This window comes from Aotus nancymaae, unplaced genomic scaffold (genome assembly GCF_030222135.1).
Source record: "Aotus nancymaae isolate 86718 unplaced genomic scaffold, 86718_ANA_hifiasm-v0.15.2.pri h1tg000022l_1, whole genome shotgun sequence".
In the NCBI taxonomy this organism is placed as follows: domain Eukaryota; kingdom Metazoa; phylum Chordata; class Mammalia; order Primates; family Aotidae; genus Aotus; species Aotus nancymaae.
Window position 1 is genome coordinate 37,764,757 of NW_026988435.1, and position 576,716 is coordinate 38,341,472.

At 42.9% G+C, this 576,716-nt stretch overlaps 2 protein-coding genes and 1 long non-coding RNA gene across 9 annotated transcripts; 2 read left to right on the forward strand and 1 right to left on the reverse strand.

Moving 5' to 3' along the window:
* The first annotated feature begins 28,937 nt into the window (after positions 1–28,937).
* Positions 28,938–77,835, forward strand: CLIC6 (chloride intracellular channel 6). Its single transcript, XM_012445877.2, has 6 exons — positions 28,938–30,557; positions 66,637–66,746; positions 67,303–67,428; positions 68,119–68,225; positions 68,783–68,964; positions 75,743–77,835. Exons 1-6 carry the CDS (start codon positions 29,304–29,306, stop codon positions 75,902–75,904), a joined length of 1,941 nt encoding a protein of 646 aa, XP_012301300.2. The 5' UTR covers positions 28,938–29,303; the 3' UTR covers positions 75,905–77,835.
* A 62,174-nt stretch (positions 77,836–140,009) lies between these two features.
* On the reverse strand, positions 140,010–393,881 carry RUNX1 (RUNX family transcription factor 1). 7 transcript variants are annotated; one of them, XM_012445820.2, is made up of 9 exons: positions 393,701–393,881; positions 393,366–393,482; positions 239,748–239,786; positions 233,681–233,934; positions 227,251–227,407; positions 206,804–206,908; positions 182,043–182,234; positions 147,263–147,424; positions 140,010–140,485 (listed from the first exon to the last, which is right to left on the reverse strand). In XM_012445820.2, exons 2-9 carry the CDS (start codon positions 393,421–393,423, stop codon positions 140,010–140,012), a joined length of 1,443 nt encoding a protein of 480 aa, XP_012301243.1. In that variant the 5' UTR covers positions 393,424–393,482; positions 393,701–393,881. The 7 variants fall into 7 exon arrangements, with proteins under 7 accessions (XP_012301243.1, XP_064236201.1, XP_012301253.1 ...); XM_064380131.1 differs by lacking the exon at positions 393,701–393,881 and adding an exon at positions 393,605–393,687; XM_012445830.2 differs by lacking the exon at positions 239,748–239,786.
* Positions 184,750–195,179, forward strand: LOC105712709 (uncharacterized). The gene is made up of 2 exons (XR_001106389.2): positions 184,750–184,888; positions 194,516–195,179. It is a non-coding gene; the product is annotated as an uncharacterized LOC105712709 (long non-coding RNA).
* Positions 393,882–576,716: the final 182,835 nt, after the last annotated feature.

The following is a 576,716-nucleotide window of genomic DNA, read 5'->3' on the forward strand; positions in this document are numbered from 1 at the left end:
CTCCACTAAACCGTGAGCCTCCTGAGCACAGGAACTGCGGGGGTTTCCTTGTACACAGCATGATGCCAGGCACACAGTGTACATTTAACACTGTGTCTGTGTCATTTGGGAACAGGCACCTTCTTACGATTTTCTTTTAAAGAGATGGGGCCTCTCTCTATTGCCCAGACTGGAGTGCAGTGGTGCAATCACAGCTCACTGCAGCCTCAAACTTCTGAGCTCTAGGAATCCTCCTGCCTCAGCCTCCCAAACTGCTGGGATTACAGGTATGAGCTACCATGCCCGGACACCTTCTTGTAATTATATGTGCATCCCCAACCTCAAGCACTTGACAGCTGACTGCTAAAGGAGGGAACGGATAAATGAAGGAATAAATGGATGATTGACAACACCCCTCAAATAAACAGAAGAGCAGGTTTTATAAGGCTGCTTCTCAGAGTTTCCACCAATGCCAACTCAGTCCCATTTGTTAAATGAAAGCAGTTCTGAGGGAGCTGACAGTGCCGTCCTCCATCTGGCTTAACTCAGGAATAAATGTACTCTCCAGTAACGGTTGGACTGGATGCATTTCACACAACCTTTCATGAGTATGGAGGTTGCCACTGAGCTGTCCACCTGCCCTCCACCTTAGGGGGCGCTAGAGAGACCCTAAACGTTGGTTTTGTTGCTTTACATTCTAATCGCTTTCCTCAAATCCACATTGATTTTCCAATGCTTGTATAGCTTTTTGTGGAGCAATTTTTTTTCTTTTTTTTGAGACAGAGTCTCACTCTGTCACGCAGGCTGGCGTGCAGTTCTCAGCTCACTGCAACCTCCACCTCCCGGCTTTAAGCAATTCTCATGCTTCAGCTTCCTGAATAGCTGGGACTACAGATTTGTGCCAGCATGCATGGCTAATTTTTGGAATTCTTTTTTTTTTTTACTAGTCATGGGGTTTCACCATGTTGCCCAGGCTGGTCTTAAACTCCTGTCCTCAAGTGAACTGCCCGCCTCGGCCTCCCAATATGCTAGGATTACAGGCTTGCAGGATTACCTGGCCTGCAAGCATATATTAAAAATCACCTACTGAGGTGCAACTGACATACACTAAACATATTGAAACTGTACCATGTGATGAGTTTTGAGAGAGTGAGCATATCTTCCTCCTGGAAGTATCTTCCTGCTTCTTTGTAATCCCTCCCACTGCCACCTCCACTTCCGCTCTACCCCAATCTGCTTCCTGTCACAATTGATAAGTTGAGCAAGTATATATTTAATACTTAAGAGTTTCCTTGCTTTCTGCTTCTTTTTCATACATTTCCTGTTTTTAAATTATTGCTTTATTATCTTATATCTCTCTGGGGTTTTAATTTAATTCAAATATTTTTTGGTCCATGGAGTTATTCTCTGCAGCCTCCAAAACAGTTTTGCTGGTATATTTGTCTTGGTCTTTCTCATTTAGCTTGCATTGTGCTTACGTGTCTGGCGAGGCTTTATTTATCCAAGGACACTAGGTAGCTAACATGCATTTCCTTTGCTGTTGAGGAAGATCGTTTTCCCATGGTGAATGGCAGCTCCAAGTGAGGAAGGATGGAGTAAAGCGCCTGTCTGGCCATAGTCAGGGAAAGAGTGAGTCAGCTCTCAGCCTGTGGACCCCCAGATGCTAACGAAGACATATCTGATACAGGGTAATTTATTAAGGAACGAGGTTTAATGGACTGACAGTTCCATGTGGCTAGGGAGGCCTCACAATCATGGTGGAAGGCAAAGGAGGAGCAAAGTCACATCTTACATGGTGGCAGGCAAGAGAGTTTCACTTGGGATGCAGTATTGACAAGGAGTGTCTTAGCTTCTGCCAGATGTTTGTTCCATTCATTGGAAGAGCCATCTGGGATTTTGCTTGATTCCGTGTGTTGTATATACACATGTATATGTGTATATGTGTGTGAATAGGTATGTGTTTACATGCATATTTATATGCATGTGTGCATATGTGCAGCATGCATGTTTATGTATGTGTAGTGTGTGTATCTAGGTATATACTTGTATGTGTGCATGCATGTAGTATGTTTATATATAGCATGTGTATATGTATGTCAATAAATATGTGCCTCTCTGTACATAAATGTGTGTATGTATACATAAATACATATATGCGAATTCGAGTGTCTGTGTATATAGGCATATATGTATGAGAACATGTATATGCATGTGTATATGTGCATGTGTATGCACACAGGTGTGCATCTTTGTTCACACATGCACATCAACCGGTACAGCTGTACAGGTTGTTTCTATACAGAAGCTTCAAGTATCCCCATTTCAATCCTCTGCTTATCCTGACCCTGGGGACTCTCTTGGTTCTCTCAGCTACATGCCATCTGTGAGGAGACACTCATTCCCCTTCACAGCTGTGTTAATTGTTTTTATTTTTAGTAAGTTGGGTTGAGGAGCAGGTTGAATCCTCATGCAGGCTATGCCCAGAAGGCCTCCTGTCTCTCAACCACAAATACTCCTGGAGGCTCTTTGGGGTGTTTCCAAGTCACGTGTGAGACCAAGGCCCCATCCCGTCTGCAATAGTCTGTTCTCATGCTGCTAATAAAGACACACCCGAGACTTGGTAATTTATAAAGGAAAGAGGTTTAATGGACTCACAATTCCATATGGCTGGGGAGGCCTCATAATCATGGTGGAAGGCAAGGGAGGAGCAAAGTCATGTCCTACATGGTGGCAGGCAAGAGAGAGCATATGCAGGGAACTCCGCTTTATAAAACCATCAGATCTAGTGAGACTTACTCAGTATCACAAGAAGAGCACGAGGGAAACTGCCGCCATGATTCAAGTATGTCCCACCGGGTCCTTCCCATGACATGTGAAGACATTACAATTCAAGGTGAGATTTGGGTGGGGACCCAGAGCCAATCCATGTCGCCTCCTCCTACAACGTGGAAGCACCAAAGCCGTTTTATTTCAAAAACATAAATGTTTTTCCTTCTACTACCACCATGCACTTGCTTCTTATTAGCTGTGGCCAGAAGAGAGTTGGAGTGGTAGGTTATTTTCTACTTTAAATGTAGACTCTTTACACAGCAAGTTGGAGGCAGATGCATTTCCTTGCCGATAGAGTGGCCTCCCTTATTACAGTGGAAGGGCCCTTTGCAGGACTCGTGTGACCACCTCGCTTTTATGTCAGGAACAACCAAGTTTCCTTAGAAAACAGCTAGACCCCCGGTGTTGCAGATGATGTTGTGATGAAAATGTTCAAAGCATTCTTTTCCTTTACACAACCTCCTTGCTAAAACTTCCCTAATAAACATAGTCTTGCCATATGACCCAGCAATTACATCCCTTGGTATTTACCCAAATGAATTGAAACTTATATCCACACAAAAATGTTTATAGCAGTTTTATTCATAATTACTAAAATGTAGAAGCAACCAAGATGTCCTTCAATAGGTAAATAGATAAACAAACTGTGTTGTACCGTACCATGAAATGTTTTTTAATGATAAAAAGAAATGAGCTCTCTGGCTATGGAAAGGCAAGAAGGAATCTTAAATATATGCTGCTAGTTAAAAGAAGCCAAACTGAAAAGGCTACACAGTGTGTAATGTCGACTACATGACATGATGGAAAAGACAAAATAATGGAGAAAGTGACGAGATCAATAACCATTGATCCAGGAGTTAGGGGGAGGGAGGAGGAGGTGAATAGGTGGGGCACAGTAAATTTTTAGGTCAATAAAACTATTCTGTGCAATACTAAAAGGGTGGACACATGCCATTATACATTTGCCAAAACTCATAGAATATACAGTACTAAGTATGAACCCTAATGTGATCTATGGACTTTAGTCAAGGTGATGTATCTCTATTGGCTCATCAATTACAACAAATGTTCCTTACTAACGCAAGATGTTAACAATAGGGAAACTGTGGGTTGGGGGTGGCAAAGGAGCACCTGGAAAATCAATATATTTTTCATTCAATTTTTTGTAAACCTAGTAAACCTAAAACTTCTCTAAAAAATAATCTATTAGTTTTTTTAAAAATTGTCTAGTAATATGCTCACAAAGCACCTGATTTAAAGCAGGAAAATAAACCTGCCAGAACAAACTAGTTTGAAAATCGCACCTCTTCAGGATAATATAGAGAGCATGTGTTAACGATTTCAATTTTAGAGTAGCGAATTGTGAGGGGTTTTCTCCCCTTACATGTGCAGAGAATTAAATGCATTTGTCTTTTGGGGCCACTCCAAGCAAATTGCAAGATGAGGGCGAGGAAGCTGTGGAAACACCACCACCTAGTGGTAGAAGGCAGACTTGCAAAAACGTGGCCTGAGGCTTTGCGGAATTCATTTTCCACTAACACTGGGACGGGCTCACAACCCTTTATAAAAGCTGGGAGAAAGAAGAAATAGGGGAAGGAGAGAAAGGTACAAGGCTGCCCAAATGGTTAGGAACTTAACATTTTCCATCAGGCCGACAGACCTAGGGAAAATCATCAGATCTGGAGAGCTCAGAAGCCGCTACACAGACAAAAGTGACAAAAAAATGCCCTGCGGGACCTGCTTGCTTAAAAACGCCCCTGCTCTATGGTACTGCCCACACGTACTGGATGTGAATCCCCACAGAAGGCAACAGGCAAAAAAATCAGGGTGCCCTCATGCAATGAGTGCGTAGGGGGTGCCTGTTCTGGGCCAGGTAACCCCGTAGGCATTGGGGATAAATATTATATCCAAAAGACTGTCCCAGCCATCTGGAAATAGAGACAGCTTTCAAGTCCTCCTTCCTGGGTGCATAGAGATGTATCCCTTGATCATGAAAGATGTGTGGGAGGAAGACTTTGGAAGGTAACTCTGGATCTAGGAAAGGCTGCTGGCCAAGAGGGTGTGTTTAAAGGGACATCTCCACCGAGACTGGGAAGACCCAGCAGGGAGGTGATGGAGAGTTAGCCACCTCCTGCCTTTGCTGCAGGTCTGAGGGAGGCAGGGGTGTGGAGGGCGACAAAGCAGATTCACCAGCCTCTGATGAAGCGCTTTAGCTGGTTGACTTTGCCTCAGCAGAGGAGCGTTCCTTTGATGAAGAGATTCCAGGCAGCATCAGCCTCTGCTGCCCCTCTGTCACTGCTGAGCTGTGCACACCTAGACTGCCCTGTGATTGCTTTCCCAGGGTTGCGCTAACAGAGTAGCACAACTGGGTGGCTTGGAAGAAGGGAAACTGACCCTCTCATGGTTCTGAAGGCTGGAGTCTGAAGCCCAGGTGCCAGCGGGGTCATACTCCCTGACTATGAAAGCTCGAAAGGAGGAGCCCTCCTTGCCTCTTCCAGTCTCGGTGGCCCCTGGTGTTCCTTGGCTTGTGGCTGTATCCCTCCAACCTCTGTCTCCATCTTCACATTTGATTGGCATATTATGTCACATTAGGAGAACACAGCAGTTCATTGTCGGCGTTTCTGTCCCTCTGGTGTATCTGTGAATTTGAGGTCTTTCAATCTAAGGGGAATGTCTGCTGAGCTCTTTCTGCTCCAATACAGGGCCATCTTGGAAGCCTGCATGCCTGTTGACAGCTGCCCTGATATACTGTTGGTAACCTGAATGGACTCCTATGAAAGAGAAAACAGCAGGTGATGTTATCTGCTCATAAATATTGAATGTCTCCACTCAAGAGAAAGGGGGCTGAAGTTCCATCCAAGCAGCTCCTCAATGCTTGTAACAAATCTGAACTTGCTCTCCCCACTGGAATATGAGCAGCTTCCCTGCATCTTAACAGGTGGACAGTGGTTATGCTGCTTCTGGGAGCTCCCACCCTGAGAAACGTTCATCATATCCTGGTCTTGAAGCAAATCAATAATTGGTATCCAATGGAAAGCGGGTTGTGTCCATTAAAGTTGGGGACTCCATGCAAATGCCTGAAATGCCTCTCGTTGGATATGAAAATGTCTTATGAAATTCTGAGGTTGTTGAAGTTTATATCTGGAAAATTTCACCAGAGAGCTCCATGCCGCAAATGGAACCAACTGCCTTGAGGGATATTAACGTGGATGTGTAGCACCAGCTTCAAAATGACAGTCCCAGAGATGCCCTAGATGTTGGGTTGTAGGATCAAGGGGAGAGCTGTGACAGAGAAGTCAAAGGAAAAGGGAACCGAGCAAGTCCCCAGATGTGAGGCTAATCTGCCAAGTGGACTTGGAGCCATGAGTGGTGTCGCCTGTTGCATCTCCCTCCTCCTCCCTCACTGCTGTCCCACTTTGCTGATTCATTTTTCTCCATAACATTTATCACTGTTTCACACAGTAGACTTGTAATTATGATATTGTAAAACATTTCCAATTATTGTGCCTGTATTTGTTTACTATCTCTTGCATAACAAATCATTATAAACTTAGTGGCTTAAAACAATGCACTATTTCTCCCTCCCTCCCTTCTTTCCTTCCTCCCTCCCTTCCTCTCTCCCTCCCTCCCTCCCTTCTTTCCTTCCTCCCTCCCTTCCTCTCTCCCTCCCTCCCTCTCTTCTTTCCTTCCTCCCTCCCTTCCTCTCTCTCTCCTTCCTTCCTTCCTTCCTTTCTTCCTTCCTTCCTTCCTTCTTCCGAGACTGAGTCTCGCTCTATCACCCAGGCTGGAGTGCTGTGGCTCGATCTCGGCTCACAGTGACCTCTGCCGCCAAGCGTCTGGTAATTCTCCTGCCTCAGTCTCCTGAGTAGCTGGGACTACAGGCGCATGCCATCATGCCTGGCTACTTTTTTGTATTTTTAGTAGAGATGGGGTTTCACTGTGTTAGCCAGGATGGTCTCGATCTGACCTCGTGATCCACGCACCTCAGCCTCCGAAAGTGCTGGGATTACAGGTGTGAGCGACCACATCCGGCCTTATTTATTCATTTATTTATTTAAAAGTTTGGAATTCAAAGTTCCCAATGGGTCTCACTGGGTTTCACTAAAATGAAGGTGTTGGCAAGGCTGTGTCCTGTTCCGGAGGCAGAATCAATTTTCTTGCCTTTTCCAGTTTCTGGAAGCTGCTCGCACCCTTTGGCTTGCAGCTCTCTTCTGTCTTCAAAGCCAGCCAGCCATCCCATCATCTCGACCTCTGCTTTCATCACTTCATCTCTCTCTCTCTCTCTCTTTTTTGGAGACAGTCTCGCTCTGTCACCCAGGCTGGAGTGCAATGGCATGATTTCGGCTCACTGCAATTTCTACCATCCAGGTTCAAGCGATTCTCCTGCCTCACCCTGCTAAGTAGCTGGGATTACAGGTGCCCCCCATCATGCCCGGCTAATGTTTGTATTTTTAGTAGAGACAAGGTTTCACCATCTTGGCCAGAATGGTCTCGAACTCCTGACCTCAGATGATCCGTCTGCCTCGGCTTCCCAAAGTGCTGGCATTACAGGCGTAAGCCACTGCGCCTGGCCCACTTCATCTCTTTCTCCGACTCTGAAAACTCTTCTGAATTCCTTTGTCATCTTTTAAGGACACTCAAGATTACACTGGCCCTTCATAGACAATCTAGGATCACCTCTTTATTTGAAATTTAGCTGATCAGCAGCCTTAATTTTATCTGCAAACTTCATTCCTCTTTACCATGTAACATTCACAGATTCCAGGAAATTAGGGCATGAATATCTTTCATGGGGGTATGAAGGAAAAACTCAAACCATTTTTCCTCAGCCCTTGCATCACAACAACAATAAATACAGAAGACCTCTGTGACCAGCTAGGCACAGTGGCTCATGCCTGTAATCCCAGCACTTGGGAGGCCGAGGTGAGCAGATCACTTGAGGTCAGGAGTTCAAGACCAGCCTGGCTAACATGGCAAAACCCCATCTGTACTAAAAATACAAAAATTAACCAGGTGTGGTGGCAGGCGCCTGTTATCCAAGCTACTCAGGAGGCTGAGGCAGGAGAATCGCTTGAACCTGGGAGGCAGAGGTTGTAGCGAGATCGTGCCACTGCACTCCAGCCTGGGTGACAAAGCAAGACTTTGTCTCAAAAAAAAAAAAAAAAAAAAGACTTCTGTGACCAAATGTGTGGGGATTATGGGAATTACTTCCCACACACCAAGCAAGCAATCAGTTCTGCATTCTGCAGCAGACACCAGGTGGGTGTCCTCCAATTCAATTTAATTCTGACACTTTCTACCTGGGACAGTCTCAGAAACCACAGGCCTGGGTTCAGTCCCACAAGACTGGCCCCTCCTTCCACCAGCCCCAAGTCCAGGTCTCAGGAACTTATAACCAACTGGTTTCAAGTTGGGGTTTCCAAGACTGCATTTGGGTTTGATTAATTTGCTAGAGAGCCTCACAGAATGCAGGCACACATTTGCTAATGTTCACTGGGCACCCATCTCAGCCCTTTTATGCTTCTCTTTCTCTCTTCCTTTTCTCACTTGAAACTGTCCCCTGGTTCCACAGTAACAGAGGGAACAATTTCTCATTCATCTCCATTGCGTGCATATGCCCTAATTTACTCAACCAGTTTCTAACTTAACCAGTTCCTTGTTGATGGACATTCGGTTTGCGTCCTGCCTTTTGCTATTAAAAACAGCACTTCTGTGAATAGCTTGTGCGTATCTCTCCTTTGCAGTTTTTTTTTTGCCAGTGTGACTTTGAGAAAGTGGAATTGCTGGGTCAAAGAGCAAATGCTTACACGGTTTTGCTGGGTAACGTCAAGTTCCCCTGTACAGTATAATGCCACTCAATTCATGGCTTTTATTGTATGTTTCTTTCTCTTATGCTGTTAAACCAGAAACTTTATGTTTTACTTATTGGCATAACATTCCATTCAAGAGAAAAAGTATACGGACAGACGAAGCTTTTAGTTCCCATCACAGGTTTTATGCAGTGTGTCTATGAAATGAAGTTTTATGAGTTCACGAAAACAAGCCAACTTAGCTACTAAGTTGCTGCTTACAAAGGGGCTCTAATGCCATAATTCCAGATAATTCCAGTGTTCACAGCTGGCTATTTCAGCATCATTAAAACTATTGCGCTTTGAAATTATTTCAATGAAAAAAATTCACACTGTCTCCAGGGGGAGGAATCCTGGTACCAAAGTGTCCTATGACGGCACTGCATGTTCCTCAAATCCAATAGAAAAGAAAAACTCCCTCTTGCACAGGGCATTGAATTTCCTCCAGCACAAAATCCCCTCTTTGGTTACAAATCCCACTTTGCTCCCAAATCTAGGACTCAGCGTTCTGTTTGCCTTACATCACCTCCAAAGGAAGCCGACTGGCTCCACGGGCCAGCCCATGGAAACTTGGAAAGAGTTTGATTCTACTTATCTGAGCACAGAAACAGCACGCCAGCCTGTCTGATACAGGTAGGTGCGTCACGAATTCCAAGGCTGACCCACCAAATCAGGGAGCTTGGGTCCCATGATCTAGGGCTTTTGCCAGCAAGTCAAGACTGTAAATTCCTGGAGGCTGATCACCTGCCAAAAACCCCTTCACAGGTGAACATGTGCTGAAAGGGGGCTTATATACCTTGGTTATATGATCTGCCCTCCTGACAAGCCACAACCGCACTTAAAAAGGCTTGTGAAAGGATGATGGCAGTGGAAGAAAACAGGAACTTTGACCTCCCAGAGCCTATGGATACCAGGGAGGGATCAGGTGACTGATTTTTTCAAAAGCTTCCTGGTGGAATAAATGCGTTTCACAGGTAGGCCCTGGAACAAAACAAGGCTCACTGAAACCAGCCCATTGTTGGCTTCAGTCAAGTTTAAAGGGAAGGTTGGGCCTTTTTAAAGAAATGGGATCTACATCAGCTGTGTAAATTTTACAAGAAGTACGTGAAACATGCATGAAGTACAGTTAGGAGGTATATGAATCAGCCAGAGTGGAATTTTAATAAAGACGCTGCAGATTCATTAAGTAGACAGGTCATTAGAAAAACCCAGAGTTGGCTGGGTGTGGTGGCTCACGCCTGTAATCCCAGCACTTTGGGAGGCTGAGGCGGGTGGATCACAAGGTCAGGAGATCGAGCCCATCCTGGCCAACATGGTGAAACCCTGTTTCAACTACAAATACAAAAATTAGCTGGGCGTGGTGGCGCACACCTGTAGTCCCAGCTACTCGGGAGGTTGAGGCAGGAGAATCGCTTTAACCCGGGAGGTGGAGGTTGCAGTGAGCCGCGATTGTGCCACTGCACCACAGCCTGGAGACAGAGCGAGACTCTGTGTCAAAAAGAAAAAGAAAAAGAAAAACCCAGTGCTTACAAATAAATCCAGAAGAGACCAACATTTGGAAATCCAAATTGCTAATCTCTTTAAAAAGTTATTCTTTTAATTATATTATTATTATTATTATTATTTTGAGACAGAGTCTTATTCTGTTGCCCAGGCTGGAGTTCAGCAGCGTGATTTCGGCTCACTGCAAACTTCATGTCCCGGGTTCAAGCGATTCTCCTGCCTCAGTCTCCTGAGTAGTTGGGATTACAGGGGTAAGCCACCAGGCCTGGATAATTTCTAGTAAAGACGAGCTTTCTCCATGTTGGCCAGGCAAATCACCTGAGGTCAGGAGTTTGAGATCGGCCTGGACAACATGGTAAAACCTTGTCTCTACTAAAAATCTAAAAATTAGCCAGGCATGGTGGCACGCACCCGTAGTCCCAGCTACTCGAGAGGCTGAGGCAGGAGAATTGCTTGAACCCGGAAGGTGGAGGTTGCAGTGAGCTGAGATTGCACCACTGCACTCCAATCTGGGCAACAGAGCAAGACTCCATCTCAAAAACAAACAAACAAAATAAATAAATAAATAAAGACTTGAGGAATAAAACACTCTTTCCAGCCCTGGCCCTGAAGCAGCAGCTTAAATGCAGGCTCCTTTCCACCCTGGACCAGGGGGTCACCCTCTCTGCAAGGTAGAGTGGGGCCTGTGAGCAGAGGGAAGGGAGGCCTGCCTGGGGCTCTGCCAGAAGTCACCTGGCAATTGTTGAAAATTCGAATCATTGGCACAATTGCTTCAAGTGTACCTTTGCCAGAAGCCAGAAAAGTTTCTTAAGGGAAGGAGAGAACCAGCATTCCATTCAAAGTCAAATTTTGGAAGGGTACAGACCTTTGATCTAAACATTTTTAAGGCACTAGAATAAATAGAACAACTCCCCCTAAACCAAATTCTCTTCAATAATCTCATTCCAGAGCCAATAGCTCTGTACTAGGTGCCTCTATCAGCAAAAAAAGAGAATTCTTTGAAGCAGATAATGCCAATATCTCAATACATGTAAATGTGTCAATACACTTTATGCATTTATACATAAGCATTTTAGTCATGAATGTTTAGTTAATAGAGAATGTCACTAGACTCATATATCATGTTCATTATACAGGAGTGTCCATTCTTTGGCTTCCCTGAGGCACATGGGAAGAAGAAGAATTGTCTTGGGCCACACATAAAATATACCAACAACTGACGAGCTAAAAAAAAAATCGCAAAAATATCTTACAATGTTTTAAGAAAGTTTGCGAATTTGCATTGGGCCACATTCAAAGCCATCCTGCGCTGCATGTAGCCCACGGGCCACGGATTGGACAAGCTTGCTCTAAAACCTACACCAAAAATGTGCATTAAGGAAGGTTGATTCCCATAGATGTCTCAGTGTGTGCTGGGATTTACTTTCTTCCTCATTCCTCCGGAGTGTCATGTCCCCACTTCCTGGGGGGGGGGCACCTCACCGCTTGGGGACCACTATTCCTCATTTCCCTGCTTCTGGAAGTGCTGTTTGAGGTTGAATGGGATCCTTATCTTCTCAGACATTCAGTTATTCCATAGTTCAGGCTTCCAAGGAGAAGACGGAAGTGAGAAGGGACTGACATTTATTAGGCATCTACGTGGGTGATGTACTATGAGCTCCTCATATCTAGAACACAAGGGTTATCTCCATTATCTCACTGGTCACCTGAGGCCTGTCCTGCACCCGCCATGGGGCTAACCTGCTCCACGAACTCAGGAAGCTGAACACTAGACCCTGAGGCCGGCATAAAGACTTGCTATTTTATTTTTCTGTTTGGGATTTTTTTTTTAAGGGTTGTTTTGCTTCTTTTACTTTTTGAATTTGGCAACTTCTTGAGAGTCACGCTGCTCCTTCTCGATCCCATGGGAAGCTTTTCTGAATTGTTTGCCAATGGTTTTCTTTGGGGAATCTGTTTAGTGCCGGAGTTCTCAGCATGGGCACTGGTGGTGTTTGGGGCTGGGTAGTTCTTTGCCATGGAGGCTGTTTGTGCATTGCAGGATGTGTGGCAGTATCTCCGGCCTGACCACTAGTTACCAGCAGTACTCCCCACATGCTGCGACAACCAAAAATGGCCCCAGACATCGCCACATTGCCACTGGGTGAGAATTGCTAGTGGAAAAATCACAGTCCCGCAGTTGGTCAGGCCCTCTTCAGACCACACCCCCCACCCCATTACTCCTTGATGGTGAGCCCAGCACAGTTTTTAGGTCCTAGACTTCCAAGGTTGGAGCCTCCACTTTTCAGGAAGAGGTTGCATTAGATTTGTAGAATGGGGACCAATGCGTCATCCAGGCCATGTTCCTCCCCCAGGACTGCCGCTGCGTTCTCCTAACTCATCTCCTGCATGTTTTACATACACAGAGATCCACCCCACCCCACAGTGGACAGCCCCTTGGGGTGCCTTAATGCTTTCAGATAAAGCCCAGATTTTCTGATGGGGCTCATGGGGCCTTTCAAAGTGCAGTCCTCAGCAGGGTGTGTGGCTCATGCCTATAATCCCAATACCTTATGAGGCTAAGGTGGGAGGATTGTTTGAGGCCAGGAGTTCAAGATCAGCTTGGGCAACATAGTGAGACCCCATTTCTACAAAAAATAGAAAATAAAAAAATTAGTGAAGAGTGGTGGCTTGTGCCTCTAGTCCCGGCTACTCGGGAGGCTAAGGCAGGAAGATTGGTTGAACCCAGGAGTGCAAGACTTTAGTGAGCCATGATTGCACCATTGCACCTCCATCCTGGACAGTAGAGTGAGGCCCTGTCTCTTAACAAAGAAAGAAATTAAAAAGGTAAGAACCAAGTGCAGCCCTTTCCTGCCTCTCCAGGCCTCTCAGTTCACACTTGGCTCCATTCTCACAGAGATGACTTTTTCCCCTGGCATGTGCCTTGCTCTGGGTTTTCCCCATGCCTTTTCCTTGCCTGGAATGCCATCTCTCACCTTTTTCCTGGCCAGTGAAACTTGTCTTCATCCTTCAGGTGTACCTCACAGCTGACCAACCCTCCCCACACCTGCCTGGCCTGGCTCCAGGTCACAGTTGGGCACTCCTCCTAGATACTCCCAGATATGCAGAACATTTACTTCCTCATGTTGTCATTGCTGGTCTAATTGTCTGAAGCCCTCCAGGAATGAGGCTGCACAAGGACATAGGCTAGATGGCCCTGTGACACCTGTGTCTTTGGCCCCAGCACAGTGGCTGGCAACCAGCAGGTCCCACTGCGTGACTGCTAACTGCATGCCCACATGGCACAATGCTTGCAACCAGGCACATGCTTCCCCAGCCTTAGGAAGGGTTAAGCTCATGGGGTTAGGTTCACAGACTCTGGAGCCTGGCTGTCTGTGTACACTGTGGGGCTCTGCTGCTTTCCAACGGGGTGCCCTTGGCCAAGTTGCTTACCCTCTCTATCCTACACCTTTACATCATCAGCATTTACATCAAGGATTATATTAATCATATGAGTTAATGTACGTTACATGCTTATGGCAGTGCCTGGCATATCGTCAGCACCATATAAGAGTTTGCTGTTCTAGTTTAAAAACTCTCCATAGAACTTACCCTCGCTAACAGGATAAGAGTTTCGATTTCAGGAGGAATAGTAGGTGATTGGGATGATGAAGGGAGGGAGATAGGGGAAGCTGGGGTTCCTCACGTGTAAGAGGAAACCAAGAGCCTGGAATTCTCAAGCATAACATTATGCCCTCAGAGAAGTGGGTGGGAAGATTCCAGAGACTCACTCATTCTACAAACATTTATGGTAGATTGATTTTTGGGTCCAAGAAAGGAGAATGAAACTCCCTTTTTTCCATCCTCCCCTTTTGGACTCTTCCCAGGACTCACATGAATGAACGTCTCTGGACACCTAATCACCATTTATCAATCTCATTTCTATGAGAAAAACGCATTTCAAGTTCCTACCCTCCAGCTTGTCAACAAATTCATTAATAAAGAAGGGAAGACCAGTTATATAAAGCCAAGTTTGTTTGTTTTTTTTGTCTTACTATCAAGCGTTTGGATGAAATGGAAAAGTGAAATCTGCCCAGGAGGCATTTCTAACTCCCCATATCTAGCCATGGAATAGTTAGACTAATACCTGAATTCTCCATTTGCATTTCCTGTTTTCATTCACAGATCTGGAGACACAGAGAAATCACTGGTGTAGCGTCAAGTCTAAGTTTTAACGCCTTGAGGGGAAGTGACTCCACATTTTTGAACAAGGTTATCATGAGTGGAGGAGAAATGTTCTTCTGGTGCTTGAGCCTGAGTTCATGAGCTCACACTGACCTTTGGCAGATCTCATCACTGATTATTTGAGCTCACACAGCTACAAAGTGGAAACCACTGGGTTATTTGGCAGCTGTTGAGTTTATTTGGTTGTTTAAACAACGCGATCATGCCGGTGGAGGAGGAGGGGCAAGCAGACAGCCATCACTGGCTCTGGGCACACCTGTGCTCCGTGCCCCGAACAAGGCAAGGGCAATGTTGGCCTGACGTAGGGATTCTGCTGGTCACTTGCTGTCCCAGACACCTGGGTTGAACTCCTAGCTCTGCTGTTTTCCAGAGTTATTTAATGCTGTGGAACCTCAGTCTGCTTATCTGTAAAATGGGGGTAGTGATTTTAGTTACCTCAAAGACGCCTAAAAGGCCAGAGTGATCTAATTCACAGGTAGAGCTCGGCATATTAAAATAATCATGACCCATTAGCTATGACCGTTACTGTCTCTGGGGGTTCAAGAGCATGCACACTCATACTGAGCCCCTTGTTGGGCTTTTGGACTTTGGAACAGGGTGAGGAATGAAGCAGAGAGAGGGTTGATAAATTGCTTTGCACAATAAATGAAGAGGGATTTGGGGGTTGCGAGTGGGCAAGCTGAGAGAGGATTTGAGTTGAGGTGGGCAGGGACCAGCCCCGACCTGCTGCCCATTACTGGCCCTAAACCTTGAGTGAGCAACTCCCATAGCAGGGGGCCGTGTATCCTACTTTTCCAGGATAGCCTCATGGTTTGCACCTGTGGTCCCAGAGTAATCACTTTCACTCTCAAACGTGTTTGGGTTTGGTTGTAAATTGTGTCCTAACTATGCCCAACTGCCTTCTGGCAGATGGTGTGTTAGAAAAACCACAGAAAAGAGGCTGCATTCACCTGGGCTAAGATGAGGAGGAGCAAAGAGAGTAGCAGGTGGAGATGGGTTTGAGATGGGGCAGACGCAGGTGGTTAGAGCAGAGGGAGCCAAGTGAGACCGAGGCAGAGCTAGAAGATGAGGGATATTCAGGTAACTAGCGTACGGATTATATTTAGAGTATTTAAGGTACAATTCGCATATATTGAAACACAAAAATTTACAAGCCCCCCAAAGTCCCCTGTCTCTCTTTGTTGGCAATCCTCATTCTACGATTTCCACCCTCGGGCAATCAATGATGGTTTTGATTTGGAAAGTGTCTTATAAGTGGAATCATACAGTATGCAGCCTTTTGGGTCTGGCTTTTTCATTTTCATAAATGCACTTGTAGTTCATCTGTTGTGTTGCATGTATCTATAGCTTATTCCTTTTTAATACTGAGACATCTACTTATCCATTCCCCAGTTCCAAGACTTTTAGTTTTTTTTCATTAGTTGTCTTATTTTGACAAATCGGTTCACCTGTATAACCTGCAGTCCTCTCAAGAGAAATGCAAGTTTCACTTAATGTACCACTGAGAAACGAATTCTAATTTAAGGGTTCTTAACCTCTTCTGATTTATGGGCCCTTTGCTAGTCTGGGAAACCCTTCTTTGAATAATGTTTTCAGTGCAAAAACCAAAATGTATGGGATCTCAAGGAAGCCAATTCTATTGATATATAGTTATCAAATATTAAGAAATGTGTGATGCAGACACATACGGTGTTTCTTTATGATTACAATAAATAAGATCAAGAGGCAGGTCTATTAACTACATAAATTTCCAAGTAGTAATGAGTGTAAGTAATACTTTGAGATAATTCACATCTGTAATGAGATATAAAAAAATCTGTGATTCTTCTTGGGGACAAAGTCACAAGTACAATTATTATTATTACCATTTGTTCCCTATATTCATAAAGAAGGGAAATGCTAAATTTCAGTGTGAGGTTGGTGAATATAAAAATACGATTTTTCCTTATGAACCTCCTGAATTCTATTTACGTATCTTTTGGAGACTTTGATCATGCCACCTTAGTATTAGATGATCCAGCTTTTGTTGCTACAACTTTAAAGGAAACGCGGCGGGGTGCGGGGGGACTCCTTTTTGCTGACTCCCATTCTGCGGAGACAGAATCCAGTTCCTTTTCTCTGCTGACTCGCGTCTGTGGATTAGTGCATAACCCACCTATTTCAAGCAGCTACATAGTCTCTACTTGTTTCTGTGACTCCAGAAACTGCTCAGCTTACAACAGTCTAACAATTATGCCTTCAAATCTGATGAAAGAGAACTTTAACAAAGCCCCCAAAGTCCCCTGATAGGTGAAACGTCTAATCTTATCTCTACCGAGGAGACCTGCCACCTGAATTTATAGCAGTGTACACTCACTTACAGCAACAGTGAAAAAAATAAAAAATAAGAGTTTAGCTAGGCATAGAAAAAATGCAATGGATATTTTGTGAGTTCTGAGTTTCTCCTGAAATGTGAGCCAATTTGATTCTGGGAAAATTCAACTTCCTTGTTTGAAAACAGCTTATAAAATGGCTTTTGAGTTTTAAGTATACCAAATGCTTCTGCACTCACCCAACAGGATTTTTTCAGGTGTAATGAATATACATGCACCAGCAAGTTACAGACTAGCAATGCCTTAAAACCACTTATATTTATAAGGATAAATAAATATGTCCAAATAATCAAATCTTCACCAAATACAGTTATTTTGAAGTATATCTCATCTCCCATTTTCTCACTCCACAAAAAAATCTAGGACCTTCCTCACTTCCTATCATGTATCTAACTTGTTTTTAGACCTTCCAAGTTCCATATGGTCAGAAGTTACCTAAACTGCACTCACTCACCAGAGCTCTCACATAGGGTAACTTCAAATCGTTGTCAAGAATTCTCTACAACAAAAGTAGATTTCCCACTTGGTCTTAGATGCCTTAAAATTTTTAATGAGTGCCAAACTTTTATTTCTCAAATAGAGATAGGATTTAAAGTACAAATACTTTTTGGAGTGGTTGCTCACTGACCCAGACTCACTTGAAGATATAGATGTTTGGGCCATAGAGCAGTATTCCCAAATCCCAAAGAATGGGAGGCATTACTACAGAACCTACCGAACAGACAACAGGGTCCTGCATCGGAGCAACTGGATAAATAATTTCTGAAAATAAGACCTAGGAATCTTCCATTCAGACACACTTTCCTATCAATTCTGATGTGCAACTGTTTGGGTACCATTGCCTTTGAGCACTGAAAGTCTAAATGAAAAATACCTTACCTTTGTGTTCACAGTCTATGAATTTTGCTCACACAGATTCTTACTTGGTCCCTAATAAACTTGTAAGGTGTGTAGGGAAGAGATCATTTTCCAATATATAGGTTCAGAAATCAAGGATTAGAGGTGTTAAAGGACTCATTCAAAGACATCCAGAGACTGAAAAGAAAGAAAAGAGGGAGAAGAAAGTGCCGGTCTGCGCTTGACTGTTTGTGTGTGTTTGTGTGTGTGTGTGTGTGTGTATGTGTGGTGTGACACGTCGTGCTCTGTCTGCCAGGCTCGAGTGCAGTGGTACAATCTTGGCTCACTGAAACCTCCACTTCCCAGGTTCAAGTGATCCTCTCACCTCAGCCTCCTGAGTAGCTGAGACTACATGTCTGGCTAATTTTTGCATATTTTATAGAGATGAGGTTTTGCTATGTTAACTAGGCTGGTCTCGACCTCCTGGACTCTAGCAATCCTCTCACCTCGGCCTCCCAAAGTGCTGGGATTACAGGCATGAGTCACCAGGCCTGGCCCCTTGGTTTATCTTAAAATTGTGTATAAAGGCAATCCCATATGTTAATAAGAGATTGTTAACAAATGCCACGAGTGTCATCACCTGTGAAATTCAAGGACTTAAATAAAACAGTGGAGTTGTTTAAAAAGCTGTTTTTTATTTACAAATGTTGTCAAGAACCTTCCAAAGAGGTATTATGTTGGATGGTAAGCTAGTATTCCTTTCTGTTTCTTCCTTTGGTGAAAGAAGCAGGCATCCACGACTCAGCAGAGGAAGGGCTGATAGGCCCTCTTCTGAGGCTATCTTGGGTTCACTGAGAGACAGGCACACAAACGTGGTTGCCCTAGGGTACTCGGTTGGGATAGAATAGGAGTGTTTTTGTTCTGGGGGTTAAAGAAAAAGCTAGCCCACATCTGGGAGCAGCAATAGGGTGTGGTGCTGCTGGACTGTGCCCTAATGTCAGGCTCTTGGGGTCAGCTTGGGCCCCAGGAAGGGCTGGGTGTGTAAAGCCATGGAAGGACTCCATGAGAGCTGTGATGTGGGGGACACCTAGAGGGCACCTGGAGTCAAAGAAAGGGTCATCTCCCCTCTAAGTTTTAGCCTCTGTGGCTCTGTGGGACTGAGAGCAGGTCTCTCTGCCGAGGGGAGACCTGTCCCCAGTTTTGAGCATCAGCGTTGGGTGGAGGTGTGAAACTGGAGCAGGTTCTCTCCAAAGAAATTCCTGGGGTTTGGGCAAATCAAAAGAGGGGAGACCCAAGAGGAAGATATGCCAATGAGTCCTTAGAAAGAAAAATGAGGTGATTGCATTTAAATCTTGACTTTCTAGATAGTTCGCTAGCTAAGTTTCTAGCTCACCTCCACCTGGGTGTGAACTTGTCAGTCCATAAGTATTGGGTGGCTGGCTGACTAAGGAATTGCATTGGCTGTGCAAACAATTTCCAAACATCTGGTCAGTTTAGACAGAAAGTCAAGTCAACTCAGTCAAAATATTATTCGTTCATGTAACAGATGATTATTGAGAGCTTCCTATTTGCCCAGCACTGACTCAGGTGCTGAGGAGACAGCACTGAACAAGAGCCAGGTTTCCTGCCATCCTGGAGCTTCCTGTCTTGCGAGGGAGACAGTCAACAAATAGAACCCTGAGCAGGGTGAGAGAGCGAGGGGAGTGCTTTGCATAGTACATCAGGGAGGGCAGTCTTGAGGAGGTGACCTCGGCATGGGAGCTAGGTGAAGTCATAACATGAGTTCTGTGGAGACAGGGGAGAGAGGGGTAGAGCACTCCAGGCAGGGGCTGGTTCAGATTGAGTGCAGCACAGTGATGGGGAACAAGGAGGTGGGAGACAGAGGTCATAGAGGGGAGTGGAGGGGAGATGATGCCCAGTTATCTAGACTTTCAGAGCCCCAGGAGATTTTCACATTTGGTTCTAAGTGTAAATTGAAGCCATTGGAGGATTTGAGCAGAGCAGCGACATTATCCATTATTCATCCTATTATTAGGACAGCTCAGGTTGCTGGGTTGAGAACAGGCCCTAGAGACAAACATGGAGCAGGGAGAAGAGCTAAGATGCTATTGCAGTGGTCCAGGCCACAGATGAAGGTGGTCCAGGCCAGAGCTGAAACCTGGACCACCATGTGACAAAGGTGAATCCAACTCATTCTTTTAGCTGGTGAGTAGACAGTAAGTCCCATGAGGGGTCAGGTGCAGTGGCTTATGCCTGTAATCCCAGCACTTTGGGAGGCCAAGGTGGGCAGATCACCTGAGGTCAGGAGTTTGAGGCCAGGAGTTTGAGACCAGCCAGGCCAACATGACGAAACCCCATCTCTACTAAAAATACAAACATTAGCCAGGTGTGGTTGCATGCACCTGTAATCCCAGCTACTTGGAGGCTGACGCAAGAGAATTGCTTGAACCCAGAAGGCGGAGGTGGCAGTGAGCAAAGATCATGCCACTGCACTCCAGCCTCGGTGACACAGTGAGACTCCATCTCAAAAAAAGTCCGATGAGGTTAGTACAACTAACTTGATGTCTGTTAACCAGAAAACTCTGACTGTGAGATCTTTTCAGATAAACATGATGATCAGTGATGTGCAGAGAGCATTTCCTCTGTGTCAGGCATCCTAAGTAGAGTTGATGGTTGTTATTTGTGCTAGTTATGTCCTATAAAGCCATCGAGAATGCTGAACTAGTGAATACTGACCCGCTGCTTCTAGAGAAAAACTGAGACAGGTTCCTGTGAGCTTCTGGTCACCAGTTTCATTAACTGATCCATACTGAGCCTTGTTTTATGCGTGTTTAAAGATAGCTTATTTAATATGCACTGTTGATTCATTACATTGAGCTCATGGTCAACAACCCTGTAATTTATGTGTGAACAAAGCTAATCTAACACATGCATTTTCTCTGTAAGGCATATCGCAGCTTTCTTGTTTGTAGAAACATTTGATGGCACTTCAGCACTGTGGTTGGGGCCATTTCAAACAACAAAATCACCAACAAATGTGAAAAACATGGCACTCAAAAGACTGAGGCAGCGAATTTATTTACAGTAGGAGCTGAAACAAGAAGGCAGAGTGTCGTTCATCCTCAGCTGGGAATGTGTGTGCTGGGAGAATCCTGTTTTTTGCTGCTCTGAACACGCATATGTCTGCCAATGACGGTGAAAGCAGCTTGAGTATTGACTTGGGGGTTACAAATATTTACAAATGTAAATAGGGTTGTAAATGTATACAAATATACAAATAATAAGTGGTAGCAAGTAGGTGAATCTGTGAATATTAAGGTGGACTGTACTGTGTACACGTTGACTCATAACCTCCCTGTCAGACAGGCACTAGTAGACCCAAGCCATGGAGAAAGAGACCAAGGCACAGAGGGTTGACAAATTTGCCCGGAATTACACAGCGGTGAAGGGGAAAGCCAGCATTTACACCTCTGGTCCTGGGGCCCCATCAGAACTCGCTGGTGCTGTTTTCTCTGACATTTGCCATGCACTGGGGAGCTCACATACCACTTGGTGTTTCTCCAGTTCCCTTGCCCAGAACACCTTTGGCATTGGGATCTTCCCAGAATATATTTTCACTGTCCTTACGGCTGCAGTGCATGGTCTGAGAAGGGCACTGACGTCTCGTATTGCATTGTTCCTGTGGGACAATGGTCAACAAGCTAAAAATTAGGATATTCTGGGGCTATGAATAGGCCTCGGGGCATATTTGTATGGGTCCATATGGGGCATGTTCTGGGGCTACAAATAGGCCCTGTTTTTAATAAGTAAGAGATTAAACAAGAAAAGAAGAAGCCCATTCGAAAGAACAAAATTTAGTCCCAGTGTCTAGGGGGCTGGCAGGGGCAGGGATGAGCCTGCTGGATGGTGCCATGGCACAGAGAGGCAGGTGGCTCCCCAAAATACAGTTCTACATGGAAGTGGAGTGCAAAGTCTTACTTCATGACTATGAGGAATTATTACTATGATTGTTATTTTACTCAAGGCCCGAAAGTGATCAAGCTGCCCTAGTGGGAAACATTTTAGAAAATGTTGTATTAAAGAGTCAGTTTTGGCTGGGTGTGGTGGCTCATGCCTATAACCCCAGCACTTTGCAAGGCGGGCGGATCACGAGGTCAGGAGACCTCCTGGCCAACATGGTGAAACCCCATCTCTATTAAAAATACAAAAATTAGCTGGGCGTGGTAGCATGCACCTATAGTCCCAGCTACTCAGGAGGCTGAGGAAGGAGAATCACTTGAGCCTGGGAGGTGGAGATTGCACCACTGCACTCCAGCCTGGGCAACAGAGTAAGACTCCGTCTCAAAAAAAAAAAAGGGTCAGTTTTTCACAATTCGTTTGTAATGTAATCTAGTGCAATGCCTGTCATTTCATTCTGTGGCAACCCCTGTATCCACTCCAGGACTATAACTACCTCTCAGGGTTGTGACGAGTGTTAAATCACTTAAAATAAGATCTGATGTGTAAAGAACCCTCTTCATAGAGGTAACACGCAAGACATTTTATTACAAGAGGGAGCTAGATGGAACGATCTTCAAGGTCTTTCAAGTTTTAATACTCTAAGAGAATGTGAGATACTTATGGAGGACTTGATGTGTGGATGGCATGTTATGGTCCGGCAGACCACATCTGGTTGGCAGGTGATGGGTGAAAGTTCCAAGGCCACCTCTGGGGATACGGATCTTGGAAGAATCCCAGCACTTGGATGCACAGCTGCTCCCTCTGGTTTGCGTTTGCCTGTCTTTGCATCTATTCGTTGCCTTTTCTTCTGTTGGATTCCATTAACAAGTATTCAGCTTCCTTCCTAGAAACCAACTTTAAAGGAAAAAAAAACTTAGATCTTGTTTTTGGCAATCACACCTGAATCAGAGGAATGAAAATGAACTAAAATTCTAATTTAAACTGCGGTAAAGGGAATACGAAGAGAAGAAATGTGCTATGTAAATTTCTTTCTTTCTTTCTTTTGAAATGGAGTTTCACTCTGTTGCCGAGGCTGGAGTGCAGTGGCGTGATCTTGGCTCACTGCAAACTCCGCCTCCCAGGTTCAAGCAATTCTCCTGCCTCAGCCTCTTGGGTAGCTGGGATTACAGGTGTGCACCACCACACCTGGTTAATGTTTGTATTTTTAGTAGGGATGGGGTTTTAGCATGTTGGCCAGGCTGGTCTCAAACTCCTGACTTCAAGTGATCCACCTGCTTCTGCCTCCCAAAGTCCTAGAATTCCAGGCATGAGCCACCATGCCCTGCATAAGTTTCTAATTGGCATATAATGTCTTTTTTGCAAGATGGATAATTATATAACAAATAGTTATATATAGTTTATTTAAATTAAGGTATTCTACCTGAAATATTCACATTTTGGGGTTTTGTCCCAATAATATGATGCCAATTCATTAGCACAATAAAATAAAACTAAATATATATATTGTTTTTCCCTAACATGTACAATCATTAATTTGCTTTTTAAATTTTCCTTCATTGTTACTGACTACGTGCCAGGCCTATAAGCCTTTTTCTTTTCTTCCATCCCTTTTCTCTTTCCCCTTCTTTTTCTTCCTTGCTTCCTTTTTTTCTTTCAATCAATAATTCATTTTTTGTGTTCATTTGAAATGAGAAAATAAACCTTATTGATAACTAAAACTTAAGACTTTAAGTGTTACTTTTGCTTTTAATTTAAGCACTTTGTTTTCATGAAGGCAACTGTTTCAGCCCCTCTATTCGGCTGTTTCCAATGTATTCTGGATTAAGAAACCAGATAACAGGTTAGAATGAATTTAGAAAAAAATTGTAGCCTCTGAATGAGAGTCCAAGTTGTTCATCTTTGAGGAAAACATTCACATTTTTATTAAGAGCCAAATTCTATTATATTGTTTTTGCTTTGGGAGATCTTTTTTGCTCACTTTTGGACTCTGGGCTTTATTCCACTCTGATTAGACTTCTAAATATGTGAGATGTTAGGTCATAGAATACAGAATTCAAGTGATAAAGAAACCTCAAGACCATCTGATCCAAGATGTGCATCCAAAGAGTGGTACCCCATCAAGTGAAAGGGCTTTCCCAACAGCACAGAACTCATGCAATCACACACATATGCCTCTAAGGGGAATATGCAGCAAATCCAAGTCTCTCACCACTGGCAGACCACCCTTCTTAGCCCTGACTGCTTTCTGGTCCACTTGGATTGAACTCAACCAAATTAAAAAGAGAAGCTCAAATGTTAGTAAGATACTCTACAATAAAATCATAAGTTAAATGATTTCATTTTATGTGTGCTAAGTAAATAAACACATTTCAAACACTTGACTCCAAGTTTTTAAGAAATATAGTTCAAATTATGAGTAGTAAAAATAATTTTACAAAGTGTGGTTCTGACATATTTGTTCCCTAACTACACCCTATAAGGTAGAATAAATCTGTAATTTAAACTATTGATGAAGCATGGCATGAGACACCAGCAAGAAACTACCAGAAACTCAACAGTTTAGTTAGCTTTTTCCATTCTGCAGAGTTGTACAACAGGGTAGGAATCTTGGATTGTTTATGCATATTTCTCCAACACCAGCTGAGTCTGTGTCACAAGGAAGGATGAAGTCAATTTCAGAAAAAGTTTACGAAATGATAAATGGATGGATGGGTGGATGGACGGATGAGTGAATGTATGGATGGATGATGGATTGATGGATAATGAATGAATGGTTGGGTGGTTGGGTGGATGGATGGGTGGATAATGGATGGATAGATCCTCTCAATTCTGTGAATAGTATAAAAATAGTCTTTCTAGATCATAATTTTATGACTATATCATATAGAGGTGCTGACTTAATTTTGAGATATGGCACACATTTTTTCACGGACCTGTAGTCAGGTAAAATGGTAAAAACAAAAGATTGTGAGGTATCACGATGGCCAATTGTGCATCTGTTGGCCATTCACAACTTACCTATTTCCTGGCAGATGAGGGGTGTTTTCTGGATACATGGGAACAAGACAGGCTCTAGTGACATCCTTTCTCGTTAGCCTTATTTATCTGCTTTTTTTTTTTTCCAGTGTTTCCTGTAAGACATCAAATTATCTAAACTGTTATATGTCAATAAGTGCTCAGGGCTATGGATGCTGGCATATTGACAAGGGTCAATCAAAGGATAAATATTTTAGATTAATGTCCCGCATTATAGAAGGATGAAGTCAATTTCAATATCTGGCATTATAATCCCAAGGGCTCTTCTGAAAGGAGCAGATACCTGCTAGAGAAAGAGCAGATTTCTATGGAAATGAGGCCATTCCTTCTGGAAAAACAAAAAAAGCCACAAACCCTTACATTGTTTATAAGCCCTTAAGGTTTTCTTTGTAATCCCAGAGTTCGCCTGCTTCATGATTCCTTATAAGGTCTGGAAGAAGAACTCTATAATTATTAAAAGTTACTTAATTATTAACACCTTCATCTCTTGTCATCCATCTCTGACTTTGTCACCTCTGTTTAACCCTCCCTGGTATTTAAATAGCTAATCTAGTGTTGAGGCCAGGTTTACAATGTGCAAGTCTCTAAGTGACTTCATAGCGACCTTCACAAGTCTGTTTATTTGGTATTTCCTTTGTATTCCTTTATATGAACTGACTAGACCCTTGCTAATAATTAAAAGAATTTGCTAAAGTATTTTTTTAGCAAACTCAGTAGATAAGAATTTCTGTGAATAGCGTGTCTTGTGACATTAGCTCGGCCTCCAAAAGTATAAAACTAACTGAGAAAGGTATTTTCCAAAACTAGTTCAGGTTGGTCCACATGTAGTCGAAGGCCTGTGGGTATTCACTCATACAGGAAATATTTATTGAGCTCTACTATGTGCTGATCTGTCCTTGGCAATGACAAAGAAAAACCGCCGCTTTCACAGAACCACCATCCTAGTGTTGTGAGGTGGGGTAGACAGATCGTAACTAGAATATATTATGTGCCAGATGAAGATAGCTGCTATGGAGGAGAATAAGGCATAGAGTATGGGGTTGTGTTTTACAATGGAGTGCTTGGGGAAAATAGTTAATCAGAGACTGTGGCAAGGTAAGGGAGTAAGCCACGAGAACGTAGGTGGCATCCCAGGCACAGGAATGGTCAACGAGTTCTAGGAACAGCAAGCAGGCTAGTGTTTCAGGGGCCACAGCAGTCTAGAACTCCAGAAAGAGACTGGGGTTGCCTGATTTTGTAGGACCTCATACTTCAGGCATAAAGATTTGACTTTTTCTTAGAGTGAGACAGAAAACCTTTGAATGATTTTGAGCATAAAAGTGGCATGGTCTGATTCATGATTTCCAAGGAGGATGAGCTGGCTATGGAGTAGAGAGCACGCTGTCAAAGGCCAGGCACCAGTTCGGAAGTGATGGCAGTCGTCGAGGTGACAGGAGGGTACGGTGGCTTGGACTGGCACCATAGTAATGTAGGTAGAGAGAAGAGGTTGGATTTTATCTGTGTGAGTGTGTACGTGTGTGTGTGTGTTTGTGTATTTTTAGTGATGGCGTCTCACTATACTGCCTTCAAGCTGGTCTAGAACTCCTGGGCTCAAGCAATTCTCCTGCTTCAGCCTCCCTAGTAGCTGGGACTACATGTACACCACCATGCCTGGCTTTGGATATATATTTTAAAAATGTGAAGCCAGTTGGATTTACTGGCAGGTCGGATGCAGGGTGTGGAAAAAAGGAGCCAAGGTTTTCAGTTTGGGCACGTCCGTAAACACACGGACATACGTGTCTACATAAAGCTTAACATTATCCAAAATTATCTCATTTCTTTGTTTACTTACTTATTTATTTATTTTGCTCTAGACTGTTTAAAGAGGGACCTTCCTAATGTTATTTACTGCTGTACACTCAGCGTCTAGAACAATCTATCTCTTTCTCTTTCTCTCTTAAAATATTTAGTTGTCGGTAATGTGGTTACAGAAAATTTGTGAAGAGCTGTTATTTTCTGTCTTCTGTATTTTCAGCATTGAGCCTGCATTTATTTAAATATAAACTTTATTTAAATACGGAAAATCAAAAAAGTTTGCAAATATGCATAACAGAAAAATTTAAAAATGCTTATTAAGATTATCATTAAGTGAAAGATTCTACATTCTGCAGAGAGAATGATGTTATTTTGAGAGTCGATGTCAACGTGAGTAAATGACCCCAAACCCTATAAAATAATAAATCAAAATCTGTAAGATCAAATAGCCTTGTGTGATCTGCAGGATCAGTTTCCAGGACAGAATAGACTTTATGAGCATTGTTTTTCCACAAGGACATTATCCGGGCCAGTTCTCAGCCACTCAGCCAACAACTTTGTTTCTGACTGTGCCAAGTCTGCGAACAGTAGCTGATCATCTTTAGGCTCAATTCAAAAGGAGGTTTTTCTAGAAATTCAACCCCCTCTCCCCATAGCCAGCACATTTCTGTCAAATTTGATTGAGTTAAAGTTTATGGAATATTATTACTCACTTAAGTCTTTAATTTGGTTCTTTGCAGAAGTTGAGCGTTGAGGACAGTTCGTTTGTTATTAAGGACAAAGTTATGCATCTAACTAATCTCACATTTTTCCAAGCAGTGTAAATAAACCTAGAGCCCTTCCATGGTTCACAGGTCCCCAATCCTTTTACAAACGTTCTGAAATCCTAAAAGGCTCTGAATACTGAAAGCTTTTTTGCGAACTCATCTAAAATCAGAACCAGAATGGCTTGAATTCAGTTGGAGGTGAACCTAAACCTGGGGGCGGGGGACAGACCTGAAGCTATGTATGATTTTACCATATCTCATCTGTCTTACTGCAGAAATATTAATGTGTTTGATCACAAAGTGATGTGCTGTGTTATATAATATATAGTAAAATCAGTCAATCATCTTTCTAACAATTCTGTTTTCTGAAACACGTCTGGGCTCGTCGGATTTGCATAAAGGATTGTAAACCTGCACTGTGTTTGCTGATCGGGGCTGAATGTGCTGGCTTCATCTTTCTTTGCAAGGTAAGGGTGATGGCTGCTATCTTGCCTTGGTGAATGCAGCAGGATTCCTTTTCTAGGTACTTAGCGCTTCTACAGCTCAGGTGCATCTCTAGCTCACCTTTGTGACTGTCGTGCTTTGAGTAGATGCCACTTTGTGGTGATGAAGCTTCTGGCCTATACCTACCCAGACAGAGCACAGCTGTGGAGAAAGGTAGCATGAAGCTGGGTGTCTCTGGGTTCCTGTCTTGTCATCCATCAGTGATGAGCAATGGGAATTAGGAGACACATTTCTGGTGATGTCCAAATGTGTGACCCCCAAGCCACATCAAAGACACCCCTAGCTCTTTCAATGAAAACAGAACCTTCTGTGGGCACAAGGGGCTCATGTATCTCAGGCCAGTATCAAAGCCATATAGAGCCTGAACAAGTCAAGTCAGTCTTGAGCTGGGATCCCCATTCCACCACATTTACAGAGTGCCACCTGGGGTAACCCAGTTTCTTGCTGACCCACTAGAAGTAGCCTGGCTTATAATAAGCTTACAACATACTTTTCACCATAATAATTTCCTTTTTAAACAAGGTATTGGGTCTGTGATCCTGAGAGAGCCCTAATCCAGGGAATTCCATAGCATCTTGGCTTTTCTTTTCCACACCTCCAGACCCCCAAGTTCTTCACTTTGAGGCAGAAGCACTGGTGGTGAGTTTAAAAATCTAGGAGAATCAGCAAGATACACAGACTCTTAAGAGACCCTGGGGATGAAGGTGTAATCATTTTCCAGCGTAGGACTCCCACAATTCTCCAGGCAGGCCAGGAGAAGGGCCCCTCATGGACACGTGTCCGGCTCTGCTCAGAGAAACTCAACTGGCTCCTTGTGCGCCTATATGAGGGGCTTCTGGAACCTCTCTGGAGGGCCCTGCAGACATGGGAAGGCGGCCATCGTGGCCTCACCTGCTTCTTCTCTCCGGGATTTACACCCTTGCTCTTGGACACCAGGTATAACGTGGATATCTTCAGTTGGGTACCAGGGTAGCTTGACGCTTCACTCCTGGGGTAAGGTGGGGATGAGGCGTTTGGGTGTGGGTCTGTGTGTTTGGAGGGGGTGATTTAAATGACTCTGGAACTTGAAGCCATTCCAGGAAACACTCAAGCGGCTAGGAGAACCAGAATCTTTTCATCAAAATCCACAAGGGTCACGAGAAAGGCTGTCATTGGCCAAGCTCCTAGGCCACCCAAACACGGGGGTAGGGGAGGAGGGGAAGATAAGCCCCGCCCAAGCCCCAGGGGATGGAGTTGGCACCAAGGACTTCTGGTCAACCCCAGGACGCCGGACAGCGGCCGGACACTTCCAAAGGTGCGGGAGCAAAGCAGCCCTCTCCAGCCGCACGCTGCACCTCTGCGGCTCGGAGGCGAGATTGGGGTCCGAGAGGGAAGCAGACACGCAATCGGGGAGAAGCTCCAGCGGTGGAGCAAGAGTCCAGAGAGCTTCAGCGGGGCAGAAGGGGCGCAGAGCCTTGGGACCAAGTTGATTCTTGCCCTGCGGGTCCCGTGCAAGGCCCCAGTACCCCAGCTAAACCTTTACGGCGGGAATCCCGAGCGGGCGTCCTTCGGAGGGAACACAGAGGATTGCGCAGCACTCCCCCTGCCCAGCGCCACTGACCCCTGGGCAGCGTCAAGGAAGGGGTCCCGATCAAGGACAAGGATCTGCGGTCATGGCCGAGGCCGCGGAGCCTGAGGGGGCTGCCCCGGGTCCCCAGGGGCCGCCGGAGGGCCCCGCGCCCCTGGCTGAGAGATCCGGAGAGCCAGGAGCCGCGGGCCGGGGGGCAGAGGAGCGGGAGGCGAGCGAGGGCGCAGAGGAGACGACGAGGGGCGCCGCCACTGTGAAGGAGGCGGGAGGCGGCGGGCCGGACAGAGTCCAGGGGGTCGAGGCGCACGGCACGAGAGGGGCGCAGGGCGAGGCGGAGGCGGAGGAGGGAGCCCCCGAGGGCGCCGAGGTGACCCAGGGAGGGGAGGAGGCGAGCGGCGCGCTGCAGGTGGAGGGGGCGAGCCAGGGGCGCGGCGCGCAGGGCGAGGACCCGGGGGAGGCTCAGGGGGCGCCTGGAGACTCCGCGGTCACCGAAAGGCAGGAGGAGGCGGAGCACCGGCCCGAGGCGTCGGAAGGCAGTGCGCCCGGGGGGTCGGGGAACAGCGTAGACGCTGAGGGCCCTGCGGGGGACACAGGAGACGCGGAGCGCCCGGCGGGGAACAGCGTAGAAGCGGAGAGTCGGGCAGGGGACAGGGTACACGCGGAGGGCCTGGCAGGGGACAGCGTAGAAGTGGAGAGTCCGGCGGGGGACAGCGTAGACGCGGAGGGCCCGGCGGGGGACAGCGTAGAAGTGGAGGGCCCGGAGGGGGACAGCGTAGACGCGGAGGGTCGGGCGGGGGACAGCATGGACGCCGAGGGTCCGGCAGGAGGGGCGCGCCAGGTCTCGAGTGAGCCGCAGGAAGGAGGGGACCGCAGCCTCCCGCCCCAGGCCGAGGCGATCGAGGTCGCAGCGGGCGAGAGCGCGGGGCACAGCCTGGGGGAGCTCACTCCAGAAGCGGCGGAGGAGGCGGAGGCCCCGGGGGAAAAGGGGTCCGAGGAAGCGGCCCCCGGGGATGCGAGGGCAGACGCTGGCGAGGACGGGGTCGGGGATGGGCCCCAGCAGGAGTTGGGGGAGGAAGAGGAGAGGCGAGAGCGGAGCCCGGAGGGGCCCAGCGAGGAGGCCGCAGCGGGGGGCGAGGAGGAATCCCCTGACTGCAGCCCAGACGGGGAGGCCTCCAGGGGCACTGCGGAGCCCCAGGCCCAGCTCAGCAACCACCTGGCCGAGGAGGGCCCCACGGAGGGTGGCGACGAGGCCGCGCGCGTAAACGGCAGCCGGGAGGATGGAGATGCGTCCGAGGAGCGCGCCCCGGGGCAGGAGCACGACATCACCCTCTTTGTCAAGGTAAAGATCGCTTCCCTCAGCTCTTAGGGCGACCCCCTTCCGTTCTAGGTCTTGGTCTTCTCAGATCCCAGGGGGACGTGCAGGGAGGAGCCTTCGGTGGGTGTCCTGTTTGTCACCAGGCGCTTCCTTGCGCTGGAGGGAGGTGGGACAACAGGAATTCCCTGAAGAAGAGTTTCCAGAGCATTTGCGGGAGGACACAATGGTTTGGAAGCAGACTTTGGGGGTGGGTGCAATGGGGAGTCTGATAGGGGCGATGAGGATGTAGGGTTGTAGATTCAGCACCCCACTGTCCTTTGTCCTGAAAATCCTAACTGGCCCTTCTAGTAAGGAGGCTATTAATGTATTAACTAAAAAAAAAAAAAAAAAAAAAAAAGCTCGTGTTCAAAGGGATTTCCGACAAAGGAAGCTTTAATACCTGAAGCCAAAAAATGCAAATAGGTAAGTTCAATGTGGGAGGTGCCTTCCAGACGCAATCTCAGAGGCCCAGAGCTGGTCAATGTCTTCAACTCCAAAAAGATGTCGCATTTTGGTAGAATCAACAATTCATGTCTGGGGGAAAAGTGGAACCTTATTGACATATGACAATGTTTTTTGAAGCTTTAACATTTAATTTGGAAGAATACATGATGCTGGTGGCTTGAACATCATCTGCTTGTATGTCATGTTTTTAACCTCAATTCACCTGGGAAGAGAGCAAGGCTTCTGTGGGGGAATCTGTAGAGACACAGAAGGAAGTTTGAATTTAAACAGGAATTATTTACAACGCATGAAAAATAAAGGAACAAAGTCCATCAGCAGTTCACACCAGGATCTTTGTTTAAAAAGCCTTTTCTGAGGGCCTTTGGCCAGACCCAGGAAAGCTGGAGATAATAAGGTCAAGAATGTGCATTTCATGTTGAATCCTAATCCTTCAAAAATACTTTCGGGCTTATAGAAACCAGTTACCGTCTAAACCTCTCTGGCTGAAATGCAAGTTCATTTTAATAAGTAAAAGGAAATGCTTTCAAAGTGATTAACATCAGGATTTTAAGAATTGTTTGGGTGGCAAGGGACTTGGAAAAGAACACGTGTGTATTTCTTCCCTAGAGAGAAGGTGAAGGTGCTGTTTCTGGCCTTTTTCAAGTCGCTAGGACATAACCTCAGGACACCAGCCCCTGGGAGGCCATTGGGAAGAGCTGGAGCACAGTGCTGCTGTGTGGCCTCAAATCTGCTCCTCTCTGTCATGTCACCTGGGTTGAAGAAGTTTCTCGTTGCTGTGGTTGCAGGGATTCATGATTCCAGCACCCGGCCTCTTAGCACAGTTTTGATGGACAGTCACAGCTCCTGGCTAGTCTCCCTATTTCTCTGTCCTCTCCCATTTTGTCTCTTTGTAATAGCCAGTGAGCTGGGGACAAGATCGGATCATTTCATTTCTTCGTGTAAAATTCCTTAGTTGTTTATTGCAGTATTTCAGGTACATGCCCCCTGCTTAGGCAGCCCACAAGGCCCTTTATAATGCTATTTCTGCCTCCTTTCTCTCTGGCCTTGGCTTGGCATTGCTGGGTGTCCCCACCGTTTGTTACCCGTGGTCCCACTATGCCAGCTGGATTAAACTACTTACCGTTCCTTGAGGGAGCCACGTTCTTTCCTGCCTTGAAACTTTGTACATTATGTTCCCTCTGCCTGAATGGGGTTTCTCCTCCTTGCCCCTGTCCGCCCTCCTGCCTGGTTATCTGCTACATGCCCAAGAGTTAGCATGGACATCATCTCTTCCAGTCCCTGCTGGGGTCGGATGTCCTGTTGAGGCACTGCCCTCAGCCTGCTTTTCTCTTGTCTCAGCTGTGTGAAATGCATCATTCTAGCTCCAGCACAGAACACCGGTGTGGAATGTAGCGAAGGCTTGAATGGGTGGCTGGCTGCTGGCATGTGCTAGTGTGGTGATCGAGAACACTGACTTTAGAGCCAGTGGGTCTGGGATCAAATGCTGGCTTTGCTAATTTCTTGCTGTGTGACCTTGGGCAACTTACTTAACCTTCTGGTATCATTGTTGTCTCATTGATAAAATGGGGACAATGATAGTACCTAGCCCTTGAGGTTACCGTGGGAAATCGAGAATTAGATTACAGAAAGCACTTAGCAAAGTGCCTGGCTGGAAATAAGCACAGTACACATGTGAGTTCTGTTGTTACATCTGTGCTGCTCCTGTAAACTTGCATTGATTTTGCACAGAAGCAGTTACCTTTTCATCCCTGCCATTATTTATGTTATTTATTTTTAGGGAAAGTCCCTCTAGGTACCTAATTGCCTCCGATTTCTAAGGATAAGAATGTTATGAAAAGCAAAAACGACCTGTTTTCTCAGATGCTGCTTGGGAGGAGTTTGTGTAGGTAGAGGCATGTGGCATAGCGCCAGGAGTGGCATGGCGTGGGCAGCTTATCCATAATGCTTTATCCGATGATTGGCTTGGTGCTCAGTTGTTAGCTCTTTTTTTCTTAAGGAAATAAATAGATCTCCAAACAATGAGATTGGTTAACTTTTTTTTTTTTTAAATTGAGAAAGAGTCTTGCTCTGTCACCCAGGCTGGAGTGCAGTGGTGAGATCTGAGCTCACTGCAACCTCCACAGCCTGGGTTCAAGCAATTCTCTCCTGTCTTAGCCTCCTGAGTCACTGGGACTACAGGTGTGCACCACCACACCTGGCTAATTTTTTTGTGTTTTTGGTAGAGATGGGGTTTCATCATGTTGGTCAGGCTGATCTTGAACTCCTGACCTCAGGTGTTCTGCCCGCCTTGGCCTCCCAAAGTGCTGGCATTACAGGGTTGAGCCACCGTGCCCAGCTGAGATCGCGCTCGGCTGAGATTGCGCTCGGCTGAGATTGCACTTGGCTGAGATTGCGCCTGGCTGAGATTGGTTAACTTTTGAGGGTCACTTATGATGTGCCTCACAGGATTGATAAGGTGTTTCAGTTTCTTCTTATCCTACCATTCATGCTCTTTGAAAACAAAATGAAACAAAACAAAAAAAAAAAACCAGACACCAAATCAAAAAACACCAAATCAAAGAACAAAAAAAAACCTTTAGACTCATTTTCTGAGTTTGAAATACTTGATGTAAAATCCGTTAATTAGTTCAGAATAGGATTTATTTGCCAAAATGAGCGTTGTCTAGTCTCCTTCTTTGGGCTCAATTTCATTTGGGTTACATCCTACAGTGGACACCTGTCCTGGGTTTTGTGAACATGCCTAGGCACTCATAGTGGGTTTTCTATGGCATACGTAGAGTGTAGAATTCACAGCTGGGTTTAAAAGGAAGTACTGCAATATTCTTTCAAACATTCCCCTAGCCTTCATATGACAGCTGAGCAAACACATTTTAAAATTAGTTACCCTATATTCAATTTGGGAGCTCCTAACTTTCACATTTTTTCCTACTTTTTTTTTTTTGAGACAGGGTCTCACTATGTTGCCCAAGCTGGTCTCAAACTCCTGGGCTCAAGCAATCCTCTCACTTCAGACTCCTAAGTAGCTGGGACCACAGGCACGCATCACTATACCCAGCAATTTTTTTCTTTTTTTTTTGAGACAGAGTCTCGCTCTGTCACCAGGTGCCAGGCTGGAGTGCAGTGGCGCGACCTCGGCTCACTGCAACCTCCACCTCCCAGGTTCAAGCGATTCGCCTGCCTCAGTCTCCCGAGTAGCTGTGGCTACAGGTGCACACCACCATGGCCAGCTAGTTTCTGTATTTTTAGTAGAGACGGGGTTTCACCATGTTGGCCAGGATGGTCTCGATCTTTTGACCTCGTGATCCGCCCGCCTCGGCCTCCCAAAGTGCTGGGATTACAGGTGTGAGCCACCGCGCCCGGCCCCCAGCAAGTTTTAAAAAAATTTTTTTGGTAGAGACGTAGGTCTCACTGTGTTGTTCCAATGGGTCTCGAACTCCTGAGCTTAAGTGACTCCTCACCTTGGCCTCCCAAAGTGCTGGGATTATAGGCACAAGCCACCATGGCTGGCTTCTCTTCCTGTTTTGTTAAAAATAAATATATTGGTTACACATATACCAGAAAATAATGGCTTACTATGTAGTCCCATGTAACAATAATTGCCCCACGTCTGCTTCTAATTAACCATGTAATATTATATTCTCCATCTTTATGAGAATTGCCATGTTATTAATTTGTCAGTTTGTTTTATTGTATAAGCATGCAAGGATATTCTTGAACAAAAGCCAGGAACATATAGAACCAGCCAAGAAAGACCTTAAATTAATTTGTGGTAAATTAGTTGCTGATGATGCTAATTTTTAGTTTTGTTTTCTCAAAGAAGTGTTAATTATTTGCCATCAAATTATAGGGTAACTCTGCAATGTATTTAGTAAGAAAGGTTCTTTTTCTTTCCTCATAATAACAAAGGGTAATAACATAATCACATAATCACACAACAACATAATAACAACAGGCAAAACACTAGCAGCAAAGAGTTAAGTAAGGATTTCATTTACGTAAGGAGTTCAGCGGTAGTGGAGATTTAGTCGCCAAAAACGTCTTGCTTACAGCTTTGGTTCCCCTATCGTGTGAGCTTTGAGTCAGGGTCTTTGGGTGAGACAGTCTGAGATATGGATTTCCTGGCAAATTTGACATGACTTAAAAAGCTTCAGTGTTGACCCATGGTTAGTCCTGGGCCACCCAGGAGTTGGACGCCACCTATTGTGCAGTTATTGCTGAGCTAAAAAAACCTCGCATTTGTCTTCACATTTGGGTTTTCCAAAGAGGTCAAACTGACCTGATGAAGTACAGTAAAACTCAAGAAAGACATGGTCTTTGAATAAACATTGTCACCCAGAAATGTGCCCCTGCCTCCAAAAAAAAAAAAAAAAAAAAGCCTTCCAAGCATTGCCACAACACACAGCTGAGCCAGGACCAGCGTCTGAGGGGCTCCTGGTAGACCAGTAGGCTGTGGCTCTCTGTGTACCTGTCACTGGGAGAGAGCATGTTGAGACTTGTTCTATGGGGCTTGGTCTCCAGGGAGCTTGAAAGGGAGATGTTATTTTCACAACTATGTGTGTACTATGTGCTCTGAAGGAAAATGAGCCAAGATGCACTTCTGAGACTTTAATTCTCCCCTAAAAACAATTTTTTGTAATTTGTTCTTTGATTGTCTCAGAAAACTTGCTTACAAATTACATATATGAGATTAGTACCGGGTTACTTTGAGTGGAAATAGGTGGAGCGTGATGTTTTGCGTAACCTCTTACATACAGACAGGTGTGGGTGTGCACATGCACGCTGGGGGTGGGGACGCCCCCGCCACGGTCACTGAGAGCCCTGTCGTCATTGCCTGTCTATTCTCACCTCCTGCCACTGCAGTGGGCTCATGGCAGGCCCTCCATTGCTGCTTTTTGGTGCTGATAAGTAATGAGTCGGGTGGATGGCTGATGAGTTCAAGATGACTCAGCTAGTGAAAAGCAAAACCTAGACACAGCCCAGTTCCCCACTCTCCCCGCCCAGTGTCCCTTGTGAGAAAACCAGAGCCACTGTTTTCCATGAAGACGACTTGGCCACAGGGTTACAGGATGCTGGGAGCTTTGGGAATTTGCCGTTCTTTCCTGCCATGTGCACCCATCACAGCTCCCATCTCTGTCTGGGCTGACGGGCCATGTGCTTCATGAGAGCAACTGTGTCTCTATCTTCAGCATGGGTTTCCCCCCTCACATGGGGTTTCCTTTGTATCCTTGACTTCACACAGCCAGTCTTTGTCCAGCCCACTCAGCTATCCCATTTCCTTGAATATCTAAAGACCCACAGAAAACCTTCAGAAATACTACACTGGGTCCTTTAGGCATGAAAATGTATTGTTTCCTTTCAGATACCTAGATAAAACCTAGAATTGGAAGGAGTGTGTAAAAGCCAACACTCTGATTCATGTTTGAGGCTCAGGGGGATCCTCCTACTGTGGGTCCGTATGTTAATTTAATATATAAAGATATTTTACCTACTGTGTGTTGGACTCTGCTAGAGTCTGGGGACAAACTGGTAAGCAGGACTGACCAGCTTCTTGCCCTCCCAGAGTTTACCATCTAGCACAGAAGACAGACATTGAACAATGTAATGCATCATGTCTACAACACCTCCACTGGGCTGGAGGCCTGCATTGTAATGACCGTGTAGTTTTTCCCATCATTGTTCTCTCAGCCCTTAGCATGCTGTCTGACACATAGCAGACAGCCAGTTAATACTGGTATGAAGCGAAGGGGGGTGGAGGATGACCAGCAGGCTACAGGAGCATGCAGAAGGAGGACCTGCAGACACAGTGGTAGTCACTAAATAGTTGTTGATTTAATTGTATTTGGGGAGACACAACCATTTTCCTTTCCAGTCCACAGAGTGTGGGGTCCTCTGATAATGCCTGGTATAGATTCTTCAAGGTTCTCTAAAATAGGCAATCCTTGGTCTATCATTCTCTAAACTCCTGTCAATGTTCAGTAAAGGAAAAGTTTGTGTGAGAATTATAGAGGTAGATATTAAAATCTTCTAAACTTTTCCAGCATTAATTTTTTTCTGGCTGAGTGTTGATTTATAAATTGGACCCTATATCTGGGCATAGTTGGGGGAGACATTTTCTTCACAATATAGACAGTTTCCAAAAGACCACCCCCGAGCTTTTTGTCAGCTTATTCTCTTCCCGACAGGAAGACAGTATCCAAGTTCATCTTCGGCTAAAATCCATGCTTGTATTGAGAGCTCCACTTCCTCCTTCGAAAAGCAGCATTTTAATTTGGAGTTGTCGGTGCTTAGGTGTAAAATCTATTTCATTTAATGCTGCTATGAAGATTTCCCAGTCTTGAATTTAAGACAGTCTCTTATTGTTTTTTCCTGCTCTGACATGGGGAAAATCTGCTCTGCCAAGCTTTCAAAACTTTGCCCTCAAGTTAGGTGGTAAATGGGCTAACAATTTGGTATATTTTAAGTGCTTGTTATAAATAGTATTTTTGCTGCTGCCATGTAGTACCATGCAGCATGGTATTTAGTGTTGAAGAGAACGTCATTAAAAGTGTGTTCAGCTGTGATTAATGAACTAGCCAGTTAACAAGTGCCTGTAATCAGAAGTTTATTTTTCTCATACAACAAGTAATCCACAGACAGGTGGATACAGCGTCTTACCCATGGCATCAAGGGCACAGACTAGTTCCTTGTGTTCTGTCTCCTGTATCATCAAAAGATGGCTGCCTTAGTCTTAAGCACCAAACCCTGACCAGCGATATCTCAAGTAGGAAGCTAGAGGAAAGGGTCAGGAGTTTTCTTCTTATTCCCATTCCTCTTTCATCAGGGAGGAGAAATGTTCCTGAGAACTCTTGCAGTAGACGTTTCCTGAGTCCGATGGCTAGAACTAGGTTCTGTGCCCCAACCCACTCCAGGCCTTCTACAAGCACAAAGAAATGAGATTGGCCTGTACATACCAGGGGTTAGCAAACTGTGGCATACAGGTCAGATCTAGCCTGCCACCTGTCTTTGTACACCTACAATCTAATAATTATTTACATTTTTAAGTGGTTGGAAAACATTAAAAGAAGAATAATTCATGACTCATGGAAAATACATGAAATTCCAATTTCAGGGCCCATTAACAATTTTTTTTTTTTGGAAACCAGCCATGCTTGTTCTTTGATGTATCCTGTATGACTCCTTTCACTCTCCAACAGCAGAGTTGAGTAGTTGCGACAGGGACTCTATGCACCACAAAGCCCAAAATATTTATTACAGGGCCCTTTAAGAAGAAGTTTACTGACTCCTTTGCTTAGGCCTACTTTTATTCATCATCTGGGGCTAGATACAATGGCATTCATACAAAATTGGAGTTTAATTTAGAAGGAAAAAGGAGAACAGTTATAGAAGAAAGAACCAGCAGGTTCTTTCCCAGTGAGTAAGAAATATTTAAGACACTAAACACCTATATATTGTTAGAAATGTTTTTTTTGCCTATTAAAACCATAACAATTTTGATTTATATAAAGTCAACATAACATGTAGGTCAAATATATTTATACAAAGTTTAGTATAACATATTTATGTAGTCCATGTGATTCTTTTGTAAAATTCACTTACCATTTTTTTTGGAAAAGAAAATACATTGGAACAGTAAAAGTTAGAAATATATGAAGATATAATATAATGATAATTAAGTCTTCTTTCACCCATGAAGCCCAGCCTCTCAATTTTTCTCCCTAGAGATAACCACCAAATATCTCTCCAGAGATATTCGATGCAAATTCAAACATATCCTCACTCTATTATCTATTGCTGTGTAACAAATTGTCCAAAGACCTAGAACCTTAAAGCAACAAACATTTATTATTCATAGTTTTTCTGGGTCAGGAATTTGTGAGTTGCTTAGTTGGGATTTATGAGTTGCTTAGTCTGTTCTCATGCTGTTTTAAAGAACTGCCCAAGACTGGGTAATTTGTAAAGGAAAGAAGTTTAATCGACTCACAGTTCTGCATGGCTAGGGAGGCCTTGGGAAACTCACAATCATGGCAGAAGGGGAAGCAAACACATTCTTCTTCACATGGCGACAGGAAGGAGAAGTGCTAAGTGAAAGGGGAAGTCTCTTATAAAACCATCAGATCTCAGCAAACTGACACAAGAACAGAAAATCAAACACTGAATGTTCTCACTCGTAGGCGGGTGTTCAACAGTAAGAATATGTGGACACAGGGAGGGGTGCATCACACACTGGGGTCTGTTGGTGGGGCTAGGGGAAGGACAGCGGGGGGTGGGGAGGTTGGGGAGGGATAACATGGGGAGAAATTCCAGATATAGGTGACAGGGGGATGGAGGCAGCAAACCACATTGCTATGTATGTACCTATGCAACAATCCTGCATGATCTGCACGTGTACCCCAGAATCTAAAGTACAAAAAAAAAGAAAAGAAAAGAAAAGAAAACCATCAGATCTGGTGAGAACTCACTATCACAAGAACAGCATGGGGGAAGCTTCTCCCATGATGCAATTATCTTCACCTGGTCCCCGCTTGACACGTGGGGATTATTACAATTCAAGGTGAGATTTGGGTGGAGACACAGCCAAGCCATATCCTTCCACCAAGGCCCCTCCCAAATCTCATGTGCTTACATTTTAAAACACAATCATGCCCCTCCAACAGTTCCCCCAAAGTCTTAACTTCCAGCATTAACCTAAAAGTCCAAGTTCAAAGTCTCATTTGAGACAAGGCAAGTCACTTCCACCTATGAGCCTGTAAAATCAAAAGCAAGTTAGTTACTTCCCAGATACAACGGGGGTACAGGCATTGGGTTAATACGTCCATTCCAAATGGGAGAAATTGTCCAAAACAAAGGGGCTACAGGTCCCATGCAAGTCTGAAACCCAATAGGGCAGTCATTAACCTTCAAGTTCCAAAATGATGTCCTTTGATTCCATGCCTCAACCCAGGTCATGCTGATGCAAGAGGTGGGCTCCCATGGCCTTTGGCAGTTTCACCCCTGTGGCTTTACAGGGTACAGCACCCCTCTTGACTGCTTTCACGGACTGCTGTTGAGTGTCTGTGGCTTTTACAGGTGCACAATGCAAGCTGTTGGTGGATCCACCATTTTGGGGGTTGGAGGATGGTGGCCCTATTCTCATAGCCCTACTAGGCTGTGTCCCAGTGGGGACTCTGTGTGGGGGCTCTGATCCTACATTTCCCTTCCACACTGCCCTAGCAGAGGTTCTCCATGAGGGTTCTGCCCCTGCAGCAAACTTCTTTCTACACATCTTGGCATTTCAATACATCCTCTGAAATCTAGGTAGAGGTTCCTAAACCACACCTCTTGACTGCTGTGCACCAGCAAACTCAGTACCACTTGGAAGCTGCCAAGCTTGGGGCTTGCACTTTTTGAAGCAATGGCCTGAGTTGCACTTTGGCCCCTTTCAGCCATGGCTGGAGCATCTGGGAGGCAGGGCACTAAGTCCCTAGGCTGGACACAGCAGGGGGGCCTGTGGCCCACAAAACTATTTTTCCTTTATAGGCTTCCAGGCCTGTGATGGGAGAGGTTGCCATGAAGGTCATTTACATGCTCTGGAGATATTTTCTTCATTATCTTGGTGATTAGCATTTGACTCTTTTTTACTTACACAAATTTCTGCAGGAGCCTTGAAGTTTTCCTCAGAAAATGGGTTTTTCTTTTCTATCACATCATCAGGACTCAAATTTTCCAAACTTTTATGCTCTGCTCCCTCTTGAATGCTTTGCCACTTAGAAATTTCTTCTACCAGATATCCTAAATTATCTCTCTCAAGTTCAAAGTTCCACAAATCTCTAGGGCAGGGCAAAATGCTGCCAGTCTCTTTGCTAAAGCAAAGCAAGAGTCATCTTTATTTCAGTTCCTGATAGGTTCCTCATCCCAATTGGAAACCAGCTCAGCCTGGACTTCTCTGTCCATATCACTAACAGCATTTTAGTCAAAGCCATTCAACACGTCTGTAGGAAGTTCTGAATTTTCCTACAGCTTGCTGTCTTCTGAGCCCTCCAAACTGTTCCGACATCTGTCTGTTTTCCATTTCCAAAGTAATTTTCACATTTTTGGGTATCCTTATAGCAGCATCCCACTCTCTGAAGTACCAATTTACTATATTAGTCCATTCTCATACTGCAATAAAGAACTGCCTATGACTGGGAAATTTATAAAGGAAAGAAGTTTAACTGACTCACAGTTCTACATTGCTGGGGAGGCCTCAGGAAACTTACAATCATGGCAGAAGGGGAAGCAAACACGTCCTTCTTTACATGGTGGCAGGAAGGAGAAGTGTCGGGTGAAGGGGGAAGCCCCTTATAAAACTATCAGATCTCGTAAGAACTCACTCACTATCACAAGAACAGCATGGAGGAAACTGCCTCCATTATTCAATTATCTCTATTTGGTCCTGCCCTTGACACATGCGGATCATTAAAATTCAAGGTGAGATTTAGGTGGGAACACAGAGCCAAACCATACCACTTGGGTATTTCTGGGTCATGTGGTTGCAGTGAAGATGTCAGTCAGAGCTGTGATCCCATCTGAAGGATTAATCAGGGCTAAGGCTGTGATTTCATCAGAAGGATTGATTGAGGCTAGGATAGTGGTCTCATCCGAAGGATTTATTGGGGCTGGAGAATCCACTTCCAAGATGGATGACTTACATGTCTTTTGGCAGGAAGTATAGTTAGTTTTTTTTTTTTTCCCATTTGGGCCTCTTTATAGTGCTTCTTTAGTGTCCTCACAACATGGCATCTGGCTTTTCCCAGAGCAAGGATCTAAGAGAGACTAAGGAAGAAAGAAGCCATAATGCCTTTTATGACTTTGTCTCGGAAGTCACATGCTGTCACTTCTGCCTTTTTCTTTAGAAGTATGATTACTAAGTCCAGTCCTCAAGGAAAGTGGAGGTAGGACCACCATTTAAAAGAAAAGGCAAAGAATTTGTGGACAAATTTTTAAAACACCCTATCTACCTTTTTTTCCTTCACAAAAAAGAGTACACTGGAAATACATTGGTTTACATCTTGCTTTCTTCCCTTAACAATCTTAGAAATTGTTCCTTATCAGTGCCTCTTGCCCTGTCACATTTTTGTGAAAAATGTCATGGTATTCTGGTGATGGGTATACTCTATAGAATCATTTCCCCATTGGTAGTTGTTTAGGTAGCTTCCTCTTTTTGATATGTTAAATAATAGTGTAGTGAATATCCCTCTGCAGATGTATAATAATATATGGGAGCTAAATTCTTAGAAATGGCATTGCTAGGGAAAAGGGTGTACATATTTAAGATTTTGATAACCATTACCAAGTTTCCTCTTCAAAGAGGTGATACCACGTGATGCTCCTTTGACACTATATCAGTGTCATGCTTATTTCCCCAAACTTTTCAGCTTAGGTATTAATAAATATTTTGAATCTGAGAGGTGAAAATGATGTCCATTGTCATGCAATTTGCATTTCTTTTATTACATGTGAGGTTGAATATACTTTTATATATTTAAAAAGTATATAAGTGTATTTTATATATTGGTATCTGTTTTTCTGTGAGCTGGCTGCTTATGTTTTTTGCATTTTTCAAATGGACTTTTGACCTATTCTTTCTGATTTTTATGTTAAAGAAGCTAGACTTTTGTCTGACATATGTGTTCCATATATTTTTATAGGAGTGTGCTGACTGCACTGGATAATTTATCCTTTTAGTCTTAGTAATTTCTTGTAATTGATGCATGGAAAAGCAAAGTGTGGATGATGATGGCACTCTTAGAATCTCCAACTTTATTTATTGGCATCTTTAAATACTGCTTTACTTTATACTCTGTAACCTTTAAATTCTGAAGAATCAGGTATTTCCAGTCCTACCTCTTTTTCTCTATTTTCAATTAACAGGTACATTTTATCAAGCATATGCCCTTGTAGAATGAAACTCCATGTTACATGGTAAGAATTCCTTTTCAAAACAAAGTTTAAACTGGATAGATAGCAGGATCATTGCATGCCTATATCACCCCATCTTCCAATGTAAGATATATCACTTGGATCTTTGTATACCATCTACTGAAATTTATTTGATTCCCACAAATCAAAACAATTGTGAAAATATCACCTGTGATGCAGCAATATAAAAATATTGTCTCTGAGGTTGTGTCTCTTAGCCAGATGTTCTATTTGTGCTCTGGTCTGTCAAAAGGATTTGACCAAAATTTATAGAGAATGAGGATAAATCCTAGCTGCAGAGATCCAGAGAATTGTGGAGGACAATGAAGCCTATGTATAGCTTATGTTTAAGGAGTGGGAGGGTGATATGGTTTGGCTCTGTATCACCACCCAAATCTCATCTTGAATTGTAATCTCCACATGTTGAGGGACAGATGTGGTGGGAAGTGATTGGATCATGGCAGGAGTTTTCTCCATGCTGTTCTCATGATAGTGAGTGAGTTCTCATGAGTTCTGATGGTTTAAAAGTGTGGCAATCTCCCTCACCCCCGACCCTGCTGCCATGTAAGATGTGCCTTGCTTCCTCTTCACCTTCCACCATGATTGTACATTTCCTGAGGTCTCCCCAGCCATGTGGAACTGTGAGTCAATTGAACCTCTTTTCTTTATAAATTACTCAGTCTCTGGTCATTCTTTATAGCAGTGTGAAAACGGACTAACACAGGGGGAGAACTGAAATACTCAAATATCAAAAGTTGTTTGAAAAAATAATTTTGAAGCTTTTGAGGGGGTAACTCTATTGGAAAACACAGACTCTGTTGACATATTCCAGATTTTTACTAGGTTTGTGGATTCTACCCCTCAACTCACTGTTTCTTTTCTTTGAATAGAATATAGCTGTTCACATAAAAGTTGAGTCTATTGTAGGGAAAGTAAAAGCTGCTTTTTTGTCCTTTTCACTACCAAGTGCTGTTTTGCACCCAAATGTATATTTAGAACAAATATTTATTGATTACCTGCCAAGTAGCAGACATTGTGCTCAGGGCTAGGGGTGTAACTGTGATTAGAACAAACACAGCCCCAGCTTTTCTGGAGAACTTCAGCCTAGACAGTGATCCAAAAATAAACAAGTACTGTGCAACATGAGGACGGGGGCCACAGGAGATTGCTAGGCCAGGTAGGAAGAGCAGGCTAACAGGCTGAGCAGTGATAACCCTCTAGGGGAGAGTTAGACTCTAGATCTCTCACCAGGAGGTCTGGCCACCTGCCACATGCCCCTCTATTTGGAAGATGAATCAATTTATCCACCTATCTGCACAACAGATGGATGTATGAATGACAGTCATGTAGAAATGGCTACTCTATCAGGTGGAAAGACTTGGATGGTCAGTTTTTAATTATACATCTTGCAGAATGTAATTTTATATTACTATCTCACAACTTCTTTTCACCTAAACCAGTGATGTCTCACCAGCCAGGCTGTGTTTACAGACATCAACTTTGAGCACAGTAACTCAACAACTATTAAAGTGCTATGGCACGTGAAAGGTTGTTTTCTTTCTCCTGTTTCCACGGTAGGAGACTACCATATTACAGCACACAGCAAGGAAGACCTGGAAATGTGACCTAGGTCATTACATGTCCCCTTTCTGCAGTTATTTCTTTATCTCTAAGGAGCAGCACTTATTTTTACAAAGGAGAGGCAACACGGTGCTGACGAAGTAGCTGTTAGTTCCAGGACACCCTTTTGGTTTCAAGGTGTGAGAGTTCAAAACTGTCCTGGAGAAGCCAGGCAGTCAGGGCCTCTTCCACACACCTAGAGTTTGCCTTCCAGCAAGGGAGACTCTCCACTGGAGAGGATGACTGGCTGCTGAGGCAGAAGAAAGCCTGGACCCATGGGGCTCGAGGCTTTATGCTTGTATTTTCCTAACTTTGTTGGGGGGGTGTAGGATGCTGCAGTCCAGTTGGAAGAAGCTCATATGCACCTCCAGCAGTCGCCCGACTGGTGACCCTGGTCCTTCTCTAGCCACCTGCAGGGTATGAGGATGACATATCAGAGCAGGGAGGTCAGTGTTTCATTTCCTGGCTGGAACACACATTGATGTTCCGATAGGGTCCTTAGGATGAAGGCCGTACTGTCTGTCCAAGACGCTGGACACGTCACAGCCATCATCTGCTTTGAAGCCTAGGCAAACTAAAGGCGTTATTGGTCTGGAGATCCAGTGATACCCTTTCTCCCTGAATGAGAAAAATCAACACTTTTTTGGTACCTGTGGTGTCAGAGCCTTGGAGGTGAGCTCAAAGAAACTTGGAAAGACTTAATTCTCTCCCTCAGCTTTGTTCTCTTTGTTTTAATTCTGAGTTGGATGCCTTCAACTCTCTTCCCATAAATGATCAGATTGGATGAAGTTTTAGGTTGCACTCAGTGGCTTCGTGTCATGTAACTCTCCAAACACAGAATCGAATGCTTAAAGAAACTCAGAGGCATTAGGCGTGGTGGCTCATGCCTGTAACCCCAGAACTTTGGGAGGTCGAGGTGGGCAGATCACCTGAGGTCAGGAGTTCGAGACCAGCCTGACCAACATGGAGAAACTGTGTCTGTACTAAAAATACAAAATTAGCCGAGTGTGGTGGCACATGCCTGTAATCCCAGCTACTCCGGAGACTAAGGCAGGAGAAGTGCTTGAACCCAGGAGGTGGAGGTTGCGGTGAGCCGAGACTGCGCCGTTGCACTCCAGCCATCAACAAGAGTGAAACCCAGTCTCAAAAAACAAAACAAAACTCAGAAGCATTAACACATCAGACATGGTGGGGGACTTTTTTTGTTAGCTGCCCTTTTGACCAATATATTATGTTTCTTTGAATCATAAATAACAGTAGTAAAGCAAGAATATTCTGTCACTCTCCAGGTATTGAGGCTCTTGCTAAGGGAAGTCCTGCACATATGTAGCTCCACCCATGGCTGAGTATAAAACAACTCCATTGCTTTTAGACACTACTAAGGTTTTCTTAACCCATTTATTATGCCTCATGATTTGAATACTAAGCTTGTGGGAGTTATTAATATCCTACTGCTCAAGGTCACTGCCAAGGTCTGCTTTTTCACACAAAAAATTTGCAACCTCAGGCATAAATGGGTTAAGTCAGTTCAAGTTAGTAAATAACTAAAATGCTCAAAGCATTTATTAGTATGATTAAGAACATATGCTTTGGCTGGGCGCGGTGGCTCACACCTGTAATCCCAGCACTTTGGGAGGCTGAGGCGGGTGGATCACAACATCAGGAGTTCAAGATCAGCCTGGTTAACATGGTGAAACCCCGTCTCTGCCAAAAATACAAAAATTAGCCGGGCCTGGTGGTGTGCACCTGTAGTCTCAGCTATTTGGGAGGCTGAGGCAGGAGAATCGCTTGAGCCTGGGAGGTGGAGGTTGCTGTGAGCTGAGATTGCACCACTGCACTCCAGCCTGGGTGACAGAATGAGACTCTGTTTCAAAACAAGCAAACAACAACAACAAAAATATGCTTTGAGCATTTTGGCACAGCCTGGAATCATATAGTGTGGTGGATTAAAGATGGCTGCCGGTTCTTTGATAATCCTATTGAGAAGTGAGGTCTGATTCTCCTCCCTCTGAATCTGGCCTGACCATGCCGACTGCTTGGTAACCAGTAGAATATAGTGGACGTGATGCTGGGTGGTTTTTGTCATACAAGGTTGTGTGGCTTCTGCCTTTTTCACTGACTATCCTGAGGTCACCATGCTGGAGGAGCTACTTGTAGGTGCTCCATTTGAGCCCAGCCTTCCAGTCATCTCTGCAAGACGCTGGGCATGTGTGTGAAGCTGTCTTGGCCCCTCAGACCAGCCCATCTGCCAACTGAACACTGCCGAATAACCTTTGTCAATGCCACACAGAGCAGAAGGATCGCCCAGGCAAACCTCGCTCAAATCCTTCACTCACAGAATCATGCGATGCAATAAACCAGATACTCTAGGCTGATAAATTTGGGGTAATTTGTTACATGGCAATTGGTGACTAGGATATGCTGTGACTAATGTCTCCTCTAAGCTAGCGAAATCTGGGTGGGTGAAAAGACAGGGCCGAGTGGGCGGTGCGGAGTAACAGTTGAAAGCAGTTCCAAGGCGGAGAGGGCAATCAGAGGAGAGGAAGGAGCCTCTGTGCAGCCAGTTCTCCCATTTGGTGCCTGCATTTTCCCTTTTGAGTCACTGCAGGGATTAGACTACCCTGTCATTCAAGAACCTAGACCACCAGGGTATAGAAAAACAGTCTGCATTATTAAGCAGGCTTTCTAGAACAAGATGTTCCTTTGTTGCAATAATTCCTTGTGAGAATTTTACAAGGAAATAAGCTTTTCATCTCCATGTAAAAGCTTCAGTTGGTATCAGGCCATATTATTAAATATGGATTAAAAATAGCCCTGGAGTTTTAAAGCATAATTCATACATGAGAATAGATGGCAAATACCAGTTTGTTCAAGGACTTCTTGTGACTTGATTCCACCTGCTGTTACAATGAACCCGAACATAATTAAGCCCTTCGCTAGGATTGAAAGCTAGGAGCAAGGTGGTTCAGCAATTAATCAATGCTGGTCAAGGGTAGTCGCCCACTTAATCCATTGAATAATAAATTAATTGTTACCACAGCTGAAAAGAAAAAATGCTGTACATACTTGGGAATGTGTTTAAGATTAGTAGGTTTTTTCAAAATGATTAGACCTATGTTTGAAAGTGTTAAACTCTAAAATATATTTCTTAGCATCTAAATGTAGCGGTGAATGAAGTTAATTTCTAAGTTTTAATGAAGAGTGAGAAGTCTGTTTTAAGGGATAGCCTAGCTCCTTTTATGGCCTGGAGTGAGGAATCTGGCAACACATCTTACTGATCACCGCAGACAGTGAGCATTGGAGTGGAGCTGGCCTCTCCACTGGGAGTGTGCAGTCTAGGGTACTGGCTGAGCATGCAGACAAAGTCAGTCTAGAAAGTGTGGACTTTTATTTATGTACAAAAAACATTTCTTTTCTGAAATAGCCTTGCTGCAACGGTGATCCCTGTTTCCTTTACAGACTCAGAAGAAGCGTGATGCCTACTATTTGTGTCATGGGTTGAGCTGGCATCACAGCAATGGACAACACTAGCAAAGATGTGAAACGAGGGGACACAATAGTCTTTCCCCTCATTCCTCATCAGTGTGGCAAGAGAGAGACCATCCCCACCCCCAGTGGTTTGATTCTTACTCTGCTAGGAGCCTTGTATCTGCTGCTGGGTTTTGCCGGCTGTTGCTGTCCTCGCTGGTTATTTTCTTCTCCCCACTAGAGGGCAGGCGAGGGAAGACAAAAGACGGAGAACTATGGCCCACCCGGGTGGTCGCCTACGCGGTTAGAGAGCCCCTGGCCTTGCAGAGAGGCTAAGGAGCAGAGACGCCTTACAGATGATCTGCACAGATGCCCCACGTGCCCATCTGCTCTGCCCTTGCCCCTTTCATGACAGGATGGCCTGATCCCTGCCCCACCCCAGGTGGCTCCATCTTGGACCTAATCAAGAGGCAGAAGATAAGACCAGCGAGGGTTTCTAGTTTGCTAATATAGACTGCAGAGGAAGAAGGGAGAAGGTGATGCTGAGCTGAGAAAGGCCTGGGCAGAGGGCGCAGGGAGGCAGCTGAGCGGACCTCAGCGGCGGGTCTCATGACTGGGATGCAATGAGACTGGTTTTCCTCCCTCTCTAAGAGCAACTTGACTTGTCTCTAAGGGGAGACAGGAATTCCAAAATTTGAGCCAAAGTAGCACATTCTGATGGCTGCAGTGTCAGAATTTCCCCCAAAGAAGCCTGCCTATGTTCTATGACCCCTTCTAGAAGTTGTAAGGTCGGGCGTGGTGGTGTGAGCCACTTGTCCGGCCAGAACCTTCCTTTCTAATCTCTCAGGGCTCTTTTACGAAGCTGCCCTTCAGAGTGGGGTGGGGGAATGAGGGGGGCCAGCTCTCTCACGGTTCAGGAGAGAGCAAAGGGCTCCTTCTTGATTCCTCCCTTGCCTGAGGAGGACTCTGCCCACACCTGTGTCTTTGAAGCCGATCGCCCTCTTGTTTCGTCCTCATGGACTGTAGTTCCAGATGCAGGGAGAGGGTGGAGCAGAGAAGGAGGCGAAGCCCTGCAACACCCCCAGCAGTCGTGGTGAGTGAGACCAACTCGTAGGAAGACATGGTCAGTGCTCAGCACAGCCCCACACGGCGTGTTGACGTCGGAGAAGCCCAGGTGAACTGGTGTTCGCAGTATTTGGGTAAAGAACGATGTTTTTCCTTTGGGGACTGGGAGGTGTGTGCAGAACAAAACCAGAGATGGCGTCCACGGTCTGAGTTTCAAAGCACGTGCCTTGCATTTCACTACCATTCGGAGTATGACTATTATTATTTACTGCTCGTTCGTATTGCAAGTCCGTTTTCTTATATGGAAGGCGCCCTAACAAGTGTCTCATTTGGCGAGTTAAGGATTTGAAGGTTTTTTTCCTGAGAACCATCGGGGGCTGGGTGGATCTGGTGTCCCCTGGTACTGCTCCACGCAGCTCCAGGACCCTGAACTCCCCCGTGCAGGCTGGAATAGGAACGCACCCGGAGACGCCGCACAACGTCACGCTGGGGCCTTCTCTGGGGACCACGGCCACTGAAGATTCTTCTTCCCAACCCAGTTTCTTAGGTTTGGCAGAAGCTTTCGGACAACTCCATGTCTGTGTTGGCTTTCTGATATTCCCTTGAGCACTTTCTCACTTTTTATTCACCCCAACACAGCGTGAAATTATGCTTCTTGCTCCACACGGTCTCCTCTGAATAGATTCTTCTCTTTCCCTTTGGGAGCCATTCTGACCCTAGCTCTCTAGTCTTGAGTGACACAAGTTTCTTCTTTATTCTTGGAAAAGACTGTTTCATTGTTTTCTGAGTCTGTTTCCCATAGTTGGATCACAGGAACTTGTGTGGAGCTTCCAGCAGGAATGTCCAGATCCTTATATATTCCCTGACAAAGGACAGACCTCTTGATGGGTGAGGGTGGGGTGGGTGGGGATCTCTCCCTGGTCCGGCTCGCAGCTCAGAGTGGGTGACGGCACAGCTCTGCCTGGATATCCAGGTGTGCAGGATCAGCCTCTAGGCCCGTGCTGTCACCCCAAAGCTCAGCCAGGTTATCGTCACATGGCATTTTCTTCTGGAAATAGAGAGCACATGACTTTTCGTATTTAATTCCTGCCGGCACCCTATTGTGAAATATTTGCAAGTTATTCTCTGTAGAGTAATATTTAATTGCCTCCTTTTTGAATTCCAGTTTTCTAAAGCCTTACTTTGCTTCACCCCCTCACACAGGACTGAAATATGGCAATTCCTTTAGTCACTGGACTGGCCTAGATAGGATTTAGGGTAACACAGGAACTTACTTGGAAAATCGCAGCCCCTCCTTTGTGTGGTGTTGGTGTGTTTGTCTGCATGTGGCAGATGAAGTGACTCATTGCCCTGACACTGGATTGCTGTGTTCTCCATATGATTTGCAGCCAGTTAGGGACACTGGCTTCCTGGTCACCAAGCACAACTGTCCTGTTTGAAAACAGGAGACTTTGAATATTTGTTCCTCAACTGGTTTGTGGACAATTACATGAAGCTGATTTCAGGCTGGGTCAGGGTTAGGGAATCCTGAAATGGTATAGGTGCCCCCTCCTTTTCTTTTCCCCAGGGTGGATGAGGGTGGGAAGGGAGTTAAAATATATGCCAAAAAAAGCATGTGGCACAGAAAAGAATTCCTTATAATAAAGCCCAGAGTGTTAGCCTTGGCCAGCCAGGCTGGTGTTTCTCCTTGTTTGGAGAGCAGCTGATACCCTTTGGTCTTGGGCCACAGCCTTCTTTTCGAGTGGGTCAAACCAGGCCATCAAATATAGTTGCAGTCATTAACAGTGGAAAGTGGGGGAAGGTAAAGTTTCCAGATAATTTGATGATGTCTGAGGTATCCTAAAGCTCTCTCTTTAAATTGCTAACTTCTACAAGGGGGTATTGCATGCCTTTGCTCACTGACAAAGGACTTTCAAGTTTAGCAAATAAATTTCCCATGAACTAGGAACCGTTTAACTTGTAAAGACTCAGAGACTACAAGGAAATACAAAACTGAAATCTAACAGTTAAAATTGGAGAAGTCACTCCTCTGAACATATTCATAGTTCTAATAAAATTCTGTGATTTTCCTAAAGTCCACATTTGGTTTTTGAATTCTGACACTGATTTTCCTGTTCTTGAAGCTTAAAGCCAAGTTTTCTAATTTAACACATCATATGATTCTTATGCACTCCTGGTTGATTCCTTTGTCTCTTTTCACCAATGCAAAGTGTCAGGCTGGCCTGAGTGAAGCTTGTGAAACCTGAGGTTTTGGTTTAGTAAAACAGGCTTTCCTTTAAATCTCTGTGGCCAGGAAAACAAAAGGGAGTGTCAGAGAAAATTAGCAGGTTGACACAGATTCGGTTTCTTAAACATGAAGATATAGGGCAAAGTTTATTCAATTTGCATTTAAATAAAAAATACCATCCCACCATTGATCTGGCAATTGCCTCCCTCCTTTACAAGCAATTTTGTGTGTGCTGAGGGCCATTCATTTGTTTGCTTTTCTTGTTGAAATTGTTCCATTAAGCAAGGCAACTGCAGGAGAAACTGACGACCTAATTAACTAGAGGTGGCTCTTGTTCTGTTTGTCCTTGAAATGAAGCAAAACTTTTCAGTGAACATGTCATCCGTGAGATCTATTGAGAACTTTAACGTAGCAATCCGAATCTAGTATCTTAGGTTGCTGTTTTTCAAAATTCCAGGTGATTTAATTTTAACATTTGAATATTAGGATACTTTATAGCGACAATGACCGGCTGTAGTAATTAATACAGTTTCTCAAAACTGCCTCAAACTTTTTAGAAAGAGATCTGACAAGCATGTCTTTACAAAATGTAGTTTATTAAGATGGGGCAAGAGTGCTCATCTAGCTTCGCCACTTCTTCAGACACTCTGGGAAAGCGTCAAGGTGAGAAGGTATAGAAAAGTTATGAAAACGAACACCTTCATTTTGTGTATGAGGCAATGGACAGGCAGTGTCAATTCGTGGGGAGGTTAGAGGTCACCGAAGCTGGTGCCCCCTTTTAGTTTGGTCCCAGGGAAGACAACCACATATGTACCTTGACAGACTGTGGCTTTTGTTTCTCGGCAGTCCTCTGCGATTCAGGCTTTCATGGAAGGCTGGTCTCCACCAGCCTTTTTTAGACAGGTGGATTCTTCCAGATCTTGCAAATCATACCACATAGATGATCACCTGACTTCTACTTGACTGCAAAGCCTCTGATTTCTGCCATCTTTTAAAAGGAAGTATTCTAAAATCCATACTGACCCTAAACCTGATCTCATAATAATGCTCTATTGGGCTTGAGGGGTTCAGGGGGCCCTCAGCTCCCCGAGAGGAAGTTTCTCCAGGTTCTTGGTCTCCTGCCCTCTCAAGAATGAGAGAGGGGATCACGGCACAATGCGCAGTAAATGCCGGACTCAAAAGTGTTTGTAGAAAGTGATTTATTCAAAGAAAGAGAGAAACAGGAGAAAGAGAAAGAAACAGCTAACTCTCACACTGAGTGAGAGAATCCAGAAAGATGGAATCCAGGAGAGGAAAGCAGCTTCCACACTGAGTGGAAGGGAATAGAGAGAGATGGAGTTTAGGAGGGGAAAACAGGCTTCCACGAGGGGGTGTGGAAGGGGACTCCAGAGGGAAAATCCAGGAAAAAGAAAGATGGCTTCCACGAAGGGAGTGTTCGTGGAAGGGGACCCAAACATGGAGTCCAAAGGGCTGTGAAAGAAGGGGACTTTTAACCTGGGAGGAACCCCCATCTTCTTTAAGACCCTGAGCCAGTGAAAGGAGTTCCTTAGAACTTCCCGTAGAGTGATTGACTTTTTGTTTCTTCCTGTGCCCTGGAAATTTAAACATAAACCATTAAATCTCCCAGATGGAGAGAGTTGGGAGTGGGCCATGGTGCTGGGAAGTTCTTGCCCTTAAAACTACGCCCCCTTGTGGACCAGGAAAGAGAACACATCCCCTCAATAATTCTTGGAGAACCCTTAAGATTTTTCTGTTTACTGACTAGTTTCAGTATAAACAAAAAGTACTACACAATTCTCAGCTTCCAGCGGGAGAACTTTCATATATTGGTCATTGAAACTTACCTGAGTGTGTTTGAAGGACTGGACTTTCCTTTGTTAATAGATTGCTCTAGGCCTTTGGCCTCCTTAAAACTTACAAACATTCTAAGGAAAGAAGAAGAGAAGGCAGGTGCCTCCCCAGACCCCCACCTCCAGGGACCTATGCTTTTCTTTTTTTTTTTTTTGGAGACAGAGTCTCGCTTTGTCACCCATGCTGGAGTGCAGTGGCACAATCTCAGCTCACTGCAACCTCTGCTTCCCCAGTTCAAGCAATTCTTCTGCCTCAGCCTCCTGAATAGCTGGGATTACAGGCACATGCCACCACGCCCGGGTGATTTTGTTTGTTTGTTTGTTTGTTTTGGTAGAGACAGGGTTTCACCATGTTGGTCAGGCTGGTCTGGATCTCCTGACCTTGTGATCCCCCCGCTTCTGCCTTCCAAAGTGCTGGGATTACAGGCATGAGTCACTGCGCCTGGCCCGGAGCTGTGCCTTTCTAAAGAACTTTACAGAGGAGCTTGAGAATTCTGAACCAATTGAGAAAGATGAATCTGAACACTTTTAGAGAGAATTAGAATTTCTTTTTTAGGTTAGCTCTGCCAGCATACGAGATGACCCTACACTCCCACCACTGGACTTCCTCCCCACCCCACCCCTTGTTCTTTAATGAGAGTTGAGAAATAATTTACCAATCTTAAATTGCTATTTTCCCAACATAAGGCAAAGTATGCACCATCCAGCTGCTGACCTCAAATCAAGATGCATTTTTTAAAAGCACACTGTTCAGATCCTAATTCTGTTTGAGGCGCCTGAACAGAAAGACATTGCCTTTTTCTGGTAATTCTTCCATGAAGTCTAGGAGGTCTGTCAGGGGTTAGAAAGACCAGCTTGTCCTAGTTTTTCTAGGACTTTTCTGGTGTTAAAACTGAAAATCCTGTGTAGCAGGAAATCGCTGAGTCCCAGGGAAATTTAGATGGTTTAGTCCCCTCCAGGGGCTAAAAACGAACTTGTGACGTTTTCCCACAGAATTTAATTAGGGATGGAGATGGTAAAATGAGTGCATCTCCTGACCACTAGGGGGCACCGATGGCCTCCCAAAGTTGTTTCCCTACCTTGATGCTTGAAGGCAGGTTCTAAAAACCTTAGTAAGGAATCAAGATTTAAAAAGGCAAAGTGTCACAGGTAGATTCTTCATCCTCTTATGGTGATGATCCAGGTCTGTGCCATCTTAGATTTTTTGGCTAGAAGGACTTCAGATCACTCTTGCCAAGTTGACAAATTGGGGAAAAATAATCACATGAATCCATCTGGAAAATTCCATTTGGGGCTTGTCCATTAGAAGTTGTGGCCCCAAAGGTGACGTGAAGGAACAAGCAGGCCTCCCTACAGTTCACAAGTCGATGCAGAGGAGTCGTGGTTTTGCCTTGTGACAGGGTTTGGATCTGTGACCCTGCCCAAATCTCATGATGAATTGTGATTCCCCAGTGCTGGAAGAGGGGCTTGATGGGAGGTGACTGGATCATGGGGAGAACCTCCCCCTGGCTGTTCTCTTGATAGTGAGTTCTCATGAGAGCTGTTTTCTGTTTGTTTGTTTCTCTTTTTTGTTTTTAAGACAGGGTCTCGCTCTGTTGCCCAGGCTGAAGTACAATAGTGCAGCAATGGGATCTCAGCTTACTGCAGCCTTGACCTCCTGGGCTCAAGCAATCCTCCAGCCTCAGCTTCCCAAGTGGCTGAGACCACAGGTGCACACCACCATGGCCAGCTACTTTTTTGTTTGTATTTTTCTGTAAAGACGAGGTTTCACCATGTTGCCCAGGCTGAGATCTGGTTGTTTAAAACTGGGTAGCATTTCCCCCTCTCTTCCTCCTTCACCAGCCATGTAGGACGTGCTTGCTTCCCCTTCACCTTCCATCATGATTGTAAGTTTCCTGAGGGCTCCCCAGCCATGCTTCCTGTACAGCCTGCAGAGCCATGAGCCAATTAAACATCTTTTCTTTATAAATTATGCTGTCTCAGGTAGTTCTTTGTAGCAACATGAGAATGCACTAATACACCTTGATTGTTAGAGGTTCAGTGCAGGGATTCTCACTTTTCCTCCATGGTACCCGTGGCCATGATGCAAGTGTTTGGAAAAGGAGCAGAGTGGCTCTATGCAGGAAGTTTCTGAAACAGACTAAGTACTACCTGCTTCTGGGTTTGTCCCTCTGTATGTTGATTAGTAGTTACCTGCTGAACTGTCCTGGGGAAAAGTCGAGGATTCCCATGTGGAAATCCAGCTGTATTCATTTCCTATCATTTTCCTAACAAATTACCACAGATTTGGTGGCTTTGAAGAACTACAATTTATTAACTGACAGTTGTCTTTATCAGAAGTTTGACATGAGTCTCACCGAACTAAATTCAAGGCACTAGCAGGGCTGCATTTCTTTCTGGAGGCTCTAGGAGATAATCCAGGTCCTTACCTTCCCCAGCTTCTAGAGGCTGCCTGCATGTCTTGGCTCATGGCCCCATCCTCCATCTTTACTCCAGCCATATTTCATTTCTCTGACCCTTCTTCCCTAATCAAACCTTTCCTGGCCACAGCTGGAAAAGGTTCTCACTTTCAAGGGCTCATGTGATGAGATCGGGTTTGCTTAATAAACCAGGATAATCTCCCCATCTCAGCATTCATAACCTTGGTATCATTTGCAAAGTCATTTTTGCCATGCAAGGTAAGGCATTCACAGATGCTGTGAACTAGGACATGGACGTCTTTGAGGGGCCATGATTCTTCCTACTGCACCAGTAAATGCCCCAGAGCTTGTTCTCTCACATTCTGTCGTGGTCATTCCAGGCCATGGCCAGAGAGAGTGTGGTCGAGGGTTGAGCTATTTGGAAGTCAGTTTGTGGTTATTTGCTTGGCTGCTTTTGGGATTGCCCTATTGACCCTAACCAGTGTCTCCTCAGACTCTGAAGTGAGAAGAGCAAGTCTGAAAAGTTTCTTTCCTACATTAGGAAGTGGCCTTACCTAGCGTGCAATGCTCTCTAGGTGCTTTTATTGAAAGCTATTCATGGCCAAGGCTGACATTGGTTTTACCTGCCTTAAAAAATTCCAGACCTGGCTGAGTGCAGTGGCTCAAGCCTGTAATCCCAGCACTTTGGAAGGCCAAGGCGGGCAGATCACAAAATCAGGAGATCGAGACCATCCTGGCCAACATGGTGAAACCCCGTCTCTAATAAAAGTATAAAAATTAGCTGGGTGTGGTGACATTTGCCTGTAATCCTAGCTACTTGGGAGACTGAGGCAGAAGAATCTCTTGAACCAGGGTGCAGTGAGCTGAGATTGCGCCATTGCACTCCAGCCTGGCAACAGAAAGACTCTGTCTCAAAAAAAAAAAAAAATTCCAGACCCCAAACTCTATTGGCCAAACAACATGAAATGTGCTACCTGGGGCTACGATGGCCTAGATTAAAGCAGATTCAATGAGATTTTCCAAGGAGACCCACAGCCCTGCCTGCCCTGTTGGAAGAAAAGGTGGAATCTTTTGCCCAGGTGCAGGCTTTTCAGGACTCCCTGGTTTGGGCAGGTGGATGTCCGCCCCGCCAGGTTGGCCAAGGGCGTGGGGATGGAGGATGAGGCCTGTTGTTAATCAGGCAGAAGGACCATTTGCACTCTAGGTGTGGTTGTTGGGGAGTGCAACATCAAATCCATTGTCATCTGGAGTTGTAGCAAAGTTTCCTACAGAGGGGACAGAATATATCGCCACAACCCTGGCCCACCTGGTCCCAAAGTTGTCCACCGGGACTGCCAAATGTTTTCTCCCCGCTGTCCCCAGCGCACAGGGCACGATGTTTTACAGCCTCAACCCAGCTCCATTTTCTGTCCCAACCACTGTTTGTCCTTCGCACTTGCCACCTGCTTCTGATATGTGTTTTCTTATCACTATGGATTCTAAACCTTACTGAGCAGAGCTGGGTAAAACAAACAAGCAAACAAACAAGCCGACTCCCGTCACTCTGAGAAAGGACCCTGCTGGCCCTGGGTCCCCCCCATTTGTCTAGTTTGGGAATGACAGAATGGATACTAGCTGATTGCCTGGGTTCGAATCCTGCTTTTCGACCTTGGACAGGTTTCTCTACGTCTCTGTGTCTCGGTTTTCTGAAATGGAGATAGTGGTAGTACCTATATCGGATAGGGTTGTTGCTAGGGTTAAATTTGAGTTGATATAAGTGCTCAGCACTGTCAACAGTACAGAGCCCATGCTCCTTATGTGTTAGTTGCTATCATTATCAATCATTATCATTATCATTATCATCATTACTGTTGTTATTTTGCAACCTAGCCGTTTTGGTCATAATCACATCTGTAAAAGACAGAACTGGAATCTGTGATCTTCTTAAGGCCTCAGGTGTATTATTTTGAGAAATGCGTGTAATTATGTATCTCCTTTTTAGAATGAGAACTGGGGGCTAAGTTCTTAGGTGGCATTAGGAATTGATACTGCTCTTTTGATCTCTAAATTCCTGGGATGCAGCGCCCATTCAGGTGCACCAGGGCGCTCGTTTCTCACAGCTGCTGATGGGTTGGGGATGCCTGCAGGGTCTCCCAATTGGACTTGGACAGAAATTCTTGCTTTTCTCTTTAATCCAGGGACAGTATGGAGGATCAAAGAGAAATTGCAGCCTTTGTTGAGAGTGATTCGGAAATGAGGAGGGCCTGGTGTCTGGCCCATTTGGGTGGTGCCCTTTGGTCTGGAGTGTCTGCCACATTTCTGGGGTAGCTTTGCCACTTGAGCTACACCGCTGGTTTTAACTGCATCTTTAGTTGATCTGAGCAGCAGACTTTTCCAAAGTGGCCAAAGCCGGGAGGGGAAAGGCTGTCCCTGTATTAGCTGGTTCTGCACAGACTTGGGGTGTTTGTTAGGCTTGTCTTAAATTCCCCATCTCCTCCCTGAACAGTGATGGACCTCAGCTCAGTTTATCTGGTTCCCTCCCCCTCCCCTCCCCTCCTCTCCCCTCCCCTCCCCTCTCCCTTTTCCTCCCCTCCCCTCCCTTCTCCTCCCCTCCCTTCTCCTCCCCTCCCTTCTCCTCCCCTCCCTTCTCCTCCCCTCCCCTCCCTTCCTCTCCCCTCCCCTCCCTTCCTCTCCCCTTCTCTTCTGATATTTCCCTATCTTGGATCCCACCTCCTCAGCATTCAAAGTGTTAACCATCAAGTCTGATGGATTCATCTATGCTAGTGTTTTCATTAGGGAGGAGCAAAGGCCAGCTTCCTGGTGATGAAAAATCAACAATGGTATTTCTCCTCTAAAAATAAGGCTTTTATCTGGGCAGACAATAGTTATTATCTGACCAATAATCCCAGCTTGCTCAAAACTTAGGGGGAGATGGTGGGATTTCCAGTTTTAAAATCAGTACTGTACTGGGAAAACCAGAGTGAGTTGGTCACCCAGTGCCCATCATTTTGGCTGTGTGGGGAAAGGAGCCCCTGACAGGCAGGCTGGGGAGACATTTGGGGATAGCTGAGGCTGGGAGAACTGCTGGGCACGCTGAGGCTCTCCTTCAGGAGGGGTGGTTTCGCTGTCTCTATAGGAGCTCCCTGTGATGAGGAATCTCATAGGCCTGTGGGGACAGGGGTCATTTGCTCCATGACGTGAGTTTTCGTGGGGTACCTTCCATGGGCCTGGCCCTGTACTCCCACGGGAAGTGGGAAGAAAATTAACATGGGGCAGGCCCCAATGAAGCATTAGCACCTGTTCTGTAGGGAGGCTGACACCGTTCTGCTCTGAAGGAATGTCATCTACAGAAACAATTAGTAACCAATTGCATGCTAAACCAGGCAGAGCTGATGATCCTGTAAGGCGACTTCAGAAAAGGGAAAAGAAATGTCAACTAGGGGGTAAGGAAGTCGAAGAACTGGCCTGCTGGGAGACAGGAGGTTCGAGAAAGATGAGGGGATTCTGGAAAGGCGAGAGGATTCTAGAAAGGCGAGAGGATTCTGGAAAGGTGGGAGGATTCTGGAAAGGCAGCATGGGGTTGTGAAAGACAGAGCAGCTGCCCGAGAGAAGACAGCATTCGAGCAGAGAAACTGGCTCAATGGGCAGATCCTGGACAGTGGGAAAGGAAGAGAGGGGAAGGCAAGGAGAGGAAGAAAGAGGAGGAAGGAAGGAAGAAAAGAGAGAAACAGAAGGAAGGGAAGGAGGGAGAGAGGGAGGAAGGAAACAAAAAGGGAAGAAAGGAAAGAAAGGAAGGAAAGAGAAAGACAGAAGGGAGAAAGGAAGGAAAGAAATGGAAGGAAGGGAGGGAAGGAGGGAAGAAGGGAGAAAGGAAGGAGAGACAGGAGGAAGGAAGGAGAGAGACAGGAAGGCAGGCAGGAAGAAAGGAAGGAAGAAAGGGAGGAAAGAAGGAAGGAAAAAAGGAGCATGGTGTTGAACTTCAAGTTGTGAATCGGGAGTGGCTATGTTCTCCTTACCCTTCCGTGGAATTCCCCCTCTACCAGGGGGTGGTAGACAAGTCAGCTGCCCACTGCTCAGGCTTTCTTAGCACCAACCCCCAAAGTCAGAAAGGACCTTAGCCTTTTCACCGCTACAGAGGACTGTGGTGTCACGTCTTGAAAAGGAAGCAGATCTCTGGGGCTCGCCGCCTCTGCCACGGGTCAAGGTGTGCGCAGTCGTCCAGCTGTGCTCTTCTCTCGACCTTTTACAAGAGATTTGTCTGGCCCCCAGACACAAATGCCTGGCCAGGGATTTTTGCCTGTTTGTCTCCTGGCTGAAGATCTGTTTGCTTTGCAGTTTTGAAAGGGACTTCAGTTCTTAATTTTCACTTGAGGTAGGTATAGGATGTGTTACTTCTTAAGAAAAAAAAAAATCAGTGATTCTTTAAGGACTGTACAATTTGGCATAAAAATCTCACTAATTGAAGCTTGTTAAAAAGTACCCTGCACTCCGTAATTGTCTAATCTGGTGTGCTCAGGTTTGGAAGCCTAATGATGATGAGGTTGATGATGATAATGACAATAATAGCCACCTTTATTGGGCTCCCGGGTATTCCAGGGTATTGCACACAGATCTGGCATGATGTAGGTGCATGTAGCCCTGTTTATTTATTTATTTATTTTACTGTACTTTAAGTTCTGGGGTACATGTACAGATCTTGCAGGATTGTTGCTTAAGTACACACATGCCATGGTGGTTTGCTGTCTCCATCCTCCCCGTCAGGAGAAACTGAGGTTCAGGGAGAACAAATGAATCACCCGACGCCACACAATTAGTAAGTAGTGGGGCCAAGGTTCACACGGCTCTCCCTGGCTGCAAAGCCAGCACCCATTCCCCTCCCCCGTGTTGCCTTGGAGAAAGCTGATGTTGCCTGAAAAGAGCAATTTCAACTCATCAGGCAAATGGAGAGTCTCATAATTTTTTTTTTTTAATTTACAGAACTATTCAAAATCAAGAAGTCTCAGGTCAATGTAAATATTGCATTTTACATCATGACCATCAGACTGGGGGCTGGGCACAGAAGGCAGCCAGGTGACTGTGGGTGAGTTGCTGTGGGTGACTCAGGCCTTCTCACTTTCGCTCCCACCTCCCCTTCTCCTCTCTCCCCTAGATGTGACTCTCAGCGGGTGATCTCTTAGTAGTGAGAATTTGTGAACTTCTGGAAGGGAAAAAGTTCATGGACTTTGGCGGAGGAAAGAATGAGCAGGGAGGAGCTGCGAGGCACTTTCCATGGGGGATGCAGCCCCAGCCACATGGGAGCCCCTGGACACAGGCCCCAGTCATTTTGTGAGTGTTGCCTGTGCACTAGGAACACCCTGATGACCAAAGATGGGGGGCCGCTGACTCCAGACACCCCCATAGACAGGGGCAGAAACACCCCAGCTCCTCACCTATTTCCTCACAGAAGAAATAGAAGACCCGATAAGACAACCCTGCCCATGCCCCAAAGCCATCTCCAGGGGATGGGACAATCTCTGGGTCTTGACTTGATCCAAGTGTCAGGCCTTGGTGCAGGGATGTGGTGTGTGCAGCCAGGGCTCCCGGGTGTCTTGTTCACAAGCATCAGCCATTCCACGTGCCAGATGTTGGCAGTAATATCCCTCAGGCCCTCCTGGGTTGAGTTTACAACTCACACATTCCACGAGGTGTGTTCATCAACCCCGTACATCAACCTCCTAGTGTCAGTTGTATGTTCAGTGAAATTTCCTGTGCTGCGGGGAGGGCCGCCCAGCCTCCAGGGGCAGGGCAGGCGCAGGAGAAGGGCTGGCTATGTGGCTTGAAGGCCAAGATCTTCCTGCTTGGCCACGAAGTATATGTTTGACTGCCAGTGTCCAAAGCGTGTGAGGCCACTGGGCATCCAGCAAAGGGCCGGGAAGGGATTCAGGGAAGTGTGTGGGTGGGACTGGGAGGAGGGAGTCACCTCCCGTCTGATCTGCCTTAACTCCTTCTCTCTGGCTTTCCATCAGTTCTGTTCAGCTGCCAACAGAGAGAGCACTGGCTGGGTCTTCCGGCCCCTTTGTTTCCCTCTGAGGACAACTCCCTGGCCTCCCACACTCACTCTGTCTCTGACTCTGGCCTCCTCCGGTCACCTACCATTTTTATTCAGTCCGAAGTCCCCCTGGCACACTGGAATGGAGTGACCCATTGTCACTCACCCACTCTCCACATCCTGCGATGGATTCAAATCAGCTGCTTGCCCCCAGATCCCTCCACCAGATGCCAAGTCTTTCTCCTGGTTTTCTGCAGGGACTGGCATCCATCCCTGCACACAGGATGCATGTCCGGCCTCCTTAGTTGAAAGCCAGTTATCAGAAAAAGAACCAATCAAAATATTACTGCTTTGTGGCCTCTTTGTTAATCTCGCCACTCCTCCAAATTGTTTTTCATTGTATTTGGGCAGAGTAGAGAAAAGTGCTTACTTGATGGAACGTGTTTACCAGGTAAGCCCACACAGAATTGTCTAGGAAGACGGTAGAGTCGAGAAGGTGGTAGGGGGTGGCCTGCGCTGGTGAGAAGGAGAGTGTGGGGTGCTCAGAACAGCCAAGAATGTCTCGGGGGGTCATCGCCCCATCAGGTCTGCGCTGGGTCGCCAGGCATTGCTTTGGTCCTTCGAAGGCAGCAAGCAGGGCAGGGAGCTGTCCAGTGGAAGGTGGCAGTGTGAGTGGTGACCCACACATGTAGCTCCAAGCCACTGGAGAGGCCATTTACCTGAACAAAAAGAGAAAATTAAGAAAAACGTCTTTTATCTAAATTTGGGTAGAGTATGTGGAAGGAGCGGGCAGGAGGGTCTGTAATTTAGAGAAGGGGTGTGGTGAGGAGGAACTGGTGACCTCGTGCTGCCATTCGGACTCACACAATTTGGGCCTTGGTGGGGAGCCCTAGAGACAGGGAGGTTCGCAAGGCCAGGACCCAGCAGAGTCCCCAGGTTCTCAGATGGCGAGGCTGGTATCAGTGGCCAACAGAGTTTCTCAGAATGTGGCGTCGGAGGCACTGTGTCTTTCTTTCGAGGATTACCTTTGGAGGTACTCAACAAAGTCGAATTTGAAAGGCAAACAGGCAATTCTGGGTTGTCCAAGCACCTAAGTCTTCACTAGAGACGAAGGACACTCTGCGTTCTCAAACTGCTTAATTCTATTTGCTCAGAAATGTATACATACAAAAATGTCCTCCGTAAGCTGAGAATTGCTAGAAATTTTAGCCCAGAGTGCATTAGCTTGAGATAATTATCAGCACTGGGGGAAAAAAGAAAACTGCATATGATAAAATGTCTCAATTATGGCGACAGTGTGAGTTATTCCCTCGGAATCTTTGTCTTTATCCCATCATCTTGTCTGGCTAATGAATGCGACCAAGGCGATCCTCTCCCATTACTGCTCAATAATGGGCAATGGAGATGCCCTATCTTCGCCTTTATTTTTGCTGGCACATCCAGGCACTGAAGCGCATTAAGGTAATAAAATTAGGCAGCAAGGCGTCCTAGTCACTCCCACCATGTTCCCGTAACCCCCTCATTTACAACAGACTGAGACAGAAAGGAATTTTTTAGAGCAATTTGCGATGAGGCAACACTGGGTATGTAAATTCTGTCTATTGGCAGTCACCACTGCTGGCTAATTCTAAAATGCCTAACAGCCTGTGGTTCACCAGCCATGCTGGGTCAGGACAATTCAGTTTTAAGGCCACAGGGAGTGGGGGGGTGTATAGTTGCAAGTTTCTTCAGTGTCTTAAGCTGTGGCCGAACAGACGTTGTCCCATCCTCTTTCTGGCCAAACGTTCTGTCTCAGTTGCAGATCCGAGAAGGGGCCTGTTAAGAAGTTTAAGTTTTTATTGAGTTGGATGACTAAGGCAGTTTTTATTTTTTGAAAAATTTATTGCTCCTATCCGCTTTATTCCCCCTAAAGAAGTAGCTGCCAGGGTTCAGGAAATAGCGAGAAAAGCAATTTCAAGGGAAATCGCTGACTTGAGTTTGAGACCAGAGACGGAGCAGGCGGAGAGCCCCGCGTGATATAATTATTCTGCAGATGCCATGGTGGAGAGAGGTCAGTGCAAGAGGGGCCCATTCCAGAGGCAGCGCTTTGTCGAGGGGGTGTGAGCAAGACGCCCCTCACCGGGACCGGACGCACACACTCAGGAGAGATTCTACACATACGCAAGGCGTTATAAGAGGATTCGAAAGGTTAGAGAGACGGGAGGAAAAGCGAACACAGTTGCCCCACTTTGCAGAATTTATTTTAGACTTTCCTGTGCTTCGTGTAACTACTATAAAAATAAGAGGTTTACAAGCTGCAGAGCAAGTCAGGACTGGCCGAAATATGTGTCCTTGCGCTTTCTCCTCCCTGCTCCCCCTTCGCTTGGCTTGACTGTGCTCCAGCCTGCAGTAGTTAAGGAAGTCCCACGGTTTAAGAGGGTTCCCAGGTCATCAGCCACTGAGAGTTTTCTCTAACTCAGCTCTGTGCTTCCCCTTGCTACAGAACAGGGAGTGAGGAGGAGATGGGAGTGGCCTTCAAAATGGTCATAGGGTGGTGGGACCCCAAGGTGGGGAACAGCCTCAAGGGGGGGAGGGGGTGGGTGCCTTTCAGGACCCATCTGCAGGGAGTTGTTGTGACCACTTGGATGTATGTGTCATAACTGTCCACCTTCCACACTTCAGGCTCCCAGTACCTTCAAAGACACCTGGGGAGATTCTCAGACCCTCCCCTCCAACAGGCAGAGAGGAAATTAATGCTGGCTTGGGGAGGGGAGAGTGGAGGGGATGTGACGCACAGGCCCGGAGCTTAGGGACTCTGAATTCAGTGATCTGGGCCTATTGGTGCCCCTTCATATGCAGTAAGGTCACCAATAACCCTGTGTTTATGGAGCTGTATTTATCACCTGGGTAGCCCTGCAAGTCTTCCTACCAATGGATCGTCCAGTTGGGGGTTCACATCACTTTGTCTTACACATCGACAGTAATGCCGGTGGCACCAGCCTTATCTCTTGCCCAAGCTTGGATGAAGGCTGGACTCCTCACAGCATGGCTTCTGACCACCAGCATTGTATCACTTTGGAGGAATGTGTTAAAAATTCAGATTCCTGGGCCCTGTGCATGACCCACTGAATCAAATTCTGTAATTTTTTTTAATTAAGATTTTAACTTTCTTTTATTTTGTATTTAGGTAAAACTTATTGCATTAGGCTGTTCTTGCATTGTTATAAAGAAATACCTGAGACTGGGTAATTTGTAAAGAAAAGAGGTTTAGTTGGCTCAAATTCTGCAGGCTTTATAGGAAGCATGGTGCTGACATCTGCTCAGCTTCTGGGGCAGCTGCACAAAACTCACCATCATGGTGGAAGGCAAAGGGGGAGCAGTCAAGTCACAGAGCCAGAGCGGGAGCCAGAGCCGGAGCAGGAGCCGGAGCAGGAGCCAGAGCCGGAGCGGGAGCCGGAGCGGGAGCGGGAGCGGGAGCCGAAGCGGGAGCCAGAGAGACAGGGAAGTGCCACAGCTTGTAAACCACTAAATCTTGCAAGAACTCACCATAGAGAGGAAAACACCAAGGGGATGGTGCTAAACCATTCATGAGAAGTCCACCCCCATGATCCAATCACCTCCCATCAGGCCCCACCTCCCATATCGGGAAGTGATTGGATCATGGGGGTGGATTAAACATGAGATTTGGACTGGGACAAATATACAAACCATTTCACTTATATTCAGTAAAGTACCTGTGGGAAGTAGAAAAGTTCCTTTTTAAAGTTTCCTTTCTTGTTAAAAAACAAGTTTGCTAGTAGCTCTTTGTTAAGCCCTATCCTATGTAGCTGTTAGACATGCCATGCTCACAGGCATGTGGTACATTCTATGTCCTTGTACTTCAACCAAGATATCTGTGCTGGACGTGCTCACAGGCGTGTCCCAGCTCTCCACTGCTTTTACCTGTTTAGAAAAGTTCTAAGTTGTTAGCCAGTTGGGTTTTAGTTTAGATTGTGAGGTCTGCCTCCAACCAATGGAGATCAGACACAGCAGTAAGGACGACCCCAAGTGCGTAAGGGATACATTTGTATGTTTCCCTTTGTTCATTGTACTCTCTTGGCACAATGGGTAGTAAGAAAACCCTTCCTGCAGTCCAGGAAGTAAAAATTGCATTACTGAAAAATTCTTTGTCTCAGTGCTAATTTTTCTTTGCAGCACCAAGCATCTATTTCCAACAGTACCCAAACCTTAAGGCTTTTATCACTCAAATAGAACCATGTAGCCACCATGCAGATTAAGACATAGAACAACATTGACACCGCCCGGAAGTCTTCCTTCTGTCCTTTCGAGACAGAAGGGATATTCCAGGGATATCTGCTGTTCTGACTTCCATCATCATAGAGAAATTTGCCTTCTTGTGCTTGAACTTTGCCTACACTGAATCATGCAGGATGCTTTTCAGTCTGGTGTCTTTCTGTCAACATTATGTGTGTGAGATGCAGCCACACTGTTGCTTGTATGATAGCTAATTCTTTTCCATTGTGGTGTAGTATCTCAAGGCATGGATACACTACACTGATACATTTATTCTACTCTTGATAGTATCTGGGTGGTTTCCAGGTTTTAGCTATTACACCAAAGCTACTAAGAATATTTGATCCTTGGAGAGGATGGAGAGATAGAGGGAGGGAAAGGGTGTGTCTTTTTCGCCTTTGGTGATGAAGGAAGCTGCCACTGCTGCTCCTTCCATCTGTGAATTGCTGATCAGAGGTCCAGTGTGGCAGGAAGTGGTGAGGTGGTGGGGAAGGCAGAAAATACTCAGTGCAGTGCGTGTGTGCGCGCGTGTGTGTGTGTTGGGTGTCCTCTCCCCCATCCCCTACATCCACTGCCAGCTCCACGTCGAGGCTGGTAAAATGGCCTCAGAAGGATTTTCACAGTGTCATGACCATTGATATCAACCTATAATGATTTTGCATGTGCATATTGTGGTGCTGGAATTTATAATCATGAGACTGATTCAGATGGAAATCTCTTTCTCCACTTGTAGGCTGGTTATGATGGTGAGAGTATCGGAAATTGCCCCTTTTCTCAGCGTCTCTTTATGATTCTTTGGCTGAAAGGTGTTATATTTAATGTGACGACAGTGGACCTGAAAAGGTAAGACAAGCCATCTGCTTTATTGAAATAACTGTAACTAGTTCCCTACACACACACACACACACACACACACACAGAGACCTGAGGCCCTCGGTGCTGTCATGGGCACGTCCATCCTCAGTCAAAGACTGAACTGAAGCCCGTGTGTGGGCCAAGCTGAGTCAGGACAGGATCGGCTGGGCAGTAATTAGGAAGAAGTAGGAGTTGGGGGCCCCATGAAGAACCCGCTCTCCCAGTTGCTGGTCAGCTGTGACTCTCCCAAGCCTGTCTGAGCACTGTTCCTGGCTGATAACACTAGGGAGAATTAACTTATTCACCTCTGTTTGTTGATGTGCCCCTTTGAGCTCCGTTTTCACAAAGGGACATATCAACACACCTATAATTTGTCAATGAATGCCTTTACTTTCATCACCAGCAAGATATTTTTGTGAACCCACAATCTACTTTGCATTTCTCAAGAGTTGCTTCTCTTGAATTGGTGAGGACATGGCTCAGCCCTGGAAATGAGTCCAGATTCTTGTGGTGGCCCATAAACACTGCTGTTCCTCCCACCTAGGAAACCTGCAGACCTGCAGAACCTGGCTCCCGGAACAAACCCTCCTTTTATGACTTTTGATGGTGAAGTCAAGACGGATGTGAATAAGATCGAGGAGTTCTTAGAGGAGAAATTAGCTCCCCCGAGGTAGGCGTCAGAAAACCCGTGTTCATAACTTGATTGTCACTTTCCCCGCTAACAGCCAGTTCTAAAGCTCTGGGCAATGTGTGTGTGTGTGTGTGTGCGCGTGCACACGCATACCCATGTGTGTGTTTGTGTGTGTGTGTGTGTGGTTTTTCTGCAGCCCATGGCACTCGCTTCCTTAATCATATCCCTGGTGTAACTAGATTAGAGTTTGGGGGCATGGACTTCATTGCGTTGCACCTGCAGCTTGGCAATCAGGGTTTGATGGCCAGAAGTAGGAGGAGATGGGTCCAGGGTGGGTGGCTGGCTATATCCTCGACGCCCTGCTGGAAGCTCTGGGTATGTGTTAGGTCAAAGTATCATGGATAGTTGGACCACAGGGGAGACATTTCCAGTCTATCCTTTTCATTTTACTAGGGGGACCTGAGACCAGCAAGGCCAGGTGGGGTCCTGTGTCCCAGGACTGGCCACTGCCAGGAGGCAACAGCAAAGGCAACCAGAACCCTCTCAGTCCAACGCCGTTCTCCTGGATGGTGTCACTTCCCAACCCTCAGGAGAAAGGGGTTAGGGAAACATTGAAGGAAAGCTTTCATGTTTATATCCACCCAGACAAAGCTGTTTTTCTCCATTGTATAGTATTATCTTAACTAAAACATCGTTTGTCTGTGATCCTCCAATTTTGAAATTTTCAAGGTATCCCAGGCTGGGGACCCAACATCCCGAATCTAATTCTGCAGGAAACGATGTGTTTGCCAAATTCTCCGCGTTTATAAAAAACACGAAGAAGGATGCGAATGAGGGTGAGTACCTCCTATCCTCCTGTTTTCTGTTTCAGCATGGAGCTTCACTCGAGCCTTAGCACAGCGACTCACATGCTGCTGGGGTGTTCCAACCCATTTCCCAGTGGGTAGAAAAGTGAGTCTGGAGATGTGGAAAAACTGCCTCCAACTTTGAATCTGCATGTGGCCTTCAAGAGATGGAATGCTGCTTCTGAGGCTGGGAACCCAGAAAACAACGTAAAAAAAAAATAGTCACCACTCGCTGTTCCGGCCACACCACGGGAATTGTATTCAATGATTCTGCTAGTGCATGCCTCCTCACAGGCTTTCCACAAGTAGTTTTGAATAAATAAATGACTTCTAGGAGTAGCAATGTTGGGTAGACAGCAGCGTGATTTCCAGGGAGGAGTGAGCCCTTTATTCAGGTATTCTACATCCACATCCTGCCTTCCCAGCACCCATTGCTGGCTGGCCACGTCTCAGCGAGGAAGGGAAGCAAACTCCTTCCATCGTAGCTGGTGACAAGTGACATGCACTTGCAAGGCTTCTGTTTGTGATATCTTGCCTTTCTGTTTTAGTTTATGAAAAGAACCTGCTGAAGGCCCTGAGGAAGCTCGATAATTACTTAAATAGCCCTCTGCCTGATGAAATAGACGCCTACAGCACGGAGGATGTCACTGTTTCTGGAAGGAAGTTTCTGGATGGGGATGAGCTCACGCTGGCTGACTGCAACCTCTTACCCAAGCTCCATATTATTAAGGTTCGTCTTCCCTCCTCTGACAGGTGTGCCGAGTACATGAACAGGGCTCTGTTTTATTCTGTTTTTCCCTGTGTTTGGGCCAAACGTTTAAACAGTCTGAAATGTGGAGACTTGGATTGAAAACGCTAGTTCATTTCTGTTTGGGACAGCCAAGCCCCAGCTTTTACACACATAGAAGATGGGCTTTGGGTGTTCTTGGGAGGTGTCTGGGAACGTGGCCCCACCTTCTGCTTCTCTCTCAGCCTGACTCTCACAGCCTAAAGAGAGGTTATGTGAAAGCAGCCTGAGGAATCTCATAGATTATACCCGGCATTAGCAATTGAGGATTGGAGATGAGGCATGGAATCTGGGGCTGTTAAAGTGTGAACTCAACTGTTGGAGATTGTAGGGCTCCACATGGCCCTTTCCAGGGATGACAGAGGATTGTCCTGTTAGCTCTTAACAGTGACACTTGGCCAGGTGCAGTGGCTCATGCCTGTAATCCCAATGATTTGGGAGGATCAGGTGGGAGGATCGCTTGAGGCCAGGAGTTCAAGACCAGCCTGGACGACATAGTGAGACCCCGTCTATATACACACACATAAAAAAATTAGCTGGGCGTGGTGGTGTGTGCCTGTAGTCCTGGCTACGTGGGAGGCTGAGGCTGGAGGATCACTTGAGCTCAGGAGTTCGAGGCTGCAGTGAGCTAAGAAGGTACCACTTTACTCTGGTCTGGGTGACAGAGTGCGGCCCCATCTGTAATTAATTATTTATTTATTAAAAAAATTGACCCTCAACATCCAGGGAGCAGCTGGCAACTTTCGGCTAAGTCTCTACCATATTTTGTTCCCTGCCTTCCCATATAGCAGCTGAACATGATTTAAGAGCCATGAGTCATGTATTATTAGGGCTTAAAGACCTCCCAGACCCATGGTTCTCCAACGTTAGTAGGCATACAAACTGTTTGGGGAGTTTTTTTGTTGTTTTTTTTGAGACCGAGTCTTGCTGTGTTGCCAGGCTGGAGTGTAGTGGTGTGATCTCGGTTCACTGCAATCTCCACCTCCTGAATTCAATCGATTCTCCTGCCTCAGCCTCTTGAGTAGCTGGGACTACAGGTGTGAACCACCATAGCCAGCTAATTTTTGCATTTTTGGTAGAGATGAGGTTTCACGATGTTGGTCAGGATGGTCTTGATCTCTTGACCTCCTGATCCACCCACCTCAGCCTACCAAAGTGCTGGGATTACAAGCTTGAGCCACTATGCCTGGCCCTTTGGGGAGCTTTTTAGAAATGCAAGTCCCCAGTCCACTGCCTGCCCTAGTAAATCAGAGCTGCCGAGAGTGACCCCTGGAGCTCCAAGCAGATGTCCCCACACTCGGACTCTGTAGCTGTTGCTGGTTCTCAGCACCGCAGGGCTCCCAGCCGCTCTATCACTTATAGAAGTTGAATGTGATTCTTATGATCGAGATTGCTATGTCCTTGGCCCTTAGCAGCTCCAGATACCTCATGAAGAAGCCCATGCCTTGCTGTGGGGCATTTTTATTATTAAAATCCTGTCAGGGCCAGAGCCAGGTTGCTGGTATAAAGGTAGGGGAGAGAAACACAGGGAAAAATAAGTCATGGACCGTGTGTTCTAATAACACATTTAGTTAGCATTTAGAAATTACATATTAGCGGCCAGGAGCAGTGGCTCATGCCTGTAATCCTAGCACTTTGGGAGGCCAAGGTGGGCAGATCACTTGAGGACAGGAGTTTGAGACCAGCCTGACCAATATGGCGAAACCCCATATCTACAAAAAATTTAAAAAATTAGCCACATGTGGTGGTGTGTGCCTGTAGTCCCATGTATTCGGGAGGCTGAGGCACAAGAATCACTTGAACCCAGGAGGTAGAGGTTGCACTGAGCTCTCACTCCAGCCTGGGCAATAGTGCAAGACTCTGTCAAAACAAACAAACAAACAAACAAATAAATAAATAAATTACATGTTAGCTTCACACAGTCTATGGCGCTGAGGCTCCTGTGGACTCCCAGCCACCCCTGGTGACTCTGCTTCATTCTTTTGCCCTGTCTTCCTGCATCTGTTATTTCCGTCCTCTTCCCCTCTCAGCCCTGGCCATGTTGTTCCCTTCCTCTCCCTTCCTTCTTGTGCTTGAGGATGCCGTCTTGAAATGCAGGCCTTCAGGAGCTAGCTGATTCCTTGGGCAGGCGTCTCTTCAGTAGCTTTGCCAGTCCACAGACATCCAAAATTGAATGAAATCATCTGCACCCCTCAAAACCTGCTAAATTTGGGAGCTGCCTTCTAACAGGGTATTTATGCAGTTGTATTTTCATTGAGACCCTTTTGGTAAATGCTTTTTGGTCCCTACTGTGACCAGCATAGCATTGCAGAAATACATGAAAGTTGAGGAATAGGGGAGAAATATCCCAGCCATAGACCATTCATGTCCCCTTGTTTGGCTCCAATAAGAAAAGATGATTTTAAATTTTCAGTAAGAAGGAGAAGCTTTAGAGTGAGAGAAAGCAGTTCACGGCTCCACTGTGAGACGCAGCAGCAAAATCTACAAAGCCATTTAGCACTCAGAATACCCAACAGCTTAATGACCTTCCAGGATGCAGTACTTCTGAAAGGAAATGAGAATCAATCTAAGGGAATTATGGTAAAAGCGAGTGTGAAGGGATTTATAATTTATTCCCCTGCGTGAAACCCAGCAAAAACAATATAAAAATAGGGTATTTGCTTCATCTTTTGTAAAACTACAAAGGGAAGACAGATCACCAACTTAAAGAGGCTTCTTTTGGTGGGAGGAGCCACAGACCCATTACATGTTTCTTTGCATCTTTAGCAAAGTTCTGATTTCTCAAAAGGTAAAGAACACAGTCCTGAAATGCCCAACTCAAACTTCTTTGCTCGAGGACTAGAGCATGAGGTGGACCAGGAGGGAAACAGGGAACTTCCCTATAAAGACCATTGTTGAACTGAGATCTCTAGGGAGGCAGAATTGAAAGAGGAGCCATATAGAGATGCCATCGGTATAGGCTGTGACCGAGCCCCTAATCCAGAGAAACAGTCTCAAGGGGAGGTAAAGTGGGAGGAAGGAAGGGAAGTGGCATTTTGCATTGTGATTGCTGAACAGAAGACAGAAACTAGGCCCAACCAATCAAGAGAGAGACTACAAATTGCCCAAGCTTCATTTTTAGCCATGGGGGCCTTCTGCTTAATCTGTGAGTCTCAGAGCGGAGGATGCCCTTCAACCCAAACCTAACCCTAACCCTAACCCCACCTTGAATGTGTCTCTCTGGGGTACAGATGTGGTTGGTGAGAAGGTGCTTGGGAGCAAATATTCCAGTTGGTTGGCCACCTGTCCCATCTCACTCCCTTTGCCCTCTCCCCACTGCTTTTCAGCAAATGATAGGTCCAGTAGATCTGCCTCATTCAAAGATGGCAAATACCAGGGAAAATGCCAGTGAGACCTCAGTGTAGATAGAGATGATTGAAAAGGAGGGAGTTGGAGGGGGTGAGGAACAATAAAGACAAGAAACAAAAACTGAAAAAAGGCAGACAGGAAACACATATATGATCAAGGACTGCTCCTCCAGCGCATTAAAGCACATTCCAGACAGAAACTTTTCAACAGCCTCGAAGAAATGAAAGAGAACATGGGCTTTTTGAAAAAAAGCTCAAAGACAAGACACAAGATTTTGAAAAATGTATTATCACAAAGGGGGTGAAAATCAGGCTGGCAGAGCTCAAGACAAATATAATGTAATGTAAAGACAAATAAAAGAACTGCAGAAATAGAGGTCCTGTTAGAAGTAGTGAGACACGGCCAAAGACATTGCTGAAATTGATTTCCTCCGACATTCACACGCATCTTACAGAGAACCCTCCTTGTAGAGTTGGTTGTGGTGTGTGGCGTTTGTGGCCTTGCTCTCAGTGATTTGGAAGACAGGCCTGAGAAAATCATCTACAATGGAATGGAGAAGAATGAAAGAGATAAAGGTGATTAGAGAGCTTTCAGATACACATAACCAGAAACAAGAGAACAGAAAAGGAAAAGGGAGGAAAAAAAACTGGGAAGGTTTGAGGGGGAAATTACTTTGAACTAAAGGATGACCTGAATCTTTAGTTTAAATGACATACCATGTTAAACATTACCCCAGAAAGATCAACACACTGAGGCATACCTGATACATTACTGAGCTTTGAGAATAAAAAACAAGTCTTTCTGGCACCTAGACAATAATAATACTGTAAAAACAACAACGGTTATAATAATAATAAAAAGAATGAAATAAAGTCACTGAAATAGGGGATAAATTGAAACTGGCCCCAGATGTCTTCATGATCCCACTAAAAATCAGAAAATTGTGGTTTAACATCTACAGAGAATTAAGGGAAAGGATGTGTGAGGTAAGAATTTTATATCCAGGCAATTATTGTTTTTACCTAGACCTCTGGTCTCTTTTTTAAAAAACATAAAATTGCTCTATGATGAAATAATAAAATCATAAAGTAAGAATCCAGAAACAGAGAAGGTGTGTGATATAAGAGGAGGCACTAAACAGAGAGCCTCTTTAAAGCTGAAACTAGTCCTAAGACTAAATAGCAGTGGAAATTATAGGGACAGAATAGAGCCAGAATATAAAACTAGATGTTGTTACAACCATTGGAAGGAGGATAAGGGAGAAGAAATGGAAAGAAGCATAGGTACGTACATTTCCTCATTTGTCATCATCGGGAGTTAACAGGCAGCATCTGAAATTGATAAATCAAGGCCAGGCACCATGACTCATGCCTGTAATCCCAGCACTTTGGGAGGCTGAGGAGGGTGGAGCACTCGGGGCCAGGAGTTCGAGACCAGCCTGGCCAATATGGTAAAACCCTGTTTCTGCTTAAAAAAAAAAAATTAGCTGGATATGGTGGTGCATGCCTGTAATCCTGGCTACTCAGGAGGCTGGGGCAGGAGAATCGCTTGAACTTGGGAGGTGGAGGTTGCAGTAAGCCGAGATCCTCCTCTGCACGCCAGCCTGGGTTACAGAGCGAGATTATGTCTCAAAAAATAGAGAATCCTATTATTCAATCAAGAAATAGAGAATTCCTATTACTTAAGGCTATATAGGAAACCGCTGGAGAGTTAACATAGCCATAAACCTTCTAAATGACCAGAAAGGGGAACACACACATGTACACAGAAGAAAGACAGAAAACCAAGTTCAGTATCACATTCAGAGGCACAGCCTTGAAAATTTACTTAGGAAAGTTAACATAAAAAGATGGCCAAAGAAAAACTAGGTACCTGCAAACAAAAGAAAAGTGGACTTCTTAACATGAGCATCAAGAAGTTTGCATTCAAGAAAGAGGCGTCAAATAATTTAGGAGGCTCTTTGTTAATTATATGGTCCTTGTTTGCTGTCACATTGCATCAATGACTGCTGGCCTCCGAAGTCTGTGCAGTAAGCCCCAAAGATCTCCTCGTTCGTGGTAAATCCCATGGCGGCATCATGCAGACATCCTGGGGACCAGTGGGACCAGAGGCAGCAAAGCCGAACTGGCCTTTGTGGCTCTGGGTCCCTACTTCAGGTTGAATTATGCCCTCCTCCCAATTCCTATGTTGAGATCCTAATCCCCAGTACCTCAGAATGTGACCTTATTTTAAAATAGGGTCCTTGCAGATGTAATTAGTTAAAATGAAGGCATCTTGGAGTGAGATGGACCTAATCCAGGGTGGCCTTCTTTGCTGTCACAATTCAGTGACAGCAAAGAGAATTATAGGGACAGAATAGAGTCAGAAAATAACAAACTAGATGTAATTACAACCATTGGAAGGAGGATAAGGGAGAAGAAACGTTTGTTTGTTATCGTTGCAAATGGGAAATTTGGGAACAGAGACACGGGGAGAAGGCTGTGTGGAGTTATGCTTGCACAGCCAAGGCACTTCCAGAAGCTGAGAGAGATCCTTTCCTAATGCCTTCAGAGGATGCATGGCCCCACTGGCACCCTGATCTTGGACTTCTGGCCCCTAGAACTAGGAGAGAGTAGACTTCTGTTCTAAGCCACCCAGCATGCAGTACTTTGTAATGGCAACCCTAGCAAACTGGTACAGTCCCCAGTGCTCTGCACATCGTTGTGACTAATTCCCCGACTGTACCCGTCTTGCTAGAGGAAGCGTCTTACATCGCTGTGTTTCTCGTGGTGCTGCTGTCTCTCAATTGCTTTTTCCTTACACCCACCGTCCCCATGGGGGTAAGGATTTGCATCTGCTTTGTTATCCTCCCTGCAGGCAGGCCCCACAATCAGATGATGCTCTTAGTGGCAGCATGATGGCATTCAGGAGGAATAACATGCACAGAGGTTTGGGACTGGAGGAAGTGAGGTCCAGCAAGTAGGAAGAAGAGAGGGTACCACTTAAATGGCAGGTCCACCATGCATCTTTATTCACATAGCACCAAATAACACAGTAGCACAACATCTGGAAAGAAAATCACAAGCAACACAAGGAGAAATCCACCGGAGTCCAGAGCATACTCGTGCCAGCGGATCCCAAGGCCTGTCTGTGACAAATTGGTGGGCAGAACTATGTGCAGCCACTGTCGTGAGTCCAGGACTTTCACAGCACTCCCCACACCAGAGGTGCCCTACGCAAGTCAAAATGTCATGGTGGGTAGCCCGGAGGACGGTAGCATGACACGGGGAGCTGAGAAAGAATGTATTACATGGCTCAAAAGAATGGACCGTTTGATTTGGGAACCTGCCTTAGTAAGTTTTCCCTTTACTGATCATTTTCTCTTCGTTTTCAGATTGTGGCCAAGAAGTACAGAGATTTTGAATTTCCTTCTGAAATGACTGGCATCTGGAGATACTTGAATAATGCTTATTCTAGAGATGAGTTCACAAATACGTGTCCAGCTGATCAAGAGATTGAACATGCATATTCAGATGTTGCAAAAAGAATGAAATGAAGCTGGGCTGTTCTCTGTCTTATTTTTCAGTTGAATGAGGGAGGATACAAAAAGAGTGTGTTCTGTGCATTTCCCCCAAATAAGTCCTTCACAAAATAACACCCAGAGTGGGACCCACTCAACCCCGAGTCATACATGGCCCTGTAATTTGTCAGCTCACTTGTGTATCTGAATGTACTAGTATCTGTTGTTAGACACACCAGTTGTCCAGATTATGTTAATTTATATCTGTGACATTCACTGACATTGGAATCTATGATATTTAGGGCATGCAGTTTTCATTTTAATTTCATTTTCATTTCAAATTAGGTTTGGGTGCAGTTCCTTCCATTTTTAAAAGAAACTGGTCTGTCTCTGAGAGTTTTTATAATCATCGGTAGCCTTTTATTTCTCTAAAACATTAATTTTTTTAATTTAAAATACTGTTTTGTAATTACAAATGGAGACACACCTGTCTCAATATTTTAAAGCACTATCAGAGGGTATAAAAAAGGACATTTAAAAAAATCACCTGAAATGTCATTCCTCTTAATGACTGATAACCTACTGGAGGACATCTTCCAAATCTTCAGTATCTCATTTGTTCTCTCTCACACACACAATTTCATTCATATATGGTGTTGCATTATTTTATTTTAAAGGACTGGTGAGGGGATCTTTCGGTAATGCCTTGATGATCATACACAGAGGACTTAAACCACGCAAAAAGATTGGTCACTGCAGTGCCAGAGAAGATGCTTGAGGTTAGATTTCAAGGAGTGGGGACTTGTGGAGCCCACAGATGTGCATGCAAGGACCAGCAGGAACCGGAAGCCCTGGATCACCCCGACTCTGCCTCACTTCTGCTCCACAATGCCACTGTTTCTGCTGCCAGGAAAGGCAAGCGGGGGGTGCTTATCAGCGCCTCTGGTTCCAGCTTCCTGTCCTTGCTCCCTCACCTCTCTTTGAGATTGTGCCTTCAGCAGGACTCTTAATATCTGCTGCAACTTGGGGAACCTCCCTGCCCTGGAACGTGAACCAAGCATACCTTGCTTCCTTCTCCTGGCTGCTCTCTCTGAGACCCAGGGCTGCAGTCCCTCAGTGCTGATGGTATCGTGTGGGGCTAACATGGTCACTGTTGCTTCTCTGCCCTTCATTGTCTCATCTAGACATCAGGCAGGGAAAATCCAGGGAGATTAAATTCATGGTGGCAAGTCCTGGGCAGTTCTGGTAAACGGTTCAGTTAGGGAGGAAGTAGAAACTATTGACTCAGAAGAGTTTCTAGCTGATCTGTGGCTTTGCCTCCACTATCCCTAACCAGCCTCTCATCACAGCTTTGTGTGTGGGCTGGGTGCTGGCCTTAACCCCAGGCGTGGAAGAGAAAATGTGAGGTCATTCAGATACTCATCAGGACCTCACAAGAGCTGAGTCTTATTGCCCAGACTGTGTTCCTCTGACATTTGTACACATCTTACAGAAAACCCTCCTTGTAGAGTTGGTTGTGGTATGTGTTTGATGCTATAAAGCTCCTTTTTAATGTGTACACCTGCTCTAGGGGTGATTCGTTTGAAAGAGAGTAAGACACATTAACAGAAACTATCCTGGGATTGGGTGAAAAAATGCCTAGCAAAAGAAACAAAGTGTGTAATAGGGTGGCCTCTTTCTCTCCCCGCTTGTGACCACTGCAGTTTTACCCCAGCAGCCGGCTGTCTTTGTCAACCAGAGGTTTTTGGAGGTTAAGTCTAGCACGTGTCACCCTGTCCACGCTGTTTCACATCTGGTTAGGGGTCAGATTTTAAAATGTAGTTTTGTAATGTTACATTTAAACATGGTAAATGATTAGACTACCAGATGTTACTAGTGCTAACTTTGTATTCTTAGACATTAAAATGATTGACGTAAACTCTTTGTGCCTTCAAAATGAAACAAATTATAAAATTGCTTAAATGGAACCAATCTCTCTTAATTTTTTTTTCATTTTACATTCTCCATTCCCCATTTAGGTTTCCAGAAATAAAACGAATGATATGGGCTTCCTTTAAAATGGTGAGGATGGGCCTGGCATGGTGGCTCACATCTGTAATCCCAGCAGTTTGGGAGGCCAAGGTGGGTGGATCACCTGAGGTCAGGAGTTCAAGACCAGCCTGGCCAACATGGTGAAACCCCGTCTGTACTAAAAATACAAAAATTAGCTGGGTGTGGTGGTGAGCACCTGTAGTCCCAGCTACTAGGGAGGCTGAGGTGGGAGGATCGCTTGAGCCTGGGAGGTGGAAGTTGCAATGAGCTGAGACTGCGCCACTGCACTCTAGCCTGGGTAACAGAGCGAGACCCCGTCTCAAAAATAAAATAAAATAAAATAAAACAAAATAAAATAAAATAAAATAGTGAGAGCAAGTTTGAACCCGAGATTGTGGGCATTTGAATTAGAGATAATCAGTACTTCAGTTGTGAATCACAAAGACATTTTAAAGAGGCCTGCAAAGACACATGCGAATGATTCTTGCCAAGGTGACTGTCATAGGCACCCTGCAGGGTGTTCCACTTTCACGTGGAATTGTAGGAAAGGGCTTGTTCTGGGAGGTCTTCCCCAGCCCCGCCCCAACTCTGCCTTCAGCTCCGCCCCCAGCCCACACCCTTGATTCCCTAAAAAGCTTCATGTGTGCAAGGAGGTGAGAAATATTCCAGGGCTGTTCTGCTGCACCAAAATCTTCATTACAGTGTGTTTTAAAAAACAAAATGCATTTGTTCTTCAAGACATAGCATACAAAATGCAAATATGGACAAATAGTGAACAAATTCTTCTTTTCAGGCTATGTGGAAGTTTTCCTAGATAGAGAGGATTCCATTCTCTCTTCTAGTTGCCCAAGAGGCCCCGAAAATTAGTTTATAAAAACCCAAACTTTACCTTTCTTTTTTTTTTTTTTAGCTGAAGTCTTGCTGTGTTGCCTGGGCTGGAGTGTAGTGGTGTGATCTCGGCTCACTGCAACCTCCACCTCCCAGGTTTAAGCAATTCTCCTGCCTCAGCCTCCTGAGTAGCTGGGATTACAGGTGTGTGCCACCACACCGGGTTATTTTTTGTGTTTTTAGTAGAGACAGGATTTCACCATGTTGCCCAGGCTGGTCTCAAACTCCTGAGCTCAAGCGATCCACCCACCTCACCTCCCAAAGTGCTGGGATTACACATGTGAGCCACTGCGTCCGGCCTCCAAACTTTCCTTATGAACATGGAATGTCCTAAAACAGGCTGGAGAGGAGCGTGAGAGCATCACAAGGTTCTACTTTGTGGATACTGCAGCAAACGGAAATGCAGTGACACAATCAGCCCAGAAGAGGACTGTCAGAGACCAGAGGTCTCAGTAATTTCCAGTCTATAAGTCTATCTTAGGAATTAAATATATGTTCAAGCCCTTCACCCCCAAGATAGGCAGACAGACACACACATACACCAGACACACATACATGTATACACATACACCATTGTCACAAACACACTCTCACATAACCACAAGCGTACTCCCACAGACAGACATTCATGCACACCCTCCACCCACACGCAGCATGCAGGATGAGCTCCGTCCCCTCTCACCACCCCCCAACCTGAGTTGTAAGCAGTAACTCACTCTTAGCACAACCCACCCAGCCCTCAAGTTCCCCCTTCCAGTGGTTCATAAGTAGGCTTTGGAAGAATTATAGATGAATGGCTTTTTTTTTTAAATTTTGAGACAGGGTCTCATTCTGTCATCCAGGCTGGAGTGCAGTGGCATGATTTGGGCTAACTGCATCTCTGCATCCTGCCCCCAGTATCCCCCACCTCAGGCTCAAGTGATCCTCCCACCTCAGACTTCCGAGTAACTGGGACTACAGACACACACCACCATACCTAGATAATTTTTTTTTCTTATTTTTAGTAGAGACAGGGTCTCACCATGTTGCCCAGGCTAGTCTTAAACTCCTGAGCTCAAGAAATCCACCCACCGTGGCCTCCCAAACTGCTGGGATTACAAGCATGAGCCATCATGTCCAGCAGGCTCTTTTTTTTTTTTTAACAAGAAAATCTCAGCCCTTCTTTTATTTTACAGTTAAAAGAACCAAAATGTCCTTCATTCTAAGCACACATAATTCACAAAACCCTAGGTACGTGAAATGGATGCATTGGGGGTGCTGCTCATACGACGAAATGACTCCTGTTTTGTGTAGTGGTGTAAGTCTAAATTATTCCATGTGGCCAGTTTCCCTGGAGACGTTGGTATTTTGGTTTAATAAGTTAGATGCGTTTCAGGGCATGGCCACTTTGTAAGGGATGCACATGGCCCCTGGTCACAGACGGACTGACTACACTATTCCCCAGTGCTTTTGCAGGTCTGGGGCATCAGGAAGCCCTTTCTGTTTCTGCGATCTCAGGGACGCAGCAGGGGTGGCACCTGCCATTGCAGCTGGTGGATTGACACAGTCATTGTTCCCACTGTAGAGGGTTCTGGTTGAATTCTCCATGAGCCTTGCCTTGAAGGAGGCCATTTAGGCAAGGAGAGCCAACAGCTGCCTGGGGAAGTGGCAGGTCAAGTCATGGTCCAGAAGAAATTGTGTTCAGCAGCATGGAGCAGCATATTTGGGAGGATGAAGCCATTTATTTAGGTTATAAGGCCTGTGTTGGGCCACCAATGGGATCTTATCCAACCTGCATTCATTTTACCCTTTTTCGGGACTGCCACAGTCTGTCTTACCCTAATGTTCTGGCTCCAGTGGTCCCTGGCTGTGTAAACTTGTCCTCTGGAAGACAGGAAGAGAACATTCTGGAAGAGAAGCTATTTTTCTTGATGACACCTCCCTCTCCCATCTCTTCATTGATGCCCTTCTGTAGTGGATTCCATGATGTAGTCCTGGGTGAGTGGATAAGCACAGAGGCCATCGGGAGCCTGCCTAAGGTTCCCCACGGTTCAGCTGATCTGCTGGGCTCTGTCCCTCTGCAAAGCCCTCTTTCCAGATAGCTCACACTTGCAAGCCAGAGTTAGGTCTGTCTCTGAAGCTCTGACCTACATATGTAACCAGCATCTGCTAAGACAGTGTGAGGCTCTTCAGATCTTCTGGATCTACCCAGGTTCTAGAAGAATTCCAGGGCCTGGAGAGGGAACCATCCTTGCTTAGAGAGTTTCTCGGTTTTGTTAAAGGGGATGTATTCAAATATCATCAAGGTCTTTGCCTACTTGCTTTATCCTTTCTGGCATTAAGATGTAATAAGTTCTTCTGGGTGCGGTGGCTCACACCTATAATACCAACATTTTGGGAGGCTGAGTTAAGAGAATTGCTTGAACTCAAGGGCTTGAGGCCAGCTTGGGCCACATAGCAAGACCTTGTCTTTACTAAAATTAAAGCAAATTAGGCAGGATGGTGTCTGCCTGTAATCATAGTGTTTTGAGAGGCTGAGGTGGGAGGATTGCTTGACTTCAAGAGTTGGTATCAGCCTGGGCAACATAGCAAGGCCTTGTCTCTATGAAAAATAAAAAACATTAGCTGGGTGGGGTGGTGCCTGCCTGTAGTCCCAGGTACTCAGGAAGCTGAGGCGGGAGGATTGTTGGAGCCTGGGAGATGGAGTCTGCAGTGAGCCGTGTTCGTGCCCCTGCACTTCAGCCTGCGTGACAGAGCGAGATCCTGTTAAAAAAAAAAATCTAAAAAGTTATACGTTACTGGACTTTTCCCTAGAATGATTTTTAAGGGTGTTCAAAAAGACGAAAAACAAACAAACAAACAAAAACAGCAAAATCCCCAGTAGTCATAAAGTCCTGAATCCACCCCAGGTATCTCTGATATATCTTTTTTTTTCCTTGAGAAACTCTCACTCTGTTGCCCAGGCTGGAGTGCAATGGTGCTATCTCAGCTCACTGCAAACTCTGCCTCCCGGGTTCAAATGATTCTCCTGCCTCAGCCTCCCAAGTAGCTGGGATTACAGGCATGCACTACCACACCTGGCTAATTTTGTATTTTACATAGAGACAGGGTTTCTCAATGTTGGCCAGGCTGGTCTTGAACTCCTGACCTCAGGTGACCTCCCCTGCCTCGGCCTCTCAAAGTCCTGAGATTACAGGTGTGAGCCATTGTGCCCAGCACACCTCTGGCATATCTGAATGAGCATTTAACCTCTCAGCTTCACTCTTCTCATCTGGAAAATGGGAAGAATATCTCATAATCGTGTAGAAGGTGCTATCTTAGAAGTTCTCTATAAAGGCTAAAAAGCAGCTGGCTGCATACAAATTAATTTTTCTCAAATTTGTTCTTATTAACAGCCCGGAAAAAAAAAGTAATTTGTCAAAATGGACAGGGCTTGAGTTTATGCGTGTATAAGACCTTGAACCTTCCTCACAGAGGTGGAAGGCAGTTATGCTCTGAATTGCTGGTTCCCTACAACAAGGCAGCACCCCTGTGACACTGGCCACTGCTGAGTTGTGCCCTTCGGCTGGTCACCGGGGACTGCCAGGGCTGATCTAGCTGTCTGTCAGGCACATTGTGAACTGAATGGCCACCACAGTGGGCTGACGGCTGTATCCGGGACCCCTCTTGTCTGGCTTGGAGACACTATTTTCAATTGTGTGATATTTACTTGAGGCCCTGAGGGGTGGAAACACAGATCAATCAATGTAGGTGGTCTCCCTAATGCCAGAGCCCTCTGCCTACCTAGGCCAGGCCCTCCTCATCACCACTAGGTGGCGCTTCCTCCCATTCCCTGAAGCCAGATGGGCCTTACCTTGACAGGTACTAGCTGGGTTGGCCCCCATGGACTAATGCCCACACAGCCTTGGGACTTCATCCAAACTAGCCCAGCCCTCTGGGTGTCAGCTCAGGGTGGCCCTTGCATCAAAGGGTGGCCTTTCCAGGCCAGAGAAGCCAAGCGTGAAATGACTATGCTGGTCTCAGCCCCGGCTTCCAGGGCTACCATACCCAAATGGTCAGGCCGTGTTTTCTGATGTGCTAAAGAATGTCTACAGGAAGGGACATTACCCTCTGTCCTGTGGTTTTCTGTTTTGCCATGGAAATACCTTCAAGGACAAGAAGGCCCTTGTCACACCTAACTTGAACACAACTCGCTCTTGGTACCTCTCACCTGTTTTCTTTTTGTGAAAACAGAAAGTGCTGGGCACTGCCTCGTGTACTTCAGAAATTGGAGAGAGCTCTTGGACCACTCTGAAACCTTCCCCCTCCAAGCCCAGGAGCCCAGAGCTCCCTCTTGGACCTGAATGAACCAAGGGCTCAGAGATGGATGAGGAGCTTATGGAGGGGGCAAGGCTCTGGCTCCTGAGCTCTGAGACTCCTGCTTCCTCTCCTGGCTAGCCCTGGCTCCTGTGGCCAGCACACCTTCCTGAGCCCACCTGTTCTCAAGGCCCCTGCCCCAGAAGGTGCCCAAACCTCCTCCGTGGCTCCTTGCCTGACCCTGAAGGATAGGGGGGCTGCACATGGTGGGGTCAGAGGGTAAGGAAATGGGGATCTGCTGTGGTGGGAACACAGAGATCACTGCTGAACACTCAAGCGTCCATGGGGATGACCCCCTATCCTATGACCAACTTAATTGCTCCTGCATTAATTGCCAAGCAATCAATAAATTCATCAATTTGATTTCATTGTATAAGTGTATTGAAAACAGTCTGGCGGCCTGGACCACCCGGTGTCTCTGACTGGCCAGGTCTCGGTCCTTGGATTGCCATCTAGTCTGCGCCTCAGCTGTTTTGCTGGCTCAGAAGAAGAAAAATGTGATGATTGTACTGTATATGTTTGTGACTTTTATCACAATGCAGTGCTCAGCTCCTCTGTCACCAAAGCCTGCCTCTCTCCTGGCTCTTTTTTGGATCCTAGATGTAAGGCTGGTTGCCTCGCCGGGAGCACGGACGCAGACCCCCCGCCCCCTTCTTTTCAAAAGCTTGGACAAGCCCAGATGAGCTCAGGCAAGCTCAGACATGCTCAGGCTTTTTTCCTTCTCCCATGCTCAAACAGCCTGACCTTCCCTTAAAAGAGCCCAGTATGCAAACAAGGTGTGGTAACCCTAGCGTCTTAACAACCAATAGCAGCCAAGTCTTAATAACCAATAGCAGCCGAGTCTTAACAACCAATAGCAGCCAATTCTTAACAACCAATAGCAGCCGAGTCTTAACAACCAATAGCAGCCAATTCTTAACAACCAATAGCAGCCGAGTAATTCCAACCAACAACAAGCCAAGTCCTAGGTAAAGGCTTGTAACTTACCCAATAGCAGTCCTGCTCTCCCACAACCAATCGAGCTGTTTCACTCCCTATAAAATCCCCTGTCTGAGAGGAGTCCATGCGACTTCTCCGGCCTCTCCTGTCAGGCTGCAGAACCTCGTCAGGGAGCCTGAATAAATTCCTTTGCATCAGATCTTGTGCTGACCTCAGTTTCTTCACATTCAACTCAGCGAGAACAGACCTTACACTAGAGGGTTGACTTAAATGACTCCTTAGTAAAGGAAAGAAGCCAGCAGCCTCTCATCAAACAAGTAGGCAGCTTCCATACAGATTCACAGAAAGGTGGCCCAGGAATGACTCTATCCATGTTTTCCTGCTCAGAAAAACCAACCACCAAATCTAAAAAAGAGATTGCCCTTGGAGTTTCCAGGAACAGGACTTAAAAGGGGAAGGGATAAGGAAGAGATAGGGAGGAAGGGAGGGAATGGGAGGAGGGAGACTCCGTAGCAACGGCGGAGGAGATTGTGGCACAGGCCACAGGTGTGTAAGGCCCGTAGACCTTCGGGGAAGCTGCGATTTGCTTTGCGAGAGATTTGTGAATAGGGGGAGGTCAGTGGCCCCCAGACCTGTCTGGACACTCTGCCCAGACTCTAGCCAGTCCTTTCTTGTCATTTAATGTGCTAAATCATTTAAAATGTATATAGTAGCATATACTTACCATTTGGATACATTTTCCCTAAAGCGTGGACTGAACTAAGATAAAAGAAAAAAAACACAAGTTATTTTCATAAGGTTCTTTGCATCTTCACTATCTGTCACTGACTGAGCTGCAGAGGCCCTGTTTCTGGTCACATGATTCCTTCTCATGATCTCAGAATCGTCCACATTTGGAGCCAAGAAAGAGAAAATGAGATAAGAAGGTGCCTAGAGTTCTTGGGCAGTGCTGAGCAGTCGGGCTCGCTTTGCTTCCATCAGTGGCTTTCGGTGGCTTCTTCTTCTTCTTGTCGCAGCTCATGAATGACTTACTGGTCCCAAAAGACAGTATTGTTCAAAAGAAAAACTTCAGTTCATTTGGTGGCAGTTCAGGTGCCGGGCAAGCCTCTCTGCTGCATACTTTGGCATATTTTCGCCAGCTTGGGCAAGAAAAAGAAGAATTTGTTGTCTCAAGTACCATACTGGAACGTATAAAGATTGAAAAGAAGGCAACAGAAATGCTCTTGCCTTTAAAATATGTGCAATTACAATGAGAAAATAGAGTAATGGCCAGAAAGAGACCCACGAACACATGTCACGGAAACCAAACGGATAAGTGGGTGAAGTATACATTTAAGAACGTTTATGAAGTTGCTGAAGCTGAAGGGCTGCTACCACAAATGAAGTAATAAGAGTGATGATGCACATTTGCATAGCACTCTACAGTGTACAAAGCCCGCACAAGCACTGTGTCGTTCCAGAGGTCATGGGTGTGTGTCACTAATTGATGAGGACGTTGTGACAGCAGCGAGGTGGCTGCCATCTTGCCTGGTGGTCATACAGGGGTCTTATTTGCTTCTCCCTCATGAGTAAAGGGTGCGGGCCACCACAGGGACTTTGTTCTGCCAACTTTGGGGGCCTTGCCCCATCTAGGGAGGCAGAATTCCCCAGCTGGAGAATTGGCAGCTTAAAGGCTTGCTGATGGCAGTAGTAGATGGAGGGAAGGGTGATGGCTGGAGGCTCATCTGCCTCGAGTGTTTCATCTGAAAACTAAAACTTGGGCCAGACTGGTGGGTTTTCATCCCTGGATCCATATGAGAATCATCGGTGTAGCTGTAAAAACCACCAGTGCCCACACCACACTTTGGACCAGCTGAATGAGAGTCTCTGGGCTGGAGCATTGGTGTTGTTAGACTCTCCTTAGGTGATTCTCAGGGGTAGCAGGAATAACAGCCATTGGCTGGATGCTCTCTAAAGTGATTTTTAGCTCTGCCTAATGTCTGGGGGCTGGGTTATAACAGCCTCTGGTGGGGCTGGGCAATGAACAGAAATGATGGAGAAGGCTGCACGTACCTAGTATCTCTACTCTTGGGGAAGTGGTTGAGATTAGCTCTGGACACACATATAAAACCCAGTGTACTGGATTATACAGCGTCCCCTCAAAATTCGTGCCTACCCACACGTATGTTCATTGAGGCACTGTTTACAATAGTAAAGACCTAGAACCAACCCAAATGCCCACCGATGATTGACTGGACATGGAAAATGTGGCACATATGCACCATAGAATACTATACAGCCATAAAAAACGATGAGTTCGTGTCCTTTGTAGGGACATGGATGAATCTGGAAATGATTGTTCTCAGCAAACTGACACAAGAACAGAAAATCAATCACTGCATGTTCTCACTCATAGGCGGGTGTTGAACAATGAGAACACATGGACACAGGGAGAGAAGCATCACACAGTGGGTTCTTTTGGGGAGGAATAAGGGAGTGACAGTGGAGGGTGGAGAGGTTGGGGAGGGATAACATGGGGAGAAATGCCAGATATAGGTGACAGGGGGATGGAGGCAGCAAACCACATTGCCATGTATGTGCCTATGCAACAATCCTGCATGATCTGCACATGTACCCCAGAACCTAAAGTACAATAAAAAAAATTCACACCTACCCAAAGCCTCCGAACGTGATCTCATTCAGAAAAAGGGTCTTTGCCGAGGTAACTGGTTAAGTTCAGATGAGGTCATACTGGATTAAAGTGAGCACTAAGTCCAATGTGACTCGTGCCCTCAAAAGAAGAGAAGACGCACAGACACACACAGAGGAGAAGGCCCTGTGGGAAGAGAGGAGGAGGCTGGAGTGATGCAGCCACAGCCAAGGAAGGGCCAGTGATGGTCAGCAACCCTCAGGAGCTGGGAGAGGCGAGGAGACGTTCTTCCTTCCAGCCTGGGAAGGGAGCGCGGCCCTGCTGACACCTGGATTTGAGACTTCTGGCCTCCAGTTCAGTGAGAAGATAATGCATTTCTGTTGCCTGAAGTCACCCAGTCTGTGGTATTTTGTTACTGCAGCCACAGGAAACTAAGCCACGAAGTCAGATTTGGGTCTCAGGACAGCTGAATCACCTCGTCATTGCTTAGCAATTAGCACAGCTCACACGAGCAGAAAGCGGGGCTGTCGAGAGAGCTGTGTCTTGTTTCCAGGCAGAGCAAGGACAGCTGGGTTCAGACTGAGGCGAGACCCGACGTGAATGCCTTGTTGGAGAGCAATGGCGATTGACCCACAGGCAGCCGTTGGCTCATTCTGTGCTACAGGAAAGGTGAGCAGATGGAGAGTAGCTAAAAGACTGGAGTTTTGGTCTTGCCTCTGTTACTTCTGGCTGTGTGGCTTCGGGAAAAACAGCCAATGTCTCTGGACCTCGGTTCCTCATATGTCAAATACAGGAACTAGATGACATAATCTGCTGTGTAGTTTCCAACAACTAAGTTCTAAACCCTGAGTCAGAGAGAGACAGGTTTGGCATCAGTTATAACACGTGAGAATAGTCCCCCGGGCATAAGAATGCATCATGCTCCTTGTGGCTCGTGCCCCAGGTCTGATTCTGAATTCAGACATTGGTAGCCACTTGCTTTAGGGATTTTTGGTGGACATGCTGCTTTCTGGTTCAGCTATTCCCAAATTTAGGACATTTCTAAAGTCTGTGACTAAATTAGCAATGTCTAATCATTTGATCATCTAACATAAAAGAAGGATTATTAATCACCCACAAGATCTAATGAGCTTTTTTTTTCTAGAAGACATTTTACATGATCAACCAGACCTTCAATGACCCCAACAGCCAGAGATCTTATAAGCCTTTCCCAGGACCCCACCACCCACCTCTCATCCATGCAGCAGTCTACCAGGCCTATGTGAAAAACAAGCCCTGACTTTGAGGATTCACCTTGAGGGGAAAAGTGGGTCCAGAGAATATGGATGTGGAGAAAATGTGGGTACGTTTCCTCCCTGCAATTCCTAGGATGTTGCATTATTTTTCTGTCATGTAACCACAAATTTAGTGGCTTAACACAACCTGCATTTATCATCCTGTATCTTCCATGGGTCAGGAATCTAGGCAAGGAGTAGCTGGGGCTTTTGCTCAGGGTGTCACTGGCTAAACTCAAGGTCAGCCCAGGGTTGTGGTTCTGATGTGAGACTCAATGTCTGCTTCCAAGCCCACTGGTTGCTGACAGAATTCTGCTCTTTGCATTTGTAGGACTGAGGGCCTCAGCTCTGAGAGACCACTCCCTGGCCACACAGCCATCTTCATAGCATGGCAGTTTGCTTCTTCGGGGCCGATGGGAGAATGTCTCTGCTGCCTCAAATCTTTCCAACTTTCTCCATGTCTGACTTCTAGACATTCTTTCAAAGGCTCACATGATTAGATCAGGCTTCCCAGGATAGTCCCCATTTTGATTAATTTAAAGTCAACCAATGAAGTCAGGTGGATATGGGATAATGTCCCAAAACAAAGGCAGCTGATCAGGGACCTTAATGACGTGTGAAATCCCTTCCCCTTTGCCCTGTAATGCAGGCTAATCTCAGGAGAGGAATTCCATCGTATTCATAGGTCCTACCCACCTTGAGCATGGGAGAGTTATACAGGGCTTGAACACCAAGGCCTAGGAATCTTGGGGTCATCTTCAAATTATCCTGCTATAGGTGAGTTTGGGGATCTGTGGTAGCCCTTCCAGGGGAAGTCGCCATCATCAATACACAACCCAGGGCTGAGATCAACTGGGATAGTAAAACCTCACTTTTCAGGGGGCTCCAGGCCTTACCCCTAGCATCAGGTGTCTGCTGCATATCTTCTCGGCAAGTTTCTCTGAGACACTTTTACTCCTAATCCTTAGGCTCAAACACCCGTGGAGCGGGAAGTATGGCATTTCCGCGAAGTCCTCTTGACTTGAGTCCCAGGTCCCTCTGACAAAGCAGGAGTTTGTTGACCTTGTAGTCCTGGCACCAAACGTACCTGTTTACTCAGCTTTTGCCAAAGGGTGGGGAGAGAGGGTGGGGAAGAAGGAAGGACTCATTTGCAGTTGGTCAATGAAATGCTTTGTTATAATTTTGCTCCATGTTGTGCAGGTGGCCAAGTGTCTTGGGTACAAGGTAGACAGATTTCTCCCCCTTGGTCTTCCCTGCATTCAGCCCCCAGCCAGTGGTACACATTCAGAACAATCACAGAAATAATAAAGGTCACAGTTTCTGCTGTGGTAGGAAAGGTTATCTTTAGAAAGAAAAAAATAACCTGGGAGGAGTTACATAGAGTTTAGAAAAGCAAAACAGACACAAATTCTTATTCTCTTGCAGTTTCATTCCGTGTTATTCATCAATGCCTGTCTCATGCTTTCATGTCTTGATGGATCTTTTATTGTCTATCTTTTGGCCATGGATACTCTTGGATAACTTATCCACACCAAGCATAGTTTTTCAAGTGACAAGAGTTGTCGGGGTAATGGACTGGATTTCTCTCACTTGTGTTGCAAGACTCTTCAGAGTCATAAGCCTATGGAATTTTTGTTTGTTTGTTTGCTTTTATTTTTATTTTTTGAGGTGGAGTCTTGCTCTGTCACCTAGGCTGGAGTGCAGTGGTGCAATCTCGGCTCACTGCCACCTCCACCTCCCAGGTTCAAGCGATTCTCCTGCCTCAGCCTCCTGAGTAACTGGCATTACAAGTGTGCACCATCATGTCCAGCAAATTTTTGTATTTTTAGTAGAGATGGGGTTTCATCATGTTGGCCAGTCTGGTTTCGAACTTCTGGCCTCAAGTGATCCTCCTGCCTTGACCTCCCAAAATGTTGGGATTATAGGTGTGAGCTACTACGACTGGCCAAGTCTAAGGATTTTAAATCACGGGGACATGAAAGTCTCTGTCAAAATAAGAATGCTGAGTTGGAAGTGGAGGCAAAAATGTCAGTCTGGGTTTGTGTGGACACAAGAACTGAGAGAGGCCTCCTTGTGCAATGAAATATGTCAGAGCAGACTCTACATGGCCAGAGATCTAGTCCTCAGACCTCAGACTTCTTACTGCCAAATGAGAAACTTGGCCCACACGTTGTCTCCAAAGTTCTTTTCTAGCAGTAAAATGCTTTGATTCTATGTGACATACAATTCTCCACACAGCCTGTATAGCTACATCACAACTTTACAACTTTAATAAGGGGCACTTCCAAATAAGTCACAAACATCTCACAGCAGGAAGAGATGGCAGGTGACCAGCTCTCAAGTTTGGGTTGGTTTGCTGATTTTCTCCAGAAAATCATCTCCCGGGGACCAATATTAAATAATGTAATGTCATTATGTCTTAAAAAATTAAAATTTAAAAAGTATTATTTATCATTCTGTTCTTGAGCTGTTATGTTCTGGGAACCAGATGACATTTTTGTTTTGTTTTGAGAGAGATTAAAACAATCAAGGCAGTCTGACTTTGTTCTCAGTAGCTATCTCATTAGTAATGTTGAATGCGATAAAAGCAGTTTCCTTGGTGAGAAATGAATATATAGTTTCAACCACAGTATGTCTTCGAAGATAAAATGATTCCTATCTGTATCAATAAGAACATTTTCTGGGCTTCCCTGTGAATGTGATCTTCACAGAGGAACATGTTCCCATCTTGTCCTGAGGACCAGATCCAAGAAATGTTCTCCATGAGTGTAGATAGATTTGACTTGGCTCTGTAAGAAGTTTCTGAATAGGAGTAATTACAAGACACTGAAATGGCTGAAATGAGGGGGAATGATGTTTCCTCCCAGGAGATCTTGATAAAGGAGGCATCTCCTTTCTCAGAGATATCCTATGTTTGACCTGTCTGGCAGCCAGAGAACTGGTTAGATCACCTATCAAAGTGATATCAGTGATGTTGCTTTTCTGTGAAAGAGCTTCTACTCAGTATTTCTGAGAATTCTGACAATCCATTTTTATTTTTTAAAGAGGAGAAGCTTTTGAAACACAGTGGCACTCACAGGCAAAATTTGGAAGGCTACCTTCAGGGACCACCACATTAGTAATGCCAAGGCAGGGGCCTTTTGCACCTGGAAAACTAGGCTTCTCTGTTATGTGAAGCCCTTGAGGTGTTTTCTTGCTGGGCTTGATAGTGCAGTGGTGATTTGCCACCCCAGGAAATCCAGTCCTTATGCCCAGAGATCACAAGAGCCTTCTCTGTATGCTCAAGAGAGTCTGGCCAGTCCTGGCTCTCTCCCACACTGTGTACAAGCTTGGATCTCGAACTCAGAGTCTGATTATTAGCTAATGCCTGAAGCTCCTTTTTGTGGCATCACATAATATCAGGAGAATGGCAAGTCCCAGCTGCCCACTTTCCCTGTCCTCATCTTCAGGCCTTCAGGGGGTACCGTTTATACATGTGCATGTGTGTATGACAATATGAAACGTGGATTTCAGATCCCCTCCTCATAAGGGGAATGGAGAAGGAAGTTGAAGTGGATGAGAATCAAGGAAGTGGATGAGCATCAGTGAGAGTGGCAAGATGACTCAGTCTTGGATTTTTAATCGAGGGATCTTAGTAAAGAACAGCATATCCTTTGTTGGGCAGAAAACAAAAATGCAAAACAGAAGCCAGTAGAGATTAATAAGCAGAGCAATCAGTAGGACTTGGCAGGCAGATGTGCACACAATGGCTGCTTTAACCTGGTAGGGATGAGCCTTGGTGCGATGGTGAATGCTGGCTTCCATTGACATTGTCTTGAGTTGACTCAGGAGTCAATGAAGAACATTTTGGATCAATTTGGACAATTGTCCACAAGCAGGAATCCCACAGTGTTCACTCTCTTCCAGGAACTTTTAAAACAATAGAAAGAGTTATTCAGGGATAAAGCATTTTTCCTTTTTCAAATGCTTTCAATGGTTGGCTCACCTTATTTGGGCGAGGCATGTGAGTATGGTTATTGTGGGCATTGAGGCTACCAAACAGTTGTAGATGTTTCTTTAAGACCAATCTTACCAGTCTCATTCCCATCTTTCTTTCTCCTACCTCCTGAACTGGGACTCAAAATGACCAGGGAAAGCATTGCATGGCCTTAGGCAAATCATTTGATTTTGCTGAATCTCAACTTACTCACCTGGAAAAAATGTTTTCTACCCAGCTCTTGGAACTGTTATCAGAATGAACGGTAAAGTGCAGAAAAATTGGAAATATTAGATACAAGCAAAGATTATTGTGTTTTCTCCTGGTTTTGGGCTAGGTTTTTGTATACAATAAGTGTTTTCCATTAGAAGCGATTGACACCAATGCAGAGCCATCAACAGGAGGAGAATTTGCATTTGGACAACTGCTTGAAGGATGAAGAAATAGGCTTCAGGAGGCAGAGCAGCTTTATGGACAGAGAGTTGAGTGGAAGAATCAAGTCAGTCTGCTGTGGAGGAGGCCTTGAATAGGCTACTTATTTTCCTCAAGGCCAACAGGAATCACACCTGTCTTTCTGAGATTGCAAGAGGAAATGGAAGAAAAATTATCTTGACTTTGTCTAAACAACAGTGTCAAGGGGTGCTATCTCACTCCAAAATATTTTTAATGTTCACTGCCTAGCTCTGTCTCAGATGCCATTTGTCCCTGGAAAACCTCCTCAGGAAGATCCCCTCGACCTGGGAGTCTAGAATGAGCTTCTCTTTAAGACCAGGTTACTTCTGAAGTCATAGCCAAGCACAGGGGACCCATATCCGCATCTAGTCTGATTCACTTCCTCTAGTTGAAAATGTATGTGAAGGCCCTTGCAAGACATAAACCATATTTCTGCCTTCCTTGCTTTTAGCTGTTCACTATTGTATCATCTAGATTGTGATTCACTATTAAAAATGGCCATAAATCTTTAGAGAAATCATGTATTAGGTTGGTGCAAAAGTAATTGTGGGTTTTGCCATCTCTTTTCATGGAAAAGCAGACAAAGCAGCTGGGATTATATCAGAGAATGCATAGGAAAGCAAGGCGTAACACATGTGTTCATTATGTTGATGGTTATCTGGTTAGCCACGAAGTTTCTAAATTAATTGAGAAACTTTTTAAAGTACCAGAAGAGAGATGGGCAGTGACCAAGAGAAAATGTTTAAGACCAAAGAACAGCCGGGCGCGGTGGCTCACGCCTGTAATCCCAGCACTTTGGGAGGCCGAGGCGGGTGGATCACGAGGTCAAGAGATCGAGACCATCCTGGTCAACATGTTGAAACCCTGTCTCTACTAAAAATACAAAATATTAGCTGGGCATAGTGGCACGTGCCTGTAATCCCAGCTACTCGGGAGGCTGAGGCAGGAGAATTGCCTGAACCCAGGAGGCGGAGGCTGTGGTGAGCCAAGATTGGGCCATTGCACTCCAGCCTGGGTAACAAGAGCGAAACTCCGTCTCAAAAAAAAAAAAAAAAAAAAGAAAAAAAGACCAAAGAACAACAACCCTGCTTTTAACTCGCTCACGTACAGTTGAGAGCTCTGTGACTCACCTCCCAGAAAAGGCTTTTGTGCCCAGGAGCTCTAGGCCCTGAAGGATGCTGCTTTACTTATGAAGCAACAGTGGTAGGCTTCTCACCGGGCTACGTGCCAAGAATGACTGAGCTGGGTCTCAGTGGATGGCAGGGCTTGCAGGGAAGGCAGCAGCCGAAACTGTGGAAATCTGGCTCAACACAAAAGTGAAGGATGGGTCTTACATGAAATGCACTGGGTGGCAGTGTCAAGAATGCCAAGGCCCTCATTGTTACCTTATCATCTTCTAAAGACAGCTGTGGGGGCTGGCTTGTCAATATCTCCGTATGTCAATATTCCATATTTGTCCTTACCCTTTGAGGATATGGAACCAATCCTGGTAATTCTCCCCACTTGAACATGCCCGAGGACTGATACCTCTTCATATACTCCGTCATGGGTGAAGATTCCATTCTTGAGGGAAACCCCTGCTTGGAGATGCCAAAGATCAAAACAAAGGGACAATATTTTGATCTATTCTAGAGACAGGGAAGGACCTGTTGGCTATATCTGGTCCCAAGATCATCTCTCTTGGGACATTGGCCATGGAGCCAACACTGGGTTCTGTGGAGCCTGCCACTTTAGCTTCCTAATAAAATAATCCTTCAGGACTTGGAGCACAGGGACAGCAGCTCAACTTAGATCAAGCGCTGAGTCCATACTAGAATCTGGTCTGGACTCCTTCAAGGGGATCTTCTGCCCCTGGGAGTTTCCTGAGTCCTGGCCTCAGTTTTCTCCTCTTTTACTGAGCTCTTTCCTGGCTCATCACTTGGAGCTGATCTCTTTGAGTTCACGATTTGAAAAGTGGTTGTTGTTCTGACTGGTGCCTTTGCTGCCTAAGATTTCATGAAGATGATAGCACTGCGGGTGACACAAGGAGGTCCTTTAGACCTTTTGTGCTCAGATAACTTTGGAGATAAACGTGACATTAGCAATCATACAAGGCAAATTTCAGCTGAAGAAGCCCAGAGAGCGTAAACTACTTGCCCTAAGACCCTCAGCCACATACGGCAAAGCTGGGACTAGTATCCAAACCTCGTGATTCGTAGTTGACAATCATGCATGCGTGGATGGGGTTCTTGAAATGTGGTCCTTGGACCAGCAGCATCAGATCTCCTGGGAACACATTAGAAATGAAAATTATCAAGCTCCATCCAGACCTACTGAGTCAGAAGCTCTGCAAGCTGTATTTTAACCAGCACTCTAGGGAATTCAAATGCTTGCTGCGGTGTGAGAAACAGTGCTCTGTGCTGTGCTAAATTAAACTTTTTGAGGGACAATTCAGTATTTTTCATCATTTGTAGAAGAGTTTAGTGCTGAACAATGATTTCTATCACATTTGATTCTTTTTTTTTTTTTTTTTTTTTGAGACAGAGTCTTGCTCTGTCGCCAGGCTGGAGTGTAGTGGCACAATCTCGGCTCGCTACAACCTCTGCCTCCTGGGTTCAGGCAATTCTCCTGCCTCAGCCTCCCAAGTAGCTGGGACTATAGATGTATGCCACCATGTCCAGCTAATTTTTGTATTTTTAGTAGAGACGGGGTTTCACCATGTTGGCCAGGATGGTCTCGATCTCTTGACCTTGTGATCCGCCCGCCTCGGCATCCCAAAGTGCTGGGATTACACACTTGAGCCACCGCACCCAGCTCACACTTGATTCTTTTATTCATTTGTATACTTATTCTTGAGTGCTCATTTCCATATTAGGAGATCAGAAGGACATATTGAACAAAGATCCTTCCTTCAAGGAGCCAAAAGTCACGACACAGAACAAGGAAGCTCTGATAATGAGAAGTAAGGCAGAATATGATGGAATCTTTGAATGATGCAGATACCAAGGGCAATATGAGTTTGGTAATGCTTTGGACTACAGAGATGAGGTTGGAAATATCAATAGGAGAAGAGAATTAGCAACCAGATGGTAGAAATTGGCCTGGTAAGTTGCAGAAAGAATAAGGAGATTGGTCAGGTTAGAGGAGAGGTCTTGTTCTCAAGGAGACTTACAAGAAGTTCTGAGACTGAATTTCTCCCTAAATTAGGAGGACCCCAAAGGTACTTACCTCAGTGACTGAAGAGAAGGGATGGTTTGTCGTAGATCCACTGCTCAGTGATTGACTCTGGAAGCATCTGTCTGGTAGGGAGGGCAAGAGGAAATATTTTCAGACTTTACTCTGGTACAAGCCTCAAGCAATTTGTCATGACTCAGGTGGTTGGGAAAGAAGTGTGCTCCTGGGACAGCTTGACATGTCACTCAGCAGCCTCCTTGGACCAAGCTGTTCTTTTAAAGGAAGAGTTTTGGGTTGATTCTGAATGTGGAAGAGTCCAAAAACAGCAAGTGACAACAGACGGTTGAGTCATGAGTGCATGTCACATCCAGGCCAGTCCTTGCTTCCAAGCACGAAGTAGACCGTGGCGTTGGATTGACGTTTTCTCGTTACAACCATAAATTCTCTGTGACCCATTTTCACTGCCTGTATCATTTTATGGACCCATATAGCTGCATGGAAATTAAATTGGTATTTATTATAAGGCACCACTAGATCCCCAAAGGCCTTCTAGGTTGCCCAAGAAAAGCATCTTTGGAGCATCCAACTCCAGCATATTTTATTATGTTTAAGTTTCTGAAACATAATGCACTTGTGATATATGTGAAAAATATAGTTATCAGAATTTTTTATTCATCAGGAAACTTTATTTTCAACCATGCTGGATAAGAGAGGACTTACTACAGGTACAACTATGCATTATTTTTTAAAATAATCCTAGCTAGCATTGATTTAGTATAATCATGGCCCCTCTATGGCTACTTCAAATTCATTATCTGTGTCATGCCCACAATTATCCTATGAAGGAGATATTATTGTTGTCTCCACCTTACAAGTGAGCAAACTGAATCACGGAGAGGACAAACAGTATCTTCAAAGCCATGAAGCAAATAAGCAGTGAAGACTGGATTATACATACACATGTGCACACACACACACACACACACACACACCACTCATAGTCATGGTGGAAGATAGAATAGTATGTGGCAAAGAGGTAGGGATTTCAAGCTAACATCTGGTAATTGACAGGCTGAGTAAGTTTGGGAAACCACTTTTAAACCCTAGAATATTGGTTGCCTGATCAATAACAGAGAAGCCCTCACTCATAGGTTAATCTCGAGGAATGAATATGTTGAAAAGTTTCGTTCTATAAACTAACCTCCCCAACAGCTGTATCCAAAAACTAGATTTTTACTGGCAAGTCATGAATATAGGCTCAACCTGAGATTTTTCTGCTCTGACTCCCTTTTCCCAAATTGAATGGGTCGATTATGCTCCTAACCCATCAGTGCTTAGTTAATGATATGTAATCGTCGTCTGGCCAGGTGACCTGGTAACTTAATTAACCAGCAGTTTGACTGGAACTTCGTGGAGTGCCAGGTGGTGACGCAGACTTGGACCCGCTCAGCGCTCTGACAGATGGACACCAGCATCCCTGAAAATAAAGATGTCTTGTCTTTGGGTCTGTGTGTTTGGTTACTCAGTTGCTTCTCTGCTCTGTGGAAGTCACATTTTCCTCTATTTCTCTAACAGTCCCCGCAGCTGGTGGGTCAGGGCCCCGGGGGCACCGTGGTTTCACAGCCTTGCTTTTTCCAGCATCTGGTAGCTCAGGAAGCCACGGACTAACCCCCTTGGCACCTCCCACTCCTACTGCCCTGTACTCGGTGGCTTCTAGCTTTTGATGAATTCAGGGAAATAGGGGTTCTTGTGAGCCCATGTTTTTTAACAGCTCTTAGTTTACACCTGGAATACATATTTGCACTCCAGCTGTCTAAAATGAGCAGAACTTTGGAAATACTCTCTTTTTTTGAGACTGTCTTGCTCTATTACCAGGCTGGAGTGCAGTAGCACTATCTCGGCTCACTGCAACCTCTGCCTCCTGGGTTCCAGCGATTCTCCTGCCTCAGCCTCCCGAGTAGCTGGGGCTACAGGCATGCGCCATCATGCCCAGCTAATTTTTTGTATTTTTAGAAGAGACAGGGTTTCACCATGTTGGCCAGTGTCTTGACCTTGTGATCCTCCTGCCTCGGCCTGCCAAAGTGTTGGAATTACAGGTGCTAGCCACCGTGCCTGTTAGTGGCTCCTGTCTGAATTCCAAATGTCTCCCTGAGTTTGCTTTAGAGACAGAGGCGAGAATTATTGAATTAACAATGATTCCCCAATGAAACCCCCCTATGAAATTTGAAATATAGCCATTATGACAAATAGGCCTTTGGTTGTGGTAAAATACACATAGCATAACTTTACCATTATTGACATTTAGTCCGTCCACAATGTTGTGCAACCCTCACCACTGCCTGGTTCCACAACATTTTCATCACCCCTGAAGGAAACCCTGTATCCATTAAACAATCCCTCTCCATTCCTCCTCCTCCCAGACTCTGGCAACCACTAATCTGCCTTCTGTCTTTAGAGATTTGCCTATTCTGGATATTTTCATGTAAGGAAGGTCAGTTTGTTCATTGAAAATTCTCAACATGCTATACATCCACATTGCTTCAAAATCTAAAAGTCTAAAAGGGGTTCCTTTCTTTTACTTCTCCCCATTAGCCTGGGCTCCCTTCCCACAGATGACTTCTTTGTTTGTGGAGGCACATGTATTCTAGAACATGTGGATCCAGTGCAAGCAAATATGACACACATTCTTATCTCCCCCTTTTATCACATGAAAGGTAACATCCTATACACAACATTCTGTACCTTGCTTTTCAGTCACCTTACAAAACGTCCTGAAACTTCTGTCCCCATCAGTACACAGAGAGCTTCCTCATTCCTTTTTATAGCCACATAGTAGTTGTTTGAATCTACCATGCTTTATTTAACTCATCCTTTCCTGATGGACATCTGGGTTTGTTTCCAAGTGTTTGCCATCACCAGCAAAGCTGCCACGAATTATCTCACACGCATGTCATCTTAAAAGTGTCTCGGCAGCACAAATTCCCAGAAGATGAATGACTGGGTCAGAGGGCATGTGGATTTGTAGTTTTGTAACTATCACTCAGTTTCTCTCTGCCGGGGTTGTGCCGATTTACACTCTCATCAGCAGTATCTGAGAGTCCTGCGGCCTCTACCGAAGAGTGTGTTACCCAACTCTGTATTTATTTCCTAATCTCAGTGTAATTGAATTTGAATATCCCTATGTTTAAGAAAGAGGATTTAAAGGATTCTGGTTTTGTCTTCTATAAGGAAAAAAAAAGCGCTTTGGCACCTCCACATTGCCTATTTACATTTAAGGATAAATGAAAAATGCAGTAATTTCCAGTAATGTCCACAAAGTCAGTGACTTGCCGAAGTCCACACACCTTTCCCTACCTGGAAAGAAGCCTCTGTGGAGGGCCTCTGTTTCCCAGGCTGTCTCACTTCCCACCCTCCCAGGGACAGGCTGTGAGATCTCACCCCTCCCCGAGCTCCGCTGTTGACTCTGCACCCCACAGTCAGCTCCCCTCTGCGTACCCAACCTGGGCTCGGTAGTTTATTTAAAAGCACAACAAGCACTCTAATTATGGAGATAAAAGCTGCCTGCGACGTAGAGCAGGGCTTGGGTTGAAAGGTCTCTTTTTTGGCTCTTTCCCATCTCATTAGAGTTGCAGGCGTGGCTCATCACCCCGAGGTTTAATCTTGCAGTCTGAAGAATCTTATTTCTCCTAAATTGAGAGTCAATTAATCCACTGAAAACGTGTGGCATTCACAATCTGATGTCATGGCCTCCACGTGAACATCTCTCTCTGCTTGGGTGGAGGAAGTAGCAGCTTTTCCTTCTTCCTGCATTTCCCACTTCTCCGCAAATATAAAGAGCAATTCTCTGCCTTCGCAAGCACAGGCTGGCGAGAGCTGGGAGAGCAAGCTGACACTGCTCGGCAGCCGTGTTTACCATCTGATCATTGTGGAGGGACAGCTGAGTGTGCAGTGTCCTTCCAGCCATCATTACAAGACCAGGGAAAGAAATTTGGCCCTTGGGCAGGCTATAGCCCAGGAAAAAGGCTCATCCTCAGAAGGCCGCCTTCTCTAGTTTGCAAACAGCACAGATTTAGAGCTTGCATTCCTCTCATCCCAGGAACCACATATAAGTACCTCTCCCTGCTATGGTTCTCAGGAGGCCTGGATGGTCCTTATTTAAGTATTGAATCAGGAAAGGGCAGGAGGCTTCACACAAGACAGCTGTGAGGTGTGGATGCTTGAGCTAATTGCATCTGCTGGTAATTGTGTCACCTCCATCCTCTCACCTGGAGAGCATTTCTCTTCATTTCCTCTGCTTCTTGTTCCGCCAGAGAAATGTTCCCCCTGCCCGGAGGTGTTCATGGGGTCTGCGTCCTGCCTCTGGTACAGAGGACCTCAAGTCCACGATACCTCGCCCAGTGCTCCCCAGAGAAGCCTGGCAGAAACCCTGACGATTCTCAGCAAGACCAAGCCCTGCTGCCCCGGGTCAGCCACGGTCACATCTCTGCAGTTGTCCTCCGGGCACAATCTCCAAATAATATTTCTAGTCATTTAGGCTTTCACCATAATCAGAATCATCGCGTGTAGAACCAAAGAGCCAGATACATCCTTTCACACCTGTGCCACCATTTACAGTGAGAGCTTAGCGAATCACTTAACCTCCTTGTGCCTCAGTTTCCTCACCTGTAAAAGAAGGAACACAACAGTAGCGATGCCACTGAGCAGCTGTGCAGTGGATGAGCGTCTATATGAAAGGTGAGTGAACAGTGTCCCACTGTATCTCCCCACTGTGGTGGTGTCAACCTTCCCCTGGGATGGTGGTGGCTGATCTGTGCCCCCCCCACCCATGACAGTGTCTTCGCCACGGCAATTGATGCTGTTAAATCAGGGCCTGGGTTTGTCTTAGCTTGACTTGTTTCCATTTTCAATTGAAAATTAAATGTGGATAGGCTTCAGCCTGATTCGGTCTGCTCCCTGGACCTTGGCCAGTGAGTTCTGAGTAACAGCAGACAGGGTGCGGTCACCGGGATTTGGTTATTGGTTTTTTTTCCCCCTGTGGTTTTGGGCAGGTTGCTCCATGACGGGCAGCTGTATCGTCTTAGAACTGGACTTTCCGGGAGAGCCTTTGGGTCACTCTGGGCGTCAGCTGGAAAGGGTTGCTCTTGGAGCAAGCTCATTGGCCCGCAGGAGGAGCTGCCTTCCTGACCTGTCTCCCTGAAGCCAACCAAAGTCTGGGCAACACCAGTTTTAATGACTGCCGCTCCATCTTCTAGGCAATTTGTGTCACTGTTTCTGTTTGTCAGGCCTTGACCGTCCCTTTGTTGTCATCCTGTGCTTCCCCGGCCATGGGCCCTTTCCCCAGCCCCGCCACGGCGTGCCCACCTGCACTTGCGGAGGGGCGGAGGTGGGAGCCCCAGCCAGCCGTGTCCCTGTTCCCTGCTCCAATGACCACTGTCATGAGGACTCTCCCACTGGCTCAGGCCCAGTCGAGCTGGTGTGCCCCACTCTTGACTGATCCCCAACTCTCCTAGAGTGTGCTCATTCTGACCCAGCTCTCCCAGGTGGAGGATGCTTTTTAAACATGTCCTCGAGAAACTCTGCAGACCCATTCCCAGCCCATTCTCTGAGACTCCAAGCCTGGCCAGGTTGAAACTTCTGTAAATGAAAACTCAAATAGAGAGTATAGCTTGGACATACACTTTGCACATGTATGTATGTGTGTGTGTGTGTGTGTGTGCATGTGTTGGGGTTTTTAATTTTTTTAATTTATATTTATTAAAAAAAATTTTTTTTTGAGACAGGGTCTTCTGTCTCTCAGGCTGGAGTGCAGTGGTGTGATCATGGCTCACTACAGCGTCAAACTCCTGGCCTCAAGTTATGCTCCCACCTTAGCCTCCCAAAGCACTGGGATTACAGGTTTGAGCCACTGCACCTGGCCTGTTTAAAAAGCAAAAAGTCCCTAGACCTGCCAGTCCAGGGCACTAAATTACAAGAACACCAAGGCCAAACAGGCTTGAAGGCTGCTCCAGGCTCCTCACTGGCAAACCCTACTTCCTGATTCCTTAGTTGGCGGGGGGTGGGGGGGGCTGCATTATGGCCATGGAGACTTGGAGTCTTATCAATGGTGTGGAGATGACACCCTTTTCTGAGCGCTTTGTGAGGTTTTGTGCCATCCTGGGTGCTTGGCGTCAGAGGCAAATGGAGTCGATAGCTGTGCAAAAAAAAGTTGCCAGACAATTTATCCCATTGGCACCGAGCCTAGAATTATAATCAGATCTTGACTTCTTCAAAGCCTTCTTGCTTTGGATTTTCCAAATCGCAAATAAATATTGAGGGCAATTACCTTTCCTTAGTTCTCTGATGTATGAAGGGGAGTTTTCATCTATTAATTCAAGAACCCTCTCATTTCATTTGGAAGGTATTAGCCCATGGAACTTGTTCACTTAATATCAACACAGTCTGTCTAGGCTTTGACTGAAAAGAGAAAGGGGTTGTTATGCTCTAGGTTAATATTTTCCTCTCTTTAAGAAGTCTTGGGTAAGCCAGACACTCCTTCTCGGACAAAAACAGCTGTTTTCTTCCCATTACTGAGCGCATTGTTTGGGTGGGTTCATTTACTTGCTATACTCATAATATCCTCCAGGAGGCAGCAAATCCCAACTTCTGGACGTGGCTCACGGCCGCCCTGCCCATTGCTGAGCTGATTCGGAATGTGGGTCTCAGAGAGGAAGTGATTACTGGATGACAGGCTGCCTCCTATGCGGCTTCTACCGGCTTGCGATGAAAGCACTTCTCCTGGAGGAAAAGCAGAGCTCCATCAGTCTCTTTTGGAGAGCTGTGAATGTGACCAGACCTATTAATTACTTAATTGAGGTGCTGAACTTTGAAGATGGAAGTGCCAGTGGGGAGTGCTGTCCTTTCCAGCCTGGGGAGCTCTGTTGGGGCTCTCCTGAGCGTCTCTTTCAGCTTATAGGCTCACTTGGGGTCCGTCTCTGGTAAGCACAGGCAACCACGCCACCCCTGTGGGCCGGGGAAGTGTCTGGTCGTTGAATTCACTTGCAGACACTTCCTTGATCTCCAGCCACACCACACGGCCCCCAGAGTCCCAGCGAGCGGCTCAGTCATCCTGGTGTGTGCCTCTCACCTGCTCTGACCTTGTCATGGGGTCCCCGAGGTGCTGGTTCATGCAAGGCTCTGTGTTTAACTGAGCTAAACTGGCAGCGTGGGGCTGGACGTGGTGGTTCACACCTGTAATCCCAGCACTTTGGGAGGCCAAGGCAGGAGGATGACCTGAGGTCATGAGTTCGAGACCAGCCTGACCAACATGGTAAAAACCCGTGTCAACTAAAAATACAAAAATTAGCTGGGCGTGGTGGCACATGCCTGTAATCCCAGCTACTCGGGAGGCTGAGGCAGGAGAATCGCTTGAACCCTAGAGGCAGAGGTTGCGGTGAGCCAAGATCATGCCACTGCACTCCAGCCTGGGCGACAGAGTGAGACTCAGTCCCAAAAATAAAATAAAATAAAATAAATAAGTAAATAAACTGGTATGGTGCCCTAGTGGCTTTGTGGTTCTGGCTGGGGGCGGAGGGTGGGTCGCATAACTGAGCAGCACCTCCAAGCACGATCCCAACACTGCCTGGGGCCTGGCAGAGTCTACAGCTGGTCCTTATCCATGAAACTAGGGGCGAGGGGATGAGGACTGGCTTGTGTGTGTGTTCTTATTTTGTATTTTTATTATTACAGGTCAGGTTAATCATTTTTTTTCATGTGCATTGACTATTTGCGTTTCTTTTTTGACTTGCTTGTTTCAGAAGCTTTCTATCCTTCTTTTGTACTGAGGTGATTGTATTTCTCATTGATTTTAGGAGTTCTTTGTCTATTATTATAACACTTGGCTATGTGTGGTGCCAATACGCCTATGCTTTTGTTTAGAGAAAACCCTGCTGAATGCTAACAAGCACTGAAGGCTTCCTACAGGTGAATTACTACACTAAGGGGCTTATATAAAATCTCATTGATCCTCACACTTTACAGAAGAAACTAAGGCACAGAGGGGTTAAAGAAGCTGGCTAAACTCACTCTACTAGTAGTTGCCGGGGTGGGATTCTCACCCACGGAGTCGGACACCAGACCTCAAACTTTCAGCCGTTATGGTCAATCATCTCATGAATTTTTGTCTGGGCCACTTACTGTCAAGGTTGCTAGCGTGAATTGTGGAGTCTTCTTTTACGATTATTTCTGGAGCGATGATTTCATCCTGTTATGAGGCTGACTTCTGTTTAAAGGAGATTTGTGTTTTGTGTGCTCTTTGTGATTTTATTGGAAGAGAACACAGTGTGACCAAGATTTCTGATGCCACTGGGCAATGTGCAGCAGAGACCTCCGGGTGGTCACCCACCGGTCCTCAGCTGGGCTCATGGCTGGGCTGCGTCTTCAGCCTCCTCTCAGCACCTCCCTGCTGGCCCCCTCGGCCCTCACCAGACTGTGCTGTGTGCTGTCTCCTGCCTGTGGCTCAGGTCTGGGAGGCTTCATAGCTCAGCCCTGTAAGTCAGAGCTAAATTGGCATTGGGGACAGGGGTCTAGTTAATTCTCTTAGTATTATCCTCCTCCCATGCTTAAGACACCTATCCTCCCACTTTTGAGATATGATATCTGAACTAATAATAATAAGTAACACTGCTCTGTCCATTATCAATACTTTATATACAGCATGATATGGTTTGGCTGTGTCTCCACCCAAATCTCATCTTGAATTGTAGCTCCCATAATTCCCTCATGTTGTGGGAGGGACCCAGTGAGAGAGAATCGAATCGTGAGGGCAGTTTCCCCTATACTGTTCTCATGGGAGTGAATACGTCTCAGGAGATCTGACGGTTTTATGAGGGGAAACCCCTTTCGTCTGGCTCTCATTCTCTTCTCTTGTCTGCCGCCACGTGAGACGTGCCTTTCGCCTTCCACCATAATTGTGACCTCTTTCTTTTGTGAATTGCCCAGTTTCCGGTATGTCTTTATCAGCAGCATGAAAATGGGCTAATACATAACACATAGAAGTAGGTCATTTAATCCTCAAAACAACCTTAGGAGGGAGACATTGTTATTCCCATTTTGTAGAGGAGGACATTAAGGCACAGAAAGATAAAATATTTTGCCCAAGGCTCCACAGCTAGAGGTGGAGCCAGGGTTCAAACCCAGCCAGGCTGGCTCCTGACTCTTCGCCAGGCTGTGTTTCCCTGAGAGGGGATGCGAGGCCAGCGGCCTGGCCCACGTGGTGGTCCTGCAGCCATGGCCAAGGCAGCAAGTTCTCAGAGTTTTCTAAGGCATTGCATCTTTTTTTCTTTTTGTTGGGAGATGGGGATGTGATGTGTGAGCCTGTTTAGCCTTTTATTCTTGTCAGTGTCTCACACTTCGCTTGTGATAAGTGAGTATTCCTATTGGATGAGTTTCCCAAGGCTACCATAACAAATCACCATTAACTGGGAGGCTTAAAACATCAGAAATTTATTGTCTCCTAGTTCTGGAGGCCGGAAGTCCAAAACCAAGGCCTCAGCAGCATTGATCCCTTTGATGGCTCTGAGGGAGCATCCATTCCATGTCTCTTTCCCAAGTGGTGGTTGGCAGTTCCTGGCGTTGCTTGGCTTAGGGACCCGTCCCTCCAGTGTTGGCCTTGATCTTCACATTGCTTCTCACTGTGTCTCAAATCTCCCTCTCCTTTCTCATATAAGGATACCAGCCCCTGGATTTAAGAATTACCCTTAGTCCAGGACGATCTCACCCCTAGATCTTTTTAACTTAATTGCAAATGCAAAGCCCCTGGTCTACATAAGGCCTCATGCACAGGCATGGAGGGTAGGACTTGGAGTTAACTCTGGAGGACACAAATCATCCATGGCACCTCTCTTCACTGGGTTTACATCCAGGAGCAGGGTACCTACTTGCTGAGGTGCAAATGAGGTGCAAGCTGGCGCACCTGACCCTTCCTCAAGGCACAAAGCACACCTTTGTGTTTCACGATCTTGGGCGCTGAGAAGCAGGAAGCACTCCTCTGCCTCCCCCTTCCCCCCACTGCCTCGCTTTCCTTTTTCCTGCCACACAACACCTCTCCTGCCACATCAGGCACTGGATTCTCATCTGTGCTTTGGTGTTGGTGTGTCAGCTTCTTAATAAGCTGTGATCAGCGACTCCCGCCAGGTGAGACTTATGAGGAGCGAGCAGCAATTTGAGCAAACTTATGTCTAATTTGCTGATATCATTTAGCGAGATGAAATGACTGGAACAAGGAGTATGTTTCTAAATGTGTTTTAAGCTATTTAACATTAAAAAAAAGATCCCTAGATCGTTGGGAATAAGTTACCACACACTTGGAAAAAAGAATCTGTTTGCTTCCTTTTTGCCTGTCATGAATGAATAAACAGGCTAGAATAAGTCTCCCACATGGCCTCCTTCATCAGATCCAAATTTGGGTTTTTATTCTTTGCAGTTATTCCAAACTCTGAATAAAAATGTCTTCTGTAGGGTCAGTGATTGTCAACAGGTATGATATGGACTACGGGTGTTATGCTTATTGGCACATGGTAGCGTGAAATGAAAACAGTAATCTTTGGAATGTAGTATTTAAAATTGCAGCTTTTTAACTTTTAAATTAAAAGTTCAAAAATCCAAAAAGAAATTGGGAGGAGACACAGAACCAGTGGGAGTCAGGAAAAATAAAATTTTTGGCAACACATATCACACGCCCGCTCTCTCTCTCTCTCTCTCTCTCTCTCTCTCTCTCTCTCTCACTCTCACTCTCACCACTGGCACCTGGGAACTGCAGGGGCTGACACCTGGAGCTGACAGGTGAGCTGCTGAACTCCCTGGCAATGGTAGAATCCTCATCTCTGATTCTACAGACGCTGTGAGGCTGATCTTCTTTGCAGGGAGGCTGGCGGCCACTCATCAAAATTTAAGGCTTCCACTACGGTCTGGCAATTCTTCTAACTGCCTCCTCCTTGGGCCACTGCTGCCCAACCCTCTCCCCTGAAACCAGTCTTCCAAATCCCTTCTAGATTCATCATAAAACATCCATGTCAAGACCTCACTCCTCAAAACCTCTGAAAAACCTACTACAGTAAAGAATCAGTGTGACCCACCACATATACAAGTGTGTGCAAATATGCATGCTAACATATGGGCATGTAGATGTTTATCTGTGTACACACACACAAACACAAGCAAGGTTCATGGAGGGATGTCCACTGTTCCTATGTGACATTCCCCCTGCTGTTCCCTGTTCCACTCCGCACCATCCTATTTGATTCTGCTTGACTGGAATTCGTGCTGCAGGTGCTTCACGACCTTCGTCTCAAAACCCCTGAATGGGCGTACCCACGCTTTGACTCAGGGAAAACTGGAAATTCTAAGCCTGGTTCTCAAAGTTCCCACGAACATGCCCCACTCCCCACTGCTGCTCCTACCATCTCTAGCTTCTGTTGGGGGTCGCACTGCCCAACTCTCAGTGTGCTTAAAGCCCGGGACCTTTTTCTGGCCATGCCCTGTTTGGGTCCTTTCTGACCTCACCCTGCTTGTGCTCCTGGGTCGGTTCAATCCCTGCCTCCTTCCTGAAGAGTCCTCAACCAAGATCCCCCTATCTTGTTTTCTGCCCCATGTGTCAGCATCTGGATTAGGAGGCTGGGCTCTGCTTTCAAAATGCTTACTTCATGAAAAACCCACACACCTAGGTTTGTTTCCGGGTTCAGACCATCAGGGGCACGTGTGGCCTGGAGAGGGCCTTCATCCATGCATGCTTAGTGCTTCTGCAGGAACACCCACCCCTTCCCGCCCTGTGGCCCCCGCCCTCGGGAAGATGGGAATGCTTCTGTAGCAAGTTGGAACGAGAAATCAATTTTCCTGCTGAGGTAAACAGCGCTGTACAGGTAGGTGGACCTGAAAAGGTGCTTTGAGAGCTGTGCTTTAAACACATTATGATGATGTTGGCTTTTATGAGCTGGCCAAGCAACCCGCCCCTCTCAGAGGCATTTTTATGGGGAAAGACATTACATTGTGTACAAGTACTAAGCCACTGGCCTACAAACAACTTTTGGGGTGCTGCCTGTCCTCTGGCCGAACGCCTCCTGTGCTGCCCGTCTCGTCACCGCTCCCCTCCAGTGTGTCTTACCTCCACCGCTCAGTGGCCTCCCACTTGCTGCAGGGTTCAGCGTGGCGCCTCGTGCAGCGAGACCTCCATAACCAGGGCTGGCGACACCTCGTCCTCCCAATCTCTGGCTGCCTGGCGTCCTCTGCTCTAATGAATCACATTTTGTCCTGGAGTCAGTGGGTCCCTGCCTGTTGCTTGGAAACCCTTAGGAATACTTACCAAGAAGGAAAGTGATGAGAAAAGGGGAATCGAGAAGAGAAAATAGGAAGAGGGGTGGGAAAGGGGAAGAGAAAAAGGGAAAGAGATAAGGACAAAGGAAGAGAAATGAAGAGAGATGACTCGAAGAAAGACGAGAAAAGGGAGAAAAAAGGAAGAGAGAGCGAAAAGGGGGAAAGGTGAGCACAGGAAAAATAAGAAGAGGAGAAAACAGGAGGGAAAAGGGAAAATAATGGGGGGAAAAAACCCACATTTCTACTACTCTGGCCAGAAGCTCTTTTCCAGCAGGAAAGAGCAGAGAAGCCAGATGAGGTGAAGGTGAGGGGGTGAGAAGTCAGTTTCTGGATTCCCAGCCTGGACACAAAGGGACCAAGGAGGGAGGCTGGGCAGGCATGTCTGGGGGGCAGGAAGCAGCACGCAGTGAACAGAGCCCACAGCTGCAGGGGACACTGGACTGGGGCCCCCTGGTTACAGGCCTGAGCTGAGCGGTCGCTCTGAGAGCTGTAGCAAGTTGTTGGTGGGCTGCAGGGCTGCAAACGTAAGGAAATTTCAGTCACTTAGTTATATTTGTTACTTTCCCAAATCCAGAAGAGCCTGGATCTTTTCCCTTACTTAGAGCTGGAGCCTCTGGAATTACAAGTCTTTGGCACTAAGACAGAAGAGAGCAGAAGTTTCTGACACTGACTGTATGTTAGTACCACACAGAAGCTTCCAGAAATCCTGATGGTCAGAACACAGCCCAGACCATGTAAAACAGAATCTCTGGGTGGTGCCACCAGGCATTTGTATTCTGTGGAGCTCTCCAGGGCATCCTTGTGTGCAGCCAAGGTCGAGGTCTGATGCTTTAGCAGTGCATAGGGAGCAGATCCCAGGACCCTAATGGGACATCCAGGGGGCCCTGGCTTTTACTGGTTGCATGGTGGGTAGCAGAGATGGGGAAAATGAATCGTGTGGGTTGATTTGAAGCCTAATGAAAAAGAAATACTGATTTGAGCTTTATATGGTGTACTAAGTATTAGTTAAGACAGTTAAAATGTTGGTGATAAAATAAAGACACCTTGGAGAGCATTTCTATCAACAGCCTTACTCATATCAACACTTGTAGGCTGGGCGCATGGCTCACACCTAGAATCCCAGCACTTTGGGAGGCCGAGATGAGATGAGGATCTCTTGAGCCCAGGAATTCAAGAGCAGCCTGGACAACATAGCAAGATCTCCCCATCTTTACAAAAAATACAAATTAGCCAGGCATGGTGGTGCATGCCAGTAGTCCCAGCTACTCAGGAGGCTGAAGGATTGCTTGAGCCCAGGAGTTCAAGGCTGCAGCGAGCCATGATCGTGCCACTGCATTCCAGCCTGGGTGACAGAGTGAGACCCTGTCTCTAAGAAAAACCACTGTGGATCCATGAGTGTCTTCAGCCTTCCTCCTGCTGCCTCCCACAAGCTGGTGGGCACTTCTCAACAGTGCACAAGGATTGGTGTTGATGGAACTAAGGATGATAATTCTGTCGACAGGCAGCACCCACAGAGGGAGAAGTCCCAGCGAGGTTCATAGCTGGATTGGCAGCTACCAAGTGATTCAATCCCACCATGCCTCCACTGCCTTCCTGTCCTCCCAGGTTCAGGAGTCATACGGTCTCCTGGCTTCTCTGTTCTGTGTAGTTATTGGGAGATAAAATGATAAAAGTCATTTTCCAGAGAATGATGCTCTGAGCACACAGGTGTCTGTTGAATGAATGAATGAATGAACAAATGTGTGAAGGGTAACTTGTGTTAACATTACCTCACACTGTCTTTTCTGTCCAGAGGTGACAACAGCAAAATAATTCAGTCCACAGGCTCTATTTTTTTAGTGTAATTGTCAAAAAAAGTTCAGCTAAAAAATTCTACTTTGCTTGTATAAATAAACAGAAACCTTATACCCCTGAGCCAAGTGGAAAATTTTCTCAGTAAAAATTTGTAGGGACAAGGAGTTTTTAAATTTATAAAGGAATTTAATAATTTTTCCAAAATTACTGAGAATAAATTTCAAATATCTCACCACAAAAAAATGATGAGTAAGTGAGGTGATAGATAGGTTATTTGGCTTGATTTAATCATTTCTCATTGTGTACATATATCAACACATAACACTGAACTCCATAAATATATAATTATGATTTGTCAATTACAAGTAATATTAATAAGAAAGAACAATAATTTCTCATGTACCCACCTGTGATATAACTATAGAGTCATTAATTTAGATTCTACTAATTTGGCAATGGCAGTAATTTTTGCCTGTGCAACCAATTCTTCTTGAAACAATGTTCACAATAATTCTTTTCCCAATGGAGAGAACACTGAATCCAAAGTTTAGAAGCTTAGGGTCAAATTGCAGATAATTAATTAGCCACATGAGGTTGGAAAAATCACAGCCTCCTGTGAATCTCTCCTGTAAAACTCTGGCTTGTGAAGAGCGTAAAGGTAATAAAAGGACACCTCGAACTGTAGAGTGCTTTCCAATGTGTTTAGAGTCTTTCCTATAACCTAAATTGAATCATTTATTAGCAGCTTTCTTAAACCCAAGATACATGAGACTCCCTCATGTGGCTTCAACTTCTGGGCTGAGCAATTGTTCATGAATGTGCTTATCATCAGATTGTATGAAATACAGAATTTGCAGACAACACCTTTGTTTATCACATAGACCCTTAAAGCTAGAAAGGCCCAGGCACAGTGTTTTAAAAAATCTGTCTAATTATCAAAATTGCCAGGAAAATATACACACTCACACATCTGTGTGTGTATGTCTAAGTGTGTATATATGCGGGTATGCATGTACACATCTATATGTGTATATATGTGTATGTATGTAAACATATACAACATGGATTGATAATATATATAATACACATATATTATACATGATTGTAGATATTTAACATGAGCATATAATATATATAATATACATATGTATTATACATGACCATATTATATACATTATATATTATACATGATTACCTGTGCATATTGTATATAATTCATGAGTATATATGCATACATATATAATAATATGTAAATATTATATGTGTATGTGTGTATATCTATGTATCTCTACCTCCTGATTCACTAGATTGTGAGTAGGGCTCAGGAATCTGGGTCTTTAAAGTTCCACATGTGATTCTGATTACCAGCAGTTTAGGGGATCACCCTCCTTACTTTTTACTCCTGAAGAAACGGGCTCAGAGAGCTAGTGGAATGCCTAGGGTCACCAGCAGGTTAGAGAAGAAACTGGGAATGGAGCCCAACCCTCCTGATCCTGGCTCAGAGCAGGTTATCATAAACCACGCTGCTCATTGTCCACGCTAGCCTACTCAGATCTGAGCTCTAAAATTCCTGTCTGGCAGATAGTTAGCTAGTCAGACTAGATTCCTCCGTCTTGTCCCACGTCCCCCCTTGAGGGATTAGGCAGAGGAACTGCTGCTTGCAGAGGGCTGTGAGTCCTGCCAAGGTGGCCTCTGGAGCCCTGGTGCATCCCCCGCAAGCAGCTCTCTGGGGCCTGCTCCAGGGTTCCTGGAGGCAGATGGGGCGTCATCGTAGCAGGTGTCTTTCTTCTTGGTGTATGAGCTTTCCATGGAGGTGTTATGTCTAAATCAGACTCCAACATTCAAGAGCCCAACTGTCTATGGGAAGGCAATGGAAGGTCTTAAGCAGAGGAATAATAACCAAATATACCTGACCCAGGTTGTCTGGTCCAACCTCAGGTGGACCATTGGGGAACCAAAACGGAGGCTGGGAGATCTGGGGTGGGGGTGAGTGGGCTGTGCCAGTGTCCTGGCAATACCCTATTTCGATGTCCTCCGTCGAGGGCAAGGATCTTCTAATGGCAGCCTGTTGGCCCAAACTGGCCAGCTGTTGGGTTTTGTCTGGCCCATTAAGTAGGAATGGTGAACACTCACTATTAATTTGATGAGAGAGAGCACACTACCTCTGAACCCCAATGAAGTGAGATTTTATCCCCCTAAAAAAAGAATTCATTTTTTTCTCATTAGTTGAGCTGTATTTTTTAATGTCCTCAATTTTTAATAATATTGTCATATTTTAATTTTCACAAATGAAAAATGTGTGGAAATGTGCTTTCACTCTTGTTAAGGAAGTAACTGTGGCCGGGGGCCATGGCTCATGCCTGTAATCCCAGCACTCTAGGAGGCTGAGGCAGGTGGATCACTTGAGGTCAGGAGTTCAAGACCAGCCTGGCCAACATGGTCAAACCCTGTCTCTACTAAAAATACGAAAATTAGCTGGGCATGGTGGTGAGTTTCCTGTAATCTCAGCTATTTAGGAGGCTGAGGCAGGAGAGTCACTTGAACCTGGGAGGTGGAGGTTGCAGTGAGCTGAGATTGCACCACTGCATACCAGCCTGGGTGACAGAGTGAGACTCCATTAAAAAAAAAAAAAGTAATAACTGCATACTAGGCTTGATTGCCTACAACACCTGAAATATGCACTATCTGGCTTTTTATCAAATAGGGCTACTGAGCCCTGGTTTAGGTGTTGGTGGAGAAAATGGATGGGTTCAGATACATTTTGGAGAGAGAGCCAGTAGGACTTTAATTTTAATGCTGACAGAACATAGACCATGTGGCAGGGTAGGACCCTGGGCCACTTGATCCTGAAGACAGGTCTAAGACTGTGAAGGGCGATGGTCCACCGCCATTGTAGCAGGTGTCTTTCACCTTGGTGTATGAGCTTTCCAAGGAAGCATTGTGTCTAAATCAGACTCCAACATTCAAGGGCCCAACTGTATATGGGAAGGCAATGGAAGGTCGTATTCAGAGGAATAACAACCAAATACACCTGACCCAAGTTGTCTGGTGCCAGGTGGAGGACGGACCATCGGGGAACCAGAATGGTGGTGATGAGGCCCTCACCATGGCCTAGAGCAGCCCACTATCCCCTCTGGGCTGAGTCTCTGGGGTTTCTGCCATGCCCCAGCTGAGCCCATCGGTCTCCTGGGTGCCAGCAGCCTGTTGATCAGAATAAGCAGTGCCTGGTCCAGACCCTGGAGGCTTCATGGTACAGCCCATAAACAACGCAGTATTTATTGACGGATGACTATCACTGTCAAGTTTCCAGGCACCTCCCCACCTTCCATAGGACCAGCAGGCTGGCTCTTGGCTGGCACCAAGAGTGAGCGGCTTGGGCATTTAATCAGGTTCAGGTAACAGGTAAGGACTGGTTCCCCAGCTAGGGAAAAACACAGTGAATATTTTGAATTGAGCCATGTGTGCCGCATCTTGCTAGAGCCTGCGGGCCCTTTGGAGGCTCTCAGACGGCTCCTAATTAATTGCTGGAGCCAAGCGGGGCAATCTTGTGAGTGCTGTTGCTTTTGCTAATCTGATCCAGCCATGCTCAGGGGAGGGTGAGGAGCTGGCCTTGGATTGAGGGGATGAATGGGGCGGGCTGGGGCATGGGAGGGGCTCAGTGGCCCAGCCAAGACGGTCGGGACAAAGCTCGGAATAGCCAATCTGTTTGTCAAGCAAATGGACAGGCCCTTTCTTCCAGGCAGAGAAAGACCTTGTCTCAACTCCCTGGCCTGGGGAGGAGAGACCCAGATTCGAATCAAAGCTCTATCACTAAGTAGCTCTGCAGCTGTGGGCCAGTTAACCGCTTTAAGCTTCACTGTCTCATCTGTAAAGTGCATACAGTGATACTACCTTGAAGGATTGTGGTGGGAATCAAAGATGAGGATGATGCCATGTACCATAGTCCCTGCAAGGCCACTGATCAGTGGGGCATGCCAGCACTAGAGGCAGGACTGACCCTAGGGGGCGGGGAGAGCAGAAGAGATCTCAGGTGGGCACATGTCACTAAGGGCAGAACCCTGGGCACCAGGGACATCATGGAGTGAAGATGATGGAAGTTGAAGTGGGGTTGTAAGTGTGGGGACCATCTCCTTAACTCCTCTGCATTCATGCATGCAGCTCCTGCAAGGCTTGGTGGAGCTGGACCTGAAGGAGAAAGACTCCTGCCTTCCCAGCCATTAGTCCCCAGTAGGTGCAAGGGGACCTTTCTCTTGGTCCTGGTCCTCAGTGGAGCCCATTTTGTTTCAGTTGTCTCTGACCTGGCCTGTGCTCTGGCCATACCATCCTGTGCTCTGCAGCCACCTGGAGAGTCAGAGCTGGCTGGATCTTTGGAAGGGCACGGTCACAGCTGTACCTGTCAGTCCTTCCAACCCAGGCTTAATACTTCAGTAATCCTTGCTGCCTGGGGTTCCATCATGGGCCCCAGGTCACACCTTCTTTCCTCCTATTTCGTTTGCTGAGATACCTTCTCCTCAAATCCTTCTCCTGTAGAGAGCTTCCATGAGCCATGGGATGGGATGGGGGCAGCCCTATTCTAGGATCCAGAGCTTTGTGGAGAACCCTCTGACATGGTTCCTAACACCTTCTGCAGAGCTTGTCTTCATCTTGCTTTCGTGTTCTATCAGTTCTCCAGGCCTTGAGGACAGGCGCTGAGTCTTAACGCAGCATTGCGTCTCCAAGATGGCGGTCATCTGCTGACAAATATTTGCTAACCCGAGCTGTTTTCTTTACTTTATGATGTAAGAATGGAAGCCACAAGAGGGTCTGTGACCTGCCTGAAGTCATACGAGGATTAACCAGATCTTGGCTCCAGTTGTCTACTTTGACTACAGTGTTGTTTCCCTTGAACTGTGTAGCGCCTCAGGTCAGGTCCAGCATAGCCTGGATCTCACCACACTCTTATTGAATCGAAGGATGTAATATTAATGACTCAATAGGTTTGGAATCAGCCAATCAGCACATGATTCTTGAACACCTTGATGTGGATGGTACAGGTAGAGAAGGTAATGATTTTTCTCAAGTCTCAAACTCAGTTGTGCAGGAATATAGCTTCGGTTTTCTGCCCTTATTTTTAATAGGCCATACAATCATATTACATAAAAGCAAAAACATACAAAAAAGCTACAACTTTTTATGTCTTATTTACATTTTATTAGATTTTATGAACCTTTGAAAAATATAACCAGAGTGAATGCATGTTCTTGATTTTCCCTTTTTGCATGAAGTATAGCGTGTTGTGTGCACTGCTCTGCACCTCGCTTTCTTTATTTCCTTTCCATACTTTTATGAAGAGAACTTCTTCACTATTTTATAGCTGTAGAATATTCCATTACTGAGTGAACCTGTCTCCTATTGGTGCCTCCTATTGGATAATTGGTTGTTTCCAATCTTTCCTAACTATAAACAAAACTGCAGTGAATAACCACAGCCATGTGCCAGTTCACATGGGTGACAGTAGGCCGATAGGAAAAATTCCCAGAAAAGCAATCACTAAGGTAGAGGGAAATGCTTTTGTAAGTTTTATATAGATGTTTTCAAATTTCCCACTACAGGGCCATGACAATTTAGGCCTGCATTGGCCCTTGTGAGAGTGAGCCTACCGGTCACAGCCTCACCAGCAGTGTCAACTCAATTTCCATGTAGAGTCCTCCTTCCACCTAGTGATGGAAACAATCTTAGTGAATTTAGAGTCAATTCATTCACTTACACTGGATTTTTCTTGGGTACTTTAGGACTGAGCTCAGTGAGTTCAGGAGTTTCTGTCTTTCTTTCCTCCCAGAGAAGCAGCTGCCTAAAATCATGGCACCTGGCGTCAACATTCTCTGCCCTCTTTGGCTTTGGCCAAGAGGCCTGTGGTCCTAACATGGCTACTTCCAGGCAGTCAGCACGTGGTTGTCTCTGTCTTTCTCTTCTCTTTCCTCCTCCTCCTTCTCCTTCTTTTTCTTCATCTTTTGGATCTCAGGTACACAGAATTGGATTAATCATAAACTTTGGATCATGCCAAACTCTCACCATGGCCCACTTCTATTTAGTTAATTATTTCTAATAATGATTTAAATAATTAGTTATGTTATGAGATGCCCGTTGCTAAAGATGAACAAAGCCAGATACTAGCTAAAGTGGTGAGGACAAATTTTAATGAGGAATAACTGTTGCAATGGGGAGAAGAGTTCAGTGTGACCTGATCTTGGATTTGTACAGAGGTGACTGTGCATTTTAAAGGGAGAATGAGGGAGCAGGGAGGGGCAAGTGGGAGCTCTGTAGAATCAGGAAAGTGAAAAATCACACAGAACTCGCCAGTGAAAATGCGACCAGGCCAGCTGTGTCTGCTGGCTGACAATGATCAAAGTTAGTGTTCTGTCCTCCCACGGAGATGGGGAGGCAGAAGCTCTATCCTCAGGTGTTGGCTGAAACAAACATTAGATTTTTTTGCTAGCCTTGAGTTTTCTCAGGCAGGCACTTTAGGGAGGGTAGGGCATCCTAGGGATGTGACCTTGAGCTGTTAGAAAAGACGTTAGCGTTTGCTCAAGTTTTTATTCCAAGACTGAGGCCTGGTGGAGAAGAGGGCTCCACGAGAAGGCTGGCTAGTTTGGTCAGAGAAAGAGTCTTTGTCATGGTGCTCCTACTGAGGTCTCCAGTCATCAGCCCCCACCTCTGTTTCCTTTGTGTCCTGACTGTGAGGTCCCAGGCACACCCCTCTGAGGGAGAGAGGACAAGTTCTGATGCTCTCTGAGGCTCTCTGGTGCTATCTGGGCCACCCCTTCTCAGTCCTGTTGCCTTTTCTCCTTAACTACTTTTGGGGGTGGAAGGTAGCGGAGCGACTCCTTGAGGGTCCAGGCTTGGGGAAGGGGGATAGGAATTGGTGTGTTGGCAAATGTCTAACAACTATCTCTGATAGCAAAGGCCCGAATCTGTAGCACTTGCTGATTTCAGGGACATGAAAACTCCCATTAAGGTAAATTTCAGGCTACTAGCCTCAAGCAGTTCACAAACTTCCTGAAAATTTAACAGTTGGCTGCCAGCATGGGCCAATTCCAAGCTTACCTGTGGGCAGAACTTGTCTAGTCTCTTGGGAAGGGTCACGGTCATCTATTTCTTGTGTGTGCTTTTTGTGTCCTTGATCTGGGCTTGATGTTCTTTGGGAGTTCAAGAACCTTCTCTTGCAAATTAGAATTCTTGATCCTGATGTGAGACTCAGAGGCCTGACTTGGAACACCAAAGGCATAACTTTGATCTCTCTCTCGCTTTTTCCTTTTAGAGACAGGGTCTTGCTCTGTTGTTGCCTAGGCTGGAGTGCAGTGGTGTGATCATAGCTTAAGTGATCCTTTCATCTCAGTCTCCCGATTAGCTAGAGTCCTGGCTAAAAATAAAGTATAAATAAATAAATAAAACAAAAATTAGCCAGGCACATGCCATCACATCTGGCTAATTTTATTTGTGATATATTTTTTTGTAGAGATGGGTGGTGGCGGGGTGGGGGGGGGGGTCTCTGTATGTTGCCCAGGCTGATCTCGAACTTTTGGCCTCAAGTGATCCTCTTGTCTCAGCCTTCTGAAGAAGCATTGGGATTACGGGAGTGAGCTGTTGCCACTTAGCAGGAGTATGGCTAAATGCAGCCCTGGCCTTGTACCAGAGAAGTTCTGTTGCCTCTTTTCTGGGGTGCATGTCACCCTTACCAAAAATGTGTGTGTGATCCCTTTAGTAAAACTATCTGCTGGAAGTAGAGGCCAACAGGTTGACTTGAGCCTTGGGGAAAAACAAAACAAAACTGAGTCCCTCTGAATCTCCGTTATAGATCCATGAATGGAGGGCCTCTACCTGGATCCTTCTCAATGCAGAAAATGGAGTCTCAATTCCTAACCAAATGCCCCTGGGACCCTGGGCTGCCCCAGTCCATGGCCTGGTTGATTTCAGCTGCTTTTGTGCCCCAGCCTCATTCCCAACAGCAGGATGCCGAAATATGTTCCTAGATGCACCCTGGAAACATTTACCTCTAGCCAAAGAGAAAGGATGGATTCTAGCCTGTGTCTGACTAATGAATGACCTTGTATGAGCCAGTTCACTGGCAGGTGCCTCTGCTGTATTAGATAAACTCAGGTGCCCCTCTATGCCTTATTCCATGATTATTTCAAGGGCTTTTGGGTTGACCTCCATGGGGCAGATGATTCACCTCCTAGATGAAGTTGGTGGCTGGGAGGAAGGAGTAAAACCAACATAACTGAGCACAGGTTAATTTCAGGCACCATGCTGGGCATTTTTTCCCCCATGTCATCTGGTTTACCTCTCATAATAACCCTATGAGAGGTGAATTATTAGTCCCATTTTGTCGATTAGGAAAGTGAGGTTTAGAGCAATGAAGTACAATATCCAAATTCATGGCAAGGTGTGGATTCTTTTTGCACAGATTTGGTCTTACTGCAGTCTATGTTCTATCCATCACCCTACATTGGATAATCTGGCTTTAAAAATCAGTGGGGGGAAATGGAGTCTGTATAGCCATGTTCACGAATTTCACTGAAGTAGTTTAAATAAACTTCATTACATTGGAGTCCAGGGCAAATATATGATCAATAGTTAGGTCATTCTGGATTTTTAAAATTTTTGGATGACTTGGTATTATGATAGTATCAATGTAATCTTGAAAAAAATCACTGCACTTACTAGTATTTTCATTTCCTCATATGTACAATGGAAAATATACACCCTATACTACCTCTGATGACTAAAGTGAAGAGTGAACAGGTAATGTACAAATGCACTTTTTGGATTATAAAATGCTATGCAACTTTGATTTGGTACATAACTTGGAATGTTAAATCTGGAATATCTAAACATCTACTTTTAGTTCCAATGTTTAAATCCATTTATAGAGGTTTTTGCATGGAAGTATACAGAGAAACAGAAAAATACATAAATCATAACTAATGATGTAGCTTGATGGATTACTATAGAATGAATACACTCCTGAGAACCTAACATGCATGTGAGGGATAGAGCATTATCAGGACCCTAGAAGCCTCTCTTATGTCTTCTCCTAATCACTACCTGCTTCATCCTTTGCAGAGGTGATCGCTATCCTGACCTTCACAACTGTAAATTAGTTTTGCCTATTTCTGAACTTTATATAGACAGAATCATACAGTATATATTATTTTGTGTTTTGCTTCTTCAACACAGAAGGTAACAGTTGTGTTTTAAAAAAGAATGTTTGTCAGATAATCAGGTATGGTGGCTCATGCTTGTAACCCCAGAACTTTGGGAGACTAAGGTGAGTAGATCACTTGAGGTCAGGAGTTCAAGACCAGTCTGGCCAACATGGCAAAACCCAGTCTCTACTAAAAATATAAAACTAAACCAGCTGTCGTAGTGCACACCTGTAGTCCCAGCTACTCAGGATGCTGCAGCAGGAGAATTGCTAGAACCCAGAAGGCGGAGGTTGCAGTGAGCTGAGATGGCACCACAAAAAAATAAGACTCTTTGTGAGACAGATCTTGCTGTGGCAGCAATTTATTTTTAATAATTTTATTAATTTTAATTTTGTCAAGTTTATTGATTATTTTACTGATAAATTTACTGATTTTATTAATAAGTTTATTAATTTTTACTACTATATAGTATCCTATTGCATGGATACACCACAATTTATGCTAGTCTTTTATATTGATTGATTACTGAATGGCAAACCAATTTGAATTTTTGGAACATACCCAACTTGGTTTGATATATTATACTTTTTAACGATTGCTGAGTTCAGCTCGATAATAATTCCTTTTAGGCTTTTTGCCGATGTGCTTATGGGAGAAATTGGTCTGTCCTTTTCTTTTCTTTTCTTTTTTGCAATGTTTGTTTTAGGTTTTGGTATCAATGTTATTTTGATTTCATAAAATGAAAGGAAATGTTATTTCTTCTCTACTCTGAAGAAACTTATGTAAGATTGGTGTTATTAATTCCTTAACTGGGATAATTTATCAGTGAAATATTAGGTCTTGAAGTTTTCCTTATGAGGAGGTTTTAAATCATGGAACTAATTATTTTAATAGACACTTGAATCTATTTAGAGGGTTTTTATTTTTCTGTCAGTTTGGTATGTTGTGTTTTTCTATGAATTTGTTCATTCCATCTATATTTTCACGTAATCGGCATAGAGTTGCTTATAATATCGTACATCTATTTAATGTCTGTAGTGATGTCTCCCTTTTTTTGGTCATGATATTGATAGTTTTTTCCTTTTCTTGTGATCAATTTTGCCTAGAGCTTCTGAATTTCATAAGTTTTGCAAAGAACTCGTCCTGGCCAATTAAAATTATCTTCACTGCATTTGTTTTCCATTTCATTATTGCTGCTCTTATCAGTGTCATTTCCTCTTATCTACTCTCTCCTTCTTTTCTTTTTCTCTTTCTTTTCTCTTTTCTTTCTTTCTTTTTTTTTTTGAGACAGAATCTTGCTCTGTGGCCCAGGCTGGAGTGCAGTGGCACAATCTCGGCTCACTGCCTCAGCCTCCCGAGTAGCTGGGGTTACAGGAACGCACCAACATGTCTGGCTAATTTTTGTATTTTTAGTAGAGATGGGGTTTCATCATGTTGGCCAGGCTGGTCTTGAAATCCTGACCTCGAGTGATCCACCTGCCTCGGCCTCCCAAAGTGCTGGGTTTACTTCCCTCCAGGCACTGCTTTAGCCACATCTTACAGCTTTGATGTATTTTTGAATTTATATTTATTAATATATAACATATATAATTTATATTTATTGATCTATATATCTCTATATAAATCTATAATATATAATTTATATTATATATTTATATCTAATATATGTATTTCTATAAAGATTTCTGCATAAACCCATGACTTATTTGTAAGTGTAGTGACTAATTTGCAAACATTTGGAAATTTTCTAATTCCCTTTTAGTTATTGATTTCCAACCCAACCCCACTGAGGTTAGATAACATACCCAGTATGATTTTAATCTTTCGAAATGTGTTGGGACTTGCTTTGTAAACCTGCACAGGGCCAATTTGTGGTAAATGTTCCGTGCCACTTACTCTACAGTTGTCGGATAAAGTGCTGTATAGGTGTCAATTAGGTCAAGTTGATTATTTGTGTATTAAATACTCCATCTCCTTATCATGATTGTGGATCTGTGCTTTATTTTTCCTTATTGTTCTGATAAATTTGTTTTTTATATCTTGGGTCTGTGTTGTTAAAGACATATCAGTTTAGGATTATTATATTTTCTCGGTGCATTGACCCTTTTATAAGAAAATGTCATTATCATTATAAAATGTCCCTCTGTAGTTATGCTTCTTGCTTTCAAGACTATTTTAGTATTGATATGGCTACACATACTTTCTTTTGGTTAGTGTTTGCATGGGGTATATCTATTTCCATCCTTTTATTTTAAATCTTTATCATATTTAAGATTTGAGAAAGATCTTGAGAAAGGCAGTAAATGTGTATTAGCTATGTACTGATTTGCAACCAGTTACTCCAAAACTTAACACTTAAAAACAACAAAGCATTTAGTATTACACAGATTCTGGGAGTAAGGAATTCAGAAATAGCTAAGTTAGGTGGCTCTAACCCAGAGCCTCCCATGAGCTTGCCTTCAAAGTGTCAGCCAGCGCCGCAGTCATAGGAAGGCTTTACTGGGGTTGAAGTCCAGTAATCCCCACTTAACCATGGTTTGGCTTTCTGAATTTCAGTCACCCAGAGTCAACTACAGTCTGAAAATATTAAATGGAAAATTATAGAAATCAACAATTCATAAAACTTAAATGGTTTATTTCAAGTAATTATTCCTTTACTCTGTTAAATGTATACTCTTATTTAAGTTGTGCTTCTTATTAGCAACATATTTTTTATCCAGTCTCCTAGTCTTGTCATTGAATCAAAATATTTAATCTTTGTAATTAATATAGTTTCTGAGATATGTGGTTTGAAATCTACTCTTTTGTCTTTGTTTGCTGTGTGTCTCATTTTCTGTAATTCTTTTGCTCTCATTTTATTGTAGTATTAAATCATGCCCACAGATTGATAAGAACTGGAGCTTAATCTCTCTTTCCCTGAGTGTGGCCTAGACTTAGAGACTCATTTCCATCAAACAGAATAAGGCAGAAATGGCAGTTAGTGATTTTTAAAGATTAGATTATAAAACACATGTACCTGCTTTATAAATTTTATAATTAATTTATAAATTAAGAGATTAACAACATTAATTAATAATAGAACAGAACTATTATAATAATATACTGTAATAAAAGTTATGTAAATGTGGTCTCTCTCTCAAAACACCTTATTGTACTATAGATCTTAGCAACTCTGCATATGACTTTTTTCTTTCCCTAGTAAGTTGAGAACTTTCACCTTTTCACTTAAAGAAAGCACTTTATGGCCTCTCTTTGGCTTATCTGAATTGCCAGTAGCACTACTTTTGTGCTTTGGTGGCGTTATTAAGTAAAATAAGGGTGACTTGGACACAAGCACTGTGATACCGCAACAGATAACATGATAACTGAGATGGCTACTGAGTGATGAAAGGAAGGGTAATGTATACAGCATGGATACACTGAACAAAGGGATGATTCATGTCCCAGGTGGGACAGAGCTGGACGGCGTGAGATCTTATCACCCTACTCAGAACGGTGTGTAGTCTAAGGCTTATGAATTGTTCATTTCTGCAATTTTACATTTAACATTTTCAGACCATAGTTAACTGTGGGTGACTGAAAGCTTGGAAAGCAAAACCATGGTTAATGAGCAGGGGTGGTGGTGGGAGGGTTGGGGGTGATCACTGTATTTCAACCCCAGGCAAGACTTCATGTGACTGAAGCCCTGGCTGACACCTTGACAGCAAGCTCATGAAAGACTCTGAGAGCCACCTAGCTTAGCTGTTTTTCCTAAATTCCTTACTCCCAGAATCTGTAGAACATTCAGTGTTTTGTTGTTTTATGTGTTAAGTTTTGGGATAACTTGTTACAGATCGGTAAATAGCGAATACATATTTATTACCTTATGTGGAGTAATTGTTTATTCCTTTACTCTGCTGAATGTTTGGTGATTATACCTTCTTTTAGTGGTTACTCTAAATTACAACATGCATGTTTGACATTAATATAAATTTGTACCTTTTAAATCACTCATGGAAAAGGCGAAGTCCATAGGATACTTTGTTTTGTCCTGCCTATAGGGTTACTTTTATGACACATTTTAATTCTTTGCCTATTTTTAAACCTCACAAGACATTTTTAGTGTTTCATACTATTGTATTTCATCATTTCCATTGCTCCTCATTCCTTCTTGCAGTATACACTTCCATAGAACATCATTTTTCTTCTCAAAGAATTATTTTTATAATTTTTCTTTATTGCAATATTACTGGTGACAAATTCTCTGTTTTTGTTGATCTGAAATTGTCTTTATTCTGTCTTCATTTTAAAATGTATTTTCACTGAGTAAAGGGTTCTGTTTGTAGTTATTTTCTTTTAGCACTTTGAAGATGCCACTCTGTTATTTTCTGACTTCTACTTTTTCTGTTTAGAAGTCATTTGTCTTACGGTTGCTCCTTTGAAGATAATATGTCTTTTTTCCTTTCTCTGGCTTTAAGAGTTTTTTCATTGTGTTTGGTTTTCCGTGCAGTTTTACTATGATGTACTTAGGTGTAGTTTTCTTCGTACAGTCATGCGTCATATAACCATGTTTCAGTCAATGACAGACCACTTATACAGCAGAGGTCCTATGAGATTGTAATGGAGCATGTATAGGAACTGATGTATGGCACTTGATATTGGCATTACAAATCAAGTAGGGGAAATGATTGATATTCAGTATTGACGCTGAGACGTTTGGTTTTTCATATGAAAATATGTGTGTGTGTGTGTGTGTGTGTGTGCATATATACATGTAACTAAAAATATGTATACATCCAGGTTTGTGTAAGTACACACTACGAGGGTCACACAATGACAAAATTGCCTAATGATACATTTCTCAGAACCTAGCCTGTCATTAAGTGACATGTGACTGTATTTATCCTGCTTGGTGTTTTTAGCACTTTTTAAACTGTGGCTTGTTACCTTTCAGTAGTTGTGGAAATTCCTTGGCTATCATCTCTTTGAACATTGTTCCTACCTATTCTCATTCTCCTCTTCTGGAATTTTGAATACATACATAGTGAACCTTTAGCCATGTAATCTAACATCGCTTATGTTCCTTTTTGTATGTTTCTGTACATACCATTTATAAAAAAAAAAAACTATTTCATTATGGCTATTTCCTCTGATTAATCTTCCAGTTCATTAATTCTTTTTTCAGCTTTCTCTCATTTACTATTATATTCATTCATTAATTTATCAATTTCAATTCAAGCATTTTTCAGTTGTAGAAAATGTCCACTTTCTTCTTTTTATAGGTTCAAGTTCTCTGCTTAGGGTTTCCCCACAGCTATCTAATTTCTTGGATTTATTGATCACATATATTTTAAACACCATGTCTGATAAATCCTGTGAGGCTGTTTCTTTTCTCTGTTGATTTCTCTCAGTCTTCTGTTATGTGTTCATGTCTCCTGGTGTATGAAGTAATTTGCAATTAAACACAAAGCATTTTGTATTAAAAATTGTTGAAATAATTTGAGGCTCTGTATGTTTTGAAGTCAGTTGGGTTTGGAATGACTTACCCATGCAGATATTGGAGTGATTAGAGTCTAGGTTTTAGTACTTGTGAGGCTATTCTCCCAAGCATAGCTCTCTGAACGTCCCAACGGAGTGCCTGTGCTCTTTACCAGTACCTCTTTTCTTTGGAGAGTCCTTCACTCCAATTTTGTTCTTGTCTCCTGCAAGACATGCAGAAGTTTCTTGGCTTCTCAGAATCTTTCTGAGAATCAGAAAATGCCTTGAGGAGAAAAATAAAGTCATGGACATATGTCCGACTTATCTCACGTCTCACTACTTTTTAACTTCTCTTTTTCCCCCAAGATATTGGCTCCTCAGGTCCTTGCTACTTTGGCTCGATGTCTCCAAAACACACACACACACACACACATGCACACACACACACACACACACACACAGAAGTTATGAAGTTATTTAAAATTGCTAATTTTTCTTCGTGTGTTAATTTGCAACACACTGGAGCTGACAGGCCTAAGCTACCATGCATGTCATTCTAAAGATGCCATTAGCTCTGATAATAGCTTAACAGAGATGATCCTTGCATGTTTGCCTTATGCTTGTTGGGCAACACGTTTAAATTCATCATTGGGTTCAAATTTGAACTTTTGGACAGCTTCAATATTTCTTACACAGATTAAGATGACTATGGAACAAATAAGAGAATAACAAAATGAGGAAAAAGAAGTTCTGGAGGTAGAAACCTTCAAAACCTACTTTCTACATCCCAGATCAATAACTTCACCTAACTTTAGGGTAAGCAACCTGGTATGCTTCTGAGAACCAGTTCTGTAAAAATACACATCATGCTTATGATTTCAGCAAGTGCATCAATTTAAACTAAAAGTTTAAGATGTTTAATTTCTTTTCCTCATTTTATTATTTCTTATTTATTCCATAGTCATCTTAATCTGTGTAAGAAATACTGAAGCTGTCCAAAAGTTCAAATTTGAACCCAGTGCTGAATGAATTTAAAGGTGTTGCCCAACAAGCATAAGGCAAGCATGCAAGGGTCATCACTGTTAAGCTGTTATGCAATACAACCTGGTCCTCAGGCTACATAATTTTGGAGTCATTCTTTACATTTCAAGCTCTGGCAGCACTTGGAGAAGTGCTGTTCTGTGGACTCTTAACTTTTTCCTGACTTTGTGATGTTCTCTTTTGTCAACATAACTAACTGATTTTGAATCAGCGCTAATGGCATCTTTAGAATGACATGTATGGCAGCTCAGTCCTGTATCCTTTAAATCTCAACTCCAGTAAAGGGAGATTCTGAGCATTTTAACATGCTGGAAATTGAGTTGAATCCCGCATTAAAGGCGTTTCTTTATACAAACTGTAGGACTCAGTGTTAAGGCAAAGATGGGGAGAGCCTAATGGGCCATTCTGAAAGAACTACCCATTAAACGGTAATGTACAGTGTGTTTTAAAGTGACAAACTCAAAAGCTGAAAATGACTCTTTGATGTTTAAAAGGCTCATAAACAGGGGCAGTGTACTTTCGGACCTATATTTATGTATTCAAATATTGGGAGGAAATCCAAGTAGAGTCTCAAGACTGCAGGACGTTGCAATTTAGACAAAAAGAAGCCAGGGAGGAGGGCAATTAAATCAAACATTTTACAGCATAAAGCAAGCTTTCTTCTCTCCTTGTTAATCAATGAACTAGCATCTCAGTAAGGGCTTGCTTTTTAAGTGGGGTTTCAGCCAATCTTTACACAGATGTGAGATATCTGTGAAGAAAGAAAGAGACAATTGAAACCAAAAGCAACAGTGTTTTGTTTTGAATTAAATTTGTGGTTGGTGCCATCCTCTTTTCCTTTGGTGAAGGATCTCTAACCATGTCCTACTCCTCAGTGCTCACACACACATATCCCCATTCCCTGATACTGAAACCATTAACCACATCCGGGGGACTAATCTATGGGCAACATGCCTATAGCCTCTGTTTCATGGAACAACCTGAAAGGGCTCATATATAACTGCAGGGACATTGTAAGGGCTTTGAGGATGGTGGTTGTTAAGAAACATTCAAAGAAACTCAAATCACCATGTGACTTGCCCTGATGAATACTTTCAGCCTCTGTAGCACGTTGGCATTTTCCTCTGACCCAAATGATGCAACAGAAATAAATTCTACCTTGCATACAAGAACCACAGGCACTGGAATGTGGAATCCAAAACTTTTCTACCTGGTTCCCCTGGTGACCACAGGTATTTATTGGTCACATTACAGATCAGTTTATGGGATTCCAAGAGGGCTATGTACCAGAGCAAACTCAACTGATCCAAAACTGAGTTTTGATCATGTTAGTTGTCTACTTGAATCAAATTTTGTGGATAATGACAAAATAAAGATGCATACTTTAACCACCTAAGCTAATACATAGAACAACTGAATCCCAGAATTCTCCATGCCCTTCCCTCTGCTACTAAATGTAACTAAGGATCCTAAATTTTGTGTTAATCATTTCCCCAGCTGTTTTTTTTAAATATCTATATATGCTCCATAAAAAATACATTATTTAGTTTTGCTTGCTTTTGAACTTTATGTAAATGGAATCATATGCTATGTACTGTTCTGATTTTTTCCCCCATAACATAGTCTATTCCTTTTTTTTTTTTTTTTTTTGGAGACAGAGTACAATGATGCAATCTTGGCTCACTGCAGCCTCTGCCTCCCAGGTTCAAGTGATTCTCCTGCCTCAGCCTCCAGAGTAGCTGGGATTACAGGTGCCCACCACCATGCCCAGCTAATTTTTGTGTTTTTAGTAGAGATGGGGTTTCATCATGTTGGCCAGGCTAGTCTTGAACTCCTGACCTCAGGTGATCGACCTGCCTTGGCCTCCCAAAGTACATGAGCCACTGTGCCCAGCTTATTCATTTTTATCTCTATATACTATTCCACTGCAAGAATGTAATACATCTTACTAAGTATTCTTCTGTTGTGGACATTTGGGTTGTTTTCCAGTTTTTGGTATTACAATAAATGCTGCTATAAGCATCTGCATATATCTTCTGGTACACATGAAAGGAGCTTATGAAGTATTTTTCTGGTAGTGGAAAATACTACTTGCAATAGTCAGGAATATTCTAGGACTTAGCATGTGTTCAGTTTTTTAGGAGTAATGTCATATTATTTTTCCAAGTGGTGATATCTATTTGTACTCCCACCTGTAAAGTATGAGAGTTGTCATTGCTCTTCATCCTCTCTGACGTTTTCTGTTGTCTTCCTTTTTATTTTTTCCTTTCATTTCAGTAGTGACATGAGATGGACATCTAAAAATCTGTACCTTACATATGTGGAAGCTGAGACCTGGAGATTTCAAGTCATTTGACTATGTTTGTAGGGCATAGGTTCTAGAAATGTGTCATGTGACAGGGAGCATATCACCCAAAACCAATTCATAGAAAACCTGCCTAATGATTGAGCACCTAATGGCCAATTCTCTTAAAATTCATCTTTGAAAGTTTCACATCTGTAAGCTCTTCATGTAAAATTGATGACAACTAACTAAAAAATATTAACTAAAATTTGAGAAAAGTATCTTTAGAAAATCTGGCTTAAAAGTCTCTCGTTTATTCATAAGGAAAAATGAAACTTGCTATGTTCTAAATGTGTGCATAACCTCTAAAATCATATATTGAAGTCCTAACCTCCAAAGTGAGTATTAGGAGATGGGGAATTTGGGAGGTGATTAGGTCATGAGAGTGGAGGCCTCATAAATGGAGTTAGCACTCTTATAAATGAAGCCCAAGGGAATTCTCTCACCCTTTCCACCATGTAAGAACAAAGCAAGAACTCAGCTTTTTATAACTCAGAACGGGGTCCTCACCAGAACCCAACCATGTTGCCATTCTGATCTTAAACTTCCCAACCTCTAGAACTGGGAGAAAAATTCCTATTATTTATAAGCTTCCCAGTCTATGATATTTTGTTGTACCAGCCCCAATGGATTAGGACAACACCAAAAGTTTTTTTAAAAAATCATTATCTACAAAACACTGCAAATTTGATGACTGCTTATCGAAGATTTAAAAGAGTTAGGGAAGCACTTAGATATATTGAATATTTTAAAAAGCAAGACGGCAAGTGAAAGTGTCACATGGAAAATAATGCAAAAACTTTTAAAGTCAGATGGAATTGTAAGGGCATCTGTCAGGCACATGGATCACAGTCAAAGTGGTTTCCAACAAACCCACCTAGACATTTTAGGGTTGTCAGAAACTTGGAGCAGCACTGGGGATGAAATAGCAGGGGAAGCACCTTATGGATGATGCCAGTGCTGCCCCTACACCTCCCCTTGCTGCTTCATTATTCTGGAGTCCTTGAACACCCTGAAAGGCTCTTAAGAATCTGGAAGGACTCAGAATCTGAAAGAAGATAAAGCACTTTTCTCTCTGGTCAGTGCTTCCGCCAAAGATGACTGGTAGAAACCATTTATGTGTATGTCAGTTAAAATTAGGTTTGTTCTCAGTGACAGAGAACCCCACATATGAATGGTTTATGTGACACACAGATGTTCAATTTCTTTCATGGTGGACGAATCCAGACACAGGTAATCCAGGGTTGGGATGGGGCTCCACAAGGACATTGGGCCAGGCTCCTCCTAACACCATCCACCCTTCTAGGGATGTGGTGCTCTTCCTCAAATCATCACCTCTTCATTCCAGGCAGAAGGGCCGGGACAGAGATGGTGAATGGGCAAAGCATGTAAACGTTAAAGAAAGTTTTCTGGAAGCTGCCATACACCATCTTTATTTAGACAACATTGGCCAGAAGTTTGTCACATGGGACACCAAGGTGTGAGGAGGCTAGGTGGTGTGGTCTTTCTTCCAGGCAGTCATGTCCCCAAGGGAATCAATTACTAAGGAAAACAGATATTGGGGCAGCCAACTAGTGATTTTTGCCCCTCTAAAGTTCATTAATGGAGGAAAGGTACAAGTATTTCAGCCATAAAAATCCTATTGCTTTTGCAGGTTTTAACACATAAGGCATTCTGTTTGACAATCAAACTCAAGGCACATATAGGCTTAGTGAAGTCCTATATGAAGTGAAGTCCTATAGCCCTTAGTGAAGTCATTCTTCGCTGCCAGGTGATGTAAGGAGAAGGTGGAGTCAACACTCAGCCCACTGCCATGGGTCTTCCCACCTGTGGGCAGTAAGGCCAAAGGAAGAGGAAATTCCTCACCTATCAACACAGAAAATGAGACCATGGGTAGGAAAGTTCAAGTGTCTTCCAGCTTTGCAAAGGGTTGTGTCTGGATCACTGAACACGTGTTGGAAGGTGGAATACTGCTTTCTTCTTAAGCCCATGGAGATGGCTCCCATGCAGCATTCCAGACAAAGACGGACCAGTTTGTATACAGCTACCATAGTTTCCACCTGGGTGGATTTTTCATAGTTGGACCTGGAAGAAATCTTGAAGAGCATTTAGTTCAGGGTCTCCTTCTGCCCCACTGTCAGACTGAGGTTCCTAGATAAACTTGCCTGTCTCCAAATTTTCATCTCATAGAATGGCCATTTCATGCTTCTAGTTGTTTAGGCGCCACGCTTTTTTTTCTCACGCACCATATGATGTGGCTTGGATCTGTGTTCTGTGTCCCCGCCCGAATCTTATGTCGTATCATAATCACCAGAGTTGGAGGAGGGGCCTGGTGGAAGGTGACTGGATCATGGGAGCGGACTTCCCCTTTGCTGTTCTTGTGATAGTGAGTTCTCATGAGACCTGTTTTGTCGTTGTTGTTTGTTTTTGTCTGTTTAGTTTTTTTTTTTTTTTTTTTGATACAGGGTCTCACTCTGTCATCCAGGTTGGAGTGCAGTGTGGTGTGATAGCTCACTGCAACCTCAACCTTCTTAGCTTAAGAGATCCTCCCACCTCAGCCTCCCAAGTAGCTGGGACCACAGGCATATGCCACCATGCCTGGCTAACTTATTTTTGTATTTCTTTTGTAGAGATGAGTTCTGCCATGTTGCCCAGGCTGAGATCTGTTTGCTTAAAAGTGAGGAGCACCTCCTCCTTCTCCCCTTTTCCCCTTTCTCAGCATGTAAGACATGGCCTGCTTCCTCTTCGCCTTCTGCCAAGATTGTAAGTTTTCTGAGGTCTCCCCAGACATGCTTCCTGTGTAGCCTGCAGAACTATGAGTCAATTAACCCTTTTTCTTTATAAATTACTGAGGCTCAGGTAGTTCTTTACAGCAATGTGAGAACGGACTAATACACCATGTCTAATCCATCAGCACATCCTGTTGGATCTACTTTCAGAATAGATTCAGAATCCAATCATTTCTTACCTCTACCACTGCAATAATCTCCTACATGGAGGTCCCAGTAGGTGAATGGAAAGTGAAGCTCCCCAGTGGGTGAACCCAGCCCTGCTCCACTGGCTGAGCTGTGTACCTTTCTCCAGGGCTGCATCCACCTGGAAGACGGGGCACTCTTTTCCATGTACACCAAGATGCCCTCTACAGGCATCTAGCAACTTCTCAGTAGCTCGTGTTACCTCTCTGCTCAAAATCCTCTCACTCAAAAGAAAAGCCAAAATCTCACAATGCCAGCCCAATGGGACTTGGCCCAAGTACCTCTGTGATGCCATGTCCTTCAGCCACAGTGGCCTTCCAGCAAGCTCCACCTTTACACTTATTATTCCTTTTGCCTAAATTGGCTCACTTTCCCACATCCTTTCAGTTTCTTCACAGGGGCCCCTTCCCTGGATTGTAGCACCCTATCCCTGGTGTGTACCATCTCCTTTGCCCGCCATAGCCACATCCTCATCTATTGTGAGTAAAATTGTGTCATCTAAAAGTTATGTTCAAGACTTAACTCCTAAAATTGTGAATGTGACCTTATTTGGAAATAGGATGTTTCCAGATATAATCAAGATGAATCAAGATGGATTCAGGTGGGCCTAATTCAAGCACTGGCATCCTGGTAAGAACAGAGAAATTTGGACATAGAGACACCCAGGGGAGAATGCCTTAAGGAAGGGGGTGGTAATGGGAGTGATGCATGGAGGCGAATATCCTAGTCCATTTGTGTTGATAACAAAATACCTGAGAGTGGGCAATTTATAAATAATAGAAATGTATTCTCTCACAGTTCTGGAAGCTGGGATGTCCAAGATCAAGGCACCTGCGGGTTTGGTGTCTAATGAGAGCTTGGTCTTTGTTTCCAAGATGATGCCTTGTTGCTACCGGAGAGGACAGATGCTGTGTCTTACATGGTGGAAGGGATGAAAGGGTAAAAAAGGGTCTGGCTAGTTCCCTCCAGCCCTTTATAAGACACTAATCCCATTCACAAGGGCTCTACCCTCATGACCTAACCACCTCCTAAAGGCCCCACTTCTGCCAGTACTTCCACATTGGTGATTATGTTTCAACATAGGAATTTTTTTTGTTTTTTTTTTTTGAGATGGAGTTTCGTTCTTGTTACCCAGGCTGGAGTGCAATGGTGCGATCTCGGCTCACCACAACCTCCGCCTCCTGGGTTTAGGCAATTCTCCTGCCTCAGCCTCCTGAGTAGCTGGGATTACAGGCATGCGCCACCATGCCCAGCTAATTTTTGTATTTTTAGTAGAGACGGGATTTCACCATGTTGACCAGGATGGTCTCGATCTCTTGACCTCGTATTCCACCCGCCTTGGCCTCCCAAAGTGCTGGGATTACAGGAGTGAGCCATCACGCCCGGCCCCTCAACATAGGAATTTTGGGGGGACACATTTAGACCATAGCAGCAAGGAAAACAAGGGATTGCAGAATCCACCAGAAATGGAGAAGGAGAAAGACCTGGAACAAATTCTCCCTCAGAGCCTTCAGAAGGAATCCACCTGCTGACACCTTGATCTTAGACTTCCGGCATCTGTAACTATGAGACAATACATTTCTGTTGTTTTAAGCCACCAAGTTTGTGGTTCTTTGTTATAGTAGCCCTAGAGGAAACAATTACCCCATCCGCCATACAATATGTTACTTATTAATTTGCTTAGAATCTGCCTCCCCATTAGGAGGGAGAGGATTCTGTCTGTGTTTATTGCCATGTCTCCTGTGGCTGGCATGGGGCCTGGCACAGAGTAGACACCACAAATATTTCCTGGAAAAATGAACAAAAGTTCACTCAGCTGAACCTGGTATGTGAGTCTCCCAGCATCTCCTGTGGCCATTTTTGCTGCATCCTCCACCGTTCCCACCTACAGTGGGTGATTGACTTGTCAGTGACAGAGGAGCTGTGCACAGTCGGTGAGATGCATCTCATGTGGATGTCTGAACCTAGTGCCTGCCCAGGCTGCTAGATACCTGAGATTGTGATATGTTTTGGCTGTAATCCCACCCAATTATCATCTTGAATTGTAGCTCCCATAATTCCCACATGTTGTGGGAGGAACCTGGTGGGAGATAAGTGAATCATGGGGGCGGGTCCTCCATACTGTCCTTGTGGGAGTGAATACGTCTCACAAGATCTGATGGTTTTATAAGGGGTTTTCCCTTTCACTTGGCTCTCATTCTATCTTGCCTGTTGCTATGTAAGATGTGCCTTTGGGCTTCCGCCATGATTGTGAGGCCTCCCAGCCTTGTGGAACTGTGAGTCCATTCAAACTCTTTTTCTTTATAAATTACCCAGTCTCTAGTGTGTCTTTGTCAGCAGCATGAAAATGGACTAATACAGACTGGTATCTAGAAACTCACAGATCTTAATGAAGCTCTTCCTGCCAGAGATGTGGTTCTTTTCTCTGGAACTAGGACATAGCTCTCCCTATGTCCTAATAACTCCCTATGTGAGTTATTATAGGGCATGATCTGGGTCTTACTCACTTTGGAATCACCAGTAATAGGCAGATAGAAAGCACTGGACAGAGAGTTGTTGAAGGAATTACTGGATAATAATAGCTTATATTTCTTAGAGCATTCATAAGGTAGCAGGCACTATTCAAAGAACCTCACATGCTTCGATGCATGTCAACCTCACAACAAACCTATTATCTCAATTTTACAGACTGGGAAAGTGAGACCCAGCGGTGTTTTGCAATGTGCCCAAAGAATCCGGTGGAGTTACAACTGTGCCTCAGGGAGCATTCTCAGGCAGCATTCTCTTATGCTTCATGGTCTCACAGATGGTTGGGTTTCATTCAAGGACTTTCAACAGCAACTTGGAAGGAGAGCATTGTCAGTGGCTGGTAGATGCCATTTGCACTGAGTGGGACGATGAAGCCTGATTCTGGAAGAATTCTGCTTTCTCTATTCAATGCATTTTACAAATGTCTTTGCTTGGCAAATTGACCCTACTCATTATATTTTGCTTCGTGACCATGGTATGTCATTTGCATTTCTTCAGCACACACTGACTGATGGGGAAGAGATGTTGGGTGACCCAGGCAAGCCAAACAGGAGCAAAGCCTGCTGTCTCACCAGGTGGGTAATCCACTTTGAATGCTTGAGAGGGGAGTGTTGAGATCACACCTCTTCCCATGGGACATTTTTCTGGGAAATAAAATCAGTGACAAACACGAAGCTTGAACACTCACATGGACTATAGGTGCATGCTGAGCTTATCTGGTACAGAGGAGTAATGCAGACACAAGGCCTGGGCCAGCGCCAGGCACAGGAAGGGGATGTAGGATGCACCACAGTCCATGCCTCTTAGGAGGAAATCTGGACCCTCTTCATGGCTGTGACTCTATTGATTTGCTAAGACTGCCCAAACAAAGCACCACGCAGGGGTGGCTTACGTAACAGGACTTTATTCTCTCACGGTTCTGGAGGCTGGCAGTCTGAGATCAAGGTGCTGGCACAGCTGGTTCCTTCTGTGGACTGTGTAGGAGAATCTATTCCAGGCCTCTCCCTGAACTTCTGGGGTCACTGGCCATATTTGTCATCCCTCAGCTTTTAGAAGCATCACCCCAGTTTCTGCCTTCATCTGCACATGGTGTTCTCCCTGTGTGCATGCTTTTCTGTCCAAATGTTTCCTTTTTATAAGGATACCAATCATATTGGAGGTCTACCCTACTCCATTATGACCTCATCTTGACTAATTATATCTGCAACAAACCTATTTCCAAATTAAGTCACATTCTGAGGTCCTGAGGGTTAGGATTTTAACATATGAATTTTGAGAGGACACAATTCAACCCATAACAGAAACTTTGTCTTCGTAAGGTACAAAATCTCTCTTGCACTAAAGTTTGGTTTAACAACCCACTACAGACAGGGTCATCAAGCATCTCCCTGGCAAGCTTGCTTCCTTCTTCTTTGTGTACGAACACGTTCATGTACAGCCTGATCTACCCCATTCCCTACCTGTGCTCAGGAGCCGTAGCTGAAGACTTCTAGGTCACATCCTTTCTTGCTGACCCCACGTTGGTTCCTTACATTTTTTGTGGTCACCCTGCAGACCATTTAAGATCAGTGTTAAAGCAAAGCAAATATGGCCTAAGAAGGACTCTGCACTTCTATATTTGAGTGGATGAACTGCAACCTAGCTTAATGGTCAGAGAAAACTGGAAACCTAACTTAATAGTGTACACCTGTAACAACAGCTGAGGGTTGGCCAACCCCATGGGCCATAATTCAACTGGTAATAGACTGCTGAACGTTCACCAAATAAGGCAAACGCCGAGCTGTAACCACTCTCACTGTTTCTGTACCTCACTTCCGATTCCTGTACGTCACTTTATCTTTTTGGTCTATAAATTTGTTCTGACCACAAGGCACCCCTGGAGACTCTGTGAATCTGCTGTGATCCTGGGGGCTACTCAATTCACAACTTGTTCATTGTTCAATTAAACTCCTTTAAATTGAATTTGGCTGAAGATTTTCTTCTATCATCAGTCATGAAGTCCCATGAGACAGCAGTGACAGAACTGGAAGAAACTTTGGACAGTAATTCTTGGTGGGAAGATAACTTGAGTTGAACCCAGAGTCTTGAGACTGAAATACTAAAGATATTTTGCACAGGGGTAGTGGTGAGAGAAGTGTTTCTTTTAAGAAACTCCCAACCACTACCCTTCTGACTCCTGTAACTTACGGCAATGAAGGGCAGATGAAGACGCCTGGCCTTCGGTTGAACACACACTCTTTCCACTTTGTGTTTGCTAATCTCATGTAACTCCTTTTAGTTTCTTTATTATGATTATTATTATTTTAAAACAAGCATTAAAATGTGCTGTGGCGTTCTTGCATATGCAAAGAAGCAACCCTGGGAGCCTGCGCCTTTTCCAGGCCCTGGTGTTCTTCAGAAGCCGGGGTGTGCTGAGAGCACTGCGGGTGAGGGCACTGCTTCAGCCTGAGTCTGTTCCCTGGAGGTGTCTTCCTAGTGTGTGTAGTGGGCTTTATGTGGCTTCCCAGCCCTCCATCTCAGAGAAAGACAAAACCAACTGTATATGGTGTGTGTACTTGTCAGACTGTTTATTTGCCATTCACACTGATTATAACACTGGATTTACAGAATAAACTGTGGTACAAAGAGAGGAAGGCTCCGGCGGCTCCTGAACAGCAGCAGTCCAGCTGCCCTGCACAGGCTGGGCAGGATGAATGCTCCCGGGAGAGGGGAGGCGGCCCACCTGACTGTGTACAGTGGAGTACCTGGTCTCCTGTGCTGTCTAGAAACACCTTGGAGAGAGGGTTTTGGGGTATTCTCTCATCTCATCTGGCTGAAGACAGAGCTTGACGGTTCCCCTTTAGGAAGCGTTCAATACGATTGTACCAGGGAGAAAGAACCTCACGCATGATTTTTCAGGATGCTTTGAGACCAAACCCAATAACTGCCACACAAATAGACCCTAGATGGGGGCTTGTTTAAATAGGACCACATTTCCCGTTGCTTTTTCAATAGATGTGTTATACCATCATTTCAATTTGAAAGTTTATTTTTTTCCATTGATTTTTATACATCCAGAATAACACAAATATCCAACAGTTCTTTTTCTTTTTTGCACATTCATTTCCCCTAGAACAAAAAGTGAACTTAAAAAAGAATTGGAACCATGCTATTAGTTGTTTACAAAAGTGAATAAGAAGTAGCTCATTTTAAAGTCTAAAATAAAGTAGAAAGAAGCATTTTTTCCCCTACAGTATTCAGCAAACCTAAGAAAAAGTCCTTAGAAACACACACAAAAAAATTGAAAAAAAGTTATAAGCATTAACAATATTTTATAATGAAGCTTAAAATCTATTTACATACATAAATACAATTAACTTTGTTGATGCAACTCTTCTGGAAGGAAAAAGATAAAAAGCCAAACGATCAGCCTTATCAATACTGACCTGGCTAAAAACAAAAATCCCCAACAAATAAACAAATATCCCAAAACGAATGTATATGCTAGGGTAAACAAAAAGGCATTTTGTTCAGATGTAAAAAAATGTTTTGTGAGATTATTGTCAAACAAATTTTCATGTATAAAAGACCCAAACGTGTCATTCCCCCCCCAAAACAAAAACCAACAAAAATAAAAATCACCAGGACGGAATGTCCCAAGGAAACAGGTATTTCAAGGCAGAAATCTGCAATCCTAAATTGCAGGACATTTGAGTGAAACCATTCATTTCCTTTCTAATCAGAGCATCTCTGTTTATCTGCACAGAAACCCAAGGCAGCAGAAAGGCTGTTTACTCACTGTGATTTGCCCAGGACAGTTTTCGTTGCTGCATTTGGACTGCAAGCAGATCCAATATGGTTGGCAATGTCTGTTCTGCTGGAAGAAACCCATAAACAGGAGAAAGTCTGACTCACCATGTTCCTTTATGTGAAGGGGGAAGAACTGGACCTGCTTGTGTTCTGAAATTTGGTACTGGGTGGGGGTATGTGCTATCTCCTTAAGAGAACATAGGAAAATGAGGAGGGAGAAAGTGGAGTTTGGAAGATAGAGGAAGAAAGAAAAAGAGGGAGATATTGGGGGGAAGAGAGAAAGGAAAATGTATTTATAGATAGTGAGAAAAACAGAAAGAACTGAAATATGCGTCCATGTTGAAATCATAAATACGGACATGAGGAAGCAGTAGAAATGGCTTATTCAATACTTCTCCTGGACCAATGGTTCCCAGATACATGCAGTTATCACATGATTGACGTAAGGGTCTCATTGATACCTTAACTTTCCTGAAGGCAATGAATAAAAAGCTACCTTAATCTACCTGAAGTCAATGAATGCAATTTTTCACACACACATACAAAAATGTGTTGCGTGAGAACTATCTCCAAAACAACTAAGGTTTGATTTTTTTTCTGAAACAATTAAATACTATATATGCTGGTAAGAGTCTGTGAAACTCTAAATGACCAAACCAGTGAATCCACAATAGTGACAAGCCCTCTCCACACATGACTTTGAGAGTAAAGGTTCAATTTGAAAAATTATCTAATTCACCTTGCAGAACATGAGGCTGATTTTGAGTTGGAATATCTTCAGGTACCAGAATTAAAGTGAAAAATATAATTTTTTACTTTATTTTTCTCCAGCATTTTTGCAGGTCAGACATGGCAACATGTGCTGAAAAGAACACTTACATTTAATTTGGGGGAAACAGGCTAATGGTCCTTTTCAGAAATTAAAGTTTTAAGTTTGCTGAAATTTGATGGTAATTTAGCTGCAAAAATGTAATATGGAATAACATATGAAACTGAGTTGTGGAGGGAATTCTGTCTAAAATGAAAGTGAATATATTCTGAGTTTTTCCGAGATCTACTATAGCTCTTCTCTAGATAAGAACGACTTGACAACATAAGCTGCTTTACCCTTTAACTCTTACCAAAGTGCTTCTGCATGTGTGTAAAACAAATAATCAATATATATATAAGAAACCTCAAAAACAAGTTGTTTTAAATAAGTCCAGCTGTTTTTGCTGCCTGCAGCCAAAGATTTGTTTAATTTGAATGCTTAAATTTATAAAATAAAATCAAACACTGTTCTGAAGTCCTGCTTTCAAATACTCTTCAGAGTTGACCTGAAATCGTTTCAATGAATTTTAAGAGGTACGTTAAATAACCACCAGATCATTTGGAGCACACATATGTCAGAATCAGCAGTTAGTATTTATGAGTTGTACAACAACTGCATTCTGACCAAATCCTACAATAAAAATAGTGCCATAAAATTTACAGTGACATTGGATACCTTTGAATTGTAGCCACCGACAGCAGTGACATGAATCTTTCCTGTCACACTGGTGCACAGGTAAAAGTCCACACACCCCATAGGGTAGGGTCTCAGCATGGTGAAAGCAACACACAGATGTTGTGAGCAGCACAGGACGTGGGTGGGGGGGGAGTGAGTCTTGCATAGGTGGGACCATAGTTTCCCATTTGACTCCACTGAGGCACACAGAGGGAAATTGGCTCCTTGAGGCCTGCTTCTGGTGGGCCCATAAATTGCTACAATCATAGCCCCTAAGTTCATTGATTTGGTTCCTATGTAAATGTGGCTCCCCTACACAGTTTACTTTGGATGTGTTCTGTTACACAGCATCTGTGAAATTATCAGATGACCATGGGGTGAGCAAATCCCTGGGCAGAAATTGAATCCTCTCCAAAGGTGTAATTATTGGCACCTGCCTCAACCCTCTGGAACTAGATTGACCTTCTCTGTTTGTAAGGAGGAAGTTAGATATGAGACCCTTTGTTGAGCCTGGGAGACAATTCCATACTTCTGATCCTTGGAGTGACCCTCAGTGTCTAAAAATCCTATTAAAAACATTGCTGCGTGAGCTACCCACTTGTTTGATGAACATGAAAGGGAGTTTAATGTAAACAATACTTCTAGATAACCAAGTGATCACATTACTCATTCTTTTTTTTAGCCTTCTTCAATGTGATACATTTAACTTTGGCTACTATCAAGAACAAAAAAAATTGTAGTACTTGATATTTTTCTTAATATAAGTACATTTAAATAATTAAAAAAGTATCAACACATAAGTAAATGTCTGAACATCAAGATACATAAATATCTGGGGATTCCTTGTGGGAATACAGTAGTTAAAAATGACCCAAAGCTGTAGCTGTTTCTCAAAAAAAAACAACTACCCAAAAGTCCAAAAGAAAAGTTAAATAAAACAGAAAAGGGAATCATATTTCTTTCCATGGTCAAAGCAAGAAAGAAGCAAGCTCAATTTATATATATTTATATATACGTATATAAAAATAAAAACCACCCAAATGCAAATACGCATTTTGCAATTGATAAGGTGCGGAAAAATTAAAAATAAGAATTAGATGCCAAACAGGGCAAGTTGCATCCCCCCTCTCCCCCCACCCCAACCAAAATTCCACACTCTTTGGAATAAACAACTTGGTTAAAAATTTAAGTCAAGGGTATAAAATCTTTCTCTTTATTCACAGCATTGCTAAATCAGAAGCATTCACAGTTTCCCTCCGGGAATCTTCCTGTTTGCTTTGCAGCGCGTCCCCCGGGTGCTGGGGCTGGTGGACACCCTCGAGGTGCGTCGGCTCGGACACTTCCGCGAGGGCCTGGGCGCAGGCGGACGGCGGCGGCGTGGGCTTCCGGGCGCAGGAGGCTGCGCGGGCCCGACCTACGGCGAGATCCAGGCCGCGGCGGGCTTGTGGAAAACAGGAGGCCCGGGCCCGGTGGAGGTGGCGGCGCCCCGCGGAACCGAGCCGGGCCGGGCCCAGCGCCTCAGTAGGGCCTCCACACGGCCTCCTCCAGGCGCGCGGCGGGCGCCATGTTGGTGGGGGAGTTGCTGTGGCTGCCCTCGGCCTCCACCACGTCGCTCTGGTTCGGGAGGCTGGGGTTGAGCAGCGCCGAGCCGGTGGAGGCGTTGGTGCAGGGCGGCAGGATGCGCGGCGGCGAGCGCTCGCCGCCCACCATGGAGAACTGGTAGGAGCCGGCCGAAGCGCCGTAGTACAGGTGGTAGGAGGGCGAGCTGGCCTGGAACGGGCCGCCCTGCGCCTGCGATGAGCCTGGGTAGGGCGGCGGCAGGTAGGTGTGGTAGCGTGTGGCCGAACTCATGGCCGACATGCCGATGCCGATGCCCGAGGTGACCGGCGTCGGGGAGTAGGTGAAGGCACCCGGGTAGTGCATGCGGGGGTCGGAGATGGAGGGCAGAGCAGGGAACTGGCGCGGGTCGCTGAAGGCAGTCAGGTCGGGTGCCGCTGCAGGGCGGGCAAGAAAATGGAGCGGGAGTGAGTGGGGGGCTGCTGAGGCCACGGTTCTTCCCTCTGCCCCGGGGATCCACCCAGGATGCTACCTAGGAGGATGGGAAGCCTAGGAGGATAGGAAGCCACCCAGGATACTACTGCCAGGGAGGACAGGGACCACGTAGGATGCCACCTCCAAAAAGGACGAGGATCACCCAGGATGCTATGCCCAGGGGGACAAGGACCACCCAGGATGCCAGCCCCTGAGAGGACAGGGACCACCCAGGATACTATGCCCAGGAGGATGGGGACCACTCAGGATGCCACCTCTTGAGAGGACAGAAACTACCCAGGATGCTACCATCTGGGAGGATGAGGAGCACCCAGGATGCTACCATCTGAGTGGATGGGGAGCACCCAGGATGCCATCTCCCAAGAAGATGGGGACCACTCAGGATGCCACCACCTGGGAGGACAGGGACCACCCAGGATGCTACCACCTAGGAGGACAGTGTACACCTAGGATGCTACTGTTCAGGGAGATAGATTTCTACCCAGAATCTACAGCCCAGGAAGATGGGAACCACACAGGACGCTACCACCTGGGAGGATGGGGTCCATCCAGAATGCTACTGCCCAGAGGGATGGGTTTCTATAATCTGTCACTCAAAATGATGAGGGACTACCCAGGAAGCTACTGCCCAGAAGGATGGTATAATGTACAGTAATATAATACAGTAATATAGAATATCATGTAATGTAATATGACATACGATATGTGAAATGATCTCGTAAAGCATAAGGTAATATGTATAGTATAGATTAATATGCAGTGGTATACACTATAATATGTATAACATATATAAAATGCTGATATAATCCCAAAGTTGGCAAACTGCAGCCTGCCAGCCAATCTGGCTGCCACCAATTTTTGCATGTCCCAGGAGGTAAGAATGCATTTTACTTTTGTTAAATGGTTGAAAAAAAAATCCAAAAAGAATACTTCCTGACCTGTTAAAATTATAGGAAATTCAAACTTCAGTGTCTATCCATACTTTGGAACACATCCTCACTCATTCTTTCATGTACTGCATATGGCTGCTTTAGAACCACCACTGTGAAGTCAAGTGGTCAGTATAGAGACTGCAGGGACCACAAAACCTAAAATATTTATTATTATTCTTATTTATTTTTTTTTGAGACAGCGTCTCAATCTGTCGCTAAGGTTGGAGTGTAGTGACGTGATCTCAGCTCACTGTACCTACCACCTCCTGGGCTCAAGCAATTCTCCTGCCTCAGCCTCCTGAGTAGCTGGGATTACAGGCACTAGCCACTATGCCTGGCAATTTTTGTATTTTTAGTAGAGATGGGATTTCACCATGTTGGCCAGGCTGGTCTCGAACTCCTGACCTCAAGTGATTCACCTGCCTCAGCCTTCCAAAGTGCTGGGATTATAGGTGTGAACCATCGTGCCCGGCCCTAAAATATTTATTCTCTGGCCCTTTACAGAAAAAAGTTTGTTGACCCTCTGTTTAATCAATATATTAATATGCCAATAATATAATCTAATTTGTGATATTAATATAATAAGTGATAATTACTATAAGTAATTATTACTGTGTAATAATTACTAATGTAATGGATAAATATGTTACTACTAACACAATATGTTATACATAATATATATCCTAACAATATTAATATGTAATAATTCATTACACTTATTTAGGTTGAATCGTAGAAAATTGCCATTTTTGTAGGCCTCTGACAGTTGAAATATTGATAATTTCCTAGTATTTAAGCGAATGCATGGCTCAGTAATGACTGTTGAGTGAATGTCAGGGAATATCATTACCACTCCTCTCTCTCCGTATCTACCTTCAGACTACTTCCACAATCTTAGAAACCAGCCTTGAGTTCACCTGGTACTCCCTATTATGTACTTCACTGGTTTGGCAACACAAGTAGATGTAGGACCTTGATTTATCTACTCTCTTTTTCGCCCAAGTGGAAATTCTACCAGAAATGGCAAAGCTTTGTCTCTAAAACTCACTTTGTTACAACTATGCATTATTTTGTTAGGATTTTGCATTTACATTTTCAACAGCTGGCTTTAGGGCTGTCCCATGGTTCACTGGCTCTGTCTGCATTTTTCTTACCTACAGGCCGCCCTTGGGAACTACAGAGGATTTGTGTGCTAGGCAGGGTTCCCTATGTCTGTAGATGACAGTTTCTCAACTGTGACACTATAGATATTTTGGGCCAGATCATGATTTATTGGGGCAGAGGGGGGCTGTCTTGTTCATCATAGAATGTTTGGCAGCATCTCTGCTTTACCCAGTAGATGCTAGTAGCATCCCCCTCCCCTCTTGTGACAACCCAGAATGTCTTCAGACATTGCCAGATATGCTGAGGGTGGGGTGAGGGGAGCGAAGTCACCCCAGCTGAGAACCACCACTGCAGATGCAGAAGGGCACCCTGGAGTAGTTCAGGCTCCTCAGGATTATTCATTAAATTATCAGGCTAGGACTCTCCTCTTTACATCAGCAAATCCACAGACAGCAACAAATGGTAGAAACAGGAATTAATTGTTTTAAAATGTGAAGTTCTCAAATCAACACAAAAAATAAATCTTAAGCTCAGATGGCATGTGGCCTGTGTCCTTTTGAGTTCAGGCTGATAGAGAAAGTTGATGGAGCCAAAAGCTTGCTCTGAAAGGAAAGCTACCAGGCTGGATTCATCTGTTTTTGGAAGGCATCGGCAGTTGATCAACTTCCTCATATTTCAAGCCTATTATTCCAGCAGGGAGAGCTAGTGTGTTCTCTCTCTCCCTCTCCCTCTCCCTCTCATACTCTCTTCCACGCCCCATCCTCCCTCACTCTGATGGTCATTTATTGCCCTCTCACTCATTTTTTAAAAATGAACTCCCCTGTACCTTTGGGGTGAATGTGATGAGGGGATGCACTCCTCATCAGAGAGGTAATTAAAGTTTATAGAAACAGCCCAAGTCTGTAGCAGATCCCTTCACTAATGAGGAAACCAGGAGTCTGACTTTCAAACAAACACTCCTGTTAATCTTTTCAAAGCCAGGCAGACATGTGGGCAGGGAAAAAGTTGTAAACGGACAGTGATTCTGAGGCTGCCCTTCCTTGGCCACACTCTAGTCATTCTTGAGCCAGGCCACACCTCATTCCACAGAGTTCATCCCTGCCCGCTCACTGGGGCAATCTGTGAGCAAGCCCTGTGTCACTTGCTTTTGCTGACATGGAGAGCTGTGACATGTTTGAGAGTTAACAGGAAGCTTTACTCCATTTTTTCCCAGTTAGATTTGTAGAGTCTACAGAGAAGCTGGGACAGGAGGAAAAGCATTAGGCAAATACAGTCAGTTTGTTGTCATCTGATGCAATACTCGGGACACAAATAAATGACTCTGCCCATTATTCTTCTTGCTTCATTTGCCCTGAGACAAAAAGGTGAATCCACTGGAAAATGAAAGGTCACCCTGTTTTACAGCAATGTCTGGACATGCTCTGCCAGTAGGTTCCAACTACTACATGGTAATGTGGTGATGGTACCAAGTTCCTGGAATCTGGGGTGAGTCTGTGATTTGTCATGGACATAAGAGCTGGAATGATGTTACACTGTCAGCTGCTGTGGGAAAATAGTTCTTTCACTTGTGGACAGACCATCCAAAATAAGAGCTGAAATGCTGCTTATGGTCTTTATGTACACATGAACAACGTGATGCTACGGAAGACCATCCATTTGGTCAAATTAACTTTTTTACACATATTTTGATAATAAAATACCCTCTGCCCTGTAGATATGCTCAGATTCAAATGCTCTATTCAAATGTTGGTTTTCATCTTTATGTCTCAGCTCCCTTATTCAGACCCATCAGTCTGTACAATGCACCCATCCAGTCATAGCTCTTCTGTCCTTTTGACTGGCCTGGTGTCCCCTGATTCAGCAGCAGTGTGGGTGGAGTTGGGGACTCCCGATATTCACAGGGAGTTTTTAAGAGTCGGAAACCTGGGGCTTTGGAGGTCCAGGTATTTTGGTTGGAAATGTTTTCCCATTGATGGGGCTAAATATTTGCCAGGACAGATCAAGTCTTTGCTCTCCAGCTTGACATGCATGAAAGCAGCCTCGCTCCAGGGCCCCTCCCACTGCCCCCAGAGGATTAAACAACCTGAGCAGGTAATGGCTGCCTTAAAAGGAGCTTTTGCATGACTCAGATTAATGCATGCTGTCTGTCGCCCAGGTTGGCAGCTAAACATTAATTTTTTTAAAAAAAGAAAAGTGAACCTCTAGATGACAACTCTTTTCAGACAAGGTGTGGAATCTGTCTGCAAAGGATAGAGAGAGAGACAGAGTCCAAGTCCCCAGTGCAGAAGGAAGCCCAGGTGGGGCTGGGGGTGGGGAGGGGGTAGAGCACAAAGCTGTCGGGCCAGATTAAAAGGCAAAGCAGCCACAGAGCAGTGTCAGGTTCTCAAAGCTGTCGGCCAGGCAGCCACTTTCCTTTTATGTATTCCACCCCCCTCCTGCCTTCAGGTTTATGACAACACTTTTCAGGCCTGTGCTCCAGGCTTGATTTCTCAGAGGGAGTTCTGCCAAATTGAAGAGCAGTCTCCCATACTGTTCTATGCCACTGTGAAAGCTCATCTGGAATTCTCTCCTCCCTTCAAGATTCTTCTTGGGTTCTGAAATGGGACATGGTTTTTATCTACTTCACACTCCCATGCCATAAAATGTTCTTCCTTACTCCTTGGGTGATTGAAGTCCAGGATATTCACAAGTGTAACTGTGATATGGGACTTTGGAGTGCACATGTTACTGATTCCTTTTATTAAAAAAGTCACCCTTCCATCTGAACACCAGTCAGCTGGAGGAGTTGGCCCTGAGGGTTCTTGGACTATAAGGTGCTGATCTTGGGTGATGACCAAGTCAAAAGACTTATGTAATAAATTCCAAAGGATAGACCCATAGCAGGAACATTTCCAAGGAGAACAGGCATCATTTCAGGTGAAGACCCTAGCCAGTGGGCAGAGGGATGCCACTGAGAAGAATCAGTAAGAGCTGACAAATGTCTTTGTTCTTGAGAGATAAGCTTCTAGAAACCACAAGCTAAACAAGATGCCATGACACCTGTGCTATTGTCTCAGTGCTTTAGACCAGCAAGTACCATGAAAATATTGGCATTAATGACCAGAAGGAATGTGAAAACCGAGCACCTGAGTTGGCTTTCCTATTTTACTGTAGCACCCAAGAATACTGGAAGGCAGTGGTTCTCACCTGGGGGCAGTTTTTCCCCCTGGGACATTTGGAAATGTCTGGAGACATTTTTCATTGTCCTAACTGGGGTGAGGGAGGTGCTACTGGCATCCAGAGGCCAAGGATGCTGCTAAATTACTCTCCAGTGCACAGGACAGACTCCCCAAAGAATTATTTGGCCCCAAATGTCAACAGTACTGCTGTCATGAATCTCTGGGAAGGCATTCTGTGATGCTCTAAGAAGCAGCTAAGGCATCTGGTGAAACCTGAAGTAATCACAACTGTCTGGAAAACACAATATTACACAACATTTAAAATGGCAGACATGATTCCACTGCCCCTGTGCCTGCTCCCTAATCTGCTATAATCTGATCCCAAGAGCTGAAAAGCAGGACTCACCCCCTCCCCCCAACACACATGCAAGTGTGTTTGCAGGCATCATAACACTAAGGTTCTCTGAAGTATTTTCACAGTTTGATTCGGCTCCAATTTCAAAGCCCCAAACACTAAGTTTCTTCTTTTGCCTTCAACAAAGGAATTTTTCTCTGTAACTCTGATTTCCCTGCCCACGAGCAAAGGTGAGTGCCAAGCCCAAAGGGCCCATAGGTTAAATGACTAATACTTAATGAGCTCATATTAACAACAATTATGCTAACCATGACACCTGAGTTTTTCACTCTGTTCCTCTAGCCTCTGTATGAACAGCACTTAGTTGGAAATGTCTCATTTGGGGTATACAGTTGGTTCTCTGTATCCGTGGGTTCTGCATCTGTTCAACCAATTACAGATCAAAAACATTATTTTAAAAAAGGATGGATATGTCTGTATTAGACATATACAGACTTTTTTTTCTTGTCATTATTCCCTAAACAATACAGTATAACAAGTATTTACATAGCATTTACATTGTATTTGGTATTACAAGTAATCTAGAGATGATCTAAATATATGGGAGGACATATATAAGTTATATATAAATATTATACCATTTTATATGAGGCACTTAAACATCCATGAATTTTGGTATCCATGGGGGAGCAGGATCCTGGGACCAGTCCTCCATGGATACTGAGGGGCGGCTGTATTTACTTCCCATTCTACATGTACCCCTGTCTGCTGTCTATGTGGTCTGCGAAGATTTACCGGCACCACATGGACCAGTCCCAGCAGTCCAGAGTTCAGTTGGAAGAATGAGTCCTAAAAGGTGACTACTTTGGCTTTTTATATTGTTCTTAACCCTTCGGTCACCATCCTTTTATGCCAGATGTGAACAACTTTAGAATGTCTAAGGAATCTACTTCTCCCAGCCACTTCTGCCTTCACATCCACAATCTCTGCCTCTAAGTGTGCAAGAAAATCAGTGCATGAGCATGGGACTCAGGGTAGAGGTAGGTCACCTTGTCTTTAAACCATGTTTTACTCATTTAATAATGTTCTGCCAATCCCTTCCTGCAGCTCTAGTCTCCTGGACCTTTCACCCCAGCTCAGCTGCAAAGAGTATGTTTTCAAGTGGCTTACTTGAGAGTCGACTGGAAAGTTCTGCAGAGAGGGTTGTCATGCCGCTGGCACGTCCAGGTGAAATGGGCGTTGCTGGGTGCACAGAAGGAGAGGCAATGGATCCCAGGTACTGGTAGGACTGATCGTAGGACCACGGTGGGGATGGCTGGATCTGCCTTGTGTCTGAAGAGAATCAGAAAGGTCAATTATACATTAAGTGGGGTATATGCTCAATAAGTGGGGTAGGATTTAAAAAACAAAATGTCTTTTAATAAGAAATGAGTAGCTTTTGTTTAAATGTCATACACATGTATGTGGCCTATGTACCAGGGCTTAATAAGCCTACTCAAGTCCAAGTATCTACCTCTGTTGGATTATTTTCCCACAAAAGAGACTGAATCCTTGGAGACTGTCACCTGATAACTATTCCTACCAAAGGTTTTATTTAATTATGCTAACAATGATGAGAGAACTGGATTACGCTTTCAAGCTAGAAATACTAATGTCCAGACTGTTGAACTGCAGCACTTGACAACTTCAAGTATCATATGACTGCTGAGATGATTTCAGCTTTACCAGTAATTACAATTATCATCATCAGAAACACTTTATAAACTTAGGAGATCACCTCTCTGTATTCAGTAAGATTGTAGAGTTTTTGGACTTTTTTTTTTGTACCTTTTGTAAAAAGTATTCCATGGGCTGGTAAATGTTTTATATTTAGATGAATTCTCTCCCAAGGATGTCAGGAAAGAAGGTCTGGCTGGAAAACTGGCAATGAGGTCTAATGACTAGTTCACAAACCCAGCAGTAGAACTGGCCCTATCAACCCAGGCCTTCTGTTCCTTTTCAGGACTTCAAGTTTGCAACTTTTAAAAGTCAGTTTTTGAGCAGATATTTTATAGATTGCCATTATAAGAGGGCTGGGATAGAGAGGAGACGAAAGTCTGACTTCAAAAGATTTAGACAAAATGGATTTTCTAAATTTGACTCCAGCATTCAAAGGGGTCTTAATTTTCAAAAGCATCATACTGTTTGCAGATGAAAAGGAAAACCAGCTCCATTCTTAGGCAAATGTATAAGGAAATTTAAATTGGACAGTGTCCCACTAGAAGACAATTTTACATTTCTTTGGAGTTAAACATTAATTTTCTCTTTATGTCCCACCTTCTTGTGGGCAAAGATAACTGTGAACTACCATAACTCCCACAGGTCTTTACCAGAGCTTCATGATCCTGCAAGCAGTGGTGTAGGAAGAGCAGACTTCTTTAGGAAAATACAGGGTATCAGTTTTGTATAGGTCATGACATAAAGAAATGAGCCATTCCTACTCATTATAAAATATTCAGATCTGCTTTCTCCAGGGGCTTTTCATTTCCAGCAGTTCCAAGTTTGCCTTTCTGTTTATCTCTTTGAAGCTGCCACAGTGGATAACAGAATCAGACATTCGGAGACCAAGTCTTCCTCCCCAGTATTTCTGCTGACAGCCTCCCTCCCTCCCTCATACTGATTCATTTCTTTCTTTTCTGTGTGTGCATGAAAATAACTGATTTTTTAAGTTTAAAAAACCAGGTAGTTCCTGGGCAAATGTTTTAACTTAGAATCTTTGAAATCTAATATTAAAGAAAGGTCTTCATTGTATTCCAAATTTTAGAGGATTTAAAGAGGTGGTAAGAACAAAAGAGCTGGTCCATTTTAAACTCAGCAGAAAATAAATGTTCAACCTTGGCTGAAGCTCCTGTGTGACCTTACAGCCAACAGTGTTTCTAATAACTAAAGGCAAACAGAAATAGCAGACTGTTCAATAGTCCCATGCTACTCCAAGTATTTTGCTCCAAGTGAAAAAAATATATATACTTAGATATTTTCTATAAGACATGTATATTCTAGATACGCACATTTACTAAATGAATATATAGTACTCCAATAGTTTAATCATTTAAAAAGCAAACAAAAGAGGTTTTAGAATTGTCATAAAGCCCCCCGGGGTGTGAATTGCGGTACACTAATTCATGCCTTATTGTGTAGACAGCCTCACACCTCTAACCTCACGTCTAAAGCCACACTAAGCATAAAGTATTATGCCATGATTCATGCTCTGTCATGTTTTACTGTAGTGAAAAAGTTGTGCTAGGCTTTTCTAAACTCATAATTAAACCATGCAAACGTTGCATAATATTTCACAGCCTTTAAAAAATATGCTTTGGTAAAATGATCTTTGTGATTGAAGTCCCAGTTCTGTGAGTTTTTTTTTTTTTAAAGACAGGCTTGCAGATTCCACATTTTCTGACTTCACACCATAACTTAGCTTTTCAGGTGTTGGAGTGGGTGGGGGATGGCAGTAAACACCCTGAAGCCCACCGGCCCCCTATCAGTGTTCTTTCATGTGACCACAGTGACCTGTGCTTGGGTTCATTGCCAGTGGTGGGCCAGAAGGTGGGGATGGTGAGCCTCTGATGTTGGGGTTTTAGTTGTTTCCTCTTCTACATATCTTATTAATAGAAAACAAAAACAAAAAGGCCTGATAATATGGTGCATTCTCGGTTTAATATTCATTACTGTCTTTGGTCTGATGGGGCCAACTTGAACTCATAGGCCACTTGAGCACTGGATTAATAGGCAGGAGAGGTGGGCTCTGGGTCTGTGTGGTGAGCAACTGGGTGACCTTGGATTACTCACTTACACTTTCTTATTCTCACCTCTGAAGGGAGATGATCCCTATATCCTTTCCAATGGTGACAGAGCAGGATTCCAATTCCAATAGGTCTACACAATACTTCTTTGCTTTACTTGTACATTAAGCAGAGTGAAGGAAGAATCAGATATGGGGTGAAGAGTGGTGCCTGTAATAATAAATGTGTGTATTCTGGGAGGAGGAAGTAGAGGGCAGTAAGGTGGGAGTTATCCAGGGAAGGCCACAGGCTGAGGAAACGAACCATTGTCAGTCATTCTCCAGAGCACAGGGCTACTTGTTCTTGAAAGAGTTGCCTCTGATAAGTCAATCCATCAAAGAACAAAAGCTTACTGATCATTTACTGTGTGCCAGGAATGTGCTAATTTACCTGGTAGCAGAGTGATGGTGATGAATAAGACCAATGTGGTCCCTGCCCCACTGGCACTTACAGTCAGTGAGGATCTCAGGACCTTGTGATGCTTGGAAAGGCATCTTCCTATTGCATTAATCATCATACTGGGTGTTGCTTCATTCATTCATTTATTCATTCATATGTTCATGAAGTTACTTTTTCATTCACTCATATTTCCAGCAAACATTTTTTCTTCACTAGGGCAACTGTCCTGGGGACTCACTAGTGTATGGAAAGTTCCTACCTTCTAGGAGTTACAGCTACTGGGGCACCTAAGGGCTGTATTTGGGCTAACTGCTAGATTAGCTGCTTAATTTGGACTTGCAGACAGCTATTCCCAAGGTAGAAACAAGAACCCTAGTGGTATTTATTACATGCTTATGTTCTGACTCTGAGAGGAGGAGACTAGGGAAAGCACCGAACTTAAATCACAGATAGATTTCAGTTTGCATTCTGCCTTCACCATAAACCAACTGGATGACCTTAGGCAGGTCACTGATTTTCTCTGAATCATAGTTATAATTCTGACTTCAAAGGGTAATAGGAATAAGTGAGATAAGCTATATGGAAAGCAAGTATCACAATTTCCGGCCATGGTAAATGCTCAATAAGTCTGAGTAACATTTATGATTATATTACTAAAACGGAAGAGAAATCCATGCCAAAGGACCCATCTGATGTTCATTGGTAAGACCACACACATTTGCTCCAGGATAAGGCTCAAATAATAGTGTTTTGTTCACAGCTAGAGTCTTGGCAGACACACTCTTGAGGCTAGAGAGGACCTGGGCTTGGGAGATTAAATGGTAAAGGGTCAAGGAAATTGGAAATTTGGGATTAGGTTGGAGAAGGCAGGAATTCAGTATCTCAACCAATTCATGTTTCCAATAAAAAATACTGGATTCAAAAGTTTAAATTTGAGCCTCTGTGCATACTGGTTTTCCAGGCTAAATGACGTTTAATGCAGCCACTTTACTGAGACCATTTTGTGATGGGTTATTTTCAGTTTTTTAATAATCAAATAATGGGTAAAACAGGGCCCCCTTTCCACATTCTTGATGCCTATTCCCTTCCATTTGAGATGGGAAGTTAGGGGTAAGGTAGAGTTGAGGTTAGTGGTGAGCTCAGGGGTGTACATGGCATATATCACACGAGAAGAAAGGAGAGTGCTTTTATCTTTTGATGCAGCAATATTAAAACGTCTCTAGAGTCAACAATGACCCTACTAAATAATTCATGTCAAAATGTCCTGCTGCTTCCAGTTTCAGTTCCAAAATGTAAAGAGCTTGAGAGTCATCACTCTTGTTTTTATAAGAAAAAATGCTGAACAAACTAAAAATCCATGACTTTTCTTAAGTCCCCTGGAAAGCTGAAGTTGCAGGGCAAACTGCCACCCCAAAATTTTGAGACACAGGCCAATACAGAGAATCACAGTGAGGTCTGTTTGCTGGGAGAAGTTCTGAATTCATAAACTGATAGGAACAGTTAATAGTGATTTTGACAAATTGCTAGAGGGTAAGTAGAGAGTAGTGTGAGAATAAGACACTCCTGGGGGCTACAGTTTTAGGAGGAAGTGCACTGTTGTGGGCTTTTCATTCAGGAATTTCACCAGATTCTCACAGGATTCAGTATGTTATAATAACAGTGGGTTATGGCTGAAAGAGCTTCAACATATTGACTATTTAAGGAGGAGTTCATAGAGAAGCTCACAGATGACATGGGAGACAAAAACAAGGACACTAGAGGAATTTGAAATCTCTAGTACCTTCTGCAGACATTAACTACAGGCCAACTCTTAGCTACATGAAAATAATAACTCACACTAAAAGCCTGTTTGCTTCACTTCCTATTACCTGATAAATCATGTCCAGCTTTCAATAAAAAACTACAAGAAAGGCAAGAAAAAACACAGACAAAGCAAGCATCCGAACCAGACTCAGATGTGACACAGATTTTGGAATTACCAAACAGGGAATTTAGTCATGATTAACATGATAATGGCTCTTGTGGAAAAAGAAGACAACATGCAAGAACGGATGGGTAATATAGGCAGGGAGATGGAAACTCTTAATACTCAAAAGGAAATTCTAAAAACTAAAAACACCAGAACAGAAATGAGGAATGGCTTACTTAATAGACAGGACGTGACCAAAGAGTCAATGAACTTTAAGATACAGAAACATACCAAACAAAAAGATAAAGAGGAAAAAGAAACAATATCCAAGAACCGTGAGACAATTTCAAAAGGTGTAACGTGTAATTGGAATACCAGAAGGAGAAGAAAAAGAAAACAGAGTAGAAGAAATATTTGAAGGACTGATGGCTACAGATTTTCCAGAATTAATGACAGATACCAAACCACAGATCCAGAAAGCTCAGAGAACACCATGCATGATAAATACCAAATTTACACCCAGGCATAACATATCTAAACTGCAGAAAACCAAAGAGAAGAGAAAATCTTGGAAGAAGCCAGAGAAGGGGAAAAAGCCAACACCTTACCCACAGAGGAACAAGGATAAGAATTACATCATCTTTCTCTTTAGAAACCATGCAAACAAAAAGAAAGTAGAATAAATAAGTGTTGCAACAAAAAAAGCCACCAACCTATAATTCTACATCCCGCAAAATTATCCTTCAAATTCAAAGAAATAAGGATACTTTCTGACAAACAAAACTGGAATAATGCATTGCCAGCTGACCTGCCTTATGAGAAATTTTAATAAGAAGTGTATTAAAAAGGAAGAGCGTTAGAAAAGGACTATATTAAAGTAAAATAAAGTCTTATTTTTCTTAACTGATCTGAAAGACAACTGTTTATAACGATAATAGTAACAAAGTGTTGGGCGAGTGTAGCATGTGGATAAATGAAAGGCAGTAATGATATAGACAGGAAGGAAGAAGTGGTACAGTGTTATTTGATGCTAGATGTAGATTACTTATACATGTACTTTCCAAACTGTAGGGCAATCACTAAAAATATTTTTAAAAAAGAATAATTAACATGCTAACAGAGGAGATAAAATGGAATCATGTAAGATGTTCAATTAAACCTATAAAGGCAGAAAAAGAGGTGTGGGGGAAGAATGAGGTGCAACAAATATAAAAGTTATAAATATGATTGGTACTACAGTTACATTAATTAGGTTAAATATGGATACTCTAAATGCACCAATTTAAAGACAGAGATTGTCAGTGTGAATTAAAAACAAGTCCCAACTACGCATTGTCTACAAGGGACCCACTTTAAATAAAAAGACTCATAGAGGTTAAAAGTAAAGGAATGGGAAAAGATACACCATGCTAACACTGATTGAAAGAAAGCCAGTACAGCTATATTAATTTTATACAAAGCTGACTTCAGAGGAAGGACAATTTTCAGGGATAAAGAAAGGAATTACATTTGATATTGTGGGTGAATTCTCTTAAGAAGACTTCATCTTTAATATATGTCCACCTAAAAACTGAGTGTCAAAAAACACGAGGCAACAACTAATAGTACTACAAAGCGAAATAGGTAAATACGCTATTACAATTGGAGATTTCAACAACCCTTTTTCAGTAATTGTTACATCAAGCAGGCAGAAAATTAGGACCCAGTTGACCTAAACAGCACGATCAGTCAACTTGATCTAATTAACATTTATGGAATACTCTAGCAGCAGCAGAATACACATTCTTCAGCTCACATGGAACATTCACCAAGATAGGCCATACATATTCTGGGCCACAAAACACATTTTAACACCCTTAAAAGTGTAGAAACCATACAAAGTATTTTCTCAGACCGCATGGATTTAAACTACAAAGCCAGCAATAGAAAAGATAACTGAAAAATCCCCAAATATTTGGAGATTGAACAACATACTTCTAAGTTAGACATGGGTCAAATAAGAAGTCTCAAGAGAAAAGTATTTTGAAGTAAATGAAAATACAACTTATTACAACTTTTGGATGCAGAAAGAGCAGTGCTTAGAGGGAAACTTACAGCAATGAATACATATATTAGAAAAGAAAGATCAAGAATCAGTCACTGAAGCTTCTACCTCAGGAGACTGGAGAAGAAAACAATATGGACCTCGAGCAAGCAGAAGAGAAGAAATAAAAATTAGACTAGGAACCAGTGAAATTAGATACAGGAAAGCAATAGAAAAAATCAATGAAACCAAAAATCTTGTTCTTTGAAAAGTTCAAAATGTCCCTCTTTGTCCTCATGTTCCCCAAAGGCACCAGGAGAAGATGGATAGAGAGCCCCCTCGGCCCTCCTCTGACTGTCCACGCTAGGGTCTTTTAAACACCCACCCTCAGAAGCTGGGTTTCCAACAGCACCCCTTGAGCGGTGGCACCCTCCTTTGTCCTGGGCCTGGAGAAGGTTATAGTTAGAAAGCCCCTTCCTTGATTATATGGCTGACATCTTTAAAACACCAGGTCTTTGAGTCATCTCTCAGAGCTATTTAAAAATAAAAGTCACATAGGCCACAGAGTTCTACCATCTATTTTTGAAAAAGCCAAACCAGCTTGGTGAACATATAAACTCTAGGGACAGCCCTGGTTATTTCCCTGGAGGATTTTTTCCCTCCTTCAGCTTAGAAGAAGGTAGGGACGTTTCCAGGGTTCCTTCCAAGTTCACCTCAGTCATGGGGAGCTGGTGTAATGCCCTCTTGGAGACCTCAGAACGCACAACAGGATGTGACTCAGGACTCAGAGATGTGAGTCAGTTTCCAGGGTGATGTGTTAGGGCGAGCCCCAGTGGTGGTTTGCATCTCACCGTCTGGGACCCCTTGGAAGAAGGGACTAGGCTCCCTTGCAGACAAAGGGCTTGCACCCAGATGCTTCTCAGCATCACACCTTTAAGAGGTGTGTGATGTCAGGGGCATAGAGTCCCTGGGGGTGGGTGACTCTTTGCTCTGAAAGGGACATTTCCCAGAAAGGTACACTGTCTTTGAGAAGCCGTGTTTCCTCTGGCCTCTGCAGCACCAGCACAAGTAAGAAGAGTATCACCTATTCCTACTACAGGTACCCCCAGGTAGCAGACACCGGCTCAGCACACTGTTGCTATATCCTTGAAATCCCATGATAACATAAGTCAGTCAGCACCAGCTCTGGATCCTGGAAAAAAGGGAGGTTGTGAAACAGCTCCAGGATTTGCCAAATGTTCGTCTCTGGCTGGCTGCAGACATCTTGGTTAGTCGTGTGCAGCTCAGATTCGTTCATTGTTCCAGCAATTACTTTGAAGGGAGGCAGTCAGACCAACCCAGGACAGAACCCTGCCTGGGTATGCTGTATTTTAAAGGCCTTCAGGTTTTGAGGGATCCCATCCTCACCGCTGACCTGCCAGCCTGGGAGGTGGCAGGCTGCCTGCGGGAGGGAAGAAGGGAGCCCTGTGGCCGCCTTTCCACCACTCCCTGCTTCCGGGACACATATTCCTCACCCAGCCGGGGAAGCTTTGTGGCTTTGTGGTCAGGGCCCTGTGAATCAAGAATGCTGGTTTCTCACATCAGGCCGCCCCCAACCCTGCTGGTCACCCTGGAGTCCTTTTCTTTTCAAACCTGTTTCCTCACCTCTAAAAATGGGGGTAACCAGACTCACCTGCCTCACAGGTGTGAGAATTAATTAATGTTTGTGGGGCAGCTTTGAGATCCACAGATGAAAGGTGTTATATAAATGCAAAGTGCAATTCCTCATTAGCACTGTCAGACGGTTCCCAGGGGAAACAGTTCACCCCGCACTGTGAGGCTGCTCCCCTCAGCCAGATGAGTCTGAGATGCATCTGGAAAAGGCTCTGTATTTATACAGGGTTCTTTTGGAGGGAGGGTTCAAAGATAGGTCACTAGCTTCCAGAAAAGATGGGTATTTTTAGAACTCATCTCATTCTCAGTTGGCATTGTGTCCCTGAGGCGGAGGGAGAGTACCCTTCCGTGCACATAGCTGGAGGGACTACAGTTCAGAGGGAACAGAAGGCACCTTCTGGTTTCTGCTGCCTCCTCCTTTGCAGACAGATTCTTTCTCTATACTTTGTTAAAGAAACATTTGTTGCAGACATCTATTCCATAAGGATCTTCTGTATTCCCTACTTTCTGCACCTCTGCCCCCCATATACAACTTTCCAGGCCTAAAGGAACTCTACCAACAGGTTGGGTAAATTCCTGCAACACCAGCATATCATGGATGTTCAGATTCTTCCACAGCCACCCTATTAATTCCCTTCCCTTCCTCCATTTCCTTCTTCTCCAACACAACTCTCAAAGCATGGAGGGTAAAGATGACTTTCTGCTCCCTTTCTACTCCTCTGGCACCTTTGCCCTCCTTCTTCATTCCTTGAAAAAGAAGAGCCAGAAATACTGTGTTGAGGGTTGGGTTATCTCGGGCAGCCTCCATCCTGGGACTGGACCCTTGGTGGAGAATGAGGATACTCACTCCAGTAAAAGAAATCACTGACACCTCAAGTGGGAGCTGGGAAGCTTCAAGCGGAAGAGGCACAGCATCTCCCAGGACTGCACACAGCTAAAGAAACAGAATTTTCTGAAGAACATTCCATTGAGGTGGCACCTGATATCAAGAGGATTGTGCACGCTTGATGGTCTATGCTTGGAAAGCCTGGGTTGAAAGACCATCAGTGCCAACCTGCAGTCCAGGCTGGCCATGGAAGGCTGTGCTTTCTAGCCAGGCTCCACTGTGCTGATGAGGGGCCGATGGGATTTCCCAGAGAGGCACCAGTGATCTCTCTGGCTAAACAGATACAGTAAGAGCTGTCTCTGGGAAAGATCGCATTAAATAACATGGCTGAGATTTTGCCAAGGTCCTTGTAATGCCTCAGGGTGTCAGCAGACAAGGAAGAAAAAGAAGCAGCTTTACATTTGGGTTGCAGAGCTACAAAATGATGAACCTCCTAATCTATGAGTTGTCAATATTGGAGAACACGATGCTCCTGAACCCAGCTCAGATAGAGATCCGCTCTGCAGCAGGGGTGTGTCATGCCAGTTTGCAGCCTGGGCTTCCTCTGGTGCCTACCCCATCCATCTCTGCAGCCCCCCAACCCTCTGTGCCTGAGTGCTGTCCCTGAGCCAGACCTCTGGTGGGGGAGGCCTAGAGGGCATGGAGCAGAGTGACCCCAAAATCCCACCTCTACACAAACTCAGCCATCGCTTTCTCAGTGGGCATTCTCCTAGCTGCAGCCTTAGTTTTTACTTTGGCACTTTTTTGATGCTGTAAAATGTTAGAACTGTTTGAAAAATTCTAGAGTGGCTTGAAGCTCAGCAAGCAGTCTGTTTTCTTCTGCCCCCATGTGACATGGGCCCTAATGCAGGCTTACTGGATTTTATGCCAGGCATTCTGGTTTTAAGCAGCAAACTCTGAAGGATGGCATTCTAATAAAATCAGAAGAAAAACTCATATGAATGGGGGAAAAGGAGAATTCAAAACAATAAACATGAAAGATGGCTTAACATAAAGATGCTCTGATTTTCAGGATTTGGGAACCTCATCCCAGAGCTGTCTCTCTAAAAGCCAAAAGTGCTTGAGTAAGGATACAATAAGGGCATAGTTCTGCAGTCTGAGAGGTGAGGACAGAGACCCTGGCTTGGCCCCTCACTCACAGTGTGCTGGAGCAAGTAACATAACACCTTGGAGACTCAGTTTCCCCCCATGAGGAGACGTTATTGCATCTGCCCCTTAGATTCCTGGGACGGTGAAATGTGCCCTGTCCCTGATATTTTCAATGCAGTAGCTGGCACCTTGAAGGCAGGAAATAGTCTTCTTTCCCCTGCCCTTCCAGGAAACGTGTCTGGAGAGCACTGTTGGCTTAGCTGGTTGGTGCTCCAGGTGACAGAAGAGGGAGAGGTTCAGCCCCACAAAGCCACCAGAAATGAGAACTTCCTTAGGCAGCCAGAGTTCCAAGGTGCACTAATCCAGCAGGGCAGCACATGCACTGCTAGGATGCAAGGTAAGCCCTTTCCCCCGCAGAGCACCAACCTCCTTCAGAAGGAGTACCGCAGCCACGCTGCAGAGTGCAGGTGTGTCAGGGCCACACAGCAGTGCTGTCCTGTGCCAGCCATAACACAGAACCTGAAAGCTGCATTTTATAAACCGAGGATTCATTGCTCTTTGTCTTGTGAGGTGTGACTCACAATGAATGGCAACCGTTCTTTCTTTAAGAGCTTCCATTCCACACTCCCAATTTGAAGGATATTCTAACAAAGGGAAATAGAGTTCCCCAAGGGGAAGTGCCTAGTCCCCTTCAGTAAAGGTCAGTGAAATCAAGTGTCTACTTCTGCACTCTCTTCCTCTATTTTTCTCATGCAGTCCTCCCATCCGACTACCTCGTTACAACTGTTCTTTTCCTACCTGCATCCTCTTCACCTTGTTTTCCTTTCCCACACATCAGGCCAAGACTTTTAGAATTCCTTGCAGCAAGAGCTGGGAGGACAGAGCCTCAGGGAACTGCCCGGTGGGAATGCTTCATGTCATTTTCTACACACCTTCTGATCTGGCCACTGGCCACTGCACACAGGTCTTTCACCCTGTGTGATTCCCTGGCTGTCCCTTCACCTCCAAGAGCTCTGGACATCTATAAAACTAGGAAGCCTCTGAATGTGCACAACGATGAGTTTCTCCCTTTCAGTGTGGCCCTGCCACCCCAGCTGGTGTTTTTCTTCCCCACTGTGATGTGCTAGAAATGATAGATCCAGGAAGTATATTCTCTTCACACTAGGAGGGGCCTTGTCCCACAACTGGAGACATGCCATTCATGTCTTTACTGTCTGTTCTGATGGACGCTCCTGAGAGATGGCAGGACAGGCAGCCTTCATTCCTAAACACAAAGCAGACCCACCCATGCTGGCTTATTTTTTGTAGGCATATTTCTGGAGGAGTAGCGGTTTTTATGCCTCTTAAACCCAAGGCTTCTCAATGCATAGAAATAGCCCCCAAGAAATAGCCTTCCATGTTCCCTGGAGATAAATGCCCCCAAGAAACCTCCATGCCTGGAGAAATAGCTCTCTTGCACCTCTCTTTATTTTTTGAAATTTCTTAAATATTTGCCATCAAGGAACAGAGTGAATAAGAGGCTAAAATATTCCCTCATTTTGTGGCAAGTTCCTGTGCAAGTTTTGAATTCTTTGGAATAATTGGATTTCTTTGGCTTGTGAGCCAAGGGGAATCACTATCACCTTCTTCTGTGGCATCAGACAACTCCCTCTCTTCCAAGTTTCCCTGCTGCAGCCTTCTCCCCCACCTTTGTGTGAGATCTACACAAGGGGAATTTGTTCACTTGAGTTTGCAGTCGTTTTGTACACCTCAAAGAGTTGACCTTGATGTGAACTAATTGAGATTGCAATAGATTAATAACACAGGTTGGTGAGGTGGGGTTTGCAGCATAAAGGAAACATCTGAAGATAAGAGCCATTTGTGCTTTCATAAGTTCATCCCTGGTGCTCTGAACAAAGGACACAAACTAATAAAGTCAGATTCATCTAGGGGCAATCTACAGTCACTCATCCCAAACTCTGATTCAGAAAGGCAAATGGAAATCCGCCAGAATTCTTTTAAACTCCAACACAGATCTCGATTTAAAAAATGACACACACAGAAAAACGCTTGGTAATAAGCAGACCTCTGATGATCTAAAGATCCACAGCTTCGTTTATTGACTTAGAGAAAGTAAATGGCATTTCAAATACAACCTTCATACTTTAATAGATGAGGTCACCCTGAGAAAGATGATACTCAGCCCAGCAGTGGGAAACCTCCCACCAGAGAACTGCTTTGATTTACAAGGCCAAGGAAGGCTTTCTCATGGAAGCCATAAGCTTGGACTAAAATGGAGGAGTTTCTTTTTTTAATTAAATGTAGAGGTTGAGATAGGAGACAACTATGGAACTCTTGCTCAACAAGAGGGATGACCTATGGAAAACAGGAATGCTAGGACCTACAGAAGTGAAGGGTCAAAACTGACTTACTACCAGGTATAGATAGCTAAGTAGCTCACATTTTTTTTTCAGGCACTGAGATCCTGTGTATATCCACTAGATCCTTGTGAATTCCCCAGTGACCCTTAAATCACAGGGGTGATTTCTCTGAAAACATTTTTGGTTGCCACGACTGGGGTCGGGGGAGTGCTACTGTCACCTACTACGTGGAGGCCAGGAATGCTGCTCAACATCCTACAGTGCACAGGATGGCCCCTACCACAGAGAATGACCCTGCCCACAAGGTCAAGCATGCCCTAAAGTGTCAAAGAAAACCCTGCCCAGGGAAAGCACACACTGCCACAGTGGCTTCAGCCACTGATGACAAGCCGGAAGACGTGACTTCCAGAGGTGCTCTTCAGAGTCGGGGGAAACCTAACACAGCATTGTCCCCTGGGCAGAGTACAAATGAACTGAGGGTATGTGGAGATGAGGTGTGTAGTGCGCACCTTCTGGAGCCCTTGTGGGAATCCTGGGTGACTGCAGTCATCAGGCACCCAGGGGGAAACTCCATCTCCATGCCAAGGTTTAAGGCGACTGCTCTCTGTCTCATGGCCTGGCACCCAGACTTGGAGCTGGCACGTCGAACCCTGGGTGAGCTGCAGGTGTGAACTACTAACAAGATTGCTCCTGGGCTGACCGTTGGCTTTACCATCTGGGAAGGGACAGGCTAGCGCTTGCCCCTCCTGGGCTTCCTGGGCATGAGTCACATGTAGCTAGATAATGATGCAAATCACTGTCAACATTTCTTAAGGTTTCATTCCAATGTCTCATGGAATGATAGAGCAGAAAGCAACCTCCGAGACAGCAGAGACAACCATGCCAGCCCCATCTCAGAGAAAGCTGCAGTGCGACATGGTGAAGGGACTCCCTCCGTTCCCCACAGCAGATTAGCAACAGGGCAGGGACAGACCCTCTGGCTCTTCATAGACTCCTGCTTTTACTACGTGATGGTTAGAAATGATACGCCTCCTATCAATCTAGTTACTACATGCTGACAAAACAAAAAGACCCATCTAAACCTCAAAAAAAGAAGTCATTGGAAAGCACATGTCCAGATGGGTCTGAGGAGGAGCACCTTTGCCTGCTGATAGCTCTGTGAGATTCTGAGCTTGGTGAAATTGACTGGGAAGTCCTAACTTCATTTATGTCTTCTCTCCAACCTGAAACTCTGCCAAAACAACCCCAAATCTCAAATAAAAGTTGGTGTCTGCTGCTATAAATGTACGAATAACCCAAAGTCAAAATTAGGGATGGAGGTTACCATTCCTTTCACCTTCTGTGTTTTGAGGTGGTCGTGGGGAGGAAGAAGGCTTTCAGTGACAAGCAGACGGCGACAGGGATCACATTGTCACCTGTGTGCGCCCTTTCTTCTAATGGCCTTAAACTGCCAAGCGGCTGCAACATGCTGATTTAAAACCCTTTTATGGAAAGTACCATCCCTTTTTCGGCTCGCATCACTTAAAATAATGAGCTAGATGCACTCGTATTAGTCTGTCTTTCAAGTGGATTAAATTCACAGGCTTGCTCTCCTCCAGTCTCGCAAGCTTTGGCCTGGCTGTCTGAACCTCCAGATTAGGCTGATGAGCACATGCCAGACAGCAATGAAACGCAATTACCGAGGCAAACTTTTGAAGGATTTGAGCCCTGGGGCACAGGCTGTTTACGAAAGACTAAAAGCACCGTTTGTGCTGAGCAGGACCAGTTGCCTCTGTCTTTTCGAGTTCTGGATCCTGCCTGCCACTGGACTGCAGGCAGGATTTCTGGGGGCCCGATAACATCAAGCTTCTGTCCGCACCTCAGCACCTCAGGGTCTTTGCTCTGTTTTTCAACAAGAAAATGCAAGTACCAACAAAAGCCTATTATAACATCTCCCTTTGTGCTCACTGACTCTCTCTCTCTCATTGATTTATTTTTTTTTTGTATTGTGTACTATCCTGAAAAAATGCAGCCAGAAATCGTCCTATAGCTGACTGGCTGTGTAACTTCTTTGGAAGCGAACAACCTTTCCAAAAAACAGGAACTTCCCGTCTCCTTTGAAAAAAAATAGAAAAGCAAACCAGTCTCAACAGCACCTTGAAGTACTTTCCCCTTGATTTGAACAAAAGAGGTTTCAGAGGAACAGAGGCGGAAGGAAGAGAAGACAAAGAATGGGCAAAGGGGGGTTGACAAGGAGAGTGACCACAGTCTCTCCCTCTGCTGACCCACATTTTGTTATTTTTTTTCAGACAGCTATGGGTGACACAGAGATGCTGGAATGGTTCTTCATCTAACCAGCTGAAAACTAAAATGTAATTCTGCTAGGAGAATAGTAGGGTGGGGAGGGGAGGGATTGGAGAAGGTTCCTTGGCTTTTGTAGTGGGTGTGAAGGAAGCGAGTGAAGCCAGCAGGATGGGAGCACTGAAATGCTCCAGGGCTGGGGCTGGGGGTCGTGAAGACACCCATAGGGCAAAGGGTGGGTTTGGGAAAGAAGTTTCCATGAGAAGCGGGAATATAGGAGGGATAGCAAGATAAAAAGTAAACCAAGATGGGTTTCAGAAGTGTTGGAACCAAGAACAATCTAGAATGCTTTTAGAGAAGGAGGCCACACAAGGAAGGAGGAAGAATGCCACTGCCAGGAGCTAGCAGTAAGCAGGGGTCGGGGCCCAAGTAAGTAGGGGTAAATCATGTGCTCTTACTCTGGGGTCAAGAGGTCTAATGAAACGTCGAAATCAGGGTCACATATTCAGAAGGCAACCTCCAGTGAGGCTGAGCAGTCTCTAGAGGAAGGAAGATGGAAGAGGCTGAGAAGAGAGAGTTTGCCTCAGGGAGGGAATGGCAAAAGGCAGGGGGCTCACTAGCTTGGTTAGCAGAAGGCTGTGAAAGTGATGAGGCTCAGAAAGCCAAGAAGCACAGAGACTTCCCAGGCTCTTCCTCGTCACAAACAAGAAGGGAAAGGGTCCAAGAAGGGGCAGGTGGTGCCAGCCAGGCTCCCTCCTTGGGCTCCCAGCTGGGATCTGGGAAAGGAGAAAGGAAGAATAGAGAAAGGAAGCAGCCAAAGGGCCCCAACTGAGGGTTGGTGCTTTGCAAGGAAATAAATTGTTTAGGGTAGGAGATTCTGAAATTTAAAACCTACAAATAAACAGATTTGACCTGCTGTCCCAGGAGCAAAGAAAATCCTTCCTCAATGACTCATGCTAGCCCCTTTCTCTGGAGCTCTGGGCTAGCTAGGTTAGTGGGGGTCTGGGGAAATAGGAGAGAAAGTTCCCGCCCACCTGGAAGTCTCCTTCCAACCTGCTGACCTCAGAAGCCTGATGTGCCCTGGGGAGAATAGCATGTAGCAGGTGGGGGCACGCTCAGGGTTGCCTGCCTGGATGGCATTTGATCAGTGGTGGTTGAGATTTGATTATCTTGTAGCACAGATGGTGGGAAATCATAGATATGACAGTTGGTGAAGCGCCATGCAAACATGCAGCCTATCTGGTAACAGCAGAAGGGAATGTGCGGGGGAATGCTGCAGTGACAGAGTCCTGATCAATCAGGAGTTGGGAAGGGAGTCAGTCTGGGCCTCGGTGGGGACGAAAATGTTCTGGAGGAGTTGGGGCAGGTGAGGTGCCCTGGAGAATGGCAGGATTAGGCAAGGTGGCATGGACGAAAGGAAGGAACTTTCTGGGTAGGCATCCAGCATGGACCAAAGCTTCTGGGCAGGACTGGTCATGGGTGTTGAGAGATGAGGTCAAGCAGGAAGACCTACCGTTCTCAGCCACCTTAGTGCCCAGCCTCCCTCCTGCTCTTTGGCTTGACTTTTTGGTCATTTCAGAGCAAGAATGAGCTTGGGAAAAATGGAGAGCCTCGTGGCCCAGAACAAGGCAGGGAGGCATGGCTACAGAAGGAGACAGAAATCATCCTGTAGCTGACTGGATGGGACTGGTGGTTCCATGGTCTCCATAGGTATCAGGCTCTCCCTGGCATCAGCTGGCTTGAAATAGCAACACCTGCTTCTTCAGCCACTTTCCTCCAAAGGTGAATGTTCAGACAGGCTCTACCAGGTATGCAGGGCTAAGGGAACCTGTGTGCTGCAGTCCCCGGACTCTCTGAAGGCCAAGGTATCAACAGTGAGGACACTAGGTCTTTGCACGTCACTCAAGGTCACATAGAAGGGATTCAAACTCGGGCTGGAGTGCAGCTGGAAGTCTGGATTGCCTGTGCTCACTGCCATTCACCGTCTGTCACTCTGCTTCTGAAGAGTTGTCCTTTTGTCCCTCTGGGATTGTCAACTGACATACATATAGAGATACAAGGTGGCTGAGTTACCAATGATTGATGCTACAAAAAACAGACTGGTCCAACCTCATCTGTGGTAAGTCCTCAGTCTCAAATGAAATAAACAGCATGTGGATTTTCCCTGTTGTGTCTCTGAGGTATGAGTCAGCAATGGGGCTTAGTGCCTAAGTAAGTTGTGTATGGATGAGAAGGACAGGGCTGCCTAGTCCCTATCTGAGTGCCTGCTGGCACCTAAATGCCTCCCAGCTCAGGTAAGAGCCTCCCTGATCACGAAGGGAGCTGGGAGATTTGTTGAGCTACTCAAGCCCCCAAGACCTGGCCACTACCTGTGTGAGAATTGTTTAGCTCTTCTACACAGGCTCCTTACTGTTGGCTCTTGCAGAAAAGAGTAGCTTTTGATAACTCTGGGAAGCTCTTCCTGCTCTTATCCTATGGGCATCCACATCGTGTGGTCCTGCACTAGGAGGTCATTTCAGGGTGGCTTTGACTCAGCAATGATCCTTCAGAGCCATCACCCTTGAGGGGTGCCAGCCTGTACCCAGAAGGGCTTCTGTCTGGGGCTGCCTCAGGTCAGGGCCTCTTGAGAACTGGATTTACAAAGTGCGTGCAGACGTATGTCCTGGTGGCCTGCTCTGTCTGCTCTGATCACAAGGGACAGAAAGGCTGAACAGGGACAGAACAGTTTGCAATTTCATCAATGAATAATATGGAGCAGGGGACAAAGTCCCCTCTGCTTTCTGGGGCTGTCACTGAACTGTCAGCAATGGAGGGAAAACCAGAAGAGAAAACCTCTCACTGACAAGCGCTGTCAGTGTGGAAAGAGCTCAAGTTTCAGCACTGGGGTGGGGTGGGGGCTGCACTCCTACCTATTCACCCCGCTCTTCCCCGGGCTGCTCCACTCCCATGATGACTGGGAATTTATCCTACAGTAGGCCACAAGCTCCTTATTCTGCAGTAGGAAATTCTTCTTCATAAGAAGCCGACTGTTAGTATTGTCTGTTTGTTTTTTAATTTCCAAAAATAAGAAGAAGTTTATTCAATAAGAGTGGGGAAGGAAGGAGGGAGAAGGAGAGCAAAAGGGCCCCAGAGGTGGCTAAGCCAGGCACTTCCCAAGCCTCCCCTTGGCTTCTCCCATCCCCCTTGTCCCAGACCCCCCTCCTCCTGGTTCTGAACGTGAAAAATAAGCAGCCTGCACCTCCTTGACTGGAGATGTGTCTAACAAGGCCCTCATTGTCTCAGACAGGTGTGAGATTGGACTTGATTCGGGGCCAACACCTCCAGTACCGGAGCCAGCTCTGTGAGCCGAAAACATGCACCAGCCCTCCAGTAATACCACTGCAGCCAGCCAGAGACTCAACAATTTAGGGCTTAACACACACAACATAAATCAGAGGAGGATGGACCAGCCGACCGGCAGCTTCTTGGGCAGATGCCTGCAGACTGTCTGCAGATCATACCCTGCCTGTTTGGGTTATTTGAGACTCTTTTTTTCTGTAATATAAAGATGGGAAACTGGGTGGAGCAGCATGCGGAGGCACACGGGTGTCTGTCCTGTCTTGTTCCAACAGCCCCTCTTTCGCCTAAGTGTTGTTTTGAAGGGACTGCTCAGGACGGTTCACATTGCCACATCCAAATGCCAGGAATGTGTCCAAGCTGGGGAGGATGGGCAAAGGAAAGCTGAGCGCTTCGATATGGGCGGCATCTGTGTGACCCTGGGCAAGTCTCTTAACCTCTCTGGGCTCATCTGTCTAACGAGGGGTCTCGTTTTCTACTATTCACTCATCTCTAATGCTCAGAAGTTCAAAGTCACTGTAAGAAGTGCCCAAGTCAGAGAAGGTCATTACCCTTGGGAGGAAACTCACAGCACCACTGAATGCTGTATCTGAGGGGATCCACGTCTCTGAGCAAGAAAAATCTCTCCTCCTTATATCTGTTCTTTAGAAACTTGTGGTTGTCAGACTGCTGAGGCAAGCCCTGAAGCTCGAGCCCCCAGGAGTGTGGTCACAACACGGCAAGAGCCACATGCTATGGGAGGGAAGATGGAGATGACAGGTCTGCACTGCTAGTTACTGCCATGCTCCAGTCCCCAAGTCTCATAATCAATTCTTAGATTCATTGAGGTGGGAGGATCACAAGCCTTTGCTAAGTCACCAAGTCTTAGCAAAGGGAGGGGGCCCAGAAGCCACCCGTCAATGCAGGAGCTTCTGCTCTGAGGCCTCTGAAAGAAGGACATTTGGTCTCTGCAAATTCCTGTGACATTCCAGGTTAGCTTTTGGCCCTGCCATTCGTCACCCTGACCCTGAATTCACGGACAAGGACGTGGCCGTCACAGGGACGCCTTCATCTGGTCTCGGCTCAGTCCCTCTCATAGCCATGCACTCTGTCGGGAGCAACTGGCATGAAGTTGGCAGTGGCGTCCTGAACTGGGATGACAGCACCATCAGTCAGCACCAGCCTCCTGCCCCTCCCGGCCTCGGCCTGCCAAAGCGGCCTCACATTCCCACAGCTGTGGCTGCAGCCTCTGCCCCGTCACACTCACACACCTGTTTGCTGTCCTGCTTCTGGCCCGCCAGCCCAAGCCACAGCCCCAAGCAGGCTTAAAAGGTTGGGCTTGTGGGAGGAATCTGCACAGGGAGTTATTTACTTAAAATCACACAGGAAGGTGAAACTCGGTTAAAAGAAATCCTTTTGTAGCTGCTTCATTAAAAACACCAAAGAGGCTGATCATTCACATTCGTTGAATGTGTCCAACTCATGCAAATAACAGGACAGGTCAGGGTTCACCCTTGCCTGCTGCCCACGTGGGCCTTGTGCTCAGGGAGTGACCTGTCAGTCTCCTGCAGCTGGTTGTCCCCCACAGGAAGTAGGGCTGGGGTGCTGGGTGGGGCTGAGGAGGGTGTGTGGCTTTGAGAAGGGCATCCTTTCCTTGCTGGGTGGGGGAGAGGAGGGTGGGCGTGGCTTTGAGGAGAACATCCCTTCCTTGGTGGGTAGGGCTGACAAAGGTAGGCGTGGCTTTGAGGAGGACATCCTTGCTTACTTTAAGAATCCCTTCTCCAGCCGGGGGTGGTGGCTCACGCCTGTAATCCCAGCACTTTGGGAGGTCGAGGCAGGTGGATCACCTGCAGTCAGGAGTTTGAGACTAGCCTGGCCAGCATGGTGATACCCCATCTGTACTAAAAATACACAAAAAATTAGCCAGGTGTGGTGGTGGACTCTGTAATTCACTCTGTAATCCCAGTTACTCAGGAGGCTGATGCAGGAGAATTGCTTGAACCTGGGAGATGGAGGCTGCAGTGAGCCTGGGTGACAAGAGTGAAACATCGTCTCAAAAAAAAAAAAAACCAACAGAATCACTCCTCCGTAGCATGAATTCAACATTTTAAAAGTGGAGACTCAAGCAGCATATGATATTCAACCCAACCACGGGGACCTAGCATCTCTCTGAGATGGTGTATTTCTAGAAAAAGGCAGTGTGAGGCACAGCATGGTTCAGTGCCCAAGTGAATGACACACACCAACCCCAGAGACTTTGTTCCTAGGCTACCTCTGAGGCAGAACCTAACCAGCCAATGGGATGAGCGCTGGGCCAGGAGCCCAAAAACCTGGATGTTAGGTCTGCCTCTAATTGGGAAAATCACTGAAATTCCCTGGGCCTCAGGTGTCTCAAGAGTAAAATATAGGGCTTTGAGCAAAGAAGCTTAAGGTCCTTTCAACTTTAACAGTTTACCATTTGGTCTTGTGCAGCAGTGGTTATGGGAAGTTCTCCTGTTTGAGTTTATCCAAGGAAACAAAACTCAAATGAAAATACCACTAAAACTACCACTAGCTTTGTCCACTCTGGGGCTATAATCACTCCTGAGGAAGAAGGAGACACCAGGGGGAACTATCGCAGAGTAACTGTGTGACTCGGAGAAGACTGATGGGTACAATTACCTGGTGATACCTCAATGCCACCAATGAGGGCACACAGATAGCAATGACAGTAAAAAGAATAACACTGACCATTTATTAAGTATCGACGATGTACCAGGATCCATGCTAAATATTTGATAAAAATATATCTCAATCCTTGCGATGACTTTGTGAAGTATTAATAAATAACACAGTGTTTCCCATGTGCTGCGCATTAAGTGATTTCTGCATGCTAACTCATTTAATCCTCACAGTGCTCCCATGAGTTGGGAGCTATCATTGTTACGATGGTTTGCAGAGTGGGAGCAGTGCCATAGAGGAATTACAGACCCACGTTCTGCCTTCCTCATCAAGCGCATTCTGCAGGCTGCCATGTTTCTTCTGAGTCCCTTCTGAGGAAGAGATGGAAAGGGTAGCTCTATCCTGCCTGGGGAGAGGGATGGACAGAAGAACTGACTTCTGCCTCCACATCTCCAGGATGCTGTGTCTTCCTCTGAGGGAGCCATGAATGACCAGGGAGAAAGTTCGAAAATAAGAACAATTTTTTATAGAGCTGCGAATGCATTCCCCTCCCCTACCCCAAGGCGTGAAAGAATCAAATGAGGAAATCAGGAAGAGATTCTGGCATAGGAATAACAAGATTTCCCTTCCCTTTCACATGAATTGGCCATCAGTAATTTTGCACAAATTCAATTTCGAAGTCATGCTTCGTAATTTGTGGTAAATCATATTAAATTAAACAGATCCATGTCTGGGCAATGACTTCTCTCATTTAGGAATATATGGTGGCTTAAGAGTCTCTCACACAGAAAAACTATAAATGCTTCTTCCAAAACAGCAGCAGAGTGAGGGGCTCTGGGGCAGCCCTACTGGTTTTCCTGAGAATGTTCATTAGGGGTGACCATTCATTCATGGGAACTGCAGTATCCAGAATGACAGAATGTTAGTGTTTAAGACAACTCAGTTAATCACTTACATGACAGATGAGTGTCTGGAACTTGGTGGTAAAGGAAACAGTGCCCAGTCACATGAAAACAGAGCAGGCACCACAGGCAGGACCTTCCGGGCAATGCTCCCCCTAACCATGTCATGCACCTACAGGTGATTGGCGGTGGGGATTCAATGAACCAACACCATTGGTCTGTTTTATAAATATGAGCTGTCATTATTTTATGACTCCCTTTGGTAAACGTGAACCAGGCAATATCCTTGTCATAATCTTGCTGTCTTAGCTGCTCTATGATAACCCAGGTATAGACACAATCACAAACAAAGGCTACCATTTTAAAACGGGAAAGTGGGTGAGTCTAACGCTTCAAAACTTCTGCATTCATCTTTAAGATACCAGCCTTCCTGGACAGCCAAAAGAAGCACGTCTTAAAACTCAGGCAATTTTTATGGCTGTTCCACACAGCGGGTGATTTACAACAAAGTACAGATGAAGATTAACCGGCCTTGAGATGAGAGAGCTAAATAAACCACTTAACAGGCAGAAAGGCCAAGTCGAGCCCTTGAGCTTGTGCTGACTTTTACGATATTTAAATAACTTTATCATTATACAATTTGCCATCTGATATGTGCAGAGAGATGCACTAATGGAGTGAGAGTGGCCACAACAGTGTAATAATCCCATGAGACTTCATAAAACCGTCGTGTTCGCTTCCCTCATATGACCTGCAGCTCCAGGAAGTGCCATCCCTAGTCACGTGATTTCTTCTTCCCTTTTCATCTCGAGATGTTTTTTAAAAAAATTCCAAAGCAAGTGTACATATGTAGTCCTTCTAGTGATGTAAGGAGGAACTGGCACAGCATAAGCTCTCTGGGTCCTAGAATTGGCTTTGGAATGACTCAGGTTGAACACATAAAGCCGTAAGGTAAAGGGGACATCATCCATAGCAGGAAATGGCAGTTTACAGGGCTGGGAGACTTAACTGTCCCAGACAAGAGAGCTCCTGACACCCAAGCTAGCAAGACTCACAGGTCTTCCCTAGAGATGCTTTGCTTTTATGACACCAACTGAAGGATCCTACAGTGTCCTCCATACTTCCAGGAGGATTGAGCTGGCCGCTACAATGGCCCAAGTCTTATTAAACAGAACTGATCATGTTGACTTATGGAGGCTCAGATGACCCAAGTCAGATTGGGTGGAAGAACCAGGACAGTTGAAAAATTAAGCACCATTTCCATTCCTGGTGGTTTTTCTTTTGAGACGGAGTTTGACTCTTGTTGCCCAGGCTGGAGTGCAGTGGTGCGATCTTGGCTCGCTGCAACCTCTGCCTCCCAGGTTCAAGCGATTCTCCTGCCTCGGCCTTCCAAGTAGCTGGGATTACAGGCACTCACCGCTATACCCAGCTAATTTTTGTATTTTTAGTAGAGACTTTGCCATGTTGGCCAGGCTGGTTTTGAACTCCTGACCTCAGGTGATCCACCTGCCTCAATATCCCAAAGTGCTAGGATTATAGGCATGAGCCACCGTGCCCGGCCCCTGGCCTGTTTTAAAGCTCAAGTTTCATGCCACCCAATAGCGGTTAGGTGACATGAGACTCACAGGTCAGGAACACAATGTCCTCTTCCCTCTGCCCACACTAATTCCCTCTAGGAAAGAAAGTAGGGAATTTCATCTTTAAGAAAAAGAATCCCCTTCCAAAAAGGTTAGTTAATGGGAATAATAGGATTTATAGAGATCAGAATTGGAAGATGTTTTTCAAAATCTTGAAACTCTATTTAGAAAGTTCTAAACCCTAAACATGACCCTAATTTTCAAAATCTTGAAACTCTATTTAGAAAGTTCTAAACCCTAAACATGACCCTAAGGTCATATGGAATAATGATGGTGCCCAGGATGGTGGCACTTCATCCTGTGTCTGGAGGAAGTGGCTGTCTTTTCTGTCCAATCTTTCCTACGCATGATTCAGCCAAACATTTAATGCCACTATTCTGTTTTCTCTAAAAAATGCTTGTTTCTTTAAAACAGAAAATGGTCTGTTCCATGCCATTTAGGGGAGCGTGAACCGGCTAAAACTCAACCTGAAGACTTTCCATAGCTGGCTAACCAGAAATCACCTGAATAAGAGGTGGTACATTCTTTCCCTATCAATTCTCAGGAGTGCACAGAGAGACAAAAATAAACATGATTGGCCAATGTTTGTTTTTAGGGCGAGTTCTATACTATTTTTCTATTATTATTTTGCTTTATTTATTGTGGTTGGTAACTGAATCTCTAACATCAAAACATAAGATGTTCTGCCAGAAAGAGATTACAGAAGAAAAGTCTATGAAAAGAAACTGGGTTTGTCAGTGAAGATTTTATTTACAGGAGTTTTGCAATCAGTATCTTTACTCTCTATAACAATTGGGCTATTCTACTGCTTTGAAGGCAATTGTTCAATAACGAGAAATTCCCTGTGAGGCTAAGGCTTGGAAGGAGAAATGTGACTGGGCTATTGACAATTGAGGCACATGAAACCCTCTGCTTCTGTAGATTTCCCCTAAAAGTCAGGGTGGGGTGTTCTGAGGGCCAGAGGGAAATAAGCAAAGACAGAGGTAATTACAGCCCTTCAGCATCATTTAAATCACAAATGCTGGATTTTAAAGAGCTCTCAAATAACTGAATTCGAGCAGGCCTGAATTTCTGTTCCATAAGGCAAGGAAAAATCATGCAGATGAGTAAAACCAACTCAGTCTGGAGAACTATGCCTAATAAGAAAACCCAAGGAGTAACTTTCTAAGAACACACAAAGTAGCTTTCTAAGTAGAGTTGTTTTTCGTATCAGCATATATTGTTTGTTCTCTCTCAATATAAACTTTTGGTAAACTCTGATACTACCTCATGACTACAATAAAACTTTCTTTTTTAAATATCCAAATTTGAAAGGCTATCTTCAGGTGATTTATATAAATCACCCTCCTTTTGAAATGAGTGTGTGAAATGGCAATAAAGTCTTTTTTTAAAAAGGCAGCTTGCTTCAAAACAACATGCCTGGCTTTGGGAGGTCAAATTCTTGAGTCCATCCCAACTGGCTGGCTTTGGTCATCATGTCATCTTCTGTTCCCATCTTTCGTTCCTACCATCTAAGCCGTCATAAGCTTTGGGAGGCTAGGGCAAGAGGCACCTGGGCCTCCTGTTTTCCTATCTGGCACTGTTCCCTGGACACAGGGAAGAATGCTCTTTCTCTATCACTGTCAGGACCTCTGGTTCCATCTGCACAGGTGCTCTAGAAAATATTAAGAAATATCTGATCTCATCTAGAAAAAAAAAATCATACATTCTTCTGGCTGGGAAGTAAAAGTACCATGATGTTGGGTTCAAACAAATGATGGACTGAGGTTATAGTAATATGATTGGGGCATTCATGCATGAGATGTTGAGTTCACATTTACCTGTCCTCTGTGTTTGTTTTGGGGGATGGACTTGGGAGAGTTATCTCTGGTCTCACCTACTGTCCCTGGTCAATGGTCCGATATCCCCTATCCTTTGTACAAAGATACAGTAGTTTGGATGGTGGCTCCAGAAAAGATATGTCCATTTCCTGACCCCCAGAACTGTGAATATGACCTTATTTGGTAAAAGGGCCTCTGAAGCTATAATTAAGTGAAGGATTTTGAGTTCATCATGAATTATCTGGGTGGGCCTCAGTAAGAGACAGAAGAGGAGATGACACAAAGCAGGCTATATAAAGAGGGAAGAAAACGTTGGAATGATACAGTCTGATAGTCACAAGCCAAAGAATGCCACCAATGGCTGGAAGAGACAAGGAAGTATCCTCCCCTATAGCCTTCAGAGAAAGTATGGTCTTGCCAACACTTTGATTTTGGACTTCTGGCCTCCAGATCTAGGAGAGAATACATTTCTGTTGTTTGAAGCCACCAAGTTTGTGGTTATTTGTTAAAACAGCCACAGGAAACTGATATACTTGTGCTGTGGTTTGACTGTGTCCCTCAAAAGTTCACATGTTGGAAACTTGGATGCCATTGTGGTGTTGTTGAGTGATGGGGCCTTTGCAGGGAGCAAATGGGTCATGAGGATCTGCCCTCATACATGGATTAATGCCATAATCACACGAGTGGGTTATTGCTGAAGTGCCTTTTATAAAAGCAAGCTCTCTCTTGCACACACTTCCTTGTGCCCCTTGCTTTCTGCCATGGGTTAATGCAGCAAGGACCTCACCAGATGCCAGCACCATGCTCTTAGACTTTCTAGTCTCCAGAACCATATGAAATAAATTTCTTTTCTTTCTTTTTTTTTTTGAGACAGAGTCTCTCTCTGTCACTCAGGCTGGAGTGCAGTCGTGTGATGATCTCAGCTCACTGCAACCTCCACCCCCCTGGCCCAAGTGACTCTTCTGCCTCAGCCTCCCAAGTAGCTAGGACTCAGGTGTGTGCCACCATGCCCAGCTAAACTTTTTTGTATTTTTAGTAGAGATGGGGGTTTCACCATGTTGGCCAGGCTGGTCTCAAACTCCTGACCTTAGACGATCTGCCCGCCTTGGCCTCCCAAAGTGCTGGGATTACAGGCATGAGCCACTGTGCCTGGCTGTGAAATAAATTTTTTTTTTTGGAAATTACCCAGTCTCAGGAATTGGTTTTAACAAAGGAATTAAGACAGAAAGTTGGTACCAAGAAATGGGGTTGTTACTACAATGAACACCTGAAAGTAAGTGGCTTTGGAACTGCATAACAGGTGAAGGCTGAACAAATCTGGAGGAGCAGGCTAGGAAAAGCCTGCATTGCCAAGGACGGTTCTGCCACTAGGGGCAATTCTGGTGAGGGTGCTGAAAGAAGACCTCAGAACTAGGGAAGTCTAAATCTTCGTAGAGATTACTTAAGTGTTTGTGACCAGAGTACTGGTAGAATGCTGGTAAAGGCCATTCTGATGAGGCTGCAAATGGAAATGTGGAACAAGGTATTGGAAACTGGAGCAAAGGCCATATTTATAAAATATACGGTTGCAAAGAGCTGGGTGAAATTGTGTCCATGTCCTAGGACTTAATGGAATGTAGAACTCAAGAGGGATGAACTAGGATATTTGTAGAAGAAACACCTAAGCAGCAAAGCAGTGAGGCTGCTGGATGGCTACTTTTAACTACATAGAGTGAGATGTGATAGCAAAAGAATGACTTAAAGATGATATTTGCAATTAAAAGAGAAGCAGAATGAAAAGATTTGGAAAATTCACAGCCTGGCCAGGTAAAGAGTGAAAGTGTATTTGGAAGAGAATAGTAAGGGTGTGGCCAAGCAACCATTTGCCGAAGAGATTAGTATGAATGGGAAGAAGCCAGATTCTATGCATTAAAATGATGGGAGAAAGACCTGAAAAAGCATTTCAGAGATCTTTGAGGTTGCTCCTCCCATCATAGGCCCAGAGCTCTAGGAGGGTAGAATGCCTTTAGGGGACAGGCCTAGAGCACCCTTCATGGGCTCACTGCCTCTAGTCTCTGCTTCCTGCATCCTGGTGCAGCACACCTTGGCCACCCCAGCTGTGGCTTCAGTGGGCCTAGGTGTAGGCTAGGCTGCCATTCTGAAGGGCACAAGCAGTATACCTTGATGGTCTCTGTGTGGTGCTAATTCTGTAGGCATGAAGAATACATGCTGTGGAAGCATGGCTTCCTCCACCTAGATTATGAAGGATGCTACAGACTGTGTAGAGGCTCAGCCCAAGACCTACCAGAGAGGAATACCAGTGCAGACAGTACCTATCACGGCAGTGTTGAACAGAAATGCGGGGTTGAAGCTGTCACAGAGAGTCCCCACTAAGGCTGTGCCTAATGGAAACACAGAATTGGGGCTATCCCAGAGAACCCAGAACTGTAGAGCCATGAGTGTGCAACACTAGCCTGGTGATGCTGCAGACACAAGACTTCAACCTGACAGAGCTGAAGTTTGGGCTAAGCCCAGCAAAACTGTAGAGGCAGGGCTACCTGAGGCCCTGGGGGCCTAACTTTAGCCTCATTGTATCCGCAAGGCAAAACATGGAGTCAAAGAGGATTATTCTCCAGTTTTGACATAATGTTGTTTACTCTGTTGGATTTTGAACTTATTTGGGACCAGTTACCCCTATTTTCTTGCCTGTTTCTCTCTTTTGGAGTGGGACTTTCTACCCTGTGTCTGTCCCACTATTATATTTTGAAGTATTGTAGAAAACTTGTTTTGATTTCACAGCCTCAAAGCTAATGTAATTTGCTTTAAATTTTTCCTTGCATCTCACCCATATCTGGTTTAGGCAAGACTTTGGACTTCAGACTTTTGAGTTAATGCTGGAAAGAGTTAAGACTTTTGGGACCACTGGGATGGAATAAATGTATTTTTAAATGAGAAGCACATGAATTTGGGGAGGTCAGAAGTGGAATGCTATGGTTTGAATGTGTCCTCCCAAAAGTTCCTACGTTGGAAACTTGGTTGCCATCATAGCGATGTTGAGAGGTGGGGCCTTTGGGAAGTGACTGAGTCATAAGGGCTCCATTCTCAGGAATGAGGTAATGCTATCATTGAGGGAGTAAGTTAGTTATCATGGAGGTTGCTTTGTTATAAAAGCGAGCTCTCTCACATATGCTCTCTTGCCCTTCCACCTATCTGCCATGGGATGACTCTCACCAGATGATGGCACCATGCTCTTGGACTTCCCAGCCTCCAGAACTGTGAGGCAAATAAACTTATTTTCTTTATATATTACCCAGTCTATAATATATAAGACTAAGACAACTTGGTATTACTGATGTTGATCATAACAGCTAACAGTTTTTGAGTGTTAACCGTGGGCTGGCTCTAACGTCCACTGCTTTATGTTTCACAATGGTCCTGGGATCTGCTAGTATAATTAATTATTGCTCCCCTTTTGCAGATAAGAAAACCAAGGCTTTCAGAGGTTAAGTAACTTGCCGAAAGTCCCATAGTGAATATGATAGAAACTAAGGCAGTTTGCCTGTTGAGCCCTCATTCTTTCTTAGCCACTACGGTCTGCTTTCTTGGCTATTAGTTTCCCAGCTTAAACCTTCTGATATTTAGCAATCGATATCAAATAAATGTTCCAACTACAACTTTGCTGAAACTATTATTCTTTCAAATGAAACCATTTGGTGCTTGGGTGTGCTGGCCTACATGTTTACAAGCATAAGGGGAAAGTTCAGAACATATTCAGTCTACAAAAGAAATATTTTATCATTAAGATCAAGCTCTACAGTGAATCTTTTTTTTCTTCTAATGAGCAAGGGTGTTCACCAGGTACTAACATCATGCTCCTAAAAACATGGTCTAATCATCTTAAATGACATCCATGAAAATGTTTGGTCTGAAAATGAAGACCCACTATAATGTGGTTTATGATTACTACGGTGCTGACAGCTCACCATATTGGTGGCTCTTTTGAAGGGCTGATTTATTAAGTACTTAGCTGTAAGGTGCTTGTAAATACATCACAAGTGTTTAAGTAGTGCTGTTCAAGGGAGTACTGCATTGGTAACTATGTCTATCCATAAACAGAGCACAGAGAAAAAAATGTAAGGTCGGGCTACCACTCTACGCGTGGTCAAGTAACTCAAATGAGTGACTAGAAAGCAAGGAAAACAGACTAAGCCCAGAACTCAAGAAACAAAGGGCACGAGTAAACCAGGATGCAAAGGCCTTTGGGCTTTTTTTCTTAAAGAAAACCAAGCTTCGCTTTCCCTTTATTCTTCTTTCTCCTTTTCTGAATATCCACAATGCAATTCCTTAGTTTGCATTTTCCAAACTTTCCTTAAATTCACACTTTACGTTGCACCAGCTAAGAACATAAAAATCAGTAACTGAGTTCTCAGTTCTGCTTTGAGAGTGCTTCTCATTCTATTAACTTATAACTTCACTGCCTGCTTAGGGAAAAGGGGACAGGAGGCAGCTCACACTCCACAAGCCAACAGAGGGCTCTATACCCTGCAGTCATCTCATTGGTTTTCCTTTTCTTTTCTCTCTCTCCCTTCTTTCCTTTAATTCTTTTTATTTATTCATGCAAACACCTGATGCAGGCTTGTTTTCAGGGTAAGATCCTAATGCTGTAGACCTAGAAAGGCTTTCATATCCTACCACATCAAGTTAACAGTTATTTTTAAATGAAATAATTCACCTTTCTTGTTTATTAATTTCTCATACTCAGAATATATTACTTTGTGTAACCATTAAATGACCATTTATAGATTTACATATGAGGATTTCTGGTGTTTGATTGTAGCCTCCACTTCCAAGGTAATCAAATAGCCCCTACCCGCTTTGATTTTATGCTTCAAATTGCTAGAAGAGTAAGGAAGAGAGGGAAGGTGGGGGAGGGAGGGGGGGGGAGGGAGGGAGGGGGAGAGAGAGAGAGAGAGAGAGAGAGAGAGAGAGACAGACGGACGACAGACAGGAAAGCAATGAAATGCAGTTGGATATTTTATATCCAAGGCTGGAAAGAGCATTTATCTCCTTCTCCTACAGGAAGGTAGAAAGGTTTTCTTCCTTTTGTCTATCCAGATGATAAAGAGAGAATCTGATTTAAATAACTCCATACAACTGAGAAACAGAGTCGATTCAATATCTCAGAATTTTGCAGACAGCAACATCAGAATATAGTCTTTCCTAAGTAACTTTAATTTGGGGAGAAAATAATTAGCAAGACAAAAGTTACTTGGAATACTAAAAAATCAGGAGATGATTTGAGAGGTCAGGGGCACCTCTTAGCCATATAGAACTCTCAAAGTGAGGCACGCACACTCATAAAACTGGATCGATGTTGACTGGGTTTGGATGATAAGCATTTGGTCTCAATGGACTTCAAAAGTAGGAAGGTAAAGGCCCCAGTAAAGTCAACAGAGTGGCTGGTAAGCCTTCTCCCTGCTTATTCACCCCTCTTTCACTCTTATTTAGAGATTCATTATTCTGAGTTTTCTTTTCTCCCAAACTTTATAAACAAATGCACTTGGACCAAAGGAGATAGTTTATTAAGGTGCCCACCACAGAGCCTGGCCCCAAAGTTCTTCTTATCAACTTACAATAGAACATGCTCAATACAGGACTGCCAAGTGAGTGAATAGCCCAACACTTCTTCCATCTCTCCTCTGGTGTCTGGGATTCTTCTCGACACTGACCAGCCCTGTAGTAAATCGATCCTTGACCCAAGAGTTCATGCCCAGGGAACGGCCACCCCACCTGCATCGGCCTTGCACCCAGAAGGTCTGGGTTTGTGTCCAAGTTCATCACTTATAATCTTTGGGATACTGGGTAATTTTTAACCTCAGAAGTTCGATTTCTCTGTTTATAAATCATACCAAAGGATTGTTGAGGGAATGGAATAATGTGTACACATGTCTGACCCATGTCAAAATAGCTCACAACTGGTCCAGTTAAAGAGTTAAACCTTCTGCCTAAATGTTTATGGCAACCAACATGCAGAACAACAGAACGGACTTCCTAGTTTATCTAGGTTTCAGTTTTCTGTACCAGCGTCTATTACTCCATCTTCATATTCCCAGAAAGGAGGAAATTACGACACCTTAAATGTGATACATCATATTTGGTCAATCAAGGGTGAAATTTTAAAATCACTTGCTTGGGTTGCCCGAAGCCATCTCTAGGTGGGAGTTGTGTCTGGACAGGCATTGGTACTACCAGCTCTAGAATCTTCCCTGTTCCATCTTTTGAAAGAAATTAAAAAGGGATTCTAAGATTTGATTGTAGAAGTTAACGATGGTATCTTAACTGGTGGAAACATGTAGCTCAAGGGTCTACTCATGACAAAAATGGCTTTCTATTCAATTTTAAGAGCGGGTAAAATAGGAAGTTGAAATAAACCTCAGCCCTTTAATAGTTAAGACCTCAACAAATAAACAGTGGTGTAGTGGAGTGGCAACCTGTACTGTGCTTCAGATAATTTGAGATGTCTATTTTGAGTGACCCTCCAGCACATGCGATTCTAGGTGAGTATTGGTGCTATTCTATATCAGTGTTTTCTTGCTGATGGAGTTAGAGAAGCTGGCATAACCCTTCTGATAAAGTCCTAGCAAGGTAGGGTTCCTGAGCCTCTCCATAAATCCCAGCAAGCTCTCCAAGCCCCTAGTTACTGATATTTCTGTAAAACTGGCAAACATTCACGCATCTGGACAGCACTGCTGTAGAACTGCTCTGACAACTTGGATATTTTTCTTAAAACTACCACCGCCATTTCAAAGGGAGCCATAAACACATGCTATATTTCTTAAAGTATCTTCATAAATATAGAAACTTCAGGGCTAAGCCTGGAAAATAAGCATTTTCCTCCATGTCAAGAACAAACTGAAGGTCTTGGCTGAACAAGACTTGCATATTATGCCTGTTAACTTTCCAATTGCAAGAGAAAAAGCCCAGGGGTCTACTCAAAACATGATTAGTATAAAACAGCATTTTCTTATAGGAAAGAAAGAACGAAAGAGAAAGTCATTTCACTTGAAAATATTCTGGATGCTTATTTTTTAAAAGTTGTTCCTACAATTTTACAAGTGAAGTACTGAATATCAAATTCATATTTTGGAAAGAAAGAACACCAGCAATATAGTTCACACATTCTTTAGAGGAGCAACCAAGCCCCGAGGGAACCCTAAAGGCGAGTCATGATTTCTTAAATGTTACGGAACTAAAACGTTTTCAAAAGGAACAAAAAAGGGGTGATGCTTGGTGTTAAACCTGATACTCTGCTAAGCATACAGGACTCCAAAGAGATGAGGAGTGCCCACTGCAGAGTCCATAATAATGCTTTCGCCCAGCAGCTTCAGAGGATGAGAATTCAATGTGCAACTGCCCCCATTTTTTTTTTTTTTTTTTTAGTAAAGAGGCATATCTGATGAAGAAGGAAATCAGATTAGTTTCCCTTGTCACCAAAAGACAAGGCAACTCAATGGTGACAATTTCAATTTTCCCTCATGTGGCTGAATTTTCCATTGCCTTTAAAAATGCTTAAGACTTTTTGTTCCAATATCAGCAGTAAAAGGCAATCCCTTCATCAACATAGTAATATAAATGGCAAGTTAAGCAATGAGAAACTAAGAAAACAGAGCCTTCCTTTGGATTTTACACATGAGTGGCTGATGTGAATTAGTTTACTGAAGACGATGTGAATTAGTGTAAATGAACTTAAAGGCAAGATGAAAGAATCTCCTTGACAGTTGTACCCTCTTTGGAAACAAGGTATTGTTTCACTCCAAGCCCATCTCGCTTACTTAACATACCATTTGACCTAATTTACCATCTACACTTGTATTTTGGAATTAAAAAAAATCAATATATACATTTTAAATCATTATTAATAATTATTATGTAGTAGGAAACCAATTGTTTCATGGGTCCTCTTCCTAAATACACCTAAATGAATCTATCGATGAGAGGCAGCCCCTCAAAACATCAAGCTTTAGGTTTCTTTCTGTTTGTTTACAAAAGGGCTACTCCACAGACGGGCCACTTAGCTGTGTGCATAGTATCTTCTGGGAAGATTTATTTGGAAATTTTCCAATCAAGTAAAAGAACCTCCCCCAGAAACCTAACTGTGAGAGCTAATGGCATGGGCTGTCAAGCTCTGTGGGAGACAGTGGGGATGCCTTTTGAGAACCCGTGTTTTAACCCAAAAAGAGAGCTACTTGCCTGGAAACCCAAAGGAACAGATGACACTTGTACATCCCACAGTACAACTCGCATACAGAAAATTCCCGGGGAAGCTAATTCCTGCTGTCCGAGAGGGGCAAGGAGCCACCACATCTGTTGCTGGCCATCTGCCCTTTTCTCCAGATGTGTTGCTTATCTGTTCCTTAACAAGCCTGCTACTTTGAGAAAGAAATATTACTGTAAACCATATCACATACAGCTGCATCCTGCATGGCACAGAGAAAAGTCTGCATTTTGGATTTTTGAAACGGTATCACAGAGCAAACAGTCATTGACGTCAGTGGTTCTACAGTGTAAATGAACTTCTTGTATTATCTAATTTGGCACAGTGGGTGCTAGGCAATGACTGCATTTTACAGTGCTTTTGCAATTGCCAGCTCACCCCACAGGATGGGGGGACCTGCATTCTATATTGATTTGCAAATGAGACTCTTGATGTGATGGCATCCATACATTTCTACTATTCCTTAATAAAAAAAAATTAGATACAAATCCCACAAATAATCTGGCAATAAAAAGAACCTGAAACATCCCCATCTTCACCTTGTTTGACGTGTGTGTGTGTGTGTGTGTGTGTGTGTGTGTGTGTTCAAGCCTAATGGGTAGGTAAAAAAATAGCATAGCCAAAGCTAACTCTTAAAAAATTCAAGAGAGCTATCTATCCAATATGGATATCCACACCCAGAGCTCCCGCATATCCTCTGCAGCCCTGCTTCTCCTTGCGGGGATCTGGTTACAACGCAGATCTGACTCAGTGGGCCTGAGCTGGGGCCCAAGACTCTGCATTTCTAACAGCTCCCAGGTGGTGCTGTTGGTTCGAGGCCTCTTGCTCAGCATCAAGGGGAAATCCCAGTTGGTCTGGGAGGGTTTTTGCACACGAGACTCGGCTGTGGGTGGTGGCCCAGGTGCAGGAAAGGCGGGCAGTGGGCTCCGTCTGGTACTTACCCTGCATCTGACTCTGAGGCTGAGGGTTAAAGGCAGTGGAGTGGTTCAGGGAGGCACGAGGGTTGGGCGTGGGGGCTGGGTGGTGTGGGCTGACCCTCATGGCTGTGCGCCGCAGCTGCTCCAGTTCACTGAGCCGCTCGGAAAAGGACAAGCTCCCAGGCTTGGGCTGATCATCTAGTTTCTGCCGATGTCCTATTGTGGGGAGCAGAGAGGGCAGGGGATGGGAAGAGGGAAGGAGGGAGGGAAGAGATCAGAAAATGTATTGTGGATTTCCTAAAATTGGGGTTTTTCTTGTCTTTCCCCTCTTTCTTCCCTCACCCCAACATAGACTCGCTAGAGATCTGCCCATTGGGCTAGCTGCCAGTGGGAATTTGGGGCCACTGTTCCCTCAGCAGAATGGGCCCCCTTTCACCACCCTGGCCACAGAGTGCTCCCCAAGTCTGGGTCTCAGCACCCTCTCCAACCCTCTACACCAACTTCCACTGGGCAGAACTCAAGGGGATACGGAGCTTGGTGGTGGTGATGATGCCGGGAGGGAAAGAGGTGCATTAATTGTTGGCACATGGCCACATGCCAGGGGCTACGCTGTGGCAGCCAGGAAAGGTGGTCTCCCAGGCACATCAGAATGGCTGTTCCTTACTGCAAACCCAACCATGTGCAAGTTTTAGAGGCAGCAAAGTGGGCCCTGGAGCTTAGTGGCAGGGCCCCCTCCAAGAGGAAATGAGGCATGGCTGCAAACCCACAGCCCCTGGGGAGGTCAGATTTCCAGGTACACACAGGGCATCCTCAGTCCCTCTCCCTCTCCTTCTCCCTCTCCTTCTCCTCACAGTCTTTTCAAAAGCATTCCTTCTTCCCTGAAGCCAACTCCCCTCTGTACCCCTGAGAAAAAGTTGACAGGAAGGCCTCGCCTGTGACTTGTCCAATATTCCCAGCAGAATAGGCCCACAGGAGCCCAGAGGTAGCTGCAGCCCATCTGGAGAGCTTCCCCAGGAAGCTCAGGACTCCAGGGTAGGATGGTGGCTCCCTCAGTGTCTATATAGACAGCAAGTGTCCTCATCATGCTCTTCACCAAAACCACTGTCACCAGGAAGCAGCAAGCAGAGGCCACTTACAGGGGACTGGGGCCTACAGTTCTCTCAAGATGTCATTAAACCAGAGCCAGTCCTGTCAAGCAGAGCTGAGGCTCCAAGGTAGGATGTAGCTGGAGGCCTGAGCCATTCATTTCTCTTTTAAAGAGAATGGCCTCCTGCTGCTTCCTCAGCCCTGTAGTTCCAATAAAGAGTCCTTGATCAATTGCACAACCCGTTCCCTATTGTCAAGTGGCCTCAAAGCCAGGTTGAGAAGCAGCCTGCCCGCTGCCCCCATAAAGTGCTCTTTCACATGCCCTGACCCAATCCTAGACTAGAAAGAGTCCCCCTTGATTCCACTCCCGTGGCCTGGGGTAAGAGCGGGCCACGAGAAGTGCACTGTAGTCCAGCTCCCGACGGCTACGATTATAAAATTAAATGGTATAACTTGCATTATGGCTGCAAATCTCCATGCCTGGCCATTTCTTCCTGCTGCCAGGCCCCTTGGCACAGTTGACACTGTCTCAAATTCCAGACCAGAAAAAAGGGCCCACTATAATGCAGTGATTTTATCATTAACGAGACCTGTTTGGCTCCAAAATGAGGAAAAGTACTTAAGCATAATATTTGTGTAGTTCAAATGCAATGCTCCCTCTTGTCATGTGTCACCAAGGCAAATCTGGACTCTGATTCAGCGCTCCAGCCCACAACACAGGACTTGAATGCAAACAGCCTGAGTCACGCAGGCTCAGCACACATGTGGGAGGCCTCTTCTGGTCTGAGTATTTTAAGCACCAGCTTTGTGGATGAAAGGCCATGGGGCCAGGTCCTGGAGCAACCGCCATCATTTCTTTCCCTCAGAAGCATGAAAATGCTTTTTTTTCTACAACGCTCTGTGTTGGTCAGTCATGGTGTGATTCAGTGCCTCTGGATGAAGCCTTCCTAGCTCCTCCCTCCTCTTATCTCTGCCATAGAGAGTTGACTTCCTGATGATCAAACTGAAAAATCTGCAGTTTTCTTGCAGAAAAACAAACAATTCCAATGGAACACCCATTCAAAACATAATAACTCAGCCCTTTGCGGTGGCTCATGCCTGTAATCCCAGCACTTTGGGAGGCCGAGGTGGGTGGATCACAAGGTCAGGAGATAGAGATCATCTTGGCTAACATGGTGAAAACCCATCTCTACTAAAAATACAAAAGATTGGCCAGGTTTGGTGGCAGGTGCCTGTAGTCCCAGCTACTCAGGAGGCTGAGGCAGGAGAATCGCTTTAACCTGGGAGGCGGAGCATGCAGTGAGCCGAGATCGTGCCACTGCACTCCAACCTGGGCGACAGAGTGAGACTCCATCTCAAAACACAAAAAACAAAAAAAACTTCAGCCTTTTAACTGCCTACCACAGTCTAATGCCTGGCATTATGAGTTGGGAAAAGAAGAAGACAGGAAAAATTATTGTGGAGAGCTCTACCTGCCTCAGAAAGAATGCCAGTTGGCAAAGCCTGCCGGCAGGTTTTGCACTAATTTCAAAACTTCACATTCCTTGGGCACTTAGTGGCATTTTTGAAGAACACCGTGTCAAGGACAGTGGGTAACCCAGGGAAGGGATGTGAGTGAGGTCATTCTGAATACGTGGCACTTGGCGTGGTAGAGTCTACAGCCAGCCTTGGAAGAAAGACTTGCCAGTTGTGTCTCTCTTAGCCACCAAGTGTGGGGACCCGTGCCATGAAGACACCCAACAGGAATCATCATTTCAAGTAAAAGTCCTGCGACCAGGCACAACGTGAGTTTGTTTGTTTCTTTGTTTTTTGTTTTAATTAGTCCCCCCCATTACTATATACTTAGAAATAAGAGCTTTAACTTGTAAGCAATTTCTATACCAGCTGACACCTGCCAAAATCGCAGTCATTTACAGAGATTAACTGATGACTCTCTGCTTTAGCAGAAGTGTTCAGGCATAACTCTCAGATAAAGCAATTCTTCACTCTAAGCTATTTTCTAAGCCCTGGGAGTCTCAGGGCTGAGTTTAATGCTGGAGGATTGGGGAAAAGCCCATTCCACTCCTCCCATGTGTGTGTTCTTGGGAATAAGTAGGAACGTTATCACCTTGGTAGGGGTCTTGACCCTCAGGCTCACCATGGTGCTGGAGAGTTGTAACACTAAGGCGCAGGGGAAATGAGAAGCATTATCATCTTCAAGGTGTGGTTCGGATGCACTTATAAGCTAGATCAAAGGAACACCTAATTCTTACTTTCTGAAACCATCAGACTTCACGTGCTAAATAGTGATATTTTGCAAGAAATATAAGAACTTCCGATACAAACTCTCAAGCTGGGGAAAGTGAATACTTTATGTCTCCAGTTTCCTGCGTCTGTGTTCAATTAAAAGGCCCATTTGCCCCCTGAATTTTGAATAGAGGAGTATGGTAAATGTCTACTATGCAATTTACTTCTCTTTTTTCTCACTGAGTCCTGGGCTTTAGAGGGCAACAGGGAATTCAGCCCTGGGTGAAGCCCTCAGGTAGGATCGGGAGGCAGCTCTGAACACCTGCATGCTGGCAGCTTGGCTTCTTCAGCATGTTTGGAGTCAACTGTGAATGTTTACAGGGTGGTACTTAAAGTAGTGGGCACATCAAGATTTCACACTGGGACGTCTTAATCTTAAGCAGAGTTGGAAAGGATCCTAAATTCTTCTATTACCATTTTGTCATTTTTGAAAAAAAAAAAGTACATGTATAGAATTTTATTATGTATGCAGAGTCATAAAAATCCAAAAAAGGGGGAAATTTACAAAATAAAAATAAGTCAATTCCCTTTGCTAAATTTTACTTTATTCCAAAGGCATTCCTGTTGTTTTCTGGGTTGGCTGCTTACTAGGGCATCCTTAAATGTTACGTATTTTGTGATGGATAATGAGACCAACTTTTGCTTTTCTGCTGTACAAACTAAACTAAGCAGGTATGCATATCTCATTGATAACTGGACTGCCTTTTTCAAGATACCACTGTGATCTGTGGCTGTAAATAACAGAAATATAATACATGATCTTCAATTAAAGAAACCAGATAAGGTTAAATTGTCACCATTTCTTGGAAAATTTTGGTTAGAGAGAGTAAAAAATTTTCTGGCAGTCAACAACATGCTAGTGTACGTTTCTCATAAGAGTTTACTAGTTTTCTTGATAGATTCTCAGCAGAAAAATGAGGAAGGTATCTCTCAAAAGACTGTCATAATGAGCAGCTGAGCAAAATCTATGCAAAAGCATAATACCAAAAAGATATATATCTCTCCGTGTGTGTGTGTGTGTGTGTGTGTGTGTGTATAAAATTGTGGGTCTTCTAAAAGAATGTTAGACTTTTATATAGTCAATTTTAAAAGGGTATCAGAAGATGTTGGCCAGTCAATTGGATACTCATTGCATGAATCTGAATATAAAAATATAGTTTTCTTTCTTTGGTTTTCTTCTGTTTTATGACTTATGGAAAATAAATCAATGTATGTAGAGAAGAGTTTACTTTTTCTGGTATCACAGTCTAACTTTTAGTTTGCAGGGTTATTAGGATTTCAAAGTGACAGTACTGAATGTCACCCTTCCTTGAAGCCCCTTGCAGGTGGTGAAATAAACCTCCCTAATTGCAAACCTAACCATCTGCTGGCTAATTTAATGTTGGGAAATATTGTTCAATATTATATACCATATGTATATTATATATATTATATAATGTAATATAAAATATCTAATGGTATAGAGTATGTCAATATATATTCTAATTCATATGACATATGCATGCTTACATATTGTCCAATGCTACATAAACCTGGGTAGCCTCACTTTCCCCCACCCCAATTTCTTCTCATATCAGTAAACTAAGAGAATACCACAAAGTTAGGGTTCTTCAGAACTGGAGAAGGGCCAGAGAAATCAGCCTTGGTTTTTAACTAATATATGGAAAGTGAGGTTCAGAGAGGTTATGTCATTTGTCCAATCTCACACAGCCAGTTACAGGAAAAGGGCAGGTCTGAAAACACACCCACTCTCAACACCCATCGACACACACTCACACACTCAGGATGCACACACAGTGCACATAGAAATACACATTTCTGTGAACCCAAAGTGAACAGAGTGGAGAGGCACACAACGCTGCATAGTTTTAGATCTCAGAGACACGACAGCACTTGAACTTTTGCATTCTGCCTTGACCATCGCACTTCTGCTTCCTGTGTGTGTGTAGAATCAGAAGACAGCCCCTGCCACACTGTGACCTGCAGGCTGTGGGCTGTGTTTCTTTCACGTGCTTGAGTGGGCAGTGGAATTACCCGGACATTCTGGCTTGGTAGGTTGGTTTAGGGTGAAGGGTCTGAGAATTTGGATTTCTAATAATGTCGCAGGTGACGCTGAGGCTGCCGATACAGGGAGCACACTGGGAACATCTGCACCAGAGGGAGAGCTCCTCCTGGAACTCAAGCTTCTAATGTGCATTACTATTTCCCTTATCCTACCTGCTTCTGATCTGCTGTGTGCTGGGGAAAAAAACACGTGAACTAAATATGCCTGAACTGTGTTTAAACTGTGCTCATGAGCACTGACTGATGGCCTTCTTTTGGTGATAACTATTTGGTGGTCTTTTCATTTTTTAAATTCTTCCATACATACAGAGTGGCTGAAGATGCCCAAACTCTGCCCTACAGATAGGCAGGTGTGTGACTATCTCTGTCTCCCACAATAACATCCTGTTAGAGTCACTGCCATGATAATCAGTCTGATCGGGAAGATGAACCCCAAATTCTCAAGTAGGAAGTAACTTCTGCTGTGCCATCTATGGAAGACTTTGGGAAATGGCAGGGAAGGGTTACATGGAACCTTTATTGCATTCTACAAATGCAGCAGTTAAGATCTCTGAGTGCCTACAGAACCAGGTGTTAATGCAGAGGCCACAATCCTCCTCCCCTCTAGAGAAACACCATGGTCCCAGGGCAACGTGAATGCCAGCATGGGCGTTAAGAATTCTCCATTCTAAATCTGCTTTTCTACCAAACTTTGCTGTGGACAAGAGCAAGTCTCTTCATCACCGAGACTCCATATTTCAAAGCCTGGAATTAAGAGACTAAGCAGGATTAGTCCAAGGGACTCTAAAAGCACCCACAACAATTACATCTGCCGCGATTATCTACTCAACTGGTTCTTGTCGGATGGCTCTAAGCAAGGTCTTTCTTGAACAGCTTGGAATGAGGTTACAACTTTCCAAGTTTTCCCTTTGTCTTTTTTCAGGCAGACACCTGGCCTCCGGGAGCCAGTGCCAAGTCTAACTGTCAGGTTGGTCTCAGAGCTCTGTCTTGATCCCCACCAGGTCTCCCGGCCTGGGATCCCACCTGGCCTGCTCTACCATTCTCTGTGCTGGTGGTCAGCAGCTTTGCACGAGGTGTCTTAAGAATTCACTCTCCCTCTGCATTTAGCTGTTTCATCAACGACCTTTTGGACAGTTATGAGTGACCTTGGACTTTAGTATTCAAAAGTGCTCTGCTCTCTCCCTGAAGCCTTCACAGAGCCTTTTTCATGCTACCCTACTGACTAGGACATTCCATTCTGCTCTCCCCCTCCCCCTCTATGATCCCAAGGCTAGGTCCAGAGGGAGTGGGACATTAAGCCCACCTTGAAATTTACTAGGAAGTTGTCAGAGGCTGCACCTCGGAAGAAAGCCACTCTGGACACTCAATCAGGCTCTCATTTCCCAGCTTCTTGTCTGGGCTGGAAAATGATGATACTTTTGGCCTGAATGCCCATCTTTTCCATCGGTGGCAGGAGGCACATAAGTCCTATATAAGTACCCATTACCCATCTGCCCATACTCCCTGCACAGACCCCTGTTCCTCTGGCTCATGCCCCTCAGCCTCCTATCGGTGGATGAATCCTGGCAAGTCCCTTATGATGCCCCACGTCGCAGGAACCCCTTCTACCCACTCAGGGATTTCCAGAGAGGTGATGCTTTAGCCCCAGAGAATCTCCAGCAGGGACAGTAGAGCCTTTGGCTGGGAAGAGCTTTTGTGCTCTTGCGGGTGGTAACAGGAAAGCAAGCACCCACTGGGTCTACCTGTGCACGGGGCTTTCCCACTCTGGGCCTTCCCAAACCATGGTCCTACAGTAGCCTCTCAGGTGACATAAAGTACAGGTTTTGAGGTCAGGTGGCATGTTGCTAAGCCTGCTTTCTAATGCTTCCTACTGGAAACTAGAAGGCAGATGGGTTGAGCTCCCCTCTGTGCTCTGGCAGCACTGGCCACCTCGCTCTTGCTCCCATGTCACTGGCCTGGGTCTTGGCACTTGCTGTCTTCTCTGCTCAGGAAACTCTTTCCTGAGATTCCTGTGGATCTCACCCCTCCTATCCTTCAAGTATTTGCTAAAATGTCATCTTCTCCCGAGGAGTTCCTGGAGACCCCCTTTTAAGTTGCAGACTCTCCCCCATCCAGCCAATCCCTAGCCGTTTGGCTTAGGTTTTCTCTACAGTACATATTAATGTTACTCAGCGTCTGTCTGCACCTGCGGGACTGTAAGGTCTACGAGGACAGGGATTTTTCTTTTTTTTCTTTTTTTTGAGAGAGAGTCTCTGTTGCCCAGGCTGGAGTGCAATGGCGTGATCTCGGCTCACCGCAACCTCTGCCTCCTGGGTTCAAGCGATTCTCCTGCCTCAGCTTCCTGAGTAGCTGGGATTACAGGCGCCAGACACTATGCCTGGCTAATTTTTGTATTTTTAGTAGAGACAGGGTTTCTTCGTGCTGGCCAGCCTGGTGTCTCGAACTCTTGATCTCAGGTGATCTGCCTGCCTCAGCCTCCCAAAGTGCTGGGATTACAGGCATGAGCCACCACACCCGGCCAAGGACAGGGATTTCATACTTTTTCTGCACAGCCATGTCTTCAGCACCTACAAAAACATTTGGAGCCTAGTAGGCTCACTAAATGTTGGCTGAATGAATAAATGAATACTTAGGTCTTTCATGATTGGTGCCGTCCAATCGCCCTCCACTAGGTTGTGGGAAAGTAGAACTCATTTCAGGCAAAGGAAGTTGCCATTAAAGTTTTCAGCTGAAATGTAATGACAGAGAAACTTCCTGTTGAGAAAAAATATAATATCATAACTGAGCATATGAAGTTTCATGGAGAATTGTCTCATTAGAAGTTAAATCAGGCCGGGTGCAGTGGTTCACACTTGTGATTCTAGCACACTGGGAAGCTGACACAGTCAGGTCACTTGAGATCAGGAGTTCAAGACCAGCCTGGCCAACATCATGAAACCCCATCTCCACTAAAAATATAAAAAAATTAGCCAGGTGTGGTGGCACACCCCTGTAGTCCCCGCTACTGAGGAGGCTGAGGCAGGAGAATCTCTTGAACCCAGGAGGTAGAGACTGCAGTAAGCTGAGATTGCTCCACTGCACTCCAGCCTGGGTGACAGAGTGAGATTCTGTCTCAAAAAAAAAAAAAAAAATCAGTCAGGAAAACTCATTTGTTTTCATAGTAAAGCAAAGTACACCAGCTTCTCTTGTTTCTTTGTAGTGAGTATCCTCTCACACATGGACACACATAGAAAAACACATGGACACACTCATGCACATAATACACACATACAGACATGCATGGACAAACATACACATGGACACAGACATAGACATAAAAACATACAGATACACATGGACACACACAGATGCATGTACACACATGCAGACACGCATGGACACATACACACATATACAGACATGCACATAAACACATACAGACACACACAGACACCTGAACACACAGAGACATGCAATACAAATGGGGATACACAAATATAAATACACACAGACACACATGTACATACGTCACACATACACATATATTAATACATGAACAGACATACATACGCATAAAGACACATATAAACAGACACACACATACATATATCACACAAGGACACACACAGGCATATGCACACAGGCAGATACACATACAGACACAGAGACATACACATACAGACATGGGGACACACACATACAAACATACACACATACTGACAGACACATACATAGATATACATCCATCACACATCCATACATCCACTCACACACAGCCCGTTCCGTGATCACCCTCAGGATATGGGCCAAGACAAGTGTAGCAAGCAACAGTCAATGGAGAGGAAAGGCTGGCCAAGGCCAAGGCAAGGTCAACAACCAACACAGCTTCAAGCCGGAGACGCACACAGACCTGCCCCCGCACACTCTCCCTGCACCACGCGCCCAAGACTTACGGGACAAAAACCCAAACAAAACTCTGTTCCCTGAGTCCAGGGCTCATCGCCACAAGCAGTGGCATTTTTCACCCACTCACATGAGCTCTTGGAGACTTGGGCCTCTCCTAAAAGCAGAACACTCAAAATCTAAATCTGCCATCCCTGGTTGCCAGGGCTCACTGTCCATTTCTGTCTGGTGCCTAAGGAGGTAACTTGAGCTCAGGGGCAGAGAAGCAGCCTGCTGGCTTTTGCTCTTGACCAGAGGTAGCCCTGTGTGGGGGAAGTGGAGGCAGCTTCCTAAGAGGGGTGCAGAAAGCTCGCAAGTTCAAGGTTTGTCTTCTGCCAGCCTATAATCCCAAATATTAGCAACCCTCCCTGGGTTAAGGTCTTATCTGAAGGAAACCCCTGGTTACAGTGTAACTGAAAAGTAACTAGAGAGCGATAACCGCTAGTGACAAGTGACATGGATTTGCTGATCAGAGTAGCTCCTGCCCAGGGACAGATCCTAAAGAGAAGGCGACTGCAGAAGGGAAAGGAAGTGTTGGTGGCACGCTGTGGAGAGATGAGCAGTGACTCACAGAACACTCCTTGGTGCTTGAACCTGGCTCTGGAGTTCAGGGCACAGGCAGGGCTAGCCCTGGCATGGACAGGCAAGACCTAGGGGCCAGGAGGATAAGATCTCGGAGGCCCCCACACATCGCCTGTGTGAGTGTGTCACCAGCACTGCAGCTCTCCACACTGGCCTCCTAACCTCCCTGCAGGAGTCTCTGTTCCCCTCCTGCAGCAGCAGATGTCATGCACAACTGGCAGACACTGAGCATGTTTGGACAGGACTGAGGTAAATGCAGGGCCCTTCCAAGGCTGGCCCTCAATAAATGCTGGACAAATGAATGAATGAGTGAGTGAGTGAATGAATGAATGAATGAGTGAGCCCCTTTCCTGGACTAGCCTTACTCTGGAATGCTCACCCAGCAGCATGCAGGATGATCTCTCCTCCTCTGCACTTCTAAAAAGAGGGAAGGAAATTCCCTATTCCTTTCTTTCTCTCTTTCTTTCTTTCTTTTTTTTGATATGGGGTCTTGCTCTGTCTCCCAGGCTGGAATGCAGTGGCACAGTCTCAGCTCACTACAATCTTCGCCTCCTGGGTTCAACCAATTCTCCTGTCTCAGCCTCCCAAGTAGCTGGAATTACAGGCGGGTGCCGCTATGCCCGGCTAAGTTTTTTGTATTTTTAGTAGAGACGGGTTTTACCATGTTAGCCAGGATGGTCTCGATCTCCTGACCTCATGATCCATCTGCCCCGGCCTCTCAAAGTACTGGGATTACAGGTGTGAACCACTGCGCCTGGCTGGAAATTCCCTCCTATTTCTAAAAGCCCTGCCCACTGGACCTCAGGGACTTTCCCAGCAGCAGGGGAACAACATTTGACTCTGACTCTCCTGTCACAGATGCCAACTGAAGTTCTAGGCTGGCCACGCAAAGCTCTTGGACAGATGGCTGGTACAGAAGGACAGGGCACCCTGGCCACGCACAGCTCCTGAGTACTCACTAGTACAAAAGCCAGCAGTAGCTAGTTGTTTTGAACAGAATGTAGGCCCTTCCTCTCACACAAGGCTTCCGGTTGTTTGTGGCATGACAGCCTCTTTCAGGCATCGGGCTCACTTTTATGCACTGTTGTCCACATGCCAGAAGCAGCCACCTGCTGAAAAGGGGCATCTGTGAGGAGGGAGGCCTCTTCTACCAGTGACCTGAATGGGTGAGTGGCTGTTAGCCAAGACTCCCAAAGAGCTATAGCATGGTGATAAAGATGCTGGTCCCGCTGTCTGCCAGGTAACACTGGGAGGGAACATTCTATTTATTCCAAGACACAAGTGCCTCCTGTTCACTCTGGTGACCACATCTGAGCCAGTTGGAAATGAAGGAAGAGAAGGCTCCATCCTTGCCAGGGATGGAGGCAAGGAAGGAGGCCTAGGACAGCCTTCTGTCTGGCAACATTCCCCCTCCTCAATCCTTTCCCGATTCAAAAGGTACACACCTCCGCCTGGGCTGTCTACCTTGAGTCTCTGCCTGTGGCTGGCTGACCTGGTGAGACCAGCCTCCCAGCTCCTCTCTGTTATGCATGCAATAGGAGAGATGCCTTTTCAGTGAATATTTTGAACTTTCCTCTCCTTTTAACTCCGTCAACAGTCCCTCTTCTGTGTGAACACTCTGGTGTGTCAAAGCAAAACCTCAGCTCAGGGAGTCAGCCCTCGTAAACTGCCCGTCCTTCCCAGCCGGAGGGGAGCCGTGCCCCACTCCCTTCCCAGTCTCTTACCCACCCCCAACTTTTTTTTTAACCACTTCTGCTTCCTTCATTTTCTCAGCAGCTGCAGCGGATAGATATAGTAAAGCTACTGTATAGGATTTTGAAAGCAGGGCCTCCGAGAGCTTTCCAAACTCCATACAAGCCGGTTATTCTCTGCCTTGTTTTCTTTGGCTTCAGGTTAGTAACACAGAATGAGTCAAACAGTATTAACTTTCAATAGGGAAGTGGTGTGGTCAACCGAAGCTGTTTGCGGCTAGATTGTGAAGATAGGTAGGGCAGGTAATGCAGAACAGCCCATAATACTTCGAGGAGGCAGAGAAGGGAGGCGGCCCCGCTCAGAAACACTCCAACAATTAAGTCAACAGAACTCACACCATCTTTTTTTAGTTGGCCGAGGAATTAACACCAAGGCCTCTGACCGGCCAGCTTTGGGAAGTTGGCCATGCTGGAGCTTGGACAATTGAGTACTTTGTGGTTTAAAAATGTCTTTTTTTTTTTTTAATGTTGCCAATGTCATGGGAACTCTAGTTAGGATGATTTGCTCCTACTTACAGCATGTCACTCTGGTGTGGACCTTCATTCATCTCTTTCCCCGGCCTGGGGTGTGAGTTGATCCTTTCTCCCTTCTTCCCCTTTTTCCCCCTGCCCCACCCCCACCTTCCCAGTCACAATCTTTGTCTTCCCGGTTTGACAGGACACCCCAGTGGCCCCTGGCTCTTCTTCCTGGGGTTAGAAGATGGTGCTTGGAAGGAACAATTGCTCCTACAGACATCAGATGAAACTTTTAGAAGCTGATGAAGACCTTACAAATCATTACATCTCCTTTTCTTTCTCCTTTTGTAGATGACGAACCTGGGGGTCTAAGAGGAGATGGGAGCAGCTGAGACTCACTGAGCCAGGCTGGGCCAGACATCAGATCCACTGGCAGGCCCGCAGTCTCTCCACTAGGCCGGGCCGCTCCCTCGCCCAGGGCTCAAGATTCCTTTTAGAGTTCAACAGAGCAGCTCCCGAGAACAGACCAGCCCTCAAGACTCAAATTTCAGTGGTTTCCAGTTCTTTCTCCCTGTACTCGGCTACCTATTTATTTTGAGACTGGCTGAATTATCCAAAGAATAGAACGGGTTTCTCTGAACCTGCTCCCGGCGGCATGTCAGCAAACGAACAGGACAGCAAGCTGGCCTCTGGAGCCAAGGAAGATTCTCACCTCCAAGCAGCTGCAGTTTTTGACTCGTCCTGGGAAACTGGCACTGAGACTCAGGAGTGTAACATTTCACCTCCCTGAAATCGAATCCAGAAATCTCAGGCGAGCAGCGTATATAAAAAGCCACAGGGGAATAAAGGAATACAGACTCAGCAACTTTTAGGTGCTCTGAGCCTCTTCCCAAGCCTTCGAGCTCTGTGAGCCTTTCGTTGAAAGAAAATGGAATAACAGAGTTTTAGAAGAAAAAAATGTATTTGGTCTTGCAAGAGAAAGGTATATTCAAATAAAACTCAGTTCTCAACTGTTTGCTAAGGTTGCTTCTTTTGTTTCCAACATTTAAAAAGGGTATCTAGTTGTAGGCAGGGAAAACATTCGGATATTCTAATGGCAAAAGGTACAATTTCTAAAAGTATAGATTCACAGTGGGGGTTGATTTAAACGTTTCTATTTTTTCTCTATAATTTCTTCTCACCAATCCTGAAAGACATGATGAGATAAAAATCTACTTTCAAAAAATCAATTATTGTATTTAAAATCCCAATGATTTTAATATAGTACATGTAAAATCTATTATGATTATTCTATTTTTTTAATGATCTAATTATATTTCTACTCTCTAACTCACAGATGACCTAAAAAGCACATTGACATATAGGATCTCAGTGTATCCTAAAGAACCCTGCGCAGTAGGTGGAACTCATAGTATTATTCCTATCTTGTGGATGACCCAGGGGAAGCTTCTAGATGCTAAGCGCTTTGCAGGTCACACAACAGCATAGGTGCTTCATGTTAAGAAGCAGAAATGCATTTTGATAAAACGTTTATTTGGAAAAAGATCACCTCTCCCTTCGAGGAAGCAGGGGAACATGCTTAGCAAGCCTGTGCTTCAATGAGGAATACATTTGTTGAAGCCAGTTCAGTGATGCAGTATCTGGAATTAACAATAGGTAGTAAGGAAGGAAAAGAGAAAAAAGCCCTTATTGTACTGTATTGTGAGGGCCAAATCGGCCGAGTTGTTTTTTAAGTAACTTGGCAATGGCAAATATTTGGCCCCCACTGGGACGGAATTCCATTTGTTTCCCCTGGTAAGGTCTCTGGGACAAGGGCAAGGGGCTTACCTGTCCAGAGCACGTGCTTTAGTAATAGCAGCTAATATTTAAGGGGTAGTTCTGTGCCCAGCATGGTGCTATGTCCTAACATGAATTACTTTATTCCATCTGCACAGTACTCCCCAACACAGGGATATCATCTTCCTGGTTTTATACCTGAGGAGGCTGAGCATGGGGAGGTTAATCTGACCCCGAAGGGGAGGTCAGGAAGCCAGCTCTGAAGCTTCACTGTTGGCCACTGTCCCAGCTTGCCTTTCAGGCTATCTCGCTTAATCCTCACATCCCCCAGCAAGGGACGTATCATGCAGTCCATTCTACAGATGGGAAAACTGTGAAACACGGTTTTAGACTTGAAGCCAAGTTGGTCTGGTTCCAAACTCCTTTCTCACTCACTGAGGCCTTTTGAGCACTCTGTTTCACTTTTTTTTTTTAAATTATAATTTCTGGGACAGAGTCTCGCTCTGTCACCCAGGCTGGAGTAGAGTGGTGCAATCTCGGCTCACTGCAACCTCCACCTTCCAGGTTCAAGTGATTCTCCTGCCTCAGCATCCCAAGTAGCTAGGAATACAGGCGTCTGCCACCATGCCCGGCTAATTTTTGTATTTTTAGTAGAGATGGGGTTTCACCATGTTGGCTAGGCTGGTCTCAAACTCCTGACCTTAGGTGATCTGCCCACCTCAGCTTCCCAAAGTGCTGGGATTACAGGTGTGAGTCACCACACCCAGCCCCCTGTTCACTTTTGAAACACTGGACTATGCCTGGCGAGCAGTGTCTGAGAGGCGTGTGGGATGTGGCTCGGTGTATTTCTCCTAGCTCTTTCAAATGAACGAACTGGAAATCTCATATAACCACTTCAAAGGTAAGTGAAAATAAGGTGGTACCAGGAACAAATTCAAAGGACCATAAATGTATGTAGTATCTAGGAACTTATTTCAAACGTTTACTCTTTATTTTAAATAATAAGAAGATGGCTTTTAAGCCATGGTGAACAAAAATAAATACAAAACCAAAGCATCAAATGTTCAACATTTCAGTACATGGAAGTACACTGAAAGATTTCAATAGCGGTCTGGGTTTTTGTCGATAATTGCTTTGATAGAAACTGAGTATATGTATATCATCGAAGTACCAAATGAATGTACTGCCTTTAATTAACTTTATAGGGTTCTAGAGAGTTGGCAGATTGATTCCACTGTGTTACTTTTTAAAAAGGCAAACAGATGGATCACGAGGTCAAGAGATCGAGACCATCCCGGTCAACATGGTGAAACCCCGTCTCTACTAAAAATACAAAAAAAATTAGCTGGGCATGGTGGCGCGTGCCTGTAATCCCAGCTACTCAGGAGGCTGAGGCAGGAGAATTGCCTGAACCCAGGTGGCGGAGGTTGCGGTGAGCCGAGATCGCGCCATTGCACTCCAGCCTGGGTAACAATAGCGAAACTCCATCTCAAAAAAAAAAAAAAAAAAAAGGCAAACAGAAAAGAACTTTGCTTTGGGTATATATATTTTTTAAGCTTGGCTTTCACCTATGAATGTGAATCCAGAATATTTGGCTATTCATGATAGCAAATTGTCCCAGTGATACTGCATAATTCACATGTAGAAGTTGATGGAAATATACCACGTGTAAATCATACTACAAAAAAGGCCTTTCACATCCAACTAAATGTCAGTGCCTTGTGATATGTCTGATAATACAGGCATAATGTACAGTAATAGATTATACCTGATTTTACCCCTTCTGTATTGCCAACTTTTCATAATTAATACTTTGATAGCAAAAAACCAAACCTTCTTTAAAAGCTGCCTTTAAAGGAAAAGAATATGGAATGAACAGGAGAACATAGAAATTGCCAGTTAGCGCAAATGACTTTAAACACAGATATAGTGTAAGGCGGTAGCTTTTACTTAGTTAAGCTAAACTGGAATGATTATTATTACTATTATTATTTGGGTGGTGCGAGTGGAGTTCCACAGACCCAGTATATAAAATTCTTACTAATGCTTTTCCTAGTTACATGCCTTACAGGAAAAAAAACCCCAAGCCTTTAAGAAAACTCAAGGAGAAATTTTTGAAAATGAAAAATGGAAAGTGGCTAGGGTATGAAAAAAATTCTAAATCCATCTAAAAGCAGAGAAGCAGATGTATTATAATGTGCTGGGATGCTGTGACTGCCAACCGCATTCTATCTGCACGCTGTGGGTCCACCCATCCCCATGGGAGATCTGTACCCAATGGTGAGGCCTGACCATCCTGGGTGGGGGCTGCCCCATCAGACCACCAAAAGTCACAGGCAGCAGACGGAGCTGCTTGCACACATGGAAAGGTCTCCAGTGCTGGTCGTTGACTTAGGAAACTCCGTGGGTGGCTGGCCATGTTTCTGTGCCTGCAAATCTTGGCTGCAATGAGAGATCCCAGGCACCCTTGGGAGATGCACTACATTTGCCTAGTACAAGAATTCCGACCCCAAGAGACTTGCCACATTTCATGTCAGTTTCTAGAACAGTGTGGAGGAGACTTTTGTAGCTGTGTCACGCCTCTACTGAACAGGACCCACTTGTCTTAAGCACTGACTTTTGATGTCACTCAGACGTGATTTTTCTCCCTGACTTTTTCACAAAGTGTACCATTTGGGGGCAAGGCCATGTTACCCATGAGAGACTCAGAGACAATGCCCAGAGTGTTTCTAGGGCCCATAAATATACCAAGAAAAGAAATTTTACTGGGTCTAAACACAAAAGGAAATCGAGGAAAATAAATCAAAATTTATAAATGCTTAATTAGATGTCAAAAAAAGTGTGTGTGTGGGGTGCAACATTATGGCAACTTCATGAATTTTTAAATTTAGGAGCCACAGATCTTTTTGGTTTAGAGTTTTCTCATTTCCAAAAGGATTTCAAGACTAAATCTGAATTATACCTGCCCTCTTTTGAATACGTATTTTGTGCCAGGGATGGTTCTAAGCCGCAGAAGCGGCTGCATTCAGCCTTCCACTGATGTGACTGTGGTACTGCCACTGTCCCCGTTTTAGAGAGGCTCAGTCAAACCGGCCGCTCCCGCAGGTATCGGCTCCTGCAGTGGGAGCAAGTGCCAAAATGGAGATCTCAACCCCTAGTCCTGATTACATGTTGGTGGCAGAGAAGTCAGGGTCACTTACAGCCAGAGAATTTCAGAACAAATTAGAAAGCCCTTTAAAAAATTTACAGCAAAAAAAAAAAAAAAAAGACATCTATCTCACGTACCACCTGGGTGCAGCTGGATGTGTCTGATGTGATTTCGGATGACACTGCCCAGGGGAGAAGGCCTCCTCTAAGGGGCCCTGTTTATGGGAATGAACTTATGGCTTTATTTTGCTGACCATATTTTGTTACCCTTTTTGAGTGAGAACTAATTTAGAGATTATCTCTTCCCATTGCTTGGTTCAACAGGTAAGGAAAATGAAGAGGAAAGTATTTAAGATAATTACTCAGGTTCACACCCACTGGCCTGACGGCGCCAGTGTGAAAATCCAGGTCCCCGAATTCAGGATCCAGAAACCTTTTTACACGTTTTAAGGTTAAGAAACAGAAGCCTAGGCCGGGCGCGGTGGCTCAAGCCTGTAATCCCAGCACTTTGGGAGGCCGAGGCGGGTGGATCACGAGGTCGAGAGATCGAGACCATCCTGGTCAACATTGTGAAACCCCGTCTCTATTAATACAAAAAAATTAGCTGGGCACGGTGGCGCGTGCCTGTAATCCCAGCTACTCAGGAGGCTGAGGCAGGAGAATTGCCTGAACCCAGGAGGCGGAGGTTGCGGTGAGCCGAGATCGCGCCATTGCACTCCAGCCTGGGTAACAAGAGCGAAACTCCGTCTCAAAAAAAAAAAAAAAAAAAAAAAAAAAAAAAAAAAAAAAAAAAAGAAACAGAAGCCTAAACACAGACAGCATTTTTTTTTTCTTATGGCATGTCATATAATGAATTCTAACAAGGACTGCAATATATTAGTTTAGATCCTGGTGTGGCATTCAAAATGGTGATATGGTTTTGCAAGGGTCCAGATAGAAAGAGAAATTTGATGTAATGGTCTAAGTTTCTTCCTTCTTCTCTGTCACCACGTTAGATTGAGAAGGTGCCTAAATCATTTCTTTGGGTTTTCATGGTACCTGGAAGGAACTCTTCTTCTCTTTCTTTCTATAGCAATATAAATGCCATCTTAAAAAATCTCAGTGGCTTTTGTATAAGATAGGAAAAGTTATCAAGAATACACAGGCCATGCCAGCTCACTCAGAGCTGCATCAGGAGGGTTACGCTGCTTCTGGGACAGAAGCCTATTCCCTTTAGGATCCTCTTATGTTCCCATTCACCCCAGGGGCTCTTTCAGACCTTAGCCTCCACTCCAGGGTCAAGGAAACCCACATGCATAAAAAATTCTTCTTGGTCCAGTTTGATACTACTAAAAATAATCAGCAGAAATACATGCTAAAATTCGCTGGAGACATTTAGGCACGATTATTATTTCTGCTTTAAAAACTGCCTTTGCCAAGTCATCAGGTAGTTGAGGAGCTTAGCACAGAAGGAATTAAAGTATCAGGGGGAAGCTCCCCCAGAATTTTCAGCTTGGCCTGAAATGCCTTTCGAAATGGGGAGGAGGGGATATGAGTAAATACAGCATTTTCCTCCTCTCTGAGTCTCTGCCTTGCTCCTGCATTAGGTGGGAGGGAAGGAAGAATTACTTTCTAATTCCTGTGTGGATCAGGATTTCATCTAGAAAGAACTAAAGTCCAAGTCCAAATTTGATGAATTCAAGGGAAGAGGAATTAAGTAGCTCATTGTTCATTACCTGGAAAATACACCTGAAGCAAGTCCCAGTAAGCAATGCGATTGTGGATTGGTAATTATAACCCCAAGATCACAGATCCATAAAACCATCTGACATTTTCATAACCATTTAAGAGCAAAGAGTGACACATCTTTTCATCTTCCCGACGGCTACATTCTGTGCACACGGGCTCTCTAGGAAACCCTTTGCTAAAGGGGGAACCGGACTTGGACCGCTGTCCCGCAGGTCACTTCCACCACTTTACCCATCTTTCCTGAAAGCCAGCACTGGAGGGGGGGGTCTATGTTGTACAACACCCCGGGTTCAGCTCCCCATTCATGCCAGGTCCCCAAGTGGACCCTGATGACAGAATCAGAACCAACTCCTGGCACCTGTGACCAGCATGGCCATGGCTATGCATTATGAACTCCCGGGAGGAGTGGGAGACGGGTATGTCCCACAGCCCTGCCGGGGGAAACGCTGACTCCCTCCTGTCAGTACAAAAACATGATGAATGCCAAAGCAACAGGGCTCTGCTTTCTTGAAGAAAACCATATGTGACCCAGAACTTTATTGATAAACTCTCCTAAAAAAAAAATACAGGAATTACAGTACCATGAGGCTCAAATAGCAGCCAGTGCAGTTCTTAAAAACAGACACTGGCGTCAGTGGGTGCCAACGTCTGGACGCCTTACTTTACATTCTGGCTTACTAGTGGTGTGACCTTGGGCAAGGTATACAATTTATTTTTTCTTCAATTTCTCTGCCTGTTCTTTTGAAGATTATACAAATTAATATGCGTGAAGCACTGTGAACGGTGTTTGGCAAATAACACTATCTAATGTTAGCTATTGCTATTATCAAGTATTTTTATGATTAAGAGAAAATAACATTGTGCACTAGGCGTTACTCAATCCTAAGAGCAATTGGTTTTGGGTCCATTATCACCATAAGTTTACAGGTTGGTTCCTTCCTTCCTTCCCTTCTTCCCTCCTTGCTTTCTTCCCTCCTTTCCTCCCTCCATCCTTCCTTCCTACTTTCCTTTATTTTCTTTTTGAGACAGGGTCTCACTCTGCCGCCAAGGCTGGAGTGTAGTGGCACCATCTCGGCTCACAGCAACCTCCGCCTCCTGGGTTCAACCAATTCTCCTGCCTCAGGCTCCTGAGGAGCTGGGACTATAGGTGTGCACCACTACACCAGGCTAACTTTTGTATTTTTTGGTAGAGACAGGGTTACCCTGTGTTGGCCAGGCTGATCTCCAGTTGCCTCAAATGATCCACCCACCTTGGCCTTCCAAAGTGCTGGGATTACAGGCCTGAGCCACGGTACCTGGCCTACAGGTGCCTTTCATCCAAATTCTATTCTTCACTTGAAACACATTCTCCATATATAAAGATCCTATTTCTCATATTCATTTATATATAACAAGTTTGCTATATACACTCAAAGTCATAGAAGAAAATGATATTCATATGGCATTATCTCAACCAAGTACTTTAAAAAGTAGCTGAGTAATGAAGATTAGACCCTGGAACAACCTATTTTAACTATAATTCCCTGTAAAAACAAACCAGTCCGCCAGAAGGCTGGTGCCCCAGGAAGCACTCTAGAGTTTGTAAGTAAGGGCTCCACCTTGCTGTCCCTTATTGTGAACATCAAGAGCTCAAGCAGAACACAGTCACATGAAGGACTCCTTTAACCTGGGGATGGACCAAAGTTATCGCAGAAATGACCAATATATTCACTAAACTTTTTGGTTTTTAATTCAGCTTCTCAATGTAACAAACACCTGACCAGACAGGTAAGGACTGCCCAATCTATACCACGAGGACCAGCACCCCAAGATGGGTCAGATAGGGTCCCCATTGCTCACTCTCCTCAGTCTCTCCTTGGGAAAATATCTTCCTCCATAGCAGTGAATGAAACAATTTCTGCATTCAAATTATTTAGTGAAATCTCTGTAGAGAATATGCTTTGGGATCTCAATATTAGCATAGAGTCACCTAAAGTATAGCTGTGTGAGCTGAGAGATGGAATTTTTCATTAGATCCTAGAAATATAAAACATACATTAAAAACAACTCTCAGTCACGTGTGGTAGCTCATGCCTGTAAGGTGGGCAGATCATGTGATGTCAAGAGTTCGAGACTAGGCTGGCCAACATGGTGAAATGCTGTCTCTACTAAAAATACAAAAAATTAGCTGAGTGTGGTAGCAGGTACCTATAGTCCCAGGACCTCCAGAGGTGCAGGAGGGAGAATTGCTTGAACCCGGGGGGTGTGGAGGTTGCAGTTAGCCGAGATCGTGCCACTGCACTCCAGCCTGGGTGACAGAGAAAGACGCTGTCTCAAAAACAAACAAACAAACACTCTCAAATATCCTTTTCTTGAAAAATCCTTTCACTATGTCATTTGTGCTTAAGGAGGAGACACTCAATGTATCAACAAGCTACTAAGTGCTCTACCTGCTAACCAAAAACAGAGCCCACTTTAGTGCTACTAAGAACCCATCCCAGGCAGAGAATACCTTCTGACGGTGCTCTTTCTCCACGATTAAGTTAATTTTTCAACAATTAATAACTTCTATATTACTCTAAGGTATTTCTTAAAATCCTATGGAAGATGAGAAAAACAAGTTTTGATTTTCTAAGGGGCAGGTCCATTACTGAAATGAAAAACACTGTAAATTATCTTTGGCGCATACTTCTCGCTACAGCTTCACCACTGAAAACCATGGAAGAGGGAGGAACACATCAAGTTGTCCATCGGCATGACCAGCAGATGGGCTGCGGCACAGCTTCTCATTCTCAGTCCATAACTTAATCAGCAGAAGGGCAGGATGAACAGCAGTTTGTTTATCCAAATACCAGGGCAAAATACTAACTGCTTTATGTAGTTAAGCTTGCATGCATCCCTCAAGTTAAGGCTCCACGCCTGCCCTTCTATAACAGACACAGCTGAGCCAAATGTGCCAGCCAATCATAAAAGCCAACTCCTCATTTTAAATGTGAGGAAACCGAGGCCAGGTCAAACGATCTATAAGAAATAGATGCTGTACAGACAGTAAGGTATGGATGGAGAGATGAACAGATGAATGGACGGGTAGATGGATGAAGGACAGCACAGAAGTAGACATCAGGAACTCCTCATTCTGTTTCCGCTTCATCATCTACTATTTCTTTTAAAGCTAGGCAAACCATTTCATTTTTCGGGGCTGATTTCTCTTACCTATGGGGTGATTATCCTAAAGGCTCTCTCAGGCCCCTCCAGCTCTCAAAGTCTTTGATATTATAAAACTATCGAATTTTCCAAAATGATTCGATCTGGTCTTGGCAATACCAGGGCCATTTTGCCAGGATTACCCAGAATTCATGGCATCGCAATCATGGAGGGGACTCAGGAGGTCTGATTCATCCAGAGATCTGGCAACATCTGGGCATCCTGATTCACATGCAGTGTCCTCTCTATGTTACATTGGAAAGCAACTGTGAGCAAAGCTTACCATAGAGAAGTTCCCACCCTGAATGAAGACGTTTAAACAATAAGAAACCAGCATACTAAAATTAGCAGTGACGGCCCCTCTTGCTTCATAGGGCAAATGGAAAAGTCAGCATTACCCAAGCCACCCTGTGAGTCTGCGTGCACTTGACTTTTTTCTACAAGTCCCTTGTGAAACGTGAGACTCTCTACCTGAGGCTATTGCACCTCTTTATATCAGACTTATACTTATTCCACGCATTTAGTTTTTCCCCAGACCCCAAATTCCACTTGGCAGGGAAGACTGTGTAAAAACGGATGCCTCTTTGGCGCAAATCCCTTCTGTCTGCTCAGAGGGCGCTTCTCCATGTAACAACTGTTTTCTTAAGTTATAAAACAGCAGGGGTAGCGTAAACTGTATATATAGGCAGACCGTTACAATCACATAGACATTTTTCCCCCTCTGACTGCCAATTCTTAAAAGTCAGAGTAGCCACCATTTGTTTTCTGAAGCTCAGCCACTTTGTTATTTCTTTGAATGTTACAGGAAATGCTGGCGGTGAGGCGAAACCCAGCCTTCTTTATGCATGAGGAAATAACAGAAGTAGACGGTAGACCCAGGGTCACCTGGCCTCAGCTTCTTCAGGCTGGTCAGCATTTGAACTGCCCAAGAGATGGCTGTGGCTTCTATTTCTAAAGACAGTGATTCTATAGCCTCTTGAAGGAGCCCTTCTCTAAGTGCAGTTACCCATAAAGTTAACTTTCTTACACCTAACAACTACCTCCCTCCCAGTCAGGCATCTTGTATAATTCAAGCCGGCTTCCTCTATGGTCCTCTGTGGAGAACAAACTCACTTTGGTGTTTATGTTCTGTTTAATGCAGGGTTACATTAATGTAGGAATGTCCAGGTTGACATTCCTACCCTGGAAGCCTAGGAGGAGATCATAGTCATTCCTTAGACCTGTGTGGTCCTGTCTGTGTCTATAACCTGCTTCTCACCCATAAAGAAGAATCAGGGTCTGTTATCAAGTCCCAGAGTCTCTTGAATCTAGACATGGCCAGAAAGTCTTGATCAGAAAAAGCTGAGAGGACCCTTTGGGGAAAAATGCACTCAGATGTGGAGGGAGTCACTGAACCCAGCAAGCGAAAGGAGGGGATGTGGACAAGGAATGCCACATCCTGGGGGGCTGTCCCTGGTGGCCATGTTCTCTGCAGAGCTCCATCCATTCAGGGACTTTGGGAAAGTAGATGCAGCATGGGGAATGGTTCCAGAAGGTGACCAAATGCCATGAGGTTGTGGCCAGGACCAGAGGGAAGGCTGCCAGAAAAACTGCGGTGATCACAGGAAGGCCTGCAGAGAGCTACCTTAAAAGCCCACCTAAAACCACCTAGAGAATGTCATCTAGAGGGGCCTGTAGCAGTAGCCAGAGATGAAGACAGGGATGCCCTAATGGGGATCACTAACATTTCCTGCCTCCATTCTCTGCATCAGGCACCTAGCATCATTTGGCTTGATCTTATAAGAAGCTCTTGTTAAGATCTCCACTTCACAGAAGAGGAAAGCGAGGTTCAGCAAGGCTCTGTAACTCACTGAAGGAAGGCTTAAGAACTCCACTGGCTTGCCCATAAAGTCCAAACTCTTAACCATTTCATTTTATGACCTGACCTCCCTGCATCTTGGCTTTTGGGAACAGTAGGAAGCGCTGTTTTTCAATATCCCTCGCTCCAAGATGAGAGTGTATTAATTTTCCACCAGGGATCTGATACGGTTCGATGACATCTGGATGCTGGGCGGGGGTGCTGGGCAGCTCCACAGACCTGGAACTGTAACCCAGCCTCAGATCCTGGGGAAGGGTGTGGTTCTGGAAAAGAGTGCTACTCTGGTGTTTACTCAAAGATAGTCATTAAGTCACTGTGAAGACATCTTTTCTGCAGACTAAACAACCTCACTCCTTTTTTTAAAAGGTTTCCTCACAGGAGCTATTTTTTGGTACTATCTTTCTATATTTACTGGTTTTCTCTAGACATTCTTCTGCCCTCCCACTCTCTATCTTAAACATGCCTGTAATAAGATTTTGATCTGTGCCATAGAAAGAAAAGGGTCATTTTCATAGTTTTCATCTCTGGCCCTCATGAATTAATAAAAGGCCAAGATAGATGGTAATTACTCCCTTGTGGTCCACTCTGACCCTCAGGCCTCTCTGGGCTGCCTCTGTGCCTGGCCCGTCTTCCATTTACTGGTTGTTTCCGATCCTGTTGAACTTGACTATATATTGAGGAAGTAGTCCTTAGTTTCATGCTGCCCTGAATGGCTGTAACATGCAGTTGAGTCAGCCTAATTTCCTTTTGCCCTCTAAAAGGATGCTTCGAAAAGAGCCCAGTGCGCAAAAACAAGCTTTCAGTAGCAAGAACGTTGACAATGCAACTTTTGGCTTTACAGGGGCCTGACATCCCCCTGGGGGAAAGGTTGAACCCAAGGATTCTGAGACATGGTCCCTGAGTATACCAGCCTGGAGGGTGTACCAGCCCCAAGTGGGTAAACTTACTTCGCGGTTCTCGGGGCCCGTCCACTGTGATTTTGATGGCTCTGTGGTAGGTGGCAACTTGTGGTGGGTTTGTGAAGACAGTGATGGTCAGAGTGAAGCTTTTCCCTGTTGGGACACAATAGAGAACAAAAAAGAATGAGGTGGTGGCCTGATCATAGCTGTTGAATAACCAATCATTAATTTATGCTTTCCAGCCCTTCAGCACAAGTTGCCAGTTTTAACAGCACTCCCAGGATTTTGGCTTAAATTCTGGAATGCACATTTATGATACTTGCGTAGTAACACTTCACATAGTTATATGGCTTTAATGTAATCATTAATAAACAATACAAGATCAAGAAAGATTGGGATTTTGTTTCTGTTAAGTCAAGATTTCAGGAAACCATAGAGTCAGACTGGCAGCTCTCCACTCCTGGTTCCTAACTTCCCTGCTCCCATCTTCCCCAATTATTTATAACTCAGAGCAAAGAAGAGTAGAAGAAGCCATATCCATCTTTCTCTTCTTACTTTGTTCAAAGAGGATTTCTAAGTTTGAAGATGGGCTAAATTAGAATTATTCTCTCTATATTTTTAAAAGACTAAGTCTGGCTGATTTTAAATATTATTTGAAAATGTCAGATATTATTAGAGGTACTCATGGGACCAGCCAGAACAAAAGTAATGACTCATAAATGGACTTAAGCATATGTAACCGACAGACTGAGATTTGATAAGTACTAGTAATAAAAAACACACATAATTTCCATGTACATGTTTTATGTATATTTATAAAAGGTGAGAACATCTCCATTGCATATATTTACTAATCTAAAAACATTTCTTGTTGGTCAAGTGGTTCAGAGGATAAATCTGGCTAGTTGACCTTTGGCAAGTCACTAGATACCTCCATGTTCCTCAGTATTCTTACCTGGAAGATGGGTACATGCAAACTTTCCTACCTTAGAGAGTACTGGGGGAGATTAAATGAGTTACTATGAGTAACACTGTTAAAACAGTAACTGGCACATGGTATTCAAAGGGGTGTGTGTGTGTGTGTGTGTGTGTGTGTGTGTGTGTGTGTTGTGTCTGCTTTATTTCTCTTCTCTGCTTCTCATGGGTCTAAAACAGGACCCTAACATTTGATTAAGTCTGATGTTCAATCTTCCTACATCAATACAGTAGTTCTTTAATCAACACAGTTGATTCTGTTAATCACGTAGCACAAAGTGAAATCAAAGGTAAATGAAAGGAAGCCCAAACGTGCCCATCCACTCCCTTACCTGCTCTAAAACCTTCACCATTTTAAAACTCAGTGATCTTTCCTCTCCAAGTTAGAAAAAGCAAATCATTTTCAATTGTCACACATGTCTTAACACAAAGGAAGGCCCCAGAAAAATTCTCAATGAAAATAAAATCTTTGGCCACAGCAAGCCACAATTCTTAATCATGAGAAACCTCCACCAAACACTCCCCAAGGATGTGGATTCTATCTGTATTAAAGTCTATAATAAAAAGAGCAATCGCAAGTAACAATTAGATAAAGAAGCCCGCTCTGCCCGCTGTGCCTTTATAACAAGAGTCTCAGCTGACCTGTCTAGTAAACGAGGTGAAGATACTTCTGGGGAGTGATTTCTACCCGGTAGAGCATCAGGGGTGCCAGGTGGCTCTGCCTTCAAATCCATCTTTCCTGTCAGCTAGCCTGTCCCCAGATCCTAGAGATGAGTCTTGTTGGGCTTTGGGGATTTGCCAGCTTTCAGACATCCTTCAGATGCTACCAGGTGACATTCTGGATGCTTTCCTACCCTGGCATCTAGCTGAAGGGAGGAGTGGGCAGAAGAGGCCTTGGCCAGGCCCAGCAAGCAGGGCACGTGATGTGACGTGGAAGAAGATGCTGCCGCAGAAGGAGGCACATCCTGAGGGCAACTGCCTATCTTACTGGGCAGTCTCTGGCTTTCCAAGATCAGACCCAGGAGCAGGGGCAGCCAGAGCCTGGGAGCAGCCACACCCATATGATCCATAGCTGGCCCTACAAGCCTCATGATCAGCCTGTTCCCTCTCTGTCAAGAACCCACAAAGTTTATCACCTGTATCATCAAGACTGAATTCCAGAACCAGTTCGTAGGATCTTCTCACTAGTAAGACCCTGCCTGAGTAATTTCTCACTCATCCCCTCCCCTCCTCACACCTGACTCCCGATGTGCATCCTCCCAGTTCCACCCACAAGCCATGGCATTGAGACGCGGAGGTCTCCCTTCCTCCACCCACTTCGCCAGCCATCCAGGGTTCCTTGCTGCACTCTTCACTCCAGTCCTCCTGCCTTCAGCATTTGGCAACAGGCAGTTACTTGTTTTCCAGGCAGCCTTCCCTGATGACTACATTTTGCTTTATGGTTGTTTGGGCTGCCTCATAAATCATCCTTCACCTTTGATTATTTAGGGTGTCAGACTGAACAGGGTTTGTGGCTGTGCAGCCCTAGTCTCCCAGAGGGTGGGATCCTTTTCTATATACCCATGTAGCCCTCACATAAAGGTAGGAAAGGGTGCAAGTGGGAAGGGGCTCTAGGAGAGAAGGGGGATTTGAAAATTTTTTTAAATGCCCTGAAGGCACAGCTATAGATAATGCTATTGTCCCTGTCTTGAGTAGGTGTAGGGGTGCATGTGTGTGTATGAGAGAGAGAGACAGAGAGAGATTGAGGTGGTTCTTTCAGCAAGAGAGTTACAAGTTTGAGGATTCAATACAAATGATTTAACTCTTCTCAGTTTTCCCATCAGCAAAATGAGGGGGTTCATGAATGCATGCAATGTGCCTTTCAACTCTCTGATTTCATCTTCCAAGAATGCAGCTGGCCTGGGATGCCCACAGCCACGTGTAGGTGGGCAGATGCACGTGTGATTCTTCTGTAGCCTACGACTTTAGCATCTCAATGACTTCATAAAAACGCTGTATTCATTTCCTGGGGCTGCTGTAATAAATTATCACAAACTGGGTGGCTTAAAACCACAGAAGTCTAGACTTTCACAATTCTGGAAGTCAGAAGTCCAAGATCAAGGTGGCAGCAGGGCCACACTCCCTCTGAAGGTTCTAGGAAGGACCCTTCCTTGCCTCTTTCTAGCTTCACATGGTGGCCAGTGTTCCTTGGCATTTCCTGATGTGCAGCTATAGCACTCCAACCTCTGCCTCTGTCTTCACACGACTGTCTTCCTACTGTGTGCCTGCCCCTCCTTGTAAGGATCATCAGTCATTGGACTTAGGGCCCACCCAGGTCCAGTGTGACTTTATCTTCACTTGATTACATCTGTGAAGACCCTAAGCCATATTTTGAGGTTCTAGGTGGACATACATTTTTTAGAGAACGCTATTTAACTCAGTACAAATAGCAGATGTCATAAAAGCTCCCATCATGGCTCTACCAGTGACAACTGCTCCACAGGTACCTGTGTGTTTTACCCTCTGGAACAGTCCCGCTCCAACGGTGGCTCTCCTACCACCACCCTATCCATGACTTCCCAAATGACAACAAAGAATGGTTGTGTTCATAATATTGGCATTTTTAAGTCATGTAGAACTTACAACTTTTTAAACATGTTCCCTTTTACTGTTTCATTTGGTTCTCACACCAATCTCATGAAATAAACAAGATGAATTTTACTGTTCTTGATGTAGCAAAGCTAAGGCTCACAGAGGTTAAGTAAATTTCCCAAAGTCACACAGCTTCGCTATATGGCAGAACCAATATCCTTGAGCTTTCTCCTCATTGTTATTCCAGTTATTGTCCCTGAGGTCATAAATCTCTACCTGCAAACCCAGTAGCCCCAGTACAAGGAATCCAGACTGGAGATACTTTATCCATGCCTACCACTGCCCCCAAAAGTAAAAGCTGTCCCTGTGATTCTAAGGTACACATGGTGCTCAGCCTGGGTTATAGTTCAAAAGCATTTTCTTACTGAGCTGCATTTGGACTTCTGGCGGTTGAGCATGACACCCCACCTGGTCAACCACAGACGAATCTATGTCACCAGGAATAACACTTAATCAGAGTGAGTATTTGTGAAATCGTTGCTCATTATCTGAATTCTTATTATTTCATGCCCATCACTTTATGCGCAGTCACGAGATGTTTGCACCAAGTACGCACTAATAGGTAGGGTGTTTTGGCCAGTCACGGGGTTCACCAAGGAGGGGAACTCTGGTATTCTCCCTCACAATGGGCTCTTCTTTACAGCTTTGGCTACAAGGACATTTGCTTATTATTTTATAGACAGGGTGGTGACTTCTTCACGCATATAGGTAACATTTTTCCACTGCGTGAAAACGGCCTTACGTTTCCTTTGAATTCTTCCAATGAGACCCAGCACAGTCTTGACACTGGGCTGCACCTGGGCACACCTGATGGGACCCACACGCTGTGCCCTCCACATGGCCCTGCCCTCTCCACGGCCCTGCCCTCTCCAAGGCCCCACCCCATGGCTGCTGAGACATAGCCCTTCTTGGCCAGCATCTGCAGAAGTGGGATCTGTGCCTCAGGGCACACATATTATGAGCCAAATCCCCTCATTAAAATGACCTATAGGCCTGGTATTTTAAGTACATGGGTGTGGAGAACGAAAGACTCTCAAGTGTTTTTCCCAGCGAGCTGCAGCCAGAATAGTGAGAAGTCGCAGGAGAGCAAGGGAGGGCAGATTGATTAAATAGCAACAGCTCCAAAATGGGCTTTTCGGGATCAAGTGCAGGGGTGGGAGGATGGGGCCGCTGCCGAGAGAACCAGCGTTCCTGTTGGCAGCCCAGAGGCTCCAAGGCTCCCCGAAGCACCCAGCGGCCTTGGTATGGTGAGGCCAGCAGAAGCCTTGGTCAGTGCACAGATGGCCCCGGCACTGTCCCTGTGTGTGCTGCTGGAAGTCGGCAGCTCTTGGCTCCCGAGGGGGCCGCCACAGGTTCACCGGTGGCCTTTATGGGAGGAAGCCAAGGAAAGAGGTAAACGCCATGTCCTTCTTTCTCCTGCTCACTGAACCCTGACCACTGCAGCAGCCTCAGCTCCAGCCAGGGCCTGGGTTCCAGGAGGACCCTTCTTTAGAAAGAAGCACAAACACTTATACTGAATAAGAAGGTGGGAACAAAAAACAACAGGGGAGATGAGGTTTGTCTTGACGTAGGCTTGGAAGCAGTGAGAGAGAACTCCATATAAAATCCCATGAAGGTTGGAAACACACAGAGGTGATTCATTCAGTGCGGACTCTCAAGCCAACCTACTTAGGTGCAAAACTTCGCTCTGCCACTTGCTAGCTGTGTGACCTTAGGCAAGTTACTTGACCTCTCTGGGGCCTCAGTTTTGTCATCTATAAAAGGGGGTATTCCATCTCATAGCATTGTTCTGCAGCTTAAATGGAATACTGAATATAAAAGCAGAGCACAGAGAAAGGTCTCAGTAAATGTCAGTGGAATGATCATGAAAGACATGATAAAGGTGATTCCGTGAAGACCAGAGCTGTGAGAAACCGTGTGAGAAGGAGCCAGGGAAGAAGTGGCATTGACGTCTGATGCAAGAAGGACTGTGTGTGTGTGTACGTGTGTGTGTATATACATGTGTGTGTATGTACGTGTGTGTGTGTATACGTGTGTGTGTATATACGTGTGTGTGTGTGTGTGTGTGTGTGTGTACGTGTGTGTGTGTTCAGCAGGTGATACAGCTGCTACCAGGCCTAAGTGCAACTTGAACTTCAAGTTCAAGTTCACTCCTGCCCTGCCAGCTGGCGACCTTTGTAAGGCACAACTGTGAGTGGCTGATACGCGGTGTAAACAAGCCAGGCCGGTGCTCCTCATGGCAACAAGTGTCGTCTCCCTCGACGCCAGTGTGTCCATCCAAATGCCAGGACAAAATACTAACTGCTTTATTTAGTTGGGAAGAAGGTCACGGGGTGAGTCTTCCTGGACATTGCTGCCATGACACACTCCCCAGGGCCAGGCAGCGGGGAGGCCCCAGGTTTAGGCTCGATTAGTCCTGACATTGACGGCCCTGGGGCTGGTGAACTCTGACAGCCAATTGTGGTCAAATAAAGCCACGGCTGGAACCTGCAGTTCCGCATGGCCCGGCGCACTCTCCACTTCCTCACCACATCTGGGAAGTGGCTAAACCTCAGGATTGCTGCAAATGTGCACACTGCTCCCCAAAGAGCTGAGGGTGGCCAGGAGGTTACAAAGCAAAAAGACACGCAGCTCCGGGTCACTGGCTGCCCAGGTGGGAAGAGCATATTAAAAAGTGCAGCGAGTTCACATCACAGCAGAATCCCTCTACACCACCCCATGTCTGACGGGGGAGCCGCCACTCCGGCCTCCTCTGGTCTGGTTTGCGGGTATCCCCAGTCTACCTGCCTTGGGTCTGCAGGGGCCTCTGTTCCTGTCACTCTCCTTAGTGTAGATCTGGATGCATGAGTCATCTTCTCCTTTTTGGGACAGTTTCAGGGGATGTAAAACTTGCTGTTTGTCACGAAAAGGAAGGCTGCCGACACAAAGGAGCCCTCTGCCCTGGGGGCTCACTGTCCTTAGGAAATGCAATCACAACATTTTTCACTCGCTTCTCTATGTCTGCAGGAAAGCCAGTTGTGCCCAGAGCCTTGAAACGCCCAAAGAGTGGGAAAGGAAAAATAAAAGAAAAACACTACAGCTGTTGAAAACCAAGAGAGTCAGTGAATCGGGCTCGAGTTCTGCTCTTTGCAAATTCAGGAAATCCCACAGATCCTGAAAGGTTGCAGGGAGATTTCTCCTTTCACAATAGATGGCTTTGGGTCTAATTTTAACGGTGGATAACTAAATATAAAAATTAACACGCTCTCAGATTCCAGGAGTCATCTGCATTTGGAATATTTTTTATGAAGTATTTTTAATTTGGATTTCTCACTTTTCCACTGGAACTACCTGACGGCCAAATTCATGCTTACGCTACCCCTTCCATTTCCTTACCCAAACATTTACCACTATTTCTGACAGTGGAGCTGTATAATTAATTTATTTGGGGATTTCTGGACAGGGTACAAATCCTTCAACTTGCACATAATTTCCTGGTTCTCTAAACTGAATTGAATTAAGATGTCGGCGTATGGTATATACTTGTGTGCAAAGTGCCTGTGTTTGCAGATTGCTTCATCCAGTCGCACTCACATCACACATGCGCAATGCAGACTTGAGGCCTAAGCTACTGGCACCAGGGCTACCCTCAAAAGTCAAACTGAAAATCAGGTCCTTAGCATTCAGAACTCAGTTTTCCATGGAAACAGCATTTGTTTGGAATTATGGGTTGTTTGAAAAATAACTGTTTTACTTGAAGAAAATCGAAGACATGCAAAGCATTTTCTCTGGAGATGTTCTATGAAAATGGTTGTTTGAGGAAAGAAACAGCATCTTACTCATCTTCGTATCTCCTATTCTGAGGCAATAAAGAAAAGTTTGATAAATGAGGCCAGGTGTGGTGACACAGGCCTGTAATCCCAGCACTCAGGGAGGCCAAGATGGGAGGATCACTGGAGCTCAGGGGCTCAAGACCAGTCTAGGCAACATGGTGAAACCCCATCTCTACCAAAAATACAAAAAAAAAAAAAAAATTAGCTGGGTTTGGTATCACACACTTGTAGTCCCAGCTACTTGGGAGGCTTAGGCGCAAGAATCACTTGAACCCAGGAGGCGGAGGTTGCAGTGAGCTGAGATTGTGCCACTGCACTCCAGCTTGGGTGACAGAGTGAGACCCTGTCTCAAAAAATCAATGAATCACTCTGTAAACTTTCAGTTTGATAGCCCGTCTTTTATGATATAAAGTTTCATTTGGAAGGCATAGCTTCCTTTTTCCAAGTCACAGTGTGCTGGGCTCAACTTCAGGCAGGGAAGAGCTCAGGTTTGCAAAAGGGGTGTGGGGGCAGGCCTCTTTCTTTGGCGGAATATCACCTGTCCCGCAAAGCACCATAGTGTTCTCATGCAATTTTGCATTTCCTTTCCGCAGACTTCATTTTCCCTTTCTAATCTTCCTTTTCCTTTTGGTGTCACATTTCCCTAGGATCTCAGCCTGGGAACCAAGTTTTAACCCAAACACCCCAAGACCCTGAACTCACAGCCCCGTCGAGACCAAGGCCACACCTGCTGCCCTGTGCTTCCTCCAAGGAGAGCCACCGGGTTCACCAGTCTCCACTCATCTATCAGGCTGTGTCTTTGAGCCGAGGCCACACAGGGCAGGCGACCAGAGTGACCTCCTGGGCCTGGCCTCCTCCTGACTCTGATAGTGCCCCTAGCCGGGTGCCTCAAACACACAGCCCAAGGCCACATGGAGCTGCAGCAGGGAGGCCTCAGGCATGGACATTCTTCAGGGAAGGCAGCCTTGGGGGGCGTCAGCTCCTGCTCACTAGCTGTGCAGCGCCTGGTGCTGCAGGTAGGAAGAAGGGCAGGTGTGTGTGGAGGCAGAGAGGAAAGAGAGGGAAGCTTGAGGCAAGCTCGAGGTGAGAGCTGACTTCTAGGTACAGTGCCATCTACCAAATGGGGTATTTGCAAGCTGGATATACACGTGCCTGCGGCTGCCTGAAAGGAAAAAGGAGAGCTTCCAGTTGCTGGATGGGTCTCTAAGCTCCCCATGCACCCTCAAAATGTCCTTTCTATTCTTTAAACTGCAAGCCAAGTATCTTTCCACAATTTGTATCTGGAGTCAGTTGTAAGTGGTTCTCCATTTCATTAAGATCAGACCAAATTCCCAGTGTGGATGTTAAGGCAATCCCTGCCCTATCTCTCTCTAAGGCTCCCGCCATCACCCCCCAGTCCTGACCAGTGGAGCATCTCTCAGCTCCCAACAGGCCAGGTGCTCCTTCCTCACTCTGCTTTCTCTGCTGAGACATAATTCTTCATGCCTCCACTGGGATAGTCTCCTTGTCACCTGCAGGTCTCAAGTGAATGGCAAGTGGTCCAGGTAGACCCCGGAACCTTCACTAGGTTCTGCACCGCTGCGCCTTGGCTCCCACCACACACGCCTATCATGTGTTATCTGGTCAGAACAGGATGGCCTGCTTAATTGCCGTGTCCCTCACTAGCTCCCAAGGCTGTGGCTTCTCTTTGGCTGACCTTTGTATCTCTCATGCTAGCCCAGTGCCTGGCACACAGTAGGTGCACAATATATATCTGATGAATGAAATGAATGAATGAATGAAAGAAATGCCCTCAGTAAATGATCTTGGTGGGGCAGGACAGAGGAAGAGTTCTAATGAAACAGGAATCGATAGTATATTTCCATCACAGCGTCAGTACCCAACAAAGGTTTGTAATTCTATTATTATACGGGCATTTATTTGTGAATATTCATGGAATTCCTGCTGTATCTCATGTACTCTTATTTTAGTAGGTCTTTAGTAAGACAAAAGAATATAAATTCCTTGCCATTGAGGAGTGGGTCTTGAAAAATAGCATCATTCCCAACTTTTCTGATTCAGAAAGACCCATGCTGCCTCTGGCCTGCTCTCTCCCCTCCTCCCTTAGGGATTCTCACTATAGAAGGAAGAACATCATCAAAAGGGGTCATAGCTCTTCTTCCTAAGTCTTGTTACACACACACCATCTCGCTTTTATCATCCTAACATAGATGATACGAGTCACAGATGAAAGGCATTGTTTTACCTATTGTACAGATGGGGAGACGGAGGCCAGCACATCTAAGCGAATCCTACGGGTGTCCCGCCTCTCATATTACATCATGCTACTTTCCTAAGACTCACAGAATCATTGCTATAGATGTGTGTGTTTTCTATGTCATTATTATGAATCAGAGGAATATTAAATGGGACACATGGGTTTGGTGTAATCTAGAGCTCAGGGATTTGGCCAGAATGCAAGACAATAGTGTAGTAAGAACCTTACCAAGTAACAGCTAGATTAACCAGTGCTCAGTTTATATGTGGCCGAAAGAGAAAAACATGAGTGGATGTTCACTTGCAATTTATGAAAATGCTGAGATACGACCTTAAGAATGGCTTCCAGAGGAACATCCCGGAAGTCCTCAAGTGCAGTCCAAGGCGAGCTGCCGGGGCACTGCTACAAAACCCCTTCAACTTGGGTGGAGGCAGCAGTGATCGCTCAGGAAGAATGCGATGCTGCCGGGTGCCAGCCTGTGCAGCCCAGCGACAGGACAAAGGGATTGTTCTGCTTCATTATTACAGTGCAGTGTTTACTGTTAAAATACGATTGGGAATTAAAAGGGGCACATATGAATCATAAATATTTGCATGCCACTAATATTTGGACAAAAGAGTTGGAAAGGCTAAGTTGGGAGAACTTCTTTTCCCATGAAAAGCAGTGCTTCAAATTACAGTACATATTTAATTTCGCTTCTCCCATTGCTAACTGGAATCTCAGTGTCTGACGCATATAACCCTTTCGCGACCTCAGAACTGTATGGGGCCCTGAAATAAGGATAAAGGTTGTGTTTTCTCCTCGGAAGCTCATCTATTTAGACAAACAAAAAAGCAGACCCCCGGTTGTTGTTGCTTTTTTGCTGTTGTTAGCTATTCACTCACAGAGTCCCCACTGTCCATCCCATGGTGTGAGTGTCACAGAAAAAATTAACAACTCCTAACCTATGTCTTGTCTCAGGTAATCCCCACTGTCCCTCTGTCTTCCCATGGACAAGGTCAAAATTGGGCTCAGGCAGGTCAAGTAACTTGTTCAAGGACACTGAGCTCCCAGCCAGTGGTTCTCAACCAGGGGCAATTTGCCCCCGGGGGACATTAGGCAATGGCTGTAGACACTTCTGGTTGTCACAGCTCAGGGGGTGGGTGCTAGTGGCCACAGGGTAGAGGCCAGGGATGCTGTTAAATGTTCAACCATGCCCAGGAAAGCCCCTCACAGCAAAGAAAAACTGGCCCTAAATGTCAACAACGTCCAAGTTGAAACACGGTTGGGAAGTTAGTAAAGTCCACGTACTGCCCACTAGGCTGCACTGCCTAACGTCAAAACAGGCCTGAAAGTCATTCATTCACAGACCCTGTGTCAGGCAGCACTTAGTCACTGATGATACCACCTGGAGTTTTCTAGTTAAGGGCTGGATCTCTTGTTTCTGGAAAATTCCTGGGAGCCCACCTCCTCGGGGCTCCTCAGCACACCTTCATTTCCTTTCCACAGTGCTTGGGTCTCTGTTTCCACACACCCTTGCATGCCACAGCTGTTTTCAACCTTTTTCCCCGGTGACCTTCTCTCTAGAGCACACCTATGGAAATCGTGAGCTCTGTGCAGACCCCAGCTCAGATGCTGTCTATGAGCTCCCATTTGCATAGCTAATGCTTAATATCACAGATTATATGACACACAAGTGATTTCTATGTCAAATCTAGGAGCGTTGCTCTACTGTGGGGAGCTTAAAGGAAGCAGATGTATACATGGAGAAGGAAAGTTAGATGTGAGGGTTTCCATGGAGCACAAAAGCAAGCAAACAGACAAACCAACAAAGCAGACATAGCCAGAGTTATTCCAGAAACTGAACCTGCAGCAGGCTCTACCTCGATGTGCTGGGAACACCCAGGGGAGCCTCCCTGCGGATTTTGTTTTCAAATTACCGTCCCTGAACCTCAGTATAAAAATGAAACAAAACTGACATGCTGGGGCAGGTGGGAGAAAGCTCTGGAGGAACCCCGCCAACTGTCTGCCGGTGGCATCTGCAAACCCATCCTGTGGGTGGCAACCCACAAACCTTGGTCCTGTCTCACCTCCTGCCATGCAATGCCTTAATTTTTATTTAAGGTATGCAGACTGAGCCATTTTGGTGTCTGAGAGTTGTCTGTCAGTGACACACACCAGGACCTTGCTTTTATCACTTTTTTTTTTTTGAGACAGAGTCTTGCTCTGTCACCCTGGCTAGAGTGCAGTGGTACAATCTCGGCTGCAAGCTCTGCTTCCCTGACTGGTTCAAGCAATTCTCCTGCCTCACCCTCTGGAGCAGCTGGGATTACTGGTGCCCACCACCATGCCAGGATAATTTTTGTATTTTTAGTAGAGATGGGGTTTCACCATGTTGGCCAGGCTGGTCTCAAACTCCTGCTGTCAAGTGATCCTCCTGCCTGAGCCTCCTAAAGTGCTGGGATTACAGGCAAGAGCCACCGCGCCTGACCCTTTATCACTTTTTTTAATATGAGTAGACACTGTCCACTGACATCAATTCCCATTCCTAGATCAGTGGCTCTGTGGCCTCTCCACAGAGAAGTGTTCAGGGAAAAGCAGCGAGCCTCTGGCAGAGGGTTTTCTAGTTTCTGCAGTCCTTGTGGACCTCACCGTGTGTGACATTCATGAGTGGGCGGCTACAGTGGGGAGCCTTCTTGGAGAAGCTGCCCAGCTGTGTGCACCACCTGCTGTCACTCCTCCAGCCACCATGCATCCCTGACCCAGGATGGCAGGCAGGGTCAGCAGAGCCACGGGAATGGTGCAATTCTATGCATAGACAACACAGGTATATTTTTCTTTTTAAAAAAGTTTTAACATTGAGTAATGTTCTCTATTTCTTATCCTATGAGAAGTTTTAAACAGAAATTTGTCATAAATTTTAAAATAAGGGTTTTTTACATTTTGGTAAGTTTGTAGGGAGGCAGAACGTCAGAATAAAAGGGGTAAGGGAAACATTTTACAACCACGGATGATCAGGGCTAGATCATGCACAACTCGAGCTAGATCAGTTTCTCAATCGCAGCACTACTGACATTTGGGTCTTTGCTGGGGAGGCTGTTGGGTGCATGGTCAGATATTTAGTAGATCCCTGGCCTCTGCTTACTAGGTGCCACTGGCACTCCCCCAACCCAGTACATGACCACCAAAAATATCTACAGATATCACCAAATGCCTTCTGGGGGTCAAAGTCACCCCAGTTGGGAACCACTGAGCAAAATTATCATCAAAATTGATAAGCAGGGAGATAAGATACTGATAATAAACTGCCTAGTGGTTTCAGATAGAATAATAAAGGCAGGACATTTGTTGTAGGTACTAGAGACACGCCATTTAAAGAGGCAAAGCCTTACTACGATGTGAGTTTAGACTAACTCCTTATTAATTATAGATAGATAGAAAGATAGACAGATGATTGATACTGACTATCCTCTATACAATAGTTTCAAATAGAATTATGGAAAAAAATCTGTAAAGACCCCAAACCAATGCCTTGAGCAAACTGGACTGTTTCCACCTCTAGAGATCTGATAAGCACACAGATGATCAATTATGCTCAAATTGCCCATATTCCTGTGAGTTACCTTTGTTTGCATAAGATGACTCAACTAGGGCCACATGCCACCCCAGAGTGCTGACCAGCCCTCCTATTAACTGGACACAGGCACGTCCTTGGGTTAGGTGACAGGGGAGGTGGGGTAGTTCTGCAGTTGGCCCTGCCCATATATTCTTAATGATGGTCTTAAATCTCAGGGTAAAAGCCTAAATTAATCCAAGGTGAAAAATAAACAGGAAATTTCCTTACAGCTTCTTTGAGAAAAACACAGTTTAAATGACTGCTAAATGAATGCTTCCTCACTAAGGAAACCAGAGGAAGCACATTTTCAGTCTAGCAGCAGAATGGCCATGAGCCTCTCAAAAGCAGGTGCTGGGATTCTTCTATGGCCCTCAATTACCTGACACCTTCCTTGAAAGTTCAGTGATGTCAAATGGAGTTCCTGAGTGGGATATGCTGCCCATTATAGGCTAATAGGGGCTGGGCAATGTGCTGGAATCCCAAATCAGTGCAGTGCAAACTGAATGACAGCAATAACTCTGTCTTCAACACAGACCAAAATATATCCCTGTTGAATATGGAACTCACAGCAGAACCAATGATGGAGCTAAGCGCTGCCTGAAGTCCATGAATGAGTGTTTATAAATACCAACGTTGAAGTGCTGTAATCCGTCCCCATGCCCTGCCAGGGAGCCGACAAAACGAGCACAGGTGAAAGTATTCATAGGCAGTTCATTCAATCCACACTGCTCCTTATTAATCTCCATTAATTGCTTTATTTGGGCTTTAGAAGAGAAGATGTTACTAGCATGAATTTAGGTCCTCAAAGATAATTTGGCCCAAGAAGTCTCTCAATGGAAGTATGGACATTTTCTCTCTCTTTCTCCCTTTCTCTCTCTCTCTCTCTCATACACACACATGTGCACACACACACACACACACACACACACACACACACAATCCACTGGCTAAGAATCCAACGGAGCCTTCAAAATCACACATCCTCTCCATATTGATAGTACATGGTTATTCATAAAGATCTCCTTACTGATCTAAACTTGTTTCATAATTATTGACTGAAAGTTTACAGCCATAAGACAGTACACCAGTCACAGGCTTGGCCTCCCAGCACATTGGGAGGCCAAGTCAGGTGGATCCCCTGAGGTCAGGAGTCCAAGACCAGCCTGGCCAACATGATGAAACTCCGTCTCTACTGAAAATACAAAATTATCTGGACGTGGTGGCAGGCACCTGTAATCCCAGCTACTTAGGAGGCCAAGGGAGGAGAATCACTTGAACCCAGGAGGTGAGGTTGCAGTGAGCTAAGATCGTGCCACTGTACTCCAGCCTGGGCAACAAGAGCGAAACTCCATCTCAAAAAAAAAAAAAAAAAAAAAGACAGTACACCATCTCTCCATGTCAACAAGTAATTTTTCCTGAAAAATAAAAAAAAAACCAGAAACACAGAATATGTTCTTTTTAGCCAGCCTTCTCCACCCTCTCTCGCCCCTTGCCAACCAGCACAAAAAAAGAAAATACAAAAGTGATTTATTAGAACCAGAGCAGGGTTGCAGCCGTTGGCTGGATCACTGTTTATGTCTATAATGCTTGTTGCTGAAACAGGAAGCTCTAAAAATCACTCAACCATTATTTCTCTTGCAGGCACTTTCTGATGGATAGTCTTCTGTCTGACCAAAAAGAAATGCCTCCACCAAACGCAAGCCGGCTGGCAAGGAAGGGGTTGAGGGTGGGTGGAGAGAAGTGACGGTTTCTGCCCATCAAACTGTAAAATATTGTTCATACAAATAACCTCAATTTAAAAAAGCTGTGTGACACCATCAGCAATGCCTGGCACTTCATAAAATCAGCAAGAAAACTATGAAGGGATCAACTGTGAAACTGCGAGTTGCAAGCACAGGCAGTTTTCAAGAAAGCTTTTCCTGCTGGTCCCTGCCATGCCTGGGCCACCCCAGGCTTTAAGCAGGGCAGGGAGCAACTTGCTTTAGGAAAGCGTTGCTACTCTTTTATTGGCAAATGTGAAACAGAATGAGAAGCCTGATCTCTAGAGATGAATTCTACATCAGATCATGGATGCAAGCTTTTGACCTGCCCATCGAAAGGCAGTATCTGTAAGGGCTGGTGGAGGCTTGGTATTATCAGAGACTGGGTCTTTTTTTTTATCTGTATTTGCTCGCAGTGAGATCTGAAAACAGATTTCAGTATATATATATTATTTTAAAGTGTAGATCAGTATGTAGCAGTAAAAAGTGGGAAAATGGGAGTGTTGATTTTAATGTAACTCATGTCTTTTCCTTACATTCTCTCCAGATCTGACTGCCAGCTTACACCATGGACATTATCTGTGAAACAAGTCTGGGGTGTTCAGATGATTTTTCCTTCTTCTATTATATGAATCTGTGATAGAATAGAGAAGGACTTGGACCCTACAATAATACTGTGAGTCATTCAGATCATCTCTTGGTAACAACCACTACATAAAGCCAGGTCTGTTTGTTTAGAATACCAGCACCGTTCATCCTTCCCTAAATGTACCTTTTCTTCCTCTTGACCACAGTCTTCCACTCACCTGAAAGGCAACCTCCCACGCTGTTCCCCAAATCATGTAAAATAACTTAAGAATGAAAATGCCTTAAGTAACTAACATTACACAAATATGCAATAACGCAGATTGTGACAGGATAAATATTATGTCTGGGAAGATATTCACAGCAAGAACATACTGAAGGAATTTCATTGTATAAATGCGTTGGGAAAGGGTGCTATTCTGAAAGTGGGCGAGATGAAAGCTGCCAGGGAGCTCAGTGTAAACACAAATTCCGCCAAGAAACTCAACCCCATCCTGACAGGCCACAGAACACTTTGCCTCACGGGGTTGCGTGTGGACACAGCAGGAGGGAAGCGACTATGTCACTTTCAGTGACAGAATGGGCCCCCTCCCCTTTACCAGTGATGACATGTGTGCGTACCTGATGGCCGTCCAAAGGCCTGGCTAGTGGTTTCTAGGGGATCTACTCTCTTAATTATATAAACCAGACCCCAGCTATAACAAAAACACAGGTGTTACCGAAACAGCACAGGTTCAAGAAAATGTCTAGCTCATTTGTTCATCTATTTATTCATTTTCAGGTATCTACTCTGTGTGGCATAGGGCTACGCTGGCCCTCCAGGACCAGTGCAAAGTTCCAGATTCACAGATTTTGGCCTGGGGTCCGTGGGTCCCCAGAAGGTCCATAAATGGGTTCTGGCAGCCTAGAAACTGAAATGATATATGAAATTCTGTGTGTAAGTGAACCCGTGTGTTTTTTTTTTATCCTTGGAAAAAGGCTTCTGAAAGGTTTTCAAAAGTATCTATGATATCCCCAAAAGATTAAAAATCATATTCTAAGAAAACCTAGAAAGAAATGTGCAGTGGACAATCTTTCCTCCCCCATTATCAATGATGCAGCTGATAATGCAGCTGGAGAAATTTCTTCTTTGGTTCTGAAATGAAATTACTAAAGCCGTATTTTCTGATTATCAGTTATTCTCTGACTGATTAAACACTCCAACAGGGATGAAGCAGTCACAGATTTCATTGCTAAAATTTCTTTTCTTTCTTTCTTTCTTTTTTTTTTTTGAGACAGAGTTTTGCTCTTGTTGCCCGGCTGGAGTGCAGTGGCATGACTTCAGCTCACTGCAACCTCTGCCTCCCAGGTTCAAGCGATTCTCCTGCCTCAGCCTCATCCTCCCGAGTAGCTGGGATTACAGTCACCCACAACCACGTCTGGATTTTTATTTTTGTATTTTTTAGTAGAGATGTGGTGTTACCATGTTGGCCAAGCTGGTCTTGAACTCCTGACCTCAGGTGATCCACCCACTTCAGCCTCCCAAAGTGCTGGGATTACGGGCGTGAGCCACCACGCCCAGCCACCAATTGCTAAAATACCTTAAACTTCTCTCAGCTGAAGCCATGATACACTTTCTTGTCATTCTAAAGGTGGCAGGTGATGTAGCACCTGCCTCAACTGCAGATGTAAACTGATGTAAGCTGCTCAGTGAATTCGTTTCACCCAAGAGAATCCCCTTTGACCCTGAACTTTGATTTTTTGGGGGTGTCATGGAGTCCCAGTCCATTTGGCTAAAATGTGAATTGTTCTGAACAACAACCTCTGTGCTCACATGACCTGTGGAGTTCGGCCTGATCCTCAGAGCTCCCTAAGCCTCATCTCCAGGGAGCTGCTATCTCTTCCTCCTTTGTAAAGGAGCGGTTGATTTACACAGAGATACTGAATCAAAGGGAGACACATTCCAAGGGTGAGATACACCCTGAACCAAGATTTAAACTGCCAGGGAGAAAAAGGAGGGAATGGAAGAAAAGAGAGAAGGTTCAGGCTTCTGTGGGGCCAGTGTAGCCAGCAAGGCCGTCAAAGCCGGACAGGCAGGTTTTCCCAGTTGCGGACTGAACCCGAGGTTAGGAGCTGTGATCCTGGACGGCAGCCAGCGCCCAGATAGATCCGTTTTGTAGAACAGAGAAAAACCCTTCCATGTTCAACCTCTGGCAGTTTCTCTGAGGTTTACAATCCCCATGGACTGGCAGCTGGTAACAGAAAGAGAACTTTTTCTACCTTTCATTTTGCACCAGGTACAAGGCCCCTTGGAGAAACCATCAGACCGGTGGCTTTTGACAGAATTCAAAACTGGCATTGAAAGTGTGGATGAGCCAAGAGCCAAGGCCTTCTGAGCCACAGCGTGGTGTGTCCATGCCAAGGGTCTATTTTCAAGCACATTTTTAAAAACAGAAAATGAAACAGTCATCTTAAGATCACTTAATAAAATGTAATAAAACTTTTAAAGGATAAGATTCAGTGAAGAAGATTAAGACTAATTGTCAAAATTAGTGAGAATCATCTGCTCTCTTCCTAATGGGAAGCAAATTGCAAAAAAAAAAAAAAAAAAAAAAAGAGGAAAAAAAATCTGGCAGGCTTTGGTGTTGACACTTACACTTGAAAGAGAAAAATCAAATTATATTTTACGACTATGGAAAGAAATTATGAGACAGAGTGAAATCGGGCCTTCAGACAGCTCATTTAGTTTTGCAGCACTGACCGGAAAAAAAGAACCATATGTATAATATATGTATATACATATAATTCAAGACCAACAATATTCACATCCATAGTAATTATGTTCAATTAGGGTTCCTGTATTTTTTTATTGCTTATTATCACTGGTGGGAAGGAGAACCTGTTCAAAATATTGTCCGTTTATGGCATTTCAGTTAATTTTCTCGTTCCAGAGTGTGGGAAGACAGCCCAGCCTTGGTTGCAGCTATTTCACTTTTTGGGGTTTATGCAAACTCAAGGGCATACTGGCACAAATCCTGCAGCCAAATGCAAACACTCCACACCTTGGGGAAACAGTTCGCTGTTACCCAAGTAAACACAAGCACCTATTAGTCACCCACTCAAAACAGAAATGGCCAATGAGGGATGCAAGATCAACCCTCAACACCAGAGAAGAAAGCACGCTGCTTTCAAAATCTCATTTTTTTTATTATCACTGATTTACTGCGCATTGCCAGAAAGCCACTACTGAACTTCTTGTGGGAAAATGTCACTGGCATGGATCATTAAATAGTTTTTAAAACTTCTATAACCAAAACCTAACATGTAGACCTACACAGATGCATAGTATGATGATAATATATTCTCTAAAAAAGCAATTCAATGATACTCAGCTATTGATTCCTAACAGCAGAAATCCACAAGAACTGAATTAAGAGAGTTAGCAAGGCCGATGGGCACGGACTAGGCTGTGGGGCCTTTGTTTTTTATTGGCTTCTCACCCGCTCTGCCAATTACTCATCCGAAGCCTTTAAGATGTTTTCTGAACACACATCTCTGAATCATAATGCAAATTCCATTTACTGAAAGGTGGGGACTTTTAATATAACAAGGGAACCCATTTAATGATTTATGCTTTTATATCTTATAGCATCACTCATGCTTTCAAAACGTGGATATAATTTTCTTTGCATTACCCTATTATTAATATAGTATTATGAACATATATTTTCAATCACATATATAAATATTTTATTTTCTCCAGCTATGATTCTATTATGAAAATGCTCCAGATAGCTAGGATAGCAAAAATAATCACCAAAATAGTCAACACACATTTACTCCTTTCTCCTTTCTGACTAATCAAATTCCCTGAGATCTGAGATTTTCTTGTTTTTAAATGTCTTTATAAACAGTAATAATTTCTCTTAATTCAAATGTTGTTTGGTTGGTGCTTCTATTACTGGAAGTCTTTTTATTATACTTGAAATAACTTATTTGTAAGCTTATTCTGTACTATATTACAAAAATGAGTTAAAAAAACTATCTTACCACCCTCAACTTTTAGTACTTGTTGCTGTTTATAAATATTTATTTAGTTTTTAAATATAGAGAAAACATAGTACTTGAAAATAATTAGAAACCAGAAAAAATTACAATAAGCCAAGATTCCTGTTTCTGCTCTAATACTTTGATAATGGGTTAAAGACAAAGAAAAATAAAACCACACATACAGCTGAACTAATGCAACAATTTCTTGGATAGTCCAGTCTCTAATATTATTAGTATCTAAAATGTTAACCAGGCCCAACCCCTCCTCCTAAATAAGGCATTCAAAAGAAATACAACAGGAAGGTCACACTGCCATCAATGGTACTAACACTATTTCTTCATGTCTTTTCCTAAAAAGGTAAGCTTGCCGGAAACCGTATTTCAACATCATACACTAGAGCTCCCTAAAATTATTAGAAGTGATCATTTGAAACTCTGTGACTTGTCACAGATAGCCCACAGACCATACGTCAACAGCTTCCATTAAGCAGATTTTGTATTATTATCAAAGAGAGAACCCTCATTGTATAATCCTAGTTTCCATTAAGGTAAGTTTTATATTATTTGCATTTTAATAAAAATCTCAGGGGTTTCTTTGAAATTCACAATTCCTACTTTGCATGTTCCAAATCAGTCCTAAACCAACTCAGTAACAGAAAGCAAATAATGTAGAGTGAGATTCTGCTAAAAATATTAAACTTTAAATCAATATTTTTAAGAGCTTGACATAGTAATAAGAACGTTAAGAAGACCGAGTTTCTAGGAATTCCATCACAGAAATCACTAGAATTCTGAAATACGGATTTTTAGCATGAAATGTGTTTCAAGCATAGTTTTGACAGATAACGTACCTCTTCCACTTCGACCGACAAACCTGAGGTCATTGAATCTTGCCACTTGGTTCTTCATGGCTGCGGTAGCATTTCTCAGCTCAGCAGAGTAGTTTTCATCATTGCCAGCCATCACAGTGACCAGGGTGCCATCTGGAACGTCCCCTAGGGCCACCACCTAAGCACCAGTCAAGAAACAAATGCAGACATCAGGAATGTTATACATATTAGGGCATTTGTGTAGTGATTATTCTAAAATTAAATATATATGTGATGATTTTTTTAGGCTGTAGAGGAATAGCAATCATAACTTAAGGAAAACAACAGAAAAGTTATAACGGGAAGACACTTTTTATTGTATTTTAGGTTGATGCAAAAGTAATTGCGGTTTTTGCATTTTTTAATTCCAAAAACCGTAATTACTTTTGCCCCAAACGAATACGTTATGCATAACTACAGGTAAATTTTCAAATAATGACACATTTACTAACTTCACATAATAAAGCCAGATAAGGTCATATCGCACAGTTGGAACAAGACTAACCACAGCGAAGTATCAAGGATTTTGAGTAGCTATGCCGTCTCCTGCACACAATCATCTCTTTCTAATTCCTCCCACTTGAGAAACAGAACATCCTGTGTTCATAAGTTTATAATCTAACACATCTTTTACTTGCTCAGACCTCCACTGACAGACTGAACAAGGCCCAGACTTTACTTTTAGAAAACAAACAAACAAACAAACAAAACCAAAATTTATTTCTGCTAAAATTAGATTTCATCTTGCTGACGATTCTTAAGTAATTTAAACTATCCCTCTACAGTTCATCTTTGATACCTCCTACTCACTCCTATTATCTTGAGTTTTACTAGCAATGAGTTCTAGCACACAAGAAAAAAAATCATAAATATATCCTTTGTTTATTACTAATTACAAAATCAACAGACCTCAGAAAGATGGGGCATTCACTTCTATGCACTCCTCTCAATTCAGGGGTGAAACTGGGATGCATTTTTATATCTGTCAGTCCCAAGGTGTGTCAACTCATGTCCTCACAGATGCCTGAGGTTTTCTGCTAGCCCAGCTGATCTTGACCAGGAATTTCTTTAATGTAACTGAATAGGTATGAAGTCTTATCAGGGCTATTGGAGAAAACTGGTAGATAAATATTTTTTATACTCAGGTAATCAAGAAAATGAATTTCAAAGTAAAATGCTCTGAAAAGCATGACCTAAAGACACTTCGCATGACAGTAACAATTGCTTGGCTATCATACAGCCCTTCTAGAAACGATTTTCGAGGTCTAAATATTTATTATTGCTATATTTCCATTGTTTCTATTTTTCAAAGGAGTCATGCAATTTCAAATCGAAATGCCCCAAGCTGCATTTATTCTGATCAGTTCTGACACTCTTTATGGTATTTTCTTAGTCAGTAGTGACATTTATATTAACTCATTCCAATTACATCATCATTTTTGGTTGCTGTTTTTGAATTGGTAACAATAAAGCATTCCTTAATCTGCTGTTATTATTCCTTCCTCTGACTCCTACTTTCCCATTTTTACCTTAATTGCTAAGTAATTTTTTTTGGTAGTATCTATTTTCAGGCCTCTTTTTCTCTATATAAAAAAAAGACTGCTATGGACTCACTTGTATGATATCAAAGTCATGTTTCTCAAGATTCCCATCTTCATGATCTGCCCAGCCATCACCTTTCCCTGTGGCCTCCAGATGACCATCTATTGTTTTTATTCATTAGAACTGCTTCAGTCCTGTGGTTCTAAGAAGGATGGCACAGAACATGAACTAACTCACTACCAGAGATAAACATACTTCCAACCCCAAGACTACACCAGGATAATCTAGTCTCATGGAAACAGGGAGGCATTTTCCTCTATTTTATCCAACTTGCACTGTCAAGGTCTGGGCCTTTTATCTCTCGTTTTAATCCTTTCATTCCAATTGTTGGGCATGTTTTCCATATAGGAGATTTTAAAACACTGCTATTTATTCCCCAAGTACCCTCTAATTAGCTATTTAGTTCCCATTATAAGTGTGTTTGTTGCCATTTCATTAAGAGCAGTAATACAATTCCCTTTTTGTTTTAAAAAGATATCATTGAAATAAATCTCCCTGATCAGTTATTTGGTTATTGTTACTGTTTTTTTTCTCTATTCCCGAAAAATGGGCTTGCTTCATTTTGCTCTTTTTAGTCTCTTACAACAAATTTTCCCCCTTTTTTCACTATTTTCACTTCCCTTTGTAAAGTTAGCTCACAGTGTTGAAATGCCCTTTTTGAACACATATTTTTACTTCCTCATCTTCATCTCCCTGTGGTGACCCAGGCTTCTCAATTTTAACTCAACATTCAGAAGGTACACAGGGACTGCCTCGACTATGTGGGTTTCAAAGTGAATAACTCATTGTTGGGTCTGAATCTGTAAAAAGATTAAAATAAACAAATCCCTTTTCTATAACTACAGGAATGTATTCTGAATTATCTGCCTCCTACTGCTGGTTCCTCTCACAGTGCCCCACGCCCGTGCCTCTCTCATCTTTCCAATACTATCCTCATTAGTAATCTGGCAAATTCACGAGACCTTCGCCAAGTCGAAACAAACATAGGATAAAATTATCATGGAGGCTAAATAAGAAAAGATTGTCGATGTTGGAATTTAAGAACTTAAAAAATAGAAGTTTAACTCTCGCTCCTCTCTTTTTTATTTTATTTTATTTATTTATTTTTTTAATTGCATTTTAGGTTTTGGGGTACATGTGGAGAACATGCAAAAGCATTGGCAACAAAAGCCAAAATAGAGAAATGGGACCTAATCGCTTCTCTCTTTCTTTTTCTTTCTCTCTCTCTTAAAACAGAATCAAAGATATTTGGGCACCTACATATCATTTACTTGGCCTTGTATTGATCTCTGAGGGATTTTTTTTTTTTTTTTTGGCAGGGGGCGGGTTCAGGGAAATTATTAAATCCAGGGCAATTTCATTAATAACATATATTGCCCAGTTGTTAACAAGCATACTTAAGCTAGGTTTAAAAAGTTTTTTAAATTTAAAACTAACATGTGTGCTAATTTGATACAGGTTTTGTCACTGATGGGCAATATGGGGAGAATGAAAAAATACCTAACTTCAAACAGAAAAAAGGAACAACTGGAATGAAATGCTATAAACAATAGGTAAGGAAACACAAACATTTACATTTTAACACAGACCAAACAGGCAAGAAGGGACTTGCTGGCCAAAGATATCTCATATTTTGTTTTACTTCTCTGTTTTTAAAGTATCAGGAAGTTGGGCAAAATATCAACTCTCTTCTATACTACATGGACCTCCCAATACTGTTCTTGGCTAGTCTGTTCACAGTTCAAACTGGCATTTTAAACCAGTTCTAATTAGGTTGAAATTACAGTTACAATTCATTTACTTCAAATCCCTTAATCTTCCAGTGCTTCAAAGAAGGCTGTGGAGTGGAACATAGAATTCAGCTGAGATGACATTTAAGGCATAGCTAGGGACAGTGATCTTGCCGACAGAAATATTACTTGTTTCCTTTTTATGAAAAGAATATTACCATGAGAATCCAAGGTCTCTGAACTTCCCTGCTGCAGGCATGTTTATGTCTTTGGACTCTGGTGTACCAGGGCCTGAACAAGCTATAATACTATGGTATTACAAAATACATCCTAAGTGATCAAAACAGCTTTTTAGGCTACTTCTGTAAATACAGCAAAACACACAGCAAATGTAACGTTTTCTTAATAGTAAAAGCCATGTATATCTCAAATTCTAAAAATAAAGGTGTTCCATGGGAGGAAGGAGTAGGAGGAGAACAGATTGGGGTTCAAAATAAGCAAGTAGGGTTATTCTAATCTATTTTAAAGAAAATTCGTAATTTTAATTCTCTCTTTAGTTCAGAAGATTGATGTAGAGGATTTACCTCTAGAACTTCAGAAGACTCCTAAGAAGCCCTTAAATGATATTTTCATCAATGTCATCAGGCCTTATCATTGTTTCACATTTGCTTCTTTTATCATGGAGAATATAATAATTATTTACTGATTTACTTCCTAGGGAGATTGCCTTTGGCTTATTTCAGATCCAAATTTTAAAATAATAATTTCTGTAGAAACTGTTTGGGATGTGGTTGGGTGGGTAGATAAATAGAGTGAAGCCAGGGCCATGCAGTAAACGAGCCCGTGATGCAGGCAGGTTTGGGTGTTCTGCTTCTTTCATCCCTAACGTTTTATCCCTTCACATTTGCTGTCTCACTGAACATTTTGTCTACTCTTCTAGTAATGCAGAGAGCAGGTCTCCAGGAGAAGAAGTCTCTTTTTATGAGGATTGAGGTGGTGACAGATATTAATCAAATGGTCTGATTTCTCCACTATCCTTTCCTTTTCCCCAAATGTTCTCAAGAGGCCTGCCTGAACTTTTTCAAGAGATCTATATTTTGATTTTTAGTAGCCTACAGATTATCACTCAATAAAATAAATTAATTGTTTTTAAGTGAATTGCCAAAAGTCATTTTAAAAAGGAAACTCTAGGGTTATTATGATTTCTGCTAAAAAGAATCCTGATGGCTCATAAAAGCAGTATGTAAGATTTTTCATTTTCTTTTTAGAAGAAAATAAATACTTTCACGTAATGACTTGAGACTCTGAATTGCTCCAGCTGCTGAAGATTCTTTATTAATCATTTAGTGTTTTGATATATTTGAGTGTGGGTTCCCTGGCAGAGGAGGGAGTTCAGAAGAGACCCTGATTTTCCCCCAAGGGAAGCCACAAATCTCTTGGAGCCCTGGTGCATTGGGGCAGCCAGGTTTAAATGGCCTTTGGTGGTTATCAGCCTGTCTTGCCTCTGCTCTTATCTGATAGTGACCCCATGGCCCAACCCTGTTGGGTCCTCTCTCAATGCGGGTGCCCTAAAGATTCACCGCTGAGTCCATTTATGCAAAGGGTTAGAATGATGTAAAAGTAAAATGGTCTCCCAAACCCAAATCTGAGTAAATGGGGGGAGGGAAAAAAGAGTCAAGCAAGTCGCTGCATTCCTTCTCCTCATTTCCACCCCCACTAAAAAACAAAACAGAAAACTGCTTTTGGAAAAGTGAGTCGAAAAGAGGCAAATCTATAGACAGACACAACTGAAAATTTCGTTCTGTTTTAGAAATCACAGTCTAAGTGTGGAAAGTGTATAAAGCTTAAAAATAACTCCAACAATACTTTCTTAAAAAGTGAATATTATTCGCTGTAATAAGATCAAGACCCAACTGAGGCCTGGAACTATAAAAAACTTAAATTAATCTCCCCTTAAAGGGGACAGTTATTTAAACATTTTTTTTTTAAAGTAGCTTATCTTTACACTTGGAACCACCTACCTTGATTAGCCCTTTAAATGAACAGGAAATGACCCGCACTGATTTTACTTAGTCGCATCTTTTTAAACCCACCAAAGACAAAACAGAATCTCCACTGCAGAAATTAAATTCCCACTGCTGGCTGTTAGGGTAGTAGGGTGGTTGTTTAGAAACGCCTGGGGTTGTTTTCATACCCCTGTTGAAGGCCAAGGTTTTTTAAAGGCAGCTCAAAGCTAGGGGATGATCAAGGGTGAAAAGTGAAGGGAGATCTTTGGAGCCGCCGCACTGAAGTCTCGGGCTACACGCCGCCCCCTCCTCTAACAGGAAAGCGGGCCGCTGGGACCCCGGCTCTCCGAATACAGCCTCGTCGCCTTTCGCTGCCCGGGGCTTAATCTAGGTGAGCTGATGATAGCATTCAGAACGGTTTCGGGAAAAGAAACAGGATTCGCTACTTGCAGCCTCTGGCAGCAGCAGGCTAAAAAGCTCAGAGAACTCTTCAGAAAACTTTTGCAAACTTAACTACGCCCGCTGTGGACTTTGGACATGCTAATTCCTGTAGGGCGGTTAGAGAAGGGGGGAAAAAGTCCGTGACAGTTTCCCTTGTTAGTTTCTTTTCACTGACTCGAAGGTAGGAAAGTATCAATCACTATTTTATTTCCTGATGCCTTCATCTGAGGAAGACAAAATGGTTTGGGAGTTAAGCCAGCGTTAGGGGCAGCACTAAGTTAGTTAGCAGACGGGCTGTGCCTGCCGGGCCGGGTTACAACTTTTCCTACTTTGTATCAAAGCTAAGGCCCCTGCCAGGGAGGTCCCAACCGGCCCCCACTGGATGTCTTTGGGGTCATCCTGATGTGTTTAGCCCTCCCGGGAAGGCCGCCCCAAAAAGCGGAGACGAGTCCCTCCCGAGGGGTCGCCACGGCAACACAGCATCCCCCGCATCCCAAACTAGGAAGACGGACCCGGGGCTGCCGGGGCCCGTTTCTAGAATCCAGCCCCGCCCGCCCGGCCGCTGCCCTCGCGGATCGCCCCGGGCCTCGCCGGCCTCCGCCTGTCCTCCCACCACCCGCTCCCGGCCAGTACCTTGAAAGCGATGGGCAGGGTCTTGTTGCAGCGCCAGTGCGTAGGCAGCACGGAGCAGAGAAAGTTGGGGCTGTCGGTGCGCACCAGCTCGCCCGGGTGGTCGGCCAGCACCTCCACCATGCTGCGGTCGCCGCTCCTCAGCTTGCCGGCCAGGGCAGCGCCGGCGTCCGGGGCGCCCAGCGGCAGCGCCTCGCTCATCTTGCCTGGGCTCAGCGCGGTGGAAGGCGGCGTGAAGCGGCGGCTCGTGCTGGCATCTACGGGGATACGCATCACAACAAGCCGATTGAGTTAGGACCCTGCAAACAGCTCCTACCAGACGGCAACGGGGGCGCGGATCTTCAGCAAGCAGCTCCCGGGAGACCAACATACAAGTTCAGAGGCCTTTATTACTGCGGGGGGAGGGGGGTGCTGGTTAGGGGACTCGGGAGACTAAGTTACTAACAGTCCAGGGTGGGTTTTGGGGGGGCAGTTCTGGTTCTGCCGATCGGCCTCCGACCCACGATGGGCTCCTAGCAACCGACCGCTTAGTGCATTAAAAAGTGGAGACTATCTTCTTCGAGTCTTGCTTGCAGAGTTTTAAGTTCAGTCTTTGGCTGTTACAAAAGGTCCTGAAGGCAAAATTCTCATACACTTCCTAAAATATTTATGCGGAGAGTAAAACGACCAGCAAACACATTATTTGGAAGTCCCAGTAGTTAGTGCCTGTCAGTTTTCTGCAGGTGAGTTTTGTCTAAAGTCCCAACAGAACACAAGTATCTCCCATACACAAGGCCACTTTTATCATGCAAAAGTGGCTTCAGTTCTGAAAAGCAAGAACTGGGACATTCAGAGGTCCTGCTCCTAATGTATGTGCACGTATATATAAATATATACATATGCTTTACTTCATAAAATATTTACAATACAATCTGTGGAGAATTTAAACACAACAGAAATCCATTAACGTACGCTGCAGATTTTTTTAAGTAGCCTTGAAAATCAGCTTCAGTAGTTGGAGCAGGGCTGAACTAGAAGTACTCGTCATGTTCTCTGTTCTCTCAATGAATTCTGTCAAAATGCTCAGTGCAGAAAATTCAGCATTTCAAATATCTTCAGCTAATCTTAATAATAGTAATAATAAGAAGAAACAGGCCCAGTCGATGACACTCAGGGTACTACAGCTCTCCACATCTGCGAACTCGCGTTTGGGGATGTTGGTGAAGTTTGTGGCTGGTCCTGTGGTTTGGTGGGAGTTGAGCAGCCGCGGAGTCACACACACGCAAACACACACTCTTCGGAAGCCAGCCACTGTCTACATCAGCTGGGTGACTCAGCCTCGACTCGGGCAGCAGCGAGACGATCCTCCTCCACCGTCGCCCAGTGCCCCCCGGTTAGCTGTTCCGAGGCACGAACACCCACGAGCGCCGCGTAACCGCAGCAGGTGGAGCGGGCCTTGAGGGAGGGCTCCGCAGCGCAGATCGAAACAGACTGGGCGGCTCAGGTTACACACGCACGCACACCCTGCCACGCACACCCAACTTCACGGCTCGCCTCGGACCACAGCGCACTTTCTCCCGCAGTTGTAAAAGTAAAACAATCGGGGAAAAGTTCACAGCCAGGAAAGAAGTTGAAAACATCCAGCCAAGAAGCCAGTTAATTCAGAAGGAAGAAAGAGGGGAAAAACAAAAACAAAAACCAACAACAAAAAAAGGAAGGTCCAACGCAGGCCAAGGAGAAGCAGCAGAGGTTGACTTCCTTCTGGCGTCCCTAGGATCCCCGGGAAGAAGTGCCTGGCGGCGCAGCGTCGGGCAGCGTGGTGCCCTGGCTGGGTCCGGCCGCGGGGCGCCCGTCCCGCCCGCGCCCGCTGGCTGTATGAATGAGAGTGCCTGGAAATGAACGTGCTTTTACTGTAAGCCCGGCCGGAGGAATTCCATTCCCTCAGCTCGTTTGCATAGGGGCGGCCGGCGGCCAATCACAGGCCTTTCCGGTATCAGCCAGGGCGCGGCTCGCGGCCGCCGGCTCCTGGAATTGGCCCGCGCGCCCCCGCCGCCGCGCCGCGCGCTACTGTACGCAGGCCGGGTGGGGAGTCGGCGGCTACCCCCGCGCCCCCGCACCCACGCCCGCAGCCTGGCCCGGGGCCCCGCCCGAGTGCCGACCCTTTCCCGCAGCCACACGCGGGCTTCTGCGACTTTGCGAGCGGCCGCGGTCCTGAGACCTGGGAAGAGAAAGCAGGCCCGGGCGGCCCGAGGAGGACCCGGCCCGCGCGCCGCGCCCAGAGGGGCCGGGCCCGGAGACCAGCTGCAGGCAGGTCAGCGGCCGCCGCGAGGCTCCCGAACCGGGGCTGAAGCCCGCCGGCGGCCCCAGATCCTGCGCAGCGCCCGGGGCCAGGCCTCCGCTTCCCGGGTGGGGGTGAGATTCGGCCGCAGGGCCCGGGGGAGCCGCTCCGCGCTCCTGCACCGCCCGGCTGGCAGCTGCGGCGAAGCGGCGCTGATTCCCTGCATGAGGCCGGACGGCGTCCGCGCGTGTCATTTACTTGCAGCGTCTTCCCTCGGGTCGGTTTCTGTAAAGGGTGTTTGTTTTTAACCGCTGCGTTGGGCCGCGGCTCGATCCCGCCGCGCGCCTCACCCTGGCTGCGTGCGCCAGCGGCCCGCGAGGAGTTTCCTAGTCAGAAAAGACCCCAAGAACGCGTGGCTGGAAAGAAAGTTGAAAGCAGCCGCGCGGCTCGCTCCCGGGCCTAGCAGCTCCGGCCCCAGTAACCGCGGGACAGCCCACCCGGGCCCCGCGTCTCCCCTCCGGCTCCCCGGAAGCGGACCCCGCTCCTCTCCTCGCCCCGCGCGCGCGAGCCGCCCCAAGTGCGGAACCCACCCAGGCTTCGCGCGCGGACGGCCGCTTCCCCCTGCCTCGGTCGCCGCGGCGCCGCGGGCATTTTCGCGGAGCTCCGAGGGCCCCGCCCCCGGCACGGCGCGCGCGGCCAACTCCGACCCCACCCGACGGGGCTCGCTCCCCGCAGAGGCTGCTCACGTTCCCACAATTCTCCCCACTGGGGCCTCTCCTCCATCCCATGGCTGTGACCCGGAGCCCAGCTCCACCGCGGGCTTCTTTGCGGTCCCCGCGGAGCCCCTCAATTCAGCTCCCCCGCGCAGGGGTCCCTCGCCCAGCCCCACGGGGCCCCTGACGCCCGCTCCTCCCTCCCCCAGGGCTGGGGTGCAGGGGCCGCTGCCACGCAGGGACTGTCCCCGGGCGTTGCCGCTGGCCGGGACGCAGGAGGGGGCCGGGGCCGGCCGGCTTGGAGGCCTATCCCGGGCGGGCTGGGGCTGCGCAGAGCTGCCGGGACATGCCGCGGGCTCGGGAAGACGCCAGGGGGCAGCAGCAGCCCTTGCTGGAAGCCGCGCGCAGCCCCCGGTGCTCCCGGAACACCCCCGACGGCGTAGGGCTCTGCGGCCCGCCTCGTGGCCTTCGAGTCGCCCAGGAAGGACTGGAGTTCCAGGAGAAACGACAGGAAGCGGCCGCCAGAGCCCACGAGCTTGAACGGCCGCGACGCGTCTCCGAGGTTCCGATCTGGAGTCACAGCCGGCCGGGTTGGGGACCCTCCACCGGGACTCCTGGCTGTGCGGCCCGGTCGAGTCTCTCCTCGAAGCCCCTGTGCCTGGGGCCCGCCTCGGCCCGCTCGGGGCTGTCGATGCTCCCGGAGCCCCGACTCCTGCGGCAAAGGCAGGCGACGCGCGGCCTCCGCCCCCTCCGGTCTCCCCCTGCTCCTTTCTCGCAGGAAAACCCTGGGCACTGCCAGCACCCTAGTGCAGTTTTGTTTTAATTGACCTGGGGTCTCAGAAAACTTATTTTTTTAATGATTTTTTAAGCCTAATTCCGGTTGTAACCACCCCCCGCCAAACGTCCACTTTCTAACTCTGTCCCTGGGCAGAATTCATCGCGCCCGCCAGCCCGCCCGCCTGTCCGTCTGTCGGGGCCGCTGCGCCTTTGCCTGCGGGCTCGGACGCGTCCCGCTCTAGAGGCAAGTTCTGGGCAAGGGGAGCTTTTCGCCTGGGCTCAAATGCATTTCCCCGAGATCCCACCCAGGACTCCTGGGGCCACCCCAAGTGTATCCCTTGGACCCTCGAGATGTGGGAGGAAGCACGAGGGTGTGGCGGCTCCAAAAGTAGGCTTTGACTCCAGGGGAAGTAGCAGACTCGGGAGATCGGCTTCTCGGAAAGGTGCAGGGAGGCTTGTCTGGGTCTCGGGCCACTTGCCTAAAACCCTAAACCCTGCGAGAGGCTGCGAGTCGATCGTGGGCTGCCGTCTCCCGGGAGGGAGTCAAGTTCCCTTTTCGAGTAAGGAAAGTTGGTCCCAGCTGGGCATGCACCGCGTTTAGCCTTCAGAGGCTGCGTCGTGGGAGCCGCTCAGCTAGGAGTTTCAAGCGATTCAACCGATAAATCCTGAGTTTGAAGCCCGACAAAAAGCTGATAGCAGCCAGAGCTTTTGCTCCTTGACTCATTGGGATTGCCGGGCATTTGGGTTTCCCGGGAGCTGCGCGGGTTGTAACTGCGCGGCGCCGCGCGCTCTTGAAAACAAGAAACAAACCAACCACTGCCCCCTCCTTACTGAGACTAAAATGAATTGAATAGAAAGAGGCTCGGGCTCGGGGGATAGGGAACTCCTTAGTCTGCAGGGCATTTCACGGAGCCTGCACTCTCAAGGCCAGCAATAGCATGTGCGAAATGAGGAATTCCTTTCCACCAACAGCGCTCATTTTAGCGGCAATATAGAATTCCCCTTCCTTTGCCTAAGGGAGAAAGGAAAGGAAGCATTACCAGGTTCATTCCCAGTGTTTCCTTGGAGTAATGCTAGAATTTACCTTTGTCATAATGCAAAATTACAAAAAAAAAAAAAAAAAAATGCAACGAAGCGATACGTTGGGTAGATGCTACGTGACAGATTTTTCTTAATTTGTTTCGGGAAGAGGGAGGGAGGAGAATTGAAAAAGGCTCACAACAGGAATGAAATGTAAATTTCCGCAGTAGATTCGAAAAATAGTACTTGGTTAGTTGGAAGAAAAATAATTTCATTGGAAAACAGTAACAGTTCATTGACATTTTTCTTCTACAACTTTAGGTAAATAACTATAGGTGGTCTCAGAAGATAACTAAATATTTAACATTGTTGCTCTTTCAGAAGCCTCCCGAAAATATGCATAAAGATGGGATTAGAATCTCAACAATTCTCTTAAAATGACCCTTTGCGAGCAATATGATATTTCTCAAATTACATTTGTAAAAATGTAATACCTCTAAAAGAATTATTTCTATTTTAAATGACCAATTTACATTTTTAAAAATAGAGAATGTATCTTGCTATGGTTTTGGACCAAATAGCTGCAATTTGTATTAATGTCACAGGGATGGAAAACAATTTTGGCGAAGAGTAACATGTATGTACAAATCACCTGCCATACACACTATCCAGTTTTGAACACTGGAATTATTTAATTAAACATTTTTTTCTTCTGAAGTGGCTTTGAGATGACTTCACTTTTCAAATCTAATTACTATGGGGAGGAGAGCCCTTAGTTCTTCCATTACATCCTTCCTCCATCTGAATGTTTCTGTGGGATGCTATGGTTAATGTGTCATTATTTCACTTTCACTTCATAAATCCATTGTGTACCTCACAAGTAGCAAGCTGACATTTTAAAATTAATCTTTTTTAAATATAGGAATGCTTAGTAAACATTTTACTCTTATAAAAATTTTGCATTACCACCGCTATAACAGAGGTAATAAACTGGGCTGCAACAGAGGCCAAGCTCTATTTTGTTTTTAGAGAGTTGTATAGAGGCGTTTAATAGCAGAAGCACCTGTGGTAAACGCTGTAGAACTGAGGGTATCATTTAAGCTTTCATTGAAATATTTTATATGGTATAACATCTACAATATGGTGAACTGCTTTTAAGTATATTGGAATCAGCAAAAAGAGCCTTAATTACTTGGTTAAATTATATCACAGGTTATACACAGAGATGCATAGATATAAAATTATATAAACATGTATGAATGTGCATATTTTATTTAAAAATATAACTTGGAATGAAACATACCGTGGACGTCTCTAGAAGGATTCATTCCAAGTATGCATTCTGAAATAATAGAAAGTAGGAAAATAAAAATAATGCAAGTTTAAAAATTCTCCCCCCACTTTTTTTTTTCTAACTCATTTTTCACACTTTTTAGCACGGGAGATTTTTATAGTTTTGACACAAAAATGACTTAAAATAGTTTTGACACAAAAATGACTTAAAATAGTAAATCACCAAATAAAAAAACTATTACATATGCACGTGGTTTTATGTACCTTCAACCAATGTTTTCCATTGCTAGCTAATACTGAATATCTGTCGTAGAATCACCTCTTTTAAGCTCTGTATGTGATGAAAATGTGATTTATTTAGTGAAGATTTAAAATACATTTGGAAGGTGTAGGAATGTTAGAATTCAAGGAGAAATGAAAACCAAACCCTAACTGAATGCAGAAACATTTATGACCATTTACTTCTAATGATAGGACATTTTGGAAATATATTTCCCTGCTTACTCTCCTTCCCTTCCCTTTGCTAGGCAGGCAGATTATTTACATCTAAACCTCTCACAAGTTATAATAGATTATATCAATTAAATAATATATCAATTATTATTAGAAATAATTGTTATATGATAATTCCCAAATATGGATCACTTACTGTATACTGCTGCATTTACAACTATAGGTAAAGCTATTAAACAAAGTCACATGAAGCTGTTTTTCCTTCTTTTGAATATCTACGTATAATGTTGTGAATTTGAAATTACTCTATCAGCCTTGTATATTGATAACAGCACTGAGTAATGAAGAGGAAATACTGTTTTTCAAAGACAGGATTTGAGCATTTCAAGTGATGATCTAAAGCTTTCAACTCCACACCACAATATTTAGTATGCTGTGTGTTTTTTAAAAAATCTTTTAAAATAAGAAAGGAGACAATTATTTCAGATTTCCAGATGCTGTTTAAATAGGCAGGAAAACAAGATTTGCAGCTTCTTTGGTTTTATATTTTTGCCAAAGCAAAAGGAACAACTAAAATAAGAAGTTCTGAAGGACTACTCTATGATGAAATATTAAAGGAATTAATATGTGTAGTCTCAAAGGACCATCCTAAAAAAAAAAATCCCAAGATTGTGGTTTACAAGTAGATAAAATGATTCTATGAAGTTTTCTTCTTAAAGAGCAAGGCAGAGAGATAATCATTTGCACTAATTGTGAATGAAAAGGTAAGAAATTACAAATGTATCCTGAAATTTTGTCAGCTCAGTTTTAATGGGTGTTGGGGCAGTGGGGTGGGGGTGTGGAACCCACAATGGTAAGACTGACCAGACAGCACACCCAGCAGAACCACGCACCCTGGAAATTCTCTCCTGAGACCCAGAGAAGCTTTTCCTTGTCTGAGTCTAAGAAATTGGAGTAGGAGAGCAAGAAAACACAGGTTCATTTTCACACCTAATATTTCAGCAATTCTGAGGAAAAAGCCAAGATTTTTTAAAATCAAAAAAATCAAGGGCAAAAATGAGTGGATTTTGAAAAATATGATTGGTAACTATTAAACTATTCTTAGTTCCTTGTGTATCAGCAGCCTTGAGAACACAGCAAATGTGGTTAAACTGGGGAGGGAGTAGGGGCAGAGGGTAAGAAACTGCTGCCCAGGTGAAGTAGCATCTGTGCAGGTTTGAAGTGATTTGCCCATGGAGCTGTTAAAGATGCCAGAACGTGAACTGCAAGAGAGGAGAGGTTGTGTGTGTTTATGACAGTGAACAGTGGATCTGGTAGCTCATCCTCCAGTGTGCTCGCTTGCATGCTCTCTCTCTCTCTTCCCTCCATCTGCCATTGAATGCAATTATATGCCAGGCAATGGGAGAAGTGCTTTTACATACGTTTCCTGATTTAATCCGTACAGCAACTTCATTGCTATCCCCATTTTACAGATAAGAAACCTCACCCTTGGAGAGTTCAGGAAACTTGCCCAAGTTCACATCAGTCTTGACCTACACACACACACACACACACACCCCACATATATGCATTCATATCTACATATAGGTTCCACACGCATGGTAAGCTATGTTCCTTTTTTATCACAATTATTTATTTTTCTGCACCATTCCTTGAATGCTTCTTCTGTCCCAGGCAAAGTGCTAGGCTCACTGGTGACAAATGACAAACATGAGAGTAAAGAAGTGTCATGGCTATTGGGGGACACATGTCCAGGGCCCTGGGAACTGGTGGGAGGGAATGTAGGAGGAAGAGGGGCCAGCAGCCCCTGGTGGGCTCAGGAAAGACTTCCTTCCTAGCAGAGGTGATGTTTGACTTGATTCTTGGAGGTTGGGTAGATTTTTAGGTGGTTCCAAGAGCTAGAGGAGGGGTTTAGGGATGTGATGGTGGGGTGGGGAGATGGTGTTTGGGGCAGAAGAAACATCATGAGCAAGGACGTGAGTCTATGAAACAGATCACTGTGTTAGTTCCAGTACAGCTGGGGCATAGGTTTGAGACCGGGTTCAGGGGGTGGGTGATGGAGTGTGGCAGTTCACAGATACATGGACATAGATAGGTCATTGGAAGCACATGCAACCTGAGGAAATGTCAACTTCAACATGAGGGAAATTGATCTATCAAAGCCAAACTGGGAAATAACAAAATTAATACATATTTTAGAAAAATAAATCTGTCAGCAGTGGCTCGGTGAATTGGAGGGTGTAGAGATGAGGAGCGGGGAGCCACTGCAGTTGTCAGACAAGGGGTCGTGAGGATCTGGATTAAGGTAAAAGCAATGGAGATGGATGAGGGGCTTGGGGTGAGGGAGAGGGAGGAGTCTCCCCAGCATCTGCCCATTAATAATAGCAGAGAAGACCAGAAGCAGTGGGTTTGCAGAAGGAGACATCGGGATGTCTCTCTGAGCTTTGGATGCCCAGAACAGAAGAGGAGGTGCTGGTCGGGAAAACAGGAATTCTGGGGAGAGGTTTCATGTGGAAATAATGAGCTGAACATCCTCAGAATATCTGTGGTAGTTTCAGATTGTATCTATGGTACAATCAAACTATCTATGGTAGTTTCAGAGACTGTTTCCAATGAGAAGAGACCATTCACAGGTCTGGGATTATCAACATGCCAGGGGTGGGCAGAAGAGGGAGCAACCAAGGAGATGGAGCTAGGAAAAGAAAGAGGAGAGAATAAGGAATAAGAATAAAGGAAAACACTAGCTTTGGAAGGAAAGACATGTCCCAAAGGCCACAGAGGTGCCATGGAAACAAGAACTGAAAAGATTCCACTGTACTTGTCTACAGAGAGAGAGCCATGTAACCTTTGCCAGAAGAGATTCAATTGAGTGGTAGCAGAAATGGAGCAGAGAGTAGAAAGTGAATGGGATGTAGGGAAGGGGACATTGAAACTTGTTGAAGGAGGAAGGGAAACTGGTGGGTAGCAGGGGAAGGGAAAGACCAATGTTGAGAGGTGTATGTGTATGTATGTGTGTGCACGTGTGTACGGTGGAAGCAACCTGAGAAAACTAGTGTTTGCCATGTGTATTTTACTGAAGATCAAGTTCATCAGCTTCCACTTCAACCCAGGTCTTCCTTTTGTTTCCCCCACTGCACCATCATTCTCTCAGTTTCCAGACTTGGATCCATGGGTAGATCTTTGCCGTCATCTAGTCTTTCTCCAAGTGTTCTTTCTGGATTTCTTTGGTTGATAACAGTTCACCCCCCTTTCAATTCCTATTGACATCATTCTTGTTCAAGTTCTCATTAGCTCTCAGCAGATTTCTTACAAAGATCTCCTAAAAATGGGGTTCCTGCTAATTGTATACAGTACTTCCAGATTAGTCTCCCACACCATAGTTCACTGACTGTGTTCTCCTGGGTATCTGGAATTCAAAGGAAGGTTTTTAGCACAGTCCTGAAGGATAAAGAGCCAACTTTCCTGTCCTCATCTTGGAGAGGGGCAGATCCTTCCGCCTCAGGTGAAATTGCCTCTCAGAGACCAATCACGTGCTTCATCATCATCTCCACATCTCCTGTGTGACTTGAACTATAATGTATTTTTGGTTATAGCTATTTAAGTATATTGGGAGGTGGGGAGGTGAAAGGAGGTGGTGGGACCACCCCTTCCTTGGCTTCAGGTTTCTATGAAACAACATTCCTTAGTGTAAAACTCTTGACCTCTTTTTACATCTTCATTCTTCCTCCACCATATAAGATTGAATTGCCTGGTTAGTAGTGTTAGAAGCAGAAACCAGCTGTAGAAGGCAGAAGCATAAAAGGAACCCCTCAAACTTTCCACCCTCATCCCTGGGTCTGGGAATATGATGCACTATTATGCTGTGGTTATAGTACATGGAATAAAAGATATTTTTTGTATATGTAATTAAGGTTACTAATCAGTTGGCTTTGACTCAAGCAACAGAGAAATTATCCTGGTAGCCCTAATCTAATCACAAGAGACCATTAAAAACAGTGTTTTCTCAGACTGGCGCAGAAGTGAAGTCAGCATTGTAGTTAGAAGACAGGCGGACATCTGCAGGAACTAGAGAGCAGTCTCTAGATGCTGAGGGCAACCTCTGGTCCACAGTCAGCAAGGAAATGAGGGCCACCATGCCACAGCCACATGAAATTGTATTCTGCCAACCACCTGCATGAGCTTGGAGGTAAATGTCTCCCTAAAGCCTCCAAGTAAGGACTCAGGTTGGCTAATCCCTAAATGTTTGGCCTTGTGAAGCTCTGAGCAGAGAATCTAGTACAGCCCCACCAGATTTCTGACTTGCAGAACCGTGTGCTCAATTTGTTTAAGCTGCTAAGCTTGGTAATTTGCTTGTTTGACAGCGAAAAATAAAAAAGTGAGTACCCTGGGCATGCTCTTTCCCTCTCCTTATTCTTTTGGGGAGACACTGCTTGGGTATTGGTGAGCGAGTATCCCTATTTCTGGAGTTCAGTGGCAGGAAGCCACACACCTAAGCCATGCTCTCCAAAAGTTCTATCAGTAACAAAGCTGATTTTTTTTATCTCCATCTGCTTGACTCCTTTGTCATCTCACTGTCAATTCTGGATCACTGGAGAGTAGGGGTATCTTTTATTGAGTCTCCTCACAGCCCACTAGATAATTTCCTTAGTTTCTCTAGATTCACTGTCCCTCCACACAAACACACAACCAGTGGATTGTGAACACCTTGCCGGCGAGGCTGTGTTTCACTCACCTTTAAATTCCCTAGGCAGCACTGCATAAAGTGAATGTGTACCTGAGCCCCTGCGAGTCTGGTGAACTGCAGATTCTGCCTCAGCAGGTCTGGGAAGAAGCCTGAGATTCTCCATCTCCAATAAGCTCCCAGTGATGCCCCTGATGCTGCAGGTTCAAGGTCTGCACTCAGAGTTGGTGAGGACCCAGTATCTCAGATAGGACTTTTATTTTATTTATTTTATTTTTTTATTTTTACTTTTTTGAGGCAGAGTCTCACTCTGTCACCCAGGCTGGAGTGAACTGGTGTAATCTCAGCTCACTGCAACCTCTACCTCCTAGGTTCAAATGATTCTCCTGCCTTAGCCCCCCAAGTAGCTGAGACTACAGGCATGCACCACCATGCCCCGGTAATTTTAGTATTTTTTGTAAAGACGGGGTTTCACCATGTTGTCCAAGTTGGTCTCAAACTCCTGACCTCAAGTGATTTGCCCACCTCAGTCTTGTAAAGTGTTGAGACTATAAGTGTGAGCCACTATGCCCAGTGGAGATTAGATTTTTTAAGTTGTTGTTATGGCCTGAATGTTTGTATCCCTCCAAAATTCACACTGAAGCCCTAATCCTCTATGTGCTGCTATGAGTAGGGACTGTGGGAGGTGATTAGATTACGATGAGGCTGTGAGGTTGGGGTCTTCATGATGGGATTAATGCTCTTATAATAAAAGACCAGATTGATCTCCCTCTCTCTCTTTCTCTCTCTCTCCCTCCCTCCACCAGAACCCAATCATGCTGGCACCCTGATCTCAGACTTCACGACTTCACAACCTCCAGAACTGTGAGAAAATAAATGTCTGCTGTTTAAGCCACCTAGTCTGTGGTATTTTGTTACAGCAGCCTAAGCTGACTAAGACAACTATGGTAATAGAAGTCACCAGTACACCTAGCAGACCTCACAAGGAAGTCGCTTTACATACATTATCCCATTTAATTCTCGAGCAGTGAGTGGTCCATCATGACTCCCTTCACTTTACAGATGAAGACACTAAGATTTAGTAATTGTCCCATTCTGAGCCTGTGCAGTTTGCCTGCAGCATGTCCAGATATAGCCAGCAGCCCGCAAAATGTCAAAACATTATGATATTACCAGTCAAATTTCCTTGTTAGATCCTGACAAGTTGCCCGTAAACCATGAGGACAGGCTTAAGCTTCTAACCCCAATGCTTTGGGAAGTCAAGGCTGGATGATCGGTTGAGTGCAGGAGTTAGAGACCAGCCTGGGCAACATAGCAAGACCCCATCTCTACAAAAACAAACAAAAACCATGTGGACATTCTTTCTTATTCTAGAGCAGCACATCCAATAGAAATATAATGACAGCCATATACATAATTTAAAGTTTTCTAATAGCTACATTAAAAAAGTAAAGAAATAGACAAAATAAATTTTAATGTTTTATTTAACTCAGTCTATTTAAAACATTGTCATTTGAACATGTAATCAATATGAAAATTATTAATGAGCTATTTTACATTTTTCTTTTTTCTGTACTATGTCTTCAAAAGTCTCTGTGTATTTTACATGTACAGCGCATCTCAATTTGGTTTAGTCACATTGCAAGTGGTCAGTACTCACTTGGAGCTAGTGGCTACCATATTGGACAGTGCAGTTCTACAGGAACCACTCAAAACACGATTCACCCTGGGTAGCAATTTTGGCACTAGTCTGCAGTGCTTGAGTGACACTGTTTTTAAACCACTGTTAGTGAGGACCATTAAACAGTGCATCTTTCTTGATTCATGTTTTCCCTCTGAGCTGTCCTGAAGCAAAGTTCAGGATTTTTATTACAGCATCACTTGATTGACTCAAAGGCAGAAGGACACACGCACAGAGCAGCAGCAATAACTGAGTTGCAAAGGCCTACTAACCACTGTCAACACCACTAATACATTTTTACGGCCATGCATGGCCACAAGTTAATCTCACACATTGTTTCCACCTAACGTTAACCACCCATGGATGGCTCAGCCTGTAAAACAGTGCTTTGGTTTCTTTCAGCTCTGAAACAATATTACAAAAGCATCTCCTGTCCCTTTCTTTTCCAGAAAAACTGGTTCCCTATGAAACTCATCTGATGGATTTTTAAATATAAGCGTTATGGATCAGAATTGGAGGTTCTATTTTTAACAGGCCATGATTTTAAAATAGAATCTCCGACTGGTTAGACGATACTCACTCTCAAATAGGAATTCCTATAAACAGGTTTATTTTGAAAAATAGTATATAGAGTTTTCAAAAACCACTCAATGTATCAGTTTGCTAGCAATCTACCAGTTAAAGCACAGTAATAGTTCAATTCAGGGAGGCAGCTATTGGTCTAAGCTATGGAATCCATCTGAATCAGAAGAAATAACCAAGGAGCGGGAACATGGGAGAGGTTCATAACAGAAACCACTGGCCCTGCTTTTCTGTGTTGGTTCTCAAGGGCTGATGGGAACCATTGAAGGCCCAGCTGTCTCTTTCAGGCAAACATACCAGTTTCTATTCTTTAGTCCTATGGGTTGAATACAGATGTGTGGACCCTTTTCCACATTCTCTTGGTTTCCATTAGCTACAGACAGAAGCTATATTTTAAGAGATACACTGAGAAGTCACTCTCCACATGAAACCCATCTTCTCTTTGAGTGATATCCTTCAGCTAAGCATTATGGGAAAGTATCCAAGTGCAGCATCTGAAAATGGACTGTGCTCCAGGGAGGGGAGTTTAGGGACTTTTCCGTGGCTTTGAGTTCCCTAATTGGTGAATGTCACACCAATAAGATTTTCTGGTGGATGATAGATGCAGAGTCTATAAAGTTGCTAATACTTCTGGAGTCTGCTTTCTTTTGTAATCTTCTTTATTTGAGGCATTTTAGTTAATATATTTGAAGCTATTTCCACCACAATGAATTAGAAACATGACATGATTTTTCTAAGTTGAGTAAAAAAGAAATGAATGAACATATAAATTAAAAGCAGGGGTCCTGTTCCTCATGTGCCACATGCCATCACACAGCAAATGCTCCTTCCCAAACGGAATCATTTATTCAGATTCCTTGTGTTTACAATTTACTCTTTCACTAAGAGAATTATGAAATGGGAAGGTATTATTTTTTCCTTATGCAACTTTTGTGTTTAAAAATAACTGAGTCATTTTAACTGGCTCTTGAAGGGAGGAGGGTAGCAGATTAACTGCAGACCAGTTTGATAAGAGGACCCTTTGTGAGCTGGTAGAGCAGTGGGTAGGTCTATGTTAAAGCTTAAATGTGGACAATGGTGGGTACAGGACAGGCAAAGGAAATTCCCCAAAGCTGGCTGAAACAGCAAATTTCTACATGGGCAACTAATTCTTAGCTACTTGGGGTAAAGACATTAATATATATTATAAAGATGTAAATACATCTATATTCTATATAAATATATATATATATGAAATTCATATACACACATATTATGTTCAAATGGTAGCTAGGTAATCATTCACTCAGATTCCAAAGTCAAAATTTAAGTTTTAGAGTTATTGATGACTGTATTCATTCATGTAATTAACATGAACCCCAGTATATTTGAGTGCACGAGTACTCACTATCTCATAAGGTAGAGGAAGCTGTAGGAAGTTTGTTACTAGCCGTGCAAGCAAGTTAATTAGTTAATTACCTTGTCCCAGCCTCAGCCTCCTCATCCACAAAACAAGAGGCTTGGACAAGGTGGGCTTTCCAGCTCCTGGAACATTTATGCAAATGCCACTTGGAATTGTGGGAAATCTATGTGGGTCTGGTGCTTACGCACCTTAGCATATGGCTGGAGTGAACTTGGGTTTCGAGTGGGAAGAGGCCAGGAAGGAAAAAGAGGACCCAGAATCAACTAGAGATATTACATTTTAGGGACTTTACCATTTCACATAGGGTTTCTCTGATTTCACGTAAGTATTGCCTATTTTAAAAAGCAGATTCAAGGAGATATGACTTAAAACAAGTATACAAAAAAAAAACTCTGAAATTCTGCATCTTCTAGAAAATCACAGACACATGGCTATTGTGTTCTATAATTTACATGACAATTGAGAAGAGACACACAGTTACTTGTGTTATCCACAATAATTTATCATTATAATCATTAAAAATATTAAAATTAAGCTCTTTCATTAATTCTATTTACTCCATGCCTACCAAATTAGTGAAGTTTCACTATATATCATATTATAAAATAATACCTTAAGAAATAATATGGATGTACAACATAGTTTAATTCCTATACAATAAACAGATAAGGTTCATTATTATTATTACAACTGTTACTACCTCAAATTTGTGACCTTTTTAGTAAAATAATTTTTTTTCTATTTGTGATTCCATATAGACTATAGAGAAATTTCCCATAAACATAGCAGAAATCCTTAGAAAAGGACTATGGAAGCTTTCGTTAAATTATGGGTGCTGAATCACCTGTTTGTTTTGGGACATAGAAAGTCTACTCAAGAATCAAGAGTAAGACAGTGATCTTACATTTGATCTTAGTCTTACTTACAAGGTCTTGATCTGTGAAGGAATTACTGATATATCTACATTTGTCAATTAAGTAATACATTTTGCCAAATATCAGCCTTAAATTTATTCTATAGGCATTCAGATAAGATGGCAAATACTTTCATATTAATCCTGTTATCTTCAAATTTGGAAAACAGACTTTTACGTGAAAAGAATCCTACTATCCCATTTTTTTATGGGGTCATGAAATTTCCATAGTCTACAAAAACTTTAAAATTTTATGTTGTAATTGGAAATAAAAAACAGCTGGAAAAGTCAGCAAGAAGAGAAGTAATAATCCCTTTCTCTGATTACATAATTACATTTTCTAAATTTCATGAAACTGTTAAGATCTGTATTGTAATGGTTATATATTTTCAGATTACATTATTAATATTATATAATTGATATCTAATAAATGATAGAATTTTTATGGATAATACATTAAAATGGAATAGCAAACATTTTTGTGGAGACTTCTCATAAAACATCTTTGTCTACTTCTTAAGCAATAGTTAAGTGAGATTTAAACTTTTTTAACATGATTGTTTTGGACTTGCTTAGAAAAATGCTACCATTTAAATCTATTTTCTAAAAAGGCAAATTTCGCTACATTTTTAAATAAAAAATGTTGCTAATTCTGTAGAGTTCTCTTTCTGAAAGGTAGAGAGAAAAAGTGAAAAAGACTTCTAATAAAATTAAACTAAAACATCTGAAAATAGATATGACTTGATGGCTAATTTTTAATTTATATCTACATGTGCAATGAAAGCTGTATTCAGAGATCATCGAAAAATTGTTAGAAACATACAAACAACACTAGAAAAATTTTATCACATATTTTTGCAGAGTAGTTTGTTTTTTTAAAACAGAGCCAGAGCAAAGGAACAGTTGATCAAAATATTGCCACAAATTAGCCAAAAAATAAATCATAGGTCATTTCAAGTTGAACCACTCACCAGTTAGTGCACTGATCTAGAGTGACTATAACACACTCCCAATTTTTTCTTTTCTAGTTATCTTGAACAATTGCATGTGAAGATACTGATTTTGAGGAGAATTTCAAATTGGTTGATAACAGCACTTTTAGGTAAGTTCTCAAGGGGGGCCTGCAGCAAATATTTATATAAATGTGGGTTTTAAGATTTTTTTCAAAAGCATTGTGTTTTAGGAAGTTCTGTAATTGACAACTTCTCGATTTAGAAAGCATCTCACATTTTAGAGAAAAACTATTCTAGATCAAGTCTTTCCCCTTAATGCAGAAAATGTAAAGCTTCTAAAATAGAAATCATTGTGTTTAGCCTTCTCTTTAACCAAAGACACCAAATAATGAAGTGGACTTCTAAGGACGAAAGAGAAAACTTTACCAAATATGCCAGTGGGGGCTCCACTTTTAGTCGGCAAACATGTGCACCTGGGAGCTGTGCTGTCAAATTGAGTCGGCTCCTGATTGAGCTGAATGATGGACACACAGCGCCCGGACACAGTACACAGTGAACTCACTCTAGGAGACCTGCACACCCCCTTCTCCTGATTCACGTACTGCTCTGCAGGTCATTATTTAACACTGGCAAATTAAACAACGACATGAAATGAAGTGCAAGATGCATATATTTCTTCCCCCTCACTAATCAAGCTCACAAGAGAATTCATTTCTTTTCTTTTTGCCTCAGGCATATCCAGGCTAGCAATTTTCATTTTGCTACTGAAATGATTTCCCCACCACCCGTCTTTCCCAATTAGAGTGGAAATGGATTAAGACTTCAGGTTAACCCCTCTGTTACTGGGAATGAGAAGGAAATAAAGTTATATGTAAGCTTTATTTTCACCTTTGTGTATGATGTTCTCTTCTGATCATGGTAAACATAGATTTAATTAATCACACTCCCCCAAAAAAACATTCCTTTAGTGAAGACATGATACTGCCTTAAGGTAAAGCAGCAAGAGAAAAGCTTCTTTAGCCAGAATGTTATTCTGTTAACTTATCTTTAAAGTGTTCTAGAATGCTTATGAATAAAATTAGGAAATTTGGATACAAAGTAGGAAGTTATACGAAGGCATAAAAGCACATTGATTCTTCAATTATAGAGAATGGATACAACAAAAGTGAATACTTCTTGGTTTTTACTAAACTTGAAATATCTGGATCTAAAAAAGTTAAGGGTGGATAGATATCTAGAAAATGCTGGATCATCTGAAACTTATCAAGTAGATTTTCCCCCTACAGAACCTAAAAATAAAAACTTCTCTAGAAAAAAGCATCCTCTCTTTACTGATCTTTAAAATTTTAAATGTTGAAGTCCTAAGTAAGTATACCTTACATAACTCCTCTATAGCAACCTATAAAACAAGAATCCTCTCTCCTGGTGGTCTGCTTATTTTGATATGAGCAAAAGAGAAGAAGATTCAGTATTTATGAAAAAGAACATGAATTCCCCTTTGAGACAAAGTTTTGGATTTTCAAAAGTAAATATGGTACTTTTCTATTTTTTAAAATAATATATAAGTTTATACACTATTGGCTCTGTTGGTCAAGAAAATAGTTTATCATATCAGGAAGAGCCTGGATAGCAGAACAGCAGACTATGAATGCATTAGATTTGGGTTATGCTTAGTTTTGACAGGTTTGGGGGTTTATGAAAACATGAGATCTGCTTGGTTGATCTCATGGGATCCATTAAGTGTTGCTAGTCCGTGAGGACCGAGAAAGCTGTGGAACTGATTCCTCAAAAGCAAAAGCCTTATTTATGCTAGTAGGGTTATAATGACCGAGCAAATTTTAGTGGACAAACAGTAGAGGTCCTTAACATTTACTGAGCTATTCTGAGTTTCAGACATTATGGCAAGGGCTTTCTGTGCATTATCTCATTTAATCCTTTTGCTAATACCGTTAAGTTAGGCACTATTATCCCCTAAGGCTTAAAGGGGTTCTGCAACTTGCCCAAGGCCACATAGAGATGGAACGAAAGTTAGAATTTTACATTTTACCCAGTCAGTGCACAGCATAGACCATCTTTGAATTACACGTCCCCCCTCCCCCTCAAAAAAAGCCTGTTCTTTACAGTTCTCATTGAATACATTTCATAGACAATGACTTTCCTAAAGGACTCCTTTTGTTTCTGAAGCACAGTCACTCCCCAGTTAAAGGGGATTTGCAAACAGGCCCACTCTAGAGTGTAGCACAAGGAAATGAACTGCTTTAGAAACACAGAACCCAGATAGATGGATAAATATTTCAATGCTTTTTCCAGAATAGTACTTAAGGAGCAGAGCCCATCTCAGTTTGGGTTTGAGCCCATGGCCTTATGGTTTAAATATAAAATGCATTAAAGCTCTTTATTTAGAGAGTCACATGCCCTTTTGCAGGAGCAGCCCCAATTCTCCCTCTGACTTTAGTGAAGGTACAATGCAAATAGGTGTTTTGATATTGTCATTAGCGTTCATTATTTATGAGGACTTGACCATGTATTCAAAGCCAGCCAGGAAGGTCATGCGCCCCCTTCGGCAAAAACCTTGACTCTAAGGACAGCACTTTCCTTGTGTACAGGCGTCGGAGGCTCTTGACAGCAAGAAAATCTAAACAGGAGAATCCCACTTAGCATTTGTCCACAGGTAAGGGGCACGGAGAAGTAGATCTCGACTTCCAATTTAGCAAAAAGAAGTATGCTGCCATGTGAAAATTTCTAAACAGTGACTTCTAAACCATAGGTTGTGACCCATAGATTGGTTGTTAATAATAATAACAAAAGAAAAATAATAAGAAATAGAACAGAATAACTAGAAAACAGAATGCTTCATAAGTAGTAAGGGTGAATACTGCTTCCTGAAGCTCTTTTTTTGATTGATGTATCTCCCCTGAGCCCTGGCATGCAATTTGCTTCTTATTGTTTCTTGCTATTCAAAAAGTTCGAAGTCTCTAGCCTAAAATGTCTTATTTACTTAGTACTCAATTCATTACTTGACTTGATGTTTGGCTCCCTGTGGCTCTCTGAAGTTCTCCTGACCTTTCTGTGCTTCAGTTTCCTCCTTTGCCAAGTCTAAAATCATGTCATTTAAAAAAAGTTATCAAGAAAACCAAATTAATTCGTTAACTGCCAAAGCACTTTGCCAAGCTCAACATGGTCATCAGAAGTGAATGATTATTATGAAATAAAACAGAGTGAAGCTGTTTTGAAGGCCATCCTTCCGTGGAATGGCATCGAGTCATTTTGTTTAGAGGTGAAAAGATTCTTAGCAAACATTTTGTTCAATCCATTTATTTTATAGAGGGAAAAGAAGGCTCTGAAAAGTGAGTGGCTTTTCTAAGCTCCCGAAACAGTGGCTGATCTGGGACCCCCTGATCTGTAAATCAGTGGTCCACCCCATGCCCTGCCACTCATCCAACAGCCGTTTTACTACTTCTTTAAAAAAGGGAGGATCTTGTGAAATTTTATTTATGGAAAATTTACAACTCATGAAAAGCTAAATGGATTTCTTCCCTTTCAAAGTGGTTTCCTGATTGCAATCACATAAATTAAACTCCAGCCCTAAAAAAGTCATTTGGACTGAGAAACGATATATCTCCAAGAAGAGACACAGAGAATTCTTTGAAATTCTCAAGAAGTAATGCAATAAGCTGCCAAAAAGTAAATACTATTAATCTTCTGCCTGAAATGTCAATCAGGAAGATATTTTTTAATCGTATGGGAAAGGAAGAAGAGACAAAGTTTCTTCCCATTAATGATATGAACTGAAAGTAAGGGAAGAACCAAAAAATGTGCAAAGTGTCCTCAGGGAAAAACAAGTGTAAAACACAGTCTTGGATGATACAGCAAGGTCGTTGCTCAATTTTATGTTGTAACACTATTTTAACTGTCACCAAGGGCTGGGATAGCAAATATTGCATCAACTCTGCAAGGTGTTTCCTGGGTTTTGTGGACAGGGGCGTCGGGGGAGGTGCAATCTCCATTCTTGTGAAGGCCAGATAAAAACTTCTGCTCCAAGCCACTATCTTTTCGTGCTGAAGCTGTAGATAACACAGTTTCACACCCTGCTGCCCAAGTCCTGCTTTCCCAATTTGTAGGTCTTTATTGCTAAAGCTTTTGTGTTTGTTTTATCAGACACATTTTATCATCCTTCTCCAAACACCCTTTGTCAAAGTCAGCCTTTGAACTTCTTTTGCATATACATAGAATGGGATCGATGGTTCAAGATATGTAACAGGCTTATCTTATAATTCTAAAGAAAGAGGAACAGAAGCATTGAGGTTTCTTCTATAATATATTTTCTTCGGGGTGGTATGTGTGTATGTGTGTGTGCTAGAGGTAAGATGTACAATCTCTCTACCTTTAGAAGATAATGCAATAGATTATCCTATACCAATCTTTTATGCCTCTTAGTTTTGCACAAATTGAACCTGAATCTTAAGAGTCAACTTGTCTTGGATTGTACTAAAGGCTGCATTGCAGGTAGGGCTAATTTTGGGGTCTGATCTGCGTGGCTTCCCATGTTACTGAAAGTTTATCTGGCCCACTCTGTGCTCCCTTCTGTGTGCAGTCCCCATGCTCCTGACAGTACACCAGGCCCGAGACTCCTGTTTTGCTTGTCTTTGATATTGTGATCTCTGGAACTGAGTATCAAACTTTGCATCAGGAATTAATGCTTGCTCATACCACTTAAATCTTTTAAATGTGGAAAACAGAGAGAATCCACTTGGAGCACATCAGATAGGTTTATAACTTTGTCCCTCCCTTGTCATTTTTTTTGCATGTCTCACATCAAACCCTACTCTGCAACTGAAAAAATAGGATGGGATAGATGAAGAAGGTGGTACTTCTTCCTTCTCTGGGCACAGGAGCAATTTCTCAATGTAGCTTACATGTGGCTACAAACACAGAGTATCACTTGCTTGTAGAGACCCGGTCAGCGTTCCTTGAAAAAAAAAAAAGGTGTTCTGTTTGACGACCTGCACTTCTCCAGAGTGACCTCTTCCCTGAGTCTGGAAGTCTTGCCTTAGGAAGGTGCCCCAGGTCTCTGCCTCCAGCAGGCCATCCTCCATGAGAGATGAGTTTGTTTCATTGTTGCGAAGTATAGCAGCAGAGCCAATACATTTTAGCAAGATTAAAACTTAATCTTTAGGGTTCTGGGTCCTTTCACCAAATTTCCTCTGCAAGATTAAAACCTAATCTTTAGAGTTCTGGGTCCTTTCACTAAATTTCCTCTGCTCACACCATGACCTATGTTTTCTCCTCCTCCTCCTCCTGCTCCTCCAGTTCCTCTTTCTTTCCTTTCTTCTTCTTTTTCTCTTCCCTCCTTCCTTCCTTCTGCCTCTCCTTCCTCCTCCTTCTTTTCAACTGTTATCTACCAAGTTGTGCCTGGGCTGCCCCAGTGTTTTGCAGTGTGAGGAACTCCCACAGACCAGCTTGACCACTGAAACAAGCCAATGATGAATGTAGTTTTAAACAAATCAAGATTTGCATAAATTGGCTCTGCAGTCAGTTTCCACAAACTAGCTGGAACAGTCGCCCTATGCCTAGTTCAGTGCTCTCATTCCAATGGGTTCTCAGACCTCGCAGCTCACTTAGCCTGCTGTCGCAGGGAAACCACAGCCGTGTGGTTCCCAGTCTCTGGCAAGCCAGCAAAGAAAGGGCTCTCACTTCTCTTGCTTTCTCTACCTTCTTCCCACAGGCTGGAACACTCAGGACTTCCCCAGGTCCTATTTTTCTCCTTTTGGTAATTTTTTTTTCTGGTACAGAATTCATTTTGGCTTCTGGGAATTCAGAACAAATGGACCGTCCTTCTGAAGTCGAGAACTGTATAATGAAAGCTAAATGCAGAGGCAGAGGCCACTGTCGGTTGCCCTTTGTCCTCTCTGTTACCAGCCCTGGTTGTGACGGTGAGAGAGGGAGCCTCGCTCTTCCCCAGTGAAACCCTGTAATTTCTGTGCCAGAAAAAGCCCTCTTCAGATGCTGGACAGAGTCCAGGTGCTGCCCTCTGAGTGGATGGCATCCTAAGTGCTCACCCAGGCCAGCCTCATGTCTGGAGTGGGCTTGCTCTTGAATCACATGCTGCTGGTCAGGACTCCGAATTCGGATGCTGGTGTTTTTTGTTGTTATGCTATTGATTTTTTGTTTGTTTGTTTGTTTTTGAAACAAGGTCTTGCTCTGTTGCCCAGGCTGGAGAGCAGTGGCTTACTACATGCTCCGACTCCTGGGTTCAAGGGCTCCTCCCACCTCAGCCTCCCAAGTAGCTAAGACCACAGATACACACCACCATACTCCACTAATTTTTAAACATTTTTAGAGATGAGATCTCTTTATTTGTCCCAGCTGGCCATGAACTCCTGGCTTCAAGGTGATCCTCCAGCCTCAGCCTTCCAACGAGCTCATGCTGCTGTTTTATTTAAATTTTGCATAATATTTCAGTAAAAGACCTGCAGAGAGGGCACAGAAATCATTTGCTGGAGGTCACCGGGGCAGGACAAGCTATCCCATTAGGTGGGAAGGGGTCCCTTCCTGGTTTGTTACATATAGCTGCTCCTAGTGGTGGTACAGGACCCAGGAGAAGAAAGTAGGTGCTTAGCAAGTATTTGCTGAATAAAGGTTGATGAAAATCAATGTCGACAATACATTTGTGGGGATCATGTAAGGAATCAAGGTAACATTAACAACAGCAGCCACCTGTGTCTATTACCAGACATCTCATATACAGCAACCCTGGGAGGGAGATCTTATATACAGGAGGACAGAGGAATGGGAGACCCACCAAGGTTATGTGCCTGACAGTTGCATTTGAACCCACACTTGGATAGAGGAACCCTCTGCAGTCTTCTCAGGGTTGGAGTTTGTGGCTGGGAGAAAAGAGGAAGAGCCTCTCCAGCCCTCCTGGGCAGCTCACATCTCCTCGTCACGCTGCAGTGAACCCCTGGCCATCCTTCTAGCTCTGCCCTTGCCCACTACAGTCAAATAGCCAGAGAGTGGTAAACATTAGATTGTGTCTCTTCTCCATCCAAACACTTTGACAGCTTTCCAGGGCCCTCAGAATTCCAGGCCCTGGGGGAAACCGACCCAGCCCATCACTTAGACCTGGGATCACCTGTCTCTCTCGGCTTGCTCTGCCATGGCCTCTGTCTGTCCCACAGATGTGCCAAGCTCGTCCTGCCTCAGGACCGTTTCACAGGCCTTCCTTCGCCTGGACCAATTCCCTCTCTCTGACCTCCCCCAGTTTTTCCCATGGCTCTGTCATCTACTAAAGTAATGGCTAAAGTAACCTCACTCCCTACCCCTGCACCATCACGACTATCATGCCATATGCATGGGTTTCTTTTCGCCATTGCATTTGTCTTACTTAATTTCTGTGTTTATGTATTTGTTGTCCATCCTCCAAATGACAGAGGGAGTGGATGGAATAAAGAAGAGGTTTTGTCCTGTTCACTGTCCAGCATCAAGAAAAGTGCTTGGAGCTGAGTAGACAGTCAACAAGACTTCTTAAGAAGTCTTATTCTTAAGAATGAATGAATCATCCCAGCACTTTGGGAGGCCGAGGTGGGTGGATCCCAAGGTCAAGAGATCGAGACCATCCCGGTCAACATGGTGAAACCCCGTCTCTACTAAAAATACAAAAAATTAGCTGGGCGTGGTGGCGCGTGCCTGTAATCCCAGCTACTCAGGAGGCTGAGGCAGGAGAATTGCCTGAATCTGGGAGGCGGAGGTTGCGGTGAGCCGAGATCGCACCATTGCACTCCAGCCTGGGTAACAAGAGCGAAACTCCATCTCAAAAAAAAAAAAAAAAAAAGAATGAATGAATCAACCGATGACAATGAACTGTAGCTGCCACCTCCTCCAGCCTAAGTACCCTGAGGCATCCCAGATCTCAGAGCAAGGAAATGATGACTGCCAGGCATTGAGTGCTGAAAAACAATTTTCCTTTGCTACTTGCTCTTTTATCACTGGGTGGCAGTAAGGCTAGAAGGCTGGGAAATCTCCTTCGCCCGTCCTCTCTGTTTCGCGATACTTTTGAGTGCCTTGAGGGCTTTGGAGGTTGATGTGGCCAACAACCTAAGCAACCACTTCTGAATTTTGGGCACAGTGACAACCACAACTGGCCAGCAGGTCAAGGAGGCCTCTGCTTAACACATTGCACTAATGTTTTGGTTATGCAAATATATGGTTTTTCTCATTCGGATGGCAAACATTTCTGGCCAAGTCAAAACTACAGAAACACAGCAAGGAAGACTTATCTATGTAGTCCCTTCGGTCTTGTTGCCCCAGCCTGGGTCTCTCTTTTTACAACCTCAGAAGACTGTTCCCATTGCTTTCTAGTCTTTGGGATGCAGACATTTGGAAAGCACACATCTGATGCATACCTGAAACTCCAGACCAGACATGTAATTGTTTCCAGATATATAGGACATGAGTGATGACAGATAGGATATGTACAGATGAGTGGTGACTGGATCTGAGCTCAATATTCCAAGTTGATGCAAATCAGGGTGTGGGGAGAAGCCCCTGGACTTTCACCTGGGGTGGGGGTGGGAGGCTTTCACCTGCTCTAGTTTAATCTAGAAGCAGGCATAGAAATGGCAGGAGAGGCTGGGCGTGGTGATCACACCTGTAATCCCAGCACTTTGGAAGGCCAAGGCACATGAATCACTTGAGATTAAGAATTGGAGACTGGCCTGGCCAACGTGGTGAAACCCTGTCTTTACCAAAAATACAAAAAAAAAAAAAAAGAAAGAAAAAAAAATAATTAGCTGAGAGTGGTGGCAGGCACTTGTTATCCCAGCTGCTTGGGAGGCTGAGGCAGGAGGAATCACTTGAACCCGGGAGGTGGAGGTTGCAGTGAGCTGAGACTATGCTATTGCACTACAGCCTGGGCAACAGAGGGATACTCCATCTCAAAAAGAGAGAGAGAGAGGGAGAGAGAGAGAGAGAGAAAGAAAGATTTATAGAAAGAAAGAGAGAGAGAAAAAAAGAAAGAAAGCAAAGAAGGAAGGGAGGGCAGGAGAGAAGGAGGAGCAGTGGCTTTGTGTGAACTTTTCTCTGGGATGAGCAGGGCTCAGGAAAGGAAGAAACCTGTTGGGTTCTGATGCTGGCTGTCCATCCACAAAAGAATGGAGGCCAGGCCTGGTGGCTCGTGCCTGCAATCCCAGAACTTTGGGTGGCCGAGGCAGGTGGATCACCTGAGGTCAGGAGTTCGAGACCAGCCTGACCAACATGGAGAAATCCCATCTCTACTAAAAATACAAAACTAGCCGGGCGTGTTGGCACATGCCTGTAATCCCAGCTACTCAGGAGGCTGGGCAGGAGAATCACTTCAACCAGGGAGGCAGAGGCTGCAATGAGCCAAGATCACGCCATTGCACTCCAGCCTGGACAACAAGAGCAAAACTCTGTCTAAAAAAAAAAAAGAGAGAGAGAATGGAGAGGTGCAGATGGAAACCCAGGCCGGGAGTGTCAGCTGTGGGAACAGTGCTTAGCAGAATCTGCAACCTCCCGCATCAGCCGGACACCACGCGTCTTAAGCCTCATCACCTTCTCTTTACTTTTTTGTCCCTTCGACCTTACACTAATTTCAGTTGAGACTCAGGGCAGAATGCATACTTTGTACCACCCTAGGCCACAGGGTTTCAGTCTGGGGTGGGCACAGGGACCCTTTACATTGTACTCTTTAATAATTCACATGGCAGCATCGTAAGGCTATTTTAACTGCTTCTTAAAAGTAATTAATTGATTTTCTGACATATCAGGTAACTATGTATTACACTGACACAAAGTTGTGTTTTGGCTCTTGATTGAACCAAGGGCTGTACGGATTAAATTCGGCCCAGAGTTTAGCATAGGAGACTCTAAAAATATGCCTCTATAAAAGGAAAGGCTTTTTACATGGAGTGCTGTCTAAAAATCTAAACCATATGTCCTTTCCGGGGCTGTCAGTGGGGTAAAATATGGGTTCCAGTGTGTGTAGCTGCTCAGACTTCGAACATTCAAGAGGCATAAAATAACCTACTGTTACTCAGTATAGCCAAAACGCTGGATTAAAGTCACTCAGGCTATGCCGAGGGAATTCTCGCTCAGTCAGTGTGAAGCAGGGCCGTTCCATCAAAACATGGTTTGCTGAGGACTCTTGGAAGAAGGCAAATATGAGCTTTGTACCGAGAGTGGCTGTCTCCTGGCAGGAGCTGAGTTTGTTTGTAGCTGAGTTTGCAAGATCCATTCATTGACACTCCATGATGAAAGAATTATACACTGGGAGGATTCCCGTCAACAATGCAGCCGTTATTAATGGGGACGTTAAGACCCAGATGAGTTAAGTGGCTTGCCCTGGGTTATGCACTGAGCATTGGGAACAAGGACCCCCTGACATTTTGGCTTCTGTAGGGATTCGTGTGACAATTCTGTGATGAGGATGGTATTGTACCTGCCAGGAAGTCACCATGTATATTTCAACACCTACTGTACCCACAATATGAAACTCTTGACAGGGTCATTTCACGGGGGCAGCATTTCTTCCCCACTCCTGGGAGCTATCACTCTGGCCTTTTTCCCCTTCATATGGTCAGCTGGACTAAGGGAGAAGGAAGTGGCAGCTTAGGGAACTCAGTCCCCTCCTCCCTCCCTGTTCTTGGAGCTAGGGCCTGCAGGAAGCACATATTCTGGTAAGTGTCTTCATGTGGCATGGTTTACACTGGTTCAATTGCGGCTGTGACAGGTGGGAGAATTCAGGATCAGGAAGCTCGTGTTGCTGTACTTCAGAGCCCCATTCTGCAACTTGGCCTTGAGCTGGCGTTTCTATCTGCCTATGTCCCACTTCTTTTTGTCTGTGTCCTAATCGATTTGGAACTCAAGAAGGCTGCCATTCATTGCTCGTCCTTCAGTCTGAGTGTAAAGCCAGAACACATAAGGATGGCAGAACAAGCCCACTTAAACCTGATGCACAGTGAGCTGAGGCCTTGCTTCTCAGCTGTGTTCCTTCCCTTGGCCTGGTCATTTCCTCTCAGTTTCCTGAATTACAAAATGAGGATAATGATTCCTCCTCTATAGCACCGTGATGAGGACTAAATGAGATATCCAATGAGACTGCTTTTAGACTGTGTTTACCCTAGCAGTTGCCTAGTTAATGGGACTTGAATTATTATTATTATTATTATTATTTTGAGATGAAGTCTCGCTTTGTTGCCAGGCTGGAGTGCAGTCGTATGATCTCGGCTCACTGCAACCTCTGACTCCCTGGTTCAAGCGATTCTCTTGCCTCAGCCTCCCAAGTAGCTAAGATTACAGACACATGCCACCATGCCCAGCTAATTTTTGTATTTTTAGTAGAAATGGGGTTTCACCATGTTGGCCAGGATGGTCTCAATCTCCTGACCTCATGATCTGCCCTCCACAGCCTCCCAAAGTGATGGGATTACAGGAATGAGCCACTGCACCCTGCCCTTGAACTATTTTTTATTGCAAAGTACCAGAAGAAAGATGTAGAAAAAGTGTTAAAAACATTAACATATTTCCATGTTGTGCTGTTTTACTCTTCAAGTTTACTGACCAAAACTTACAGGAGGAAAATTTAAGGGAAGAATGAATGACTATGTGGAGAGAAAGGAGAGCAGCCTTTACGAGGCAGAAGAGGTGTATGCAGGAAGCACTTCATGGGTAAAGCCAAGCTCATCACTGGTCTGGTCCTGCTGAACTGAGGACAATACTTGACATTCCTCTGGTAACTGTTGACATCACCATTCATTCTTCCTTGCTTAGCCTAAACCCAAATGGGCAAAAAGACTCATGTTCATGGAATCTACTTTAATTGCAGAGAATGGTGGTTTTATGAGCCTCGTGAGAGAAAAGCATTTTAAAAGCACCTGAAGAAGCATTCTATGCAAATGTAAAATATTAATAATCACATGACTACTTTGATCATGTGGTTTAAACTATTTGTTGTTTCTTTGCAAAGTGGAAGCTGTTGTCAGACCAGAGGAAAAAGTGCAAGAGATCAATAATGTTTGGGTGAGTCATTTTAGAATTAGCTTCAAACTTTAAGGCTTGCAAATTCCATTTTTTTCTAGGTCAGTGTTATTTTGCTGAGACAGAGAACAAAAGTTAACATTATACAAATATGAAAAAAGTATTCTCCGGGGTCTGAAGTGTTGAATATCAACAACCTCTTCACATTCCTCATTTTGCAAGTGAAAAGCTTTTACCCAGAGATATAGGTTGTCTTCTTAACTCTTTAAAAGTACAGTAACAAGAGATTCAAGTAGATTCAATAATGCATATTCTGAAAGTTATTTGGGTTAAGAATAGAAGGGTTATTTTGTGTGTGTGCGGGGAAGGGGAGTGAGGGAAGTCATGAATTATTTACTGTGATTTTAATGATGGCAGAAAGCCTCAAGATTTTGCTGAAGTCACTGATTGATTTTCTGACACAACAAGTGAAAGGAAACTCAAGTGGCTCGTTGGTATTGCATGTCAGACACACGATCTCCTGTTAAATGTAGGGCTGCATTACAGCTGCTATAAGTTTGTGTTTCACGGGTGAGAGAAAGGGATGATTTCTGTTACCTGATCATTAATATACTCTAAAGAGTTCTGGAAAAAAACAAACAGGAACCCCATGTTCCACGAACATAATGTGGGCCCTTCCCATGGGCAAAGTCCTATCCTGGAGAATTTTGGGGGTAACATTTGATGAAGGCATGATCCCTTGCCATTAATAAATGTACAGTCTAGTGGGAGTGGCAGTTTGGTCACCGAATACTGAGAGTTCGATGTAGAATGCAATGAATGAGATTACAGGAGTATAAGGCAAGTGTTATAGGAGCACAGGAAAGGGGAGAAATGAGTTCCATCTGAAAGGGCGGAGGAGGGAGGCTCAGAGGAGGAGCTGATGAGAAGATTGAGACTGGAAGGAGTGCAGGGTTTAGACAAGCAAAAATGGAAAGGAATTTGAGATAGCTCACGTGACATAAGCAAAGTTAAGGAAGAGGGAAAGTACAGGGGATGTCACGGAATGGCACATGTTGGATGCAGCTGCGGCACACATCAGCTTGGGAAGAGAGGGCTCAGGCAGAACAGAAGGCTGGGAAGGGAGGCCAGCCCCGACGTGGCGGCATTTTCTGAGCTGCCAGGTCTTTATGTGTGTTATCTAATTTAATGCTTACAATATCCTTTTGGGAAAAGAACCGCAATTGCCTTAATTTTATAAATAAAATAGCCAATTTATGGAGGGTCAGTAATACCCAAGGACACCCAGCCTGTAAGTGGCAGAGCCAGGACCTAGACTCAGGTCTGAAAACAGCAGAGGCCACGCTGTGACCCCATGCTGTTCCTATATAAGAGAGGGCCTATCACTAGCTCAATGGTTAAGATTTTGAGACTTCTTTCCCATGGGCAGGTGGGCATCACAGAAAGATTCTGAGCAGCAGAAAAACCTAAACGATCATGCTTCAGGAAGAGCCTGAGGAATCAGTGAAAAGGGCAAGTAGGTAGAGATTGGAAGCCCACAGGCCAACTGGGAGATATGACAAATGTCTTGGTGAGGGGGCTGTGGTAGCCAAGGAATGAGAAAGCAGATGAAGACAGGGTGAAAGAGGACACTCAGAACTTTGGAGCTAGACATTGGGGTGAGGCTAGGGCACCGATAAAGATGTCCAGGTGTTTAGCCTGGGTGACTGGGATGATTGCAAATCATCAGGTGGTTTTCAGTTGAACGAAAAGAACTGGAATTCTGCATTAGCATTCTATGTCCTAAATCTAAATGCAAGACTGGTTATTAGGCAGTAAGAGAAATGCTGACCAGAGTTTTAATACAAAATCAATCAGAGACATTTCTGCTGGGTATGAAATTTAATAAAATGACAACACCCCTTGACATCTCTCTCGTACTTGGCAGAAATATCTCAAAGAAGTTAGACAGATGGAAAGATGGGCAGACACATAGAGAAAGCAAGCGAGAAAGCCTGGAATGTTGAGCCCTCATACGAGTGTTGAAATGAATGTGGGGCTCGGTGGGTATGAAAGGCAACTCAATTATCATCACTGGAAGTTGGAATCAATTTGTAAGATAGCTTGATGGGACCCCAGATGCATAAACAGAACAAGAGGTTGTTATAAAGTCCTTGGCTCGGCCGGGCACGGTGGCTCACACCTGTAATCCCAGCACTTTGGGAGGCCAAGGTGGGTGGATCACGAGGTCAGGAGTTCAAGACCAGCCTGCTCAAGATGGCAAAACCCTGTCTCTACTAAAAATACAAAAATTAACTGGGCGTGGTGGCAGGCACCTGTAATTCCAGTTACTGGGGAGGCTGAAACAGATAATTGCTTGAACCGGGGATGGAGAGGTTGTAGTGAGCCGAGATCCAGCCACTGCTCTCCAGCCTGGGTGACAGAGCGAGACTCTGTCTCAAAAAAAAAAAAAAGTCCTTGGCATTTACCCAATGATGCTGTGTTAAGGTCAGGTTGATCTGAGAAGTCACTGTGCAATAATCCAAGTTCTTCCCTTGGGGGTGCTCATGAGATGAGAGATGCAGGGGCATGACAATACTCTCACCTTGAAAACCTCTTGAGGAGACTTCTCAACATAGGTTCATGACAATTGTCCCCTGGCCTGAGTTGAAAAAATTCAGCTGATCATTATCAGCATTGCCATATTTACACTGTACCCAGTGAAACAGTCATCCCAGTGGCAAGGGTTATGTGGAAGAAAGGATCTATGTTTAACAGATTGTTTTATTTTTAAAATTTGCTTATCTTATATATCGTGCTACCATGGATGCCCTTGATTTTATTCTTTGTTGAGAAGGAATATCATGGCTTTGAAATCCCGAGGGCTGTACTGTAAACCTTTCACAAATTTAATAAAGTAAATGAAATAAGATACATGAAATATAGGTGCAAAATGACAGTAGGATGTATTTTGAGATCTATCATAAAATTTAGTGTATGCCAGACACTACTGTAATAAATCAATTCATTATAAATGAACATATAAAGGGCTTTCACTTTCACATGGATGATATGAGGTAGGTATTGTTTTCATTATGCAAATTTTATAGATGAAGAAACTGAGACACACAGTTGTTGATTAACTTGCCTAAGGTCACACAGCTGGCAGAGCTAGGATTGAACCTAGACAATTTGGCTCCTAAGTGCACGCTCTTTTTTTTTTTTTTTTTGATAAAATCTTGCTCTGTTGCTAGGCTGGAGTGCAGTGGTGCCATCTCAGCTCACTGCAACCTCCGCCTCTCGGGTTCAAGTGATTCTGCTGCCTCAGCCTCCCGAGTAGCTGGGACTACAGGCACCTGCCACCATGCCCAGCTAATTTTTGTATTTTTAGAAGACAAGGTTTCACCATGTTGGCCAGGATGGTGTTGATCTCTTGACCTTGTGATCCGCCCGCCCCAGTCTCCCAAAGTTCTGGGATTACAGGTGTGAGCCACCGCGCCTGGCTGAGAAGGGACTTTTTAGAGGCATCTCTGATCTAGTGACCAATGAGAACCAAGACAACTACAGTCATTCAAGACCATATTTTATATTTGAGCCCTGTTATTGGAGAACAGATAAGGGACCCATCCCTGTGTTTTTGACTGCTTGACCTACTGGCTTACTACGTGACAGTATCGATGTGAAACCCACATCTCTGAGGGTTTCAGCAGGCACCATTGGCCTGCCCTTTGCTACAGTAAGTCTGGGGGCTTCACTCACTCCTCAGTGGCTTATTCTCACCACATATTTGGCTCACACCCAGCAGAGCCTGACTCTTCCGGGGAAAAAAATGATTTACCAAATTAGCATGGAGATAAAAATACTTTCTTCTTCGATTGAGTGGTCTCCTTATAGAATTGAAACAAAATTAGATTCAGGAAGTGGCATGCATTTTGGTAACTGATGCTTGACAATTGAGTATTATTAGATTTAGGGTTTTGCCCAAAATAATGATTGTAGGACTTTAGAACAAGCTATTTGAGATGAAACTTTTCCGATGTGAATCAAATTGTGAAAGGAACAAGCACATTCTGAATTAGTGCTGTATTTTTGAAACACATTGGAGTAGGTTGAAGCATTCCTTCCTTCCTCACAGTCATTGAGCAGATGCTCCTTGCCAGGCTCTGCGTTAGGTACTTGGACTTAAGCAGTGGATCAAACAGCAAAAGCCTCTTCCTTTTGGGAGCTGACCTTCCAGGTGCAGATGGAAAAATCAAAATGAATTGAAATTCCATATGTGATGTATGGACATAGCAAAATAACCATCATCAAGGAAAAAAGTACTCTTCATATTTAGAAACTTGGCTTCATTCTAGTTTACCAATTTTGAGAATCACTATGATTTTTTTCCCCAAAGGTATATTTTAGCACCTCGGTACATTTGGAGGCTTTACTTCCACTCCCTTTTATTTGTTTCTTTTACTATATTTTATTCCACAACCAAAGTCTTTCCCAAGTCCCCAGACTTCCCTCCTCCTGATGGCAATTTATGGCCAAGTCATTACCGACGGTGATTGTCCTGTTTCTGGACAATGAGGTGAAGCAAGAATGGAAACACCTGTGGCTTTTGGTACAACCTACTGGGGGCAGCTTCCAACCAGAAACACATCAAGAAATTTACCAGTTTCAGACCAAATTAGATAGTTAAAAATCTCACATGTGCATTTGTACCTTTGTTTTTTATTTAAGCTGTATGTATTTCATACCTGGAAACACCTGGAAAGATCTTTTGGTATGACTCTCTGGAGAAGGTCTTAATCTTTTAGATTGTTAAGGGACTTTTCAGTTCCTTCCATAAAACCTAGAGTTAAAAAGCTGGGGTCTGAGGCCATCCCTATTTCTCTTGTGATGTGATATGTTGAGTAGTTATATACACACATCCACATAGGCAAGCCATATACTCACTAAGAAGGTCTTTTTGTGTAAATACCAGGAGTTAAATAAATGTTTTTTCCTTTTTTTCCTACTTTTATTGTGGTAACACACACACACACACACACACACACACAATCATAAAATTGACCATTTTAACCGGTTTATTTTTGTTTTTTGATTTTTTTTTTTTGAGACTGAGTCTCACTCTCTTGCCCAGGCTGGAGTGCACCGGTGCGATCCCAGCTCACTGTAACCTGCGCCTCCCGGATTCAAGCAATTCTCCTGCCTCAGCTTCCTGAGTACCTGGGATTACAGATGGCTGCCGCTACACCTGGCTAATTTTTGTATTTTTAGTAGAGACGAGAGTTCACCATGTTGGCCAGGCTGGTCTTGAACACCTGACCTCAAGTGATCCGCACATGTTGGCCTCCCAAAGTGTTGGGATTACAGGCATGAGCCACCGCGCCCTGCCATTTTAACCACTTTAAAGTGCATAGTTATGTGGCATTAAGTGCATTCACACTGCGTGCAGCCATCACCACCATCCACGTTCAGAACTTTTCGTCTTCCTAAATTAAAACTCTACCCATTCAACATCACCTCCCTGTTTTTCCCTCCCCCACAGCCTCTGGTAATCGCCATTCTTCTTTCTGTCTCTATCAATGCAACTACTCTAGGAAACTCATCTAAGTGGAATTGTGCCGTATTTTTTGTGTCTGACTTATTTCACTCAGCATAATGTCCTCAAAGTTCATCCATATTGTAGCATAAGGCCCTCCTTTTTAAGGCTAAATAATATTCCATTTCATGTACAAGCCACATTTCATTTGTCCATTTGTGTGTCCATGGGCTTGAGTTGCTTCCACCTTTTGGCTACGTGACCCATGCTGCTATGAACAGGAGTGCACACATATGAACATTCTTAGTAACTCCATTGACATAATCTTATAATCTCTTTTTCTTTTCTTCTTCTTTTTTTTTTTTTTTTCTTTTTTTGAGACAGTGTCTCTCTCTCTCTCTGTTGCCCAGGATAGAGGGCAGTGGCACCATCTGGGCTCACTGGAACCTCCACCTCCAGGTTCAAGGATTCTCCTACCTCAACCTCCTGAGTGGCTGGAATTACAGGCATGCACCACCACACCTGACTACTTTTTTTTTTGTATTTTTAATGGAGACAGGGTTTCACTATGCTGGCCAGGCTGGTCTCTAACTCCTGACCTCAAGACATTCACCGGCTTTGGCCTCCCAAAGTGCTGGGATTACAGGCGTGAGCCACCATGCCCAGCCTACATAACCAATTTTTAAAAATTGTGACAGACTCAGCTATGACCAATACCTTTTGAAAATCTGTGACAGGATAGGATAGTCTTAATTAATTGATCTTGAATACTTCCAACCCTCCTGACAGATTCATCTATGTCTTTAGTAGATACTTGATGACTGCTCAGCATGTACTGAGCGGCCTGCTGGATCTGGAGGATTCCACTATGTACCAGAAGGGGCCCCTGAACCCTTCACGTGTTTCTAACAGAGGAGTCAGGCCTGTAAGTGAGGGGCTCAAGGCTGGTGCTCTGTGTGCCATAAGCAAGGTGTGTGCTGGTTCTAGAGGAGAGAGCAGTGGTGTGTTGCCCTTCCTGGATTATCAGGAGGGGTTTCATAGCCGTGGTGAGATCAGAACTGAAGGGAAATACATGTAATGTGCCATCCCAGGGCTAGGACCTTGATCTCTCTTATTTTGTGTAATTCTCTAGGTACTTTATTGTCCTTATATCAAAGACAAGGAATTAAGATTTGATGAGATTAATCTTACCAAGGCCAAGGTCACACACCTAGTAAGGAGCACATCATTTTATAGCTCTTAACTACTCTGTTATACTGATGTTCCAAGCTGGTATTAACAGGGTAAAGGAGAGAAGGGGTGAAGAGTCTTCCGGAAGGAGAGAAAGAGTGATCTAGATCACCTGGGCTGATGAAGGAGCATAGGGAATTTGGAGAACTGCAAGGTTCCCTTACAAGTAGGGTCACCACAATTGCCTGCTGGAGTCCCCTACAGTGGTGAGGCCTGGGGAAGCCCCCATTCCCTCATCTCTTCCTCATTGTCCTTCTGGTAGGATAGCACCAGTAACACCTGGAGAGACTGGATACTAGGAAACCACAGGATATTTTCTGCTCAATTTGTGTTTCTGCTGCCTGGAAATTTCTGACATAAACAGATGGAAAACATCAGAATCATTTTTACTGAATAAGTATCTACCATCGATTGAGTGCTTATACTAAGCCAGACACTATTCTAAGTACTTCACTTGCATTATCATTCTAAATCTTCACAACAACCCTTAGATGTAGGTTCTATGATTATCCTATTTTATAGAGGGAGAAAATAGCTAGCAATTGGCATGGCTATGATTAGAATGACATGTAAGCCCAAAAAACTACAGATGGTCGTTGCCAATGTCCTATTTATGTATTAGACCCTAAAGGTCAACTTTCTCGCCTTAGCATGATACAGTTATGGCTTGATTACCTCTGTTACGGTACAGCTTGCCCTTGGCCGTTGGGACGGGTGGCTGTATAGCTCAGTGTGCCCAAAAAGAAAAATAATTACTATCAAGCACCACCCAGGGGCTGCTGAGTCCCTTTCATCTTGTGCAACAGTAAAGATGAAATACCTATATTTAAATTGTGCTCCTTAAGAGGTGAGCTGTCACTGTCAGTTAGCTTTGTGGTTTTCATTTCTTTCCAGTTCACAATTGGATTTGTGAAGAAACTGAGTAGTGATGAGACCGGCCCTGTTCACCCCGATGACAGGATGACAGTTATGTACATTTTTAAGTTGTGACGTCATGAAAACTTGTGGCACATTTCATTTCAAACAAAACTCTAATTATAGTTGTTACTTAAAAAAAATCCAGACTCTAAAAACCATAACCTAGTTGTTGCCCTAGTTTTATAAAGTCTAGGCATCCCGTGGGAAATCAAGGTGCACAAAGGTCAACCTGAGCTTGTGGCTGACCCCATACCTTCCGCTTCTTATATTCCCATTTCAATGAACAGCAATTCTGTCACCCATCAGTCAAGTGCAAAATTCCAAGTCTTTCTTTCCCAACACTGCAACTCTGTTGATTTTATCACTTCTCCATCCTCTGGTTTGTGTCCCTCCCTTTCTCCCCACTGCTGGTCTCTGGAGTTTGTTTAGCAGATCCCTTCAATTTGGCATTGACTACCACCTTGCCATCTTCCACGCTGCTGCTGAGCCATGTCTCTCACATTGAAATCTGAACACATTTCCCTGCTTGAAAGCCTTCTATAGTCTCCAGTGTCAGGAGGTCCTGGCCACTGGGCCCTCTGTCCACATCTCCTGTCATCTCCCTCTTGAATCTAATGCTGTTGTTGTATTGACTCTTTTGTGTTATCATCTATGACAGGCCAGTTCACAAGTAGGGGCCTTTACTCACTCAGTGACCGCCCCCTCAACCCATGGCATGTTTGCCCCTTCCTCTGTAATGGCCACCTTCTCTTCACAACAGCTTAGCCATCAATGAAACTCAGGATCCTGTCCCTTTGCTGGGCCTAACTTGACCCCTCATTTCCTTCAATTCATCTTAACTAAATGTCAGTTCATCTTTGGTGACCACTTGCTAAGTGCTAAGCTCTGTGCTCTGTGTTGGGAATATGGAGATGAATGGGACACAGTTCCTGTTTTTAAGGTACACCAGGTTAATACTCAATAGCTATAAGGGGTAGTGGTGGCACAGGGTGGCTGGTGACCAATTGTCTTGGAAGGCACAAAATTCCTAGAGTTAGTGATATCAGGGCTGTGTTTCGTGAAAGACAGTAAAAAATTGATCTGTGGCTGTGGTGTATTGGTGATGAGAAGAGGAAACATTCGAGTTGGAACAAGCAGCTTTTTCTGTGCCACCACAGGCATGGTGGTACAGAAGAAGAAGGTGTTTGGGAGACTCCTTTGTGGTTTAGTATCACTGAGAAAGTCTCCTTGGGCATGAGACCAAAGAGGAACGTGGGAGCCATTTGAAGGAGTACCATGTTTATTATGCTGAAGAGTTCAATTTTATATCTTTCCTGAAATTTACATTTCTTTCCTGTCTCAGTCAGTTTGGAGTGCTATAACAAATTACCATAGACAGGGTAGCTTAAACTACAAACATTTATTTCTCATAGTTCTGGAGACTGGGAAGTCTAAGATCAAGATTCAGTTCTGGTGGGAGACTGCTTCTCCATTTGCATACGGCCACGCTGTCATCATATCCTCACATTGTGTGTGTGAGAGAGGAGGCAAGCTCTCACGTCTCTTGTTATAAGGACACTAATTCTATTCATGAAGATTTCATCATCGTGACCCAATTACTTCCCCAAGGCCCCACCTCCTAATACCATCACATTGGGTGTTAGGGCTTCAACATATGAATTTTGGGAGGATATAAACATTTAGTCTATAACACATCCCCCCACCCCCACCTCTCATCTATGTTTCCCAATGAGCTCTATGCAGGTGCAATGAAGTCTATAAACTCTTCCCCAACTACGTTGTCCTTTAGAACAGTTGTATGAATTTCCACAGCACTGGTAGTTTGGGTCATACACCTGAAAACCTAAGTATACAGGTCCTTTATTACTCTCAAATTGGATTATGTGAATTTATTTTTTGCTTCTTCAATGTTATGGGTTGAATTGTCTCCCTCCCAAAAGATACGTTGAAGTCCTAATCTCTGGTACTTGTGAATGTGACCATTTTTGAAACAGGGTCTTTGCAACCATAATCAAATTAAGATGGGTCATTATGGAGGGCCCTAATCCAATATGACTGGTATTCTTATAAGAAGAGGAAAGCCATGGGAAGCCACAGACACAATGGGAGAAAGCCATGTGATGTTGAAGGCAGAGACTGGAGTGATGTCATTACAAGCCAAGGAATGTGAAGGATTGCTGGCAACCATCAAAAACTGTGAAGAGGCAAGGAAGGATTCTCCCCTTCAGGTTTCAGAGGGAGCCTGACCCTGTTAATATCTTGATCTTGGACTTCTGGCTTCCAGAATGTTGAGGCAATAAATTTCTGTTTGCTTAAGTCACGCAGTCTGTGGTACTTTGTGATGGCAGCCCTAGGAGCTAATACAGCCAACTAAATTGTAAGATCCTTAGAGGCAGAAGAATGATAAACTATTTTAACATGATTACAGCATAGCTCAGAAAGATGTTCGAGAAGTAATTGCTACTTAAATGTTGAATGGGTGCATGAGATGGAGATGGGAATTTACAATAGTCAGAAGGTATAGAGTCACCTGTTTTTTTCCCAAAGGCTAGCACTGTAGAGTGCTTTCCTTGTGCAACTCATTGAGCCATGAAAGAGCTGTGTTTCTTTGTCACCAAACTTATCTTCATCATGGTCATTAAAAGCAAAAATAAGGGCAGAACATATACACAATCATTAACAGAAGTTATCTCTAAATGGGAATATTTTGGGTAATTTTGATTAATCTTTTGCTTTAATTATATTTTCTAATCTAAAAAATCATGTATTCCTTTAATAATTAAAAGGATATATTTTAAAAAGGCAAATGTCTTATGTACTTAATATGAAAAGACAGGCTGCATGCAATGGCTCACACCTGTAATCCTGGCATTTTGGGAGGTTGAGGTGGGCAGATTGACCTGAGCCCAAAAATTCAAGAACAGCTTGGGCTACATAGTGGGACCCTATCTCTACAAAAAAAAATTACAAAAATTAGCCCTGATGGTTGCAAATGCCTGTTAGCTACTCAGGAGACTGAGGCAGGAGGATCCCTTGAACCCAGTAGGCAGTGGTTTCAGTGAGCCGTGATCATACCCTTGCACTCCAACCTGGGCGACAGAGTGGGACTCAGTTTAAAAAAAGAAAGACAAAAAGACAGCTTATGTTTATTATTGATTGACTAAATCTGTCAGCATTTTGATCTACAACAAACACAAATTGTATTTTTCTAAAGCTCTTTGGGGTTTCTCATAAAGCAGGCTTTTTAACCAATGTTTTGAACATATCAGGTTAAGGTATGTGAAATAGTCTCTCCAAGTGGGATTTAGCATAATGCAATAAGCACTGAAGATTTAATAGAGGATTTCTTTCCTACACAGGAAGAATCAGGTAGTTGTTTATCATTCTTTGTATGGAGAGTTTAGCTCTCACCATTGACCAGACAGATAAAACAGACGTTCCTAAAGACATCAGCGCCTTAGACAGAAAATCAACACTACTCAGCAGAAAAGCGTGAGGTGAGGAAGAGCTGCAGATAGTGTCTACGAAGGGTGGCTCGGCAGTTCTGGAGTGGTTTCTCTCGCTACATTTCCTTTCCCCAGAGGTCCCTTTGGCTAAAGTGCTGTCCAAAGGTCAGTTGCTGGAATAAGTCGTTTACTGCTGAGGAACCAGTTGCCTGCCCAAAGAGTTGCTCAGTCAGCAGTAGGAAAAAAAAAAAAGGTGTGAATTAAAGCATTTCAGAAAATTTGACTCCTACTTTATAAGAGCAGGGGGAAAATTCATAAAGAAATTGAGCCAATTAAAGAGTTGGAGTTTACAGGATTGTGAAGCAGGAAAAGAAGTCAGTCTTGGGAGGTACCACTAATAAATTTAATAACAGGCTGGGCTTCAGCCTCCTCTTCCCTTGCCATGCTCCCTGTAACACAGAATGCACAGGACACTAAACCACATGTGTGATTTCTTTGGACACACACGTGTAGGGCAAGCTGATGTTCATTTGTGAACTGGATTTCTCACTTGGGGACTCTTAGCTATGATGCAACTAGTTTCCCAGACGTTATGCTTTATCTTGGACAGACAGTGGTGGGTGCCACGCAAGTATCCTAGGTCAAAAGTGGTTTCTCTTCTCCTCTGTTCCTTGGGTGGATGTAGGGGACAACACTTCTCCTGAGCCTTTTCCTTTGACTATAGATAGATGACTTAGTTGTATATTCAGACTCTGAATTCAGTAAGATTTTCTTGCCTCGAATTTGCCATTTACTTTTGACATTGATGGAAGTTTGCAAGCTCACAGCACCATACAATGAATATTTTAGAGCACATTAGTGGTGTAGTTAGTATAGACAGAGGGCCTGTCACACAGTAGGCTCCTGAAACCCGTTGTCTGAAAAGACCTTACTTCGGGGATACAAATCAAACTGTATATTGTGTTGATAATACTCAGGGATATGAATCCATCCATAGCTAATGGACAGACTAGTTGGTTAGCTCTGGCAATATCTCTTCTAAAATGGTGGTTCTCAAAATGCACTGCACGTTATAATTTCCTGTAGAGTTGTAAAACATTATAAGGCCCAGGCTATTTATCATGCCAAATGAAATCAGAATCCTTGAGGGGTGGAACCCTGTCTTTGGTGTTAAAAAAATTTCTCCCAAGTGATTTCAATAAGCAGCCACAATTGTGAATTAGTCCTTACTGTGGAGTGACAACATCCAGAAAAAGCACTAGTCTTATGTGATAATTTAAATTTAAGCTGATATCAATTAAAATTAGTTTCTTAGTTGCAATAGCCAAATTTCAAGTGCTCTCAGCCACGATACTGGAGAGTGTAGAGTTATGGAACATTTATGTCACTGTGGAAATTTCTGTTGCACTACTTACAGTCTAGAGCTCCCGGTTCATATTGAGTTCTTCAAGCTGAATGAATACTGAATGGCCACACTACCAAAAAGAATGTGAAGTAAAATATTCTTGTCCTGGATTCTTTATCTTGATACCCATCTCTAAAAGTGCAAAGTTACAACTAGAAGGTTGATTTAAATTTTTTGGCCAAAGTTGTTATCTTTCTTGAGATAAAGATCTGATGCACAAGTCAAAACAGTAGTGTTTTTTCTTGAGCCCACAGCTGTGGTCAGTGCCCATGGATTGTCCCATAATGACTGTTTCCACCTCATTGCCAGGCTCATCAAAAAAGGACAGTCTCCTCACAATGCAATGATAAGTTCCGGGGCTCAGAAAATCCCCTAGAGTCTTGCGAGCTTATTTCAACAGATTTTTTTTTTGTTCACTTTGTGAACAAATCCACTTTAGAAATCCCAATTCTCTGTTTTAAATTCTTGAACCTCTAGAAAACATCTAGGCATGCCCTCTTTATCTCAACTCTGTATATCAGCCTGAAGCAACTTGTCACCAAAAAGTAGAAATTGAGAAGCAGATTACCTTTCAAACTCAGTAACGCAAATTATTAGGTGCAGCCCTTCCCTGGAAAATCAGATACATATTAGGGCTCTCAACAGGCTGTTTGACTTCATCACAGTGTATTTATTTAGGGATTTGGTTATAAAACACTTCTATAGCAACACTATAGAATGGACCACCTTAAGGAAAAACACAAAAGCTGGGGCTAGTGGTTTATCACCCATAAATAGCATGGCTTTGACAATTATGACTCACTATGAACTCACAGAAATAGATCTAGTTCCAGAAATACATTTTTAGGGGTAGTGGGTGAGGGACAACAAAGAGGACATCCAGGGAGGATGCTGATCTCTCTGCTCTTTATCTAAGAGAGATTCTCAAATGTTTGACTTTTTATAGATTTTATAGTTGAGTTTCATGATTGCCGAGATGCCCAGATCAATACCTTGAGGAAATACCTTTTGGCTGAACAACATGACATCAGTGGAGCCTGGCACTGGTTTTGATAAAATACCAATGAGGAAACAATTTTAAAAATACTCAATATATAATTCATCACGGACTAACAAATGACATGAACAAATATTGGCTCTTTAAGAGATGAGGCTGAGCACCAGCTTACAGCCCCTCAAGAGGGCTTACTTGAATATTCTTTACCCAAGTCACTTCTGCTGTCACTGTCTATCCTTTTTAACACACACATACAACTCCTTATGCTACAGCAAGTTCTTCAGCGCTCCTAAAGGTGTCATGCACGTACTTCTCCAACTGTTGTCATCCTGGAAAATTCTGTAACTTTCCTCATACTTAAGTATTCATATATCCCCTTTTAAGTATTAGTCCCTATAGCAGATACAAAACAATAAGATACAACTCTTTATTTTTTGAGGAACAATGAATGACATATTCTTAAAGAATAAATTCTTTCTGTTTCTCTCTATATATATATGTATTTAAATTTAAGTTAATGTCATTTAATATTAGTTTCTTAGTTGCAATAACCAAATTTCAAGTGCTCAATGGACACATGTGGCTAGTGGCCACCATGTTAGACAGTATAAAATTATGGACTATTTACATCATTGTGGAAATTTTTGTTGCACTACTTAGAGTCCAGAGTTCTAGATTTCATATTGAGTTCTCCAATCTGAATGAACACTGGGCGGCTACACTGACACACATACACACACACACACACACACACACACACTCTCTCTCTCTCTGTCTCTCTCTCTCTCTCTCTCTCTCTCCACCCAATTCCTTTCAGAGATTTACAGTTTGAGACTTGAGAAAAGAAAGACAAGGAAAAAAACTGCAAATGAACCATATCTAGAAGTAGTTGCTCAATTCTAAGGTCACGCCCATTTCTTCTTAGTTTGTTTTTTTTTTTTTTTAAAGATGACAGTTCCTCCTCCTAACCTGCCAAACTTTCCTGGTTGAATCGGCCAGGCAACTCACATCCAATATCCTAAGAGATCATAAGTAGTCATGGTGGTAGCAGACAGAGCTGGCTACAATTGGCAAGAGAGGCCCTATCACTGCCATCCACTTCTCATTTGGGCTCAAATTAGATGGGTTTTGTTGTCTAGTAGAAGGATTATTTAATTTACCTCTGAGTTCTTCTATGTGATTCTTGGAGCCCAGCATTCTGATGGATGCATAAAAGAAATTTTGACTTGGGTTGTGGTAATTGTCCTTACACACCTGTGCTGCCTGGAGGTGATTCACTTCTTTAGAATCCTTCCACTAATATTATTATTTTTCTAAGTGTCTGGAAGGTAGTGTCTTTGTTTGCTAGGGATTGTCTGTCTGTATTTGAAAACAAGTTAATCAACTTGTATTATATACATAATTTTATACCTATATAATATAAATTTTATATATAAAACATAATTATATATATATTTATAAAAGTTTACAACTAACATTAGCCATTGAATAGTATGCACCTAAGTAGACTCTGGTTCTTTTATCTGATGAGATGACTAGAGGAGGGATGGCCAAATAAGGTTCATCTGGAGTCCCAACTCTGATTGATTGGTACTGGCTGAAGGAAGGACTCTGAGACCACAACTGAACACAGCAAGAAGGAGTGCTGTGATTAATTACTGATGTCTGCAACAGGCAAAGGGTAAGATGTGGCTGGCTATCCGCATACCAGATAGTCCCCATCTCGAATAAAGAATGAAGCATGTGGAGGGGACAGTAGGAGATGGGGTAGAATAGAGTGGTTGGGTTTGTGTTCAAAGGCCCTTGAGAAGTCTGCACTGAATTCTTAGGCAGTGGGGAATGGAAGTATTGTTTTTTCTTGAGCCCACAGCTGTGGTCAGTGCCCATGGATTGTCCCATAGTGACTATTTCCACCTCATTGCCAGGCTCATCAAAAAAGGACAGTCTCCGCACAATGCAATGATAAGTTCCGGGGCTCAGAAAATCCCCTAGAGTCTTGCAAGCTTATTTCAACAGACTTTTTGAGCATGATAGCAATACGACCAGATCTGAACTTTTAGGAAACCAACTTGGCCATGTGTAAGATGGACTGAAGTGGGAGAGGATAACCAATAAACTAGAAGCTAAAATAAGAAAAGGCAAGGACAGAGCAGATGTGGGAAATTAGAACTGCCTCGGAGCAAATGATGACCTTGAGATTCCCATTTTGGATGATTGAGAAGGTGTTTTAATTTATAAAAAGGGTAATTAATTTATAGAAAGGCTTATTCTTTTTATCTGTTTTCATGTAGAATTCGAATGCTTATTATGCTATAGACATTATAAATATGTTTATTAAATAATAGATAAGGAATGAATGAATGAAAGTTAGGAGGAGGAGCTGGTTTTGAGGAAAAGAGGACAAGTTATATTTTATACATTCTGAGTTTCTGGTGTTGGTAGGGCCCTCTTTAGAGAGGTCCACAGTCCAGACATAGCTTTCCAGTCCTCTGCAAACCTACCATTATACCATTGATGGGTTGCGGGTTCTTCCCTCTAAACAACTACTTTCCATGTAACTGATTTATGATTCTTTTATAGAAAACCATGACAGCAGTCTTTGCCTATATAAAACAATTAAAATTTATTGAGGAGTCCATTATGTGTATCATTTGTGATAAAACGTATCATTCAATCTTTATGGCTCCTGGACACTGGGGACAATATTATCCCCATTCTACTGAGGTTAGAGTTGAGATTCAAGTAGTAGAGTGGAGATGCAAATCCAAGTTGCCTTCCTTCTAAATTTTACCCTGTTTATTTCCCCACACTGTCTCTCACTACTAAGTGATACATTCTAGAAAATGCCCACCCTATGCTTCTGATTTCCTGTTAACTGATGGTGCTTAGTGGACCCTTCATCACTCCTGGCATTTCCTGTACTCCTTTCCCACTTACCCATTTCTATCATCCGTGATCCTCTGACCGACGAGCGAGTCTTTCCTACATTATATCCATCCCTCTTCCTGTTGCACGTGCGTCCTCTTTTATGCACTCACTTCTACTCCTATTTCTCACTCCAGTACATACATGTACATGTGCATAACGATCACATGCATTTGAAGTAGTATTAAGAGAGTTTACACAAAAAAAGTGGGACAGATACGAGTGTAGTGTGGTGTGCGTTCACCAAAGCTGTCGGCTTTAATCAGGATTGTAAAGCCAAACACACAGGACATAACTGTTTATCCTGGAAAATCAGTGGTTGGGAACATCTCGATGGTGGGCTTGTTTCAAATGAAACACCTCTTCCCCAACCTTCAATGCCCTTCTGCAGAGCTGCCAGTGCATGAGTGCTGTGAGGCGCATCCTTGTTACATGCTACAAACAGCCCTGTGGGTAGGAACCAGTGTTTCCAAATGTCTACCTAACTAGGTCAAATTACATCCAGAGCTAGGCTGTGTTGCTCTGATGCTGTTTACACTTATTTTCCATTGAATCTAAGTTTCTAATGTTTTAGGTCACTAACAATGAATCCAACATCTGACATTTTATGAGCGGTGGGATGTTATCAATCCTTCAACAAGTTTTGATGTGTTTTTTATGACTTCTGGCAAGTTGGAGTCATTAAGATTTATTACCAGAAAAAGGAACAAATACTGTTGTTTTACTATGTTGGATGTATAGTGAGGTGAACAGAGTGTTTTCAAGACCTATGCTCCTTTTGAAATAAAAAGTTTCTAGGTCTTGCCTTGGTCTTTGGGTTGGCCAGGCATGCAGTGCACTGCATGGAACTCACTGCTGTGATGGGCCCCGTTCATGCACCACTCCGGACCTTCTTGGCTCAGTGCCTTGGAGCTTGTCTTGCTTTTGGGTCTGGGCGGCCTTGGAAATGGGGCAAAGGACACTGTCATAAAGCCACAGCAGCTGCTATTGCCATCACAGACCAAAGAATTCCCATGTGTGATGCTCACCGATGAGAAGAGTCAGCTGTACCTATGTGCTGCTTGGCCAGAACTTACGGATGCTTGAATTTCCTAGAGGCTAACTGAAGGTTCCAGGTAAAAACTTGCAAGTGCCGGGGTTGGGGGCTTAATACTGTATTGGTGAATTTTTGACCAATGAGAGTCAGTAGATGGGGAGAATCCAGCAGATAAGTTGTTCGCCTTTGTTCTAAGACGCAGCAGATTCATACAGCTTTTCTGGGTATTTCCTGAGAGACCAAGGACTTAGCTAAGTTTCTCATAAGCTATGACTAACTCTGTGCCTTTTCTTTTGCTTTCACTTTTACTTCCTTGGGACTGTACACTCCGTCACCCCACCCCAATAAAGGTTTAGCGTATAAGGTTTTGACTCAAGTTCTGTTTTTTATCATCTTAGGCTAAGACACTTTTTGTCTCTTCTACTAGATTTTGAACTCTTGGAGGACTGGGGCCATGTCATTTTCATGTTTTTCTTGATAACATCTAGATATTTATTTACCCCATGTTGGCTGAATGACAATGTCTGGCTGACCAGCCAAAGGAAGTTCAACAAAGGGGATCAGAATCTCTCAATTCAGGGTGGCTTTGACAATCATGTCACACCAAACATGCCACACAAATACTGGTTCACTTGCTGCATCTTGGCAGATGGTGGAAGCTTGGCCTTGGGGGCACAAAGGAGCTAAGAGGACTCCATGAGATGAACACACAAGTCGATTCACATGCTGGTGCTTTAGGGGGTATTAAAGCCATTCCAGAGAAGCAGAAATGAAGAATACAGAAGCATCTTTGTGGCCACATGGTCTGCAGGTCTGGCAGTAACAGAGGAGGGCATGATGGACTCATGAGGTCAAAGCTGTGGTGGACGTTGACTATCACGGAAAGGCCATGAGGGTGTGAATCAGGGAAAGAGGATGAAGACAGGAGTGGGAGTTGGGATGAAGAATTGGCAGATGATCCAGGAGGCCTCATAAGTTGAAGACTTTCAGCTATCCATTAGGAAACAGCAGGCATATTCTTTCCTTTTCTCCTTTTTCATTTTTTTAGACTTTCCTATATTTATTTTCCCTCTATCTCCATTACTGCTATTATCTTTTCATACTTTTGATTCTGTCTTTATTCAATATTTGATGCTTCAAAATGTGATCTCTTTACATTTAATGAATTCTTAACCCCTTGGTATATTTTTTGAAGAGTGAAATTAATAAAGAGGCTTAGAGAGCAAATAGAAGTATACTTCCATAATGAAAATAATGTGTCACTCATGTGTTAGCTGATTCTAGTTAAGGTGTTCTTGGGGAGCCTGAAGACAACTGAGAAATGGATCCCACAGCTGTGAGCTCTCCTTCCACTGCCATGATTTCCTTCACGGAGTCATAGCATTGGTGATTCCTAACTGGGATGTGGTTGGACTTAAACTTTGGTTTACATCCTGACCCTGATATTCAGACGTCATATGAGTCAAATGCCTGGTTTCTGACCTTCCCATTTTTTACATAGACAATACCTTCACAAACACATATGGTATGGAAGTTGAAGGAAGAAATGAAACAATGGCTAAATATGACTTTGAACATATTCAGCAGAACTCTGAGTTCAGACATTTTAGTATTGGTGGAAATAATATGATTGCTGTGAATGATATTGATAATTAGCTAGCCCTTCAGTGAACTAGTTGAGACATTTTTTTGTAACCTGGTTAACAGAGAGTTTCTCAGCCTTAGAACTCGTGACATTTTGGGCTGGATGAATCATTGCTCTGGAGCGCTGTGCTGTGCATTGTAGGATGTTCCGGCTCATCCCTAACCCCTACCTATTAGATGCCAGTAGCCTCCCTACTCCTGGTGTCACATCCAAAAATGTCTCCTGACATTGCCAAATCTTCCTGGGGAAAAAAATCTCTCCCAGGTGAGAACCAATGGGATATAGCATGTCTGCTAGAGCTATCCGTAGTCTTCCTCCTTATATTAACATGTGGAATAAAACTTAAAAAGCAAGCATAACAGATATCCCCAAACAGCAAATGGGCTAATGCAGTCGGTATACACAACAGTACATTTGCCAATGTTTATACATAGCACATGGCTATACTTAGCTGCAGCCAGCGACAAACAGAATTCAGAGTTTACTTTCAGTCCACACTAAGAGGAGACTAACGCAGCAGGCTAAAAAGCCAGGAGACCCCCTTCCCAGAAGCCCCGCTTTGAATCACAACACATATGTGAGTAATGACTGTGAACTGAATTTATGACTCAAGTACTGTTTGTCCACATACATCAAATAAAATCTGAGACTTAAAGACACAAGCTGCCATGTTCGCTTCCCCTTATATTCATTTGTGATAACCATTTAGAATCCAGCCTCTCTCTCTCTTTTTTTTAAACAATAGCACTCTGTCATTTCCAGAAAATGTTTTAAATTAGCATAAAACTTGGCTAAATTTAGCTTTTATAGAAGAAAGAATCAAACATAATTAACTGTTTAAAGAAGAAAACAGAAACCACATGAAGGAATGAGACTTGCTGGCGAGAAATCTAACAGTAGTGCTTGGTAGCTAACCCATCTCCTGTGTAACAGATGTTCACGAATTTAAATGGAAACAGGATGGGCGTCCACACAGAAGACATTTGTGATAAAAAGCTGCTAACTGCGTAAATGTATGAGGTGGCTACAGGTGTGGCATTTCATCTAATTGTCCAGGGATGCGATTGCAAGAATACTTGAATGTGCAAAGGAAACGAAAGTCTCAGCGTGGCAAGAAATATTGACAGATAGGACGCTTAGCAGGGTCCTGGTGGGGAGGCCCCGTGAATGCAGTCTGCTGGCTATAATTGCCAGCCGGAGTGGAAAAGAAAAGACTCTGTTTTAAGGCTTTCGAAGCATTAGTCTCAGGTTTTAGCAGAACATATAATATCTTCTGTAATTTCTATCAACTGTAAATACTTGACAGTTGAAAAGAATTTTTTTTCTTCCTATCCAGACTACAATTTATGATGGTTTAGTGGGAAAAGGGGTTAATTTGATTTAAATACTGAAAATGATTCTCTGTTTGGCTTTTAAAAACGTATTTATTTAAAAAATTCTGTGCGGAACAGAGGAGAGACAAAGGATTCTATTGTATGACTGACCTAGGTGTGCCATGTCTCTTTGCTCCCTACACAGACAGAAAGGCCTGGCCTGAAGCATGCAAGATTATACACACATGGGTCCAATCTTTGTCACCTAATAAAGCCTCATTGAATCAAAGACCAGGTTATCATTTATTCTGCTGGGCTGACTAATGCAACATTCTCTCTTTAATGTCGTCTTTTCTTAATACTCAAACAATTATTATTATTGTTGTTGTTGCTACTGTAATATTTTAAAAACACAGGTGGACCTGGGAACCCACCATTGTAACATTGTGGCTGTCAGCCAAAAAAAACAAAACAAAACAAAATAAAAACACAATAATCTATTGTTGAGTAGGAACTCCTCCAGTGACTCATAGGCGCTGGGGATAATGTCTCTGAAATCATCCCAATAAGTTAATCAATGAAGTTTTCTTTTATTCCTCAGTTTTTACATTTTATCTCCTTTGCAAGACACAAATTAATAGTAAATTAAATAGCCATCAAACATATTGCAAGAGTATCTAGTTTTCTTCCACTGGAAAACATTCTGAAAAATTGGATCAGAAAACTTTTTGATGCTCAATATGGGGTTCTGGGCTCATCTTTTATGTTATACCTGCTTCTATCAGGTGATGCAGTTTCCCACTGAAAAAACAAAAAGAAAAGATACAATACTCTGTTCCCTGGGTGCTTGAAGAAACATTCCTGCTGACTCAGTGATCCTACTTTTCACCTGCCTTTCTGGAGATTTCCCACAGAAAATGCCAGGTGAGGTTGACCTTTCTTTTTCTAAAATTGTTTTCTCTTTGACTTACGGATTTCATGGTAACACAAAAGGTCCCTATCTCTAGAAGAAATAGGAAGTTAAGTTTATCATCTCTTCTTTTGCATATTTTCCCCAACATGCCAAATCTTAGTTCACTGAGGGCTTTGATAATGCAGGCAGTCCTGCATTTCAGATATGCATAGTGCTGTGCTGTTTAGTGATGTTTATGGCTTCTGCAGTTTACATTTTGATGAATAGGAGCAATTAATAAATCATGAGTTATATAATATTCACACAGTGAAAAGCCTCAGCGTTACCATGAAATGATTGAGATATTAAATGCCTACGTATATTGCATATGATTTTTTTGAAGTAGTCTCATGCCAATTATCTTCCCAAGAGAATTAAAGTTGTTCTGTTTATCTTCTTTCACTGAGTCATATCCATCAAAACAACAAGTAAGTGAATCCTTCTCAGAAGTTAATATTTAACTAAACTATTCCAGCTACTAATTTAGGGCTAAATTAGGTTCCTATTACAATGAAAAATTGGAATGGCTTTATTCTCTCTTAAGCTTAGATACATTCTCTTAGTCTAATATCTTGCTCAGGGTCTAATGCAGACAAGTTTTATTTTCTAGTTCTCTCATTTTCTTTCTGCTCTGCAATCCTCCATCTCCTTCTTCTCTTCCCTCCTTCCTTATTCTTCCACTTCTTCTTCCTTCTCCTCCTCCTCCCTCTCTCCCTTTTCCTCCTCCACCTTCTTCTTTTATTCTTGGAAATTAATGCTTTCCTATATGTGGAGATATTTCTGACCTACGGAATGCTGCCAGATCTGTCTGAAGATGCTGAACACATATTGTTTAAAAATAAGGCTGGGAACTTGGCCCTTCATTAAAATCTATGTAAGAAATACCATTCTGTTTCTTCTCAATATTTTGTTATGCTTGATATGATCATTTGTAACAATCCCTTATTATGTCTTTGCTTGCACATGTGTAGCAGAAGGAATAACCTTCTGAAAATAACTCGTCAACAGATAGGCTCCTGAGAATAATCTGATGGTAAAATGTGATTTTGGTTTTCTTACCTATTGTCAAAGTGTTGGGATCAAGGGACCTTAGCTTTCCACTGGCAAAAGTCCTTCTAAACAAAACTCATACAACGTTTTTCTAGATTTGGCTCATACAAAGGTAAATTTCTCATTTTAAATGTTTACTTCACAAGAGTTTTATAGATGAAATTTATAAATAACTCAGATGACTAGTTCATGAACATACTCTGCCAGTATCGGATAGTTTGTAAAAACAAGTAAATGATTGCTGTATCTAATAGGTGCTTTCTACATTAGAGAATCCGAATGGATCCAATGTTGGGCTTTCCAGAAAAAATTATCCTCCGGAACAAAACAATTCAAGAAATAGAATGTGATACTTTGCTAGGCTCAACAGCTACACTTTCTTATTCTAACAGCTGCTTCTGCAGACAACAGCATCAGGTGAAAAAACATTATTTTCATAGTAGAAATGGTCATGCCTGTTGGGATGACACTTAATGATGCAGTCAGTTTATCTCAATATTGTTCATCAATGGCTTTACCTACTGCTAAATTAGACTTTGATTCTTCTGTTGGAGAAGAAGGCAATGATCATGTGTGATAGGTAGGACAGTTTACAAGCTCATAGCAGAAAACACGTAAGACAGAGTTTGCCCAGGCAAATCAGGGTTCACCTGCTATATCAGAATGAGAGAAGAAAGAGAGGCCCTCTAGTCTCAGTCTTGAGCACCTCAAACAAATACCAGCACTTGGACCCCAGGGAGGTTTGGAACATGAGCACCAAGAATCCTCCCGCCATAACAGGGGCTAACTAGAGAGGGCTTAAAAAAACCTTTCCATCCAGGGATTCTAAACATACCTGCAAAAACAACAGCCTGTGGAAGCTGTTGTTTTAGCAAAGATGTGTTAGGGAAGATCCAAACCAGCTTCTACACGGGTGGTTTGGAAAGCTCTGAGACATTTCAAATGCTGTGATTGTTGCATCACTTTGTTTCCAGGTTTTTTTGTTTTTATTTTTTCTTCCTCCCAGACAAGACCTTTCAGGTTAGCCCAACAACAACTGTGCAACATATGACCAAGCATGCCTCTCCCCTTCCTATTTTCTTTTGTTTCTAATTTAAAGGGAAATCAACAACCACCACCCATTTCATGATTGCAATGACGAGGCTGGAGCATTTCAACCTCATAACTCTTCTGGATTCTTTTCCATGTCCAAACAGATTTTTGTAAAAATTCATGTTAATTTCTTCTGGTACACAGTAAATTCCTACGGCTTTTGTTGTGCATGCCTCATGGGTGGTATGAGTTGAGAAAAAAATGCCAGAAAGTGGCTACTGAGAATCTTGTGGAATGGAAGCTGTCAATGGGATGACGAATCATTAATGATTTATGAGGAAAATTAATGATGACAGTTTCCACATGAGCCCCAGCCCAGAATTCTTGGACCCTAAGTAAACGGTTGCATGTGGTCTACCAAGTGGTACACATTCATTCATTCTTTAATGTCCCAGTTAAATGTGTTTTATGTTAATCATCAACATCTAGAATTTCTCAAGCCAAGTTCTATACACACAGAAAAATAATAAATGGCACCAGGCAGGAATAATTTTCCTCATGTGTTTTAACATCCGTTCTTTGATAGTGCAATGCTCATATTCCTATGTGTTTGAGTACAGGTGGATATACATATATCCATATACATACTCCAACCCAGAGATGGGTTAAAAAGGAGAGTTTTCATCCTATGTGCTCTATGCCCTAAGTCAGAGTTGAGGGAAGAAACAAGATCAGCTACATTGAGTTTTGTTCTAGGAGCAAAAGGCTTGTAAGAGCTTCAGAAGTCTCCCTAACCAGTTCCACTTAGTCTTAAACCTTGCTGCTCCCCACAAGAGGTAAGAAGATGCTTTACCTAGAACTGTCAGAAGTGGTGCAGGAATTTAGACACACTTAGGGAATAATAGGCATCTCCTCCACTGATCTCAGAAACCTCTTCTTTATGTTTTTGTCTCTTTCAAAAATATTTGCTTTCTTCAACTTGAACTCAAATAAATGCAGGTCTGGGTTGCCTTCTTGATGGCAGCAATGACCCAGTACTATTAAAATATCAGCACAGAGAACTGTAAATGTCTGATCTTGTCACTGTCATAGAAGAAGTGTGGCTACCCCTGCATGGCAGAGTATGGAATGGTCCTTCCTCAGGTTCCTGTATGCTAAAGGTCTGGACAGAGTTACTCTGTCCCTTTCCCTAGCCTCAGTCATCTGACCAGTGTATGAACAACAAGAATATCCTGTTAAGTCTTCATCCACAGTTGTGACAACCACTGTGTTCCCTCTAATGTCCAGGAGGAAACTTTAGCCTATCTAATGTCTTGGTTCCCTTTAGCCTCTGTGCCTCCAGGGTGCTGTGGAAGAAGCAGAGGGAGCCTGTTGCTCACTGCTAATGTTAATTATATTTTAAAACACTAGTGTAAAGTCTCCCTCCTCGTTTCCTCCTGGAATTTCTCTGTTTCTGCAGCAACTCCTGGAACTCCTCCCAAATACAATCCACTTGCTGTTTTGTAAGAATAGGTATCTGTTCTTCCACGTGGGTTCGGATTTTTGCCCACTTCAACACATCCTGAGCAGGGCATCTAACTTCACTAACTTCACAGAGGGCCTGACTATGAGACACAGAGACCTACACAAACATGGGACCGAAGAAACATACTTTGCTTTGTGGGTCTTAACATAATCTACCAATCAGTCTTTCAAAATTCTTGTCTTCTCATGTATGACACGTTAAGACTCTTACTAAAGAACTCACTTAAATGTCAGCCCGTATACTCTGCAAAAAAAAAAAAAAAAAATTATCTCTATTCACCTGCATTCTTTTTGAAGGTTATTTTACTAAAGCCAACTAACTGAAAGATTAATGTATAGAATCTAATTTCTTAATGGTATGGAAGGCTGATAATAGTTTTATTGTTTGATGTTGAGCTATAGATGGTTTCTTTTTCTTTTATTTCCTTCCTTTTTTTTTGAAGTTTGGAAGATTCTTTAATGAGAGACATATGCAGCAAGTTAAAGCTTGTAAGCTTACTTCATCTCAGTAATGCAGAAAACTCCTTAAACTGTTGATTTTCTTTTGGAGGGCACTCTGAACAATGCAAAATATCATCTGATTCCTCACAGAAAACTAGTGAAAAATGAAGAAAAAGTACCTTCAAACTTTATGAACATCTCCCCCAGCCCCTGCTGCACACATCAAATACCAGATTGACTTAGTGAGATTCAAATACCAGAGATTTTATGGTAATGGGATATTTAGAAATCATTCCCCGAGGCTCCGCCTATGTGGGAGTGAGCCTCTGTGCTCATAGGTATATAATTTGGGGCCAGATCCCAGTGTTGGTTCAATTATTAGGCTAGGTGACCTTCCATAGCTTATTTTATATTTCAGTTTTCCAAGATTTCTAAGACTGCATTTTTGGACTTTCTCTAATGCACTCAAGCAAAAATACTCATTTTCCTGTACACTGATGACTATATCTGGTAAGACTATACAAATGTATACAAATTTTACCAATGCTTTAACTTTATTGGTCCACTTGCAGGTTTCAAAGTCACGTGACCATCGTTCACCAAATACCTCAAGATGCCTTTCTTCCTTCTGCTCTGAGTCCAGATACAAGTGTCCATTATTGCTCTAAGAGCCAGTCTTGACTGGGCTTAATTGATATTTCCATTAGTCTGATGAAAACAAATAGTATAAATGCCAGGATCAGACACAAATTGAATATGAGTGATCCTTTGCAGTCACCTGGGGAGGGTGAGTGGGAATTTTTAATGCTGAGTGGTGAGGACAATTAGCAGGGCTAATGGACCCTTTCTTGGGTGAGATGACACCAGATGCCCCTCTCTTGCTGGCACTCAGTGCACACTGAAGTCTGCATTGATCTAGATGGCAAATCACACTGGTTTCAGGGCCGGGAGGCTCCACTCAGCATGGCACAGCTTTGTGTTGTGAGAGAAAAAGAGTGAGGCAGCAAGTGGGCTGAGATCCTTGGGTCAGGTTGAAGGAGTTTCCCTCCTTCTCCCTGAACCAGATCCATGTATCAACTGTGAACCCTGAAGTCGGGTCAAGCTCCTAGGACTGCCTCCTTGTGTCGGGCTGAGGGCAGCGAGTATGCCTTGGCAGCTTTGAACTCGTGTCACTTCTGCCTGCACTGGCACATGGTCCATCTCCAAGCATAAAGGGGAAGGGTCCACAGGGACGATCAATCATGTCACCATGATCAGCTTGTGAAGGAAACAAGCACAAACGCTTCAATGAAAACAAACTAATTTCACTCTGACTCTTCCACTGTTCTGGGTTTTTATGACTGTGTTTTTCACCCCGTGTGGAAAAATACAAAGAACTGCCCAGGAACTAAAAAACAGAAAAGAATCTGTCTTGAGGAACATTTCCCCCTTTAACTTCTTTGCTGTCTTTACCAGATGTACCCATCCAGGCTCCAGCAAGAACCACACAATGGACCTTAGGCCTGTTCCAGCACATAATAACTCAACAAAGGATGCTTAAAACATTAAAAGCATCTTTACTACCCTCTTGGCAAAGTGCTTCACATGAATTGCCAGTTTTCCAGTTGTTACACCAAAGAAAGATAAGGGGATCAACTGATCAAAATCCTTTTTACTTTATACAAAAGAGAGAAGTTGTTCTAGAAAGCCAATATGGCTTTGGAAGGAATATGGAGAGTCCCGGTGTAGGGTCAATGATTTTACCAGGAGATATTCCTTCAGTTGTTTATGTTGATGTTTTCTCACCCCTTAAAGAGGTTCCGAGATAAATAAGATTCAGTCTTGGGGTTGCTCTAATGCACTCAAGTAAAAATTATCTGTACATTGAGGCAACTGGATTTTGCAAAACTGAGGGGAGAAAACTTGGAACCCTTGCAAATCCACCCACACAAATGTGGTTGAGCTAAATATTTTCACTTTATAATCACTTGACAGAGATGGCAGTGGTGGAAGTTATAGAGAGATTTGCCTAAAGAACACTTGCTTATATCACACCCTTTCTTTTTTCCCAAAATCTCCTTTTTTTTGAAATGGAGTCTCGCTCTGTCACCAGGCTGGAGTGCAGTGGTGGGATCTTGGCTCACTGCAACCTCCACCTCCTGGGTTCAAGTGATTCTCCTACCTCAGCCTCCCAGGTAGCTGAGACTACAGGTGCACGCCACCACACCCAGATAATTTTTGCATTTTTAGTAGAGACGGGGTTTCACCATGTTGGTCAGGATGATCTCAGTCTCTTGACCTCATGCTCTGCCTGCCTCAGCCTCCCAAAGAGCTGGGATTACAGGCGTGAGCCACTGCACCCAGCCTAATCTTTTCTTTTTTAATAGTGTAGGAAGAAAAAAAGGAGTTTTAGAAAATAATTTCTTGTGCTTACTATAGCCCTCAAGACATTTTTACTTTTTAAAGATGAGATCTTGCTCTGTTACCCAGGCTGGAGTGCAGTGGTATGATCATAACTCACTGTAGCCTCAAACTTCTGGGTCAAGTGATTTACCTGCCTCAGCCTCTCAAGTAGCTGGGACTACAAATGCATGTCACTGGGCCTCACTAATTACTTTTGTCTTTTGTAAAGGTGTGTCTCACTATGTTGCTCAGTCTTGTCTCAAACTCCTGGCCTCAAGCAATCCTCCGGCTGGCCTCCTAATTTGCTGGGATTATAGGCGTGAGCCACTGTGCCTGGCCTCAACAATTTTCTTATTCTTTGAGTTTCTCACCCTTATTGAACAAAACTAGAGAAATCCCCCGAATTATACAGGAATCAGGTAAAGTTGTGTAGATTCAGACCATGTGATACTTCTTCAGCCATTCTTCTGAGAAATAGGCAGGGAGACAATAAGTTTGCATTGGTTAACATTTGTGTGAGTATGAATGCCAGCACTAAAATATGTGGTTAAATGTTAAATACTGTATCGCTTTGGGTGGTTGGCCTGATGTGAGTGCTTCCTCTAGCACGAATGTCATTTGGCAAACTTGGTTCTCATAGCTCAAATGAAATCTACGGAGGAAGAGGAGAGGCTTTGTCTCCTCTTAGATCAGAAGGCACATGGTGCAGTGTGAATGGCAGAACGGGGGAGGCTTAGGTTTGTATTTAGATGACTAGAGAATATACTAACCACTAGAATCATGTTGTGGCCATTAATAGATTATATCATGTGTTATATGAGAGAGAGATAGTATAATAATTAACTATATGAGAGACAGTTTCAACGTGAATACCCTCACTCTGAATGAATTGTTTAACAGATGGCTTCTGACTTATCGGGAAGTTGTGAGGACATCAAAGTGCACCTTATGAGGCCTGGCAAATTATGTATTTGAGTTTATTCTTTTGTTTCCAGTGTTACTTTCTAAATGATCTGTTTCATAACTAAGAGTAATATGAGCACAGTTAAATAAGTTGTTTCATGGAGAACAGGCATGCCAACATAGATACTATCAAGAAGTGTAACTTGCCAAAAATATTTGTGGAGTATCTGTGATGTGCCAGCCATACAGCGTAAACACTTACTGATCACTTACAGGTATGAACTATAATATGTACATGGCTACAGCTTCAGATGCATTATAATATCATAGTCACATAAAATACAGTCAAAAGCACCCTAGAATTTTTCTTTTTCAAAAATAAAATAATTCTACAATCTCACAAACATATTTGGGTCCATTTCTCTGTGCTTATAAACATACTCAGGCTTGCCCAGTGGGTGGAACCCACCATCCCTTGACCTTGACCTTGACCTTGCAGCCTACTTTCTTTGAGAATACATTTTCCCCTACCCACTCCTCTGCCGCATACCTCACAAAAAGCAGCCTCATTTTCCACCTCCAAATTCTCTCTATCTTCCACTCCTCAGCCCCAGGAACCTGCTTTTTACTCCCACTGCTCTCCTGAAATTGCTTTCTCAAATGTCACAGCATCACCAGTTGATTCAATTCTTCCCTCCCAGACTTCTCTGCAACCCACTTGAAAATGCCTTCCTTGAAAAGCTCTCTACCCTGCTATGCTCTCCACACTGTGGCAATTCTTCACCTCTCTGACAGTTCCTTTCATCTTCTTCCTCCCTAAAGTAAGATCTTTAAGGCTTTCTTTGCTCTCTGTGTACAACCTTCTTGTAGAAGTTGGGTATTTCCCGGGCTTCGACTATTGCCTCTATGAATGTGAACTATCAAAGCTCTTTCTCCAGATCTGGCTTCTCTTTGAACTCCAGTCCCATGTCCTCATTCTTACCTGGACACCTCACCTCTCAATGAGTTTTGAAACTCAACATATCCCAAAACAAACTCACTGACTGCTTCTCACCAAGAATCTTCTCTTTCTGGTTTTCCAGGTTTGGACACATTCTCCTGTTCTCCCAGCCACCATGTAGTCACAAACGTGGGTTCTCCCTCTTAATTAGTTGCCCAGTTCTGTCCATTCTACCTTCACTGTAGCAAGTGACAGTCACACTTTAAGTTAGTCCTGCCACCTCCTCCCTCAGTTCTTTATGAATTCCCTCTCTGAACGGCTCTCCCTCAGGCCAGCCTCTTTCCCCTCTCCCTTCCATGTCTCACGCATTCTCCAGATGAACCTTGCCAAAGAAATGATATCACTGTGACATTTCTGTCTTTAAAAATGCTTTATTCCATCCTGACCTTCCAAATTAATGTTTTTAACCTTTTCTCCTGCTCTTTCTCAAGCATGTAGCCATGGTCCCACAGATACCATGGGCTTGGTGGGAGGTTCAGATCACATAGCACATTTCTCTCTCCGCCCCCTTGTATATGCCCCTAGAGCTGTGTGGGCTCTCCTCCTTTACACCTCTGCACTTGCCATCCTTCAAGGTCCAATTCTGTTGACATGGTCTCCATGAAGACTTCCTCTTTTGGTGATGTTTGGGAAGTTACAATAAGATGCTGTATTTTTCCATAGCTTGGCTTGATTAATGTGCTATATAAAAAAAGATCATAGAGGGTCTCATATCAACACAGCAACACGTGGTTGATGAATCAACTTAGGAAGTGGCTGCTAGGAGCAGAGCTGTATTTATCAAAGGGTACAGCTCTGCAAGCTGAGTGTACCAGAGCTTCCTGGGTCGGGGCTGTCTGGTAATGTACAGACATGGATGAGGTGGCAGTCATAAGTGAGTTTCGGCTGTGACATTTTGGCTCTCTCTAGGTTTTCTCATTCATCACAAACGGACTGGTAATTCCTGTGACTCTCCATGTAGGCATCACATGTCACTGAGCTCCAGAGAAAAGGCAAGCTCGTCCACCTTGAAACTCACCCACATGCATCCCACTAGGTCCCCCCTTGGCTCTGTAATTAGCTACTTCTCCTCATCTTGGCTAAGCAGTGTTCTTCTTTAAAGACCACCTCGGCCAGGTGTGGTGGCTCATGCCTATAATCCCAGCACTTTGGGAGGTCGAGGCAGGTAGATCACGAGGTCAAAAGATTAAGACCATCCTGGCCAACATGGTGAAATCCTATCTCTACTAAAAATACAAAAATTAGCTGGGCCTGGTGGCACATGCCTGTAGTCTCAGCTACTTGGGAGGCTGAGGCAGGAGAATCACTTGAACCCAGGAGGCAGAGGTTGCATTGAGCTGAGATTGCACCACTGCACTCCAGCCTGGTGACAGAGCAAGACTCAAAATAATAATAATAATAATAATAATAATAATAATAATAATAAATAAAAGACCCCTTCAAAGTCCAACCCCTCCATGGTGTCTCTTCAACCCATGGTCAGAACACTGCCTCTCTCTTCTGACCACACATGGCACTCTATCTGTCCTCAAGTGGCTCAATGACTGTTCTCTCCGGCTTTGCATGTGTCATCCTACCAAATGGATTATAAGACTTTTGAGTCTAGAGACTACATTTTATTTATTATTATAATGCACAACTTAGCCCTGTGTTCATAGTTGGGATTTAATACCTGTTAGTTTGAATAAATATTGAAGGATGAAGTTTCAGATTTTTTTGGCCACCATTACTCTCAGCTATGTTGATGTAATGACAAATGTATGCCATACAAACATGTATCTGTTTACCAATCTGCTGCTCAAATTGATGACTTTTTACAAGGCTTCTTTAGGTGGGGTAGCTTTTAGAATAAAGATGAACACTCATGCACACACTCTCACATGAGTGACTGAAAAATCTCACATTTTATTATTTATAGAAATACATGTGCATATGCTACGACTCCATTTATTTCCTGCAAGCAGAAAGGCTCATCATTATACGGAAGTCCCTGTCTTTTGTTTCTGTCCATTTTTTCCCCTGATGTGTTCATAACTATGTCCCATGGACGGCAGGAATCCACAGCTATTTCCCTGGCAGTATAAATGCTTCTCACAGAAGCCCTGTCTATCATGGTAAATGGCACAAAGGACTTTTTTCCTGCACAGAAGCCTTTATTTTTCTCCTTGTATTTCCCACAGAGTCCTGCCACGGTCTGAAGGGACTTCACAGCTGTGCTGTCCATGAACCCACCCTAACTTCCAACCTTGCCCCAAAGCGTTTCCTCCGAGGTCCTTAGAGAAGCGCTTCTGGACAATGTGGCACGTTGCTAACATTTGGAAATTGTCACACTTCGAGGAAGCATCTGCAGACCTCTGAGTTCAGTTCTCCGAGGACACTTCACCTTCTTTGCTCACGTCCAAGCCTTAGACCCCAGCACCCAGGCAGCTCCCTTCATGTGGGTTTTCCAGGATGCTGTTTCATCTCTCTCTCCGTTACTCTCGTCATCCCCACTCCCACCCAGACATTAATTCAAAATAAATCTTTTTTTTTTTTTTTGGTTTCACTTTTGAAATGAAGCCTCTTATTTCAGCTCTAGATTTAGAATAGGTACATATTTTTTAAAAATCATTTCTTCATATAAAGGGCGCTATAAGCCAGACAACATTAACAGCAACACCTCTCCAACAGCAGCTGCAGAAACTGCCGATGTGCACCTAACCTGACCTCGGAGGGGGCCACGCCAGGGGCCTTGTGGAAGAGGATCAGTCCATCTGGGCCCCAGCTCGAGCAAGAGCGACTCGCATTTCATTCCTCTGTATTCATTCTCTTGGGGTTTCCAGCCACAGCAGTACTTTTAAAAAGTTCTGGATAGGGATAGTCTCTGAGGGAGGAATTTCTCAGAAGATGTCCAAGGTGCTCTTACTCAAGGCCCAGGCTCTCAGGGACAGGGCCACAGTACACAGGCATTCTCTCTGGGTCTGTGAGAATGTGGGAGGGGAATGAGGTGGTATCATTTCTGGATGTGGTAGTCTACCCTTCCCTAATTTGGAAATGACTTATTGATAAGGATGGGGCTACCTCGAGGGCTGGGATGGTACAGAGCAGACCACTTCCAGCCCATCTCCAGGGTGTCTAAACACGGGGATGTGCAGAATTTCTTGCCTGGAGATGTTCGCTTATTTCCTTCCTTACCCCATCCCCCAAAACAGCTACACAGTCTGGAGATTTGGAAGAAAGGGATGAACAGATGTTTGTGATGTTTTAGTTACATTTGACCTAGAAGTGGGGGAATGAGCTAAATGACACACCAAAGTCCTTTTCATTAAACAACCAGTATCAGTAGAGCAAGTAGTTTAAATATTGTCATTAGCTCACTTTTGGGGCTTACTGGGGAGTTTTACTAATGGCAGGATTCAAAAACAGTAACCTCGGTCTTATTGAATAGATGCTCCCCAGCTGCTGAACTGTAAAGTTAATTTCTGGAAAGTGAATTGTGTACCATTTTTTTAAAAACACAATTTTCTGTAATGAAAGCAGAGATGCAATCTTCAGCAGAGTAACAGTCCAATGTGACTGGGTTGAATGCTTTGTTCGGCCAAGGAAGGGTTAAGGCGACGTTTTGAAAATGTAACCTACCAGTGGAATGAGGCAAGAGAACTTTGCTTACTACATTGGCCTCCCCTAGGTGTGCTTGTTAATTAGAGTAAAACCTTAAAGGTGGGTCCAACCCCAGTGGCTGTGGACGTGACACCCATGCCAACGAGGGCAGGCTGATAAAGCCGGTGCTGAGATTGCCGTCCTGTGACAGCATGGAGTGGAAGTGGGAAGGGGGGCCTCATCCTCTCATCGTTAGCCAACGCAAAGCAAATGTTCATTAGTCATATCCTTTTGGACAAGCAAGGAGCTAGGTCCTGGGAGTATAAGGATGAATGATACACAAGGTTCTTTTTAAAGGAATTTGTAGATCCTACAAGTAAACCAAGTGATGTCCCTCTGAACTCACTGGCATAAAGTGGATGACAGTGGCCTTGACAGCTTGTGCTGAGAATAACAAAATCACTGTTGAACCAACATCACAGGATCATAGATTTTATAGCATGAAGCAGCCTTGGACATTTTTGGCAAATTGCATTAAAATTAAAGAATTGTTATAGTTCCTTATAAACTGCCAAATGCCAAACAAACATTATTATCTAGTGGAAGCCCCTCAGTTTGGGAAGGAGAGAGACTGATACAAAGTTAAGTCATTGCCAAGGTCTCATAGCTACACTGTTACAGGAATAGTTACGTTGTTACATAGCTACATTGTTTAACATTCATAACCCGTATCTTATTTTGTTGTTTAGTACACATAACTAATATTTTATTTTTCAAATTATATTATAAATAACAGATAGAAATGATGAGAAAGAAACTGTATTGAGGAAATATTGGAAAGTATTTTGTACTGCAGATTTAAAGTATCATGAACAAGAATAGTCTATAATCAAAAATATTCAAGCTCTTACAAGGAAGCACTTAAGTAGTAATTAATTGCACATATAGACCATGCTTGGTGGCTCATGCCTATAATTCCTGCACTTTGGGAGGCCGAGGCAGGCAGATCACTTGAGGTCAGGAGTTTGAGACCAGCCTGGCCAACACGGTGAAAACCTGTCTCTACTAAAAATACAAAAACTAGGTGTGCGTGGTGGTAGGTGCCTGTAGTCCCAGCTATTTGGGAGGCTGAGGTAGGAGAATCCCTTGAAACTGAAGGTGGAAGTTCCAGTGAGCTGAGATCGTGCCACTGCACTCCAGCCTGGTCAACAGCAAGACTTTTTCTCAGAAAAAATTGCACATATAGTCAGGTGATGATTTAGTTAATAGGCAGAGTACCTGTGGATGGCCCCCCGAGATTTCTCACCATAAGATCCACAGGTGTCCATTTCTGTGCTAACTTCTAGCATGGTTTAGGGGAGGCACTGACATTCTGCAGAATCCCAGAGAATATAGTTGAAGTTCTGTTTATAAATCCTTTATTGACATTTAGTGAAAGATTGCAGTGCTACATGGTGCTTTGCTCTTTCATTGCTCATTACGAAGTTTGTTAGAAGAGACATTAGCAGCAATTTGTGAACAGCCTCTGGAAGTCAAGTGACAAGGTATTACAGTGTTGCCAAGTGTTAGACATATCTTTGCAGGTGGGTAATCTTCATCCACTCATCTGCCCAAGGGACAATCACATGGGTGACTCAGACGTTTTGAAGCCATACCATAATGAATTCTAAAAGTCATCGCGAGGTGGCATGACAGCAATCCCACCAAAGTGGCCCTTGTCACTCGAACTTGAGAAGCTGCGTAGAATTTCTTTTGTGTCATTCTAAAGAACTGTAATTTTTTGAAAAGGAGAATTTCTTTTAAAAATAGTATGGAATTGGCTTGTCATTATACTGGGTACCCGAGATGGCAATTTGGCATCAGTTGGTGCTTTTTATTCATACACAATAATGTCTGGCATGGAATAAGGTCAATATATGTGCTTTGAAGGAGTGAATTTATCTTTAAGTTTGCAATGGCTTTATGATTCGACAGCTCTCTTATTTAATTATTTCATTTAATCATCTCGTCATCACCTCTCTAGAAGGTAAAAAATAATGTTCTCATTTTACAGAAGAAGAAATTGATATCTGGGAGATTTAATATGTCCAAGATGCATAGTCCTGTGCAGCTGGTCTTTCTTCTCATTTTCAGGTCATAATTACTGTTTGCTGGGAACATACTGGGTGCTGCTGTTGGGCAGGTCTTTTGTTCCTCATTAATTACCTCCTCACACCAGGAGGTAGGTAGGTCTTTTTATCTCCAGTTTTCAGATAAAGTCTCAATGAGGTTATGTAATTTGAGCTGAATCATACAGGCTACGTCTGATCAAGCTGGCATCTAATTGCAGGGCTTGCTACTCAAGAGGATGTGACCTTCCTGCCATCACCCAGCTGCCCTTCCAACTAAAGTAGAAGGCTATTGCTATTTCCATTTTTAAAAGTCTGTCAGGCACAAAGCATGGACTTAAGGCGTGGTTACAGCTGTGATAACTCAGTCAAGAAGTCTCTGTTTGGGGGAGGTTTTTTGTAAAAAATCTACATTTTGTAGCATTATTATGCATTCACATGAACTTAACATAGTGCAACAAGCTTTGACAAGTGCCTGTTTTGTGCAAATTCTGTGCCATACCCAATGTCCATTTCCCCTTCTTCCTTTTTGAAAAGTGGCCAAAAACAGAGTCCTGATTTTGTTGAGGATAACAAAGGGCTTAGGTAAGAGATGCCATTTCCCATCATTGCATGCAGCTTGGCACAGTCTTGTGAATACCTTCTGTATGAAACCTCCAGGAACGCTTTCTAAAGGGCCTTTTCGTTCCTTTTCCCTCTGACTGGAACATGGACATGATGTCTGGAGCTCAGGCAGACATCCTGGGCCACAGAGCATCATTGTAAATGGATGCCAAGTGTTTGGGATGACGGAGAAGAAAAAAATAAGGAGTCTAGATTTTTATGACATGGTGGAGCTGCCCAGCCAGCCTTGGGCTACTTACATCTGGAATTACCATATGAAAGAAATAAACTTTTATTTTGTTTAAATGACTACTTTCTTCTGATCTCTGAATGCAACTTCTAACTTACGGAGTTACAGGAAAGCTGGACAAGATATATTTATTGGTCTTTAGGAAAGACAAGTCCACTACTCACTACAGTATAGTCTGAATGTGACTCTTAGGCCTGGGTTAAAAAATGTTTTAGGCCTGGGTTAATAAATCTGTCCTTGACTGAGGTGGGAGGAGAAAGAAGAGAGGAAATCTGGGATCCCTTCTGGGATAGCTTTTACATCTGACTACCTGTGGCAGGAGTGATTGATTGTTTTTATTGCAGGTGTCAGGCTATAGAGGAGCCTCAAAGGCAGGAGGATAAAGAATTAGGGCTCAAACCCCAGGGGCTAACAATGCTAGGAAACTTCAGGAGCTTATGACATGTGCTAGACTTCTCCCTCTGGTGCTCAACAAATATCCAGGCAATCCTAACCTTTCCTTGGCCTCTCTTACAGTTAGGGCAGGACCAACTAATTAGATTGTGGTTAATGGGATGTAAGCGGGAATGAGCTAACCTCTTCCAGGTTGAGACTTAAAGGTGTCCTATAGTATATCCCACCCTCTCTCCCCTCACTGCAGTGACACTAGATCTTGAATTACAAATGCCATAGCTACAAGGTGGGAGCAGCCTGGGACCCTGAATCACTGCATGGAAGAGATTCTCACAGAGGGTTGTTTTCAAAGCATCTGTCTTTGTGTGAGCAGGAAATAAGCATTGGTGGTATGAAGACATTGGAACTTGGGAATATTTGTGATGGCAGCTATCATTAATTACTCTGATTTTGACATTACTTCTTGGCAAGGAAAATAAGTGAGAGGTGGTGTACCTTTGATTAGAAGCATGAGATTTGGAGTTGGAAAATACAGGCTTCAGCTTGATTCCTAGGTGAGTTTGGGCAAGTTTCTTAACCTCTTCAGCCCCGGATTTTTCTCTATAAATATGGGAATAGTGGCTATGCCTCCTTCCTAGGGCAGTTTTTTATTTTTCAAAGTGTGGTTGCACAGACCACCTGCATCAGAAATACCCACAGGACTATTACATTGCAAATCACTGTGTGCACATCTGGAAACTACTGAACCCAGATCTTTGTGGATAAGAGGGTCTTTTTTTTTTTTAAGTTATCCAGGTGACTCTGATGCTTACTAAAGTTGGAGGATGATCATTCTAAGCAGTTGTGAGGATTACATGAGACAATATGAATGAATAATTTAGGATCATATCTGGCCCATGCTCTATTTTTATCATTAGAGCACCCTGTGGTGTAGACTAACTTGCTCAGGAAAGCTAGGCAAGTCCATGAAGGGAAAAAAGGGAGATGACATTACTCTTTCTCAGGATTATAACTCTGACCTCAAAGGGAGCCAAGAGGGCAGGCACACTGAATGTAACCCGATTTGACTTAAATGGAAGATTGAGGCAAATCACTGTGATGTGTTGAGTATTCAGCAACAGAATAACAACCTGAAAACAGATGAAGGAGAAAGTTGCTCTCCTAACAGCAAAATCCCTTAAGACTCCCAGGCTTTCCAAAGGTGAATTTTTAAGCATTGATGGAAATGCATTAATAAGCATATAAAAATGTGGTTGAATGGTGACCACCATGCCTGAAGCTCTGTTGAAAAATTATTGACAGCTATATTGCTTATTCCTGTAGTGGTTAGGAAATGAAATGCCTTTCTCTAATCAAGTAATTGCATTAAGGAGCTACTGGGAACATTTGGTTGCTTTTCTGGAATAGGCAAGAAGTCAACTGTACTTCAACCAGGTTAACTGTCAAGAGGAGTTTGGCTCAAATTTCTTTTAGTTCAACTAACATCTTTTTTTTTTCTCTTGCATATGCAAGCAAAAGTATAAAAATAGTCAATGAATAGTCAAAACAAAACAGCACATTTGTAATAAATCCTGCCTTTTTCCGAAATGAAATTCAGCAAAAGATGTGTTTTTGTTTTCTCCTTTTAAGGGAGGGATGGTGGAGATGTGAAATGAGCTGCAACAGAGGTGGAGTGAGATGGATTTCTGTTGACTCAGGCAGACAGCATAATGCCCAGCTTTAGCTGTGGGAAGAGTCATTGTGCATTTCGCTATGGCCCAAGTAGAAAGGTACATTTTCTGGATAGAATAGTTTCAGCTGGCAGAATTTACCTGAAAATTCAGTCAAAAATGTCTCTCATTTGAAAGATGAACTGGTAGAGAATTGTGAACACACATAACAAGGATACAAGTAGACAGAAAATGGTCATTTTTTTGTTGACGTTGTTACTGTGAAATTTCAAGCCCCTTGGGTCTTTGAAAGGCCACTTATACGTCTGTACCTCCATAGAGATATAACCACTGGAAAAAACCCCACAATAACTGGGTCATTTTGTCTACACAGTGTCACATTCTTGGCCAGTCTTGTCACCAAATTGCCTGATGAATGCTGTTTTGATGCCACACCCTAGATACAAGTTTGTGTCTTTGTGCTCTTGGGAACAAACAGGTGACTAGCTCACTCGTGGGCTGTGGTTCTAAGGCCCCTGGTTACTGAGCAAAGTCGGTCTGAGTTGCTAGAACATTTTAGCCCATTTGCCCCCGTCCTGCTCATTCTCTTCCTCTTCTGCTTTTTCTCTCCCATACATGCAGTGATATGCAGGGTGTACCACTACATCATATATCACAATCCTCAGAGCTTACAAAGTTACTGCCATTTGTAAGGTAAACTTGCTCTTGTTCTGCAGTCTTGAATTTACCCACCAGGTTTGCTGCAAAGAATGAGCTTAAAAATAACCTAACGATTTCCACATGGCAGGGCCGTGGGTTACAGAGCACAGTTTGTGCCCTCAGGACAGGCACCCATGTTGTTCGTGTTGGAAAAAGTGGATCTGATGCCTGGGAAAGGTGACCCAAGAAAGAAGCTGGCCACCACGCCTCTGAGCTCTGTGACCTGATGCTCGCCTGACCCGTGACCAGGCTGTCTCCTCGCTGCCAAATAGGGAGAGAAACTTTGACTTGGCCGACGTCGTGGGTGTGTTTGCTAATATTTGCCAACTGCTTTGAAGATGAAAAGCATTATGGGGCACTAAATATGGTAATTATCAATTATAAAACCTCACACAACTCCCTGGAACACTAGAGGGGAATGAGCAGGAAATATAAATGTTTGTGTCAGGAAGCCAGGAGCCAGGGTGGCTGGTGAAATGGGAAAAGTTCAACACACAGTGTCCTTACCTGGGGCAAGCCAGGAACTCATTTGTCTTTGAAGGTAAATGCTTCCTTGAGCTAACAAGGAGGCCCCTGAGAGACTGCCTTCTGAAACACTCATAGAATTCTGGGCAAGGGGTGCCTATGCACCTCCCCAGTGCCACATGGGCACCATGACAGAAATGGCCCACTTGGAGTTTGGCCTGGGCTTTTCCCTCACCCTTTCTCTATTATCTGAGGATAATAGGGTGATAGACTGAAGACTTCTGGGCCATTCAGATATTCACACATTCTAAACGTGCTTCATAATGATATTCACACATTAAAGTCATTGAGGTTTTGCAAGGATCTTGGAACGAGAGCCCACCTCCTCTGGCCATTTGATTGTATTTATAAACTTAAGCGTTCTTGTCTTAGAAATCTTTAGCCTTTTCAGGGTCATTTGGAATCCCTAGGCTGATGTTGTGTCCGGCTATCAGCACATGTAATGTAGGCAGCTGACTCTACAGCTTCATCTGAGGGGTGTGGGGCAGGATGTCTGTGCCAGTAGTCAACCCTTTTGCCCATCAGGCCACCAATGGGAATTACTCTTGTCAGTGGTTTGTCTGTACAAGTCTCCCACCAAATGCATCCTTGCAAAGGATGGTGGTAAAATAGTAACTCCTTCTAGTTTATCTTTTTTGAAAGGCAGAAGAATCTGGGGGCACTCAGAAGAATTACAATGTATTCACTTCCTATGAGACATGGGGCTGTGTAACAGGCTGAGGTGTGGCCAAGACAAAACAGAGCAGAAACAGTGCTTTTACTGAGTGAGCAGACAACACGCAACTCCAAGTCTAAACCCTGCCAGCACCCAGCTGTGTGGTCATGGCAAAACTCTTCCCCTCCCCTACAGAGGTTCAGTGAACATTTGTCAGATGAAGCCCAGCTAGGCAAATGATTTTAACTCCTTTCCTGCTCTAAAGACTCAATGTCTTTTAAGCTAGGTCTCCAATGGTATTGTTAGGCGACTGAAAAAGAGCACTGTGACTTTCCTGGGAGAAACTACCAGCTGCATGACCCTGGGAAAGGTATGCAAGCTCTCTGTCCTTCAGTTCCTTCACCTCAAAATGGGGATAACAATGTACCTACCTCACAGGATTCTGAGGATTACACAAGCTAATACTATAGCATGTAAGAACAGTGCCTAGCACATCATAAATGCAGTATGGATGTCCCTGAATAAATAGAAAATAATCTATAGATTCCTTTGGCAGTTAGAGAGAGACACAGAGTTAAGGCCCACAAGTGTATTAAAAATAAGACCAGAGTGAGCTGCATATATAAATTTGACAGATAGCTATTTACATAGACTTCTAAATAAAGGCAGTAAATTCTCCATTTCCTACTGGAGGATTTATTTAAATAAAATATGCTTATTAAACACAACTGCAAAGATGGTTTTATTAGTATCCTGGTCATCTTGTTCAAGGAAGGGTTATATTGGATTCTCTTGTGAAATATAAAAAGCAAGTCTTGCCCCCAAAAATAATAAAATAAAAAATAAGACGAGAGGAGAGAAGACCTGAATGTATTAAAGAAGCAAATGTTTAGGAAAAGTTAAGGAGCGGAAAGCAGCTCATCCTGGTTGGGATGAGTGGTGGTGGGTGGTTCATTTCTTTAGGAACCTGAGTACCTGAGAGAGAAAGCTCAGCTAGGAACTGGAGTTAGAAGGAAAAAGTATCAAGAGCAATGAGTGCCTCTGGCTGGTCCAAGAGCTGATAGGCCTAGGCTTCCAGGGAGAGGCTGATCCATGCTGGGAACCCATCAGTACTGAGGAATAATAGTGGGGACTAGAGAAGGAGCAATTGTGCAGGGTTGGCAACCTAGTAACAGGGGCAAAGGGGCTACCTGGATGGGGAGGGGAGGACCAGGGGTGTAGGAATGGGCTGGCAGGTGAGGTTAAGTTCAGAGGGCTCCAAATTTCCTCATGGGAAATTTGGCATGAGGAAGTTGGCTTACACAGAAAGTCAGCGAGCAGAGACACAGAAGAGCAGGACTCAGTAACACAGGCAGGGGTCCAGCACCAGATTGGGGCATTGGTCTCAAGAGAGGAGCTCGGTGGAAAATCTTGGAATCTCTGGGAACAGAGCTGTTCTCCGTGTGGTAGAGACTCAACCATGTGTTCATCACATCCATTTCCTGTTCTTCCTGGGTTCATGATTACAGAAATGTCCTGGCTCCCCCAGCTCCCAATAGGTAGAAGCTGGCTTGTGACTGAGTCTGACCAGTGGACTGTGAATGGAACTGGAGAGTATCCCAGGCTTGGCCCCAAAGGCTCCCCTGTAAGATCCCCCATTCTCACCCTTTCCTGCTGGCTGGGTGCAGACCGACAGGACACCCTTGGGAGATGGAAGAGCCATGGATGGAAAAAGCTTGGGTCACTGAATCTGATTTGGAACACCTATTTTGGAACTTACTGCAATAAACTACTTAGATTTCTCGAATTTATTGTTACATCTGTCAGGGTTATTAAATTTAAGCCAGTAAACTGAGGCTCCCGTGGTTAGAGTCTATCCAAGGTTAAGGTCAAAGACATCCTGATACTTGTCCAGCCTTAGAATGAGGCAATAGAGGGGCCCTTTAGTGCTTGGTGGCTGCAATGTGGCTGAGTTCTAGGAGGGAGTTTAGTTTTTGTTGCCCGTGTATAACTTTTACTCCAAGAATCCCTTATGTTGCTGGCTGTGACTGATGAACAAACTCTTAGTGTTTAACGTGTCTGTAAACACGTGGAGAAGGTGGGAGAAGGGAATGCTGCCTGAAGATTGAACAAAAAGCCTTGTAAATGTCTTGAGGTGAATGACAATGGGAAGGTTGGGGGATTCTGCTGGGGTCCTGCAGACTACAAAGGTCCCCTCTTATTCAGGAATCCTATCATCAGCTGAGTCCTTTGGAATTAGCAGACAATTGTGAAGATAAAATGGTCTTATAAGAAGCCATAAGTAGTATAGTAGCTATAAAAGCCCCTCATTAGTGACAAGATTTTAACAAAACCGGGTACATTTTAAGAAACAAAGATACTTACACATTTTCAATTATTTTGATTCATCACATGAGAAAATGACAAATTGTGATATCTGAAGAAAAGTCTGGGTAAAATTTTGACAACAGACTTTGCAACTTAGGGATTCTGATCATCTGAACTTCAGTTCCTGGTAGCTTGTGAGGACCCTGTCACTTTCCTTAACAATGTATTGGCAGGACAGAGGTAAGTGACTTCAAGGCAAGCAGTGGCAGCTCGTATGTTTTACTAATAATAACATCTGGCCCTAAGTCAGGCTATTCCAGTTCCTAGGTGAGCAACAATTTTAGTAATGACACACAGACAATATTCTTTGCCAAATAAACTTTCTGTAAGAAGAGGGAGGACTAGGCATAATTGGTGTTGAATGATTGATTACTATTTTTCAGTAAATTATGTCTCTGAATTAGTGTGCTTCTCTCAGTATGCATTCTTATGCATTCAACAGTTCTTATTCTTTTTAGTGGAATTTATTTTTCTCTTTTTCCTTTCGTGAGACAGAGTCTTACTCTGTCACCCAGGCTGGAGTACAGTGGCATAATCATGGCTCATTGTACTTCAATCTCCTGGGCTCAAGTGATCTTTCCACTTCAGCCTCCTGAGTTGCTGGGACTACAGGTGCACACCACCTTGCCTAACTAATTTAAAAACAATTTTTTTTTTTTTGGTAGAGACTTGCTATGTTGCCCAGGCTGGTCTCAAACTCCTGGGCTCAAATGATCCTTCTGCCTTGGACTCCCAAAGTGCTGGGATTATAAGCACATGTCATCACGCCCAGCTGTAAGTTGTATTTAAAATCTTCTTTTTTTTCCATTTACAGATTTTTTTCTTAATGTTTGAGAAGTTCATTGCACTGTTTGCTTCCACTAAACATTTTTAAACATTTAGGAAGAAGAGGCTGTGTTTCGCCTGAGGCAAAGGACTGAGAACGCCACAAGTTAAGAGTTTGTTTAGAACTCAAAACAGGATGTTCTGTTTGACCAGAAGAAAGTTTCTTTCTCTGCTTTCATTCTTCTGTTAACTCTTCCCTTTTTCTAGCATATAAAAGATAGTATCACCAGACGGCCAGTAAAGAAATGACTTACAAAAATTTGTAGTAATCTGGCAAGATTTTTCCCTTCTATTTTGTTAAATCTTAAGATTGCTCAACCATTGATGTGATTGTTGTTTGTGTGTTTTTCCTTTACCACGTCACCCTGGCTATGCTTGGGCTTAAAAAGTTAAGCCAAACGATCTCGGCCATACAGTCCAAGTCCAGATTTACACACCATGCAAGTTTCCACTCCCTCGTTCACAGATATACACATTCGCGTTGCAATCATTTTGCAAAGAGTGATTAAGGGATGGGGAGCATGGCGTTTCTTCTGAGAAGCAGGTGAATAAATTGACCCACAGTCCTCACTTTCCTGCCTCACTGTTGTCACTGTCCTGACAACCTTGGCGAGCTGGGCTATGGGAATAAAATTTGAATATGCATTCTTGAACTTTGCCAGTCAAATCACGTGCCTGGCTTATGATCCTCTAACAGAACCCCAGTGAACAGAGGGAAGGAGGAAACAGCCCTCCCCAACATCCGCACTTTGTTCTTGGTGAGTTTTAAAAGCTCCCAAGGTGGTTCTAAGGAGCAGTCAAGGCTGAGAACTGTTACAGAGCACAGGTCGGACTGTGGTCCTCTTGGGGTGGGGCTGGGACTCTGGTGTTTGCACACAGCCCAGAAGAAACGCCCACCAAGCGCCGAGGGTGCAGAGGAGCACACTCCTTGATTTTCAAAGGCCAGTCCCAGCTTCCCTGAACCCTGAACCACTGCTCTGTGTTTGTGGCCAACTGGGACAGAGGTGCTGAGTCCAAGGGGAAGATGACATCCCTCTCCCCACCACATCTGCAGAGCGGCTTTCCAGGACAGCAGTGGCCTTTTAAAGCTCCTGCAGAGAGGAGACTTTGTTCTAAGACCAGGGAGCTGCTAAGTAAGGATGAAAAGCCCAGAACTGAGAGTCGTCTCTCACCCTAGTTTAGCCACTGACCAAACAGCTCCATATTGGTCACTGAACCCCAATGTTTTCAAATACAATGGGAGCTGGTTGCACTCAGATGTTCAACATCCATCCTTCTATTTGCAGCAGCACCGAAGGAGGAGAACCATGGGAGGAGGAGAAGAAAGGGCCTGAAATTAGGGAACTTTGACAACCAGGGTGGCCTTTGAGTCTCTCTCCTTTGATCTATATGTTGTTCAAGCTCCAGACCACCCCCAAGAAGTATCAGAACTGGGCAGGTTGGGAGGCCAGACAAGATGTGGATTTTGACAGTGAATCAATGGGGCATTATTTAGCACAGCTGCCTCTACCGTGATGCTGAAACAGGGAGACCCAGAGTGCAGTTAATGTGGAGAGACGATTGCTCCAGAAGGGAGGCTTTGGAGAGACCCGCTGGGTCTGACTGTCAGGTACAAGGAACCCTGAGCCTGGCAACATCCAAGCAGCACGCTTGATCTCTTTATATTCTAAGAGCCTGCGTGCCTCAATTTCAGATAGATAAAGCTTATCATGTAGATGGAAGGTTAGGACCGCTTTCATTCATTCATTCATTCCAGGTTTTACCCCTGTATTCACAGAACTGACGAGGGAGAGAAAATAGCCACTGTGATAAGGGTCTGGCCCAGTTGGGGGAATACGTGCTGACTACTGGGGGAACAGAGAACAGCCAGCAAACTCAACCAAGCGACCTAGAACATGTGATGCCAATAGTAGCACCGTGGAAGCTGCACTCAAGAAGTTCAGATGAGCAAGGAAGGCTGTGTGCTTTTCGGCATGTAAGGACATTTTAGTACTAACTTGGAATTACGGACGCGCTCTATGCCTTCATGCTGAAGAAACACAACGTTGAGGGAGGCAGAGGTGAGAATTCAGCCTCATAGGTGGTGGCATCTCAGAGAGAAGCAAAGAGTAAGGAAAAGTAGCACGATGGTTCCTGATCCGGTGTCTGCCACAAACCAACTTTTTGACCAGGTGAATGAATCGTGTCCTCTGGGCCTCTGCTTCCTCATCTGCGCACTGAATGCAAAATACCTATGATCTCTTGTGACTTGCCCTGAGGGCTTGATGGCTGGCTAGAACAGCACCAACGCCCTCAGTGCTCTCCGCACACACAGGCTCACACTCACACGCATGCACACATGCTCCCACCTCTGTGCTTGTGCACATGCACCTGCTGATTCACACTCGCACCCTACCACACACAAGCACACTCACATACATGCACACACAAATACTGGTAGAGATGTGAACACACACGCATGCTCACCCACAGACACACAGCCTTCCATGCACATGCTACATCCACACATATATGCTCATGCACACACACACTCCTTTATATGCCCTTTCACACGTGTGCACACACAGTCCTCCACAACATGCACACTCCCACACATGCATGTGCACTCATATGCTCCCGCACGGGCACACACACTACCTTGCACATGCACACGCACACATACACACACAGACCTGAGTGTCCCATATTACATACTTCATTTCCAAATTTTCAGAAAGCAGTAACAGACCGGTCAGGGAAGGAAAATAAAAATCATCTGGCATGTTTTTATGCAATCCTGATAATCTCGAAGTCTGATTTAGTCTCTTTTTCCACTGGGTAGGGCCAGATACTTCCGTTTTTATGTAGGCACCTCTTTTAGGGAGACAAAGCATTAAGAGAAATGAGCTGAAGGAAAGAATTTAAAACAAAAGAAAAAAAAAGAAAAAGAAAAAAAGAAATGAAAAAGCTTTTCCCATCCATGGCAGAAAAATAAAAAGGATGTTGGCGTGCTCTTGCAGGATATTTGTATAAAGAACTGCATGTCTTTATTTACTTTCGGTGGAGCCCCATTTCCTCTCTAGAATTCCTGGTGATCATACTCACCAGTTATGGGACTCTCGAGATGAAAATCTGTGACCCAGAGCGCACGCACACACACACACACACACACACACACACACACACGGGCCAGAGAGCCCTGTGAAGCTGGGTGCTCTGCAATCTAGGGCATTTCCAGATCAAGTATCTACCTCCTTGTGCCTTGCCATTCTCTGACCTGGCTCCAGAGCTGCAAAGAGAAGCTGAGGAGGACATTGCTAAGGATCACACCTGGTGACACCTGTGTATCCTGTGGCTAACAGTTTGGGAAAGCCATGCAGAAAGTAAGCATCCTCACTCCTGCATGCCAGGACAGGGAGGGCTATGAGCCAGCCACATCCCAGGGCGGTCACGATGGAGCAGTCCCCGCCTGTGGGTCTCTGATGTCCCCAGGAGAAAGGCACGTTCTGAGGTCTCACATTCAGTTACAAAGTACTCTTGCATTTCTTACCTGATTTCATCTGGACACTTCTAGACATTAGCTAGAGCCCCGTTTTACAGATTAGAAAACTGAGGCTGAGAGTGCTTAATTTGCCCAAGATCACATGGCAAGAAAGAATGGAGCTTAAATTTGGACTTGCGTTATTTAAGTCCAAATGTTGTTCTTTACTTTGCATCATGAATAATAAAGAATAATTAAAATAATAATAAATGATAAACAAACATTTTTAAAGGGTTTACTAAGTGCCTGATGCCATTTTAAGTGCATTATATGGATCAATTTATTTAATCTTACAATACTATGAGGTGGATACTTTTATTATCCCTAGTTAGCAGATGTGGAAATCGAGCTCCAAATGGTTAAGCCACTTGCCTAAGCCACATGGCCAATGAAGGGAGAAGAAGATGCTTTGGTTTAACTGCCTTGCTGTCTGGAGGAAGGCCTGAGGTACCCCCCAAAGCGCACCCCCTCATTGACTGCTTTCAATGTACAAGGCCACAAGTATCTCACTCTATCCTGGACGTTCAGAGAGGGCTTCACCCCGCCAATCAATGACAACTTACTTTCTCCCCAAGGATCAGATAATTGATCTGATTATAGGTTTGCTGCAAAAGGAAATTAACGTCATTTGCCCTTCTATTTATTTTTGCTTTTCCCGCTGCAATTGCTATTATGGTTACATATGCCATACAAGAATTGTAGTAATGTTGTTTCTAAATTAATTTCCACCCAAGAGTTTTCGATTTTCACTTTTTATGGTGATGGAGGCTACAAACGAGAAAACTGCAATGAGTGACTGTAAATCGTTCTCTTCACTGAAATGTGCCAGATGAGGTGAAGGAAGGAGAGCACAGAGGCCTAAGAGTAGGGGCGTGTTAAAAAAATGATTATTCATGCAATTATTCAATTTCTTCAGTAAACGGAAAAAATCTTAGGGAGGTAATGAAAACACATGCATAAACGTGTTTTTAAGAAGAGTGTTTTCCCATTGAGCTTTCTCCTGGACTGAAGGAACGATGGATGGACCTCTCAGCAGGCCACTGAGACTCAGCTGTGCCATGTCAGCATCATGGGGGAGGCTGAACTCCGCCGCTCAGCCCTGAACACAGGAGCCCAGTGTTGTCTCAAATCAGCCCTTTTGCAGGCATGCACAGGATGCCCAAGAGTCATTTCTGGTGTTCAGTTGAAGAGGTCTAATGTAGTGTTTTAAAGAGGAAAGGATTCTCCAGCCCCAACATGGTGAGAAGTGACACAGAGTCACATTACATAAAATGACGTGGCGTGATGTGATTGTGACAGTGAAGGTGACTCACTGATCCCAACACAGGGAACCTCTGAGCCCTCCCTAGCAGGGTCTTGAATGTTTGATTGAAAGACTGTAGCTGGAAGACTGACAAAACCATGCTGACCTCACTAGGGCAGCGGCCATTTATTTCCAAGGCAGCTTCCATTGAAGAGAGTGGCAATTCATGTAATCACCTATTTCCAAAAAACACCTTTTCCATGTCAGATCGAAACCAGTTTTGCAGCCTCCTTAATGTAGGTGCTGTGGCTGAGCCAACTAGAGAAACAGTGGACACCTCCCTGGCTCCATTTCCACAGTGTCTTGAAGTCCCAGAAAAACACTGATTGACATTTCCAGGCTGCTGTATTTCCCTCACCAGCCCCATACCCGCTCCCCTCACCATCCAGCTTCCTGCAACTGTCACAACGGTGAGAATGCCTCCAAGACGCAGGTTGCAGTCACTGCGTGACTTTGTCTATCTGTATGTCTATGTCTGAGTTAGTGAGTTTGTTCATCTGTACGTCTATGTCTGAGTTAGTGAGTTTGTCCATCTGTATGTCTATGTCTGAGTTAGTGAGTTTGTCCATCTGTATGTCTATGTCTGAGTTAGTGAGTTTGTCCATCTGTATGTCTATGTCTGAGTTAGTGAGTTTGTCCATTGGTGTGTATATGTCTGAGTTAGTGAGTTTGTCCATTGGTGTGTCTATGTCTGAGTTAGTGAGTTTGTCCATCTGTATGTCTATGTCTGAGTTAGTGAGTTTGTCCATCTGTATGTCTATGTCTGAGTTAGTGAGTTTGTCCATCTGTATGTCTATGTCTGAGTTAGTGAGTTTGTCCATTGGTGTGTATATGTCTGAGTTAGTGAGTTTGTCCATTGGTGTGTCTATGTCTGAGTTAGTGAGTTTGTCCATCTGTATGTCTATGAGTTAGTGAGTTTGTCCATCTGTATGTCTATGTCTGAGTTAGTGAGTTTGTCCATCTGTATGTCTATGTCTGAGTTAGTGAGTTTGTCCATCGGTGTGTCTAAGTCTGAGTAAGTGACTTGCTTTTCAGCTCTCTGCAGGGGTCTGGTGTTGCTTGTTGCTTTGACCTTGGATGGAATTCCTCCAGAGCAACATGTCTCTTCGCAGAGTCTCTTAGAGCTGCAAGGCAGTATGGGATCATCAGGGAGGATGTTAGGAAGCTTCAGAAAAGGAGGTCCTGGTAGAAAGGATCCTTTGGTGTGGCCTCTGAAGAGTCCAAATGTGGGACAGGATCCTCCAAAAGCGGTGACCTGGGGAGTCACGGGTGGGGCAGCCGGCATGGGAGAGGGTGGCTTTGCTACCATTGGTAAGACTCACCCTCCGCATCCTCATGAGGCAAACCTACCAGCTCCGCAGGTGGCCTCCCTGTTGTCTTCTTATTCAAGATGAAGACTGTCTAGAATGTTTTTATCCTGAATCCAGCAGACTGTCTAGAATGTTTTTATCCTGAATCCAGCAGACTGTCTAGAATGTTTTTATCCTGAGTCCAGCAGACTGTCTAGAATGTTCTTTATTCTGAGTCCAGCAGACTGTCTAGAATGTTTTTATCCTGAGTCCAGCAGACTGTCTAGAATGTTCTTTATCCTGAGTCCAGCAGACTGTCTAGAATGTTTTTATCCTGAGTCCAGCAGACTGTCTAGAATGTTCTTTATCCTGAGTCCAGCAGACTGTCTAGAATGCTTTTATCCTGAGTCCAGCAGACTGTCTAGAATGCTTTTATCCTGAGTCCAGCAGACTCTCTAGAATGTTTTCATCCTGAGTCCAGCAGACTGTCTAGAATGTTCTTTATCCTGAGTCCAGCAGACTGTCCAGAATGCTTTTATCCTAAGTCCAGCAGACTGTCTATGCTGACATCAGTACAGGGTGCAGATGAGGAGAACCAGTGTGACTTGCTCCCAGGCACCCTCTATCCAAACCCCAGGGGTTTCTGGAACATTGTCCCCCCGCTTGAGGGTGTCCATGCAGCATCTACCATAGTGAGCGGGTGGCCTGACCTGTGGAAAACGTCAGTGATTCACCTGAGGGTAACTGCCCTTTGTGATTTGAAAGAGCGATGCTGACAGAAAGTGTTGTCATTTCTGAACTCTGTACTCTCCGCAGCAAGTGCCGAATTCGTGTATCTCAGGAAGCCCTACTTGGTTCTACATCTAGCTGAAACAATTCAGTAACCCCGCAGGCAATTCTGCAATAGGTCTTGGGGTGATGAAATCAAGAAGGAAACGTTCTGTCTCCTCACTTAGAAACTGTTGAGCAGAAAGGTGTAAGTCAGGCTTTTCCTATTACAGGTCTTCTGTGTGAGGAGGAAGCTCAGTTTTCATTTATCTCTCGTGCCCTTTGAAGTACAGGCCTCTGTCTGCTTAATGGCCCAAACCGGGGCGACTAGGATGAATTCCTTTTACATCAAACACACCCCTGTCTGAAAAGGCAGTAATATTTCTCAACAAGTAAACCTGCCACGACTTTGGTGTTTGCAGGCTGAAGATGGTTACCCAGAGTGGTTGCTAATGGGGCAAAAATGCACATAGAGCAGGGAGCGGGCCGAGGTGACTGGGGACCCTCTGACAGGTTGTCTAGCCACAAACCCGTCTCTCTAATCCATCCTATTCACAGGGCAGTCTGTCTCCTGCAGGGGCCAAGAAAAAAAAAAAACACAGAAAATGGAGATGGGAGAAAAAGGGGACGAGAAAGGAAGAAAAGATGAAACGTGGAGAAATAGCAAAAGGAAATGAAAAGAACTTTATTGCTCAGTTTCTTCTCCTGCCTGACCCAATTATCAGATTTTGCATTTAGGTTTAAGACAGTAGATCAAACAGCGAGAGGCACTTTGTACTTGTGCCAGGAGACCATATGATATCTCTCAGTGACTCTCCTGCATGCCAGGAACACGGAATCATGCCTCTCAGCCGGGTCTGCATATGGTGCAATGCGTAAAAAAACAGCAAAATTCGTAAGTGACTGCACTCATGGGTGATGTCCAGGATTTATGGTGCTTTATCAGTTAAAGCAAAAAAAGAAAAAAGAAAAAGGCCAGGCAGAATCTAATTATAACTTTCCACAAATAGGTCAAAAGTGGAATGAGAATTGAAAGAAAGACAAAAGCCCTGTGTCACGCTTACTTTGCAAAATTGATCATCTTGAGGATTGTTTTTTATGGGACACAGAACTCTTTACAAGGTATGGATCATATCTGTTCTGGGGATTTCGACATTTCTCGAGGCGACCATGTGCAGCCTCCATGGGTGTGCAGGGCTGGATGGCAGACGTTCATGTCTTCCCTCTCCCCGCTATGGCTTGCCTCCGGAGATAATTACTTTAAGAACACACTTGTTATGCATTGAGATAATTGATGTGGGATGTGGTAGTTAATGCTTTTTCGTGCCTTTAGATAAGATTTCATGCAGCTAAACAAAATAGATGTTTTAGGAAGGTCTCTTCACTTCCCAGAATCATGGACACATTGGGAATGTGAACCTTCCACTTCAAGGCTGGGGTTATGTCAGGAGACATGGTGGAGAGAGATTCTATTCATCACAGCAGTTAGTTCTGGAAGCACCACAGATGACTCCAGCTCTGTTAAGAGTGGTGAAATCAGGTTGGCAACAGCAGCACTTACTTTTCCAAATCAAATCAGTTTATATTATCTGTAGATTGTTCAAATTCAGCCCTTTTCCTGTGGGAAGACAGATGTGGCAGAACAGGGGCACTGCTGTTTTGTTCTGATCCTGGATGACTGGGTTTTAAGATTGGCTGCTCTCAAAAGTCACCTTCTCTACAGTGTTTTTTCAAGCCTCTACTTCTATTCATCCCTTACCTTTTACCTCACTGGGCTCCTATGATGGTCAGAGGTCCTGTTGCACTTTGGTGCACTCTTAATGTGTGCATATTATTCTTTACATCTGCAAACTCATTCAATCCCCACACTAACTTTGTGAGGCAGGCATCATGGCTGTGCCCATGTAGGGACTATGATGGACCCACTGCACACTGACGAAAAACACGATCTTATGTAGCAAGAGGTTAATAGTTGGTCAATCTGGGTGAAAAGTATAGAGCCAGTCTTTGCATTACTCTTGCAACTTTCCTGTACGTTCAAATTATTTCAAAATTGAAGGGAAAAAAAGATCTCCAGAGTTAGATAATTTTCGATTGCAGTAATGGCTCAACTACTTGTGAACTGTTTGTAAACTAAGGGTTTTACATCTATTGTCCATTTGATTCTCATAATCTTATAAGGTTAGGTAGGTATGTAGGTTAGGTAGGTATTATATATTTATTTCAGCTGTGCTCATGAGCAAACTGAGGCTCGGAGAGGTTGAAGAATGTGTTCAAAATGCCCTGGATTATGTATTCTGTGTTGTTCTTATCTACAGTTTGAATTGATGTATTAGTATTAGGTTCCTAGAGCTATGAAGAAATACAGTGTTGGATCAGTCCTTTTTTATCAAAGAAAATTTTATGAGGACACACAGTAACTGCCAATGAAGACTCTGACCTTAAAAGATATAGTGTGTAACTTAAAATTTTCTTAATTGATTCCTAAATAATAGATTGATAAGGAGAATCCTGGGCAAGGCCAAATACTGAGAATTTTATTAATATTAATTCTCCCTTATAATCACTGTAAAGAATAATTCTTTTGCTTTATCTTAAGAAGGTGCCTTATTATCTTGATCACTTTTGTCACCTTCTAGATACATTTAAAATTTTAGAATCCATCCATCCATCCATCCATTCATCCATCCATCCATCCAATCACCATTTATCGTATCCACTCATCGTTTCATCATTCATTATGTATGGTGTACATGCTATGAACAAGGTCTTTGTTAAAGAAGGAAAGGTGCATATCTTGCCTTCACTGAGGTGAAGGAGAGAATACATGCCTAACTACACCAGAAGGTAGGGCACAGGTTCCCATGAGAGGGCAAGAGATAGGGAGGTAAACTCCGGCAGCTTAGAGGGGACAGAAATGCTTCTTTGGAGCCCATGAATTGCAACAATCAAACCTCAAGCACCACATATTTTACAGAACAAGCATAACAACATGTTGTGTGGTTCACCAGTGCCTAATAAAGGATTTCTGTGGCCTACCCCGATGAAGCAGTGAATTGCATTGATGTCTTCACTGGAGGAACAATCTCAGGCACGATTTTAATGACCCTGGCCGGGTTATAGCTGATCACTTAAGAGACTGTAATTTTAAAAATATAGTTTACAACACTTTCTCCTAAATACATTAACAGGCCAACTGTTACGTTTATGTGGCAGTTTTAAATCCACTACCCAAATCTTTCTGTAGTTAATTCCATTTATATGGCACCTGGATAAGCTCTTTACCAGAAAAACTGAAAATTTCGCTGCCTGCTACTCTGACTTTCAGATGACTCCTAAAATATTGAACTAAGGAGCCTGACATTGACCAGTGGGGGCCTTGACTTCATACTTTTCATCTAGGGAAATGTCCATTTGGTTTCTGCCTTCATATGAATATTCTATGACAAAACATTTTCCAATTCTATTGTAGTTAAATAAATAGAAGTTTTACTAGGTTCCATGACAAATAACCTCTGGAAGGGAAAATTATTTATATCTCTGGTCTCATGTGTCCACTTGCTCATTATCTACTTAAAGAAATTTACAATATACATTATCCTATACAGCAAAAAAATGAAAATGACCAAAAGCAAACTCATGTTCTTAACAATATACATTATCCTATACAGCAAAAAAATGAAAATGACCAAAAGCAAACTCATGTTCCTAAAATGTAGGGAGAAATGCAATTTTTGCTTTGTGCTTTGTCAAATGAATCATATGTTACCATCACTAAAGATGTTTGCTATTTGACAGAATTCTGTTGTGAATCTTATCATAAAATAAAACATTTCTCTTGATTGGTCTTTTGTGTAAACAAGGTCTTTAAATGTTAGGTTTAGAGAGCCAAGACTTTCTACTTAAATGAAAAAGTGCTTTGGGACTTTGCATTGATTAACTCTAAAAAGGATGAGATTGGTGGTGTACAGCCTTCCATATAGCAGGCATCATTTGCTGGGCATCTTCTTTTATAATAATCCCCTGTTGTCCTGTTGCATGTACAGGGCCCATGGGTTGCAGAGAGCCTGATGCCCCCTTTGACTTTTCTCCCTCAACATCTTGCTCCATGTGAGATCATAAATCTGTTATTTTTACGTTAGTGACTCCCAAATTCGTGTCTCCAGCCCAGAACTATTTCCCTGGAATTCTAGTCTGACATTTCCAGAGAAACTTGAGAGTTCTCGTGTATTTCATGGGATCCTCAAAACCAATATATCCCAAATGAATCACTTGAATGGATTCTCCAGATCACTAGATAGGCACTAAGGCTCTTTCTCCCTCCATCTGTCTCTTAGGGGCCATCTCCTAGTTTTCAGTCCTGCATGCTTATATGCACAAAGGGAGGAGGCAGGTGTAGGAATCTTTTATTCATGCCCCTCACATCTCTGAAAGATAGACCCATTTTGGTGCTTGTGATGTTATATTGTAATGGTTGGTGTATTTAATTGTCTCCTTCGCTACATAGTAATCATGCTGAGGACAATTTTTTGTCTGTGAGTGGTGAAGAATGAGGGAAGGTCAAAACCCTGCAACATACTGGCTTCCTGACCTGGATTGGACAAGTCATATAATCTTTCCAGGACCTGGATCCAGTGTCATCATCTGTGGGAATTTTTGTATGTTAACTTTATGGCACTGTACATATATAAGTGATTTGTAACAGGCCATTTATTTTCTTTTATAGTTTTCCAAACTTTGCATGTATTGATATAATAAATGTTTTATCACAGATTCAATCCATTCTTCATGCATTCATTATTACAATCCTCCTATAAATCCTCTTATAAACCCCAAGTACTGGTTTAATTTACCAAGAGAACAACATAAGCCTCCCTTCATGTTATAGAAAACTCAGCTTGGAGACCCGTTATATTAGACCTCGTTCCCAAATGTCATCACCACCCAGGGCAAATGGCTCATCTGACACTGTTAGCTTCTAAAGAACATTTTAATCCTTTCTACTATTGCCAGCATAGCACATGAATGACACCAAATCCACTACAAGTCTCCAGGGAGAAATGCATAGCTGATATCATGGCTTTGTCTGCATTTACTCAGTGAGGGGAAAATTGAGCTTGTTTTCATGCCTCCTACAAGTGCACTTTTCTAGCCCACTTTGCCTTCATTATCTCAACATTTCTGATGAACTGGAATTTTAGACTGGATTATCATAAGAATTGTTTCAGATCTCTTTGCCTCCATAAGTAGATAGAGCTTTAAACTATGTTCCTTTCACCTATTTATAAATGCATTTCATTTCTTTTTTTTCCCTCACTTTCCAGCACTACAAGATGCTCCAGGCTCACCATGTATAGTACCTCCCCAACTGTCCATGATTTTGGTTTCTTTATTTTGGTTTTTTATTTTTAAAAAATTTTTATTTATTTATTTTTATTTTGCTTTAAGTTCTGGGGTACATGTGCAGAATGTGCAGGTTTGTTACATAGATATACATGTGCCATGGTGGTTGGCTGCACCCATCACCCTGTCATCTACATTAGGTATTTCTCCTAATGCTATCTCTCCCCTAGCCCCTCAGCCCCTGACAGGACCCCCTCTGTGAGATGTTCCCTTCCCTGTGTGCATGTGTTCTCACTGTTCAACTCCCACTTATGAGGGAGAACATGTGGTGTTTGGTTTTCTGTTCTTGTATCAGTTTGCTGAGAATGATGGTTTCTAGCTTCATCCATGTCCCTGCAAAGGACATGAACTCATCTTTTCAAAATTTTTCTTCTATGTTTTTGTAAAAGCCACATGCAAAGAGAGAAACTAATTGAATGTACTTCTTCTTGATATGCCTGATAGTTTTCTGTCATCTTAATCATCATGTGAGCAAGATTACTCAACACCCAGGACTTCTGAGATCCAAACAATAAGTAACAACCGATCACCTCCACACAGGCTGGTCAGAGATGCTGATGGGGCAGAGTCCATATTAGCTGAAGACTTGCCCGTGCTCTGCCAGGGAACTCTATGGAAACTAGGGCAAGCTTTGCATGAAACCCCATTTGCAAACCGAAACCATGAAAAAAAAAGGTGGCTCAGTGTGGTTTTTACTCAAAACCAGGTGAAGCTTTGCGGTTCAGCCAAGTTTTGACTTGAAGCCAGAGAGAACTCACTGTGTTTGGCTGGACCTTGTCTTACGTTTCATGTTCCTTTTGGTTCTGTTTCCCAAACTTGAAGTTGAGGGTTCAGATGAGGGGCACAAATTGAATAAAATGAAATTGACATGAAATGTGGTACAGATGAAGACAGCACCAGCTTTGTGAGGGCCAACCACTGCTCCTGCTTTCTGCCAGCACTCCTTCTAGAAAGGGCCCTCCCCACAGTAAGTAGTTCCCTGGGACTTTTCTTTAAGAAACAGAATGATTAACATGACACAAAAATAGCAAAGGCTATTTTGCTATTGTTTATTTTAACAGATCCATTAACAAATCTGTTTTTGCGAGTCAGCCATTGAGACTTTTGGGGAAAACATTTTAGGTAACAGACTGCGATGTTACAATAGCATGAATTTATTTAATATACTTTAAGTATCTACTATGTGCTAGAAATTTTAACTTATTAAGTTCTTGCAGTATTTTATAGATTAGGACACTAGGCTCCGAGTGATTGAATAAATAGGATAAATTGCCCATATACTAAAAGAGAAGGCAAGCAAGTATAATACTAGGCAGACTTGATGAGCTAATAAGTGGTCAAGGAAAATATTGCCCCCAGGTCTTTTCCCTAGCTATTTTCGCTAGACCTCATTACCTATAAGTCAGACCAAAGTTCTGCCCTCCAGGCCTTTATGAAGATTCATATATGGCTTCATAAAGAAGCTCTGCTCTGCTTCTATGGATATAATCAACTGTGGATCTGTATATATACAGAGAGATCCATATATATGGATGGTTGACTGTGCTGAGTGTATGCAGACTTTTTTCCTGTCATTATTCCCTAAACAATACAGTATAACAACTATTTACATCGCATTTACATTATCTTAGGTATTATAAATAATCTAGGGGTAATTTAAAGTATACAGGAGGATATGCATATGTTATATGCAAATACTATTCCATTTTAGAAAACAGACTTGAGCATCTGAAGATGTTGGTATCTAGACGGGTCCTGAAATCAGTCCCCCATGGATACTGGGACATGACTGTACTTGAAACAATAGTGTGTGGTGGAAAGTGCTAAACATCTTAAAAGTTGTCTAAATAGTGAGTTGTGTGGGTTTAGAAGAGAGGAGAGAGATAGGTTCTAGCTAGGGAAGGAGGGGTGGAGAGGGTAGTGATTGCGAAAACAGTGACATTTGCAACATAGAAGAGCAGTTGGGTGTGTAGCTGGTGGGGGGTGGAAATAGTTTTGGAGGGGAGACAGGGTGGGTGAAAACAGAGAAGAGAGGATTATTTGTTGGAGAGTTTATAAAGGAGAGTTAAGGAAAGTAAGTCTGGAAAGAAGGGTTGAGACTAAATTATGGAAGGTCTTGGTTTCATGGCAAATTGAGTTGTTTTATCTGCAGGAGAAACTCATTGAATAATTTTGAGTCAGGATTCACAAAATCAGGACAAAATGTAGGTGAAAGCCAGAGTCTAACTCTGAAAATTACTGGTGTCTTGTTGGAAATTTGGAGGGAGATTGAAAAAAATACATTAATTGGCCTTTTTGAAAAAAAAAAAAAATCACAGGAGAAAAGCCAATCATTTTCACACTGTTTGAGCTCAATGATGAGATGTAGTTGAGATTACAGGTTAATACAAAGCTCTTGCTTAAATTTTGAAGTTAGTATTTATTAGCACATATCTTGCATGAGCATACCATCAACTGCCTACTTTCTTTCCCAAATTGAAAAATTGCCTCAAATATATGAGCCCCTTTTTTCATAATCACTATCCTTCCAGGAGAAAAATGAAATTAAATTTAAATTCTTCCTAATGAAGGAAACAAAATACTAAGGAATAAGATTTTGTCTGGTAGGATTGCGCTTTGGAGGTCTACTAGCCATTCTGATGTCCAAGACTTTTTCTACTCCTGAGAACTAATTTTCATCCCCTTGGGTGCAGTATTGCTCTTAATTGGGAATGTATGGTGTAGACCCAAGCTTGCTTTGCCATGAGATTTTGATGAACACCATGGAAGCTCTCTAATGTCTGGTGAAGTCTACATCACAGAAGGGAGGACAGATACAATCTCCAAGCCAAACAGGTTGACAATTGATAGGCTACCTGAAATAATAGATTCAAAAATCAATCAGAGAACCTAGAGAACTATTGGGGAAGACAATATTGCTAGAGCATCATGATCGGTTACATGTTGGTTATTATATGTCCCTTAGGTTACCAGTGTTTCCCGTAAAATAATCTGCCTTTATTTTTTACCATGCATTCTGCCAGGTAATATTAGTAGAAAAGCAAAAAAAAAAAAAAAAAAAAAAAAAACTAGAGGTGAATCTCACAAAACATAATGGTATGGGGGAACATCAATATAATATACTTCTGAAGTCTTGAATCCTCACTTATATGGGGAAATGTTCCTTCCATTAAGTAATAACTATGAAAATATTTATCTTCACCAATTTGATGATATAGGTGAAGATATTCTTTGGAGAAATCTCTGTGTAATTTAATAAATTAGAGCGTTTGAGCATATGTGTGTTTTTTTTGTTTTTGTTGCTGTTTTACTATGGCTATTGTGTGAATTTCTGTTTAGTCAATTAAAATTATGTCTTTAAAAAGAAAAATTTGAAAAATAAGAGTAATCTACGTGGTATTGAATTCCCCACTGTGCTCAGAGATCAATTGCTCATCATTTTCAAGAATAAAATTTTGAGCCAATATAATAATAATTGGTGGAGTGCTATTATTTTTCAATGATCTTCCATTTACAGGAGAAAACTTATTGCTTTTAAAAGCTCTGGAAAACCACCCCAGGATGGTTATCTTGGTTCATTGAGCTTAGGCTATAGATTTAGGTACTACTGAGCAGTTTGACAATTTTACAAAATTTTTCTTTGGTCAAATCATTCCAAGACTCCATCATATCAGTCGAAACTCCAATTTGATGGTTCATCATTTTTAACCTATTACGACCTGCTTTGGCAGAGAGAAAGGTAGGAATTCCATCCCAAAACATACTTTAAACTCTCTTTACAACCCATACGCATGGAAGTGGGGACAGTCAGGTATTTGATCCAGGCTGGATTATGTGTGACTTCACACATACTTTAGAGGTTGCTTCTACAAAGATGTTTGGAGCTTGGAAAGACACTGGAATGACTTGTCCATAAACCTGTACAGAGAATGTTGATGGAGAGGCCAAAAAGCTGTCTCTGTCTTTCATCCAACATCCTCTCATGTGACCCACAGCTATGTAAAGGACGTGACTGTTACCCCATCTACTTTACAGTTTTCACCATGGGTTCATGAGGCAATATGTAAAATGTCCAATGTCTTTAGAATAAACAGTAATTTTTTTGTCCAATGAGAAATCTGTAAAAAATTCTGCCACGATGACTTACTTTCTGTTGATAAGTATAAGGGTGCTCCTCCTAGGTCGGTTTTCTACAGAACTCAAAAATAAGTGGTCCTTGTGGAGCAGGTGAATGGGAATGCTGTTTGACAAATTAAAAAACAACCTTCTTTCCCTTTTTACTGTCCTCAGGTATGTGACAAAAAGCACAATTTTGATGTGTTATTATTTGTACTTTTCCAGAAGAAAAAAAATACTGTCAAAGTTTTTTTTTTTTTTTTACTTTTTTTTTCTATTTTTACTGGAATAACAAGATGTCACTGGGAGACCATTACTTTATTGGAAATTTTTTTTTAAACTTGTCTACCACAGCTTCACATATTTCATAGCTGTGTGTTTCTTGGTTAAAAAGCACTAAACTTTTCAACATTTGCTGCTCATTTTGTGAGCCAGATCAAGGCAAGGAAATTCCAATATTTATGAACAGCTGTACAGGGTAATTGTGGGATAGTCTGCTGTTTCTGCCAGGTCTACTGATAAACTGTGAGCTGTTGTATTGTTTAAACCTCCGTCTGCTGGAAGGCTTATTTTTCTGATATTGAGGCATGCTTTCCTAAGCCACCTGGATGCAAAGAGGAGATTTTCAGGTGACCTTGGGGTCTCTCCCTTGCCAGACTTCTCAGACAAAATACACACACACACACACACACACACACACACACACACACACGGCATTTTTGTCGTCCTTGTGTCTTTTAGGAGACAGACCATTGTCCCTTGAATTGGAGAGAGTAAAGATCCCTTATAATTTCCACTCTCTCCCCCAACTCTGAGCCGGAAAACTCCAGCCAAGCACAGCTGATTGGGAACCATCAAGTTTGGAGGATGCTGCATATATTCCCATGCCTGGGTTCTGGAATAGCACCTGTGACATGCAACTTACAGAACAACAGAAAGTCTCTTTGGATTTGGTTTCATTCTTAGACATATGCTCCAAGATATTTCTCAAGCTTTATATGCTATAAACACTTGTATCTTTCTTATAAGTCATAGTCTTTATAACCAATGCTTTTTTTTTTTTTTTGCATAGGTTGGCAACTCAGAGGTCAATGCCAAGGATTCTCTATAACTGTCATCAAACAATCTTCATTAAAAAAATATTTCCATAGATATTTTATCAGATGCTCTACAAGAGAATTACATAGGCACATATGTGGTTTGGAGGGACTCACAGTATCATTCAGGCAGACCTTGACAAACAAATGCTAACGTAAAAACCACCAGGCTGCTATTTAGCCATTCTGTCTGGGGATGATGATATTGAACGTTTTATGACTGCCTTTTCTTCTGAATGGTTGTTACCAGCTAGGTCCCTTTTGCTCCATGTTTGGCTTCAAGACATGTCTATATATTATCCAGCAAGTCTATTTCACATCTGTTTTTAAGTCATATCTGTTTTTCAGTGCATTAGATAGTACTTTGATGACGTTCATAATAGTATACAAATATCAGCTTTGAAAAGTTGGACTACGTTTTCATTAATAAGCCTTTTTCTCCCCTTGATCCTAAAGCAACCTAACAGAGAACAGAGGGTAGGACCAAGAGTCAGGAGTGCTGGCTCTGCCAGGCAGAGGTTGCTGGGTTCAGCTCAGTGGGCTCTGGAGCCAGGTCACCTGTCCCAGAGCACAGCTCTGCCCCTGCCAGTGGATGATCCAAAGCAAGCTGCTTGCTGTAAAATGGGATTAAACCACACCTATCCTGCAGGTTGGTGGAAGGATTAAATGAGTCAATATTCATAAAGCACTTACGTATAACTGCCTGGCTTGACAGCAAGTGCTATATAAAGATCTGCTATTATTACTTTGGTCTTGGCTTCGTCACCAAAAAGCAGGCTGTGGAGCCCCTCTGAGTCTCAGTCTCTTCATATAAACAGTGGAGGAAGTTCTCTGAAACCATTAGCCTGGTTGTTTTCTTTCTAAATAGGGCATCTTGCAAATACCCAGGGCAAGTCACACAAAGGAAGGGACCGCACAATTTTTTTTTACCAAAGCAGGCCACTGGGCATAAGCCAGGCCATTATGGGTCACCCTATATTTATCAGGCCCTACATAGCATGGATATAGGGGATTCTGCCTGTGAAGATAGGAGGAGGTGGTTCTTGTTTCAAATTATGAGGGTGGCATTTAAATAGCACCCACTGTTTGGCCTCACACTTTCCCCCACATCTCTCTTTATTCCTGTCTCATAGACAGAATCAGGACCAACATCACTGAACAAAGACATGAATTAAAAATCAGTTATTTGGATTTTCATTTCTGCTGAGTTTTCTCTTTTAAAACGACCTTCACTATCCCGAGGGAAACAGTTTTTCCCATTACTGATGGAAAATGAAGTCTCCTCATAAGGAGGATTTCCCTTCCAGAAATTCAAAACCAGAAAAACTATCAGACAATGTGATTGTGTGCCAGTGAGCAGCCGTTTCCAAAGCTTTGAATGGAATAATTTGTTTTTCATGGTTTATAGGTAGCAGATAAAACTTACATGGAAAAATGGACAAGAAGTAATGGAAAATAAGACACAGAACCTGGAATCATAAGCTTAAAAAGCAATTTGCCTTATTTCAGCTGTGCCCAGAAATAACTTGAGGTTAACAAGTGAGTATTTCTACTGGAAGCATCTGCTACAATTAGGTCACCAACTTAGAGAAGACGTAGGCGGAAATTTAAACACCAAGTCTATCATTATAAAGGTACTTTATCAGCAAAACTGTCAGCTATGGATGGTTGACTTAAAATTATTAAGAGGCTAAAATATCAAAGGAGAAGACACGTTTGTGGAAGGATTCCTCTTAAGATCAGCAACAGCTGAAGGTCTAAACCTGAGGAAGAGGCTTTAATAGCATTTCTTGGGGAGTTCATTTTGAAGTCCTTAACTTCCACACAAATCTGACGTGAGAAAAATAGATGCTTCCTCTTGGGGTCCTTGATCCAAACATGGAAACATAGGCCACACACTTAATTCTGCTGGTGACAGAATGACAAATCTGTTATTGTTTAGGGTAAGTGAGGCATGGCAATACTCTTCTGAATTTCAGTGAAAATTAGATGTGAAAATCTGTAACAGGAGAATTCAAGCTTCCCTTTAAACAAGAAACATTGAGCAAATAAAAATATGGAGTCCCTGGACCTAGTCTAGAAGCCTGGTGCCAAGGAATAGATTTTGCATGGATCTACTTAAGCTCACCCAGGAATACATTTAACTTTCTCCTGGAAAATTTATTTGAAAGTTCAAAAAAAAAAAAGATTCATTATTTAAGGATTTAATAATGACTAGATTTTACAAATATTTGGATCCATATGAGGCATGGAACTCAGAATAATATTATTTCCTGCTTTACTGGTAACTGACTTTTCAAAGAAGATTTTGCTTGATGGTTAAGTTAATCCATTTAGCTAGATTATTCAAAAGTTCCAAAACACCCAGTGATGACCTATGTTTTTTTGTCTCCTTTCACTATAATAATACGGCTTGAACTTTCGCAATGGCTGTATCTATTTCCTTAGCTACTAAATGGTTCTGAGACCTGTCTTTTTGTAGCTGTAGGTCACTGCCATCAGTGCAGCCAGGAGCCCCCTCAACACATCTCTCTTCTTTTTATGGGGCTGATGCTTGGACAAAAGCCTGCAAGGGTGGGTTTCAGAAGAGCTGCTAAAAATGCAGCTGTAAAGTGAGACAGAAGTGCTCAATGCCAGTTAGCTGGGCGCATTCATTAGTACACGCCAGTGCTGAAGGAGCCATACAGACAGAAGGTACTTTATTTCATCCACAGGTCACGAAATGCCTTTGTCCATTTCCTGCCTTTCCTTTATCACATGGGTGTTAGTGGTTATCTCCTCAAATCGTTATAACTATAAATCGCTACCCTCTTTCTTATCAAGGATTTAGTCTCTTGCGCTGTATACAAGGTGTAGAGAATTCTTCTAGGGATAGACTTTTAAGCGCCAGCTACCCAGAGGACTACCATTTACATCATACATTAAGTAAAATAAATATTGTTGATGAAGGGGCAGCTCTTACTAGGGTCCCAGGGTCAGTCCTAGGCTCAATTATGAAGTCAAAAGTGTGTATGTGTGGCTTTGTGTGCCCGTGTGTGTGTGTACTTGTGAGGGAAAGACAGAGAGAGAAAGAAAGAGAGGAGGAAAGAGAGTTTGGGTTAAAAAAGCTACCATCCACTAGACTCTTACCATACCTAGCCATCAATTTTCTGTTTATGGTTAAGAAAATACAGGCTCGCCTGTAATTCCAGCACTTTGGGAGGCCAAGGCAGGTGAATCACGAGGTCAGGAGTTCAAGACCAACCTGACCAATATGGTGAAACCTTGTCTCTACTAAAAATACAAAAATTAGCCGGATGTGGTGATGCATACTTGTAGTCTCAGCTACTCAGGAGGCTGAGGCAGGAGAATCACTTGAACCTGGGAAGTGGAGGTTGCAGTGAGCCGAGATTGCACCATTGCACTCCAGCTTGGGCGACAGAGCAAGAGTCCATCTCAAATATACATGTATATCCTCGTTAACAATTGTGATATTATTATCACCTTTACTTTTGAAATAGGAAATAAACTCAGAAGTTAAACCATCTTCCAAGGTCTTATAACCGATAGGTGGTAAAACCAAGATTTGAAGCCAAGTTGGTCTCTTGCCAAAGTCTACTATACAATGCTGCTTCCCAAGTGAATCTTTAGGAACATTCCAGGCACCTAGTGCTTCATCATCTTTGGTTCTTCCTCTCATCTGTCATGCCAAGTAGGTTACAAAGAGAGAAGGCATTAAATGTGTTGTTAACCAGCCAGTGCATGAGGTAGAAATTTTGGAGGATTAAAGCCTTATTGAACCCACCAAATCACACTCCAGGCATCTGACTTGTTTTTCACTGTGGCTTCTAGGGAGGTTAAGCATTAGAAACTCTAGTGGAGATGTGAATCATAGGAAGTGCTAAGCTAAACTACCGACTGAATCATTCTTTCCAGAGACAAAGGCCCTTACTTCTCTCAAACTCTTAATAGACTTACAAATGAGGGCAAAGAAAAGCTACTTAAATTTACTACTCCTACTAATAAGTACTAAAATAAATTTATTACCACAACCACATAGCTTTTACTTTTTGATAAGCTGTTATCAACATATTTGATTCTTGTGTTATCAGAACATCTAACAGCGTGTTCTAAATGTCAAATAAGCAGTAATTACAAGAACTGATAATGATATATAATCTTTTAACTGTCTCATCTAAGACAATCTCTTTTGTGTGCTTGGAGTACAACAAACTTGATTCTTAGATACCTGGGGCAGGGGTTTAGATGACTAAGAATCCTAGAATTACACAGGCTGCCATAAAACTTAACTGTGGAGGAGACCATTGCAATAGCTATAACTCTTTTGTGTGTTGTGGAGGAAAAATGGTTTGACATCCACTATTTCAGAGGAAGTGGTGGCAAAAGGAAGAGGAGAATGAAGTTGGTAGGTTGCAGAAATAGCAGAGTGGAGTACCTAGGACATAGCTAGTGGTTTGGTGTGGGGGTGGAGTAGGATCATCACCATTAACTCTGAAGTTTAGCCTTGCTGACTCAGGGGCCAATGGTGCTACTGCCAGAAATAGGGGAGCTGGAAAGTCTAAGAAGATGATTAATTCAATTGGGGACCTATTTGCCTCACTGTTCCTCAGGGGGACATCCCCAGTGGATTTGTTCAGAAGTAAATTGAAAATAAGACCAGCACCCAGAGATGGTCTGAGCTGGAGGCTTAGAGTTGCCAGTCACGGGTCTATGGTGTTCAAGACAAGAGTGGTCAGATTCACAAAGGGGATAAGGTAGACCCGAGAGAGAAGAGAGCCTAGGACTGGATCTAGGATGCATTTGGAGTAAGAGAGAGGGTAGGGTAGCCCGAGAAAAAATTGTGAAAACAGAAGTGAAAATAAGACAATAGAAAAAATTTTCTCAGTGTGAAAAAGCAAGGCCAAGTATGGATGATTTGTTTTTGAAGGATGAGGTGGCCTAGACTATTGGCCCTAGAGTAGCAAATCAGTGAGCAAAGTGGCTCAATCTCAGTATGTCATTGTGCACCAGAAGTTCCCATATGAGGGCAGAAGAAAAAGGAGGGAATGATGAAAAATCTATAGACAGTCTTCCATATAACTTAGTTGTTGGGGAGGCCACGGAGAGAGCTACAGCTCTTTGGTGTGCGGGGGAAGAAAAACGGTTTGAGATTCACTATTTCACAGAAAGTGGTGGCAAAAGGAAGAAGAGAAAGAAGTTGGTGGCTTGCAGAAACAGCAGAGTCAAAAAGAAGAATATTTTAAGACAAGATAAATGCCCAGTCAGTGGAGAGAGACCAGGAGTGGAGGAGAAGGAAGGAAAAGAAGGGAATGAAGGGCTGATGGGACAGTTCTAGAAGAAGCAGGAGGGCTTGAGTGCAGGAATACAGTTATGTGGCATGTCTCTGCAAAGTAGTTGGGCAAATACAATGTCCATCAGAGAGAGGACACATGAAGATGCAGATAGATTCTGCCATGTGAAGGAAGGAAGTAATCAGGTACTTTCCAACAATGCTCATTTCTCTTCTCAGGAATACAGGGGTGAGAGGATCTTTCCAGAGGACAGGCTGCATGGTATGGAGGTCAGGGCTGGCAGCCCAGGCCAGGTTTGGAATAGCCCAAAAATATATAGCATGGTAGAAGGTTGTGCGTGGATACATTGAGTATTGAGTGCACAGGTTAGGATGAATAAAATTGTGTCCAAGTAGTTTTGTGATTCTAATAATACTTAGAAGACTTGGAATGAGAGTAGAGAAAGTAAGTGGTCATCCTGAGTTAATAAATGAAGGTGAAGCACTTAGAACTCCATTGAAAGGTAGAGTAATTTAATATTAATATTGGATTGAAGGGTCCTTCATTTCCCTATGGTCTAATCATAGTCTCTTGCAATAGGGATGATGGAGTGGGAGTAATAGGCTGCCAGCAGGACCTCAATGGAGTGACCCAGTCTTGGGTTGCCCATCAGGGCAGAACTAGGGTTATCAAAGCGTGCTTGCTGACTGGTTTGGAGAGCAGAGGTAGCCAGAGGCATGGGGTCCCCATGAAGATGGCAAGTACAGTCTGTAGGAATGGGGATAGTAGACAGGGAAGAAGTAGGAGCTGTGGATGGAGGAACATTCCAGAATGTGAGATCTTGGAGATGACACCATTTTTGCTCTGAAAGCTCTCAGCCCATGATGAGCATTAAAACACTCCCAGGCCAACCAGAAGCCAACCCCTATATTGACCCCTACTCCAAATGTTAAGGGTGGAGCCCTTTGGAGGTACCACATGGGGGTTCTTTTAATATTCGCCTGTGGGCTTGTCTTCCTTTCTCACAGACAGACAGGGACGGTTATGAATGGGGTACACACCTATTTTATTCACTCATATTTTATTATCCTATATTATATTATTACAGTCGTTTCATTGCCATCATTTCCTTCTCTGACGATGTGGCATCTGGTGTAACAAATGGTTTTAGAGAAAGTGTCTGGTGGTCTATCAACAGCTCTGACCAGACTTTTTTTTTTTTTTTTTGAGACAGGGTCTCACTCTGTCACCCAGGCTGGAGTGCAATGGCACAATCACGGTCACCACAGCCTCAACCTCCCGGGCTCAAGTGATCCTCCTGCCTCAGCCTCCCAAGTAGCCGGTACTATAGGCATGTACCACCACACTGGGCTAATTTTTGCATTTTTCACAGAGATGGGGGGTTTCGCCATGTTGCCCAGGCTGATCTCGAACTCCTGGGCTCAAGGGATTCTCCTGCCTCAGCGTCTCAAAGTGCTGGGATTGCAGGTGTGAACCACTGCGTCGGCCCAGACTCTTTTGGTTGATCATTTATGTCCCTGGATGCTGTCCACTGTTTCACTTCCTGCATTAATTTTCAATGCTCTTTCCATCAAATCACACTGGGTCTCTATGTCAAAGGCTGACACTGGTGGTTTTCTCAAACCTAAAAGTTGAAAGGTCAAGATTCAACATCATGCACCAAGATTTTAGTCTGTGGAGGAGGTCTCGAAATTGAGGATGGAATAACTAACTCCATGAGATGGGGGCAGGGAGGGGGAGATATGTGGTGTTTAGCAAATAAGCCATGGTCCCTATATGTCTTCCAAATATCCACAGCTACCTGGAACCTCAGACTGTCACACTTTTTTGGAAATAAGGTTTGTGCAAATGTGATTTGTCAAGATGAGGTCATACTAGATTAGGAGGGCTGCTAATTTCAGCGATCAGCATCTTCATGCGAAGAGGCAAAGATACACTGGGGTATACAGAGAGACGCCGTGCGAAGACAGAGGCAGAGACTGGAGTGATGCAATGATGACCCAAGGAAGGTCAAGGGTTGCTGGGAGCCACCAGATGCTGGAGGAAGCAAGGCCGGATCCTCTCCTAGGGCCTTCAGAGGGAGGACAGCCCTGCCAACACCTTGATCTTGGACTTCTAGCCTCTAGAGCTTCAAGAGAATAAATTTTTGTTGTTTTAAACCATCCAGTTTGTGGCAATTTGTTACGGCAGCCACAGGAAACTAACACAGTCCCCTAACCTCAACCACTGAGTCTCACCGCCCAGCTGGGAAGCTTCTCCCAGGAGGCCACGTTGCTCCTGAAGCCAGTCAGGATGGAACTGACATGATTGACAGGCCCGGGAAGCCTCACCCCACAAGGCTGCACGCCCAGGTAAGTGTGTTTCTTGCACCGCCCTTGCCATGACAACGTCTTGTTCTGACTTACGGTTTTGTTACTTTGAACTTCAATCAATGGCTGAAAGAGGAACGTTGTTTTGACTACGCTCGGGGTTTCTAAACTCCCCACTGTGTGGTTTCCAGGTCAGACAGTCAGGCTTTGTTCTGTGAATCATTGCCGAAAGATTCAATTAAATCTTGCTTCGTTGGCCTTGTGGCCAGGGTTTCAGTGACTTAGCGAGAACTGGAGCATGTAGCCAGCTACTGAGGAGAGCCAGACATTTGAGGGGAGAGGAATGCTGACACGAGGCAGGGAGCACAGAGATTTTCGGGGCTCCAGACAGCGGTGACGAATGAAGTCCCCAGGCGCTCAGCTTCGTGGCTGAGAAGGCAGCTGTTGATTCCTGACATACTAATTTAGGACCCGTAAGAGAAAGTGAGGGGGCTTTGTAAAATCATTAAAGGAGGCTGAACGTCAAGGGGAGATGAGTCATGTGTTAGCACTACTGTCCTTTTCACGCAGGCATGAGAAATAATCACAAATGTGAGTCTGGTGGAGACATTTATGGTTAGGAGGCTTCCTCTGAAGTCTGACATTGCTAAAAAAATCCCCATAAAACCAAAGAGGCAAAAAAGGAGCATTTTATCCTAGCTAGGAGAGCATCAAAGTATGTGGAAAAGAGAAAAGGCTACAGCCCTCTGCAGAAACAGGAATTCGGCAGAACCCCGAATCACCCAGAAAAAAGAAAATGAAAGATAAGATTTCTTGAAGTGCCTGGAAAATGCTGGCTTTGTGGGCAGACTTGGTCCAGAGGGGAGAGTCTTGTGTGATGCCAGAGACCCAGGCTGAGGAACAACTCCCATCCCCAATGCACAGGTGGCCTGAGGTCGTGGAGACTCTTAGAACCTCAGTTTGATTTCTTTTTTATAGAATGAGACAATTCATGCCAGCCCTCTCTTCTCTTGCAGGATTTTGTGGGGCTCAGAGGAGCTGTGGTTGGTGAATTCACTCTGTAAAGTTCTAAGCATCCTATAATTGTAGACAAGTCAATATGCGCCCCTTTCCAAGGCTGGGTGTCGGATACCCGAGACATCCCATTGCCTGCACCACATCGGGTGCCAGCTAAGGTGGAGGAGGGGTGCCAAGAATGATCAGAGGAGCCCAGCCCCTGGGTCCCTGGGGTCAGTACAGTCTTTCTTCCCTTGTATCTGCAAAGTGCTTGTGGACGCATCCAGTGGGAAACTTGGTTGCCGAGAGAGACTGGCATTGCTGCACTTTCCAGGATACCAGGAATGTTGTCTCATCTTTCGTCAACATTCCTGGGGCTGCTCTTTTGAGACATGAGCCCAGAAGGACCAGGGCAGTGCAGGTCCCAGGGAAGGGATGGTAGGGGCCCTGCTGCCCAGCTGGCTGTCCCAGGCTCTGTGCTGCAGCATCATCTAGTACCTTCAAAAACTGTGCTGTGGGCACTCGCCTCGGCTCCTGTACAACTGTCCTTCCCATCTCCCTCTGCCAAATGCATTCTTAGCCCTAGGTCCTGCTGAGATGCTGCCTCTACCCTGAAGCCATCCCTGAGAACAGTAGCTTATTTCTGCCGCTGTTTCTGGCTTTGATTGGTCCTTCCGTACTCATCCCCTCACCTGACATCTGGACAGCGTGCGAAACAACTTATTATGATTGTTGCTGGGATGGTCTCCTCCAGCACCTATAATCCTGTCCTAAGTGAGTACCCTACACATGAGGTTGTTTGAGAACACTGGCTGAATCTGTCAACAGTTGGTGGATTCTGATCCAGTAGCTGATAGTCAGCAGAATAGGGGTGTGACTTTCCAGGCTCTGAGGCCTCCACATCCTCAAAGGGACCTGAGATGATCCCAATAGGTGTGGGTTCAGGAAAGCAGAGAGATCCAGAACATCTGCCTTTGGTTGGCCCAGATCTCTCTCTCCTCTCTCTCTCTCTGTTTTTTTTTTTTTTTGAGACTGAGTTTCGCTCTGTCGCCCAGACTGGAACGCAGTGGTGTGATCTCAGTGATCTCAGCTCACTTGAACCTTCGCCTCCCCAGTTCAAGTGATTCTCCTGCCTCGGCCTCCTGAGTAGCTGGGATTACAGGCACCTGCCACTACGCCCGGCTCATTTTTGTATTTTTAGTAGAGACGGGGTTTCTCCATATTGGCCAGACTGGTCTTGAACTCCTGACGTCAGGTGACCTGTCTGTCTCTATCTCCTAAAGTGCTAGGATTACAGGTGTGAGCCACCACGCCCTGCCCCAGATCTCTTTCTACTGATCTTTGCTATTCTCTACTCTGCTTAGCTTTTTAGTTCACACTACAGCTTAAATGATGGATAGTTTTTTTTTTTACCTTCCTGCGAGAACTGACTTCTCAGGGGTAACCTAAGCCTGAAGTCAAAGGCATGAGGCTGCAGTAGGAGGTGTCGGGGAGGAAGTTACTTTTGGAAGCCAGGATCTTTCCCTGGCTTCTGAAATCATTCCCTCGGGCAATGGCCTGGCATGCTGTGTCCCTGATGAATATAGTTTCTCTCCTCCTAGTCTACTTGGGAAGCTCTGAGGATGATTCTTTCTCTTTTGACACACCGAATCCACCCAAAGCAGCTTCTGAAAAAAACTAAGAAAAACTGGCCACAGGAGTGTTTGTTCTGGTGGAATTTAAATGTCTCCATGTTGCAAAAGCTGAAATGTCTAGTAAGAGTTCTGACCAAGCCCTTCAGCTCACTATAGCAGTAGCACAAACGGCAAGCCACAGGGATCCAGCTCTCACAGTGCTTCGTCCCCTTCTGCAGGCCTCATAGACTCCCCGGGCTTCGCCTGCCACATCTGTACAAGGAGGAGAAGGTGGATTACTTCTTGTGCTCCAAGTAGCAAGTCATTTAACCTCATTCCTTGTTGGTTGCAGATGGGAGCATGCCCACAGGGTGGAAGGAGGATGAAATGAAATGGCATACATAGAACCTCTAGCTCAGGGTAGATGCACAGTACATGTGAGCTGTTTTCACAATTAAGAGGCTCATCTCTCACTCTGAGCTTCTATGACTCTGTTGTTCAGTTTTCTGCACAGGGACTGACCCAAGGCTCTAAGGTTCGATCTCTCTGCTGCTGCACTGAACTGCTCCCCTCCTGAATGTCTCTGCCTGTCATTTTCATTCAGAGACCCTGACTACCAGTGAGCATCAGATATATTCATGTAGCTGGGTGAGGCATTAGATCTGACAAATGAGGAGCATTCTTTTTAAAACCAGGATCTCTGCAATGAGTTTGCTTGTGATGCAAGTAGGGTCTAGATCCTACAAAACATGGAAGACTTGCAGACAAGGCAGTTTCTTCTGGAAGCTTCCCCAGCAAAAAGCAGGAATCCCCAGAATGGCAGAGCTGCGTGTGTGCTACAGTGTGACATTCCTGATGCTAAAAAGAATCAGTGATGGATCTTTGCCATAGTGGGGAAAAATGAGTCAATGCAAGAGACCTAGTCATAAAAGGTGGACCAGAGGGAGGGTTTCAGTTGGAAGCTTTTGAGTGGTTAAGCCTCATTTTCCAGCTGCCGTTATATGATGAACCACAGAGACATGCACCCATACAACTGGGCTCTTCCATTAACAGATACAATGCTGGAACACGGGGAATAATTTTTTTTTGAGATGGAGTTTCGCTCTTGAGGCCCAGAGTGGAATTGCCTAGGGTGGCGTGATCTCGGCTCACTGCAACCTCCGCCTCCCAGGTTCAAGTGATTCTCCTGCCTCAGCCTCCCTAGTAGCTGGGATTACTGGTGCCTGCCACCACACCAGGCTAATTTTTGTATTTTTACTAGAGAAAGGGTTTCAACACATTGGCCTGGCTGGTCTCAAACTCCTGACCTCAGGTGATCTACCTGCTTTAGCCTCCCAAAGTGCACGAGCCATTGCGCCCATCTGGGGAATAAATTTTTGCTTTACGTTTTCCATAAAAGCAGACAAATGCTCAGGAACTTTTTCATAGAAACATCTGTACTCTGTTTGTGAGGAGAATGACACAGGTCACTCATTTATTTGCACAGAGGGCCATGCAGTTCAAGGGAACACTGCTCCATTCTGTCCGATCAGGGGGTTAGAGAATCACTGATCACTAAAACCAGGAGCAATGCTGGAGGCCTGTCTCTACTCCTGGGCTGGCAAAGTCCAGGGGCCCAGCCTTTGTGGCTCCACCTCGCCTGCCTCTCTTGCTATATCCCAGCTGCTTCAGGTTTTCTGAACGTGCCAGGCCCCTTCCTGGCCCCAGATCCTTGGACATGCCTTTACCTCCTCTTGAAATTCCCTCAGTCCTCTCTTCCCTTGGCTAGATGCCCTTTGTTAAAGAATACTCACATCTCCCATGGTCCCTTCAGCCTGGGTGGGCACCCTGCCCTATGCATCCTGGCTGGCCCTGTGAGTCTGTTTCCCTCTGTCTCACCCCCAGTGGGGTCCTTGATGACATGGCTGTCCATGCAGTTTACCTCTACATAACAGCTACAGGCACTCAGCTGACTTTATCTGACCAAACTGCATAGCCGTCACTATGTGCCTGGCAGCTTTCCCAGCAGGGATCAAGATAATGATGATGATGATGACTGTTATTTCTGTTTTACAGGTGGAAAAGCAGAGGCACAAAGTGGTGATGTGACTTGCCTGAGGTCACATGGCTAAAAAGCAGTAGATGGGGGAATGGCTCCCACGTCTGTATGGTCTCAACTGGGTTGTGTAGTGTTCCCCAAAGTTCATGTCCACATAGGACCTCAGAATGTGACCTTATTTGGATATAGTGTTTTTGCAGAAGTAACTAGTTAAGATGAGGTCATCCTGGATTAGGGTGGGCTCTAAATCTAATGACTGATGTCCTTATAAGAAGAGAAAATGGGCAGACAGAGGGAAGACCGCACGTGATGCTGGAGGCAGAGACTGGGCTGATGTAGCCCAGAAGCTAAAGAGTGCTGGCAACTGCTATAAGGTAGAAAGAGGCAAAGAAGGATTTTCCCCCTAGAGCCTTCACAGGGGGCCAGGCCCTGCCAACACCTTGATTTTGGACTTCTGGGGTCTAAAGCTGTGAAAAATAATTTCTGTTGTTTTCAGCCATCCAGTTGGTAGTAATGTGTTATGGCAACCACAGGAAAGTAACGCACCCCATCTCGAGAGAGTGAAGCGGGTGGTGTCTCCAGGGGCCTGGGCATGACTGCCCCTTTCCAGGACAGGGGACAGAGCCAGCAGGCCTGCTTCCCTGGAAGTGCTGCCCGCTGCCAGATGCAGTGTGGGATTCTCACATGGCTCACACATTGCACAGGCAGGCCAGCGTCTTCCTCTCACGAGATGGCATTTTGGGAGGTACACAGCGCTGGAGCACCAGCCGAGAGCCTGGGGCACATTCCCGGCAGCCAGACTTTGGAAAGCAGGAGGCAGCCACCTGGGGTTTCAATCTCCCTTTTGAGAAAATGAATCCCTAATGTGAACAGGAGTCAGGCACTGTTCTCGGCACTGAGGATGGATTAGGCAGTGAGACTGCCACAGCCTCTGTCTCCACGGAATTAACATTCTAGGGGCGACCAGCCATGAATCTCCCAATCAGTAAATAAGTGGTGATTTCAGAGAGTGATAAGAAATTATAAAGAAAACTTCCCTCTCAAAAGATTATGAGGTTTCTTTACAAGATTAAATAATACAAATGTAAAAAGAAAGCCTAACAAATGGGATGGCGAGGCCCTTTGGCCACGTTCACTGTTGCATGTCCACACAAATGCCTTCGTGGCAGCCCAGACCTTGCCCAGTAAGCTCAGACTCAGCCAGTCCTAGAGCTGGCCTGGCAGGGCTTTGCAGGGCAGCTACCTTGTGGCCAGAGGGGCCCATCCAATCCAGTTTCTCCATGTCAGGGCCAGCATGGAGGAGGATGACTGTGCAGGCAGCCTGCCCAGGCCTCAGCAGGGAGGGGAGCAGAGACTCCCCCAGGGCGGTTCTCTAGGCAGAGCTGCTGGCAGGACGGATGGCTCCCCGAAAGGACCACTGTTTCTCTGCCAGGAAGGGCATCTGGTCCTTCAGGAAGCACCCGTGGAAGGTGCTGGGTGCCTCACGTACCTCTCATCTGGCAGATGCCATCACCCCTGCAGTACTTCTAGGGTGGCTGCTTTGAGGAAGACATAGCAATTTCAGAAGCTTTTTAAACTTCCCAGAACGGAAGGCCAAGTTTCCAAATCTAATCTGTATGCCTCAGCAATGTCACTCCTGGACAGGGATAATTCTAAATGCAAGCATAGTGATGTAGATATAGGATGGAGTAACGTAAAACGTGGGGTAGAAACCATTATTTTAAAAAAAGAACAATTTCAGAGAAAAATGCAGTTCTAGGGGCAAACAAAACTGTACCAGAGGGGCTCCTAGGAACCTCAGGGACTTTCCACTTGATTTGCCTTTTCAGGTAAAACACGATCAATAGGAGCCAGAGTAGAGTCAGAGGACAATGTCTGTTTGCGCACACACACACACACACACACACACACACACACACACACACGGGTATGTGACTCAGGAATGCAGCATGAACGACCTGGCATAAATGCAATGCTCTAATTTATTCCACATCACTCACTGAGATTCTCCACTCACTAATTTTCCTAAAAGTGGATTTTTTTCATATCCTTTGAAGTCAGGCAAATGGTTTTAGTGAAAGGGTTGTTCCCTCTGGGCCGGCTGGCAACATATGAAATTGTCTTAAAAGCCCCGTTAGCAACAGAAGAAAGGTCAGCCCCCCTTAGTGAATGGAGAAGGAGGAAGTAAAGGTCGTGACGGTAAACATAGAGCAAGTTTTGACAACCGTCGGATCATTTAACGGTACCAGAACATCTAGCAGAAATGCCGTTTTTTTTTTGACCATTGCCATTCACATTTTTTAAAGAAAATAAAAAAAATCTTGAAGCATTTTATAAACGTGGAGGAAGGATGAAATATTTACCCATGGTGTAAGCTATGTAAAATGAAATGATCTGTAAGACCCGGTATTTGACAGCACAACAGGGTGACCGTTGTCAATCATAATCTAATTGTACATTTAAAAATAACTAAAAGTATAATTGTATTGTTTATAACACAAAGAATAAATGCTCAGGGGATGGATACCCCGTTTTCCATGACGTGATTATTGTATATTGCATGTCTATATCAAAACGTCTCATGTACCCCATACACGAGACATGTATAGTTGCATATGTAACTACTATGCGCCTATATGCCTAGGTGCATATACACCCACTGCATACCCACAAAAATTAAAAATTAAAGAGAAAAATAAATAAATGAAATGACCCATGACCTCCCTCTATTGATGAGCACACAGTGAAGGGTTTGGTATGTTAGGCTCATACACATATATGCAGATGTTTGTCGTTGTAGTTAAATTGGCCAATAGATGTAGACTGACCTAAGAAAATAGGAATTAATTTCCAGCCTAAATACTGACGGGGCACTTCTGTTCCCGTACACCCTCAGAGACTTCGGCCAACTGCTGAAGCAGTTAATTGGCTTTCCTGGCTGGAACTGCAACACCATTGCAGGCAAGTGTCTTGGAGCTCCAGACGGGCCCGTGAACAGGGTGGCAGGAAGTCCAGGAGAACATGAATCAGCCCCGAATGGATACCCAGTGGCATTTAAGCTTGAAAGAAAACTTGACCAGTAGCCGAAGTCAGCAATAGGCACGAAGCAGGCTGTGCCATGCTGGGGGACTGAGGAGTGTGGACTGGCTCCTAAGCATGGCTGGTGGCCATGGAGGCCCTGCCTTGTAAGGCCAGCGTGTCCCCCTGGGCCCTCCACACCAGGCTCCACCCTTCCCAGCAGACTCTCTGACCCTTTCAGCTCTGACCACAAAGGGTGGGACTTAATGACCTTGGAACCCAATTTCTCACTGGTTTTGGTAAATTAAAAGTGATAGAATGAGTAATACATTAAAGTCATCATTTTTCCTAACTGAAAAAAAAAAGTATGACAAGCCTGTTGAGACTTGACCTCTTTGAAATAAAGACTGTTACTTTCTGGGAGCTATTCTTTTTTTTTTTTTTTTTTTTTTTTTTTTTTTAAGACAGGGTCTCGCTCGGTCACCCAGGCTGTAGTGCAGTGGTGTGATCACAGCTCACTGCGGCCTTGACTTCCTGGGCGTAGGTGATCCTCCTGCCTCAGCCTCTCAATTAGCTGTGACTACAGGTATGTAATATCATGCTCAGCTAATTTTTGTATTTTTCGTAGAGACACATTGCGCAGGCTGTTCTTGAAATCCTGAGTTCAAGCCATTCAGCAGTGTCGGCCTCCCAAAGTGCTGGGATTCTAGGCGTGAACCACCACGCCTGGCCTCTGGGAGCTATTCTGAGATTTAAATATTTAGATACTGCAATTTACTCACTGTCCTCTGTTGTCACGGAGTTTATAGAAAAGTTTATTTAGGAACTAATGCTGTCTTCGTTATTTTCTCTGTGTCTTCTCTGTCTCTTGGAACGTACACATGTAGGTGTATACGTGTGTATATACAGGTGTTTCTTTGTATACTTGGCTTTTCGTATCCATCATTTTTATCTTTGAGAATGCCCCCACCACACATTCAGCATAGATTTTCTTTTCAGAATTTTGAACACTGAAAATTCTTTCAGTATTTTCTAATACATGAACATTTACCTTGACATATCTGCAGCCTGTGGACAGGTGTGTAGAATAACAGACTCTCAGACTTGGGAGGACCATGAGGCTATTGACTTGGACCTTCCATCTCATCAAGCAGGAATTCTCCCAAGGAACCACCACCCTGACCTCTCCCCAAGGTCAGGCCTGCCTAAACCAGGCTTGAGTTCTGTTTATATTGCTCAGCTTAGCTGTATAGCTCAGGTGTGACAATTCTGCGTAAGAGGGGGTGAGGAGGAGCGTTAAATGGAGGGAAAAGTGGTAAAGGAGAGAAAATAGAGAGAAAGGGGCATTACGAAGGTAGGACTGGAGTTAGAGGCTGGGGGCTAGGGAGATCTATCGGAAGAGAGCAGGCTGCAGGGAAGTCCTTTTGGGTTCCTGCTGTGTCATGTGTCTGACCTTTTGTGTCTCTTTCTCAAATCCTGTGGATGTGTCAGCCCACGAGGTGCCAGGGGTGTGGAGAGGACGAAGACTAGGGCAGAATCTTTGGCCTAAAAAGCAGAGTTCTTGGAACAGTGTTGACATTTAAAAAATAATAGCTAGCTTGAAGAGGAATCCTGATCTCTTCTCTCTCTCTCTCTCTGTCTCTCTATTATTCTCTCCTACTTGATTTCATAACTGATCTCCTCTTATTGAAACAGTAAGTGGAAAAAGAAAAGATCGTTTCACAAAGATCCTCCTTAAAGAAAGTGCTGCTGTAAGTTATCTAGAAACGTAGGTGTTCTATAGCACAACGTTCCTCCTGAGCTTATCACTTTACACTGTGAGGCCAACATGTTAAAAAAAAAAAAAATACACACACGCACAGCAAACCCCGACCCGCAAGCATAAGAGTTTAGATCTTGAGCAATAAGACATAGATATTATCACAGTATTTTGCAAAACTCAAGAAACATTGCCACATTTTCCATAGGGTTAACTTTTGAGATGAAAAACTAATTTGGAACTTATGATTCCCTAAAAAAAAAAAAATTCCCTTAGCCAAACTGAAGAAATTTACTTGGGAGAGGAAAATGACTTAACTCATAGTTTACGCAATGAGAAACACATTCTCATGGCTTTTAGCCACTTTCTGTCATTATGTGATGGGCTTACATTGCATTCATTTACAATGAGTTAAAAATATGAATGAAATCTTTAAATGAACAACTGAAATAAAATCATGATTTAAACATCCCAGCACTTGAAAGAGAGAGTATAGCATGGCTGTAGGCATAATGACATATACCGAGTCTTAATCTCAAACATGACAGCCTATATTTTTCAAACTGAGTGTCTCAAATTCACAGTTAAAAAAATATAGGCCTCTTATTGCTGCTGTGAGATAGGGCAGAGTAATGCCTATGAGTGTGTCTCTTCCTGTGTTGTATCTGGGCTTGAGTTCACAGAACCCTCCAACATCAAAGGAAGCAGTAGGAGATGGTGTGTGGAACACCAGATAGCCAGAGGAAAGGGGAAACCCTTCCTTTGCCAAGAGGAATTGCTAAAATTAGATGGTGAAGTAGTCTTGGCACTGGAAGGCGTCTTGCTGATGATCAGTTTCAATAGATGATGGAACTGTTGCTTCTTTGGAGACTTTCAAAGAGAAAGGCTTACATCCCAGGCATGAATGTCTTACAGAGCTGAATAGCTCTTTCTGTGCAAGGATGCTTCCCTAGGTCTGTCTTAAATTCCTCGTGCTGATATTCAACTCTATTTCCTCTTGCTTTGGAGCTCAGTGTAGAAAAGGAGCTGCCAGGCACTATTCTTTTCCTGCAAACTTCCTAAGATGATTTTCATAACCCAAGATCATCATCCTTCTCTCCCCAACACCCCCAATCTGAGTGTTTCATTTTGACCTCTGTGCATTCGGGGTGCATGTGGGAAGGGGGTTCTGCAAGATGAGGTGGAAGGACCAGGGCTAGGTTCACACTTGGGCTGAGCACATGGTCAGCTGGCATGTCCAAGGCCATCTCTACTCCCCCATCTCCCTTGCCCCTGCCTTGTTCTGGTGACATTATCTAGACATCTACCACTCAAGATGTACGACTTGGGTAAGCATCGCATCGTCTATGTTTCTCTTTTAAACTTCGAGACCATCAGGAAAGGGTTGGACCAGTCAATATTAATATCTTTGCTGCTCCAGTTTCCTCTCTAGAAAGTATTTAGGGAAGCAACAAGGTCTGGGAGAGGCGACGAAGAGGAAAAGCAGGAGGCTTAGGAAAACGGGACCTGAGTGAGGGCCACAGAGATCAGCCCCATTTTCCTGAGAACGTCCCTGTGGCTTCCTCAGAGGGACCACACAACGTCCAGCGACCACCGTGTGACTTTCAGAGATAACAGTGACAGTTCCTGGCAACATTTGTCCCCTCCCCCCCATCCTTCGTCCTCCTCCTCAGAGGATTTTATTTGACTTTGGGCAACATGAAAGTCAACTCCACAGAGTACAGAGGGAGCCAGAGAGCCCAGTCCTCATTTCATCTGGTCAGCTTCTTTTTTCTTAGACCAAAACAAACCACAAATGCTCTCACCCTACTAAATAGTCACCCATGAAGTACAATTGGGAAATCTGTGTTCCAAAGCAAAAGGATTCTCTTTGAAGGAGCCAGCCTAGACTGCTCTATCCCATCAATGGAAGAGTTAACAGAATTGATGGGAGGCAGGCACGTAGTGATAAGGAGGTCTATCCTTAGGTGAAATAGGTGAGTTGTGGTGGCCATGAGAACTGGCACCCCTGAATTCAGGACTGTGGGTGAGCAGGGCAGCACACACAACTGGGTAGAGTGGCCCTTTATCTCATGCCAGCTGGACCCAGAGCTGGAGCTTGGAGGCTGGGGTGATCAGGCTGTTCTTGGCAGAGGTTCTTGAAATGAAATGACTCTGGTGGCGATGGGAGGCCATGGCTCCAGGCCTGCCCCAGAATAACACGTTGTTAGCATATGTTAACAGGCTGCCTTTTCTCCAAAGATCACAAAATGCATCCATTTAGTGTCTGTTTTGCAAGTGTTGCTATCTGTGTTTTATGGGTGACAAAACCAAGATACATCAAGGTCATGGAGCCCCCAGCTGAGGGTGAGTGAGTTAGGGGCTGACCTGGGAGACCTGCACTTCCTGAGTCTCAGGCTGTTGCTCAACAGCTGACCCCTGATCTTTCCAAACTCCTTCCAGAACGGTCCTTTTGGCCTACAGATCTCAGGGTCTGGTAGGAGTTAAAAGGAACACGTGTGCTCTGAACTCCCTGGAAGAAAGTATTGAAAACACACACACAACCTAGTGTTCGACATGTGGGGACTGAGATGAAAGGGGACAGCTGTTTCGGTGCTGGGTTTTGTGACCACACGTGGTTAGGCCTTCAGCCCATGGGAAGCACATGGAAAATGAGTGGAAGAGCTGACTCCCGCTCTTCTCTCCCGTTAGGCACAAGATCGTGTAGATCCAGGTCTTCCTCCTTTTAAAAGTGTGACTATCGTGTCAGACTAAGCTTTCTAAGGAACCCACCACTGATATCATTCAACAGAAAGTGGAACCTACTGGATTAAAGCTAAGTGAAAATTTCCAAATGATTTCAGCTGGCTCTACCTAGCGGGTAAGCTTCATCCTTATTGGGCTGAATGAGATGAGTTTTCACCCAAGATGTTGAAGCCACGCTTATATTTGACTCTTAACACAATTGTTTGATTGCAATCTGAACAAAAGCAAGTGATGTCCAAAGTTAGAATTATGGATATAAGGCACAGAAACATCTTAAAACTCAAGGCTGAAAGGTATCTAAGGAATTCTTGTCTCAAGGTAGAGCTGTAATAATTCCCAAAGAGGAAACCTGTGTCTACTGATTTTTAAAAATCTACAGGGAGGATGATCATACAATTTTCATCAGGCACTCTTAACAATCAACTGGCAAACAAATGCGTACATACACTACCGTATGCAAGGTTCTGGAAGAGCACACAGATAGCCATTTTATTCATGTTCGCATAGTTGAGTGGTTCATGCTCTTTGGACTTGTATAAGTAGCAGTAACTACTCTCAATATTCGGATATTCTTTGTTATCTCTCTCAACTGTCTCTCACATCATTGCCTTTTGGTATGGCCTCCTAATCTGAGTTCTGTTCCAGGAAAAATGGGGATGGAAGTCACTCTCAATGACAGCCTTACACACACAGGGCACACCTGGTTACTAATTTGTCCCTGAGCCACTTCTTCTAGTGCCAGGCTGAGCTGAGGATAAGGCAGCGAAAGCAAAAGGCAGACTTGAATGTCTCTAGATCCAGACTTTCGGTCTTTCCCTCCAAATTTCTTCCTCCTACAGTGCTCTAGGCAATTGCGGTGTCCAGATTTCTTATGCTAAAGAGCCTGTGATACTTCCATGCCTGTTTTCGTTGCTTTTTTTTTTTTTGCTCATTCTCCCCATCCACCAATCATTGACTAATTCTGGTTTTACCTCCAAAACAGTCACTGTCTTTACTGTCTCTCTATATTTTTTTACCTCTATTTGCAATAGTCTCCTATTTGTATTTTTAAAAGTTCTTTAAATAGCCTTATTGAGATATAATTCACATATCCTATAGTTCACCTGCTTCAAATGTACAATTAAATAGGTTTTTGGTCTATTATATTCTTTTTTTGGAGTTATGATTATATATATGTGTATATATATATTTAAAACATACAGTTAGGCATTTTAACCATTTTTCACTATAGTTCTATGGCACTAATTACATTCAAAGTATTGGTAATAATAATTATTGATTTTTCCAGCACTTTTTTGTTACCCAAATTAACAGTTAATATACATTAGGAGTAAAAGAAAACTTCAACATGATAAAGCTCATATATAGAAACTCACAACTAACTTAATACCCAATGATAAACTACTGAAAGCTTTTCCCTTAAGATCAGGAAGAAGACAAGGATGTTCACTCTTGCCACTTCTATTCAACACAGTACTGGAAATTCTAGCCAGAGCGATTAAGAAAAAAACATATAAAAGACATCCAGATTGGAAAGTAAGGAGTAAAATTATCTCTTTGCAGATGCCATGATATTATATATAGGAAACCCTGAAGAATCCTCAAATAAAAACCTGTTAGATCTAATAAGTGAATTCTGCAAACTTGTATGATATATAATCAGCGAAGATCAGTTGTGTTTCCATATTCTTGCAATGAACAATTCAAAAAGGAAATTGAAACAATTTCACAATAACATTGCAAAGAGCAAAATACTTATAAATATATTTAAACAAGGAGGCAAAAGACTCATATACCACAAAACATCACTAAAAGAAATTAAAGAACTAAATAAATGAAACCACAAAACATCACTCAAATAAAAGAACTAAATAAATGAAAAGACACGTCATGCTCATGGATTGGAAGACTTACTGTTAAGACAACCATACTACCTAAAGCAAACTAAAGATTCATGCAATCCCCATCAAAATCCCAATACTATTATTATTATTATAACTTTTACAGAAATAATAACACCCATCCTGAAATTCTAACTGGATTTTTGCACTGCTGTTTCTCTTTCCTGGTGTGCTCTTGAGTCAGACATCAGCATGGCTCTCAGTGTCACCCCCTCTAGGTGAGGATGCCACATGCCACTTGTCACCTTCTCAGCGTGCCCCTCCCTCACCAGCTTTGCACCCCCAGTTGCCCCTTATATGTCTTGTTTTTCCATTGCACCCTTAGTATCATTTTCCCACACAGTACATTTACCTTTTTTTTTTGCTTTTTTGAGACAGTGTCTTGCTCTGTTGTCCAGGCTGGAGTGCAGTGGCATGATCTTGGCTCACTGCAACCTCCCTCTCCCAGATTCAAGCAATTCTCCTGCCTCAGCCTCCTGAGTAGCTGGGATTACAGGCGCCCACCACCATGCCTGGCTAATTTTTGTATTTTTAGTAGACATGGGGTTTCACCATATTGGCCAGGTTGGTCTTGAACTCCTGACCTCAGGTGATCCACCCACTTTGGCCTCTCAAAGTGCTGGGATTACAGGCATGAGCCACTGCACCCAGCCTTCTTATTTTTTGGCTTCCCTCTTAAATCCAAATTTCATGAGGTCAGGAATTTTTATGTTTGTTCACTGCTATATTTCCAGCATCTAAAACATGTCAGGCACATAGTAAGCACTCAAGATAAATATTTATCAAATGCAAGCATGAATATAAAAAATATAAGAAAAACAAACATGTCCACATTTATTATTTTTGTAACGAGACAAGATCAATAAATGATTACTAATGGGATTTTTGCCTCACACTTTCCTTAACAGAATTTAAAATTATGGCAAAACATGGTGGTGCAGGAACAATACATTATACACCCAAAGAAGTGGTGAGTTAGTATCTATTTCCTCCCACTTGAGAAGCAAATTCACTTTGGGCTGTTTTCAAATCATCAACTCTTCTTCCAAGGTACTGCTCCCTGAATCAGAATACATTTGAAATCATCTCCCAGTCTGAAAAAGTCATCAGAGTATCTTAATCCATCTTAATCTGTAATGGCAAAGGACGCCATGTGAGTAGAGATGCAGTTATGGCTAAGTGTGGGATGCCAAGAACTTGACTTTGGCTGGGTGAGAGCAAGTCTCGATAGCAAGGGAACAAGTAGACAGCTGGTAGGAAAATCATGGGTTCGCCTGCATGTGAGTAACAAGGATGAACGGTAATGGGAGACTCCCACAAGTGGGAAACAGTACATGTAGACATGACTACATGCCAAACAAATGTACAATTGCACATACTTAACTTATGATTTTTACTTTGATGATGATGAGTGAACAAGAAGGAGAAAAGCTGCCTTTTAGAAGAAAGATGAGTCAACCATGTCTTATATTAAATAGATATTGGGAACATTTGCCTGAATTACGTCACTGACCTCATGAAGCCATGAAATCTTCAACAGAACACCACAAAGCCACAGCTTTGTCTCAAAGCTCAACACTTTGTAATGGCACCTCTTCAAGACTTAGTTCCTGTGTTTCCATTCTCAGGAGCAGATGCTTCCCTTAGGAAGAGACCCACTGTTTCCCTGAGATGAGGAATGAATGCTTCTTACCCTGAGACTGAAAGATCTGAAGTGCCTGAGATGAGCACTGTGATCCAATCTGAAGAAACTGTATCTTTAACACACTCACAAAGAAAAGAGAAAGAAATGAAAACACATATTCTTTAGATTTCTTTCTTTCAAATATGTTCTTTGGGTAGAACACTGGTGTGTACCTTCCAATTCTATTTATCTATTGATCCAACATATTTTCCAAATAATCCACACACATTCTATAATCCCACCCATACAAGATTTCTTTAAAGTGGTAAACCTTTTCCGCTACCATTTGCTGTTGAGAAAATGAAGGTATGAGAAAGCTATTAACTGTGTTCTCGACACAGTACAGTCAAAGAAGGGAGACCCTGGAAATACAGAACCATCGTTAATCATCCTGTATACAGCCATTGACTACCTGTATACACTTGGACCAAGAGACTGGTTTGATACTAGTCACACCCTTGATGGTGACATTCCATGGGATGGCAAAGTGTCTTTGGTTGTGTCAGAATTTTCTTGTATCAAATAATTCTAGAAAACAAGAGGCCCAGAAGCTAGAACCAAGACATTCCTTTTGTATGAATTAACAAGACTTCAATTGCTTGGTCATAGTGGCTCCCATCATGGCTTTTGAGTTGCAGACCTTAATATTATGGCACATCTCAAGGGTCCATGAATAAAATCAACTCCCCATCTGTGTCCCATAGAACAGCATGACAATTTCAGGGCATAGCTGAGGGCATGCCTTGAGTAAAGTCACAGATACAGCTTACACTAGAACCCAGGAACTTTGACCCTGTTTTTAACACCCTGCCATTGTTGAAGTAACCATTTAACTTTCCTGAATGGTCCACGGATTGTTTGAAGTGGGGCCTTCAACCCCATTTTTAATGCTTCTGTACCTGAAGATTTTATTAAATGACATGGGATCATGTCTTTGGGGAAACAGACATTAACTGAGGTTCACGAGAGAGACAGCTTGACATTCATGCCCTCCCTTGTGTCTGCCTGCTGGAGAAGTGTCTGTCTCATGATCCCAGCTTACACTTGGCCCTGGACCACAAACCAGGCCTCCAAGAGCACAGCTTGGATGTGGTGCCCATGTTTCAAATTCATCTCACTTCCTTATCACCGGGGGACTTTGATTTGGGTTTTCCTAAGGTACAGTTAAAAAAAAATTCTTATCAGCTTCAATTTCTGTGCCATAGTTTTAAGGCTGACCACCTCTGCTTTTCTCCATCCACAGCATAAACCTCAAAACCTGCTGTCTCCACTGAGTTGTTGAAAGAGAAGGTAGATTTTACTAATCTATTCAGGCATCTCCAGAAATCATGTTTTTTATTAGGGTTAGATTTATACCAATATGCTTACTCAATGTGATAAAACGATGAGGAAGCGGGAGACATGAAGACAGAGATACAGACAGAGATGAGAGAGGCTGCATTTTACTCAGTAAAGACCCCCACTGACTCCACAATTTGTCTACAGTTCTATAAACACCATTAGGATTCTGTGTGACTCATTGTATATGCAAGGAAATAGCCTCTTCTGTCCTCTAACGCACCACATTTAAATTCCACACGAGACAAATTGGAGTCAGATCAGACCAATGGCCCCACCTCATACCCTGCTAATAATTTAATTAATCTATATTAAGAACCTTCATATTATGTCTTTTCTATTTTTAAGCCTAGAAACTATCAGTTTTCCAGACATACTAAATTACTTAAAAGACAGGCTCCACAGTTCCGTTCTTATCCCTGGCACCTAATCATCATCCCATAAAGGACATTTATGATTCTAGCTACTCCTTAGCTTCCTTCTTACAGCTCAGACTCTGCTAGATGGGACTCTGAAATACCTGCTCAGCACTTGCCAGCCGGGTACCTTCCCTCATGCTATAAGTGCTGCACAGGGAGGAAGAACGTGGCTTCTTGGCTGCAGCTGGAAGTCTCCTCTGTTTCATCTCTTATCTTTTAAGTAGCCTTTGCATTTCATGCTAATATCAGGTGAGCATGGGGTGGCACTATTATGTGATTTTCCTGCCATACTTGCAGGTTTGCCTCATGCCCTTGACACATTTAATGTTACTTTCTTTCAACTGGGATGTGTGGCAACCGGTATGTCCACTCCAGCTGGAATGCCTGGGATTGCGTTTTTATGGATGACATCCTCACAGCTGGGAAGCGTCTCTCCAGGGTCTCTGACAGTGAGTAAGTTGCTCACATCATTGTTGGCAGGCTTACCCCAATTTTAAGTCATACTCTAAGACAAGGCAGACAAAAAGTCTCATCTATTAAGGTCACCAGGCCTTTGAGTGCTGAGGAGCTAAGCTGAAGCATTGCATCCAGGTGCTGGATTGTGGAGTTGTATGCATTGTCTTTGAGAGAAAGGCTAGAGCAAAGGAAATGGAAGCACCCACACATCAAAGATTGGAGATTTAAACACGAAACAGCCTCAATGTTTTTATTGAAAATCTGCTTTGCCTCCATAAAAGCCTCAAGTAGGCAAACTGAACAAAGTGTCCTTTTCAGGAAACACAATGAGATGGATACGCCATCCGGTTAATAAAATAAAGCCACGCTGCTCTCTCCTCCCCACTTTCAAGCCTTCCAAAGCACCTTTTTCTAGCAGACATCAAGGAAAACTACCCACATGGCTCAGAGGTGAAGGGCCTGGGAACGAGCCTCAGGAGGACGTGGATAGGAGTTCCTGTTCTATTGGGTGAATTTGGGAAAGTTAGGCGGCCTCTCTGGATCTGAAGAGGAGAGCAATAACACCAGTATCATGGTTGTTACATGGGAAGTGCTGGGCGCAGCACTGGGCACATGAGGGGTGCTAAGTACATGCTGGTCAATATTATCGTTATTAAGGTTTCCTTTTTCAGAGTGCTGAACAAGGAGCATGGAGAAGTAGTGCTATCACATCTTTTGATCCTGGGGCTCAGTGGTACTTTAGGGTGGGCGAAGGCCAAGCCTGATCAAGGCCTGTCCAGAGCCTTTCTCTACCAGGCAGAATGTGCTGGAAAGACCGAAGAGAGGAGCTCGTGATTCACCCAGGGCAGTCCCCGTTTACTGTAGGTGCCACCTCCTTTTCTGCTCTGGGAAGTACCCAGTCAAAGAGGACAAATGACACTGTCACCCTGTCTAAGAGGTACCTTAGGTGGCTTCTTCAGCTGCACTGCACGTGTTGGAGCCACCAGTCCCATGTGGGCAATAAGCACATGGCTTCCAGTGGGGCTGGTCTGAACTGAGACAGCTCCAAAGTGTCACCTGCACCTCAGATCTCAAAGACTTGGGAAAGAGAAAGGATGTAAGCTATGGCATAATTTTTATATAGAATGCATATCAAAATATAACATTTGGCTATAATGGGTTAAATAAAAATATTAGTACATTAATCTCACGTATTTCTTTTCACCTACTTGATTGTGGCTACAGGACATTCATCTGCAGGCTTGTGTTCTATTCTGTGGAGCAGGGCTGTCCTGGAGGTTGAGCCCTGTTGTAACCGGGTTTTCTCTTGGGTGCTGGTGAGGCACAGCTCCCCTGAGAGAATGCTGTGGGTTTTTGGCTTTCAATTTCTTACAGAATAAGCGATGGGACCACTGCAGGTGTGCCATATGCTCGTAAAAGTAAATACTGGACCTAAGAAGTGTCGTAGAAAGGTGATTTTATTTAGGTAGAGAAAAGAGAAGGAAAGGAAAAGAAGGAAAGAAGAAGAGAAAGACTTTCAGGAAGAGCGTGGAAGGGGATTTCAGAGGGGAAATCCCAGAGGGGAAAGGGAGCTCCCATGATGTGGGAGGGGATTCCAGAGACCTGGAAATCCGGTGTGGGTGAAGGAGCAGGGGAATTTATCCTGGGAGAGAAATATATCCCAAGTTCCTTTGGCCAATGAAAGGAGTTCCTTTAAACTTCCGCTGGGGTGATTGAAGCTTAGTTTCTTCCCGCACCCTCGAAATTTAAACATAAACCGTTAAATCTCCCGGATGGAGAGAGATGGGAGGGGGCTATAGCGCTGGGAAATTCTTGCCCTTAAATCTATATCCCCTCATGGACCCGGAAAGAGAACACATCCCCTCCCTGTGGGCAGTGGACGTGAGGCTGTGCTCTGGACAGATGCTGCGGCTGTAGCCACATTTTCTCTCAGGCTTTGGGGGAAACGCCCACCCCCAGCCCCACCTCAGAACCGTGCCCTAATGCCCTGGGCCAGTTGGGTCTCCACTCCTGCATCCCCGCAGCTAACCCTGCTCTCCAAATGACCCACCGACCATTGGATGTGCTAAAGCCACCACATTCAACATGTTGAGACATGCGCCGCCACCTCCTCTCCCCTGGCTCCACGCTTGGTCTCCCTGCAGTGCCTCTCCTCCTGGGTAACAGCCCTTTTGGCTACTGGACTCCAGACCTTCATGCACCTCTTGCTTGCCTCTATCCTTACCCTTCAGAGCTAATCATCTGCCAACACCCGGGTGCCCTCTCTCTCACCTCTTCACTCTCACTGCCACCACCCTAGTTCAGGCCCTTTTATTTTGTGATATTTATTGTTTCAACGTCCTCCAGATTGATCCTCTGACTTCTCTTCATATCCTCCCCAAGCATTGGTGAGGTCCTTTCATTATCCAGAACTATTTGATGTCCCAGCTTTAAAATATGCTCTTGATCCTCCCTGGCACCCAAGCTCTTCAGCCTTGCAATTACAGCCTTTTAGAACTCAGCCCCATTTTATGGATCCAGCTTTATTCCCTGTTATTTCCATTGCCTCCTCCCATCGACCCCACTGCCACCACCGCTGGGATGGGCTATTTTTCACAAACACACGCTGTACTCTTTTAGCTCTAAGCGTCTGGTCCGTGGTGCTGATGAGGATAGGGCAGACCACAGTAGCATTTAAAAAGAAAAAGGGAAAAGTCAGGCTGTGCACATCGGCATAGGCAAACTTTCTCATTTTGTTACATCAGCATATTTGTTGAATGTGCACTGCAAGAATATTTAACGTCAAGATCAAACTTCTACAGCGGTGAGCCCAGGACATGCTCAAGCACGGTTAACTCTGCCATTTTCACCCTCTCCTCCTCCATCGCCACTATGGCAGATACGTAGCGGTGGACTCAGCCCTTCTAACCATACTGATTATGGAATGATTATTAGAGGCTTTGAATAAGGAAGGCTTCTGGATGAAGATCAAATTACACTTCTATTAGAATGTCAAGTAGAACGTTGCATGAAAAAAGCCATTGATCCAAAGGGAAGAAAGGTAAAGAAGATAAAAGAAAAAACAACAATAACAACAAAAAATGGAGCCCCCCGACTGTAACAGAGAGGCTGATGCTTGGCTTTCAGGAGAGCGGGCCGTGTGTGTGTTGAATTATAGGCAATTATTGGTGGTCCCTCTGTTGGCCCTAAAGCATTTAGAACTGAGTCAAAAGGAAATCTGATCTATCAGGAGGGAAGTCCTGCTGCATCTTTTAACCCTGTGCCAACTCCACTGAGCTCGAACCTTTCTATGGTGTATCCTATTCTTAAAATCTCACAAATGTCGTTGATAAAACAACTGTTAGCATTCAATGTGAGGATAAACCTCTCTACTAAGTCACGTGTTTTTTATGGGCCCAAATTGGGATTGTGAAAATGTTATAAGATTTTGAAGACTGGAATAAATCCTGCCCAGTGTCTTCTCTGCTTTCTAGCAGTTTATCCACCAGGAAGGAACCAACGCTTTTGCACAAACCCCACTGAGTGAGTGTTGTTCGCCAATGTAATCTTGAGGCACTATGAGACCATGAAGTTTGGGCTTATTCTCCAAAGAATAATTACATGCTAGTCAATGCAATTGTAGTGTTAATTACACGTTATCATGTTCCTGGGGTAAGACACATTTACATATGAGCATCTCAGCCACCTGAACATGCACCACTGAAAAACGGAGACAAAGATGATTCAAAGGCTTCACGGAGCCAGGCCTGCTAGAGGACAATGGACCCTACTCTCACGTACGTAGCGTGACCTGGACTGGTCAGTGTTGGCCCTACTCTTTCCTGTCACCAGTCTTCAGGGACAATAGGGACACACCATGCTTCTGATTTAGATGGCATGAAGGTGATAGAGTAAAAAATATGGAAGCTGACCAGGCGCAGTGGCTCACACCTGTAATCCCAGCACTTTGGGAGGCTGAGGTGGGCAGATCATGAGGTGAGGAGTTCGAGACCAGCCTGACCAATATGGTGAAACCCCGTCTCTACTGAAAATACAAAAAAATTAGCTGGGTGTGGTATTCCCAGATACTTGGGAGGCTGAGGCAGGAGAATCGCTTGAACACAGGAGGTGGAGGCTGCAGTGAGCCAAGATTCCACCATTGCACTCTAGCCTGGGCAATAGAGGGAGACTCTGTCTCAAAAAAAAAAAAAGGAAGCTAAATGCTTAAAAGATGACTCTTTCTAGGATTTTTCCAGATGGGTTTAAAATTTTGACTAATTTTGACTGGCCGAACACGGAGTTTGGGCCCACTTCAAGATTTTTGTGCTTTAGTTTTCTCACGTGTAAAAGATGAGCACATGACCATATGCCACTTTCAAGCATAAAAGTCCTATCAGTTGATGCTGAAGCTGTGTTAGACAAAGCACACCCTGGTATAACTAGGCTGGATGAAAGTCTGTCCTGAGTGTTCACACAGAGCTGAATAAAAAGATGATATTGGTAATGAGGGCTTAGGTTGGAACTGTTCAGAGAAAGCCCTGAAGTCTGTGACAGCTCAATACTGTGTGGCAATATTAAGTCGGATTCTGTTTCATCTCTGACTATAAGGCATATGAAAACCATATTGCATGTTCTGGTTTCAAGGTGTCTTTTTTTCCTCCCTACATTTATACCAATAGCAAGGCATTATTACTTCATAAGCTCCAGAAATATTATTTTTAAAAACATACCCAGTACCATAGATTTGGGATAGTAACAACAACTGCTAGGAATTTAATTCATCAATTAAGCTCCTTTAAAAAAAACCCAAAAAACTAGGTCTTCTACCTTAATGTTTAAATAACAGAGGTTCAAAGCACCTGACAAGCGAGGCGCTCTGTACCTTCGTACTAGACACTTCACATTAAGGCATGTCTTTTGTTCACAAGAATGTCTTTACCTGACTGTGTATTTCATTTCTTTCTGTTCCTAACTTCTGTGACACTACTTGGTAGAGAGTGATGTTTAATAATAGTTTGTTAAATGAATCAATGGGTAAACATGAAATATGGTCAGTCACACCACCCTGAGTAGAGTATGTGCACACACACACACACACACACACACACATTCACAAAGTCCTACATAGGAAACTACCTCAGGCCATCCCCATTTAAAAAAAAAAAAAAAGTGTAGCTTGCTGCCAGCACTCATTTAATTTTACGTAAACACACTCCGAGGCTGAAGCAAATCTGACTGTTTTTCAATGTGGAAAAATATAAAAACTGTTTTTAGAGTTATTTCTATACAGAACTAACAACCGAATCATTTGAATAATCAAAATCATCTATTTTGGGAAAATCGGATTCATCAAATGAGTGTTTTAGTCAACAACTGAGAATGATGTGAACATCACAGGTAGGAATGCCACGTTTTCTAGGATTCAACATTTTCGGTGACCAAGAATGACTGTATTTTGTAAATGGAGACACCACTACCGAAACCAGAATGCTGAAATAGAATGATACCTTTTGTTTCCAAAGTCGATATAGTATTAGGTTGGTACAGAAAAAATTGCCATTACTTTCAATGGCAAAAACCGCAATAACTTTTGCACCAAACTAATAGAGTGATGTAAATAATAATGAAAGTGAGATATTTCATGGCAAAATTACCTTGGGGTAAACACTGCACTTGCCAGCCCTGCTGATGAGTATTCTTGGGGCAAATGGGGAAAGGGTTAAGTAGTCCAGGAATAGTGAAGATGCTTTACCTTCCCAGGCCTTGTTCTGATCCCAAACCCATGGCACACAAGATGATTGATCCAGGCAACTTTCCTACTGAGACTCCTGCTCAGTGCCCCAGCTCCCGGGCACTGAGACAGCTGCTACTAATTCGTAAGAGTTGCCATTTGGGAAAAGTCAAGGTTCCATCCCTGGAATAGACATTGTTCTTTGCTGTCAACTCATATGCTAATGTATGGGGATCAAGTGGATCCCTCTGTGGGTTGACACAGAAAAGAAGAACTTAAAACAACTTGACATTGGCCATAGAAAGCAGAGGAGGGTAAGTAATAAATCTACATTAATACAAAATGCCAGGAGGGGCTTCAGTGCCCTCCATGGCCACTGCCTGTGGACAAGCATTCTGCTGACTGTCAGGTGGACTCCATCCCATCCACGTCTCACCACTTCAACAGTGAGTGGAAGCAGAAGAGCATTCATCACCATGAAGCAGACAAGAATGCTTGCTAATTACCATTTTGTTTTAAAGTATAGTAAGATTTGGGGCACCCTCTTTACCCCAACTATCTTCTTTCCTTGACTTTTATGTGGGCAGTGTTGTTATAATTTCTCTGTTCAAATAAAGTCTGTAGAAAGCCACAAAAAGAGATCTGGACCCTAAAGCTTAACGGATTCTGGAAAGCAGCTGGCTTGTAACATGAGTCATTCCAGCCAAAGCTTTCTCTTTTGTACGTTTTTCTCTGACCTAAAGCATGGGTTATTGGATGTCTTCTGGCAGGTGCTACAGGATTAAAAAGGTAGCTGGTCAGAAACAGACTTTGAATTAGGGTGATTTTTAAAAAAATAGTTGACTAAAGTAAATATGATCGTTAATTTAATCCTCCGTATCTAACGTGAGGTTCAAATTTAATAGGGAAGTTAAAAAATCGGCTGACATGTGCGTCTATTATTTTGTGTATGTGTCTTGATGCCTTGCTCCGAGAGTACATGTTAGCTGTTCATAATGAAATTTCCAGGACCTTCCTGTTTATCAGGCCCAGCAGTCCAAAAGCTCAGATACCCATACTCTTTTCCTTTTCTAGGATTGTGAGAGAAAATCAAGTAGAATATTAATAAATTTACAGTGGGGAATTATTCTTTTGTTAAAGTCACTTTTACAAGGTTTGTAGGGAATTCCAGACTGTGTCTCACATCTATAATTCTGAGCCATGATAAATTAATATGGTTTTGTATAACTCTCAGCTATTTCTGAAGATGCTTCAGGCTTCTGAATCATTAAAGAAAGAGCGACTTGAATGGTATCCACTTTCAGAGGTGCCAACTCTCTCCTAATGTATAAAATACTCAGATTAATAAGAATTAGTAACCCACATGTTTGACATCTATATGGACATAGATATAGGATAAAATTTCTGAGCATGACCTTGGACAATAATTTAACCTTGAAGAGATTCATTCATCTATACAGTAGGATAAATAATAACACTTGCTCTCACAGCATGGGAAAGAGAAAAGGAAGTATACTTGGTGAAATCCCTTTAGATACTCTAAAGTAGAGTAGAAATCAGGGGTCAGTAAACTTCTATGGTAAAACGTCAGACAATAAACATTTTAGGCTTCATGGATAAGGTTTTTACCAAAACAACTCAACTCTGTCAAAGCAAGAAAGCAGCCATGGATAATACATAAATAAATGGGCATGACCAGCTTCCAATAAAACAAATCAGGCTGCGGGCCAGATTCGGCCCATGGGCTTCAGTTTGCTAAGCCCTGATTTAAACACTAGCTCTTACCATGACTGAACCATGTGAATGTCCATGTTATTGCATGTTTACAAACATACTATCCCAGTATGAATACACACATCTACATTATTTACCTTCTTTTAAAATGTCCTGCCTTTTTTAATGCCAATGGTCCTTGTAAGTAAATAACATTATATTGGGCGTGTATAGATTCAGTTGAATTTTTACCCTTGCCTTGCAGCACAGAAAAAGTCTGAGGCAACACATTTGACAGTTGGCACTTGCATATTATAACATCTTTTTTTTTTTTTTTGAGACAGAGTTTCTTCTTGTTGCCCAGGCTGGAGTGCAATGGTGTGATCTTGGCTCACCACAACCTCCCACCTCCTGGATTCAAGTGCTTCTCCTGCTTCAGCCTTGCTAGTAGCTGGGATTACAGGCATGTGCTACCACATCCAGCTAATTTTGTATTTTTAGTAAAGATGGGGTTTCTCCATGTTGGACAGGCTAGTCTTGAACTCCTGACCTCAGGTGATCTGCCCACCTTGGCCTCCTAAAGTGCTGGGATTACAGGCATGAGCCACTGCATCCAGCCGCATATTATACAATCTAATCTAGATAGACCAACACATAGGCACCTTTATACGTATATATCTAGTTTATAAACTGAGTATCAACTGAGTTTATTCATTATTTGCTTTTCATAGCTCTGCAGATGGGAAGAAGTGGCTACCACAATAACAGAGCAACTCTGAGAAGTTATTATAAGAGGTGAAGGTTATTGCAAAGTTGAGTTTATTAACACCCTCATCCCCAAATTGGAGAGGAGTTACGATGAAAAAAATAATAAAACAAAGTAGAGATAATATCCAGTGATGATAAGAGCGGAGGTAAAATAGCCACTTTCACGCACTGTGGGTTGAAATGTAAGTTGGTACAGCCTTTCCATAAAGGGCATGTGTCGGTACCAAAACTCTTAAAAATGCTTGTAGCCTTTGAAACAGATTTCTATTTCTAGAAACTTATCCTAAGGCAAAAATCAGAAATGCACCCAAAGATTATGTTCAGAGGTGCTCATTGCAACAGTATTACAGTGAAACATTAGAAACAATCTAAATTATTAGCAATTTAAGGCTAGTTAAGTAAATTACTGTGTTATGGAAATCCACACAAAAATTAAGGTGACATTTTAGAAGAATTTTTAATGAATAAAAGATATTCATTCATAACATTTTAAAAGAGACAAAGGTAGTTCACAAAGCAGCATTTCGAGTATGATGCCAAATAAAAATACATTTTAACATTATGGAAAAAAGGACACCCAAATGAGAACAGGAGACTTGGAATAATTACTAGGATTATGGGCCATGTTAACTTCTTCAAACATTTCTGATTTTTTAAGATTGCTCCAATAAACTTTTGAAATAAGACAAAAGTATGCATAATCAAAAAAATAATATCTTGGTTAACCAGAATCAGCTGTACTTTAACTAACTGGATTTTCTTTAAAGGAAATAGGTAATTTCAGCGTGTATCTAAGAGTCTAGTTTTCATGTTGCATGTTACACATAATTAGTTTCATATTTCAATCCCCTTCGGTGACTGAATTACACACAATAATACATCCTGCTCAGGTGATACGGTTGCTCAGGTGAGGAGTAGTGGCATAGACACACTTGATTAGGGATCTGGTGATCTTCCTCCTAGTCCAGGATCGATACTTAGTCACCTCTATCCTTGGGAACATTTCCTAATCCATGAGTCTCAGTGTCTACACATACAGAAAGGACATCATCATCCATTCTCAGCTTATCTCCAAAGAGTTCCTGGGAAGGTCAAGCATGGTATGTATGGTATGGCTTTCTCCTTATCAGTGGTTCTGAAAACCCAGGACGCTAACATGTTAAGCCAGCAAAGCCAGTAGAAACCACTGCCCCATAGTTTTTATAATGTGTGCTTTTGGTTACAGCAACCCATGTTAGCAAATCGGAACTTCCTCCATGGGCACTGCCAGGGCGTCCTCAGAGCCCTGCTTTCCAGCCCTCCCTGCCGAGGCAGCCGTTCACTCTTGTGTGCTGTGGGGCCCTCAGCTCCCTGTGAACATCCATCATAGCACTCGCTGCTGCACTATTGTGACTTGTCTTTTCGTCTCCCTTGGCAGCACATGGTGATGCACCGATCAGAGCCTGGACTTCCCTCCCTGGGTTTGCCACAAGGTCTGGGTAGCAGAGCATACACTGCACAGCCCACACAGCTGTCCTGGTAGGAACTGAGGAAACAAAGAAGGGAGTGCACTCAACTCGTGACAGATTTGGAGAAGAGGGAGAAAAAACAGCTGATGGTGAAGAGACAGCAACATGGAGTAAGCACAGAGATGCTGAAGCCAAACTGCCCAGGCTCCTTCACCAGCTCTTCCTTCTCCTGGTTGTGAGATCCTGGGCAGGTTCCTAAATCCCTTTGCATTTCAATTTCCTCACCTGTGAAGTGGGGATCATAATCCTACCTAACTCAGAGGGTTGCTGTGAAAGTTAAGCTTGTTAATACATGGGAAGTGCTTAGAATAGACACCACATAATAATTAATAATTCCTCTTGTTGTTTCAAGGGGAAGCCAAGAGAGGATATTTAGGTGTTAGCTTTCTTCCCCTTGTTTTTGGTATGAGAAGCTCTCGAGCATATTTAGGAGCCAAGAGAATGTTTACCGTGGGATCATGGGTTTGGAAGGACTAAGTCTGCTTTATCACAGAAGGTGCTCTATGGTAAAAGAAACTCATCCTACTTGCCAATCATGAGATACAACGATGGCAGCGGTGGAAGCGGTGGTGGCTGAGATGCAAACATCAAACACAGACACTCATAGCAAGTACTAGAAAACTCATCGCAGGCTTTGATCATGCAAAAGCAAATTGTCTACAAGGCATACTTAGTGATCATACAGGAAGGAGGAAGCGAAGGAGCATCTACCCGGCGCTTACTGTGTTCCAGGCCCTGGACTAGAGCAGAACTTTACTTGCATCATCTCCCATTAACTTCACAAGAACCCAATGGAATAAGGGTTGTCCCTGTTTTACAGGCAACAAAACTGAGATTCAGAAAGGTGGACAGGTCGCTTAAGGTCAAGAGCTAGTTAATGACAGGGTAGAGAGTTAAGCTTCGGTCTTTATGACTCCAATGTACAAGCCATCCTGCACCACATTCTGCAGCTCAATAGCAATTACAGAAATTATCCAATGCGTATTGGGTTGCCTTTGTTGTGAGTTTTATTTGATTGTGATAGTACACTTGACGCATGTTAGTTTAGGCTTCAGAACTACTCGAGTAGCCTGGTCACCTAATATCAGCTTTGGAAAATTCTAAAGAGCCCATCAATGGCAAAGAAACCAAACTGGGATGCTGGCATAATGGAAACAATGCTTGCTTTGCAATTTTGCCTAAGACAGACCTTGGGTACAGTTATCTATATGTCCTTTGCCATCTGTCTGCAACCCAACATGGCATTGACTTCAGAGCTCTCTGCTTCCCTCGTCCGTGGGGTGTAACTACAAGGTGAAGTGGCTGATCTAGAACAAACGTGCAGGAAGCACACAGCTTCTTGTAGACAGCTTCTCTCCTAAAGAGCACTGGTGAGTCAGCTGTTTGGGGCTTGAATAAAGCTTTCTATTAAAATAAAGTTACCAGTGGGGATTAGGCTTATTGAATGGCCCAGGCCCATTGGAGTTTGTTTTGCCACCATATGTCAGCTGCAGAAGTAATTGAAGATCTGGGTCCTAAGATGAGGAACTGCATATTGGAGGAGGAAGAAGCTGCATCCTCTCCCTTTCTTGAACTCAGGCAAACTATAAAATAGGTATACTTCCATTCCCTCATCCTGCTCCTTCTTTGTCTGTCTGAGGGGACAAAGCAGCCTTAATCTGTCCAGACCCATGACGCAGGGACTGGTGTAGTCATTTGATATCCCATTTCTGGGGCCTGAAGGGTCCAGGTATAAAGGTAAAGGGACCAAGACAGGAACGCTGGGGACCTCCTAGCACTTGCCCCAGGACCCCTTCCATCCAGGGCTCTTTCATGCCCTTCCCACCCAAGAGGCTCTACGTTAGCAGATGAAAGAGCCTGTTGCATCAGAATCTGTAGAATCTCTGGGCCTTGCAATGTGTGCACGTGTGTGTGTGTATGTGTGTGTGTGTGTGTGTGTGTGTGTGTGTCTGACAGAGTTGCGATGGCCTGGGGGTGGGTGGCAGGCAGAGAAGCTCATAAAGTGCAGAGTGGGGGCCCAAAGAGCAGTAATGGGAGGGAGGTGAGGGGGCAAGGATTTAAATGGAAAAGAGGCAAAAGGGGGAGGGGGTGGGAAGGAGTGGATGGAGCTGGCCTCCCTCAGAATTAAGCTGGGATCACTTGTGATTTAGGAGGCACAGAGCGGGGAATCAGTCTTTGTCAATCTTCCATTCCCTGCTCCCAGACCTCCTCTGCTCTCTTAGGGTAAGACATGCCTTCGATAGGGATAAAGTCTTTCTTTTCAGAGTTTGAGATCAGAAACTTTAGTATGCAAAGTCTTGGGGCATGCTGACACATCAGTACACGTGCATTTTATATTTAAATAATTCTCACAACCTATTTGGCTTGTCAGGAATAAGAATCTAAAGCTTAATGTGCTAGGGGAGCTCCCAGTGAACAGAAGGTGCTGAAAGGAGAGGGGTGGGACAATCGCATCATCAATTTGCAGATGTCATTGTCACATTTTGGTTGGGGATCAGGCCCATCTCACACATGCCTGAGTAACTGGAAAACATGAGAGGATATTAGTGCCAGTTGTGATAAGGTCTAAGGATACTGAAATGAGGACACCTGAGGTCTAGTTTTCAGGCTATCCTATGTGACTTTCGACAAGACAGTTCACCTCCCTGGGCCAGAAGGGGCTGATCTATAAAATGAACAGGGAGTGAGGGGACTCTTGAAGTTTGTTCCACTATGAATCACTCCGGGTTTATGTTTTAAGGGACTGAGCACTGGAGAGTCTGTGTTCGCCATCTTTCTTATAGTTCTCTGTTCTCCAATGGGCTTTTATCATTGCCGTCTTCAGGAAAGGATCTATGGGGCATTCACCAGCAGTCCTTCCAGAGAGAGAAGTAAAGTCTTTAGCTAAAGAATGAAGATTTAACAGTGGAACTGTCCACTTGAATTGCAAGGGCTGGTAGCTTTGGGGGCAGCAAGGGCACCCCAGATATTAGATCAATGAATAATATGAAAAGTATAGTATATTGTTATTGGCTGAATTGTGCCCCTACCCCAAAATTTGGATTTTCTGGCTTTTTGTGTGTGTGTGTGATGGAGTCTTGCTCTGTCACCCAGGCTGGAGTGCCATGGTGCAACCTTGGCTCACTACAACCTCCACCTTTCTAGTTCAGGCCACTCTCCTGCCTCAGCCTTTGGAGTAGCTGGGACTAGAGGCATGTGCCACCATGCCTGGCTAATTTTTGTATTTTTAGTAGAGACAGGGTTTCACCGTGTTGGCCAGGCTGGTCTCAAACTCCTGACCTCAAGTGATCAGCCCACCTCAGCCTCCCAAAGTGCTGGGATTATAGGCGTGAGCCACCACACCCAGCTCAAAATTCATATTTCGAAAGCCCAGCCCCTAGCATCTCAAAAGGTGAACCTGGAATAGATCCTTCCCTCAAGGTTCTCAGAAGGAACCCACCCTGCCAACACTTTGATTCCAGACTTCCAGCCTCCAGAACTGGAATAAAATACATTTTTGTTGTTTGAGTACCAGACAACGTGAGTACCAGACAACGCTGAGTACCAGACCCATGTCTGTTGTTTGAGTACCAGACAACGCTGAGTACCAGACAACACTGAGTACCAGATACATGTCTGTTGTTTGAGTACCAGACAATGCTGAGTACCAGACCCATGTCTGTTGTTTGAGTACCAGACAACGCTGAGTACCAGACACATGTCTGTTGTTTGGTACTTTGCTCCAGCAGCCCGAGCAGATGAATGCATGTATCTTACAAAACCTTTCATGAGAAATCTTTCCTCTGTAGGCCTGCCAAGTAATTTGATTTCTTAGGATGATCTGATATTGTTCGAATTACCACTTAACTTGGGGAATTAAATAAGGCACTGTGGACATATGCACCCCACAGGAACGCAGCTTGGTGAGTGACTGATCCTTTTGTTTGAAAAAGGTGCCCCTTCCTCTGTGCAGTCACACCTCACCCTGAGACCCTTGATTTAGCAAGTGGAGCCCAGGCTGGATTTCACCTCCTGCAGACCCCCTCAGTGGGGTGCCTTTGTACAGTGTCCACCCTGCCTAACAGTCTGTGGTGAACTTGCATGAGACCAGGAACCCCTCAGGAATAGGGATTATCTTAATCTTTTTGGAGGCCTAAGACTTAGTTCTGGGCTGACTCCCCAAGGACCCTCAGCCAACATTGTTAAAGGCAGCTTGGTTTTCTTTGAGGTTTGAAGGGAAACGGAATAATTTCACCACTCTTCCAGCTCAAAAGTCTCCATAGGTCTCTACTGCCTTCAGGAGGAAGTCCATCTGGCTTGGATTGGCCTGGGCTAATTCGAACTGGTCCAAACATCCCATCATTACCTTCCAACACCGTGTCCCCTTCATTTGAAGTGGTGCCTTCATCATCCTCAACCACGCATGGCGCTTCCTGCCTTGCAGGTGCTGCTCTCTTCTCCTGGATGCTTTTCCCTGCTCTCCTTTAATGGTGAAATCCCAAGTTGGCCTGAGGCCTCTGTAATGGCTCCAGACACCTTCTAGCCTGCCAGTCGTCTGAATGGCTATGGTATTACTGCATGTCCTGCTTCGTCCTGTGCAGTTTTAGTATTCTGCCCCACTATTCCACATGTAAATGACTTATGTCCTCAAACTGCTGGGAGAAAAAGATACATAACTCTCTTTTGTGTCTGTAAGAGGCCTGGAATAATATTGCCAGTGCACTGAGCAAGTTAGCACCAACCTCATAGAAAATAATGCTGGCCAGGCGCGGTGGCTCACGCCTATAACCCCAACACTTTAGGAGGCCGAGGCAGGTGGATCACGAGATCAGGAGATTGATACCATCCTGGCTAACACAGTGAAACCCTGTCTCTACTAAAAATACAAAACATTAGCCAGGTGTTGAGGCACACACCTGTAACCCCAGATACTCGGGAGGCTGAGGCAGGAGAATCACTTGAACCCGGGAGACGGAGGTTGTAGTGAGCCGAGATCGTGCCACTGCACTCCAGCCTGGGTGACAGAGTAAGACTCCATCTCAAAAAAAAAAAAAAAAAAAAAAAAAAAAAGCTAATGCTTAAAAAATTAAAATAATTTAATGGTTATCTATATTTGGACAAAGCATTCTGAAATCACAGCAAGAAAATGCGGCAAATGTCCTTGAGCCCTTGAGCCTCTGTACCTCTTACAGGATTAACCCACACACCTCAGAAAGCTGAATAAGACCTATACAAACAACCTTCCAGGGAAGGAATTGACACCCGAAGTCAGTGTTCTGCCTGGTTAATCATAAACCCAAACCTTCAGAAGCCAAGACCATCGCCAGAACAAGGGGACAATTAGCACTGCCCTTTGCACACAGCTACCTGCTGGGAAAATCACGCGCTGATTAGTGCACATGGCATCAACTTTCTCCTGAACCCCGAAGATTCTAGCAGAGGGCTGCTTGGGTGTAGAAACAGAAAGCCCTTATCATGAAGCTGTCAATTTTATGACAAATTTGGTAATGGGGAAGCAGATAATGGACTGTTTACATAGACTTAGGCGGACCAGGATTCATCTGGGGCCCTATGGTTCCCTAATTCCAGATATTTCAAACATGGAAAACAAGAAAACAAGTCAAAATGATTTAATACTGTATATATAGCAAAAAAAAAAAAAAAAAAAGAGCTGAAAAAGTATTATTTTCTAAATTCTTAAAAGTTGCAATTAGATTTGTTTTTGTTTTTAAAATAGAAATAGCATAAATATGCCCCTTCTCTATAGAAAGTTTTCAATAGTTCCTCCCCAATCTTCCTTTCCAGAGGACCTGGTAATGCACAACAGAATGATCCCTTGAGCATTTTTTATCACAGCATCATGCTTTTAATGGAGCAGAGATGAATCCTGGGCTGCCGTGGCCCATGGGTAGAAAACGCAGTGCTTCCGTGTTTGGGTTTGATTGCCCTCATCGAGAAAGTGGCTCCAGAAGATAATTAGTTCTAATTTCTGAGAACGTCAGGGATGTTTCTGAGGCTTTTTATCGAGAAGGCAAAGCAAGCCAAGGTGAGATCTGGGAGGATAAAGTAGAAGGCAATGACACCCGAAACAGTTTGGCTTACGCAAAAGAATTTCCATGAGCACCCACGAGCATTGGTCCAGGTGACTTTCTGAGTCACTGTCCCCTCGAGGATGGGGAAGAGGAAGCTGCCAACATCACCTGGCTGCTGCATCCCCTTCTTCCTCTTGCCCCATGCTCCATCTCAGTTTTAGATTTAAGCCATGACTGAGTCTCTGTGGTCTAGGCTGATGTGCAAATGAAAATCTTGATTAGAAAAATCCCAAGTGACTAAATAAATGAAGCCTGTGGATTGCTTAATGCCCTTAAATAGTGACTCATTTATGAAATGTATTTACAACCTTTAAAAGTGCACTTTGCTTCTATGGGGACTTATGGAACGTTCTGACCTAAGTCCTTGTCAGTGGTCTTTGAGAAGGGGAATGAGGTCCCCACAAAGAATCTGGGGCTTCTCATCATCCCCGCTTACCTTCAGGCTGGCTGGCTGAGGCATTTGGGTAATGACTTTGGGGAGACAATTACATATTTAGCTTTAGTGTTTTCTCAGGAGAAAATTCCATCTTGGCAGTGTCCACCAGGTAGGTACTCTGCTCCTAGGTTTTGGAGTGCTCATTCCCCATGACTGGCAAAGTAAAATCGAACTGTGGGGCCAGAAAGTCTGAGTCAGGCCCTGTAACCCTGTGCACCAGTCTGTGCCTCCGTTTCTCATCCGCAAAATAGGATGAATAACTGTATCTACCATGTAAAGATTGTTTTGAGGATTACATGAGTTCTTATCTGCAAAGCACCTAGAACAATTCCTGGCACATAGCAAGCACTGTCTTAAGTGTTTATGAACTAACTAAACAAATGGTTTTAATATTTTAGGTACTGATTTTTTTCTCTATCAAGGAAAATTGTTTTGTTTGCTATTTGTGGAATAAGCAATAATGATAGAAGCTCCAAACACAGTAACTTAAATACACTATGGACATCACGTGTGTGCACATACACATAACACAGAAATACACTGAGCTAAGCGTCGCTATCTTCCCCATGTCAAGCTCTGAAGCCACTGAGAAATAAACCCCGAAATCAAATGAAGATGTAAATGTCAGCATTTTGCTTATAGAGATGAGTTGGTGAAACAGCCCATCTGGGGTTTCTTCCAGTCTCTATCTGAGTGTGGACCATGGAAAGTACCTGCAGGGACCCACCCAGTCAGCCACAGGGGCCTGCACTGGCCTCATCTCTGTGAGACCAGGGCATAGTTGGGGTGGGAGCAGGCCCCGCCTCAGGCCTCATCCAGGGAGGCAGAGGCAGAGGAGAATCCCCAGAAGGCTTCTCCCAATCTCTCCCATTGGATATGCCTCTCCTCCCATGGGGCAGAAGAAGGCAGAGGCAGGAGGAAGCTCAGAGCCATTTTCTCAATGCTTCTAAAAGGATAGGAGTTCCCTTTTAAGAGGCTGGCAAGAACTTTAGAAGCAGGTGAGAATGGCCCCTGAGACACTTATCAGCATGAAATACATGTGTTTATACCGTGAAGCAGTCAACTCAAGCTTCAGAAGCAGTTTGCTGGGGATCGTTGTCCCCTCCCGACTGAACATGGGCTAACGGGTAGCTGAGAGCCAGTGTAGACAACAATCTTGAAGGAGCTGATTGGTGGTTCCATGGTTTACCAGCAACACTGGGCAAAGCAATGTAGAAGCATCTGTACCAGGTGTGTGCAGGCAAGAGCATGTTGAGAGATGATAGGCTGAGGGGCAAAGAGAGGCTCCTTTTTGGTCTTACTATTGATGGAGTCCACTGGTTTTCTAGCCGGCCTGCCATGCCCCCAGGACAGCCTGAAGGATGTCTGCTGTCAGTAAACTCCTATCCCTAAACCAGCAGGAGCTGTGGAATGTTTAACGTTTATCTTCAGGATGAACAGCCTTGAGTTACAGCATTTGCAGATTTCAGCAATCACCACTGATCATAATAGTTTCTATCACAGCAACGCTCTATGATAGAGCATTTCCACCATTTAGAGATAAGAGACAAATAATCCCCAGTGCATATAGATCGTTGTAAACTGCAGTAAAATAAGGTGAAGCTGGGCGCGGTGGCTCACGCCTGTAATCCCAGCACTTTGGGAGGCTGAGGTGGATGAATAGCCTGAGGTCAGGAGTTCAACCAGCCTGACCAACATGGTGAAACCCCTTCTCTGCTAAAAGTATAAAAATTAGCCAGGCATGGTGGCACGTGCCTGTAATCCCAGCTACTCAGGAAACTGAGGCAGGAGAATTGCTTGAATCTGGGAGGTGAAGGTTGCAGTGAGCCAAGATCTTGCCACTGCACTCCAGCCTGGGTGACAAGAGCGAGACTCCATCTCAAAATAACAATAATAAGGCAAAGATGATTTTCGTGTGTTTTTGACTTTTCTTATTTTTTTTTTGAGACAGGGTCTTGCTCTGTTGCCCAGGCTGGAGTACAACGGCATGATTACGGCTCACTGTAGCCTCAACCTCCAGGGCTCAAGCAATCTTCCCGTCTCAGCCTCTTCAGTAGCTAGGACTACAGGCACATGCCACCACACCTGGAAAATTTTTATAGTTTTTGTACAGATTGGGTTTTGCCATGTTGCCCCGTCTGGTCTTAAACTCCTGGGCTTAAGTGATCCGCCCACCTTGGCCTCCCGAGTGTTGGGATTACAGGCGTGAGCCACCATACCCGGCCTTTGTTTCACTCTTAAATTTGCATAATCTAATTTTGTATGATGCCTTTGTTTAACTACCAGTCTGCAAAACTGAAAATTAACAACCAAGTCTTGTGAGATGATGCATACATGAACTACTCGAAGCCCATGTCATTGCTGTAGGAAGAGCAGGCAGATTTTCACCTGCGAGCATTTCCCTTCTCCTCTGTCACTCTCTCCCTGTCACAGGTGAGTGGGTGGATCAGGCTGAGGCTGTAGCTCATGGCAGGGGGCTGAGCTGCCAATGACTGTCTCCTCCCTAGCAGAGAGGCCACAGGCACTCAGGGGTTCAAGTTGACCTGTGGGGCTAGCAGGGCAGAGCAGGGCTGTCTGCACTTTCAGCTCCAAGCCCTGCCCAGTTGAGACCAATGGTTTGCTTTCTCTCCTGCCTAGTCTCCAGCTGTAAATGCATCTGGATAAAGATAGGACTGGATCCTGAGTGTGGAGAAAGAAAGAGGCGGCACAGGAATCCAGTCAGCATTACCTGATTCACAGGGGTGATGGCTCACGAGTGGGTACACAACTGAGGATGGGTGGTGGGAATAAGGAGAGCATCTGTGGGTACCAGGAGTTTAGGGTGTCACAGACTTCTTTTGTAAAAATACTAAATACATAAATTAAATATATTTTATCATATATGCATATGTTAGATTATATATTTTGTTTTATAGTTTAAGTATTTATACTAATTATAAATATATATCAGCATATTTAATAAATACAAATCAATAAACAATTAAATGTTTAGCCTGGCACATGTCTTCACAGCAAGAGACTATATTTCCCAGCCTACTTTACAGCTAGGTGCCTTCATATGTTTGTGTACTTTCTGGTCAATAGTTTGTCAGCAGGAGTGTCTGAGCAAATTTCAGATCCTGCTCTTCAAGGGAAGGAGGAGATCTTCCCCTTTCATAATCTCTCTTGCTGCTGGCTGGAATGTGGATGTGATGTTGGGGGCTGGAGCAGTCATTCTGAGCTATGATATAAATGCCAGACATTGCAGAAGGCAGCCCATCAGGGCAGAATAAACTTGGTTCTTTGTCACTGTGAAGATGCCATGCCAATCTACTGAGACTTGTACGAGAGAGAGAAACACACTTCTATCTTGTTTAAGCCCTGATAATTTGGAATCTCTCTGTCGTAGCAACCTAACCGATAACCTAATACAATATAATGTCTTTATCTTCATGCTATTAATAATCAGAGTATCTGTGGTAAACGTAGACCTCTGGGCATTCTCCAAAAGACTTCACTGACTTCTAACTTACTTTCTGCATCCTATCTTTTTAACTTCTCAGAAAGTGAGTATCAGTTATATAGTTAGGTTCCTGTGTTGAAGGGACCACATTATGACAGCACCAAGCTTTTTCTTTTCTTCTTTTTAACTAGGTGTGACTTTAAGTTGGAGACGACTTTTTCAACACAGGCATAAGACGTTCTAGTTAATGCTGCCTCTTCCAACCTGGTCACTTTGCAACTTGACATTCCTTTCTAGTGATGATGAAATTCTCAGCCTCCAGTTGGAATTCATACAGTGGCGCACATGCTCCAGAGTAGCCCCAATGTCTGGAATATAAGTGATGGGTCTGATTTTTAGAAACAGCCAGAAGCCATTTAAGATCAAGACTGGTGACAAATAAGGTGAGCAAGGAAACACGGTAATCCTTGTCGCATTCAAAAGTGAGGCGTGATTTAAAAGTAAGGAGGATTTACTTGCTTAGCCAATAAACTAACTCTAAAAGTCATTTTAAAAAAGCAGATCCGAAGTCATTTAAAGTAATAATGGTACTGTTACAATGGTGCTCCCTCTTCCTCCCAGGGAAAAGCTTTGAAGGACGCTACAATAATATGTAAATTCTGAAATATATAGTTAAAATGAGGTTTATTATTTTCTAGTCACCACTTAGCCATCTTTTATTCATTTGTCTATGACAGTTTATAAATGAGAGAGAAGTCCAGTTAAAATATCTCCATGAGGACCTCAAGGTAAATAATAGGAATTGATCATTCATCAATATGGGCCCTGGCCCACTGAAGAAAGTTCCTTCTTGAGTGCATTCAGAGCTCTCATGGTCCAGCCCTATTCAACCTGAGCGGCCTCCTACCTTCTCCTCCCCCACACCTTCCCTTGCCCTGCACCAGACTCAAGAGAGAGCCAAGTTCCCCAGCAGACTGTGCATGTGGCTATTTACACCAGGTACATGCTATTCCCGGCCAGCCCTCTCCTCCTTCCCTAAGAATTAAATACCCTTTGGCCTGAGTTTTCACTCCTTTATGTCACCATAAAGTTGCGTTATTCATTATTAGGGTCTATACCTGAGTAGCCAAAATAGATGGGTCTCTCAACACTTAGGTCAAGGAGCTTTCAGCAGGAGAACATGAATCACTAGGAGTGAGGCCATGAGACAAAGGAAGAAAAGCTCATAGGAGTGGGCAGACAGCGTCTTGGATGAAAGGTATGCGGAGTGCTTGCAGAGAGGAGTTGCTCATTACGAAAGTTAACCAATCTGAGGACGTTTCTAGGGGAGGAAAGGGAAAATCATATGGTTCTCTGCAAATTCTTAAAAAAGAGGTAGATTCGGCCAGGTGCAGTGGCTCACGCCTGGAATCCCAGCACTTTGGGAAGCCGAGGCGGGCAGATCATCTGAGGTCAGGAGTTTGAGACCAGCCTGCCCAACATGGAGAAACCCCTTCTCTACTAAAAATACAAAATTAGCCGGGCATAGTGGCGCATGCCTGTAATCCCAGCTACTAGGGAGGTTGAGGCAGGAGAATCACTTGAACCTAGGAGGTGGAGGTTGCGGTGAGCTGAGATCACGCCATTGCACTCCAGTCTGGGCAACAAGAGTGAAACTCTGTCTCAGAAAAATAAAAATATAAATAAAAATTAAAAAGGTAGATTCTTACTCATCTAGGATACTTATTCATTATGAACACAGGAAGATTAAGGAATGAGTATAGCCTGTTTCTACTCCACGTTTTTGGACAAGAAGATTAAAAAAAACACTGGGGAGCTGGAACAGCTGCAGAGGCCCCAGCAATGATGGAGACTCCTTGGTGCCCCATTACACAGGGGTCTCTTCCCAAGGGACTCTATCAACCCCAATAGGCATCATTTTCTGTGACTCAAGATGTCCTTTTTAGTAGTGTTTGTTCTTTTCATTCGTATTACTGACTCGGGAACACTGAAGTTTTTCAGCGCCTGCAAAACTATTTTCAGGTTTATTTTCAAGTCTATTCTTTACCTCGGAGGGTCAAATCTTTTGGTTTCCAGTGAATATTGTGGTTGTACCTGTGGTTACCCACTGACTTCTCATCTGCCTAGCTTATCTGATAACAGGCAAATGGGGAAAGAGTTTTTAATACCCCTCAAAAGGGGAAGACTGATAATTAGTTATTCACCGCTAGAATCAGGCCAGGTCAACTCGCTCCAAGAAGAAAAACAATCTGGATATTGGACTTCAGGGTCCCTTTTCATTTTGGCATTACAGGTCTCTCGAGGATGTATTCTTCGTGTATTTCTTTCTTTTTCTTTTTTTTTTAAACCAGGTCAAAGGATTACATAGGGCAGAAGAGAAAGCAACTTCAGCTTCTCCTAAACGGTGTCATTGTCATGACAGCTTGTAAATTTTGGCCCCCTATGGGTGCAGGATCTGTGCGCATCCGCCCGGGGAGTTGTTGGTGGATCCATCCCTCCTGGCGGAGCAGCGAGGGCATCCTTTAGAAAAAGCAATGGGCGAAGTAACTGAAAGAGCGACACAGAAAGCAACAGCCAGAAACGGCGGGGACGCGAGCGGCCCAGACAGGAAGGGAGGCGGTGGCGCAGCCCTGGTGCGCAGCGCGCCGCAGCGACGGAACTTCTGCAAAAGCTGCCTGCCTGCGCGTTATCAGCGGCGCGCAGGCCTGTGGTTTTCTCGCTCTCGCAACCCTGCTTTAACTGCCGGTTTATTTTTCGACAAACAGGATGCCTCCATCTGAGGCTGTCAGCATCCCAGGCTCTTTGAGAGAAAAGAGGTAGAGCGGCCCCACCCTAGAGGAAAGGACCCGGGTCTGTGTCAAGAGGCTTCCCAGAGAAGAGAAAACTCTGCAGGTGCAGCCGCTGGGAGAACATCAAGAAGGGCAGGGGGCAGGGGCAGCGGGCGACGGGAGGGGGTGAAGCCCGCACCCCACCCCCCACGTGAAACTGATTCTGCCGCCCCATCTCTGCGAGCGTTCTGAGGCAGAGAGGCCAGCCTTTCGGGGACAGCTTGGAGGCGGGAGATTTAGGACCGGGGCTCCTTAAACTTGAATGTGCATGAAAATCAGGCAAATCACGGGGCTCTTGAGCAAATGGGGACGATGATTCAGCAGGCCTGGGCTGGGGCCTGAGATTCTGCACTTCTAACAAGTTCCCAGGTGGTGGTGATGCTGCCAGTCCAAAGACCACACTGTGAATAGCCAGGCGTTGGGACAGTCCACTTCAGAGTAAAACCTAATAGATGTGCAAATACCTAAGCAGAGCTGTATTTATTCCTGAGGCCCTGGTTTAACAGGAGCCACCTTGCTAATGGAAACTGGAAAAGGAAATTCCTTTAGGTTCCAGAGGGAAAGAAAGTTTGAAACGGTTAAGGTATTTAAAAATCCCAGTTGGGAGTGGCCTCGGGGATTCAGGAGAGTTTAAGTTAGGTTCTGAGTCAAGAGATGGTGGAGGAAGGGTGGGATGTGGCAGATAAATATAAACACACAAAAACCCCAGCCCGACCACACGTTCTTCCCTATCAATGAAACATTTGCATCTTGCAGGTAGAACTCACACGTGTCCACATTTTTCAGAAGCTAGATGGTTTCGTGTAATGGTACAGAATTTGGAGCCTATATTTGAATATTCTAGACCCAATGTTATCTCAGACTGGCTTTAGGATCTTGTGGCCTACATTTAAAAATGCATGTTTTTGAATCATGTTTAATTAGTAATAATATCTGAGAACTATACTGAGGCTAGACTAAGATATCCATGGTGTGTGAATAAAATCTCCAGACACCATCTAGAACGTAGCAGCCCCTCCAGAAGGGGTGCAGTTGTTAGCTGTAAAAATAGGTTCTGCTCAGTTTTGCTCAGGCCTGAAGTTTCCTGAAGATTTCATTTAGACTTCATCAAAACCAGTCAAAGACTTCCTGTTACAGAAAGTTTCTCAAAGTATGGCTGGGACGACAGGGCTATTAAGATGCAGATGCCTGAACCCCTCCTTGTCTCATCATGGGTTCTCAGGGTGGGTGCCAGGAATCTGCATTTTAACAAACACTTTGAGGATTCTTAGGTACTGCCAAGTTTAGGAGCCCCTGGTAGGCAGGTTTAAGTCCAGCCTTCTCACTGCAGCATTCAAAGAGATCTGGCTTCAATGTTGCTGTTCACAGGTGAGCCTCAGTGACTTCTTCACGCCCCTGAACATTCCCGGAGCCACCCGGCTGCCTCATTCATTCCTTCTCCTTTGTCTTCCCCAGCCCTGGAATAAAATGACTTCCATCTTCCTCTCTGAACCCTCTTCACATCATGGCTTCCTACTCAGCAAGCAGTTGCTTTCCTGGTCTGCAACTGCTGTGGTGTTGATGATGGGCTACTCAATTCTCATTCTGTTGACTGAGTATCTCTCATGCTTAGGCTTTGCCTCCCTAACCAGACAGTAAGTTCTCTGAAGCCATTTCATGCCATATAATCTTTATATTCAAGGCTACTTTCTCACACAGTGTCACATCCACATGGATCATTCAGTAAATGTACCGATGGCTTATCTATCACTAATGTGTTTTACAGAGTTTTATTAAGCAGGTACACTCTCTATGGGTCTAGGATCAGAAGTAGCTCGGAAGGGAAATGGGGTAGTGGTGAGAGTGTCACGGGAATCTTGTTACACGGTCATTAAAGATACAGAGGAAGTGGGAAAAAGGGAGTGTAGACCCCCAGTTCATCTGCCTGCAGTGTGAATTGGAGAGGGGGTTCCTTTTTGTTTAATGCAGTTAATTTTCTACTTGGAGTCGAGGTCACCAAACCTATGAACCAAATGATAAGCGCTTGTTCTTTACTCTCAACTGCCCAGGGATGGAGCTCTTGGTATCCTCTCTCCACCATCTCTGCCTCACCATCTCTTCCGTTCCAGCTGCCTTTCCTTCTTCCTTTCTGCCTGACGGGTTGTCAGCTCAAATGCCCAACTCCAAGCTCCCGTGAAGGGAAATTTCAAGTGTATTACATATAGTGAAGCAGACTGAAAGGACAGTAGTATACTGATAAGCTAGCTTAACATGGTTTAGTGGAAAGCAACCAATACACCTCAGTTCTGATCATGACGTAGCTAGAATCATTAGCCATGTCACCTTGGTTTTTTTCCTTGGCCTTTCTGAGCTTCACAATTTTTGTTATCCAAAATCGGAGCTTCAGTGTTTTCATTAACAGAGCCAGCATAACAATGTTGGCTTCTAAGGCATTGGGCAGGTGATGAGGGTAGGAATGGAGACCACCTGAGACAGCTCGGTACACAGTTGGTGCTGGCAACCCATAGGGCCCCACCCCTTGGCCTAGGTGTCTTCTTGGAGAAATGCTTCCTAGTGTTTCCAGCCATTCCTTGCTTCAGGCACCTTCACTACGATTCGCAATCACAGGCCTACTGCTCTTATTGGTCCAGCTTGCTGGTCCCAGTGATAGCTTCTCTCTTAAGAGGATCTTTTGACCTCTGTAGGAATTTCCTACCTTTTGGGCTTCAGGCGTATTTCTACCGATAACCTGGCACCCTCCCCAGCACTTCAGTGGTACTCCCAACTCTGTTTCTAGGATTCTGGCAAGTTCTTCTCTCCTCTCCTCAACCTTTAACCTATGATATGGACGGGCTGTTTCCAGTCCTGTCTCTTTAGGCTGGGTTCTCTTGTCTTTTATCAGTCTTCTTCTTTTTTTTCTGACACTCAAAATCCTTAGAGTGTTCAGATCATAGGTTTGAGGTGACAGCTTCCTCCTCCATGGGTTTAAGGTGATAGCTTCCTCCTCTGAATGATACAGCAATGAGGATCCCCTTTTATCATGCTAAGCTGCCCATCATAGATACTGGACCTTGAAGATGAAAGGCCTTGAAGATCCCTAAGTGATTGTGACCATCTTAGTTTCTCAGAACCTTCAGGTCCTCTGTCTCCTATTTGACATGTACTTGTATTCCGCTCTGAAGATCTGCACAATTGCTTTCCCTTTTCTTTTGTTGGTTGGGGATGCACTTTCCAGAAAATAAAACACCAAAAGTAGAAGGACAGAAACACATCTCTACAACCATGATCGTGGTGATCGTACAGGGTTGAATATCTGAACCTTGTCATTATCATGTTTCTGTTCTGCTCATTGTGGGCTGTTTGGTAGCATCTTTGGCATCTGCCTACCAGATGCTAGTACAGTCCCCTCACCCCCTGAGTTGTGACAACTAAAAATGTCTCCAGAAAGTGCCAAATGACCCCTTTACTCCTCATACTGCCTCCTTCTCCCGGTTAAAAACCACTGGTATAAGATACTTTAAGGTGACAAGCATGGAGAAGAGAAAAGTAATGAGGAAAAACTAAACTGGCAAGATCAATAAATATGGTCTAAATAAATGAAAATGGAGGCTGACTAAATAGACCCATGGGAAATGAAACCAGGAGACAAAATCTTAAAGAAAGGTATAAAAATTGCAAAGATAAGAAGGCATTAAATCAGCTCAAAATGGATTAAAGACTTACACTTAAAACCTGAAACTATAAAACTACTGGAAAAAAACACAGGGGACAAGCTTCTTGCAATTGGTCTGGGCAAAGATATTTTTGAATATGATCTCAAAGCACAGGCGATATAAGCAACAGCAGACAAGTGGGATCATTTCAAAATAAAAAGTTTACGCACAGAAAAGGAAACAATCAGGAGACTAAAGACACAACCTACAGAATGGGAGAAAATATTGGCAAATCATAGCATTTGATAAGGTATTAATTTCCAAACTACATAAAGAACTCAAACAACTCAATAGCAAGAACATGAATAACCTGATTAAAAAAAAAATGGATAAAGAACTTGAAAGAACATTTCTCAGAAGAAGACACACACATGGCCAATAAATATACACAAAAATACCCAACATCACTCCTCATCATGCAAATTGAAACCACAGTGAGGTATCACCTCACACCTGTTAGGAAAGCTTTTATCAAGGTCAAGTGATGGCGAGCATTGGTGAGATTGTGGAGAAAGGGAATCCTCGCACACTCTTGGTGGGAATGTAAGTTAGTACAGCCATTATGGAAACCTGCATGGAGGTTCCCCCCAAAATTAAAAATAAAACTACCATACTATCCAGAAATCTTATTTCTTGGTCTATAGTCAAATGAAATGAAGCCAGTATGTCGAAGAGATATCTGCACTGTCATGTTCATGGTGGCACTATTCATAATGGCCAAGATAAAGAATAGCTTAAGTGTCCATTGACAGATGAATGAATAAAGAAACTGTGATGAATATATACACAATGGAGTACTATTCAGCCTCCAAAAAGATAGAAACCCTGTCATTGGCAACACCAAGGGTGAACCTGAATTACGTTATACTAAATAAAATAAGCCAGGCACGGGACAAACACCGCGTCATCTTATTTATATGTGGAATCTTAAAAAGTTAAATCTAAAAAAGCAGTGCATTGTAAGTACATACCATTTTTATCTGTTCATGAAAATATTTTTTTAAAAGAAGTTATTTATTTGGGTGGAGGATCCACTAAGGAACATTCCTGAATAGAACGAAGAATGAACCTCAACATAGATGGAATCTGTCTTCATGTGGATGTGGCTATGGGCACAGATGGGTGCTTCTAAGTGACTGAGGGCCAAGCCTGGCTGAGAAGCACTTGGGTACAGAGGGGCTTTTGGGGAATGATCAGGGTGATCAGGAGCACCAGCTCCTACAGATTGTTTGACAGATGCCGGTAGCCTTGAAATGGAAGAGGAACACACATACCTAACATCACCTCTCAACATTTCACTGAAGGAGACTTTCCCCTAAATAGAAATATATGGAGAAAGGGTACGGGGACCAATGAGCTGGATGCCAAGCAGGACAATCCGTGCCTCCACTCAGCTTCCTGAGGTGTCACTGAAATAGGTGAGACTTAGAACTGAATGAAATGTACTGTAAGTTATTTACCAAACCTCTTCTGTTCTCCTACTAGTTACCTTTTTTTAAGAGGAAAAATAAGAGTTGAGATTTCCATGAAGACAGTCTATTTAAGCTGATAAAGTGAAAAAGAAGGCATCTTTTCTGTTCTTTGATTGATGTCCTACAAGTAGGACATCAAATAAAAATTTCCCATTTTCCAATGGGAAATGGATCAGATGTTATGATTGGTCCTGTGCTTATGAATTCTCTTGGTCATAGACATTTATTTTCTACACAGGTATTCAATTTTAAGCATGAACCAATCAGCTTATGGGCAGTAAGACATCCCTTGACTGTGGTGTTTCTCACACGCTTCTCCTTCCACACTCATGCAGCTTCCCACAAGGGACCCCTACATGACTTCCCTTTGGACAGAATTGGAACCAGCTCCACGTTGCCTGCTCCTCTCTGCTCTAATATTCCCACATACAGCTTCTTACCCTTAGCTGATCACAGGAATTTAAGGGAAACCAAGTTTGGGTAGAAATCCCAGTTATTTGCTTCCTGCTATGGTTGTGTGTGGGAGGAGATCAATGTGGCCTCTTCTGCCTGTACCCACTGGGGTTTCTACACATAAGCCATAAGCATCCATCCATTGGTCCATCTATCTGTCCCTCCCTCCCTCCCTCTATCCCTCTATCATCCGTCCCTCCTTCCCTTCCTCCCTCCATCCCTCTATCATCCGTCTGTCCATCCATCCATTCATCTATCTATCCATCTGCCTGCCTATCCATCCATTCATTTATCCATTTATCCCTCTATCCATCAATTTGTCCATCTGTCTATCTGCTGGCTCACCCATTCATTCATTCATCCATCCATCTGTCCATCCAGCCATTCACCCATCCATCTATCCATCCACCATTTATTGAGTGCCCACAATCTGCAGTTGCTGTGATTAGAGAGATAAATGACATATGGGCCATCTCGCAAATTGCTCAGAGTCTCTGAAAGAGCATACTCATAAACAGAAAAGCTGATTAAGTTTTGGCAAGAGCTTTCGTGGATACACAAACCCAAAAAATCAGAGAAAGAAGAATGTGATCTTTTGCATTAGATCCCAATGGGCATCCTAGAGGACATAGTCATCAGAGTGCCACCCTGGAAGTACTACTGCTTCCGGAGTAAACACAGATTTAGTGTGCCCATCCATGTCTGTGATGGGGATGTGGGATTCCTGTTGTCTGCTCCTTCAATACCTCACGCAGACACATGTCTCAACTCTCATAACCTGTGCAATGACTTCCCTTGACTGAACAACAGCCCTGTCGGGTGCCTTTAATAACTACTATCAGAAATTTTGGGAGAAATTCAAGTTGTTCAAATAAGCATGGAGAAGTGACTTCTCAGAGAGGATTTGAAAATACCATAAAAAAATGAAACTGAATATGCACTGGCATTTCTGAAACTTTTTACCAAATTTATTATTGATAGGTCCTGGAAATCCATCATTATCTGGTCTTTTAGGTTACTTTCCTCCTAGATTTTTAAAGCCATCAAAGAAATGCTGATGATGATGACCCCCACTATGAAAAGAGAAGGAAAATGAGTTATTCAAAAGCAGGTACTAGGAGGACTCAGAATGACAGCACTATGTACTTCCAATAGTTTTAAAAGAGTTAAGGGCTCTTTGATTACCAAATCATTGTCCTGCTTCCTGTGACATCTGTAACTAGACACCAAGATAACTCTAGTTTATTTCACAGGACAAGAGTACCTAAGTCACACCCTCTCTAGAAGGCCTTCTCGAAAAATGCACAGCTTAGTGGTCAAGCACCCATACTTCAAAACCAGACTAGGGTTGAGTGCAGCTCTGCCATTTTCCAGCTGTGTGACCTTGGATGAATGACTTGGCCACTCTATAGCCCGGTCATCAGTCTGTAAAATTAGCAGAGTAATTGTCTCCACTGTGTAGATAACAGAGATGGCAAGCCTCTGTTGCACCAGCAGGCCAGAATCATGGCTGCCTTTTCTTCTCTGCGCTTCACTTTGGGGACATAGCTGATGCTCTTATTTTCATGCCCTTGGACACTGACTGTCAGTTTTTGTGGACATCCATAGCCAGCATTAGGAGACTGGGGTGGAGGAGAGGTCATATTAGGCGTGTGGGAGGCAAACATGCTAAGGAGGGTCAAACTCACCACATTATTTCATTTATTTATGGGAAGTAGCAACAGTGAATTGGTTCTTAAGATTTTTCTGGAGCTGTGGTTCTCCAAAAAATACTCGAGATTTTACCACTCAGGGGTCATCTAGTGATGTCTGGAGATACATCTGGTTGTGGCAACATGAGGAGGGAAGGGTTGTCACTAGTGTCTAGTGGGTGTGGGCCAGGGATGCTGCTTAGCAGCCCACAGCGCACAGGGCAGTCCCCTCAACAGAGAGTGATCCAGTTGCAAATGTCAACAGTGGTGAGGTTGGGAAACCCTGTCTGGTGCGAGCAGAGGGTAGATCCTCAGCCTGAATGATGCCTTTCACCTTGACCATGGGAGCTATGTGATCCCAGCCACTGGCTCTCTCGTTTTACCAGAGAGGTGTACGGGAGGAAGATCAGGGTATGAGGACACATGAGCCAGGGCTGAAACACCCCCAGCCCAAGTCTCTTCCTGCCATCACAAGCACTCCCTACCTCATCACAAGCATCAGCCGTTTGCTAACCAGGAGTGAACAGATCCAATGTACAAGGATGCATTAGTGATCACACGCACTCACTAGGATGACACAACTGGGGTTCACTTGTTAGATGTGGTTTGCTTAGGCCAGGGGCGGTGGCTCATGCCTGTAATCCCAGCACTTTGGGAGGCTGAGGCAGGCGAATCACGAGGTCAGGAGTTCAAGACCAGCTTGGCCAACATGGTGAAACCCCAGCTCTACTAAAAATACAAAAAGTTGGCTGGGCGCAGTGGCTCACGCCTGTAATCCCAGCACTTTGGGAGGCCAAGGCGGGTGGATTACGAGGTCAAGAGATTGGGACCATCCTGGACAACATGATGAAACCCTGTCTATACTAAAAATACGAAAATTAGCTGGGTGTGGTGGCATGTGTCTGTAGTCCCAGCCACTTGGGAGGCTGACGCAGGAAAATCGCTTGAACCTGGGAAGCGGAGGTTGCAGTGAGCCAAGATCGTACCACTACACTTCAGCCTGGCGACAGAGCAAAACTCCGTCTCAAAAAAATACAAAATGGTTTCTTATAGTGTGTAAGGAAGAAAATGGGAAAATCCAGTGAAATAATGCCTAATCAAAAAAGCAAATCAGGGTGGAAAGGAACAGCCCGTGATGATAGCGGCAGTGATCTGGAAGTTACCATGTGCCAGGCAGCATTCTATATATTTCTGATTCAGTGCTCACAACAACTGCATGCATAATCATCATCATTGTCACACTGTATAGACGAGGAAAGGGAGAAACAAAGGGTGAGTAGCCTGTTCAAGGTGACTCAGTGGGGAAGGACAGAGCTGGCATTTGAACACAGGCTCTCGGACCCCACAGACTGCACTTGTAAAACTCCCCAGCCCGACCCCCCAGCCCCATCACATCACAGAGGGACCAGACGGGAGTGAGAAAGCCAAAGAGAATCTGGACTCCAACCCTGTTCTGCCTCCTGCAAGCTGTGTGGCCTGGGCTGCTTTTGTAACCTGGTCTTTACTTCATTTTATTTTTTCTTTTTAGCCAGTAGGAATTAGTAGCTGTGCCTATCTCGTAAGGTTTTTGATTAAAAGAGACAATGGAGGCAACATGCCTGACACCATTGTACGTGAGTGTTATTTGTTCTCATTATTCATAAGCCACAGAGAAACGGAATCATCTCATAACCTAGTGGGTCATCCGGAATTGTTCACAATAACAGCGCGGAAGACATGGGATGGCACTGAGGGGTCCTACCTCTCCCTCCCATTTGACGTGGACTCCAGAGTGAGAACCCATCTGGGGCACAGTGGGGGCTGCCCAGGCTCACTGCAGGCCTCTCTCTGCTTTCTGCGCCTTCAGGTCTCATGGTTGTGATTGAAAGAGGAATAGAGAGATGTAGCTGTTTGAAACAACTCCAGCTGCTTCTGTGTAAATGATGTCTTTGATCCTAAACGAGAGGGTTGAGAGTTGGGAACCTGGGCCTCCCTGGAGGTTGCTGTGGGTCTGGGGGCCAGGACTCCCCAGAAAGAACTCAAATTGGGTCTGAAGGTGACAGTGGAGGCCACTATCCCCGAGGGAAGAAAGCAGAGGGAGCAGGGAGCAGGTGGGTCGCTGAGTCCTGGCATGTGTGCGAACAGTGCTAAATAAGCCTGAAGAGGCACAGTAAATCACAACAATGCCCAGAACATAATCTCTAGTTTATAGCATGAAATTCTTACTTTCCTCTTAACTGCACATTCTGTATAAGAAAAGCAGGTTCCTTTCCTAAGGAGCTTTATGATTTTATTGTACTGTTATTTTTTATTGTGGAAAATAATTAGCTTGCACATCTTTTAATTTGTCCCATTAAGATGTTTGCATAGCAACCGTGAGATGCTGGCCAGCCCCCTGCATTTCCATTGAGCAGGGCACTCACATGGCTGGCTGTGAGCAGGCTTTGGGGCGAAAAAGCCTTGAATGATTGTATCCTTCATCATGCCGAACCCCTGGAGTAAAGGTAGCAACTTTCTGTGACTCTGAAGTAACTTGTAGAATAATCAGAGGAGAAATGCCTTTTATACAATAAAGGTGAAGGGGGAAATAAAGGGGGAAAAACCCATCTCCTTGACAAAAGGAATTGTCATGATGTCAGAGGACTGGTGACATGGACTTTTGAAATGACGAGTGTCTCTGCAGAAAGACAGACCATCTTCAAAGGCCAGCCCGTAGGCGTGTGTATCTCATCTCTTGTCATGCCACTGACCTGACACTTAGTGGTATGAGGTCCTGTTTACGGGAGTGACTGAGGCCACTGCTTGCTGTCACAACTGAAACAAGTGCTTCTAGGCATGATTTTTATTCTAACCGCAGGAGTAAGTGGATGGGAAGTGTTTGGGGCTAGCCTCATGGAAAACCCTGGCCAGGGTCAGTCAGGGTCGGAGTGGTCCACCCCTGAAGGATGGACTCAGGTGGCAGCTCCCTGACTGCCAGGCAGATCATTCTGTGGTTTATTTTGTACATGTGTTCCACTGCCTGGACTGGGATAGGGCAAGATATGCACCTGGCAGACAAAGTCCAAGGTGGTGCTCTCTCAAGCCCATGTAAATGCAGGATCAGCCTTGTACAACAATGAGACCATGTGTCGCCTGAAGTTTTTCACGGGAAGAGCCTAATTTATGTCAACCTGATGGATTCTCAGATTGATAAATAAAAACAACTGGTCTGTCAGGAAGAAGACATAGCAATGGTTTCTCCCCACCCCAGCATGTCACCATCATCTTGGGAACAAGTTTGAGCACTCCTGGCTTAAAGGTGTGTTCCTCGTGGGCTGTCTGGGAACCGCCTGAACGTCTCTCTCAGCTCTGATGGAAGAAACATATGAGCAGGAGAGGTCTGGATACCCAAGGTGGGGCCATAAAGCCACCAAATGCATCCAGCATTAGAAAAGCAGTCCAAGATGGTGGCCAGTGCCCAAGCTTGGCGCTACCCTACAGCGTCGCCCCCCTGTCCATGGGGCCTTGGCAAGGCTTTATTCTCTGTAAGGCTCAGCTCCTTGTGTACCAAATAGATACCTCAACCTCACCTGTCCCCTCCACGGGTAGACAGACAATGGGCTCTGCTTCATGAATGCCTCCGTTTGGACCTCACCTTCGCCTTTCCCAGCAGCCTAACCACAAGCAGGTCACCTAACCTTGGCAGGCCACGCTTCCTCTCCATTAAGTGGGATTAATAACGAGAGCACTTACTCACAGGGCTGTGCCAAAATTTTAGTGCAATAAGGCAAGAAAATGCTTGGAATGGTGCAAGTGCCTTGCACATAGCATATGCTCAATAAATGCTAGCTTTCACTACTATCAGTTTTAATATTCATAGACTCAACCTTCTGCCAAGGAGCACCAAGATCATTTCTGCTCTGCTACGTGGTGAGAGAGGCAGACACTTTTTTTTTTTTAATCTTCATACATGCCTGGTTCCTGGAACAGCTTCGGGGCCACGTTCTTGAGGTTGGCGGAGATGGCTTTCCTGTCCGCAGCCTGCCTTTGGTGTCATTTTCAGAGTTACCTTTTGCTTATTGACTTCCTCTATGTGTCCATGGCTTTATACATATCATCTCAAGTCTTCTTGATAACCATGCGAGGCAAAGTTCATTCCCCTTGTTTACAGCTGAGAACCCTGGGGCTCTGTGAGGTTCAATCGATGGCTCAAGTTCACACAGGTGGTCGATGCTGGTGACAGGGAGAAACCAACTCCTTGATTCTAAAGCCCACAGGCTTCCAGCTCCCCTACCCCTGTGCTCAGGCCTATTTTCCTCCTGGCCTCCCTATCAAAGGCAACTCGTAGAAGACGACCCTGGTGGTAAAGAAAACACGATTCCTCCTGAAGATGAGTGGAGTTTACACTTTAACATGGACTGAAGCCTCCAGGGTAAGAAATAAAGGTCTGTAGAGAGAAGCTACATCCTGGTGAGCAGAGACATGGCATCTATAGGTATTTAGGAATTTTCTGGTTCAAATTGGGGTGCCCGTGGAGGGGTAGGAAAAACAACTAGCACTTTTACAATTTCATTTTAATTTCTATTTAGAGGATGTATTTTATTATGCATGTACTTTAATTATATCAGCACAGGGGTACAGGTGTATAATTTATAAGTAAATAAGCATGCATAGATTCTGGGCATGTGAAATAATATTTACTGATATGTGGCAAGATCAAGAGTCTGGAAATGGCTGATGTGCAGCGTTTCAGCAGTTCCTGCTACACCTAGAGAAAACTTCCTCGAATTCAGTACACCCTGGGGAGAAATCTCAAGGGATTCCCTAAGCGTGTGAATTTTGAATGCTGACCTGTGTGTGTGTGTGTGTGTGTGTATGTGTTTGTGTGTGTGTGTGAAGCCTGGGAGCCTTGGTTGGGGCCATCTTTGAACCCTCTGCATGGATGTGCTCACTGGCTGTTGTGGTCGTTCAAATTTGGCCCTAGACACTCATCAAAACCAACCTGGTTAATTCTAACATTACCTAAGGAGCCAGGTGGGCAGGAACATGGCAGGTGCTTAACTAAGGTGGGGCTGGATTTGGGGGAAGAGAGATCACCCAAAGGGCAGCAGGGGCTGGTTGCTCCTGCGGCAACTGCATTTCTAACACAGCCTAGGGACGTTCTTAAGGACTTGGGGATTCGTATACATTGCTCTACCTAATGTGTTCACAAAGTGAATGTATTTAGTGTGCAAAGGATTGTGGTATCTGAGCAATGCAAAGGAAAACTGAGGAGGATTAGGAGAAGTGTCTGCTAGTTGTGCGGATGCTTGAATGGAATCCACCTCATAAATTTAGTGTCTGCAAAACTCTGGGTGACAGGAACTGAGAAGACCTGGTTTCTGGTTCTGACTCAGTCAGCAACCAGCTATGAAACCCTGGCCAAGTGAATCTCTCTGGTGCCCTAAGGTAGAGAGACGTCTAAAAATCACTCCAGCCAAATATTCTGCTCTTTCTTTCTGGCAGTTTAAAAATATTTATAATTACAGTTTTAAAAAATATATAGTTATATCATTTTTAGACGCCAACTGCAACTATATGGAACTACATATGTATATAACTCTATAACACAACACGTAAAACTTACAAATCATCAGACGGAACAGGGTCTCACAGTTCATGTCTCATGCTTTATTTGTTATTTAAACAGATTTGCTCACCTCTGTAATACAATTATTTCTTTGTTTCGAATACAAACGGAAGGGAAGCATATGGGGCACATAGCCTTTATAAAAAGATGAAGTGATGATATGGAATGATTGACAGTTGGATAGAATTTCCATTGTTGGCACTTCTACTTCTTTCTATGACCCTGCACCCCTCACGGTGCTAATATTTGTTTAAGGTTGCTTAACGTTGTTCCTCTCCTCTAGAACTTTGGAAGTAAAAGCCATTCTGATCTTTATAAACAGTAGATTTGATCATAATAAATAATAATAAAATAGCAGCCTGAGTTTCTGTTCCTACCTGTCAATGCCTAACTAATTTCATTTTCCCCCATTCACCCATCCACCCATGAAAGGAGGCTGGGATAAGAGAGAAAAACTCCTGAAGGGAAGAACTACTTTTTCTCCACCTCGTAGTTCCTCCCCACTCTTGCATGGGTTTTATACACATATGCGGTTTCAGATTTTGTAAATTCTATACTTTCAAAGTGGGTGAATGTCAAGTTCAGCTGTGACTGTTAGTAAGCTGGATGAAGCTGCCCAGATGCAGCCTGCAGATGGTGTGGAATGAGGGGCTCGGTGCACGGAGTTCAAAGTGCAAACAGAAGCTGTGTAAGGAAGTGCAGCAAACTGTGGTGTTAAAACTGCTCCTGGAAAAAATGGCACCCAAGCCAATGTATCTTAATTAACCTAAATTCTCTTTTGCACATTCTGGGGCAGTAATAAGAAACAAATGCTGATAGCTATATGTATTATAAAAATTTGCACAGAAAAAGAGAATGTGCTTCTCTCTTGAGCAATGAGTGTCACTCTGACATTTTTAGTCTTCCTTAAAAAACTCACCCACAGGTGGGGCACTTTGGCTCACGCCTGTAATCCCAGCACTTTGGGAGGCCAAGGTGGGTGGATCACCCGAGGTCAGGAGTTTGAGATCAGCCTGACCAACATGGTGAAACCCCGTCTCTACTAAAAATACAAAATTAGCTGGGTGTGGTGGCACATGCCTGTAATCCCAGCTACTTGGGAGGCTGAAGCAGGAGAATCGCTTGAACCCAGGAGGCGGAGGTTGCGGTCAGCCGATATTGCATCATTGCACTCCAGTCTGGGCAACAGAGCAAACTCTGTCTCAACAAAACAAACAAACAAAAAACTCACCCACAATGGAATGTGACCATAGAATACCCTGCGGTGTGTTCAGAGTTCTGACTTCTGTTTGCTCCTTTTAACATAACCCTATCTGGAAAACTGACTGCTGCAAGATTTTCTGGGTCTTTCTTTAGGATCTAATAACTAAAATAAAATGAAATAAAATAAAATAAAAAAATATATAAACCTACACATTTTTAGAAGCACATGAGAGCTGATCAAGACCAATGAACCTCCCAAGGAGAGGAGATGACAGACGCCGCTCTGTGGTGTGGCTCTCAGGCTATATTTGATTTATTGCTCACATCTTATTTCATTCTCTATCCAAGACTAGCATAGTTTCTTTTGAGAAATCACAGTCTCTATGGAGGGCATTCTAATGCCTAGGAGTAAAAGCTGGATGTTGGCAAAGAAAGCAAAGTAGAATCTTTGCAAAATGTTGAAGCTGCATAGTTCTCTTTTTTAATGGATATGTTTCAAGACTGGACACATTGAGTCTTTGATTTAGAATTAATTTAACACGAATTTCACATTTGCACAAAGCAGCATCAGTCTTTAAATCAGCAGAATCTTTGAGCAAGCTCAACTAGCAAACTGAGACTTCTATTTGTGATGACCTTTTCCATTTGGGGGCCCCAAAAATGTCTTGAGGAACTCACTGTTTAAAAAGAAGTCCATCAAAAAATAGACACATATGGACAATGGAACGGGAGGGCAGTGTTGCATACAAAATCAACAATTCTCTAAATGAACACTGATCTTGCAGCAAAACAAAATGAAAGCAAAACAAAAAGAAATTTCTGATTTCAAGGGAAAAACTGAATAACAACTTTCTTTCTTTCTTTTTTCTTAAATGAGGCAATGACTTTCTCAGGAGAAATATTTGCATCCAGGATGAGGAAATAGACAGGGTCAGTAATTACAAAGCAATAATCATCTGTAACTTACAGAAATACAATGTACAAATAAGTGTTTATAGTCTAGATAGAGGGCAATTATCTGGTTATGTTTTTTATATTTCTATCAGAAATTAAAACATCTTTGGGGAAATTTATGGAGGGTCATTTGAAAGAAAGTTTCCCTATTTTGTAGAAAACAGTTATCTTAAAAATTAAGACAAATTTAGGGGGCTGGGTGATGGAGTTTTGAGAATTTAAAAGAGTGAGGAAGATAGGGGGCAGGAAGCAACTATTTCCGGCTGCTTAAGAAATCTATCAATCTCACAGCAAGGTGTGGTGACTCTGATACAAGCAACATTCACATAGATACAGGGCTGCCTGGCTTTCTATTGCTCATTCTAATGTGAGGAGAGGCTCAAGTGTGATTTTGGGCTTTGACACTGAAAATAGGTGTGAACTTGAATCCATTTAACCAGTCCCCTGCCCCACCCCATGCCTTCTCCTGTCCATTTTGCTTTCAATGGGTCAAGAATAAATATTCACCCTTGGCATCCATGTGCAACTTCCAAGAGGGACTGAAGGAAGAACTTTTGGTTTCTCTGCATGTGTTTCCAAAGCCCACCTGGCACAGAAAACAAACGATACAAGATATGGCTGGGAAAGCACAGCCTGTCTTTGTTGCCAGGTCTGGCAGATGTGGTTCTGGGCTCACAAGACATCCACTCCCAGCCACCTTCCCCTCTGCTTCCCTCCTCCACTCTCCAGGCTGGAAAGTGACAACCTCATTGTCCTCGGTTCCCTCCAGGCAGAGGCTTGTGACCTAGTTCTGGCCTAAGCAATATGTCAGTGAAAGTTTGAAGAGAAAGGCTTCCCTTCCTGAATCAAAAGACCAGGTCCCCCCAAGGAGAAGAGGTTGAGACTTCTCATGTCCTTCCTGCCTGGACAGATCAGAGGGGCAGGCCATCTCTATCTGGGCTCAGCATGGTAGGATCAAAACATAGGAGTGTCCTGCACCCCACTGTATCTGATTGGACTACTCACTCCGGAACTCCTGTCCACCACACAGACCAGTGCTCATCCGCTTAAGCCACTGTGGTACATGCAGTCAGACACAATTTTCACAGGTAAACCTGAGCAAGAACTTTACTCTCTGTCATTACAATAAAATACATCGCTTCAGTCATCTTTTGGATTCTATGTTTATTCCTCCACCATGGGTCCTTTATGACATCATTACTGCACAATGAGGGAGGGAGAGAAAGAGACAGATTCAGAGAGCCAAGAGTGTATAAGACACGTCTCCCCAACAAAGAGCGAATCCTGCGCAAGTGAGAGGAGTGTGTCTGAGCTGACCCTCCCAGCTTGTTGAAGGTGACATGAGGTTTTGAGCTCTGTTTTGTGTTCAAGAGCCAGCCTGCGCTCTCTTAAAGCACTCGCTGACTGTGTTCACGGTCAGCAAGGATCTCAAAGGAAGTGCTCCCTTTTTACCACTTCAAGACATCCTAGTTATTGTATTTGTTGAGGGGGAAAAGGTCAAGAAAGACATACCTCTTTGGTTTGGCTGGAGGCTTAGCAAAAAGGCTAAAGAAGAGGGCTAGTGGCACCTGCCAGGGAGGAACAAGGGAGTTAATATCTGCTCAGGCACCAGAGAAGCTTCTGACGATTTCTTGAAGAATGGGAATTGGAGAGAAGAATTGCAAAAATGAGGAAATAATGCCTTTCACGTGTGAAATGATAGGAGAACTATTTTCTAAGAGAAAATAAAATATTTTTAAGTGGCTTTGTGTTGTTAAGCTAAGATTTGTGATGTGTTTGATGGTACCTCTTTCTGATGCATGGAAAGGTTTCCAACAGGAACTCGGTAATTGGACACAAGCTTGTCTAGAATATTATTAGCCCATTTTGCAGAACTCAAATGAGACGCAAAGACATCTATTGACTCATCTAGGTCACTAGGAAGTTACCTGAGAAACTGAAAATTTGCTTGCGTTTCCTGTGTGGGCCTCCTTGGTTGCCTCCAACAAGAGAAGCCATCGAAGCTGCCTTCATGTCTGGGCTTTGACAAAGTCCACGATCACAAATGTCCCCAAGGTGCAGGGAAAATGGAGTCTCTCAGAGGCCCAGAGATCCTGCATATAGTTACACAGGCTAAGTGGCTTTTTCCTCAGGAAGAGCTTCGGAGAAGATAAAGCTACACCAGCAGCCTCAATGAAGAGAGGCATCTCTGTTGTTATTGTGTGTTCAGACCAAAGACTTATAAAAGCAAAACTTGTTAAGTTAAATTTCATACAGGGCTCTCGTTCTTTTTCCCCCCTCTTCACGGGTAGTCACAAGGGAAGGAAGGCCGATCTGCTGTTGAAAAGCCCTTAGGGTGTGGTGAGTTACCCGCCGCTGTCCACGCCCATGTGGGATCCTGCAGTTCTAACTTTGCCCAGGCTGTACTCTCGGCCTACACCACCCTTCCCTCTCTTCTTTGTTCCCACCTTCCCCTCCCCCAACCCCTGTGTCCCTCTCTCCAGGGAACCTCCCGTAAAGTCCTCCAGGGCGTTGCAACCTCTCCCTGCCTAAAGCAGACACAGGTTGACCAGCTGCCATCTTAGATAACTGAACATTGATAGCCACTGTTCAGATTTATTGCTCACTTTATATGGCGAGGCAAAGCTTCTTACACCAATTATTTAATTCAGTCCACACAGCTACCTTAATAACACGTATGATTGCTACCCTTACTCTGCAGATGAGGAAACTAAGGCTTAAGAGAGAAGCTCTACATGCCATCTGATGAAAGCCAGAACATAGGAAAAGAAAGAAAAGGCCATCACTGTGTCATGGCACCTTCCCCACGCAGACCTCCTGCCATTGCTTTCTCTAATAGCAGGTGCTCTTATGCCTCCAGACTTCGCCCCAGGCCTTGGGCTCCTTATTAAAGTCTGTGTGTGCACAGCAGCCATGCAGCCCTCCTTGGTCCCAGCATCTCACCAGGCTCGATTTCTCAGTAAAGGGCCACATCTTTTCTGAGCACATCTTTCGGATCTATTTCAAGAGAACAGAGGAACCTCTCAGCTACTCATTTGCTTTCAAAAGCTCTAAAAGGCTTCTTGCCATTCAAAATCGAATCAGCTGCTGTTTCCAAGGTGCTTCTGCTACTGGTTGCTCCCTGTTCCTGTACTTGGTGTGTGAGCAGCTGTGGGACCTCCTACAAACCCCACTAGTAAAGTGAGTCTGAGGCACAAAGGAAATCCTCTCCAAGAAAGCAGAGCCAAAAGGTGGTTTCTTTGGGAGGGGAGGATTGCCATTTGCTTTTTTAGCACTCAAACATTTCAAATTTACTCTATCATTTTCTAAAGTTTCTTAGCATGCAAAAAGTCTAAATGGCAAAGGCATGATTGTAAATGTAGATAGTTTTATCACACCTTTTTTTTTTTGTTACAGTTTCAAAATGTGTGGGCAGTTTCAGATGTGAAACTCCATCTCACAAATGAGGAACCAGAGTCTGATTCTTCAACATCCAGGAGAGCAGCCAGGATGCCCCAGCCCACAGTTTCCTTGTGGTCCAGGGTGAGACAGATTTGCTAAGACCCACTGTTAGGGACTGCACTGTGTCTCCCCAGAATTCATGTATTGAAGTCCTAACTCAAAGGTGCTCATAATTTGACTTATTTGGACATAAGGTTTTAAAATGAGGTCATTGGGGTAGCCCCAATTCAATGCAATTGGTATCCTTATAAGAAGAGATTAGGACACAGACACACACAGAGAAATAACCATGTGAGGAAACAGGGAGAAGGGAGCTGTCTGCAAAACCAAGGGGAGAGGCCTCACCAGAAACCAGCCTTACTGACACCTTGATCTCAGACCTCCAGCCTCCAAAACTGTGCAAAAATAAATTTCTGTGGCTTAAACCTGAAGTCTTAAGATCTTCAGTCTTCAGTCAAGCCAGAAGAAGTGTCTTAATAAATATTCTTCTGAAAAGAGTGGCAAACTGATGCTCAGAGAAGAGCACACTTTATACATGCAGCTTTGTACTCGGCAATTCCCTTTGAAAGACTGCTACAGTGGGGTAAACTTGAACCACTGAGAAGACAAGCAGGGAGTCAGTCTCGCTGAGATTTTTACCTGTGGTTCTAGGAACACAGAAGCATGTGAGTGTTCAGTCTTTGCACAGACCACTAAGCCACTTCTAAGAACAAGGCTACCTGAGGCATTTTGCAAAAATATGTACGTACCGAGGCTTTTCCTCTCCACACCTACCTCAACTTTCTGCCGACACACTGCACTTTTCAAGGGGACCCAAGTTTGGGTTCAGCAAGAATTGTACATTGCACACCGTGTGTGATAATTCCAGGAATTTCAATCGCATCTTGTCTTCTCTCCTAAGCAAATTCAGTGGGAACCTGGTGTGGTGTGATAGAAAAAGCCCCGAGTTCTCTGTGGTAGACCACATCAATTTCATGTGCCAGTCTCTCAGACTCTGGCTTGCCTCTCTCAAGGAAGGGAACAATGGTTTACTTGGCCTCACTCCTCTCTTTTCCCTGAATTTCCACATGGGTATCTTGCTAAAAATGAGTTACAGGTTTCCTTCTGTGAGAATTGCATGGACTGATAAAGTACCATCCCAGGAAGAAAACAAAGATGCTGTCTTCCCCTTCAGCTCACAGTTGCCGTTGGGGAGGGAACACACGCTGTAAATTATAGGCCGCCAGAAATGACCGCATTGACCACTGTGAGTAGCCCAGCTACAGCGACAGCCTGAGAACTGTCGGGGAGAGCCATTTGTTGGCAGGGGTGGTGATTGTTCTAGCATCAAGCTCTAAGATGATGACCAAACGATACCAACAGAAATGATATTTTGCCACCTCTCCAGCTCAGGTAAATGACGTGGACAGGTAAACAGGACAATTTATGTTGATAGATCACTTGGATGAAATTAATCAGGAAATTGCCAAGATTTCACTTGGCCCTCTGACATTAAATCTCAATATTATATTATCATATTAGAGATTCTAAGGGGCCCCGGATTCCTTTCACTGAAAGGAAGGAATGGAGAAACCTTTCCAGATTAGCCCTCTTGAGTCTTGGTGAGAGCTCAGGCCCTCCCCACACTGCCCTTGTGAAAGTTTACTGACCCTCATTCCCAACCTGGGGCAGGTCAACTGAGTGTCCATTGGGCACAGGAGCCCTGGGCTTGTCCAGGAGAGAGCTGGACTCCTGCTATCGTCTGATGTCTGCACAGGTCACCGTGTCCCCTCACCATCTTTGCTGTTGGCCAGTAAGAAGTGCCCAAGAGGCTGGCACTGCACACTGAAATGCAACCTATCGCCCAGCGGAATGCTTAAAAATTTCCTGAATCTGCCTTCCTGAGTTGATAAAATAGGAAACAATACATGTTCCGAGGGGGTATTGAAAGCAGAGTAAAGGCAGGAAGATCTTTTTTTTTTTCTGTTATTCTACAAATAATATTGCTTCCTCTGCTTGTTAGCAGCCCAGAGGAAATGCAGCCAGGGGGCCGTTTGCAGCTTTTCACCAGTGGCCGGTGTCTCTGTGTTACCAACCGAACAGTGCTGCAAGACGAGTGACTAATGCACGTCTGCGTGATTCAACTTCACTAAAATTCCCTTTGCCAGTAAAGAAGCACTTGAAAACTCTTTAATTTGAAGCTCGAACTTGGTTAATGACTCGCTTTCTTCCCTTTCTCCTTAACTTCTCCCTTGCTATCCCCAACACACACACACACACACACACACACACACACACACACACACACACACAGAGAGAGAGAGAGAGAGAAACACACACACGTCAAGTTTTTTTAAATTTCAGAGACCCGGAAACATAGAGCCCTGTGCATTCACAATAGCATTTGCTGTGATAAAGCGGCTGGCAAGGCCTCTGCATTCCCCTGCTCACTTAGCTGTATGAATAAATAATGAGTCACAGACACTATTTGGGTGCTCGAGAGAGTTTGTAGCCAGAAAATTAATTATTCCCCCATCCCAGCCCACTCCATCTCAGCTCTGCCAAACCATCAAGCCATGCTTTGAGGGCACTGGTCAGAGTGCGTGCCCTGACGCACACGGCGATGCCTTTGTGATATTGTCTATTATTTTTGTTTGTGAAAGCACAGCCCTCTTTTACCACAAAAGATACACAAAACGGACATGCACACACATACACTCACGGCTCAACCACAGCTTTGTGCATTTCAAGAGGCTGGTTTCAAAAATGGAGACAGGTTTTCCACCCTGGCTGTTCCCATTCATAAGCCTGTAATCTAACGACTTAAGCTGCGAGAATGTTTAACTTAGGAGACTTCTTTGCGCTTTTCCAGAGAGACCTCAGTATGCCACGATTTGCCTCCTTTCTCTCTTAAAAGATGCTGGTTGCCTCTTTGCACTGAGGCTAAAAGGAAAAACACAGCACAGCTCCATGCTGATGATTTTAAGCTAACCAAATCTATCAGGCTCCTGTACTCTCTGCTTGGTAGACAGCTGCCTTGCCACTTTGGACCCGAAGTCACCAGCCTAGTGCAAGTCTATCCGAGAGCCTCCATCTCCTGCCCCACACTGGCACCAGCCCTCCTGGCTGGCTCTGTGCATGTGCCTGCTAAGCCCCGGGGCAGGCTGCATTCTGGGCCACACAGCATGCCGAGTGAAGGATAACTCAGACACAGTCATTCCGGGCAAGGGACAGCAAAATAAAACGCAGGGAGCTTCGTGCAAGCTTCGTAATCTCTAAGCCTTTAAACAAGACCAGCACAACTTACTCGCACTTGACAAAGTTCTCACGCACCGACTCAACACTCCAACAGCGTAACTAAGTATTTATTAAAACATTTCTGAAGAGCTTCCATCTGATGAGTAAGTAATCCAATAGCTTTGTAATCATATGCCTCAGTTCGAATTCCTCCCACAAACCAGACAGGGAACCGGCAGGCACCGAGGCATCTCTGCACCGAGGTGAAACAGGCTGCCATTTCATTACAGGCAAAGCTGAGCAAAAGTACATATTACAAGACCAGCGTGTACTCACCTCTCATGAAGCACTGTGGGTACGAAGGAAATGACTCAAATATGCTGTCTGAAGCCATCGCTTCCTCCTGAAAAGGCACCCTCTTCTGAAGGCGGGGGACTCAATGATTTCTTTTACCTTCGGAGGGAAAACCAAGAAAGATCACTGTTTCAGCCTCCCCTCCCTACCCTACATCTCTCTTTCTTCTTCCCCCCTGCTGGATACCTCTGGGACTCCCCAAGCACTGTTAAAAAATGCACCTTGTGAAAACAAATATTCAAATTGTTAAAGATTAAAAAAATAATAAAAAAATAAAAAAACCAGCGCCGCCTTGGCTGTGGGTTGGTGATGCTCACCGCGCTGCGAAACCCTGTGGTTTGCATTCAGTGTGGTTAGTCCTGCCTGCTGACCACTGTGCTGGGTTCAGACTTCTGACACTGCCAGGCTACCCAACTTGTGGTTCTGTGGTTGTTTATGAGGCCCAAAGAAGTTTTCACACAACCCGAATTACAAATTTAACTGTTCCCCTTTCCACAGCCCATCTTGATTGGTTCTTGGTGATCATGTGACTTAAGTGATGTCAATTTTTTTTTTTCTTTTCTGAGCAATGCCCTTCCTTCCCTCCACCTGCCCTCCCCCAGGCTGTGCAAGAAAATAGCCGAGTAGACTTTGCAAGAGGCGGGATGCAGAGAAAAGTGACTCAGTCTCTTATTATATCTCAATGGCCTTTGCTGATTTAGTACAACTCGGCTCCTGTTGTTATTTGTGGTTTTTGGAACTACTGATTATTTTGATAAAGATTTCATTGCTGCTTATTCAATAGTAATTCAACACTGGCATCAAGCCACTGCTCCCACAGGATGTGGATCCCATCATTTAAAATGCTCAGCATCAGCTCTGGCAGAGTTAAGTCCTTTGGTAAAGACTGTCATGGCATAAGTGAAACTATAAAAGGGAAAAATAAATAAAAGGAAACGTCTTGGTGAGAGTCTGACCCCTACACGGGGCTGGCAACTCACAGGTATTTTAAAGCCTGGGAATGGAAAAGAATTTTACTTTTGAAATAAAAAGACTATTTGAATGAAACCAAAATTATGTGGTTTTATTCCTTCTAAATGGATAACTTTAGTATGTATCTCAGTAAAGAGATAAAATCATAGTACTCTCTTAACACACACACACACACACACACACACACACACACACACACACATTAGGAAGCTAAAGGAAAATAAAGCAAAGGAATTCTGTATTAGGGACAAAGCTGTGGTTACTCTGCAGTTTGTGTTCTCACTTGAGAAGGCTCCCTGCATCACCTTTCTCTAGTTCAATTCAAATCAACAGGCTAATTTACACCTCTACACTTTGAGCACATGAGGATTTCACAATAGAAGGGGAACCAGGAGGAAACACTTCTCCAGGGCAAGCTCCTTCTCCTGGGGCTAATAAGTATCATATAGCACATCTGTCCTCTACCTTAGAAAGACATGACTGTTTGAAGATGCTAAAAATGGGATCATTTTATAAGTGGGCAAACCACTCTGGTCACACGTACTTCTTTTCTGCCCCACTGGCCTTACCTGCTGACAAATAAAACATCATTTTGTTTTGTAGTTCCAAGACAGAGAAAGACTTGTTTTCCTAATTAACTACCTTATTCAATTTTGCTCTGCCTACATCTGCATAGCACTCCATGCACATGAAATTTTGGTGCATAGGCTCGAGAGAACCTGTGTGATGATGGGTTGTAAGTGCCAGTCCTGGATTCTGAGCTGCAGTAGCCAGCACCCGCACTTTAGAAAGGCTGAACTCTCACAACACTCCCTCGGTTTTCCCTCATCCACTTAATTTCACAACACAAAGACCCACAATGACAGTAGCTTCCATAGCACAGATCTTTCAAAAGGAACAGACACAATTTTTACTTACTCCTGTTTTGACTAAAGCAGGAATTGAAACTCAACAGACCGCTTTCTCTTACACTTGTGAGAAGTTAGCCCGCCACATGTTGACACTTTGCTAACATCTAACAAAGAATAATAATGCTACATCTCTTTTATGAGGCTTGTGAATCTTTAAATGTGATGTATGTTTCATATTGCTTCTCAGTGCAAATCCCCTGTGAACACAATGAACGTAATGGGCCTGTGCTGTTATACTCCCTGATAAAGTCAGGCCTGAGTTGAACCCCAAACCGGGTTAATTTTTCTCTCCCTCACTTCATATTCCCTGGAAGGGCCCTAAGAGCTGAGGGCTGGAAAGTGCAGCTGCCACTGCAGAGTCACTCACACTTAATAATGACTTTAGCTATTCAAGGGGCCATACAGAATAATCCATGGGAGATTTAATTTTAGAAACTCCCCAGATGCTTTTAGCCTTAGGTGTCCAGACGCTCGGGAGGAGGGTTTGGATGTGTCAGCAAACTGCCTGAATTCTCAACTTTTCTCTTTGGGCCTAGCTCGAGCCAGATATCTATCTATTTCTCCTAGGGGAGGTCTTCCTAAAACAAGTTAGAATGTAAAGACATTTCAAGGCTGGGGCTCCTTGAAGCCTCACTATACGCCGTCATCTTCGGGGCTGAGGTTTCAATGGGCACCAGGGGGCAGAATACAAAGGTCTGCAGACTGGCCCTGCAGGGCCTTCCTGGGCGGGGTTCACAGCCACGACAGCCGCAGCATAACTTCACAGCTTGGTGAGGCAACAGCTGGAGCGTTCCTGGGCACCCTCCAGGTCATGACAATAAGTAAAGCCTCAGCCAGCTGCTGGTGAACTTGGCCTTACCACTTCCCCAGGAGCCCAAGACAAAAGGGCACGTCTGTCATCAGTGAACCGCCTGGAGAAATGCTTAATCCTATCTTAACTAGAACGGTTTAGGATTCTTTAAGTTTGTGTATTGACCCACACCCTCTGTCCTAGTTCCTGCAAGTGACTCAGACCCTGGGCTTCTGGCTTGGGAATTGTACCCAAGTGGCTGCAGTGGACTGTGGCTTTGCCAAGGAATTGGATGACAGTTTTCATTCTCGCTCAGATTGGCTGCAGCTTCTAAATGCCACCATGGGTAGGGGGTGGGGTGGGGAGAAAATGCTCAGGCGTCTTTTTTAATGGCCCTATGAAAATACCAGCAAGGGTTGAAAGGTGTTTAGCTGCATCACTCCGTAATTAAGGTATAGACTTATGTGCACAGTCCAATCCAATTAAAGCACTCTCCGTTAGGCATCTTTATTACGTGATTGCCACGTGCTGTCTCTAAACTCCACACATCCATTATAAAGGAGATTCTCCTGCCGGAAAATGGAGGCAGAGATGGACCACCCAAATTGGATGGAGTCTAAAATCCCAGGAGGACAATTCTGCTGAATTTTCTCTGAGTAGTGTGGATTTTCCTTATTTTTTAAAATCCGCTTTCTAATAGGGGATCTATCCAGAAACTTTCTTTATATGCTAACAAGGAGCTCGGGGATGATTTTTAAATTGGAACATAGATCTCAAAGCTTCTTAACTTTTCCTACATGAAGATGTACTGTTGGGGAAATATGATTTCAAAAGGAAAAAAGAAAGAAAAAAGGCAGACGTTGAAACCAACCCTCCACTTGAATGTTATCTCATAATATGAAGAGAAGCTAATAAGAAGTATTTCAAATGGAAGAGTTTCAACTGCTTTCTCCTCTACTTATGGACTGTAGGTCCGCAGTGTCAATGGCACCCAGGAGCTTTTTGAGACTCTGCATTGTGAGCTCCATCCCAGGTCTATTGAATGACAATCTGTATTTTTTTTTTTTTTTGAGACGGAGTTTAGCTCTTGTTGCCTAGGCTAGAGTGCAATGTCATGATCTCGGCTCACCGCAGTCTCTGCCTTCTGGGTTCAAGCAATTCTCCTGCCTCAGCCTCCCGAGTAGCTGGGACTATAGGCGTGCACCATCACACCCAGCTATTTTCTTTGTATTTTTAGTAGAGACAGGGTTTTTCCATGTTGTCCAAGCTTGTCTCGAACTCCTGACCTCAGGTGATCCACCCGCCTTGGCCTCCCAAAGTGCTGGGATTACAGGCATGAGCCACCGTGTCTGGCTGAGAATCTGTATTTTTACAAGTTCCTCGGGAGATTCTTATACACGTTAAAGTTTGAGAAGCATTGCTCTAAGAAAAGCCTTGCATGTATTGAAATTTAGTAAAGAAAGAATAACATGGTAAGTGATTGCATTCTTTGAGATGTCTTTTTCCTTTGAGCTTTCTGAAACTTTTCTATTTTGTTGTTCTGACATAATTTTGTAAGTCCTGGATGTTTCTAGACAGCAGAAACCCACAAGATGCAAGGCTCATGTCCTCTAAGGTAGCATTTTCTTGGATTGTCACTCAGACCTCTCAAGTGCCGTGTTTGGGTCAAGTTTACAGTTTGAGGTTTGACACACAATGTAGGGAGGCGTCCCGTGTGCTCCATCTGCCTAGCTGGTGGCCATGTGTATATAAACAGAAGGCTTTTTCCTCCAGGGTCACCAGATTCTCAGTTTTCACCTGGTTTGCAGTTTGGAAACACATTAATCCTGTGAGTTCTTCCAGACACACAGCACATGTCCACGTGGCAGGCAGCGTCGCAGGTGGCCTTGCAGTCCCGCCATGGGCTGTCCCCTTCCCAGAGGGTTGCCTGGCCCTGCTCTCCAGCCACTGCCTTGCCAAGGTCGTGCCCTGCTTTTCTCCAAAAGAAGGGGCCCACTCTTGTATTCTGTATCCTTGGAACAGACAAGCCTCCCAGGTTCCAGAGGCTCCATTTGCGCAGGCACCCAGGGGTTTGGCTACTTCTCTCAGATGCATCTGGGTCCTTTCAGGCTGCTCTGGGCCAGAAAGCTTGTTTAAAATAGTTTCTCCTTACAGAGTTTTGGCCCTTCTGCATCTGGTGGCATTTGAAACCAGGAGGGTAAAACTGGAAAACTTAAACAAACCCTCTTTGAATGTTAGAAATGTTCAGCATTCGAGGTTTGGTCAAATGATGGAAAACATTCCGAGTTGGTACTGAACTTTCCTGCCAGTTCCTCCAACCTGAGGCTAATTATAGCATGAGATCCCAGCAGGGAAAGCAAAGGGAAATGAGGAAACTGAAATTACTCAGAGTTAGAGAAGCCAGAATTCATATTGGTTAGATAGTATACAACTAAATACTCCAGTTTACGTGGCAAATAATGGTTAATGTCCCAAGTCTGATCAAAGCACCTGGATTCAGGAACTTCAGACTCTTATTGAAATTGCTACTTCTTTTCCCTGGGGTAGGCAAATTACCAAACTTTCACATGACTATTTAGAAACTAAAGCATAATACTGCCTTTTTCACTGGGGTGCTGTGAGGATCAGTAACTGGACTATGCAAAGTGGTTTTGAATGGAATAAGAAAGAGACCTGTGCTTGATATTTCAATATGGAAACATCCAATATGTGAATTTTAATATCTGCACTTGCCAGGGATTATAAAGGCATGGCTCTAACTGAGAGGACCCAGTAGGATTGAGTTGAAAATACTCTCTGTAGTTGATGTTACAGAAATCTTTAGCATTCACTGCTTAATTTTTGAATTAAATGTTCTTTTGAAATAATAATATTCGCCTCTACAGATTCAAACTAAAATTCTTTCAGAACCTCAAAAATGTCCAAATCATATAAAAATATCCACTCAACTGAGAAAGAAATATTGTACTTAAAATTGTGTGGTGTGTATTTTAATTTCCTCCTCTCTAAATTCCCTTTCCTTCCTCTTGCCAGTATAGAAACTGGCTGGATTTTTGGAAGGAGGGCAGGAAGAATGATCTTGTCTACGTTCTGGTTCTGATTTCATCTTTCTCAAGCTTATAGTTTATTCAAAGCAGAAGGAAGAAATCACCTTGTACCCCACATCACCCTAACTAAAACTACCAGAATATGATCTTTCAAGCATTTGGGGCTGTTTGTGAATGCTCCATCACATAAAGCCATCGCTGGCTCTTGAAATATATGTGTATGTATGTGTATTTATTATATACTATATATTATAGATAATACCTATATTATATGTGGAATATAATATAGGTATTATATATAATGCATACTATAAATTTATTTATTTTGGCAAGAATATTTAACATGAGATCTAACCTCTTAACAAATTTTCAAGTGTACAATACAATATTGTTAAAAATACTTATATATAGGCCTTACATTGTACATCACATCTCCAGAACATAGCCATCATGCCTAATTAAAACTTTATGCCAATTGAGAAATTTCAGATTTCTCTCTCCTCTTCTGGTAACTTCTACTCCCTAATTCCATGAGTTTGATAATTTTAGATACCTCATATTAAATGATATCATGCAGTATTTATCCTTCTGTGGCTGGCTTCTTTCAATTAGCACAGTGGTCTCCGGTGCATCTATGTTGTTGCATATTGCAATACTTCCTTCTTTTTTAAGGCTGATTAATTCCATTATATGCAGATACCATATTTTCTTTATCCACTCATCTGCCAATGAACATTTAGGCTTTTTCCCCACATTTTGGCTATTGTGAATAGTAGTACGATGAACATGGGCATATAAACAAATATCTCTTTGAGATCCTGATTTCAATTCTTTCAAATAAATACTCAGAAGTGGGATTCCTGGATCATACAGTATTTTTATGTTTTATTTTTGAGGTACCTCCACATTGTGGTCCATAGCAGTTGTACCATTTTGCATTTCCACCAACAAGTACAATATAGGTGTGTGTGTATAATGTTTGTGTGTGTATATATCTGTATATATACACATATGAAATCAAATATATATTAATTGAAGATACTGTTTCACACACAAGACTTATATCTGAGATACTAATCTTTTTATAATAAGAGAATTTGGAGAATCAGCAAGCATTAGCAGAACTAAAGGATTATTGGGAACAAAAACAAAGATTATTCTTCTGGTTTCCATAATCAAAGGGCAATGACCTTCGCCTGCCGGACACATCAGAACTGTAAAAGCCTTTGATTACTGTGGTATATCACAGTTTGTGTCCCTATGCTTTTTCACATTTTAGCATTGCTCATAATTCTCAAACTTTATATTGAAAATGGAGACTCAAGGATATTATCTTTTGCCCACATGGACTGCATGGTGTGTGAACTGAGCCCTCAGACCCTACTCAGACTCAGAGCTGATGTTGAACAGGCATTAGAGGGTTTCAGAAATCACCTGGTATTCTTAAAGAAATTCTGAGCTACTTGGGAATTTCATTTCTCAGGTCTGCATTGGTATTATTATCAATGAACAAAAGTTCACAGAGCATGCACTTTCCAATTTTGCAGGTGATCTTTAACCTCTTCCTGTGGTGCTTTGTCTTTAAACAAAGAATCCCATCATTGTCATTTTGATTGGTCTCACTTACCAATTTCTGCTCCTTTTAAATCATATTAAATCACATTTCCATAATTGATGGACCTCTCTTCTATCTACCCCTCTATTCACATATACCCATTTATGTGTGTATGCACACACACATGTGTATATATGTGTATACATATATATATGCATGTATGTATTTAGCTTTGTGTTCTCAAAACCCAACTCTAAGAGCCCTTCCTCCGTTTCCTTATCCATGAGAGTTTACATTTGGATCTGTCCCCCTGTACCCTGCTTGGGCTCATAATTTTTATCCTTCTATATAATTAGTGTGCAGCATGCTCCAAGGATCATAGCAACATTGCTTTCCTGTAATCCTATAATTCTATCTTTCTTTTTTTGAGATGGAGTCTTGCTCTGTCACCCAGTCTGAAGTGCAGTGGTGTGATCTTGGCTCACTGCAACCTCCACCTCCCGGGTTCAAGTGATTCTCCTGCATCAGCCTCCCAAGTAGCTGGGTCTACAGGCACATGCCCCCATGCCCGGCTAATTTTTTGTATTTTTAGTAGAGACAGGGTTTCACCATGTTGGCTAGGCTGGCCTCAAACTCCTGACCTCAAGCAATCCACCCACCTTGGCCTCCCAAATTGCTGGTATTACAGGCATGAGCCACTGCTCTCAGCCTCCTATAATTCTTTAATTATTGCAACATAAATTTACTTGTCTTAATCTTAGGTAGAATTATTCAATTCCCCCTTTATCCTTGCATTATTTATCTCTTCTGATCTTTTTCTTTGGCTTTACCAAATATCAGGAACACTGCACTTTCTCTGCAACCTTAGATATTTCACTGAGTATTTATTGAGTACTCACTTAATTACTTCACTGAGTATTTCTTTCTTAGCCACAGACAAGACAAATCTGGTTGGTTATACTTAGAAAAAGCTTCACAGTCTTATAAGCCATTCACATAAGAAATGAATGAATAGCAAATACTGAAAGTACGGTATGGCCAGGATTAAAACTGGGGTAAGGTGAGTGATGCTCCCAGGATACAAAATTTAAAAAGGCATTGACTCTCAGTGTTGACCCCATGTTGCACAACCTGAAGGGTGAGGGTTTTCTTAAATTTTGCACCCTAGGGGCCTCCCTTGCCTTGCCATTGTCCTGACCTTGGGTATGGCTCACAAAACTAAGCAGAGACCTTGGGCTGGGCAGAGGGTGGTTTCTGAGCCAGGAAGGGGTTTTGTGTCTGAAAAACTTGTAGCCACAAAATAATGGAGTCCTTAGCTGGACCTTGACACATATGCAAGTTTCATTTTGTCTGTATTAGACGTGAACAGTTTTGGCTGACAAGAGAACAGGGGGAGGGGAAAGAAGGGGAAGGGATATGAGGTGAAAGGCAGATCAGAAATAAGCCCAGCTTGGGAGAAAGTGAGGATCCAAACCAGGCAGAGAAAGACGAGCTGATGAAGGAGAATAGAGAAAGAACTCTCTGTAAACACAGAACTTGGCCCAAGTAAAGGAGGACCTCAAAAGCCAGGCTGACAAGTTTACTTTTCTTCTGTACACAATGCGGAGTCACCAAAAACCAGGGAAGTGATGGGATAAAATCAGAGCTTTTGGAAAATTGATCCAGCAGTGGCATCTATGGTTATTTGATTAATCTATTGACTCTTGAGAGCAGGGATCTTGGCTATTTTCCTCATTATTGTATCTCCAGCATCTATCACTGTGTTTGACATGTAGAAACTTTTTGATGAATGAATTAATGGATAAATGGTTGTAGTATTTCAGCTATGGAGTAATAAACTCCTTAACTAAGGATGTGGGTAGGGGGAATGGAAAGCAGTGAAACTGTGATAGTTGACTGCATTAAGAGCTTCAGTTTCTTGGACCTCCTTGTATCTTTCCCTTTGCCCTATAACTGTGGTCTGACCCTGAGGTTGGCCTCATGACTTGCATTGGCTAATGGGACAGTCACAAACTTGATGTAATCAAAGGCTTAGAATGGAAACAGAATATGCCTGGGCTGGCTGGGATAGTGTATGGGAAGGAAGGTGAGACACGAGGAAAAGAGCCAGTCTTCCCAGCTGGGGCCATCCTAGACCACTGATAGCTAGCTGACCACTGGCCACTTAAGTGAGCTCCAGCCTAACGCAGAAGAACTGGTCATCCAAACCCAGCCATGACAAGCAGAACTGCGTTGCCTTCTCATAGAAATACGAGCAATAACATAGGACTGTTGTTTTTTAAGCCATAGAATTCTGGGGTGGTTTGTAAGACTGAATTATTGTGACAATAGTTCTTGCAGGGGAAGAGGTAGAGATTCTGAAAGCATCAGAATGTAGTTGTAGCTGTGGCTGCAAGACGGAGTCAGTTAATTTGCAAAGTGAAAGAGAATATAAAACTGAAGGTGGGGAATTAATATAAGAAAGGAGTGGGAGGAGAAAGGAGCCAGAGGAAGGCTGGCAAGTGAAGTAGGACAAAGGAAAAGGGAGCAAAGTACCAGCCAAGGGAGGAAGAAGTGTCAAGGGGAGGAACTGAAACAGAGTTAGATGCTGAAAAGAGAGAGGCATGAAAAACAAAGACTATGGAAAGGTCAACAGATTTGATAAGAATGCTCATGATTAGGAAGAATCACCATCGTGAAAATGGCCATACTGCCCAAAGTAATTTATAGATTCGACACTATCCCCCTCAATCTACAAATGACCTTCTTCGCAGAACTGGAAAAAACCACCTTAAACTTCCTATGGAACCAAAAGAGAGCCCGCATAGCCAAGTCAATTCTAAGCAAAAAGAACAAACCTGGAGGTATCACACTATCTGACTTCAAACTATGCTACAAGGCTACAGTTATCAAAACAGCATGGTACTGGTACCAAAGCAGAGATATAGACCAATGGAACAGAACAGAGGCCTTGGAGGCAACGTCACACATCTACAACCATCTGATTTTTGACAAACCTCACAAAAACAAGCAATGGGGAAAGGAGTCCCTGTTTAATAAATGGTGTTGGGAAAACTGGCTAGCCATGTGCAGAAAGCAGAAACTGGACCCCTTCCTGACACTTTATACTAAAATTAACTCCAGATGGATTAAAGACTTAAACATAAGACCTAACACCATAAAAACCCGAGAAGAAAACCTAGACAAAATCATTCAGGACATAGGCATAGGCAAGGACTTCATGACTAAAACACCAAAAGCATTGGCAACAAAAGCCAAAATAGACAAATGGGACCTAATTAAACTCCAGAGCATCTGCACAGCAAAAGAAACAAATCATTAGAGTGAATCAGCAACCAACAGAATGGGAAAAAATTTTTGCAATCTACCCATCTGACAAAAGGTTAATATCCAGAATCTACAAAGAACTAAAACAGATTTATAAGAAAAAAACAAATAAGCCCATTCAAAAGTGGGCAAAGGATATGAACACTTTACAAAAGAAGACATATATGAGGCCAAAAAAAATATGAAAAAATGCTCATCATCACTGGACATTAGAGAAATGCAAATCAAAACTACATTGAGATACCATCTCACGCCAGTTAGAATGGCGATCATTAAAAAATCTGGAGACAACAGATGCTGGAGAGGATGTGGAGAAATAGGAACACTTTTACACTGTTGGCGGGAGTGTAAAATTAGTTCAACCATTGTGGAAAACAGTGTGGCGATTCCTCAAGGACCTAGAAATAGAAATTCCATTTGACCCAGCAACCCCATTACTGGGTATATATCCAAAGGATTATAAATCATTCTGTTATAAGGACACATGCACACCAGTGTTCATTGCAGCACTGTTTACAATAGCAAAGACTTGGAACCAACCCAAATACCCATTGATGATAGACTGGACAAGGAAAATGTGGCACATATACACCATGGAATACTATGCAGCCATAAAAAACAATGAGTTCGTGTCCTTTGTAGGGACATGGATGAACCTGGAAACCATCATTCTCAGCAAACTGACACAAGAACAGAAAATCAAACACCACATGTTTTCACTCATAGGCGGGTGTTGAACAATGAGAACACATGGACACAGGGAGGGGAGCATCACACGCTGGGGTTTGTGTGGGGGAACTAAGGGAGGGACAGCAGGGGGTGGGGAGTTGGGGAGGGATAACATGGGGAGAAATGCCAGATATAGGTGATGGGGAGGAAGGCAGCAAACGACATTGCCATGCCTGTACCTATGCAACAATCATGCATGTTCTTCACATATACCTCAAAACCTAAAACGCAATAAAATATATATCTTAAAAAAAAAGAGTCACCTGAGGTCTGCTCCTTCATGGCACCTCGTCAAACTAAACAGAAGAGTGACATCCAATTTTGCTGGCATGCAAACAAGCAGTTCCTCCTCTACTTGAATAGAAAGTTAACATGCAGTTAATGATTACTCTTTTGATGATGTTGAAATATATATATGTTGGTTATATGGCTTTTCTGTTTCAACTTAATTCAAAAATATTTATAAAGCATGTACTTGATAGGACAGAAAGAAATTACATGTAAACAAAGATTTTGAGTACTCCTTGTTACTGCTTTAAAAGTTTTTATTCTTATTTTTAATTCAACTTTTATTTTAGGTATAGCGGGTATATGTGAAGATTTCTTACATGGATGTGTTGTACCCAGGTAGTAAGCATAGTACCCACTAGGCAGTTTTCCAACCCATAGTCCACCTCCTTTCCCTCTCAAGTAGTCTGCAGTATCTGCGATTCCCATGTTTATGCCCATGTGAGCTCAACGTTTAGCTCCCACTTGTAAGCAAGAACATGTGTTATTTAGTTTTCTGTTCTTGCATTAGTTCACTTAGTATTATGGCCTCTAGCTCTATCCATGTTGCTGTGAAGGACAGGATTTTATTCATTTTATGGATGTGTAGTATTCCATGGTGTATGTGTACCATAGGTTCTTTATCCAGTCCACCATTGATGGGCACCTAGGTTGATTCCATGTCTTTGCTATTGTGAACAGTGCAGCAATGAACATATAAGTGCATGTGTCTTTTGGGTATTATGATGGTAGCTCTGTTTTAAGTTCTTGGAAAAATCTGCATATTGCTTTCCATAGTGGCTGACCTAACTTGCATTCATATCAATAGTTTATAAGCATTCTCTTTTTTCCACAGCCTCACAACATCTGTTGTTTTTTGACTTTTTAATTACAGCCATACTGACTAGCATGAGATGGTATCTCATTGTGGTTTTGATTTGCGTTTCTCTGATGATTAGTGATGGTGAACATTTTTTAAAATATATTTTTTGGCCATTTGTATGTCTTCTTTTGAGTAGTGTGTGTTTATGTCCTTTGCCCACTTTTTAATAGGTTGTTTTTTGATTCTTGATTTGTTTAAATTCCTTATAGATTCTGGGTATTAGACTTTTGTCAGATGCATAGTTTGCAAATAATTTCTCCCATTCTACAGGTTGTCTGTTTACTCTGTTGATAGTTTCTTTTTGCTGTGCAGAAGCTCTTAAGTTTAATTAGGACCCACTTGTCAATTTTTGTTTTTGCTGCAATTACTTTTGGGGACTTAGCCAAAAATTATTTGTGAAGGCCAATTTTAAGAAAGGTATTTCCTAGGTTTTCTTCTAGGATTTTTATAGTTTGAGATCTCACATTTAAATCTCTACACCATCTTGAGTTAGTTTTTGTATATGGTGAGAGGTAAAGGTCCAGTTTAATTCTTCTGCATATGGCTAGCCAGTTATCCCAGCATCATTCATTGAATAGGGAGTCCTTCCCCATTGCTTACTTCTGTTGACTTTGTCAAAGATCAGATGGTTCTACAAGTGTGCAGCTTTATTTCTGAGTTTTCTATTCTGTCCTATTGGTCTATATATCTGTTTTTGTACCAGTACCATGATGTTTTGGTTAGTATAGCCTTATACTGTAGTTTGAAGTTGGGTAGTGTGATGTTTCTGGCTTTATTCTTTTTTTCTTAGGGTTTCTTTGGCTATTTTGGCTTTTTTTTGGTTCTATATACATTTTATACTAGTTATTTCTAATTCCGTGAAGAATGACATTGGTAGTTTGATAGGAATAGTGCTGTAAATATCTTTGGGCAGTATGGCCATTTTAACAATATCGACTCTTCCAACTCATGAGCATGGAATGCTTTTCCACTTATTTGTGTCATCTCTGGTTTTTCTCAGCTATATTTTGAAGTTCTTCTAGTACAGATCTTTCACCTCCTTGGTTAGTGTATTGCTAGGTGTTTCATTTCCTTTGTGGCTATTGCACATGGGATTGTGTTCCTGATTTGACTCTTAGCCTAGACATTATTAATGTATAGATATGCTACTGATTTTTGTACACTGGTTTTGTATCTTGAAACCTTACTAAAATTGTCTATCGGTTAGAAGGCTTTTGGTAGACTCCTTAGGGTTTCCCTGTATAAAATCATATCATCAGTGAAGAGAGATAGTTTGTCTTTTTCTTTTCCTATTTGGATGCCTTCTTTCTTTTGCCTGATTGCTCTGGCTAGGACTTCCAACAGCTAGATTTTGAAAGCGTGTTTGCAATGGGCTGCTGTGGGGTAAGAAGAAATGACCCTTCAGAAAGAAGGAAAGTTCACAGCAGCTGTAGGTGATGAGACTTGGCAGGATGCTGTGGTCACCTGTGCCATTAAGATATGATGAATATGGGATAACAGAGTGAGGTGTGAGCCAGAGCCCAGGGATTTCCAAAGAGTGTTCAAGAACTATTTGGATGCCTGATCCACAGGGAATATATAAAAAGGTCAAGAGTGGGCACTGAAGAAGGAAGTCTTTGAAGAGAGTGATTGAAATGTGACTGTTCCACTTGACTTTTCCCATCTTAGTGACCAAAGCATAGAGGGGAGTCTCTCTATCCCATGAAATCTAGCAAGAGGGACTTGAGTCAGATCATGTAGGGAGGATGTGTCCCTCCTTTGAGGCCTGACTCATCACCTAGGAGAATGGAAGTGGCCTCTTGTAGGGTAGGATAGACAGGGATAGCATTAGAAACTTCCCACATGCCCCTTTAGCAATCCTCAAATATGGAATCCCTAAACAAGATGATGACTAGGCATTGTTTTAAAAGGGATTTTGCCTAAGAAGGTGGACTTTTCAGGCAAGGAGATTTTAGCCCAAGGAGGTTATGATATAGACCACTGGGAGCAGAGGCTGAGAAGGAAGGGATGAGGGGCCGATAGCCTAGAGAGGGCACAGCTTCTGTATGGGCAGTTTCAGCAGAAGGACCCTAATGGCAGTGCCAATCAATGTGGAACCCATGGGAGTGCACAGGGCAGAAGCAATTGGCAATAAACATCTATGAGGCCCAGAGAGAGCTGAGCCATCATATACTAGCAGCAGACAAGAAGCCTCCTCATCCTCCTCTGTCTCTTCCTTCACCCTCTCCAGCATGGCAGTGTGAGATGTCTTGGTTAGCAAGGAGTAGGGGTGGATAGAGGAATCTAGGCTGTTGGAAGAAAGGAGCTTGACCACATTCCATTAACCCAAACAAGCAGTCGTCCTAGTAGGCTCCAACTGTGGCTATGGGAATCAAATCAAGTTTGCAGTTTTCATGATTTGAGATTCTGTGATGTAGAGTGATCGTAGGACTTATCTAAGTGAGAGGGCAGATAAAGGGTCGCCTACACTGAATATATTTAAAAGAATAGTGGAAGACAAAAATCAAGTGGATTTTCAAAAAGTGGAAACAATACAATGTGTCCATTGAGTCGAATGGATGAATGGATAGAAAAAATGCAGTCTATGCATAAAATGAAATATTATTCTGCCCTAAGAAGTGAAATTGTCATGTGTGCTACAACATGGGTGGACCTTGAAAGCATTATATTTAGTGAAATCATCCAGACACCGAAGGACAAATATTGTATGATTCTACTTACATGATGTAGCCCAAATAGACAAATTCAGAGACAGAAGGCAGAATAGAGGCTACCAGGGGCTGAGAGGATGAGCGAAAGGCAAACCATTGTTTGCTGAGCATAGAATTTCAGATTGGAAAGATAAAACATTCTGGAGATGGATAGCAGTTGTCATGGTATAACAAAGCAAATGTAATTAAGGGCACTGAATTGCACACGAATGAGTAGTTAAAATGATAAATATTATGTATGTTTTGCCATGATAAAAAATTAAGTGGCTTTTATGATTAGAATTCTTTGTGTTTAAAATAAGTGTTTATATCCATGGTGAGACTCTCATATAATGTTCTATATAATGGTCTGTACATCTTCTGGGTCAGTAGCAGTGGATTTATTTATTAATCATTGCTCATTTCCTTTTCTTTATCAATGCTGGGTTGGACAGTTGGATGTAAATATGGCCAAGATCTGGCTCTTGGCTTTAGGTGATTGGGTTAGTGTAGCCTATCTTGTGTCATCAGACCCTTGAGAAGGTTTGTTTAATTCAGTGTGCAACAGTTAATATAATACTTCCTAACTCATAGGCATTTACTAAATATTGTTTTTATGATAATTGGAGGAAGCAATCAAAAGAGTGTCCAGCAAAATGATTCTTCAGAAAGTTTCTGATTTAGCTGCATTTTCCATGGCACTCTATAGCTGGTGTCTACCTATAGAAGAACCTATAGTTGTGTCTTAATCGAGAAAAATGAAACTTAAGATCATTTTTTTTTCTAGAATATAAGTTACTATCATTAGAGTTGACTGCAAAAATTCTACTGACCCATACACTCAGACACACACACAAACACATACACACACACAAACACACACACGTACACACATAGTTTAGTCCAGGATATTGATTTCACTTTAAACTCTGCCCTCACTTGGCACAAATGTTCGGGCAAGCCCTAACATATTATCTTTGGATATTCCCCGTTCCTGTAGTCAGCCAACCACATAGAGGGCAGATCTAGAGGAGATAATTGATGTAATGATAAGTCAAGTGATTAATCCTTTTTCTGCAGCATCTCAATATGCAGAGATTATCTTGTCTGATGCCTGAGTTATAAATACATTGCCACTCATGTTTAATCCCACACAACACCTATATTTTCCTTGAATTAACTCAAGTGTTCAACAACAGCCTGCTAGGTTTCTGTCTCCCAGGTAAATCAGATGAAACCAGGAAATCATGCTGACAAAACAGTTCCATCCTGCTTGGAATCATGTACCTCACAGTGCACCCTTTTCAGAGAAGCTAAAGCAAATTCACAACAAGAGATGGAGTCATGACTCAGTGTTGACAACTATCCTGTGTTCTGTGTATTCAGGACAGTGTGAATCATGGACTACCTAGGACCTGCTTCTGAAGATGGTGAGAAGTAGACTCAACCATGAATTCTTTTAGGATTAGAACTCTTCACCTATTAACACACACACTTTTTAACTCCAAGACTTCCATTTTTCATTCCTATCACCTGTCCAATCGAGGGAACTTTAGCTTACCCTCTCTATTTGAGTGGACTAAAAACATTTGGAACAAACAAGTGATTCCACTGCACTTCAAACCCTCACCTTAACGGAGGAAGATAGTTTTGGCCCACCGCTTCCTCTGAATTTCAAGTTTATCCCTACCAAGGACATGTCTCTCTGATGTACTGAGGATGGGCTTGCCAGATTTAGCAAAACAAAACAAAAAAGCATGTAAACTTTGAAGTTTTGAGAAACAACGAATGAGCTTTTAGCATGTCCCCAGTACAGCACGGAACACTGGTATAGTAAAGCATTATTCATTGTTTATCTGGAATTCAAATTTAGCTGGGAAAATTTAATTCATTTACTTCCATTTAATTCATTTAATCTGGCAACCCCCACTGACAGCCAAGATGTGAGATATGCATGTGTACACATATCACCTATGAAACAAAGTTTTGGGGGTTTATTTAAACATATAGGAGAAGATAATAGAGTATGCCATTGAACACTGAACTTCAATCACTGCAGGCTGCTGTGGATTTTTTTTTCCCCTTTTTTCTTGCAACCCTTTCAAGAACCTGGAGAAGTGTTAAATACCAGGCTCACCTTGCTAATGGTTTGTCCACCAGTAAGAAACAATGGCAAAAGGGATCATTTACCTTGTTTTCTCCATGCAGGACTCACCTGCTTTCGGGTTCAGGAGAACTCGCTGTGGTATTGTTCTTCTTTGCTCCTTTTCCAAAGGAGAGCCCAGGCGTGCTAATTACTGGGTGGCAGCTACACTAAATGCAAGTGGACGACAGCTGGGTGCCGGGCACGCTCTGCAAGAGGAGGTGTGGGTTTCCATTGTAGTCCGTGTCATAATCCGCACCCTTCCATCTGCACTAACTGTTGTTTTAGGTCTCAAGTAATTGCTGGAGCTGAAAACATAAACACCTCCACACGCTTGCCCTTATTATTTTCTTTTTATGTTGGTTTACGAAATAAGCCTGAGAGACCAAATGCATACAGTAAATCCAGCAATTACCAACCACCATGGGCAGGCAGCGAACGCTCAAACAACAAAACACCCAAGGATGGGCGGCTGCTGGCTTCTGACTTTCTTCATGGGGATGGAGGTCCCAGATCTGGGTCTAGGACTCCATCCTGGTTTTGTCCTGGGACAGCTGATTTCAATACTGCCAAAGACAGGGAACTTTTCTTAAGAAGGTTTCACCTGAGTTATTTTGAGTAAACAGCTGGTACAGCTTATGCGTAGTGCTGGGAAAACTGATGCAGAGGAAGAGGCGGGACATAATTTGTTTATCTGTGAAACATGTAATTGCAAAATTGTTAAAAGGAAAATTAGATCTCTCTCTTTTCTTCCCCCAGGAATGGCTTTGGCAGAAAAAGTCCCAAAGGAACATTAGAAAGTGGAAGTTCGCCAGGTGTGGTAGGTCACGCCTTTAATCCCAGCACTTTGGGAGGTTAAGGTAGGCGGATCACCTGAGGTCGGGAGTTCACGATCAGCCTGACCAACATGGAGAAACCCCGTCTCTACTAAAAATACAAAATTAGCTGGGCGTGGTGGAGCATGCCTGTAATTTCAGCTACTGGGGAGGCTGAAGCAGGAGAATCGCTCGAATCCGGGAGGCAGAGGTTGCAAGAAGGCAAGATCATGCCATTGCACTCCAGCCTGGGCAACAAGAGCAAAACTCCATCTCAAGAAAAAAAAAAAAAAAGTGGAGATTAAGGATGAGGATAGGGAGAGACATTCAAAAATACCACCACCATGTCATACCTTTGAGACTGAGTTCTTCATTCATTCCACAAGTATTTCTTGAGCACATTCTATGTATTGGGCACCATGTTATTGAGCAAGACAGTTTAGAATAGAGTTTGTGAACGTGAGCTTGGAGCTACCTGGGCTTGCAATCCTAGCTCAGCCACCTACTAGCTACGTGTCCTTCAGCCATTTGCCTAATCTATCTGTGTCTCCTTTCTCTCACTTGTTGAATGAAATAATACCATTAAGTCCTTCATACGGTCGCTGTGAAATGGAAATAATAATATTTCTTATCCCATAGGGTCATTGTGAGGATTAAATTGGTTAATGCCTGTGAAGCACTTAGAAAAATTCTTGGCACATATTAACTACCAAGTACGTATTAGCTCTTACTTGGCGGTGATGTTGCTTTGCTGTTTAACATGAATGAATGTGCCATGCGACATTTTGTGTAAATGATGATGAAAGGGAAGAAACGTTACCCCCAAACCTACTGGTGAAAGACTGGGTAGACATGACTTTTACTCATGCTCCCTCCTGCAGATAGTGAATTTCTTAGGAAGCTGTTTTTGTCACTTTCTACTTTTGTTCCCAAACATCAAGAACACTGTTTCTTTAAATAATTCTTTAAAAAATTATTAGAACAACAATGATACGAGCTAGCGATAGGAACATGTAGAAAGTATGTTTGCCATCACCTGACTGAAAATCAGAATGATCATCTTGGGTATGTTAAATTGAATTAAGTTTGGCCTAAAGGTGACTTCATCCGTATTTTAAGGTTGGCCTAGCAGTTTCTCCGTGCATAGTGAACTGTAACCTAACTTGATGTTTAAACAGACTGTACCTACAGGTGTCACTAGTAGCTGAGTCTCAGCCTATCAGAGCAGCTGAGTTTCAGCCAATCAGTCACGGGGGCCAGCTGTTCAACCTGTGTTTATAGAAGGTGAACACTGAGCTCTCACCAATTTAGCTGTTTCTGTACCCACTTCTATTTTGTATATGTCACTTTTCTTTTTCTATCCATAAATATCATCCATGCTGCAGTTCTGGGGTTGCTCCAAATCTATTCTGGTTTGGCGGGGTCGGGGTGGGGGGCTGCCTGATTCATGAGTCGTTCTTTGTTCCCACATTCTGTTAAATTTAATTTCTCTAAAGTTTTTCTCTGAACAGGTAGTGGGACTGAGCTACTATTCAAAAATATTCTCCGTGCTCCACTGTGGCTAGCCCTCATACATTCTGTATCTTTTGCTTATCTTCCTGTCAGGAGACTGATAATGGCTTGACACCACTCACCTAAAGCCGGCAATCAATCAGCTGAGGAAGACATCAATCTCTGTGATTGTAAACTCCTGAGATCAGGTAGTGTGTGGCCTTAAGCTAGCCAATCCTGACTGATACCTTGATTCTAACCAATGTCCACCTAACCCATTGTTTTATCTTTACTGGATACAAGGATTGCTTTTTTGTTAGTTGGTTGTCTATTACAGGAAGAGTAGAGTAGACATTCATGTATTAAAAAGTAAGGGTTACATCCCAAATCATACTTGTTTCCTTAGTAAATCACTATGGATGCATTGCCCATGCATTCATCTAAGTTCATCATCCTTTTACTGATTCACTTACCTAACAGATCTTTTGTTAGTAACTAGTTTATATTGGATTTGGGTCTTGGTGCTGGGGGAAGCAGGTGGGTGGTTCAGAAATGCATAAGACAGAGATCCTGTCCTCAGAGTGTTTATCAAAAGATTGCAAAAATCTGTTTAGGACGTGTAAAGTTCTAGACACTTATTTGCTGTGCAAAGTAAGATTGTGTTCTGCTTGTACCACTCTGTTTCAACTTCAAGGCCTGCCCCCTAGCTACCAACATTTTATGAGTTGGCATTGAGTTAGTGGTTACTCTAATTTGTCATCTTTATAAGGGTCAAAATGTAAATCCGATTCTTTGCACCTTGACTTTCCAGGCTAAACATGTGTGTTTATTTAAATTCATCTCTCATTGACTGTCCTCACTATCTTCATAATGTTAGTTGCCCCTTATTTGGCTATTTACACCTCAGTAGTTTTTTTTTCTCTTTTGGGCAGATATCTAGCTTAAACAAATCTCTCCAGATTTTGACACACTATGGTTTTGTTGGTGAGTTTTTTCTGTAGTTTTCTTTTTTCAGAAAAGATCCAGATGATAAACACTGTAAATATATTTTTGTTTTACATTAATTTCTGGCCAGAATTTTGTAGATAATAACTTCAGTCTTCTGTTATTTTTCCCCTTGTCATTCACTCGTGCTTGAGATTTTATATGCACTAACTAGGGTCTGGGATTAGGGAGTAAAATTTACTTAGCTTTGAGTACATTATCACTTTTTCCAGCATCTTGGGTATATTACATGTCTTATTAATTACCAAATGACTCCTTTTTAAATAAGTTCTCAAATCTTTTAGTAGACCTAAGCTCTTACACAAATAAACCCAATATTTCTTGTAGACATGGACAAATGAAGTTTTTTATTTCAACCAAAGTAAGAGACTAGTCTCTAAAACAGATATAAAATAATAATTATAATAGCAATAAATGTTTTCTCTTCCTCTAGTGATCATATTTTCACTTGGAAAGATTTTTTATATGACCAGAAAACGAAAATAATAATCTTTTTTATTTTAATTGTCAAATTAACCATCTTTGATAACTTATAAAATACTTCTGTTTTAAAAAAGAAAAATTAATAAAAGAAAAACATTTAATGTTCACGTCTTCAACTATGAAATGCATTCCGTTTGCTAATTATATATTAGCTGCCATCGATTGACTCTCTTGCTAAGTGCCTTACACGGATTACCTAATTCAATCTTCATAACCCCCTTTTCATCCTCATTCTCATTGCAGATGAGAAAACCGTAGCATAAAAAAGCTAGATAATTTCCACATCCACATAGATTAAAAAAATGTGGGAGCCATGACTTCAAACCTAGGCAGGCTGGCTCCAAATTCTGCACAAGTCACTGTGGCCTAACAGTGCCCAAGCTATTCTTTTTACCTTTTCTTTTTGTTTTTATTCTTAATCCAAGAGTAAATTAAGATAGGATAGAAGAGATTTGTTTCAATATGAATTCAAATTTTACATGCTTTGTAGATCAACACAGAGATCATTTGCTTCAGATTAACAGAAATATTTTCTCCAAAGTTCAGAGAGTTTGTAGGAGGTAGCTTCCAAATGTTCTTGTCTTTCTTGTCTCCACAATATACATTGTTTGTAAGGTGTTCAATTATACTACAAAGCGGCCATACAGTTCTTTTGGAGATTTAAAAAGCATTGTTGAGGGATAACACAAGTTGACCATATCCAGGCCTACTTTTGTTCATGTCTTTATAAATGTCAGAGTACAGTTAGGTTATTTTAGATTTTAGATTTTATTCAACAAGAGAGAGTGTGAGTTAGCAGTTCTACATTGTGCAGTAATTCAAAATGATCAATAAATCTTTCCTTTCTCAAAATACTCTGAGCACTTTTTTTTTTTTTTAAGACGAAGTCTTGCTTTGTTGCCAGGCTGGAGTGCAGTGGTGAGATCTTGGCTCACTGAAACCTCCACTTGCCAGGTTCAAGTGATTCTCCTGCCTCAGCCTCCCAAGTAGCTGGGACTACAGGCATATGTCACCACATCCAGCTAATTTTTGTATTTTTAGTAGAGACGAGGTTTCACCATGTTGGCCAGAATGGTCTTGATCTCTTGACCTCATGATCTGCCCACCTGGCCTCCCAAAGTGATGGGATTACAGGCATGAGCCACCGCACTTGGCCTGAGCCACCGCACCCGGCCACTCTGAACACTTTTTATCACTCATTCAATTAATATCATGTACCACCCTAGACTATGTAGCTATAGTCTTCTCTGACAGACTGTAAAATTTGGAAGTTAAAGGGGATATCCAATTCATTGTCCTGGTGCCTTTAGAAATTGGAAAGCTGTAGGAGCCTATCACATTTTTGTTGAAGTGGTGTATCAGCTATCTATTGCTACAATCATGCTGCAGTACAAACATCTCAAAAACCTAGATACATTCAACAATGAGTGTTTAATATTGTTCACACCTAATGCCTCAGCTCGGCAAATTTTCTGGTCTCAGCAGAGCTCACTCATGGGTCTATGGTTAGCTCACCCTTTAGGTGGGTGAGCTAGCTTAGGACAGCCTCAACCTCCATGTCGTGTCTCATTCTCCAGGATGCTAGCACAGGCAGGTTCACATGTAAGTGACACAGAAAGTAAGCAGAAATGTGTACAGTCTCTGCAGGTCTTAAAGCTTGGAACTGGCACATTGCCATATCACCTACATTGTATTGGCCAAAGCAAGTCATAAGGCCAGCCCTGGTTCAAAAGGTAGGAGGTAGACTTTGTCTATTAACTGGAAGAGATTCAAATTCATATTACAAAGAGTATGTATACAAGGACCACTGAAAAGTTAGAGTTCATTTTGGAATCAACCTGCCGCAAATAGAATAAATAAAAAGGTGACCGAACCCTTGAGGTGGCCTTAGATTGTCCCTTGTTTCCTTACTGTAGGGACCAGAAGTGGCACTGTGGGTGGAAAGTGGGAGGGGCTGACACTGGCTGGGTTAGAGTTCCCAGTCTTTTCATGGCTGCTTGACCATGAACCAGTCTTGTCATGTGCTTAATCACAGCTTCTCACCTCCCCAGGATGGTCATGAGAATTCAATGGGACAATGCACATTGAATTGCTTTATAAATTATCAAAAGGCATCTGTGAACCAGCACTGTTGTTACTTCATTTGAGGCTGGGGAGCCTGCTGGCAATATCACTAATTTGACCAATTCTAGGTAGCATCTGCAGAGAATGTGTAAATCCCAATAAACAACATTTCTTTCACCCCACTCTGAGATTGGGTCTGAGAATTGCATCCTGAGAGTCACAGGAGATTGTACATAGTGGTACAAGGCTGCAAGACATCACGGGAGCCTGTTGTAAATATGAAGAGGTTTTCAACGTGCTGTTGTGACACACACCTTCTGAAAGAACAGACATTTATTTCTGTTCTAGGTGACTCTCATACTGGAGGAAGATGACACACTGAAAAATCTGACTTCTGCATTTATCTCTCCTTGAAGGATTAACAAGCTCTTAAAATAAATATAGTTCCAGGTTCTCCCCTTCCAGATTTTGTGATATCACAGTGCTTTGGGGCCTTCCCCCTTTACTGCTGACTGGGCTGCTTTCACTGCCCTGTGGAAGTGAGAAATAGGCTCCTATGACATTGATTAGAGTGCAATTTGGAATACTCGAATGGACACATTTTCCCCCTCTTGTGGTGCTCCCTGTGATTAAAATGGAGATGTCTTTTGAATAAATGGCTTGTAAAGAGTTTCTGGCATACCCCATTGGTCTGGCCCTGCTTATGTGTCAAATGTGAATGCAAATACTGAACACATTGTGAGAAATGACATTTGGGTAAAAAGAGACCGAAATGATTAAGTATGTGCAGGGGACAGCCCACATTTTTTACCACGTCTACTGCTAGTCATCAACTGAATGCCTCTGAGACAGATCTGTGGGCATTTACTATGCCTATGTGCATGTGGGATCTAAAATTGAAAGACCTAGCCAGGATAAGAAAGATATCAGAGAGAATTTGTAGCTTCAGATTTTATTCTTCAAAAGATTTATCACTGCAAGTATAAATCCTAAACTCAAAATTACCTTCAATGTCATTGCACGTTACAGGTATACAAATGGGATATTCAGACCAACAACATAGGTCTTTCTTGGCGCTAACAACCCACACGCTGTATGAAACCTAACATACCATTCATTTAAAATTAAACCCTGACCAGGTGCAGGTACGTTGGGGTACAGACTCACACCTGTAATCCCAATGCTTTGGGAAGTCAAGGAGGGAGAACTTCTTGAGCCAGGAGTTGGAGACCAACCTGGGCAAAAAAGTGAGCCCCGCACCTCTACAAAAACATTTAAAATTTAGCTTGGCATGGTGGTGTGTACCTGTGGTCCTAGGTAGTGGGGAGGCTAAGGCAGGAGGATTGTTTGAGCCCAGGAGGTAAAGACTGCAGTGAGCTATGATTGCACCAACTGCACTCTACCTGGGTGACACAGTGAGACTCTCTCTCTATATATCTATATGTATATATATATGCATATATATGAATACAATTCATATATATTCATAAATTCATATATACAAATAAAATTAAATATATATATATGAATAAAATCATAAAAACTAAAACCCCAGCTGAAGACTGTGCTGATTCTGCACATGCAACTGTGAATCCTTTGAAATGGTGCTGTTTCACTTGCCCTGCCTTAAGTCAGTTGGAAAAAAATGGTTGGCTTTTGCTTTCCTAATTTGCAAACCACATACCTTTTCCTGGCTCTGCACACTGCCCCATCTTGAGAGAGGGGCTAGAGATTAGAAGGTGGCCTTGGAAGGGCAGGCCCTTCCTCTTGACTGACGTGGGCGCCATCATGCTATCAGAGCAGAATGGCTGAGGCCAGGTTGGCCGGGGATCTGGGGTGATCCGAAGGCAGGACTATCTGGCCAACAGCAGCAGCAGTGTGGTGGTAGGAAAGACAGCACTGTCCTTTTCTCATTAAGTATATTTATAAACATACTAAACATGAAACATTTTTCCTTTCTTCACAGTGATGGATGATTATATGTCTAAGAAATGTTTTCATTTATTTGGCGCCAGGGTAATCAAAATCAGTTGAAACTGTCCCACTGAAGGGAAAGAAAACAAGTAGGCGTGGGACGGCTGTGCTCCCTCCCTCATGCTCTTCAAGGGGAATCGCTGGCAGAAGGGCTCGCTTCGGAGAGGAACAAGCCCTTCAACTCCTAATTGCTCCCAGTCCAGCTCATGGCTGCCATCCACGGAGGCTGCAGCTCTGCAGAGCTTTCAAAGCAATCGCCTCCACTCTGGAAGCAGTGTGAGAGCGTCAGGGCCAGCCTGTGCGTGACTCTGTTTAGGCTGAGAAAGAGCTGGTCCCAGAAAACCTTTGTGAATGAAATGCTGGTGCTTTCATGTCTGCCCTGGCCTGTGTTCTGGGTCAGCTGTTGTGATCTCCAACATCCTGTTTAAACTGGTGTTTTCCACTACATACAGACAAAACTATTTCTATTATAAGCTTCTAATGGTTATGCAAAGAAAATCAAGGGGATTAGGTAGGGAAGAAGGGTTGACCTGTTGGGAGAGAAACACAGACAGTAGATAGATGCCCGATTCCTCCTTTTGATGGGGTTCTTTGGACAGCTAGAGAACTCAGATCTTTGTTTTACAAATGCAGCATTACTTTTGAAAGGCCACCTTTTTGGTGAGGTTTATCTGGCCTAAACCATGGGATAGTTTTGCTCACACGTGGACATTTCTCTCTTTGTGGTGTTCAATGCAGACCTGTTTATGGGCATGAAGGTTAAGATCTTCAGAGGGTAAAAAACAATTTTCCTGATCTCCAACCATCACTTTTCAAGGAATCAGTTTGAATACTGAAGGAGAGAAGGGACTTTCACTTCTCAAATAGATACAAGAACTTTTATAAGTGAATTGAGACAATTTCCTTTGATCTGGTTTCCTATGAAAATAGGCAGAGATCTAATGGATGCTTTTTAAGCAGAGCAGAAAGGAATGAGCCTCCCTTCTTGGCTCCTCATTAACATGGCACAGAAGGGCTTGGAGAGGGTCCGTGAGACTCCCTCCCTGGGCACTGAAGTTATGGACAAAGACCGATGGTCCATTTGTCTCATCTGAACCAGCAATAATAGTGAAAACGTCAAAGAAATCCTTAACATTCCCAAAGCTCAATAAAATAGTAACTATATGGTAAATCAGATCTAATAACTTATAATCAAGTTCTGAATTGGATGGACTGAGGTCAAACTCACACAAGGCATTGGAAGGAGGAAGACTTAAACTGGATGGTACCCACCAGTGACCATTCTGTGAATAAGTAGCCTTACGTGGCAAAAGAGCTTCATGGATGTGGTAAAGTTAAGAACCTTGAAATGGGAAGATTGGCTTGGACTCTCTGGAAGGGTCCAGTGTAATCACAAGCATCCTTAAAAGTGGATTTGAGACACAGAAGCGTCAGTGTCAGAGTGGCATGATATGAGAAAGACTCAACCACCATTTGCTGGCTTTGAAGATGGAAGAGGAGTCCACAAGCCAAATAATGCAGGCCCTTCTAGAAGGTGAAAAAAGCAAGAAAATGAATTCTGTCTTAGAGTCTCTGGAAAGGAATGCAGTCCTGCTGACACCTTGACTTTAGCCCCATGAGATTCATGTCCAATTTCTAATCTGTAGAACTGTAAGAGCATGAATTTATTTTGTTTTAAGCCACTAAGTTTGTGGTTATTTGTTATAGCAGCAATAGAAAGTCTAATACACTGGGAACTATACCAGGAAATTTACCTGGTTTATTTTTTGAAATGTGTGCAAACCGACTAAATGGCACTTTGCATTTTCCAGCCTTCTTAAAGAGTAGAAAGTGTTATGGAATCTGACTGCTTGAGTCTTTAAAAAAATAGACAGAAAATATGAGCATATGTCTCAACCATTTTGAGCTGTGAAACTTGGTAACATAGCAAGGAAAATCAAAATAAAAGAAATCACCTCTACCAGTAGACCAAAAACCATTTTGATTTTTGAATGTAATCTTTTAGAACATACCCATAGCTAGTTTTAAGAAAATTATAACTGTATTTGTAGTGTAAAAACCACTGTCCTAGATAAACTCACTGTGCTTATTTTATAGCTTTTACCTAAAGAAAATTAGGGACCTATCCTAAGGTTCTTAAATTTCTGACTTTGGAGTTACTGAACTCTTCATGATAAGAAGGAAAATTGGTTGATACATTTCACCTACAAGGGAGAAAAAATATTTAACCTCTGCATCGTGCCGGGACATGAAATTAGCATTTGTAAGTATGAAACTTGAATAAAAATTATAACATTAAATAACAAGGAGAGAAATGCCAGATATAGGTGACGGGGGGATGAAGGCAGCAAACCACCTTGCCATGTATGTACCTATACAACAATCCTGCATGATCTGCACATGTACCCCAGAACCTAAAGTACAATAGAAAAAAAAGAAAAAAAAGTTTCTTTGCCTGATATAGACATGAGCATCTTTTCTGTAGGGAGCAAGGAGCAAAGTTGGCCATTAAATAGCCAACAAACCTACCTGTTATTTTTGTAAATTCCCATTTTTAGCTGTGAACTTGGACGTGCCCAATTTCCAAAAGTAACAAAGGATATAAATGTCAAATAACAGAGCACATTGTATCCAATATTTAAAATTGCTCCTGGAATGCTGAGGCAGTTTGAAAAAGACAAACACGGGGGTGTCAAAATTTTTTCTATGTTTCATATTATTTTTCTAAAATTAAAAATTAGCTACTATGATTAAAAAATAGATTGGTAGCACTTATAAAAAAAACATGTAAGAAAGGGATTCTTTGGTCCAAAAAGAGATTGAGTAATGATTGGGGTGATGACCCTGATTTCAAATGTTTGTCTTTTCAATTACTTGGTGTGAAATCTAGTACTTCTCTAAGAAAGGAACTGATTAATTCAGAAACAGGCAGCAACCAGCTTCCTCCCAGAGATAAGATGACATCACCCCAAAATCCCAGACAGTATGCTAAATACGACTTCAAAATAGGCAATCACATTCACTGAAATGAAGTGCTCACAGCCAACCAGGATCACCCATCCTCCATCATCCCGCCTCATTACCTTGGCCTTCAGAGGCAGGGTGAGCAAAGCTGGGGGCATCCAGCCAAGTCTTACACAAATCCCTAAGATATCTTTTATCTCCAGGTTAATAGATCATGTTAAGGACTTCAGTGGCAGAAATGGATCCTATGGACAATTTAACTCTGTGTCTTTCTAGCTGATACTTTTCCCTCATAGAGTAGATGGATTCATCTAGAACAAGCATTTTTTATTTTTAATAAGGCTCTCTTCCATTTCAGTTAGAATGTTATCTAAAGTGAGAACAAATTTTGAAATGTTTAATATGAACTGAGGAGAAAGAGGAGAAGCCCCTTCAGTAGAGTTAGGTTTAATCTGCAGAATGAATTGGTTTTGTTTGCAACCAGATTATATATTTCAAAATTATATATAAGATATGTTAAAGTATATATACTTATGATATATTTCAAAAGGAAACCAACTATCATTCCCACCTGGTCAGTTCCCAGTAGACTCTGAGTTCATTTCTGCCTTAGCTTCTTCCGGGGTGGCCATGTTTACACACACTTCCTTTCCTCATCTAGCATCCATCATTCTCACTGTATTCAATTTCTTAAAATATACAGAGACCTCATAAACTCGCACATTCACATAGTCACCTGCACTCAGGACTAGCTGTATCATTTTTGAGGTTTTGTATAGAATGAAAATGTGGGTTCCTGGTACAAAACTTATTAAGAATTTCAAAATGGTGACCAAAACACATTGAACCAAGCTCAAGGCCCTTCTGAGTGCAAGAGACCTGCAGGCCCTTGCAGGGCCCATGCCCATGGGGTCCATGCCCATGAAATCCATGCCTGCATTAGTAGTCACAGCTACACAAAGGCACCCCCTCACAAGTACACAGCAAACAGCATTCTTTATTTTTTTGAGATGGAGTTTTTGCTCTTGTTGCCCAGGCTGGAGTGCAATGGCACCATTTGGGCTCACTGCAACCTCTGCCTCCCAAGGTCAAGCCATTCTTCTGCCTCGGCTTCCCGAGTAGCTGGGATTACAGGTGCCTGCCAGCACCCCAGCTAATTTTTTGTATTTTAGTAGAGACAGGGTTTCACCATGTTGACCAGGATGGTCTCGAACTCCTGACCCCAGGTGATCTTCCCACCTTGGCCTCCCAAAGCGCTGGGATTACAGGCATGAGCCACCATGCCCAGCAGCAAACAGCATTCTTAGAGCAATTGAGCTTTTACTTGGTGCTGAAACTTTCCTTTTAGCCCAATGCCATATATATATATGCCATGTATATAAATATATATGTACAAATATATGCACACACACATGCATATATATACTAATATATGTACTAACTCCTTTTAATATTTTAATATTTCATATTTTCATATAATAACTCTCTTACTCCAGATAAAGAGAAAGAAACCGAGGCTCTAAGAGTTTAAATAATTTGCTATAAGACACACAGCCATTAAAACAAGGAGAGAAAATATATATATATTTTTTATAGTAATATAAAATAAACAGTTTATATTTTTTATAGAATATATATATTTATATATGTGTGTGTGTGTGTATATATATATATATATATATATATAGTCCTTTGATAGTGAAAAGCTCTTATTTTCCAATAAGCAAACAGGCTAAGTGACTTATTCAAAGTTGCACTAAATATGTTTTTCTTTCTTTTTTAACTTTTATTTTAGATTCAGGATTTTTTTTCCCGATTATAATACAGTAAATTTGAAAAATATAAAGTAAAAGACACATTTATGACACATAAAATACCACCAATTAGAGATGATCACTATTTGTTTTAGTATATATCTTCTATTCCTCTATAAATTTTTATGCAATAATTTATGTAGATTCTTTCATGTTTTTTAGATCTAAATTGAAATCATATTGCACATACCGCTTAATATCCTTTTTTGAAGTAGTAATACCACACAGGCTTTTTCAATATTATCAAGCATTCGTATGGAGCACTATGTTTAATGGTTACCTCATATTCTAGTATGGTTGGTAAGTAATCAGTTTAGGAACAAGTAAAAAAATCTTAAACAGAGAAAAGATGACACAATTAGTCCTAATTCCTTTTCATATTTTTATATTTGATATTTTCATATCTTAACTCTCTTACTACAGATGAAGAGAAAGAAACTGAGGCTTCAAGAGTTTAAATAATTGGCTACAAACACACAGTCATTAAAGCAAAGATAGAATTTGAACCCAGGTCTGAGTGATGACAAAGCCAGGGCAGAATGATTGTGCGATGAAAGTGACATGTAATTTATAACTTTACTCAGCAGAAAGGCCCTTGGGTCAGCATAGCATGCAGAACCTTGGAGATTTTCAAGGCCTGGCGGATTCTCTGTTATTGGAAAAGGTATCCAGGAAAACCTATGAAACTGAGAAAGACGTCAGAGACACAGATACATAGTGATGACCAGTAATAGTCAGGAACCACTGCTGGGCCAAAGAAGTTTCACTCCAGAAATTGTTTCTTGTTAATGGGAATTCTTTTGGTCACAGAGAGGTGAATTCACACATTAGGGAAATCTAGCAAAGATGGTTATATGCTTATAAAAGCAAATGCAAGAATGGGGATGGATTGACTTCTATCTTTTAAAAAGCCGCATTTGTGATGAAGTCCCAAGTCATGTCTATTGGACTATGCTCTTACCCTCCAAGTGAGAATTCAGGACAATTTTAGAGAAAATAGTCTGTTTCTTAAGGTTTTCAGGAAAGATCACTTGAAAGGGATTTCCCTGGTGTAATATCTTTTACCTTCCATATTCATCCCCCTCCTGTTTAATCAGCTTGTTTCTTATTGATATTCTGAGTAGCAGGACCCCAGTACAAAAGGGAATGGAAAAGACTCCTGGCATATGCATTAGATCAGGAGAATTTCATGATGAGTAAGAGTAAGCTTACCACCCCTCGTCTTGATTGCTAAAGAATCCCTTAAAAGGGAAGGCAACTGGGGGTGTCTTCATTTCCTGTAGGTACTGTGACAAATTACACAAACTTGGTTGCTCCCAACAACAGATATTTAATCCCTCACAGTTCTAGAGGTCAGACGTCTGAAACCGAGGTGTTGGCAAGACTTCTCTTCTGAAAGACTCAAGGGGAGAAGGCTTCTTCCCTCTTCCAGGCTCCAGTGGCCCCAAGTGTCCCTGGGCTTGTGGCTGCATCATTTCAATCTCTACCCCTTCATGTGGCCTTCTCCTCTGGGTCTGTGTCTTTTCCTCTTACCTTGTTTACTAGGACAGTTGTCATTGGATTTAGCCACCCACACCCCCACCCCTGGATAATCCAGAATGATCTCATTTAGAGGTCCTTAACATAATGATATGTACAAAGACCCTTTTCCCAAATAAGGTCACATTCACAGATTCTCAGGCTTAGGACACAGACATATCTTTTTCATGCCCGCTAGAAAGTGGGAAACTTAGAAGCTGATGTATCCCTGGGAAAGGTGGCTGAGCCCTCCTGGGTGTAGACCTTGGGCAGGGCCTTATTTCCTGGATAAAGCTCCAGAAAGGAAGAAAGAGCTTACACTCTGGGCTGTTTGGGTTACAAAGGTAGACGGGTCTCTGAGTCCTTCTTAGTTCTCTATTCAGCAAAATGATATCTGTCAGCTCCAGAGGGGCATCCAGAGGGAGAGAAGTTCAGGCCTAAAGGGACCTGGCAGATGAGATCATCCACCTGTGAGACAAAGAAGGGGTAGGGTCAGGTGGGGTGAATGCTCTGTCAGCAGATTCCTGCCTGGAAATAGATTACTGAAGACCCGGGCCTCACTTTCCCAGCCCATGTCTTGGCATGGCATAGCCTTGGGACTGGGCTTCTACTCTGGGCTAGAGGGTATTGCTGAACTGGAGGAGATGAGTTTTGGTTTTCATGAAGAAAATAGAGAGTCAAAACAGAAATTGGAGATGTTACCTTTCTAACTATACTAGAGTTCTTCAGAAAAACAGAACCATAAGAAAATCTCATACACACAGAGCAATGCATCATTTAAATGACAGTTTAGTCAGTGATGCATCGCATATACAACAGTGGCCCCGTAAAATTATAATGGAGCTGAAAAATTCCTATCATCTAGTGACAGCATAGCCTTTGTAGCATCATAGCAGAATGCGTTACTCACGTGTTTGTGGTGATGCTGGTGTAAACACATAATTTTAATAACTGTAGTATAGCCCAAGTGCACAGTGTTTGTGAAGTCTACAGTTATGCACAGTGATGTCCTAGGCTTTCACCTTCACTCACCACTCACTGATTGACTCAGAAAAACTGCCAGTCCTACTAGCGTCATTCACAATAATTGTCCTTATACAGGCATACCCTATTTTACCTTTTACACTATATTTTTACAGTACTTTTCCGTGTTGTGATATGTTTAGACACGCAAACGCAAATACTTACCATTGTGTTGCAATTGCCTCTAGTATTCAGTAGTATAGCATGCTGTACAGGTTTGTCCACCGGGAGCAATAGGCTAGACCATCTAGCCTAGGTGTGTCACAGGCTATGCCATCCAGGTCCGTGTGTGTACACTTTATGGTGTTAACGTGATGACAAAATCACCTAATGACACATTCCTCGGGAAGTATCCCTCTCGTTAGGCCACACATGACTATGTATCCATAGGCTTGCCAGGCCCACAACTAACACTCTCTTATGGACCTGGCAGGTCTGAAGTCTGTAGGTCCAGCTCTGAGGCTGTAAATTCAGGTGAGAGTTGAGGTTGCAGTCTTGAGTACAATTCTACAATGCAGCAGGATGGAAACTCAAGAAGGGTTTCTAGGGTGCAGTCTAGAGAATTCCTTTCTCTTCAGGAACCTCAGGCTTCTCTTTTAAGGGTTTCAGCTTAGAAGAGATTGGCACCCACCTGTATCATGTAGGATAATCTACTTAAAGTCTACCGATTCTAAGTGTTAATTACATCTAAACAATACCTTCTTCACAGCAACATTTAGACTGGTGTTTGACTGAACAACTGGACACAGTAGTCTAGCCAAGCTGACATGCAAAGCTGTCACACCTGCACATCGCAGTGCATCATGGGATTCAAATTCAGACTTGTTTCCAAGCACCTAATAAGTGCCAAGCATAGTGCTATGTGTGCTAGAGACGAGAGAGCGGATGTCTTGCTTCTGTCAGCAAGGAGTGTTCAGCTGGACCAAATCACAGGGGAGGTCACAGCATCTCTAAGTGGGTAAAGGCTGTCGAAAGAAGCTGAAGAAAGGCGTCAATTGTCAGCCTGGGGAATCTGGGATAAATTCCCCAGGTCTGGAGGAAGACAGGTGAGAGCCAGACAGTGGGGAGGAAGGGGAAGGAGGAGCATCCCAGGCAGAGAGGAAGCCTAGAGTAACAACAGCAACAACACCCCATGAGTTTAAGAAGCTGAAATAAATCCCTCATGACTAGAAGACAGAATGTTAGAATGTGAGGTTCCTGGGCATGAAGAGATATGGCCAGAGGGCTGTGCTTGGGTGCTGACTGTTCTCTACCTCCTCTGAGATGTTGCAGAAGTCAGACCTTAGTTTGAGAGCACTGGGGAGCCACCAAAGGCTGTTGAGCTGGGGAGGGACATAATCAGACTTTCCTTTTCAGAAGAGAGCTCTGTTATTTTGTGCTGCTCTGCTACTAGAGGTGGAGGTCAGGCCCTGGGCAACTGAAGAATCCCTGTGAGAATGTCCAGAGTTAGGATAATGAGAGGGGCAGAAAGCACAATGCACTTAAGAGTGCAAATCAATGCAGATGGACTTCATTCCATTTACAGATCACTGCTGGGGTCTGTGTAGATCGATACACAGAAACAAACTTTCACATTTTTCATCATACCTGGGGATGGAATTTGACATCGATGTCTAATGCAGAGTAAAGTTATTCTGTTCTTTTTAAGCACTTCTTGTGAATTAGCTAATCACCAAAAGGGAGGAAAGGTAGATGATCATGTCAATACAAACTGTTGTGCATTCTTGAATCTTTGCAGGCTACTCGCAGCTCCAGGAGAACCTCGTGCCACAGATGCTGGAATCTTCCCTGCTTACCTCTCTTCAGCAGCCCCTCATCTTTCATTGAGAAGATGAAAATTGGAATGAATTGTAATTGAATGTTATTCAACCTTTCCATATTAAAGTGAACATGAGATCAAATTGTCGTTTTTCCCAACCTTTATGTCATTTTGTATTAGATTACTTTCCTCATGCCAGAATCTAGAGTTCATATGAATTCAAAGTGGAAAGAATCTTTAAATATTGCCAAGTCTATAATATGAAGTAAAAAGACCTAAGTGAGGTGTATTTGAACGTGAATGAAAACTCCAGCTTTGCCTTGGCATCAGGTTGAAATGAACTCAGCCCACACTTGGCATTTGGGCTACTCATGTCCTGAACTACACCTCCCAATCCTGCAAATTCTACCAAACCAGAAACATGTTTTGCCAGATGCTTCCCCACTCACTCCCAATGTGTGTGCTTTGTATGAAATGGAATCCATATGCTTCTTATCCATTTACACTTAAATCATCAAGATGTTACTCAGTGATGCCACTGTGATTTACAGATCTTTCAGTCTTTTTTTTTAATTTGAAAAAGGAAAATCATATTTTGTAAAGTGCAGACTTGAAACCACAAATTTGTACAATGAAGAAAAATATGCATCTGCTGTTTTCTTTCTTTTTTCTTCCAAGCTTCAAAAAGGGTATTGCCAACTTGCAAACACATGACTTACCAGAAGCATCCACACCAGCCCTGTGGGCCTGAGTCTCCAGCTCTGTCTTATTACTGCCATTGTCCCATGTCATAGGAGCAGTGTGTGTGTATTAGTTCGTTTTCACTCTGCTATGTAGAAATACCCTAGATTGGGTAATTTTTAAAGGAAAGAGGTTTAATTGACTCACAGTTCCACTGGGGAGGCCTTAGGAGACTTACAATAATGGCAGAAGGGAAGCAAATACGTCCTTCTTCACAAGATGGAGAGAGAAGTTCAGAGAAAAGAGGGGGGAAAGCCCCTTAAAAAACGATCAGATCCCGTGAGACTCACACACTATCACAAGAACAGCATGGGGGAACTGTCTCCATGATCCAATCACCTCCCACAAGGCCCCTCCCCCAACACATGGGCATTACCATTCATATTCAAATTTAAGATGAGGCTGGGCATGTTGGCTCATGCCTGTAATCCCAGCACTTTGGGAGGCTGAGACAGGTATATCACCTGAGGTCAGGAGTTTGAGATGAGTCTGGCCAACATGGGAAAACCCTGTCTCTACTAACAATACAAAAATTAGCTGGGCATAGTAGAACATGCCTGTGGTCCCAGCTACATTGGAGGCTGAGGCACAAGAATCTCTTAAACCTGGGAGGTGGATGTTGCAATGTGCCGAGATCACTCCAGCCTGGGCAAGAGAGTGATACGCTGTCTCAAAAAAAAAAAAAAAAAAAAATTCAAGATGAGATTTGGGTGGGGACACAGAACCAGACCATATCTCTCTCTCTGTGGTGTGTGTGTGTGTGTGTGTGTGTGTGTGTGTGTGTTAGGGACAGCAGGATAGAGAAAGGGAGAGGAAAGGGAATAAATTGATAAGAAGGAGGAAAAGGAAGGAAGATACAAATGGAAAGTGGAAGAAAATAATTAAAAATTTTGGAACATGTAGAAAATTGGTATTTTCAAAGGTAGAGGAAAAGAAATCTTGCTTGTCAGGAATAGCATAAGGTGGCAAAGTATTTAATCACCCACTCATTAGGAAGATATTTGCATAGTGACATCTATGTACTAAATTGTGGCACAATAAAGACGGATGCAAATTATCTGATAGTCTTTTTATTAAGAGGCTTTGGAAATGTTTCCCCTCAAACCTCATGTTGAAGTTCGATCTCCGATGTTGGATGTGGTGGCGCCTAATAGGAAATGTTTGCATCATGAGGGAAGATCCTTCCGGAACAGAATAATACCCTCCTTCTTCAGGGGTAAGTGAGTCCTCACTTTATTAGTTCCCTCAAGATCTGGTTGTAATAAAAGCCTGACGCCTCCCCACCCAACATTCTTCTTCTCTTGCCATATGATCTCTGCACACAACAGCTCCCCTTCACCTTCATACATGAGTATGAAGGGGAGCCAGCACCTGAGGCCCTCACCAGATGCAGATGCCCAATCTTGAACTTTCCAGCCAGGTAGAATTGTGACCCAAATAAACCTCTTTTCTTGATAAATTACCCAGCCTCAGGTATACCTTTATAGCAACACAAAATACACTAAGACACTGTCCTATTTCTTCTCCACTTGAATCTAAACTGGCCTGTGGCTACTTTGACCAGTGGAGTTTGGTGAAAGTGATGCTATGCCATTCTGGACTTAGTCTTTAAGAGGACTGGCACCTTTTGCTTTGGCTTTGGCTTCTGAATCAGGCTGCCATGCTGAGGCCATGGGTAGGCCTAGTCAACAAGCCCGTCTATATTCCCGGATGACAGTCAGCATCAGGTGCCAGCTTTGTGAGTGCACCATATTGTATGTCCAGACCATTCAAGCCTTAAGATGTAGAGATTGCATTAGCATTTTATTACTCACTTCTCTGAAGTCAAAACATTGCTTTTCTGGAAAACCTTTGTAACATTAGTGATCAGAAGGATTTTGCTTATAGCCTGGAGTCCTTAAAATTAATCTTCAGAAGTTTTATGTCATCATTGGCATGCATAAATGACATACATTTTTCCAAGCTGTTAGTCTTTGCCTTTTGATGATTCCATGTCCAAGTAACAGTCATTCTCTTCTTAAAAATTCTTCTCATTTGCACTAAAGTGATTCATTCAAAAAGCTCTTCTGTTCAAGAGAACTTTACCAATATATTTTAATATAACCCTTACACTTAATATCTAACTACTATGTATCTGTCTAGTTACCTGCTTATCTATCCATCTTATGTCTCAAATTGTAAATACATCTCATATATATATAATATACCCATGTACATATTCACACCTCATATTTTAATTTCATAGTTTCTTGACTGGATTAATGAATTCAGTTATTTTTGCCTTTCACTAATTTTTCTGGAAACTAGCTTTGTTTTGTTCCCCAGATTCCGTTTCTTTGACTTTGACATAAATCTAGAGAAAATGCACTAGTGACATTAAATATTGACATCCCCCACCTACATTGATTCCTACACTTTTCTTTCTTCCCATTAGTTTTTGAGGGATAATAATAATGCCTGTCACTTTTTAGTATTACTATGTGCCAGAACATAGGTTAATGGCATCACAAAGTTATCTCTTTTAATTCTCCCAACAACACTTAGAGGCAGATATTATTTTTCTCATTTTACAGTTCAGGAAGTTGAGACGTAGAGAAATTCAGATACTTGCTAAGGGTCACATAGATAATGTTAGGATCAGGATTTGAATCCAGATTTATCTTGTGAGATCATAATATCCTGGCTTCCTGTCTTCTTATGTGCACTGACTCACACAAAGGAATTTATTTGGTCATTCATCCAGTCGTCTCAGAAATTCCTCAGAAATCTTCTGTATTGCATAGTTTAGCTAAGCTATATTAGATGAAGGGCCAATAAAAATAAATAAGACATGTTCATGTTCATAAGGAGCTTTTCTGGACAAGAATCTGAGCCTTGTTTAATATCATCAGTATAATGGGATTATAGACATTTCTTGTGATCTTTAATGTAGGAATCAGGATAGGCTGTATTATGATGCAGTAACAAGCAACCTCACAATTTCAATGACTTAAAACAAGGTTAATTTCTTGCCCATGCTATTTCTCTCCTGAGACTTAGGTAGGAATTTTGTTCCACATGGTCCTCATTTTCACCCTGAAATGCCGCACTGTTTAGACCATTAATGGTCACTGCGGCAGAAGATAATGATAACTCTGGGGTTCTCACTGGGGCACTGATATGGTTTGGATCTGTGTCCTTGCCTAAATCTCATGTTGAAATATAATCCTCAATGCTGGAGGTGGGGCCTGGTGGGAGGAGATTGGATCATGGGTTCTCATGTTGAAATATAATCCTTAATGCTGGAGGTGGGGCCTGGTGGGAGGAGATTGGATCATGGGTTCTCATGTTGAAATATAATCCTCAATGCTGGAGGTGGGGCCTGGTGGGAGGTGATTGGATCATGGGTTTTTTTCTCATGAGTAGTTTAGCACCATCCTGCTAGTGCTATTCTTGTGAGTGAGGTCTCATGAGATCTGGTTATTTAAAAGTATGTAGTACCTCCCCTCTCTGTCTCCTGCTCTGACTGTAAGATGTGCCTGCTGCCCCTCTCCCTTTCACCATGATTGTAAGTTTCCTGAGGCCTCCCCAGAAGCAGAAGTTGCGATGCTTCCTGTACACCTTGCAGAACCATGGGCCAATTAAACCTCTTTTCTTTATCAGTCTTAGGTATTTCTTTATAGCAATGAGATAACTGCTAATACAGGGACTTTACTGATACTCACAATGCATTGGCCAGAGCAAGTTTTATCCCCCCATAGAGGAGTCAGGATGGGAATTCCCTAGAAAGTGGAAGTGCCAGAAGAAGGAAGAGCCAGAATATCTGGAAACCAGCACTAATGACTACCACATATATGATAATTTAAGAATTTATAGTCCAACATATGGAAAATCTTTAAAAACAAAAAGCATTTTGTGTCTGAAATATCATCAGTGCCATGGGAGGCTATGGAGAAATTTGGTAATTCCAAGATTTTTCTTTACATTCCTTCTTTCAGGCTATGTTGAAGAAGTGAAAAAGGGTATTTACTAAAAAGGTTATTATGAGTCCTTTATTCTTTCCTTTTTTAATCTATCAGACAGTGCTTCAGCTAACAGCTCTGAAGGACTAGCCAGAGGTGGACAAATCCTGTTGTCAATAACAAAGTGAAAAGCTGGGTAGAGTATGCACACACACACACACACACACACACACACAATCTGAGTAAATACTTACTAAAATGTGCTAGATTTGGGGGTCCAGTATCTTAAAAAGAAAGGTTGCTCATTGAGAGAAGGCTGTCATTCTACGCTGATTTTCCTCTAAGGCTCTTTCCTGTCTATATCCTGGGCAAAGAGGCTGAGCAAGTGAGTCAAGATTAACTCAGTGGCAAAGAGGAAGAGACTCTGAGCAGAGCTTTTGCGAGTTTTGTGGCCCCACAGAGACAAAAATCAATGTTCAGCCCTAGGAAGGCAACCAGGACTTGAGGGGCCAAAATTTCAAAGGAAAGGGAAGCAGAGAGAAATGAGACCAGAACCCTGAGCTGCTTTTCTTCTAAAGTTTTTGGCTGATTATTAAATTGTTCCTGCTGAAAGGTAGAGAGGCTGAGTAGAAATCAATTGCCAAGAGGCCAAAAACTTGATGCGGAATTCTTAGATATCTCATGATATTGCAGTGAAAAAAAATGTGGTTCAAAGCCTGCTAAAGGAGAGAGACCTTTAACCCAGTCGAAACCCATGAAGTATAATCAGCCTTCCATAATGGTAGGTTCTGCGTCTAAGGATTAAACCAATTTAGGACTGAAAATATTCGGGGAAGAAAAAAAGGTGATTGTATTGAACATGTACTGACTTTTTTTCTTGTCATGATTCTTAAACAATACACTATAACAACTAACTACATAGCATTTACATTGCATTAGAAATTATAAGTAATCTAGGGGTGATTAGATATATAAGAGGATATGCGTGGGTTATGTGAAAACACCATCCATTTTATGTAAGGAACTTGAGCATCTGTGGATTTTGGTATTTTCTGGAGGTCCTAGAACCAATTCTCTGTGGTTACTAAGGGATGATTTTACTATATTTCAGGAGTAAGGACAAGCCAGAAATTAGATAAAGCCTTGTAAAGACTAAAATCCAATTTCAAACCAGTTCAATTTCTGATTGGATTAAGGGATCTGCTTCAAGAAGACAAAGAAAATCCTTTTTGAAATTACATAAAATCATTCAGAAATTTTACATGATTTTTCATTGTGTTTAGGATTTACTAAACAGTACCAGGCATAACAACAAACAAAACCAAGAGAGAGGAAAAAAATTTAAAACAAAAATTACAATATCTGAATTAACTGTGTCATATATGTGATTATTAGGAGATTACACAGCTGGAGAGCAGATTTGTTCTTTAGAATATAGGTCAGTAAAAAATGTTCAGGCTGAAGCAGAGAGGAACGACTTCTATGCAGCAAACTATGAAATGTTTTTGTGAGACAGTAAAAAGAACATAAAAAGAAGAAATAAACACAAGAAAATAAATAAATAATTTTCAGGAATTAGAAAACTCAATATTACAAAAATAGTAATTTTCCCTAAAATGAACTTTTTATTCAATAAAGTCTAAATGAGAATCACTACAAGCTTGCATTTTTGTGTGTGGAAATTAAAAAGCTGATATTAAAAGTGTATGCAGAGATGCAGAGGATTAAGAAGAGCCTAGCATGTCTCCAAGAACAGTGTCGGAGGACTTAAATGACCAGATTCGAAGATGTGATATCAGTTCAAAGGTACTGGGTAAATTAGTATAACTGCTTTTGGGAAAACAGATCAATGGCAAAAAACAAAAAAAGATAAGGAAAAAAAAAAAAGAGAAACAAAAGTATCCAGTGGGAAAAGGATGACTTTTAAACATTCATAAGGATAGCCACATTGAAAAAAAACGAATTGCAACCCTAGCTCACTTCATCCACAAAAATTAACTGTAGGTGAGTTGTAGATCTACATGTGAATGGTTAAATTCAACAGCTTCTAGAGGATACCACAAGATATTTCTTCATTCCCTTCATGAGCTAGGCAAAGGTCCTTAACTAGGACACAAAAAGCATTAGTCATTAAGAAAATTTGATGAATTGAATCACATTAAATAGAAGAACTTCTGTTTATCACATGACACCATTAAGGGGGTGAAAGTGCATGCCACAGAGTGAGAGCGACAAGGAACTCATGACAAATCACTAAGAAAAAGACAGATATTCAAATAGGAAAATGGGCAAAAATATTAAACAGGTACTCAGGAAAAGAAGCTATTTAATTGGCCAATAGGCAGATGCAAAGATGCTCAATGTCGATTGAATAAGAAATTCAAATTAAAAATAATAGTGGAATAGTATCACTCAACTGTCAGAATGACTAAGACAAAAAAAACTTACCATACTAGTCAGTAATTGTAAGCTGGAATGCTCACTTTCCTACATTGTGGTGGGAGTGTAAATTAGTACTATCATTTTGACAAAAATGTGTGGGAGTATTTATTGAAGTTACATGTACATATGCCCTTTGACTAGAAATTCCACTCTTGGTTTATACATTACTGAATTGCAGATATGTGCACTAAATGCCATGTGTAAAATATTCATAGCAGTACTATTCTGAATAGCCTCAAATGTCCATGAAAAATAGAATGAATAAATGGTTTGTTTATCCAATAGGATGCCACATGGCAATGAAAATGAATAAATGAATTCTTACTACACACAAAGTGAATGAATATCATAAATCAAATATTGAGAGCAAAGTTTGGTTACAATAAAAAGCACAGACTCTGTGATTCCATTCATATAAAGTTAAACAAAAGGCAAACTTAATCTGTAGTGAGAATAGTCAGGTTGGTTGTTATCTTTGGGGAGTAGAGGGAGGTAGCTGGGGGGAAACAAGGGGAGTTTTGGGGTGCTGATAATGTTTCATTTCCTTATTTGTAGGGTGGTTACATAAGTCTGTTCATTTTGTGAAAATGAACCAAGCCTGACAGAATCTGAAGAGTGTTAAACTTTAATAAAAATACTCATTTAAAAACATGAAAAATTATATAGGACAAATCTATCTAACAATTGAAAAGCATTATTCTTGTCAAAGAATTTTTACCATGCTGGATCATGAGTGAGAATTCAATTTTAGTACGGAAACATCTTTTTGCAAGGTAAAGAGCATAAGATGCTTACTTAAATGTCTTCTATGATGTAACTAATATGTCAGAAAACATGCATAATAAAACAATACTTGTAATTCTTTTGCATTTATATTTTGATTTAGCTCTTTGTTACATATACATACAGAAATGAGGTAAGTTAAATTTGTGGGCTTTAAAGGGAAACTTGTTTGAAAAAGGGAACAATTTGTTAAAACTGTTTTCATTATGTTTCTGTTTTTATTATATAATAAAATAAGGAAATTAGTTCTTTATAACTTTATAACATATCAGTACTCAAAGCATAGTCTCACTTTATTTTTTCTCCTTTTTATTCAAAAACATTGATGCTATTCACTGTTGTTTTAACCCCACAGTAACCCTGTAGAATGGAATTGGAAAGAATGATTCCTTTTGAAAGATGAGAAAAATGTGATGCAGGGGACATTAACCTACTATTTCAAGACTACACTTCTAGTCCAGTGCAGACCAACGGCCAGATGCACGTGTTGTGACATTGATTAATGCCTGATTTTTCTATTAAGTTCACATTCGCCTCCACTACTTTGATTTCAGTTAAGAAAGCTTAGGATCATCAATTTCTAGTCAATTCTGGCAGAGCTAAGACTGTGGTAAAAAGGAAAATTTTGTGATAGGACAAAGCTTAGTTGAAATGACTGGAGATCTGTATTCAGGCAGGGTTGAGTCCACAACCAAACTATAAGGCAAGAAATAGAAAAAGGATAGTCACCTCACCATAGTTTTATTGACTTTTTTAAAACACAGAAAATGAGAAATAGGTAGAACAAGATACTGACAATGTAGTCTCCAGATGGCACATCTATTTCTTAAAAGGTTCCATGGTTTCATAAAACCACAACTTAAAATCTCCTAATATCTCTCTACTTCCCTCCTAATCCGGTTTTTCTGAGATACTACTAGCAGGGCTGCCTTGTGAAAATGTTGGTTTTCTGAGGAGCACAAGAAGGAGAAAGATTATATGAAGGAAACCTAAACTCTGAATGGAAACTCACCCCAGCCATCAAAGACCTCTCAGATGCTCAACTGCACGACCCCTGTGGCTATTCTCGAAGTGCCCTGACTTACTGTCTTTGCATGGATCCAACTTCCTAATTCCCTATCTGTCCATTTCAGAGCTCCCTGCCTACCCTTTAAAAGGGAGGGAAAATCACATGATTGTAAATCACATACTCCTTTGCATATGATGACTTGGTGACCACAAGATAAATTGGTTGGGATGTTTTGGGTTCATTCTTGAGATACTTTGGGTTCATTCTGCATGGGTGCAAAAAATACTTTGACCAGTTAGGCCTCCCTTCCCCTCTCTCCTGACCCAACTGGTCCTTTTTTGTTTTGTTTTGTTTTGATTTTTGATTCTCATTGTCACCCATTTGCTGCAGAGACCGGAACTAATCTATTTTCCTGTCTCTAATATCTGTCATTTTCCCACTAGTTTCCATCTCAGGGATTGGAGTTTTTCTCTGGAACCCAGGATCTTTCCCTCCTACATATTCCTTCTAATTTGTGTCCTCTTTCTGCCTCTTTGAAGATCCTTGGGGATGAGGACTGCATGCACAACCATGTAAGCTGTTGCTAGGTTCTGACCTCATAAGTGGACCCTGAGATGACTCCCATTGGAATCCCCTTTGCCAGAGTCCTGCTATAATTTTATTATCTTCCATAGTTTGCGGGCAGATGGTTTTACCTTTGGTGCAGCAGATGGTTTGTGTCATGAAGGATACAGGGTGTTTCTATTCTTTTTTCTCTGTGATCTTTGACCAGTTGGCTTTTTCTCTTCATGCTTGTCACCTCACAGTCATAAAATGCCTGATGTAGCTCCAGATGACATATTCTTATTCCAGCTACCCAAGCAAGAAGGAAGAAACTGACACAAAATGCATTTTCTTAAGCTGGCTTTTGATTCAAAAAATGAAGGCCCCTTTTGTTTCATTGTGGAGAACTAAGACATCATGGTCTCATCTCTTGTTAATCACTGGTGAAGGAAATTAGGATTTCCAAGTCTGGCTCTGGCCAATCAGGATCTATCCTGACTTCAAGATGGGCCTAGTTCCTAGGGATGAAAGGCCTTCTCTTTAACATTTGGAATACAAAATTGGGAGGGAACAGCTATAAGGTAAACATGGGACCATTAAACCAGTCCGAAGTTGAGCTTTTCACTCAGGAACTCTGATCTTAGAGGGGAAGGTTCAGTTCTCCATATTGTTATTTTCCTTGGCTACTTCCCACTGTAAGTACAAAATAAACACTGAGTGCATGCATGCATATGCATGAACGAGTGGACATGAGTGAGTCAATGCATGGATGTATGCGTGATTGCATGAATACCTTTCTCCCTTGCTTTTCTCAGACTTTCCAGAACCTTCCTCTTTATTCCCCTGTACGAAGCAGCTACTTTGAGTTTTATTGTCACATCTGCTCAAGTATTTTATCATTCTGCCTGCTCTATTTATAATTGTAAACTCTTGGGCTTCTAGAAAGCCTGTCTCACTCGTGTTCCTTTCTTAGGCAGGCTTCTCCTCATCAAGTCCTTTCCCTTTCTTCACTGCCCTTCCCCCTCAGCAGTGTTCTCCTAGCTGGTCTGCCTACCACTAGTTTAATGCTTATTTTTTAAAGTCATGTTTATTAAAGTATAATTTAAATATGGTAAAATACACTATATTTAAGTGTATAGTTAGATGAGCTTTGACAAACAGCTGTGAAATCATCACTGAAAACGTGATACAGATCATCTTCACCACCACCAAAGTCTCCCTTTGCTCCCTGCGGCTCCTGGGCAGTCAATCCTCTCCTACTGCCACTGGCACTTGAGAATCACTAATCTGGTATCTGTTCCCATATTTTTGCCTTTTCCATAATGTCATACAAATGAAATAATACAGTAAGGAGCCTTTCAATTCTACCTTCTTTCACCTAGCATAATGCAGTGAGATTTATCAATGTTGTAACATACATCAGTAATTGATTTTTTATTATTGAGTATTTTATTGTATGGATATACCACAACTTGTGTATTCAGTCACCAGCTGATGGACATCTGTATTGTTTCTAGTTTTTGACTATTGTACATAATTGTGCTATGAACATTGACCAACAAGTCTTTGTGTTGACATATTTTTATTTCTCCTGGGTACCTATCTAAGTGGAATAACTGGGTCATGTGGTAAGTCTGTGTTTGCCTTTTTAAGAAAAGGCCAAGCTGTTTGCAAACTGGAAATTCCATTTTCTATTTCCATCAGAAAATTTGGGGGGGTTCCAGTTTTTCTACATTCTTGCCAACACTTGTATTTGTCTATCTTTTTTATTTTGGTTGTCTTACTGGGTATGATGTGTTATTTCATTGTAGTTTTATTTTGCATTTTCTTCATGATCATCTTTTTTTGTTCTTCCATATCCTTTTTGGTGAAACATCTGTTCAAATCTGTTGCCCATTTTTAAATTAGGCTATTTGTCTTCTAATTATGAGCTGTAAGAATTCCTTATATATTTTGAACACAATTCTTGTATCAAAGATATGATTTAAAAATATGTTCTTTCAATCTGTAGCATGTCCTTCTATATTCTTTTCTCTCTTTTTCTTTTTTTTCAGAGATAGGATCTTGCTCTGTCATCCAGGCTGGAGTGCAGTAGTATGATCATAGCTCACTGCAGCAGCCTCAGCCTCCTGAGTTCATGTGATCCTCCTGTCTCAGCTCTCTGAGTATGTAGGACTATAAGCAGGCACTACCACACCCAATGATTTTTTTTTTTAATTTTTAAAGAATATATTTGAAATAAAGTATAACAAGTATTTGTTTGTACTTTTCACTGACTTGGTTGCATTTTCAACTCCTCTTCCCTAAAAGTAGATGGCTTTAATGTAGGTGTTTTCTTTTTTTCTTTTTAATTTAATTTTAAGTTCCCAGATACAGGTGCAGGACATGTAGGTTTGTTACATAGGTAAATGTATGCCATGGTGGTTTGCTGCACCTATCAAACCATCACTTAAATATTAAGCCCCACGTGCGTTAGTTATTTATCCTGATCTTCTTCTCCCCTCCACCCCCACCACAGGCCCCACTGTGTGTTGTCCCCCTCCCTGTGTCCATGTGTTCTCATTGTTCAGTTCCCACTTACAAGTGAGAACAGGCAATGTTTGGTTTCTGTTCCTCTGTTAGCTTGTTGAGGATAATGGCTTCCAGCTCCATCCATGTCCCTGCAAAAACATGATTTTGTTCCTTTTAATGGGTGCATGGTATTCTATGGTGTATATGTACCATATTTTCTTTATCCAGTCTATCATTGATGAGCATTTGATACCTGATTAATTTTTAAACTTCTTGTGGAGATGGTTTAGTTCCAGGAGGGCAGGAGTCATCTGCAACTATGACTCCTGCCCTTTATCTCCAGATAGCAGTTCCATACATATATGATTTGCATCATACAACAGGAGCCTACTGCTCACTAGAAGGGAATGGTTAGTGATAACAGTGTAAGAAATGTCAAGGTATGTTCAAGTGAAGAAAAGGCCATTTATAGACTCAACCTTGTTGGCCAGTGGCTCATCCACCTGGAGGAGTTTAGGACAGTCCTTCCATTGTTGGAGAACATGTTGCTACTGTGGGCAGAAATACCTGCAGAGCATGTATGCTCAGAGCAAAGTGTGGCATGTGACGCCAATACCATGTGGAGTTTCTTTGCTATTCTTGCTTCATTTACCCTCTTCCCCCATCCTCTGCCCACTGACCCCTACACATATTCACACATAAACACACACATGCATGCATACACACAGTTTTTCTCTTCTCTTCCTAGAAATTGCTATTTACTTGCTATGGTCTGAATGCCTGTGTTCCTTCAAACTTCATATATTGAAATCTTAACTTCTCAAGGTGATGGTATTAGGAGGCAGGGCCTTTGGGAAGAGACTAGGTGTATTAGGCTATCTTGTGTTGCTATAAAGAAATATCCTAGGCTGGGTGATTTATAAAGAAAATCAGTTTAATTGGCTCATGGTTCTGCAGGCTGTACAGGAAGCATGGTGCTGGCATCTGCTCAGCTTTTGGTGAGGTCTCGAAGAGCTTTTATTCATGGTGGAAAGTGAAGTGGGAAAAGCATGTCACCTCGTAAGAGCAGGAGCAAAAGATAGAGAAGGGAGGTGCCTTACACTTTTGAACAACCACATATTGTGTGAACTCATTCATCACCAAAGGAATGACGCTAAGCCATTCATAAGGGATCCACCCCCATGATCCAAATACTTCCCACCAGGCCCCACTTCCAACACTGGGGATCATGTTTTGACATGAGATCTGGAGGAAACAAATATCCAAACTATATCATCAAGGCAGGAAGGAAGAGCTCTTAAGTTGGTGCTCTTAAAAGAGATCCCAGAGAGAGTTTTGCTTCTTTGACCAAGTGAAGACACAGCAAGAAGGCACCATCTATGAACCAGGAAATAAACGCTCACCAGACAAATGTCCTGGTGCCTTGATCTTGGACTTCCCAGCCTCCAGAACCACTAGAAATAAATTTCTGTGGTTAAAAATTTACCCAGTTTGTGGTCTTTTGCTGGAGCATCCTGGACTAAAATGTTACTCCTAAAAATTCAGGCTACTGTGTTATTTCCTCTAAGAAGGTCCCACTAAGCATAATTAATAGTTCCTTCTGGGCTGCTGTAAGAATGTGGGCATATTCCTTACAGGCACGTAGCACACTGAATGTAATTAGCTGTGTGTCTGTCTCCTTCACTAGACAGACGGTTGGTTTTGTTAGGGGCAAGACCATGTCACATACCTTTTCATCTTCAGAGCTGGCACAGAAGGATCTTAGCGCATATTTGCTGAGTGAATGCAATCCCTTTCAGTCTGATGTACTTTTCATGCAGAGATGTGGTGGAAAAAAATGTTTAAAACCTGAACTTGGTTCTGTGCTGATTATTATCTAATTTCTCTAGAAATGTGAGGTGAACCAGGTCATAGTAGCCCATTTCAACGTATCTTTTGGACAAGGGAAACAATTTCCCAACCATTTTCAGCCTGTTCTGTTGTTTCCATTAGTCATACAAACCTTTCCTCATCCTTCAACACAGACATGTCAAGATAGCTGCCCTCCAAATTTTATTTTGAGCAAATGTCTTTTTTTTTAGAGCTTCATGCAATCACATAAAATCCTTTAATTTAGAAATTCTGGCTACTCTGGGCACACTGCCTAGTGGCCATGCTCTGCAAGGAGCAGTAAAAAAATAAAAAGAAAAAAGAAATTCTACATTCTAGAAAACTCCTCTCCATGGCTATTATATAAATATAATTTTGAATAACATTTTCAGACTTATCTTCCTACAGTCCTACTTCACTGCTGCCTTGTGTTCTCTGTTACCCATTGCAATGCCTACCAAAGTTTCCTGATGTTCAACTAAATCTTCAGGCTAATAAATTATCACTTGATAGTCATCTCTTAGAGGATATAGAACAGGAGCCACGGTTTTCTCGCCTAGTAGCATGCAGCATTCCTGTCAGTTGGAGTTCTTGCAACAGTCATCTACACAGCAGGGAGGTGAATCCACATCGGCTCCCAGGATATTTGTAGCCTGGCTTCAAAGCTCTATACCAATGTATCTCCAGATACCAATATACATCTCCAGAGGTGTAACTCCTTCTAGGGTCCACTTAATGATTATAAGAGTCACCACACTCTTACAATTCTTCAGGAAAATCTCGAAATAGGGCCCCCTAATTGGGTTCATTTACAGTCTTCCCCAGTGCAAATGTGAGTTACCCCTCAGGGTCATTTTTACGCTAATGAATGCTGCCCAGGAGCATAGCTGACATCATATCAGGTACCAGGAGAACACAGCTGATCAAAGGATGAATTCTGATATAGAAGGTGAGAAGGTTTAGTTGGTTAACCCTTTGCCCACATCCATATCAGGTAAAAAACAAATTTCTTAGCATAGCATTCAAGGGCATCCACAGCCACAGGTCCAGGGGCTTTTCTGGGTTTATTCATTCTCCCCCCCATCTTAAGCATCAATTACATCTAATGCCTCACCCATAGCTGGAAACGCATTGCTCAAATGTCTTACCCCAAAGGTTTTCCCACTTATAAAGTTTCCTCCTCTGCCCCTTTCACTCTCTCTCTCTTTCAACTCATATTTCCTTGTGACGCTCCTAACCATATGTGACCTACTTCTGATAAACGTTCCCTGAAATGACTCCCTAGACGCATTTAGTCATTCTCATACATCTGCCCCCAATGCCCTTTATTTTTAACATGAAAAAAGACAGGAGGAAAGAAACTAGATGTTGTCACCTTGAATTATAGTGAATTTCTCTTTATCTTTGAATCCCATACCTAGCCGATCGTGGGCATATTGTCAGTACCCTACAAATATTGTCGAGAATGTCTTGGAATCATATGGATTCCAATAATCTCCTAGAAAATGTACAAACCATTTTAAAGGTAAAAAGCCCTACTTCACCATGCTTCATAAAGGTTTACAATAATAGCAAGTACTTCTGGAGTGCTTAATTTCTGGCTGCAGTTTATATTTTCTTGGTTAATCCTCAGCATACCCCTGTGAGATATGCACTGTTATAGTTCCCACTCACCTGATGAGGAAACTTAGGTTCAGAAAGGTTGAGTTACTTGTCCATGATAACACAGCTGTCAGAGGTGAAATCTGGGGTTCAAATCCAGGCAGGCTGTCTACAGGGCCTGGCTCACATCTCTGTACTTCCGTTTTTCTTAGATCTTATAGAATGCAGTGGAGAGCAGGGCAAGCTGCGGGCCCTCTTTATTCTGATGATCTGAAAAGGCCAATGAGTTTAGACTGCTCTCTCGACTTCCCTTCTCCCCAGTGTCCATGGAGAACAATTTCAAGGTCAGGTTTAAATTTCACCACGTATGGTGCCATTGGAACAATTGATGAGTAGAATAGTCCATTTATTGTCTTATTTGAGAACTCCGAAAAGATTAGTTTTATAACATTAGTAAAATATACCTCAACATTTTTGACTTTTTGCTTCAAAGATCATTTTAACAATTTGAGTCCCTGTGATAGGAGTTTAATATTTTTAGGCAGCATATTGACAAGTGTTTCATACACAAAGAAGCCAAGACAGAATTGAAACTTACAGTGTCAGGGAGATAGTTTGCCTAGTGTTAATATTTGTGTCATTGGGTTTGTAACTTTACATATTATCACAAATGTTATGTTACATATTAACATAAACATCCCTAATATTCAAATCTATCTGTGTTTCATTTGCATGGTGTAAGAGTGATAGCATCTGTCACTTTAAGAGGTTGCCTAACAGTCTTTAATCCAAAATAGAAATATGTGAGATTTTATCATTTACTTTGGCATTTTGTAATTACACAAGTTATATTTTATCCAAGTTTATATCCATTGGGTACATTAAAATAAAAATATTTTAAATTATCTCTTGAAATAATTTGTCCAAGTCAGTAAGTAGTGTGAATTACATAACTGAGGTCATAATGAGGATATATAAACATGGGAGAATCACACAGATTGTTTGTCTACACAAACAAGATGGCAGCATCCATCCTGTTACAGACTCTCCAGAAAGGCCTATTTTTTGTAGGGTGGGGGAGCAGATGTGGTTTAATCTTATTTGAATGGTATTTTTGATACAGTGTGTCTAGGAAGTAGAAAATGAAATTGTCTGTGTCCATTCATTTGTTCATTTATTCAAGCATGTATAGAGCCTTTTCTAGTGAGCTTTATTCTGTAGAATAGACTATACTGGTACTTTCTTCATTGCTACGGTCTTGGCTTGCAATGGTTTTTTCTAAAACCCAGCTCTAGATCTAAGGATATTTATTTTCTAACACCTTCATATAGTAATATGCTGGGTGTGGAGGAGGTAAGATCATCACTGAAATAAAAGCTAAGACTGAGACTTTCTCCTCCCTGGCCATCTGCACATCAGGCAGTACCTGACTCCAACCTAAAATCATCAACTCCAGAGTTATACTTAATGCCTCTGGCAGACCTGCCTATTGCCAGTGAGTTTGGGGCCTAGGAATAAAGGCAACAAGTGTTGGCCATTTCTGGAGGTAGGAAGCAAATGGAAACTCATCATTTTCAGATGGCTCTGCATCTTTGGGGTAAGAACTGGATGTTTGGGGTCTTTTTAGACTATATTTACTTGTCCATCTATAGCTCCCTACCCTCCATCTCCCTCGCTGTCTTTCCTCTCACCCTTCTCATCTATCATTTATCTCATTATAGGTCATTCTTAACACAGCTGTAGAAAAAGTAAACCTTCTGGTGTGTTTTAACTCTGGATCCCTCAGGGTGACCTTTGGTCTTCGGGAACTGTGGTTTCTGCTGGTGCTGAGGGTGGCCATGCAGCCGTGGAGACAGGGAGAGATAGAGGGGTTTATGTACTTTGTCTTCGTGGCACTCCATCTTGTGACTCCCAGCATGTCACAGTGTGGACTGTGGTCCCACCAATTCAGCTGGGCTTTTATAGATAATTTGCATTTTTCATTTAGTTGCAGTTTATAATATATGGAGATCTAAAGAAAAATCAAGTTACCACTGGGGTGTTTTGCTCTGTTTGCAGATAAACCTTTCCTATGTAGAGAACTATAAAAATTTAACCCAACAATATGATACAAAGAAAAAAACTGTAGCCAATATGTTTGGGTTAGATTAAATTTAAAAGTGTACTTATTATACTTTTACTATTTTTCTTGTGGTTTTATTATAAAGTAAGTAATTCACTATCACAAATACCTTATTTTTATAGCCTGCTTTCCCAGGGCTGTCAAAGAGCTTAATTCCAGGGATGAAACTCTTCATACTCACAGGACTCACCTGGGGAAAGTATATATTTAGTCCTTTTAATCTCCATGTCTCAAAGCACAAAACCAGTGATGCCATAGATTAGCTCCTCCCTTCCCCCAAATGCAACATGCACATGCTGTACTGTAAAGGAGCATCACATGCATGTACAGTGTGCAGGGATACAGGGAATGAAAACGCATCTCCCTGAGCTGTAGATGGTTCAGGTAAGAGTTTATGGAAAATAACATTTATTGACTGGTGTGTAATTCAATGTGTGTTAGGTGAAGTTGCTCATGGACTCTTAGAGTTGAAGTGGAACAGACTGGTCTCCCAGCTCTCTAGCTCTGTTAAACAAGAGAAAGATGCTTGTGATGCCTCAGCTTGAGTCTAATGAGGTCACCTCCTATCACCACTGGTTCATCTCAGTGTTGATTCAGAACGCTTCCAGTTAAGTCCAACGCCCAAATCATCCTCACAAATTCCGTTAAGCCACAGCTCCCTCATCTTGCCATACACCCCCTCAGAGGTTTATTCTCACTCCACCCACTCTCAATTTCCCGTGGTCCCCCCAGAACTTCGGTTCCTCCAATTGCTTTCAATCCATCTAGATCTACCTGGCTTTACTTTCCTCTTTATCCAGTCCAGCCTCCTTGGTTTCCAGGGCTCATTGGTTCCCACTGGTAATCCCCCTCCCTCCTTGTCTACTTGTCATTCAGAGCTGGCAAAATGCCGCCTGGGAACCCATCCATCGTTGGCCTTCACTCTCAAGCCTTGGGGCTGAGCCTAGCTGGAGAAAATCACCAAGATCCTTCAGCCAGTTTCACCGGGAAGCTCCTGCAGCTGTTCCAAGCCCCCAACTCTCTCCCATGCTCTGCCTCACTGCCCTCCTGTCTCACAGCAGATTGTCCGGCCCCAGTTTCCTGCCTCAAATGCCCAGATGAATGCATCTGTACCCAGACCCGTCTTTAATTTCTGCTCCTCATTTCCTCTCTCTCCTGCCAATCCCATCAGCTGCGCTCTGGACTGCTTTCTCTCCCGCTTCCTCCAGAACTTTTTCCCTCAACCCTCTCCTGTCTCTGCAGTATCCTCGCCTTCCTCTCTACCAGGCCCTCTCCTTAGCATAGAAGCACGCTTATGTGTTTCACCTGTGTACAAATAAACATAGCAATGATTTTAATAAAACATTTCCGTCCAACACGCTTTTCTTGACATTCTCAATTCCACTGATTTCCACTTCCCCACACTCCAGGCACACTCTTCCAGGGCCACTCCCTGCACCTTGAAATAACCTGGAATTCTTCCTTCTCTGCCAGCTTATACTCAGGGATCCCTCTCTCTGCCCACAATATTGTGTTATTCTTTCTCATCATTCTGTGTGCCTACTACACCTGTTCTTTGATCTCTTAGAGGCTCTGATTGCTCTAATTCCTTGCTGCCTTCATTCCTATTGCTAAGTGGCCTGGATCTCATGGCTCATGCCTTCAGCCTCTGTCTACATCTTCCTTCCCATTCTCATTCTTCCACCACACTCACTGGTGAACTCCATCCCTGCATTAATACAACGATCCACCTTTCCTACATCTGGACTACTCGTGGAGCTCACATACTATGTGGGTTGGTACCCTGTGGAGCTCTAGCCTCCAGCTTGAGCTGGGAGCTCAGCTACATCCAACTCTCCTTCCACAGATCCCATCATACCTTCTTCTTCCATTCCTCTAAATTGTCATTTCTCTGCAGTCTCAAATCCCTTTTGGAACTATCTCTTCTCTTTCTTTTAGGGGGTGACAGCTCTTCTTAATACTCCACTTAGTAAAAACTAACTCAAAGTAACACCTTCAATGATCTGTCCCAAGCCCTGATTACAGGTAGACCTACTCTCAGAGCCCTGAAATTTCCTTGGAGAAGCTGATATCCACTTTTCACAGCTGATGTTCCCACGTGGAACATCCCTTATTTGCATCCTTCAGAGTCATGCCTTATTATTCACTTTCTCAGCATCTTTAAGTTCTAGTGGCTTTTGTTCTATTGCCTCTTCCCTCTAAGCATTTATAATCACTATGTTTAAATCTCCACGCACAAACAAAATTAAAACTAAGAACAAAGCACAAAATTCATCCCTGATCTTATATCTTTCTGTATTGTACACCTCCTCTTTTGCTTCTATCACAGGCAAATTTTGGAATTAATTAATGCTGTCCCTCATCTCATAAACCTTCTGTGGACCTTGTTTCTGTTCCAGCACTCCACCCAAACTATCTTTAAGTCACTGGGACTTTCCTAGCCTCATGCACATTTGTTTCATGTTCTTCAACTTCTGCAGGTACTGTACTGGGAGAAATCCTCTCCTGGATTTCTGTGATAGTTTACTCCAGCTTCTCTCTCTCCTCCTCCCACCATTTCTTCTCTCTCTCCTCCTCCCACCATTTCTTCTCACTCTCCTCAACAGATTTCTCTTCCTCTGTTTTTCTTTAAAGTATTTCTCAATCCAAGCCCCTGTCAGAATCCTGCAAAACCTGTATCTACGTTCTCCTTGATGAAGTGTTTCCTAAATGAATTCCCTAACGAATTGAACTCTCTTGTTTAGAGATACTTAACACAATGGAAACTCACCATCCCGATCATCGTTCGTTCTTTGTATACTTTCCTTGTCTGGCCCATGAGTTCCTCATGAGCAGGGTCATGGCCCTATGTCTGGTCGTGGCTTACAGAGAAGACAGCCAGTCGGTACTTGTTTAATGTAACCGGGTTGAGCTGTTACGCTTTCTCTCGTTGTCTGTTTACATTGTATATCAGCTGCCCTTACAGTAGGTCTGTCCTGCCCTAGTTCCTTTACTTTACTCTAGTTTTAGGTCTTAGCAAATTTTGCAAATTTCTTTGAAGCCCAAGGATTCTCAACCCTATTTCTTACTTGCATTTATATACATCTTTTTTCAATTTTTTTTTTTTTTTTTTTTTTTTACAAGTGGTCTTACATCTGACTACCAGAGAATTTCCTGTTTGGCTACCTCTTGAGATACTTCCCCATTTTCTTCCCAGTCGGGATTGTGCTATGAACAACTACCCTTCCCTCTCCAGACTTGTTTCATGCTCAAGTCTTAGCACTCCATCAATCTTTGCTCTAAACTTTTAGAGCTCTGCCTCCTCAAAAGGGAGTCACGCACCTGACAATACCCAGCTCACCCATGGTTGGCTGTGGGAGGCTCTAGAGTAACGTGCTCCTTTTATCGCCTGGGCCCCTGTCACTTCCTTGTTGGTTAGAATAGATCCAGAGGAGCAATTCTGCCTCGCTTCCTCTTTGGACTGAAGTCGATTTCTCGCAGCTGTCCCTGTGGGCTCCCTGCACCCGGGCCCCTCCCTCTATAGTCACCCAACCTCTCTGGTGGCATCTGTGCTGTTTGATCCATGCCTGGAAAACATCAGCGTTTCCTCCATCTGGGTGGGTGGTCTCCGGCATCATCCCACTCTCCCTCCCTCCTTTAATCTTCAACTGAGCTTCCTCTGCACATTCCTCCATCATGGTCACATATATCACTTCAGGTGTACATGGCTTTGGCTGGCTTAGCTATTGATCTCATTTCTTTTGAACATGACATTTTCTAGACCTTGGTGTTCTAGGCCAGTTAAAAACCTGCTTCCTGGCGGGGCGTGGTGGCTCAAGCCTGTAATCCCAGCACTTTGGGAGGCCGAGGCGGGTGGATCACGAGGTCAAGAGATCGAGAGCATCCCAGCCAACATGGTGAAACCCCATCTCTACTAAAAATACAAAAATTAGCTGGGCGTGGTGGTGTGCGCCTATAATCCCAGCTACTCGGGAGGCCGAGACAGGAGAACTGCTTGAATCCGGGAGGCGGAGGTTGCAGTGAGCCGAGATTGTGCCACCGCACTCCAGCCTGGCACCTGGCGACAGAGTGAGACTCTGTCTCCCTCACCCAAAAAAACAAAAACTTGCTTCCTTAAATCCTGGTGAGGGCAAGTAGTGGTGTTTACCTTCCTGCATTAAAATCTAACATGCATTTTATTTGTTAACTATATTTTACACCTAGCCATTTGGTACATGGACATAAGCACTAATTTTGTGCTTCTTCGAGTTATTCTTAACTGTGAATTACTTGGTACCAGTAGTATTAATTTCTCTGTGAGCTTTCCCAGTGTTTATTTGACACTACACATTTTGCAGAACAAAGCTTTGATGATTTTTATTCTTTTTTTTTTAATTTTGACTAACGTTGCTTATTTTCTGTTTCTTCTATTGCTTCGTACAATAAAGTTAATTATTACTATGAACCATTTTTAAAAAACTTTTAAGTTCAAGGGTACAAGTGCAGGTTTGTTACACAGGTAAACTTGTGTCATAGGTGTTTGTTGTACAGATTTTCTCCTCACCCAGGTATTAAGCCTAGTACCCAACAGTTGTTTTTCCTGATCCTCTCCCTCCTCCCACCCTCTAAACTCTGAAAGGCCCCAGTGTGTGTTGTTCCTCTCTGTGTGTCCATGTGTTCTCATCACTTAGCTCTCAGTTATAAGTGAGCACATGTGATATTTGGTTTTCCTTTCCTGTGTTAGTTTGCTAAGGATAATGGCCTCCAGCTTCATCCATGTCCCTGCAAAGGACATGATCTTGTTCTCCTTCATGGCTGTATTCCATAGTGTATATGTACCTCATTGTCTTTATCCAGTCTATTATCCATGGACAGTCAGGTTGATTCCATGTCTTCGCTGTTGTGAATAGTGCTGCATAACTTAGTTCAGCCATTGTGGAAGACAGTGTGGCATTTCCTCAAAGGCCTAAAATCAGAAATACCATTCAACCCAGCAATCCCATTACTGGGTAAATCACCGAAGGGAGAACATTATTTTTTATTACTATGTTACTTGACCACTTTGGGACGTTATCTTCATGAGTTATACATGATTTTCAAGAACCCATATTTCAGTACAATAACTTATGATGCAGAAAATTAAATCCTATTCTGAGGATAATAGTAGTAGTAGTATGAATAGCAACAGCACTAGCAATAGTAGTAGTTATGCTATTAAATATTCAACACATATTTATTAAGCACCTATTATGTGCCAAGCACCCTGCTATATGTAGGGGAGAAAATAGTGGAATACATTCAAACTGTCCCTGACCCACTGGATCCTGCTGTCTCCTGAGGGACACACATATTCCCATGAACACAAATAAAAGTTAGACCTATGGTGCAGGCATGGCAGAGGCTAATGGTCACCCCACTAATCCAAGCCCTCTGTAGATTTTTAGCAACAGAACCTCTGAGGTAGCTGGACTCATGGCTGCTCAGCCAGAGACAGAGGCCACGTCTCTCTCTCAATTAAGTTCTATTTAATAAGCACTTCTACTGTACTCCCTGACCACTAGCCACTGTCCCAAGTCCCTTAAGCATACTAGCTTGTCTTATCTCGTGAGAACCCTTGGAAGTAGACAGATGAGAAAACAAAGGAGCAGAGAGGCTGAATATTTAAAGTCACACACCTCTTTTTTTTTTTTGAGATAGAGTCTCACTCTGTTGCCCAGGCTGGAGTGCAGTGGTGCAATCTCGGCTCACTGTAACCTCTACCTCCTCGGTTAAAGCGATTCTCCTGCCTCAGCCTCCAAAGTAGCTGGGACTACAGGTGCACCCCACCATGCTTGGCTAATTTTTGTATTTTTAACAGAGGGGAGGTTTCACCATGATGGCCAGGTTGGTTTTGAACTCCTGACTTCAAGTGATCCGCCCTTCTTGGCCTCCCAAAGTGCTAGGATTACAGGCGTGAGCCACTGCACCTGGCCTAAAGTCACACACCCCTTAAGGGAAGAAGCTAAGGTACAAATTCAACCCGTCCAGCTCCAGAGTCAATGCTTTTAACCATGGTACCAGACTCCCTGTGTATATGTATATGCATAGATCTTTCAATATCGTATGTGTGTGTGAACATACAACCTATATGTGTAAATACAAACCTGAAGACTGTGTATATGTGTGTAGAGAGGTCAGTTGGTTATTTCACCAGTCCTTCAATTTATTTATGTCTTTATTTATTTTTGGAGACAGAGTCTTGCTCTGTCTCCCAGGCTGAAGTGCAGGGATGCTATCTCAGCTCACTGCAACCTCTGCCTCCAAGGTTCAAGCAATTCTCGTGCTTCAGCCTCTTGAGTATCTGTGACTGCAAGCATTCACCACCATGCCTGGCCAATTTTTTTTTTTTTTTTAATTTTAGTAGAGATGGAGTTTCACCATGTTGCTTAGCCTGATCTCAAACTCCTGAGCTCAGGCAAGCCACTCTCCTTGGCCTCCCTAAGTGCTAGGATTACAGGCATGAGCTACCGTGCCTGGCAGTCCTTCAATTTAACATTGCAAATTTAACCTTGCTTTGCTGTATGGCATCAGCTCCGTGGACAACTACACTTCTTGATTATGGACACCATTTGACCCAAAGTATAGATAGTTCTCCCCATGGCTATTCACCTATACGTGCCCCCAATATTCAAAGAACATTTCAAAACTCATCTGATATCTCCAAGTGCTGCTGCACACAAGACCCTGACCCTGTGTTAGGCACCTGAGTAAAATCTAAATCTAAGTACAACTATAACTATGACAGTTTTAGAGAGATGCTTGGCTTACTGCTGCTGAGCCACTTACACAATTCTGCAGAGAAAAAATGTAAGAACAACCTCTTTCCTGACACCTGATCTTCATTTGGTGGTCAGCCGTGCAGAGCTGGACGTCACTGTCAGCTTCAGTGGAGTCCAACTGCTGGCAGATAAGTGGCAGCACATGGCACGTGCGAGATAAGAGCCCCGAGGCCTGAAATAAATGGGAACGACAATGCTCTTCTAAGCGGTCTTCCGAGAAAAGCCCTGTTATCATCGGCATTGTTCACACTTAGTAACAACTTTCCTTGAACGGGGTTTTCAACATGTTTGTTCCTTTCAGTCTGAATTATCTGCCAGGGAAGAAACTCTTTCTAAAGTCCGTCAACAGTTGTGAGTGGGTTGAGGCTCTCAAAGCAGTTTCTGGCTGTTGTCGGCACAGCAGGAAGGGGCAAGGATAAAGGGTGATTTAGGAGCCCGTGCCTGGGTAGGTCCTGCCGGAGCCAGCCCAGCCCAGCCCAGCCCAGCCCAGCCCAGCCCAATCCGGCCCAGTAGGTCACATGAGCGCCATCAGCCAAGGCTTTTGGAAAAAGCTTTTTCAGTTTTTCAGAGATGTACCAGGGGTAATGCGATGTTACTGGGGAGAAGTTAAGAATGTATCCGACATTCGACGTGTGATTCCCAGCTTCATTTTCTGCCTACTTGCATTAAAGAACCAATATACAAAAGGCCACTCAGCCACTGAGAAAGGGCCTGAAAGTTCTGCGAGGTATTCTGATCTTAGTACATTGGGTTCTTAATCTGAACCATATTGAAGATTCCACCATGTAGCTTGAGCTTTGCAAAGTCAGGTCCCATCATAATTTTTTAAGAGAGAGTCTTGCTCTGTTTCCCAGGCTGGGATGCAGTGGCACTATCTCGGCTCACAGCAACCTCCACCTCCTGGGCTCAAGCGATTCTCCTGCCTCAGCCTCCCGACTAGCTGGGATTACAGGCATGTGCAATGATGCCCAGCTATTTTTTGTATTTTTAGTAGACACAGGATTTCCTCATGTTGGCCAGGCTGATCACAAACGCCTGCCTGATCTCAAGCAATCCGGCCTCCTCGCCCTCCGAAGTGCTGGGTATGAGCCACCACGCCCAGCCCCATCATAACTTTTTGGTTAACTCCCCAGCCTATGAATGCATCCCGTACAGTCATGCTCAAAAAACAAGAGTTAAAGTGAATAGAGGATGCTAAATGCCACCGCCAATTGTCACCCACTGATGTATATTTGACAGCAGTCTTACAGTAATTCCCACAGCTGTCCTGGAGTCATATAAAGAGATATTTTGAGGGATTAATTCTAAATATTGGGAATGGAAAGAGATAAAATTTCTGAGAAAACGTCTTCACTTTGGTGTGATCAGAAGATGCGTAAAGCATCAGGACTTGCATTTTCACTCTCGAGATTAAGTTGTATTATTATTATTATTTTTTTTTTACTTTCTTTTGTTCATGCACTCATTTGTTGATCCACAGGCCATTTGGAGTCAGACCCAGGGCAGTATCCACCCTACTGGGCACCCGAAGTGTGCCACTGGGCAAGTCTCTGGTATTTCAAAGCCTCAATATCCTACCAAATGTAAAACTAATTCATTCAGTCAAGAGATGCTTTTGAGCACCTCCTGGGTTCCAAGTGTGGCAGAGAGTGAACAAGAAAGACATAGCCCTACTTTTGTGGAGCAACTGAACGTGAAAATATCACATTAGAATATAGGCTGAAGAAATGTGGAATGCTGCACACAGACACAACAAATTGGAAAATGTGAAAGGGTGAATAAGAATGATAAGGACTAGCTAAAATTTCAAAATGGGAGACTAGAGAGAGAAGAAATGTTTGAGGATAAAAGGCTGATGATTTTTCAGATATTAGGAAAGGCAAATGCCTTGGGTCCAGAAGGAACATTTGTCCCCTCTGGAGCTGGGGATATTTGTATTATAGTGACATTATAGAATGCCAGAGAGGATAAAAATAACTTAAAAGCAGCCATAGAGAAATGGCAGACATCAAAAGGAATAATAATCAGATCGACAGAAGTTTCAACAACAATGGATATACAAAGACAGTAAAGTTCTAAGAGGAAATAACTTTGCCAAGCACACTATCTTTCAAGAACAAGGTTGAACACATTTTCATACATTAAGATGTAAGGACTCTTACCTTAAAAAAAAGTCCTCATGAAAGGAACTTCTAAAGGACATACTTCAGGGAAAAAGGACATAAATACAGAAGAAGTATCTCAAACCTCAGATACGATCAAGAGTGTGAGCAAAGAAAAATTGGTAGCTACATAGATAAATCCAAACATACTTTGACTGTATAAACCAATAGTCATATTAGTACAAACTATGGGACAGAAAACATTTTGGGACTAAAATCTAATTAATGGAATAATGGTAACAGTTTAGGTGAGAGGAAGATGTCCTGTGCTACAGGACGGACAAGGAGGAAAGGACATTAGAAAACATGTCAGACCAAGTATTAATAACACCTGGGGATTGGAGATAAAGGTAAAGAAGAAGGAGGATTCAGGGATGTTCAAAGTTCTTTTCTTGGGCAAATTTTCTCAAGACCTCAGTTTTCTTATCGGAATAATGAATGGATTACACCAAATGACATAGAATTTTTATTCTGCTATATTAAGTGTTCAATATGTGCCAGCAATTATTACTTCCTCAATATTGAGGGGGTTTTGTTTGTTCCCCAAGGGCGAGACAAAGATGCCCTGAACATATTCTAAGCATTGAATAAGCTTAAAATATGGTAAGAGAAATACATGCACTACTAAGTCTATTTCAGGCCAGAGTGTGATCCACATGCTGTCAGGGAAGAGCGAACATCGTTTTGGAAAAAGAAAGGAGGAGGAGATTATCCTGCAGTGAAATTCAGGAAAGATTTTCTGAAAAGGTCAAAAGGGGCCCTGAAGATTCTTTAGGATTTAAAAATACATAGTGCTTATCTTAATGGTAATATATACCTGTAGGAAATCTGAAAAATTAAAACAGTTGTTTAAAAAAGAATGAAATTACTCCCAAATCCTGTCATCCAGAAATAATCACAGACAACAAGCTACTAGGCGTCTCATCAGACTTTTCAAATTCTGATTTTCTGTTTCCATGAAATACCTTAACAGTGAAAGTTGCACATAGCATCATAAAGTGTTATGCTTTTATAAAAATTTTAAAGCTCTAGAGGATTCCATTGTATGAATGTGCCACAGCGTAGTGACCAATCCTGGATGATCAGACACTAATTTTGTTCCTAATAATTTACTTTTGCAGTGGTACTGACATGCACTTTGTTCATTTTTCTTCTATTCTTAGTATGTAAAATTGCAATCAAGATACGGCATCTCAGGCATAGAAATCAAGACAAATAGAGGTGGAATTTCGCTCAAGAACATTGGTTCTTTCTAGTTTGATCAAAGTGAAAAGTTTGCGTATAGGAATGTGTAGGAACTAGATAGGGGAATGGTAGATGAAACTGGACCCCATCACAATGGGTTCTGAATGATGTGTTCGGACACGATGAGGAAGGTAACTGGGAAGTTGATGATCTGATGTGCAGTTGAGAAAGTTGCATGTGATTAAAAGCACTAGAACAGTGTATGCCAGTTAAAAATGCTTTCTGCTGGAAGTAATAGTAAACACTTCAAAAAGGAGCTAATAAAGAGCATTTATATTTGTCATATAATCCAAATGGTGACAGCCAGCAGTTGCTGATTGGTTTCAGATGCAGATGTTCGATGATATCTACAGAGAGCACCGGGCCTTCCTGACACTGTCTTTCTGCCATGCTTAGAGCACGTTAATGGCTTTGTGCTTCCTGGCCACAAGATGACTGGTATAGCTTCAGGCATCATGACCTCAAATAAGAGCAGGAATCAGGGGTGTTGTCAGGGCAAAGAAAAACCTGCTTGTATCACTCTCATCTTTAATCAGTGCCTTAGTTTGCCAGAGCTGCCATAACAAAGGACCACACACTGGTGGCTTAACCAGCAGAAGTGTGTTCCCGAGGCTAGAAGTCTGAAGGAGAGGTTTTGGCAGGGCCACGCTCCTCTGAAGGCTCTACGGAAGGATGCTTTTCCACATCTCTCCTAACTTCAGGCGGTTGCTGCAATCCTTGGCGTTCCTTTGTTTGTAGCTGGATTACTCCAATTTCTGCCTCTGTCCTCACATGATCTTCTTCCCTGTGTGTTTCTTCTGTGTCTCTGTATGTTCAAATCGATATCTTCTTACTGTTATAAAGATGCCAACCATTGGAATTAGGGTCCACGGTAATCTACTATGACTTGATCTTAACTTGATTATGTCTGCAAAGGCCTTATTTCCAAATAAGGTCACATTCACAGGTGCCATGGATTAGGACTTGAACATTATCTTTAGGGGGACATAATTCAACCCATTACAACTGGGGACCAAAAATTGTTCTCAGAATTTCCTGGCAGGCACTTCTTCATAGCTCATGGCCAGTTCTGAGTCACTACTCATCCCCAGGCCTGAGGCATACCTATGGATATTACAAGCTCTCTAGTTGATACCCTACAAAAATCAGAATTAAAACAAGGGATAAAAGGAGGAGTAGAGGATCTTTGCTAAATGTCTCCCTGTGAGGATCTGCCACATAGGGAGACAACTTAGAAACATATATATTCCACATACATATGTTTATATATGGAATATTACATATATTACATAATATTCTATATATGTTTGGGATACATATACATGGAATATATATCTAAGGTTGGTGCAAAGTGCAGTTTTGCCATTGTTTTTAATGGTCTACATATAGTTGGACAAGACATAGGGACTGAACTAAAACAAAAGGCATAATATGTCAATAACATTTGCAGAGATAGATTTAATATACCTTGGAAACTATAGTCGTGAGCACGAGGGTCTGTGTGCAGGGATGAGACCAATCCAGAATCTGGGAGTTAAGGATCTCTGTGACCTTGATATTAAGAGTGAATAGAGGGCAATTTGGAAAAGGTGAGTAATTACTGAGCTGTAGAGAGACATGTGCATGGTTAAAGGTGTAGCTCTATTGCTTTTTTATTAGTAATTATAGCTCCACACACTCACCCATCCACTCATCTGACCTAAAGTGGAAAGGACATTTCCAGCCTAGTAAATCTCTGGCAAGAACAGCAGCTCTCTGGGAAAATACTCAGCACCTGCCATGGAAACAAGAAGGCATTGGGATGACACAGTTGCTTTTATATGGAGGATGAACATCAGGAGTGCTTGAGAAGTGATAGTGGAACTGCTTCACTCTCACCATGTCGGTATCTGGATGTACATAGAATGTTTCACCTATTCCCGAGGACCCATCTCCAGGTACCTGAGCCTCTGGGGTGCAGACCTACAGCTGTGGCTTTTTCTATTAGTCACTGAATTGGTAGGCCTCCAGTTGGAAGGAGGAAAGGAGAACATTGGAAGCCAAAGTCACCGCTTTGATTCTGGTAACCTTGTTGGAGATGCTGTACTCTGAAAACACAGTACATCCATTTCCAGAAAGTGAAGCTTGGAAAATTAGTACCTAATTGATTTCATTCATAAATGCCCATCACGGCAGCTGATGTAACATTTAAGGAAAAACTTCCCAAGTCTCTTCATTCAAAATAAATGTTATCTCTTATGGTAACATTGAACAAAAGATTTATCTCCATTTTCTTCAATTGTTTGACTTCTAAGTCTCCTCCCATACTTTTCATCCAAGGTAAACTTTCAACAATGTTTTCCTTGAGGCTGGGCCTGTAGGAAATAATACACAGTAATCTTAATAATTTTACTGGCTGTGTTTGTGTCAGGTTGTCTAGTAAACTCAGCACCGTTAGCAATCTTGCCTCCTATTTCGTAGGAGATTAAAGAACACAGAGCCAATTATCCCCATTTTTTGGATGAAAAGACTGAGGTTCAAAGGAATTTGAAGACTTGACTGGGTTGCCCAATAGCTAGTGCCAAGTCTGGGGAAAAAAATTATTGACTTTCCTACCCTCTAAGATGAAGAGGCAGCCTTGAGTTTTCCTGTGGTTGGGCACAAGCATTGAGGAAGATAATTCCAAATATTAGATGATCCTACAATGCACATATATTGAATTGAAATAAGCTATGTACAAATGCTGAACATTTGCACATATCTACCACATAGAACATGATCTATGAAAAGTCACTTCTGTTTTCCCAATCTTGACCTGAGTGTACATTTTTAAATTAACATTTAGGTTGGATACTTTAATATACTTGAGTTTGAACAGTAATATCACAGAGTGATTTTCTGACCTAAACCAGAAATGATTTTCTCCTTCCAGCTGAGCAGCTAAGCAACCTTCCTTCGTCTTCTCTAGGAGAAGGGAAGAGCAGCCCTCGTCTGTTCATTTATTGAGAAAATTTAGAATCTGTGTTTTAAAATGGTCCATGTATACTTGCATTTGTGAGGAAATAAAAGTGAATTGAAATGTGAGGGAATGAGTTAACAATTGAGTTTGTCATCTAGGAAGATTGATTCCTGGATCTTCCACTGCTTTTCTGGAGGTCTCCGGTGGGTCACATCACCCACTCTGAACCTGCCTTTCCAGTGATTGAGTTTATTATGATACAGAAGGTCTAAATTTCCTTTCAGCTACAGAGTTTGTTATGCCTTGAATTGTGTCTCTCCCAAATTCATATGTTAAAGTCATAACCCCAGTACTTCAGAATATGGCCTTATTTGGAGATAGGACCTTTACAGAAGTAATAAAGTTAATACGAAGTCATTAGAATGGCCTCTAATCCAACATGACTTGTGTCTTCATAAAAAGAAGGGTGAATTTGGAAATGTAACCATGTGACAACACAGGGAAAATGGCATCATCTGCAAATCCAGGAGAGAGGCCTCAGAAGAAACCACTCCTATGGACATCTTGATCTTGGGTTTTTAGCCTCATGAACTATGAGACAATACATTCATTTTGTTCAAGCCACCCACTCTGTGGCACTTTGTTATAGCTTCCTTGACTAACTAATACAGAGTTCTCTGTTTCTACTCTGTTTAATTGTGTCATTACACATTTAGTACTAGTTAGTAGCATTTTTGTAAATGTTTATATATATGCATTATCTTACTGAATACTGCCATTGTGTGAGAAAAGAATTATTTTCCTCATTCCATTGCAATTTAAAGATAGGTAAAGACAGGCTCTCATGTAATTTGACCAAACTCAATGTTCTAGGGGCAGTTCTGGGTCACAAATAAGAGGACTCTTTCCAAAATTCATTCTTCCTTGTGAAGGATCATAAGAGCTAAGGTAATTGTTATAATCAGAAAATACATGCTTAAAAAATAGAAATAGGGAAATAAAGGCAGCTCTTCTGGGAACTTACAGAAACACTGTCTAAACAGAAAAAGTTAGGCTTCACTATGTGGGTACCATCCAGGAATGGAGAAAATACAATGGGAACACTTTCCTCCTCAATATATCTCATTTGCTTGTGTATTTAGCCCAATTTGGCTGGAAAGATAATCATTGAGGCCAAAATCCACAGGAAGAAGGAAGACACAGATCTTTCAGAAAAAAAAAATTCTCAGTTAAGTACTCCTGTTTGCAAACTGTTAAATGTGTAGCTCCAAGAAGCACCCTTTAATATATCAATAAAGTACGTATTGTCCTCACAATGAGGAGAGGGGGCACACATGCTGCAGGAGGGGCTGCAGGTTGGCAGAATGTTCTGGAAGGCAATTTGGCAGCATGTCCCCAAAGCCTCCATACCCTTTTGGGAGTTTTTTCAACCAAAACAATACAGTCCAAAGTAGAGAAAATATGTGTATGAGAATGTCCTGAGAAGCTCAGGTATCTACCTCAGTGGTCAGAAGAGGAGCATGAGGTAGAAGAACAGAAGCAGGACTTGAGAGTGTCTGCACTGGGCACCCAGACTCAGGACTGACTGTCAAACAATCATGGTGAATGCTGACATGGGCTCATGTATGCCCAATAACATGTGATGGTATCCATGGCATATGTTAAGTATTAATAGAAAATTCAGTAAAAATAGTGTATGTAGTATGACATGCATATGTATATGTATGTATGTGTACACATATGTGTATGCATGTACAGATATACACAGACATGTTTGCATGTCACACACATAAGGGATAGCAGGACTCAAATGACGCACACCAAATGCTAACTATGGTTGTCCTTGTATCATATAACCATGAAAGATAGGTTTATTTTTCCATTTTCTTTGGTTATACAGTAATTTCTAAAATTCCTACAACATATATTTATCAATCTAGTAATGAGAAGTCTTGGTAATAAAGATTTGACCAGTTAAGGTCTATAACATTGTCATGGTCATTATTTTTAATTTAGTGTAACATTCAGGTCTTCCAAATTATTGGATTATTAGAGCTGATACCAATACTTGCTAAGAACATGAAGTACTCTCTTATTTAATCTGGGCTGTTATTCTTTCTTTCTTTGATGCAGTTTGCCTTAAGCCAAGTTCAGATGACACAAAAAGTCATTTTTATTAGGTTCTTAGAAACTTGGACAATTACATCATTCACATTCTACCATGTGCAGGGAACAGTTATTCGTTAGTGGCTTACGTGAGCTTTAAGTCTCCTAACCTGATGGAATATTCATTGATAGTACTGATATCATATATCTTGTCTGTATTAGTAAGAGTTTTCCAGAGAAATAGCACTAATAGGATGTGTGTGTGTGTGTGTGTGTGTGTGTACAAAGAGATTTATTATAAGGAATTGGCTCACATAATTATGAAGGATGAAAAGTCCGAAGATCTGCAGTTGATAAGCTAGAGACCCAGGAGAGCTGATGGTGCATTACAAGTCCTAGCCTGAAGGCTAGAGAACTAGGAGAGCCGATGGTGTAGGTTGCAGTTGAAAACCTAGTAGGCTTGAAACCCCTAAAGAGCCAATTTTTCTGTTTCAGTTCAATGACAGGAAAAGACCAATGTCCCACTTCAAATGGTCAAGTAGGAGGAACTTCCTTTTGCTTGGCTTTTTTTGTTCTATTTAGGTCTTCAATTGATTGGATGAGCCACACCCACATTATGGAGGGCAACCTGCCCTACTCAGTCTACAGATTCAAATGTTAATCTCATTCAGAAACTTCTCAAAAACACATCCAGAATGTTTGACCAAATGTCTGAGCACTCTGTGGCCCAGTCAAGCTGAAACATAAAATTAACCATCATATTGTCCAACATGCAGATGTGTCTCAATGGGCATAAACTGTTGAGCCCAAATATCCTTAGGGACTATTTCCGCCTTTCCTGCTAAGCTGGAAGACCCCATGAGCTGACTCACTCTCCTGTGGCCACTTCACAAGGTAGGTCCACAAGAGACACTTGACAATATGGAAAACCAGGACTTAGTTATTGAAATGTACTTCTGTATATTTTCTCTGAATTAAATTATATACAGCAATGGATTCTATCAGATATAAAAATTATAAAATGTATGCTTTAAATTCTCCACTGATTTTTATAACATACTTTCTCACTCTGGCCACCAGCTGATTTCTTGGGATGTGTGCACAAATGCAAGCTCTTGCCATCATTAAATTGGCTATCATATATATGTAAAAACTATATATCTAATGTATATAAATAAAATATATATTAATATAAAGTATATATTATTTCTATATAATTATATTATATATTATGAATATAAATATATATTTATAATATATAATAGAAATATATTAAATATATATTTATATATTTATAATATATAATACATTATACTATATATAACATATTATAAATATATATTTTAAATATATATAATATATATCACAAATATATAATATATATCATAAATATAAATATATATTTTATATATAATATATTTATATATATACTTTTATATAAATATATAAATATATAATATGTAACATATAAAAATATACAAATAAAATACATATTTTTATATATTATATATTATATATTATTAATTGATAGTACTGATATCATATATCAGTATTGATAGTACTGATATCACATATAGTACTGATATAATATATATAATTATATATATAACATAATATATAATGTATAAAGAATATACATTATATATTATATTTATGTATTCTGTTATAATTTATACATTTATATATTATTTATATATTTATATCCTATATATTTATATATATAGGATATTTATTTATATATTTATATATAGGATATATATATTCTGCTCAGATTCAAATTCCCAAAAGCTGAGGGGTGGAGCTATTTACTTGCTTTCCCCCTGGGTGTTCCACCCTACAAACTTTGGCATTAAGAAATAAATACTAAGGTACAGAGTTGGTTGTTTGGCCCTAAATTCAAGATTCTATCCTAGCTCAAGTTTCAGGTTTGAATGGTGGCTCTCTCAAGGCAGAATTGGGACCGGGAATGACATCCACACACGAAGGCTAGGAGAAGTGACTTGGCTAAAGACCACATGCCAGTAGAGAGATCTAACCCAGGGTTCAAGCCATCTTATAGTCTTGTCAACTCTAGAAACAGCCAGCTTTGGTTTCCCAACCTGAAAGTAGATCACAAATATGGAAAATCCAGTGGGCTGAGGACTGGAGTGTGAGACTGTGGTCACCAGGGCCAACTGTGCATGGACAGTGGGATCTGCGGTGAAGGCTGGGACAGAGAAAGCTAAGGCAGCTGTCCAGGGAAGGGCTCAACTGTAGTATGTCAGGGATTCAGGTCTGAATCCAGCCTAGTGGTTCTCAACTAGGGACTATTGGGCAATGTCTAGAGACATCTTGGGGCATTACAACTGGGGTAATTGGCATCTACTTCATACCATCCTACAATGCACAAGACAGTATGCTACAGCAGAGAAGGATCTGGCCTCAAATGTCAATAGGTCTGAGGTTGAGAAACTCTGGTAACCTTCTAGACTGGGACAGCAAAGACTTGGGGAGGCAAATATAGAAGGGCAGGAAGGAGAGTTGGGTCTGGGGGCAGCCTAGCACCCTGAGAACCACCACTGGCAACCCCACATGTGATCTGATTTGCCAGAATGAGCACCAAGTGGCAGGAGCCCAGTGCTGACAATGGGGTCATGATCATAGGCTGGGTCTCGGGTTGTTTCTTAAGAAGATCCACAAGTCATGAAGAAGGGAAATGAATCTTAGGATGTGCTTCTGCCTCGGGCAGGGATTACTCAGATTGGGGTCAAGATGAATGGTGGGGCATCCCTGGGAGGCCCATTGAGAGGAGATAAGAGAAGACATGGGCAATGGCAATGAGGTCTGAAGTCCCAGAGAGGAGCATGTAAAGACTCCCCAGGAAGGAGATTGGAAGGGCTTTTCCCCTTCCTTCCAACCAGCCTCCCCTCGGTTAGGTTATCTGGGAAAGGAATGGACTGTGGTGATAAACAGCATGTGCTCTGCAGCTGGCCTGCTGGGACTAGGACCCTATCTCTGTTCTTTGCTGGCTGTGTGACTTCCACCCATAAGCTATTTAAATTGTTCATGCCTCTATTTCCTCATCTGTAAAATGAGAACATAAAATAGCGTCTCATAGAGATAATGAGAGTTAAGTGAGTTAATACAGCTGACCCTTGAATATCACTGGTTTTAACTGTGTTGGTCCACTTATAGGTGAATTGTTTTCAACCAAACACAAATTGAAACTACCTGTGTGTGCTGAGGACTGACTTTTTATATCTGCAGATTCTGAAAGCTTGACTGTGGAACTTGAATGTGAGCAGATTTTGGTATGTTGGAGGTACTAGAACCAAGCCCCTCAGTATACCTTTATTTATAAAGATGAGGGTAACAACTATGATATTTATAAGTATATGTATGTTGCAGACCCACCTATGAATGTAATATTTGTGAATATATTTTTAATATTTGTAAAGATGAGATGTGATACCTGTGTTTCTTAGTTTCTCAAAATGGATAGTAATTTTCCATCTCTTAAAATTAAACATCTTGTGAAATTGAAACAAGAAAAAAGAAAGCGAAAAAGCTAAGTTTTTGCTTCTGCTGTCCTTTTCTTGCCATTCCTAGGTTCCCAGGGCTTTGAGAATTGGGGTCAGTCACATCTTTTCTGTAGGGATAGCACCAAGAGTGGACTGTGGTCAGGGGTGTTGGTCAAAACTGCCTTGGAGTAATACTGAGGACATATTCCTCCCTCCTCCCCAACCCCCGCGCTGAAACAACACTCAGCTGAACTAGTTTAGGCCAGACTTCCTACGTCCAGTCTGCCTCCCCAAATCAACTTCAGGCGTTTGTCACAAAAACGTTTCGCTCCCAGAATATTCCAAAATGTGCAGGGATTTACAACCAAGGTAGTGTGAACCGCCATCCTGGCATTCACATTGAGTACAGCTAATCAAGACATAAACGCGCATTTGCGGAGCACAACTCTGTACCTCAAATCTGGGAAGGCCCCTAAATCCTATATCCGGAATATGAAGAAAATAAAGGGAAAATAAATCACACTGAGATGTATAATAAATCATCATGATTTATTTTACAAGTTTTCCTAAAGTTTAAACATGCACAGGGGAAGGTGTCTATTAATAGTCGTTAATATGCATAGACACCTTCACGTATTTCACTCACTAATGCATGATAGAATTTTTTTTTTCCTGCTGGGATTCCCCCAGTCCCAAGAAGTTTTTCTGCTGTGATTCTACTTGGGGCATTAAAACTGAGATATTTGGCATCTACTGGGTGCCATCCTACAATGCACAAGACAGTATCCTACAGCAAAGAAGGATTTGGCATCGAATGTCAACAGTTCCGAGGTTGAGAAACTCTGGTAACCTAATGCATGACAGAATTTTTTTTTCCTGCTGGGATTCCCCACTTCCCCCACAACAAGTTTTTCTGCTGTGATTCTACTTCTTACAAAAAGATAAGGCAAATTTGTTGAGCAAGTTGGATGCTCAACACTTGACTGTGCATAATGACTTCACTAATAATTCTATCTTGATTAAAACTGGCAACCTAGAAAGTTGATATAGTATTAAGAATTAGGCTTAGAGTCAAAGAGCCAATCTAAGAGAATTGCAAATGAGTTCTTATTGCCTATCAAGATTCAAATAATGCTCAGGATACTCAAAGCTACTGGGTCTTTGTTGACAAGTAGTAACTCTGGGTATGAAGAAAAGGATGACCTCACACACATCTTTCTTCCCTGTGGCCTTGGGAAGGAAATCCTCAACTGGAAGGTGTTTAGGCTACAAATAATATGATTAAGTAGAGTCGTGGCCCTTGTCTTTATCTTTGTGATTTATACGGCAATGCTCTCAAGAGCAGGCGATGGCCTTCGACATCCACATGGCCTTATTTTACAGGGGAGTTGAGAGCCACTAATTTATATCCTTGTTTGAACCTCCAAAACCAATTAGCGTCAGAGGCAAGCCTTGATCATACAGCTCTTGGTTCTCACTTCTGGGCTCCTTCCCCGACCCTTGGGTGGGTCTTTTTCTGCAGAAACATCTGCTCTGAAGCATTCATGCCTAAAGAGTGAGATAACATTTTTCAGCACCTATTACGGCCTGAAAACTGGAATTCATTGTGATGTTAGGATCCTGCACTTTGTGCCAATGAATCTTTATTACCCACTTTGCTTTAACTCAAACCTTGTGTGATACTTCCAAATGTCTATCTCATTCCAGTCTGATCTTCAACACCAGCAAATTCCAATGGGAGGTTTTAATTCCCAGTTTGCTCTTGGGGAAAGGACATAAATTAATTCTCAGGCTCCTCTTCTCCCAGTCCATGTTTGAAGCTGGAGAGGCAAGTAGTGCCCACACAATTCACCTTTCTTGTGACCACCTCTCTCAACCCCAGCTTTGCTGTCAAACTTTCTATACAATTCAGTGCAAGAAACACACCTTTGTGGGGATCCTATATAAGATGGTGGATAGGAGTCAGGACTAACTTGCAGCTCTATTTAATGGATAGAGCAGTGTGTGGAGACTCACATCATGAACTTTTGCTCCAAGAATGACCACAGGAACATACCAGGAAAGCCAAGAGAATCCACAAACCCTTTGAAGGAACTGGATCACCACTGTGGGCTCCCTGAGATGCTGAAAACCTGTGAGTCTGCTTGCTTCCTCAGCAGGGAGGCTTGTGGTATGGGGCAAGTTCTCAGCCCAGGTCACCAGAGGCTTGGAAATAGACTGGGTGCTGTTGGAGAGGCATGGTGGGGGTGAGACTGGCCTTTAGGACTGTGGGCTGTGTGGGGTGAGGCCTGTGAGTGCTGGATTTTCCTCACTTCCCTGGTGACCTGCGTGAATCAGCAGAAGCAGCTCTAATCCCCCTGGGAATATAATACTCCATTGGACTGGGAACCATACACCCTGTTCCCCACAGAAGCCATAGCAAGCCCTGCCAAAGGGGAGGCTGAGCTCAGACACACCTATCCCTGGCCCCATCTGCTGGTCTTTCTCTACCTGCCCTGGTAGCTGAAATTAAGGTCATAATCTCATGGCAGCTCTGTGGTCCTGCCCACAGCTTGAGAAACCTGAACACTTAACCAGGTGTCCCTCAGGCAGGCTTGTATCCTCCCTACAGGACTGTGGCTGATGCACTCTTGAAAGTGCCAACACCTGGCTGGAGGCCAAGCAACACAAAACCAGCACATTAAACAAAAACACAACCAAGGACCCTCATGTAGTTCACTTCACTCCCCTGCTACCTCCAACAGAGCCGGTGCTGGTATCAGTGGCTGAGAGACCTGAAGACAGATTACATCACAGGACTCTTTGCAGACACTCCCCAGTATCAGCCCAGAGCCCGGTAGCTCTGCTATGTGGCTAGACACAGGAGAGCAAAAACAATCACTACAGTTCAGCTCTCAGGAAGACAGGAAGCCCCATTCCTAGGGGAATGAGGAGAATGCCACATTCAGGGAGCACCTCATGGAACAAAAGAATCTGAAGAGCAGCCCTTGAGTCCCAGATCATCCCTCTGACATACTCTACCCAAATAAGAAGGAATCAGAAAAACAATTCTGGTAATACGACAAAACAAGGTTCTTTAATGCCCCCAAAATATCATCCAGCTCACCAACAAGGGATCCAAACCAAGACAAAATCTCTGAATTGACAGAAAAAGGATTCAGAAGGTTCATTATTAAGCGAATCAAGGAGGTACCAGAGAAAGGTAAAGTCCAACTTAAAGAAATCAAAAACATGATATGGGATATGAAAGGAAAATTCTTCAGTGAAATAGATAGCATGAATAAGAACAATCACAACTTCTGGAATTCAAGGGCACACTTAAGAGAAATGCAAAATGCCCGGGAAGTCTCAGCAACAGAACTGAACAAGCAGAAGAAAGAACTTCAGAGCTCGAAGACAAGGCTTTTGAATTAATCCAATCCATCAAAAACCAAGAAAAAAGAATTTAAAAAAAATGAACAAAGCCTCCAAGAAGTTTGGGACTATGTTAAACATCCAAGACTAAAAATAATTGGCATTCCTGAGGAAGAAAAGAAATCTAAAAGTTTGGAAACATATTTGAGGAAATAATTAAGGAAAACTCCCCTGGCCCTGCTAGAGATCTAGACATCCAAATACAAGAACCTCAAAGAATACCTGGGAAATTCATTGCAAAAAGATCATCTCCTAGGCACATAGTCATCAGGTTATCTAAAGTCAAGACAAAGGAAAGAATTATAAGAGCTATGAGGCAAAAGCATCAGGTAACTATAAAGGGAAACCTATTAGATTAACAGCAGATTTCTCAGCAGAAACCTTAGATGCTAGAAAGGACTGGGATCCTATTTTTAGCCTCTTTAAACAAAACAATTATCAGCCAAGAGTTTTGAATCCAGTGAAACTAAGCTTCCTAAATGAAGGAAAGATACACTCTTTTCCAGACAAACAAATGCTGAGATAATTCACCACTACCAAGCCAGCACTACAAGAACTGCTAAAAGGAGCTCTGAATCTTGAAAAAAATCTTCAGATACACCAACAGAGAACCCCCCTAAAGCATAAATCTCACAGGACCTATATAACAATAACACAATGAAATAAACCTAAAGTATTCAGGCAATAAATAGTATGATGAGTAGAATAGTCCCTCACATCGCAATACTAACATTGAATATAAATGGTCTAAATCTTCCACTTAAAAGATGCAGAATGGCAGAATGGATAAGAATTAACTGACCAAGTTTCTGCTGTCTTCAGGAGACTCACCTAACACATAAAGACTCACATAAACTTAAGGTAGAGGGGTGTAAAAAGATATTCCATGCAAATGGACACCCAAAATGAGCAGGAATAACTATTCTTATTTGAGACTAAACAAACTTTAAAGCAGCAGCAGTTAAAAAAGACAAAGAGGGACATTATATAATGATAAAAAAACTAGTCTAACAGGAAAATATTTTGATTCTAAATACATGCACATTTAATAGTGGAGCTCCAGAATTTATAAAACAATTACTACTAGACCTAAGAAATGAGATCAATGGCAATGCATAATAGGGGGGTCTTTAGTACACCATTGATAGCACTAGACCAGTCATCAAGACAGAACGTCAACCAAGAAACACTGGACTTAAACTACATCCTACAACAAATGGACTTAACACATATTTACAGAACAGTCTACCCAACACATCAGCACGTGGAACTTTCTCCAAGATAGACCATATGATAGGCCATAAAACAAATCTCAGTAAATTTAAGAAGATCAACTTTATGTCAGGTACTCTCTAAGACCATAGTGGAATAAAATTGGAAATCAACTCCAAAAGGAACCCTCAAAACCATGCAAATACCTGGAAATTAAATAACCTGCTCCTGAAGGATCATTGGGTCCACAATGAAATCAAGATAAAAATTGAAAACTTCTTTGAACTGAACAACAATAGTGACACAATGTATCAAAACCTCTGCAGTACAGCAAAAGTGGTGCTAAGAGAAAAGTTCATAGCATTAAATGCCTACATAAAAAAGTTTGAAGGAGCACAAATAGACAATCTAAAGTCACACCTCATGGAACTGGAGAAAGAGGAACAATCCAAACCCAAACCCAGAAGAAGCAAAGAAATAACTAAGATCAGAGCAGAACTAAATGAACTTGAAACAAAAGATGAATAAAACAAAAAGTGGGTGATTTGAAATGATAAATAAAGTTGATAGATCATTAGTGAGATTAACCAAGAAAAAAAGAAAGTCCAAATAAGCTCAATTACAAACAAAAGGGAAGATATTGCAACAGATACCACAGAAATACAAAAGATTATTTAAGGCTACTAGGAACAACTTTATGTGCATAAAATAGAAAACATAGAGGAGATGAATAAATTTCTGGAAACATACAACCCTCATAGATTAAATCACATATTATATTAACACTCATAGATTGTATCTCTGAACATACCAATAACGAACAGCAAGATTGAAACGGTAATAAAAAATTGCCAACAAAAAAGTCCAAAACCAGATGGATTCATAGCTGAATTCAATCAGACATTCAAAGAAGAATTTGTACCAATCCCATTGACACTATTCCAAAAGATAAAGAGGGACTTCTCCCTAAATCATTCTATGAAGCCAGTATCACCCTAATACCAAAACCAAAGGACATTAAAAAGAAGAAGAAGAAGAAGAAGACAATATCCCTAATGAACACAAATACAGAAGTCCTCAACAAAATACTAGTGAAACTAATCCAACAGCATACAAAATAGGTAACCCACCATGATAAAGTGGGTTTCATACCAGAGATGCAGGGATGGTTTAACATATGCAAGTTATATGATATACCACATAAACAGAACTAAAAACAAAAATTACATGATCATCTCAATAGATACAGAAAAAGTATTTGACGAAAGCCAGCATGACTTTATGATGAAAACCCTCAGCAAAATTGGCATAAAAGGGACATAGCTTAAGGTAATAAAAGTCATCTATGACAACCTCACAGCCAACATTATACTGAATGGGGAAAAGTTGAAAGTGTTCCCCTTGAGAACTGGAACAAGACAAGGATTCACACTTTCTCCACTACTATTCAACACAGTACTGGAAGTACTAGCTGGAGCAATCAGAAAAGAGAAAGAAATAAAGGACATTCAAATTGGTAAAAAGGAAGTCAAACTGTTGCTGTTTGCTGATGATATGATCATATACCTAGAAAACCCTAAAGATTCATCCAAAAAGCTCCTAGAACTGGTAAATGAATTCAGCAAAATTTCAGGATACAAAATTGTACTAGTTTGTTCTCACATTGCTAATAAAGACATACCTGAGATTGGTTAATTTACAAAGGAAAGAGGCTTAATTGCTTCACAGTTCACCATGACTATGAAGGGGAGGGCTCAGGAAACTTATGATCATGTTGGAAAAGGAAGCAAATACATCCTTCATCACATGGCACTGGGAAGAAGTGCTGAGCAAAGGGGGGAAGACCCTTAAAAAATCAGATTTTGTGAGAATTCATGAGAACAGCATTGGGGACCGTCCCTGTGATCTAATCACTTCCCACTGGGTCCTCCCTCATGGGCATTACAATTCAGGTTACAATTCAAGTTGAGATTTGGGTGGGGACACAGAGCCAGACCATATCAAAAATTAATGTAGAAGAATCAGTAGCTCTGCTATTTACCAGCAGTGACCAAGCTGAGAATCATATGAAGAACTCAACCCCTTTCACAATAGCTGCACAAAAAATGAAATACTTAGGAACATACCTAACCAAGGACATGAAAGATCTCTACAAGGAAAACTACAAAACAGTGCTGAAAGAAATAATAGACAACACAAACAAATGGAAACACATTTCATGCTCATGGATGGGTAGAATCAGTATTGTGAAAATGACCTTACTGCCAAAAGCCATCTACAAATTCAATGCAGTTCCCATCACAACACCATCATCATTCTTCACAGAACTAGAAAAAACAATCCTAAGATTCATATGGAACCAAAAAGACCCCACATAGCCAAAACAACACTAAGCAAAACAACAAATCTGGAGGCATCACATTATCCAACTTCAAACTATACTGTGAGGCCATAATCGCCAAAACAACATGGTACTGGCATAAAAATAGGCACATAGACGAATAGAACAGAATAGAGAACCCATAAAGATTTTAGAAGATAACATTGGAAAAAACCTTGTAGACATTGGCTTAGGCAAAGACTTTATGACTAAGAACGCAAAAACAAATGCAACAAAAACAGAGATAAATAGATGGGACTTAATTTCAATTTAATTAAATTGAAAAGCTTCTGCACAGTGAAAGAAATAATCAGCAGAATTAATAGACAACCCACAGAGTGGTATAAAATCTTCACAATCTACACATTTGACAAAGACTAACATCCAGAATCTGCAAATAATTCAAACAAATCATAAGGAAAAAACAAACAATCCCATCAAAAAGTGGGCTAAGGACATGGATAGACAATTATCAAAAGAAGATATACAAATGGCCAACAAGAATATGGAAACATGCGCTAATTATCAGGGAAATACAAATCAAAACCACAATGCAATTCCACCTAACACCTGCAAGAATGGCCATAATAAAAACAAAAAATTAAAAGACAATAGATGTTGGTGGGGATGTGGTGAAAAGAGGACACTTTTCCACTGTTATTGGGAGTGGAAACTAGTAACCTACTATGGAAAACAACATGGAGATTCCTTAAAGAACTAAAAGTAGATCTACTGTTTGATCCAGCAATCCCACTACTAGGTATCTACCCAAAGGAAAATAAGTCATTACACGAAAAAGATACTTGTACATGTATGTTTGTAGCAGCACAATTTGTAATTGCAAAAATGTGGAAACAGCCCAAATGCCCATCAGTCAACGAGTGGATAAAGAAAATGTGGTATATGTATACCATGAACTACTACTCAGCCATGAAAAGGAACAGAATAATGGCATTCACAGCTACCTGCTGGAATTGGAGACTATTATTATAAGAGAAGTAATTCAAGAATGGAAAACCATACATTGTATATTCTCACTCCTATGTGGGAGCTAAGCTATGAGGGCACAAAGACATAATAATGATACACTGGACTTTGGGGACTCAGGGAAAAGAGTGGGGGGTGGTGAGGGATAAAAGACTACACATTGGGTACAGTGTACACTGCTCAGTGATGGGTGCACGAAAATTTATCTCAGAAATGACCTCTAAATAACTTATTCATGTAACCAAACACCACCTGTTCCCCCAAAACCTATTGAAATATAACAATTTTTAAAAAATTTAAAAGAAAAAAGAAACACACCATTGTGGTTTTTACAAGCCCCCAAGATTGAGGACTTGGTTAGTTAGCTCCACGTTTTGAGACTCACCAAGTGTGTAACACAGCGTAAAGCCTCCCTTCTGTGAGTTGTTAGATGAGATAGATGAAACAATATTGGCGCATCTGAAAAGGCCTAAGATTGGCAGAATGGTGCCAGTTATGCAACAGAGAGTGGTGAAAGTAGTGTGTGTGCTCATTTTTGGAAAGGATGAGTGATTGGCATCAGGTGCTTGTTCAAAGAAAATGTAGAATTTCAGGACCTGGGAAACAGTTCATTCAATATTTTGATTGGCTGAGATTTAAATGAACAACTGTTTCTGAACACATCCTGTGCCATAGACTGTTTCCACATCTGCTGCCCATCACCCCATCAGTACTCATCTGTAAGCAGCATCTCTGTGAACCAAGCTTCAACACAGGGTTTGCTGTGCTGCAACCTGCTTCTGTTTGCATACAAAAGAAAAAAGTGAATAACTGTTTCAGAATTCCTACTTTGGAAAGATTCTGAATCTACCCCAGCTGTCAACTTCTTTATTTAGAATTATTCATATGTGTGTTACTTACAGTTTCTCCATGTGGTGTTCTTTCCATTGTGCTTCTCTTAACATTTTTAATAACCAAAGACAAACAAGAACCAGTTATTTTATCACAACTCCTTCCCATTTAAATGGATATGGCCAGATTCCCCCATGGCATTCATACTATATCTATTTTCTTTCTTAATTTACTTTCTTAACTCTTATCTATATCTTTACTAGGAAGAAATAATTTCAGATAAAATAAACTAATTAATATATAGTTATAGATATTTTCAGAACTATCTATTATAGATAGTTTCAGAACAGACGATTTTGAATATATATATTCAAAATAACAAAATTTTAGCTGCAGCTAAATAGCAAACTTAAGAAGATGAAAGATAGATGAGCCAGAATTGTGATGGGCCTGAGCTTCTAAGATCTCAGTAGGCGTTTTGCCTCCTAAACCAACATTGAGAGAGCGTTAAAATTATTTATCTCCACCCTTCAGTTGCATAAGCTACCTTCTATTGATCTATCTCATTAAACTGAGGAAGGCGTGTGAGATTCAGTGCCAAAGAATTCAATTGCCTCATTGCCACTTGTTGCTAATATGTGAAAATGACACAAATTTATCCTGCCATCCAGAATTTTAAACAGAAACAAGTAACTTTCATGAAAAAGCCTCATTTTCTGTTGGGGTTTCCCTTGGGAAGGAAACAGTGCTCTTTTTTAATGGGATGAATTTTGCACTTCATTAAACGCCTTGATCTTTTCATCACTTTAGCCCTTAATGCAATAACATAATCTTAGATCATCTAGATTAATGATTACAATAAAACTGTGCATATAAATCCTACAAGGGCCATGAAAATGAGCAGCTGCAGATGCTGAAGTCTGATTTCTGACACTTCAGAAAGATTTATCTCTATTGACGTATATCCTACTTTTTTGTCTAATTAAACCAAGCTTAAGCTTTTCACATGTTTCTTTCCTAGAGACTTGTTAAACTTCCAGTCAAGGAGTTGAACACGTCTTTGGGAAGCAATTTGCTCCCTGGCCTAATGTTTAACTCAAATCCTTCTGGTGTCTTTCAAGTTCCGTCTTAATATTTGTGGAAATCCTGAACTGCACAAGAGCACTGTTTACACACAGAATGGCATTCTCCATGAATCCCTGCAGCCCAAGTATGTGGCCCAATTTAGGACAGGATGATTAAGACTATTTCAGTGCTAGAGGCATCCCTATTGTTCACCTCCCTGAGACCTACTGAGCCAGGCAGGATCCTTGGCATGTAGGCCAAGGATTTTTAAACTAGTCTTAGTAACTCAGGTCAAGTTCCCAGCTAGGGTTCTTTAATAAGTCAAGCAAAGAAAGACCTGGGGAGTTTGGAGCATTTTAGGTTCTGGTACGTAAGGTAGCAGTTCTTGGTTCTACCAGGAATCCCAGACATATTGTCCTGGAACATTCTGTGGTTCCATAGCTGCAAGATACAAAATATACTACTATATTCTCTTCTTTGAGGCTAGCTTTTCAGATGCTTGTGTGAAAGAACCAGGAACCAGTTCTGCTTTGTAAATACTGGTGTCTTCATAGAGGTTCATGTGATAAAATCCAAATGATTGACTTTTTCTTATCCCCTTAAATGGAAGTCTCAGCACGACAATAGTGATTGTGCTGTGGATATGCAGGAGAAAGTTGATTGGGAAGGAGATACGGGGGAGGCCTCAGTGTGGCAGAGGCTTTGGGTCTTACTTCGGGCTGTTATATAGGAATGCCACAGACTGGGTGGCTTAAACAATAAGCATTTATTTCATTTCCCACAGTTTCGGAGGCTGGGAAGTTCAAGAACAAAGGTGCTAGAAGATTCCATGTCTGATGAAGGCTCGCTTCCTAGCTCATAGATGGCCGACTTCCTCACATGGTGGAAAGACGGCTGGAGAGCTCTCTGGGATCCCACTTACAAGGGCACCAATCCCATTCATGAGGCCTGCTTCCTCATGCCCTAATTGTCTTAAAAAGGCCCCATCTTCTAATGCTATCATCTTGGGGGTTAGGATTTTAACATATGAATGGGGGGGTGGACAGAAATATTTAATCCATCATATCATACAAACTGTACAGTCCACTGAGTTTAATATCTTGGAAGAGCACTTACATTATCCATTCACATGTTACTATCACTCAAGGAGGTACAATTATTGGTAACTCTGGCCAAGATCAGAAGCCTAATTCTAAGAAGAAGTCAGGGGATCGGTAGGTCAGAGTACCAAAGGATATTGTCCTTCCTCCCATAGGAAATAGATAAGCTATACACAGGTCACCCACATCTGCTTTAGAGAATAGCCTCCACAGATCCTATTTCAAATACAGTGACTTAAAGTAAGCCAATTTGCCAAACGGCCATCACAGATGAACTACCTATCCAAAGATATGATGTACAGAAACTGGGTCAAAGGTGGCAAAGCACAAAAGAAAACAACAAAATAAACCCAGAACTACCCAGCTGGACTCTAAATGGATAATCTCCTTCTAGAGAGATTCAGCTCTTGCAATTTCCCAATTGCTTGGCTTGGGGTTGGTGATGGAAATGGTCCTGATAATTTTTGCCACACCTATGTTGACCCAGGGGGTTACTGCTACTCGTTAAATATTTAGAAATATCTAAGGCAAGTTTGCAATATTCAAAATGACTTTACTAAAATCTGTGATACAAGATAAGAAAAGTGAACAGGGAACATCACAAATGAAGGAAACATGAAGGCTAGGGATACTGCAGGCTCAACCCTTCCCATGGATCCAGCAAAACTCAAGCTCGCCAGGTATTTTTTCCACCCCGCTTGTGTTTTACCTACTTTGTCTTCACACTGCAACACCAGGGAGAAATGTGCTCTATATGAGTTGCCTAAACATTCAGACCAAGAAAGAGAGAAAGCATCATCTCTCCCACCTTCTTGGGATCTGTCTTCTGTCTACTTTCATTCATCCCCTAGAAATTAAAACCAGAAATGGCCTTTCTGCCCAGGCAAAGTTCCACTTTCTACCCAAAGGAATGCAAGCTTGCCTTGGCAAGCATGGATTAAAAAATCGTAACTCCATAACATGACCCCAAAACCCCATACAATCAATGTGTGCCAGATAGACAAGGCTAAGTCATTTACTTAGCTTCTCAGAGATACCTTAATTCTCTTGGTTTTTTTATTTTGTTGTTGTTGTTGCTTTTTAATTTTCCCTCCACAGGGACTGTTTTCTCCTTCTGAAATCCCTACCTCTAGTTGTGTTACATATTCCAAGTCTCTTATGTTTTCCTTTTTATGATTCTGTTTGCTTTAAGATTTATTCAAATTGCAAGATATTTCTTTTTGTTTTCTGAAACACAAATTCACTTTTGTTTTTCAGCTTATTTATGTTTTCAATATCAAAAGCACATTTCTTAGTTATCCAAAGTCACTTTTGATGCTTTACTTGCATATCCCTGAAGATTCTAAACCCTTTTCAGTTTTTCTCTTATTCTTCTTCAGTTGGAATCACCAGTGATAGGTGTGGCCTTGGGGTCTCTCCCTTGGAGGACTGAGTCCTTGTTTAGTACACCTGTAGCTGTGTATTTTCCAGCACCCATTCAGGTCTGGATATTGGGAGTCTCTTGAAACAGGGACAAGCTGAAGGCTGAGGGAGGGTAGGTAAGACTCTGGTTTGGGGTATGGGAGAGATAGACCAGGCCACCTAGTCCTCTCTGGAGCATACGCTAGCAGCACCTGTCAACCACAGGCGCTTTGGGTAACTTCAGCTCACAAAAGAGCCTTGACCTGCTTCCACCAAGGCTGGCCACTGGGAAGCCATCCCATGCTCCATCCAACAAGGAGACAGGTACAATCCTTTCCAAGAAGGACTTCAGGGATCTGTGGGCTGAGCCTCTTCCGGGAGCCGTGAAATCAGGGGCATTGGCCTCAGACCTAGATGATAGGCCAGCCTGTACTATACTGGGTCCTTTGGCTCCCACTAAGAATAATAATGATCATGTAAACATCCGGCACATACCTAGGGCTGACACTAAGTAGAGAGAAGGTGAGGTGGACGACCCTGTGCAGCTGCAGTTCCTGGGACATTCAGTGCCACAGACACCCCTCTGGCTCCACAGTAAGCCTGCTTGCTTGTGTTATTACTAGAAGGAATTGAGGGACAAAGGGATTGGAGGCATACATTCAGATATGCCAGGGGTGCTTTTCTTTCAAGGTGATGCATGCTAATAAGCACGAGGCCAAAGCAGGCTTCCCTGAGAGGAGATGGGTGTGTGTGTGTGCACGTGTGTCTGTGTGTGTGTGCACGTGTGTCTGTGTGTGTGTGCGCGTGCACGCGTGCATGTGTATCAGCACACTGTGGCCTAATGGCAATCAGCCTGACCAGAATTAGCTCAATGCATCATGGTCCAGGTTCAGAACGGTATCTCACTCACCCAAGGAAAGGGTTCCATCACCATTCATCTCTCCATTTACCACCTATCCATCCATCTTCCCATTCAGCCTCAATCCACCCTCTGTCTACCCATTTGTTTTTCTACAGTATTCCTGAAGTCAGGGCCTTTAATATGTGATTTTGTGGATAAATGTAGGAGACAGGGAGATTATTTCTGGGATCACATGTCATTCATATTTAACACGTCTGTACTGCTGGAACAAGATGCAAATCCCACAAACCCTTCTATTGTGACACCTCCTCTTTCCCCTGCTTTTAAACCTGAACAATAACTTTGAGCAATATAACTCTAGGACATTACGAGAAAACATTGGCTGGGTGCAGTGACTCATTCCTGTAATCCCAGCACTTTTGGAGACTGAGGTGGGTGGATCACCCAAGGTCAGGAGTTCAAGACCAGCCTGGTCAACATGGTAAAACCTTGTCTCTACTAAAAATACAAAAACTTAGAAGGATGTGGTGGTGGGCACCTATAATCTCAGCTACTTGGGAGGCCGAGGCAGGAGAATTGCTTGAACCTGGGAGGCGGAGGTTGCAGTGAGCTGAGATTGTACCACTGCACTCCAACCTCGGTGGCAGAGTGAGACTCTGTCTCAAAAAAAAAAAAAAAAAAAAAAAGAGAGAAAACATAGATGTGTCACATGATATAATAACATTGAGGTAATAATGGCACATTACAGAAATATAGTGTTTTCTGATTCTTCGAAGCACTTTCACAATTATCATCTTATTTGGTTTCCATAGGCTATCCGCCCATCTCAGCCTCCCAAAGTGCTAGAATTACAGGTGTGAGCTAACATGCCGAGCCAGGAAATAGAATTTATAAAATAAAGTTAAAAAATTTGAGGGCTTCAAATACAAGTAGTGGAAGACAATGTCATATCTTCATGTTAGAATCATGTCTAGACTCAAATCCCAAGCCAAGCCATTGCTAATTTGGTCATCTTGAGCAAATCTTTTTATTTCTCTGATCATCAGTTTCCTTGTCTAAAATGAGGCATACGGAGCACACATGAGCTGGGACACATGTGCAGTGTTAGGCTCTTTTGCTCTCAGTTAATGATAAGAGTCTGGTGACCAACCATCTTGGTTTGCCCAGGGCTGGTGGGCTGCCCAGGACACGGGACAAGGTGACTACCATAGGTGGGAAACACCACAGGAGAAAAAGATCCTCACACACAGACAGCTCCCTCCAAACTCCACTCGTGTCCCAAACCTATCTCTCCTGGAAACACACAGAAGCCATCTCCAATTGGATTCCTAGCACTACTTTAGATCTCTTCTCATTGCTCTTGTAACCTCGTACTGGTGATGTGTTTATGCCGCTCTAAAGTTGTGTGCTATTTTCTTTAAACAGCATATTAGGCTGTAAGCTCTTTAAGGTCAGAGGTCATCCTTATGTCCTTCGTAGTTCCTAGTCTAACCCCCTCCCGATGCTCAACTTGCACTATCAGTCCTGGCTTGGCAAAATCACACATCTCAAAGAGATGCAATTCTGATTGCAAGAGCATCAGGGAGTCAGGTAAGTTCTTACTGAAGCCTCCTGAAGAGGCAAAATGGGGAGGATTACATCCATGGAAAGACAGAGTTAAGGGCTGTAAGACTTCTCCTTAGACAAGACTCTTCTCAAAGACCCCCGTTCTCTTTTTCAGCCTTGCCTTCATCACTGTCTCCTTCATCACTCCTGTTGTTTTCAAGGTTTATTCTCTTCTCTTGGGAATGACTCAGAGTCCTTTCTAAGTCAGGTAACCCATCTTCTTTTGGATTTTTCCAATCTCCTTTTTCTAATCTTTTCCAATGAGGATTGCGGAATACTTCACAAAGGCTCAGGAGTCCAGCAGGTCAAACTTCTAAATGTGTGTGTGTGTGTGTGTATGAGAGAGAGAGAAGCTGAAGGGCAAGGGTCTGTAAACAGTTTTGCTGCATCATAATAACACGTTTCATAAATAATTTGTGTTTAATAAATATGTACTGTCTTGGGTTATTTCTCTGTCACCTGGATGGGTGGCTCTAGGAAGAAATTAGTTGTGGGTCAAATGCGTTTTACAATGATGGAACTCAGCCCAGGAAAAGAACAATCTTTCTCCCACGATGAGGGCTTAGGGTGAGCCAGGGAGTGGAAGAAGGTATTGCACCCTTAATAGCAGAAATGAGAATCCCTAAAGGGAGACATTCAAGAATGAGTGTGTGTGCTGGGTTGTGTGTGGGTGTGTATTTGCATGTAGGGGTGGTGAGCAGGCATTATTAGTCTGTTGATTTGGGTTAACATAGTGAAAATGAAGAACATGGGATTGGGCATTGAAGGCTTGCACGAATGCACTAGTCCTAGGACCTTGGGCAAACTCCTTAACTTGTCTGAATGCCACAGTTTTCTCATCTCTCTTTATAGAGTTCTTGGGAGGACTAAATATCCTAACACACATAAAACACTTAGCAGAGAACCCGGCATATAGTAAACACTCAATAAACCTCAGTGATTACTGCTATTAGGGCTGACCCCAACCACAGCTGAGAGGAATCCAGGCCTCAATAAACTCTCCTGAGAGGGGACCACAAGGAGCTGAGAGTGAGCTGGGCTTGAGTTTTGGGAACTGTCTTAATATATTTGAAATTTATACTGAAATCCAGTGTGCCAAGGTCCCTTGATAAAACAGGGGGGGAAAAGTGGAAGCATATGGTGGTCTGAGTCTTGAAGAAGAATGACTTCAATTATAGAAACAGGCTGTTGGAGAAATATGCCTTTTCAGTCCCGTCAGTCACGAACCTTTTCCAAATGTTGACATTATGCATGATATTAATATACTATAAAAAAATCCGTGTAAAACTGGAAAAGCCCAAACACACCATGCAAAGCCTGAGTCCTGCTAATGCCCCACGAGGATTAGAAGCAAAAATTCACAGTTAGTTCTGCCTATTAGAGTTTGCAGTGGCTAATGTCAGGAAGTCTGTGATAATTAGTCATCATGTAGGAATACGGCTGCATCTGGATTTTTCTAAATTAAGGGAAGCATTTGTACATCAAAAGTCTTATTAAGGTTTTATTTTCCTTTACTCTGAAGAACTTTTTGCCTTTCAGTCTCTTGTAGATTTGGTGGGTAAATTCCCATTTAGAATAAAGGCCTATTTTTTATCCTCTGAGCTTGGATAAGTTATTCAGGCAGAGAACAACCTTTGAAGTTAAGGGAAACTGTGCTATCAAGCCAAATGCGAAATAAAATCAGAAGGGGACCCCTAATGCATTATGGAATACAACGCAGAATCTGGCCGAAGGTGATGCTAATTTTCTGCTCTTGTCAATGAAAAACAGACGCCAGGACGACTTGCTCGCATTCATCTGAATCCACATGGCAGCGTCAGAAAGCTGGTGAGCCTGGTGGGCCGGGGGGGAGACGTGGGCTGGGGCAAGGGCTGGCTCCTTTATTTTCCTTGGCATGGCTTATGGAAAAGTCAGAGAAAATGAATTTCAAATGATGGGTCAAAACTCAAGATTTGAAACACATTTATTCCATCCTGTAGGTCTCATGGACCCATGGAAATGATTTTGATAACTTTAAACTCCATTTCCAGTTGCAGGTATGTTGTCCGCAGAGTTCCATTAAAAAATATTTTTATTTCAGTCATTTATTGTTCAATGAGTCTTTTAAATCCCGTAAAGTTGTGGAAAAAAGTTCAAATTGGCTATAAATGATTACACTAATTTCCTGTTTTCTTTCCATTTCTTTTTTGGTTTTCCTTTTAAAATTGCCCCCTTTGCCTGCAGCATATTTTGCATCAGAAAACGTATGGAGGACAGAAAGCCTTTTCACGCAGCAGCTGGGATAGAGTATTGCTCAGGCAACTTGTTCCCTCACTCTAATTTTTGTCTGCATTGTAAAAATATTTGAAATGCTTTTGCATGCTGCATGAAAATGTGGAAATAACGTATACTGTTTGGTGGTAAAATGTAAGAAATTAGACAGATGCATGAATGCTCTTATGGGCAGAAAAGAAGCAGCTGCTTTCTAAAAACACTGAGCTTTCAGAAAAGGGAGCAGTACTGATTCTGGAATCAGAGGGAAGAATATATAAATGTCATCCAAAGGAGTACTTTCTGCTGCTCCTCTTGGTTAATTCAGTTATGGAAAGCGGTTTCTGAAGAGGGTTGCATGCACCATATTTAAGCATAAAAACAGAATCACAAGGAAGAGAAGTACCTCTCCCACCCCCACTTGGGCTGTGGAAGAACCCTCATCCATCAGCGTCTCTGCTACAGGGATAGCTGCTGAGTCAGTGGCTCTGGCCTTGATCCTGGGGTCCTCCTGCTGCCAGACTTCTGTCTTCTCACCCTTTCCAAGGCCCTCATCCCACTGTCCCACATCCATCCCTGTTGACCAAAGCAAGACTAGGCATTTCTTGCTTTTCCTGAGCTTAGCCTCTTATTGTTTCTAGACACTGCTGGCCCGGTGAGCACAGGCAGACTGGACATTGGAAGACCCAGCTGCACAAAGACTCCTTCCTGTGAGAGGCTTTGCTCTATATACACAAGAGAGCCTGTATGCAGATGAGAGAGGTGTCTCTTCTCATTCCAAGTCTCAACCTGGAGGAAAGTTTGCTCCCAGAGTTGGGGTTGTGGAACTGTTTCTCCAGGGTTGGGTCACTTGGGAAAACGGAGGTCTGTGTCCAACCTAAGGCGTAGTAAAGAATTTAAAGTTGCTCAGAGAGAGGCCTGGTCTTTACCCTCAGCTTCTGGGAAGTGATCTGTGCCTTTAGAATGTCATTCTAAAGGAGTGGCTTTGTTTGCCTGGAGGCCTTGGACCAGCCAGAGAGAAACAAAGGTGATTTTGGGTGGGGCCTTGGATCACATCTATATGCCTTCATGGGGGCGTGGGGGCTTGAGGTCATGTGGCCTCAGCTTGGTCTGAGGGGCTGGGAGCTGAGCCCAGTTACATGGGCAGCCAGACCATGCCTAGGTGGTGATGAGACCCCAACAAAGCCCCTGGACACCAAGGCTCGGGTGCATTTCCCTGCTTGGTGCATTTTTGCACATCAGTGCTGGAAAAGTGATGCTGTTGTGAGCTGCAGGGAGAGGATGATGGAAGCCCTGCCTTTGGTGCTCTCTGACTTCTGCTCTATGTGCTTCTTTTCTTGGTTGATTGTGTTCTTCCCTGGAATAAACTGCAATCGCCAGTGTAATAGCTTTAGTGAGTCCCGTGGCCCTCCTAGTGACTTATTGACACTGAGTTTGTTTTTGAGAACCCGCTGAACTTGAAAGTGGTGTCAGAGTGAAGGTGGCCTTGTAGACACTGTTGCTCTAACTTTGCAGTTGGGTGAAGATGGTGGGAGTTCACCTGTAATTTTTTTTCCCCTGAAGTAGAGTCTAATTCACCCCCCTCAAGGGGCGTGTTCTAGAATTTGCATGAGGACCCCTTTCTTTCTCATATCTCTGCTTTTTAACAGAGCCACTTACTCTCATATTCCCTCTCAGCCGTACATTATCCACTCTCATTATTCTTATTTTAATCACATACCCACATTAGTAATTCCTTCTTATTTGTAGCTGATGAAGTTGTTTTTTTTAACATTGACATACCAGGCCCTCAATACGTGTTAGTTCTCATCTGTATTATTTTCTGGAGCTGCCATCACAAAGTATTATAAATTGGGTGACTTAAAATAACAGAAATGAGGGGGGAGTCGGAGGGGACAGTGGGGGTTGGGGAGTTGGGGAGAGATAGCATGGGGAGAAACGCCACATATAGGTGAAGGGGAGGAAGGCAGCAAATCACACTGCCACATATGCACCTATGCAACAATCTTGCATGTTTTTCACATGTACCCCAAAACCTAAAATGCAATAAAAAATAAATAAATAAAATAACAGAAATGTATTGTCTCACAGTTCTGGAGACTGGAAGTCAGAAGTCAAGTTGTGGGCGGGGCCGTGCTGCCTCTGAAAACTGCAGGAAAGGCTTCTTCCTCACCTCTCTCCTAGCTTCTGGTGGTTGCCAGCAGCACCGGGCATTCCTTGACTTGTAGATGTGTTATTTTAATTCCCTGTTCACACGCGACCCTCTCCCTGTGTCTGCACAAGGCACTTTTTTAAATAAGGACAACTATCTTATTGGATTAGAGACCCACCCTACTCCAGTGTGACTTCATCTTAACTAATTACACCTGCGATGACCCTATTTCCAAATAAGGACACTTTCCATGAAAGGGGGTTAGGAGTTCTATATACATTATGGGACATAATTGAGCCCATAACATCATCCATTTCCCCTCATAAAAGATAAAGGTACGTATGTGAGCTCCTGCGCCTCAGCTTCTTCTTCTGTGAAATGGGAAGAATCACATCATCACCTCCCAGTCTGGGAAGGGATGAAAAGAGATACAGTCTATACACGCCCAGCACAGCACTGGGCACACAGTGGAGAAATGAGAGCTCATTGTCTCTGTGGGGACTGTTTCTAAGTAGGATGTTTTCTAATGCATTTAAGTTCGTTAAAATCCAAGGTGTGCAATGACACTCCCCTCATCTGTGCTTTCTCGTCCTTCTGCCACCAGGTGCCAGGGGAGCCAAGAAGAGCAAAACCAAGGAGGCATTGTTTCCTCTGGAGCCTCATTCATCAACTCGCTCTGAGCAGTTAGCACGCTCAGACAGTCATCTTCTGCACCTTGCCTTTCCCTGTGTCTTGACTGAGGGCTTATCTGAGAGCCTTTTGTTCAGGCTCATAATTATTCAGTGACTCAGGAGCCCACAAGCATTACCCATGGAGCCAGACAAGACCAGCAAGCTCCGAGGACCACCTGTTCCAAGTCATTTCCTGTGTGGGCGGCAACTTCACAGGGCTGAAAATACGAGTTACGGTAAAAATGTCTTCAACCCTGGCGCTCTGGATTGTTGAAACTAGATGGAATCTTGCTTGATTATGTTCAGGCCAGACACATTTCATTATCATTCTTTGCATATATATTAAAAAATCTAACGTCTTTACAAACAAATGTTCTCAAGAGGCAGACAGCACACCCTTGCCTCATGACATTGCTCTAATAGAGAAAACACCCCAGTGTTTCACCCATTAGGTCAGATCCATGAACAGAGTGCAGTTGGAAAGGGTGTAGGCAGTAATTAAGGAGGTGCTTTTTGCTCCTGTGGGTTCGATGGACAGGTGAGCATTCAAGGACATTAATAACAAATTTTAAGTTATACCTTACGCTAAATTGGAGCTTTGAGAACAGCCTAAGTTAATCAAACATTCTGTTCACAGTTTGCCTAAATTGGCTGATGGAATGGAAAAAAAAAAAGCAACCCACCCCAGTTATTTATGTCATGTAGACAAAACACGGGTTGGTTGACTGATTATTTCCACTCTCTAGTGATGGCTGGTGCATTTTCACTCTGAGTTGAACTGCTGTATTTTCCCATAAATATATCTGTTGCTCTGGAGGAAGGTTCATTGCTCAGCCTTACTGCCCTTCACGTCTGCCTTTCTGACCTTGTAGACTGTCAAGTTCTTAGTTGGTGACTAAACTATAAAAGAAATTTCTTTGTCTTTTTAAAAATTATTATTATTATTTTTTATTATACTCTTAAGTTCTGGGATACATGTGCAGATCTTGCAGGATTGTTACATAGGTACACACATGCCATGGTGGTTTGCTGAAAAGCCACACTTGCTTACTGCAGAAAAGTTAGAATGTAGATATGGGTGAAGAAAAGAAAAATTAGCCAGTAGGCCCACAGTCTAGGGAAAACTCCTCATTTTGGGCATTTGGGTAGTTTTAATATACATTCACTATTAAATGATCAATATATTATACATCATATATTAATATATGGTGATGATGATCCGTGCTGATGTGTTTTATCATAAATAGTAAAGCCGCTATTTTATCTTATTAACTGTTTTTCAAACTTGCATTGTTTTGCCCTTCAGCTAAAAGGGTAGGGAATTTGCTAGGGCTATAAACTCATTAATCATAAAAATTATGTCATAACAGACTGTACAGAAATCACAATAGGATAAGAGACACGGATTAGACTAGAGGAGAGATTCTTGCCCCAACGACAACTGTTCAGGCTTTGAAAAAAAATTATTTTTAAGCACTGATTGTAAGTCACCATTGCCCTGTTAAACTCTTACATTTTCACAAGAAATCGACCCCCAAGACTTAGCAAGTTTGAGTGAACTGTTCCCAGTGAAGCTGTTCTAATGTGTCTGATGTCAGACTAGAAGTCTTCCAACCCCACACTTTTACTAATTATTTTAGTATAAGCAGTACAAAGAAAATGCTTATGCCAAAAGGAAATTGTTTTTTTTAAAATCAAACTTTCTTTTGGCATAAGTATGTTCTTTGTACTGCTTATACTAAAATAATTATTTGTTGTTCATCTGAAATTCAAAGTGCATGGGTGTTCTGTATGTTATCTGGAATCTCAGTGGAGGGAACCAGGGGTTTTATAATCAGCATTTGTCCCTACTGGTGAGTCTGTGGCATGTGAGCTGTTAAGTATTTTGACTGTTATCCTTCTACAAACACGGGACCATTTTGTTTTTCAAGAAGCTGACTTATTTATAATCAAGGAGAACTGTATAGAGAAAAATAGATCTACATTCATATTACAGGAAGGTTGTGTGATGTTGCAGAAAGAAACCTAGCCACCTGGTTAAAACCTTAGCTGTGTGATTTTGTGTTACTTAACCTCTCTGAGGCTGGGATTATGAAAAGTGGGGCCAATCACACCTTCTTCCCAGAGTTTTGGTGATCATGAATGAGATAATGCAGATTATCCCATAGCAGGCTGTCAGCTGAAAAGTGGACTCTCTTATCCACACTTTTAATTTAGTCAAGTCAACTAAAATACTGACTACTCCATTCCTATGCCTACCTTTCATATACCCCAGTGACTTTAAGTCAAAGCCAGCATCACACACACTTTTTTTTTTTTTTTGAGATGGAGTCTCACTCTGTTGCCCAGGCTAGAATACAGTGGCATGGTCTCGGCTCACTGCAACCTCTGCCTCCTAGGTTCAAGCAATTCTCCTGCCTCAGCCTCCTGAGTAGCTGGGATTACAGGTACATTCTGCCATACCCAGCTAACTTTTGTATTTTTAATAGAGATGGGGTTTCACCATGTTGTCCAGCCTGGTCTTGAACTCCTGACCTTAATGATCCTCTCGCCTCAGCCTCCCAAAGTGCTGGAATTACAGACATGAGCCACCACACCTGGACACACACACACATTTTGCACGGTAGAGAGGGGGATGGTAACGAGATAATGTGCCAGGAAAACATGAAGTTCCCTGAGTAAAAGGCACAGACTCCTGTCCCAGCAATTCCTTTTGCTTTTCAAAGTATTCAAGGCTCATCCTTGATGGCCTCACTCAAGGATGAGCCTTGCACTTTGACTGGGATCAATAATTCACAGTCATGTATTCATTTATTAAAAAATACCTGGGGAACATATTGTCTTAGGATCTGGGGATGTGAAACGTGTGGTGCCTGCCTTATGCTGCTGTGGTCTAGCAGGGTAGATGGGCATTAAGCAAATGCTTCTGAGGATAAATATTTTAGCACAAGTTGAAAATAGTGATATGAAGGCAAAGTACAGAGAGGTATGGGAAAGCAACACAGGAGGAGGTGAGTTAGAATAGTGCTTTGTCTCCACACAGAGCCCTGGTTCCTCCCGTTCCCAACCAGGCGAATGTGGTGTTCATGCAACACCCACCAAAATTAATGGGAAAAGGGAGTCTGAGGATATAAAAAGTGAGATAAAGGGGCTACTTTCTTTTTACTGTTGTTTCTGCCTGTTTATATGAAAAGGTCCTTTCAACATTTACAGAGCTTAAAGTATGATGTGAAAAATAAGCACTTTGTACTTTGTGCTTATTAGGGTGCCTTTCATCTAAGTTGCCCATAAGCCCTGCAGACGTTACCTCATCCATTTTCAGAAGACTCCTCAAAGGAAGGTAAGAAGAGACTCTTGCCCCCATTTCACAGATTGAAAGACTGAGGCATGAGAAGGCAACAGGGGCTATGAGAGTGGTGTTGGCTCAGGGGCCAAGGTGCCTAGATCCTAGGTCTGGCTTTGCCATTCAATACCTAGGAATTTGGAATGGATGTTTCCCAATGTCTCATACAATTTGAAGGATCTGTGATGGTGTTAGGGAAACTGGGTAAGTGTCACAGTGCTAATTCCTGGGACATAATTCAAGTCTTCACTCATAACTCTGCAAGAAGGCCATCCAGAAAGACAGAGACAACGACTAAATTCTGGAGTTGGAAGGACCCTTGGATGGCTCAGCGTATCTTAAAACGCCTAGACACCAGAATTGTTAAATGCTTGCTCATGACACAGATTCTTGGGACCCAACCCAGACTGACTATCCAAATTAACAGGCCAGAGGTCTGAGGATCGGTCAATGAAATCATCAAGTGAGTCTGGAAAGCACATAGTCCAAATCGGTAGCCTCCAGCTGGGTTGCACATTGGAATCACCAGGGAACTTTGAAAAATGGAGATGCCAGGTCCCACCTTGGAGATTTTGATTTAGGTGGTCGCAGGTATGTCCTGAGTGTGTAGAGATTTAAAAATCTTCCTGGGGATTCCAAGGGCAGCCAAGGCTGAAAACCGCAGACCTAGATCAAGCTCTCTTGTGATGTTGATGAAATGAGTGGGTTTGATGAAGCTAATCTCACCCATGAGAAACCACAGCCAGAGCCACTGCTGATCTGGGGGGCAATGGACACCCCCCTTCTGACTCCACCTCCCACTCTGTCCATTACATTAACTTGGCTCCCATAATGCCTGAGTGTAAGAGTTTTCTTTTTAATATGCAGAAAAAAATAAATATTAGGTTAAGAAAAATATATTTAAAAAAATTTAAAATTGGGAATTAAATGAAACATTTAGACATCAAAATTTTCGCCCCCATCACCACTACCAATAGCACTGGTAATTGAAAGAAACATAAACTTGGAAAAGTACTTGCAATATAGATTATAAAAAGTTATATGAGAACGTTTAGAAATCAATAAGATGACTAATCCAGTTGAAGACTGATCAAAACTAATGAGTAGAAAATTGACACACAAAATAATTTAAATGGCCAATAAAAACATAAAAGTATGTTTTAGTATCTTTTAATTATCCTTAATAATTAAAGAAATATAAATTAAAATATTAGTGACACATTGATATTCATTTATCAAATTATGAATTATTGAAAGATTGATAAAATCAATTTGGGTAGGGCAGGTAACTACTTGTGAGAAGGCAAATTGGCATTAGATTTCTGGAGAGCAATTTAGCAATATATACTAAAGCCTGGGGTACATATGCAGAATGTGCAGGTTTGTTACATAGGTGTGTATACTTTTTTTTTTGAGATGGAGTCTCAATTTGTCACCCAGCCTGGAGTGCAATGGCATGATCTTAGCTCACTGCAACCTCCGCCTCCCAAGTTCAAGTGATTCCCCTTCCTCAGCCTCCTGAGTAGCTGGGATTACAGGCCTGTGCCACCACACTGGGCTATTTTGTATTTTTGGTAGATACAGAGTTTCGCCATGTTGACTAGGCTGGTCTTGAACTCCTGACCTCAGGTGATCCACCCACCTCAGCCTCCCAAAGTGCTGGGATTACAGATGTGAGCCACCATGCCCAGTCCAAAATATGTGTATACTTTTTAACCTGGTAATTTTATCTCAAGCAAATTTTCCTAAGAGATTAAGTGTGTTCAGATGTATATGTAAGAATATTATTCATCATAGAATTGTCTATCATATCAAACATTTAGACATAATATAATATAGATATTATAAAATAATGTTTAGATATAATATCTAAACATTAGATATAAACATTTAGAAATAATCCAATCCTCCATCAGTAAATGTTTAGCAAAATAAATTTTTATAGATCCACATGGTGGAATAACGTGCAACTATTAAAAATTGTATTACAGATTTACATTTGTTGACATAGAATTATGTTCTCTATATAGATGAAGTGATTAGAGAAAATTACCAAAGTATGTACCACAGACGTTCATTTTTCATGTATGAGTGGCTGTGTATACACTGACAGCAAAAACCTAGGCGTGGAGTCCTCTACTGGTTTGTCTACGGTGACCAACTGTCTGGGTTTTCCCAGGACTCTGTGGTTTTCTGGGATGTGGAACTCAATGTTGTAAACCTGAGACAATCCTGAGAAAAGTGCGATGGCTGATCATCCTGATCTCACCACTGAGTCGCTAGCGATGTGACCTTGAACAAGGTTTTTCATCTGTTTATGAAATACAGCTCTTTTCTAAAATAATAGACTGGAAATGGCTGTGGCTGGAAAATTTCTCTCCACTCTTATATTAAGAATGTTTCCACTGGGTGTTGGGATTTGGGGCATTTTAAAATTTCTTCTGTAATATTTCTTTAGAATGTGTATTCATAATTTTCACAATATAAAAAACCAGTAAAGTCATCTCTATTAAAAATACTCCTATGGGTCAGTTGAGGTCAATTTTTAGTACCAAGAATATGGCAAGGACTATAAAAAGTGTTTCCATAGAATGTCAACCACAGATAGTTACTACAGCACATGAGTGGAAATCTAGAGATTGTTACAAGAACAGAAGGTGCCATGGACGATTTTTCCCTCAACGGCCACAATATCTTATGTGAAAAACGATAAATAAATGAACAAAATTCACTCTCCTGTTTTACAGAAATTACAACAGTCCTCATATATAGATTCAATGTATATTAGAATTAAATCTAAAATGGTTTAATTTATTTGTACCTAAAGTAAGAAGGATAAAACAAATATGAACACATTTTCCGAGTGAGTAAATTTTGTTTGAAAACGCCAAACTTGAAAGTTTCTATATTGATCACTTTTACATTGCTTTGGTAAGATTAAATAGTGATGAATGCCTTTCAGAGTCTTAAGATTATAGAATTAGTTTACTAAGAGAGAAGTCTGACAGACAAGGGTTTTACTTAGTCTAGAGGGTTCTCTGGAGGAACGTTTCCAGCAAAGGCTTAGATTTGTGTTGAGCCTAAAATTCACATGGTTTGATTATGGATGACGATAGGCAAACATTTGCCATATGTTCTATGATAGAAACCATGGCCCAAAAAATGAGCAGGAATTTCTTCTTAGAAATGTTAGAATTTCACATTTTGGGATGCTTGTCATGCAAGACTAATTCTGATGCCTTTAACACATTCTAAGTACTGACTTCTCTTAGAACAGGTGTCACTGTCAATTTTTCACTAGTCCTGTAGCAACTACAGAAATTGGAGGAGTCTGAAAAAAGCAAGACCATCTACAGGCTTTGCTCTGCAGGATCCTGACCACCATCCCTCCAGCAGAATCCCAGGCCAGGCCCCTGAACAAGTCACCTCAACAGTGGATACATTTTTTTACTGCTACAACTTTAGAAATTTCCTTCCTAACTTCTTTCTTTGTGCTCTGATCTCCAACTCAGAAAAAGGCAGACCGTGCCGAAATGGTCGAGAGTTCTGCCTTTGAAAGGCACTTTGCTTCCTTCTGTGTTTGGAAATTACACCTGGATCTCAAAGCATCATGTGTTGCTTTTGATAAGAAGGTCTGATGAGAGCGAGGGTCCGTGGTTTGATTCACTTGCTACCATTGCTGACAGGTTTTCACACAAATATTTCAATTTAGTGTTACTCTTAAGCAGTATGTTTTCCTTATTTAATTTCATGTCCCTAAATAAATCTTAGGAAAGTAAAAAATGGTTGCAAAATTTTCCTCCACATATTTACAGTCCCTTCATGCTGGCAGGGTGCCCAGACCGCTGCAGTTAGAGCCCAGGCTGGGCTGCTAGAAATGCAACCATGAGATGGCTAAGGTTCATGCCTAGACCTTTCCTGTCTGAAAGGCACTTTTCACCTGGAAAGATAAAAACACAAATTGCAATTCCAAATACAGTCAATTAAAAGCACTGCTTGTATTTTCTCTGAATGCTCTAAAAAATTACATGTGAGTGCAAATGTCTCTCCCTTAAACATTGCTGTACAATGATAATGGTTTGGGAATAGAGTGCCTGTGTATATACTGAAAGCCTTGAACTAACTTTCCTGTACCAAACTAGTTTGTCAAAATATAACCATGTCAAAACATTATAAACCTTTCACACTCTTTCAAACAGAACATTTAAAATATTAAAATGGATTAAACTCTGACCTCAAGTAAAAACTTGGTTCTGCTACTAACTGGATAACAGAAGACAAAGGATGTCGGGGTCACTTTTCTAACAATTTATGTGCTTATGCATGTTTTCAAAAATTATTTTGTTTTGTTTTTCTTTCTTTCTCCGCCCTTCCCCCTTTTTTTGTAAAGCAACTGATTAAGTAAAGAAAAATCATCTATCTGGTTAGGGAGAACTGGCAGAATCTGAATGTCACTCACTTTTCAAATAGCAAGGATTTGTACAAAACCTTCATATAACAATTGTAAATTGTCACTGCTCTGTAAGAGCATCAAAATGCGAGTGAGGGTTCAGACACACAGATGGACTTCTGTCTCAGCTGTATTGCTTTCTTGTTCTGTGACCATGGGCATTATAAGACTTTGAAAACTGTTTCTTCATGGGAATAATATTTGTATTTATATGAGATAATTGTTGACAAATATAAACTAGGAAAGTCACAAAAAATGCTTATGAAGGAATTGGCACATACTAAGTTCCCACTTTTATTTGTTGTCAGTATTATTGTCATCATTCTCCTCCTCCAAGGTTAGTTAGCAGAAAGGTAAAAATATTTTGACCTGGCCAGGAATGATGGCTCACACCTGTAATCTTAGCACTTTGGGAGGCCAAGGCAGGCAGATCACAAGGTCAGGAGTTCGAGACCAATCTGGCCAACAAAGTGAAACCCTGTCTATACTAAAAATACAAAGAATTAGCCAGATGTGGTGGTGTGTGCCTATAATGCCAGCTACTTGGGAGACTGAGAAAGGAGAATCCCGTGAACCCGGGAGACGGAGGTTGCAGTGAGCTGAGGTGGCGCCATTGCACTCCAGCCCGGGCAACAGTGAGAGACTCTGTCTCAAAACAGAAACAAAAACAAAAAACATTTTGATCTGCAAATATAAAATAGTCATGTATATTATCCTCCAAAGTGACATAGATGTACATTATTTCAGAAGCACCATTTTAAACACTTTTGGCTCAAAGAAACTCTTAAAGAACCCTATTGATTTGTTGTTTCACATTTTCCAGTATTCAGAGAAAAGCTGTTTAGACTCCCTTGGGGATGACCATCCACTGAGTAGAACCATCCTTAATATCTTTCTTCCTTTCCCATCATAGTGGTGACTGTGGAGTGGTCTACAGAAACCTCAGCATGAAGGCAACCCCAGAGATGTCTCCAAAATGAACTCAAACCCACTGTAAAATAGCTGGAGGAAAAAATGCCACAGGAATCAATTTTCTGTTAATAAAGTAGTTATTTTCCCAAATATTCAACATGTATAATACCTGTAAACCCTTTCTCCAAAGCCACTTTCAACCCACAAATAATATTTTAATGATTAATCAGAGAGAGAGAGAGAGAGAAAATATATGCAGAACTATGTCACATTCCCTCAACTGAACTTTCTGGCCTTTTTACTTGTTAGGGTTGAGAGGGGTGGGGTGGTGCAGGGGATGGAGAGAGAAGGTCCTTTGTCTGGAACTTTTCATTACTGAGGGGTTTTACCAAAGAAGCAATTCTTTTCACACGCCATGTCTCACCTTGAGTTCTTATCCGCTGGGGACATAGTTGATCAATGATGTAATTCTACAATTATTTAAGGATAGTGATTCTTTTATTCTCACAAAGGGTTTGCTGAAAATTAAAAGAAGCCTGCAGTCATTTATTTTAATCTCCCAAGATTGTTTATTGTTCCTACAAGTCAGGACAGCCTCATCTTTGGAAAACACATTCCAAAAGAAAAGTTGATAAAATGATTGCATTGTTAGACAGGTGGGGTTTTGCAAGGTAGACTCGCTGTGGATGGGCTTTCAAAGCAGCGCTTTGCATTTTATCTTGTGGTGTTTCTCAAGTGCATGGATGGTCATGTGGTGCAAATGATAACTGTTCATTTACCTTTAGAGACTTTGTAATCATTGAGAAGAGAGTAAACATATACAAATTATAAACTTTAATAATAAGGTCTTGAAAATGTTTATTTCCTATGCCACTTCCTTCCTATGCATTGCCATACAGCTCTCTGTATGTATAAATGAGGAATAAGATATGCACTTAATATGACTTCTTTGACTATTATAAGCCTCCCTGCTTCCAATATAATTAATCACCTTCCTATGTGTGATGAAAAACTGCAAAACATTTTTTTCCTTGTGGTATAAAAATATCCCTCGATTGTCAGCTTTTAGTTTTTAAGTGCTTTGATCCACTTTGAATGTGAAGAGTGAAGGGTCGCCGAACTAAGTGGGTGGCCTCCACCCTACGGTGTGAGAAAAAGCTGTGAATTTTCCCCCTTATTTTTTATGTCCATGAGTTTCTTATTTACAGGAAAATTTAATACACAATTGGTACCTTTGCAGTTAGCTCACCCAAATGTTATTTAAGAGGTATTTGATGTCCAACATACCCAGTGATTTTTTTTTTTTTTTTACAAGACTTATTTAAGCTCTTTTCCAAGGAAAAAGATGTTGCCTTTCTGCCAAGGGCATATTATCTTAAAAAACTGGCATTTTTAGCCTGTTTTCCGCAACTTAAATTTTCCACATCTTAAATTGTCTCAGGTCTCTGAACTGCAGATTGGGAGAATTAGCAAAGATCTTCCTTTCTAGGAGTTAACTTTCCTTGCTTAGGGAACAACACAGTTCTCCTTCATTTGATGGAAAAAGCAATCATTAAGCATTAATGGGAGATCAGCAGAATCTTCAAAATCTGACTCATTTTAGATAAACACTTTCTATTCTAAGCCACTATAATACTTACATGTTTAAAAGGAAAAGAAGTATTTTCCAAGGTAAATATCCAATGAACCAAAATCAAAAGAAATCCAGTCATGATGAAAAATGTTGAAGAAAAAGGACTCAATGAACTTTCAAACCCTCTAAATAGAGAGCAGTTCACCTGTTATAACATGTGTAAGGAGGTAAATAAATTGTGTCAACTAATTTCCCAAATACAAGATCAACTTTTGTATCTATAGGGGAGATAATTAATTGAAGCATGACCCCAGCAATAAAATTCAGCACATCTCTGAAAAAGAATATCAACGTGGTTTAGGAGAGAATGTGCTTGAGATATTAATGTTTTTAAGAACCAAGTTGTGGTTTCTTAGGCCAAAATTGCATGGCTACATTTGCTATGCCAAGAATAGATTTTCATACTCTCCGAAAACAGCATGACTTCAGTGAGATGTTTGGTTGGGGATCCCAATCATGTATGATACTGTGCAATTATGTCTATTTCTTTCTTGTTCCTAAATTCTACCAATTCTAAGTGCTTTTGGAACAGTGTAATCAGTACTTAGATAAAGGTAGTAAGGGCCTATAGGTCCTTGGATGTTCTCCTGGGCTTCATGCAAGAAAAGCCTGCAGCAGGTAAAGACTGGGGTCTGTGGCTCCCTCCGTCCAAACTGGATGGCCTTGGGAGGAAGTCACTCAAGAAAATTTGGCTACAGAGATATGTTAGCCATCTTTGTACCCAGTACTTTTTTTTTTTTTTTAAGATTCTTCAAGCATACTCATGCAGGTCTCAGTGTTAATGTCTGCTCTTGGATTTGAAAACTTTCTTGCCCCCTCTATAAACAGTCTTTGCCACTGCTGAAAGCTGTTGAATGCTTGTCAGGCTTATTCAAAACTTGATGACCTTAATGGAAACCCCCAAAGATGAGAACAGATAAAGCATAAAACCAGGACATACCACTTGTAAACACAGTCAATGCATCCATTTCTTGCTTTTTAATTAATCAACTCTTGAGCTAAGAGCTTAGAAATTCCATTCAGATTTAGACATTCTTTCAGCAGTATGTGTATGATTTCCAAGTTACCAGCCTGATAGTTCTGACTAATGTAAAATAATGCACCACTTTGCTTCAGGCAAAGTCAAGTATTCGATTTTCATAGAATCCACTTTTGATGAACTATTCTGTGAACGTGTTTATCTGTGTGTTATGACCTTTCGCTGATCTGTTCCAAACTGTTCCAGGAAGAAAGACGTGGTCTTAGGGGAGGCAAAATCTGTTGTAGGTAACTCTGAACTGGTGTGTCAAGAAATCTTTCATTATTTCTGTTCGTGATTTTTTGATCATTTATCTTCCCTGTGTCTTATTTTCTCATTCTGTAAAAAAGAAGGAAATTTAAAAATGGCATCTTCCAAGGATCAAAGATGCTAGAAAAGATGAAAAATGAGTAAAAATGTCATTACTGATAGACCTCAAGGGCATTATGCTTAGTGAAAAAAAAAAGTAAATGGCAAAAGATTTTGTGCTGTTTGATTCCATTTATACAACATTCTTAAAAGAACAAAATTATAGAGATGGAGAACAAATTGGTGGTTGCCAGGGCTGATGATAGTGGGGTGTGGATATAAGAAGGTGACCTGAGGGGGCTCCTTTGTGGCAACAGAGCAGTTCTGCATCTTAGTCGCACGGCTAGTTACCCAAATACAATGCACTAGATAAAGTTGCATAGAATTCCACGCACACACACATGCATACATAAAACACACAAGTTAATACATGTAAAAAATGGTGAAAATTAATCAAGATCGGCAGTCCATTTAAGAGTTAAACAATTGATGTTCTAGCAACATCAGTTTCTTGGTCTTGATATTGTACTGTGGTTATACAACATGTTATCATTAGGGGAAGCTGGGTGAAGGGTACACTGGACTCTGTGTATTATTTTTGTAACTTTCTGGGGATCTCTAGTTATTTCAAAATAAACTTTAAAAATGTTATTATGTGCCTGACCTTAAGATGCTCCTTAACCAATCCCGTGTTCCCTGCGTGTATGATTACAATAAAAATAAAAGCAGAAATAATTTTTTTGAAAAAGAGAAAGTGGTGAGAGAGTGACAAACATCACATGGAGTGGGATGAGTCACAACAAAACCATGAAACACAGTTCTCCTCTTGTAACTTAACTTCGCATAAAAGTGAATACAATGATTCCTTGTTTAACACCACTCTGAACTTAAAAGCAAAATTCTTGGGAACAGCCTTTTGAAATCCAAGACTTTTGTAAGTTGAGATGCCATAGAACATTTGTTCCATGGGCTACTTCACAAAAACAAAGAATTTGTAGTAAAGTAAGTTTGAAAATCTTAAACATAATTTTTTCCCTGGATCCCTTTTCAAAATGATATTTTTTAAAAAATACACACTTTTGAAAAACAGACTCCAGACTTCTAGTTCCTGAAATTGTAGATGAGATGATGTAGGTGATTTGGACCAACTCTATGCTAAGACATATCTGGACAAAACATACACACATGTATTATTGTCATCTTCATTATCATCATCATCTAATTGAAGGCGTTGGAAAGCTCTCAGTGCAGTGAAGGCCAAGATCCAAAAGAAAGCAGAAACAGAGAGATGAGTTCTACCCTAAGGCAAAGGCCAGTACTGGAAGAGGGAGGAGAGTTCTCAAGAGAGAACTTAAAAGGTACTCAGGGTCTTTGCCAGCTTCACGTAGTGAATGGGAGAAAAATGGAAGTCCAGGGCCCACCCAGAAGAAGTCTCTGGATAATCGTCCATGCTTTAGATTAAGATGGGCAAGTTCTATATCCTAGGAGTAAGGGTGGATGAAAAGTGAAATAGCCTTATAAGAACTGAAGCCTGTTTTAGGATTATCTCAGTCCTTGCAACTGATCCTAGAATGCTGGTGCTTCTGGCCACCTACCGCAAAGAAAAATAAATTCTGCCTCTTTATCTAGGTTAAAGATAAAGTCTTAAATCATTTTTAGACTTTTCACATACATTAGACAGCCAATCAAACATATCAAGGCACACAGGGGAATAAGAAAAGAAAATAGAAACAGACCCAAAGGGGTTCCAGTTAATAGTTACCAAGCACAGGATTTAAAATAACAATGCTTAAATGGTTAAGGAGGTTACAAGGAAAGATGAGAAACTGTGGTGAATAATTGGGACCTGTAATGATAACTAAAGGGAAATGTTAGAACCGAAACATGCAATAACTAAAATTAGAAACAGTGGAAGGACTGAAGCATATCAAAGAGTAAGAGAGAGAGTTAGTGAACTGAAATATAGATTTAAAAAAATTCAGGAAGAGGCATGAAGAGAAAAAATGATGAAAAAATATAGAAGAAAAGGTAAGAGACAGAAGTTCTACGACAGATGTCATGAGGTTCCTTTTAAGAGAAAAACAGAATAAGAACGATGTAGATATGTTACATGCAGAGGAATATATGACTGACCATTTTTCAAACTGGCAGAAAAGTACCAAGCTATAGATTCAAGAAGCAAGATAAATCCAGAGAAAACCACATCAGAGAAAATGGCTGAAAACCAAAGACAATGAGAAAATCTTAAAAGAAACGAGAGGAAAAAAGGAAACACTAATTTTGGAGAAGGAACATTAAATTTACAGTTGTTGCCTTGAAAATTAAAAAATAATAAAATGATAAAATAAAAATAATGGAAACCAGAAGATAGTGGAAGGAATGCTGAAAGTTAGCCTCCAACCTAGAATTCTATATTGGGTGAAAATAGTCTTCCAGAATGAAGACATGAAAACAAAATAAAGACAATTTCAGACCAAGAATCCCACCAGAACAAACAAAAAACCAAGAGAATTTGTCACTAGTAAACCTGCACTAAAGGGGATATTAAAGATATTTGTCAGGAAGGAGGAAAATGATAAAGAGCAAGAAAAGGCAAACACCTCTGTAAATTGAAATGTATCTTGACTGTACCAATCTATAATAATAACACTTGAATAGAATATAAAATATTCCAGGTGCAGTGGCTCACTCCTGTAATCCCAGCACTTTGGGAGGCTAAAGTGGGTAGATCATTTGAGGTCAGGAGTTTGAGACCAGCCTGGCCAACATGGTAAAACCCCCTCTCTACTAAAAATATAAAAATTAGCAGGACACGGTGGTGTGCACCTGTAGTCCCAGCTGCCGGAGAGGCTGAGGCAGGAGAGTCGCCTGAACCCGGGAGTCGGAGAGTGTAGTGAACTGAGATCATGCCACTGCACTCCAGCCTGGGCAATAGAGCAGGACTCTGTCTCAAAAAAAAAAAAAAAAAAAAGGAAATGTATATGCAACCAAAATAAATGACAACAATAGCAATAAGTTAGAAGGGAGGGAAAAGAAGTCTTTGCATTAACTGAGATGAGGCAGAAAGTACTGATTTATATCATATTTGGGTAAGTCAGGAAAGTCAGCTGCAATCTCTAGGTAAGTTGTAAAAAAAAAAAAAAAAAAAAAAAATGAAAGAATATTTACCACCACAGTGATATTCTATTTCATATTCAAAATAGAATAAATTTTAAATATTCCATAAAAGCAAAAGAATGCAAGGATGAAGAAAAAAGAAATATAGAAACAGGTAGAAGTAGAAAGCAAATAATAGAATAATAAATTATGCCCAAAATATATCAGTATTAATAATAGCATAGTTATTGTAAACTGTGTTAATTTATTGGAGGAATACTGTCTGCTAAACTACTTAACATGACGTAACTCCTTTAATCCTCAGAGTATTCATATGTAGCAAAGACTGGTAGTATTCTCACTTAAAAATTCGGAAACATAGGTGCAGAGAGGTTAAATAACTGTCTCAGGATTACCCAGCAGGTCTAGGGCAGAGCTGGAGTTTGAAACCATGTGTTTAAGTTTGAGTATGACCTTCTAACCACCATGTTGTACTCTATGATCCTGCCTCTCCTGTGGTAGCACCAAGAAAGATCTAGACTTGTTTGACATGAAAGAAAATAAATTGTTTGGGACTTCAGGCCTTTCCTTCAGATTAGATAATTAGGTTGCCAATATATTAAAACAAAATAAAAAAAAACATATTGAGAGAAGCTTGGTTGCCATGTATATTAAAAGCCTTAAGAAATTTCATTCTTGGATGCGGTATTTGCACTTCTATGAAGACATCCCAAGAACCAAATAAGTACAGAAAAACAAATAGATGAACAGAGATGTTCATTGCAGGCTTATCTGTGAAAAGATCAGTGTGACTGTGTCATTAATGATGGCAGCACATTTAATTAGTGGAATAATACGTGGCCAGTAAAAGGGTATTATAAATAAAAGCATTATATATATATTTGAGATCACTTGAGGTCAGGAGTTTGAGACCAGCCTGGCCAACATGGCAAAACCCACTCTCTACTAAAAATACAAAAATTAGCAGGACATGGTGGTGTACACCTGTAGTCTCAGCTGCTATATATTTTATATATATGTATGTATAATATATACACATATATAATATTATATATATATTAGATAAAAAGTTATATTAAGTGGTGGGGAAAGTAAACAAGAGAGCATATGCCAGAATTATCATAAACAGGTACAATCCCTCTTTCCTATGTATTCTCCTTGACAAAAATCCTCTTGAGAAAAAGAACTATGCAAAATATTATACATTCTTGAAGGAAATACACTGAAATATTAGAACTGTAGCATGTATATTTGGGTTGTAGGATCAGATATGCATTTGTACCTGTTTGTATTTCCCAGTTCTCCTTGGGGCTTGCATTAGGGATTAACATGTAAGTTAATTCAAATGAAAGTTCTTGTTTGAAATGATCACACTTTCTGTTATCTGATGAGGGGGATGTGCTCTCCCTGAGAGTATTTAGAAAAGGATTCATTAAGCAAAGAGAGGAGAGCTCCTGCTTCGATGTAACCTTCTCTTCCCCCACTGAGTGGCTGAGGCCCACTCATCTCACCCTTTTGCCTCTAGTGTGGAAGGAACTGAATGTTAGACCATGTGGCTCCAGGTGGGTGGAGATTGGCAGTGGCCAGAAGCAGCTGCTTTGAGGAAAGGCCTGCCCTGGGGCCTCATGGATGGCATGATTATAGAGGAAAGAGAACATTCGAGAAAAAAAGACATCACCAACATATCCTATGTGAGGCTAATGCTTTCTTTGCAACTTCAAGTGATGCTTTTGTGGGATCATTAGTCTATCCCCCTGCAGCCATGCATTCAGCAAATAACGATTCAGTGTCTTTCATATGGAAACACTATAGTAGGGGCCCAGAGGGAAGAAAATGAGTTTAAGGAACAGATACTTTGTCCCAGATACCAATCAATTGTGGAGAAGGGGACTTCACTCTCTTTGTTTACCAAGGTCCACTTTAGTTCCCTGTCCACTGCACACGTGATAACATTTAGATCTTTGACTTTCTTGAGATCTAAGAACCCACTGTAAATTAGTGGTGTCTTTCTGAAGGTAGTTTCTCCAAGTGTAGTCTACGCAGGAGGGAGCTGAGGAACAGTAGCTTTTCTTTATCTCATGGGTTCTTTTGTTGGACACTTTGAGGGGTCCATGGTTAAGGTTATTGTGAACTTGACTGGGACAAAATACACCTTTATTTTTACAAATCTCTAACTCAAATATAGCATTTTCTTTAATCATAAATATAGACAACACATTGCAGTAGTATTAGAAGCATGTGTCACTTTCAGCCAGGCGCGGTGGCTCACATCTGTAATCCTATCACTTTGGGAGGCTGGGGCAAGCGGATCACCAGACCTTAGTAGTTTGAGACCAGACTGGGCAACATGGTGAAAACCAGTCTCCACAAAAAAATACAAAAATTAGCAGGGTGAGCACCTGTAGTCCTAGCTACTTGGGAAGCTGAGGCAGAAGAATGGCTTGAGTCTGGGAGGTGGAGGTTGCAGCAAGCCAAGATTGCACCACTGTACTCTAGCCTGGGTGATACAGTGAGACCTTGTCTCAAAAAAAAAAAAAAAAAAAGTGTGTGTAACTTTCTCACCAGTTGAAATCATGGATATCCAATCACACTGTAGTGCTTACAAATGTACCAAAATATTGTGTATGCTCATCACTACCCCGAAATTACAGTTCTTAGGCTTGGAAATAGGTCTTGTTATTTAATGAGTTGATAAGAAATTATAACTGTTATCATTTATATTATTTAAAGAAGTATTGTGATTACTGTATTAACCAAATTATTCAGAGAAACAGAATGGTTTGCAAACTGGAGACTTATGGTGGAGCTCCAGTCTGAAGGTCAGTAGGTTCAAAGTCCAGGAAAAGCCAATATTTTATTTTAAGTCTGAAGGCAGGAAAAAAAATGACTTTCCAGCTCAAAGGTAATCAGGCAGAAGGTATTTCCTCTTACTTGGGGGAGGGTCAGTCTTTTGTTCCTTTTAGGCCTCAACTGATTGAATGAGGATACCCCATTCATATCAGGGAGGGCAATCTACTTTACTCAATCCATCAATTTAAATATTAAACCTATCCAAAAACTCCTTTACAGAAACACCAAGAATAATGTTTGACTAAATACCTGGACATTCTGTGATCCAGTGATGGTGACGTAAAATTAACCATTACAAGTCCACCTGTTGTTAACTTGAAATCCATACACATCTCCTTAAACTGTGTTTAATTACTCACCACATGAAGACAGTAGCAAGGTTGTAATTCTCCCTGACATGATACAGCTTTCCTGCTCACAATTAAAAATGTACTAACCCTTCCCCAAGAGGAGGCGATTAAGCCCTTGAGTAATGTTTACTCTTCTCCTTGACAGTCTCTACTCAAATACTATGATATAAAATCAATATATCGTATATTTAATGATAAGGGAATGATGGAAGAAAACAAAGAAATTTGCCATATACATGTGTGCACATACATACACACAAGTACATTTATAACAACATAAGGAGGAAATATTCATGACAATTACAGTCTTCATTTCTGTAACAAGTCATGTAGCTGTAGCTGCTGTTTACAACTCTCTTTTCCCACTATTCATTCTGTATTCTCTTTGCCTTCAGCAAGCACATCAGCTAATCATGGTTATTCACTTGGTGGAATAATCCAAGCCTTCCTTCCTGAAGGGTCTGGGCCATTACTAGTCCTGGCTGAAGTGGGTGGTTGTATTTCCTCACTGACTTTAATGACAAGACATGGTAATACTAAAGACACTCCAAGGAATCTCCTATGTTCCAGACATGTGGTCCACCCTCCAAGTGGTCCCATTTCCCCTTACTATTCGGGATCAATCACCCCCACCAGCAGAGTAGCTCTCTTCCTTGACTGTTGATTTAGCATCATGAGGAGTACAAAGTGGGAGAGTGGCAATCTTAACTTCCAGTTCAATGAAATCATTGTGTGTCTCCTTGTAGAAGCATTCTTCCCTTAGGAGCTGATATGGTTTGGCTGTGTCCTCACCCAAATCTTATCTTAAATTGTAACTCAAGATGAGATTTGGGTGGGGACACAATTCCCATGTGTCATGGGAGAAACCCAGTGGGAGGTGATTAAATTAAGTGGGGGCTGGGTTTTTTTCCTGAACTATTCATGTGATAGTGAATGAGTCCCACAAGATATGATGGTTTTAAAAATGGGAGTTTCCCTGCCAAGCTCTCTCTCTTTGCCTGCTGCCATCCATGTAAGATGTGACTTGCTCCTCCTTGTCTTCTGCCATGATTGTGAGGCCTCCCTTGCCACATGGAACTGTGGGTCCATTAAACCTCTTGCTTTTATAAGTTGCCCAGTCTCGGGTATGTCTTTAGTAGCAGTGTGAAAACAGAGTAATACAGTAAATGAACTAAGACAGTAAATGAGCCAAAGTGCATAAGGTTGTGGGAGCAGAAAGCAAAGATTTTGTTTGTGGGTCACTAGGGATAATAGTGAGTGATGCCGGTCCCATTTTCTCTCCTTGATTTGCAGCCCCATCAATTCTGGTTATGAGAAAAACAGAACTGTGCATTGGAAACTGATTCAGAGCCTACACAGCATTCTGGAGAACCTTACTCCAGCCCTGCAAGATATTATCACTTAGCTGACACTGCAACTGAGTCTTCAAAATGGCATCCCACCATTCTATCAACCAGTTGTTTCAAGATGGTAGGAAACATGGTAAGACCAGGGAATTCCATGAGTAGGGCCCACTGCACTTCATTTGCTGTGAAGTGAGTTCCTTGATCAGAAGCAATTTTTTATGGAATATATGATGGTGGATAAGGCAATTCTGTAAGGCCATGGATGGTAGTTTTGACCAGAAGCATTGCATGAAGGGAAGACAAATCTGTATCCATGGTGTATATTTCAGTAAGAAAAAACACCACTCCTTTCATGATGCAAGTGGCCCAGTGTAATCAACCTGCCACCAGGCCAATCACCTGGTTGGTTTGACTCAGCAATCAGTATTGTTATTGAATGAGTCAATAAAGACACATAACTGTTTCTATTTACAAGTTTCTTTTTTTTTTTTTTTGGGACGGAACCTCGCTCTGTCTCCAAGCTGGAGTGCAGTGGCGTGATCTCTACTCACTGCAACCTCCACCTCCCAGGTTCAAGAGATTCTCCTGCCTCAGCCTCCCAAGTAGCTGGGACTATAGGCATGCACCACCACACCCCGCTAACTTTTGTATTTTTCTTAGCAGAAATGAGGTTTTACCATGTTGGCCAGGATAGTCTCCATCTCCTGACCTCGTGATTCACCTGTCTCGGCCTCCCAAAGTGCTGGGATTACAGGTGTAAGCCACGATGCCTGACCTATTTACAAATTTTAAAAAACTACTTTGACAACTAATTTCAATATAATTGCCTTTAACAGAAAAAATCCTTGGTGAAATATTGGATGTATCTTGTCTTTGATTACCATTATAGATTAATTTAGAATGGGGCAATATCTTTTGTATTTTTTTACTGGCTAGGCAATCGGTAATAGTCTTCTATAAGTGGTGTTAACAAGACTATTTTATTATTTTCTTTCCACTCTGCCATGTTCCCAATATTTTGGACAGGAGGTATGAAAATATGTACCTTATTTCTACTTCGCCCACAATTTTTCTATCAAATAATTACATCTCTGTTGCTGCATTTCAATCATGAGCTTGATTATAATCTCAGCATTTTAGGCATAGTAGAACAAGGAAGAGCTTTCCTTCGGAAGCGATCATAGGAGATATTTATTCATTGTTCATTAGTTCAACTACTGTTTTTCACAGCACACACAGAAAGTCAGGGGTAATACCAGGTAATTTAGGGCTTCAAGGACGGATGAAACATGGCTACAACAGTAAAGGAGCTTAATCAAGCAGGAGAGATAGGCATGTAGAAGACCCTGGAAACCCAGAAAATGGAGCAGGAGACTCTGTCTGGAACAAGGAAGGTGGCTTTGTGGGTGGAGGCACATTTACACCTGGTCTGTAAGAACGAGTATGGTTTCACATGGTAGAAAAGGGACAAGGAGGAAGAACTAGATACAAAAGAAGGGGATTCATGGTGGTGCAATTATACTTAGAGGAGGCAATCAAAGGTATAGGGACATAGTGTGTTTTAGGAACCACAACCAGTGTCTATGGAGCTAGAACAAAAATTATTAGGATAAGAAGATGAAATTAGGTGTTGCTGGATAGGTAGGATGCTGTGGTGACTGGACTTGGGATTTGACAACCAGTAATTGAAAGCCATTCATAACTTCTAAGCAGGGGAATAACATGATCAGATGCAAGTGTTGGAAAGATGACTCAGGAGACCACATATTTAAGGAAAACAATGGAATCACGATATCCTAGGACCAATCTGAATTTGGGAAAGAGAGAGAGAGAGAAAGAGAGACAGAAAAGAACCAAAGATGCCTTTTGAATGTCTAGCTTAGGTGAGAGGTTTGGTGGTGACATCCCTAATGGGCGAAAGGTCAGGTTAGAGGCATCAAGATCTGAAGCTCAAGAGAGATCTTGAGTCTGGGAAAATAAAGATGTGAGTCATCCACATGGAAGTGATAGTTAAAGCTATGGAATGAAGGCGCTTTCCTGGGAGAATGTCTAGACTTGTGATGTGAAGAGCCTTGAAGACAAAACCCGAGGGAGCACTAACGGGTAGGAGTGGTGCCAAGAGAGATTAGTCAGTGAGGGAAACAGAGGGAGAGAAGGCTGAGGATCCTATGGAGAATCAAGAAATGCCAGAAGAAAGTAGGAGGCAAACAGAGCAGCAAGGTGGGTGGGAGAATTGCGATAAGAGCTTGCAAAGTGGTTGTGGAGGCTGAGGTCAGAAATTCGAGTTCTGGAGGTGAAGTGACATTGTCCACATGAGGAGAACATCTGGGTGCTGTTATGGGAAATGTTGAGATGGAGGTGAAAAGACCTAGCAATTCAAAATCAAGGGGAAGTCAGTCCTCCAAGAAGGGGTTTAAAGGAAGTTACGTACTGCTTGAAAGGAGCACATAGATGAGATGACAGGTCCCTCACTTTCAGAGGTCTGCAGACCAAGGTGGCCCCTGTATTTTTCCCACAATGGAGTGACAAGATGAAGAAAGACTGTCCAACATGAAAGTTTGTTGTCTGGTTAGTTTATTGCAATATTGCAGTTGGTGATCCTTGTGGCTGTGAGATTGCCAAGGCTGGAGAGAGGTCATATACCCAAGGTACGCTTTGTTTAAATCTATTTGGTTAGATATGGGCCAAACCATAGCCTTGGCTTCCGACCTCTCAGCTACCCAAAAAGCCATCTTCTTCTGAAGCTCATTCCTATCAAGAGCTTATTCCCACCATTAGGTATCATGGTGAGGTATCCAGGGACACGGATGAAGGGGCAAACTTCTTCCTAAGCTCTATCTTCTGCAGAAGCCAAGTTTCTGGTCCTGTTCTTATCTTTCTCCTGAACGTTCACCAGTCCCTGCTGTCAGTCTTGCTCCCTGCAGTCTCTACCCTGCCCCTCAGCCAGGTTCCCTTTGAAATGTAAGTTACATTGCAGCACTCCCCTGCTTAAAACCCTGTGATGGTTTCCCATCACGCTTAGACTAAAACCAAGGGTCAAGGTCACGACCTGAAGTCCTTGCTATGATCTATAGCAGTGGATCTCAATTTAGGGTGATTTCACATCCACCCCCAGGATACTTGCCAATGTCTGGAGACATTTTTGGCTGTCACAATTTGTGGGGAGAGGTTGCTAACAGCATCGAGTTAGCCAGGGATGCTGTTAAACATTCTACAATGCACAGAACTCAGCCACCATCTGCAATGACAAACAATATCCAGCCCCAAATGCCCATGGTGCCAAGGTAGGAAGACCCTGCCCTACAGGGCCTCATACTCTGGTCCTGCTTCCCTGCGTATCCTCACTGATGCACCCCTCCTGGGTCATGCTCGCCCTGACCAGTCGTGCTTTCCTCAGACGCACTATTGCTACCTTAGGACATTTTGTTCCTGCTTCCTCTGATGCCTCCCCTAAAGGTTCACTGGGCTTGCCCCCTCTCACCATGCAGGTTTCTGCCAAAATGCTGCTCCCCAAAGCTTTCTCTAATCCTATTATCTAAACTAGCTCCTTCTCTCCCACTGCCCTCCTGCTTTCTTCAGAGCACTTTGATCATCTGAAATGTGATGATTTAATGGCCTCATTTTGTCTTTATCGTCTGTCTTCTTTGCTGGGAGGTGAGCTCCATGAAAGCATGGCCTTGTCACATCCCCAGAGCAAGGCCAGCACTAGGTCACTCAAGAGACAGCTACCAATTAAGTAAAGGGGAGAACACCTGTCTGGGGCCTGGCTCCCGAAGGGGCTGATCCTGGGGTGCAATGACAGATGATCCCTGACTCTCCCAATACTCATCCAACGAGGACTCTTCAATTCGATTTTGAAGCTGTTTGGCCTCACATTTGCCTAACGCCCACCCAACGTAGCATAGGAAGGCCATTGGATCCAAAGGATTAAAAATCACAGGAGCAAGTGCAGGACATCTTGGATGAGCTTGCTTTGGTCAAATAAGCTTCACTGCATTCTCCTTCACTCTGGACTTGGGTTTTCCCATTCGTGGGTTGGGTTGCATGACCAACCCCCAACACCAGATTTAAGTGCAGTTTCCAACCTTGTTTGAACTGCATCATGCAAAGCACATGTGTGCTATACATACAGGGTCACAGACATGTTATCATACGGGACACAGGTCCTCTTTTAGTGGGCCAACCACAGTGTTGGTCAGACTATTTCTATTTCAACATAGATGCAACTCAAATAGAAGCAAGTCTCTGTAGTCTGAGAGTTGGAGAAAGGCAAGCCTGGGGAAGCTCTTCAGAATGTCCCACGGCATCTTAGTGTTCCCAAGCATGGTAGGTCTGGGATTTTATTGAATTCATTTACAGCGGAAACACTTTACAGCATTGCATGAAGTTTTCTTTTATAAAATAATTTGGAACCCAACCCGTCCTCGTAACTCCTGATCTCCTGTCAGTACCAGTTCTTTTTTCTTTTCTTTTCTTTTTTTCTGAAGAGAGCTCTCCTTAGGGAAAAAAGTAAAAACAGCTTTTCCTGGAAAAGTTCATGCTACCCTCATTTACCTTTTGCATAACAAAAGCCCAGACTCTAATTCTGAATAGCTGTTTTGTGTAGTTGAACCAGGTGTCCTGCTTGGAGAGACTGAACATTGGAAGTCAGAGAAATGCCAATTTGCTGTTTCAAAATACTTTGTTTCAATTGCTGCCAAAGCCTTGGGGCAAAATGCTATAATCTACTTCCAGTTTTAGCTTTTCAGCTGGCTGGACCTATTTTTTTTTTTAAATTTATTAACATGCCCAAGTGACAGTATCACTTATTAACCTTATTGATCTGGAAAAATTTTATTAACTATAAAACATTTTGATTATTTGGGGTTAGTACTAGTGACTACTTGGCAGCAAAACATCAAAGTCTTAGAAGACGAAAACTGATTTATAAATACATAGCAAACATGCTAATTAAAATACATCAGTAATGTACATCTGTAGATTAAATAATCAGATGATAGTGAAATGGAGAAAGTCCCGTTGCCACTGTATTTGAAATAGACTACGGACACATCTGATAACAATGTGTTTTCAATTTAGAGTATGAGAGGCATTCTACCATTGTTAGAGTCACAACACCTCTGGTTGATCCAGTCCTATATTTTCCTGAAAGTGCTGCATTGGCAAAGAAGGATCTTAAGGAAAAAGCAGCATATGGATTGTTAACTACCAGAGACACAAAAGGCTTTCAGATAAATGCATAAGGCTCATTCATTCAACAAATATTTTCTGAGGGTTTACTAGGGGCTAGGTATGATTGCAGATGCTGAGTCTGCAAAGAAAACATACATACTTATGCAAACATAGCATTCAGCACCTGGGTCCCTGCACTGAGATTTTACCGGAATTCTTAGACAGCATTTGGATAAGCTTATTCCTCATAGACCTCTGCTTTCTCTCTCCGTAGGATGAACCTGAAGATTGAAGAAGTGTACACCATGGAAAGGAATGGGATCTGTAGTCGAAGACATGGAATCAAACTCTGACATTTGACAAACTGAGTTGGGTAAATGGTTTTACATCCTTGAGTCTCAGGATCTTTCTTTATAAAGTGACCCAACCTCATCAGCATGGAGTCATGGCTAAACGAGATAGGATATATACATTGCTGGTGGAATGTAAAGTGGTACAGTCACCGTGAACAACAGATCGATGGTTCCTCCAAAATTTACAACTACCATATGACCCAGAAATTCTACTACATACTGAAAAGAATTAAAAACAGATACCCAAACAAATACATGTATACCCATGTTCATAGCAGTATTATTCACAACAGCCAAGAGATGAAAGCAACCCAAATGCCCATCAATAGATGAATGGAGAAACAAAATGTGATATATACAGACAATGGTGTATTATTTAGCCCTAAAAGGGAATGAAATTTGGATGCATGCTACAACATGGACGTACCTCAAAAACATTACACCAAGCAAAAGAAACCAGATGCAAAAGACCACATATTGTATGATTCTGTTTATGCAAAATATCTAGAATAGGTAAATCCGTAGGAACAGAAAGTAGATGGTGGGTGCCAGAGGCCGGGGGAATGGGGAATAAGGAGTGATTTTTCATAGGCACAGTTTCCTTTCAGGCGATGCAAATGTTTTGCAAGTAGACAGAGGTAGCGATCACACAACACCGTGAATGTACTAAAAGCCACTGAAATGGTCACTTTTAAAATGGTAAAGATTCTGCTTTTGAATTTCATCTGAGTTAAAAAAATGAGTATATGAAAATATTCCATATATGTTTTTAGTGACTTACCCAGGGTCACTCAGGTGGTTGGAAGCTGGGTGGATACGTAGAGGGGTCAGAGGGAGGCTGAATCTTGTAGTGTCTCATTCTATTCATTTATTCATAATTGAACAACAAACATATATATTTGTGTACATCATGATGTTTTGACATATGTATCCCTTGTGTAATGGCTAACTCAAGCTAATTAACAAATGCATGATCCTACTTACCATTTTTTTTTTGTAGTGAGAACACTTAATAGCTACTCTTTTAGCAATTTTTATGTATAATATACTGTTATTGGCTGGAGTCACCATGCTGCATAATAGATCTCCAGTACTTATTCCTTGTGTCTAACAGAAATTTTGTATCCTTTGACCATCATCTTTCCCAACCCTCATTCCAGCCACTGGTAACCACCATTCTACTCTGTGCTTCTACGAGTTTGACTTTTTCAGATTCCACGTGTGAGTGAGATCATGTGATATTTGTCTGTCTGTGCCTGATTTATTTCACTTAACACAATGCCCTTTCCTTTTCAAGGCTGCATAGTATTCCATTGGGCACATGTACCACATTTTCTTTATCCAGTGATGAATCTTTAGGTCAATTCCCTAACTTGGCCATTGTAAATAATGTTACAATGAGCATGGGAGTGCAGGCATCTCTCTGACCTACTGATTTTATATGCATCTAGTTACTCTCTCTTGAGAGAGGAAAACTTTTCTCTGAACCTCCTCCAAATTTCCCTTCATGTCTCATTGGCCAAAACCAGGTACATGACTATTCCTATAGCAGCCATGACAGACAAATGGAGCGGGGTTGTTGCTAGACCAATCAGGCTCTGTTGAGCTTGGAGGTGGGTCAGCTTCCCCCAAAACTCTGGCTGCATGTGTGAGAGTGAGTGTCTGTGTGTGTGTGAGACGGGGAAGGAAGGTGTAGCTAATGGAAAAGAAACAGGGTTGTGTTAGGACAAAGTGGAGGCACAAGGAGGCCACTTAGGCAACCCTGAGCGATGCTGGTAGCAGAGCTGGCTTCATGGCGAATCCCTTTGCATCCATACTGTGACTGAGTGTGTACTTTAGGGGGCACACATTTTGTGCTGTGGGAAAAGGATGAACTTCCCCACAAAGATTCAGAAACGCTTGGCAAATTTAAAGGACAGTCAAGAAGGAGGCGTAAAACAGACACAAAACTGGATACAAAATATGGTGACTGCATTAAGAAGACCTCATGTCGGAGAGAGCTTTACAGAGGAGATGAGAGTGGGAGAGTGATTTAGAGAGAGAGGTGGGTGGTGGACATGGCAGGCCCTTGGGGAGAAAACACCTGGGAAGTCCTGGCTTGCAACTCCTACGCTGGAGGTGACCTGGAAAATCTGGATTTACCCTGAATGAACTGAAGTCTCTCTGAGCTTCATTTTTCTCATCTGTGAAATTAGAGTAGTGATGCCTTCCTCACAGAGACACTGAAATAATTATATTCGAAGATGGAAAAAATTCTGCCTGATTTATGGTAGGATTAGAGACTGTTTAGGCTCTAGTCTTGACTGTCATCCCATAATGACATGATTACACATGGGTTTTCACTTTATAATAAATATTGTTTAGTCATGGATTAATTTACTGAAGGGCTTGAAAGCAGTTCAAACATATTGAAAGAATAAAATAAAACAAAAGAAAGAAAAAGAATGAGAAAGAAAGAAAGAGAGAGAAGGAGGGAGGGAGGGAAGCAGGAAAGGAAGAAACAAGGAATGAAGGAAGGAAAAGAAATAACCGCTTGGATGCCTGAGAACCTTTACATCCACCATAATTGGAAGCAGAGATTCTGACTGGCCACCAAGTTCCTCAAAATTCCCCCAAATGGAGCAATCACTGTTGGTTCCCTACCAGCTCCAATAGCACCCTGCTCTCCTTAGAAATCTGCAACACAGACACCATAGACTTGGCTTAAATCCACTCTTAAGGGTATTCATTTCTTGGTTCCTTATGGGCAGGACTGGATATATAATTTTCAGGGCCCACTGCCAAATCAAGACCCCTTGTTAAAAAAGAATTAAGGATCTCAAGGTGGTGACAGGGGAACATTAACTCCGAGTGTGGCTCCTTACCTAATTCCTCCCTCTTTCACTTGCTTTTAAGCTGCCGGCATGGTAGGGCCTCTCAGATCTCAACTCTAGGCATTCACATGCACATTGTCCACTGACTTAGTTTGAGTTCTTCTAAAAGCAGACCCTAAGACAGAGATTTGGGCCAAGTATTTTATGGTGGTATGATGCCAGGCAGCACAGTGAGGCAGCGGGGAACTGAGGAAGTAGAGGGTGGAAAGCTACAAAAAGACACCTTGATTAGTAGGTTCCATTTTAGCCAAATAGGATTCAGGCCTGCTGGGGACCCTCTGAGAATTTTTGGCTAACCCAGCTCCAAGTGATCCTAACCAGGGGTGAAGAAACTGGGGTGTTTATTTGCACCTGCTGCCTCTCATTGATGGTAGGTCACTCTGGGAACTCACTGGCATTTCCAGTCTGCTCTATACCTGAGTGTGTGTCTGTGGTCGGAGAATGTCCTCAGCCAGGAGATGCAAGGGGCTGTCCACTGAGATAGACTGCGGGGAAATGGGTGGACCACTGATGGCATCTGTTATGAGGAGGAATGGTAGTTAGCAATCCTTGGCAAAAATGTTCTGCTCGGAATCATGAAATTTAGCCAGTGCATCAATGACTGTGCTAGTTTCTCAGGGCTGCTGTCACAAAGTGCCACAAACTGGGTAATTTACTGTCTCACAGTTCTGGGGGCCAGGAGTCCAATATCTAGGTATTGGACTCCTGGATCTGCTCTGGATTTCTCTCTCAACTTCTGTAGCCTCAGGCATTCCTGGGCTCATAGGTGGCTGTTGTCTCCTTGTATCTTTACATCAGCCTTCCTCCATGTGTGCCTCTGTGTCCACATTTCTCCCTCGTCATAAGAACACCAGTCATGTTGGCTTAGGGTTCACCCTGATGACCTTAGTTTAATGTGATTACCTTCGTAAAGATCCTCTTTCCAAATAAAGTCACATTTCTGAGATACTGGAGGTTTGGGTATTCAACATATCTTTTAGGGGAGGGGGATACAGTTCAATCCATTATGACCAAATGACAGAAATTACCACCACACCCCATACAGTGGCCCTAAGTGGGCAAACACCTAACAAGGAATTGTGCACCTTGTTTAACTAGGTATTTTAGAGCAGGTCCTCAAATCAACCACCACTGTAATTCTTCACTTTTCTCGCTCACATTAAAGAGAAAAGTGGGCCCAACTCTCTCAGCAGGAAGACAGACTATCACCCACATCACATGCCCATAAGAACGTGAGATAGAAGCCGTTGTGGCTCACAAAAACCGATGGGTAATTCTGTCCAAGAGGAAGATTAATTGGAAGCTCTTTTAGGCTAAGACTGAATATCGTGGGAGGTATGTGGCAAGCTAGGAGCAAATCCACAGGAGAACCTTTGTCAAAACTAAAGTAATTAAAGCCTTCAAAAATAGGACCTTGAGAAAAAGGGAAAAGGAATTTGATAATTTTGCCTGCAGAGAAGCAGACTGAGGTGTGGTTCACAGCTCCCCCGCATTTGAAAGGTGGCCAGAGGCACTCCCATTCCTGCTGAGAAGAGTGTGATGGGAAAAGGGCTTAAACTGAAGCGGAGATTTAGGCAGGATGAACTGAAGAATGGCACGGGCACTCCAGGATTGGTTAACTCACAGTAAACGCTTTGCTTTTACACAACACCTAATGACTTACGCAGTCTCTTTACTTGCTTGTCTCATTTGATTCTCCTGACACTCCTTTGAAAGGATAGGGTAAGCCACGTTGTACAGACTGCAAAGTGCAGTGACTTATGCTCTTAGCCTATACAGTGCTTCATTTTCATTAGTCCGGGGTTCTCAACATGAGCGCAATTGACATTTGGGGCTGGATAATTCTCTTATGGGGGGCTATCCTGTGCATTGTAGCATGTTTGACAGCATCTCTGGTCTCTACCCAATAAATGCCAATACACCACCCCCCAGTTGTGAAACCTCAAAATATTTCCAGTCATTGCCAAATGCTCCCCCTGGAGGAAAAGTCACCCTTCGTTGAGAATCACCAATGAGTCTACCTTCCCCCAACTACTGCTTAAGTCCTTTTACTATTTTTCTATCCTCTGGGGAGATGAGGAAGTATTGTTATTCACCATATGCACATTTGAGAAAGATGAAAACACATAGTCACTGACTTCTGGGAGCTCACAGACCACTGGGAAATTGGCCTGCCTTGTCCCCACAATGGAGAGGTAGCTGTCATGTGACATCTTCAAAGGGCAGAGGTCACAGAAGCCTTCCGTCTTTCCAGCATTGTCAGTAAGGCAGTTTCTCAGAAAGGGGAGAGTTGAAACTAAAATATGAAAACATAAATAGGGTTTACCTAATATATACTATCATTTGTAATATCTCAGACTTTTAAATATAGTTTTATATACATCAGGGATCATCAGACTATGAGCCAGGGGCCAAATCAGGCCCACTGTCTGTTTTTATAAAGTTTTATTGAAACACAGTCATATTCATCATGTATTTGTCTGTGGTTGCTTTCCTACTACAACAGTAGTGTTGAATAATTGTGACAGAGTCCATATGACTTGTGATGTCAAAATACTTAATATCTGGGCCTTAGCAGAAAAGAATTGCTGATCTCTGCCTAGGTCTTGGGGTTATGACGTACAGGGACCTTTGCTGAATGCTTGTTCTGTAGCCTTGCATCATTTTTCATTGCTGTAGGGAAGATTACCTACTATGTACCAAGCCATAAATTAGGTGGTTTGTATACGCCACTCAATTCTTCTGTTCAATGACCTTGAAGCATATATATTGTCATCCCCAGGTCAACAAATGCAAGTTCAGAGAAAATAATAAGCTCGTCTAAATCATATAGTGAATAGGCAGGTGGAGGCAATATTTAAACTCCTATTTTCTTGACTTCAGTGTCAGTAAAACTCCACGAACCTCAGTTTCTTCACCTATCAAAAGCAAACAGTTACCTACCTTTCTTCAATGTACAAGCCTTTTCCCAAATTATAAGTGATAGGAATACTTCTAACAACAAAAATGATGTGCAGATAACATTTATCCCCACTGAATAATTAAGTCCTAGGTGAGTGTTCTGCTCTGTATTCTATTTACCCCAGCTTTGGGACCAGCTGTGTCACATATGCAAATCATAGCAGACTCCTTTGGCACCGGTGACAGCTCACTTCAGTAGAAGCTTCCTTCCTCATCACAAGGCTAACAAGTTGGCAAGCAGGGAAACAAATAAAACTCAAGTTTGGGGTTAAAAGAGTCATGAGAGCAGAGACATGAATAAATCTACTTGGTAAAGGGTTTAGAGATCCTGGAGGCCACATTAAAGATAGTCCCTAAATCAGCTCAGGATGGGGCTGACTGGGGGGTGGTGGAGCTCCACATGCCCTAGAAATCTGAAGCTTCCTTCTCTCCACCCCAGCTCAACCTGGTGGGAACTGTGCAGGTAGCCTCAAACACAGTGGGTAAGAGGATCTTGCAACCCTTCCTTCCTTCTCTTCTTCCCTGGGTGTTCAATAAAAGGCTTCATTGGATGCACACATATTAGTAGGCATGCGTGTAGAAAAATGGCAAGTATCACTATTAATTTTGGGATAATTAATCACTAACCAGTACCAAGCATAATGCACAAGGTATTTTAAAGTCATCATCTCACTTGGACCTTACAACCATCTTTTGTGGTAGGGGCTGGTATGTGGAGGCTGAAGCAACTTCATCTGGGAAGCTAATCATCTGCTGTGTTGCTTTCTAATTAACACCAGTTCTGGGAAGGTCTTTAAGATTTCTTGTTTGTCTATTATTTCTTAGGTAAGAGCAGGTACTTACCATAAATCCTGCCCCAGGTTAAACAACCTTGGTGTTATTGTACTTCCATTGTCCTATACATTGCTTCAGAATCCCCCTTTCCCTGTGGTCTTCAAGCCCTTGGTCTAGGGGGTAGGTAACAGCATGGGGATCGACCATCTTGTCTCGCAACTGCCCGAAATACATATGTGGCTTCTGTTCCTCAGCCTCTATTAAATTTTTCTTTCTAAGAAACTAGATTTGTCACTTTTTCTTCACCTTTCAGCTTCCTTGGACTTTGAGGGTATGTTTGCATAGACCTGCTCCCCACAGACACAATATCAGCTTCTTTCTACAGATGAGGAAGTTGAAGCTTGGGAGCTTAACCTACTTGACCAGACACATGTAAATGCCAATGTCGAAAAGCATATATTCCAGACTCCCAGTCGTTCCACAGGCACACCCCTCAGTGAGTTTGTAGTTGAGGCGGTTTCCTGCCCAGGGAGCAGGGAGGCACTCTAGCTTCCCCAAGCTAATGTGGTTCTGCCTGTGTCTGACTTCCAGGTCTCTGCCCTTTCCAAGCTCATTAGGATGCGCTTTGGGTGTGTAAAATGCCTCAGACAGTATAGACTCACACAGAACGGGCATATGCAACCAATCAGTGTCATAAAAAAGAAGGAAATGACTGGGGCCTCCTGTGTGTTCAACATGTGGAAGGTGTCTGTGCAGCAGAAGAAAGAGGTGCAAAAGCCCCCAGTGCCATAGGCCAGAGGCAGCAGCTTGATCCCATGTGGGAGGGTTTGCTTTCCCCTGCCAAAGTGATGGGCTGCTGCAGCCTTGGGCTTGTGGGGGTCCTCCCTGGACCTGTGTGGGGGGTGTAGGCAAGGAGAGTGCCCCCCTTCCCAAGCTCATCCCAGCCATAGCTGCCTTTGTGTTCTGGGATTCGGGACCCCTGAGGAAGCCGGCAGGAGATTCTCTGTTCTCAGTAGGGTTGTCACCAGGGCATGTGTGGGAAGTGAGTTCTCTGGAGTCACCCTCCAGGGGGCAATGCCAATTCCAGACACACATACTGGAACCCCTACACTCATGATCTTTTATTGAGGGTTGAATTGTGTCCCCCAAAAAGATATGTTGAAGTCCAAACCTCTGGTATCTATAAATGTAATTTTATTTGAAAATAGGGTTTCTATGGACTAAATTGTGTTCCTCCCAAATCCATATTTTGAAGCTCTAGCCCCCAGTGTGACCATACCTAGAGACAGAGATCTTTAGGAGGTAATTAAGGTTCAATGAGGTCAGGAGGGTGGGGCCCTAACCCAAAAGGACTGTGGCCTTAGTAGAAAAGGAAAGAAAGGGCATTTTCTCTCTACTAGTATGTAAGGACACAGAAAGAAGGTAAATATCGACAAGCTGAGAACTGAATTTGTGTACCTTGATATGGGACTTCCAGCCTCCAGAACTTGAGAAATACATTTCTGTAGTTTAAACCACCAAGTCTATGGTATCTGGTTATGGCATCCTAAGAATATTGAGTCAAGGGTCTTTTGCAGATGTCATTATAGTGGATCTTAATCCAAGAGAAGAGATGCACAGAGTGACATCTACAAAGGGAGGACCAAGCCAAGACACACTGGGACAATGGCCATGGGAAGATGGAGGGAGATCGAGGTGAGGCAGTCACAAGCTAAGAACTGCCAGGAGCTACCAGCAGCTGGAAGATGCAGAGAAGCATTCATTCTTGGAGGTTTCAGAGACAGTATGGTGCTACTGACACCTTGACTTTGAACTTCTAGTCTCCAGAACTGTGAGAGAATAAATTTCTGTTGGTTAAGTCATCAAGTTTGTGATAGTTTGATACAAGAGCCCTAGGAAATCAGCATATCCATTGATCCAGGAAAGCCTGCTAGAATGCAAATATTTGGAAAAGATACTACCATGCAAATTTTTGGAAAATATATTCTTCTTGATTCTGCCTTATGGATTTTTCACTTCAGTAAACTATTCTCAAAGTTTGGTTCTTGGACTGCTATTGGTAATTAAGGCCTTGCAACATGTTTGGCTGTATTAGTTGAGAACTATCACTCTGGGAACATTTTCAGCAAGCCTCAGCCCTTCTTTTCCCTTGGCTTGCATTGAGAAGTTGGATGGGACTCTGCTGCTCAGGCCTATGACCTTTATGGACCATATCCTCCGCCTGCTCTGATTGGCTGTTGGAGTTTTCTAGCATGCCCTCATTAATATGTATGATTTATCTCTTACTTCAGTTGGAAGGTACAGTCGCTCTGCAGTTGGATGCACTCATGGTGACTATGAAAATATAAAATAACATTTTGGTTTACAGACACTTAGACATAAGTTGTGTCTCAAAATTGGGTGACTATTCTAGTTATCTGCCACTCAACATCCTTGTGCCAGCCCCCTATACCCAGCATCAAACTAAACCATGAGTGGCACTATAGAACATCACCCCCAGGTCCAGGTCACTCTGGGGACTTAGATGCCATGCTCCCATTGGGGCAGCTGGGTCACGCCCCTAAGGTAAGATTCCCTCCCCTTTCTTCAGCAGGAAGCACCCATTGCACAAGGAAGTAGGAATAAACAGGGATTCATCAGGAACAAAAGATACAGAGGTTCTTCTGGAGCTTGGGTACATAGCATAAGAGGGAAGAGTCTCACAGGTAAGAGTAAGTTTTCCTTTGCTGGTGGCAGTGGGACCTGTAGGGGAAGGAACTGGGGGTACTGACAGGAAGACAGAGTGGCTGTCCAAAGGAACAGATTGTTTGCATGTGGCCTTTAAGCTATGTTGTGTTAGTCTTTCATTGCTGCTTATATTAGTTCATTTTCACACTGCTTATAAAGACATACCTGAGACTGGATAATTTATAAAGAAAAAGAGGCTTAACGGACTCACAGTTCCATGTGGCTGGGGAGACCTCATGATCATGGCAGAAGCCGAAAGCCACATCTTATATGGCAGCATACAAGAGAGAACTGAGGACCAAGTGAAAGGGATTTCTCCTTATATAACCATCAAATCTCATGAGACTTTTTCACCACGAGGAGAACAGTAAGGAGGAAACTACCCTCATGATTCAATTACCTCCCACTGGGTCCCTCCCACAATACATGGGAATTATGGGAGCTACAATTCAAGATGAGATTTGGGTGAGGACACAGCCAAACCATATCACTCCTGTAACCAATTACTACAAACTTAGTGGCTTGAAGCATCACAGATTTATGATCTTACCACTGTGGTGGTCAGAAGTTTCAAATGGATCTTCTAGGTCTAGAATCAAGGTATCAGCAGATCATTTCTTCTGGAGGCTCCAGTAAAGAAACCTTTTCCCCACCTTTTCCAGCTTCTAGAGGCTGCCCTCCTCATTCCTCAGTTCATAGCCACACTCATTTCCGTCTCTGCTTTCATTGTGACAACTTCTCTGCCTCAGACCCTCCTGCTTCACTTTTGTAAAGACCCTTGTGATGACATTGGGCCCATCCAGGATCATCCCTCATCTCAAGACCTTTAGCTTAATCACATTTGCAAGGTCCCTTTGTTGTGTCAGGTAATATTTTCACAGGTTCCAGGGATTAGGGTGTGAACCACTTGGGGAGCTGGGGGATATTATTTCATCTACCACACATATCTCTACCTCGTACAGGCAAGCACTTGCAAAGTGCAATGTGATCCTCTGGAACCACTGTCCTCTGGGAGCTGATATATACTCTGAAAGTCAACTCTCAGGTCACAGCCTCCTGTCCATGCATCTCTCTCATCACCCCTCCCATCACTTTCACCCCACCCTCTTTGTCCCCTAACTCATGGAGAAGAAAATCTAACTAGTAGGAGTGGAATTTGGCTTTCGTCTTTATCAGTACCAGAGATTTTTTTTTAATAAAATTTCTCTCAACTAAATTGTTTTTATTAATGTCTGCAAAATGTGAATATCAACACTCTTCATGTGAATGTTAATAAGATCAAATGAGCTGTCTCAGTTCCAAGCCTGTGCGAGCTAACCGCTCAGGAGATGTTTCTTTCTTTCCCTCTTATTTCCTTGATGAAACCCTCTTCTTTGACATCTTCAATTCTGGAGCACTTCTTTTCTGAGGCCTTGGCTCACCCCCATTGCTCACCCTTTTCCTGCTGGTCCACATTTCTGGCCTCTGTTCTCTTGTCTTTACCATCTCCCTGGACAATGTCATCCATTACAATGACTTCAACCGTCTCTCCTGTTACATACGATGCCTTTCAAACTCTGATCTCCAACTTTTCCAAAGAGCTCTGGACCTTTGTTCTGACTCCCCGAAAGACATCTTCTTGGGTGACTCGTAGCACTGTCAACTCAAACGAGAACTTCCCTCCCTTCTGCCTTGCTCTGGTTACCCTAGGGACTGGGCTGTGTGGGAAGATGTGTGACGAGCTCTTAGTTGACCCTCTTCTCTGCAGCTCTACCTCTCTAGAAACTTGGAGGGCCCACTGTTTTCCCTTTGCTTTTTCAGGCCTAGAGATTGCTTGCCCCTGGCTTGGCTTCTTCTCCATTCCTTAGTAGTTTCCCAAGCTTACATATCTATAAACAGTTACTTTAATTAAATTCTCCCCAATTTCCACAATATGTTGGTTGCATAGGTTTACTACTAGGAATCGCACAACTATGATAAGAATCGAAAAATATTAGCAAATGTCTATTATTATTGGCCTATACACTGGAATATCCAACAAGGACCTAGAGCGTATCTTTACTCATCGGTCTATAGGTGGGAACTACAGAATGAGATTTTTGCGTGTGTGAGCCACCACTGTGGGAAATGTGCCTCCGCAGGAGCCTGAGAATACTTTGCTTTGTGGTTTTTTTTTTCACTTTTTCAAAGAGTTCCTCCATATCTGCTGATGAAACTCTTGAGGCATGTTTTGAAGCAAGTTCTAGGTTATTAATGCCCTACGTCACTTCTCATACTTTTTCCCAAGGATATTTCAATGGCAAATACACACCTTGTGCCTAAGTTTGCAGTTTCTCAGTTATCTTTCTTCTCCACTGAGCTGGGAGCACTTTACAACAGATACTTTTTTTAAAACCTTACAACTTTTCTTTGGCAGATTCCTGTAGTAGAAAAATCCAACAAAAACCCTCTGATTACAATGGAATGTACCAGCTCATGTTGGAAAAGGTCACTCCATTGCATGACATCCTATGACACATACAGAAAATCAGCTTAGTCAGAAGCATATGCTATATGAGTAACATTTGGGCCTGAATTGAGCATTGTGCAGTATAGTTTCAGCAGGTGCTCCTATCATTCTACAGTACCCTGTGTCAAATGGGCAGTGCCAGATGATGCCAAGAAACTCCAGTGAGTGAGTACAGAAAAATCTCCAGTGTCTGCCTGTTACAAGCAGTCTCTGCACCCGGTACACTGCAGTGCCCAAGAATGAGACCATGTTCAAAGCCAAATGGAACACCAATTGCAAAACAGAAGCTACAAAGGCCAAACAGGGGAAGCACAGAATGCTAGTCTTAACTTTCCTGAAATTTGTTCAAGCAGCTTTGGACGTCACAAAAAGATAAATCAACCATTGGCCAACGATGGAGAAAACACTCAGAGAAAGGACAGAGTCAGCTGTGACAAGGGGCAAGTGTGAGGCTCCTGTATGAGATTCTACACTCTAGGTAGTAATAGATGATTTGTCTCCAAATTCCAACAGCAGTATATATGTAAACCCTGAATTAATCTTCATCTGGAAAACATCATTTTGTGAATAAAAATAAAAGGAATACATGGTTACCTTCAAGTGGGTGGGAATTGACTGAGAAGGAGCATGAGAGAACTATCTGGAGTGACGGCCTTGTTCTATATCATGATAAGGGTTGAATCGTACATATGCATGCATTCGTCAAAAGTTTAGAATGGTACCTGTAAAACTTATGCATTTCACTTCAGGCATTTTTTTCCCCTAAAAAAATATACACAAAGAAATATCGAACTCTTGCTAATAATATGCACATAGAAATGTTTACAAATGACACGTACTTATGGCTGCAACTTGCTTCAAAATCCAACACAAATAACATGGGCTAATGGATGGATAGAGAGGTGGATAGAGAACAGTGAGGCCATAATAAAGCACATATAACTAATCATTGTGGATTCTATGTGGTGAGTGTGGGTATTTTCTGTACAATTCTTTTCATTTCTATGTTTGAAATTTTTCATTTAAAACTGTTGGAAAAAACCTCAAATAAACTGATAAGATAAATCCTAGGGCTTCTCATAGAGTTGAGACTATTTCAACATAAATGCCATTAAGCTGTAAAAAGATCAAAATATTTCTTTTAGAAATGCACGAGGCGGGTGGATCACGAGGTCAAGAGATCGAGACCATCCTGGTCAACATAGTGAAACCCCGTCTCTACTAAAAATACAAAAAAAATTAGCTGGGCATGGTGGCGCATGCCTGTAATCCCAGCTACTCAGGAGGCTGAGGCAGGAGAATTGCCTGAACCCAGGAGGCGGAGGTTGCGGTGAGCCGAGCTCGCGCCATTGCACTCCAGCCTGGGTAACAAGAGCGAAACTCCATCTTACAAAAAAAAAAAAAAAAAAGAAATGCAGTCCATGACACAAGTAATCCAATTTCCTTCAAACTAAATCTGGTCATAAAAACTGGTCCTTAAGGAGATCAACACATAGGAAAAAACATGAAGTTTGCAAGATTATAAGACATGCATGATGTTGAAGAGGACACTTCTAAAGAAACACTTTAGGGCTGAGTACTGATTCAGTTCCTATCCCTAGCAGATCCACCTGCTGTCCCCCCACCTCCAAACCACTGACTTCACAGAGGTCAAGAGGTGTGACTCATTTATGAGCTATGGGCAACTGCTGGGAATCCTGCCACATGGTTGGAGAAAATTACAGACTCATACTTGCAGTTGCTTAAGAATATGGTTAAAATCTGAGCCCTTTAGCTCTTATCTTTTGTATAAAGTGTACAGTTTGAAAGGTTCACATCTTTTTTCATAATTGAACATTGTATTATTTTTCTTCCAGCTTTACTGAGGTATACTTGACCAAAAACGTAGGTATTTAAGGTATACAATGTGATGTTTTAATCTATATAATATTGTGAAATGATTAACACAATCGAGCTAATTAACATATTTATCACCTTCTCTAATTACCTTTGTGTGTGGGGATAGTGAGAATACTTAAGATCTCCCTCAGCAAATTTCGAGTATTCAATAAATTATTAACAATAGTCACCAAGCTGTACATTTGATAACCAGAACTTATTCATCCCATAATTGAAAGTCCATATACTTTAACCAACATTACCACAAGGTTCATATCTTGACTCTCTTTTTGGAGTGACTGTCAACAAGATGACTCTATAATTATGTCAACGTCTGACTTACATAATAGAAGGGCATGTAGTGAGTACCCTGTGCAAAGGAGGTGTTGAGGAAACGTTGGTTGATGAAAGAATGAATGGGTGGATGGGGGCAAGATTTATCAGAGATGCTTTGAAAGAGAGGTAAAGAGATTCACACAGATGGAAGATTTGACATGGATCATAATAAGGTAAATATTAAAAAAAAGTTATTAATCCAGAAAAATCTGGAGAAAGGTGCAATGTACTGTGATGCCTTTGGAATCATACAACTTTTCTGTAGCCTGGGTGTGTGATCTTTGGACAAATGCTAAACCTCTATGAGCCTCAATTTTCTCATCTATTCAAAACAACAGTAATTATAGCACTTACTTTTAGAGTCATTATGAGAAAATTAAATAAGTTGTGAAGTTGCTGGTGGGGGCTACTGGACACCCAAAACAAAGAAGGGAATTTAAAAGCCTTCATCTGCTGGCCTAGCCTGTTGGACGGGGCTTACAGCTGAAAAGGATAAAAATACCACAATTCCTGTTGGGATGGAAAGTAACCATTTTTGGGTCCTAAGAAGGCACTGGAAGAGGGCACTGAAGTGGGAGAATCAGAGAACTGGCCACAGTGTTTAGGCATTTTTTGGGAATAATCCTGCTAGGAGATATATCTAAGGAAGACAAATATATTCCTGGGGGAGGTGGAGTTGTAAGAAAATGAGTTGACAGTAATCACCATGGGACAGATGGAACACTAGGGACCCCAAGGGCTTCAAGAGGAGATGCTCATAATTAAGCAACTATTTGCACAACACCAGCAGTGGTCATTAAAAAAAAAATTTATATTTTCATCATTATTAATTGTATCTCATATCTGTAATTCTGATGAAAGGATAAAATAGAAGAGATGAGGGTTTTGGATATATTTCACTGCTAGGACAAAGAAGGGCATTTAAAAAAATAAAACAACAACAACAATAGCAGAACTAACCCACACATTTGATGACGCATATGGAGACCAGACAATCAGGCTGGAATTCTGGTGGAAATTGCACAGAACCCCCAAGAACAGTGTTTCCCACTGTTTTCTACTCCAGTTGAGTTGGAAGAGTTGCTCCTCAAACAGGACAAATTTAGATCATTTTATTAACTTATTCCATGAACAAAGATGAAATCTTTTAATGGCAGTAAGAAGGCAGTGCTGCCAACAGAAATAACACCTTTAAGACATGGAAAACAAGTATGTTATTGCACTCACAGTGTATACAAAACATCATGTAATGTACAACAAAATTCCTTCTTAACATTTTCCTAGGATTAAATGGAGAAAAATTCTGCTAGTGTGAAGTCTTCCTAAAAAAAAATCTACCAAATTCTTAAGAAATCCAGCATTCATTATCTGAGCCTGGATTTCTCAAGTATCAAAGATAACAGTTATTGGTTAATTAAAAAGAATTTAAAAGCTGTTTCCCACTAAGATTTTTGCATATTAACTAAAGTTACATGGCAGAAATACTATAGAATATACTTATGTTTTCTTTGATAAAGCAAAAAGAAGAAGTTACTTTATCTTTCCCAACATATAAAAGCCCTTTGATTTTGTACTTGAGGCTGCATGAGGCTCAAATAGTTTATTCCAATATCCCCCTAAGTCATGGGCTACATTTTGTTTTCAATAATATGGGGATATTTTTGCCATTGGTCAAAGACTGTTTTAAGAGATAAAGAAATTTTATTTGTCTACCAAACCTTGTAAAAAAAAAAAAGTCTGCTTTCCTCACCTCACCTCCATCTTCCATCCGGGGAACCTACCTCCAATATTTGATGGAAATTTTGCCTTGCTTGTCAGCCCCTCAGATCTGTGGGAAATTTCTCTCTCTCTCTTTTTTTTTTCAGATTTTTTAAAAGTTGTAAGTTAAGTTCTGAGATACATGTTCAGAACATGTAGATTTGTTACATAGGTATATATGTGCCATGGTGGTTTGCTGCACTCATCAACCCATCATCTGCATTAGGTATTTATCCTAATGCCATCCCTCCCCTAACCACCCACTTCCCAACAGGCCCTGGTGTGTGACGTTCCTGTCCATGTGTTCTCATTGTTCAACTCTCACTTTTGAGTGAGAACGGCGGTGTTTGGTTTTCTGTTCCAGTGTTAGTTTGCTAAGAATGAAGGTTTCTGGCTTCACCCATGTCCCTGAAAAGGACATGAACTCACCCTTTTCCAGGGCTGCATAGTATTCCGTAGTGTATATGGGCCACATTTTGTTTATCCATTGATGGGCATTTAGGTTGGTTCTAAGTCTTTGTCATTGTGAACAGTGTTGCAATAAACATATGTGTGCATCTGTCTTTATAGTAGAATGATTTATAATCCTTTGGGTATATACCCAGTAATGGGATTGCTGGGTCAAATGGTATTTCTGGTTTTAGCTCCTTGAGAAATCGCCACACTGTCTTCCACAATGGTTGAACTAATTTACACTCCTACCAACGGTGTAAAAGTGTTCCTGTTTCTCTACATCCTCTCCAGTATCTGCCATTTCCTGACTTTTTAATGATCACCATTCTAACTGGCATGAGATGGTATCTCACTGTGGTTTTGATTTGCATTTCTCTAATGACCAACAATGATGAGCTTTTTTCATGTTTGTTTCCCACATAAATGTCTTCTTTTGAGAAGTTTCTGTTAATATCCTTCGCCCACTTTTTGAGGGGATTGTTTGTTTGTTTGTTTTTTGTAAATTTGTTTAAGTTCTCTGTAGATTCTGGATGTTAGCCCTTTGTCAGATGGATAGATTGCAAAAATTTTATCCCATTATGTAGGTTGCCTGTTCACTGTGATAATAGTTTCTCTTGCTGTGCAGAAGCTCTTTAGTTTAATTAGATCCCATTTGTCAATTTTGGCTTTTGCTGCCATTGCTTACGATGTTTTAGTCATAAAGTCTTTGGCCATGTTTATGTTCTGAATGGTATTGCCTAGGTTTTCTTCTAGGGTTTTTATAGTTTTAGGTCTTATATTTAAGTCTTTATTCCATCTTGAGTTAATTTTTGTATAAGGTGTAAAGAAGGGGTCCAGTTTCAGTTTTCTGCATATGGCTAGCCAGTTTTCCCAGCACCATTTATTAAATAGGGAATCCTTTTCCCATTGCTTGTTTTTGTCAGGTTTGTCAAAGATAAGATGGTTGTAGATGTGTGACATTATTTCTGGGCCACTGTTCTGTTCCATTGATTTATATTTCTGTTTTGGTACAAGTATCATTCTGTTTTGGTTACTGTAGCCTTGTAGTATAGTTTGAAGTCAGGTAGTGTGAGGCCTCCAGCTTTGTTCTTTTTGCTTAGGATTTTCTTGGCTATATGGGCTCTTTTTTGGTTCCATATGAAATTTAAAGTAGTTTCTTTCTAATTCTGTGAAGAAAGTCAATGGTAGCTTAATGAGGATAGCATTAAATCTATAAATGACTTTGGGAAGTATGGCCATTTCCATGATATTGATTCCTCCTATTCATGAGATGGAATGTTTTTCCACTTGTTTTTGTCCCCTCTTATTTCCTTGAGCAGTGGTTTGTGGTTTTCCTTGAAGAGGTTCTTCACATCCCTTGTAAGTTGTATTCCTAGATATTTTATTCTCTTTGCAGTTATTGTAAGTGGGAATTCAATCATGTCATCTGCAAACAGAGACAATTTTACTTCCTCTCTTCCTATTGAAATACCTTTTATTTCTTTCTCTTGCCTGATTGCCCTGGCCAGAACATCCTATACTATGTCAAACAGGAGTGGTGAGAGAGGGCATCTTTGTCTTGTGTCAGTTTTCAAAGGGAATTCTTCCAGCCTTGGCCCATGCAGTATGATATTGGCTGTGGGTTTGTCATAAATAGCTCTTATTATTTTCAGATATGTTCCATTAATACCTAGTTTATTGAGAGCTTTTAGCATGAAGGGCTGTTTTATTTTGCAAAGGTCTTCTCAGCATCTATTGAGATAATCATGTGGTTTTTGCCATTAGTTCCCTTTATGTGATGGATTACACTTATTGATTTGTGTATGTTGAACCAGTGTGCCTCCCAGGGATGAAGCTGACTTGATTGTGATGGATAGGGTTTTTGATGTGCTGCTGGATTCAGTTTGCCAGTATTTTATTGAGGATTTCCACAACAATGTTTACCATGGATATTGACCCGAAATTTTCTTTTTTTGTTTTGTTTCTGCCAGGTTTTTGTATCAGGATGATGCTGGTCTCATAAAATGAGTTAGGGAGGAGTCCATCTTTTTGTATTATGTGGAATAGTTTCAGAAGAAATGGTACCAGATCCTCTTTGTATCTCTGGTAGACTTTGGCTGTGAATTCATCTGGTCTTGGGCTTCTTTTAGTTGATAATCTATTAATTACTGCCAAAAATTTCTATATATTTTTAAATCAAAGTGTTAAAAGGAAATACTTGTCATGTAAGCCTAAAGGAAAATTCATACTTTTTTGACCCATAAAAACACAGATATCAGCAGGTAAGAGCATTCAGACACGGATGAAATACTTCCCAGTACAATTTACAGCTTGTCATTCACCTTTTCTTAATTGACTTCATGCCTTCAAATCACAAATCTCAAAGATTTCCCTTTTTAAAATTTTGCATTTAGAAATGGGAGCAAGGTGATGATCCTTATTTGAGTAACCTAGATTTATTAGAAAGTCCCACAGAAGTAGATTTTTCCTGTTAGGGCATTGTATGAATCAGACTTTGCATGGTTATGTTATAGTAATACATTATAAATACCCCCAAATCTGAGAGGCTTATAAAAAAGAAGTTTCATTTTCCACTCATCTTATGCGTTGTACATTGCCTCTTCCATGCCAGCATCTGAATTAAAGGAGCAACCTTTTGCTGAGACTGGTAGCCAGGAGTTGCTGTCAATGTGAACTTAGACCCATCCTGCCTCTGTGACTTCAGGCCAATGCTTAGGGGCAAGACAGCAATTTTGAAGCCACCAGAGGCTCTTAAGGAAGCTAGAAGGTGCAGAGTTGTGCACACCTCACATGTGGCTACCAGTGCCAGAATGAATAAATGCCAGGGTCATGTAAATGTGAGTGTAGAATACACCAGGAATTAACCACCTCCCTCAGTCTTCTCATGCTACAGCTACTGGTGACAGCCACATGTAGTGCCTCTAAATCTGATGCATTGTAATGTGCATGCCATCAATTAGATATCCCACTTAGAGTCAGGGAACCGGATAGGTCATCCTGGCCAGGACGACAGTGTTGTCTACTTGGAATCACACAACCTGCAAATAACCAGGAAGTTCAAAGAAACCAGATTAATTTTCTGGGAAATATGACAACAACTAGCATTTAATGAATACTTTCCATGTGCAAAGTGCTTTGTATGCATTATCTCCTTTGATCCTCACATCAGCCGGATGAGGTGGCTTTTCTAATGCTCATTTTTTACAGGTGAGGGAACCAAGGCTTAGGAAGATTAAGTAACTTGATAAAGATCACACACTTCATAAGTGGTACCATCTAGGTTTGATCCAAGGCAGTCTGATTTCAGAAATTCCTACTTTTAACCATTGTGTAGTCCAACCATCATTGATATTTGTAACCTTGAACCTGAGATATTGTAAGAGTCAAAAGTACCTTTGGAATCACAAAAGATTATGCTCCACGTGGCTTTTTGTTGTTGTTGTTGTTGCTATGAACTTTTTTTTTTAATTGTACTTTGTGCTCTGGGGTACATGTGCACATCTCGCATCCTGCAGGATTGTTGCATAGGTACATACATGCTATGGAGGTTTGCTGTCTCCATCCCCCCACCCGCCTGTCGCCTACATCAGGCATTTCTCCTGGTGTTATCCCTCCCAATCCTCCCCACCATGTGGCTTTTATGTTAGATTCATTTTGTTTAATCCTAACTCAGAGGTCAACACATTTTTTCTATAAAGGACCGAATAGTGAATCTTTTAAATGTTGTGGCTACAAGCAGCTGCGTTGCATATTCTTTGTTATTTTTACAATTTTTTTTTTTTTTTTTTGGAGATGGAGTCTTACTCTGTTGCCCAGTCTGGAGTGCAGTGGCTCACCCTCGAATCACTGCAACCTCTGCCTCCCAGGTTCAAGCGATTCTCCTGCCTTAGCCTCCCAAGTAGTTGGGATTATAGGCTCCCGCTACCACACCCAACTAATTTTTATATTTTAATAGAGATGGGGTTTCACTATGTTGGCCAAGCTGGTCTCGAACTCTTGACCTTGCTTAATCCACCTGCCTTGACCTCCCAAAGTGTTGGAATTACAGGCGTGAGCCACCGCCCCGGCCCTACAATGCTTTAATAAAGGAAAAACTATGCTTATTTGATGAGACCACACAAAAAACAAGATACAGTCAGATTTGGTCCCTGAGTCACCAATTGCCGTCCTCTGGTAATTCATCAAAGCTTCATACACTAGGTATGATATATGTGCAACACCTCTGCTAATTATGTTATTAACCAGAGAGTGCCATTTACAACTATTCTGACATAGTGGGGATTTATTAAAACTAGAAGGTGAGTTTGGGTTTATATCTCTATAACTTCACAAATTGGTGCTCTTGAGTAACCCAATGTAGAGTCAGACTCACATGAGGACATCTCAAATGTCTCCCTGTAGCAAGGCAGTGACCTACTCAGTCCCTGTTGTGCTCCCGAAAGTGGCATCAGGTGACACTTTGTAGATATGCATGTCATTGCTCTTGACGATTTCATCTAAAAATACCCGTGAGTTTTACTTCAATTAAAAGACTATTTACAAGCCTCCTCTTTCTCAAAACACATCAAAACCACAGCAAAAAGTGTTGGAGCCAAGATAATTTACAGAGTAATAAAGGCCCACAGAGGATGCCTTGAGTTTTTGACATCATGTTGTTGGAAGTTGGATCAGGAAGGGTGAAGATCCACATTACTAAGCCAGCATGACTACAGAACTGTGTACCAGGCACAGTTCTAAGCTTTACACGTATTAACGGTTAATTCTCACAACCACTTCAGAAAGAAGATAATAGTTTTACCCTCACTTTTCAATGGGAAAGCCAAGGCAGAGAAAGCGAGATGACTCATTTGAGTTTACCCAGTGAGTCAATGATAGGTGGAAGACTGAAACCCAGGTACATTGGCTTGAGTGCATGACCACGGCCACTATATTGCACTGTCTTTCCATGGGCCAGAAAATGTCTGGGCCTGTGGAGGAAAATAACTGCTGTGTGATGAACAATATTTAATTTTTGAATGTAGTACATGAAATTAAAAGATTGTAGTTATTCAAGGCAACTAGGGGATACTGGGTTCTAATTCTGCTTTTACTAACCAACGAATTGATCACTATGGCCAATTAGTCAAATGGAGTGTTATGCTTGTCAGTTTATATATAAAAGAGAAGTGCTAATATTAAACAATCTTTTGTGTTAATATGTTAAATGTTTATAAATCATTTTGAGCCCCTTTTTTCCAAGGGAGCCAGTCATATGCATGCAGCCTGTGACACTCTGAGTACCAAGCGCCACGGCCTCAGGGAAAATTCTATCTCTGGGCATTTAGTTTTTATTCAATCATTCTTCAGGAGAGAAATGTCTTCTCATCTATATAATAAACAGATCAGAATGCATATCTCCAAGGTGTCTTCCATAATTATATTTTTATTATTTGATGACTACAAAAGGATTTGCTCACTGAGGGAAGTCTTTACTTGCTGAGAAATGTCTTTACTCGCTAAGGGAAGCTTTTATTAAATAAAGCTCTAAAAATCTTCATTGACTGTAGCTGTTTCATTTGCAGTATAAAGTATTTTTTAATTAACTACAAGATAAAATGTCCTTAATATTAGATCAGCATTAATAACAATCTAGCATAATAATAACCATGTAACCCGACTTTGCAAAAGACTCAGCCCTTTAGAAGGAAAAATGAATAAACTGAACTCGTTCTTCTTCTAGGGCCAAGATAATAATCTCAAGGTATCCTTTAGATACTCTAATCTGCTTTAAACTTTGGCCCAAGTTATTTTCGTGAACATCCTCTGTTTCCAGTGGGGTAGATACCATATAAGACAGAACACTACAAATCACTTTGTGTAAAGTCACCAAGGAAAGAGGGGGAAAGAAAAACCAGCACAGAGTCTGCTGTTAATTAAAACCAGCTGATGATGTACAGCGATTTGTCTGGAGCACGCTGGCTGGGCTGGTTCCCTGACAGCTGAACATTCTTTCCTGCCCATAGTGTTTGAACTATGTCCAATGGTGAAATCGTTAAATCTTTGATAGCTGTAGCTTAAGTGCGAGAAGGGAGTGGGGGAGCTTTTTGTTTTAAACAAGAAAGAGAGATGAGTCTTGTATTACATTTAAAAAGTTAGTACTTATTAGATCATTTTCACTGGCTTTTGGTAGAATGCCTCTGGACATTTTCAGATTATCTATTGACACTTTTTCATGGCACAAATGTCAAAAATCTCACTTCCTCTCTTCTTCCCTAGGGGATTCTTGCTGTAGGTAGAAGGGAAATAGTATGAAACACCTGGTCTTACTCAAAGGAGTCTTGGGGATAGGTTAATTTCACAGTTGAAAGCTCCATGTGGGGGATACATTTAAATATTTGCTAATACAGAAAGGGCTACCAAAAGAAAAACAGTAATGTGACTTCAGGAGAATCGCTCACAAACACACAAAACACTGTTTCATCCTTCAGTTTGACAGATGCTTGATAGGGAACAAAGAATAACCAAGCTGTTTATCTCCAAATACCAAAGTAACTTTAAAATGAATTGCTGTTCACACTTTCTGGAAGACAAATTGGCATTACGAGGATGTAAATAATAACCTGTCTGTGTGTTCATACACACCCTAAACTTTTAAAAAATATTTTTAGGGGCCGGGCGCGGTGGCTCATGCCTGTAATCCCAGCACTTTGGGAAGCCGAGGCGGGCGGATCACGAGGTCAAGAGATCGAGACCATCCTGGCCATGGTGAAACCCCGTTCCTACTAAAAATACAAAAATTAGCCAGGCATGGTGGCACATGCCTGTGGTCCCAGCTACTCGTGAGGCTGAAGCAGAAGAATCGCTTGAACCCAGGAGGTGGAGGTTGCAGTGAGCCAAGACTGCACCACTGCACTCCAGGCTGGCAACAGAGCAAGACTCCATCTAAAAAAAAAAATATATATATATATATGTATAAAACAATACCCTTTCTAAAATAGCCATCATGATATATCTGTATTATAGGAAAGTGCATATATATATATATAGATAGATAGTACATAGTTATATTCATAGAAACATAGACGATAGATGGGTAGATAGGTAGATAGACAGACTTCGTGTTTCAATTTATGTTTTGGAGCAATTTCTTTTTCTTTGAGACAAAGTCTCATTCCATCACCCAGGCTGATGTGCAGTGGCATGATCTCAGCTCACTTCAACTCATGCCTCAGCCTCCTGAGTAGCTGTAATTATAGGAGTGAGCCACAGTGCACTGCCCAAATTTCCTTTTTAAAGTTTGGTTTCAGCATAGCCCTGTCTACTAGCTGGAGGTGGTTTTGGGGTTCAGATGTGTTAATACATTTTTGCCAACAATGGTAGCCATGGGGTCTGGCACAATGCTGTAACCCCATTCTTTCAATAGAATGGATGCCCCTTAGGCTGCAAGTGTGGCCCCTGTTTTTTTTTGAAGGGCTTTTAGAAATAGACAAGTTGTCTTTTCCCTGGGACTCTGGATTCCTGGGGCAAAGCTTTTTAAAGACAGGTGTGAAAATTATCCTGGTTGATTCAGAAATGAGTCATTGTCTCCTGGCTGCTGCTGCTGATCTCAAGCTAGCAGAGGTCAAATAAAGTTCTGGTTCACATGAAGACGTTCTATGCTGAGTTTTCAGCATCACTGTGGAGTCTTTGAATTCTTTTTATTTGGGAGAGCTCAACAACACTGCTGATGTAGTTATCTTTGTCCAGTTAAACTTTTATCAGACAACCATGGGACTTCTGGCCCACAGGAAGATAAGGAAAGATAGAAATAAGATTAAAAGAAGTCCAAGTCCAAATACAGTATCACCAGATAGGCAGCAATGGTAGCACAGGTAAATATCTTAATGCCAATTAGTTTTGATAAATATGAGACATATTTGGGATACTTTTTAGTTTAATCAGTCTCTCAATTAAAATTCTTTGAGACTGTTTATTTAGAGTCAAATAAATAAATATGCCTGTCTGGGTATCATTCATGTAAATTGGAGCCCAATGTTTGCTCTATTTGCCTTACATACTGTGGTTCAGGAAAGATAAGTACTCATGAAATTTTGATTTCTATTAGTTAGGCTGTATAAGCATGAAGGAGTTAGTAGGGTGGCAAGCCAAATAGTTTGTCTACACTCAATGCTTTTCTCCCTCCACACGTTTCCTTGCTCAGAAAACTCCCTTCCACCAGTGTCCCAAAATATCAGAGAGTAGATGTGTCAGCCCCTATGCAGCCGGGCTATGAGCATTGACTGTGGACTGGGACCTGAAGACAGGCATCTCGAGCACTTCTGAGAAAGGTTTTCTTCTCTGATAACAAAGCTCTGCCTGGAAGGATGTACCTCTCTTCTCTGGCCAGCTGTTGCTGTGCCTACAAGTGACAACTGATTCTATCTTGTGACCTGAGGATGCTGTGCAGAACAAGAGACAGAACATAGGTGTTTGATGACATCAATGAACAATCAAATTCATCCTCTACTCACTTACCTCTGAGCTTCAATTTCCTCATCCTTAAAATGGAAAGAATAAAAGTATTTGTCTTAGGATTTTTGATTTTTTTGGAGGGTGTGAGAATTAAGTAACATAATGCAAATAAACACTTGGTATTATGGCAGGGACATAATACATGCTTGTTTTAAGCTTCTATCATTATTTTTATTACCACTTACAACTACATGATATGATGTCTTCAGAGAAATTGAAATAGTTCCTAAAAGCCTTCATGTGTTCAACAAAAATCACAATGTTAGCAGGAGTAAAGTATCTGTCAGTCATTGCATTTCTTTCATAATCAATGCTTTTCCAGAATAATGTCTTTAAAAAATATTTTGACTAGTAATTCTGAGAAAGACACCTGGATAGCTTATGATACTGTTTAGTTCTCTCATATAGGATCTGCCAAATTGCTGACTTCTGCCTAAAACATAAGAATTTAAAATTATGAATACTGAATAATAAGTTTTGAATGATAGATTAAATATTCCCATGTTTTATCAGCTCTTGGATTATTTTGCAGTTTCACAGCTGCACTATTTTAACAGGCTACCTTGCGGCCCAGTGGTTTTAACATGTGTTCAACCCTAAATAATCACTCATTAATCTTATGTGACTACCAGATAGCAATATTTATTAGTGAGCTATTGTCAATAGAAGACTTTATACTACTTATAGAATCTGCATTCTTTCCCCATAATAAAGTTCTCTACATCCCAAATAGCTTATCTTAAAACAATAACAAGTGGATATACTTAACTTTAGGAAAAATTTTATGAAATACATGTATGTACCAAAAAGCAGTTTTAAATCCTTGCTTGAAAATATTTGGCAGAATTACTTAACATAATATCACAATTTATTTTATGAACATAAATGTGAGCTTGCCTAGATCACCTTGGCTTAAATACAAATATATGCACTGTTGTTAAAATGTGTCTGCTGTAGTTTCTAAACCTGCTAAAGAGAGGGCAAAATACCTGTAGATGGTTAATACATCTGATAATGAAGCCAATGAAAAGGATTTTAGGGGTAAAATATGACTTCAGTTTGGTTGAGCGGTTTGTTTTCTCTTTGAGCATTATACCTCCTCCCTGAAGCTCTTACAATCACTTTTTTAGGTCTTAGGCACCTGAGGTGGGAACAAGGACCACCCTCACTTCCCATACAGGCTTCCAAATCATTACCCTCAATGCCTCTAAGTATCATTGCTCCACTGAGGTTAACTTCTCTACATATCGTCTTTTCCACTTATTCTTGTCTCAACTGTCTGCTGTCTTCCAAGTCAATCCTTCACATTCATTGTAAAATCTGGCCTCTGAGGCAAAGTTTTCTCTCCGCCCAAATTCCACTGATCCATCATAATCTCCAGTGACTTTGGAGTTCAGATGGATGACCCCTCTGATGTCTTCCTTTGTTCTTTCTCTTAACTTCCATATCTCCAATGGCCTTCATCTCTGCTCCCTTTCAGGCACTTCCTCTCAAGGTTAAATCCTGAAATTTTTCCATCCTTGAATTCTCAAATATAGATGTTCCACTTTTTTATTAAAAAAGGCCCATTCATTGGGTTTTACTGTTACTCCTAAAGCTATGTGGTTTTTAGATTTACCATGTCCCTTGATACCTAATGTTCTTTCAGAATCAGCCTCTCCTGGCCTCTTTTTCTCCCTTGGATCTCATGATTAAAATAATGAGGACCCTCAATTTCCTTGCCCTCCATCATTCTGTAACACCTCCTCAACAAAACTACAAAACTGGATCAATGTTTCAAGCCACCTTCTTAGTTCCTATATCAAAGTAGCTGAACATTGTTAGAAAAAATATATATTATTTGATGTATCAGTTAGGTTCCCAATATCTCCCATAAATTCTTTTACTTCCTATTCAGCAACTCATTTTTCAATACCCTTCAATGTCTATGAAAAACCTCCATCAGTTTTCTCAAGAAGTCTATCTCATACAAACTCACTGATTCTGGCAAACAAACTTGCCACTTTAATAAAAAATTAAAGTAAACAGGCAGTGTCTTCCACAAATTTGTTGCAAGTGCATCTATTTTAATATATGTGCAAGTCCTGAATATCTATGATTCCCATTTCAGTCCATAAGGCATCTCTTTTTTGTTGTTGTTGAAGTCTGCAAGTTATGCCTTTGCATCTCTTTCCTTCTCCTCAAGTCTTTTTCTTTCATCATCCCTTCTCTCTCCCATATCTTCAATCTCTCCAGTATTCCAATCTCAGCTGGAATCTGCACTTCAGACTACTAATATGTCCAGGTTTTCCCAATTTAAACATGCCATCCTGGATTGAACTTTCTACTAACCACCAACTTGTTCTACCTGTTCTCATCTGTATTAGTTCATTTTCACACCGCTGTAAACAAATGTCTGAGGTTGGGTAATTTATAAAGAAAAGAGGTTTAACTGACTCACAGTTCTGCGTGGCTGGGGAGGCCTCAGGAAACTTACAATCATAGCAGAAGGCAAAGAGGCATTTCTTACATGGTGGCAGGTGATAGGGGGAGAGGGAGAGAGAGAAAGAGAGAGAGAGAGCAAGCAAAAGAACGGGGAAATACCACCTTTAAAGCATCAGATCTCATGAGAACTCACTGACTATCACGAGAAAAGCATGGGGAAAATGGCCCCCATGATCCAATTACCTCATGCCAACCCCCTCCCTTGACACCTAGGGATTACAATTCAAGGTAGGATTTGGGTGGGAACACAGAGCTAAAACTGTATCACCATCTCATCTGCACTTCATTAAAACAGCAATATATAGCTCCTATATGCACTTCACATTTTTCCCATTTCTTCCTTGGTCCATTGCAATCTGACTTTTATCATCATATTCAATTACAATAGTTTTCTCAGTGGGAAATCAGTAATTTTTTTACTGAAGATTCTAATAAAAACTTCATTCCTTAATTTCCAGGTCTCTTGGTGTCCTAGACTCTTCTGAGAAGAGACTGGAGACACACACCCCAAGCCAGATGGAGGGTCCTGTAGGGCAAACTAAAGAGCTTGGACTTTTCCACCAAAATCCTGAAGAGATCTTGAAAGTTCACTCTCACGAAGCTTTTTACTGTTTTGCTTCTGTGATTTTGCACTGTCATGGCTCTCCTTTCACCTTTCTAGCTCTTTCTCAGACACATTTTCTCCTTCTCACCAGTAAAATGTTGTTGTTCAGAAGTCTGTCCTCAGCTTGCTGTCTTCTCACTCTACCTGGTTATTTCCTGGGTGATGCTTTCCAATGCCTGTTTTAGGGCATTGATTCCCCAGTGGACAACGTTCAGGCTGTCCTCCACCACAGAAAACATCAGATGCACAATCAGCTGTTTATTGCACACCATACAACCCACAGGTATCTCATACTTTCTCTTTCCTACACTGAACTCACAATCTTTTCTTCAAACTTCTATCTTCTTATGTGTTCCCTATCAATTCACTCACATCATCTAGAGAAATGGAACTTGCAGGCATTGTTGTGCCTTTGCCCTTAACCAGTCACATTCCAACCTGCTTTGACTTTATTCCTAGTTATTTCTTGACTCTTCCTACCTCCACCTCCCCTCTATCTCTCATGTATTTCTACTTCATCTGGTTTCTGCTAGCTCTAGTCATTTCTTGCCTGGATTAGTGCATGAGCCTCTAAATCATTCTTTCTGTCATCAACATTGTTCTCCTGAAAGCCATTTCCTGGAGTCACTAGAGTTATTTGTGTGTCAAAATCAAACCAAAACATGGCATGTTCCTTGAATGAACCCTTCAGTGGCTGCTATTACCTCCAAAGCAAAGCCCAAGTGCCTTAGCAAGAACTTCTGTCCACCTCCCCAGGAAATTCTCTCACTCCTCCTGACTCATGTGCCCTATCAATATGGAACTTCTAAAGTTCTTGATGATGCCCTGCCTGGAGGGTTTCTTCCAACCCCACTTTGTCACAATTCTTCTTGAAGGGTCTTTGATCCAGCTCAGGAATTGTCTCTTTCTGATTCCTCTTATGACACCTTAGGCTAGCCTAAGCCCTCTCCCATTTGTATGAATAAAATTTTATACCTACATCTATTATTTCATTTAATTTATAATGCATGCATCTTTGTGTAATATACACATGTGTATATGTATGCACATATATGTATTTATGTGTATCTATATACCTCTATCTAATCTATCATCTATCTATCTCTCTAGTCATTGTACTTGCTTTGCAATGATTCACATGAGTTCATCTAACCCTACTCATGTATGGCCACCTTAAATCCAGTAATGAACTTGTTCAGTCATCTATGAATCTCCAGTGACTACTGTGGTACATGGACTAAACAAAGTCTGTATTCCATCAATACTTTTGGAAGGAAATCATGAAGAAATACAGTTTCATCTCTCCCACAAACAGATCAGAATGTATGGAATAATAACTATCTTGAATAATTTGCATATCTGTCCCCTCCAAGCCTCATGTTGAAATCTGATCCCCATTGTTAGATGTGGGGCCTAGGGGAGGTGTTTGGGTATAGGAGTTGATCCCTCATGAATGGCTTGGTGCTGTCCTTGCAGTAGTGAGTGAGGGATCACTCTGTTCATTCCCTCAAGAGTTCACCCCCTAGTTGATTGTTAAAAGACCCTGGCATTTCCCTCCCCTCTTTCTTGCTTCCTGTCTCACCATGTGACTTGCACAAGCCTGCTTTTCTTCACATTCCCCAATGAGTGGAAGCTTCCTGAAGCTTTTATCAGAAGCAGATGTTGACGTCATGCTTCTTGTACAGACTGCAGAAGTGTAAACCAAATAAACTTCTTTTCCTTATAAATTATGCAGCCTCCGTAAGTATTCACGGAGAACTTTCTGTGTGCTCAGTGCTCTTCCAGATGCTAGAGATACAGCAGAAAACAAGATAAGAGAAGTCCAACTTAACAGAGCGTACATTCCAGAGTGCCAAGTATCCTGACAACATAAAAGTCAACACATTAATGAACAAAAGGACTGCTGACAGGGCTGTCATTCTATTAATTTTAGAACGACTTATTGAACTTCTGTGTAAGGGTCAGACACTCTTCTGGGTCCTGGGCATAGAGAAAGAAATGAAACAAAGATCCCTTCCAACATGGAACACACAGATGAAATTTTAAAAAGACTGGACAGTGGTAGAGAGTTACTTGGTATAGGAGCTACTTTTATTAGTATGGCCAGCTAAGGGCTTCTCTGGGAGACACTGTTCGTGTTCAAGTCTGAATGATAAAATCAGCAATGCAAAGAGCTGGCATTAAGAAGGTAGAATATTCCAAGATAGGGAAAAATGACAATCTTCGTGTATACTGTACAGGAAACATGGCAGTTCTGAGACTGCTAGCAGGACAAAAGCCTACTTGCAATGTTGGTTCTGGTTGACATCTGAAAATTTAGATTTCAGTAGTGTTTCCACCACTAGAGAGTGCTTTAATTAATTGATAAGGTTTAACTAATTGATAAGGTTCGTTTACCTGAAGTGTTTGTAAACACAATGTGACTTATGCTGAACACCTGCTTTTCTTTGGAGAGTCTGGAACATTGGTGTGTGTTAGGAAAAGAGTGTCTATGTGATCAGCCCCAAATACAAACTCTGGATACTGAATCTCTAACAAGCTTCCCTGGTAGACAACATGTGTCATAATTCGACGCTGAAGGAATTAAGCATGTCCTGTACGACTGCACTGGGGAAGAGGACTCTTAGAAGCTTGTTTCTTCTTTCCTCTGAACTTGAACTCAACGTGCCTTTTCACTTTGTTGACCTCCTTTGATATCTTTTCACTATAATTCATTGTAGCTGTGAATATGAGCATGTGCTGAATCCTGTAAGCCTTTCTAGTGAGTCAGGAATCTGAGGATGGTTGTGGAGACCCCTAACACATCATGTATATTTATTTCATGTAATTCATGTCATTTATTTAAAGAAAGTGGTTAGTATGAACAAAAGAGTTGGGTTTAATGCTAAAGACAGACTAAAACAAGGGATGTGTTTTGCAGGAAAGACTAGCTTAAGAGAATCAACACCAATAAGGCTGCATGGCAATGAAATCTTCAGCAGGTTTCATGCAACTGCTTCAACTCGTTTTTGGTATTTTTGTGGTTTTCTCATCATACCCTTCTTTATAAGTAACCCCAAGACTTTAGGCATTTAAATTATTCCTAGATACTAGCCTAAGCCTTTATCTTCCTAAAATGGTTCCTCCATGTTTACAACAATTACAATTCACTAAACACAAATTAACTGTCTCTGAGACTCCTGAAGATTACATTACTCCATCTTTCAATAAATAGTTATTGAGTACAGATATTTTATTGTAACCCTAAGTACTATGGTAGTCACTGGTGATTCAAAGATGACTAAGTCAAATCCATCTCTAGTCTCCAGGAACTCGCTCTAAGGAAGAAAAGTGCCAAACAAAAACAGGCAAAAGGGCTTTGTTCGGATTGCAGTTTTGCAATTGCATATAAGTTTTCGGAGCCTTCTGGCCATCCTATGCCACAGCCATGCTCCAAACAGGTGAACATAGAAAACTGTAGGTGAGTCAGCATATGGAAAATGCTGGGGATTCCTGAAATAGTACTGAGTCATTAATCACTGATATCCTGGCTCAGTCCACTAAGCAACTGGGAGTGAATAAGCAAAGAAAGTGAACTAATGGTTAGAAGATGGAAATACCCCTGGGGACATTTGTTGAGTCAGTATAAGAACGTGGAAAACTTCAACAGTCATAGATTCAAATGGAATGAAATAAGAGAAGAACATTCCCCAACAGCTTGATCTCTCACCAAAAATTGCTGGCAAGCACGACTCTTCTGGATTCTCTACTTTGGGAATTGGAGGAAGGAAGGAAAAAGAGGAATAAAATGTTGTTCTGATCACAATTGATTCCAAATTTATGTGATGTGACAATATATAGTACACAAACACATCACCAGTGTTTGATGTGTGATGTTGAGTTGACTTACGCAAGGTAAATTATCATATAAAGGAAAAAAACATAAAAGAAAACAACCTGGAGAAACTGATGGGAGAAAAGATAGGCTTTGGAAGGGGTAAATTAATTAACTCAAAAATAAGGTAGTTTAAAATAAAATACAAATGGGGATTCATATGTATGAGTAGTTTCAAAATATTGAGTCTTGCCAAAGTTAACTTGAGAGAAAAGTCAAAGTGACACTAGATGTTGATATGTTTGGTTTAGTGGAACTTCCCACTAAATTTGGAGCTTCTCAAATATTATAAAGTGAATTTCTGAGAACAATAACCAGTTGTTTCATTGATTTTTCACTGCAAAATCAAGGATGTGGGTTTTCTTTTTAAGAAAAAAATACAGCTCTCACTTACATGTAAAAAACATATTTAAGAACACAGTAAACTTTTAAAAGCACAGTTTAAATAAAAAGAACCACTGCTAACAAAACACTTTTTTCAAAACATTAACAGCAATAGAACGTATGAATATAAATTATACAAACGTTGAATTGGTTTAACGCTGTTTGTACATTTCAGCTAAAGACATAAATGTAGAAAACTGACCAAGTCATCTCACGCATCTCAGTGACCTTCACGTTCAGCATAGTACTTTCCCATTTTTTCTCCTTTCTTCACTTAAGAACTTATTCCTACGTATCTCTTTTAGCACATGTACACATTTCAGCATCCCTGTTGTGAAGAGGGAGGTTCCAACACCCCCAAGACTGTGAAACTAACAATCATTGACTATATTTTCCTATTCAGTATTGTGCTAAGCAACTGATGGTCTTATGACATTTAATTCACAAAGGCAATACACAATGGATGTGCTTATTCTCGTGTTACAGTAAAGACTGAAATGTCCATACTCTCTTTTGCTCTAAACAACAGTCAGGCTCTGAGAAGCTTCACCCACTGGTAATGTCATATGCAGGGTCTGTCCTATCAGCGTTTGCCAGTCCAGTCCAGGGCGGGCTGCCAGGCCCGCCATTGCCTAGGGCCATTGGATCCCAGTGTTCAGAAGACCTAGGGCCATTGGATCCCAGTGTTTGGAAGATCACTGAAGGACACTTCATCCAGCCACACCAAATGCATGGCCTTGAGGGACACCACCCTCTTCAAACACTGGAAGCAACTCAGCAACCTAACCAGCAAGTTCGTACAAACCAGGTCTGTGTGATGATAGCTTGTCCATGGGTTTACTTATGAAAGCTGCTCAGTAAATTCAGTGTAGCTGGGTAGTCATGCAGGTTTGGTGACTCCTCAATGCCACATCTGCCCCTGAGGGAGTTCCAAGAATTCTGATGGAAACTCATTGTGCATGTTCTGTCACCCAGGCTGGAGTGCAGTGATACAATCAAAGCTCACTGCAGCCTCACTTCCTAGGTTCAAGCAATCTGCCTGCCTCAGCCTCCCGAGTAGCTGGGGCTATCGGTGCATGCCACTATGACCTATAGATGCTAGTCCATAGGAACAGAATTCAGTACTCAAAGCTGAGAAGATAAGTTTTGTGCTTGCACAGGATTCCCCATTAAAGCAAATAACAATAATGCAAAGTGAAATGCTGTCTTTCAAGAAGTTATTTGTTCTTCACAGATTTTTTTTTTCAATGAATCCTTCCCATTTCTGTTACATAAGATACTTCTCAAGTCTCATCACCTTTCTTAGGCCACAGGTAGCTATAGACTGAATAATTAACAAGATTCTACTGGACCATTTCTTTCCTTACATTTCCAATCAATCAGTCGTTAGCTATTGAGCAACTATGATATCTTTCATCCTCCTTGGAATAAAAGCATTGTTTTTTAAAACTTTTCTTGGCTTCATTGACTCATGTTCCTATCCTTTATCAGTGAATAACACTTGTTTGCTCAAGCCAGATACATGAGGGAATCCTATCTGCCTGCTCCCCCTATGTCCTCTCCAATCTGCCATCCAGTTCTGCCAGCTGTCCGCAGTTCTCTCACTCTCTGAATCTGGCCCTCACCCAGCTAGCTCAAATTACTGAAAGAACTCTGTGACAGTCCACCATGAAAAATGCCTCTAGAACAGGAAAATATGACCACACCTTCCCTTGCTTAGGATTCTTCAAGTTTCTTCTGACCAAAGGACAAGCTCACCTTTCTTGCCTGACAGAGGAGGCTATGCAGTCATTTATTCATTCCAACCTGTTTTTATTGAGCACTTGTGGTGTGCCAGGCATTGATCTAGGCGCTGAGGAAACAGCAGTGAACAGAATCCCTGTTCTGGTAGAGCTTCCATTCTACTGAGAGAAGAAAGATAACAAACAAAATAACTCATACATGTGTGTGTGTTTGTATGACATGCACACACATGGATATGTATATATGCATGCATATATGTATATTTATATTTAGAAGGTGACTTGTATAGATAGTGACAAAGAAAAACAAAGCAGGGCAGGATTCTAGGGAATGCTGGAGGAGTAGTTCATTTTAAAAAGGATAGTCAGGAAAGAAATCAGTAAAAAAGTGGCATTTTGACAAAGATGTAAGTTAGTCCCTGCTTATTTGTACGACATCATTTTTCACCACCTCTCTGCCTTGCATGTTCTATTTCCCAATACTGAACTCTTAGCTATCTCCAAATCTACCAGTCCTGCCAGCCTCCAGGCCCCTAGACACATGGTTGATTGGCCCCAGGTTGCCTGTTCTCCGCAAAGGTGGACTTTTAGTTGTCTTTTTTGTCTCTTCCCCTCCCCTTCTCCTGGGACTATCCAGGCAGGCTCAGGACCCCTCCCTCTGGGGCAACTTTGCTTGGAACAGACCTGCTAGAGTGACTAGAAACTCATATCACAGTTCCTCTCTTTCCCTCTCTAAATACCTATATGCAGATATAGACATGTCCATACATAACACATAACACATCTTATTCACTGAGTTCTTATTGGGGTAAGTACATTTTAAAAATACATGTGTACATGTTCCATATTCTTCATTATTTTTTGTAACAACTAATAAGGTGGAATTATCCCCATTTTACTTACCCAATCCCTTTCCACTAATGGGGCTGAGCTCAAGTTGAAAGTTATCTGACCCCAACAGCCTTGGTCTGCCCACAATGTCCACAGCTTTCTCCCCAGAGGCTAAGCTCCCTTACGGTACATTCTACAGCTTTGAGTTTTTGTGTCTTGCACCTAGCACAGTGTTTACGACAGAGTAATTGCTCTCTAAATATTTATCAAACAAATACATTTTAATACCATTCATTCATTCATTCATTCACTATTCATCATGTGCAAAATTTCTATGTCTAGCCTCCTCAGTGTGTCCCCATAGGTCCAGTCTTTCAATAGCAACATTAGCAACATTTTCTTAGCATTTATCATGTACCAGGTACTGTTATAAGTACAAATACTAACTTTTTTGATCCTTACAACCCAATGAGGTAGCCGTCACTTTTTTATCCATTTTACAGGTGGAGAAATCAAGGCTTCAAGCAGTTAATTTTTGAAGCTTACAGAGCTAGCAGGTGACAGAATTGGGGTTTGAACCCAGGTGTCTTGGCTCTAGAGAGCCTCTGCTCTCCAAGACTGCATCACACTGCCTTCTTCAACCCTTCAGATTCAGGTTCCAGGCCCAGTGAAAGATGTTCAATGATGACTATAAATTCTTTTCTACCACTAAAAAGAGACACAATCAGGGCCTGGTGCAGTGGCTTATGCCTGTAATCCTAGCACTTTGGGAGACCAAGGTGGGCGGATCACCTGAGGTCAGGAGTTCGAGACCAGGCTGACCAACATGGAGAAACCCTGTCTCTACTAAAAATACAAAAAATTAGCCAGGTGTGGTGGTGCATGCCTGTAATCCCAGATACTCGGGAGGCTGAGGCAGGAAAATGGCTTGAACCCAGGAGGTGGAGGTTGCAGTGAGCTGAGATCACGACATTGTATTCCAGCCTGGGCGACAAGAGTGAAACTCTTTCTTAGAAAAAAAAAAAAAAAAAAGACACATAATCAGGAATCTACTTTGTATTTCTGTAGTAGAGAAAAGCAACCTCTTAAATCCAGTTTTCTTAGTGACTAAGCAAATAAAATATCCAGGGGAAATTTGGCAACATCCTTCTAACATACTGAAGGCAAAGGGTAATAAAAACATGAAAGGAAAAGTATCCCAAAAGAAAGTAGATAACTATGTGTTTGAGAAAAACAAAAATAAAGAAGTTTTTGTTGTTGTTGTTGTTTTCAGAGCAAGAACATATTGGGAAACAGCAATTGAAAGAGGATTGATGTTGGCAGAAAGGGAGAAACATTCTGGATCTCAAAGCAAATTTGCTTTTTAATCCAAAGTCAAGAAAGTCCATAAACCTACCCTAGAATCAAGAAGGAATCAATGAAATTATACCAGAATTCTTAGATCCAAAGAAGGTCATTTTCAGTAAGTGGCTGCTTGTAGGCTTAAATGAAATGTGATGAATTTTGAAGGAAAGTGTAATCAGGAAATCAAAGTATGTTTTTGACACTGCCTGCCACTCCCCACTCCCCACAGACACCCTCCCCACAAAAAGAAAAGGAATAATGTTTTCCACTGCTTCATCAAGGGGACAAAGTCCCTTGTGACTTCTTTGCCTTTGAATACTATTAATCTTTTGTTGTTATTGTTGTTTCTTTAGAGTACTATTAATCTTATAAAATTGTGCCTCTGACCACAGGGTGGATTCCAGCATTAAACTACCAATGCTTTATAGAGAATCACGAGAAACACTCAGGGAAGAGGTAGTTCTACTCAAGGGTCATCTTTCTTCCTTGCCAATTTTTTTTTCTTTATCAGCATTTGAAAGAAAACCAGATATTTTCTTTCCTGAAAGTTGATGACTTCAGGTGAGGAAGAAGCGTCTGTGGCAGATGGACACTTGAAACGCAGTGAAATATCCTGTCTTCATATAAATGTTTATGGGAGCAGGAGAACTGAAGAAGAAAAACATAGCAAAATGTTGCATGACTCACAGTCCGAATTGCTTCTAAATAAAGCATTTCTCAGAGTTTCCCATGAGGTGTTTTGAGTGATCAAGCAGCAGGGTCTCTGTGAGTGGAGCAAGCACATGTTTAAAATACAAAAAGGTTCATCCAACAGTAACTCAGGAGAATCATTCTGTTGTTTTCGATGTTTAAGAAAATGTATATCTAAGATGAGCGTATCAGATCATGTATATCATGTCCTGTTCCACATGTGGCCAGAGCATCCCAGCAGTTCTTAGCTAGGCCACTTTGCAGATGATGATCAGAGGTTTAGCAGGATGTCTCATGTTGACTCACAGACTTTCCTCTAATAGAGCATCTCAAAGTGATGACAATTAAGTTTAATTTTAGATCTTCTGTGCTGGACCTGGGAATGTTTTTAAAGTGGGAGCAAGATCCATTGACTTTGGCAGTTGAGTTTTGAAAGAAAGGTCATGTGTCTTAGACTATCTGCATACCTTTCAGTCCCTTATACTCCAGAAGATTATGAATTTGGAATCAATTAGAGAGAAATCTTTTGTCAGAACTACTATGCAGATGGTAGACACTCCTGCCCTTGACTCCCAGCCTCGTAGATGGAAACGTGGCCGTCTTTCTCCACAGTCAAGACTCTCTAACTAGAAAGTCAGAAAGTGGCTAGAGCCTTTCCAGCCAAGCTAAAGGAGTGGAAAAGGAAAGCGTAGAGGGCTTGAGTTTGTCAGGAACCACAGTTAGAACAATTCCTAGATTCTCTATGCAGCTTACTAATAACGGTCTCCTGTGACCTGATAACATATTGGCAATATTACATTAGGTGACTCAACCTTTTCTGGGTACTGGTATTGAGTAGCAGTATAGGAATGAAATGATTGTATCAGGGAATAATTACTACCTAGAACGTGTTTAACACTCTATAGGTGCAGGGGACATGTGGTCAAATGAGCTGACTTGTTCTGGGTTGTCAGATAAAAACCACAGAATACCCAGTTAAAGATGAATTTTAGATAAACATGAATACAATTTTAGCATACATGTACTCCATGTAACATTTTATCATTCATTGTTTACTTGAACATTAAACAAAATTAGTTGCTTCTCTGAAATTTCAATTTAACTGGACATCCTGTATTTTAAATGGCAACCTTCTAAGAGGCACAAGCTTTTCTGAGCTACTGTTTTATCAAACCACATTCTGAATTTTCCTGCAAGAACTGGGGAATCTAGAGAAAATGCTCAAAAATATTTAACATTAGCAAGAAAACAGCCACTCTGGAGGGGCTTGTCTCAGTCACTGACACATACCGTAAACCTGTACCCCCAGAAAACCGACAGGAGAGAAGAGTAAAAGCAACGTGACAGTTGAACGAATCCTGTTGTGACCTAACGCTTCCACCCAGACAGAATCCAAATTCCCTGCCAGTAATTTTCAGCTTCAGATTCGTTTCCTCATTTTTCTTTACTAGGTTTCACTGCCTCCTGTAGGGGGAAATAAGGGAAAAGAGATAAAGAAAAAAAAGTCCAGCGATTTAACGTACATTTGTTTTGGCATTCGCTGAATTCTAGAGATGAAAACAATCTCCTGTTTTTAATTCAGCCCATGTGCAACAAAGGTGTATGTTCGGAGATCTGGCTTTTAATAGGAACGATTAACAAGCGTTTTTGATCACAGGAAGTTGAGAAAAGTTGCTGCTTCTAAGAATACAATGAACATTGACTAGCAGTTAGATGGTTCATCTTTCTCTATCAGCCATTTAGCAGCCTCTACTTTGATTTGGGGCAAATGCGAGATGGGGCCAGGAGAGAGCTCCCCACACCCCCACCACCACGTGGGCAGCCCTTCTGCTCTGTTCCAGAGCGCCTTCCTTCCTGTCCAGGGAGGCAGGCTGCTGAGGCTGTTTCTGGGCAAGAGGCCATTGCCGGGATATTTGCTTTAGATAGCTTGCAGCTGGGCTGAGTGGGTGTTTCATTCAGACTCAACACAGGCAGCTCCCACCGTCTCTACTGTTTCAGGCTAGTGGAAGCTTGGGGACTTTTGATTTATAAAGAGCTCTCTGTGCCTCTAGTTACAGTTTTAGGAAGCAAAGCCGTGATAAATGAAGCTCCGGCTGCCGATCTCCTGGACACACACACACACACACACACACACACACACACACACACACACAAGCTACACACCTTTTCCCCTGTAGCCCAGAGGCTTTCAGCACCTGGGGATTTAACCCTGGCCTAGGGTAGCCATGTGGGCATCCCACATCCTCTGACTTCAGAGCTTGCCCTGAATAGGGCAAAATCAAAAGTGTGGAGCTTGTTGGTTTTTTTATGCGGTGTAGATATTCTTATATTTGTGACATTTCCAATTTGAGGCCATCGACAGCCATGAAAGGAACCGTGTTGGCATTTCTGGGCAAAGCCTAACGCTGGTTCTTCTTTTCCTACAGACAATTATTTTCATGTGTGCTGGGAATGAACACATTCTGAGAATGAGGGATGGAGAATTCTACATGGAGGGAACTCAGAAGTCTTATTTTCTTATCCTGAACTACAAATGACTGCTTAATTGGGGGAAACTACAATTACAAGAGTTCACCGAGGGAAACATGAAAACAAAGTGAACCAGAAAGAAACCCAGACTTCTCAGTTCCTGTTTATCCTATTTTTAATCTCCACATCTCAGTTGCTTTCTTTCTTGCTTCTTTTGCCTTGCTGGAATTCATACACACACCTGGCTTTCCATTTGCCTTGGGGACAGAGAGGAGGCAGGGCCCAAGAGAGGGAGGACCCTGCTGCCTGCAGGTGGGGAGAGCTGGTGTCCGCAGGGCACACGTAGGAAGAGGTAGACCGACAGAAAGCTCGGCCATGTCTAACTCAAAGGTGTTGGCAACACATGAATGATAACTTCTCCTCTCGTCTGTCTCAGCTAGGAGACTTCCGCATGTCCAGACAAGTGGGAAGAAGGAAAGTCGGGGAAGAGGTGACCATGAAATGTGGACAGATGTTCAGACTGACGGAGGCCTGAAGATGTCCAAACGCCTGGGCTCCCCAGCCCTCCTTCCCCTCCCCTCTCGTCTGTCTTCTCTCCCCTCCCCTTTCTGTGTCCCCTTCCTTCCACACATGTTTAGAAAGTGCCCGCTACCAGCAGTCTTCATATTAGGTTCCAACCATACCAAAGGAATCCATGCCCTCCAAAACCTTCCCAGGGGCAGAAACCACCCACAAGGAACGCCTCTGCCATCCTACCATGCGGGTGCCCACACCACCACAATGCACTTCAATTTTTGTAAATACTTTCTCTTCCCTATCAGAGTGAAATAATGCATGCCCTTGTGTAGCTCGGCAACAGAAAGAGAGAAAATGGGATCACACTGGGAAAATCACACCTTCTGGAATAAAGAGGCAAATGTAGAAACTGGTATCTGAAAGCTTCACAGGAGAGGACCCTGGGGCATGGGCTCTCCGGGCAGCACCCAGGCCTGGGGAGGAGCTGTTTGCAGTCGGTCTCCCCACGGACCCTGGGCACTGAGGGGAGGGTTGGCCTGTCTCTTTGGCCCCTGTGTGCTCAGCACCAGCACCAAACCAGGCACTGCCCAGGCACTGGTCTGTGTTAAGGACGTGGCATGGAGATACCTGGGAGGAGATTACCCTGGGTCTAGGTAGGTGTCCAGCTCCTTCCCAGTTATCTTCCACCCAGTACAGAGGACGTCCTACTACTCAGTCGCTCCTCCCAGGGTCACATTTAGCCTCCCACGGGCTCTGCCACTCACAGTGTTCCTGTCAGGAAGCAGGGTTTGTTCCCTGAGATCGCCAGTCTGGGAGTCTCTCCAGGACCCCTGGGGGCGTCCTGGTGTGGCTTCGGCTGCCCTGTTCCCCCGGGCCTGGCATATCATTAGAAGAACTGTTACTAACTTCCATCTCAAAGAAAGGATAACCACACCCCTAACACCCTGGCAGGACCAGACCCACCTTCCTGTCTAACATGTCCCCTTCACCTGAGATCTGGAACTTTCTGGAACTTTCCAGAGCCTTCCACAGGCTCTGGAGCCTACTAAGATGCAGAACTAGTAATAGATTTGCTCAGCTGCAGGACACTCAGAAATTGTTGTGCTATGTGGGTTTAAATAATTTGAATAGACATGAATACATTTAATAAAAACAATCTGCTCTATCAAATTATTTCCATTTTTGTTCTCATGTATTTCCTTTAGCCCCAGATGATACTAAAATAAACTACTGATATATAATTAACTTTAGATGTTACACTTTCTTGAGCCAAGCTGATTTTGATGACAGTGAAGAACATTTTGAAGTAGTTTTATGATTTTTCACAGCACAACAGATTTTTATAAGAGGAAAAAAAAAGCTTAAAAAATGCTGGCAGTGTTGGTTAGCTCCTCCAACAAAAGCACCCACAACAGTAAAGCCAACAAATTCACAGTGGGCTGAAAAGTGCTTTCTGGAACTCTTTTAAACCTTGGCTAACTTTTGGGGGCTCCCAAAGGACAGGATTACTTCATGTCAAAGCAAAAATTCTCCTGACTCTGTAAACAGCCCACGGTTCTGGGAAATATGAAAAACGTAGATCAGAAATGAAGTTGTGTTATGTTTGGAGAGGCTGTCTGTGATCATGAACCCTTTGTCCCATGGGACCTACTCTGCTGCCGGGTCTTTGAGGTCCTCCTCTTCCTCAGGATCACTGTATGGCCCTCTTTACCTTCCTCCTCAGAACACCCACTGCCAAATACAAAATGACAATGATGAGATCACAACCATCCCGGAAGGCTGATTAAATCTGCATGCCCTTCTTTGCTGGCTGTGCACTTTCACGGTAAATAGTTTTGTGTTTTGTGGTATATATAAAAACTCGGCAAGTAAAAGACAAAAGTCACCAAAGACCTCATTTCCCACTAGTTTTGTAATAGAAAACCAAATCAATATTCTCTTTTCTCCTTCCTACCACACAAATGACACTCACTTCATCCTTATAGCATAGGTAAGTGTCAGTTCCCCTCTCACCAAGAATATTTTGTGGCTCAGTGAATATCAAGTGAACTTAAAATTTATTCTGATCCCATCAGGTAAGAAGAAGATGTTTAACGTAACACAGTGTTCCACCAGAATAAACTGAGCTGGGTTTTTTTTTTCCCCCGTTGTACAATTCATGTTGGGAAGGTGGAGGGATGATTCACTCACAGAGTGATGCATGTGATAAAGAAAAGATTGTATCCTAGAAATTTAAACCTTATCTAAGAAATTATCCAGACAAAGGGGCTTAGGGCTTTTGGCAGGATCCTGTACTTCCATTAGAAGCCTGAAAAGCTCAAAGAGAAGAAACTACACTATATTCCATTCCTTCCTTTGGCAACTGGGATCTTCCCTTGTTTTAAACCAAACAAATATTCACAAGGAAAACCAGCTGCTTTTACAATGAATAAACCCATTACCTCAACTCCTTTACTCAATACCATTACAGAGATATTTTTACTTGTCAGATTTTCTGTTTCATGGAAGCTTGGATATTTTCAGTATGCTGTCAATACAGACAAAACAGAGCTGATTTTAGCAACAGCACCAGATGTGTCTGAGGACGTGGGCCTTCTTGGACCTCCAATTCCAAGGTTGGGTGGTAAGTTACAGCTGCTGTCAAAAATAGCAACAACAGGATTTGGCATCTTGACACAATGCTGCCTGGTGATGGCTAAGCTGACGGCACAGTAGCCAGTGGAGAGGAGGCTACACGCACGTGGAAGGGAGGGTTAGGAGCCCCTGGAGTGTAGACTCAGCCTATGCATCTAGAGCCAGCCCTGCTGTAGTTTCCACCACAGCAATGAAAACCAGTGCATGTTGCTCCAAGTACCCACTCATGTTTGACCCATAGCAGTCAGTAACATTAATTGTGTTGAGGGAAGAAAATGAATACTAACCAATCTAAAACAAGAGCAAAAGGGATTTTGCAAAAGTACCAGCATTTGGGGATCCTTCCTCTTCCCATATCCAGTTTACCCCTCTTTTCTGGATAATTGGGTTATCATCATGTTCAGGGTGTCAGAGGGCCAGCGTGCTCCTGGAATCAGTGGGAGACTTTTGTGACCCACAGGTCAGACAAGTCAGGTCTATAGAGTCTAAAAAGAGGGCTGTTTATCAGTACAGTAAAGGGAGTAATCTCCACTTACAAATGAACAAGTGGGGCTTAGAGAAGTTAGACTGTCACAGAACCAGAGTTAGAAGCAGTTTCAGAGCCAAGGCATCCTAAATGATCAGCAGTAGAAATGAAAGTTAAAGTTTTAAAAATTGTCTGTACACCTAGCCATGTATGATTGCTTTCTGCAGCCCTGATCCCATTCAATCTAGGCTCTGTGGGGTCTAAGCTATGAAATGAGTATGGCATCAGACTGTTTCTGGGTTGATCTTAGTTCAAACTCTTGTTAACTGAATGACCTTGAGCAAGTTTTTAAAATGCCTTGGCCTTCACATTTCTCATTTATAGAGTAGGAACAACCTGTCCCTTAGAGTTTGTTGATGCATGTAATACACTTAATGATGTAATATACTTATCACAGTGTCAAACACATAGTCAACACTCAATAGATGGTAGGTATCGTTATTATAAAGCAGTCAAAATGAGCCTTACATTTAATGGCTCCCTGAAAGAAAAGCATGAAGTCTAACATGGCTCACAGGGCTTACCTCTCTCCAGCTTTATCTAGCAACACTTTCTCGTCTGAAATCAACACTCCAGAGATGTTGTAAATTGTTCAGTTCCTTGAAATGTGGCATTCTTTCTACTCCTAGGCCTTGGAACGTGTGCTCCCTTGCCTTGGAGCATGCTATCGACACCTCCCACTCATCCTTCACCTGTCAGCTTAAGTGCCATCCCCCACTTCAGTGCTAAGCTGTGTCTCCCTGCCCCATTCTCTCTAGAGTACTGGTGCTGTTACACTCACTTGCTCAGTACTGTCCGTCTCCACGTGCCTCCATGAAATCAGGAGCCATGTTTTGTTCATGTTGCTATTTCTGAATCTTGGCAGAGTTCTTATCCCACAGTAGATATTCTACCAATAATAATTGAGTGAATAAATAAATTATAAAACTATCTAGGGAACTCAAAATTACTGATGTTCTAAATCTAGGTGGCTCAATTCAGAAGTGACTAAAACTCAATAAGATAGGAATAGAAAGTGAATATATGATTCAGAAGTGAATAGGATATAATCTGGTCTGCTCTAACAAAAAAAAAATTACACTTCCTAACATCCCTTGCAGGTGTGACCAGGTTTTGGAGAAGTTCTGACAAATGAAATGCAGGCTGAATGTTGCCTCTCTTCAATCTATTCTCTACAAAATCCAGACTATAAGTACCTAGTGAAACCCTTAAGTCTCCACCACTTACCAACTGTGTGCTGTGTAATAGACTGGCATGCTATCTTCAATGACAGCTGAAATGCACTCTTTTTACATTCTTTTCTTCTTTCTCCTCTTTGATACCTAGAATAAATATGTGATATGTGATGTCTGGAGCATTGAGGAACAGGGTTCTACTTTAGTACTGGTGAAGGGCAGAGCTGGATGAAGCCTGGGTCCCTGAGTATTTTGGAAAACGTAATCACCATACCAGCCCCTTCCTGCCTACCCTCTGACTTCTCATTTGCTTTACCAACTATTATTTTTATCCTCTGTTACTTGTAGTTGAGTTTCAAAGGAACCTCTAATTATCAGGAATTGCATTATGAAAACAATGATGTATGTTTGAAAAAAGACTTAAGAGAGTTCCAAAGCTATTTTTATTTCAGGATTTTTCACAGTAGTATTTTAATAGCAATAATGCATTTTATTGATGTTAGTTAAAGATTTCTTAATCTTAAACATAACTGAGGAAATTATAAATATCATGAAAGACCAGAAAAAAACCAATAGCTTTCTAGATTCTAATCACACAACAGAACACTTTACAACAGTCACTGGTGAGGAAAAGAAAATAATATCAACCGAGTAGCCAGTCACTCCAGAAAGCAACTGTGTTTTCCAAGTCAGAGAACACAACAATCTTTCTTCCTGCGTTTATGGTGATATTTCTCAACCACAAGCCCATGATAACTGGGAATAATGTTCAAAATATTTATCAATCTGCACAATCTGGATGCCGTCCAATCAGAACAGATTCTGGCTATAGAACAACTGGTATATCCATCCTGGCACATGGCAACATGATTTCAGCCTAGTGATACCAATAGTAGCATGTGTACTGGAATCACATTTCTTAAATTATCAACCACATTTTCATGGCATAATACATGACAGAATGCCTATATCATATGTAAAAATTAGAAGTCCATAGAAGTAGTTGTGTTTTTGTGTGTGTGTGTGTGTGAGTTTCCCAATGAGTTGGTTTAGAAAAAAATGAGATCCAAAGGATCCCGTTGGAGAGATTTTTGGAAGATGGATAACTGGTCGTTTGGCATGTATTTTTCTTAACTATTGTTTGTGTTTGAGTGCTTGTATGCATGTCTGTATTTATACACATACAAACAATACACACAAAAGTAGTATGAATGCAACCAGGAGTACATTAACATAGTGCCTGGGGCCAGCAATACTGTTTCCTTTCATTCCAGGAACAAGAAACTTCAGCACCCCCAACATACTGGACTTGCTTCTGGCATTCATGCCACAGGGCTCCTGGTGTCTCAAATACTATTTTTGATGTGCAGCTGCTCTGTTGAAACATCTGATAGTTTCTCTTCTCCAGACTGATTTGGTGCAAGATACCAGTAAATAATCATTTGTTTCAGTTCTTACAAGAGTCAAGAGACTAATATTAGATAATGGTTCCTCCCACACATGGTCCTTTCCTTCTGACTTTTAGCCTAGAGGATCCCAGACCCCGAGAAACCATGCAAAGTCATTCTCAGACAGGCTTGGGCTTCAGCCTCCAGACCTGTGGGGCTCCATCTGGCTTACAAAGTCTGCCCAAATGGGAGAATAGGAACACTGACTGCCAGTCTCCCACACCCCTGTCAGTCCATGCTAAGTCTTTGTTACAGTTGTACTCATTTCCTTTTGTCTTCTTCCCTGTGGATTTGGAGATTAACTGGCTACAATTCACTAAAACAGTCATTTGTGTACTTGAAGGCCATTAGTAAAATCCCTTCTCAGTTCAGAAGAAAGGAGGCTGATCAAAATATTTAACAACTGGTAAGACTGAAGAACTAAAGGCACCAGCATTATCCAGTCAGAATGGACTCTGGCCATAGAGATTGAGCAGGTTCTTGGGAGTCTCTTTGTTTAGGGACTCAGAGGATAAGGGAAGCAACCATTTGTCAATTGGTCTGGGACATATTTCCTTTTCTTAATCATGGGCAGATCTGTCCCAGTGTGTTTCTATGGAGAATCCCCAGCCTCAGCCTTAATCATCATCTTGGCTAACAGTCCTGATAGTATATTATCAACCTTACATATGTGATAATTCATGATTAGAACACTATTCAAGACTAATAACCAGATTGCTAGTGTAGCTCTATTTGCCTCAGCCAGACGACCTTCAGACATATCTGGAGAATGATGTAAGATAATTTTTTTTAAATCTCTCAAATTTTTAACATGTGCTTATGAGAGCATGTAGTAACACACTGACTATGACTTAGGATAAACTGAACTTGATTGAAGTGAGTAGTGTGATATGGTTTGTTAAAAAGACCCTGATATAATTATAGCTTATTCTAAGAGAAGTGTGATGTCTTGTGCTAATCAATGATCAGTTGACAGCTACCCTACGGGCTCTTGTTCTGGCCACCAAATATGTGGAGGAAATGATGCACTAGAGCATGTGTCCATGGACAGGTGAAGGGTCCCAGTGATGCTCTAGAGTGTGTGTCCATGGACAGGTGAAGGGTCCCAGTGATGCTCTAGAGTGTGTGTCCATGGACAGGTGAATGGTCCCAGTGATGCTCTAGAGTGTGTGTCCATGGACAGGTGAATGGTCCCAGTGATGCTCTAGAGTGTGTGCCCATGGACAGGTGAAGGGTCCCAGTGATGCTCTAGAGTGTGTGTCCATGGACAGGTGAATGGTCCCAGTGATGCTCTAGAGTGTGTGTCCATGGACAGGTGAATGGTCCCAGTGATGCTCTAGAGTGTGTGTCCATGGACAGGTGAAGGGTCCCAGTGATGCTCTAGAGTGTGTGCTCATGGACAGGTGAAGGGTCCCAGTGATGCTCCAGAGTGTGTGCCCATGGACAGGTGAAGGGTCCCAGTGATGCACCAGAGTGTGTGCCCGTGGACAGGTGAAGGGTCCCAGTGATGCACCAGAGTGTGTGTCCATGGACAGGTGAATGGTCCCAGTGATGCACCAGAGTGTGTGTCCATGGACAGGTGAATGGTCCCAGTGATGCTCTAGAGTGTGTGTCCATGGACAGGTGAATGGTCCCAGTGATGCTCTAGAGTGTGTGCCCATGGACAGGTGAAGGGTCCCAGTGATGCACCAGAGTGTGTGTCCATGGACAGGTGAAGGGTCCCAGTGATGCCCTAGAGTGTGTGTCTATGGACAGGTGAATGGTCCCAGTGATGCACCAGAGTGTGTGCCCATGGACAGGTGAATGGTCCCCGTGATGCACCAGAGTGTGTGCCCATGGACAGGTGAAGGGTCCCAGTGATGCACCAGAGTGTGTGTCCATGGACAGGTGAAGGGTCCCAGTGATGCTCTAGAGTGTGTGTCCATGGACAGGTGAAGGGTCCCAGTGATGCTCTAGAGTGTGTGTCCATGGACAGGTGAAGGGTCCCAGTGATGCTCTAGAGTGTATGTCCATGGACAGGTGAAGGGTCCCAGTGATGCTCTAGAGTGTGTGTCCATGGACAGGTGAAGGGTCCCAGTGATGCTCTAGAGTGTGTGTCCATGGACAGGTGAAGGGTCCCAGTGATGCACCAGAGTGTGTGTCCATGGACAGGTGAATGGTCCCAAAAACAAGTCATATGAGAAAAGATTGAAAGGCATTTTACTGTGCATGTCATAAAAGATGCCCACATTTTGCATAGGACCTTATTTGGAAGAGGAAATAGGCTTATTCTGTGTTGTCCCAAAGGGACAAAATAGGACTTGTGAGTGGAAGTTAAAGGGAGGTAGAATTGGGGTCAACAGAAGAAAGAGTTGATGGAGGAGAATTACATAGTAATGTAAGTTCAAGGAGAGTGCAATTCAGTGTAAGAAACACCCATGAGGCACCTATGGTGCCCTGGATACTGTGTGAGGTGTTGTTAACAGAAAGAAGCATGGTAGCTTCAGTCTACTGTGAAACACACATATGAGAAGAATTCATGAGAAATATCACATGTTCCTGAAGGGATGATTTTATAAGATTTCAAAGACAGTTTTGATCTAGATCAAAACCTAGATCTCTCATTCACTGTTTGATAAATATTTTCTTGAACTAATCTGTTCAAAATTAGTTCAAGAAAGTATTTATCAAACAGTGAATGAGAGATCTAGGTTTTGAAGAATAAATTCCTGTTTGACGAAGGCAGACAGACAAGGGATGGACGAGTCTTCCAGGCTGTGGAATCAACATATTCGAAGTGCAGAGAGGTCCTTCAAGCTTTGTCTAGAGAACTGCAAGAGTCTTGGAACTGGTTATGTCATTTGGGAGCACAGGCTTCTAGTCTTTTGGGCTAGTCTACATCCATAACAGGAGCTAGAATTTCAACGTCCTCATTATTTTGAAGTATTAGCTTGCGTGTCTCTATTTGTTTGGTTTTCTTCATTCAATGAATCTGCTCCTCCAGTCACTCTGCAAGGGAATTATTTAGCAAAAGGTTTTCCAAGTTTAAGAAAAGGGAAATGCATAAATATGAGTAAAATTTAAATTGTTTTTTGTTTCAATTGATTTTTTTTCAAGTTGACCACTTTTACTTTGCATACAGAAGACCTTTTACTTTGATTAGCTTCGATAACTTTGCTGCAATTTAAAGAATATATATAGTATCCTAATGCTTGGAGGTTCAGATTCTTGGAAGATAAACTGGAACTTTCCAAATAGCTAATGGTCTGGTGAAAAAGAAGGGTAATACATTTATATAGTAATACTTTTATTTAATGTGTGTGTGTGTGTGTGTGTGTGTATATCCTAAAGAATTCCACACTCAATTGGGTATATAAATTCCTTAAGATTCCCTAAAATAAAGTTTAAAACTATTTTTATTGTATATCCAAGCTTTGGGTTTCCTGGTCATCTATTTGTTGAGCTAGAACCAGAGAATGAAGATGAATAGGATCGCAGAAGCAGAGAAAAGCAGACAAGAGGGTCAGGCCAGGCCTCAGTACCAGGAGAAAAATTCTACTTCCACCAACCTTGGCACATAGGAATGTTGTGGCTATTTGTAGACCAGTCCTTCTTTTATCTTTCATGAACCCACCAATCCCCATAGCAGGTAGGGAGGGTCACCTTTGTGTCTCCTGAGATGTTCGTCACTACTGGATTTGAAAGGCACACGTGACAGTCTTGTGTGAAGTAAAAACTACTAAAGGCTTCCAAATCATAAACTGATGGCTTCCAAATAGCAAATAAATGTCCTGAAGTGATCACTATTTTTAATACCCAGCTTAACAGAAATGTCTGTTGAGTTTACTGCCAGGTGCCACATTATCACTTAACCAAAAAAGTCTATATAAAAATAACTTCCTCCATTGGAATAGCGGCCTGTATACAAAGGAATCTATTTATGTTTCAGTTAAGTTTCAAACATCTTTGAGAAATAAGCTGAATGGATAGAATTGAAGCAATATGTGCACCTCTGGAAAGATGCAGCAGATGTTAGCTCTTGAATTGGTGGAAATAAAAATGACATTCCTCTCATTCACGTTGTTTGGTGTTATGCTGACTTTTTAACAGAATCTGAAGCAGAAGTTACTTAATGTCAACAACACTAATGCGCGGTTATAAAACTTTTGGATTGAGAAGTGGTTAGCCTATTTTCTGCTTTCTGGATGTGGATGGCCCTTAGAACAATCTCCCCATAGAAGTGGTGTATCGAGTGTGCAGAAGTGCCAGCCACTGGAACGGGGCACCAGGCATAGGTTACTTACTTTAAGGTCCATGGCAGGTTGAGACAAGTGCCCAGAGCAGCTAAGTTAGAGTCCTGCAGGTCTACGTGGCTCTTCTGGGTGTTTCCTTCCTCGGCCTTGGTAATGCTCAGTCTCGGGTTCCCACTGTCCTCTAAACTTGCTCCTACAGGGGCACTCATCCTGTATTTCAATTATGCCTTTCTCTTGGGAGGCCAGGACTGGGTCATGGCCTTAGGCAGCCACAGAGAGGTCGGCCTGGACTGGGATGAAAGCTAAGGGATTCTCAGAAATGGGACTTGGGCTCACCAGCAAGAATGTATAGAATTTCAAGCCAGGGCAATAGCATGAAAAGGCTAGGATTAAGGGGTGGGGGACAAATTATGGTGCCTTTTCCTCAAGAAAAAAGGCACAGAATTGAAGGAGCCAATTCTTTCATCCTAATGCATCTTAATTTTCTGCTATTCTTCTAATAGAAAATACACATATACAAATTTGGAACATTTGAAAATTCCTTTCTCTCAAAATAAAAATCTAATTTTATTCATCATAATAAATATAAATTTATTTACAGCTCATTCATAGGTATCAGTCACTTAATTGAAAACACTAGTATGCATTAAATATTTGTATATAGCCCAATAATTTTTAATTGTCTCAGTACCAACTTGAAAAATATTTCTTTATTTTCTATAATCTGAGTTAATTTAAATTGTTTTTATGCTTTGATTAACACAAGTTTAACTTTTCTTGTAATTAAGAGACATTTTTACTGAAGTCATCTTCTGGAGAACGTTTCCTGTTCTGAGGTACTAAATCTGTTGGCACTTGACACTACAGTTAGTAGCAAACTTTTAGAGAAGAAAATTAAATTAAAGTGCATTCATTTTCTTTTAAACAAAATCTCTAATGAGCTAGGGTAGGCTACATAAAAAGCTGCTTCTTGGAATTCAAAATGTTTAGAGACCAGTATCCTTACACCATGGACATGCAGTCAAATGAAAGCTTCCTTGTATTCAAGTAAGTGCCTGTAGTTCTATGCCGAGCTCTCGCACTTACTGCTGGAAGAAAGGTGGCTGCAAGAGGCTAATGTTACAAGCTGCTCTTCTCAAGGCTATTAACCTGTCTCCACCTTCTTCCCTGGACATAGAGCCTTTTGATACAAAGCTGCAAGGAGCTGTGCATTCATAAATAAACATTTTCCAGTTCAAAGAGCCAGTCCTACGCTTCAATTTAGAGTGAGATTGAAGGAGTTATTTGCGTTATTGTCCCTTTAGCATAGACAAGCAAAGCAAGAGCCCTCGTGGTTTCCCTTGTTCAACAGTAACTTCTTTCCAAAGATCAAGTAGCCAGGCATAGAGACTGACTTTCTCAAAGCCACTAATGGAAAGTAATCCTTGGAATGAGACAGGATGACTCCACCAACTCAAGAGGAGTAAAATAGTTGTCCTTCTTAAGTGAGCACATTGAAGTGGGCTACCTATGAACCCAGAGTCCTCTAATAGCAAGTACAATAATGCGTCAAGAAGCATCATGGGTCTGCAAGATAGCAGTGACTTACACGATAATAGCCCTGCACTCTAGAGTGTCCAGGGGGAACAATGCCCTCGGGCACAAGTGCAGGTGGGATGAGGTATGCCAGGGCATGAACCTACTTACCTGGGCCAGTGATGGCACCTGAGAGAAAGAACGAGATGGGACTGATTCCAGAGTCACTGAAATCTGTGACTCAGGCTCTCTGACATACCAGAGGGGGGTGCGAGTTGCTAAAATAGATGACGAGGCACAAAGGAACTGATGCACACTGACTCAGGGAGGAGAAATGTATTCAGAAACAGCACGGGGTAGACTGGAATGTCCCAGGCCTAATCTGAGAGACATGTGTCTTTGTAGGGCTGTCAGACTTTGCCTCAGCACATTTTGAATTATCCATGGCATTGATATTTGCAGACACATTTTGGTTCTGTAATAATGAATAAAGGCAAATTGTTCATTCAAGAGGTATTTGTTGAATATCTTTCATTTTATAGCATTGTTCAGGAACTTGAGAATGCCACAAACACAAACACGTGCAAAGACATAGTCTCTTCTCTTATGTTACTTAAAGGGTTTATTCACTATTTTCAAAGAGAATAGATGGAGAGATAGATAGATATTAGTAAGAATATTTTCAAAGAATTCTAGAATTTGCCTAAGGTAACTGGGCATCAATTGTTTCGGTCCTCTGCTTTTTAAGGAGACACTAGACAAATTTCTATGTACCATAGAAAAACTTTTCCATGGGTAAGGAAGAGCCATCAATCAAGAACTGAATATATAAAATAGCAAAATAGGGTTTTGAGTGCTAGCTTCACCCCTGTGTTACTGTGGACAGGTTTCTTAATCACTAGAGGCTCAGGTTGTGAGGTTTTTATCCCCAGAATAATATTTTTATTATTTCTTTTGAAGGTTTGAGTGAGGGCTCCATTTACAAATGACTGACCCATTGTAGACACTCTGCCAATGCTAGTTCTTTTCTTTATTCCCCAAGATCTTTCCCTTTTCTCACATTTCAACACACTGGATTCACATACAATGAGTTTACTTAAATCATAGATCTAACAATGCCAACTGTGAAGGTCTGTGCAAGACGGTTAGACTTCTCTGGCAATGTGGTACTCAAGGAATCCTAAAGCCATCCCCCTTCAAAGTATATAAAAATACTGGATAAAATGCTGAATGCTTTCTAAGTGTATGGCTTAAGAAAAATAATAGCCAAAAAGCTGAGCAGGAGCACAAATCCGGATAGGTGACTGGTGAATCTGGCAGCAGCCTAAAGTTGTCTGACTACTCTTGTAAACTAGAGCTTTGGATTTATTTCAATCGTGAACTGATGGGTTAGGTGACTTCACATAAAACTAGAGTCTTCAACGATCTGCCCCCTCAGGGAAAGGATGAACCAAAATATAGTCTCCCACGAATGCAAGTCTCAAAGCTTATCCAGTACAGGTGTCAGTTTTAATTCTGGGAGAAAGGGAAAGAAGAATTCCTGAGAATTTGTTGCCCTCCTGCATATAGGTCTGTGGTCCAAGTCACAGTACACATCGTGGTATGGAAAACATCAAGCCGAGATTTCCAACTCTGGCACCAGACTGATGATGGTTCCTGGTAATCGGCAGAAGGAGATGCAAATCTGAAGAGTAAGGCTTCTTCAATTCAGCTTTCAAAGAAAGGTTGAAAATTCATGAGTTAAAGAAAAAATCATAGAATATGTAAGTGAACAAAGTATCATGTGTGAGAATCTGCAGAAACACCACCCAGCAGATTAAAACTAGAACATAATCAATACTGAAATTATTAGATAAACATACAAAAGAAATGTATGTAATATGTTTTTAAAAAGAACATTAAAGGGTTGACTTGAAAACATGAGAAAGGAAAAAGAGAGTATCAAAATGATGAATCAGATTTGAAAAAGTAACAAATTTATCCTCCAGGAATAAATCTATAATATATGCAATTTGAAATTCAGTGTGGAAATTAAAGACAGATTAGACGCAGCAGGGAGGGAAATGGTGAAATGCAAGCTAATCTTATGAAATGATGCTGAATGAAGTACACACTGATAAAGGAGGAAACAATAAAAGGAAGGTTGAAAATGTACATACCGTGAAAAGGTGTAATGCCCATTCAGGCAGATTTGTGGAAAGTGATAACTGGAAAGACGCAATAAAGAGACCAGAGGAGGCAACAATAACGGAAGAGGTGATGGTGGACAATTCTCTTGAGTTGATGAAACCCACGGATTCCTCAGATTTGGGAACTTCAATGAATCACAAGCAGGATAAAAGAAATCTACCCTAGGTTTTTCGAAACAGCTGACCACCAAAGATAAAGATGACTATCTGAAAAGTAGCCAGAGAGAAAAGATATATGGCCTAAAAGGAGCCACAGTTTGGTAGGCAATTGATGCCTTCACAGGGGCAGCAAGAGCTAAAATACAGTGCAAGCAAGCCATAAAAAAGAATGAGATCATATTCTTTGCAGGGTATGGATGAAGCTGGAAGCCATCATCCTCAGCAAACTAACACAGGAACAGAAAAACAAACACCTCATGTTCTCATTTATAAGTGGGAGTTGAACAATGAGAGGACATGGACACAGGGAAGAAAACACCCTGTCGGGCGGCAGGGGACAAGGGGAGGGAGAGCATTAGGACAAATACCTAATGCATGAGGGGCCCGAAGACTAGATGATGGGTTGGTAGGTGCAGCAAACCACCATGGCACATGTATACCTATGTATCAAACCTGCATATTCTACATATGTATCCCAGAACTTAAAATTTTTAAAAAAATGCAGTCCCATCACTTCTCAGGGGCCTGAGAGAAAGTAGCCATCACTCTATAACTGTGTACCCAGTGGAAACGTCTTTCAGCAAAATAAAGATATTTTCACACAAGCAACAGTGAGAGAATCTATTACCAGCAGGTTCTCACTGATAGAACTTCTTTAGGATGTATGCTCAAAGGAAAGGAAGATGACCCCAGAAAGGCTGGGTACAAATAAAGGATTGATGAGCAAAGAAAATACATGGGTCTCACAAATATAATGTGAAGCAAAAACTGTGACAGATTATTCATTCATCAGAGAACCATGTATGAGAAGTTCAAATACTCAAACATATCTTGACTGGGGGGACATACATAGGAGGAAACCTGGAAGGAAAACCAGGCATTAAATACACTGACTTTCAGATCTTGCTCACTTGTTTAAAGAGAAAGCAGAGAGTGTCACTGCATTTTTATTTTCTTCTGGAGCATATTCATATATCCACCACGGACCAAGAACCACTGTGCCTGTGTGACTGGCTACAGGATGAAGAACAATTGCAAGGAAGTCCCACACAGGCACAGTGGTGCTTGGTCCGTAGTAGATCTATAAATATGTATCAAATGAATGAATGAATGAATGAATGAATGATATACCAAGGACAGCTCTCTTCCTATGTTACTGCTGGAGTACACGGGCTCGCAGGCGGGTAGTGAACACAAACATGTGTGCACCCCCCTTCCCCGCCCACACACACAAGCTCACAATCCATCATTTACATGCAGAAGTTCCACAATACTTTCATGCCACCATCTGAGAATTCCAATGAGACTATCAAGTGAAATATGTTAAATTACTTCTGCACATGCTACAGGTCATGAGTATGAATTCATGAAAAATAAGATGTTGAAACTGAATTAACAACAGAGAGCAGAGGTTGTGCTGATGGGAAAGCAATGTTAATGCCAGGCAGGAGTCTGGTGTTGCATGTGGGAAATTTGGGATAAGCTACGTGGATTTTTCAGCCTTCTGGGAGGCAGAATGCTGGAGTAGGTTCAGAGAACATTTCTGAAAACCTCCTTCTTCTATTCATCCTGTCTCATTTCTCTGACTCTGTACCCCCCAGCTGCATTTCCTGTTTCTGGTTAGAACTCTGACCTAAGTTTCTTTATTTCAGAACTAACCAGAACTACTTGATTCAGTGAATATATTTGCGGACCACAGAAGTGAGGAGAAAAGAGCCTGAGAAGAGTTCTTCTGGCCCTTGAGGTCAAAGACCTATAGGAAGTGGTACAGCAATGACCTTCAAATGACAGCAAGCCAGCAAGCCTGTGATGTGGACTCAGCAAAGTGGGATGGGCCATTTTCACTCACTGAGTTTGTTAGATGACCTTTTCTTGATTCACCATCACCTGGAGAGTTTATCTAACTGCTGGGACACAGGAGATGTGACAAAATGAGTATACTGGTTTTGAAGGATACATTTGCCTTCTAGGTGAACAGAAGTCTGAGAGCTGAGGAATCACCTGCAAAATTATATCTTGATCTGTAGTTTGTTTCCTAAGTTTCCTGGGATTCAATTAGTCAGGGAAAGGCCATACCACCAGCAGGGGATGTCCAGGAGCAAGGGAGCCAGTGAATTCTGTGTCCTGCTTAAACGGACCTCGAGGGTATCCAGGAGAACCTTTCCTTTCAGCTTATGGAAAGATGGGAGGTGGGGCAAAGTGGATGCCCAGTCATAGCCAAGAAAGATCTGATGTTTGTACATACAACTCTCCCGTTCTTGCATATCTACCTAAACTGGAGACCCTTTTATCTTCTGCCAGCCTGCTTCAAGGCTTTTCTTAGCTTTTTTTTTTTTTTTTTTTTTTTTTTAAGAAATAACGTAGGTGGGTGGGAAAAGAAGAAATGCAAAGTTGTGTCTGCCTGGGTCTAATCTTACCCGGAACACACCTTGGTCTTAGAATCACAGAGGCTGTGGGTTAGAGGGGACTGAGCCGAGCAAATTGTTGGGGAGTGGGTAGAAGGATAAGAGGTCAGGTGGGTAGATGGACAGGGCCCCATGGAGGGACTTTCCCAGAAACCCAGCTCTTGCATCCACAGTCCTTTCAAATGTGCTTTGCTTACTAAGATCAAATGCATGGGAACTGGGCGGTTTTCCAACTTGTCCTTAATTGTACTCTTGCTAGCATGGCTTTATTATTGGGTTCTAAGTGTTGTAAACTCCAAGAAAATCGGACAAATAAAGGCTATATTTTAAAACCAAATATTAACCGATACTTTTCACATATTACTGTTCCCCCGTAGACTGCAAAATTTTTACGTCTGTCATTACATTTCTCCTCACTGCCTCCTTATGAATTATGCAGGGACTTATGCTCATTTTGCACATGAGTAAACTGCAAATCAGACAGGTTAAGTAACTTGCTTCGGGTCACACAGTTACTATGTGAAAGAATCAGGGCAAGAATTTGGATCTTCTTTTTACACTAGCAGTTTGCTTCTGTCCACCTACCACTGATGGAGATTTATCTACCGTACTGTTAAAAGAGTGCAAATAATTTCCTCATTGATAATTTTTCCTGCAGGGTTTTCTTCCCAATGCAGTTCCCTTCTCATACAGCTGATCATTATTTGAATGAATTGTTATCCCTGAAAGCTGAAAATATCAGAAATTCTGGATTGTGAAAAAAAAAAGTGTGTCTTCTGGATAATTAAAAGAAAATGCTATAGAAAGAGATCTGCTTTGTCATACTTTCTGGGACAGTCGGTTCAAATTTCTGCTTTCTTTAGGGCCAATCCATCCATGAGAGAAACAAATCCAGTTCTAGAGAGGGTGGCACATTGTCCAAACTTATGAAAGACTCTACTCAAAGGTGGACATGGAACTGTGACCCAGAAACCCTGAGCCCTGTCACCCCTTCTTGCCAATGTGATGTAGGCTGGGTCCTTTTGGAAGCCAAATGCTTCCAAGAATTGGTTGGCTTTATTTATTAAAGAAGTTCTGGGCTGGCAGGATGGCTCACACCTGTAATCCCAGCACTTCGGGAGGCTGAGGTGGGCAGATGACAAAGTCAGGAGTTTGAGACCAGCCTGACTAACATGGTGAAAACCCATCTCTACTAAAAATACAAAAATTAGCCCGGTGTGGTGGCGCATGCCTGTAATCCCAGCTACTCAGGAGGCTGAGGCAGGAGAATCGCTTGAACCTGGGAAGTGGAGATTGCAGTGAGCCCAAATCACAACAGTGCACTCCAGCCTGGGCTTCAGAACAAGATTGTCTCAAAAAAAAAAAAAAAAGAGTTCTGGCCTGGGGCTCAGTTTTGACCTTTTCATAAAAGAAACACCTAATCTACAAGCCTTGGAAGTCACATTTGTCCTTCTTTATGTACCCTCCATGAAAATGAGAGCTTGTCTGATTGGAGCGGCTCATTGCCATTCAGGAGAGACTGAAAGGTGAGCACACCTAGGTGGTGATGACTATGGAAGTTTATGCTTTTTTTTTTTTTTTTTTTTTTTGAGGTGGAGTTTCACTCTTGTTATCCAGGCTGGAGTGCAATGGCGCGATCTCGCCTCACCGCAACCTCCGCCTCCTGGGTTCAGGCAATTCTCCTGCCTCAGCCTCCTGAGTAGCTGGGATTACAGGCACGTGCCACCGTGCCCAGCTAATTTTTTGTATTTTTAGTAGAGACGGGGTTTCACCATGTTGACCAGGATGGTCTCGATCTCTTGACCTCGTGATCCACCCACCTCGGCCTCCCAAAGTGCTGGGATTACAGGCGTGAGCCACCGCGCCCGGCCTGGAAGTTTATGCTTCTAAAATTAAGGATCCAGTAAGCAAATGCCCTTTAAATGCAGTCCATCTGTGTGATGTTTCTAAAGTATTATAAAACTCTGACGCCTTATTTCATGTAGGTGTGGGGAAAATGTTCTCTCATATACTATTGTTTGGTGTGCAATTAAATACATTAGAAGGCAAAATTAAGCAATTTCCATAAAACCTTAAGTTTGCCTATCTTTGGAACCAGGAATTCCTTCCTTAAGAATTTATAAGTGTGGAGAGGTCCACTCAATGATGCTTATTTTAGCAGGTGTTGATAACAGTAAACAACATTCAAGTAACAACTTGAATGTCAATCAGTAGTCAATGGGCTGGATAAACTGCCGTCCAGTTATGTTGTAGAATACTTTTTGGTTAATAAAGAAAAAGAGAAAAGTCTACGAGTACTACTATGAAGTTGTCTCTACCATATATAAAGCAGAAAGAGCAAGTTACAGGATAATTTGTATATTGTGTTTCTCTTTTGTGGAAAAGAGAAAAATGTGTATACACCTTTAAAGGACTTCATGTGTATGGGTAATGGACCAGAAGGAGATACGTGAAGTTTTGAATACTTGTCAGCTCTTTGGGGAGAGTATGGGAAGAGGGCATGTTTGTCTTTTTTCCTTTTATACACAGTCCAGTATTTTTCAGTTGTTCTGTATTGCGCAAGTACTACTTTCATGACTTTAAAATCAATACATATTTAAGGAAGAAACAGCCAACATGCATGTTGGGCTTGCTGTATACGAGGCAGAATGCTAAATGTCTTACATGCATGATCTCACAGGTTACTCGCGGTGGCTCTGAGGGGCACGTGGTAGTATCAGCCCATCTGACGAAAGAGAAAAGTAAGAATCAGAAAGACTAAGTAATCTGCCCGAGGTTACACAGCTAGTGAAGGCAGAGCGGTCTCCGGACAAGAGTACCCGTGCACTTAACGCCGGCTGTGCAGCTCTCCAACGAAGTGGCCTGTATCCAGCCATCTATAAGGGGCGATTAAAGATTCTGAGTATGGGGCCGACCAATGGGATTTGCTCCAGTGAGGAGGGGCTGGAGCCCTTTCTATGGTATCACACTGTACTGAGTGGATTTTGTCCCCAGCTGCTGCTCTGGGGCTGATTCTTTGCATGGGTTTGCAATGCAGTGATGAGAAAACTAAGAAAAATGTGCCTCTAACTCTCTCTGGACTTTCACTTAGGGGGGAAAAGTAATTCGTACAACATAATGGCTTCCTTACCCCAGTTCCTGGAGAAAGCCAAGAGATGGCTTCTGCTGAACTCAGAAGTACTGTTTTCCTACGCGAACTGGGGCAAAGGTACCGACCAGAGAGACGCTGCCCTATGGCCACTGGCATCTCTTCTGGGAACAGGGTTTTGGCCCTTCTGCAAGTGGCCACAGAGATCGTGTTACAGCAGTGCTGAGCTGGAGTAAAGTCCAGGTCTGGGGTCAAGCAAGGCCTGAGAACTGTCTGGGAACTAACTCAGCCCAAAGCCCTCAGCCTGAGAGTCAGGTCCCAGAGCCCACGTTCCTCACCTCTCAGAGGGGAGGGCTTCAGCAATGCCAGGCCTGCCTGCTTCCGGGAACACTGTGGAAACAAGGGAGGCTTGAGAATTCAAAAGATCTGCTAAAACTGTTTATAGGACCCCTTCCTTAGCCAGGTGCATAACCCTACTGATCTAGACTTTCATTATTATTAATTATTATTATTTTACTTTAAGTTCTGGGGTACATGTGCTGAACGTGCAGGTTTGTCACAAACGTATACACGTGCCATGGTGGTTTACTGCACCCATCAACCCATCATCTACATTATTCTCCTAATGCTATCCCTCCACTAACCCCCTACCCCCTGACAGGCCCTGGTGTGTGTGATGTTCCCCTCCCTGTATCTATGTGTTCTCATTATTCAACTCCCACTTATGAGTGAGAACATGCACTGTTTGGTTTTCTGTTCTTGTGTTAGTTTGCTGAGAATGATGGTTTTCAGTTTTGTCTATGTCCCTGCAAAGGACATGAACGCATCCTTTTTTGTGGCTGCATAGTATTCCATGGTGTATATGTGCCACATTTTCTTTATACAGTCTATCATTGACAGGCATTTGGGTTGGTTCGAAGTCTTTGCTATTGTGACAGTGCTGCAATAAACATATGTGTGCATGTGTCTTTACAGTAGAATGATTTATAATTCTTTTGGTATATACTCTGTAATGAGATTGCTGGGTAAAATGATATTTCTGGTTCTAGATCCTTGAGGAATCACCACACTGTCTTCCACAATGGTTGAACTCATTTACACTCCCACCAATAATGTAAAAGCATTCCTATTTCTCCACATCCTCTCCAGCATCTGTCGTTTCCCGACTTTTTAATATTCTCTCTGCCTGGAATGTTTTCTTCAATCTGACTACATCTGGGCATTTCTTCTCCATTGGCTAAGATTCAACACAGGTGTGTCTTCCTCCCTGAAGGTATACCCACGTCCCAGCCTGGCAGGGGCCCTTCTGCTGGCTCTGAGAACATTATGTGTGGCCCCCCAAACTCCCCACTTCAAGGATGTTGTTTCTTTGCACATCTCACTCTTCCACTCAACCACAAGCTAGAGAAAGACACTGGGACTTCCCCTCGGTGCAGGGTGGCACAGTTGGTAGCTGTGACCTGCCTAAACTGTAGACGGCCCCTCTCTGCCTGAGAAAGCACATGGGCTAACCACCATGTCTGGGTTTCATGTGGGGTTTGTCTTTCAAAGCTTCTGAAAGAGATGCTAGAGAGAGTGAAAGGAGGGGCCCGTGCATGAGAGGAGAAGTAAAAGACTTAGAGGGAGGTCAGGAGCACCAGTCACAAAGGCCATTCCGCCTGGCAAATTAATTCAACAAAAGATAACCATCCAGGAAGACAAACGTAGAAAGGAGAATCCTCCAGGCAGATCAATGACAGAAACCAACCCTTTCGTCCTCTGCCCACTTCCTTTGGATGGGTGCTTTTGTGCAGTACACAAACCTCACAGCCAGACATGGTGGCCCCAAGAATAACATTAACATATGACATGCTGAGCTCCTGTTAAGTGCAGGCGCTAGATCAGGTGTTTTGCATACGTGATTTCATTGAATCTCCATACTGACGCTATGAAACAGGGACTAGTGTCTTCATTTGAAAGACAAAATAAACTGAGACTTAAAGAGATCATTTTCTCAAAGCCACCCAGCTAAAAGGGAGAAGTTAGCCTTCGACCGCATGGTGCTGGCTCTGGCCATGTCTGCTTCTAACTTACACTCCACTAGTTCTCAGGAATGGATATCTGCACACACCCTGCAAAAGAAACTGACAGCCAAGAGGAAACATATCCCAGGAGAAGGAATTAATAGACTTCAGAAAACAGGAGATTTCAGACAAAGGCAGATGTCTTCTGGAACATTGCGCAGGGCAAATTGATGGCAAATGCCAACAGGTGTCTGTTTTAGGAGAGGGAGCACCTGCCAGTGTGGGGAACGTGGCGGCTGAGGAGAGGGTGACGCAGCAGCACCTGTTCTCTTAATGTGACACGGCCAAAGGCTTCTCCACAGTTGGCTGAAATTACAAGACAGAAGGATGGGCAGCTCTGGCCTCAGAGAACTAGTCTGTGAAGCAGAAGAAGACAGAACAAAGAATTCTGATTAGGCGTAAAACATCTGTTGGGGTAGAAGTGCTGATGCTTTTAAGTTTGCAAAAGAGACAAGAAAGAGGCAGGGCAAGGTGACTCATGCCTGTAATTCCAGCACTTTGGGAGGCTGAGGCAAGCGGATCATGAGGTCAAGATATCAAGACCATCCTGGCCAACATGGTGAAACCCCATCTCTACTAAAAACACAAAAATTAGTTGGACTGTGACATATGGTTTGGTAACTTTCTCTAATCACATCATCTATATATGGAACATATTTCCATGTCAACAAATGTAAATCTGCAATACAATTTTTAATAGTTGCATGTTATTCTACCATGTGGATCTATAAAAATCTATTTCACTAAACATTTATTGATGGAGGATTGAATTATTTCTAAATGTTTGAGATGATAGATAATCCTATGATGAATAATATTCTTTCATATACATCTGAACACACTTATCTCTAAGGAAAATTTGTTTGAGATACAATTACCAGGTTAAAAATGTATACACATATTTTGGACCGGGCATGGTGGCTCATGCCTGTAATCCCAGCACTTTGGGAGACTGAGGCGGGTGGATCACCTGAGGTCAGGAGTTTGAGACCAGCCTAGCCAACATGGAGAAACTCTGTATCTACTAAAAATACAAAAGAGTCAGGTGTGGTAGCGCAGGCCTGTAATCCCAACTATTCAGGAGGCTGAGGCAGGAGAATTGCTTGAACCCAGGAGGCAGAGGTTGCAGTGAGCCAAGATCGTGCCACTGCACTCCATCCTGGTGACAGAGCAAGACTCTGTCTCAAAAAAAAAGAAAAAAGAAAAAAAAGAAGAAAGAAATGGATTGAGAGACTATGAATTTAGTAAAGACGAGGTGGAAGTAAAAGAAGAAAAAAGAATGGGCACCTGAAATCCATTTATTGAAACAAAACTACCCGTAATTAAATACATAAATAGTATTTGTGATATACTATTTATTTATATAATTTATATACCATTTATTTATTTATACAAATAAATGGTATGAAATTATATAGTATATAACAAATACCATTTATATAAATAGTATTTATTATTACCTCAGATTATAAGGCATTAGGTACTCATAAGGAGAATCTAATAATATTTATTTATATAAATAGTATTTATGTAAGTATTTATTTAGTTATTTAAAATATGTAAGTATTTAGTTACTAAATAAAAAGACATAGCCAGGCATGGAGGCTCATGCCTGTAATTCTAGCACTTTGGGAGGCTGAGGAGGGTGGATCACCTGAAGTTGGGAGTTCAAGACCAGCCTGACCAACATGGAGATAGCTTGTCTCTACTAAAAATACAAAATTAGCGGGACTTGGTGACATATGCCTGTAATCCCTGCTACTTGGGAGGATGAGGCAGGAGAATTGCTTGAACCCAGGAGGCAGAAGTTGCGGCAAGTTGAGATCACGCCCTGGCACTCCAGCCTGGGCAACAAAAGTGAAACTCCATCTCAAAAAAAAAAAAGACATAATATATAGTATATAAATATATATTATACAAATACCAAGTATATAAGTAGTTACTTAAAATATATAAGTATTTAGTTGCTAAATAAAAATGTATATTAAATCTTATATAAATATATATTATGTCAACACTAAGTGTTTGAATGAATATTTGTTTAGTTATTTAAAATACATATAAGTAGTTGTTTAAAATATGTATTTATTTAATTACTATTTAAATAGTGTTTGTTATGTCCTATTTATTTGTATATATTTATTTATTACTAAATAATACTAATTACTAAATAATATTTATTACTAAACGTTCAATATAAATAGGTAGTATATAAAAATACTATTTATATAAATAAATGATAATTTATACACATTTATTTACATAAATAAGTAAATATTATCTTTGAGAAATATTAGGAGATGGTTGTTTAGTGTCTTGAAGATAATATGTTTACCATCAACATAATACATATATTTTTTAAAAGCCTGCTAGGAGTATATTGAATAAGTCATATGAAAGTAATCAGTAAATGCAAAGCTTGGTTTAAATCTAAGGTACATATAGGTTAATCTATTTCAGACATGCTTATTAAGCACCCCCAATAAACAAGGGCCTCTGGTAGGTTCTGGGGCCACCAAGATGCATTGGACATCAAGCCTGACTTCAGGAGCCCACATCACAGTGAGCAGCAGGTAATAGTGCTTCAAGAGCAGACAGTGGGTGACAGCCCAGCTGTGGCAGTGGGAGGTGCATTTTCTGTAGAGAATTTAAAAACAATAATAAAACTGACAAAAAGCCAGTAATTCTAAACAATATCTGTGATAAAATACTTCTCCAAAAAAGTTAGGGCTCGGCTCAGTGCAGCTGGCCGTCTGTTTCTGTGATAAAGTTTTATTGGAACCAGTCACTCTTATTCATTTACGTATTATATTATCTATGGCAGCTTTCTTTTCTGCTACAATGGCAAAGTTGAGTAGTCGTGACAGAGGCCAGATGGCCACAGAGAATAAACTATTTACTATCTAGCCCTTAATAGAAAATGTTTGCTGACCTCTGGTCTGAGTTATAAACAACTGCTGCAATTACTGGTGAGTTTGGATAATAATATATATGTCAACTTCAATTAGCACATTTTCATTAGTTGTCCTTTAATAAACATTGTATTCTACAGGGAAGTTAATTCTAGATCTCCAGTTTTATAACGTCCCCTAAGGACTCAGCTACATGCATTTGTTTTGAGAGTGAGTTTGTCCCTAATTGAGGTCTATTCTTATCTCCAGCCCCTGTAATATTCTTGGATTTAGAGTAGATTCAAAATAGTTGATGATAACACTCTGATTATAAAGTCCAAAAAAGAAAACTTGAATTATATATTTTTTTGTTCTATGTGACCCTTTGGATTTTTAATTTATGTTTAAAACTTAAAACAATGAAACTGAAAACTTAAAATAATGAAACTGAGTGTAAACTACAAGGTGTGATAATTTTGCTTGGTAGGCACAAATATTAGTTCCCACATGGTGTAGGTACAGAATTTAAGCAGTATTTTAAAAATTGAAATTAATGTTGTAAATCACAATTATTATATGAGTATTGCTAAAAGTGATTTGTCACATAGAAAAGGGAGTGTCAAATGCATTATACCTCCAAAGGTAAATGATCCTTAAAGAGTGACTACATCAGGAAGAAGTGTACCATGACAGAGTGTCACAGAGGTTTCAGAGGATGATGGTCCTTCCAAACGGAAGAAGTCAGCCAGTGTGTGTCCTGTTTGGAGGAAATGCTCCTGAGAACTGTCATGATGCCCAGGAAGACACGAATGTGTGTGTGTGTGTGCTTGTGCACCAGCAAGTACGAGCGTGGAAAAAGATCAACCTCACTTCTCCCCACATGAAACATATGGAGAACGATGTGCATTCTTCAAGCCTGTGCATGAGACTCCAGACAATTGGCAGGATTGCACCAGGGGCAAAGGAGGGGAAAATGAGAAGGGAAGGCTTTCCAACCTCCCCTGACACATTTGCTTTCCATCCAGAGAGATATATTGATGGTATGAGGATAGCGGCTTTCTCAATCTAGACTCTGCCACAAGAGAACATTTCTCCAGGTAAGTCAAGAAGGAACACTGTGTAGACAAGCCAGGCTCTGCCCTGGAAGGTCAGAGGCAGGTGTGGTCACCTTTAGGACCTGCAAACTTTGGAAGAGACCTCTGACTTGGTCCCTGATGTTCCACCTGCATGCTCTCAGAGAGATGAAGGCAGCATGATAAAAGGACTCAGACTTTGTTCCAAGCGGGATAAAGCCATGTCTCAAAGCCTGGTCCACAGTGTGTGTAATCTGGGCCCTGTTTCAGAAAGCAAATGATAAGCCCCATCCTAGATATACTGAATGAGACACCCTAGAGAATGGGGCCTAGGGGTGTGCATATTTAACAAGCTCTCTTGGTGATTCTTCTTCACTGGAAAGTTTAAGGACTGAGAAAAAGGCTATAGACAGCTAGCCAGCTCCATCTGCAGCTCTGCGGTCCAGGTATGACCTGTATTCATCTCAGGGCCAAATGAGTCATCACAGTCTACAAGTTTTGTGCTAAAGATGCTAAGAAATACTGAATTTAAGAAATAATAAATATAAGGTATTATGTATATAGTAAAATATATGACATTAGATATGTAAGAATAGCTCCATTTTGAAGACCCTACTAAGTACTTAATATATTAACTGATGAATCTGTATTGTGAGACAGATTCTACCTCCTTCTTTCTCATTGTGCAAGTATCTCACTTATAGCCCATTTTACAAATGAGAAAACCAAGGCACAGGGTTAAGCATTTGCTCAAGACATTAACGGCTACTGGATTTCTACATGGTGGCAGGATTTAAACATAGGCCAGCTGACTCTAGGGCCATCACCTTTAAGTACGAGGCACTGCTGTCACCTGACAAGTAAGACACACTGAACTGTTCTGAATGCAACCTCAAGCCTGGAAAATACGCTTGAGCACATGATATGGCATTGTTGACAAACCTCAGGACCACTAACGAAAAGAAAGGGTCCTAGGCTAGACTGTGTTGTTGGAGGTTTATCACGTTACTTTTGCATCTCTGGACTTCCATTTGCAAATCGGTATAACACCACTCTCTGCGGCGTTTTCTACTTTTCAAATCTCTGTCCCACTTGAAGAGTCAAATTAAAAATGGAGCACCAACAATATAGGTTAAGTCAGGCATGAATTCAGCTAAAGGTTCCCATTGTTCCCAACAAGATTAGCTAGATTCATCTGAGAACTATGTGAAAATACAGATTTCTGGATCCAATCTCTCAGGGAACTTCATTCAGGACACCAAAATGTCTCTTAGAAATTTTGTCACTTTTGGATGAGAACAATAACCCTCAAAAGTAATAGGATTTGAAAACTTTGCTTCCTTGTTTTGATTTTTAAGGTCAAGTTCTCATGAGTTTTCAGTGGGAAAATTGTCCTTTTTTCCTCTTTCTCTCTGTTCTTACCTCCCCTCTTCCTTCTCTCCTTCCCTTTCTTCCTTCCTTTCTCCCCTCTTTCCACAAACATGTATTGAATACATACCAGGTGCTAGGTATTGTGCTAAATTTGGAAAATATAGCTTCTGCCTGCATGGAATCTATATTGGTTGTGTGTGTGTGTGTGTGTGTGTGTGTGTGTGCGCGCGCGCGCGTGCACACAAGAGCATACATCCTAAGAAAGCAAAGAGGCTCACAGAGCTATGTGTGCCGCCTTTCCTTAGCAACTTTAAGTCTAAAGAGTCCTGGAAAACCAGACTGTTGACTAGATTGGAGAAAGATGCTAAGCTCCTTCTCCAGCTCCTCCTTCCGGGCACCCTCGTGACTGTCGCTGTCTTCTTGGCCCATCATTCTTGGCTTGTGAGTCACAGAGGAGTCATCCCTGACCCTGACCCATAACAAGAATGGTCATTTATTTACCCTTTGAAACATGGCCAGGTGGCTCATTAATTTCGCAGCATTAATTCTAAGAGGAAATAAGATTCCAACCATAGTCATTAATCTTTTAAAAATACAGCCACAAGAAGAGAGTGTCAATAATCAGAATGTAATTTTCTGAGTTAGGAAGTGGTCAGGACATTGGTGTCAGGGATCCCTGCACATCTAAGGTTTTCATGGCATTCTGTCCAATGGCCCAATGAGGGCAAGGCAATGGTTTTAAGTCTGGAAGAAAAAGACCACTTCAAAGGGTTTGCTTCCTAAGATGGAGCTTAGATCCTTCTCTAGCAGTAATGATAAGAATGACATCTATAGAACCATTAATATCTGGTTAATTATTCTACCCAAATACTTTTTTAAACCTATACGGGTCTATTTAAGATATTGGTTGATAAAATATTGCTGCTCAGCGTGGCTCAGTGATGGTTAGTGAGTGACCTATTTATTCACATTAATACACTTTGTTGAACTGTCGATTTTTCTGTAGTTTGTAATCTCTTAAAAATGATGATGACGATTTCATTAAAGGAAACTAAGTCTTTTTCAATAATTTCATCTATAAGCAAAACCTTTCCTAATTAGTTTATATCCTGTAAATTCAATCCCTCATTGTTTCTGTCTTCCACTGAAACTAAAGTATTATTTACCCAGATTTATTTTTTTGCCCAATTCATTTCTCCTTACTTATTTTTAGTCATTCAGTTTCAGATTTTTCAAAATACATTCCTATTGCCTAAAGCTTTGGAGGAAAATCTACAGCTGAGAATATGTACAAATATCTGGCTTCTATGTCACCTACCTTTTATAAGTAAAGTAAGCAAACAAAAAAAAAATGTGGATATATACCCTACCATTTTAGGGGCCCAATTTAACCAATTTTTATTGATAATATAGGATGTGGAAAAGGTCTTCAGTGGTTATGTTTTACCTGCTCCTAATTATTCAAGACATGTAATTAGTTATATCATCTACCACATGGAAAGAATGAAAACCAGCTAAAGAAGGCATAAAATTAATATATGACTTTCAGGTCACACAAAGAAGAAATGAC

Excerpts from the sequence above, each read along its gene's own strand:
- CLIC6 (XM_012445877.2), top strand. The coding sequence starts at position 29,304 with ATGGCCGAGGCCGCGGAGCCTGAGGGGGCTGCCCCGGGTCCCCAGGGG. Across the intron at positions 30,558-66,636 it reads ACATCACCCTCTTTGTCAAG|GCTGGTTATGATGGTGAGAG; the intron begins GTAAAGATCGCT and ends CTCCACTTGTAG. Across the intron at positions 68,226-68,782 it reads GAAGAAGGATGCGAATGAGG|TTTATGAAAAGAACCTGCTG; the intron begins GTGAGTACCTCC and ends TTTCTGTTTTAG.
- RUNX1 (XM_012445815.1), bottom strand. The coding sequence starts at position 388,385 with ATGAAGGCAGCTTCGATGGCTTCTCTTGTTGGAGGCAACCAAGGAGGC. Across the intron at positions 239,787-388,300 it reads GCAAATTTTCAGTTTCTCAG|AATGCATACTTGGAATGAAT; the intron begins GTAACTTCCTAG and ends CTATTATTTCAG. Across the intron at positions 206,909-227,250 it reads TGTCGGTCGAAGTGGAAGAG|GGAAAAGCTTCACTCTGACC; the intron begins GTACGTTATCTG and ends GTGTCCCAACAG.